The 576,716-nt window shown below is 47.6% G+C and overlaps 1 protein-coding gene across 1 annotated transcript; it reads left to right on the top strand.

Annotated features, from left to right (window-relative positions):
• Positions 1-126,368: 126,368 nt before the first annotated feature.
• Positions 126,369-560,379, top strand: CCDC61 (coiled-coil domain containing 61). Its single transcript, XM_069644625.1, has 14 exons — positions 126,369-126,654; positions 172,529-172,749; positions 198,047-198,129; positions 206,982-207,142; positions 286,322-286,474; positions 307,352-307,568; positions 318,644-318,726; positions 344,159-344,406; positions 361,727-361,805; positions 394,820-394,935; positions 456,325-456,403; positions 496,771-496,840; positions 557,534-557,606; positions 559,343-560,379. The coding sequence occupies exons 2-14, from the start codon at positions 172,602-172,604 to the stop codon at positions 559,435-559,437; spliced, it is 1,605 nt and encodes a 534-aa protein (XP_069500726.1). The 5' UTR covers positions 126,369-126,654; positions 172,529-172,601; the 3' UTR covers positions 559,438-560,379.
• The last annotated feature ends 16,337 nt before the right edge of the window (positions 560,380-576,716 follow it).

Below are 576,716 nucleotides of genomic sequence, written 5' to 3'. Positions count from 1 at the left end.
CTGGGCACTTCAAATGTCTTAAAAGTCTTTTGTAATGATATCTCTTGTTTTGCAGGGTTCCGGCGATGAAGGATGGCGGGCTGATGAGAGTTGAGGATCGAACCCACGTGAGGAATAGAAGCGCCTGGAAGCACGTAAGTAAGCGCTTGTAGCCTGCTTCACGATGCGCACTAACTGTCCCTTTTATCTTGCAGGTACAAGTTCGGAGCTTTAGAGAAGCTGAAGGGTGCTGGAATACCGACTGGATTCGGCGTGGGAAGGAGGAATGGCACGTGAGTAATAAAGTTGCCCAATGTCTTTAAACGCACCTTCTTTTGTCTTTCAGATGCGGGATGCAGCGCCGAAGGCCTCCGGAGCGTGCGAAGAGCTGGTAAGCTTTTGTCTTTCAGATGCCGGAATGCAGTGCGAAGACCTCCGGAGCATGCGAAGAGTAGGTAAGCCTTTGTCTTTCAGATGCCGGAATGCAGCGCGAGGCGTTGGTGACAGCCGATGGACCAGGTAAGAGATGTGCTGCCACTGAAGACCGTAGTGCTAACCTGTTCTTTCTTTGTCTTTACAGGTGCTGCTGAAGACTGGATCCCAGGATGGTAAGCCTTTGTTCCCTTAGGCCCAGGATCAGAAGCAGAAGACACAATGAGCGTTCTGCTGCAGAGAATGCAGAATAACACAAAGCAAGATTCATCCATCGGGTGTGGTTTAAATAGCCTCCTGTAGTGCTTAGGTGTCTCCTTCCACAGCCACGCCTAGGTAAGAAAAGAGTTCCTGCTTTCCAGAAGAGTTCCAGTGTTCTGAATCTAGGGAGTGGCTCCTGCCCCACCCAACAGGAAAAGTAGTCCCAAACAGAAGAGGATCAGGGGTTCAACTGGCAGGTAAGTAAGCAGCATGGTCTGCTGCAGGTAAGTCCACCCAAGCATTATGAGCCCGGCGCTTCCAGCGCTGGGACTGGGCATCTTTATGAGCCTAGTGCCACTGGCGCCAGGACAGGGTCCAAAAGCTCCCAATTGGGACTGGCTGGCACTCGGAACCGGGGTTATGGGTCTGCTTCCAAGGGAGTCGGGCAAGTCCTGATCTTTTGGAAGCAGAGATCATGACAGTTCCCCCCTGCGACCTCCGGCCCTGTGTGCTCTATCAATGGTAGGGACGTCAGTATTTTCACCCCCAAACAGAGAACTTATTATTTCCTTGACCTTTTGCCTAATGTCTGCCTGCGTCTCCCCCTCCTGTTCTGGAATCCCAAGAAATCTAAGATTGGAGCGCCGCTCCCGATTTTCTAAGTCATCCAGTTTGAGCATGATCTTTTCCTCCCTTCTCTCCAGATCTACTAGTCGCAGGTCAAATTGTGTCTCAAAGAGGTCGGCGGAGGATTGGTTAGCCTCTAAAGCTTGGACGCGGTCCTCCACATCATCCACTTTCTTATCAAGAGAATCCAACCTCTTGCTTATATCCGCGTGAAAGCCACAAATCTCCTCCAGCAAGGCCACCATATTACGACTCATATCCAAAGTTTCCATTGTCTCCGGCTGGTTTGCGTCCTGCATGGTGAGAGCCTTCATCTGAGGGGGCGATCTTCGGAATCTCTGCAACGCCTGCAGCCCAAGCATTCAATTCCAGGGAAGCCACCAAACTGATAGACGATAGCTCCTAGGGCTCTTAATGGATGCGACGCAGGGCTCAGTCACTCACCCTCTCCACTCCAGGCTGCACTGCGCAACTCCGGCCATTCGCCCTATAGAGCCCAACATGCAGTACCCTAGAGGGTCCCCCTCAGCTCGCTGCCACACGTTTGAGGACCCAGGCAAAGCAATTGGATGCAAATGATAAGAGGATCAAGGAGGAGAGCCGGATTCCTCCTCCCAATAGCAGGCTACAGGGAGCAGTCCAAATAGAGCACTCACAGCCAAGAAGGAGACCGACACAGCGAGACCATTCAAACCCCCCTAAGTAATAGCATTCAGTGAAGGGGGCGGCTTAGGGACAAGCACAGTTATAAGCACCGTTCCAGAGAGAATAGGCATCTCGTGGCACCCCTAAAACCGGGAAGGTAAGCTTCCAGTAATGAGTGACCCGGACCGCTCCTCACAGAGCAGAAACCAACAGTTAAATACTCGGGCACTCCATAGAATTCAGGGGGAAATCGCCACAAGGACAGGGTCCGGGCAGTGACCAGCTGAACTCGATCCTCTTGAGCAACATATCACGCCGGCTCCTGGGGCCGCACGTCTCCAGCTGCTGCTTCCCCTGCCGATCGTAGGCTTCCCCTCCGCAGGTGTTGGGTTCCAGGGCACTAAAGCACAGAGTCCGTCGGTGATAGCAACGAGGTCCTCTTGCTGATGCCTGCCTGCTTTATGCAACGCAGGGAGGGGGTCTTCCAGCAGGCTGTGAAAGATAGTGGCCTACGACGGGCCCCCGCCTCTCCCCCACCGCCAGGCAGACCGGATCCGTGCGGTCCTCACAACGGAGACACTCACCAGGCTCCGAGCGTCTCCCAACGTACAGCAGCAACCTTCAAAGTCCTGGGACCGAAGAAAGTAGACACTCTGGCTATCTCCTCACACTCCGCAGAACACAGAGGGGGGGCGCCACACAAACCGAGTCTGGGCAATGTCCAGCTGCACTCGAGCCTCTCGAGCGACCCTCCACAGCGGCCTCTGGTTCCGCCCGTCCCCAGCAGCTCCAACAACTCCACTCCCTCCTAGTCCAGGCCAAGCTCTCGCCGATGCCGGGGCCCAGGGAGCAAACCCGTAGGCCGGCGTCCCAAGCACAGACGTCCGCAGACACCGAATGACGGGCAATCCCCAGCCGTACAGTCCGCCTCCAGCAGCCTGGAGGTCCTCCTACAACTGCCCGTCACAGCGCCGGGTGGGGGCCTTCACCTAAGCCGCAGAAGAGCTCGGCCAACAGCAGGCCTCCGCCCCTCCCCCACCGCACGGCAGTGCAGGCCCGCGCGGCCCTCACAGCAGGGACGCTCAACAGGATGCGATCTTCGTGGTTCCAGCACCGATCGGCTCCGGATTTGCACTCCAGGGGGGGTAGGGCCAGGCTGCAAAAAGACTGGGGGGGACTCTTACCTCAAAATACAGCGCCCTGGGGAGCAGATCGGCTGAGAAGCGTCAGCACATCTCAGCGCCCCCTGGTGGCTCTCGGCGGCCATTTTGATGACTAGGCCTGGGATCATCGCGGCCCTGTAAAAGGGTGTCTGTGCGCAATCCAGCCTCAGTTTTTGGATAATTCAGCAGCGGGCATCTGTTTCTGCTTGCACTGCACGTCTGGAGTTGCTTTTTGGAGTTTGGAGTGCAGAATTTCGTCGAGTTGAGGTGAGGTACTGCGGTAGGCCTACTGTTTCTTTGTTGCTAGGCCTACGCAGCTCAATTTTTGTAGTCACTGTGGTGCCTCAGACATTTCCTGTTGGTTTTTCTGCTATATCCTGCCTGAGCTGTTGGACTGACATGCTGTACATGCCCCACAGGAATTATTTTTCTTGGTCTTGGTGGGGATGAAGCACAAAAGGATCCTGTTATTTCCATCTGGAAGAAGACTGCTGTCAGGAATGGCACTCTGTCAAGAGTGGCACAGGGTACCCAGGTAGGGTTTGGGTGGGTGTGCTGAGGTAAGGTAGCAGATAAGCACACACAGCAGGAAGTCAACAAGAAAGTACAGTATGAAACAGTAGCTGTGAGCCAAAAAGGGCAAAAGATACAAAGGTACAAACAAACTGGATTCCCTCTTGGGGTGTATGCTGAAATGGGAAAGAGTGTTCCACGAACCTTAGGAAACTCCAGCCTTCTGCACAGATTGCTATAACAGAGGCCCACGCTGTATGCTCATGGCTGGGAACAACAGCAGTGGGTGTCTGTAACACTGAAAACGCGACAAAGGAAGGGGCAGAGGTTGCCTGCCGGAAACCAACAGGCAAGCTCTGTACAAAGGGATTACATAAGACACATGAGAAGACAAGAACAGAAATATCCAGCGAAAAGGAAGTCAATGACCAATCTAGCAGAGGGAAATGAAGGAAAGGCAGTTAGACTGAAATAGATAACCTAAGGTGGAGTACAGAGGACTCAAGGAAGAGAACAAGGAGCAGCAGTCAGGAAAACAGAAGGCTGCAAAGTAGGAAGCAGGTCTGCAGTCAAGAGTGGCACTAGGTGCAGGCAAACTGTATTGGACTGCGGAGGACTGTAGTAGGCTGCAAGGCAGGGAGTCCAGAAGAACAGGACAGAGAGAGATTAGTAGTAGACGACAGACAGAGAGCCCAAAAGAATAGGGCCGCTAGGTAGGGAGCCCAGAGGAGCAGGGCTGTAGACAGCGGAGGGAGACAGGCTGCAAGGAAGGAGCCCAGAGGATACGGGCTGGAGGCAGCAGAGGGAGCAGGCTGCAAAGAAGGAGCCCAGAGGACAAGGACGGTAGGCAGCCAGAGTGAGGCAGGCTGCAGGGCAGGGAGCCCAGAGGACAAGGATTGTAGGCAGCCGGAGTGAGGCAGGCTGCAAGGCGGGCTGCAGAGGACTAGGACTGTAGGCAGCCGGAGTGAGCAGGCTGCAGGGCAGGGAGCCCAGAGGACAAGGACGGTAGGCAGCCGGAGTGAGGCAGGCTGCAGGGCAGGGAGCCCAGAGGACAAGGATTGTAGGCAGCCGGAGTGAGGCAGGCTGCAAGGCGGGCTGCAGAGGACTAGGACTGTAGGCAGCCGGAGTGAGGCAGGCTGCAGGGCAGGGAGCCCAGAGGACAAGGACTGTAGGCAGCCAGAGTGAGGCAGGCTGCAGGGCAAGGAGCCCAGAGGAGGAGGGCAGCAAGGAGTGAGCCCAGAGGAGCGGGGCCGCTGACTGTAGAGGGCTGTAATAGGCTGCAAGGCAGGAAGCCCAGAGGACAAGGGCTGTAGGTAGAAGGCAGCGGATCGTGATCGGCTGCAAGGCAGGGAGCCCGGAAAGGGCACTGGAACAAAACAGGATAATGCAGCAACAGGAACAGATAGATAACCTAAGGTGGAGTACAGAGGACTCAAGGAAGAGAACAAGGAGCAGCAGTCAGGAAAACAGAAGGCTGCAAAGTAGGAAGCAGGTCTGCAGTCAAGAGTGGCACTAGGTGCAGGCAAACTGTATTGGACTGCGGAGGACTGTAGTAGGCTGCAAGGCAGGGAGTCCAGAAGAACAGGACAGAGAGAGATTAGTAGTAGGCGACAGACAGAGAGCCCAAAAGAATAGGGCCTCTAGGTAGGGAGCCCAGAGGAGCAGGGCTGTAGGCAGCAGAGGGAGACAGGCTGCAAGGAAGGAGCCCAGAGGACACGGGCTGGAGGCAGCAGAGGGAGCAGGCTGCAAGGAAGGAGCCCAGAGGACAAGGACGGTAGGCAGCCAGAGTGAGGCAGGCTGCAGGGCAGGGAGCCCATAGGACAAGGATTGTAGGCAGCCGGAGTGAGGCAGGCTGCAGGGCGGGCTGCAGAGGACTAGGACTGTAGGCAGCTGGAGTGAGGCAGGCTGCAGGGCAGGGAGCCCAGAGGACAAGGACTGTAGGCAGCCGGAGTGAGGCAGGCTGCAGGGCAAGGAGCCCAGAGGAGCAGGGCAGCAAGGAGTGAGCCCAGAGGAGTGGGGCCGCTGACTGTAGAGGGCTGCAGAGGACTGTAATAGGCTGCAAGGCAGGAAGCCCAGAGGACAAGGGCTGTAGGTAGAAGGCAGTGGAGCGTGATCGGCTGCAAGGCAGGGAGCCCGGAAAGGGCACTGGAACAAAACAGGATAATGCAGCAACAGGAACAGCATACAAAGTAAAGGGTCAAGGCGAACAGGAGCGGGGAGAACTCAAGATGCAAGACACTGTGCTCCTGCAGGCAGCTGCTTATATACAGCCCTGCCCTGTTCTGAGGCAGGCTAATTGACCGCACCTGGAGCCGCACACCTGAAGACAATCTGCCTCCTCCCTCTGTGGTCCTGAGCAGGTGGAAGCAGCACTGGCCGCTAGGGCTTCTGGGGATTGTGGTCCCAATAACGATGAACGAGAATAGCCAGGAATTGAGGACTGTAGCCAGGTGCATTATGGTAGATGTAGTTACTTGAATAAAATAAGAAAGAACCAAAGTTGAGCAAATGGAAATAAAAGACCAAGGCGTGAAAAGGAGTTGTTCAAGGAGTATTAGGAGGATAAATGAGTACCAAGTAGTCCATGATGGTTGCCAATGCGTGCGCCAGCGGCGTGGGCATGACAACTGCCTGGGTGAGTGGCGGCCCCATCTGTAATTTGGGTGCAGTGCCTGTGCGCTCACAGCCATGAATGATCGGCCGACCATGCTGCGCCTGTGCCTCCGCCCCCAGTGCCCCAACTGCTGGCCCCGATGAGACCACGAGGGGCGCTACAACCAATTCCTGAGTTTGACATCTCAGGTGCCCCGTCCAGCCTGGGGCCCCGATGGAAAAGGTGGATAGATCGGCTAGACATGTATTTTCGAGCTACCATGGAAACAAATGATGACAGTAAGCTGGCAACCCTGTTGTGATGCGGTACATGAAGTTTTTCAATCCCTTCAGACTGCGGACAACTCATACGATGCAGCGAAGGCTGCTCTTCACAATTACTTCTTGCCCCTGGCGAATGTGGACTATGAGCGCTTCGTGATGAGCTCTACCCGCCAAAAGGACAATGAAACATTGGACAACTTCTATGATCGCCTCCGCCGGCTGTCAGTGTCATGCGCCCAGGACACCCTGACACGATGATCAGAGACCAGCTAATCCAGGGGTGTGCATCTGGCAAGCTACGCAGACAGGTACTGCGGGAGCCCGCCATCACCTTGCCCCGCATCCTTGAGCTGGGTCGGTGCCAGGAGGTCTATGAAGTGAGGTCATCCCGAATGGAAGCAGGGGTGTGTCCTGGCAAAGCAGAAGAGGTGTGCGCCGTAGGCCGTGGCACAGGTGGCAGGGGTGCCAGGAGGTCAGGGGAAAACTTCTGCGACCATGGTGGCAGGTCAGGGGACTCGTGCCTGAAGTGTGGGTATGACTTGCCCCACTCTGCGGAGTGCCCGGCGGCGGGAAAAGCGTGTGGCCGTTGTGGTCTGGCCGACCACTATACCTGCATGTGTAGGGCCCCTGTGTTGGTGGTTATGCCGAGAAGTCCAGTCCGGTCTGGTTATTTTCACCAACCACGCCGCCTAATGTGCTCAGGTGGACCAGGGAGAAGAGGCACCCAGCTCGAAGAGGACGAAGAGGAAGAGGAGGAGAACATTTTCTTTATGTCCAGTGTGGGTGTCCTGCGTTCTAAGAACAGGCGACAGCCGAGATGTCTGGTCACAGTGAATGAGTCATCTGTCCCTTTACTGGTAGACACTGGAGCCTCCGTAAAGGTCATGGCGAGAGAACATCATGAAGCCATGGAGTGTCCTCCCCAGTTGGCTGCCCCCAAGGTGCGAATCTTCACGTTTGGGGCGTCGCAGCCTATTCCACTTGATGGGGCCTTCGTGGCTGACGTGGGGCATGGAGACTCTCGGATAAGAGCTCGCTTCTACGTGACAACTGTGAGCAGCAACACCCTGCTGAGCTGTGCGGCTGCAGAGGCCCTGGGGATTGTCAGCTTTGCATACTCAGTGTATGTAGGAGGCATTCAAATGTTACTGGACAAGTACTCCCGGCTGTTTGAGGGGATTGGGTGAATTGCAGGGTACCCTGTAAGATTGCACATTGATGAATCGATTCAACCCCGCCCACCATCGATGATATCATCACAGAGCTGCCGTTTCTTTTCAAAATTGGACCTAAGAGCCGGGTACCATCAGGTGGTGTTACACCCTGACTCATGGTACAGTACCACGTTCACCACCCATCGTGGGTTTTGGGGTGTCCTCCGCAGCTGAGGTTTTTCAAAACATTATACGTGGATCCCTTGCGGACCTGGATGGTGTCCTCAACATAAGTGATGACATCTTTGTCAAGTCGGAAATGGAGCAACCTTCATAAATTGGCCAAGACGTTCGGGCGGTTCCAGTCACTTGGCCTGACCCTGCACAGCGGCAAGTGTGAGTTCCTTAAAACAACCATCAAATTATTTGGGTTTGTGTTTAAGGAGGGAGGCGTGTCACCTGACCCCCGCAAGGTCAAAGACATTATGGAGGCACGACCACCAGAGAATGTGTCGTAGGTAAAGAGTTTTCGCGGCATGGTCACTTACTGTGGCCCCTTCATCAAGAACTTGGCCTCTCGGTCGGAGCCCTTGTGAGCCCTCACAAAGAAGGATGTCACATGGCAGTGGGGGCCACTGGAGCCGACGGCATTTGAAGACATCAAAAGTGCCCTAAAAGCTGAAGATACCATGGCCTTCTTCGACCCAGCCCTGCAGTTGGAAATTGTGGTGGACGCCAGTCCATTTGGCCTGGGGACGGTGCTAACCCAAGTGGACCCCGATCTAAGCGTTCGGCCGGTGGGGTATGCTGTAAGGGCCCGCTCAGAGACTGAACAACGATACTCTCAGATTGAGCGGGAAGCCCTGGCGGTCCTGTGGGGCTGTAGGCACTTCAGGCTATATGTCCTGGGGCGGCCCGTAACGGTGGTCACTGACCATAAGTGTCGTGAATCGACCCTATTTAAAGTCACAAAGACTTGCGATTGCCCCTCCAATCACTTGGAAGATTCCTTGGCGTTTGGCTCAACGCCGAAAACACGGCGGTTCTGTGTGCACTGCAGCATCCAGCATTCCGTGTTAGTACTCGAGTCAGACGCTACGGTCCCGTGATACGCACGGGCCATCATTCGCGTCTGTATGCGAGTACTACTTATTCTTGCTGTGCACACGGAACGGTGCTCCTTAACTGAGTTCTACAGCCAGTTTTGTAGTATCCGCTTTCTGCAATTTTGTTTCTTGAACCTGTTCTGACTCCTTGGCCTGTTATTACGGATTGCCCATTTTGAACTGTCCCTGATTTCTGGTATTCGGCTCCTTCGGATTGATTCCTGTTACCCCTGACACGGCATACGTTACCTGGATTTCCACTGCCTACCGTTTTGTTACGTCGCGACCCCAGAACGCTGCAACTCAGCGTTATCGCTTCTGGAACCTGGTCAAGTACCTCCCGCTCCCACTTGGACCCGCTGCTTACCTGTATTTTCCTCTCTTTCATTTCCATTCCTTTACTCCTTCTACCCTTGTTTTGCCCCCTCCTCCATACCTCCACACATGGACTCATTTACCTGCACCCTGGGACGCTCTGCTGAACTACGAGGATTGTTTCATTTGGACACAAGAGTGACTGTTGTGGACTCTCTCCTGTTTTCTTCTTTGGTCACTCTTTTCACTAAAAACCGGGACGCTTGGCAGTACGACACAAACTATTGTCAATCCTTTTCTGTTGGGATTACGGGACTTCTCCTGGACCTTCGTTATCTGGTTCTTCATTCCATTTCCTCCGTTGTGGCCAAATAGGTTTCGGGTCTTGTTCTTCACGGAGCAGGTAAGAGTGGGAAATAGGGGATGGTGTCGGATACGGTTGGTACTTTTGATCAAAGTAGTAAACAGCTGTTATTGTTGTTTCCTCTAGCTCTGTTGCTGCTGCTCCTGCCTTTTCACTCAAGCCCCTAGTCTGTTGGGTGCTTTTTCATACTCCTACAGACTGTGCTCTTGTGAGGACAGTTTGGCTGCAAATTGGCTTCAGGCAAAGAGGGGGTTGTGATAAAGATTGTCTGGTTTTGACAATAAGCCCCTGCTGCCCATCTTGGCAGGCTCGTCCACAAAGCCGCCTGCGAGGATTGAGCAGTGGATGTTAGCATTACTGGAGTATGGGGTCTCACTTTTATACTGGCCTGGGAGCGACAATGCGGCCGATTATCTATCTCGCCATCCAAGGGGGGGCCCCGGAGGATTGGGCGGACACCTGTGCGGAGGAAGCAGATGCGCATGTTCAACTGGTGGTGGAGGTGGCGACTCCCAACTCAGTGCCGCTGGACGATCTAGAGCTGGCAGAGGGCCCAAAATGAATGCTTCCTTATCCTGAAGTCGGCGATTCAGCAAGGATCGTGGAAGGCTGTGCAGGACACTCTTGCACTACAGACACATGAGGCCAAAGTCATCCTGGAACAGCTGTAGAAGGTGAGAGATGAGCTGACGTTCTCTGAGGCCGGCCTTCTACTCAGGGGCGACCGGATCGTGGTCCCGCAGGTGAAAATACAGCAGGTCATTGAGCTGGACCACCGGGACACCAGGGCGCGGCCAAAACAAAGGCCCGGCTGCACTAGAAGGTCTGGTTTCCAGAGTTGGAGAGGAGAGTTTAAGAATTTGTCACGTCATGTGTTTGGGGTCAGGCGGCATCGCCAGCCCAAAGGGAGCGGCCCATAGAAACCATGCCGCGTGGCACAAGACCGTGGGAGGTGGTCCATGCGAACTTTGGCTCCACCACCCGAGGCACGCATTTCCTGGTCATGGTGGACGAGTGGTCCAGGTACCCTGAGGTGGAGTTCATCAAGTGTAACGCTCACCTGATTCCCGCAGAGGCGCCGGTCTTGACTGGCTGAATGCCGTATCTTCAAAGGTGATGTGTAACACACGGTTGGCTCTTTGGGCTGGACCTCTGTGCACTGTATGTCTGACTCGAAGAGTAAGATGTCTGCAGATAGAAAATATGGGATTAATGAACTGGGGTTATTGGGTGCCTCTCTCCTCTTCCCTTTCTCTTCTCCTGTAGAACCCCAAAGGTTAACGCCCTTACCTTAGGTAAGTGAAGCCGAGCTCTCCATCTGCCTCGGGGCAGGGTGCCGTAACCAGTTTCTTCACTGGATAAGGGTGCAGGCCTCTTGACCTCAGAGGACTGCTGTCCGTCGTTAACTGCACGAACGGTAAGTTCTGAGCACTTCAAATGTCTTAAAAGTCTTTTGTAATGATATCTCTTGTTTTGCAGGGTTCCGGCGATGGCGGATGGCGGGCTGATGAGAGTTGAGGATCGAACCCGCGTGAGGAATAGAAGCGCCTGGAAGCACGTAAGTAAGCGCTTGTAGCCTGCTTCACGATGCGCACTAACTGTCCCTTTTATCTTGCAGGTACAAGTTCGGAGCTTTAGAGAAGCTGAAGGGTGCTGGAATACCCACTGGATTCGGCGTGGGAAGGAGTAATGGCACGTGAGTAATAAAGTTGCCCAATGTCTTTAAACGCACCTTCTTTTGTCTTTCAGATGCGGGATGCAGCGCCGAAGGCCTCAGGAGCGTGCGAAGAGCTGGTAAGCTTTTGTCTTTCAGATGCCGGAATGCAGTGCGAAGACCTCCGGAGCATGCGAAGAGTAGGTAAGCCTTTGTCTTTCAGATGCCAGAATGCAGCGCGAGGCGTTGGTGACAGCCGATGGACCAGGTAAGAGATGCGCTGCCACTGAAGACCGTAGTGCTAACCTGTTCTTTCTTTGTCTTTACAGGTGCTGCTGAAGACTGGATTCCAGGATGGTAAGCCTTTGTTCCCTTAGGCCCAGGATCAGAAGCAGAAGACACGATGAGCGTTCTGCTGCAGAGAATGCAGAATACCACAAAGCAAGATTCATCCATCGGGTGTGGTTTAAATAGCCTCCTGTAGTGCTTAGGTGTCTCCTTCCACAGCCACGCCTAGGTAAGAAAAGAGTTCCTGCTTTCCAGAAGAGTTCCAGTGTTCTGAACCTAGGGAGTGGCTCCTGCCCCACCCAACAGGAAAAGTAGTCCCAAACAGAAGAGGATCAGGGGTTCAACTGGCAGGTAAGTAAGCAGCATGGTCTGCTGCAGGTAAGTCCACCCAAGCATTATGAGCCCGGCGCTTCCAGCGCTGGGACTGGGCATCTTTATGAGCCTGGTGCCACTGGCGCCAGGACAGGGTCCAAAAGGTCCCAATTGGGACTGGCTGGCACTCGGAACCGGGGTTATGGGTCTGCTTCCAAGGGAGTCGGGCAAGTCCTGATCTTTTGGAAGCAGAGATCATGACATCAAGTTGGTGGCCTTTGAAACGTGGTGGTGGCGGTAGAGAAGATCATTGCCATTCGTGGACTCCCCAGGGTACTGTGCTCGGACAACGGGGCACCCTTCCAAGGAGAGAGCTTTGCCAAGCTGATGGAGGACTACGGAATCCACCACAGGAAGGTCACTCTGTTATGGCTTGGGCGAACAGTGATGCAGAGAGAATGATGAGGACCCTCAACAAGGTGTTCTGCATCGCACAGGTTCAAGGCCAGTGTTTGCAGAGGGCGTTACATCAGTTTCTGCGAGAATACCGGGCCACCCCGCACAAATCTACGGGGTGGCACCGGCGGAAGCTCTATTCAAGCGGTGCCCAAGAGGACTGTTGCCCGAGATGGGAGAGAAGGAGCCGGTTGTGATCGATGACCAGCAAATGGAAAGGGACAGGAGGCAACAGACCGAGCAGGAGAACCAGCGGAGGGGACTTAGGCCTCAGCAGTTTTCTCCCGGGTATGAGGTGCTGGTAAGGAACCAGCACCCGCACGGGAAGTTGTCATTAACATATAAGCCAGGGCAGGTGGACGTGGTGGTGGTGAAGGGGTCAATGGTCACGGCCTCTGATGGAACTGCATCTGTCACTCATAACGCCAGCTTCTTTAAGAGACTGGGGGAACCTCTGGTGGAAGTGACCCAAAGCTGGGACATGATGGAGGTTCCAGATAAGGGCGGGGTGTGGTCCCTCCCCCGAGCTCACCGGTCAGAGAGAATACCGACGAGGGAGTCCCGATCCGGGAGGCTGACAGGAGGTGCCCCCTGAGGACAAGGCGAGGGAAACCTGTTCACCTCAGTGACTATGTACTGGAGTCTTGATTCCTGAACATCATCCCGGGATGCTACAGTTGGTGCTTGGGACCGGGTGGTTGTCATTAAGGGGGTCTTTTGTGGGGTTTGATTTGCAGTCAGTTGTGTGTATTAAGTAAAGTAATGTTACTATGTTTGTTGCCCTCGTGAAAAAGGAGGAGTGTGGTGCGCCCCTTTAAGGATTCAGCACGCGGCGGAGTGACGTTGCACTCCGCTGCGTGCCTATAAATAAAAGGGGCGTTCCCGGCCGTGCAGAGTGACCGGGGAGCCCGAACAGTACGCACTGATCTCCGTGTGAGTCTGTGGCAGGAGGGGGCTCACGGCAATACGCAAGGCCACGACCAACTTGTAACACTCCATCTACATATATTAATTGATGTTGCAATGTATCAAGAAAGTCACAGATAATAAACACACTCTCAGAATAATTTTGCCCAAGATCACAAGTCCCTCAAGGCAATATCACCACTTGTAAATGCCTGTTAATGGCTAACTCAAAAGTACAATGCAGTACACACTTACACTGAGTGATGAAAATAAGAATGAAGTGCGTGTCTGTCAAACTAATCACAAATCACAGTCAACTAAGGAACTGTTCTCTCTAGTGGGACAAATACACTTAACTACACTATCAAACACGTTTAGAACAAGTTAAATAAAGGTGTTCTGTGCTTGTTTCTAACTCCAATACAACATACATGCCAACATTCTGTGATCAAAAATCTGTAGGATTCTTTAAGTTCCAAAAATTGTAATTAGCATAATGATAACATCACAGGAAATTATGTCATGTGAACTTTGACTTTATGACATCACCAGAAATGGCCACACCTGACATATGACCCTGAAGAGATTACAGGAAAGGACTGCCTGGTGTGGTCTACACCAGACCCTGTGACCCATCATTATCAACACAATTACCAAATGTGTGACATGTGAGCACTGTGGCCAGCTTCTTCCTCCTTAACACAGCTATTCCTCTTATACCACACCAATAACAATGATCTGATTCTTCATTAACTTGGATTTTTAATGTTATCGCTGGAGAGGGAGATGCGCGTGTCAGTACTGTGATGAGGAAGAGTAGGAATAGGTGTAATACAGATTACCAGTAAGTAATCAGAGCATTACCTCCACATACCTCTTCCTCGTCACAGTAATTACTTATTTAAGTATACCAAAGATCCAAGATCAGACCGGCACATACTTGGACTGAAAAGGAATGATCTCCCCTTGCACAGCAGGAGCAGTAGCATCCCATGGAGAATCGCAAGCAACCCCCCCCCCCAAGGAAAATAAGGGGAGTGTTGAGGGCATCCTGCGCAGAGATCCACTGGGTAGGGGCCAAAAAGGCAAGTGCTCTAGATATGCCCAGATCCAGGCTTTTCAACAGGACAAACCAGACCAAGGGACTGCCACAGAATCACAGAAGTCACAGGAAAATCGGGGAGAGCAGGAGGATTATGGGACGTGTTTTGTGCTTTGAACCATGAGCTTTGAGGGGGTGGTGTTATAAAAAAACTTTAAAAGGGTTCTCAGGAAGCCAAGTGTACCACCTTGTTAGGCGATCCTCTGCACACCGATCCACTGCACACCAGAATACTGCTCACATTTCCCCAACACTTCCCTCCAGGGTTCGAGGCTCATGTGATTCGGTTTACCCAAAGGACCGAAAGCTCCGTACCAGGTATGATTTACAGGCTCGATTGCAACCCTTCCTGCACTGGCAGTTGCCATGGAGAACATACAGCAGAAGGGGCAGCGTTACATCTCCACGCCGATCACGTGATCCAGAGTGGCGTTCCTCACGTGACCTTGGTGGACGTCACATGACCCTGAAACGCACAGTATATAAGGCTTGAGAGACGGAACACTCATTGCTTCTCAGCTGTCTTCAGACCCTGTTTGGCGTTACGTTTTGGTTTGCTTTTCTGGTTCACCTTGATCTTGGAACTCTCTCTTGGGCTCCTTCGGATTACTCCTTTGTACCTTTGCTTGGAACTGTTTACCTGTTGCTGAATTTCGGACACAAACCTGACTTGCCTTCGGATCATCCCTTGGTACCTTGTTGAACTTCTACGCCATTTCCCTTTTTGGGATTCAAGTCACGCCTTCAGTCTTACAGGTGGTTTATCCTGCATCCACACTTGTCTGCGGTCCTCATGTTCTAGGGACCGCCTCATCTGAGTCTCGAACCTCCCTCCTAGGTTTCCTGGGTTTTCCAAACACCGGATAGGTAAGGCTATTCAGATTCTTTGGTTATCGTGATTATATCTGTAATTGCCTTGTACTTAACCTCGTTCTTTTTGACAGCAGCATTGGTGTTCCAGAGGTTCCGTGGATCCGGGAAGTAACATCTCCCACCTGTGGCCCCAAAGGTCGCACAGCGGGTTTCTTTTAGTTCCCCTGTGCGTCACTTGAGGACGGAGGTGTCAACGGTCTACACGACACTCAAGTCAGAACAGACTGAGAAGCCATATAGTCGTATTAGACAATGCAGGGGTCCACGGAAGAACCCATAGCTGCTTTAGTTCAGGCGATTACAGTATTAAGGGCAGATATGGCCGCCGCTAATACGGTGATTCACCAAAGGTTAGATTCCATACAGAGTGTTCAGCATTCTCTCCCTGCAGACCCTGAATTCGGGGATGCTAGCACTTCAACCACACCGCCTCCGTTGGCAAGTACCCCAACTCCAGCTCCGGTGGTCCTCCCAACCCCTTCCCCTTTGGCTGCTCCTGAACGTTATCAAGGTGATCCCAAGAAGTTCAGGACTTTCATCAATCAGTGCAAGTTACATTTCTTGTGCAGACCTCTGGCATTTCCTAATACCACCGCCAAAGCCGCTTTTGCCCTTTCCCATCTGGCCGGGACAGCTGCCGCTTGGGCTAACCCTTTATTGGAGAACAATAGCCCGGTTCTCTATGATTTTGATTTGTTAGTTCTAGAGATGTCTTGAGTATTTGATACCAGACACAAGGCACAGTCTAGGGATTTGGAGTTGTTACAACTAACACAGGGCAGAGGGACTTTGATAGATTACATCACCAGGTTCAACCAATTGGTCGCTGAGACATCATGGCCAGAAAGCAAGCGGTCGGTTATATTTTATAGGGGGTTGAATAACGCAATGAAAGATGCCTTAGCAGTGATTCCTTCCATGCCCACTCAGTATCAGGAACTAGTGGATCTTGCCCTGCAGGTGGATGCACGGCGATCAGAGCGCAGAGCTGAGTTGGGGGTTTCTTCCCACCCTACAGTTGTCAGTACCCCTGCTTCCAGTACTGAAGAACCTATGCAAGTAGGAGGTTTACGTAGCCCTATCACAACAGCTGAGAGAGAACGTAGAAGGGTGGATAATGCATGCTTTTATTGTGGCACCACGGGACATTATGTGAAGGAATGTCCTCGACGTCCCAAGAAGAGTCAGGTTTTTCGGACAGCTCGACCTTAGATCCGGAGACCAGGTCGAGTGTTCAGTCTTCATCTCCGGGCACCCCTCTTGCCTTTGCTCGTGCCCAGCCCATCTTTGTACAGGCCACTCTTTGTCCCTCTACAGGTATTTCTCATGCAGTCACGATCATCATTGACTCAGGCGCCAATGGGAACTACATAGACATTGCGTTAGCCCATTCCCTCAATCTACCTTTAGTGGTAAAAACTCGACCTGAACCTGTTCAGGCCGTAGATGGCACTGCACTAGTCTCTGGTCCCGTTAGACATCAAACTGCACCTCTATTATTGACCATACAAGACATTCACACAGAGACGTTAAGTTTTGACTTGATCACCACACCTCAATTCGGTATCATATTAGGAATACCATGGTTACGTGAACACAATCCTCTGATTAATTGGCAATCAGGCACGGTGCTCTTCGAGTCTGAGATTTGTCAGAACTATTGTCTCCCAACCCATCAAGCAACCGGTACTCCTTCTCGGGCCTTGGGAGCTATAGCTCAACTCACGCTGAATGATGATGGATCAGAGGTTGTGAATTCCCATACCGTTGGGGGGGTGGTGTCAGGGATTCCATCTGAGTATAAAGCATTTGAATCAGTTTTCAATCACAGTTCTTCTGAGGTACTTCCTCCACACAGACCATATGACTGCCCAATTGAATTAATCCCTAATTCCACCATTCCTTCGGGCAGGATTTATTCTTTGTCTCCCTCGGAAGAACAAGCATTGAAACAGTATGTACAGAACGCCCTACGACTAGGACATATCCGCCCCTCTACTTCACCAGCTGCAAGTCCCATATTTTTTGTACCTAAGAAAGAGGGGGACTTACGTCCTTGTGTGGATTATCGGCGTCTTAACGCTATCACGAAAAAGGATAGATATCCAATTCCGTTAATCACACCTCTTCTGGACCACTTATCCCATGCTTCTGTTTTCACCAAGCTGGATCTTCGCGGCGCATACAATCTAGTGCGCGTTCGCGAAGGCGATGAGTGGAAAACTGCCTTTTGCACCCGTTACGGCTTGTATGAATATCTAGTCATGCCCTTCGGTCTATGCAACGCCCCGGCAACATTCCAGCGTTTTATGAATGACATCTTCAGGGACATTCTGGACGTATACATGGTTGTTTATTTGTACGACATCTTGATCTTTTCACGGAATCTTGATGACCATGTAAAGCATGTCCGGGAAGTATTATCCCATCTGGGGGAACATTCCCTATTTGCCAAACCCGAGAAATGTCAGTTCCATAAAACATCTGTTGAGTTTCTGGGCTTCCACATTACCCCTGGGGCATTATCCATGAACGAATCCAAGGTTAAAGCAATCCTAGATTGGCCAGTTCCTCAAACACTCAAGTCCTTACAGGCCTTTTTGGGCTTTGCCAACTTTTATAGACGCTTTATTTCCTCCTTTTCCACAATTGTAGCCCCACTCACAGCCCTGACCAGCCCTCAGGTACCCTATCGATGGCAGAAGGAACATCAAGAATCTTTTGAGGCTTTGAAAACCGCTTTCACTACCGCACCGGTGCTCCAGCACCCCAATCCCGATCTTCCATTCATAGTTGAGGCGGATGCCTCTTCTTTTGCTCTTGGTGCGGTATTGTCTCAGACATGTCCTACAACAGGCAAGTTGCACCCGGTGGCGTACCACTCCCGTAAATTTTCCAATACTGAGACCCATTATACTGTAACGGAGAAGGAACTCCTGGCTGTCATGGACGCCTTTCGTGTCTGGCGCCATCATCTTCTGGGGGCTGAGCATCCAATCACTGTATACTCAGATCATCGAAATCTACAGGATCTGGCCTCCTTAAAGTGCATCAATAGCAGACAGGTCCGGTGGCATCTTTTCTTTTCCGCTTTTGATTTCCACATTATGCATCGTCCTGGAAACTCACATGGAAAAGCGGACGCCTTGTCACGTTCTCCGGGTGGGGTCGAATTGCCAACCTTCCCTGACACTGTTCTTGGAAAGGGTCATGTGATTTGTCTCTGCACTCCCTCTTTGTCATTGTTAGATTCTGTACGAGCTTGGACGAGCAATCATTCCGACCAACTGCGGGATTGGGACCCCAGTTTACTCTGATGGTTTGCCTTTCGTGCATGAACGTCTGTTTCTTCCCACGCCTGACTCTCATAACTTGGCCCTTGAGTGGTCTCATGATGCTCCCTTTAATGCCCATCCCGGTCAAGAGCGCACTTTGGATCTCCTAAGGCGCTGGTGCTGGTGGCCCTCTATGAAGCGCGATGTGGAATGCTATGTCAATTCATGCGCTGTTTGTGCTCAGGCTAAACATCGAAGAGGACGACCAGTTGGGCTGCAGCTTCCGCTTCCGGTACCTCCAAGACCTTGGCATACACTGACAATGGATTTCGTGACCGATCTCCCCAAGATACGAGGTTTTGACACCATCTGGGTGGTGGTGGACACGTTCACAAAAAATGGCTCGTTTTGTTCCTTGTAAGGGTATTCCTTCGGCCCCAATCTTGGCAGACTTGTTTTTTGAACATGTGTTTGTATTATTCGGACTCCCTTCGGTCATTGTATCCGATCGAGGGTCACAATTCACCTCTCGTTTTTGGAGATCATTGACTAAAGTACTTGGCATCGAGACCAGGTATTCTTCGGCCTATCATCCTGAAACTGATGGGCAGACCGAAAGGACAAATCAATCTATGGAGCAGTATCTTCTGTGTCTTATATTGCAGCAACAGGCCTCCTGGTTGAGCGCTTTACGGCTTGCTGAGTTCGCATATAATAACGCGGCTCATTCTGCTACAGGTTTTTCTCCTTTCTACGCCCTCTATGGCCAACACCCCAAGGTCTTGCCTGTCCCTGATGTTTCTGTCTCTTTGAATCCTGCGGCCACGGCTTGTTTTAGGGATCTGTCTGCTGTTCATGCTAGTACTGTGGTCCATCTTACTGAAGCAAAGGCTTCTATGAAGGCTCGTGTTGACGGCAAGCGCTTGGCTGCTCCTCCCCTGGTGGTAGGTTCTAGGGTGTGGTTGTCTTCACGTCACCTTCGCCTGGTGGGTTGCCGGAAACTTCTGCCTCGTTTCGTTGGCCTGTATGTTATCTCTCAGGTTGTGAATCCAGTGGCTTTTCGTCTGGTTCTCCCGAGTTCTTGGCGTATCCATCCTGTTTTTCATGTCTCTCTCCTCAAGCCTTGTCCTGATTCTTCCCGCCTCCGGGCCCCTGTAGCTCCGGTGTCCCTGGCCTCTCCTGATGTTTTTGAAGTGTCGGCCATTTTGGGTTCCCGTTGGTTTAGGGGTAGGCTCCAGTATTTAGTGGATTGGAAGGGTTATGGACTGGAGGAGCGTTCTTGGGTTTCCGCTTTGGATCTTGACACTCCTCAGTTGGTGGCTCGCTTCCATAGGGATCACCCGTCCTGCCCACAGGGTCGTGGGCCGTTGGGGGGGGGCTATGTTAGGCGATCCTCTGCACACCGATCCACTGCACACCAGAATACTGCTCACATTTCCCGAACACTTCCCTCCAGGGTTCGAGGCTCATGTGATTCGGTTTACCCAAAGGACCGAAAGCTCCGTACCAGGTATGATTTACGGGCTCGATTGCAACCCTTCCTGCACTGGCAGTTGCCATGGAGAACATACAGCAGAAGGGGTGGTGTTACATCTCCACGCCGATCACGTGATCCAGAGTGGCGTTCCTCACGTGACCTTGGTGGACGTCACATGACCCTGAAACGCACAGTATATAAGGCTTGAGAGACGGAACACTCATTGCTTCTCAGCTGTCTTCAGACCCTGTTTGGCGTTACGTTTTGGTTTGCTTTTCTGGTTCACCTTGATCTTGGAACTCTCTCTTGGACTCCTTCGGATTACCCCTTTGTACCTTTGCTTGGAACTGTTTACCTGTTGCTGAATTTCGGACATGAACATGACTTGCCTTAGGATCATCCCTTGGTACCTTGTTGAACTTCTACGCCATTTCCCTTTTTGGGATTCAAGTCACGCCTTCAGTCTTACAGGTGGTTTATCCTGCATCCACACTTGTCTGCGGTCCTCATGTTCTAGGGACCGCCTCATCTGAGTCTCGAACCTCCCTCCTAGGTTTCCTGGGTTTTCCAAACACCGGATAGGTAAGGCTATTCAGATTCTTTGGTTATCGTGATTATATACTGTAATTGCCTTGTACTTAACCTCGTTCTTTTTGACAGCAGCATTGGTGTTCCAGAGGTTCCGTGGATCCAGGAAGTAACATCTCCCACCTGTGGCCCCAAAGGTCGCACAGCGGGTTTCTTTTAGTTCCCCTGTGCGTCACTTGAGGACGGAGGTTTCAACGGTCTACACAACACTCAAGTCAGAACACACCTTCAATAAGTACTGTGACCAGGAAGAGGGACATGGAGATAATGAGATTTTATATACAGACACTGACTGCCAAGAAGCAGACATTTGTGCAGGACTCTGCAGAGAAAAGTCCTGTGTGTTCCCTGAGGGACACTGGACATTGCAGCCTCTTCAAGGGTTATTCATATTTCTCTGTTCACGTAGCATTTTTGCAACATAGTATAATCCTTTTCAAATGTATTTTGTTGGTTTTTAATCCCCCAGCATAGGTATTCTGACAAATCTATTTCACTTCTCACTCAACTCCAGTGCCACTTGAGCTTTCAGATACAACCAATCACACACTTGAGGGAAATATTTGTAAGTGGTCACACTTGAAACTTTTCTTTATAATGTATAATTTGGAGTACACACCTGTCTAACTTGGCAGGGTTTTAGTTTTCATGATTGCACAGAACCGACACAGACAGGGAATGTTCACTTTGCCACTAACCTCGACACGTTGATTTGTGAAATCAATTTATATCATCTATTTAATCAAATGTATTTGTTTACACAATGTAATCATCTGAATAACAAACAATCAGCTTGAAGATTTGTAGCTATAAGCAGCTGCCAGCAGACATGGGAAGCATTCCTGCGCCATGGATGAACTGGAGTAAATCATGTCTGCACAGACACATTGAGGGAACAGAACTCAGGTGTCACCTATGCTGATGCTCTGACACTGTCATGCCCCGCATTCCTGTTTCTGGACACTCGCGGGTATATACTTCCCGGTGGAAACTGCCCTGGAGACTGTTACCAGCTCACGGAATCCGCTGCACTACAAGGTCCAGAATTCCATCTGCTCACGGTCACGTGAAACGCCCGCAACGTGCCTCGCGTTCTGAAACTGATTCCAGTACTTAGTGTGGCGTGTCCCTGTAACGGGTGCTCCTAAAACTGACTATTCAGTTTGAGTACTCGATCTAACTGTTACTCTGATTCCTGTTTGATTCCTGACCCGGCTTTGTATCAAGGACTATTCTGAACGTCTTTTCCTTCAATTTCTGGCTCCTGGCTCCCTCGGTTGTTTCCCCTGGTTAACGAACACTTGGCTTCCATTTCGGATTTGTTCTCCGCCTGCTCCCGTATGTTATGGTATTCGGATTTATACAAGAATAAAAGACCCTCAGTGCTATTCTCTGTTAAAGACTTCCACGCACGTTTTCCTTCCCTCTGTTGTGCCATCACTATTGCACGAGTTTCCTGCTTCCCTTCCCTTTCAACTATTACACAGAAAATATACAAAGACAGATCCACGGCGCTGCCCGCCGCACAAGAAGACAACGCTCTACATACTGAAGTGACCAAACGGACGCTGTGCTGTTTCTGGTGGTCACTCCCTGGATTGGTTACACTTGGGGACGCTCTGCTGAATACACTTGGGGATTATTTTGGACACTTGCCGTTTCGGTTAGGTGGACCTTTGCACAGACTTTCTTCAACTGGAACTTCCATTTTCTATCATCACGTCAACTTCCTACTACACTCTCTCAGGTTACGGGACTTCCTATCTTACTAAGCAGGTAAGAGGGGGCAAGTACGGGGGAAGGAACAAGTGCTGTATTTTCGTACTTGGCTGCTATCTTGAACTATCCTTTTCTTTGTTCCCTTAGCTCTGTTGTCGCTGCTCCTGCCTTTCCACTTAAGCCCCTGGCCTGTTAGTTGGTATACTTTCTACAGGCTGCGCTCTTGGGGGGAAAGTCTTGTGCAAACCTCGCATTCAAGATATCCCAGAACCATCTTGGTGATAGTCCAGGACGTCCCAGAGTGAAGGGGTTCCAAAAGCGGATGCTGACCTTGTATCCTTTAACGATCTGTATCCTTTTCCAAAATTGCGTAAAAGTTGTGACAGATTTAGGAGCCTATTAATTTTGCCTATCGGTTATGGAAACTGGAGCGGATCCAATGGCTGCTTTAATGCAAGCCTTTGCGACCTTACGCACCGATATGGCATCTGCTAATGCGACTCTCCATCAACGTATGGATGTACTACAGAGTTTTGTGCAGCCCTTACCCCCCGATGAGGAGTTCGGTGATGCTGCTGCTGCAGCAGCCCCTCCTGTACCCCAGGCACAATCTTCCGCACCCGTTGTGCTTCCTGGACCGTTCCCTTTGGCCCCTCCAGAACGCTTCTATGGAGATCCTAAGACTTATCGGACCTTTGTAAACCAATGCCGTCTGCATTTTCTTTGTCGACCACTGGCATTTCCTGACGCTGTTACCAAAGCAGCGTTTCTCCTTTCGCATCTGGGAGGAACAGCAGCGGCTTGGGCTAACCCTTTACTCGAAGCCAATGATCCAGCCCTATATAATTTTGATGCCCTTATTCAGTCTATGAATAGCGTATTCGATATGCGTTACAAGGCACAAACCTCGGACCTCGAATTCCTTGCTATCAGTCAAGGCAAATCAGACCTTCTGTCTTACCTCGCTCGCTTTAATCAATTAGCAGCAGAAACCACCTGGCCCGAACAGAAGAAGGCAGCTGTCTTCTATAAGGGTCTTTCGGATGAGTTAAAAGACACTTTATCAGTGGTACCGGCGTTACCAACCGGCTTCCCGGAATTGTTGGACTTGGTCCTACAAGTCGACGCTCGGCTGCGGCAAAGACGTGGCGAACGGCGTAGTCCTGACCTTCGCCTCTCAGTCAAGTCAGAAACGACTCCGACTACTTCCTCAGGTGAAGCCGAGCCGATGCAAATAGGGGCCATCAGAGGTCCTTTAACCAAAGCCGAACGAGAACGGCGTATGGTTAACAACCTATGCTTCTATTGCGGTCAATCTGGCCATTTCATTCGTGCATGTCCTAAGAGACCTGTTAAGGTAGCGGGAAACGCCAAGACTCGTCCTTAAACCGAGCCCTAAGGATGAGTCGCCATATGGATGGCTCGGGCCAATGCCCTTCCTCCTCGCACATCTATCTTGCCATGTGTTTTGTCCTCCCTGGTGTTGAGCCCTTCACCAGTCCAGTTATGATCGATTCAGGGGCTAGCGGAAACTATATAGACATACAATTAGCTCAACACCATGGCATACCGGTGGTTCCAAAAGAAAGACCTGAGGAAGTACATGCAGTGGATGGTTCTCATCTGGTGTCCGGATGGATAACGGAACAGACTGTCCCACTTCGCATGTCTACCTCCGAAGACCACATTGAGCAAATAGTTTTCGACCTTATTTCAGCCCCTCAGTTTGGGATCATTCTTGGTCTTTCTTGGCTCCGGACTCATAACCCTATGATTGATTGGGTCAAACAAACGGTGCATTTCTCTTCTGCGTTCTGTACCCAACATTGCTCTCGAAGCCCCGGTGTGATGCCTTCGTCTCCTTGTTTGGCTTTGGTGTCTAATGTCTCCTCTGTTAATGCCACGCTGGGAGACTCAAATCCCGAACTACCAGCAGTATACAAAAACTTTTCCGATGTGTTCGATAAAGGGCTATCAGAAAAACTCCCTCCACATCGTTGTTATGATTGCCCAATTGATTTTGTACCTGGGGCAGTGGTACCTCATGGTCGTGTTTACTCCCTGACCCGGAACGAAGAAGAACACCTGAAAGAGTATGTGGAGAAGGCATTGCGTCTGGGACATATTCGACCTTCCCGGTCCCCTGCTGCCTCTCCCATCTTTTTCGTACCGAAAAAGGAGGGGGATCTGCGCCCTTGCGTGGATTACAGAGCCTTGAACAAAATAACAGTCAAGAACCAGTACCCGTTACCCCTCATAACGGAACTACTTGATAAGATGACTTCCTCCACTGTTTTTACCAAATTAGATCTCAGAGGGGCATATAATTTGGTGAGGATACGAAACGGGGACGAGTGGAAAACCGCTTTCAAAACAAAGTTTGGGCTATATGAGTATTGCGTCATGCCATTCGGACTTTGTAACGCTCCAGCCACGTTCCAACACTTTGTTAATGATATTTTTGGAGACATGCTAGATTGCTATGTGGTGATCTACTTGGATGATATCTTGATCTTCTCGGATTCACTCACGCAACATATCCAACACGTTCGCTCTGTTTTGCTGCGTTTACGTACACATTCTCTCTATGCCAAATTGGAAAAATGTGTATTTCATGCATCATCAGTTGAGTTCTTGGGGTTTCAGATATCTGCAAAAGGGGTGCTCATGTGTACTTCCAAGGTCAAAGCAGTAAGGGACTGGCCAGTCCCAGATTCTGTAAAGGCACTTCAATCTTTTCTGGGTTTCTCGAACTTTTATAGGCGCTTTATTGCCTCATTTTCTGAGATAGTAGCGCCCTTGACCCGTCTCACCAGCCCGAAGATTCCATTCCTTTGGGATTACGAAGCCCAGTCGGCCTTTGAGGCATTAAAAGAGGCCTTTACTACTGCTCCCGTTCTGCAGCACCCAAACCCTTCCCTTCCATTTATAGTGGAGGCTGACGCATCCGCTATCGCGGTGGGGGCCATATTGTCACAGAACTGCCCCACTACACAGCAACTGCATCCAGTGGCTTATTTTTCCCGTAAACTATCTCAAGCTGAACGCAATTACACTGTTATGGAGAGGGAACTCCTAGCCATTCGAGCAGCTTTTAAGGAGTGGAGACACCACCTTCTGGGTGCTCGACATCCAGTAACTGTGTACACCGACCATCGGAATTTACAGGCTCTTTCACACGCAAAATGCACCAATGCCCGACAAATACGTTGGCATTTGTTTTTTACGTTATTTGACTTCACGGTCACTTATCGTCCTGGACCTCTACACGGAAAGGCAGATGCCTTATCCCGTGTCGGTGCCGATTTCGACACCCGGGAATCGGTTACCTCTATGCTGCCTTCGGGTTCTGTCATTTGTGTCTGTTCGGTCTCCCCCTCACTTCTGGATCAAGTTCGACAGTGGGCCAAAGAACATGCCTCTTATCTTGATGCCTTGGGTGCCCAGATTGTCACGGGTCTTCCTTATGTTCATGGTCTTTTATACTTACCCGACAGCCACACCAGACGGAAGGCCTTGGAATGGGCCCATGATATCCCGTTAGCTGCACATCCAGGTCAGCTTAAAACATATGACCTGTTACATCGATGGTGCTGGTGGCCAGGAATGAAGAAGGACACCGCGTCATACGTATCCACGTGTGCGATATGTGTACAATGTAAAAGGCAACCAGGGAAACCCTTCGGTCTATTGATGAACATGCCGCTTCCTCCACATCCCTGGCATACGGTTACACTCGACTTTGTGGTAGAACTGCCCTTGGTTAAGGGAATGTCGACGGTGCTTGTGGTGGTGGATGTATTCACAAAATTGGCACGATTTATACCATGCTCAGGTATACCTACCGCCTCATCATTGGCTACTCTTTTTTTTGATCATGTGGTACGCTTCTTCGGACTACCCACAATCATGATTTCTGACCGGGGTACGCAATTTACTTCGCGGTTCTGGAAAGCCCTTACCCTTTCTTTGGGTATTGATGCACGGCTTTCGTCATCCTATCATCCTCAAACGGACGGACAAACCGAACGCACAAATGGCACCATGGAACAATACCTTCGTTGCCTGTGCTTGCAACATCAGACAAGTTGGTTATCCGTTCTGGGAACAGCGGAGTTCGCTTATAACAACTCTCGACATACTTCAACAGGATGTTCCCCGTTTTATGCCTTGTATGGATTACATCCAAGGATCCTTCCGCCTGTCTTGCCTTCCTTGGACCAAATCCCTGCTGCAAAAACCACGAGGGACACTCTGGTTGCTATACGGGATTCTGTTATGTTACATCTACAAGTTGCGCAGTCCCGGGCAAAGACGCAAGCGGACAAACATCGATCGCCTGCCCCCTCCTATGCACCGGGTGATCTTGCCTGGCTGGCGACTAAACATCTCAACATTCGGGGTAAACGAAAACTCATGCCTCGTTATGTAGGTCCCTACAAGATCCTTTCTTGTCTCAATCCTGTTGCTGTCCGTTTGAACATACCATCCCATTGGCGGATTCACCCAGTCTTCCACGTATCCCTGCTCCGTCCTTTTATACCTGGCACTCGGCTTCCTGTTACCCCTGCTCCGATTATTGTACAGGGTGAAGATGAATACGAAGTACGTGCTATATTGGACTCCCGTCTGCGTCGCGGAGTGCGTTTCTATCTGATTGATTGGAAGGGTTACGGTCCTGAAGATAGGACTTGGGAACCGGCTTCAAATCTGCATGCACCCCGACTCTTGCGGGCCTTTTGGTTGGAAAGACTGCGTGCCCACAGGGGTGGTCGTCCTTTGCGGGGGGGTACTGTCATGCCCCGCATTCCTGTTTCTGGACACTCGCGGGTATATACTTCCCGGTGGAAACTGCCCTGGAGACTGTTACCAGCTCACGGAATCCGCTGCACTACAAGGTCCAGAATTCCATCTGCTCACGGTCACGTGAAATGCCCGCAACGTGCCTCGCGTTCTGAAACTGATTCCAGTACTTAGTGTGGCGTGTCCCTGTAACGGGTGCTCCTAAAACTGACTATTCAGTTTGAGTACTCGATCTAACTGTTACTCTGATTCCTGTTTGATTCCTGACCCGGCTTTGTATCAAGGACTATTCTGAACGTCTTTTCCTTCAATTTCTGGCTCCTGGCTCCCTCGGTTGTTTCCCCTGGTTAACGAACACTTGGCTTCCATTTCGGATTTGTTCTCCGCCTGCTCCCGTATGTTATGGTATTCGGATTTATACAAGAATAAAAGACCCTCAGTGCTATTCTCTGTTAAAGACTTCCACGCACGTTTTCCTTCCCTCTGTTGTGCCATCACTATTGCACGAGTTTCCTGCTTCCCTTCCCTTTCAACTATTACACAGAAAATATACAAAGACAGATCCACGGCGCTGCCCGCCGCACAAGAAGACAACGCTCTACATACTGAAGTGACCAAACGGACGCTGTGCTGTTTCTGGTGGTCACTCCCTGGATTGGTTACACTTGGGGACGCTCTGCTGAATACACTTGGGGATTATTTTGGACACTTGCCGTTTCGGTTAGGTGGACCTTTGCACAGACTTTCTTCAACTGGAACTTCCATTTTCTATCATCACGTCAACTTCCTACTACACTCTCTCAGGTTACGGGACTTCCTATCTTACTAAGCAGGTAAGAGGGGGCAAGTACGGGGGAAGGAACAAGTGCTGTATTTTCGTACTTGGCTGCTATCTTGAACTATCCTTTTCTTTGTTCCCTTAGCTCTGTTGTCGCTGCTCCTGCCTTTCCACTTAAGCCCCTGGCCTGTTAGTTGGTATACTTTCTACAGGCTGCGCTCTTGGGGGGAAAGTCTTGTGCAAACCTCGCATTCAAGATATCCCAGAACCATCTTGGTGATAGTCCAGGACGTCCCAGAGTGAAGGGGTTCCAAAAGCGGATGCTGACCTTGTATCCTTTAACGATCTGTATCCTTTTCCAAAATTGCGTAAAAGTTGTGACAGACACTCGCCTGGACCTTGAAACAGGTGTCTGTCCCTGTCTCATATGAGGTCAGTTCTAGACTGAAAATACTGTCAGCATCGATCACATGTATGGGCCATTAACCCGCTTCCCTCCCCATCACACATGAATGGATGCCTCATTCAGACAGCCAGGCCTGGGAGAGTCATACATCGTAGGAGCTGTAAACAAAATCTGTAGGCGGTAGTACTGCATAAAAGCATTAGCCTATCGCCTCACATGAATGGATGCTGCTTGCTGGACTGATGGCTGTGCCTCATTCAGACAGCCAGGCCTGGGAGAGTCATAAATCGGGAGGAGCTGTAAACAAAATCTGTAGGGGTAGGACTGCATAAAAGCAGTAGCCTATCGCCTCACATGAATGGATGCTGCTCGCTGGACTGATGGCTGTGCCTCATTCAGACAGCCAGGCCTGGGAGAGTCATAAATCGGTAGGAGCTGTAAACAAAATCTGTAGGGGTAGGACTGCATAAAAAGCAGTAGCCTACCGCCTAAATCTGTAAGTTTGGCAAGTATGATACAATTGTCCTCAATGTGGTGGGTTCACAGCTCATTTTGTCCTAACAGCTCAATGCACAACAGTCTCCAGTGTTATTTGAGAGGGTTGTTGGGGGCTGCCCCGGTCCACCGGGCAGCCCCATACTCGGGTCGGGTGTCACCCGTCCAGGAGACACTGGTGCGGCCCTCACACCGCAGACTCAGGGGTGGGGGTTCATCCCACCCGCTCCAGGGACTCAAGAGCTCCTCACATGGCCGGGTGGCAACCGGCTTACCGCAGGCCCGGCTCTGGGGGCACCCAGGCCTGGGTCGCCACCCTGGCCCTGACTCACCGGGCCAGGGGAACACACAGGGACGGCGTTGCCCGGCAGGGGCACCGTCCGGACGGCGTTGCCCGGCAGGGACACCGTCCTGGAGCTGGGCCCCATCCTTGGACCCAGCACACGTGGTGAGGCACCCGCATGGTGCTAACACAAACACACACACACCACGGAGTCTCGTTGGTGTGACTGATGTGCCGGAAACGGCTCGCTCTCTTTATTAACCTGGTCACGTGGTTCCCCACGTGACCAAGACAACCACACTGGGCGATACCATGCCTCCCAACAGGGGAGACAGGCAACACTCCTCCTTTTTCATAACAATAACGACAAACCCCAAAAATCCCAACATAACCACCACTACTACTACTTGAGCCACTCTACTACTTTACACACCGTATATTAACCTGGGTGAGTGGCTCTCATGTGCACCACACTACATTGCCCACCAACTGGGCCATTTTGAGCAAATCCGTGTCTGCAGGCTCACAGTCTTCAGGGGAATGTCAATTATGATGTACATCTCCCACACACGTGGAGTCGCCGGAAACCAGCTTGCATCCTCACCAGAATTCATTTAGGACAGTCACAGCACAGTCACAAAAACCGGCAAAGCCGCACCTGGGGAGGCCCAGGGGCCACATCGGCCAAGTCCACAGTCTGAAAAGGGCACACCTCAGGGCAGGATGGTGATGGCAGCCAGACGATGACACTGTCTGGGTCTGGAATGATCACCCCTTGGAGGACCGGGAGCCACCTCTGCCTCCTTCAAGGATGGCATACCGCTCACTGTTGCACGGTATTGTTGGCAGTGCGGCAACCCACTCATATCACATCTCCTCCCCCCCAGGGCTGTCAAAGGGAACATTGGCAGCTGGTACCTAGGGCCACCCACCCTCATGTTGCTGTGGGGGGCCGGCGGCCAATCGGGGCCGGCGGCCAACCGTGGCCTTCGCTGCCAGTTGCTGCTTTCCTTTGTTGTGGCTGGGGGCCGCTGAGCATCTTGTTGCAGCCCCGGCCACCCACATTTCCCTCTTCTCGGTGGGGGGGGGGAAAGAGAGGTGCAGCGCCTCCTCACTACGGCCGACGCCGCGGGCACACTCCCTCCCCACAGGGAATAGGGGGGAAAACTGCCTCCTCCCTCCTGGTGGTGGCAGTGGGGCAGACCTTCCCTCTCATGCGGCCGACGCTGCACCCCTATCTCTCCCCTCCCCCGTAGCGGCACAGTCCGCATCCATGGTTGGGGAGGGGCATCCCGGCGTTCTTCACTGCGGCGCGGGCCGCACACCTCGCCCTCCTCATTTTCCTTTGCCGCGCCCATCGCTGCAGCCAATTCTTATGGGGGGGGGGGCAGGCTCTGTCATGCATGCAGTTGGGCGGCGTTTTTGAGACTTGTGGAGGCGCCATTAAAATGTTCCACCACGTCGGCGGCCGTCTGGAATCACCATTCTACTGTTTTTCCAAGATGGACGGCGCCTCCTATAGTGCCGGCTCAGTGCAGCGTTCTTCGCGTTGCACCTTTACTGCTCCGAAGGTAACGCTGTTTGTCTGCATTTCTCCCCGTTCTACCGCCTGTTTTTCTGTGTTCTTTATCCAGTCTGCTCTTAGTCCATTCTGTTTGTTTGGACTCTTCCTTGTTCCTTTAGCTTTTGCTCCGCTCCTTCTATTTTCACTCGCCCTCATAGACAGTCCTGTTCGCTCCCCTCTTTTTCTTCTACGTTCTTATTACTACTCCTTTTTCTTTAGTATTCCTTACTGTTGTTCCGGAGTAGCTGTTTCGCTGTTCCCTTGGCCTCCCTCATTGACTTCCTATTCTGCCTTTGATCTTGTATATTGGATCCAACTCTTCTGACCCAGTCTGTCCAGCTCACACTTACCTCTGCCTACTGCTGAGTCCTTTGGACACTGGAGGATTGACAAATCAGCCCGCCACTTGTCTGATACTATCTTGGATGCACACCCCAGCAGGGTTTTTTCTGCCGTTAAGGCTTTTTCCCTGCTCAGGAGCCGGCTCCCGGGAGTCCCCACTGTTCGGTTTTCCAATTATCCGACAGAGTGGCATCCCAGGGAGCTCGCCCCTACTTACACGAAAAGAAGAAGACCCCGAAGACCATTCGAAGTCGAACCCGAGAATGCAAAGGAAAGAAGTCAGAACATCGGAACAGCTCTACAGACGACTCAGGTGAGGAGGAAAGGAGGGAAACTGCCGCAAACCTTGACAGTGTGCAACGCCAAAAGATTCCAATGGCTTCTCTTGAACAATACCAAGAATTGGTGGCAGCCATCCAGGGCCTAACAGTAGAAGTACAATCCCTTCGATCCGAGAACCAGTCCTTGCGACAGCAGGTGGCAGCCCGTGATGAAGCCCGTGGGGACCTACCTCCTCTTCCTTTGCCATGTGGGAAGTACGATGGAAATCCCAAGACACTGAGTTTCTGGACGCTTGCAAGTTATATTTTACTTTCCGACCTCGCACTTATGAGTCAACCAAAGCCAAGGTGGGATTCCTAGTCTCCAATTTAGCAGGGAACGCTTTGGCTTGGGCCTCTCCCCTAGTCTTACAGTCTTACAGTCGGATCCATCTACCAATGATTATGACCAGTTTGTACAACTTTTGAAGTCTCGATTTGAACGCCCTGAAGTACAGTACACCTCATACGAAGCAATCCTTGACATAAGACAGGGCCCTCATGATGTACAATCGTATATAACGTCTTTCATGCAGTTAGCCACTGATGCCGGATGGCCAGATTCTGCCCAACAGACTTTGTTTCGTCGTGGCTTGCACAAAGACATAAAAGATGAATTGGCACGCATTGCAAGACCTCAGACTTTTCAGGAACTTGTTTCACTTTCACTACAGATTGAATTCAGGTTAGGAGAAAGAAGACAGGAGAGGAGACGACCTCGACCTTCTACCATACCTGTAGCTTCGCATTTCTCCAAAGAACTTTCTGCGCCCACTTCTGGAGAGGAACCAATACAGATTGGTACTGCAAGAGGACCCTTAACTGCTGATGAAAAGAAGAGAAGAAAGGAGCTGGGACTCTGTATGTACTGTGGTTCCAGTAAACACCTACTCCGCAATTGCCCAGAGGTTCCTCCACGTTGCCAGGGAAACGAATCTCCCCGAACCTAATCAGAGACAGGTCCGGGGAAGTTGGAGCAAATCCCTGTAATCATACTTTATCTCTTCTACCCATAGAAGACAACCGTTTGATGGTGTTTCAAATCAAGTTGTCCAGGGGACCCTCCGCCGCTTTGGAGGCATTAGCTATGTTGGACTGTGGCGCAGCAGGGAACTTCATCGATGTTTCGTGGGCTCAGGAAAATGGCGTTCTTATCATTCTTAAGAACCAGCCTATGGGGTGGCGCTGTTGAGCAGCCCAAGATGGCTGCTTAGCTCTTTGGCTCCGTGGAACGTCGGCTTCCATCCGTTTGCATCTGCGGATTTAGGAGATCCTGTCGCCCATAACTTGGTCCAGCTGCTGCTTGTCATCCCTGCCCTGCGCCCTGTGAGTTTGGGCCAGCTCCATACATCGGGTGGCTCTGTGCATCATGTGGCTGCCGGCCGCTGGGTCGGCCCGGCCCCCTGTGACTGCTGCCTGCGACGCGGTGGCGGCTGAGGACCGGCGATCCTCGCCTGAGGCCCTACGGTGGGCGCCGAGGGGTCCGGCGGACTTGTGTGTGTTGCCCCGTCGGTGCCGGCTGGGCTGCGGTGCTGAGGGACGGCGGCTGGTGCCTGCGTTGGAGCGGTCCCCCCCCCACCCCCACCTCCTCTACCACATTCAATCGAGCTCCCGCCTCCTCCGGGATCGCGAGGCTGTGGCCCGATCTGCGCCCAACTGTGGCCCGGCCATCTGAGGGTGGCGTCCCTTCGGCCCTGCGCGCCGGTGGAGGGTTCCCTACGGCGACATCGTCTGGGCCGCTGTGCCGAGGGACGGCGGCTCGCCCTGTGTTGGTGCGCCGGCCGTACCTCTCCCCCATTTCATCTACTAACTGCGACGGAGCTTCCGCTGCTGCTGTGTCCCGGCTACCTTCGAGGCGGTGTCTGACTGCTCCCCGCTGAGCCAGGTGAGGAGGTGGGGGCCGCGCTCTTTGCTCCTGGCGGCTGCGGCCGTGGCTGCATACTGGGGGGCCTGCCGGGCCTGCCGCGGGGCTGACACCATTGATGGTACCTACCTGCACTGTGCCCGCCTGGGGGTGATCCCGCTCCCATCATCCTACGATTAGCGCTCGGCACTACACTACTTGCTAACCACACATATGTCAATACGGGACATGAAGCGCTGGCATGGTCCATCTGGTTATTGCGGCCCCATCAGCACTACTTTGCACATCTGCCTAGCAGCGATCACTTGCCTCCACTGAACCCCCATCCAATATTGCCAATCTATGAGGCTATCTGCTCTGCCGGGGTTGCGACCATCCCTCCACTGCCTCCTCCAGCTGCATCCTGTCTGCCTGGCCTCCACGTAGCTGACTGCGGACCCTACCCGTATACAGGACGGGTGGTGTCCGGTCCAGTACCTGTGGCCCTTCCTGGGTCCCCTCATTGTGGATCATCACCCACAGACCTCCTGCATCATCAGCCTAAGCATATAATGTCGAGCAGAACCAAGGGGGGTAACAAGGGGGGAGCCATGGACAAGTTTGCTAAGTCTGTCCTGAGGGCTGAGACTGACCGGGTGTCGCCCGAACACGAAGAGCCTGAGGTCGCCCCTCACCCTGCTCCCCAGTTGCCAAACCTCACCACATTGATGGAATCAATGGCCAAAAACTTTGCCGCCTTTCATGAGAAGTTAGACGACATCAACGCCAACGTCGCCTCGCTCCGGGCACGAGTGGACCAGGCCGGAACTAGAATCACGGAGGCTGAAGCTAGGATATCGTCTAATGAGGATAACATACACGTACTACAGGATACGGTTGCATCTCTGACCCGTGACAGGAAAAATGTGAAAGCGAAGTGCGAGGATTTGGAGTCGCGCTCCCACAGGAACAACCTGCGCATTATCGGGGTCCCTGAAAATGCCCTTAAGGGACGCATGGAAGACGCAGTCGAATGTCTACTCAAAGATCTCCTGGGGAACCCCTCCTTGTCACCATATTTTACAGTTGAGCGAGCGCACCGGGCCTTGTCCCCGCGCCCCAGACCCGGCGATATTCCCAGACCCATCATTGCCAGGATCCTTAATTATCGAGACAGAGACCTTATCCTGCGCCTGGCGAGAGAGAAAGGTAACCTGCGTTGGGAAGCCCATACGATCAGAATCTTCCCGGATTTCTCTGTCGGTGTGCAGCAAGAGAGGAGGCAATTCTTAGGCGTCAAGAAACTGCTTAGAGAGCGCAATGTTCCCTATGCCATCCTGTTCCCCGCGAGACTCAAGATCATTCACAACGGAAAACTGTTTTTTTTCACTGTCCCTGACGAGGCAACGAGATTCATCGAGGCGCAGATCCCACTTCCCAATCCAGTAGGGGCTCGCCCCAATAATGCATAAGCATATCCCGATGTACCTGTCTACGCTGAACCCTATCTGGGGATCCTATCTACCCAACGTGACGATGGCAACCTCGCTCTTCAATCAGCAAATGTTGATCCCTGTTGCCAATGACCGGGCTGCTGGCCCTTGCCCCAGTGCCTTCAACACACACTGTCACTTGTCCTCGTGGCAATTGCTCGGCTGTCTGCCCTAACCACAACTGCTTCCATACTCTATTCACTTGGATTGGCCCACAGACTTCAGGGATCATGTACTGGATCCGACCACCGCAGAAACCCACCTTGGGCAGTATTCTGTCCACTTTCACAGTTCACGACGCCGACTACACGGCAACGGCGCACCTCTCTGCAGTTGCAATGTTATTTTTTGTTTTCACCTTGTTGCCACTGTTTTTGGGCCCCCGTTGGGCCACGGTGGGGACACACCCCCGTTGGGTGCTGCCCGCCGACTGCTGTCTGGATGCGGCCTCTGGCTCCGCTGGAGACGCCTGGACGAGGGGAACTGATGGCACTTGCGTTTGGGAAGGGAGGGTCTACACTGCAAATTGGGGGGGGGCAGTGAGGGAGGGGGGCACAAAAATAGGGGATTATGTTAATGAAAAAGGCATGGAAGAGGGGTGCATGATTGCAGCACTATGTGTGTTTGACGCAGTGGGCTCTGTTACCCTGCACATAGGAGCCTATCGCAGCTGGGATGTTCCATAACACCGCCCTATGTCTGTTAACATTATGACATGGAATGTTCGGGGGCTGAGCAACTTTACCAAGGCACGTAGAATTACTGCATATGCCCAGAGACATGGAATTAAGGTACTCCTTTTGCAGGAAACACATGCTTTAGGGCGGTTAGCTGCTTGTCTTGCCCCTAGCTGGGGTCCTGCCAGATACTATACAAAATACTCCACTCAGTCTAGAGGAGTACTCACTTTGGTTCATAAATCAGTCCAGTTCCTGCTGCGTACTAGTCACATTGACCCTGAAGGCAGGTATGTAATACTCCACTGCCTACTTGCAAATAGGGAATGCCTTTTGTTAAACACATATGCCCCTAACTTTGATGCGCCAGATTTTTTTGACGCAATCACCTCCGTTCTGTTGAAATATGCAGGGGTCCCTATCATATGGGGGGGGACATGAATCTGATACTAGACACCGTCCTGGACAGATCTGGGAATGCTCGTAGGGCTGTCACGCGCGCGGCCATTAGACTGCGCACACATATGGATGCACTAGGACTCAGAGATGCATGGAGAGTCCTCCACCCACAGTCGAGAGAGTATACCTTTTATTCATCGGTGCACGACAGTCTATCGAGGATAGACCTGTTCCTCATATCGAGTGAATTGGTAGGCAAGGCCGCAAATACACAGATACTCCCGCGCACACTCTCGGACCACTCCCCAGTAACGTTGCGAATCACACTGGAGCGTGACCAACCCTCCCGCTCAACGTGGCGATTCAAATCTGAGGCCCTCCAAGATATAGTCTTCAGAGCCGAAATTTTGGCCGACATCAGCACCTTTTTTGAATGTAATAACAGACACGACACTTCTGATGGAGTGCGCTGGGAGGCCTTTAAGGTCTTCATTAGGGGGATGTGTATTTCCAGGGAGGCGGGGGTCCTCAAAGCCATTAGAAACAGCTTGCATCGGTCGGAGGGGAAGCTTAAGGACCTCGAAAAGCAATATGCCTCCGCCCCTTCCCCGATCATACTGGCACAAATCAGGTCGGAACTTGAAACATTCGAGGCCCATGCCCGAAGGGAACTTCAGTACCACACCCGCCCGATGGCTGCCCGGAAGTATGGCGAGGGGGACAGACCCGGGAGGACACTTGCCAGACTGGCCCGTGCAGAGAGTGGCAGAACACGCATAGACTGTGTCCATGATGCTTCCGGAGCTCTGGGCTGGTCTGACCAACACATCCTAGAAACCTTCACCGCATTCTACACAGCCCTATACGGCCCCCGACAAGAACACAGTCTGCAGGACACTGACCTCCTTCTTGATCAAATCCCCATGATCCTCATCTCCCACGACACGAGGAATCAGCTAGAGGTCCCGTTCACTCTTGATGAGATAACCACTGCCATATCGAGCTGCCCCAAAGGCAAAGCACCTGGCCCTGACGGTCTCACCTCGGAGTTTTACCAGGAACACGTAGCCATCCTGGCACCCAGACTCCTTGAGGTCTGGAACGAATCGCTCGAACTAGGTACTCTGCCCCATTCTTTACGTGAGGCTGTTATAACCGTACTCCCCAAGCCGGGCAAGCCACTAGATGAATGCGGGTCTTATAGACCCCTTTCCTTAATAAACACAGACACCAAAATATTTGCCAAAATCATTGCGAGCAGGTTCCTCCCGATAATGACCTACCTGGTACACCCGGATCAGAGCGGATTTGTTCCCGGCAGATCCACGTCCCTTAACATTCGCCGACTGTTCAATGTCATGTCCAGAATCGACCCCGATGCCCATGCTGTGGCAGTTACTCTTGACGCCCAAAAGGCGTTCGATATGGTGTCATGGCAATACATGTAGGCAGTTCTCCACAAAATGGGAATTGGCCCGCGAATGATATCATACATTAAGCTGTTATACACAGACCCGGTGGCCAGAGTTCTTATCAACTCTAAAGTCTCCCCCCCCTTCGCGCTGTATAGAGGCACTCGCCAGGGTTGCCCGTTCTCCCCAATACTTTTCGCACTTGCTATCGAACCTATGGCCGACAGTGTCCGGGACAAACATGCTCGGAAAGGCATACGTATGCGAGACACCCCGGAGATCATCTCATTGTATGCAGATGATGTACTCCTATACATCAGAGACCCAGCTGCTCACTTAGACCCCATTCTCCGAGATATAATTAAAATAGGTACATTCTCAGGTTTCACAATCAACTACACTAAGTCCGACATCTTCCCACTCATGGCGGCGACCCCCCGACCGGATTGTGAGTTCCCCCTTCGTTGGTCGCCTGAGGGCATCGGGTACCTTGGAGTGCGGGTTTCCCTTGGTAAGCCGTCATTGATAGCTGACAATTATACGGCTACGGCGCACCTAATGGAGTCCCGGTTGTTGAAATGGCGTGGCCTGCCGCTGTCCCTGTCGGGCAGGCTTTCTCTGGTTAAAATGATTATTGTCCCCAAGTTGCTTTACATCTTCGCGAATGTGCCGATCTGGCCCGGAAGGCGATATTTCAGGAACCTCCACGCGGCCTTCGCCCGCTTTCTGTGGCATGCGGGAGCGGTGAGGAAAAAGTGGCAGCATATGACTCTCCCTTATGAGAAGGGGGGCTTCACCGCCCCGGACTTCACAAAGTACTGGATCGCCGCACAAGCACAACATGCCTCACACTGGTATACATTTACGGACCCTCCCCCACATGTGAAACTAGAGACACTGGCATGTGAGGAAATCAACCCCCTATCCCTCATTCTACACCACACATTCCGAGCTGATGCCCCTGCCGACCCCGTAGCGGCCACAGTCTTGGCTTGGAAGCGATTACTGCAGGCAAACACCGGCCACCACCCATACTACAAATGGCTGCCCATCTGGCAGTTCCCGAGTCTCAGCCCCACTCATGATAAACTCCTAATTGAACACTGGGACAGCCTCGGCTACCGAGCATTGACCGACCTTTTCCCTGATGGGAAGTTCATTACCCCGCAGACATGGAGACCCGGTCACTCCGGCTCGGCACTCGAAATGCTGCAGTACTTCAGGTTAAGAGCAGCAATTCGGGCTTGGTGGCCCTCCTATCCAGAGGAGCCCCCAGACTCCCCCGAAATCCAATATATAGCTAACTCGGCTGGGGCTAGAGGCATAACTTCATCGTTATATAAATTACAAATGGCTAGCATTGATGTGGCATTGCAACCAGCGCGTGACTTGTGGAGTGATGAGCTGGGCGTCCCCCTCTCAGATGTATTGTGGAACAAGATGTGTTTGCACACACGTAAAACCTCCCTCAACGCCAGATATAGATGTATGCAATATAAACTCCTAAACCGCCTATACTACACGCCGCACAGGGTGGGACGGTTCACACCTGGCCAGGCTCAGTTGTGCCCTGGATGCAAATCCACTGCTGCTGATCACATACATATGTTTTGGTCCTGTGTGGCCCTGGGCCCGTATTGGGAGGCCATTATTGCAGCGTTATCTGAAATAACAATGACCCAAATCTCTCCTGCACCACTTGCTGTCCTGTTCGGTGTGTGGGACGAACCTGAGGCTAGGAAGATGGCTACATTTCTGAATGTTGCTACCATGGTAGCTAAAAAATGTATTCTACAATGCTGGAAGCGCCGCTCTCCCCCATCATTCGAGATGTGGCTAAAGGCCCTTACCTGGACTCAAGTGTGCGAGGAGGACTACATTAATACCCTCCCATTGTCTTCCCGCCCAAAAAACGTATGGTCAGAGTTCTGTAGCTACCTGAACAACAAGAAGGACACTGAACATGCATCATCACCTCTACCTGATGAGTTAACCCCTGCTACCTATTGAATACTCTGTACTGTATGCATGAGAGCTCAGCTCCCTGTTTAATATTCGCAAGATGTGAAGTGTCATATATGAAACTGCATTACCAGCTGAGATACACACTGTGTTTGTAGTCTGTACTCTTTCTATGCCAATAAAGAAAAGTTTAAAAAAAAGAACCAGCCTATTCCTGTGGAAGGAGTGGATGGCCAACCTCTGTCCTCTGGACCCATCACGCAGGAGACTCTTCCCCTTCATGTTCAATTGTTTCATCATCGGGAAGAAATGGTGTTTGACATCATTAAGGCAGCACATTTCCCAGTGATTTTAGGGATACCGTGGTTGCGCAGACACAACCCACTCATTGACTGGTCTAACAATGTCATACAGTTCCAATCCTCCCTTTGTCGTAATGAATGCCTGAAACAAGGTCTTCCATCTGGTCCCTCGAACCAGAGTGACCCTGTGTTGGCTGCTTCTCTTCATTTGGTACCAAGACTCTATCACTAATTCCTAGAGGTCTTCACGGACAAGCAGCTTCATGCCCTTCCTCCTCACCGAAGAGAAGACTGCGCCATAGAGGTCCAACCTGATGAGCCTATCCCTTTTGGAAGGATGTTTCCGTTATCGCTACCCGAGCGTAGAGCCCTCAAAGAATACTTGGACTGTAATCTCCAAAATGGACTCATCCAAGAATCCAAGTCTCCAGCAGGGGCATCGTTATTCTTCATACCCAAGAAGGGGTCATCCGAACTCCGCCCTTGTTTTCATTACCGAGGCTTAAATCGTCTTACCATTAAGGACCGATATCCATGCCCCTTATCAAGGAGATTCTTACAGCTGTACAAGGTGCTTCCATCTTTACCAAGTTGGACCTCAGGGGAGCATATCACCTACTCCGTATCAACCAGGGGGATGAATGGAAAACTGCATTTAGGACACCACTAGGCCATTTTGAATATCGGGTTATGCCCTTTGGCCTGGTGAACGCACCTGCGGTTTTCCAACGCTTTATGGACAAGTTGTTTGCCGACCTCCTCTTCTCCTCAGTGGTGATATATTTAGACAACATTTGAATTTACTCCTCGTCACTTACTGAACATAGAAGGCACGTTCGCCAAGTACTGAAACGTTTACTTGAGAACAAGCTCTTAGTCAAGCCTGAAAAATGTGTCTTTGAGGCACCCTCGGTATCTGTCATGCCTGCGCCATGGGCGCATACATTGGCGATCAATATGGACTAATTGTTATTCATTTATCTGCGGAAAACTCTTGATCAACCGCTATTCACTTCTTGGACCTTATTTCTCATTTGCGAGACTTTGGTGCTTTTCTATTTTTCCCAACAAACTACACTTACCACAATGCACTTGGCTATAACTATCTATTCCTGGCTATTCCTATTGGTCATCCTTGGAACTACAATCCCCAGAAGCCCTAGGGATCAGCTCTGCTTCCACCAGCTCAGGAACAGAGAGGGAGGAGGCAGATTGTATGCAGGTGTGCTGATCCAGGTGCGACCAATTAGCCTGCCTCTGTGCTGGGCAGGGCGGTATAAAAGCTGCTGCCTGCAGGGGCTCAATCTCTTGCATTAAGAGTCCTTCCAGCACCTTATTAATTCGAGCTACGGATCTTTGTATGCGGTTCCTCCTTACTCCTGCTTTGGATCCAGTGCCTTCCAGGCTCCTGCCTTGCAGCCGATCACGCTCAGCTGCTACCTTCCGCCCTTGTCTTCCGGGCTCCGGCCTTGCAGCCGATCACGCTCTGCTGCTACCTTCCGTCCTTGCCTTCCAGGCTCCAGCCTTGCAGCCGATCACTCTCAGCTGCTACCTTCCGTCCTTGCCTTCCAGCCGATCACGCTCAGCTGCTACCTTCCGCCCTGGTCTTCCGGGCTCCGGCCTTGCAGTCGATCACGCTCTGCTGCTACCTTCCGTCCTTGCCTTCCAGGCTCCTGCCTTGCAGCCGATCACGCTCCGCTGCTACCTTCCGCCCTTGCCTTCCAGGCTCCTGCCTTGCAGCCGATCACGCTCCTCTGCTACCTTCTGCCCTTGCCTTCCAGGCTCCTGCCTTGCAGCCGATCACGCTCCGCTGCCTTCAACCTACAGTCTTCGTCCGCTGGGCTTCCAGTCTAGTAGCCTTCTACAGTCCTCTGCAGCCTTCTACAGTCAGCGGTCCTGCTCCTCTGGGCTCACTCCTTGCTGCCCGGCCCTTCTGGGCTCCTTGCCATGCAGCCTGCTTCACTCCGCTGCCCTAAGCCCTTTCCCTCTGGGCTCCCTTCCTTACAGCCCTACTCCTTTTGGCTTGCTCATTGCTTTCCTGCTCCTCTGAGCTTTCTACCTTGTACCCTACCGTCCTCTGCTATCCACAACAGTTCACCTACTTTATTTACTTTCAGTTATTGCATTCCCCCTGTTTCCTGACTGCTGCTCCCTTGCTTTCTTCCTTGTTTTCAACCCTCTGTTCTTATCCCTATCCAATCCTGTTATAAGGCTTTCCCCTCATTTCCTTCTGCTAGTTTGCTATCAACTTCCTCTTTCCTGGATTTGTCTGTTAGTGTCTTCACTTGTACTGTTTGTAGACCCCTTTGTACAGAGCTTGTCTGTTGGTTTCCGTCAGGCAACCTCTGCCCCTTCCTTTGTCTCGTTTCTGCGTTACAGACACCCATAGCTGTTGTTCCAAGCCATGAGCAAACAGCGTGGGCCTCTGTTATAGCAAACTGTGCAGAAGGCTAGAGTTTTTCCTAAGGTCCGTGGAATACTCTTTTCCTATATCTGCATACACCCGTAGAGGGAATCCATTCTGTTGTACCTTATTTCCTTGCTACACTTGCCTACTCATCGTTCTCTTTACTTTCAGCTGTGTGTGTACTTATCTGTCCACCTTACTTCGGCACAACCACCCAAACCCTTCCTGGGTGTCCTGTGCCACTCTTAACAGAGTGCCATCCGTGACAGAATGCAAGAGCAAAGAATGTCTTTTTCCATTGGCAGGAAAGGCACACACAGACCAAAGATGCTTTCCTTTCGGGTTAAGAAACCTTTACAAAAATCTATAGTTTCCTTAAAGACATCAAAACAAAAACATTAGTCTAAAAAACAGTCTTGCCTTAGTTAACAAAGATTTACAAGCACGGTACTACACTCACTGGCTAGCTGACCCTTCTTCCATGTATAATTATTATGACATTTGCGACTATGATCCGCAGTCCTTATCTGTTGAAAAGCTACAGCAAGATAATGAATTCTTACAGATCTCGTTAGCCCAAACAGTGAAAAACACTTCTGCGTCTTCTGACAATTCTTCTAACACTGCTACAGCCAAGGATATAGCACTCATTGTGGGAGACTTAAACCAGAGTACGCTGTTGCTAGAGTGATATGTTCAAGATCAGCTTGGCAAGCTCCCCAGACTGCTGGAAACCCTCATTTGACAGGACACGGCATTAAGTATCCCGAGGTTAGTCCACATGGTCCTGGGTACAAAAGACCAATACTGACCATCGGTTGTCTTAATAATTCCCCAGTATCTACTAACCATAATAACCTTAAGGTCAGTCTTCCTATTGCTACAACCAAATTTTCTGCTACACCAGATTCTGAAGCTTTAGATCGGGCTAATGGTACATAACTGCTTCAAGAACGACTTCTACGCCTTAAAAGACAGACCGAAGATCTCTATGATGACTTTGTTTATTTACATAGTAAACATTTAATGAAGGGACACAATATCCCAGACCTTCTGACACTACGTCCTACACCCGATATTCTGTCTTTAGGGATCGACATGATAAGGCCTGGAATTGCCATGCAGAAAAGGATACAGACTTATACCAAGCAGATGGAAGACCTAAATTTAGCATATGCATCCCTTCTAAAGTCTGACACAGCTCTTTCACCTTCCAGCCACAGTGACTCAGCTCGTTGTACAGACAGTAAAGGATTAACTCATTCGGTGGGCCAGATCACTCACACTGCCATTACACCACAAGACAAGTGTAATCTTCTTATTTGAGAACCTTCTGAGTCAAAGGATTGTTCCGCTCTTACCCCCGACTACTGTCCTTTACTCTCCTTTACAGCCTCTTCTGAAGTGATCAATTCAGAAATGTACTCTGCTTCTAAGGGTTTTTGTACACCAGACCACGATTCTAATTCTGAACAATACCCAGTACCTGTCTGGAATACAGCCTTTCCATCAGTCAATACCTCAAACCCACCTAGCAATCTGAGCACACCAGACTTTAAAGATCAGCCTTCAGAACGCCTACCCTATCCTGACCCCTCATCTGTTATACTACCTGTTACTGTATCTGCTAGCTCAATCTCTGCTGCTCCTCCTGCTAATACTTCTAAATCTGCTACTGTTGCAGCATCTCACATCACTCTTTTTGCAGTAGAAGCACTCCCTTCCTCTCTGCCTGCAAGGACAGAACCTGTTGCTAAGTCAGATAACACCTTTTCTTTTAGGACTACAGCTCTGATTGTTCCTGCTGGTGCCTCTGCAGCACTAGAACTACCAGACTCGACTGTCAGTCTCAGGTGCGTCACTGGCCGCTGGTTCTTCTATGGCACCCACACTCCCAGTTGCTACAGCATCGGAACTATCTACCGCCATTCATGATCACCCTGATGCGGTGGCTTCTGAACTTCCTACAAATCTTGGAGAACCCGCCACTGTGACTCCTGAATTTTCTGCGGCTAATCTTGACTTTGCCATTGCTGCGTCTGATGCCTTGGAAAACCTTCCTAGAGCAATCAACTCTGCTGTACCTCTGGCTCCACCTTTCAACACCTTACTGTTGCCTTTCAAAGCAAAATTTGCCATGGAACCTGCCGCAGACATTCACAGTTCCTCTATTCATGAACACACTGTTGGGTTTTGTGCTCCAAAGACTTTGTCTTTTCTGAATTCTACCTCAATGGTTCAGAACATTGTTACTGTCTCCGTCCTTCAAGACTCTCACCTTGCAACCTTAAACAGTTTTTGGTGCTTCATGATGTGCCTTTTTGGGATGAGACTCTTTCACAGTGTGACAGACATTCTTCTTGCTGGTCGGTCTTCTGGGAGCCTGGAGAGGGGCCTGGAGAGGGGAATACGGTCATGCCTGCGCCATGGGCGCATACATTGGCGATCAATATGGACTAATTGTTATTCATTTATCTGCGGAAAACCCTTGGATCAACCGCTATTCACTTCTTGGACCTCATTTCCCATTTGCGACACTTTGGTGCTTTTCTATTTTTCCCAACAAACTACACTTACCACAATGCACTTGGCTATAACTATCTATTCCTGGCTATTCCTATTGGTCATCCTCGGAACTACAATCCCCAGAAGCCCTAGGGATCAGCTCTGCTTCCACCAGCTCAGGAACAGAGAGGGAGGAGGCAGATTGTATGCAGGTGTGCTGATCCAGGTGCGACCAATTAGCTTGCCTCTGTGCTGGGCAGGGCGGTATAAAAGCTGCTGCCTGCAGGGGCTCAGTCTCTTGCCTTAAGAGTCCTTCCAGCACCTTATTGCTTCGAGCTACGGATCTTTGTATGGGGTTCCTCCTTACTCCTGCTTTGGATCCAGTGCCTTCCAGGCTCCTGCCTTACAGCCGATCACGCTCAGCTGCTACCTTCCGCCCTTGTCTTCCGGGCTCCGGCCTTGCAGCCGATCACGCTCTGCTGCTACCTTCCGTCCTTGCCTTCCAGGCTCCAGCCTTGCAGCCGATCACTCTCAGCTGCTACCTTCCGTCCTTGCCTTCCAGGCTCCTGCCTTGCAGCCGATCACGCTCAGCTGCTACCTTCCGCCCTTGTCTTCCGGGCTCCTGCCTTGCAGCCGATCACGCTCTGCTGCTACCTTCCGCCCTTGCCTTCCAGGCTCCTGCCTTGCAGCCGATCACGCTCCGCTGCTACCTTCCGCCCTTGCCTTCCAGGCTCCTGCCTTGCAGCCGATCACGCTCCGCTGCCTTCAACCTACAGTCTTCGTCCGCTGGGCTTCCAGTCTAGCAGCCTTCTACAGTCCTCTGCAGCCTTCTACAGCCTACAGTCAGCGGCTCTGCTCCTCTGGGCTCACTCCTTGCTGCCCGGCCCTTCTGGGCTCCTTGCCGTGCAGCCTGCTTCACTCCGCTGCCCTAAGCCCTTTCCCTCTGGGCTCCCGTCCTTACAGCCCTACTCCTTTGGGCTTGCTCATTGCTTCCCTGCTCCTCTGAGCTTTCTACCTTGTACCCTACCGCCCTCTGCTATCCACAACAGTTCACCTACTTTATTTACTTTCAGTTATTGCAGTCCCCCCCGTTTCCTGACTGCTGCTCCCTTGCTTTCTTCCTTGTTTTCAACCCTCTGTTCTTATCCCTATCCAATCCTGTTATACGGCTTTCCCTTCATTTCCTTCTGCTAGTTTGCTATCGACTTCCTCTTTCCTGGATTTGTCTGTTAGTGTCTTCTCTTGTACTGTTTGTAGACCCCTTTGTACAGAGCTTGTCTGTTGGTTTCCGTCAGGCAACCTCTGCCCCTTCCTTTGTCTCGTTTCTGCGTTACAGACACCCATAGCTGTTGTTCCAAGCCATGAGCAAACAGCGTGGGCCTCTGTTATAGCAAACTGTGCAGAAGGCTAGAGTTTTTCCTAAGGTCCGTGGAATACTCTTTTCCTATATCTGCATACACCCCTGGAGGGAATCCATTCTGTTGTACCTTATTTCCTTGCTACACTTGCCTACTCATCGTTCTCTTTACTTTCAGCTGTGTGTGTACTTATCTGTCCACCTTAGGTCGGCACAACCACCCAAACCCTTCCTGGGTGTCCTGTGCCACTCTTACCAGAGTGCCATCCGTGACAGTATCTTATTTGGGGTTCATTCTCTCACAAGAAGGCATCCGTATGGATCCCAGTAAGATCCAAGCTGTGCTCCACTGGCCTGCTCCTGGAAGCGTTAAAGAAGTACAACGCTTCCTAGGATTGGCAAACTTTTATCGCCAATTCATCCCTGGATTCTCTAATTTGGTCCTCCCTATCACCTCGTTACTAAAGAAGGGGGTGTTATTTTCTTGGACTCAAGAGGCGGATTCTGCTTTTCAAGCCCTCAAAAAGGCCTTCACCTCGGCGCCTATTCTTGTTCAACCGGATCAAACCTTACCCTTCATAGTAGAAACTGATGCTTCGGGAGGAGCTATTGGCGCAGCCCTCCTACAGAAGGGTAAAGATGAGCTCGAACATCCGGTGGTGTATTATTCTAGAACCTTATCCCCAAGTGAAAATAATTATTCCATCATCGAAAGGGAATTTTTGGCCATAAAACATGCCTATGAGGAGTGGCGACATCTCCTTCAAGGAGCTATGCACAAGTTTACAGTACGCATGGACCACAGTAATCTCCGCATTCTCCAACAGATGGAATGTCGTAATGCCAGACACGCCATTTGGGCGTATTTTTTTTCTCTGTTTAATTTCGAAATTACCTACCTACCTGGCAAACAGAACATCCTATCCGATGCCCTTTCCCGTTGTCAAGTTTCAGACACTGAGGTAGAAGGCAACCATGAATTACTGCTGGTGGCAAGGAGATTCGGACAGTGGCCAATACTTTCCTACGTGATGTCCAATTCAAACAACACAACATTCCTATGAGAACAGATGTAGGAGCAGAACTAGAAGAAAGAGAGGGGTTCCTTTTTAAGGGCCGAGCTTTATACCTACCTGACAAGATGCATCAAGACTTGGCCCTTTCGTGGTGTCATGATTCGCCCATGGCTGGGCATAAGGGAACACGTGCCACCAAGGACCTCTTGTCCAGGCTGTTCTGGTGGCCAGGAATGAGCCAAGATGTACAGTCTTATGTATCAGCCTGCCCCATTTACGCAGCCAACAAGTATCTTACCTCTAAACCTGTTGGCTTACTACAGCAGGAACCAGCACCCAAACAGCCATGGACCCACATCTCTACTGACTTTATTGTAGAATTACCAAGGTCCGAAGGGAATACTGCCATCATGGTGACAGTGGACTCCCTAACCAAATTAGCCCATTTTACGCTCTTGAAGGGGTTACCCACAGCCCCTGAGATGGCCAAGGTATTCTTGAGAGAAATTGTGCGACTTCATGGTCTTCCTGACATTGTAGTTTCTGATCGAGGTCCTCAATTTACTTCCAAATTCTGGGGGTCCCTTTGCAAACAGTTAGGAATTCAACAAACCTTTTCCTCTGGATTCCACCCTCAAAGTAATGGGCAGACTGAAAGACTTAATCACACACTCGAACAAGATATCCGCTGTTTCTGTAGCAGTAAACAAGAGGACTTGTGTGCTTACCTCCCCATGGTGGAGTTTGCATATAATAACACCAGACATACGGCCATCAATATGTCACCTTTCCTATGCACCTTTGGCTACCATCCGAAACATTTGCCTCTGGCCGAGTTACGTCCTTCAAGACTACCCGTAATAGTGAATGAGCTTAGAGACACCCATAAATTGGCCAGTGAGACCTTGAATGCCAGTCGACAGACGTATAAGGCATGGGCCGACAAGAAGAGGAAGGCAACACCCCCTTGGACTGAAGGAAGCAAGGTCTGGTTAGCCACAAAGTTCTTACCTCGCTGGACACACATGGGGAAGTTTGCTCCAAGGTAAATTGGACCCTTTCAGATCACTAAGAAAGTGAACCCTGTTGCATTTCGCCTTCAGTTGCCTTCCTCGCTAAAAAGAATGTTCATCCTGTGTTTCATTCCTCTCTGCTCAAGCCCTACCTGCCTGATCCTTATAAGAGAAGATCTAAAGGGTTAATTGGTACCTTTCCGGCAGACCCAGCAGAATATGAAGTATCTTATCTCGCAGATTCCGGTTACATCATGGAGTTCTACAATCCTTGGTTAATTGGAAGGGTTATCCCATTGAGGAACGCACCTGGGAGCCCATGAGCCACATTCACGCCCCCTGACTCATCAGAAAATTTCACAAATTGCACCCGGTCAAACCGGGAAGCCCCCCAAGTAGAAGGGGCCATACTGTCATGCATGCAGTTGGGCGGCGTTTTTGGGACTTGTGGAGGCGCCATTAAAATGTTCCACCACGTCGGCGGCCGTGTGGAATGACCGTTCTAGTGTTTTTCCAAGATGGCCGCCGCCTCCTATAGTGCCGGCTCAGTGCAGCGTTCTTCGCGTTGCACCTTCACTGCTCCGAAGGTAACGCTGTCTGTCCGCATTTCTCCCCGTTCTACCGCCTGTTTTTCTGTGTTCTTTATCCAGTCTGCTCTTCGTTTGGACTCTTTCTTGTTCCTTTAGCTTTTGCTCCGCTCCTTCTATTTTCACTCGCCCTCCTAGACAGTCCTGTTCGCTCCCCCCTTTTTCTTCTACGTTCTTACTACTCCTCCTTTTTCTTTAGTATTCCTTACTGTTGTTCCCGAGTAGCTGTTTCGCTGTTCCCTTGGCCTCCCTCACTGACTTCCTATTCTGCCTTTGATCTTGTATATTGGATCCAACTCTTCTGACCCAGTCTGTCCAGCTCACACTTACCTCTGCCTACTGCTGAGTCCTTTGGACACTGGAGGATTGACAAATCAGCCCGCCACTTGTCTAATACTATCTTGGATGCACACCCCAGCAGGGTTTTTTCCGCCGTTAAGGCTTTTTCCCTGCTCAGGAGCTGGCTCCCGGGAGTCCCCACTGTTCGGTTTCCCAATTATCCGACAGAGTGGCATCCCAGGGAGCTCGCCCCTGTCACGGCTCGCTCCCTTTGCTCCCGTTCCCGTCACTTGGGGGCATGTTTTGGTTTTTTTTCCCTACTGGACATTTCCTCCGAACCTTATGCTACAGTGCTTTGATGAATTGGGAGCGCTAAAACCTTATTTTCCAAGTTACTTCCCTTCCGGATCCATTCCTGGTTTTTGGCAGCCAGCATGCTACTTTAATCTAATGACTATGCTTCCCAGAATGCCTGGCTCACTGCCTCACCTCCTCCCTTTCAGGACAAGGTTGGGTGGAGGATAGGCAACACCTGTGGCTGCAGGTGCAGCAGGCGGCACACCTGAGGGGTGTGCTCGTTAAGCAGCTTTAAAAGCCTCAGTTTAGTTCAGTCCAGCGCTGGTCATTGTTGCAGTGTTCCTGTTGTGACTGGTCCCTTGTTCCTAGCTTTTGTGCCTAGTTCCTAGTTCCCGTTTCTTGTTCCTCTGCCCTGGATTTCGAATTTATGTGCTTAATTGATTTCTGCTTTCTGGATTTCCCTTTCTGTCTTCCTCTGTCTGCAGGCAGCCTTTCTCTGTGCTTTACCCTTTGATGCTGCCCAATTTGCCTGTGTTCTCTGTTTCTTTGAAGCTGTCCTTTGCTACTGAAAAACTTGATGCATTAGTCTTTCCCTTTATAGATTTAGCTTCCTGCCTTTTCTCCTTGGATGGGTGGAAAAGGTTTCCTTTTGTGATTTCATTTTCCCTGCTCCTGATCCTTACTTTCTATTGGGATCCATTCCATGTTTTCCATTGCACTTCTGCATTTATTTCCCATTGATTATTAGGTGTGGGGTGCTGTTGTAACTAGTCCCAGTGTGAATACCCTTTGTTTTCCTCACTATTCTATAATCACTATTCCTACTTGCCCCTTGACTAGGGTCTTATGTATTTAGTTTTCCTCCACCCATTGCTGTTATAGCCTTCAGGGTCCCTGTTTGATCATCTGGGTTCGTGGGTTTACTGACATTCAAGTGGTCTTTCTGGTCCTCGTGAGTACTGTTTCTAAGTTCCTTATTCAGTATCATCCAGAGTGTCAGCTCACAGATCCTGTCCTTGCTTGCCCTCTACGTGGGCTTAGCGCTGTCAGTATCTGTAATAGCATAGTGGGTAAGGAGTTTGCTGACTTTCCTTTCAGTCATAAGGAGGTTCTAAGTGCTTACCCCACATCCCTTTTCATATATTGGTATTATTGTTTCATTCTATTTGCACTCCTGGGTTTTAGTATACACGAGTCTTGGGTATTGTATGCACGTTGTTAGATTCAAAGTTGTTCACTGTGTGATTCCGTGCACATTTCCCTTGCCATATTCATTGCCTTCTTCCTTTCTTAACAGAATGACCAGCCGTTATTCCCGTTTGAATATGGCCAGTTTAAGAAAGAAAGGCAGCAAGGCCACTAACAAGTTTGTACAGAAAGCTTCCCTTAAGTTTACCTGTGACAATCAAATCACTGATCCTGACTTAAATGAACTCCTTGTTACAAATGGGTATTTACGTGCAAAGTATTTTTCCCACAGGATGGCCCATCGTACATTGCCTGATCCTAGTTCTGTCTTTAATTTTGATCCAGATTCTATGTCCGCACAAGCCTTAGCAGCGGAAAACAACACACTGCTAGATTTACTACACACGAGCACGTCTGTTGTTGAACCCCATGATTCCGGTTGTGCTTTACCTCAGAATGAACAGTTTCATGATTCAAACATAAAGAATGGAGGGGTTCCTTGCATATCTTCTGTTTTCAGCCCTCAGTCTACTGCTTACTCCTCTGCACAAGTACTTACTGTAGTCCCTAATGCCAAGAGGTCTGATGTCAGTAGTCTGCTTAAGGGAAACACAGACCAAGTTGGTAAGAGAGAGTATAGATCACAAAACCTGCAAGCAGCAAATGACAATGTACAATTAGTGCACATCCGGATGGCTAGGGCAGGATCCAGCCCTGATGCCACCATGCCTTCCCCTGTGCCTACTGATAGGGATGTACATTTAAGGCGGGGCATGCTAAAAGCTGAACTTGAGGAGTTAAAACAAGAATACATTACTTTGCTAGAGGAGAATAAAACCTTACAGTCTTTTCTGAATACACCTCAAACTTTATCCGTTGATGAAGTGAATACTGTTCAGTCCCTGAGTGCGGAGATTTCTGTAGGTCATGATACTTGTCAATATGTAAAATCTATTCAGAGTGAAAGTCTTTTTTCTAGCAGAGCACTTATTCAGGGCACAGGTTCTGACAATTGTTCTACCGTTTGTCAGGAATTGCTGTTAGCTGAAGATTTACAAGCCACTCCTTTACCTAAGATTTCCTGTGTAGCAGTTTGTCATAATTCTGAGCTTGAACACATACATGCTTCTGATTTCCAAACACAATCCACAATGGTTGCATACACAGAATCAGTCACTACTGTAGGCCTAGGTTCTGCCCTTGATCTAGCTGCTGAGACTGAAGTAGACATTCAAGCTGATGTGGAAAACGATGCTACCTCTGTGTTCGCTCCTCCTTCTGCCAATTTTTGTCACAACGAACAGTCAAAGACAGTACAGAGTTCATGTTTTGATGGACTCATTCCACAGTATACTGAACCAAAGACCTGGCAGGCAATTCCTGAACTGTAGATTGTTAATATGCCATTTTCAGAAGCTAAGACAGAGGAATGGACATTTGACGAAATCCTGATTAATAGAGACTTTACTATGGTGATTCCTCTGGTTGATTTTGACTTCTACAAAGGAAGAGACTCTGTGTCATCCACTAAGGAGAGGGACGGCAGGGGTACAGCTCAGTCTTTGGTTACTGGTGCCAAGGAGTCAACCGCCCTAAAGGTGCTTTCCATTCCTGAGCCACAAATGTGTCTGTCGACTTCTGGGACTTCAGTCTGTCCTCCTTCAACCATTGACTCTTCGATTATCCAGTCCACGGCTCTGCAGTCATCGTTGTCAAACTTGTCTTCAATCAATGAACAATTGCTATGTCTGCCAGTCACTCAAGAGCCTTCACCATGTACGTGGTCAGAGCCAAAGACCTTGACAAGTTTGTCTTCAGCTAACAAGACAGCTCCAGCTTGCATGCCCTCAGCCTCAGAATTTCCTCTGGCATGCCTGTTTTTGGCTACAGTGACTCATCCAGCGGATTATCCTTCAGCCATGGAGCCTCCGGTAGCACATCCTGAGTGCCTGTCTTCGGTCCCAGAGCCTACTGCTAGTATGGCTTCAGTTCATGAGAGACCTGTATCCTGCTCAGCCTCGCTGCCAATATCGGAGGTGCGCCGGTCTACTCTGTCTGATCATGTTGCATATTCTTCTACTTCAGAGTTACCTCCTGAATCGCAGCCATTTATTACGGTTGAACGTCCAGCCTGCCCTTCTTATGCTTCAGGAGGCTCACCAGAAGGCCTGCCTTTTACACAAGTTGATTCTCCCAACTGCTTGACTGTAGAATCAGCGCCTCCCGAATATGCAACATCTGAGTCTGAGACTTCTGCCAGCTCTCTCCTCAGAAACATCAAGCTGGATCACGACTCGGGAGGGCCTTACATGCAAGGCCGTTGGACTTGCCTGGAGTGTTACGAGAGGGAGACGGATACCATCCGCCATAGCCCAGTCACCGAACAAGTAGCCGACCAGGATAACGGGCTGGACGGTTCGCATTCGGGGGCCGGTTTGGATCAGCCGCTTGACAGCTTTTTTGTTGCCGGATCCCACATGAGCCTGAGGGAGGGAACGGGCACGGCCCCCCAGGTGCTGCACCATCTGGGTGCTAGTAGCCAAAGGAAGGGTATGACTGCTGCAGTTCAAGATGTGCCTGTTATTTCTCCTGCTGCAAGTGTGCCTGATGTACCAAGTACTGCGTCTATCACTCCTATCGATATGCCAAACGTCCCTGCGGTTGTATCCCACGTGCAACAAGGTGGCTACATGACTGACACCAGGAGTGCCAGCCTTGTACAACCCATTGGACTTCCAGGCCCCCAAGGTGTGGAACAGATGCAGTCGAACCTTGGTCACCCTCAACCACAGGCCTTTAACCAGATGGATGATGGGAGAAGATCCGAACCTCTACCTCGACCGCCACCTTCTTTTTCTGAACATGAACATTTCCTGAAACCTGCTATTTTCTCACCTCCTATGTGTCCGCTCTCAGCAAGGAGGCTACCAGAGCATCTACCATTGTCTAAAGCATGTTGCACCAGCCTGCCTTCCTCCTCAATGATGTATGAGTGTTCGCTCCCAGAGACTGAGCTTCCTGGACCTTCCAACTCTGCTTCGGGTCCTGCAAGTCCTTCATGCCTTTCTTCGACCCATGAGTCTCTTCCTCACCGAAAACCTGCCTATGGCTCTTCTAGACTGCGGCCTGATTCTATTCATTCCAGTCCCTCTGCTTTTGCCCGCGGGTCATCATTTCCGTCAGTGCCACCTCCGAAGACAAAGCGCTCCTGTCATGGAGGGAAGATGTTTTTTGCGGGTGACGGCCGCCTGGAGTCAGCCGTGGGAGGGGGTATAGTGTCACGGCTCGCTCCCTTCGCTCCCGTCACTTGGGGGCATGTTTTGGTTTTTTTTTCCCTACTGGACATTTCCTCCGAACCTTATGCTACAGTGCTGTGATGAATTGGGAGCGCTAAAACCTTATTTTCCAAGTTACTTCCCTTCCGGATCCATTCCTGGTTTTTGGCAGCCAGCATGCTACTTTAATCTAATAACTATGCTTCCCAGAATGCCTGGCTCACTGCCTCACCTCCTCCCTTGCAGGACAAGGTTGGGTGGAGGATAGGCAACACCTGTGGCTGCAGGTGCAGCAGGCGGCACACCTGAGGGGTGTGCTCGTTAAGCAGCTTTAAAAGCCTCAGTTTACTTCAGTCCAGCGCTGGTCATTGTTGCAGTGTTCCTGTTGTGACTGGTCCCTTGTTCCTGGTTCCTAGCTTTTGTGCCTAGTTGCTGTTTCTTGTTCCTCTGCCCTGGATTTCGAATTTATGTGCTTAATTGATTTCTGCTTTCTGGATTTCCCTTTCTGTCTTCCTCTATCTGCAGGCAGCCTTTCTCTGTGCTTTACCCTTTGATGCTGCCCAATTTGCCTGTGTTCTCTGTTTCTTTGAAGCTGTCCTTTGCTACTGAAAAACTTGATGCATTAGTCTTTCCCTTTATAGATTTAGCTTCCTGCCTTTTCTCCTTGGATGGGTGGGAAAGGTTTCCTTTTGTGATTTCATTTTCCCTGCTCCTGATCCTTACTTTCTATTGGGATCCATTCCATGTTTTCCATTGCACTTCTGCATTTATTTCCCATTGATTATTAGGTGTGGGGTGCTGTTGTAACTAGTCCCAGTGTGAATGCCCTTTGTTTTCCTCACTATTCTATAATCGCTATTCCTACTTGCCCCTTGACTAGGGTCTTATGTATTTAGTTTTCCTCCACCCATTGCTGTTATAGCCTTCAGGGTCCCTGTTTGATCATCTGGGTTCGTGGGTTTACTGACATTCAAGTGGTCTTTCCGGTCCTCGTGAGTACTGTTTCTAAGTTCCTTATTCAGTATCATCCAGAGTGTCAGCTCACAGATCCTGTCCTTGCTTGCCCTCTACGTGGGCTTAGCGCTGTCAGTATCTGTAATAGCATAGTGGGTAAGGAGTTTGCCGACTTTCCTTTCAGTCATAAGGAGGTTCTAAGTGCTTACCCCACATCCCTTTTCATATATTGGTATTATTGTTTCATTCTATTTGCGCTCCTGGGTTTTAGTATACACGAGTCTTGGGTATTGTATGCACGTTGTTAGATTCAAAGTTGTTCACTGTGTGATTCCGTGCACATTTCCCTTGCCATATTCATTGCCTTCTTCCTTTCTTAACAGCCCCTACTTACACGAAAAGAAGAAGACCCCGAAGACCATTCGAAGTCGAACCCGAGGACGCCAAGGAAAGAAGTCAGAACATCGGAACAGCTCTACAGATGACTCAGGTGAGGAGGAAAGGAGGGAAACCGCTGCAAACCTTGACAGGCTCACCTTGCTCCGCCGTGCCTCTCATTGCGGCCGACGCCGCCCTTTCCATTGTAGCGGCCACGGCCGCGTGCACCTCTCCCTCCGAGATGGGAGAGGGCAGCGGCTCACGCGCCGCTGATCCTCCCTTCTGATGTTGGTGGGGGGCAGGCATCTCCCCATATGCGGCTGACGCTGCTCACCTCATGGCGGCCGTCAACGTGGCTACCTCTCCCTCCTCTCCGATGCAGGGGAGAGGTCCACGATGGGGGAGGGGCGCAGCCGCCCACGCGGCCGATGCCGCGGACTTCTTCCGCCCTGCCCTCAGGGGACGGGCAGACAGCACACCCACAACTCATCTTGGCGGGCCCAGTTGGAGATGGGCCTGTCATAGCATTCCTTCTTCGGGGGACACGGGGCCTGTCTCCTTCGTCACCATTGTTGGGGGTTGCCCCGGTCCACCCGGTGTAACGTCGAATTCTGCTCATCGTCGAAAAATGCTTAGGCTGCTACTGCGCATGCGTGAATTTCAATGGCAAAGCAAAATCCGACGGTACTGTAACGTCGGATTTTGCTTACCCGTCAGAAAATGCTTTCTGGTCTACGGGGCAGCGGGGCAGGGGCAGGTGCAGCGGGGCAAGGGGCAGGGGCAGCTGTACATTAACCCTATTAACCCTATGTTTCCACAGGGCATATTATTTATTTTAACCCTATGTTGTGCAGGGCAGTGCATTAACCCGTCAGAAAATGCTTTCTGCCCTCAGAAAATGCTTTCTGGTCTACGGTGCAGGGGCAAGGGGCAGGGGCAGCTGTACATTAACCCTATTAACCCTATGTTTCCACAGGGCATATTATTTATTTTAACCCTATGTTGTGCAGGGCAGTGCATTAACCCGTCAGAAAATGCTTTCTGCCGTCAGAAAATGCTTTCTGGTCTACGGTGCAGGGGCAGCGGGGCAAGGGGCAGGGGCAGCTGTACATTAACCCCATTAACCCTATGTTTCCACAGGGCATATTATTTATTTTAACCCTATGTTGTGCAGGGCAGTGCATTAACCCGTCAGAAAATGCTTTCTGCTGTCAGAAAATGCTTTCTGGTCTACGGGGCAGCGGGGCAAGGGGCAGGGGCAGCTGTTCATTAATCCTATTAACCCTATGTTTCCACAGGGCATATTATTTATTTTAACCCTATGTTGTGCAGGGCAGTGCATTAACCCGTCAGAAAATGCTTTCTGCTATCAGAAAATGCTTTCTGGTCTACGGGGCAGGGGCAGCGGGGCAAGGGGCAGAGGCAACTGTACATTAACCCTTTTAACCCTATGTTTCCACAGGGCATATTATTTATTTTAACCCTATGTTGTGCAGGGCAGTGCATGAACCCGTCAGAAAATGCTTTCTGCTGTCAGAAAATGCTTTCTGGTCTACGGGGCAGGGGCAGCGGGGGCAGGGGCAGGGGCAGCTGTTCATTAACCCTATTAACCCTATGTTTCCACAGGGCATATTATTTATTTTAACCCTATATTGTGCAGGGCAGTGCATTAACCCGTCAGAAAATGCTTTCTGCTGTCAGAAAATGCTTTCTGGTCTACGGGGCAGGGGCAGCGGGGCAAGGGGCAGGGGCAGCTATACATTAACCCTATTAACCCTATGTTTCCACAGGGCATATTATTTATTTTAACCCTATGTTGTGCAGGGCAGTGCATTAACCCGTCAGAAAATGCTTTCTGCCGTCAGAAAATGCTTTCTGGTCTACGGAGCAGGGGCAGGGGCAGCGGGGACAGGGGCAAGGGGCAGCTGTACATTAACCCTATTAACCCTATGTTTCCACAGGGCATATTATTTATTTTAACCCTATGTTGTGCAGGGCAGTGCATTAACCCGTCAGAAAATGCTTTCTGCTGTCAGAAAATGCTTTCTGGTCTACGGGGCAGGGGCAGCGGGGCAAGAGGCAGGGGCAGCTGTACATTAACCCTATTAACCCTATGTTTCCACAGGGCATATTATTTATTTTAACCCTATGTTGTGCAGGGCAGTGCATTAACCATCAGAAAATGCTTTCTGCTTTCAGAAAATGCTTTCTGGACTACGGGGCAGGGGCAGCGGGGCAAGGGGCAGGGGCAGCTGTACATTAACCCTATTAACCCTATGTTTCCACAGGGCATACTATTTATTTTAACCCTATGTGTGCAGGGCAGTGCATTAACCCGTCAGAAAATGCTTTCTGCTGTCAGAAAATGCTTTCTGGTCTACGGGGCAGGGGCAGCGGGGCAAGGGGCAGGGGCAGCTGTACATTAACCCTATTAACCCTATGTTTCCACAGGGCATACTATTTATTTTAACCCTATGTTGTGCAGGGCAGTGCATTAACCTGTCAGAAAATGCTTTCTGCTGTCAGAAAATGCTTTCTGGTCTACGGGCCAGGGGCAGCGGGGCAAGGGGCAGGGGCAGCTGTACATCAACCCTATTAACCCTATGTTTCCACAGGGCATATTATTTATTTTAAACCCTATGTTGTGCAGGGCAGTGCATTAACCCGTCAGAAAATGCTTTCTGCCGTCAGAAAATGCTTTCTGGTCTACGGTGCAGGGGCAGCGGGGCAAGGGGCAGCTGTACATTAACCCTATTAACCCTATGTTTCCACAGGGCATATTATTTATTTTAACCCTATGTTGTGCAGGGCAGTGCATTAACCCGTCAGAAAATACTTTCTGCCGTCAGAAAATGCTTTCTGGTCTACGGTGCAGGGGCAGCGGGGCAAGGGGCAGGGGCAGCTGTACATTAACCCTATTAACCCTATGTTTCCACAGGGCATATTATTTATTTTAACCCTATGTTGTGCAGGGCAGTGCATTAACCCGTCAGAAAATGCTTTCTGCCGTCAGAAAATGCTTTCTGGTCTACGGTGCAGGGGCAGCGGGGCAAGGGGCAGGGGCAGCTGTACATTAACCCTATCAACCCTATGTTTCCACAGGGCATATTATTTATTTTAACCCTATGTTGTGCAGGGCAGTGCATTAACCCGTCAGAAAATGCTTTCTGCCGTCAGAAAATGCTTTCTGGTCTACGGTGCAGGGGCAGCGGGGCAAGGGGCAGGGGCAGCTGTACATTAACCCCATTAACCCTATGTTTCCACAGGGCATATTATTTATTTTAACCCTATGTTGTGCAGGGCAGTGCATTAACCCGTCAGAAAATGCTTTCTGCTGTCAGAAAATGCTTTCTGGTCTACGGGGCAGGGGCAGCGGGGCAAGGGGCAGGGGCAGCTGTTCATTAATCCTATTAACCCTATGTTTCCACAGGGCATATTATTTATTTTAACCCTATGTTGTGCAGGGCAGTGCATTAACCCGTCAGAAAATGCTTTCTGCTGTCAGAAAATGCTTTCTGGTCTACGGGGCAGGGGCAGCGGGGCAAGGGGCAGAGGCAGCTGTACATTAACCCTATTAACCCTATGTTTCCACAGGGCATATTATTTATTTTAACCCTATGTTGTGCAGGGCAGTGCATTAACCCGTCAGAAAATGCTTTCTGCTGTCAGAAAATGCTTTCTGATCTACGGGGCAGGGGCAGCGGGGCAAGGGGCAGAGGCAGCTGTACATTAACCCTATTAACCCTATGTTTCCACAGGGCATATTATTTATTTTAACCCTATGTTGTGCAGGGCAGTGCATTAACCCGTCAGAAAATGCTTTCTGCCGTCAGAAAATGCTTTCTGGTCTACGGGGCAGGGGCAGCGGGGACAGGGGCAGGGGCAGCTGTTCATTAACCCTATTAACCCTATGTTTCCACAGGGCAAGAAAATGCTTTCTGCCGTCAGAAAATGCTTTCTGGTCTACGGTGCAGGGGCAGCGGGGCAAGGGGCAGGGGCAGCTGTACATTAACCCCATTAACCCTATGTTTCCACAGGGCATATTATTTATTTTAACCCTATGTTGTGCAGGGCAGTGCATTAACCCGTCAGAAAATGCTTTCTGTCAGAAAATGCTTTCTGGTCTACGGGGCAGGGGCAGCGGGGCAAGGGGCAGGGGCAGCTGTTCATTAATCCTATTAACCCTATGTTTCCACAGGGCATATTATTTATTTTAACCCTATGTTGTGCAGGGCAGTGCATTAACCCGTCAGAAAATGCTTTCTGCTGTCAGAAAATGCTTTCTGGACTACGGGGCAGGGGCAGCGGGGCAAGGGGCAGACCAGCTGTACATTAACCCTATTAACCCTATGTTTCCACAGGGCATATTATTTATTTTAACCCTATGTTGTGCAGGGCAGTGCATTAACCCGTCAGAAAATGCTTTCTGCTGTCAGAAAATGCTTTCTGGTCTACGGGGCAGGGGCAGCGGGGCAAGGGGCAGTGGCAGCTGTACATTAACCCTATTAACCCTATGTTTCCACAGGGCATATTATTTATTTTAACCCTATGTTGTGCAGGGCAGTGCATTAACCCGTCAGAAAATGCTTTCTGCCGTCAGAAAATGCTTTCTGGTCTACGGGGCAGGGGCAGCGGGGACAGGGGCAGGGGCAGGGGCAGCTGTTCATTAACCCTATTAACCCTATGTTTCCACAGGGCATATTATTTATTTTAACCCTATATTGTGCAGGGCAGTGCATTAACCCGTCAGAAAATGCTTTCTGCTGTCAGAAAATGCTTTCTGGTCTACGGGGCAGGGGCAGCGGGGCAAGGGGCAGGGGCAGCTATACATTAACCCTATTAACCCTATGTTTCCACAGGGCATATTATTTATTTTAACCCTATGTTGTGCAGGGCAGTGCATTAACCCGTCAGAAAATGCTTTCTGCCGTCAGAAAATGCTTTCTGGTCTACGGAGCAGGGGCAGGGGCAGCGGGGACAGGGGCAAGGGGCAGCTGTACATTAACCCTATTAACCCTATGTTTCCACAGGGCATATTATTTATTTTAACCCTATGTTGTGCAGGGCAGTGCATTAACCCGTCAGAAAATGCTTTCTGCTGTCAGAAAATGCTTTCTGGTCTACGGGGCAGGGGCAGCGGGGCAAGAGGCAGGGGCAGCTGTACATTAACCCTATTAACCCTATGTTTCCACAGGGCATATTATTTATTTTAACCCTATGTTGTGCAGGGCAGTGCATTAACCCATCAGAAAATGCTTTCTGCTTTCAGAAAATGCTTTCTGGACTACGGGGCAGGGGCAGCGGGGCAAGGGGCAGGGGCAGCTGTACATTAACCCTATTAACCCTATGTTTCCACAGGGCATACTATTTATTTTAACCCTATGTGTGCAGGGCAGTGCATTAACCCGTCAGAAAATGCTTTCTGCTGTCAGAAAATGCTTTCTGGTCTACGGGGCAGGGGCAGCGGGGCAAGGGGCAGGGGCAGCTGTACATTAACCCTATTAACCCTATGTTTCCACAGGGCATACTATTTATTTTAACCCTATGTTGTGCAGGGCAGTGCATTAACCTGTCAGAAAATGCTTTCTGCTGTCAGAAAATGCTTTCTGGTCTACGGGCCAGGGGCAGCGGGGCAAGGGGCAGGGGCAGCTGTACATCAACCCTATTAACCCTATGTTTCCACAGGGCATATTATTTATTTTAAACCCTATGTTGTGCAGGGCAGTGCATTAACCCGTCAGAAAATGCTTTCTGCCGTCAGAAAATGCTTTCTGGTCTACGGTGCAGGGGCAGCGGGGCAAGGGGCAGCTGTACATTAACCCTATTAACCCTATGTTTCCACAGGGCATATTATTTATTTTAACCCTATGTTGTGCAGGGCAGTGCATTAACCCGTCAGAAAATACTTTCTGCCGTCAGAAAATGCTTTCTGGTCTACGGTGCAGGGGCAGCGGGGCAAGGGGCAGGGGCAGCTGTACATTAACCCTATTAACCCTATGTTTCCACAGGGCATATTATTTATTTTAACCCTATGTTGTGCAGGGCAGTGCATTAACCCGTCAGAAAATGCTTTCTGCCGTCAGAAAATGCTTTCTGGTCTACGGTGCAGGGGCAGCGGGGCAAGGGGCAGGGGCAGCTGTACATTAACCCTATTAACCCTATGTTTCCACAGGGCATATTATTTATTTTAACCCTATGTTGTGCAGGGCAGTGCATTAACCCGTCAGAAAATGCTTTCTGCCGTCAGAAAATGCTTTCTGGTCTACGGTGCAGGGGCAGCGGGGCAAGGGGCAGGGGCAGCTGTACATTAACCCCATTAACCCTATGTTTCCACAGGGCATATTATTTATTTTAACCCTATGTTGTGCAGGGCAGTGCATTAACCCGTCAGAAAATGCTTTCTGCTGTCAGAAAATGCTTTCTGGTCTACGGGGCAGGGGCAGCGGGGCAAGGGGCAGGGGCAGCTGTTCATTAATCCTATTAACCCTATGTTTCCACAGGGCATATTATTTATTTTAACCCTATGTTGTGCAGGGCAGTGCATTAACCCGTCCGAAAATGCTTTCTGCTGTCAGAAAATGCTTTCTGGTCTACGGGGCAGGGGCAGCGGGGCAAGGGGCAGAGGCAGCTGTACATTAACCCTATTAACCCTATGTTTCCACAGGGCATATTATTTATTTTAACCCTATGTTGTGCAGGGCAGTGCATTAAGCCGTCAGAAAATGCTTTCTGCTGTCAGAAAATGCTTTCTGATCTACGGGGCAGGGGCAGCGGGGCAAGGGGCAGAGGCAGCTGTACATTAACCCTATGTTTCCACAGGGCATATTATTTATTTTAACCCTATGTTGTGCAGGGCAGTGCATTAACCCGTCAGAAAATGCTTTCTGCCGTCAGAAAATGCTTTCTGGTCTACGGGGCAGGGGCAGCGGGGACAGGGGCAGGGGCAGCTGTTCATTAACCCTATTAACCCTATGTTTCCACAGGGCAAGAAAATGCTTTCTGCCGTCAGAAAATGCTTTCTGGTCTACGGTGCAGGGGCAAGGGGCAGGGGCAGCTGTACATTAACCCTATTAACCCTATGTTTCCACAGGGCATATTATTTATTTTAACCCTATGTTGTGCAGGGCAGTGCATTAACCCGTCAGAAAATGCTTTCTGCCGTCAGAAAATGCTTTCTGGTCTACGGTGCAGGGGCAGCGGGGCAAGGGGCAGGGGCAGCTGTACATTAACCCCATTAACCCTATGTTTCCACAGGGCATATTATTTATTTTAACCCTATGTTGTGCAGGGCAGTGCATTAACCCGTCAGAAAATGCTTTCTGCTGTCAGAAAATGCTTTCTGGTCTACGGGGCAGGGGCAGCGGGGCAAGGGGCACGGGCAGCTGTTCATTAATCCTATTAACCCTATGTTTCCACAGGGCATATTATTTATTTTAACCCTATGTTGTGCAGGGCAGTGCATTAACCCGTCAGAAAATGCTTTCTGCTGTCAGAAAATGCTTTCTGGTCTACGGGGCAGGGGCAGCGGGGCAAGGGGCAGTGGCAGCTGTACATTAACCCTATTAACCCTATGTTTCCACAGGGCATATTATTTATTTTAACCCTATGTTGTGCAGGGCAGTGCATTAACCCGTCAGAAAATGCTTTCTGCCGTCAGAAAATGCTTTCTGGTCTACGGGGCAGGGGCAGCGGGGACAGGGGCAGGGGCAGGGGCAGCTGTTCATTAACCCTATGTTTCCACAGGGCATATTATTTATTTTAACCCTATATTGTGCAGGGCAGTGCATTAACCCGTCAGAAAATGCTTTCTGCTGTCAGAAAATGCTTTCTGGTCTACGGGGCCGGGGCAGCGGGGCAAGGGGCAGGGGCAGCTATACATTAACCCTATTAACCCTATGTTTCCACAGGGCATATTATTTATTTTAACCCTATGTTGTGCAGGGCAGTGCATTAACCCGTCAGAAAATGCTTTCTGCCGTCAGAAAATGCTTTCTGGTCTACGGAGCAGGGGCAGGGGCAGCGGGGACAGGGGCAAGGGGCAGCTGTACATTAACCCTATTAACCCTATGTTTCCACAGGGCATATTATTTATTTTAACCCTATGTTGTGCAGGGCAGTGCATTAACCCGTCAGAAAATGCTTTCTGCTGTCAGAAAATGCTTTCTGGTCTACGGGGCAGGGGCAGCGGGGCAAGAGGCAGGGGCAGCTGTACATTAACCCTATTAACCCTATGTTTCCACAGGGCATATTATTTATTTTAACCCTATTTTGTGCAGGGCAGTGCATTAACCCATCAGAAAATGCTTTCTGCTTTCAGAAAATGCTTTCTGGACTACGGGGCAGGGGCAGCGGGGCAAGGGGCAGGGGCAGCTGTACATTAACCCTATTAACCCTATGTTTCCACAGGGCATACTATTTATTTTAACCCTATGTTGTGCAGGGCAGTGCATTAACCCGTCAGAAAATGCTTTCTGCTGTCAGAAAATGCTTTCTGGTCTACGGGGCAGGGGCAGCGGGGCAAGGGGCAGGGGCAGCTGTACATTAACCCTATTAACCCTATGTTTCCACAGGGCATACTATTTATTTTAACCCTATGTTGTGCAGGGCAGTGCATTAACCCGTCAGAAAATGCTTTCTGCTGTCAGAAAATGCTTTCTGGTCTACGGGGCAGGGGCAGCGGGGCAAGGGGCAGGGGCAGCTGTACATTAACCCTATTAACCCTATGTTTCCACAGGGCATATTATTTATTTTAAACCCTATGTTGTGCAGGGCAGTGCATTAACCCGTCAGAAAATGCTTTCTGCCGTCAGAAAATGCTTTCTGGTCTACGGTGCAGGGGCAGCGGGGCAAGGGGCAGCTGTACATTAACCCTATTAACCCTATGTTTCCACAGGGCATATTATTTATTTTAACCCTATGTTGTGCAGGGCAGTGCATTAACCCGTCAGAAAATGCTTTCTGCCGTCAGAAAATGCTTTCTGGTCTACGGTGCAGGGGCAGCGGGGCAAGGGGCAGGGGCAGCTGTACATTAACCCTATTAACCCTATGTTTCCACAGGGCATATTATTTATTTTAACCCTATGTTGTGCAGGGCAGTGCATTAACCCGTCAGAAAATGCTTTCTGCTGTCAGAAAATGCTTTCTGGTCTACGGGGCAGGGGCAGCGGGGCAAGGGGCAGGGGCAGCTGTTCATTAATCCTATTAACCCTATGTTTCCACAGGGCATATTATTTATTTTAACCCTATGTTGTGCAGGGCAGTGCATTAACCCGTCAGAAAATGCTTTCTGCTGTCAGAAAATGCTTTCTGGTCTACGGGGCAGGGGCAGCGGGGCAAGGGGCAGAGGCAGCTGTACATTAACCCTATCAACCCTATGTTTCCACAGGGCATATTATTTATTTTAACCCTATGTTGTGCAGGGCAGTGCATTAACCCGTCAGAAAATGCTTTCTGCCGTCAGAAAATGCTTTCTGGTCTACGGTGCAGGGGCAGCGGGGCAAGGGGCAGGGGCAGCTGTACATTAACCCCATTAACCCTATGTTTCCACAGGGCATATTATTTATTTTAACCCTATGTTGTGCAGGGCAGTGCATTAACCCATCAGAAAATGCTTTCTGCTGTCAGAAAATGCTTTCTGGTCTACGGGGCAGCGGGGCAAGGGGCAGGGGCAGCTGTTCATTAATCCTATTAACCCTATGTTTCCACAGGGCATATTATGTATTTTAACCCTATGTTGTGCAGGGCAGTGCATTAACCCGTCAGAAAATGCTTTCTGCCGTCAGAAAATGCTTTCTGGTCTACGGGGCAGGGGCAGCGGGGACAGGGGCAGGGGCAGGGGCAGCTGTTCATTAACCCTATTAACCCTATGTTTCCACAGGGCATATTATTTATTTTAACCCTATATTGTGCAGGGCAGTGCATTAACCCGTCAGAAAATGCTTTCTGCCGTCAGAAAATGCTTTCTGGTCTACGGGGCAGGGGCAGCGGGGCAAGGGGCAGAGGCAGCTGTACATTAACCCTATCAACCCTATGTTTCCACAGGGCATATTATTTATTTTAACCCTATGTTGTGCAGGGCAGTGCATTAACCCGTCAGAAAATGCTTTCTGCCGTCAGAAAATGCTTTCTGGTCTACGGTGCAGGGGCAGCGGGGCAAGGGGCAGGGGCAGCTGTACATTAACCCCATTAACCCTATGTTTCCACAGGGCATATTATTTATTTTAACCCTATGTTGTGCAGGGCAGTGCATTAACCCATCAGAAAATGCTTTCTGCTGTCAGAAAATGCTTTCTGGTCTACGGGGCAGCGGGGCAAGGGGCAGGGGCAGCTGTTCATTAATCCTATTAACCCTATGTTTCCACAGGGCATATTATGTATTTTAACCCTATGTTGTGCAGGGCAGTGCATTAACCCGTCAGAAAATGCTTTCTGCCGTCAGAAAATGCTTTCTGGTCTACGGGGCAGGGGCAGCGGGGACAGGGGCAGGGGCAGGGGCAGCTGTTCATTAACCCTATTAACCCTATGTTTCCACAGGGCATATTATTTATTTTAACCCTATATTGTGCAGGGCAGTGCATTAACCCGTCAGAAAATGCTTTCTGCCGTCAGAAAATGCTTTCTGGTCTACGGGGCAGGGCCAGCGGGGCAAGGGGCAGGGGCAGCTATACATTAACCCTATTAACCCTATGTTTCCACAGGGCATATTATTTATTTTAACCCTATGTTGTGCAGGGCAGTGCATTAACCCGTCAGAAAATGCTTTCTGCCGTCAGAAAATGCTTTCTGGTCTACGGAGCAGGGGCAGGGGCAGCGGGGACAGGGGCAAGGGGCAGCTGTACATTAACCCTATTAACCCTATGTTTCCACAGGGCATATTATTTATTTTAACCCTATGTTGTGCAGGGCAGTGCATTAACCCGTCAGAAAATGCTTTCTGCTGTCAGAAAATGCTTTCTGGTCTACGGGGCAGGGGCAGCGGGGCAAGAGGCAGGGGCAGCTGTACATTAACCCTATTAACCCTATGTTTCCACAGGGCATATTATTTATTTTAACCCTATGTTGTGCAGGGCAGTGCATTAACCCATCAGAAAATGCTTTCTGCTTTCAGAAAATGCTTTCTGGACTACGGGGCAGGGGCAGCGGGGCAAGGGGCAGGGGCAGCTGTACATTAACCCTATTAACCCTATGTTTCCACAGGGCATACTATTTATTTTAACCCTATGTTGTGCAGGGCAGTGCATTAACCCGTCAGAAAATGCTTTCTGCTGTCAGAAAATGCTTTCTGGTCTACGGGGCAGGGGCAGCGGGGCAAGGGGCAGGGGCAGCTGTACATTAACCCTATTAACCCTATGTTTCCACAGGGCATACTATTTATTTTAACCCTATGTTGTGCAGGGCAGTGCATTAACCCGTCAGAAAATGCTTTCTGCTGTCAGAAAATGCTTTCTGGTCTACGGGGCAGGGGCAGCGGGGCAAGGGGCAGGGGCAGCTGTACATTAACCCTATTAACCCTATGTTTCCACAGGGCATATTATTTATTTTAAACCCTATGTTGTGCAGGGCAGTGCATTAACCCGTCAGAAAATGCTTTCTGCCGTCAGAAAATGCTTTCTGGTCTACGGTGCAGGGGCAGCGGGGCAAGGGGCAGCTGTACATTAACCCTATTAACCCTATGTTTCCACAGGGCATATTATTTATTTTAACCCTATGTTGTGCAGGGCAGTGCATTAACCCATCAGAAAATGCTTTCTGCTGTCAGAAAATGCTTTCTGGTCTACGGGGCAGCGGGGCAAGGGGCAGGGGCAGCTGTTCATTAATCCCATTAACCCTATGTTTCCACAGGGCATATTATTTATTTTAACCCTATGTTGTGCAGGGCAGTGCATTAACCCGTCAGAAAATGCTTTCTGCTGTCAGAAAATGCTTTCTGGTCTACGGGGCAGGGGCAGCGGGGCAAGGGGCAGAGGCAGCTGTACATTAACCCTTTTAACCCTATGTTTCCACAGGGCATATTATTTATTTTAACCCTATGTTGTGCAGGGCAGTGCATTAACCCGTCAGAAAATGCTTTCTGCTGTCAGAAAATGCTTTCTGGTCTACGGGGCAGGGGCAGCGGGGCAAGGGGCAGTGGCAGCTGTACATTAACCCTATTAACCCTATGTTTCCACAGGGCATATTATTTATTTTAACCCTATGTTGTGCAGGGCAGTGCATTAACCCGTCAGAAAATGCTTTCTGCTGTCAGAAAATGCTTTCTGGTCTACGGGGCAGGGGCAGCGGGGCAAGAGGCAGGGGCAGCTGTACATTAACCCTATTAACCCTATGTTTCCACAGGGCATATTATTTATTTTAACCCTATTTTGTGCAGGGCAGTGCATTAACCCATCAGAAAATGCTTTCTGCTTTCAGAAAATGCTTTCTGGACTACGGGGCAGGGGCAGCGGGGCAAGGGGCAGGGGCAGCTGTACATTAACCCTATTAACCCTATGTTTCCACAGGGCATACTATTTATTTTAACCCTATGTTGTGCAGGGCAGTGCATTAACCCGTCAGAAAATGCTTTCTGCTGTCAGAAAATGCTTTCTGGTCTACGGGGCAGGGGCAGCGGGGCAAGGGGCAGGGGCAGCTGTACATTAACCCTATGTTTCCACAGGGCATACTATTTATTTTAACCCTATGTTGTGCAGGGCAGTGCATTAACCCGTCAGAAAATGCTTTCTGCTGTCAGAAAATGCTTTCTGGTCTACGGGGCAGGGGCAGCGGGGCAAGGGGCAGGGGCAGCTGTACATTAACCCTATTAACCCTATGTTTCCACAGGGCATATTATTTATTTTAAACCCTATGTTGTGCAGGGCAGTGCATTAACCCGTCAGAAAATGCTTTCTGCCGTCAGAAAATGCTTTCTGGTCTACGGTACAGGGGCAGCGGGGCAAGGGGCAGCTGTACATTAACCCTATCAACCCTATGTTTCCACAGGGCATATTATTTATTTTAACCCTATGTTGTGCAGGGCAGTGCATTAACCCGTCAGAAAATGCTTTCTGCCGTCAGAAAATGCTTTCTGGTCTACGGTGCAGGGGCAGCGGGGCAAGGGGCAGGGGCAGCTGTACATTAACCCTATTAACCCTATGTTTCCACAGGGCATATTATTTATTTTAACCCTATGTTGTGCAGGGCAGTGCATTAACCCGTCAGAAAATGCTTTCTGCCGTCAGAAAATGCTTTCTGGTCTACGGTGCAGGGGCAGCGGGGCAAGGGGCAGGGGCAGCTGTACATTAACCCTATTAACCCTATGTTTCCACAGGGCATATTATTTATTTTAACCCTATGTTGTGCAGGGCAGTGCATTAACCCGTCAGAAAATGCTTTCTGCCGTCAGAAAATGCTTTCTGGTCTACGGTGCAGGGGCAGCGGGGCAAGGGGCAGGGGCAGCTGTACATTAACCCCATTAACCCTATGTTTCCACAGGGCATATTATTTATTTTAACCCTATGTTGTGCAGGGCAGTGCATTAACCCGTCAGAAAATGCTTTCTGCTGTCAGAAAATGCTTTCTGGTCTTCGGGGCAGGGGCAGCGGGGCAAGGGGCAGGGGCAGCTGTTCATTAATCCTATTAACCCTATGTTTCCACAGGGCATATTATTTATTTTAACCCTATGTTGTGCAGGGCAGTGCATTAACCCGTCAGAAAATGCTTTCTGCTGTCAGAAAATGCTTTCTGGTCTACGGGGCAGGGGCAGCGGGGCAAGGGGCAGAGGCAGCTGTACATTAACCCTATTAACCCTATGTTTCCACAGGGCATATTATTTATTTTAACCCTATGTTGTGCAGGGCAGTGCATTAACCCGTCAGAAAATGCTTTCTGCTGTCAGAAAATGCTTTCTGGTCTACGGGGCAGGGGCAGCGGGGCAAGGGGCAGAGGCAGCTGTACATTAACCCTATTAACCCTATGTTTCCACAGGGCATATTATTTATTTTAACCCTATGTTGTGCAGGGCAGTGCATTAACCCGTCAGAAAATGCTTTCTGCCGTCAGAAAATGCTTTCTGGTCTACGGGGCAGGGGCAGCGGGGACAGGGGCAGGGGCAGGGGCAGCTGTTCATTAACCCTATTAACCCTATGTTTCCACAGGGCATATTATTTATTTTAACCCTATATTGTGCAGGGCAGTGCATTAACCCGTCAGAAAATGCTTTCTGCCGTCAGAAAATGCTTTCTGGTCTACGGGGCAGGGCCAGCGGGGCAAGGGGCAGGGGCAGCTATACATTAACCCTATTAACCCTATGTTTCCACAGGGCATATTATTTATTTTAACCCTATGTTGTGCAGGGCAGTGCATTAACCCGTCAGAAAATGCTTTCTGCCGTCAGAAAATGCTTTCTGGTCTACGGAGCAGGGGCAGGGGCAGCGGGGACAGGGGCAAGGGGCAGCTGTACATTAACCCTATTAACCCTATGTTTCCACAGGGCATATTATTTATTTTAACCCTATGTTGTGCAGGGCAGTGCATTAACCCGTCAGAAAATGCTTTCTGCTGTCAGAAAATGCTTTCTGGTCTACGGGGCAGGGGCAGCGGGGCAAGAGGCAGGGGCAGCTGTACATTAACCCTATTAACCCTATGTTTCCACAGGGCATATTATTTATTTTAACCCTATGTTGTGCAGGGCAGTGCATTAACCCATCAGAAAATGCTTTCTGCTTTCAGAAAATGCTTTCTGGACTACGGGGCAGGGGCAGCGGGGCAAGGGGCAGGGGCAGCTGTACATTAACCCTATTAACCCTATGTTTCCACAGGGCATACTATTTATTTTAACCCTATGTTGTGCAGGGCAGTGCATTAACCCGTCAGAAAATGCTTTCTGCTGTCAGAAAATGCTTTCTGGTCTACGGGGCAGGGGCAGCGGGGCAAGGGGCAGGGGCAGCTGTACATTAACCCTATTAACCCTATGTTTCCACAGGGCATACTATTTATTTTAACCCTATGTTGTGCAGGGCAGTGCATTAACCCGTCAGAAAATGCTTTCTGCTGTCAGAAAATGCTTTCTGGTCTACGGGGCAGGGGCAGCGGGGCAAGGGGCAGGGGCAGCTGTACATTAACCCTATTAACCCTATGTTTCCACAGGGCATATTATTTATTTTAAACCCTATGTTGTGCAGGGCAGTGCATTAACCCGTCAGAAAATGCTTTCTGCCGTCAGAAAATGCTTTCTGGTCTACGGTGCAGGGGCAGCGGGGCAAGGGGCAGCTGTACATTAACCCTATTAACCCTATGTTTCCACAGGGCATATTATTTATTTTAACCCTATGTTGTGCAGGGCAGTGCATTAACCCGTCAGAAAATGCTTTCTGCCGTCAGAAAATGCTTTCTGGTCTACGGTGCAGGGGCAGCGGGGCAAGGGGCAGGGGCAGCTGTACATTAACCCTATTAACCCTATGTTTCCACAGGGCATATTATTTATTTTAACCCTATGTTGTGCAGGGCAGTGCATTAACCCGTCAGAAAATGCTTTCTGCCGTCGGAAAATGCTTTCTGGTCTACGGTGCAGGGGCAGCGGGGCAAGGGGCAGGGGCAGCTGTACATTAACCCTATTAACCCTATGTTTCCACAGGGCATATTATTTATTTTAACCCTATGTTGTGCAGGGCAGTGCATTAACCCGTCAGAAAATGCTTTTTGCCGTCAGAAAATGCTTTCTGGTCTACGGTGCAGGGGCAGCGGGGCAAGGGGCAGGGGCAGCTGTACATTAACCCCATTAACCCTATGTTTCCACAGGGCATATTATTTATTTTAACCCTATGTTGTGCAGGGCAGTGCATTAACCCGTCAGAAAATGCTTTCTGCTGTCAGAAAATGCTTTCTGGTCTACGGGGCAGGGGCAGCGGGGCAAGGGGCAGGGGCAGCTGTTCATTAATCCTATTAACCCTATGTTTCCACAGGGCATATTATTTATTTTAACCCTATGTTGTGCAGGGCAGTGCATTAACCCGTCAGAAAATGCTTTCTGCTGTCAGAAAATGCTTTCTGGTCTACGGGGCAGGGGCAGCGGGGCAAGGGGCAGAGGCAGCTGTACATTAACCCTATTAACCCTATGTTTCCACAGGGCATATTATTTATTTTAACCCTATGTTGTGCAGGGCAGTGCATTAACCCGTCAGAAAATGCTTTCTGCTGTCAGAAAATGCTTTCTGATCTACGGGGCAGGGGCAGCGGGGCAAGGGGCAGAGGCAGCTGTACATTAACCCTATTAACCCTATGTTTCCACAGGGCATATTATTTATTTTAACCCTATGTTGTGCAGGGCAGTGCATTAACCCGTCAGAAAATGCTTTCTGCCGTCAGAAAATGCTTTCTGGTCTACGGGGCAGGGGCAGCGGGGACAGGGGCAGGGGCAGCTGTTCATTAACCCTATTAACCCTATGTTTCCACAGGGCAAGAAAATGCTTTCTGCCGTCAGAAAATGCTTTCTGGTCTACGGTGCAGGGGCAGCGGGGCAAGGGGCAGGGGCAGCTGTACATTAACCCTATTAACCCTATGTTTCCACAGGGCATATTATTTATTTTAACCCTATGTTGTGCAGGGCAGTGCATTAACCCGTCAGAAAATGCTTTCTGCCGTCAGAAAATGCTTTCTGGTCTACGGTGCAGGGGCAGCGGGGCAAGGGGCAGGGGCAGCTGTACATTAACCCCATTAACCCTATGTTTCCACAGGGCATATTATTTATTTTAACCCTATGTTGTGCAGGGCAGTGCATTAACCCGTCAGAAAATGCTTTCTGCCGTCAGAAAATGCTTTCTGGTCTACGGGGCATGGGCAGCGGGGGCAGGGGCAGGGGCAGCTGTTCATTAACCCAAATAACCCTATGTTTCCACAGGGCATATTATTTATTTTAACCCTATATTGTGCAGGGCAGTGCATTAACCCGTCAGAAAATGCTTTCTGCTGTCAGAAAATGCTTTCTGGTCTACGGGGCAGGGGCAGCGGGGCAAGGGGCAGGGGCAGCTATACATTAATCCTATTAACCCTATGTTTCCACAGGGCATATTATTTATTTTAACCCTATGTTGTGCAGGGCAGTGCATTAACCCGTCAGAAAATGCTTTCTGCCGTCAGAAAATGCTTTCTGGTCTACGGAGCAGGGGCAGCGGGGACAGGGGCAAGGGGCAGCTGTACATTAACCCTATTAACCCTATGTTTCCACAGGGCATATTATTTATTTTAACCCTATGTTGTGCAGGGCAGTGCATTAACCCGTCAGAAAATGCTTTCTGCTGTCAGAAAATGCTTTCTGATCTACGGGGCAGGGGCAGCGGGGCAAGGGGCAGAGGCAGCTGTACATTAACCCTATTAACCCTATGTTTCCACAGGGCATATTATTTATTTTAACCCTATGTTGTGCAGGGCAGTGCATTAACCCGTCAGAAAATGCTTTCTGCCGTCAGAAAATGCTTTCTGGTCTACGGGGCAGGGGCAGCGGGGACAGGGGCAGGGGCAGCTGTTCATTAACCCTATTAACCCTATGTTTCCACAGGGCAAGAAAATGCTTTCTGCCGTCAGAAAATGCTTTCTGGTCTACGGTGCAGGGGCAGCGGGGCAAGGGGCAGGGGCAGCTGTACATTAACCCTATTAACCCTATGTTTCCACAGGGCATATTATTTATTTTAACCCTATGTTGTGCAGGGCAGTGCATTAACCCGTCAGAAAATGCTTTCTGCCGTCAGAAAATGCTTTCTGGTCTACGGTGCAGGGGCAGCGGGGCAAGGGGCAGGGGCAGCTGTACATTAACCCCATTAACCCTATGTTTCCACAGGGCATATTATTTATTTTAACCCTATGTTGTGCAGGGCAGTGCATTAACCCGTCAGAAAATGCTTTCTGCCGTCAGAAAATGCTTTCTGGTCTACGGGGCATGGGCAGCGGGGGCAGGGGCAGGGGCAGCTGTTCATTAACCCAAATAACCCTATGTTTCCACAGGGCATATTATTTATTTTAACCCTATATTGTGCAGGGCAGTGCATTAACCCGTCAGAAAATGCTTTCTGCTGTCAGAAAATGCTTTCTGGTCTACGGGGCAGGGGCAGCGGGGCAAGGGGCAGGGGCAGCTATACATTAATCCTATTAACCCTATGTTTCCACAGGGCATATTATTTATTTTAACCCTATGTTGTGCAGGGCAGTGCATTAACCCGTCAGAAAATGCTTTCTGCCGTCAGAAAATGCTTTCTGGTCTACGGAGCAGGGGCAGCGGGGACAGGGGCAAGGGGCAGCTGTACATTAACCCTATTAACCCTATGTTTCCACAGGGCATATTATTTATTTTAACCCTATGTTGTGCAGGGCAGTGCATTAACCCGTCCGAAAATGCTTTCCGCTGTCAGAAAATGCTTTCTGGTCTACTGGGCAGGGGCAGCGGGGCAAGGGGCAGGGGCAGCTGTACATTAACCCTATTAACCCTATGTTTCCACAGGGCATATTATTTATTTTAACCCTATGTTGTGCAGGGCAGTGCATTAACCCATCAGAAAATGCTTTCTGGTCTACGGTGCAGGGGCAGCGGGGCAAGGGGCAGCTGTACATTAACCCTATTAACCCTATGTTTCCGCAGGACATATTATCTATTTTAACCCTATGTTGTGCAGGGCAGTACAGCATAGCATTAACCCGTCAGAAAATGTGTTCTGGTCTACGGGGCAGGGGCAGCAGGGGCAGGGGCAGTGCTACAGTAACCCTATGTTTCCACAGGGCATATTATCTATTTTAACCCTATTTTGTGCAGGGCAGTGCAGCATAGCATTAACCCGTCAGAAAATGCTTGCAATGGCATTTTTTGACAGTGTTTTTTGTAGCCAACCATATGTTGTACGCAGCAGTCAGCATTAACCCTATGTTAGCAATTTGTGTTATCATTTTTAAACCTGTGTTGTACAGGGCAGTGCAGCATTAACCCTATGGTGGCAATTTTGTACCCTATGTTACATCATTTATGGTGAGATTGCAAAATCAGACGGCAGCCTAAGCAAATTCTGACGGCACATAAAATGCAATTTTCTGCTGCCCTGCAAAGCCGCCTGTGAGGAATTGTGCCAATATAACCCTATGGTGGCTTGGCGCCGTCCTTCCCGGGCAACTGGAGCTGTGCCTCAGCATTTTTAACCCCATGTTGCATCATTTCGCCAGCCTAAGCAAATTCTGGTGGCGAATCCACTGTGGAATCGCGGGTATCGAGTCCTTTCATTTTTTCTTTTGTTCTTTTAGAGTATTAAGGCTGTTTTTGCTTAGAAGTTTACACATTTTATTGTTAATGTGATGATTGTTTTGCAAAGGTACATTTTAACCAAACACAATAAAAAAAGTTTTTTTTAAAAAATTGAGTCTTTTCCTTTCCCCAGCTGTACAACCTGCAGGCTTGTCTGGGCCCATTTTTAATTCCAAGGCCCCCCCCACCCCTTTTGGTGTTATCTATTGTGGCGGTTGCCCTCCCCAGGCTTTCATTTTGCCTTAAAGTTTAGCCTTCCTGGTGATTTTATCTGGTTCTGGGCCTCTCGGACCCCTCTAGCCTCATGGGGGGAAGGGGGGTGGAAACCCCTTTATGTAATGTCTTTGAGGCCCGGTCTTTTGGTGATGAGGTGCTGGTGGGTCCCCCTCCTTCTCAACTGGGCCTCCTTTTGTGGGACCTATTTTCTGCAGCTACTTGGGGATTCTCTCCTCGTGGAGGTAATGGGGCTATACCTGGCGGGTTGTCTCTCCTGGACCAGGTCTGCAGGGCCCCTAGTTCTTTACATCCCCCGCTTTTAGGGGGAAATGTCTCCCAGCGACCCCCCTGCCTGAGGTGTCCGCTTTGCCCCTCTTGGGTGCGGTGCCTTGGCCCTTCCTGGCCTCAATCTTCTCCTGGATGGTTGGTGTGGTGGAGGTTGTGAGGTAGTCCTCTTTGTATAGCTGACTGCTGTGTGGTCCGGAGCCTCCTCCCTCCCTTGCTATGTCCTACGGTATCTTCCTCTGTGTGTTTGCATTAATAGAGGTGCCTCACCTGTTGCACTCGTCGGGGTTGCACTTGTCGGGATCCTTATGAGGCTCCACGGGTGTTCCTGCTATCCCCCTGTTGCTCTCCTCTATGCTTGCCCCTTCAAGGCTCCTGCTGGCCCCTTTAAGGCTCCTGCTGTCCCCGTGTTGCTCTCTACGCTTGCCCATTCAAGGCTCCTGCTGTCCCCCTGTTCTCCTCTACGCTTGCCCCTTCAAGGCTCCTGCTGTCCCCCTGTTGCTCTTATCTACGCTTGCCCCTTCCAGGCTCCTGCTGTTCCCCTGTTGCTCTCCTCTACGCTTGCCCCTTCAAGGCTCCTGCTATCCCCCTACTGCTTTCCTCTATGCTTGTCCCTTCAAGGCTCAGGGCTGGCTCCGGCTGCTTTCCCACTCATAAGGCACTGGATGGACGGAGAGGCTATTTGCAACAAAACTAGCTGCTTGGGTGCTGTAGGCAGATGAAAGTGTCTGAATTGCCTGGGCCTCCCTTTCACAGCCCGACAGAGGAGATGAGTAGTGCCTTTGAAGGGTTAGTCTTGCCCAAACTATGTAATGGGATGCTAATGAACCTGCTAATAAAACAACTACCCTTTTGTGAGGGTCCAATAATTAATGATATTGAGCATTGATTTCTAATACTTTAAGGAATGAAGCAAGCACACTGTGTTGTGATATGCACTTAGTTAGCAGGCCACACCATTTTAAAAATGTTCGTAGGTAGGCCAACCCCATCAGGTATTAGACCATGGCCATCATGCAAGACACACCCCCAAATGAGCCCCCACCACCTTACTTTCTTACCCCACTTAACGCCCTGGGAGTACTTGAAGCATATATGGGTAACATATAAAACATTCTTGCAGAGGGCTGGTTGTGGGTTCTCCGGATTCGAAGCACCAAACTCAACGTGGGTCTTGGATAGTCTTTCACTGAAGGAAAATCGTAAAGTACATGTACCCATAGTAAGTCTGCATAGCACCATGGATGACACAGTGACTGTGTAGACCTCTAATGATCTACCATCGCCAAAGCCTGAGATACCCATAACCTTACCTGCCATTGCCCCTCAAGGTAGGGGTATATTCAATCTTGCCCCACAAGGGAGGAGTACACCCAATTTTGATCAATCCAAGCATTCGGCTCTCCTCCAAATGGCCCGACCTTATGGCCAACATTGCTAAAGAGTTACTACTTTCTAAGGACCCATTTGACCGTGGCTTTTTGTCGGGTGCATTAAACGATTGGGTAGCAGACCTATAGGTGCCTAAATTGAACTTTGCATCCCAGACACATGGGCATGCTCGCGCTGATGCTACAGGCAGCAAGGGTAAACACTGCCAGCCAAACTCTTTCACAAAGGGAAAGGACAGATCAAGCCACTCAAACTGACCTCTGTATTGAGGAATCCCTGAGTTCTATGGGGCCAATATTGGCATGCGATGAAAAGGCAAAAATCCCTAGCGTAGACTTATTACAGGAAACTGTTCCTTCCTTATCTCTGCATGAGCTGAGTGCTGGCCATAAAGAGGTTAAACATCCCACAGTCATGAATGCCAAATTGAAAAGCACTTCCCTATGAAATCTGCCAGTAAAAAAAAAAAAAAAAAAAATCACATATGCCTAAGATAATGGATTTAATGGACTCAAACACTCATGACTTTGTAATGGATCAAAGATATTTCATTATAACGAACATTCAGAAAACTAAAGAAAAAGAGCCCAAAGAAGCCCTGCGCAATAAGGTTCTCGCTTGGTTGTGCCACAGAACTGTCCCAGGAGTAGTCGGACTCAAGGACTTAAGGATCATTCGGAGGATAGATCTGAGTGACTGGTGTCTGCTACCCAATTGTGACTGCATTTTGGTGGGCTGTGGGGCCAGCACCTTGCCTGCTTTTCTCAGACGATGCAAATATCTACCCAAAGGGACCTCAAACTGTAACATTATTCTTAGAATTTAGATCTTCAGAGAGTTTCTTATGGTTCTTCCTCTTCCTGATTATTGTTAACATGCTTACTCTGATTTTCTCAATACTTGAACTGCAGTTACTAAGTGGATGGTGATTGTTATGTCTTGCCCATTTTGCTCTTATCTTGTTATCGACCCTTATGACAATGCATTACTTACCGTAAAAGCATTTCTGATGGTTGTAGCTGCTTAGATTCACATGCTGTGCATAGGTCCGACATCCAGTGGTCACTGCGGAGTATTGCATTTTGTTTTTCGTAGTCGAAAAAGGGACGTCGACAAGGCGTGTCTGAAACACTATCCCTATAGTGACGTGCGTTGTACCCACAATCCCTCACGCGTCGAGGTCCCTCTGTTTGTATTTTTTCTGCCCTGAGGGAGCCTTCTATACGTGAGTGAGTACAGAAAAGAGAGAGAGAGATATAAAGGAAGTCTATGTTCCTTCCATCCGAGCGGGGAGGAAGGGTGGGCGCATGTGAATCTAAGCAGATACAACCATCAGAAATGCTTTTACGGTAAGTAATGCATTGTCTTCTGATGTTTGTTAATCTGCTTAGAATCACATGCTGTGCATAGACTAGCGAGCAGTACCCGGAGTTGGCGGTTGGTTATGAGAAGGAACAGTAGAGAAAAGGTGTCGTAATACTGCCTGTCCCACCTGGGAGTCAGATCTAGAGTGTGCATCTAGACAGTAGTGTTTTGTAAAGGTGTGCACAGAACTCCAGGTAGCCGCTTTGCAGATGGACTCAAGGGGAACATTTGCAATGAATGCTATGGATGCCCCCGTGCCTCGAGTAGAGTGTGTTCTTGGCCTAAAGGGCAGTTCTCTCTTAGCAAGAGTATAGCAGAGAGTGATGCATTGAACAATCCATCTAGAAATAGTGGACTTTGAAATCGCATCTCCTTCTCTTCCTGCTGCCACCGAGACGAAGAACTGATTAGTCTTCCTCAGTGGTCTGGTTCTTTCCATGTAGAACATGACCGCTCTGCGTACATCTAGTGTGTGCAGAGTCCTTTCTCCCAAATTGGAAGGATTTTGAAAGAACTTTGGTAGTTCTATAGATTGGTTTACGTGGAATTTAGAAATAAATTTCGGGGCAAACCTAGGGTGCGTGCGTAGAACCACCTTATCTCTGTGAACTGTAACGAAGGGGTCTAGAATAGAAAGAGCCTGAAGTTCACTTACTCTCCTGATGGAGGTGATAGCTATTAAAAAAGCAGTCTTAAGAGTGAGGTGTTTAAGAGATGCTTTGTGCATGGGTTCGAATGGAGAGCCCATGAGTCTGGTAAGTACCACATTAAGGTCCCATCCGGGAGCTGGGTCAGCTATCGGGGGGTGTATTCTCTTTACTCCCTCCATGAAGGCTTTTATAACAGGGATCCTCCACCACAACACCTTGAGTTGGGAAGTGGTGTATGCAGAAAGTGCCGCTAGGTGGACTTTAATGGAGTTAACACTAGACCTGAATCCAGAAGGTGGGTCAGGTATAGGACAACATGTGTGGGAGAGCAGTCAATAGGGTTGATGCTTTTACTCCTGCACCAGATGACAAATCTTTTCCACTTGCTAGAATAGCAGTGGCGAGTGTTAGGTTTTCTGGCTTCCCTGAGGATGTCCATGCATCTTTGCGGGAGCTGTAGATGTCCGAACTCTATGATTTCAGGAGCCAAGCTGCTAAGTTCATGTTCTGGGGGCATGGATGCAGAGTCCTGCCCTTGTCCTGAGACAGCATGTTGTACGGGCAGGGGAGTCTCACTGGGGGAGATAGAGACATCTCCATCAAGTGAGCGAACCATGGTTGACGGGCCCACATTGGGGCCACTAGTATCATGGTTACTTGTTCCTGGTGCATCTTGTGCACCACCCTGTTGAGAAGGGGAGTCGGGGGGAAAAGCGTAAACAAATTTCCCTGACCATTGCATCGACAGACCGTTCCCCTTGGATTGGTTCTGGGGGTACCTGGAAGCATAACTTAGGCATTGTGAGTTTTCCAGGGTTGCGAACAGGTCTATTTCTGGGAATCCCCATTGTGTGAAGACGTCGAAGACGATGTCTTCGTGCAGGCGCCATTCGTACTCTTCGGGCAGGGGGAAATCTCTGCTGAGTCTGTCTGCCAGCAGATTGAGTTCCCCGGGTCCATGTAGTGATAGTAGGAACATGTCCTGTTTGAGAGCCCACTTCCATATATTCTGGGCCAGCTTGGACAGGCCTGGAGACTGGGTGCCCCCCTGCTTGTTGATGTAGTACATGGCTGTGGTGCTGTCTGTAAGGACCATTACTGTTTTGCCTTGTAGGTGTTCCTGGAAGGCTCTTAGCGCCTTGAATACAGCTAGTAGCTCCAGTAGATTTATGTGTTTGGATGCTACGTTCGGAGTCCACACTCCGTGAGCAGTCTGATGGGATAGGTGCGCCCCCCATCCTGTGAGGGATGCGTCTGTGGTTAGAGTGGCTTCCGCCGCGGGTGTGGCAAAGGGTTTCCCTTTTTCCATGTTTTCCTTTGTCCACCACCGTAGCGAGAGAACCAAGGCTTGCGAGACCACAACTAGATCCTCCCATAGTCCGCTGGCCTGACACCGCTGGCTGTTGAGCCACTCGTGCATTGGGCGCATGCGCAGGCGCGCGTGAGGTACCAAATAAATACACGACGCCATCATTCCTAGCAAGCGCATTGCTTTGCGTACCGTCACCTCTCGACCGGTTACATATTGAGGGATCTGAAACAGCATGTTTTGGACCCTCTCTTTGGAGGGGAAGACGAGGCCGTCCTTTGTTTGAATTAGAGCCCCTAGGAATTGCTTGATTTGACTGGGGTCTAAACTGGACTTCTTTTCGTTGATGGAGAAGCCCAACTGGAACAAAAGGTCTACCGTCTTTTGGGTATTGGAGAAGCATGTTTTGTAAGAATCCCCTGTTATGAGTCAGTCGTCGAGGCAAGGGTAAACTGGGATGGACAACCTGCGCAGGTGTGCCGCTGCCACTGCCAGCACCTTCGTGAATACCCTTGGTGCTGATGCTATGCCGAAGGGTAGCACTTTGAACTGGTAGTGTTTGCCCTCTATCATGAACCTGAGGTATTTTCTGTGCGCTGGCAACATTAAAATATGAAAGTATGCATCTTTCATGTCCAATGTTGTCATGTAATCTCCCTGAGAAAGCAATGGGATCACTTCCTGTAAGGTTACCATACGAAACTTTTGGGGTTTGATAAACTTGTTCGCTGGGCGCAGATCTAATACAGGGCGCATGGTTAGATCCTTTTTGGGTACAAGGAAGTACACTGAATAAATACCTTCCGTTACCTGAGATAGAGGCACGACCTCTATGGCTCCTTTTTCCAGCAGTTGTTGTACTTCTTGGAGAAGGATGGCAAGATGTTCCGGTGTCATGCGACGTCCCCTCGGGGGTCTGTAGGATGGGGGAACTGTTGAATTCGATACAGTATCCGTGGGCTACGGTGGAAAGTACCCAACGGTCTGACGTTATCTCCTCCCATGCAGGAAGAAAGGATGTTATCCGGCCCCCGACCGGTGTTGCATGGGAGGGGACGCGAATCTTCGCGTCACTTGGAGTTGTTGGGGGCTTGGGAGCCTCTGGGGGTGGATCCCCGACCTCTCCCTTTACCCCGGCGTTGGCCTCTTTGGCTGTACTGCCCACTATTGGTCTGGTAATTGGTGGCAGGGTATTGTTGATGCTGACTTTGTTGTTGTTGTTGTTGGCGTTGGCCACGAAAAAAGCGTTTGTTGCCATAGCCGCGTCTGGTAGTGGGCTTAGAGATTTGGTCAAGAGTCTTGATAGTATCGAACTCTTTTTTAGCCATCTCTAGAGCTTCATCCACCGCTTTCCCGAAGAGGTTAGAGTCTTCCACAGGTTTATTTATTAAAGACGCCTGTGTCTCCGGTTTAAACCCTGAGTTACGCAGCCATACATGGCGTTTTAGGAGTATTCCCTGCACCAGGAAACGTCCCGCTGTTTCTGCCGCGTCCAGAGAGTTTTTTACAATGCTCTGGTTCACCTGGGTTCCTTCGCCAATAGTTGAAAGTAGGCGTGTACGTAAAGGCTCCGGTGCTTCCTCGGCGTCCTTGCGCAGTTTGGCCCACTGCGCGTCTGCATAGCTAGCAAGCAAAGAATTGTTGTTCGCAATTCTTGCTGAGAAGGCAGCCGAGGAAGTTACTCTTTTTGCAAGGGCATATAGCCTTTTGCCCTCCTTGTCATGGGGTGCCTCACTGGTGGAAAGTGGTACCCCTGCCCTCTTTCTAGTATTAGATACTACTAGGGAATCCGGAATGGAATGTCCCCTAATGTAGAGCGGGTCTGAGGGAGAAGGAGTGAAAAGTTTTTCAATTCTCGGATTTACCCCTCTGATCAATGCGGGAGTGGCCAGCGAAGGGATGATTCTTCTTTTCACTGAAGCTAGGAGGGGAATGGTCTGGCTGACCGGGGGTTTCTCTTTAATTACTCTTTTCACAAAGTCTAATTCTGGAGAGAGCTCCCCAGTGTCCAGTTCGAAATGTGCTGCTGCACTGCGCAACAGTGCATTGAAAGTGGGCTGATCGTCAATTGGAGACGTGTTCCTAAACAGTGAATTGTCAGGAGGATTTAGGTTTAGGACATCAGTGTCGGAATATACTGATGGGGATTGCCAGGGGTGCGAAGGTCCTTCTGTGTTTTCTCCGAAGCCTTCTTCTATAATGTCTGGCCTGTCTTCTAGACATTCCTCCTGGTTCTGTCCTTCTTCATCGTCCATGAAATCATCCTCCTCCTCCAAGTATTGTTCCTCCCCAGTGAGGTCGTATACATTATGGTAGTCTGAGGCTGTGTCCACCTGGGGATCGACTAGCCTCGGATTTTTTGCCCTGGGGTCCTCCTGAGGCCCTTCTCTAGTCCTCTTGGGAGTTTCAGAGGACTGGGTATTCATAAACCTTTCCATCCTCTCCATACAGAGGTGGAGTCTTTCCATTGTTTCATGGGGTACCCCAGAGCGGTCTGGCGGGGGAAAAATAGAGTCATCTAGCTGGAAACGGCTCGACCTCTCCCAAAGCGTCGAGGAAAGTGTCCCGTCGCCCTCCGAAAAGCCTTCAGGTGTGCTGGGTGACCCCCCGACTGAAGGGGTAGTCCCTGCCTTCCTTCGGGCTTTTTCGGCGTGTCTTTCGACTTGTGCGTAGCGCTCGACGTGACTTTCGGCGTACGCTTCTGGGCGTCGGCTACAGCGATCCTCGCCAAGCTCTCGGCGACTTGTTTGTCGGCGACTCGTTTGTCGGCGGAAGCTTGCGTTTTTGACGCTACGGGTGTCGATCGCTCTACGGCGGTATGCGCCTTTTGTTGATGCGCGCCCGCCGATGGTTTGGGGGCGGCGCCCTTATTTGCCGAAAGCCCAGTCGCTGGTCGCGGCTGCGAGAGGGGCTTCGAACCCGAACGGTCCGAGGAGGCCGCCGGTGGAACCTGCGTCTCCTTGGGCGCCGAAGCTCTCTTCGTCTTAGACGAAGAAGAGCCGTGGGTTGTGTGCTTAAGTGTGTTTTTGTGTGCGTCAATGTCGCCGGGGTGTTCATCCCCATAAGCAGGGCGTGAGCCGAGCCCGTCGGGGCCGGGGACAGACGACGAAGCGCACGAGCGCTCCTTAGAGGGGTTTTCGACTTCCGTAGCGGAGGTCGTGTTATCGCGTTCCTCGTCACTGTCGGTGGTAGCAGCGGCGGGTGAACCTTCGGCCTTCGACATCGCGTAGGCCGCCCACCTCTTAACCCTACGGTCTTTTAGAGTTTTAGGCTTAAGAAGCTGACAAGCCGCGCAACCCTCCTCCTTGTGATCGAGGGGCAAGCAGCGGTTACACCGTGAATGCTTGTCCTTCCAAGTAAATTTGCCTTTGCAAAGCGGGCAAAATCTAAAGGGAGTCCTCTCCGTAGCCGAGGTAATAAATCGTGATAACCACCCCAAGGGAAAGGAAGGGGAAAGGGAAAGGCATTCTCAGAAAAGAACCAGAGATGTCCCACGACCCCACTCTCCCTACTGTATATGGCCTGCGAGGCCAGGCCACGTGTTCGGCAACGCCGAAGGATCTCCTCCGCTCGACCCTCCGTCGAAGATCTTGCTCGGCGGACAACAGCTTCACAACTGCGTCGAGGGAGGGAGTATGTGTTTAATATTAATGAGAAAACGACCAAAGGTCGAGGAGATGAAATTTGCAATGTCTCTCGAGGAGCTCCGCGTAAAGGCGACCAGTAGCTGGGCGGAAAAAAACAATCTGAGGGACCTCGACGCGTGAGGGATTGTGGGTACAACGCACGTCACTATAGGGATAGTGTTTCAGACACGCCTTGTCGACGTCCCTTTTTCGACTATGAAAAACAAAATGCAATACTCCGCAGTGACCACTGGATGTCGGACCTATGCACAGCATGTGATTCTAAGCAGATTAACAAACATCAGAAATGTATTTATGTTGTTTGTCTTGTCTGCGCCCTTAAGCTTCCGGGTTCTCAGGTGCGCAATTCAAATTCAATAAAGTAAATTAAAAGTGCTCAAACACCGCCTGGGGACTGTATGGGAACCTGACGCATAAAGTGTTGCTAAGTATCACACACCAGGTGAAAAGTGCGGATTCTCTCTCGTGCAATTATCACACCATTGACGAGAAGTCCTGTCCAGCCTCCCCTCACTGAAACAATTACACTCATTCTGAAAACAACGCTACAACTGACTGCACACTACACATCCCATCTCGAAAAACCGCAGCTATCTGGACAATTGGAGACACTCACTGCCATCCTTGCATCCTTCAAGGACACATCATATGTGCCTGGCTGCTTCTGTACTCGAAACTCTTTAAACTGAAGCACTCCTCCTTTACCTGACAATCATTAACTGCTCACAGCAGGACACAACTGTATTAGTTCCGGAGGCAAGTGGCCTTCATAGAATCATAGTTGGCTAGCCCAACCCTCCGATTGGGTTTATAGCTCTTTGGTGACTATTAGCCAATTAGGAGGGCCGTTGGTTTGGGATATGAGGCACACTGTGGCAAATCAACTTCCGGTGCACCAGTGGTGCAGAGATGAATATCGGTTTCTAAACCATCAAACAACCCCACAACCTCTAGTATACCATAAGGGATCTGAATAGATTGGAAACATAAGCAAATTATAAACCTTGTTCAATTTTGGTAACATGGACGGAGCGGCATGCTTATCTGTGAATAGTCGTGGATCGTTGGTTAGTTGCAACACAGCGATAATACAATTATTACCCAATGTCTTTGCTTTCGGTAATAATCGCTTCGTGAAAGCGAGGCGAGTGGAAAGCATCTAAAAGTTCCTCCGAGCCTGTTTTTGCCATTTAATTGTATTAATCTGTGCTCCGTGCCTCAGTGAATCCCTCTCCCTGCCTTCCCCACCAGCTTCCTCTTCCTGATCCCCGCCCACCTCCCCGATTGGTCAGATCACTAGTCTTAACGGATATGAGTTTCTTGACCTACTATCTGCCAGTTGTCGCTGGTACCCCCGCCCTTATTTCCCTCGTCATCACTGTGTGCCCACAACCCCTTAGGTCCCAACGTTTCACTGTGTGCCCAGACCCCCTGGTTCACATCTCGTCACTGCCCCTCCAACAACCTCCGGTTCAGTGTGATGCTGCCAGCTTCTCGCCTGGTCCCCTAAGATATCGCCATCTACCCCATGCCCCTCTCGTGTCCCATGTTGTCGCTGTGTTCCCCCAGCCCCCTCTGGTCCCCCTTGATGTCGCTGTATACCCCCAGCCCCTCTGGTACTGTGATTTCTCTCTGTACCCTCTGGTCCCCTGCATGCTGTTGTGGTTTGCCCCCACCCCCGGTCCCCTGCGATGCCCCTGTGTACCCAACCCCTCCGGTCCTCGTTTACAGTTCCCAGGCATGCCCTCCTGTCTGTGCCCTAGCACCTGCACTGTCGAGGTGTCTCTAGACCGAGTGCAGTAGCTAGTCTTCACATTTGTGCTGTTCATGCCCTGTGGGAGGGTCTTTGCTTTCTCCCTCTTTCCCTCCCTTGTCATTGAATGCCTTTGAAGCGCATTGCGCTTAATCGCCGTGTGGATGGAACATCATATCATATCACTATGCTTACTCTCTACTCTACACATTACACAATTAGAGTGCACCTATACCCCTCAATCAATTCGGCCAAGCTGCTCACATATGACCACTACCCCACAAACACGTCATCACTCTAATAAAAAGCAGCTATATCCCATTACAAACCGGCCTTGCTGCACATATAAGCGTCCTACAGGCCCAACGCAGCCAGAACCCAGTCTGGGTGTACACCCACCAGACTGCACACATATCATCAACACCTCATACACCCCAGTCAAAAATGTCATAAAACGGATGCAAATTATATATACTGTATAGCTTATGAATTATATGTTCTTTAGCACTACCAAGGAGTTCTCCAGGATGAAGTTTCAAGGCACAGCCAAATAGTTCCTACTGGATAGTATGTGATGTTCCATCCCACTCTGTTGCTCCTGTCAGCAAGCATAGATGTATAAGCCCCCATTTGCTTTATTGGCCCACATTCTGTATAGTTGAAGGCCATTTGAAGTTACGCTGATTTGATCAATGTTAACACAAAGAAGCAAAGTAGTAGAGAAGCAATCAAGTTTTATGCTGATCATTTTATTCTTTACAATGAAGTATGTATTAACAGAAAATAAATTGCAAAAACCAGCAAGAACATTTATTTTTGGACAACTTCGAAACAATGGCACTCAGGAGGTTGGTGCGAAATTCAGGTCATCCACACAAGCCAACGCGGAATGCTCCAATGAGGATGACTTCTCTATAAGTGTAAAGAGATAAAAAATTAAGGCTGAAAGATTGGGATGCATACAATAGCCACCAAAATGTAACGTATGACAGCATGAACATATTAATCAATAATTTATTGGGTATTTATAATGCCCCTATACAGCAAATGGTGCATCAAGGTACATATATTTATAATAGTAATGTGAAATTAAAAATTACAATGTACATGTCATCAGAGTGAACTGGACCTTCCAGCCCTCTAAGATGAGATAGCAATACCCTTGAGATAGATGGGGATGCAGAATTGTATTCAAACAGCAATAATCGAAACAACTCAGGTAGGTAGTTGGCAAAAGGATAAGTGTTTTAATATCAATTATCTAAAACAGGAATGATAACGGACATCAGCAGATGTCTCTCATCACTATCTCAAAGCGTTTCATTAAAAAAATGACACCTTTATAGTTAATATTCGTCATTGATGACGTTAACCTGTGTATCACTCATGTCATCCTACGTGGGAAAACTTAAATACCTACGGGTGAATGCGATAGGGTCTAAACGAATCATCTAGGTATACTATCCATACTCGTTTGGGCAGTGAAATAAAGTGATAGGCTTCTTAACATCAGGTGGGGCAACTAAGCCCTTCCCTAAAATGTCACTATAAATGTCACTAAATATACGACGTCTAATTGGCTTCACAACTATAGGACCCTTGATCATGCGGTCCTTTATCATCGGTAACTTTCCAACCTCTGTCAGTACCCTCCCAACCTATGTTAGCAGCTCTCAGGCTGAGTGTCCAGGTGCAGATAAGCTAGTCTTAACCACAGCTTCCCAACAATTAACATGATCATCCATCATCACCTCAGTGGTCTGCTGTAAATTAGGGCGTTGAACTCGTCCTTGGAAATGTTCCTTGCTACTGAAGAATTCAGGGGAGTGAAGGCACACTCTGCCTTTGTGCGTAGGTGTGACCATCATGCTCTTCCGACTTCTTCTCCCCACGTGACTAAAGACCACAGAATTGAGCTTTCAGAATTCAGATTTTCCGGACTAATGTCCAGGAAAGTCATAATTGTATAAAAAAATTTATATTTTATGCGGCTAGTAGTTTTGACCATTGTTCCTGAATACATATTCCTAAATTTCACAATTTGCATAACATTGTATCAAAAAACTCCCACTTGTGTACAATTCAACCAGTATGTTACAAAAGGAATGAATTGCCATTTTCAACTGTGGGTCACTTTTTCATTGGTGCCTGAGACAATTTTATGCACCAGGCCAACCTGGTGGCCAACCATGCTTGGATAGTGTCATACATTCTGTTGATGTAGCTGTAGTCTTGGTCATAAATCCCTGAGAGGGGAATGAGGATTTGGGTATCATCGGCATAGTTGGTATGAGCCTTGAGGGACCCCGCAGGGAACTTGAGTTGGATGGGCAGCAGTGCTTCCAGCATAGACACTGTGTGCCTGCAAGAAATTAGGCAATCCATTTGGTGGACTTGGTTGAAATGTTGGCAGCTAAAGTGAGGTGGTGGCAGAGTGTTTGGTGATTGACCAGGTCAAACGCTGCCGATGGATCGAGAAGGAGGAGGGCTAGGTTGCCAGTGTCGTGGATATCGTCGAGTTGGTTTTTCAGGTCAAGGAGGAAGTATTCTGTGCCATGGACAGGTCTGAAGCCTGACTGGTGAGGGCTGAGGATGTTGTGTTGTTTCAGGTAGGCTTGTATTTTAATGTATGATATGGAATTTATAACGTGCCTATACACAAGTGTTTCTAGGCCAGAGAAGACAAGGATGGGGAAACAGAGGGAGGACGAAACAACGATCTTACTAGGCCTTGTCATTTAGATCACGCAAGTGCAGGGAAGGGGATGTAATCAAAGGTGCAGCCAGCGGGTGGCTCAGTGCAGGTAATCAAAAGTGCAGCCAACGGGTGGCCCATAAGTGCAGAGCGAAGGGGATGTAGGGTTACAGATACAGACCCCAAGTGCTGGGGCAGCCAAAAGGCAGTGCAAGGTGCAACTGGACAGGCAGGGACCTGGGCCCAACTTCAGAGGGTGACCAGTGCGTGGACCAGACGGGTCATCAGCAGGGGAGAGGAAGAGAGAAAGCAGAAGCAAAGAGGAAGGTCTTGAGTTGCTTCTGGGACCAGAGGTAGTTCCTGCTCAAGTTTGAGAGAGGCAGGGAGGCTGTTCCAGAGGGAGGCCCCAGCCGAAGAAAGAGATCTGCCCCCAACTTTCTGCTTTGAAAAGCGACTGACCCTCAGAGAGTTGGAGGTGGATGAGCGGAGAGCTCGAGAAGGGACATGTTTAGGAAGAGAGAGTTGTAAGTAGTGCGGTCCCAGTCCCCAGAAAGACTTGTGGACAATGCAGAGGGTCTTGAACTTGATCCTTGCCACCATTGTGGGCAATGTAGGCAGCAATGGTAGATGAGTGTTCAAAATGGCTGCGCATCGACGCCATGTTATCCTGGCTCAAATTTTACACACTAGCATTACAAAGCCGTGTCTCCAGGTGTCACAGGTCCTCTGTCTGTTACGCAGGGGCAGCACAAACTTGTGCATCCCCATAGGGTTATGGCACCTGCACTATAGTAGTACACAGGACACAGTAACCCCTCAGGGATAGAGGGTTAGGGTCTGTTGGATTGGATAGGCACAGGGAGGTAGGGTAACCGGAAAGAGAGTTAGGTAGAGGGTGTGGAAAGCAAGGGGGAAGTAGGGTAAGGAACAAGTTACTTACCTGTAACTGTTGTTCTCTAGCATGGGTCTGGCACGGAATCACATGCTCATGAATATTCCCTGTCGTCGGGCTGGGAATCCTCGGTATAAGAAAAAAAAGTTTCACTTTTGTTTATAAACTGTCTTTCTCCTATAAACCAATGTCTGAGCTATGGGTCAGATTCAAAAAATGGGCTCCTGGTTATGGACCTATTCTACCCAGGAGGGTTACTTTAAGACAAAAATTACAATTGAATAGGTACAAAGAAGAGTGCTCTAATGAAAACACACTGTTTCACCCCTTATTACCCTCTGCATTAAAGGAGAAAAAGAAAGAAACTCACTTTTTTTGTTGTTTGGAGAAAATGATAGTTTGTTTATCTATGCAGTTGTAAAAATCAACATAGAGTGAACAGTTCTCCAAACAACATAACATCACACGGTTTAATGAAACCAACCGTACAGGCTTATAGGATATATTTACAAACACATGGGGTCACATAGTTTGACACAACAGTCGTGTAAGTAATACAAACTCAATCAAAATACATAGTTTGTTATGGTGATTCATATACTTCAGTATAAAACAACACAATTAGACAAAGTAAGCAACAACAGACAAAAAAAGGGGTTTGTGAATTGACAATTGGTAGTGGACAGTGACAATGCACTGTTGTTCGGGGTGCGTCTACACCAAGGTGTTTCGGCCGTTTAGGTGGACCAATTATGTCCCAACATATGTACGGCCTTCATCAGGACGAAGTGCTGCACGGGGTGGAATAGGTGCTGCAGGGGAAAGGGAAAAACTCGTCAGGGGAGTGTGTTCGAGCGTGTATCATTTAAACAAAGGAATAAATCCAATACTGTGAGGCCACAGCTTACCTGTGGATAATTATTTCCACTGGCACGAATTTCTAGTATTACGCCAGGCGTGGGAAGGATCTTAGTGTAATCCTATTAAAAAGCAAAGAAGGGCACTCAATAGTGATCTGGTGTCTTACTATTCAATTGTAATTTTTGAGCTATGGGTCATACTGCCACCAGCCAATGACTGCCCTCTCCCTAAGCCCCTCCTCTGGCAGCCATCCTCAGATTTGGTAGCACGTAAAGTGGCAGTATGACCAAGAAGAGCCCCAGAGGGGCAGGAGGGTTCACATGTGATTCCATGCCAGACCCATGCTGGAGAACCACAGTTACAGGTAAGTAACTCGTTCCTTCTCCAGCATGGGGTCTAGCATGCATTCACATGCACATGAATAAAGAATACATAGCCCGGGAGGATAGCTCAGCGGCAACGTGCGCGCCTTGGAAGCAAGACGACACGAAGCAACACAGGTTCGATTCCCGGGTCCGCGCTTAGAAACCTCTGGGTGTTTAAGCGCGTTATAAATACGCAACTAAGACAAAAAAGAAAAACAATTATGCAACCAAAAAAAAAACAATTCCTGTAACAGCGCCTCGATGCCCGTGGCCTGTGTGAGCGCTTTAAAAATGGAAATAAATAAAATAGCAGTACATACATACACGCCCATGGGAGGTGGCAAGGCTCAACAGAAGGAATTACTCTTACCTCCTCACCTTCAAGCAACCAGGTTGCGTAGCACTGCTTGGCCGACTCTGTACTCCTCTCTGAAATCCCTGTCAATGCAGTAGAATTTCGTGAAGGTGTGGGTAGACCTCCACGTAGCAGCCCTGCAGAGGTCTAGCAGGGGCACAACAGACAGGAACGCAGTCGTCGCAGCGATCGCTCTGGTGGAGTGGGCTCTCGGACGGCCAGCCAGCGGTTGGTTTGCCAACTAGTGACAATGGGAGATGGAAGCCTTGGACAAGGCCTTCCCATTGTTCACAGGACCAAAGTTAACAAAAAGCCGAGAAGCCTTCCGGAAACTCTTTGTGCGGGCCACATAAAGCTTCAGCCCTCGAGCCACATCCAGTGAATGCAAAGTCTTTTAAGCCGGCGACGAAGGAGTCAGAAAAAACACAGGCAACACCAAGGGTTCGTTCACATGAAATTTGGATGGAAACTTGGCCATGAAGTAGGGGTGCGTCCGCAGCACCACCCTCGTCTCGTGGAAAGTGAAATAAGGCTGCTTGCAGGACAGGGCATGGATCTCACCTACTCTCCTGGCAGAGGTAATGGCCACGAGGAAACCTGTCTTCCAAGAAGGAACTTGAGCAGAGCTTTATGCATAGGCTAGAAAGGGGCCCCGTGAGCCTAGTCTGCACCACGTTGTGTTCCCACACCGGGGCAGCGCCTTCACCGGCGGGAGCGATCGGAACAGTTCCCTAATGATCTCCATGACTAGATGGTGCGACCAAAGCAAAGACTGTCCTGGAGCCCTGGTGTAGCGGGAGATAGCCGCCAGATGCACCAGGATGGCGACGTGCGCCAGCCCTGACATAGCCAACGACAAGTTGGAAGGACTTGTGGGCCGTGACCCTCAGAGGGTTAATCTTCTGCGATCGGCACCAGGTCGCGAAACGCTTCCATTTGTGTCTGTAACACTTCAGAGTCCACGACTCCCTGGCCTTGGCGAGGACCTCCCTGCAGTCCGCAGGCAGCTCCTAACCACCGAACTCGAATGCTGCAGAAGCCAGGGCTTCAGGTTCAGCGATCTTGGGTCGTGGTGCAGTATTGCGCCTCCTACCCTGGCGAGAAGATCCACGACCACTGGTAGCTTGACTGGAGGGGACACGGACATGCTGAGAAGGTCCAGGTACCAGATTTGCTTCGGCCCCACTGGTGCGACGAGGATCATCCTGAACCAGCACTGTTTGAGTTGACCGATGACTTGTAGTAGCAGCAGCAACGGAGGGAACGCATACAGGAACAGGCCTTCCCAAAGGGAAGGTGAATGCCTTCCCCATGCTCCCCGGCTGGGGGAAGCTGATGGTGAACCTCCGGCACTCGGTGTTCATCGCCGTCGATAACAGATTGATGTGAGGACTGCCCCACCTGAGGAAGAAGTTGTCCACTTCACTCTGCAGAAGCTCCCACTCGTGGCAAGAGCGCAGCTCCCTGCTGAGGGAGTCGTCAATGTTTTTGACTCCCGCCAGGTGAAAAGGAAGGAACAAGTTACTTACCTGTAACTGTTGTTCTCCAGCATGGGTCTGGCATGGATTCACATGCTCATGAATATTCCCTGTCGTCAGGCTGGGAATCCTCGGTAAAGAAAAAACCAGTATCAGTTTTGTTTCTGATCTGTCTTTCGTAGTAATAACCAATCACTGATCTCTGTGTCATACTGACCACAGCCAATGACTGCCCTCTCCCTAAGCCCCGCCTCTGGCAGCCATCCTCAGATTTGGTAGCACGTAAAGTGGCAGTATGACCAAGTGAAGAGCCGCAGAGGGGAAGGCGGGAGGGTTCGCATGTGAATCCATGCCAGACCCATGCTGGAGAACAACAGTTACAGGTAAGTAACTTGTTCCTTCTCCAGCATGGGGTCTGGCATGGATTCACATGCTCATGAATAAAGAATACATAGCAGTACACATGCACAACCACGGGAGGTGGCAAAAAAAGCAATACAACAACTCAACATTAAGCATCTCTTACCTCCTCACAAGGCTCACCTCAGGCGAACAGGTTGCGCAGCACTGCTTGGCCGACCCTGGACTCCTCCCTGGAATCCCGATCGACGCAGTAGAATCTTGTGAAGGTGTGCGTCGACCTCCACGTCGCAGCCCTGCAGATGTCCAGCAGGGGCACACCAGACAGGAACGCCGTGGTAGCAGCGATCGCTCTGGTCGAATGGGCTCTCGGACGGCCGGGCAGCTGTCGGTTTGCCAACCGGTGACAGTGCATGATGCAGCCGGAGAGCCATCTGGAAATGGAAGTCTTCGAGAGAGCCTTCCCTTGATTCACAGTCCCAAAGTTCACAAACAGTTGTGACGTCTTCCGAAAACTCTTAGTGCGGTCCACATAGAACTTCAGCGCTCTAGCTACATCCAGCGAGTGCAAAGTCCTCTCAGCCGGCGACAAAGGCGACGGGAAGAACACTGGCAACACCAAGGGCTCATTGAGGTGGAAGTCCGACGGCACCTTGGGCATGAAGGAGGGGTGCGTCCGCAGCACCACCCTCGTGTCGTGAAAAGTTAAGTATGGAGGCTTGCAGGATAGGGCCTGGATCTCTCCCACTCGTCGTGCAGAGGTGACGACCACGAGAAAAGCAGTTTTCCACGACAGGAACTTCAGCGGTGCCGAATGCATAGGTTCAAATGGGGCACCCATGAGCCTAGCCAGCACTACATTAAGCTCCCAAGCCGGGGCAGGCGCCTTCACCGGCGGGAACGATCTGAAAAGTCCTTTCATAAATTCCTTTACAAGACGATGCGACCATAGGGACGCCCGTCCCGTCGTCCTGGTATATCTTGAGATGGCAGCCAGGTGTATTTTGATGGAGGCGTGGGCCAATCCCGCCTTGGCCAACGACAGCAGGTACGGCAGCACTTGAGGGGCCGTAATCCGTAGAGGGTTGATCTTCTGTGCCCGGCACCAGACAGAGAACCTCTTCCACTTATGTCCATAACACTTGAGAGTTGAGGACGCCCTGGCTTTTGCAAGAACCTCTCTGCAGTCAGCCGGGATATCGTACCCCCCAAACTCTAGTGCCGCAGGAGCCAGGCCTGCAAGTTCAGAGACGCCGGGTCGTGGTGTAGGATGGCGCCTCCTTCTCTGGAGAGAAGATCCGGGTCTGCCGGTAGCTTGATGGACGGGGACGTTGACAAGTCCAGAAGGTCCGGGAACCAGATCTGCCTCGGCCACGCCGGTGCGACGAGGATCATCCTGCACCGGGACCTCTTGAGCTGGTTGTTTAGTCAAAGCAGCAATGGAAACGGAGGGAACGCGTACAGGTATAATCCGTCCCAGGGGAACGAGAACGCATCGCCCATGCTTCTCGGCTGGGGGAACCTGCTGGCGAACCTCTGACACTTTGAGTTCGTCGCTGTTGCGAACAGGTCGATCTGGGGTTTGCCCCATCGTCGGAAGAGTCGGTCCACCTGATCCTGGCGCAGTTCCCACTCGTGACACGCGCGCAGCTCCCTGCTGAGCGAGTCGGCGATGGTGTTGCTTTCTCCCACCAGGTGGAAGGGAACCAGGAACATCCCCTGGGCGACCGCCCAGTGCCACAGATCCTGTGCTTCCTTGGAAAGGGCTGGGGATCTGGTGCCTCCCTGCTTCCGTATGTAAAACATCATCGTGGTGTTGTCCGTGAAGATCCTCACCACCTTGCCTTTGAGGGACGGGAGGAACGATCTGAGAGCCCAGAACACGGCTCGAAGCTCCAGGATGTTGATGTGCAGAGACTTCTCCTCCGGAAGCCAGAGGCCTCTTGCGTGGAGATCTCCTGTGTGGGCGCACCAGCCTTCCAGTGAGGCGTCCGTAGTCACCGTCACCTGGTACGACGGCGTCTGGAAGTCCGTGCCCGCCGTGAGGTGAGCTCGAGAGCCCCACCATTGAATCGCCCGCCGGAACGCTTCGCTGAGAGGGATCCTGTCTTCGAAGGTGCCCATCGCCTGCATCCAACGGGCGTCGAGGAATTCTTGAAGCGGGCGCATCCGTAGTCTGCAAAGGCACACGAGATAGATGCAAGAGGACATCATCCCTAGGAGAGACTTGATGGACCTCACCCTGGCCACGTCCGTGGCTAACAGGCGTTGCACCTTGCCCAGAATGGTCTTCGTCCGTTCCTCCGACGGTGCCGCCAGGCGCCTCACTGTATCGAGCTTCGCTCCCAGAAACAGGGCCACCTGCGACGGAATCAGGTGAGACTTCAGGTAATTTATGGCGAATCCCAGTTCTGTGAGTAGCCGGACGGTGCTCGCAGTGTGTCCGACGGCGAGTTCCCTTGTCTTTGCGCGGATGAGCCAGTCGTCCAGGTAGGGGTAGACGTGAATCCCCTGCAGACGCAGCCGTGCAGCCACCGGCGCCAGGCACTTGGTAAAGACCCTGGGCGCCGACTTCAATCCGAACGGCAGAGCTTTGAATTGGTAGTGGCGTCCCTGGACGACGAACCTGAGAAACTTCCGGTGACTTTTTAGGATGGGAACGTGGAAGTAGGCATCCTCCAGGTCCAGCGACGATAGGAAGTCGCCTTCCTCCAGCTGTCCCAACACGTGTTGTAGAGTGACCATCCTGAACTTTTGTGACCTGATGTATTTGTTCAAACGACGAAGGTCCAGGATGGGGCGCCAGCTGCCGGTCTTCTTTCTGACGAGGAAGTACCTTGAGTACACTCCGGAGCCCCGGAGTCTCTTGGGGATGAGCTCGATGGTGCCTTTTCTGAGCATCGCTCGTACTTCCAACAGGAGTTGTTGAACATGATTCTCCTTCCTGGCCACAGGTGGAAAATGGGGGCACTTCCTCAGGAATTCGATAGAGTGTCCTCTTGCCAGGGTATCCAACACCCAACGGTCGGTGGAGATGGTCTCCCACACGCCGACGAACTTCGTCAGCCGGCCTCCCACCGGGGTGTTTCGGTGGGGGCCCGACACCACCGCCGGTTCAATCTTGCTTGGAGGTGGTGGCCTTACCGCCCTGGCCTCCCTGCTGACGGCGGCAGGACCCTCCCTGCTTGCCGCGACCCCTGTATGCTTCTTGAGACGAGGAGCGAGCCGCCTGGCGGTAGGACGATGAACCGCCGCTGGATCCCTTGGAACCCCCTTGTCTGCCTCCGGCGCTCCGAAAGGGCCATCGCTGCTGGAGGGTTCCTAGAGCTCGGGCCGTCTCCGTGTCAGTCTTTATGGCCTGGAGCGATTCGTCCACAGCCTTGCCGAACAAGTTGTTGCCGTCGAACGGCATGTCCAAAACTCTCGTCTGGACGTCTTGACGGAAATCAGTTGCTCGGAGCCAACCTCGTTGTCGCAGGCAAACCCCGTTGCCCAGCTGGCGAAAACCGGTATCGGCGATGTCTGTCGCCACCGTTATGGCATGGTCAGACGCCACCTCGCCTTCTTGAAGTATTTCCAGGGCCTCGGCCCTCTTGTCGTCCGGCAGGAAGTCCAAAATGGGGGCCAGCTTAAACCATAGTTCTGTGTCGTAACGGGCGACGATAGCAAGGGCGTTGGCCGCCTTGATTGTCGTCGCCGCCGACGAGATAATCCGTCGTCCCATGGCGTCTAATTTCTTTCCCTCGCCGTCCGGTGGGGAATTTGCTGTCGAGGCTCCTGAGCCTGCGTCCTTCTTCTTAGCCGCCGCCGAGACAACAGAGTCTGGCGTTGGCTGGGCCCTGAGACACAGGGGAGCCGTGTCGGGGACCCGATACTTTTTCTCGTATCGGTCCCGTTTGGCCGGTGCTGTGAAGGGGTTCTTCAGCACTGATAGGCCTTCCTCCCAGATGTCGATCAGGGGCACCGCGATGACTGATTTTCTCTTGGCCTCCCTACGCTGGTAAAGGAAACCTTCCCTTTTGCGTTCTTCTGGGCAGAGTTGGAACAACTCCGACGCCCTGGATATCATGGCATGGAACGAGCCAATTTCGTCGGGCGGGGAGGCCCGTGGGGCGGGAGATGGAAGGTCCGTTCCGTCGTCTGCACCGTCGTCATCAGAGCCCGTCGTCGTGCCTACCATATCGTCGTCACCCGGTTTGGGAGAGGATGAGGAGGGGACCGTAGGTCTTGCGGGAGCGACGGGAGGAGAGGGATGGATCCGTCGTCGCTTGTTCGGAGGGCTTTTCGACGGGCCAGGTTGGGGTTCCTCCGGCCTGGGCCGTGGTAATCTCGTTCTGATCTCAGAGCATAGGGACTGGATCGCCAACAAGATGGCCGCCGAGCTATCCTGAGGCTCGGGTTCCGGCTGCACTGGACGGGAGGGCTGTTCATCCTCGTCGTCCTCATCCTCCTCGATTACGTCCAGGGGATCCTCCTCACGGGATCGAACCTTCTCGAAGCGAGCTTCGAGGTTTTTCACGACCTCAGTCAGTTCCTCCTCCGAGGCTGATTCCGAGCTCGAGATGTCCACCGTGCCCCCCCCTTTTTTGTCACGGGGGTCTTGACAACGGGTTGAAAAAAGGATTCCCTCCTTGACGGCAGGGAAACTCTAGTTCCGGAGGTGGCCTCCGTCGGCGGGGTCTCTGCCGGCACGGCCAGAGTCGCCGCAATCGCCTCGATAGAGGCCTCAGCTTGGTGGGTAGGGGCCTTGACCGCCCTAGGCGCGACTGGGGCCTTCTCCTTGGGGGGACGGTCAACGCCTCGAACCCCCTCATCCGAGCTCGGACGGGGCTTCTCCCGAAGCTTACCCGGAGCATCAGACTTTCTCTTCCCCGAACCAGAGCGCTGACTCGTGGTTGACGGTACCGGGGAGGAAGCGCCCTGCTTGGCGACCAAAGAGCCCGACCTTTCGGTGCTCCCGGAGCCCGCGGACTTGCGGTGCTTGGCCTGGTGTTGGGCCCCCGTCGCCGGGGCGCCCGCACAGGACTTAGAAGCCCGCTCGGACCCTTTCTTCTTCTCTCCAGCCTTCTCCAACCAGCTGGCAAGGCGGGATTGACGGTCTTTCATGGTCCGCTCCGACATGTTCTTACAGAACTCACAGTCCTTCTCTACATGCGTCTTATCCCTGTGGAGGCAGTAGAGGCACCTCGAATGTTCGTCTTCTTTAAAGACATTTTGCAACCCGCATCCAGGGCAGTTCCGAAACAGCTTCGATCCGGGCAAAGAACCCTTGTCCTGGGCCATGTCCAAGTAGGCCACAAGTCTTCTGGAATGTTCCAAGAAGTAGATTCGATGAAGTCTTCACCCTTGAGGGGCGTAGAAGTTCCGAAACGGATCCCCGTTAACGGAAGAATGAAACGGTGGAGCTTGAGGCTCGAACCGGAAAAAATGAGACAAGTCTCTTGAAAAAGCGCGAAAAAGTAGCTAAAAAGCTCGAGAGCTATGCACGAGGACTCCCAACACAAGAACGTGCGGTAAAAATCTGAGGATGGCTGCCAGAGGCGGGGCTTAGGGAGAGGGCAGTCATTGGCTGTGGTCAGTATGACACAGAGATCAGTGATTAGTTATTACTACGAAAGACATATCAGAAACGAAACTGATACTGGTTTTTTCTTTACCGAGGATTCCCAGCCTGACGACAGGGAATATTCATGAGCATGTGAATCCATGCCAGACCCCATGCTGGAGAAGTAACTTGTTCCTTCTCCAGCATGGGGTCTGCCATGGTTTCACATGCTCATGAATACAAGAATACATAGCAGTACACACATGCACAACCACGGGAGGTGGCAAGGCTCAACATTAAGCATTTCAACAACTCAACATTAAGCATCTCTTACCTCTTCACCAGGCTCACCTTCAAGCGAACAGGTTGCGCAATCCCGGTCGACGCAGTAGATTCTCGTGAAGGTGTGCCTCGACCTCCACGTAGCAGCCCTGCAGATGTACAGCAGGGGCACACCAGACGGGAAAGCCGTGGTAGCAGCGATCGCTCTGGTTGAATGGGCTCTCGGACGGCCGCGCAACGGTCGGGTTGCCAACTGGTGACAGTGCATGATGCAGCCAGAGAGCCATCTGGAAATGGAAGCCTTCGAGAGGGCCTTCCCTTGGTTCACAGGGCCAAAGTTCACAAACAGCTGTGACGTCTTCCAAAGACTCTTCGTGCGGTCCACGTAGAACTTCAGCGCTCTAGACAGATCCAGCGAGTGCAAAGTCCTCTCAGCCGGCGACGAAGGCGACGGGAATAAAACAGGTAACACCAAGGGCTCGTTGAGATGGAAGTCCGACGGCACCTTGGGCATGAAGGAGGGGTGCGTCCTCAGCACTACCCTAGTCTCGTGGAATGTCAGATATGGAGGTTTACAGGAGAGGGCCTGGATCTCTCCCACTCGTCGTACGGAGGTGATGGCCACAAGAAACGCTGTCTTCCACGATAGGAACTTCAACGGTGCCGAATGCAAAGGCTCGAACGGCAGACCCATGAGCCTGGTCAGCACCACGTTGAATTTCCACACCGGGGTCAGAGCCTTCACCGGCCGGAACAAGCGGAACAGTCCTTTCATGAACTCCTTCACCAGGCGATGAGACCACAGCGACGACAACCCCAGAGTTCTGGTGTAGCGGGAGATCGCCGCTAGATGGATTTTGATGGAGGCACGAGCCAGCCCTGCCTTGGCCAGCGACAGCAAGTACGGCAGCACTTGAGGGGCCATAATCCGCAGAGGGTTGATCTTCTGTGCACGGCACCAGACAGAGAACCTCTTCCATTTATGTCCATAGCACGTAAGAGTCGAGGACGCCGTGGCCTTTGCAAGCACCTCCTTGCAGTCCGCCGGGATATCGTACCCTCAGAACTCTAGTGCTGCAGGAGACAGGCCTGCAGGTTCAGCGATACTGGGTCGTGATGTCGAATGGCGCATCCTTCCCTGGCGAGAAGATCCGCATCCGTCGGCAGTTTGACTGGGGGGGGGGGGACGCTGACATGTCCAGAAGGTCCGGGAACCAAATCTGCATCGGCCACGCCGGTGCGACGAGGGTCATCCTGCACCAGGACCGTCTGAATTGACTGATGAATCGCAGCAGCAACGGCAATGGTGGGAACGCATACAGGAACAGGCCGTCCCAGGGAAATGAGAAGGCATCGCCCATGCTCCCCGGCCGGGGAAACCTGCTGGCGAACATCTGGCACTTGGTGTTCGTCGCCTTCGCAAATAGATCGATCTGGGGACCATCGTCGGAATAGGAGATCCACTTGATCCTGCCGAAGCTCCCACTCGTGGCACGAGCGCAGCTCCCTGCTGAGTGAGTCGGCGATGGTGTTCTTTATTCCTGCCAGATGGAAGGGTACCAGGAACATCCCTTGGGCAACGGTCCAGTGCCACAGATCCTGCGCTTCCTTGGATAGGGTCGGGGATCTGGTGCCCCCCTGCTTCCTGATGTAGAACATCATGGTGGTGTTGTCGGTGAAGACCCTTACCACTTTGCCCTTGGGGGACGGAAGGAACGGCCTGAGGGCCCAGAACACGGCTCGGAGCTCCAGGATGGTGATGTATAGTGACCTCTCCTCCGGGAGCCAAAGGCATCTCTGGTGTGCGCTCCCCATCCTTATAGGGAGGCGTCCGTCGTCACAGTTTCCTGATGTGCCGGGGTCTAGAAGTTCATGCCCGCTGCTAGATGCGCGCAGTTGCCCCACCACCGGATCGCTTGGAGGAAAGTCTCATTGAGGGAGATCCTGTCTTCGAAGCTGCCCGCCGCTTGCATCCAACGGGCGTCGAGGAACTCCTGCAGTGGCCGCATCCGCAACTTGCACAGACGCACGTGGTAGATGCACAACGACATCATGCCGAACAGGGACTTGATGGACCTCACCCTGGCCACTTCCATGGTCAACAGTCGCTGTACCTTGCCCATGATGGCTTTCGTCCTCTCCTCCGACGGTGAAGCCAACCGTGCCACTGTGTCGAGTCTGGCTCCCAGGAACAGGGCGTCTTGCGACGGTACCAAGTGGGACTTTGCAAAGTTGATCGAGAATCCCAGTTCTGTGAGCAGGCGGACGGTCTTCGCTGTGTGATCGAGTTCTCTTGACTTTGCTCGGATGAGCCAATCGTCCAGATAGAGGTATACGTGGATCCCCTGCAGCCGCGCCGCCACCGGTCAGGCACTTAGTGAAGACCCTTGGCGCCGACTTCAACCCGAAGGGCAGGGCCTTGAACTGGTAGTGCCGCACTTAAGAACTTTCGATGTCCTTTACGTATGGGGATGTGGAAGTAAGCATCCTCCAAGTCCAGCGATGACAGGAAGTCGCCTTCCTCCAATTGTCCCAGCACGTGCTGAAGGATGACCATCCAGAACTTCTGGGACTTGATGTATTTGTTGAGGCGGCGCAGGTCTAGGAAGGGCCGCCAGCCGCCGGTCTTCTTTCAGACAAGGAAGTACCGCGAGTATACTCCGGAGCCCCGGAGCCTCTTTGGGAAGAGTTCTATTGCGCCCTTTCTCAGCATTACTCGTACCTCCAGAAGCAGCTGTGGCACATGGTTTTCCTTCCTGGCCACAGGTGGGAAACGGGGACACTTTCTTTGGAACTCCAGGGAGTGCCTGTTGGCCAGCACCCAACGGTCGGTGGAGATGGACTCCCACACGCTGATGAATTTCGCCAGCCGGCCTCTCACCGGGGTGCTCGGGTGGGGGCCCGGCATCACGGCCGGTTCAGTCTTGTTTCGCCGAGGCCTTGCCACCTTTGCCTCCTTGGCGACGACGACGGTCCTCCTGTCTTGTTGCGGCATCTGTAGGCTTCCTGCGACGAGGAGTGGGCTGCCTGGCGGTACGACGAGGCATTGCCGCCGAATCCTTTGGAGGCACCTCGAGACTTGCCACCGGAGGTCCGAAAGGACTGCCGTCGCTGATGGAGAGAACCCAGGGCCCGTGCCGTCTCGGAGTCCACCTTGATGGCCTGCAGCGACTCGTCCACTGCCTTACCGACAGGTTGTTCCCGTCGAAAGGCATGTCCAGTATCCTGGTCTGCACGTCCTGACGGAAATCAGTGGCCCTGAGCCAACCGCACCAGTGATGGCAAACGCTGTTGCCCATCTGGCGAAAGCCGGTGTCAGCGATGTCTGTGGCCACCGTGATGGCGTGGTCCGATGCCACCTGCACCCTCCTGCAGGATTTCAAGGGCTTCTGCCCTCTTGTCATCTGGGAGGAAGTCCAGGATGGGAGCGATCTTGAACCACAGCTCCCTGATCGCGAGGGCGTTGGCTGCCTTGATGGTCGTCGCTGCCGACGAGATGACCCCTCGTCTCATGGCATCCAGCTTCTTCCCCTTGGCGTCCGGCGGGGAAGTGGAAGTTGATGCCGTCGCCCGTGCCGATTTCTTCTTGGCCTCGAATACACGCTGATTTCTTCCGCAGCTTGTATATTTCTGGCCGGTCTGATTTTTGATTCTGTTTTTCGCCCAAATGTTCCCCACTCATTTGTCGCTCCAGAGGGATGGTTTTCCCCTCAGGGTTTACAAGAATAGCAGGCTATTTTACAGGATGTTTGTCGGCGGTTGCGAGAGCTCGGAGACTCACGTCTTCATCACTCTGCTGCTAGCCACGCCCTTCCAACACTAGCACGCAGTTTAGTCTTCACACCAGGTAGACAGAGTAATGACAAGCTAGCCCAAAGACGCTGCAATCCCTTTAGTGAGCCCAATGAGTTGCTTGTTCCCCTGGGCATAGAGTAAGAGCCCAGGAGTGTGTGAGGGCCAGGAGGTGAGAACCTGACCTCAGCCAGAAGAAACAGAACACAAACAAAGCAACAGCATTAACAGTGACATTCAATCAGTGGAAGAACTAATTGTATATCACTTACAATGCCAATTATCCTAAAAGGGGATTTTAACATAGCATGGGACCCCTCTAAGGACAGAACCAAAATAGCACAGGGGGCACAAGGGAAACCCTGGCCTTGGTAGACGCGTGGAGGGCGTTTGAAGGGATACCAGGAGGGGTACACCTTCTACTGGCATGCTCACCACAAGCACTCGAGGATAGATTATGTGTGGCTCTCCAGAAGTCTGCTGGGCCACACTACAGGGATCTCGGTCGAGACTATCATGCACTCAGATCACGCACCCATAACCCCAAACCTGAAAAGAAACCGACGACCTGCTGCCAAATCGGTCGAACAACTGTATCAAGCAAATTATCCGCCCCTCCTAGAAAGGATCAGAACGAAAATTATGGGGGCCCCTACCCATAACACTGCTATGTCAAATAAATGTTATAAAAATGGTCATCCTACCCCAACTGTTATACTACTTCTGAGCCCTCCCTATCCAGGTACCGCCCGCCCTATTCAGGTCTCTGCAAAAAAATGACGAGTAGATTCCTATGGAACAATAGAGTACCGAGAGTGGCTGCTAGAGTCATGGAAATGCCTACTTGTAAAGGCAGGTTGGGGGAAACGGACCTTAAAGTCTACTATCTGGCAGCCCAGATGAGAGTTATCCGGGATCGGCAGAATGAAGATAGGGGAAAGAGATGGAGGCCAATGGACCGATCAGTAGCAGGGGAAAACTTGGAAGAGATACTATGGAAACCCAAACCAGATAAACCACCCCGAATGTACTGTAGCAAGATTCTGGCTCTAGTGGGCGACACGTAGGATGAAGCAATGAAGAGGGGACACATCACCCCTCACCCATCACGCCGTTATTGGACAATCCACAATTGACCCCGGGACACAAAACCGCTGCATTCACCAAATGGCAGCAGGGGGGGATGCCAAAAGATCAGAGATATGTTTGCGCGGAACCAGGTCAAACAATTCGACCAATATATGGCAGACTTCGAACTGGGGGAGAGGGAGAGATTTCGCTATGCACAACTAAGGCACTGGTTATTCCAACCCTCCATGAAACAAGCAGGGACATGCTAGCTAACGCCCTTTGAAAAATACCTGAATATAGATCCCGGCGACAGGCGGGTGGTCACCTCCATCTACGTGCACCTAAAAGTGGTTGAAGATCCCCCTCCGAGGCCAATAGAAAAGAGCGAATGGTCGAAACTATGGGTGAGCATTCCCAAGCTCACGAGATCCCTCCAAATTCGGGAAATCTGGGTAAAACTGCTTTTCCATTGGCACCCAACGCCCTAAAGACTCCACAAAATTGACCTGGGGGAATCGAAATTCTGTTGGAGGGAATGTGGAAGGGAGGGAACGTGGCGCCACATAGGTGGGACTGCCCCAAAATAGAGAGATATTGTGAGAGCATACAAGAGGGTTCTGCACAGACTGGTCAAGGTTATTGGAGTTCCTACAGGAAGGATCGAGGGGTGCTTGGTGTCCAAGGAACATGCGCCTCTTGGGTATAGCAGGATAGCCTCTGATCGAGCTACTACAGGGGAGGTGCCCCGAGGACTGAACAGAAGCACGCAGTGCAGCACTGACTCATGACACCAAGGATAACGAAGCCCGGAGATGGCACTTTAGCACTATGGACTACCGTCAAACCAAAGGGGGTGAGGGGGCGTACACATTTACGGTTGAATGTCCATTTTGGGATGCCCAGGCCCTGTCATTGGAATCAGTGGTTTCCTGTTAGGAAACAAGATGGCCCCGGTGGCCTCTTGCTTTCTATCGCCTGTTACCTTACTTTTCCCAAAGTCACAGGAAGCCCCGACTCTGTCCCTTCTCCCCGACTGGCTGTTGGGTGGAAGTTCCATATATGGTATTGTGGGGGAAGTCCAGGCCAGACTGGCTGGAGCCTTCCCAATCACTGTATGTTGTGGGTACGCCCTTGGGGTGGGACCTAGGTGAATGGAGTGTGTGACGAATACGCACTCTGTGTTATGGGTGTCTAGTATCTGGCGTTTGACACAATGGCTGAGACAGCCCTGCCAAAACTGGTATGGATGCAGTGTGTAGTGCTGAATGGCATGGTACTTGGCCGAATCCACATTCTGTGTTGTGAGTGTCTGGATGGAGAAGAATGGCCTGAATGCACTGTGCGCCTGATTGGCTGCCTGACTGCCCTTCTGAGTGATTGGTTGCCTGAGTGTGACCCAGCAGAATGAATGGGAGATCAACAGTATATCTGGGGGCCTTTCACTACTAGAAATCGCTCAGAAGCTGAAGTAGAAACTGACATCGAAACTGACGCAGTTCAGAAGCTGAAGTTGAAACCGATGCTTACCTTTGAAGCCCACTGGAAGAAGAACTGCTGCTGCTGTCCTTCGCTAATCTGAAAGCTGCTGTGCCTTCAAGGAACTGATCCAAGAGAGGGCCTGGCTAGGAGATCTCTTCCCGAGCTACAAGGGGCCATTGTGCACAAGCCGATCTTTGCCAAAGCTCCCTGGTAGACAGACCTACGAAAGGCTGCCGACCGGAGAGGGGGACTGCCGAGGAGATCAAAGAGAAACACCGGACAGCCGTCCGCCGTCGCCGACCTGAGCCACAGAGCTCCCTTTGCCTAAGAACATTTGATCCAAGGACTGGGACTAGAAATTGGTATGCTTCAGTCTGGTCTTCTGGGTGTATTGCTGTCCATGTAGAGATCTTTCTTGTATGGCCGTCGGTGTGGTTGCTGTGGTAAAATCATTGGACTTGCTTTTTTGGTGTGGTTTTGCATACTGCATCAGTAATGCTTAGAACGTCAATCTCTGCGGTTCACTATCCTGTTCAGGAAAGCATGGTAGCCTATTAACCCTTGATTTGCCAGCTTCTTCAGACTGTTGAATGCCCTTTGTCCTAGTGGGCTCATATTGTTGGATCTGTCCACAATATATGAGCTGGTTGGAAAATTGGCAAAGTTCTTTGCTTCAACTGGCTGCTTTTTTGTTCTGGATTTCTATTCACCGGGTGTACGCTGATTATGCCCTAAATTTTGTTGAAGCACTTATGGAGCAACAGGTGTTTCTTCAGGGAGTGTGCAAAGCGGTCTCCTATGTTACCCAGGATTTACTCTCCATCGCAAACTTTGTGTGGTGTACTGACTGTTGGATTATGATCAGATGACGGATGGACCAATTTATAGTTTTGTTCCCTGCCCCACTCTTCAGAGGGTTGCCCTTCATCATGCTGGATGCTTGTGGGCAGGGGCTGGGGGGGCTTGCAATTTGTAAGCAAATGACAGATCATTGACCAGTGCTTGTCTGCAGGACTTTGAATGTTAAGCTACATCCTTTTTGCGTGCCTTATTGCAATTTATCCAGCATTCTGCTTTGCAGGTAGTGAATAATGCATACGTGGTACCTCCAGCATTTGCTTTAAAATTGTGATTTTTCCCTTTTATAGTCTGTGTGTGTCTGTGTGTGTGTGAAGCTCAGATTCCTATTAAGGATGCAGGTGCTATCTTATACCTGTTGCTCATTCCTGGTCTGATTGGAATCAGGGGTGTTGGCGGAGGTCCTGGCCCACGCGCCACAATCCGATCAGGCATTCCCCTTCAGAAAGATGTCCTTTCGTGGCTAAAAAGTTCTGTGAGAAGCCCCAGGCCAAAGCCCAGATGAACAAGAAATTGGACAGCCGCTTTAGGCTACTGGATGGGGAACCAGTCCTCCTGGCCTCCCACCCTCAACCACACTCTTCAGTTGTGGCGGCAGCCTCTTTGTATTCCAAGCCATCCTCGTTGTCGTCCACAGCAGGGGCCGCCTCTACCTGTCTATCCAAGGAGGACAGGGCCCTCGAGTCTATTCGGCAGGAGATGTTGTTATCTCAACGCTGGGCTGCACTTGCGACAGGCCAACGCTGATACCCTTCTAGCCACGGTGAACTAGAAGCTGTGGCGAGAGATCGGGGGAGTTCCTGCCCAACATACACCCGGAGAGACAGGCCTCTATTAAAGCCAGGCTGACAGAGACCTGCGCAGTTGCGCAGGACCTCATGGGGTCTTTGGTCTCGCACATCGACACAGCCAGTAGATGCCTCTGCCTGGGGGTCTAGAGGAGGTGGACGGCGTAGATGCTTGCCACAAGGTTCTCCTTAGATGTAAAGGAGAGGAGTCTAGACCTTCAGTTCGAAGGGACGGACCTCTTTCATTCGACCACCGATGACAAGCTGACAGTAAAGAAGACCTCAACGCAAACTGCCAAGTCCCTGGCCATCCTGACCAAACCTGGGCAGAAGTCCTTCCCTCAAACCCAGGGCAGGTCCGACTTCAAACCCTGCTCCTTCAGCAGCTTGAAGGGGTTCAGGGACCATGATACGCTGCAGCCTGACTGATCCCCCAGCGACCACAGGAGGAAGCAGCAGAGGACTTTGCACCACTTTTTCCGCTCCTCCTCCTCCGTTCCTACCTCGGACGCCAAGAAGCAATAACGTGACGGTCAGGTAACACAGCTCGCTGGTGGGGGCCGGCTGGCTCTCTTCGCAGCTGCACTGGCTTCTGTCTTCCTCTTCTTTTTCCTCTACCCTCTTCTCCTCTGCTTCAGAGAGGGTCCCCGGCACTGTTGCGGGAGATTCTTCTTCTTTTGGACATGCAGGTGTTGGAGCCGGTTCCTCAGTCAGATATGGGCTCCGACCTCTACTACAGGATTTTTGCATTACCCAAGAACAACCAGGCTTGTTTGAGGGTAGTGTAAGGAACTCATGGTGTCAACCGTAAAGACAGACAAGTGCTCACAGTTTAAGGGTGTTTATTAAACTGTATGCAGGTTGGAAAAACATCTAATCTAAACCTAAATCTACAATGGGAGTAAGCGTCGACCATCAAATGAAAATAGGCAGTCCTAATGGCGTTGTGTCAAATAAAAAGGGCCTGGGCGGCGCTGTTGCGCTCGGTGAAGATGACCACCTAAGTGAAGGCTCTGTGCTGGGAGGCATTATTCTTGTGGAAATCAGCGTTGGTGCACCGTAGTCTACCGAGGGGACATCAACAGATTACTCCCATGCACCCTGTCTAATTATCAGCCGGGTCTGGAGACGAGAGCCGGCTCCGTTACGGAGCTTTGGGCGGCTGTTGGTGGACTGGGAGTCGGCATCGGCCTGATCCGACTGACGCTTCCGTGGGAGTGTCTGCTAGGGCCGGGCATCTGCGGCCTGCTGTGGGGGAGGCGCTCTGTGCCCGCCTGATTGGATTCCCCAGCACTGATCAAGCCGGATCCTCTGCGCCCAGGGGTGGGGGGGGGTGTATAGAGCTTCCCTAGGGGCTGCTACGGTTGCAGCGACATCGAACCCCGACCCTTGGAACCTGCGGCTTCTGGTGTGCAGCGTGGACTGCTGCCGCACTCGACCCTTCTGGCGCTGAGCGGGTCTGCTCTGCCGCTGCTCCGGGCCGGGGTGTGCTGGTGGGGGGGGCGCCTGCCACAGCCTTCCTAACATCTACACACTTGGTGGGGTGCCCCCCCCCTCCTGCGGCCCTGGACGGGTGGAGCCCGGAGCCCACGACACAGACGGTGAGTCCCTGGGGGCGGGTGGGCCTGGATCTGGCAACCACAGCTGAGGCTTCGTTTTCCCTGAACTGGCCCCCTCCCACCTGGGGACACTGCGAGCCTCGCTGCGGCCTGTCCTGCCCCTGCCGGGGGTGCTGCTGTGCGGCGGGGGTGCTCATTCACTCCCCCACAATCTGTGTTTCTCCCGCAGCTGCACAGGAGTTCGAGCTCCACGAGCCGCCAACTTGGGCCATAGGGGGCACAACTGAATGGTCATTGGCCTCTGGGTGCGCTGATGGTGGGCGGCCCTATACTTACTCAACATTGAAGATCACACCCTGCTCAGGCGCTGATCAAGCCTCAACAACCCCATCCCAGTTCATGCTGCTGCGACAGTGAAGGCTCCCATCCCTCTGCAATAGCCCAGAAATAGGTGGCTCTGATAGAGCTTGTTGATAGAGGGCTCTGGATCCCTGGGCTTCTCCACCCTCGCCCACCTGCAGAATTCCTGCCTTGCGAACCTCAACAGGGGGGGCCACTCGGATGCAGTGTGTGTGGAGTCTGGCCAGGTTGCACAAAGCTTAAACTATCTACACCACCCACTCGCCCTACAACCCGGTGTTACGCTCACCTGGCTCCAACAGAGGCGTCGATCTGGACTGGACTGCTGTGACCTCCACCAATTTGACGCGTAGGGCCGAGATGACGGACTGGACTGGCCCATTTAGCTTTGTTTGCTTGGCCCGTAGGAATATTCTTCTGCAAATGGAGAAAGGGAATTAAACACCCGTGGAGTGGAGCGTAAATCCCCCCACCCCGCTGTTCTCCCCACTGATCACCTTGGATGTCCCCTCTTATAGTCTCGCCTGATGATTTAAAAAGATGAGCTCTCCATCCTGCATTGAGCGCAGGGGCGCGTAGATAACCAGTTATTTCACTGGCTCGAAGGAATTGGTGAATTCCAGGACAATATTGATTCCGATATTCCTAGCAAGACGCCGTAAGTATGTAGTTCGTAAGAGTTCAAATGCCTGACTTTCACTCTTGTCCGATTCCTTGCAGGTTGCAGCTTGACCCTACTGAAGAGTTCCTCGTGGCAACCGGTAATGTTCTGGTAAGGATTTGTATTATCCAACACAGTTCGAAAAAATTGTGTCCATATGTAACCTGTTGCTTTCTCCCTTATTCAGGCGCTGAGAGAAAGTATGAAGTCTCGGGGAATAATGCCTCCGGCAGTAAAATCAGGTAAGTCTTTTGTGGTGAGGAGGGTTTCCCTTGTTAGTCCCTTGTTTCACCTTGCTGTCCTTTTGTTTCCCCTTAGGGGCCGGGGTTCGGCTAGGATGCAGTGGAAGCTGCGCCGACCCGTGAAGAAGAATAATACCCGCGGTGGTAAAATAAGGGGTAAGTCTATAGGGGGTATTCCTCTGTGTATTCCCTTGGCTCACCTTGCTGTTCTTGTCTTCTCCTTAGGTGCCGGAGTGCGGCGGGAACATGCAGGAGGATGCGGTGAAATGTGAAGATGCAGCGAAGGCCGGTGAGTTCAGCGCGGCACTGCAGCAGGCGAGGCAGCGCGCATAAAACAACTTCTTTCTTCCAGCTCGAAGGCGCGATGGATCGGGAATTCAGGTAAGGATCAAAGGTATTGCTCTTGTTCTAACCTTTTCTCCTTCTTTCTCCCTTTTTCTAGGAGCTCCAAACTCCAGGCGGGCGTGGCAGAAGACTGGATGCAGACTTGCAGGCACGGTGAGCGTTACGCTGCTGGATGCAGAATAACACGAAGCGTGTGCTGTTCTTCGAACGTGGTTTAAATAGCCTCCAAAGTAGTCCCAGGTAAGTATTCCTCCTCAGCCCCACCCGAGTAAAAAATAGTCCCTAGGTAAAATCGTCCCTTCCAAGCCTCGTTTGGCTTGGAGCTCAGGCAGCATGGTCTGCATCAGGTAAGTTTGCAGCATGGTCTGCATCAGGTAAGTTTTAATCTATGAGCCTGGCGCCTATGGCGCCAGGACTGACTCCATATGAGCCTGGCGCCATAGGCGCCAGGACTGCACCCAAATAGCCCCTAGCGGGGGTTGTTGGGCTTGCTTGGGGGTAACTTGATGCCTGCTTCCGGGGTTGCTGGACATGGTCTGAGTCCCCGGGGGTAGGCATCATGACACCCGGGGAACGGTCGCTGGTGTGGCCGAGCCACGCATACTGAGAGCTCCCACCGACCAGCAACTGTGATGCTCTAACTGAGCTCCAGAAAGTCCTCTTCACCCTAGCCACCCAGCGACCCCTTTCCCACCTCGATCACCTGACGTCTCACAGTTGCTTACTGGGCAACCTCCCTGATACGCCAGAGACCACAAACTCCTTGGACCATAGCGCTCCCTTGTCTACTGAGGTCCCCAGGATCTGCGCTCTAACTTGGAACATCACTGGTTGGTTCCGCCTGGGCATTCCTGTCACCGGGCTCCCTGTGCATCTACATACTTGCCAACTGGCCTGGCGACTCGGGCCGCCGACCATGCCCGTCGCTGTATACTCTGGACACCCACAAGCTAATAAGGGGTCAAGCTCCTTCAGACCAACTGCGACCGGCTAGGCCCTATTCAGTCACCCTCACTCACCCTTGCGATCACTCTCTCCACATACTGGTCTCCCAAGTCTGCAGACTCTCCCCCAGTCCACATCATGACTAAGGGCGCAGGGAAAAAACAGAGCTCCATCAACATGTTTACTAAAACACTGTCTAAACAGGCAGAGGAGGCACCGGAGCCGGAACCCACCACTTCAACTCCTCCAGACTCCATAGAATCACAGAAAATGCTGGAATACGTTTGCGAAGGGTTCACCACTTTGCACTCCAAACTGGATGACATGAATGGCTCCATATCCTCGATCACAGCGCACATTGAAAAAACCGACAACCGAGTTGCTGAAATTGAAACGAGGGTGGGCGCTACGGAGGACGACTTGGGCTCTCTCTGGGCGTAAGTCTCCTCATTATCTAGACGCGTGCTGGAGGTAGCCAAAAAAAATGAGGACCTCGAATCGCGCTCTAGACGCAATCACCTCCGCATAATTGGGGTCCCCGAGGACGGCATCAAGGAACCCATGGAAGACTACGTAGAGCGCACTCTACTCACACTTCTTGATTCTCCCGGGCTCTCGACACAGTTCGCAATTGAAAGAGCCCATCAAGCTTTATCAGCAAAACCCAGACCTGGCGCGCTCCCGTGCACCATCATAGCCAGGATGCTTAACTTTCGGGATCGTGACGCCTTCCTTAGGGTAGCGAGTGCCAAATGGGATCTTTTCTTGGGGTCCTCTAGGATCCACTTATACCCAGACTTCTCAGTGGCGGTTCAACAGGAACGCAAAACCTTCCTGGCAGTCAAGAAGAGGCTGCGTGACCTGGAGGTTAAATATTCCATGCTGTATCCCACCAAGCTACGAAATGAACACTATAACCAGGTTTTCTTTTTCACAATCCCGGAAGAAGCCTCCAAATTCATACACAATCACTTTCCAGGTTGAAAGTTCATGGCCTCATCACTTTGTTGACTTTTAATCACCTATCGGGAGGGGCGCCCCCGTCCCATGGGCGCAGGAGATCCATCCTTCTGTCATGTGTCTACAGTTCACTCTGGCTCTACGATGTCTTGATCTCCCCGTCATTAGTAACCTCTTAAACTACATGTTAACGGTTTTTGATGCACCTCTCTATCCTTCATGAGCCCCCAGCCCAGGGTATCGCCGCCAGGCCAGCACACAGGCCCCCAGGCGTTGATGCCATTGGTTTGGATTTGGTTATGGGGTTGTCATTCCTCTGATTGGGGGAGGGATGTGGGTGGGGGTCGGTTGGGATGGGTGTTATGGTAAAAAAAGGCTTGATGTTCATGAAGAAGGCGGAGTGCTGGCCAATGCCAGGTCAGTCGCGTACTGAGAGGGGGCTCGCTCATCTAGCCCAGCCTTCAGGCCCTAGGTTATCACCTCTCCGAACTTCAAAACCTATGCAGTGCTCTTATTCCAATGGGCGACAATAATGTGATACTCATGAGTTGGAATGTGCGGGGGCTGGGGAATTATAGGAAAATGCAACAGTTACAATTGCACGCCATGAAGTGAAAATCCTTCTTTTACAAGGAACACACGCATATGCTGAACACTGTGGAAAATTCTCCAAAGGTTGGGGTCCCCAAAGATATTACAACAACTATTCTGCCCAGAGTCGGGGGGTTATGACACTGATCTATAAAAGCCTCAAATTTACTGGTAAATCTTAGCAGGTCGACCCACTGGGTAGATATGTATTGCTTCATGGTGTCCTACAAAATAAAGAACTGGTGTTATTGAACATCTATGGTCCCAATGTAGACGACCCCGAAATTTTACCTCCACTTAGCCTCCCTGATAGGCAGCTTCCCTATGGTCCCGATACTGTGGGGGCGACTTCAATACAATACTAGACGTGGACCTGGACAGATCGGGCTCCAGACCCCGCCAACTCTCAAAAGCAGCCTACACCATTCTATCATCGCTTCCCCGACTGGCTATAGTAGACGTATGGAGACTTATACCCTGACTCCCAAACATACTCCTTCTATTCCCCGGTTCACGACTCACATTCTAGGATTGACAGATGGCTGATATCAGACATGCTGATAAGAAACGTTTCACAGCAATCGATTCTCCCTAGAACTCTTTCCGACCACTCCCCGGTGACTCTCTCTCCCTCTCTGCTGGGGTCCAGACTACGATGGAACTCGGCAGTGGAAAATGAAACCACACTCCTTGCTCGATACAGCCTTTAGCTCAGAGCTAGAGACTGCCATTGAAGACTTTTTGAAAAAAACACTAATTCGGTCACTACACAATCCACCCTTTGGGAGCCATTTAAAGCCTACATCAGGGGTATCGCCATCTCCAAGGAAAGTGGTATTCTGAAAGCGATCTGAGTAGATATCCGGAAAAGTGAGTCGGCCCTCGCGTCCCTCGAGTCCCAATACGCTCTCCTTCCATCTCCTGAGATCCTCGCGTCTTTAGGTACGGAACTTGATGTGTCTCATACTCATGCGGAACGCAAGGTGAAATTCCTCGACAACCCCGAGCTCGTGAGAAAATACGGGGAGGGCGAACGGCCAATCCGACTCTTAGCCAGACTCATCCGTCGAGAGTTTGGATCCCCCAACATCCCCGCTATCGAGAGAGCAGACGGCACTCTAGCCACACTCCCACAGGATATTAACACTGAGTTCCTGGTATTCTATGAAGCCCTTTAGTCAGAGGATGAGAGCGTCCCAACAGCGGAGATCGATGCTTACCTAGACGGCCTTCCCCTTTCAGTCCTCTCCTCTGAAACTAATAGCTCTCTCGAGAGGCCGTTTACTGCGGAGGAGCTCTCAGATGCCATCGATTCGCTGTCATCTGGTAAATCCCCGGGCTCGGACAGCCTTCCAGTAGATTTTTACAAACACTTCAAATCCCTCCCAATACCTCACTAGATGGCCCTATGGGAAGAAGCATGCGTAGTGGGTAGGCTCCCCCCTTCTCTCCGGGAAGCCATAATAACGGTTCTACTTAAACCTAGCAAGGCCCCCACCCCTGTGGCTCGTACCGTCCCCTCTCACTAATCAACTGCGATGTCAACATTTTTGCCAAATTGCTAGCCTTACGCTTGGCCCCCTTCATGTCACACATCATTCACCCCGATAAAGCAGGATTTATTCCAGGGCGCTCCACCTCTCTGAACTTGATATTATTAGTAGAATTAACCCGAACGTGCAAGCTGTAGTTGCTACACTGGACATGCAAAAAGCATTCGACTCCGTGTTCTGGAAGTACCTTTGGCGGGTCCTCGGAAAATGTAAAATTGGGCCCAGTTTTCGTTCATGGGTCGGGCTACTTTACTCAGATCCGGTGGCTAGGGTCCGTACTGAGGACAGATGCTCATCCCTATTTCGAATCGCCAGAGGTACGAAGCAGGGCTGCCCCTTTTCCCCCTTAATCTTTGCTATAGCTATGGAACCGTTCGCTGATAAGATGCGCCAGTGGCACCCTCGCAGAGGGTTACGAACAGCAGGCCAAGCGGATATCATCTCTTTATATGCAGACGATGCCCAGCTCTATATCCGGTCTCCCGCTATCAACCTTGCCCCGACACTGGAAGACGTTGTCCACTTTGGGCGTGTTTCTGGACTCAAAGTAAACTGCTCCAAATCCACCCTGTTCCCACTCACTGAATGCACACGTTCCCCTCCCGATCTTATGGGGTTCACTTGGTCCCAATCGAAATTTACTTACCTCGGTATAGAGGTGACTCGCCGTCCTGAGACATTTCTCCAGGAGAACTATCAGTAACTCACGAAACTCTCTGAAAAGGCTTCTGGCTGGGTGAGAGTTCCAATTTCCCTGGCAGGTCGAATTGGGGGGTTCTAAAGATGGTCGTACTCCAACTTTTATATAAGTTAATCAATCTGCCCCTGTTGCCGGGGAGACTGCTTTTTCCAAGCGTTGACCCGCACTATTAACACTTATCTGTGGCATTCTGGGGCAGTCCGACTAAAACTTGCAACATTGTCCACCCCCATGTAAAGCGGCGGATTCAGTGCCCCAGATTTTCTCAAATACTGGCTGGTGGCGCAGGCCCACTTCGCCTCGCACTGGTTTAACACACAGGATCCCCCTCCGCATGTTAGACTCGAGAGAATGGCAGCCAGTGGCCGAGACGTCCACTCCTTGATTCTCTCCCCATTGCCGATCATGTTAGAGTCACTAGACCCGGTTAGTTTCCAGATTTTAGAGTGGGCTAGGAATGTGCTATCAGGCACATCCTATCCATTCCACGGCGATCTACCACTGTGGAATTTCCTCCCAGGGGTCCCATACTTACCATCATCCATCATACAACGGTGGGCTGAAACAGGCTACGAGGCAATCCGGGACATCTTTGAGAGTGGTGGTTTTGTTGAGTGGTCGGATCTTCCAACCATCCTTAGACAGAAACCATCCGCGTGGCTCCAATACTCCTCCCTCCGCAGAGTTCTTAAAATCACATACCCCGACTTCCCTGCGCTACCTCCCAACGACCCAGTAGTTGCGGAGCTATGCAGCTTCAACTCCTTTAGGGGGAAGGTATCCAGACTATATGCCCTCTACAGGCCAGATAGACCCCCCCCGCGACAAACTGAAACATAAATGGGCAGAGGACTTGGGGGGGTGATGTCCGACCAACGCTGGAATCTCATGTGTGCGCGCACCCACAATGTGTCCTTTAACTCCTGATTCAAATTAATCCAGTTCAAAGTCCTGCACAGGTATCACCTCACTCCGATTCAGTTGCACCGCATGTCCAAGGACCACTCCCCCAGATGCCCCAGGTGCGGAACCGACAGCGCCACATACATACACATGATCTGGTCCTGTCCTAAACTAGCGCAGTACTGGGAGGAAATATGTACTACTATGACTGTCATTTTGGACTGCACAGTCGCTCCATCCCCTGCATTGCGTCTCTTTCATGACTTCCCGGACTTGAGTCGTGACTCCAAAAAGCTGGCGGGCCTCTGTATGTTACTCACTGTCCACTGCATCTTACTATGCTGGCTCCGCCCTGGTCCACCCTCACACTCACAATGGCTTAGGGCAGTCACCTGGGCAATTGACAAGGAAGAGGTCTGGGCTAATCAACAGCCGACGCATTCCAGGCCCAGGAACATATGGCTGAGATTCTGCTCTTATATGGCCTCCATAGCTACAGACTCTGATGGTGCATCTCTTACTTCATCTTCTTCCACCTCCACCATGGCCTGAACTTTTGATTACCCAAATTGCTCCTGTGTTGTTGCGCCCCTCTGCTCATACCCGCAAAGCAAAAATCTACATCCTCATTCAGGCATGGATGGCCACCCATGGCCTCTGCCTGAACGACGATAAAACTGAAATATTGCTCCTCGGCTCAGACCATAACCTTTCTAAACTCACCCCGGACTATGCCTCATTCAACATCGACAATAATACTATTAAGGTTATGCGCGAGGTTAAAACTCTAGGTTTTTACCTCGATTCAGCTCTCTCCCTCAAAAAGCAAGTGAACTCCCTAGCCTCCACAACCACTTACACGTGTAAACTTATCCGTGCTGCCAGACCCTTCCTGTCAAGTGCCAGCTGCCTCACCTTGGCCAATGCTCTTGTCATGTCCAGACTGGACTATTGCAACGCCCTATATTCAGGTGCAAACAAGGCGGTCACAGACAAACTACAAAGATTACAGAATAATGCTCTTAGAGCAGCCCTGAATATCCCACGTAGAGAGCACATTTCCAAACATCGGACCGAGGCACACTGGCTCAAGATCAAGGACAGAATCTTCCTCAAAACCATCTCTCTCACAGCCAAATGCCTTAACAACCAAGCACCCCCATACCTAGCTGAAAGAATCCTATGGAGGTCCTCTAACCGATCGACAAGATCTGCCAACACCTACTTACTTGAAGTCCCTAGATTTAAACTCACCACGGCGGGTGGATCTAGCTTCCCAGTCAGAGCTGCCCAAGCATGGAACACACTCCCACTTGACCTTAGACGCCCCCTACCTTACACTAGATTTAGATCTAATGCCATCAAATGGCTGCACAACAACGATTGCAACACCTGTTAAGACAACATTCCTCTGCGCTTCCTCCTGCTGATCCTACATGTACTGCCTCACCTGTATCACCTGCTGTAAAGTATCACTTGCTGTAAATTACCACTGTTTTTGTAATAGGCTGTGTTCAGGCCTCTGTAACTAAGTTTCGAATCTACTTGTTTTGCTGCGCCTGACTGCCCACGGGCTTGGAGCGCATTAATAAATAAATAAACAAATAAACAAACAATGTTGAAATCGGACTGTATCACTGCAATTGTCACGTCTGCCTCTGTTGGGATTCTGCCTCTTCTGTGTTGTCAAGCTAAATAAAGTTTAATAAAATAAAAAGGGCCTATACTAAGAAACCTATTGCCAAACCTCACAACTAATACAAAAAGGGTGTGGGATAGTTCTCAAGAAAAGAAAGAAGTGCAATGTGGCAGTGGGAGCCCCATTCACCCAGCCAGAGCCCACTCTGGTAGTGACAGATTCCTCCCTCTCGGGCTGGGGGGCTACCCTAGATGGCCATTTGATTCATGGCGCATGATCCAGAATGGAGGCCCTCCTGCATATCAATCTGCTGCATCTCAAAGTGGTAGGCCTGGCTTTTCTACTCGTCATCAGGGGCGACGCGGTTCTGGTCAGGACCGACAATTCCACGACGATGTTCTACTTGAACAAGCAGGGCGTCACCCCCTCTCCCCTCCTGTGCATGGAGGCAGTGTCAATCTGGGAGGGACCCAGTTGGAGGGGACATGGATATCTGCGGTCCATCCCCCGGGGGACAACAATGTGGAAGCTGAACATCTCCGCCGCCTCGGGCTAAACACCTACGAATGGGAATTACACATCAACTGTTTGTTGCCCCTATTCCAGAAATGGAGGTTCCCAGATCTGGACTTATTTGCATCTCCTCTGAATTCCAAGTGCCCCCTCTTCGCTTCATGGGCGGGGTGGGGCCAGGGGTCTCTGGGCGACACGTTCCAACTCTGCTGGCAGTTGCTATCCGTTTCCTCCTCCATTGCTCCAGCGGACCCTCTGCACATTTTGAGCCTCAGTAGACTGCAGCCTCCTCCTAATCGCCCCCCCCCCTCACTGGCTGTCGAGGGCTTGGTTCTCCGACCTGCTGCAGTTGCGCCCCCAGGGGCCTGTCCATTTCCCACACCCCTGCAGGGGCTTCCTGACGCAGCAGGGCGTTGGGAGCACCCGGACCCAGCCAGCTGGCCTGCTTGGCCTGGCTCCTGATAAGCGTAGACTGCCCCACTCCCAGTTTTCGTACGACAACTGGGAAATCATCCAGGAGGCCCTCCACGTGTTCTCAGTACAAGAGTAGGTGGACCATGTTCTGCCACTGGGCTCACGACAAGGGGCTGGACCCCACTCACCTGCACCCTGGACGACATACTGGCCTTTTCTACACATCTGGCTCGCTATGGAGACCAGGTTGATACCTGTCGCACCTATTTGGTGGCCATTGGGGCCTACAAGAACTCCCCAGAGCGCATTTTTTTGGCGGCCACCCCTGTGCTTAAGGCTCACCTCAAGGGGTTGTCCAGACGGTTTCCTCTGGTTCATGGGCACACACCCGGTCTGGGACCTCAGCGTGGTTCTGGCGGCTTTACAGCGTAAATCTTTCAAGCCAATGGCCTTGGTCAACATCAGGCTGGTGACGCTCAAGGCAATACTGTTGGTAGCGCTCACTTCTGCAAGCAGAGTCGGCGAGCTGCAGGCTCTGTCGTGCAAGCCCTTCACCACCTTCCACAATGACAAGGTAATCTTGGGCACTCATCCAAACTTCTTGGCCAAGGTGGTCTCTCCGTTCCATTTGAACCAGGAAATCTGCCGGCCAGCGTTCTTTCCAAACCCGCCGTCGGTGCTGAAAGGGTATTGCATTACTTAGACTTGGAGAGCGCTGAAGATGTATCCCTCCCGGACGAGGTCTTTCCAGAAGTCATTAGCAAGGCGGCTACTTGAGCCACTTCGTCTGCTTTCTGTAAGCACTATTCCCTTGATACCAGTTCCAGGTGGGATGCAGCGTTCGGTCAGGCGGTTCTGGTGAACATTCTTGCTTCTTCTTAATCTTGAGGCAGGTTGTCACAGCACCACCCGGTTGTCTTGATCGGTGGAATCACCCACAAGGATGGAGGAAAGGGGACAGGACATATGAGTAATTCAAGTTACTCTACTTAGTGACTGGGTGTCAGGTTTCTTGGTCTTGGGCGAAGGTAGCACGTACACCTGCCTCCCCGTTGGATCTTGGTGCCTGGATTGTACACAATCTCAGTCCCCCGTGACCCGCCGCGGAAAGAGGGTTAGGGTCTGCTGGATTGGATAGGTAGGGGTGATTATGGAAACTGGATAGAGGATCAGGAAGAGGTAATGGATGGGTAAGGGGATTCAGGGAAAAGGTTTGACTTGTTGCCCCCCTACCGGGGTTCCTGAAATCGCTGATGCTCCACCCACCCACTCCTGCACACTAGCACACTATGCCCCCCAAAGCCCTGCCTAGTCTGTCCTTCTCCGGCCCTAGTAATTCTGCTTTGATACCTGGCACATTATATTTTAGGATTCTCTGGTGCGTTACTGGTACGCACTCACATTGTGCTGATTGTTTGAACTCACAACCGGCACACCTTAAACAGGTTCACTAGTACATTGCAATCATATACCCACTGGTTACATGCAATGCGTTGGTTGTTGGAACTCACAACCAACACACATTAACTAAAGAAACAAGATGGCACTTAGCTTTGTGTCGTGCAGCGGGGTACGTCTGCCATGAGCTGCGGTCCCAATGTTCAAGCCGTTTTGATCCAGCGGAGCGCCGCTACAAAGAAATCAAAAGCACGTGTGAGCTTGTGTTGCGGAACAGTATAACAGAACACTTGACAAGCTACCAAAACTGCCCACTGGCGGTCTACAGCATGCAAATGCAGTCGATTTGTGGTGCCGGTTCTCCGCCACTCATGCTACTGTGCATCGGAAGTTGCTATCAGCTGTGAGCACCTCTGTACTCCATACACTTCCCAATGCCTTTAAGAGTTACATTGCCCAAACACTGCTTGCGTTCTATTCAGTTACTCCCCGAACACAATGCTCCTCCCGAGAGCGCTGCCTTGCCCAAACGCTGCTTGCGTTCTATCCAAATAAACACTCCGGAATTAACCAATAGTCTGACTTGTTAGATAAAAGCTCTTATCTGTTGCTGAATGCAGGGCCTGTAGTATTCGCAGGCGGGGAATGGCCCTGCGGTTCGCAGCCTGCAGGAGCCCTCCGAACACATGTACTCTCTCTCTCTCTCGTGTGCTGGTATATATAATACAATGTCCCCATTTTATATAAGCCTATACTTAATCATGAGAGAGGGTAGGGGGGGGAATGTGAAAACACTTCAGCAGCAGCAGTCCCGTGGAAATGATCAATGACTCACTAGTGCCTGCAGTCTAGCACAAAAAAACCATTGTCACAAGCTAACAACACCAGGTAAAGAAACTAAAATACATGCAGACATGAAACAGGAGGAAAGGAAAACAAACACGAGCAGTAGACAAATGCAATAGGCTCCCCCAGGCCCCACTTGACTCCATAAGGAAAGCCTGAGTCAACATATGCATAGAAAGTATGAAATCCCCACAGATTGTGTTGCAGATGGCGATTCTGTGCACATGTTGAAGCAGTGCTTTCTTTCATCCCTTCGTGCGGTAGCTGCACTAACATTCTCCAGAATCTCTAAATGTGAACATAGAGCAGCCCAATGTTTACTGAGGGCTGATGCCCCTTTTCACTTAGCTGCACTGTGTTGCTCCAAACTGTTTGCCATACTGGAGTAGGGATGTAACAGTATAACGGTATACCGTTAAAGATACCGTGAACCACCTAATTGAACAATAATAACCGTCACATTGTTTATACCGTTATACCGTTCATACCATTAAGTGTACTTTTCAATCTGATTTGTAAAGGCTGCAGTAAGCAAGTGCTGCGCAGACTTGGTCTTACACTGTTGGATCTGCCGTCTGCCAAGTAGTTTCAGTTGGAGCAGTTTTTAATGCCATTCCATAAACCACACGTGCCTGACACAAAATCAATGTTAGCAATAGGAAGAATAGATACAGTGCCAAGAAGGAAAAGGGTTTACTTTGGGGTGGTGGCTTTGGGGTTTATATATTTATAATGGATAATGTTCTCTAAACATATGGCAATGGGGGATTTCCCTGGTTCTATCATTGAATTTACATATAATAAGTCACATCTGTCGGTATTCCCTGCTGCCATACCAAAGGGTAACATGTCTGTGATTTCTGAAAACCTTTTGGCCCGCAAGTAAACTAAAGGCTGTAACGTAAAGAGAGAGTGGGTGTGTGTGTGTGTGTGTGTGTGTGTGTGTGTGTGTGTGTGTATGCGCACAAGCGTATACTACCATCAGCATCCATTGATCTGTGGCATGCAGGTTATCAAGATGGCAACATGTTCATCTTCACCAGTAGCCAGTGGGGGGAACAAAAAGTCTAAATGACCACTTAAGAAAAGCTATTTAGTTTGCTTTGCCAGTTGTAGCAGGGCCCCTCCCCCTCTCCACACGTGTGTTTGGTGGAAGCAAGTAATTTCAGTGGAAAGTATGTTGAAAAGCCCAATTCTGGCCCTGGGTGTATGGTTTTGTTTGAGATGATAAATCTGTCAATTTATGACCTTTTAGAAAATATTTGTTAAGATTAGTTAACTCCACCTGCTATACCGCGATAACCATGATATACCGTCATTTGGCAAGAAGGTTATCGTACCGTCATAAAACTAATACCGTGACACCCCTATACTGGAGAGATAAAGGGATAATGTGGGTTCAATCGCAGGGTGAAAGGTAGCCATTTACAGCCTTCCCATTGATATACAGGGTCTTTTCATGAACATCTTTTTCCTAATTTTGGACGTGAGATGCTGATCAGGTAGGTGCCCCCTGACCATGCCCTCTTGTGGCCTCCAAAATCGTTTTTGCACCTGTGCTTAAAAGCACGGTCAACGCATTCGGCGCGTGGTCCCTCTCCCCTTCCCAACCCGCTTCCTGAACATCCCTCTACCCGCCTCCCTCAATGCCCCCCCCCCGCCCTGATTGTTGCACCACGCCCTCATCAAGGACACCGCAGAGCAGCCCCCTACCCGTGCAGCCCCTTCGGCTAAGGGCCCCAAGGACAAGGGCGGCTCCTACAATGGCGGCTCCAAGACATGTCTGCAGGTGTCAGCAGGGGAAGCCAATGAAGCAAGCAGTCAACAGACACCAACTAAAACTGTAATTGTGGCTTGGGTAGGGTGTATAGCAATTACTCTACTCCAGAAAGCACCCACCACTCTACCATACCTCTCGCTAAAGTACACCGCCATAGGCTTACACCATGCACATTTAGAGAAATGTATGACCTCCGACCTAAATCTACGCATGACTGGACTGTAAATGTTGTTTTGCATTACTTACGAACATAATTCCCAATGTTAGCATATACCACACTTATATGGAATTCTTAACATCAGCCTGCATCACATAGAGATAGAAAAAGTGAATGTTAGCACGTGCCACACCTAGATGGAACTTGAATGTTACCATGTGCCACACTTAGAATGGAGATCATCATCCTGCCCTACATCGAGATAACTATTGGGAAGATTAGCAAGTGCCACACTTGGACGGAATATGTAGATTAGCAAGTACTACTCTTAAACAGAACCGTGAACGTTAGCATGTTAAATTTCATATAACCCACTAACCAATATAGGCTCAAATTCTCTGCATACGTATCTTTCTAAAAAAACTCACACAACCATCTCTCGCACAAGCCGCACACACTTCACCACACTGCAACAACACATAAGCCGCACCTACAGCACACGCAGACTGACTGATACCCGCACCAAAGCTCAGCACCCGGTGTATACCGAGTTGAAGCTGCCAACAGTACACCACTCCTCTCACTATCCTAGTCCCTCCCCTCTTCACCTTACTAACGCATCCCACCTTCTCATTTGAAGATCTGCCAGAGCACCTGGGGACCAATTCCGTTGGTGACGGTGCGCTATATAAGTACCTTTAACAAAGTTTGTATCACAAAGTAGTGCCCTTTTGAGGTCACTGGGGGTCTTAAATGGCTATGATGTTAGTATAAGTGTAAATGACATAGTTTCACTTCTAAAAGCCATCGGCGATGGCGAGTTTATTATTTTATGTGAGTCTGCCAGCCCCCCTCTGAGGAAACAGTTATGTAGCATTGCTCATGTAGAGAGCCTATAATTATGTGCACGGGGAGAGGGAAGTTAAACATCACCTTGCTTACCCTCACCTGGGAAGTAGAACCCTCAACGTGACAGCATATTGATTGATTGATTGATTATTTGTATAGCGCCTATACACAATGTGTTTCAAAGCGCTTCAAGGAGGGTGGGAACATGGGAGAATACAATTACATTCAAACAGGTCCTTGAAACAGGTCAGAATGTGAAAAATAACTATCAAATCATAACAGATAGTACAAGTGCATGGAACAATAAGGGAGAGGTGAGGGGGGGAAAAAAGGAGACAAAACTAGCAGTAACATTGCTATGCCCGACGACAATTGTTGCAGTGCAAGAGTGACAAGAGGAGGGGGGGAGGAGGGGATGTAAGGGGGGGAAATGGAAAGCGGTAAGGAGAGGAACAAAACAAGTGACTATCTACAAGATAGTGCAGGGGAGGGAGTGGGAGGAGAAGACAAGAAGGGAAACAAGGAAGACACTGGCGGGGGGCAGGGGGACAAGGAGACACTCGCGGCGGCAGGGGGGACAGGGAGACACGGGGGCAGTAGGTCAAGGCGACACTGGCGGGGGGCAGGAAGACACTGGCGGGGGCAGGGGGGACAGGAAGACACTGGCGGGGGGCAGAGGGGACAGGAAGACACTGGCGGGGGCAGAGGAGAAAGGAAGACACTGGCGGGGGCAGAGGGGAAAGGAAGACACTGGCAGGGGGCAGGGGGGACAAGGCGACACTGGCGGGGGGACAAGGAGACACTGGCGGGGGCAGGGGGGACAAGGAGACACTGGCTTTGGGACAGGAAGACACTGGCAGGGGGAAGGGGGGACAGGAAGACACTGGCGGGGGGACACTGGCAGGGGGCACAGGGAGACAAGGAGACACTGGCGTTGAGACAAGGAGACAATGGCGGGAGGCAGGGGGGACAGGGAGACACTGGCAGGGGGCACAGGGAGACACTGGCAGGGTGAATGGGGGACAGGGAGACACTGGCAGGGGGAAGGGGGGACAGGGCGACACTGGCAGGGGGAAGGGGGGACAGGGCGACACTGGCAGGGGGCACAGGGAGACACTGGCAGGGGGAAGGGGGGACAGGGAGACACTGGCTGGGGGAAGGGGGTCAGGGAGACACTGGCAGGGGGAAGGGGGGACAGGGCGACACTGGCAGGGGGAAGGGGGGACAGGGAGACACTGGCAGGGGGGACAAGGAGATACTGGCGGGGGCAGGGGGGACAAGGAGACACTGGCGGGGGGCAGGGGGGACAAGGAGACACTGGCTTTGGGACAGGAAGACACTGGCAGGGGGCAGGGGGGACAGGAAGACACTGGCGGGGGGACACTGGCAGGGGGCACAGGGAGACAAGGAGACACTGGCGTTGAGACAAGGAGACACTGGCGGGAGGCAGGGGGGACAGGGAGACACTGGCAGGGGGCACAGGGAGACACTGGCAGGGGGCACAGGGAGACACTGGCAGGGGGAAGGGGGGACAGGGCGACACTGGCAGGGGGAAGGGGGGACAGGGCGACACTGGCAGGGGGAAGGGGGGACAGGGAGACACTGGCAGGGGGCACAGGGAGACACTGGCAGGGGGAAGGGGGACAGGGAGACACTGGCTGGGGGAAGGGGGTCAGGGAGACACTGGCAGGGAGAAAGGGGGTCAGGGAGACACTGGCAGGGAGAAAGGGGGTCAGGGAGACACTGGCAGGGGGAAGGGGGGACAGGGCGACACTGGCAGGGGGAAGGGGGGACAGGGCGACACTGGCAGGGGGAAGGGGGGACAGGGAGACACTGGCAGGGGGAAGGGGGGACAGGGAGACACTGGCAGGGGGAAGGGGGGACAGGGAGACACTGGCAGGGGGCACAGGGAGACACTGGCAGGGGGAAGGGGGGACAGGGAGACACTGGCAGGGGGAAGGGGGTCAGGGAGGCACTGGCAGGGGGAAGGGGGTCAGGGAGACACTGGCAGGGGGAAGGGGGGACAGGGAGACACTGGCAGGGGGCTGGGGGGACAACAAACCAGAACGGGACTAAGGGGGTCAGGGAGACACTGGCAGGGGGAAGGGGGGACAGGGAGACACTGGCAGGGGGAAGGGGGGACAGGGCGACACTGGCAGGGGGAAGGGGGGACAGGGCGACACTGGCAGGGGGGACAAGGAGACACTGGCGGGGGGCAGGGGGGACAAGGAGACACTGGCGGGGGACAAGGAGATACTGGCGGGGGCAGGGGGGACAAGGAGACACTGGCGGGGGCAGGGGGGACAAGGAGACACTGGCGGGGGGCAGGGGGGACAAGGAGACACTGGCTTTGGGACAGGAAGACACTGGCAGGGGGCAGGGGGACAGGAAGACACTGGCGGGGGGACACTGGCAGGGGGCACAGGGAGACAAGGAGACACTGGCGTTGAGACAAGGAGACACTGGCGGGAGGCAGGGGGGACAGGGAGACACTGGCAGGGGGCACAGGGAGACACTGGCAGGGGGGACAGGGAGACACTGGCAGGGGGAAGGGGGGACAGGGCGACACTGGCAGGGGGAAGGGGGGACAGGGCGACACTGGCAGGGGGAAGGGGGGACAGGGCGACACTGGCAGGGGGCACAGGGAGACACTGGCAGGGGGAAGGGGGGAGGGGGGACAGGGAGACACTGGCTGGGGGAAGGGGGTCAGGGAGACACTGGCAGGGGGAAGGGGGTCAGGGAGACACTGGCAGGGGGAAGGGGGGACAGGGAGACACTGGCAGGGGGACAAGGCGACACTGGCAGGGGGCTGGGGGGACAACAAACCAGAACGGGACTAAGGGGGTCAGGGAGACACTGGCAGGGGGAAGGGGGGACAGGGCGACACTGGCAGGGGGAAGGGGGGACAGGGCGACACTGGCAGGGGGAAGGGGGGACAGGGCGACACTGGCAGGGGGCACAGGGAGACACTGGCAGGGGGCACAGGGAGACACTGGCAGGGGGCACAGGGAGACACTGGCTGGGGGAAGGGGGTCAGGGAGACACTGGCAGGGGGAAGGGGGGACAGGGAGACACTGGCAGGGGGAAGGGGGGACAGGGCGACACTGGCAGGGGGAAGGGGGGACAGGGCGACACTGGCAGGGGGGACAAGGAGACACTGGCGGGGGGCAGGGGGGACAAGGAGACACTGGCGGGGGGACAAGGAGATACTGGCGGGGGCAGGGGGGACAAGGAGACACTGGCGGGGGCAGGGGGGACAAGGAGACACTGGCGGGGGGCAGGGGGGACAAGGAGACACTGGCTTTGGGACAGGAAGACACTGGCAGGGGGCAGGGGGGACAGGAAGACACTGGCGGGGGGACACTGGCAGGGGGCACAGGGAGACAAGGAGACACTGGCGTTGAGACAAGGAGACACTGGCGGGAGGCAGGGGGGACAGGGAGACACTGGCAGGGGGCACAGGGAGACACTGGCAGGGTGAAGGGGGACAGGGAGACACTGGCAGGGGGAAGGGGGGACAGGGCGACACTGGCAGGGGGAAGGGGGGACAGGGAGACACTGGCAGGGGGAAGGGGGGACAGGGAGACACTGGCAGGGGGAAGGGGGGACAGGGAGACACTGGCAGGGGGAAGGGGGGACAGGGAGACACTGGCAGGGGGACAAGGCGACACTGGCAGGGGGGACAACAAACCAGAACAGGACTAAGGGGGTCAGGGAGACACTGGAAGGGGGGACAGGGAGACACTGGCAGGGGGGACAGGGAGACACTGGCAGGGGGAAGGGGGGACAGGGAGACACTGGCAGGGGGACAAGGCGACACTGGCAGGGGGCTGGGGGGACAACAAACCAGAACGGGACTCGAGTTTAAAAGCACCCGAATGCTCTGCATAACCACTCCCCCACCCTCAGGTGCTCCTTTTCCTACCTGTCAGCTGAAGGGGAAAAGGGAGGGGATCAAACGGCATCGCCTCTGCAGAGTGTAAACATAGGCGGTGAACCAGCTTCCTCCGGCTATCTGCCAGTTCGCTTCCCCTCGGATTTGCCTCCCTCTCACTCTGCATCTCCCTGGGAGGGAGGGAGATCTCTTAACAGGCCCGTGTAACGTCGGAAAATGGGCTATCAATGCGCTATCTTGGGCGAAATTGCCCGTCGAAAAATGCTTTCCTGCAAGTCGTTACTGCGCATGCTCACCAACACAGCGCATGCGCAGTAGCACCCTAAGCATTTTTCGACGGCTGAGCAGATTTCGACGTTACACCGGCAGCCCCATACTCGGGTCAGGTGTCACCCGACCAGGAGACACTGGTGCAGCCCTCACGCCAGACTCAGGGGTGGGGGTTCATCCCACCCGCTCCGGGGACTCCGGAGGTCCTCACATGGCCGGGTGGCAACCGGCTTACCGCGGTCCCGGTTTGGGGGCGGCCCCGGTTTGGGGGCACCCAGGCCAGGGTCGCCACCCTGGCCCTGACTCACCGGGCCAGGGGAACACACAGGGACGGCGTTGCCCGGCAGGGGCCCTATCCTTGGGCCCAGCACACGTGGTGTATGGTGCTAGCACAAACACACCACGGAGTCTCGTTGGTCTGATTGACGAGTCGGAAACGGCTCGCTCTCTTTATTAACCTGGTCACGTGGTTCCCCACGTGACCAAGACAACCACACTGGGCGATACCATGCCTCCCAACAGGGGAGACAGGCAACAAGGGTGCAGCCAGGACACCTTCACAACATTATTCCATTTAAATTGTATTCTTCGATCGTTGTTTAATGCTTGTTATTATTTTGTTTGCTTTTTCTGGAAAATATTGACATTGCCACTGGATTCATATGAATGCGCGACGAAGGTGGCGCGGGATGGGGGGGCTGTCAAGTTTTAAAATCATGCAACTCGTGTTCATCCGCATTCATAACACTTCCGGAATCCTGTTGCAGTAGCGGGCACAGTTCGTCCATCATTTTTAGCCGTACAATGTTACGCTCTGCCCAATCAGCAAGCTAGCGGCTTCAGTCGCCCTTGGTGACGAGGCCACCAATGACCGAAGCGCTGTGGCTTTGTGGGGCGGGGAATGGCCTTCCAGTCCGTTGGGTCCTCCCTGACTGTGTACCGCGGCCAGGAAGCGGGAGTAGGACCGGGACTTGGAACGCTGAGGCGGAGGAGCGCGGCAGGCCCGGGTCGTGAGAAGCTCCTGTGAGTATCGCCTCATTTGTGTGTATGTTTACGGAACTTCGAGTTCCGTGTGGGGTGGATGTTTCTCTGTCCTGGGAGAATTGGCGCAACACAGCTGCTCTTCCCTGTACCTGCTTTGCTACTCGCTGGAGGATCACCTTCACTTGAATATTCCTTCTTCAGATGGTAGATCGACCCATGATCCCCGACACCCGGTGTTGCTGTAAGCTCTCCCGAAGTACCTTTTGGCCTGATAATAGCTCCTTTAACAGGACATACACTGTTGTGTTGTTAAAAAGGAGTCTGGGAGCCCCTATACTGAGAACTAACATGGGTTAAATACCCGGCCTGTTCTATGGAATTTCTTCCAATCAGGAGGGTCTACCACCACGTTTTAGCTCACTGCACCCTTCACACAGGAGAACTTTCCATTTGCATATCAGATTTTGTCTCACCCATAAGGACTGTTGTGTTTGATATAGGGCACAGTTGACCTTGATTCAGTTTCAAAGTGCAATTTGTCCACTGGCCTTTGATGCTCTATAAACCTGTGATTCCACTACACAGCACCGTGCCTGATAGTTTTATGTCAGGATACGCTGCTTTGGCTTTGATGCAGATTGTCTTTAAGTGGTGACTGTCTTATGGGTTGTAAGTGATAAACATGTCGCTGTGAATAGACTTCGCTGATGTGGACTGTTAGATCAAGTATAAACGGGGGTAAGCAGTGACCACTGCACTGCGGGCTAGGGCTCTGATATTGGCTTTCTAGCGGTTAGGAGGGCAATGCTTTTCGTGAGTGCAAGTATGAGGGTTCGAATTAACAAGCTGCATGTGTATCTGGTTTGTGCGTGTAATCACTACTGCAATTTACTAGGTTTATACATCTGAAAAGGGTGTGGTATCTAGTGCGACCCTGAAAGAGTAGAGTTTATTGGGGTCTCCTGATGTTAACATACAGAACTGCTGTAAGAGACTGCCAAACATAAAGATGCTTGATAGGCCTGCAACAATACCCCAAGGAACTAGATATGCCATTTAGAGAAAAAAAGCCAGTAGCCAGTTCTTAACCGGACATGGTAGTGGTAAGTGGATCTTACAATAGTTATTGTTGGCAGTACACATTTTAAAAGGGGTAAAGAGCAGTTGACATTAAAATGTATATTTCTGTTTCGTAATATAAAGTGCTCTTATATACTTACTCTGCGTGGCTCTGTAAAAAAAGAAAGGAGGGCAGGTTGTGTTATTCGTATAGCGTGAAGGCAGTTGCAGACACCTTTTATTGTCGATGGATGCAGGTCGGAAGTACCCTTTACCAATGTTTTGATATAACGCTCTCTGTGGTTGGTACAACTGGACTGGTTAGCCATATGGGCAGCACTTAGATTGCGGAGTGCAAAAATGAACAGCATGGTTGTTGAAAGAAGATGGATAGGTTCTGAATATGTTAAGTACACTGGACCTAGGAGGTCGTCTGTAGGAGTGTGGGAAGTGTAGGATTCAAGATTTTAGTAGCCAGTAGTAAGTTGCTTGCAGGACGAGGTGGTGGGGAGTGGGAGTGATGCTGTTGTTGTCACTTCCTGGCTCTTGGTGGTAGTTTTAACTGAGATTAAAGGTGAAAACCAGTGCCGCACAGGAGAGTTTGTGAGTCAGCTTGGTCCCCACAGATGGTAGTGCCAAGAGTTTCGGGGAATGCTGGCTGTAAATTAGTCCAAGTTTCTTGTGCAGTTTTTAGTTGGTTGTTATTATTCAAAGTGGTTGTTTAAAAGGCCAAGTCTTGAGCTGTTTCCTGAAAGTCAGGTGGTTTTCCTCCAGGTGGAGATGTTAGGGTAGGGTATTCTAAAGTTTTGTGGCCAGACTGAAAAGGAGAATCCTCCTTGCAGTTTCTTGTTGGAGCTGGGGGCAAGTACTGGTGCCGCATTGATGGACCAAAGTGTTCTGGAAGGAGTGTAGTGTTGACATTTACTTATGAAGGAAGAGGGGTCTCATCTGTGGTATGGGTGATGCACACGTTTTTTAAATTAACCCTTTTTTTATGGGAAGCCAGTGGAGAGTACGTAATGTGGCGTGATATGTTCAAATCGCTTCATTCTGAGGAGTAGTCTTGCCAGTTTTGATAGTATTATGCAATGGCCCTGTGGGTGAATGTTAAGTAAGTTAAGATGCAACGTCCCATGTGCAGCTTGGAGAAACAGCTTCTGAGGATGGCTATGACCTGTGGATCAAGAGCAGCGAGGATGTTGTCCATTTTCGTTCCAAGATTTCTTAACAGGTTTGAGGTGGGGCCCGTCATGTCAGGCCAAGGGGTTGTGGTGGAGTTGGCATCCATAGGATTACAGAGCATCAGCTCTGTTTTGCTAGGGTTGAGTTTATTTTGTTTTTTTTCATCCATGCGTCCACCTGTGCAAGGTAGTTTTAAATGTCAGAGGCATTTGATGATTGGTGGATTGTAGCACACCTTCCAATCTCTAAAGCATCTATGTGCTAAACATCATATGGTCTCCGCATTATTCAAGGGCGTTGAAAGCTGGGAAGACAATATTACAGGAACCATTCAATATTGTGTATAATTTGGCGGGGGGGGGGGTGGAGTGGTAAGCAGGTACTGAAGTGAAATGTTGTGTTGGATTAGGCTTTCCACCAAGAGAGGACTTTCGGTTCATTATTGAATTTTAGAAGTATTATTTATATAAATCTGTTGTGTGGTGAAATATATTTCTAGATACTGGGAGTGTGGTTTTTTTCTGTTCTGGATTTTAAAGTCAGACTAAGCCCTGACGTCTTTTACAAGAGCTTTTCCCTCCAGATAGGTAGCGTGTTGGAAGAACATGAGGGCCTGTAGAGGCAAAACTAGGTCGGTAAGTCGGGGTTGGTGTCTTCTATAATCGTATTTTCTTAGTCATTTCAATAAGTCATGCAGTTGCATATATGGAATTATTAGTGATGTATTGCTCAGATACCAGTCGGAAGGTCATTACTGCCATATATGTTGGGAAGGAGACTACATCGTTTTTTGGAAGTCTGCTTCATGCAGGTAGTGCTTTATTTTTGGGTCCATGGCTCTCTTTCGGAGCATGTTTATTTGACACAAGACTGTATAGTTACGTAGGCCTTGAGGTAAAGACACTCTCCTTCATGAATCGTAGAGGTTTCGCTTTGGAGAGTTGTGCATCTATTGCAACGTTTTCCAAGTGATCACAATAGACACCATTCTAGAAAGTCGAAAAAGATTGTATTCTTTACTTTATACATAATGTTTTCTTGATCAGGTGCAGCTCTAGCTCCACCTTGCTCTGGGTTTTCAGAATTGTCCGGATCTTCTGAGTGATGGCCTTTTCAGTCATTGGGTTCCTTCTTTTCTTGACTGTACTATATTGTTGGATTATCTGAACCACATCTCCTTTCATGCAATTATTTACTGGTTGTCTGACTAATAAGTGCCATCGCATTATTCATGAAATTGTCCAGCCATAATTTATAAATCTGTAATTCCCTTTCTGGTAAACTTTTACTAGTCTGAGCCGTTGCATTTCGTCTTCTGGAAATAATGATGACGTCTGCTAACTTCTGGTTATTGCTCGTCTGTCTCTGTCCACTTTGAGGAAAAGTGACCCATCTACGTGTATTGGGTTCTGGGGAAAACATTTAAATTTGGAAGTTACTACTCACTCGCCCCAAGTTCGCCACATAAAATCAGCACATCCTTTCGTAAGAGCCAATGGGTAGGGTGAGTGCACATTTTCCTATCTAAGTGATAAATACAAAAACGGTGCTTCAATTTTTGTTTACATCCTCTTTCACAAACATCAACCATTTGATTTAATGAATACCAACTTAGATTTTTTCAGTTTAAGCAATTCAACTTTTTCAATTCCATGTTCCGTATTACATTTCAACAATTTACAGTATGTATTGAACAGTTTTGAAAGAAATTCCAAACTACTGATACTTAGTCACAGATTATGGGGTTCTCCGCTGGAGAGTGTAAGGGTGTGGAAGGAGGAGACGGACACACAGGTGTAATTCTTTTGGCTATAGACTTTTATAGGTTAGAAAAATAAAGACAAAACACGAACCTGAACCTTCCTTATCTTTTAAGAGGGGTTTCATTGCCTCAACCAAAAACACTAAGGAGGATGTCCAGAAAACAAAAAGTCCACAGTCCTCTGTCAGAGGCCTATTTCTTTCCCTTACATTTTTTAAAAAACATTATATTTGATTGGTTTTACATATTCCAAACAACATGTCACTCAACAATATCAATGTCTGTCACATTTAACATTTCTTACATGTTTCTCCCAACTCCTACCCCTCCCCCCCGTTGCCTAAAACACTCGTATGGTATCTACCAAGAAAGTATTAAAATAACCATCCAACGTATGAAACTCCTCATTCAACTGTCCGACTTAATCCGCCTCCATCTTTCTATATCTTCCGCCACAAACAGAGAATGTACCAAGGTCTCCCATGCTGCAATAGCCGCTGTGACCTCACCTTGAATGCCCGCTACCACCCTCTTCCATGCCACTGTTTCCACCATTGCCCATTGCTTCAGGTCCCTCTGCCGCCGGGCCATAAGGGGATTTCCAGGCCATGGCTATTCTGTGTTTGGCGAGGATACACTCTAAATCTTTCATTTTATGGACATGTTTGGTGCCCTTGGGACGTGGAAAGTGGCCCAGCAAATATGCCTGCAGGGAAAGCACATCCAGGTTCAACCTCCCTCTATGCAGTCTGCTCGCCACTCTTTGCCAATATAGCCCCACTAAAGGGCATGCCCAAAACATATGTAACAGTCCTGCATCTCCTGGCTTGCACCTAGGTCACACTTGTTTTACAGCGCCTGGGAACTGTGAGATCCTTTGAGTGGTAATGTATACCCTATGTGTCACCAGCAGCCGTATGAGCTGTAGTCTTGCGGTCCTTGCCACTCGTTTATGGTATGCCAGCACCTGCTCCCATTGTATCTGTAAACTCTGCTCCTAGTCTACCTCCCATTAACCCCGTATCTCTACAGGGGAGGGAGGCCCATTAGTCAGTAAGAGATCATATATCCGCGATATACTGTGCCCCCCCCTTCTGCTATGTCATATAGAACATCCACCACAGCATGTTTCCCATCAGTTCACTATATGCAGGCCATCTCCGTACTATCTCCCTCTTGATTGTGCTATAAAACAGATATTGGCCTTTATGTAGTCCATCCAGTGCGTCCAGTCAACTCTGAAAAGGGTATAAAAGTCAAATCCTGTAATAGGTCCCCTATAGTTGCCACCCCGCAAGTTATCAATCTAATGCGCACACTCCTCCTGCTTTGTGTTGAGATTGCTATCACCAAGGCCAGCAGAATTTGCACTGAAATTGGATATGTGAGCCCAATTACCGCCAAAGCTCTGTCCCACATTTTCACCCCTAGAGACACCAAGGGCCTCATTACAACTCGGGCGTTAAGGGTTAACGCCACCGTTAACCCTTAACTCCTGATTCTGATTTTAACGCCTGCTTTTAGCAGGCGTTAAAATCCATGGCGCTAACCTGCCATGGTGCTAATTACGCCGCCGTAATTTACGGCGGCGTAATTAGCGCCTTCCCCACTCCCATTATGCCCTATGGGGCAAAAATGGGAATGGGGAAGGGAAAATGGGAAATGGGGATTTACCGCCCCACTCACCTTGGAATGGGGCGGTAAATCCGCCATCCACCATGGTGTAAACGGAGTTTACACCATGGTGGTAAAGTTGGTGCACTTAGCACCAAGGTTGTAATGAGGCCCCAAGTGTGGCCAGTGGCCTCCCCAAGGTTTCCTGATCCGCACCAATTCTTTCAGTTAATGACACAACCCTATTGGCTGCAGCATTAAAGTGTCTGGGGTAGGATCGCCTGCCAGCCAGTCCACTACAAACTGTACCTGCCCCGCCACATAGTATAGCTCAAACTGCAGAACCTTGATGCCACCCTCAGCATCCAGCTTGTGCAATAGTGATAACGCTATTTGATTCCTCCCACTTTGCCACAGAAACCCTCTACAAATAGTATCTAAAGTTTAAAAAAAAGATTTAGGTATGTAGAACGGGACATTTACAAAAAAGAGCAGCAACCTGGGCTGCCCTTCTGATCGGTGAAAGGGGCAGTTTAGCCCAGAACTTCGTAGAGCTCCTAATGCGCTACAAGGCCCTCAGCGTGTTCTGTGCATGCTCCACCGCAGGGTCATGGTACATATTAACTCCCAGATACCTACACGTGGTCACTTCCCATCGTAGAGCATGTGCGGGCAACACCCCAGCTTGTAACCTGCGCAGCCCCGCTAGGCGAAACAAGGCCGATTTGTCCATGCCAATTGTGATCCCTGATAATTTTGCGAAGAGTGCCATTGCTTCCAGTAATAATTCCAGATTATCTTCAGGATTCTGAATATACAGCAGCGTGCCATCCGATTTTGCAAGTATTGATGTGACTATCTAAACAAAACAGAAATGGACCAATAGATTGATGATGACAAAGTATTCTTCAATCAAATCTTCATACAGAATTTTATTTTTATCAGGTACAAACAATCTTTTATCACAAAGTTAAGACAACAGTTTTCATATATATATTAACACTCTCACAATCAATTTTCCCACCGCTCATACGCATTCATACAGTGAAACACAGATCTCTCTCTTTCTAAATCAAAACCTGGTATTGATCTACATGTGCCTCTCCAAAAAACCTTCTAACTCAAAGTTCGAACACCTTTTCATTAGTACAAGTGTGACTATTCTGTGAATTCCACAGATAGTATACAAAAAAGCTGACACGTGTTTCAGTAGTATGTTTCGGGCTTTACAAATGTAACCCTTTTGTTGTGGCGACCTTCGTCAGGACAGTAGCTTGGTATCGAATGTCTCTTGCTTCAACAATGGCTGGGGTGAGCCTTCATCTCCATTATACAACTTGTGGAGTAAGTGCAAGCGAAATGGGCGTAGTCCCATGCAGACTTAAAAATTGACTGATGTTTGGAGTGTGAGCTATTGTGTCTACCAACAGCTTGTCGACATTTTTTATATACCATCTGTGGAATTCTCGGAATAGTCACACTTGTACTAATGAAAAGGTGTTAGAACTTTGTGTTAGGTTTGGATTGGCTGGCAGCCGATCCTACCCCGGACACTTTGATAACAGGTTTTGATTTAGAAAGAGAGAGATCTGTGTTTGGCTCGATGAATGCGTATGAGCGGTGGGAAAATTGATTGTGCAAGTGTTAAAAAAAAAAAAAAAAATATATATATATATATATATAAAAACTGTTGTCTTTTAACATTGTTTGTACCTAATGATAAAAATAAAATTCTGTATGAAGATTTGATTGAAGAATACTTTGTCATCCTCGATCTATTGGTCCATTTCTGTTTTGTTTATTGCATATATACCTGCAGTACCATAGCTTACTACCAGATACCCTTTATAATTTTGATTGATGTGAGTATCTTACTGTCTTGATTGAGCATGGACAGGGGCCTGTAAGAGCTACGCTCCTCAGGAGGCTTAAGTGGTATGATGATGGATTCCCTCAAACTCGGTGCGAGAACCCCCATCTCATACGAATCGTTAAAGGTGCAAAGCAAGTAGGGGGCCAATTCCTGGGTGTATTCCTTACAGAAATCGCTAGGGAACCCATCTGATCCCAGTGTCTTCCCTGTCGGCAGGGGGTTCCGATCATGCTTAGTATATCTTTTAGGGAGATGGGTGCTTCTAAGCTATCGTGCGCCTCCTGGCTTAGCCACAGAAGTGCAATCTGATTTAGCACGTCCTCTACATGGGCCTTTGGAGTCCGGGATCTCTCCCGATAAAGATACTGGCACAATTCCAGAAACGCGTCATTGACGCCCTTCTTGGTATGACACAAAACTCTTTGTTTCGTGTATATAGAGTTTATGGGCCCCTGTTTATCCTCCTATTTTTTTTAATTTTATTTCTTTCCTTTTTTTTATACAGGCATGCCAGCAGCCGACCTGGTTTATCTCCCTCCACATCTTGCGTCTCAGTATATCTTGCAAAACTGTGTTTTCACACCCTTTCCCAGCCGTCCATGCACTTTTGTTTTAGTGCAGAGATCTTCGCATTCTTGTCTGGTAGCCGCTCTTGGGATTGTTCTAATTGCCTCAAGCTTTCCTCAGCAGAGGACAAATCTCTGCTTATGCTTGCCTGGATACCGTTGGATCCTGCTATGGCCGTTCCTCTACTCACTACCTTCAGTGCCTCCCAAAAGGTCCCTGCACTAGGGACACTTCCCTTGTTATGCAAAGCAAAATCAATGATACTGTCTTTGATGTCATTCTGGAATGGGGGGTCTTGCAGTGACTCACTTCTTAGCCGCCATGTAGGGATCTGTGCTCTAGGGGGCACATACTGCCACTGCAGGCTAAGCGGCACATAGTCCGACAAGACTCTGCCTTTGTATTGCGTATTCGTGATGAGGGGAGCTAGTTCACATCCTATAAAAAAAAGTAATCTATACTTGTGTGCACCTCATGTGGTGCTGAGTAGTACAAGTAATGCTTGGTGTCCATATGTAGAGCTCTCCGGGCATCCACTAGGACGAAGAAGTCTAGAAGTTTTGCAAGGTCTTGGCAATCAGGGCCGGTCTAATATATTTCGTGTCTGATCTGTCCAGCAGAGGGTTTGTGTACAATTAAACTCACTCCCCATTTTATGTTACTGGTCCTGTAAGGACCCAATCTGGGATATAGAGTTTGGAAAAATGTAGCCACTTTGTTGTTGAGGGCATAAGTATTGACTAGACATGTATCCACCTGTTCGAGAAGGCCCTGTACTACCACCATCCTACCCTCATTATCTGTTTTAAAATGGGTGACCCTAAAGGGTACTGAGGGTGCAATCCATATCGGGACTCCATGCGCATAAGCAGAGTATGTGGAACCCAGAACCCGGCCCCCCATTTCCTTGTTACCAGTGTTTGCTTCTCAGCCGTGAGGTGTGTCTCTTGCAGCATGACTTTGCCCACTTTGCATCTTCTGAGATACGAGTAGACCCTGTTCCTTTTCACATAGGCATTCAGAACCCTCACATTGCATGTGAGGACATTCACAGATCCAGCGATTGGATGTTCTCCCCTTCTTCCAGGCTTATCTGCCCCCACTTAACACCCATTTCTGCTTTCTTCTCATGAGGTATTCCAATCAAAGGTGATGGGCTTCTAATCTCACTTAACCTATGTGCAGTCAAACCCCTCCCCGGAAAAACGGTCCGAGCATCCCCAACAATAAACAAATGCCCAGCTGCGTTCCCGTTGTTCAGGCATGTCCACTTCTCGCATTCACCCCTAGCCGACCTGCTTGAGGCTAGTGCACAATGGATAGTCACAAAAACAAGTGCCCATAGAAGGAAGAAGAACTTGTGGGAGTGTGGGGGAGGTGTGGTGGCCGCAGCTGCGAGTACGATCTTCCCCATCATGATGTACATTGTTTAAGCCCCACCATGTACAAAAGAGGAACCAAGACAGCCAGCGCAAAAAGTTTGTTCCAAGGAGAATGCTACTTTTGGCGAGAGAACCTCTTCCTTAGTGTCCCTTTAGAGATGGTGTGCCTTGAGGCCAGTGCCTCAAACCAGTCTAGTTATCCTAGATGCTCCTGGCCACTGGTTGCGTAGAGCTTCCTTTACGTCTCATCAGCGTCATCTCCCTTTTTGCAGCCAGGGCATATCTTCTCCCTATCCATCCATGCCTGTGCTTCCTCTGGGAGGTCAAAGAACAGGACTTGTTTTTATGTATGATTTTGAGTCGCGCAGGGTAAATCGACATATACTTCAGGCCTGCCGCTTGGAGCCTTGACTTGGTTGCTGTGAATTGTGCTCTGTTTTTTTGTACCTGGAAGGTGTAGTCGGCGTAGACCGCCAAGTCTCTTGAAGCCCTTTTCAATTCGCCCCCCTGTTTGGAGTATGCCAATATTTTCTCTGTATCCTTATAATTCAGGACCTTAGCGATCATCGGCCTCAGAGGGGCTCCTGGTGGGGGGGGCCTATGGTCGGTGCTCTGTATGCCCTCTCAATTGTATTCCAGGCCCAATCTCCTGAAGTAGCATATTCTCAATATAAGACGTAGGGTCAGCGCCCTCCTCCCCCTCCGGCAAGCCAACTATGCGTATATTATTCCTCCTGGCGCGCGCTTCTGCCTCTTTCCTCTCTGTTTTCCAGGAGGCTGACCTTCTGTGGCAAAATGTGGACATTCACCCGCATCTCATGGAGCGATTCTGTGCTTTCCTGCGTTTAGGTCTCTAGGGTGGCAGTGCGATCCGCCAAGTTTCAGACATCCTGACGCAACAGGCCGACATAACTTGCACTGCTGCAATCTGCGTGCCCAAGGAGGCTTTTAAGTCTGCTATTGCCTCCATCACCTGGTTATGCAGCTCCATAGTCTCACAACCTTTCACCTGTGCTCGTTCCATATCGCTTCCAGGGAACTGTTGCTTGGCCCTGGCAAACCTGTATAACATAGGTTAACTTGGTTTCAGCTTAGGTGACTTGGGAGGCATCGAGCCTGCTGAGTTCCTGGTGCTCGGTCTCATCCGCTTTCCACCCTCAGCCACTGCTTTGGGTAACTGGGCATGGATATCCGTGTGTTAGTTGTTACAAACACGAGGAGCCTCAGTAGGCACTCAGTATCAGTTGTAGGGGTTCACCATACCTCCACTGTCGCTATTATGGCCCCATATGCTTTGGCAGCCTTAAAGCCGTGCCCCCAGTAGTATCCAGCACACCATGTGAACACTTGGGCTGTTGTCTTGGGCATTTCCTGATCCTGCACCAGGTATGGCTACTGTCCTCGGGCCTGTGACTGCGGCTAGGAGGGTTAACGGAATGTTGCTGCCTGTACTGCCACTGTCTCAATTGGTATGCCACTTCTGTGCAATCTCACTTTGCATTGCGATCCCAAGGGCTGCCTTTAGTTTTTACCATGCAGCCATGGCCCTTGTGCACAATACGCTCATCCGGTCTTTTAATCGTGCAGATTCCTCATAGCCCGGGGATCCCCAGTCGTGTTGCTTCCTGTGGTCCAGGTCCCTTTGTGTAGGAGATGCCTACTATCCTCTGCGTGTGGATTTCAGAACCCAGGAGGCCACGCAGAAAGAAGTCCCTGCTCTACGAAGGCAGAAAGTCAATAGAGCAGCAATTAAAGCATTTGCCTGGCTTACTCCAATCCTTCCCTACTCATTGGAATGCTTGTTAATTAAACAGACAACCATTTGAGTGTTAGAGAAAGGTTTCAGAGCTTCAAGCCGTTCTACCGGCTCCAGGCCTCCATGTGCTGGCAGTGTCCTCTGTACCAGTGCTGCATTAAGGTAGGATGTGGGTTTTGTGGTGTCCCGTGTATCCCAGTAAAGTCATCTTGTCCAATCAAACAGTCTGTTCCAGTAGGCAAGGTATGATGGGGAGTTACTGATCCCAATCAGGGCCAGCGGCAGAACATATATGGCCAACATGAGGGCAAACCTATGTCTAAAGAACCAGGATGGAGGGCTGCAGGACCCTCCTCTGTGCTGCTTCTGTGAATAAATGAGAAGATACTTCACTCGCAGGAGCAGGTTATTTGTGCCAACAAATGTTTTTGGGGCACATCTCCTCCTTCACTGTTGCAGACTTGTGCTAGTCTCCGGTCGATCTCTTTGGAATCTTTTTCTATTCACCTGGCATTTCACATCCAGATGATGAATAATCTCGCATCCAGCTACTGAATTTAGGACTGGTCCCATGATGCTGTGCTGCCAACCATGGCCTTGTGGGCTGTAAAGCAGTGTTTGTTTGTTTAGTGTTTATTGTGCGCACCAGACCCGAGGGTATAAGGGCGCAAGAAAGTAAGAAGTCGTACAGCTTAGTGCAAAGGTAACAAGGTTACATGGTATCAACAGAGACATGTGATTAACAAGCCAACAAGCTAACAATTAACAATATTGTAATAACAGTTATATACAGGATCAGTATTTATATACAAGCAGGATCAGGTTTGTGTATTCATTTGTCGGCCATCTCTATTAGCCATCAGATCAAGTTTTGCCTAAATTTGGTGAAGGATTGTTCCATTCTCAATGTGGAGGGTAGCTTGTTCCACAGTTGGAGCCTCCAATAGTGGAGAGTTTGAATCGGGGTACCTGGAGGCGATTGGTGCCCTATATAACATAAGAGCAAAATGCTTTGGAAACAAAGTGTCGGTCCAGAGTGGTACTAGTCACAGACAGTTATGGAATCTTTTATTTTCTAATCCAAGATTAACAATACAGCTTGCAATTGTGCAATTTCTTGATCAAATATTCCCTGATACGAAGAGTGTTTGCACCCATGTGAAGTAAAAGGCTATTTGGTAGTCATAATATCACATATTTTACTGTTTTATGCTGCCCTGTAATGACATGTAATGAGGTACAAAGAATGATTGACTTTCTTTTAATGTTGTAAGTATGGAAATGTAACTACAAAAATGATAATGAGTGTAAATATTTGAAAAGTTGGTTTACCAGCTAAAACAAATAATAATAAAAAAAAAAAAAAAAAATTGGTGTTTGCTAGTCTCGTCAGTCTGGTGGATGCTGTTCTAGAGAATCTATATGCTAGATATCGTGGGGCCTTGTTGTTTAGACATTTGTAGGTGAGGGAAGCAGTCTTAAGTCTGATTTTCTCATAAGTGGACAGCCATTTATGCTTCCTTCTTGTCTCGAAGATATGTTCTCTCTTAGAGATGTTCAGTGCGGCTCTAAGAGCATTATTTTGCAGTATCTGTATTTTGTTGATAGTAGATTTGGTCGCTGCAATGTAAAGGGCATTGCAGTAATCTAGTTTGGATATGATCAGAGCTCTAGCTAATGTCATGCAACTGTAGGGGATAGGAATTGTTTGCCCGCTCTAATTAGTTTGCATGTATATGCTGTAGAGGAGGCTAAGGTGTTTACCTGTTTGGTAAATGATAAAGTAGAGACCTAACGTTTTTACTTCCTTGGCGACTTGAATAAGGTTCTCATCAATAATGAAGGATGAGTAGTTCGCACCCAGTCTGTTGAGAAGGGGTGTAGTACCCAGGGTGAGAAGCTCTGTTTTGTCATCGTTCAGGCAGAGGCCGTGGGTGGCCATCCATGCCTGAATGATGCTTTAGATTCTTTTCAGCATTGCTAGGTCCTTGCTATAGTCCCCGGTGATTGGGAGGAGGATCTGGGTATCGTCTGCATAATTAGTGTAGGCGATACCCAGATGGTCCAAGTCATCAAACAGAGGTTTGGTAAATATATTATATAGTTTTGGTGACCCTTATACTATGGTCACTAAGGAATGATTGGATCCACGCTATTGCCTCACTGGAGAAGTGGGCAGCTGAATCCAAGTGGCTACATAAGACTTTGTGATGCACTAGGTCGAATGCCGCCGATAAGTCTAATAGAAGTAATGCTGGTTTTCCATTGTCTCTTAATTTATCTATTTGGGTTTTAAGATCAATAAGTGCGGTTTCGGTGCCATGTAAGGGACGGAAGCCGGATTGACGAGAGCCTAATAGCTGGTTAAGGTCTAGGAAATTCTGGATTTGGATATATGCCACCTTGTCTAAAATCTTCAGCAAAAATTGTACGGTTGTAATCTATCTATAATTAGTAGGTAGCTGGGTCTAAGGTTTGCTTTTTGAGGAGTGGGAGTACCCAGGATTCCTTAAGGTTACTAGGAATTGTGCCGGTAGTGAAGGAAGCATTGATCAGCCTAGTGATAAATGATGGTAGATCCCTGGCGGGGTCTTTGATCTGTTGTGCTGGGCATAGATCACCTTTACAGTTAGGTTGGAGTCCAAGAATGACTTTCTCAACCTCTATCGTGGAAACTTTAGAAAAGTGAAATTGAGTAAAGGGTTTAGTTTTAGTAGGTGATGTAGTGTTGGGAAGTGTAGTAGTGGTTAGTAACTCTTTCTTTAATTCGATTTTCTTTTGGCGGTTTAGGACTTTGTTTGCTAGTGCATGCTGGATATCAGAACACCATGTTTTATCTTTGACACAGTTATCCTGAGCTGTTATGGGGTTTACAAGTTCTTTTAATATGGAGAACCGCTCTTTCATGCTAGAGTTCGCTTGTGTGATTCTATTGTTGTAGGCCTCTTGTTTGGCCGAGAGGATCTCTTTCTTATATTGAGATGAGGTGTTGATTAATTTCAATTTATTTTCTGGAAAAAGTTTCCAAGTATTTTCACGTTTTCTTTTTTCTAGTCTGAGGTTTTTTAGGTGGGGGGTGAACCAATTGTTCAGGTGGCTTTTAGGTTTACTATTTCTGAGTTTTAGTGGGGCAATGCTATCAAGAGTTTTGTTCATGACTTTGTTGTATTCTTCAACTAGGAGGCTAGGATCCCGGTTATCAGGTAAGGCGTTGAGGGTTGGCAAGTTACCGGGGAGTAGTTTGTCTACTGTCATGTTTTTTTTGTTTCTGATGAGTATAGGTGGGGCAAGATGTTGCTCTGAGGTGGGAGTTTTGATAGCTAATGTAAAGTATATCAGGAAGTGGTCTGTCCAAATGTGGGGTGAAATAGTAGAGGTAGGGATATTGCAGTTATGATCGGCGACCCAATCTAGAATTCTCCCTTTGTTGTAAGTTGGCTCATTCACTCTTTGGGTGAAGCCTAGTTCTGTTTGAATGTTAGTTGCTGTGGTAGCTTGTCGGTCATTGGTGTCATTGAAACCTATATTGAAGTCACCAAGCAGTAGTGTTTGGGACGTATCTTTTAGGTTTTCTGAAAGAATTGTGGATAGGTCTTCTGTGAAGGTCTTAATAGGACCAGGGGGTCTATATATAAGGTGGATGTTCAGCGTTTGGGAGTTGGTTGTGGGTATTTTAATTGACAAAATTTTGCATGATTCAACGTCACGTGAAGGAGATATTCTCATACAGAGCTTAGTTTTGGCAATAATGGCTAGGCCACCGCCTCAGGCTTCACATCTATCAACTCTGAGGATGGTATCGTCGTTCGGAACGGCTAAGGACAGTGCTGGGCCTGATGCCTCGTGGAGCCAAGATTCTGTGATAGCTAGGAAGTTGTAATCTTCAGTAGAGATGACTTCAGATATTTCTATGGCATGGGCGACTAACAATCTTGCTTTTATTAGGGCACCTTTCATTTTGGGTATAGGCTTAACTGGAAGAGGTGGGGTAGTGCTTATTGGAGCTGCTGGGCGGCTAAGAGTTCTACTCCTTTTTACCTGTGGGTTATTGTGGCTATTACAGTTATAGTAATTGGATTTAGGTGTAGGTTTGTAGACCGTTTTAGTTTGGAAGGTGTTGGTCTCATATCTGATAAGTGGATCAAATATTCTAGGTAGTCGTGCCCGTAGTCTAGCATTTCTAAATGCTATGTTACAAGGTGTAGTTTGGTAAGGTGAGTTATGCTGGTGGTTAAGTGGTTTAGGAGGCAGTATATAGTTGTTGAAGGTGTCTGTTATTCCACATAACGAAGACATTGTATAGAATAACACTAGTGTGAGTAAGGTGCACAGGTGTGCTAAATTGGCCAATACTGGGTACATGGTGTATAGGTGTGACCTGCAGTGGGTAAGTAAGAGGGAGGAGTGTAGGATCTAAGTGTGTTAGGTCAAATAGATTGGCAAACCACAAGGCGTGTTAACAGCAAGTTCAATTAAACAGTTGCTTGAATTTAGGTTGTAGGCGCACCTAGATTCGAAATTCCAAAAATACAGCAAAATCCACAATTAATGTTTAATCGTAGTGATCGCAGTTAAGTAGCAGGGCCCTATTTTCAAAGGTCCATATATACAGGCAAAATCTGCAAGTAAATTCTATTGTCTGTGAGCTCGAAAGATATAAAGGGCCTAGTTTGGAATGACGAAGTCTATTCTCTTGGGTTAACAGATTCGACAGAGGTTATGTGCCGTGCGCAATTTCCATAGGTGGCACATATAGTATGCAGTGTTAGAACCTTCGGCAAAGATGTATATTCATTCGGGCATGATACAGGATACAGGCATTGGTAAGGATGCATTTATGCAGGTAGGAGATACAGGCTACGAGGATTTAGCATTCAAACAGTCGTTAAATGTGCGCTCCAGGTCTGATGTGCTACAAAGAATGCAGTACGGTGTGAACAGCGTAGATATTGTGCCGAAAATAAATTGTAGGCACTAGTTAGCGAAATTGATTAGTTAAAAGACAGCGTATCATTGTAAATGTGTAAACATAGAAGCATGCAGAAAATGGAGTCATTAGCGCAAATACATTGGCAACGTGGGATGTGCCACAAGTGAAGGTGAAAGTTAGTCACTGGCTCGTTATGGTAAGGCTGTGATAAGTAGATCGTATTACCTCTAGTGGAGGACTGGCAGGGGATCTGGCCCTGGGCTCTGGACAGTCTCAGGACAGTCGTTATGCCATTCGGGCCTTTCCGGTGAGGGCTGGTTTACGCCACCCGGCGCCGGATTGGCTTAGATGTACGCAGGAAGGGCCAATGGAATCATTGATGTGACCTGCAAAGGAAGTAGAGCTGTGAGTGCAATATTGCATTCACAATCGGCCATCTTGGAAGGGGGTCCCGAGGTTCGTGTGTTGTGGAGACTTCCTACCATCATTGTGCTTCGGTTTCAATACTTTGATGTGGCACAAGGATGGCGGTGCAGAGATAGATAGCGTAATGACATTTTTACCTCTCTGTACACATTTGTACAGCTCTGGGTACTTTAGTGAGCCCGGATAAGGAGCTTGTTGTGGGAGATTCTGGCCTACCTCATAAATATGAAATATGAGGCTCGGTCGTCGACTGCAGGGCGCTGCTCCAGCAGTGGTATGGAAGAAGCTCTGGCTCCTCCACTCAGCTTCAACCTGTGTGGCAGTGTAGATGTGTTTCACCCCGTGGCCCGGGTCTCTACATCCAGAGCACAGATCCGGTCCCCGTCTCGTGGGGATACCGGAGCGCACTTCGAATCATGGCGACAGGATCACCTCAGTAATAATCCTCGCTCCAGGGCTACATTAATTTTGCGCACATCACGGCTGCCCGGGCAAGCCTGCGTATTTCCCCGCTCTCCGGTCTCCCCTCTGAGCGAGCCAGGGCCACTGCCGATGCAGCATGCAGTTGCCTGTAATGCGATGTGGGTCCCCGGTGCCCTTTGGGGTCTGGCAGCGCTCCTCCTTCTCACTGGTCCGGGTGCTCTGACAGTCGGGGAACCATTCTCTTCTGTACTGGAGCCTTGACTAGTCCCCAGCAACAGTCTCCTCCTCTGGCCTGCCGCAGCTTTTTAGATGTCTCTGGCACCACACGGCTTCCAAGCTTCCACGCCGTATCCGCCTTCAGTTCGTCTCTGTGGCCGCAATGTTTGAGAATGGCGCCGTCGGCAGACTGCGCTGTCTCGCCTTGCAGCTCTTCCCCCAGTCGCAGCACTGCTCAATGTCTCTCGGCTGGGCCCTCCAGCGGTATTCCGCCACGCTTTCACCAATTTTCGTCAGAGTTCCCTCCGTAGGTGGTGCTGCCGACCTACTCCATTGGCTGCAAGCCACGACCCCCTTATAATTAAACTAAAAGGTTGGTGAGTCTTCTTGGTGCAGAAGAATGGCTCTCTTCTTCTGGAGAGCAGACTCTGATTCCAATGAAATTACTCCCTTCCTCAGTTTACAATCCTTTTCCAAGGTGAAAACAAAGTTCCAAGTAAATTCTTAAAGAGGATCACCAGTTCTTGGTTCTTCTCAAAGTTCCAAAACATCAGAATTCCTTATTGACTTTGATTACTGATTTTACTGTTGGATCCCTGCAGGGTGTCTTCCCCTCTCCAGGTGTTTGGCTTCTCACCCAGTGGGATATGACTCTCCTTTCCTGAATCTTGTTCAGACTTCCTTCTATGTGGTGCCTATTGCTCAACACCAGATGTAATGTATTTTCAGCACCAGGGGGTATGCTCTTCTTCCCCTGGCCTTGTTCAGGCTTCTCACTGTGCCAGAGGAAATTATTCCCTTTCCCCTAGCTTTTCTCCAGCTTCTTGCATCACCAGGGGAAAAGGTTTTTGCCCAAATTCCATCAAGTCTTGTTTGGAGATTGTAGGAGACCGACGCACAGGTGGCATGCTTTTGGCTATGGACTTTTATTAGTGAGCCAATAAGAGAAACCCCTATCTGACCCTAGTCCTGATGGGTGCTTCCCTGCCTCAACTAATACTTAGGAAACTGTCAGTCTAAAGCAAAGAGTCGTCCGTCCTGTGTCCAAAATCTATTTCCAGCCTATACAGTATAAACTTAAATAAGGAAGAGGGGTGATCTTCTTGGTCCAGAAGAATGGCTCCCTTCATTTGGACGACAGTCAAAAGTTCAGCTCTGAGTGTTGCAAATAAAATGTTCTTCTCAAAGCATACACATCAAGTCTCAAAAGGCTCCTTGGGTCGGGTTTCCAGCAAGGCGTATTAAACCAGCCTCGTATCTTTACAGTGTTAAGGGGATGACGCTCTCCCACCCCCCTCTCCCCCAAATGTATTTTCTTGCCATGCCTTGCCCCTATGGTAGACACACAAAATACTCTCCTCTCTTTCTCTTGGGTCCCCTAGATCTTGCCACAGTCTCTTTGGTTCCCCACTGCCCCATTGTCAACTCGCTTACCTTAGATTGTGGTGTGCATGGGTTCCGTTCTCTCTGGGGCTTATGCGACTGTCCTCTGGTCTCCCGAGGTTGCTCTGGACTTTCGTTTGTGGCGATTCTGCAGTTTTCCTTACGTCCCGGATCGCATGGCTTCTCTCCCGCTTTCCTCCGGTGATGGGCCCCTTAGGAATCTTGGCCTGCCAGCGCTCTGGTTAGTGGTTCTTCTGGGGAAATAGGGCCGGATTGTCCTTCTCCCTGCTCTGTTTCCTGGTTCTCCTCCGCAGCTTTCTTCTTCGCCACTGTAATGGGAAAGGGGTCTCCACTTAGGTAATTCTTATTCTTCTTTGTCCTTCTACTCTCTAGTGAAGTGGGGAATTCTTCCCTTACAGAGCCTACACTCTTCCTTGTCCAAGTACTTCCCAACATAGTAAAGTGAAATAGCACATGGATATGTTAGGGTTGTAGGAAGGTGTGCTAAGGCCCGGTGAGTGGTGGGGATACCATTTTCTCTCCAGGTTGTCCCCAATCCCACAGGAGGTTTCCCTTCCCATGAGATCCACCCGCTGAGTACCACCCACAAGGTGACTTTCAGGGAGCGGCCTGGCCTCATGTAAAGGGGTTCCCCATAGGGGAGAAGTGACGCCATCTGGAGATTCATCACAAGATGTATCATCTAGTTTCTTTCCATGTAGTGTCGTACAGAGGGGATAGAGAAGTATCATTACTCCTGTTATTCTTCTTGTTTAGGTGTACATTGTATTGTATTGTTTATTTATGAAGCGCCTATACATGTGCAAGTGTTTCAAAGCGCTCATGGAGGGTAGGAACACTGGAGGAAAAAGCAACAGTCGCTCAGAGCCCTTGAAAATCTGAGACGATAATAATCTGTGCAGGCAGAGTAAGTGCGCATAAAAACATTTAACAATATGGGATATGGCAAACGGGCCTGACGGCGATTCTGCAATTTAACAGTGCAATTAGGGGTGAAGACAAGGGAGAAACAGACAGACTATCTTCAGGCATGGTGCGTACGGATCGATCAAGTGAACAGAGGGTAACAGGGAGAGGAGGATCAAGTGCACCCAGTCGGTTGAGACTGGGGTAAGTGCAGAGAGACCCACTCTCTTGGGTTAATTTCTAAGTGTGTTGAATGGTGTGTAGGGCCCTGAGGCAAATGTGGTGTCACAGAGACGTGCGGTCAGGATGTTGTGGTTAACCGTGTTAAAGGCAGAGGAGAGGTCCAGGAGAATGAGGATAGATGGGGTGTTATGTCAAGAGTTGAGAGCAGGTCTTCACAGGTGTTCAGAAGAGCAGTTTCCGTGCCTCTGGATGCTCTAACGCAAGATTGATGGTCATGGAGGCAACCAATAGATTCAGTGTGGAGGGTCCACTGAGAGATAGCCAGTTTTTCCAGGAGTTTTCACAGGAAAGGATTGATGTATGCCAGAATGGAGGGGTCAGCAGAGGTTTTTTTTTTTTTTAGCATAGGGTGCACAAGGGAGTGCTTAAGGGCAGTTGAGAAAATTCCAGTGGAGTTGGAGAGATTGCAGAGATCACCCAAGGCTGGGGCGAGGGAGTCGATATTGCCTTTAATGGTTTTGCAGGGGTAGGGGTCCACCTGTTTGGATGAAGCCTTCATGGATCCGACTTGTCTGGTAACCTCATCTGGTGTGACGGGTGAGAGATGGTATGTGGATGGGTGGCCAAGGGAGACTCCGATGTTGGTATATGCTGTGGTGTCGAGGAGAGGGTTGAAAGGATGTCTTAGGTGGGCTCAATGGGCTTTAAGGTCTGATTTTCAAAGCAAAGAGAGGACATGAAAGACAAGCTTGGAAGTCTTATCGACTTTCCACTAAACTTACAACTCATGTCCATAACATCTAACTCTCTACCTACTTAAGAGGTCTTCTGGCTATAGAAGTGATAGAGACATTTTGTTCATCATACAGCATCATTGTCATACATTTCCTTTATCAAGTTGAGACATAATGTTCAGTGTGGGGTACATGTCGTCAGCGCTCCTCAGAAATCAAATATGCAAACTGTCCAAACCAGAGGCTCTGACTGCATATGCTCACTTAGCCTTAATGCTCAAGTTTCGAGAAATAAAGCAAGAACAAGGGCGAGATAACTGATGTAGAAGTGTAATGTTTTGTACAGAATATGTTCAATTTGCAGAATGACCGATTTTCTTTATATTTTCCCACACTTGGAACACTTAATCATATATTTTTCACTTCTGCGCGTGCTTCATCTGCAACAATGAACCCTGAAAACAATCAATATAGATCACACTCTATATAACCTCATTGTTAAAATAAAAACCAAGCAAGCAACAGGGTTCGAAATTGAGGGGAGCTGGGAGCTATTTAGCTCCTGCTTGTGGACTAGAAGAGCGTGGTTAGCTTCACACCAACAGCTACCAGGAGCTACTTTTGGCATCCCAGGCCAATGGATGCTGAACAAACACAGCTATGTGAATTTAACTCTGCACATTTGGGGCAATTTATAACTAAACATTAGGACATATAGATATGACATTTAAAGCACAAGGGGCCATAAATAATTGACAAAGTGATAGGGTTTCATCTTATGTTGAAGTTCCAATTCGCGGAACGCTATGTATAGCTACTGGTACCCCAGTCGTAGCTCCTGGTCACTGGTTAATGCTGGATACCGAGGAGCTGCTTTTAGCTCCTTCTTATGAAATCTCAATTTCAATCCCTGAAGCAATCGGCTGATGAATACACATGCTAAAAATACATCTGCATATTTGTAAAGCACTAATTTACATGTATCTCGGATTTAATATTGCCTGTGGCTTGCTGACGTGCATGTTCTGACAGACATGGACAACAGATCACAATATGTACCTTGACAATCGTGGAAAGTGAAAAACTACATCAACATGAAGACACTGTGCCCACAGATATGCCTGACCACCTAAACATTGAATATAGATTCAGAAATCATAGGAACACCCATTTCGTGCCTAAACAGGACAACAGCAACAATTCTCTATGGATCCAATTCATCCAACATGGACTTACAAAATGGCTAACTTTTTATTTGCTGTGAGATGTCATAGATATACATTAGTTTTGTTTATGCTAGTTTTATGTCTATTTATGTACATTGCTAAACAAGATTGTGATAACCTATTTATTGATGACTAGGATTCCCAGGCCCAGCAGTGACCTCGAGTCACTAAAATGGCTGATACTGTCCCTTTTAACAATATAACAGTTCTACTTTCAAGCACATGTACTATCCCATTCTATAACCGTAGATTTAACTTGATGAGCGTGATCTCTGCTGTGTCCATAATAGCAGACAGCACATTTGATCGTGTCTGTGGTGGACTTGAGAACACATCAGACAGTAAGATCATCGGATATTTACAGCCAATTCAAATATTCAATCCTTCATATGTGGAGGGTCCTTCCTTTCAGCAAGAATCTTGTCCTAAATATCATAAATTAGGGGGGAACTCCATCTTCGGTATGTGCTTGTATTGTCAAATTGTGGGTCAGCAGAACCGCCTGGGGCCACGGGATCGGAAAACCCCATACCTGGGCCAATACCGCCTCTACATCTACCTCCTCCCTGTCCAAATACCTTCTGTTAGGCAGAATCTTGTGCAGTGCCCTTAGGGACCACTACACACAATTAAGACCACAGGTGGCAATACAAGTTTTACCTTTGGTACAAGCTTGTACTACTAAGTTATAGTGGTAGCAGTAGCAGAGCAGCCAGGCTTATCTCAAGAGTATATGAACAGTAGCAGAGATTACACAAAGGGACCACAATTACTGTGACTCAAGCAAACACTGACTCAAGGTTTCAGGTAAAAAAATATAAGTACATTTATTTTTAAACCATCAGTAATACAACACTTCTATTAAACTTTAAACAAAACCACACGTTAAATACACTACAACTAACCAATTCACTTTGTACAGTATGTCTCAAGGTAAGTACCCTGTGTTTAAATGAACCAGTGTTATGAACAAAACACTCTACCGCGGATACGGTTGCGATCACGTTTTGACAGTTCGGTCTACTCAATAAACGCGTATCCGTGACATGAAATGCTACCGGGGCAAAAACACACTTAGCACCTGATACCCAGAGGGAGTTGGAGGCAAAAATCACAGGCAATATTTCGGTTAGGCAGACAGTATCGAGAAACACTCAGAAACAGGAGTTCAAAAGTCAAAGGGTCGGAGCCAGGTTTAAGTGACACCGGAGACCTGTTGCCGAAGTTCACACCATTAGACAGTTCACGATTCAGCGTAGCCCAAAAGTACTTGAATAATTTTAATGTTCGGAAGCAAAAGTTATAAGAAGGGGGGAAGACAAGGACGAGCCTTGAAGATGAAGTAAAGGGATTCACCCAGTTTCCTCGAGTAGAACACAGTACCTTATTCTCACGATGCAGCTGGAGCCCTGGCAGTTGTTCCTGTTGGTTTCCCGCAGACCCACGATTCCTGGAGCTTTGTTGTGAAGGAGGACGTCTGAAGGGGGTCTGCACCACACAGGGATGAAGCCAGCAGCAGCGACAACGAATAAAAGATGCGCTCCTTAAAAACAGGAGAGGCTCAGCAGGTGGCTATCCGGACCACTACAGCAGTGTGCAGCGATTTCGACCACGGCAGAGATCTCTGGCTGAAGAAGATGAGCTGGTTATCCCCACCAGGCTCAAGGGAAGAAGACTCCGGACTAGATCTCCTCTTAGTCGTCGAAGGGTAGATAGCTCAGGACTGCAGCAGGGCTTCACCGGGATGGGGTAGTTGCAGCAGCCGTCGTTCTCTCCGCTTCTCTTCGGTTCCTTGTAGTTCCTGAGGCGACTGACTGCTAGCCCAAGAGACCTGCCTTTTATGCACAAAACCCCCATTCACACAGCCTGGCTGTTAATCACATTTAGCCCACCTAGACACCCAGGCGCCTTGAGGAGGGCTTCTCTGCAGAAGCCCGCCAAAAGACGGTGAACGAAGAAGGTGAACCTAATTTGCCGCGCAAAGTAAAACACAAGAAGGACTTTAACAAAAAGAAATGGCGAATAAACCCAACCGGAGCCAAAAGAAAGAAGATTTGGTCAAGCGGGTTTATGTTCGAGGCTAATATAATAGCCTAGAACAGTACCACGTTTATCTATTATAATCGCGGTAGAAAGGTTAGGGTAGATACCACTGCCACCAGCCAAGTCTAAATGTTAAAAGAGCAAAACAATTCTCAGGGAGGTACAGACAGAAAAGGGGTACAGATTAGCCCTTTCCAGTACTCCATGTAAGATGGGGTGTACTGGGTTTGACTATGTAAAGTAAATGGCAACTTTACCTTTCTCTGGGGGACAGTAGTCAGCCCCAGTGAAATGGAGTCAGGGGGAAGTCTTAAAGACAACCCTGGGTTACTACACCAAGGGTGCGGTGTAACCCATACAAGAACAGGGGCACATGGAGTAGTGTGCTCCAGTGCCCAAGGTCACACAATGAGTAAAAACACAGAGGCCAAAACACATGTAAGAGTGGAAAAAGATGTACACTCTTACCAGGTGGAAAAAATAAACTCCAGAAATCCAGCAAAGCTGCTGGGGGACTCACTAGGTGAGGGAAATTGGCCCTAGAAGGAGAATTCTCCCCGACGCCTTCCCCTCGGCTTCCTCTTCTTCAGAACCTTCGGAGCCTGCCAAAGAGGAGTCGGAGAAGCCTGCCACGGAGGAGGAGTCGGAGGGATAAGAGTCGGATGATTATTATTTTCTCTTCCTTTTGTCCTTTAATAGCCTGTTAGATAATGCCCTTAATCACCTTCTGGGAAAAGGAATATTTCAGCTCCAACGTTTGTAGCCCCTTTTTTCTGACTCCCTCTGTCAGGACTAGTGGATCCAGAAGAGGAGTCCTTCACATGTCTTTTCTGCTCCTTCTTTTTCCCCATCTGGAGCATGTAAAAACCACTAGGAACAGAAACTACAAAAACTGTGACTCGCAGTAGCATTGCATAAAACTTGGAGGACGCAGCAACCCAATAACCTATTAACCACCAGGTTCCCGCATCTGCCTTTATAAGTGCTTCACAGCGTCAACCTTATAATAGTGGCTCCAACCGTGGCTACCCTGGTACTTGCCAGCCTCTGGTGGGCACAGCGGCACGCATTCCAATGTGGCAGAGTACCCAATAAACATGGGGGCCGCTTCTTCAGGCCCCCATCTATGTCTGTGTATCAGACACTGCCCACGCCTGGCACCACCTGGCAACGCCAACCGGGTGCACCGAAGAAGGCACTCCCCAAGACTGTCCCATTTGGGGAGGGGTGTAAAACACTTCTCTGGGTTACCCTGGTCTTTCCCATAATCTTCCTGAGTCCACATCTGTAAGTGAGATGTGTTAGTCCGGGTTTAACTCCTCTGGTTAAGATGGATTATGGGAGATGTAGTCCCTGGGTTTTTTTTTTTAATACAATTTGGGCTATCTTGCGAAGGGACATGTTTAGCAGCCTTCTTCCTGACCTAGGTCCTAAATTCCACTCCCTGGATCCAGTCTGAGTTTTGGTTTTGTTGGGACAGGTTTTAATGGTTTGTCTTTCCCAAATGGATTGTTCTATGTCTGAGGGTATGCTTTCTTTTCACACAGCTTCTGTTTTGGTCACTTCGCCACATCTAGTTAACACAACTTAATTAAGAGTTATAGTTGGTAAATAAAACAATTGAAAGCCACTGTCCAACAGTCTCTGAAAACTGTCTAGTCCTTACATCCTTGCCAGGCATGCACACTGTGCTGAATTAGAATTACATTTCCAACAAGTTGTTCCTACCGCCTCTGTCCATCCTGTATAATGAATAATCTGGGAGTATTTTAGGCCCTCATGACATATTTGTAATTCATCAGTTTGAAGTGTTTGTTTTGGGAGATTTGTTTCATATGTAAGCATGCTTTACTTCTCTGTCGGAGCCTTTACCCAGATCATGTTCCCATTTTGAAATGTCTTTAAGCAGAGCCTTTCCCTGCCTAGCCAACCCAGTAATATATAGACAAAAGAGCCTCTCTCTGCCCAAACTAAGACTGTGCATAGCTACATTCATGTTGTGGTCTAGAGGTTGCATCGGGAAACCTGACCAAGTCTGTTGAAGGTCAGCCATAATTTCCACAAAATTCAGGAAAATGTGCTTCTCCAGCATTGGATCTGTCATAGATTCACATGCTTACATATTCCCCATTGTCAGACTGGGAATACCCAGTAACTAACAAATAATAATAATAATCCATAGGAAAAAGCAATGTAAATTGCTAATGAAGCCTGAAAGGCACTCACTTGTGTAGTCCTTCCACCCCATTTTGGTCCATTTTTGTCACTAATCAATGATATGATAGTTTATTTACATGGCGCCTATACACATTGTTTTTCAAAGCGCTTCAGGGCAAGGGAGGGAACAAGGGAAAATGCAATGACATTCTTACAGGCCTTGAACAGTAAGGATGTGAAATTAACTATCGTACTCGGCCTGACGACATTTCAGATAGAGCCGGAGAAAAACAAAAGGTGAGGGAGAGGGGCACAGAAAGCGAGGGAAGGAACAAAACCAGCGACTCACGACATTTCAGATAGTGCTGGAGGGGGTAGGGGGGGAGAAAAAAAGGAAGAGGGGGTAGGGGGAGAAGACAGATGAGGTTGCTATTATACTAGGTCCAGGGACAATTCAGAGAGAGTAAGTGCATAGAAGGAAAGTAAGGGGAGGCGATGGGAAAAGGGAGAGGAGGAGAGAACAAGATAGTAAGCAGTCAAAAAGAGTGGAGAAGCGAGAGCGAATACAATTGCAGAAGTCAGTAGTAACACATAATGTTGCAAGCCAGAATACAAGATGAAGATGGGAACAGCATGATTCAGGGCCACCATGAGTACACGAGCGAGGATACAAGATGAAGATGGGAACAAATGAGGTGGCAGGCTTCAGCTGCACCCCAGGCAGCCGTCTTCAGATTTTCACTGCAGTGTCTAGTGACTAGAAAATCCTCCACATCTCTCCAGAGCTTTGTCTTTATAATTTTATCTTTTAAGTCTTTTTCAAATATTCCTTCATATTTCTTCATATTTCTTTGACTAATAGGGAGATTTTCCTCTGCTTTACACAGGCTGTGCTTTACAGCCAGGCAACTTTGGCTTTTATCTTCTAATCATCAGAGGAACATCCTACACCTGGCCCCTGTGTTCCTGGTATAATAAACATACATTCTTACTATAAATAACCCATATTCCCTAGCCTATTCTCTACATATCCTGCATGTACCTCCAGATCTCCTGCCTCTTCTCTCAGTCCGACTAGGACTGGATTGTTAGACGAAAACAGTGTTCACAATTAAGATTTCCTGACAGAAGCTAAAGCTAGCTCCTAGGTATCGGGCATCACCCGGTAGGCAGGAGCAACCATTTGGGAAATAGGCACTAAAACATAGCGTGCAGCAAGTCTAACCTATGCTTTAAATGACTTCCAGAAGTGTACTAATGGTTATTTATATTTCCCAAACACACAAAGTTAATGTCAGAGGTACCAGTTGGCCTTAGGAGTCTAAAGTAGCTCCTGCTAGCTGTTGATGTCAAGCTAACCAGGCTCTCCTAGGCTACAAGCTAAATGGCTCCCAGCAATTTTGAACTTTGAATTCTTTGTGACAGGGTGTATGCCAAAGCCGTCTCTACACCAGCGGTGGAGCGAGGAAGTTGGGCGGGTCCCAGCCTTCACCTCCTCGTTGTGCCAGACCTTGGTACCTCTGTTTATCGCACCATGCCTTGCAACCCTGTATCTGGTGGAATTTCTCTCAATTTTTCAGATCCACAAGTTTTCAGAATGGTGCGTATCTCCACCCGGAACCTCCGCAAGCCGAAACGCCAACACTGGACTACAGGAGGGCAATGCTGGACTGGACACGGCCATTGAAATCCCATGATTTTCACATGGATGAAAAGAGGAAGGGCTAATGGGAGTTCTAGAAGTATTTGGACCGGCACCTCTGTGGTGGTGGGTATGGGCGGGGGACAGGGAGAAGGTAAGTAACAGAATGGCCAAAGAGTTAAACTGGTGGCAAGAACCTATGGAAAGGGAAGGAAGCACCCAGCGACGAAGGCCCAAGTATAGGAAACCTGCACGGCCAGAGAAGGATGAAGGATGTTTGGGTAAGGTCAGAAGGATAGGTGGCAGACCAAGAGACCAGGCAGAGAACTGAAATTGAAGCGAAGTGCTGAGAACGTGTTGGAGATTGCGGAATACAGTGCAGGTGAATAATTTTGTGTAAGAGAGTGCTACCCAGTGAGTGTGGAGTAACCTTGGTGAGAGTGAGTCGATTGGGAGAGAGAAAGAGAGGAATTTGGAAGAGAGTGAGTGAAAGGAAGAGGGGGGAAGTGAGGTCGAAAGAGAGGATAATGGTGTACAGGGTGAAATTTGGAAAAATGGCAGTGAAAGAAGGGAGTAAGCAGTAGGGTGAGAAACATAGGAGGGATCGAGAAAGGGGGATTGAGTGGGGAGAGAAGGATAGGGGAGAGCGAGGAGGACAGGAGAAGATTGAGAAACATCAGAGGAACATGAGAAAGGGAGTGAAGAGGACTAGGAAGATCAGAGGGGAATGGTAGCGGAGAGAATGAGAAGGTGTGAGGAGCGAAGTGTAAGAAGACCTGAGGGAGAAGGTAGGGCTTCGAATATGAGGTTGAAAGAATAGGGGATTTGAAGGAGTAGGTGGCATCAGAGGTGAGGATGAGAAAGGGAAAGAGTAGGGAGAGAAGATGCTGAGTGCAAGAGTGTGCCAAGTGAGAGTGAGAGAGAGAAAAAGAACACCTTGTCCATCAGTATGTGCTGGGATATCTGGGTAGCTGGCTGCTGCACAGTTCACAGGCAGTGTGGTAGAGAATGCTTTGGCCTTTAGGCCCTCACCTATAGAACAGTTTAGTGATATATAGTAGGGGTACTTGTCTCCAGACCTTACGTACAACCCGCAGGGGGAATAGTGAAGTCTGGGCTAGGGTTCAGGGAGCCCACTCTAGATTGAGTCTAGGTATGGGAACCCCCTTAGTTTGACCCTAATGCAATACAGTACTGAGCAATAAACTGCTAATAAAACCCTTGAAAATATCTGAGAACATTTAGGCTGTCTGTGGCACCTACTATGTCCTTCCATGTTAGACATTTTATTCCAAACCATGCATGTGTTGATGATTAGTGGTAGCAAATACTATTTAAAAGTTCTAATCAGTGCAGTTTCCTGACTAGTCAGTTTCTTAAACATATGTGACCTGAAGAACTATGTTTAAAGAAAACCACCGCTGGGTTCGAAATTGAGCAGAGCTGGGAGCTACTTAGCTCCTGCTTGTAGCGTAAAAGAGCCGGGTAAGCTTGTCAGTAACTGCTACGAGGAGCTACTTTTGGCTCCCAAGGTCAACTGATGCCAAACAATTACACCCATGTGAATTTAACTCTGTGCCTTTGAGAACATCTATACATACACATTAGGACTTCTCTATATGAAATTTGAAGCAGAAGGAGCCATAAATAATGGACAAAAAACATACATTTGCATCTTATGTGGAAGTTAGATTTGATGAATGCTATATACTAGCTACTGGATCCCCAGTGGTAGCTCCTGGCCACTGTTATGCTGGATACCCAGAAGATGCCTTTAGCTCCTGCGCATCCAATCTTAATTTTGATCCATGCACTGCACTACATGTTTTATTTATGCAGCTTGATGGTACGTTCTAAAGTCTGGAACACAAATGCCACCTAATCTATAAAGCATCTTCAATGATTCTGATGGTTCCCTGGAAATATCTTACCCAAAAGTAACTGGGGAGAGTGAGCGAGAAGGAGGAAGTGCATTGATGCACAGTCGACGGAGAAACTTCATGGAATTTGCCGAAGGACTCTGACGCACCAAAGCTCAAGACCTCTAGACCGCCAGGGACAGAAAAGGGAGTGATACCCACCCTTCCCCAGAGAGTTTACCTCAAGGAGGACTGGAATCCGACCCCAGAACACAAACTCTTGCTCCACTACGTATGACCTTTTGGTTCACACACACACTCCGGGGGCTGGGGGGAGGGAGACTGGCCACATTGGCCAGGGGACTAATCACAGGTGGGGGAACAGAATATAAACTGGCAACCGGAAACGTGAAGTGTGGGTTATTTGGTTGAGGGTGGAGGATTTACAAGAGATGAGCAGGATGGAGGAACGGCACTGTGGAGGCTATTATTGGAGAAGGTAATATATTGGCTAGAGAGTGAAATTGGTCCTGCTGTACGAGCGTGCGTGTTTGTGTGGCAAGTATGGTTAAGAAGAGTAGTAGTTAGGAGGTAGGAGGTACTGGTTATGGAGGGGATGGTAGTGGGTGTGGGGAGAAAGTAGCGCTTAGGAGAGGGTTGTAGAGCAGAAGAGGGAGGAGTAACTTCGAATAGTGGTGGAAAAGCTTAGGATTGGAACACCTCAGAGGAACTGAAGCTTCTGTCTGGAGAAGCTTGGAGTGAGGTGAAGGGGACAGGAGGAAAGGAGAAATGAGTGAGTTTATTAAAGAGTGCCTGAATACAACAGGGTGTTTGTAAGACACACTCCCGAAAGCCAGGTAGAACATGAACCATTTTATAGTGTAGGGAAAGTTAGAAACGCCCAGAGGGAGTTTAGTAAGATAAGGCTTTCAGACTTTAGGTCCTCATTAGTAGGCGATAGAAATAGACAGTAGGGGGTGTATTTACTAACCTTGGGTCAGGGACGCCTGTGTTTAGGTGGAGGTGTGACTCAAGACAATGGAGAGCGAGACCACACTAGGGCCCATAAGAACATCAATTAAAAACATTTGAATAGCTTCTGAGACTGGAAGGTATTTTTATATCATCTGCAATAACTCTTCAAGTGTTATCCTCTCCCCATGAGATAACATAGCAAGATCTGTCTCATCCAGCCATTGAAGAACTTGCTCTTTCATTAATCTAGCTTGGCAATCGTAAAGCTTGCTATTATACTCATGAAAGACCATATTCACTTCATCAGAATCATACATCTTCCAAATTCACAATTCCTGATCTCTGGATAGTATAGTAATCACCACTCCCCAACCGTAGTTAAGATGCAAAGCCCCCTTATGTCTACCTTGAATGCTTCCCGAACCCCACTAACACTCGTAAACAGTACCTTGATTGACCTCAAACAACATCTATTCTGTTGGCAGTGAAGCCTTGAATGAAACAAACTTCTTCAAGGATTCTAACATTTAGCCAACATATCAGGACTGAGTATGACACCTTCCCTAATTTTAAAGGGTCCTATGCAAGTATTCAGCTGAGACAATCTTGGGTATATCATTGCTCACTTAATTGCTCACTGTAGGTGCAAAGTCTATGTGAAAAAAGACGTATGGACCGCAGTATAAAATAAACCTTTTTGCAAGACATGCAATGTACTCTGACTCTTCAGCTCCTACATCAACTTGTGTAATGTTTTAGCTGCAGGACCATTCTACTTTAGCCTTCCTCTGAATTCATTAGATAGTTTGTAATATTTGTATGTGTTCTAGTTTATTACAAACGTTTCACACAATTAGTACAAAGCAAAAAACAATAAAAGAAAAAAGTAGTATTACATTAAACAAGTCATAAAATTAAAAGAAATCTGAAATTGTCATTGCATATACCATTACGTAATTAAAAAAATTAGAAGCAGCAATAATTAGTGGTCACCCCACTTAACCCAGAGCAGAAGTCTAGAATGTTTAGCCCAGCCAGCCCTGACCCACGGGTGGATTTTGGGAGGGCCCCAGTCTCTGTACATACCACCTGTGCCTGGCTATTTGAATCTTGGACCATATTTGTCTTGCCCCAAACCTGTTATGGACCATGCGGGCCAGTTCCTTTCTGTTTGTCCTTTAGGACTACATCACCCAAAAAGCCTGGTGATGGAAGGCAGAACAAGCAACCCAACCGAGAGGGAGCCAGTGAGGAATTGCATGGCCACGGAGCAATCCTCGCACCCATCTAGGAATCCAGGCTCTACATAACATGGACTGCAAACTGGATTGTACTTTTTTAGCGGGACTGCATAACGGTTTGCTTAACAAACCAGCAATCCAGATGCTCTCCATGACATGGACTGCAAACTTAATTTTCTGCTGGATGGTGGAATGGTCTGTATATCAAAGTGGCAATCTGGACGCTCAATCTAAATACTGACATAAACCCTAGCATTGACTGTACATTGAACGGGCTAGCTTTTCAAAATGCCGGTGGACCCGCATATGAAAAAGTGGTGAGGCTTAAAGCCCGTTATATGTACTTGCATACCTGTAACTCAGCCCCTGGGGAGTAGGAAGCCAGCGATGGGTCGGGGGAACGAGCTAAGGGAGAGGACCAATGGAGAAGGAAGAGGGAGGATACTTCGGTGTGAGAGTGCGTGCAAGGTTAGCGAAACTATTAGAGGGAGAGTAGGAGGGGAAGGAGAGTGAAGGGAGGGTGAATTGGAGGAGGGTAGTAGTATGAATAGGGGCTGCGGGGAGTAACCAAAGAAAAATAGAGACTGGTGTGTTGTTTCATTTATCAGGAAAAGGGGAAACTTGCGAGATGCAGATAGTTACTTAATTCATGAGACCACACCTGACAAATGGCACAGAGTATGGCACACACCAGGAATGTTTGGAAATAAATATTACCTTGCAGCCAAAAGTGCTGAAAACATAAAGTAAAACTGTCTGCAGTCATTTAAAGGGGAGCCCTATCACATTGGAACACTATGCGGAAAGCTAAAAACAACCAGAGCCAGTTTCAATAACTAGGAAAACATTATTCGATGTATTCATCTTGCCAAATGAAGGATCACGGTGCACCATATTTCTATTTCATTGGCAGTGTTTAAACTGCAACATGAGTTTTATTTAGAACGTGTTGAACACAGAGGACTAAACAATTTAAATATTGTTTGATAAGAATGTCTTCATTCCGCCATTACAGTAGGAATAAATAAGCCCTTCATCGATACTAAATCGTAGGATGTTTTGAGTTGGCTTAGGCAATGCTGGTTAGTTTTCCAGTGAAATCTCTGACAAACTAATGTATTCACGTCAGCCATGCATGCATGTTCCAATATGCATGAGATTTGTTTCCCAGGAGATTTGGATGGAAATCTGGAGTGGAAAGATGCATTGGTGGATTTTAATCATGAAAACACATTAGGCTCACAGAACAAAAGGCCTTGTGCAACAGATGCTCCGAGTTAATGAGTTACCCCCTTCTTTGTGAATTAGTCTCTGAAGAAGATATTCTAATTATGATACCAGTAGAGGCCGACATATGGTGTGCTGACCTGATGAGGATCAGGCCTGTTCACCTTTTGCCAAATTTCAAAGGAAGCATTAATGCACTTAATGTGTCCAAGACAAAAGAGATGATGGCTGGAGGGTTTTGAATTAATATGAACCTGTGGCATTGCTCTGGGAAAACCTCAAGACTATTCTTCTTCAGCCCTCCAAGCCATTACAGAAAGGGGAAATAACATATGCATATCCGGCTTCATCCCACCCCAAAAGGGGCAGACCAGCTTGAAATGCTTTTGTCCTGTGCCTGTTGGACCTAGAGATCCAAGCTACACGTCACTGATGAGGCCCAATGAGATGGAAACATGTCTGGGATTACTTGTGGCCTTGTGCCGAAGGAATGGACCAAGAAGTTTGGCTGGACTGCCCATTTTTGAGGTGGGACCAAGCCTGATTCGCGTATGGTCTTTCCCCTTTTTGTAATGGCGTGGCGGGTGAAGAACGATGGTCTGGAGGGTTGCCCAGAGCAAGGCCAGTGGTTAGATGAGTTTTAAACCCACTAGCCATCATCTCTTTGATTTGATAATACACCTTTGGACATTGGTTCCTCGTAGAACATGATCAGATGGTCAACTTAATGAAAACTCAAACGAGGGAGGCGCTATGTCAGCAGATCTAGTTTAATTATTGTCAGAGAGCTCTGTTAGCATCATGGTTTCACAATCCCAATAAATGAACCTCAAAGCTGAAATTTCAAGATGCCCAGAAATATAATTGGCTGTGTGAACTAATAGTATTTATGTATTTAAAAACGCATTTTGTTTTATAAATCCACAATCAAATTACTTAGGAACAAATAGAAGAATGTATTATGATCATGTCCATTCATTTATCATATGAAACTCAATCGAATTGCCAATTTTTTAAAATAATTGTTGCAATTATTAAAGTTCTGAATAATTATGCTACCCATTTGTGCTGCATATCCAGATGTCCGTCTAGCCTCAGGGACCCTAGAAATCCATGTTTCTTCAATGTGGCATGTTGCTGTGATGATATATAGTATACAAATATTATTTTTTAATTCAAAAGTATTAAGAGCAAATAAGCCCATCCGTTTTCTTTTATTGATTTATTATTACATATGTATTGCGTGCCTAACCCTCAGGCATCTGGGCCCGTAAACGTAAGTATATGGTTTCACATTCTATAGAAATTATAATCGACAATGAAGATGCGGGGAGCTTCTTCTATAGTAGTTTTACTCTGCAGCAAACCAATGGAAAGATTTGACCAATTGAAAAGCGTGATAATACATGTGTGACGATTCTCTATTATAAAAGCAGAAACAAACGGGGAATCGGAATGGGATCGGACTCTGGAATCAAAAGCTGCACAGAAGCTATACCACCTACTCCAAATCGATGAGTGCTGAACCGATATATGACTTGGACAATTGGGCATTACCCTGAGGGGAATATTGCCTAGAGCAGACTTGCTTTCCAAGAGGGATGAGAGGCTGGCTGGGATTTCTTAGAAAACTCATGAGGGCACATTCTGACTCTGGGCATTAAACTATATTTCAAAGTGTGATTGCAGGGCTGACACATGTTATATCAAATAGCTGTGGCTGTAATAATTATGAGAAATACCAACCACCATACCATACATCAGATATGGCTTATATTTTAAAGATGTATCTGCCCACAGAACAGTAAACTCATAATCTCATAATTAGAGGCGTTTGGTACAACAGGGGTGCATGACTTGTATGCAGCCCCTGCGCTGCAGAGACTTGAGTGTCACTGCAGCTGTTAGTTGGGCACGTGTGACATCTGAACCTGCTCTGTGCCACTGGTAGAGCAGGCGCTGCATATCGGGATACTGATGCAGCTGGACACAGGTACACACTATACTTTTTGACATTACGCTTATGAAAGGAGAATCTAATCGGCATATTTCCTTTTCGGAGATGGAATTACTTGCATCATTTTATTATGATGATTTTTTTTTGTTTTAAGCACCAGGGCTTCTACGCTGTTGCGAAATGGCAATCCGTCACCCCACACCCACTTCCAGTGATTCTAAGAGATCCGACCGCGGTTGATCTTGCCGCTACTGGAGTTGCATAAGAAAGGTGCAAACTACCAAAAGTTTGCACCTTTCTCATGCGAACACACTTACATACTACAGGGGCTGCAGGGTTGTCCCCCGCAACACCCTGCTCACTATGCCACACAGTATAGTGAGCGGGGTGTTGCAGGCGACACCCAGGCAGCCCCCGGAGTCTTTTTTTTATTTATTTATTTTTTATAGTCCGATCGTACAAACCCTTCCAGTGCCAGTCCACCTTTTGTCTCCTGCCATACCTCCTCAACAAGATGCATGCCAGTCTTTTTGTATTCCTTCTAGTAAGCAACCATTGGAATAAGGAAACAATAAGAACAATCCCAGTGAGAGCCTTTGTAGGGTACAAAACCCTATCCACAGAAAACAAATGACTCTTCCAACAACAGGCAGTGGGCCCGGCTTCTTTGACACTCTGCCGGCAGATCAGCAGAGGGAGGAGCGCAGCAACACCATCCACACAAGCCGGCTAGAGAATCTGCGTGGTGTTGCTGGATGATGGGACTTACTGGAGGGACACAAACCGTCTCAGCACTGGACTTAACTTGGGGGCACCAAGAACCAGGCCCCATAGCATGAACAAGGACTTTCAACTTCACTGGCTGGCATTCTTTTCTGTGTCTGGTCCGCACAAAAAAAGTAATCGGGGCTTTGCCCGCTCCTTGTCATGGCCGATCCTCACAATGTCCCTAGAGAGCCTGACTTTAGGTAGATAGGAATGATCTAGCAAGTCGGCGTTACATTTTATATTTTAGTGATAAGGGACGAGGGATAGGGTACAAAGGCGAGGAGGAAGTGGGAAGAACGTCTGATGGCGGATTATGAGTTTGTAGACGGGTCCCACTAATCATGAAGCAGACTCCTCCACCTTGTGTCCAGAGGAGTGATAAAAGGTGGTATAGTTGCTGTGAAGAGCAGCAACCATTAGTGTTGTTTTGGCAATGACCATGTCTGCTATTGCAAATCGATTGGCAGTTCCAGAGCCCAAGGGTAAGGCTGCACAGGGTCAGGAGAGGCAAGTGGGGAGAGGAGAGGCACCGAAGAGGAGACCAGTGTGAGGTGGACAGGTGGGTTGAATGAGTATGAGACAAGGGGTACTGGTACTTTTTTGCGGCGCACATATGACTGGAATTGGGTCTGAGTGAAGCCACTGAGGAGGTAGAATACCAGGATACTTTTAGAATTCCCATGAGAAAGGGAGCATCTTCTTGAGGAGGTGTTTTAAGGATGTGTTTGCACATGGCTAAGGGGCCATTCACTTGGTGGGTGTAAGTGGGATCCGTAAAGTTGCTAGTATGATAGATATGTAGTGGCAAACGTAATTAAATAGGCCAGTAGTGACCAACACCATAAAGTAATAGGTCATTAGGGACCAGTAGAACTAAACAATCCAATGGTGAACAATTGGATAGATTGAGAGAGGTTGAGTTTCAAGTTAAATGTAGGATGTCTGGGTGGTGCAACAGGTGGTCATGGGAGTAGATGAGAGATGGGAGTACTTGTATGCTGGGGAAGGGTGGTCAATACTTTTCATAATACCTGCCTGTGTCCATAATCTTAATTGAGGCACCAGCATAGAAGGGTTCAAAGTTTCATAGAAATAGTTTATTCTCTAGCACGCTTAAACTGGGCCCAGTATGGAACGCAACTGCTCCATCCAAGCCTCTTCTAAAGTTATGAAGAGCACAAGCTGCTTTATACATTCTTCATGACCGGTCATTAAATTACTTAGGCTAATTGTGAACACAGGCCAGGGTTTCGGCTTACTTCATACAGCTGTCGCCTGGCTATTTCTACTCCTGGAGCCAAGAATACAGGAGTACGTGCAGAGCAAAAAAGGGTCATCTTGCAGCTTGGGCAAGCATTCTTTAACCGTGTGCACAGACCAGCTGATTGGAGAGCTATGTTCACTCATTTAAAAAAGTGCCTACAATTAATGTGTTCATAACTTTCACAGAAGACTGCCATAATATGGCAAAGGGTGCGCCAGACTAAGATGTGACACTTTGCCTAACTGACCATCGCCTAGATGGCTGATTCTCTGGATGCTCTGGTGTGAAAGTAGTTGTACAGTGAGAGACAGTTATGTGATTTGGTCAGGCATGAAGGCTGCTGATGATGGCATACAACCACCTTGAGAGACTTGGGAGGGGACCTCATTGGGATTTTCCAGATCAGGACGTTGGTGTTCAGCAGCCATGTCTCCCAAAGATGGATGGCATATGGAAAATGAAGTCTGAAATTCTCACCAATGATTATTTTCCCAGTATCGGACAACACTATTAGCTGTGTCAGTGCTCATTGCACTTAGATCTCCTGTGCATGTATGACCTGTGTTATTATAAGCTCTTCAAAACAAAGCACTCCAGCTCTCGCCCATCACTTCAATGTCTTTGAGTAATACAGGTAGTAAGTAATCTCTCAGTTGTGTCTCTATGCATCACATTATTAGTTTAAGCTCTGCAGAGTACTCCCATCTCCTGCACCTGTTAGATCTGTGTAATCCCATCAATTACAGGCATTCTCTGTCCATCCCCTATGCTGGTATAATGTGCACACCTCTGTGGGCAGAGTACACTGTTTTACTTCAACTTGTTGCTTTAATGTAAACAGAATGGTTTGCGTCCTCTTGTACACATTGACTGTGGCAGAATAACATAAGAGTTTTAAAGAAAGAAATCTGGAATGCAAAATGTGCTTGCTTTTGATCATGAATGACGGCAACCTCCTAAAAGGATAACCACCCCCACTCCTGCTTACTTGATTAAACAGATTAATTCCACTAGTTTCTTCTTTTGGCTTCTGCTGTAAATGCCTCTTTCAGCAGTACATTTTCCTTAATACTCTCAAAGCAGGACAAGTTTGGTCTCTCTTGAAAAATCTAGATGTGGACCTGGTGAATGTATCTAACACACATGTTTGCCATTTCTAAGTAAATTTCTTAAGGTGTGCATCAGATTAGCTTTTTCACCACTTGTCCAATTACTCTTCTTCAAGTCTTCCAATCCGGGTTCCGGCCTTGGTACACATCGGGACAGCTAACCCTCAGGTGGTGGACGATGCAAGCACATTTTGATACAGGGTTGGCTGAGTCGGGTGTTGGGGGTGAGCGAGGGGAGTTGTCTGCTTGTGCGCCTTCCTTACTGCATCTGGCAGATACTGCAACTGACAGGTGAACAATGAGACTTAACATCTTATCCCACCTAAGGGACTGGGTTGTCTGTTCCTTGATTGGTTCCTCTCCTTTTTAAAAGACTACATGTAGTATGTTGTAGTGGGTTCCTCCAGGTCTGACCCCCTTTCCATTGAGGTGTTTCGCAGTGTTAGATTCTGTCCACCAAGGTTTTTAATGTATACATCAAATGTCTGTAGATCTTGTTTCTCAGACAGGTCCTCTGTACACCAGCATGCTGATTACGCCCAATCATATGTAAAGGCGTCATCACTGGTTAATATCCACTGCCTGCGGTAAAGTTGTGCTGCTATCTACGATTGGCTGATCATATTTTCACTTAACTTGATGCTCCCAAAATGTAGTTTTGTTCATGTCTACTCACTCACTCACTCCAATAATTGGTGAGGAACTAATTATGTCCCAATATTTTGGGTTTCTCCATTGTTGAGATACCTTGTGCTCCCCTTTTCCAGGCGTTTAGGGAGCCCCTCACATACAATAAAGATGTGGGCTGATTTGTATAGCTTCCAGCCATTGAAGGATGCTTCTCAAGAAGGCATACATTTGGGGGATTAGCCAAGTTGTATAACATAAGGGTTTGACAAACTGGCTGGAGAAGTCACTTAAAGAAAAATAGAGATACTGATTAAGGGGTTTAAAAAACCCATACATGTCTAGGGGTAGAATGCACTAGCTTTAATTGTTCACTGAGGGGGCGAGGGTGTTTGCAGCCCAACACATTTCCTCGTTTATTCAGCTTCACAGAGGGTGTGGATTTTGGCAAATCCACAAAGCATTCTCTACATATACTGTTCAGTTTAGCAAAGAACTTCTTAGGTATCATGTATGGAATCTTACTAAAATAATGCAGGAGCTTAGGCAGGACCACCATTTTTAGCATTGCACCCCGTCCCATCATAGCTAGGGGCAACTTTACCCAGAATCGCATACACTTCTCAATTTTCACGATTGCCACCTCAGTGTTGGGCCTATGTTCCTCCTCTACCGTGTGGTACACGTCTATCCCAAGGTACCGGAAAGAACGCACCGCCCATGGTATTTGTAGCAATGGTAGCCGTTTCTCGGGGGTTCCCTTATAACTGCCCAGCGGAAACATACAAGATTTCAGAGGGTTCAGTGCTATCCCAGACAGCCCTGCATATCTCTCCATCACCTCCAGTATGTACTGGAGATTTTCCTCTGGATACCTTAAGTATAGCAACAGATCATCTGCATATAAGGAGATCAAGTGTCGCCCCCCCCCCCCACCTCAATACCTATCGTATCATATTGTTGTCTGAGGTATATCGCTAGGGGCTCTAGGGCCAATACATAAAGCATCGGGGACCAAGGGCAGCCCTGCCTAGTGCCTCTGCTAAGTTGCCATCTCTCAGATATTACTGATCCTGTTCTAACTATGGCCAGTGGTTGACTGTATAGCATCTTTGCCCACCTCCTGTACCCAGGTCCCATCCCGTATTTCTCCAAGGCCGCTAGCAGCCATGGCCACTTGACCGTGTCGAAAGCTTTGACCGCGTCTAAGGACACAATTGCCATTTCGCCTCTGGTCGCACTACCCCATTCAACCACCCGTCGGAGTCGCCTGTGGTTATGAGTTATGTTCCTATTCGGGACATAGCCAGTCTGATCAGGGTGAATTAACTTGCTAATTACTCTTCGCAATCTGTTTGCCAGGACAGCCGTCAATATCTTACTGTCCTGGTTCAACATCGAGAGAGGTCGGTAACAGCCACAGCTTTGCTCAGGTTTATTGGGCTTAGGAAGCGGTATAATGATCGCCTCTCTGAGTGTTTCGGGTAACCGTCCTACCTCAAACGCTTCATTGAGCATTTCTAACATTGGGGGGAGCACTTCTTCCTTGTATATTTTATAAAATTCACTCGGGAGCCCATCCGCCCCTGGGGTCTTACACGTAGGTAGCTGCCTCACCACTTCTAACTCCTCTAGGGTGATTGGTGCATCTAGCTCTTCCCTCTCCTCCTCACTTATCATGGGTAGTCCTATGTCTTCTAGCGTTTCTAATATTTCTTCTTGGCTACCTCCCCTCTTGTCTGTATATAGCACCTTGTAATAATCTGCAAACTCCCTGTTGACTCCTTCTTGGGGGTCCACTACACCACCATCCTCTCTCATTATCGTTCTAATCGTGGGTCTGGGAGCCTCGCTCTTGTATAGCCATGCTAAAAGCCGTCCAGTGTTATCCCCTCCCGCATGCTGTCTCTCAATATACTTTTTGTAGTTGAGATTGCAGAGCCTTTCCCAGTATTCTGAACATTTCTGCTGTAGCCTGCAAACTCGCTCCATGTCTTTGCATTCCCCCTTTTAATGCTCCCTCCAATTCCTTTTCTGTTCTTTGTAGGTCAGCCAGAACTCCGCCCTGCAGGCCTTTTTGATTTTGCTATGGCAACTCGTATTACTAGCTTAAAGGCTTCCCATAATGTGCCTGCCGAGTCAACGCTACCCGTATTTTCCTCAAAATAGTTGCTGATCTCTTATATTTTCCCTAAAACTGGGTCCTTGAGCGCCACGTCGGGATCCGTGCCCTTGGGGGGGGGGGGGGGGTGGGGGGGGAAGGGCGGTATTGCCACCCATAAACCAATGGTGAGTGATCCAAAAGGACCCTCTCCTTATATTCTATCTGAGTGGTCTCTGCTATCACATCCGGCGTAGCAAAGATATAGTCTAGCCTCGTGTGTAGGTGCTGTGGGGCGGAGTAATGCGAATATTGCCTCTTCTGGGGGTGTGTTGTTCTCCATACATCTGTCAGACGAAAGTCATCTAGCAGTGTCTGTAATACTTTCGCCACTGGGGTAGGTCTATCCATTTTGCCATCCGATCTGTCTATCTTGGGGTTCAGTACACAGTTAAAATCCCCACCCCAGATCACTGCGCTACCCACACATACGGAGAGGCTGGTACACAGAGTCCTAAAATATGCTGCCGTGTTCTGATTGGGGGCATATGTGTTTACAATGCTTATCTCCTTATTTTCTACCAGCCCCCTCAGCATGACCATCCTCCCATCTGTCTCCGCGACCTCCTGTAGTAGTTGAAATGGGACGTGTGGTGCCACCCAGATTAGTACTCCTCTGGCATACGCAGAATATGTCGAGCCCACCACCACCCCTTTCCATTTCTTCACAACTAGCTCCATCTTTTCCCGAGTCAAATGCGTTTCCTGCAGTAGCGCAATATCTATTTTTTGCCTTCTTAGATGCAGCATAATTACAGCAGAAAGATACAGCATAACCTTGTTCCTTTTTAAATGACTGTTAAGTCCCCTGACATTCCTTGTGATTATTTTAAGATCCCCCATGACTCATTATTTTCTCTCTTCTCCACCTCTACCAGCTTCCACTCTCTCGCGCGATACAGATTCAACCGTCTAATGTTTCTAGATAGGCTCATGTTCAAACATAAACTCCCCACAACTATGTACATCTCAAACTCTCCTCCCTCCTGCGGCCCTCCCAACCCTTCCCCAAAAACTCTCCCTTTAACTGTTGCCCAGCTCCATCCTTGGATCTCAAGCCCCCCCACATCTAGCCCTGTCCGGCGCAAGCCTATGCTTAGGGCTCAGTCGGGTGAAGTCGCCCTAGCGGCCACTCAACTATAAGTTCTCAGGGGTGGGTTGCTTCAGTCCCTTTGTTCCTATTTCCCCTTCTATTACGCTTCATATAAATTCTATGCAGCTCCTTTATACATTTTAGCCACTATATTGCAGTCCGTACAGGGGCACGGGGGCCCGAGGGCCACACAATGTCTCTCCAATCTCGCTTATCCCCATATGACAATGCCCCCCTCCCACTTACCCCCCCTCAGTGTTCCTCAGTCGTTGTGTTCCTGGCGATCTCGATCCGCTTCTTGTTCCGGGCAGCCCTGCAAGTCTAACCATGACACCACCTCGTCCGGTGTGTGGAAGAAAAGCGCTCTACTCTTGTGCAGCACCTTCAGTTTTGCCGGATACAGAAGCATGTACTTGATGCCGGCCGCACACAGCCTCCTTTTGACGGCCACGTGGCTGTACCTTTGCCTCTGCACCAGCATCGTATAATCCGGGTATGCCGTGATGTTGGTAGATGCTCTTTTTATTCCACCCTTACGAAAATACACCAGGATCTTTTCTCTATCTCTGTAATTCAGGATCCTTGCTATTATCGGTCTCGGCGGTGCCCCGGGTCGTGGTTTTCTCATCAGGGCACGATGTGCGCGCTCCACAGCAAATCCCTGCGAGAGCTTGTCCGCTCCTATCTCCTGTAGGATCATGTTCTCCACATAGTTAGTGGGGTCCTGGCCCTCCTCCCCCTCCGGCAGGCTGACCACCCGTATATTGTTTCTTCTCGCCCTTCCTTCTGCTTCCCCCACCCGATTCTCAAGATTGGCAACTTGCTGTTTTAGCACGTGGACTTCTTTTGCGTTGTTCGTGCTGACGTCTGTGTTGATCTCTACTGCACTTTCCACGCCACTTGTTCTCTCTGCCAACACCCTAATGTCTTGTCGTAGCAAGGTGAGTTCCGTTCCTACTGCATCAATTTTGCTCTCTAAGGCCGTCCGCAAGTCTGCCATTGCTGTGCCCCAGGTTGGTGCTTAATTCAGTTATGGCCGCCAGGATCTGATGCTTATCCCCTTCCAGGGCGTCTGCTGCGGGAGTCGCAACCGTGTCCTGCGTCGCTGTTGTAGGGGTCTTCTGTACTTTTTTTGCAAAGGCCTCCATTGTGGGTTGTTTAGTCTTAGCTCTTGGCCCTTTCACTGACATTGCGCTACTTTCTTGCATGTCCAGTTTTGAGACTACGGCGTTAATGACACTCCCAGGTCTTCCGGCCGTTGGAGTCACTTCCCCTGCAGCTTGCTTGTGTTATGGCGCATAGGTTTGTATTTCAGGTGGATTGTATCCTCTCACCATGCACATTTCGTTGGTATAGGCTCCACAGACACCTCCTCATATACTTGGCCTGCCTGAGCACATACAGTGTATGTAAAGTTTGGATGCACCTTCTCCTCGTAGAGTTATGTTACTCTCTTGCACTTATCAGCTATAGAGTCATCCGGGTGGCCTCGCCGTGCATCCCCACTGAACGCAGCTGCGTTTCGTTTCGCAGGCTGTGTCCAGCTTGCCAGGTGTTCTTCCGCAGTTATTCCCTTACAATAACATTAATTATCCCCAGTCCTTATCCCCATGCTCGCACTCTGCACTTCTTCTGGCCTGCTCGTACTTGCAGAAATGCACGCAAATTTGTTTCCTGCTTTACATGCCACCGCAGCTCCTCCGTGTCAAGGTGGCCCTGCAGTGCTGGATGGCATAATATCTTTAGCCAGCAATGCCCGCTCCAAGGGCCTCCATTTCGCTCCGCAGGTCACTAGGGATATTTTCCACTGCAGCAATGTACAGTCTACAGGACCCTCTGCGTATTGTGTCTCCGCTCACTGCCAACAAGCCCTCTTAGCATACTTCAAGATGCAACTTGCTTCTGCTTTCCGCCGCCCTCCGAACGTGTGGTTACTTATGTCCGATGGCCCGCCCCACCTTCCTGCTTGCAGGCCGGCAACTGCCTCTGTCTTTTTAGGGCGGTCGCACCATCAAAGAGGCACACTCCTCTAGTTTCCTTCGTTCTCAAACGGCGTCATTACCCTTTTCCTCACACGGCTGGCACCAAGACACAATATCTTCCGAACGATTTCCTAGCTGTAGTCACTCAGGCAGCCTGCTCACCACATCCCTGGTATGCCGTGCAATTGCCAGCGCTGCTATATTACACACGAACAACACCCGCTCCAAGCGCCTGCAGTCCGCACCGCGGGTCTTCAGGGATGGTCGCCTCTGCCGTGGCTTATAATTCCGCAGGGCCCGATTTTGCCTTATCCTTCAGAGCCGGTAGGGGCTTTTTAGTCTTCTGGGTTCGCCTCCGTATCCACGGGCACTTCGTATCCCGCAAGTGGATTCCAGCGGACTGGCTCTCGCGGTGCGCCTCCTCTGGGAATCTGCCATGGCCTCGACGACTTACAGCTTCCCAAACGTGCGGCCATACATTCTGTGATTTATTCGCAGGTCCGCAGCTGGATCTATCCGTCAGGAGCAGCCGCTCCTCTCAAGGGAATGCCGTCCCCTGGGTCCCTTTGTTCTCGGGCACCGCCATCTTGGTTTTCTCTCGCGGCTGCCTCCGAGATACAATGTCTCGCTGCTTCAGTTTCAAGGCTTTGATCGTGCAGGAGGTCTGCCCACTATTCGCTCAGCATTCTCCTACACCTTTTCTTACATTTGGAGTCGCAATTGGTGTAATATTGCTAGTTTTTTCGGCGGATTATCTTGTCGGATCGCAGAGCTCACGGGACACACAGCCTATTCCATGGCTGCCTAGCCGCGCTCCCACCCACAAAGCATTCTCATTTGTGGGTTTCATTTCAATCCGCATGAGGCTTTATACATTTCCTTGTAATTGGTTTGTTGCTTCAGGAATAACATTGGAGATATCCACTCTGTTTACCCCCAAATAGTGGCAATGGTGCTTCAACATGTATACACACTGAATTGCACTGAAGTGCTATCCAGATGGCTACTTAGCCATTTCTTCGTTTGCCTTTTGGTGCTTCACAAGTGCAATTTAACTGTATGTGATACAGGCAGACTAAGACTAAGGTGTCCCTCATGTGGTGCCCCATTTAGCTGTGCACCCGTGTTGGTAATAAAAATGAGACACTCGCGTTGTGTCTCCTTTGTCTTGCCGCTCTGTGCTTTGGGGCGCTGCAAGGTTGGAGTGGAGTTATTGAATAAATGTGTCGGGAGGATAGGGCACCACTCGTCTTTTGATGTTCCTCACAATGTATTTGTCATTCTTCACTCTTAACACATGGCCTGGAATCACCCGGCTGGACTCGGGGATCTTGGTAGCTGTCCTCCGTATGTTAATGAATCCATAAACCCCACATTATGTATTGGTCTCCCCAATTTATAGTTGTGCACAGATTTATATTGACTTGCAAAGCTTGCTTTTCATTTACTAGATCAGCTGACGAGCAGATTAGTGAGTGTTGCGTTGTCGTTGGCGTGCCTTCCGGTTATTGACCATTATAATGTTATGAAGGTTTTTAAAATAAATGCAGATGTTTTCAGGGCTCCTACCAGCCCTCATTTAGTAAGTGGAGACACATTTCTTTAATCTCTTCATGCAAGTTACATTATTGCAGGGAATAATGTGACTCGTGTGGCTTATTTTGAGACACTCTCCTTTGCCTTACAGGTGGTGCCATGTTTTCTCCTGCATGAGGTGGAACAAACTGGAAAATGTGGTTAGATGCATCAGATATAAGACAGTAGCTTTGGGCCAATCTGCTTATCTTGTAGTTGGGATTCGATGGCCTTCAACATTGCAGAATTGCTGACATTATAAGACTAACGATTTGCAGTCTTCGTCCTCCATATTATTCTGCCTAAGCTTTTTCCACTACAAAACCTCATGCTTGTAACTCTTTGCCCAGCTCTAACCATCTTCTCAAATCGTTGGTGGGTTTTCACATGAAGTGTTAACCCATCGTTTTACTTTAGCACGTTCATATTGCTCTTTATCTTTGTATCTTTCTGTTCAGGGTTTTTATTGTTTAATGGCTACCTCTTTTAATAATCATTGTTATATGCTTTTAGAAATTGTAGGTGTTCCCGTGTGTGCTTTTATATATTTTTGAATAAAAATAAATGGGCTCTATTGTGTTTCTCTTCAGAAAGTGACAGCTGTTGCAGTTCAGTTGCTGCAATTGTTTGGTACCGTTGGAGAGGACATTCTGAGATCCAGCCATGGATAAACCGCAGAACATCCAGTCAGAGTACCTCTTTCGCGGCATTGAGCACATCGTGAGGATGGTCGTGGATGGAGAGCAGGTGGAGGTGGAGGTAGAGGACAAGCTAACAACAGATCAGTGGAGAGGGGAGTTTGATGCAGCTTGTGAGTACATTTTTTATTTCATGTTATTGATATCTTTTCTTGTGTGGTAGGGTTCTCGAGGGCTTTATTTCTCGAATTGTGTTACATTTTCTGCTGGGTTGATGTCTGTATGTTGGGCAGTTTTTTTCTCCCTATTTGAATAATCTGCACGACCCTTGCTCTTGAATCATGGTTTTGTAGGTCAGGTTCTGAACTGAAAGTAACAGTAGACCAGATACTTTCACTTTTGCTTTGTACTGCAAAAACCCTCACCCTGTTGTACCATTCTGACATGACAAGAATGGCTCTTTGAGCCAGAGCAGCTGAGTATTTGGTAGTGTCTCCTCTTAGGATCAATGTATTTTGATGGATTTTACCGTAAATTTAGTTCTTGGGGCCGTGGATCAGTGGCAGCTTTTGTTGTCAAGGGGCCGGATAGATCCTGAAGGGGACCCAAGATTCTTAACGATTCATGGGTAAGTCCTCATGGGGTGGTGAATGATCTCAATGAGGGTCCTTCATTTTACCACAAATTGGCGACAGAGCCCAAAATAATTAAGTGGGGTTCGGGTTTTAAAATAATGTGGTGAAATTATGGATCTTATTAAGTGGGTGCACCTCCCTGGCCTCAAAAGGGATGCCCCTGCCCCTTCCTCCCCAAAGTGAAGAAGGGATGAACACCTTAGATTTGTCAGTGTGCGTGTGTAACCTATCATGTTTGTGGATATTTACCTACCTGAACTGATCCACCCAGCCCGCTATGGGGCTGGATGGAATGTTTAGGAAAGAGATGTCAAAAAAAGAAAGCTCCCCTGCCGAAGAATGGGCTTGGCAGGGTTGAATTCCAGAAGGACAATAAAGTTGGAAAGAAATATTAGAGGGAGAGAAGAAGCAGAGGGGGGAAAGAACTGCTCCCCAGAGGGATGGGGGAGAGATGCGTGGCCTGAAGCGGCTGCTCAGGGACTATGGACAATTGCTGGCTGGGTCGTGTGTGGTGGGCTACCCGGCGTATGCACCGTGGGCCTTGGTTGTGTTCATGGAGAAGCCCAGTCACCCATGGGGCCGTGTCGGCCCTCCCCAGGCCAGACCGGAAAGGGCCACTCCTCCAAAAGGCCCTGGGTGGCATGTACGTTTTTGCTTGGGGTGAAGATTGACGAGCTGCACAGTCCAGGTTGCGTGTGGCAGGTGGTCTGAACCAAGCAACCTGGCTGTGCCCCGAACCAAGCAACCTGGCTGTGCCCCTTGACGGCCCCCACGTTGGGGCCAGTGAGGCAAGCCCTACAGGAAGGCCTACCTGGACTGCATATGTCAGGCGGCCTGGGAGGTGAAGGAACGGGGCAAGCCTGCTCCGCCCCAGAATGCGGAGTGGTTAAGGAAAGTTTGGGGCTGCCCTTTCGGGCATCCCGGGTGAAAAAAGGAAGGCTGGTGAAGTCCCAGGCTGCCATGTTGGAGCAACCCAAGTGAAGCAGGGATCTTGAGCATGCTGCTGGAGATCCCCAAATACCAGCGGGCTGCCCCCTGCGTCCCTTTGACACAGTGTAGAGGCAGAGGGCTGTGAGGGCGATGTGGGCATGGCATTGGCAACATCGGCATCCCCCTAGCGATGGAGACGCCACCTGAAGCCAAGATGGCACCCAGGTGTGGTGGAGTTCATGAGTTGCACCCCAGGGCACAGGCCGCCCTGAATATGTGTGTCCAGTGGTTGCAGCCGTGCCATTGTGTGTCCCCCTAAACTCCCTCCCCCCCACAATCCCGGGCACACTGGGCCTCCCAGAAGAACATAAAGCGGGTAGATGAGGAAATAACATTGATTGTGCCTGTACCCCCACAATCGGGCACAGGGTGGGAGAGCACTAAAGAGCGCTGGTTGTGCCAGGAGCGGCGGTGAATGTGGGGAAGTGGTGCCCTGCCTGGCGAGAGGCTCCACCAACAAGGGAAGAACTGAGGAGGCAGCCCTGTTTAATCCAGGGCAGACATCCATGACCGCTGGAGACGGCGCCATAAAGGTACTGAAAGGGGTGGCTGAGTGCAGCAGTCACCCCTGTGTAAAATGAAATCTATTCTGTTTTTATGTCATTGTTTGTTGTTTTTATTTATGTATAGATTTAAGTGCATCTTAATTATGTAGGGGGGATGTTTATGTAGGGGAAAAGTTATGTATGTGTTTAGTGTTAAAGAGAAGGGCTAGTTGGGTGTACCCTGGCGTGAGGGACTGGGGGCCTGCCTGAGGCCGCCTAGGGGGTGGTGCCACACATGGAGACCATCCCCTGACCTCATGCTATTGTAGGTGGTACCAGGTGAAGGGCAGGGGTCTTTTCTGCCAGTCTTCCCTTATGGGTCTCCCTGTGAACCCTTCCAATTTAGAATGGGACAGACCCCTTTTTAGAATGACTCGCACCAGGGGAAATTTATAAGTGCGTTATTGGTTATTAGCACCCTCAGCAGGTGCGGGAGCCAGTCACATTAATCCAACCCAGGCTCAATCTACTGATGCAAGTCCAGGTTCGGAGCAACCTGAATCCAGCCCCTCAAACCCCCATCCCAAACCAAATGACCTTAAATGGGGTTCTCCACCCGGTTCCCCCTTGCCTCTCTGCACCGTCACCTTGGCTTCCTAGAAAGCCATGGAAATGGAAGAGGTGCTTTGCTCGGCCTGTAACTTGGGCCCTGGGCCATTACCGGCCGGTGTAGCCGGAAAAACTTGGGATTATTGATAGAGTAGTGGTAGAATTTTTTAATATTAAAGGTTTGTGTTTTTATAAATAACAGGTGGGGGCCGTGTTGGATCCTTAAAAAATATAAACAATAAATACAACTCGGTGTATGCGTCTTGTGAAAGATTAAGGTAAGGACTCTGGGCATAGCCCATCTCCTGATCAGAGATTTTATGTAGCAGGTGCAACACCCACCCCGCCCGCCCTGCCTGCCCGGCTGACCTGGGGATTGAAGATGCTGTTTCCCATGGGGACTGTCTCTGGCCAGGGAAAGCACAGTCCCTGGTCCACGGTGGGGCCAGGAAAGGGTCTACAAGGGGAAGTGGGTTTGGTAGTTCTAGTGAGTAAGCTGACCAGATCCTACAGATAATGCATTGGAAAGCAGACTGAGGTCCCAACACTTTTTGCCAGAGTTGCTTCTTTCCTCAGGAAAATATAATTTCCTGATGGTGGCACACATGTGCAAGGTTGATGTTAGTTTTAAAACCTTTATTTAGTAAGGTTGCTGGGTTGGTGTAATGTCTAACTGGCCCTAACACTAAAGGGATGGTTCCCTTAACTGAAGTTTCCCAAGAGCAGTCGCAATCTTAAAGTGCAATGTAAAAATCTGTCTGTGTCTAAGCCTATGCTTGCCCTGACTCGTTGACAAAATGTGTTAGGAAGTCTGTTAAAAGAATAATATAGGGGTTCAACAGATATTGGGAAACCAAGTTTGTTTTCGGGTGGTCTTCTAACCAGGTGTAGGTGGGTCTGTTTCACTCAAATCAAATGAGAGCAATCAAAAACGGGCTGTTCATAAGACCTACTCCACCGTCCTTGCAGTAGTCTCAAACACTTTCAATGGAGATCCTTGGGATTCCCTTCCCAAGCTTGACCTCTTTCAAGTTCAAAAGATAACCAAAGGAAATTTACACAGTTCCTCTTCAAGCCTCTCAGGGTTCCCTTCCCCAAGCTTAGGCCCCTTTTGAATTCAAACAAAAGTTCAGCTTGTCAGGATGTACCTTTCTTTCATGTACAGTTCTTTCACATGTAATCCATTCAGAGGGACGGGGGTAGCATCAGAGACTTTTGAAAATGCCAGGTTCTTTTCTCTTCCTAAGTGCGACCACTCTGATCTTTAGCCCCTCTCTTTATTCCTTGCTCTTCCTTTTTTAACCTTTGACCTTCAGGTGCTGCCTGCACACCTTCTCCTTTGTTTCCTTTGCTTCCTTCTCATGCACACGTGCGCACCTTCTTTGCTTTCTTGTGCGCACTTGCCCCTTCTTAATGTCTTTACTTTCTGTCTGCGCTGCTAGCGCCTTTTTTCCTTTTCTTGCTTTCCTCATTTATATCTTGCTCTTTCTGTCTCTCATATTTCCTTTCACTTTTCTGCTCTGTGCCGCTCTACAAGCTTTCTCTTGCTTTTTTCACTTTTCCGCTCCATACCGCTTTACCAACTGTGTCTACTTCTTGGCCTTTCTGGTCCAGACAACATCACCAGCTCGCTCATTCTTTGTAAAAAGACCACACCTTTTTATAGTTTTGAAAATAGTCAGTCACGTGTGAGTGATAATTAGTAAATGCCTGACTCTTATCAGTGGGACAGGTTGAGTTCTTTCTGTAGCTGGGTTCCCTTACACTCCCCATTTTGTTACTATGGGAAATCTTCATTGATCTTAGTTGCATCTTACTCGTCTGTGTTTGTTGGAAATCGGGAGGGAGAAATGGTCTGGGATTGAAAATGCCTTGTGAAAGCTGAGGGATGTGAAGTGTAATGGGATTGGAGATTAGATTGAGTTCCTGTTATTTTTTTTAGGGAGTTGACATTGAATATTGGAAAATCTTCTAATCTTGTCTTTACTAAGGGAATGGTTGCCCCCTTCCTTATAGCTGCAGGTTGATTATAAAAACAGGGGTCTTGATGGTATTCTCTGTAACTTGTACAGGCAGAGGATGAATGGATCTCAATACAAGAACATCGTCCTTGTTTCAATTGGGTGTTCTTCCTTTCCCCTCTTGGGCAACTGAGTCCTTTCTTTATCCCTCTTGGGTCATAAATGATAGGATTGGAATCAAAGGCCATGACACCTGGATAAGAGTTGTGGGAATTAACATATCCCATGAAGGCATCTGGGACAATTCCTCCTCTATTGTCATGTCAGAATACTGTGTCTTGTATAGGGTATTCCCACTAGGACAACACCGGACTCCCCTACCCAGGTGATCCTCCCTCGCTCCTCCCCCCCAGGGTTGGGATCCAAGAGCGATGGCCCTCTCCTGACCACCTGAATAGAGGACTCTCTGGGTCTAGATGGGAGAACACCCGTAGGTTTCTCAAAGGTGGTAAGAGGGGGTTGTTCGGTTTGGGCAGAAAGGTACTGTGCTTGCCTAGATTATGTTTCTTACTTGTTTTTACCTTATATGTACCTGTTGTTGTATCGCTTTGAAAAATCCTAATAAAGACATTTTACAGAAAAAGGTACTGTGTTTGTCTTCCATTCGAAGTTCTGGAAAATAGATTTGTAAAGCCCTGACAGCGTGTTGAGAAAAGGTTTTGAGCCTCTTAGGATTTTCACATATTTCACAACTAAAATGTTATTAGATTTCAATCTAAGTCCTAATAAAACATTGTTAAATGTATTTTTATTTAATTTGTTCTTTGTAAAGTATCTCATTATGCTGTAGTGAAACAGTTTTGCATGGCTTCGAGGGTGGCAAGGAAAAGGAGGAATAGCAGGGTTGTTAGGAAGATCCTGAACGGGGAGACCAGTGTGCTGGGTGTGTGATTGAGGTAGGGGGTGGGTGGTTGGATGTGAGGCATGGGTAGGATGGGAAGGAAGTTGGCAAAGTGGCTGAGGGGAGCAGGTGGCATGGTACGAGAGAGGAGCACATTCAACATAGACCATAGACTGCTAAACTGTGGGACCCTGCTGCCAAGTACAGTAAGTGCAGTAGGGGTTGCCAATCGAAAGGACTTTATTTGATACAGGGGAATTCTGTTACCAGAGCATGTAGGTTGGGAGATTGGAGTGGGATTAAGAGAGAAAGTAGGCAGTTGGAAAGGTTGGGTACATGGAAGTGGGGTCGGGGGGGGGGGTGGAAGTTCCATTAAAGATGTGCTGAGGAATATATAGGACAAGAGGGAATGGGAGATGAATACTGGAGGGGAGTGATGACTCTGGGAGGGATGCAGTATTTTTCCCTTTTCTGTGAGGAAGAAACCCTAATTCCAGAGTCTTTGATGACATGTTGTCATTTAACATCTAATGTTTATTTAAATAAAACTGTCCAACAATGTAACTTAAAATCATTCGAAGCTTCCTTGGACTCAAAGTCCCAGAAAGCCTCAAGCACTGAGATGAGTAAGAGGAACAAGGAATCCATGCAGAGGGAGCGTGACACCAAGTACAACGTGCAGTCTAGTTGTCAAGATCCAAGTCAGCTGTGCAGGACATTTAAACTTGGAAATCACCTGCAGGTGTCTGACCGGAGAAGAAGAGAGGAGAAAGGCTGCAGAATGTGTGGAGCAGGAAGTGGGTGCAGAAGCAGAGGCAGACTCGCAGAAAAGAGCCGTGGAGAGAGCAGGAAACGTCTTCTGGTAACTGACTGAAGGCGTTCAGGACCGGAGAAGAGTAACTCCGGTGAAGTCTCAGTGGTTGCTGTGAGGAACCTGAGGGCGTCCTTGCATCTATTCCCTTTAGAGCCTCTTCTCATGTGGCCAGAGAAAGGCCATCGCTGGCGAGACAGTGTTCCCTGTTTCCCTCTCATTTTGAACTATCCGTCCCGGAAGCCTTAGTAGGGCATTATCAGCCTCCCACCCGGTTTTCAGAAAAGGCACCTCGGACACATCATTCCACTAGAAAACCAAAAGAAGAAACCTTCCGTATGTGGATAGACTAAACCTATATGTAACCCCTCAAATAAAATCTAGTACCTATCTAGTAAAATCTAGTACCTATCGGAATACCCTCTACCCTTCCCCAACAGTTAGAAGCTGTTATCACTCTTCCCATCTATTGCATACTCCCACTGGTCCACATTTATACCATCAAAGTATTGGGATGAGGAAGAGGCAACAGAGTAGTGGACACTTAACATCTAACTTCACCACTCTGGTACTGAGAAGATGAAGAGGCCTGATAAGTATTGTGAGGGTCAGGCATGTCTCAATAATTATGGTCGGGCAAGGGACACTGAGTGTTCACACATGCAACCTGTTAATTGGTTGCAGGTTTATAAAGGGAGGCAGAAACAGCAGAGACGAGAGCAGCTGGGCCAGAGAGCTCGGCCATCCAATGCAGAGCAGGCAACATATGGCCCGGTGAAAAGGACACAGAGAGCAGGAAAGCCAGGAAGACGCCCAGCCCACTGTGGGCCGCGAGAGGGTCGAAAGCTGGACGTATTTCATTGTCATGTGTTTCCCGTTGGGATTGGGGAACCCTGAGAAGCTGCCAACTGCCGCAAGAAAGACCAGCGAGAGCGAGCGCTGCTCGCTGGAGCCCCTTGGGAGAGAAAGAGGACCGAAGGACAACCCGCGAACGAGGCCAGTCCACATACTGGTGAGTAGCAAGGGAGGTACACTCAGGCCGGGGCGCTCCAGGGGCATGGTGTGGGTGACGGCAGAGGCCAAACAGACTGGAATGCAAGACAAATGGGTCTGGAGGCCAGAAAAGTAAGACTATTGAATACCAAACAATTTGCCAAATGCAAGATACGTTTTTGAATAATAATGAATGGGTCAGAAGACCCAAGAGGATTATTGAATACTGAACAAGGTGCCAAGCATGAATAAGTTTAAATGCTGAACTATAGAAACGATATGAGAATACTGTATGAATGAAATGAAACGTGAAGAGAATTCCAGGGTTTAGGGGCTAAGCGGGTAAAAGATCGGAAACTGGAAGAGGGACGGGGGAGTTTGGGGACAGTGAGAAGAAGCAGATTCTGTGATCAGAGAGTCAGAGAGGGAGAATAGAACGATACTAGCGAAGAAAGATGAGGAGCCAATCCTTGAGTACATTTAAAAACAATAGAAAGAAAATGGTGGAGAAGACGTGATTCAAAGAGAAGCAGTGAAATTGTAAACCAGCTGTGATAGAGATGAGAAAAAAGGTAGAGAAGAGAAAACGAACCGAAGAATTATAAATGGATCAGAGAGGAAGAAGATCTGAAGCAGGAAGGCCAAGAAGAAAAGAGCAGTAGTCCATATGAGAAAAGACCAGGCAGAACTGAAGAAGTTTAGAAGCATGAAATTATAGCAAGACTGATGTTATAAAGGGCATAGCGACAGGAGCGAGCCATAAAAGAGATATGCAGTTTAAAGGAAAGCGGAGGATCAAAGATAACCCCCAGAGTTTGCCGGCACATAGTTACCAGAATTACCAGCATCACCTTACCCGGAATTACCGGCTCTGGTAATATTGTCAGGGGAAATACAGGATGAGTGGGAATCCTGCGCCAGAAAAACTGGCACAATGGGAACACAAGGACAGTACAAGATTTTCTGGTAATACCTGCAAAACCAAGGCAGAGATGAATACACCTCAGAGCAGCTGGTAAATGGGCATAGGTGAAGGAAATGAGGCCACAGGTGCACCCGCTGTACACAGGAAGAGTACAATAGGGACATGTATTCCACAAAAACACTTCCACAACAACCATGCTGCCAGTCATTGATGCAAGCATGGAGCTGGAGGCGCTGCATGCCAATCCACAGCTGAGGGCGCTGGAGTACCGGCAGAGGCAATGTGAGGCCAAGTAGAGCAGGAGAATAAGGATGAGGATGACGGGGATGCAGGTGACGAGGCAGAGGCGTGGGCACACCCACCATAACCTGGGGCCTCCCTGACAAGCGGATACTAACTGCACAGTGCCGGCCTGAATGGAGCGTCACGGAGGACAAAGGAGCTAGATGTTGGGCGAGTACATGTACAGTCCCATTTACCTGTCAGCTTGAGTGACAGGCAAGGGACGCGGCGGCATCAGTGTCACAAATGCATGTCTGTGATGGTCTCTCTACATGCTGGACCCACCAGCACACCTCTCAAATGACAGGTCTCAACACACAGACGTAGCACATGACTGGGGATGCATCAGTCCCTGAACGGGCCTTTCCAACACTAATGGAACAACCACACACAATGCACTACAGGTCCCACAATGCAACATCCCACCCCCCCCTGCAAGGGCAGTGAATGGCTTGACATGGCCACCTAGGGGAATCCTACGTCCCGGGGCATCCGCAAGAGCTTGGTGTCCAGCCTGGAGATGAATGAAAGAAACAGCAACTAAGACCAAGCACTGCGTACAGTCACAGGGAACAACACATTTACCTGTGCCTATCCAGTGACACGCCCATGACCGGAACAGGCTGTCCAGGCCCACACACACCTGGCGTAAGCCCTGCAGTACAGGCCAAGACTCGCCCCCCTCACAGTCTGATAACAAATTGAAATGTGTGTTGGCCGTGTGCTTTGTGCAAGTATTACCATGTCTAACTGGTCAACCCCTTGGTCTTTCAATATGCATTCAAGGACTGGAACGTGAACCAGTGTGACACAATGTGAATGAAATGGGACATGCAAGCACCGATTGCCCATTAAGATGACACGTGACGGGCAATACCACTGCCGGGCATCAGGAGTGACACCTGTGTCTTACCCCCTTGTAGGTGATTCTGAATAGCAACTGCGGCTGATGACCCCAGACGATGCACAAAATGGCATATAACAGGGCCCACGTGAGGACGAGGGTGGCTATTGAGCAGACCTTCGGCCTCTTGAAGGCCCAATTCAGATGCCTTCACTAGTCTGGGGATGCACTGATGTACATGCCAGACAAGGTTGGACAGATAGTCCTGGCCTGTGCAATGTTGCACAACATCTGGGTAATGCGCAACATACCCCTGCCCACAGATTTGGACATGCCTCCCCCAGAGGATGATGGTGCATCGCCAGCCGGTCCCATGTCTGTGTGCACACAGTGCATGTAGGCCAGGGATGGGTGCGTGGCCCGGCAAGAACTGCTTGAGAATTGCTTAGAATGTTACCCTCCACTCTGCGCACCCCTTGCACCTTCGTAAATATCATACACCATCGCAGTAGGCACCTGTGTTAAAAAAGGAACGTCCACTCATTGCTTCAAGTGATATTTTTTGTATTCAAAAGTGAAGAGTGGCAACCCCAAACACCCTCCCTCCTCAAACACCTGCCCCCCCCTCACAACACCCAGTGATGCACCCTTCCAGTGTTCTATTGTTACATTCTGTGCTTCTTTGCAATGGGGCTCTTTTCCCGTTTCTGGGATGACTGCAGTCGCCGGCAGCGGTGCTGTAGGGTTCCAGGCTGGAAGCCCTCGGTGGTGACGGAGGATGGTGGGTCGGATCCCAGACCCTGCATATGCTGCAGGGTAAAGTGTAAGCTGTGGATGATGACCTCAGCTGTGGCAGAGGCCACCTCATTGCCCTCATGCACCCTTTGGGCAAAGGAGACGAGGCAGTGGCATGTCCAAGGGACGCGGCAGTCCTCCGGCTTGATGCCTGCATGCACTCACGCATCTGGTGTATGTCATCCAACTTCTGGCGTGTTATCACCGAGAGTTCGGACTGCCTGTCCTTGATTGCACACAGGCGTGCGCCCAGTGAATGCATGCTGTGCATTGGCAGTGGTCAGGGGCTGTGTGGTGGGCCAGGGCTATAACAGGCGGAGTGGTAGGACGTCTTGTCCTTGTCTGTGGTGGTGTCCCCGCCACCATGGACTGGTGGCTGCAGTGCCGGCGGTGGTGTTGAGGGCACAGGCGAGACAGCAACATGGCCTGCCCAACACTGTGACCTGGTCAGGCCTGCCAGAAGTGGGGCTGGTGTGTCTCCCTGCTGACCGGTGGTTTGGCCACTGACCACTGGTGTGGTGAGTGCAGCAGGCACAGACACCGCTGATATGCCACTTGCAGCGGTGGGTGGTGGCTCATCTTGTGGTGGGGCACTTGGCGTAGGTGTTGTTGTACTGCCAGCTCTGCCTATTGTCTGGGCTTGCTGGTGGGGTGTGTGGTCTTCGGAGGTCTTTCTGATGTTGACGTTACAGCTCTGTCGCTGTCTGTGGACTGTGTGCCTGTTGGGAAGAGAGGAGAGTGCTGTTAGTTGTCTGTGAGCCATGTCTGCGGTCTTGTATTACTCTAATGCAACATTCTGTTTGTCCTGCTCTATTCATGTGGCCCAGCTATGACCGAAAGGCCTTTTTGGATGTCTTTTCTATTAACTGGGCATATACGGCCCCAGGAAATCCACCCCCTCTCGGTGCCCCACCAAGTTTGGTGGGAGCAACACTTCTCAATGATTGTGACTGGGGTATGATGATACAGTTAGCAAAGTGAAAAGTCCTGATCCCTACGGCCAATAATTGGATACTATTTCCAGATTACACTCCATGTGCATTAACAGAGAAAGTCTTTTGAGGTGGTTAAAAGAAGTAGAGATGCCGCGTTAAAATATAAGCTCTTGTACCCCTTCAAGTTGAGAGTGCAGTGAAAAGATAAGGATTCTTCACGGAACCGCAAGGGTAGAGGGTTTTGGTGTTGGAACTCTTGCTGATAAAAGCCTTTTGAGAGGGAAAGACAATGCAACAATTGACTGAAATCAGTGCTCTGGTTCAGCTATCTACAGGGTACTTGCAGCTAGATCCTGACTCGAGGGAAAGTGAAAGAATAATGGCGATGGGTGATGAAACGCTAGGGCTTGTAGAACAAGCCCCGCTAGATTGAGAAGACAGTAAAGCAGTGTGATCGATTACCAAAGAAACTCAGCCCAGTGGAATATCTGGAGGCCTGTTATCCACTGCCCTGCATTGACTCGGCCGTTTGTCAGTGGTGCACCTCCACGGGTTTGATCGGCTTGTTGAATAATGTTCGACCTGTATTCTAAGTGTGGATGAATGTGCTAATATGTATGCCCGACAGGGATGACTGCTATGCTTACAAACCTGTCCTGCAGCCTGCAGGGGAATCCACTATGATTAGCTGTTCTGAATCTTCATGCCTGTCAAGGGCGCCATCTGGTGCTACAAATGTTTTGGCTGCCCGACTTAGCAGTAAGAGGTTGTGAGGTCACACTTGGAACACAGGATTCATGTGCATAACATGAAGGGTTACTGTTTACCTTTGTTAACATATGCCTATTTCAACAAAGACAGATGCTGGTAACTGCTTATGAAATAACAAGCGGTCTGTTAGGTCGGGGGCAGCCAGTTCTGCGGCCTCCCGACAGCGCCTGCTCATCTGCCTGTGCGCACAGGGTGCGCAGTGATCAGGGTCGCCAGAGCTGCAATAATGTACGCAAGACTTGTCTTAGAATTGGCGCACGACTGCCGCGCTCCCTCCCGGAAGTTGCCTTACTTGGGGACGTTAATTCACCACGTTCGGCCCTGCGCAGTGGCGTCGAACATAACATCCCTATTTTCTTTCTTTCTTAAATATGGTCACCATAAACCTGGGGCTATGACAACCCATTGTTCTTCTTAAAACACATGGTCACTCAATTTCCCTGGGGGGCCACGTGCCTCCCTCAGGTGGTACCCGTTGTGTTGGCATGCTAGCTTCTCATACTGGGTATTTGCTGCCTGGCCTTCTGCGGGGGAGTTGGCAGATGGTTTGGGCGTCTCTCCCTTGGTATCCAGGTTGGGCACGTATTATATCTCTTCCGACAGGTCTTTGTTAGCTCCACAAGTCTTGTTGTCTTTCCTGGTATATGATTGCTCCTGGCTTTCTCTCCACATTGTCTCTGGGATTCGTTTAAACCAAGAGGCATTCCTCGCTATTGTCTCGCTGCCCCGGCTGGCTGTTATCATAGTTCCCTTTTGCCAGGTTGCTGTCCATGGGGTGTTGTCAAAAGAGCTTGCCAACTTCGATCTTGTGGCGTTCTGAAGGACCAATACCTGGTCACTGACCTTGTAACGGGACTCTTTAGCTGGTCGTATGTCACTCATGTGGTCCTTTTCTTTGACCCACTTTGCTGTGTCCAGCGTCGGTCGAGACCTTTTGCTTGCTTGCTGTGAAGTGTGGTATGGCCGAATTTAATATTGTGCCGTACAGTAGGTCGGCCGGGGATGTCGATCGAGGCGTGGGGTGTCAACCTGTAATACCGCAGGAAACTATGCAGTTCAAACTTCCACAGGATGTTTTGTGCCTTTGCGATTCAGAGTACTTTGAGTGTTCTCATGAACCGCCATGCATCCCCGTTTGCTTGGGGTCACACATGTGAAGGTCGTCTAGATATTTTGTACATTCTTTTTCCCTGGAAAGGTGGCACGTTGTCACTCCCTATGGTTTGTGGCAACCCATCTTCTCGAGTGCTGGCAGCACTGCTTCCGCCACTTTTGATGGGACTATTTCCACTGCTGGGTAGTCACCAATGACTACTAGGAGGTATGTTCCTTCTTGTACAGAGCAGAAATCTATGCTTATTGCCTCCCATCGTGAAGTACCTCTTGGGGCTGACTGAATAGGGTGCACTTGTAGTCTGACATGGGAGACATGACAATACCATGCTCTCCATTCTTGCAGCTACCTGTGGGATCCACACTCTGTTGCGTATTCAGGCTTTTGTTCTGATCATGCCTTGGTGCCCCTCGTATGGGAGGGTAACAATGCTGTCTTGCAGACTGAGTGGTATGAGGATACGTGCACCTCTCAGTATCAGTTCTTCGCTCGTGATTGATAGCTTGTGGCGCACTGTGAATACACCTGATGGGAAGTCCTTCTCAGCTGCAGTGCGGTTGTGGTTATTCTGTAGAAATTAATTCCACTTCCACTCTCCTGCTAGTATTGCTTCCTTCAGAAGATCACAGCACGGGTCTGCGTTGGTTGCTTCCGTGATGTCTGCTAAACTAACTGCCTTAGGCTTCATGGTTGGAAAGATCTGGCAGATGTGCTCCTCCAACCTCTGCCGCTGTTGCAGCGTGGGGGTGTCTCAACAGAGTCTGCTGGGTTGGCTGTTCCTACCGGGTATGAGAGGTCAAACTCGTACTGCACTAGGTGAAGTAACCACTTTACGATCCTTGTCCGGGGTGTGGTGCTGAACCTGTGAAAATGGAGATTGGAGGCTTGTGGTCAGTGCAGGCTTTGAATTTCCAGCCTTAGAGTTGTAGATTAAAATGTCTGCATCCCCCATAGGACAGCGATTGCCTCCTTCTCAATGTGGGAGTCCCTTTGCTTCATGTGTATCAGGGCTTGGGAGGCGTAGGCCACAGGCCTTACTTCACCTGTGGGGGGAGTTTTGTACCAGGATGGCTCCCAGTCCAACCAGGCATGCGTCGAGTTACAGCTCTGTATGTAGACTGGTGTCATAGTAGGCCATGGTGGTGTAGGCAGGCGAGTCCTTGATTCTCATTCAAAAGCTTCTTGACAGTGGATGTTCCACTCCCATTTGGTGACTGCTTTAGTTAATTCTCTGTGATTCAGAGATCGTGGCCAGGTTATTTATGAATCTGCTGCAGTAGGTTGCCATGCCCAAGAAGCTTTGCACCTCTGTGGGTGTGGTGGGTCATTTTGCCCCCTTGATATCTGTGACCTTATTTTAATTGTATTTATTGTATGCTTGTTAGACGCTTATAAAATAGGAATATACTATTTCAAAGCACCCACATGGCAGGGAGGGAGAGTGGGAAATACATTACAACATTAGAATACAATATTTAAGAGCAGAGGGGGAAGATGGAGGACGACAAACCTACTATGCCTTGTGAGTATTCAGAACGTGCAAGTGCAGAGAGGGAAAGTGCTGGGGAGTCCGAGCCTGTGGGTGAGCCATGAACGAAGTGCTAGGAATGTAGAGCACTACACAACCTGGGCTGCGGGAGGTGTAAGTGCGAGTCTCCAGAGCAGAGGGTGTGCAGATGCAAAGTGCTGTGGAAAGACAGGAGCTGGTAAGAATTGGTGTGGGAGGTCAAGGCCACGAAGATGCATAAGGGCCATGGACACAGATTCAGAAACTGTGGGATTAGCAGAGGAGAGAAGGAGGAGGAAAAGAGTAAAGTCTCAATGAGCTTCTGGATTTTGAGAAGATCCCGCTCACGGCACAGTGGGACGGTGAGGCTATTCCAAAGGAGGGAGCCCGCAGAGGAAAGTGAGCATCCCCCTGCCCTCTGTTTAGCAAAATGCTTTACACACAGAGGGCCTCATTACGAGTTGCCCGGAAAATCCGGCTCAATTACCGGCATGGTGGGAAGTGCGTGTCCGTGCACTCAAGAACCCGCTAAAAGCGGCCGATCACGAGTGCGCGCGTACGCGCGTCCCCCCATGCCGGTAGTGGAAAAACCGCCATCCCAGTAACGGCCCACCAACCCCCCTATACCGGCATTGTGGCTTGCGTCCACTCCGTAACCGCCTTCAATGAACCACTAAAAACCGGCATGGTAACTCCGGCACGGAATCACCGTGTGCGCAAAACAGGACCAGGAAATTACGTCATCGCGCAGCAACGGGAAATGGGCCGGCAGCCATCTTTAAAAACACAATCCATTGCAATCCTCCACAACCACCACTACTCCCGTGTCGTCGTGTGTCAGAATAGCATCATCATGTCCAAGGCCAGCAGGAAATCCACACAGAGGAAGAGGAAGCAGCGTTTCTCGGACGCTGAGCTCACCATGCTCGCCAACACCCTGGAAGAGCGTGCTGACATAATCCGCAGCACAGACCTAAAGCATGCGGCCCAAACCCGCAAAAAAGAGGTCTGGCTTGAGGTCGCTCAGAGGGTGTCAGCAGTGGGGAGCGCCCCAAGGAGTGTGCGTGACTGCTGGAAGCGCTGGGACGACCTCCGCCTCCGTGTCCGGAGGATCCTGTCGGAGAACCGGAATGCCGCAATGGCGACAGGCGGTGGCCCACACTCCCCAGTCAAATTGATGCCATGGGAGGAGACGGCAAGTGGTTTCATCGACCCTGAATCCATTGAGGGGATCGGAGATCAGGAGGCCAGCGCAGCAATCACCACAGAGGAAGGTGAGTGTACCATCACAACCACGTATTACGACACATGATGTGGCCCAACTGATGGGGAAGTTAGAGTGGGCAAGGTGATGCATCAACATATCCATAGAATAATCATTGTCACTCCCTGCACCACATGGACGCTGAGTGACGACCCCAATCCCAACAGAGGTGCCACATGACACAACCATGCCCATGCACCCACCACACAGAGACCAAACTAATGCTACCCCACCAGCCATGCATTGATTCCCCACATACCTAAAGCAACAACCCAGAAATGAAATGATGGCTGAATGCATGAACATATCCCACCGCAATTCATCATAGCTTCCATTTGACAACATCACTGATGACCTGCATCTCTTCTATCCCCCAGGCACCGATGATTAAGGTGGACCACTGGACAGGGGTGCAAGCACGTCCAGTGCACGCAAGGGGACCAGGGCCACCACAACCCACCAGGCCAAGGAAATGACATCTGCCAAAGCCAGTGTGCCACGCAAGGCACCAACCCTGCAGGGGACACCTGCACCCACTGTACAACAACAGAGAACCACAACAGTGGGAGCCGTGCCGCTAGCCACCAGGGACGTTGTGTCCACAGAGGTGGAAGATGATGCAGATTTGACGTCTGGCACACCCACCACAAGCCACATTGCCAGCCCCCAACCTCTTGCGGAGTCTGAGTGCCTCTATGATCCCTGTCTACATGACTCCGACCTCGGGGAATCAGACTATGCGCTGTTTGAGGACAGTGCCCTGGACGAGGGCTCCGCGCAGGCGCCTTCCACCACCCTGCCAGCCGCCACCCTGCCAGCCGCCACCTTGCCTTCCTCCACCCTGCCAGCCACCACCCTGCCAGCCACCACCCTGCCAGTCACCACTCTGCATTCCTCCACCCAGCAACCAGCACACCTGCGGACGACACCTCGTTGGAGTCCCGCCTGACAAGGGTAGAGGCCCGGCAGGAGTCCATGCTCCAAATCATGCACCAGCAGGTAGAAGCAGGGAAAGAGGCCATGAGTGCCATTGTAACGGCTATTGCAGCCAATACTGCTGCAGTGGAGGCACATACACGTGCCTTCAGGGAGTGCATGGGGTCACTGACAGAGGCCCTTCTTGCAGGTAACGCTCAGATGCAGCGGCCACACCTTGCCACAGACAGTGGATTGACAATAGATACTTCCGCAACAACTACCCCTACCACCTCGTCGCAATCCAGTCCAGTGTGTCTGATGAGGAAGAGCGCATGACGGTCGGCCATGGCACCCCCCGAACCAAAACTTCCGAAGAAGTGAATGCACGGACAATGACATTGTGGAGAACCACATTGGGGAAGGGAGCACTGTTCGTTGCACATATGGGGACACTTTGCATCTGTGGGGTGGGAGAGGGAGTTCACAGGGGTGTTTTGAGGGTTTGTGGGGTGGGAGAGGGAGTTCACAGGGGTGTTTTGAGGGTTTGTGGGGTGGGAGAGGGAGTTCACAGGGGTGTTTTGAGGGTATTATGTCCGCCACATCACGTTTGATTGAAATACACCGTAGTGTGCAAGCATATCCTTGTTTGGACTTCATTCTTTTCAGACATGTGCATTCATTTTGTTTGGTGTACAGTGGGCCAATTGGGAACATCAAGGTGTGCATGTCCTGAATCAGTGTGTCGTAGACACATTACTCACATCGTCCATGCGTTCTATGGATTGTGTATATTTTGCATTGGCGTACAGCATGTCTATCCCGTGCAGCACGTACTGGCAGGGGGACTCCTTCACCTCTGTCTCCATCCCCTTCATCCTCACCCAGGCCATGCTTGTGAATGTGAGGTGGCAGTGTTACATTCCTTCAGACTCACATATTGTGCAGCATGACACAGGCCATGGTGATCTGTGCCACCTTCTCCGGCCTATATAGGAGTGCCCCACCAGACCTGCTGAGGCAGCGGAACCGCCCCTTCAACAGGCCACAGGTCTGCTCAATCACAACACGGGTACGGGTGTGCACACGATCGGACTCCTCCTCATGGATGTTCTGCGGGTTACGCACAGGTGTGAGTAGCCACGGCCTCAAGGGATATCCTCCATCACCTGCAAGCAAATTCAAATAGGTGTGTGTCACTCTGACCTGCCACATTCAGGCAGCACAGTCATGGCGGCAGCTATTTGGTGTGGCCATGCACATGTCCCTGTAAGCATCAAAAAATGTTATCTAGGTGCAATCTATACTGTCATCAGGTGTGGTAGTCTGGATGGCGTTCAATAGATGATGCAGGGTGTAATCATGCATGCTGAGGCAGATATGCTGTGGTAGTGCAACAATGTTTTGACTCCAATTCATGCTGTTCATTATTTACTATGCATGGTCAAACTGCCCACATTGCCACACTTGCCATCCTGTTCATTCATTTAATGCATTCCTTGCGATCACCAGGGTGGTCTGGTTGTGCCTCTTACTTGTTCTCATCGATATGCATTATTTGTGATATGTGGCCCAGTGAAGTGTCATGTACCGTTTGGCTGGGTCAGGTGAGGAGAGTTTAGCTCTGCATTAATTCTCCACTCACTGGCTATTGCCACCAAGGTGTACTATTAACCCCCCCTTTCCCACCCTGGTGAAGCATCCCCCCCTTTCCCACCCTGGTGAAGTATACCCTCCCTTTCCCACCCGGGTGCAGTAGCCCCCCCCCTTCTGCATCCGCACACATGAGTACCCCACAGCATGGCCATGGGCCTGTTGTGCAACTCACCGACAGCCAGGCACGTGGTCCGGCATGTTGCTCCATGTGACGGGGTAGCGTGGAGTTGCGCAGTACCATGGCATCATGTGTGGATCCAGGAAATCGGGCGCAGCAATGGGTGATGATCTTGGTGGAGTCACATACCATTTGCACATTGATGGAGTGGTATTGCTTGCGATTGCGGTACACCGCCTCTATGGCATGGGGGACTACCAATTCCACATGGGTGCAGTCGATGGCACCAACACAATTGGGCATGCCTGCCAGTGCATGGAAGCCTACTTTGGTTTTCGGCTATCTCCTGGGCAGTCCGTGGTAGGGATATGTGGGTGCTTGCGTGATTCAGGAAGGCATCGAGCACTTGGTTCAGCATGCGTGAGAATAGTGGTTATGAAATGCCATGCAGCTGGCCCACTGTGTGTTGGTAGGTGCCTGTGGCCAGGAAGTGTAGCACAGACACCACCTTTAGTAGTGGGGCGATGGAAGTGCGTATTTGTATGTGGCTGGCAATGTCGTTCTGTATCATGTCCACTATGGTGGTGATGGTGTCACGGTCCAACCGGTACAGGGTGTGGATCTGCTCAGGGGTTAGGTTGAATGGGCTGGGTCTGGTGCGAGGGATTGGTGGCTGCCTACGAGGCGCTGGTGGCTGCGCTGGTGGTAATTGATGGCCCTGTCTCACCCTCCTCCTCCTCCTGCGTCTCCTCTGTGCTGCCTGTTCTTGCTGCTGTAGTTGTTGTTGTTGCTGTAGTTGTAGCGGTATAGGCATGTCCTCCTGCGCCATGATTGCAAATGCTAGTGGTAACATTTTGGTGTAGGAAGGGGTGTGGTGTGTAGGTGTGCTCCTTTTGTACTGGGCCACTCTACTTTCCCTACACCTGTGGGGGGTTGTGGTGTGTGGGTGTGCTCAGTTCATACTGGCACAGCCTCTTTTGACTCCACCTGTGGGGATTGTGTGCACCTGTGGCAGCTGCCTTGTATCTTGGTTGCTGTTTGCGGGTGGTCCGCAATGCCTGTTTTGCCGGCATCATGCAGCCCATTATTACCGTGTTCGCGATGCCGGTATTTGCATGTTTGCGTGGGTTGTAATTGGCACCTATTACCGGCATGCCGGTATTTCCTGCCTGAAGAGGCGCGTGTACGCGCCTATGCCGCTATTTGCGGCACAGTAAATAACGGTGCCGTTAATACCGGGTTTGTGGGTCAGAATGCTACGGAACGTTAAATGATGCCGGTATTTACATACCGGCATCATTTTTCCCTTACCGGCATACCTCGTAATGAGGCCCCGAGAGTTGGTGACAGAGGAGTGAAGTGGTCTAGAGGGAGAATATTTAGTGAGATAAAGTTGAAGATAGTGTGGTCCCTGGGCACAGACAGCCCTGTGGATGATGCAGAGGGATTTGAATTTAATCCGTGCAGCAACCAGGAGCCAATGAAAACTTTTTAGTCGAGGTGAGATGCGGTCCCTTGGCTTAAGGCCAAGGATAAGTCTTGCTGCTCTATTCTGGATAAGCTGCAGGGGTCGCAGAGTGGAAGAAAGAAGATTCAGGATTTCAGGATAAGACTGTTACAGTAGTCCAGTCTAGAGAGAACCAGGGCTTGAGTCACACTGAGCCTCCGAGGGAAAGTGAGGAAAGGTAGAATTCCTTTGAGACGGAAGAGCTGATAGTTGGATTTATTGGGAATATCCTGAGTGTGAGGTAGGAAGAAAAGAGAGGAGTCGAAGAAGACTCCTCTGGCTTCAGTTGAAGGCGCAGGGGGAGAGCCCAAGGAGGAAGGCCAGAGTGAAGGGAAGAAGGCAGGAGAAGGGGTCCCAATGGGAAGGATCTCAATTTTACAGGCGTTGAGGCAGAGACCATTGGAGGCGCACCAGGCCTGCATGGCAGATGGGCAGTCTGGGATGATGGAGGGTGTAAGAGGGTCAGCAGGGAGTCTGAAGAAGAGCTGTGTGTCGTCTGCGTAACACTGAAAGTTGGAGGAGAAAGAGGCGATGAGGCGTGCAAGGTGAGCAAGCTAGATGTTAGAGGCAGGGGGAGATTATAGAACCCTGGGGATACCACAGGTGGAGATGGAAGTACGAGAGGATAGGGGGTCTGCGTACACTCCCCTGCTATTGAGCACATAGCTGAAAAATGTGAACTCTTCCTCTAAGAATTCACATTTATCTTTATGGATGGTCAGGCCGCTTCGTCTCGTCTGACGAAGACAGCCGCTAACCTGTGTTTTCCGCTTTACTTTCCGGATGGACAAGAATGTCGTCGCCGACATATAGTTTGTCTGGGATACCTTGGGGGACTGTTTGGATCATTTGCTGGAAAACCTTGGCTGCGGAAGAAATTCCAAAGTTCAGTCTCTTGTAACTTCTCAGTCCCAGGTGGGAAGAGAAGGTAGTTATGTGCATCGAGTCCTTATGTAGCTTAGCTGGTGGTACCCCACATTGAGGGCCAGCTTTGAAAAGAACTTTGATCCGGTGAGGTCTGCTACGATCTCATCCAGGGTCGGGGAGATATCTTTGGCAGATGATTGCTGCATTTTGTAGGCGCAGGTCGATACATATGCAACTTTCCCTGGTTGCTTAGGCTTTTTGGTGACCACCAATGCGGGAGACCAAGGGTGTGGAGCTTCTGTTGTGCTCATGTGGGCTGTCCTGGTGTGGGAGAGTTCCCTTTGTCGTCCGTATTCTTGTATTCGTGACAGGGGGATGCCCTTTTCTCTCAGTATTATGCACCTCAATTTTTCAGACTGCATGCCATTATTTAGCGCCTGTTTCCTTGTCGACGTCCTCAAAGTCGCATTACTGGGCCAGTCACCACAGCCTTATGTGGTATGCGTTGAGAGTTTGTCTTGTTTTGTACTTTTGTGCATAAGTAACATATTTCATGGTCAGGGTTAATTTGTGGCATGACATGGTTGGTTAGGGTAGGGTGTCTTTCGCTGATTGGTATACATCTGTGCCTTTTGCGATGACTGACTAGCGAATTGAAAATGTGGAGCATGTCATCTCCCACATTTAGCAGTAAGTGAGATTGCATTTTCCCCGGCGTTGTCACATCCCTGCAATCAATTCATTGCCATCTCAAATGTTTTAATCCACATGGCCCACCTGGTACCCACTGAGGATGGGTCACTGTATGGTTGGAAAGGGGCCATAACATCCCCAGACTGCCTTATCCCAGTGTTGGTGATTTGGGCTAAATGTAGCTGCTAACCTGATTGGCATACTGTAGCCTGGCGTGCACGTCATGCCTTCCATGTAAGATGGTGTTGTGCTCCTTGTTTTGGGGCGTCTGGGTTGATGTATTTACCCTGTGCCTCTTGTGCATCTGTAGGCTTGTGGTGGTTTATGCATGCCTTCCCTTCACCCCGAGTCCTGTGTGTGTGGGTTGAGGGATGGTTTTCCATTTTCTTTTAGTTGTCCTTGATTTATTTTCTTTTTTCTGATCCGCGAGGTTGCCACTGGTGTGATTAATAGGTAATCTCACACAGTGAGATGTCTGTGCCTCTGCAGCACTGTTCAATTGACAGCTGCGCCGAGTTGTATCTTTGGAGGGTGCATGGGACCGTTCCACCTGCTCCCCGCCTGTGTTACGTTGGGGCAGCCTGTTCTGTGGCGTCCCAATAGTGCCTGCTCATCCGTCTGTGCGTGCAGTGATAAGGGTCACAGGAGCTGCAATAATGTATACCAGATTTGTTTTACAGTTGGTGCATGACTGCCAGGCTCCCTCCTGGAACTTGCCAAACGTCGGCCCGTTTATTCACCCTGCGCACTGACGTGACGTGGAACATAACACTGGCTGCAGGAATGCCCCCAGGACATTTTACTTTTCCCTTCAAGTTACATGTTGTATATTTGCCCTGTATGAGGGACTGAGGATCAGTGAGAAGTGATGATGGGAGTAAATTGTTTTGTTTGCATTACCCCTGTTTGCTGTTCTATGTCTTTGCTCTGGAGGTATTTACTATGCAGGTCTTTCCCATGCAGCAACATACCACAGAGCTCTTTACCTCAGTACCTGCCCCTCACCCCCCCTGACCCACCCCAGTCACAACCAGACTAGCTTCTTTGAAGGGGGCAGATGGTTCACCTTATTCCCTGCCTCATGCGGACTCCCCCTCAACCCAGGAATCCACCTAACTCTTGCTGCACAACAACTTCCTCCTCCAGGATCATGCATCAGCACCCCTCCCAGCCTTGTCCCCTACCGACCCACCTCCCCTCCGTCTGCCCTCCCTACACACCCGCACAACACTCCCCATCTGCCTCCCATTCCCTAGCTTACCTGCAGCACCTTTGTGTCCCGATTTAAGGCTGCTGTAAAGGCATTGCCATAAAAACATGTGCTGCAAAGGCGGCACTGAAGGACATGCCGCTGTGCCGCTGTATCAGTTAAAGGATGTGTTATTGTTTTTGGGGAAGTTGGAGGGGTTTCTCTTCTACTTTGTGGTTGAGGGGCAACAGAGGCTTCTCAAGCTTTTTATGGGCAAGTATGGGGTTGAATGTTTTCAAGGGGTGCGTTTGTTGTGTTGGACCAAGGTTTTGTGGTTTCCCACTAGAATTAATTGAATCTTAAACATCAGTAGCCCCAACATGTCCCAAATCAAGAGGCTACAGTCCTGTTTTCTAAACAAATATTGAAATTAAGCAAATATTGGCAGGTGTTGTAGTAGTAAGATGTAGGTCATGGAATGTTCACGGCCCACGCAATAAAACAAGTCTGGGGCTTTTGTGCAGAACCTCAAATGAAACGAGCTAGATGTGGTTTTTCTGCAGGAGACACCTCCAATAGGGAATATTTTGTAGGTTTTTGAGACACGCGCCCTAACTGGAGTTCCAACTTCACCTTTGCAAGGGGCTCCCAATGGGTAGTTCTTACAGTAAGGGAATCTCTCCTTTTTGGGTTGATTTGACTTTAAAATAGACGAAAGGGGCAGATACATATTCCTGTCAGATGTGATCGGGGAATCACCTATGTTCATTAATGTGTACTCGCCTCCTCTCCTGTGTTCTTAAGCACAAAAAGGCTGGAAGAGTTATTGTGATGTTGGAAATGCATTTGAGGTACAAGGCCTCATTGTCCTTGTCCTTTACCTCCTTATTCTGCTTTTTGTGTGCAGAGGAGTCCAATTTGGATGCCTGGCAGTACAGCGCTTCATTTTGTTCTTGGTGGACAAAGACCGATGAGAGACCCTTAGGCCACCCATGGATAGGGGTACAACCCTGTACTACTAGTGTATGTTTATGGACATGAGTGTGTTGCCCACCGAGCAGGGTATGAGCTGGTGGAAGCTACATGCTGATGTGACTGTGGCTCTAGGTATCCTCCATTTTTGGGATACCCAGGCCCTGCCATAGGAATCAGTGTACATAATCAAACATCTGAGCACCCACCACCATACGGGCTGCTGCATTGAACACTGCTTTGAAAGGCACCAATGCAGAGTGTGGCATGCCAGAGAGGATAGAGTTACCATAATCAATGCTGGATAAAACTAAAGATTACTAAGGTGTGAAAGTGGCAAGGTGAAATAAAAGGAGTCACTGCCCGCAGAGCAGAAAGGTGGAAGTTGCCTGAATTTACTGAAGCATTGATATGTGGTGTAAAGGTGAGACGCAAGTCTAACATAAAGCCCAGAGATTTCAGCAGCTGAGACAGGCTCGATTGTGAGCCTGGTATTTTCGTCTGCAGGAACCAATTTAAGAGGATGGGTTGCTTCCCAGCACAAGACATTGAAAAGAATTCCATCTTGTACTGATTGTTTCAGAACAGGGCCCAGGCGATGGGATTCATGGAGGTTAGGACATTCGAGGATGTAATTGGAGGTGAGAGAAGAGTTTGAACTGGAGACTAGTGAATTTGACAAATATTTGCAACTAAAGCATGGCATAATGTCAGTTAGATTCTAATCCAGGATTCCACCTGGAATTAATTTCACTAAGGTCTTAATGGCTAAGCAAGTTTACACTCTATAAAAGTTGTTTGTCCTTTACGACCTCTTCACCACAGTTGAAACGAACTTGGGCAAAGGATGTTGAAGACCTGTCTGAAGAAGACTGGATATAAGTGTTTTGACATCAGAAGGAAGTGGCGATATAGTTGAAATTGTGGTTGCTACGATTCAACTATTTACACCAAACATATCGCTTGTGAGGAAGGTTTACAGAGATGTGAAGGGGACATAGTGATTGATGCCCTATGAATGAGGGGTACCTTCTTTCACATGATGAGGGGGTGAGAGTGCTTCAGGATTTCCGGCGTAAAGTCTTGAGAAATCTTTTACACATTGTGTAATGGCCAGAGGCAGCAAACCCGAAAATGAAACTTCTGGTTATATGGGAGGGCAGGGACTGGGCCAGGTACACAACACTTTTCCTAAACAATGCCTTTATCTTGGCTAATCGATATTGTGACCTTTTGAATGAAGCTGCACTGACAGTTGCAAGATGGAGGAGTTATGAACAGTAAAATGGCATAGGAAAAGTTAATCGACAAAAATAGGGAATGACCGCAAACGTTTGTTAAAATTTGGGATGGACGAATGAACCCATGAAATTGGGATAAGGGGCATTGTTTTCATGGATTCTATGAAATTGTGGAACATTGGGTGAACTTTGCTTTATTTGCGAGATACACTAATTTGGTTTGAGCTGATCTGTTACAGGAATTGGGAGAGGGGAAGGGAACCGCATCATTTGACACTTGTTGGTTGTTTCCTTTATGTTAAATGTATAAAATAAAAGTAAATACACTGTTATAAAAACAGTGTGCTGGCTTCAGTGGCCCCCTTGAATGGAAAATTTTGATTTTAGATTGAAAACTTTCTTCTCATTTGCAAAGATTTTAAGTACATCAAATTTATTTTGTTGAGGTCTACTTTTAATATTTTTCTTCCCTTTTCCTATTATTTTTTAGTTATTGAAGACTTAACCCATAAAACGGGCAACTTTAAGCAGTTTTCCATCTTCTGCAGCATGCTTGAATCTGCATTAACACAGGTATGTCTGAAGGAAACCTAGACTGGAACAGAGAGAATGCACTATATGTTTACAAGGGCTCATGCAGTCTTTGTACGCACAAAGTAAATTGTGTTCAGGTGAGGCACTTCGCAGAACACACACTATTGCAACGCTTCAACTTTTAGGTTTGATCAATGGATGTATAAAAAACAAAAGTAACCTGTTGGATGGAATTCTTGAGATGATGTCCCCTGTCATCGTGTTGTACTTGCTCATGCTATGGTAGAGACCTAAAGACTTGAGGCTTACAGCCACTCATATATTACATTTAATTCAGTTAATAATATATATATGAGATAAGTACCGCCTACTGCATGTTATAAGGATATTACAAGTCAGTGAGGGTTAGAGAAACAAATGGTAGAATGTTGGCAAAGGAGGACTTCTGTTTCAAGTTCACGGCACTCCGAAGTTACTTTAAATTTCCTTTTAATGGATGTAATTTGGTATGTTACTCCTTATAAGGCATGCAAACATCTTTTTCTCCTTTTATACTTGGTCTCTTGCTCTGTCTGCTGCAAGAGATTTTGCAGTTGATACGTGGCAAAAATATTGAGACTGTTGCCTGGGGAAAACACGCCAATTTAGATAATGGGCCTTGTTAGGGGTCCGGCGGAGCTGTAAAAAATTACCAGCATCTGACTTCCCGGTGCCACTGGGCTATTATAAGTCCGGCAGCCGGGAGGTCAGGCGCCGGTAATTTTGTTAATCCCCATTCCGGACTCTATGGGAGTGGGGGACACGAAAGCAACGGCACCGTTGTTAATGGTGCCGGTGCTTCCGTGACGGCTTTGCCTACAGTGACCGCTATGCCCTCAGACCTGTCCGGCACAGCAGCTCTGGCAGGCAAAACTGTAGTTTAGCGGTCCAGAAACAAGGGTGCCGGCGAGCTTACCAGTTTTTTGAGTAAACTCTGAGATCAGGGTTTAAGAAGTGCCAAGATTGTGGGGCAAAAATGTCCCTTACAGACCCCCACCGGGTGTGTCTGTGGTGCCTCGTTCCTCTCATGCTTTCTTTGACTGTAAGGCCTGTCTATCGATGACGGCAAAAACCCTGAAAGAGCGAAGAGGAACATTAGCTCCCCTTCTATCCCATCCAAAAAAGTGTCTTCAGACGAGTCATGACATTTTTCCCCTTGTAAAAAGACAAAAAGTTTGAGATCACGCAATGGTTCTCACCATTCGTCATCTCGACAACGGTCGAGGAAAAGGCACCATAGGTCGGCGTCTTTGTCGTCGAGTTCTACTCCAGAACGGGTTCAATGCCTGACGAAATCGGCCTCTCGAGCTGAGTGGGAGAAATTCAGAGTAAAAATTAAGCACGTTTTTTGAGAATGCGTCCTTGACCGTCTCAAACCCATGAAAGCCATGCCCAGGTCGCAAAAAGATGAGGGCAAAAACCGTGCGCCTTCGAGCCCGGAAGGCAAAGAAAAATCTCCTCGAGAGTGGTCGAAGGATCCCTCGAGTTGAGACAACTCTTCCTCCAGGAAGAAGTCATCGACGCCATAGGCGCCGAAAGACTCCTCGTCGGACAATGACAGGTCCTCGACGCCAAAAGCATCTAAGCCCTTGACCTTGACTGTGTCGACGATTTCGAGGATCACAGAAAAGGTGTATACACCTTTACCAAGAAAGGACGTCTTTGAGTCACTTTCTTTGATTTATAATAATAATTTTGCATTTCTATAGCGCTACGAATCCTCAGGCATCTGAGCGCTGCTTATTATTGCTCATTTATCGACCTCGGAAGGATGAAAGGCTGAGTTTGGCCCTGCCAGAATCGAACCTGCGTTAGCAGGCTCTGCACAGATGTCAAAGCGAGTGCTCTACATCCCCTGAATTAGAGTTTGGTAGACCGGACCCTACTGACCATGCTGAAGGGTCTTCTAGACAGTTAACTTCCAGTGTGGTAGAGTACATGGGGTGGAAAAGACCAACACCAATATACAAACGGGATGATGTAACTGACATCCTAGATAAGGGACCCCAGGAGGACCCTATTCTTCCTTTTCATGTGGCGTTGCAAAGGAGAGTTACTACAAATTGGGAGATGCCAGAATTGATTCTGGCAGTGACTAAAAAATTCACATCAAAATACAGTGACCCCAATTACTTGACAAATGTTCCCACTCCTGAAAGTTTAGTGGCACAGGCTGCCACGTCAACCTCTAAACAGAATGCATACCGACTATTCCCCCAGACAGAGATGACAAGCGTTAAGACGCTTGGGCCAAGAAGGTTTTCTCTGCTGGGAGTATGGCCCTAAAGTCAGCAAATGCTAAGTGCACGTTGGCCAGATTCACTCACACTTATTTTAAGGATATTTGTAGAGCGTGACATAAGCCCGAAGGCATCTTGGCGCTAACAATATTCTGTTCACAATCTGTTGGTACCAATGTGATGATATGTTATACCTGTAACTTTCTGCCAAGATATGCGCCCGGTTGCCTTTGGGCCTGGTCTGCGCTATATAAATAAAATAAACATAAACAAACATAAACAAGAGACAGGGATCAAGACAGGGTTAGAACAGAAAAGTCTTCAAAGCACGGCGGAATGAGATGGGAGACTCGGTGCTGCGCAAAGCAAGAGGCAGTTGATTTCAAGCTTTAGCAGCAGCCACCGAGAAGGCGCAGCCCTCCCACCCCCATGCGAGTAAGCCTGAACCTGGGTGGCTGTAAGGTCCTGAGATCCTGGGACCGAAGAGGCCTGGAATGGATCTACAGAGTAAATTTGCTCTGAAGAAGCTCAGCACCTAGACCATAAATAGCTCTGTGCACAATGCACAATGCATAGTGCCTTGAATCTGATATGTTGCTCAACAGGGAGCCAGTGGAAGTGTCATTACAGTGGGGTCATATGAGTACCCCATGGTGGATGTAAAGTAGCCCTGGCAGCTGCATTCTGCAAAAGCTGAAGATGACGTAGAAGGTATTTCGGAAGAGTCAAAAAGAGAGCATTGCAGTAATCTATGTTACTGATTACGAGGGCTGACACAACTGGCGCATGGAGATTAACCGGGATGTATGGAAGGACCTTGCATAACGTATGTAGCTTGAAATGGGCCCTTTGGACCACAGAGGAGACCTGATCGGCCATAGACAAAGACTCAGACAGCTTGACCCCCAGATTTTTGACAGATAAAACAGGCTTGGGGGGGGAAAGGGCCAAGACTCACCAGCCAAAACTCCTGGGTCCAATACAGAGACGGCGAGGTGGAGCCAACCATCAGGACCTCAGTTTTTCCACTGTTGAGTTTGAGCCAGTTACTTTCCATGCACTCGGGAATCGCTAGCAGACAGTTTTTCTGTTGGCCAGCCGATTCAGTATTGGCGAGATCGAGCCGTACAAAAATCTGAGTATCATCGGCGTAAGAATAGTAGAGCAGGCCAAAAGCATGAATTGCAGAAAAGGGTGGATGTAGAGATTAAACAGAATAGGAGAGAGTGAAGAACCCTGAGGAACACCACAAAGTAGAGAAATGGCTCGAGAGCAGAAGGGGGGCAGAGAGACGGACAGAGAGACAGACTGAGTGTGCCTGACAAAAAGGAAGAGAACCAGGAGAGGATCCGGCTGGAAATATCCGCGGTGGAGAGCCGGGAGATGAGGGTAGGGTGGTCGATGGTATCAAATGCTTATGATAAATCAAGCAGAATTAAGGTACCAACCCCACCCTGATCAACCAGGCGAGTGAGATTGTCTAATACTGAGCGCAGCACTGACTCCGTTCCTCTGCTAGGGCGAAACCCAGATTGAAATGGGTCCAAAGAAATTGAGGATTCAAGAAAGGTACTAAGCAAAGGGGACAATCGTGATTCCATAAGCTTCATCAGACACAGAAGCAGGGAAATAGGCTGAAAATTTGACATGACCGTGGGATCAAGCCCCGGCTTCTTCAATAGTGGAACGACCAATGCATGTTTAAGGCTATCTGTAATAGTACCTGAGGTAAAGGAGTCATTAATTGCCTCCGTAAATTGGGTGAGACTATCCCAGGAGATGTTTTTCAAAACAGAAAGAGGGATTGTGTCCTTGGGGGGGGGGGGGGGGGTGGGGGAGGGGATTTCAGGTGCCCAAGCGCCCCCAGCACTTCGTCCTCTGTAAACACAGGAAAGGAGGACCACTGAGATGACGGCAAAGTAGGGTCACTCATGCTCACAGAAGAGTATTGTGCAGTAGGCAAGCAAGAGGCAGCAATACCGCCACGTATGTCTGCAATTTCCTTTGTCAAAGAAGAGGGATAGGGAATCACAGTGCTCCTGGGACACAAGAACATCCTTCTGAGGGACAGCCTGCACCGGCAGGGACTTAACCTCAAATAAGGCCCTATGCTGATTTAAAGCCTGTTCAATGCTGTTACTAAACAGAGCTGTTTAGCAGTCCTAATAGCTTTATGATAATGGTGAGTCTCACACTGGTAGAGGCGACAATGCTCCTCTAAATACGCATGTCCCCATGTCCTTTCAGCATGTCTCTTCCGGAGCTTAAGAGCTTTCAATTCCGCAGAGAACCAGGGTTCAGAACGTCTAGTCCTAATGGAGCAGTGTTTACGGGGGACCATTTTGTCAGCCACAGATGTGAAGGTCTGCGAAAAGGTTACCAAGCTCCCATCCGGACCCTTGGCCAGTTCCCAAGAATAGTGGATGACAGATCTGGAGAAGAAACTTTATACCAGCTCTATGTTTACATAGAAAGAAATACGACACTCGGCACGTACACACACGTCCATGGGTTCTTTCCTCAAACGGAGACCGACGAGAAGAAATGCACTTACTAGCGCGAACAAAGCTAAACTAAAGTTAGTTCTAACTACGGTTAATTTAATGAAAGATTAATGTCTCATGGCTGCATCGAACCCGTGCCTGGTTAGTTTACCCTGGTCTGTGTTAGGGAGAATTCTCTTATAAGGCTAATTTCCCAAACCTAGTGAGTCCCCCAGCAGCTTTGCTGGATTTTTGGGGTTTGTTTTTTTTTTCCTGCTAAGAGTGAGACTCTTTTCCTCCCACTCTTAGGCATGATTTGAGGTATGTCTTTGACTTATTGTGTGCTTATGGGCTATGGGGTCTTTTACTCCATAGGGTATCATCCGTTTTAATGTATGTGTTACACAGCACCCTCAGTGCAGTACACAGGGGTGTCATAGTGACCCCCAAACATAAACTCCATAGCCTGGGACTGACTGTCTCCCAGGGCATGTAAAGTCACCATTGACTTTACTAGTCCAAAATTGTGAACAAAACCAGTACAAACCATCATATTGTTGAAGTACTAGAAGGGGTTAATTCGATTGCCCCTGGATCTGTTTCCAAGGGGGCACTGTCCAGTCTCCCCTTGTCGAGTTTCTGGCTGGTGGCAGTGGTTACCACGCAAAATATTCCACCAGAATATTTCTTATGGGATTTTCCCATTGGTTTTAAATGCTCCACTTTTTGGTTAAATGTTAAAGATACCGCCGGTTTATTTATTTAATATAAAATCACAGGTTGGGTCTTTTCGCCAGAACTCTTTTCTAAAATGGCGTTTGTGTCTGTCTCTGTAACTCCAACCAAGGTTGGGCCCTTTGTTCCACTTTTTGGCGGGCTTCTCCACAGTAGCCCTCCAACTGGTGCCACTCTGTCTGGGTTCCACAGGATGTGTGGGTGGGGGAATTGGCACCCTGGACTGCGTTGCCTTAGCAAATCAAGTCCACCTCTGTTCTGATTGGCCCAGTGGTGAGCCGCCCGGCTCACCACTTAGCATGTATGAGTGACAGCTAGGCTGTTGAATGGGGGGGGGGTTTCTGCATAAAAGCAGGGCTTTGGGGACTGGAACTTCAGAAGTCGCCACAGGACCTAAATAATCCGAAGAGGGGAGAAGCTGAGCCATCTGCAACGACGACACCACCGGTGGAGCCCTGCTGCAACGACCTCACCACTTTCCCGACGACAAGAGAAGATCTTCTGCTGTAAGAATCTTCTCCCTTTGAGCTGGTGGGGACAACCAGTTCGCCATTCGCCTTCCAGGACGTCCCTTGGTCGGATCTCCCGCGCCAAGCACCCCGGCGGCCGGATAGCCAAGCTTCACCACTGTGACCGCAAATAACAGGAATGTACCTTTTTACCGAACGAACTCCGTGGCTGGTCTCTTCCCCGGGCAGTGCGACGACTCCAAGTTTCATCCTTGACGAGATCTTCTCTTCCCCTGGTTGAAACCACGAACTGCACCCGCCAGGAACAACTTCCACCGCTGGAGCTTCCTCACTCTTTAAGGTACTGTGTTCCGCCTGGCCTCCCTTAAATCCTTGATTTTCCAACGGGGTTGACCCCAGACCTTCTAACTTTACCTTTCGCATCAAACCAACCTCCTTTGAACATTTCTACAAAGACTGGCGTGCTTTTTAAACTGTGTGATCTTGGGCACATTTCGCCTTGCTCCATTTAAAGTGGGCCTAGCCTATGAACTTTGGCTCTACAGTAGACTCTGCCTTCACTAACTTGCTGTGGTCTTAGAAAAGTGTTGGGAACTGTTTTATTTTTATGACCTGCCTTTTTCTCTCCCTTTAACTTAATTATTGTAGTACCATCTAAGTTACACGCTCACATCTGTTTTTACAAATAGTGGTGTTTTGACCTAGACTTGTCTAATAATTAAGGGAGGTGTGTATACTTTATCTGACTGTGTTTGAACTTGCTTTGATTTAGAGTGCTTAGTGTATTTCCCAAAGTGTGTTTTAAATAAATAATTATAAACTTTTGATACCAAGCTCTGGTCAGTATTTGCTTGCTCTGCTGTGTTTTTGGCCCTATTGTGTATCCTCTGTATACTGCCCTACTCATCTCGAGAGAAGTGTGACTGCTCAGCCACAGCTACCGGGTAAATCTGGGTGGTGCAGACTGCTACCAATTGGGTTTACTGCTTGCTCCTGTAGTCTTAATCTTCTTGCAGTGTTCCCCAAGGGAACTGCACAGGATTCTGCCTAACAGTCTGGAACGCTACAGATTGCTTTTCACAACACGCGCGGGCGCAGCTGACTGCAGGCAGTTCATGCATTTAACTTTTAATGTTGCTTATTTACAAGTGTTATGTGCCTCCAAACAAATACGCTGAGAATAGTTCAATAAAACTTTAAACTCCAAAACGTTTATGGAAAAGTTTGGCACTTAGCACTCATCTGTAGTTGATTCCTGGGTTGCCTCTTGCTTCTTTGAGGTTTCCTTTGTTTTCGCACTGGCACTTCTTCTGGTTATTAAAATATTCAGAGATTTTAACTACTATATTGCTGAACTAAGAAAACTGCGACCTGATCCTTTGAAAACTAAAATGAAAGGCAGTTTAGAACTCTTTAAAGAATTCCAAACTACCTGACCACCAGTCACAGCCAATCAATGCTGCTGAGCTGAGCCTCCATTTTGGCCTGGGGAAACAAAGGCTTCCAGACCGCAACATTAAGGAAGAATTTCACATACCCAATCAATAACCCCCTGAAGCAAGACTCATTCCAAGCCACAAGCTGAAATCCACTAGAGATCACCACTACACCTCCAGTTATAGTGTTTAAATCGTGTACTGTAATATGGAAACCTGACAGTGTACCTTGGAACCCTGACGGAGCCACTGCGACAAGCCGAGCGGAGACCCAGAGCTCTGGTGAAGCAGAGAAAAAGCCAGGGAAGCCTGCGACCGGCCGCAAGGCTGCAGCCAAGACCCTAAAGGTATTTGGGTGGCTGAGCCTATGGTTGGGGGTCCCCAGAGGGTACAAAAAATCCTGAAACCAACAATATATGGAAAGTGGGAGAAGGGGATAACCCCTATGGGACAGCAAGAGAGACATTAGCACAATACTATACCGAGGGCAATAGAGTCTGGGACCCTTGCAAGTAAAGATCATATAAAGTTTCAAGAGTACCCAAGCTTCTTCGTGACAGTGCTTGGAGGAAAAGCGACTAGGGGCTTTCAAATTAGAAGAGAGAACTGTTGGAATGAGACACACAATATGAAAACAGCTCTTCGAAGGCAAGTAAACCAAGTCTGTGTTTGGGATTAAGAGGCCAGAGAGGAAAAGGTAATTGTCTCTAGCAGCCCCAAGTTCAAGGCCCCACTAGAGTTTGGAAAAGCATCCAAACTCCTTCTCTTCGTCCCCTTACCTGGTAGAAGGAAACCAGGACTGTCAACCAGACCCACCACAGCTTGGAGGAGCATCCAAGCCAAGAAACTGGAGAAAGGCCGATTGAGACGGGAGACAGTGCCCCAGCAGTTGAGGAACGTTACGAGAAGGCTGGGGAAGGGAGACATTCCCCGGCCCAGACTGTGAACCTTTGCTTTTGTACCGCCTGACTGTGACACTAGTATTTTTGGTTTTTGCTGGGAAACCCCTCTTAGAGTTGGGGCAAGATAGGGTTTTCTTTTCATTTAGCACTTTGAATAAACATTTATGTCAACCACAATGACGCCTCTGTGTCAGAGTCTTACTTCTGTGTCAGAGTCTTACTTCTGAGCCCTTGCATAGCATAGGTACATCTTCTACATGTACCTGCACATTTTGAAATTGAGGTGCACATTGATTCTGAGAGTTTTGTTGTAATAGCTTGTGTTGTAAAATCATGCAGTGTAATTTATTTTAGAACCTGACAATTTAAAAATGTTAGGCTGCTGTATAAATTGTTATGCAGGCCGGTTTATCCAACTATGGTTAAGGTTTTATCGAAAACCTTTCAGGAAATCCAGGGCTGCATGAAATCCCTTGCTGAAAGAGAAGATGGAATTCAAGAACTGTAAATAAATATTTGTGTGAAACCTGTGCCTATTCGAACTAAATGAGTCCCTTTTTGTTTTCAAATGTGTTTCCTTCTGCAGAGTAGCGAGTCTGTCACACTTGATCTTCTGACTTACACTGACCTGGAGCTGTTAAGAAACAGGAAGGTTGGCGCTACAACTCGTAATGTGCCAGGGCCCAAATCCTCTACTCTGAACTCCAAGCGCTACCTCATCCTCATCTATTCAGTGGAGTTTGACAGGTAAATGGCCCATGGTACTGCATGCTCACTTGTTCTGTTCCACAAGTAAGGGGTATGTTGCCTGCTTTGGGCCTCTCTACCTCTTGAGATTTCGTTCATTATATTTCACCTGCTCCTTTGAAACCTAGAGTGTGTGCAGTCTTCAAGTTTATTTTTCTTCATGTGAGTAGGGCAGAATCATACCTGTCTGTTTTTCCACTTTTTGAAGTTACATATATGAATACACAGGAAATTGATCATTATTGGCTCACTGTCGAGGAGCAGGTTTTTTTTGTTGTTGTTTAAGTTAAGAACTTCTGACATTGAATTAATGACAGATTTGATGAGTCTTGTGATTGGCTACCAAGATGATGTGGGGTTTGCACTAGTGGTCCTAGTGCAGGGTAGACCCCCAATGACTGTATTATCTACAAGACATTGGGAGGTGTGGGATATTGGAGAATCATGCATGTCAGCAAATTATTGTGGCTTCCCCAATGCCTGGAAGATGTACGCTATTTGGAGGCATATGCGTCCCATCCCAAGAGGGCCGATGCATACAGAAGCATGGTGTGTGTGCGGCACGTAAACACAGAATTTGTCAGGGCTGCCTTCGGCAGTAGACTGCATCTCAACAATCTGTGATTCTGGCAGAGCAGACGCTCCACTGTGATTCCTAGTTATTTCTTTTGTGTTTTTCCTCCTCTGTCCCACTTTCTGTTACTTTCCTTGTTCTTCCTTCAGGGAACGTCACTGGATCCATTCTCTGACCACTTCCTCCAACCTCAATCTCCAAGGAGCCATCGACCCTGCTACCTCTCCCAGCTATCATCTAGATTTCCAGGAGGTTTTTTATGGTTTACTTTACTTTAATTCTTATAATGCGCTAGATCACCCAAAGGTCACGAGGCGCACAAGGTTTACTCACACATTTCCTGTTTTTCATGAAGTCCCAGTTGTGTACACTCTAGACAGCTTGGCTTCCGGGAGCGACAGACATATCCTCGAGAAAACCGAACGTTGCTGATGACCCATGGTAAGACCTGTCGCTGGCAGATTGAGATGCCAATTGAACCAGACCAGGAAGGACGAATTCCAAGATCTTGTCACTGCAGAACTAGGCCCAACAGCTGAAGTACAGGTGTTAATGGCCGAAAACGGGCCCTGCATTAATTCATTGGCCAGAGACTTTCAGTCCAGAATGAGCCCATCCTACTGTCCTTGAGCATCGGGCCCTTCGACAGAAATCTGAAAATGTTAGAACAATTCTTGGATGCCTGTACTATTCATTACACCTTCAGACCAACAGCCTTTCCGACGTACTGTAGAAATGTTGGCTTTGCGATAACGAACGTGCAAAGAGTGCTTTTTCCAGGGCTATGCCTTTGGTGACATCTAGAAGCACATTTTTTGATTACTTTCATTTATTCATAACAGTACTTCAGGGAATGTTTATTCAGCCAGATCTAACGTGCACCACACAAGAAACCTTATGGGAATACACACAGGGGACTCAAGATTTCATAACTTATGTTGCATGATTCAAGCAAATGGCTTGAAGACCGCCTGAGCGGAAGAGCTACAGTTCAGCTTGTTTTACAAGGGTTTGTCCAAGTAGCTGAAGGATGAGTTGGCCTATTTACCGAGGCCTGGTACCCTTTGTGAGCGAATTACTCTGGTTTTATAATTAGACTACCGTGTTCATGAGCGCAGAGCTGAAAAGAAGAGGTTGCACAGTAGACTGTCTACTCCTTTGACACTAGAGACCAAACTCCCGATCAAAGCGGCGTCCAGTATTCCCGATCCAATGCAAGTTGGCCCTGCCCGTGGCCCGCTATTCAGTGGGGAACGCCAGAGACGATGACGATGGGTCTCTGCATGTACAGTGCCTCCAAGGACGCCTGCTACAGAATTGTCCTGTAGCCCTTCCACAGAGATCTGGGAATGCCAGCGCCTGCTTCTATTTGGACCTGAGGAGGGGGATTTAGAAAAAGGTCCTTCCTTCCCAATGGTAGCTCATACAGGAGTCTGATTCTACTCTTCTGGTTCTACTTATTGAAATAACTACATCCTTGGGCTGTGACACAATGAAGTCTTTGATAGATTCTGGTGCAGCAGGGATTCTCATAGACAAAGAATGGATGCGCACTCACCAACTTCCTATTGAATAAAGACCTCTAGCTATTTTTTTTTTTTTTTTGTGGCTTAGTTTGTTTGTAAACTTTTTCACCTGTGTGTTAGAGTGTAAGAGAGTAGTGAAAGAGGTGTGTCTCGGGAGGTTCTTTTACTGAGTTCCAGTATAGTGCTGAGAAAGAGAGTGATTGTGTATTTGTTGTTTTGCCCGCTGAGTAGAGTGGCCCATCTCTCTTCTGTGTTCATTTGTTGTGATGAAAGTTCAAAAAAGGCCCCAAATTGCTTACGTTGACATGAGTGACTGGCATTCCATCACCAGGTGGAATAAGGTTTCTTGCTATGCCAGTAGAAAGCGTAGATGGACGTCTCTTGCTGTCTGGACCCAAGTCTGAGTGTTTTGGTATCCTCCCACCCCCCTTATGACAGTGGCAGCGCATTGTGAGCGCATGTCTTTCGACTTAATCACGACTGTACAGTTTCCTGTCATCCTGTTCATTCCCTGGTAAAGACATAACAATTATTTTATCAATTGGTCAGCTGGCACTCTTCATGGGATCTGAGCTGTATACTCTGGGGAATGTACCATTGGCCCATCAACAACCCCCCACCTTTCTTGGAATCATCAGACTGGAATCTCTGAGGAGGACTCCTTGCTGAATCCAAATCCTCAGAATGTGCCTCATTGTTTTTTGTACTTAAATTAGACATGGCTGAACTGCATCCGTCTTTGGACAATAGGGGCATGAACAAGGTAACTGTTAAAGATAAGTACCAGTTATCCCTGATCCAGGACATCCTCGCTGCAGTTCAAGGAGCCTCCATCTTTACAAAACTCTACCTCCGTGGGCCCTATAATCTGATAATCCGCCAGGGAGACCAGTGGAGAAACGCATTAAGGGCACAGTTAGGGCACTACGAATGCTGCGTAATGCCATCCAGCCTTGCCAATCTCACTGCAGTGTTTCATCTGTTCATGGTCCATATCTCTTCTGATCTGTTTGGCCATATGTCCCCTGTTTACTTGGACGATATCTTAATCTTTTCCTCAATACCACACTGAACATGTCAAGGAGGTTTTTGAGTGACTAAGGACAAATCACTTGCTTGTGCAACCAAACAAATGTGAATTCAACGTTCCCTCAGTACAATATTTGGGTTATTGGTTGTCCTAAAGAAGGTATAACCATCGACCTGTGGAAAGTTGAGGCCATGCACAATTGGGCAGAACGCACATCAGTGAATTATCTGCAGCATTTTATCGGTTGAGCCAGTTACTATAGGAAATGTATAGCCCAGTTTTCTAGACTTATCCCATTGATGGTCCTACTGAAACAGGACACCCCGGTTCAATGGAATGCCAAAGCTGCAAAGGCCTTCATGGATTTAAAGAATACTTTCACATCCTCATCAGTTCTCCGACAACCAGATTCTGGTAAACCCTTCATTGTTGAAGCCGATGCCCCAACACAGCATTAGGGGCAGTCCTTAAATGGATGCCTTAGAACCTCTCATAGCATACTACTCCCGGAAGCTATTGGATGCTGAACAGCACTATTTGGTGATGGAGGAGGAACTCCTTGAGGAGTGGAGACAGTTTCTCATGGGGGCCCATCACCCAGTAGAGATCCACTTCGATCATTTTAATCAGTGGGTCCTTTAACAATTTGAATGCTATAACAGCAGGCAGTCTCATTGGGCCTACTTTTTTGCGCAGTATGATTTCTCTATATTGAACTTCCGGGATACCTCAATGTTCTAGCCAGTGCCATAACCCGCAAAGACAACAGCAAACCTTTTGAAGTGGCATATCCAGGAAAGATCCTGGAAGGAAAGACATTCTTCTTCGCCATGAACCAGTTTCTGGAACAAGTGAAGAAAGAACAAGTATCCCACCCCTTAAGGGCGCAGTCCGGGCATCTACGCAAATATCAAGGCCTCTGGTATTAAGGACGGAGACTGTACATACCTATGTTCCAACTTCAACAAGTGGTCTTACACCTCTACCATGGTACTGCGACCATGGGACATAGATGGATCAAGGGTACTGTAAGGAATCGGGAGTAAGACTCTATTGTGTTCATTGCTATAGACTTTTATTAACACAAAATGGGTTCGAAACACAGAGCTCTCACGCCCTATCACTATGAGGGGTGTCCCTGCCTGAACGAAGCAAAGGATGTCCATGGTCAGAATGTCCATAAGTAAGAGTTCTCCTCCCTGTGTCTGAAATCTCAGCCTGACCCTTACATTATAAACTTATTATAACTTGAAAAGGGGTATAGTCTCTCGTAATCAATCATGGTTCTCTCCACAGTTTCAACACTAAGTTCCAAAGTAAAAAGGTATACAAAGAAAAGTAATTAAAGTTCCACAGACCTCAGGAGGGATCTTCCCTTCCTCTGCGTTTCTCAGCACAAAGCTAGTCCTTTTTCTCAAAGACTTGCAGTTCTCCAGTCTAGGGGGGAAAGGGTTCCCTTCCCCTGGATTTTCTCACTCTCAAGGGGCACTTGGTTGCTCCTTGCCTTCTCAATTCAAACACAATTTCCATCCAGAGGGTATTGCTTCCTTCCACTGGATTCCTCACTGTTAGGAGAGTTTTTCTAAAGTCTACCAGCAAGTGAGACTCTGTAAAACTTTGCCTTGGTATACAGGCCCACACTCTTAATGGTCTCTACTACCCAAATGTTTGGTAGGATGGCAGAGCAGCTAGGTTTATTTTAGGAGGATGTTAGATGTAGGTAAATACAATGAACTCCGTAAATACATAGGCCCAAAGAAACTCTCACACACTTCTAGGTATAGTAAAATAGACATTTTAGTTTATATACACAAGGCAGAGTTATATCTATGTAAGTAAGGTATATTTAAACTAATCAACACAATAGAACACATCAGCAATACTTCAGGTGAGTAAACCAATAGTAATGAAATGTACAGTTCATGAACACAGTTCAATGGTAAGTACAATCACGTATTATAGTCACTCAGAAAATATTCTGTTGTAGGTATAAAAGGTGTTATTCAGCACCAGAAATAGCAGTTCAATACTTTCATAGGCTTATAATATTTATCATAGGTCACAGGGCTTTAGCAGTACATCAATAACTAGTTGTGAGCTCTTCAGATTCCGTTTGGATGGAATGCAGGTACGACACAGCAGCAGACAAGGTGAAGTTCCAAAGGATACTTTGAGTATAGGTCAGTAGAATGCTTTTTTTGGTCAAAAGGTTATCAGGGACCTTGGAAAGGGCTCCCTATAGGCACACAGGCATTAAACCTGGGCAAACGGTATGGGTGAACACCCAGACACCGGGATCAGCACTCCAGTAACCTAGGAGAGCCAAAATGGCTTGAGGTTATGTGAGAAACCTGAAGGTGTCTCACTCGCTGGTCCCCGGGGATCTGTCATCCAGGTGGGCAGGACACAGCCATCGCTTTTGGATTCAGTTCCTGGGGGTGGACCAGTGCGATAGGATCATCTTTATAAGGGGTTTTCGGGGAGTGGAAGTGGGACACTGTCAGGTTTTCACATTTGGTACCTCACATTGATAAGATTCCTAAGGCAATAGGTAGTTTCACATATCTTTCCAGGAACGTTAGAAAGAGAGTGGTTGAAATACTAAATAAATTCTGTTTAGAGAACAGGACATTTCTTTTTCAAATTATTCTATTTTACCTTAACTAACTTTCAATTAGAAAGATGAAATGCCCCCAAGCCAAGATGGTGGAACACTTTTACAGTAGTGATTGGTTTAGCTTACAACATACAGCATTGTGATGTCATTTAGAATGTTCATGGCAATTTTCAACTGCCTTTCATTAAAGTTTGTAGCTGAGTAGGTCATATATTTATTAGCTCCTGTTTAATTTCAATTAAAGTTTCCATTTTTAAAGGATATTAGTATCCTTTCGTTTAATTCCAAAGATATCTTAGTATTAGTTGTTTAGATAACGGGTGGATCGTCTGCAGTTGAAGAAATCCAGTTCCATTCTGTTTGCTGAACCTGTGAAGAGTCAAGTCCTAGAAAAAACTGATAAGCTAAGTGGATTTCTGTATTTTAATTGAAGTCATTATTTTGAACTGAAGTTGTAGAGAAAGACTTGGGAACATTTTTTGAATGTATATAATTGTTGATAAAAAATTCCATGAAGAAATATTTTTTCAATTTTAAGTTTAAATTAACTTTTTATTACTAATCAGGCGCGCAGATGATATTCGCCGCGTTTTTAACATTTAACATAGTTCCGTTAATGAACTAACCTCATTTTTATGATTCGTTCGGTTTGCGAGAGTGCGTCGCGTATTACTGAAGATTTCCAAGCGCGGTTTAGAAGAAAGGACCAAGCGACGTCGCGTGAGTCGCGGCCATTTTGAATGTCAATAGTTTTTCTTCATTTATTCGTTGTCAGCCTAACGGAAGAAAGCAAAATATAGACAGCCTTTGAAGTTCGAGCGAGCAGCGATTTTTCTGAGTGTTTTAATTGAGAGACATTCTCTAGTAAGAGACAGTTTTAGAAGTACGCTGCACAATATTTTTTGGAACTTTAAATATTCCAGTTATTTTACTAAGAGTCTTTTGAATCACAAAAGGTAATGAACATTATATACATCTTCATTCTAAAATTACAGTGAGTAGATTTACATAGATAATAGTGGCAACAATATTTTTGGGTATTATTTTCTTAAAGGAATTCAAGAAAATAAAGAGAACAAGAGTGCAGAAAGACAAATAGAGAAGAAAGTTCTATGAGTAGCTACAGTCAGCCACACAGCAACATATATTGATCTCTCTGAAGCAGCCTATTGGCAAATCAAGCTTAGGCAACAGATAATTGTTATTTTGGAGAAAGTATTATATAACAGAGTGTAGTCAGAAAGATATTAAAATAACAGATTCATTTAAAGTTGTATTTTCCTTTTAGGAACATCCCATCTGAGTCAAAACCTTCCAGGAAGACAGTCTGAAGTACCTGCAGTGGGAGTTCTTGTCTTTTGTTGTTTTATCCATTCCCCTTTCCCCTTGGGTTTGCCTGGCCAATAGTTTTAAAGAAGCAGGATTGTTGAGCAGGCAGGCTTAGGGGGCTAGATGGGCCAGCTTCACTCCTGCAGGATCCTACTACTTCAGTATTCTGACAGACACCAGATGGCGGGATGTAGCATCCCCTTCCCTTTAACACCTTTTCACATCCTACTAGGTAGGGTACATAGGAACACAACCCACTCCCCTCCCCCTTTTCCGACACAAACACTTTCTCACAGACACCTCACTGTGAGAGAAAACAAACACCCGAGCCGTATACCTGACATGTCCCAATACAATGGTCAGGCAGGGTCAGGCAATTACTAATCGTTACACACACCTGACTTCCATCACACTTCCCCACACGGATAGAAGGCATAGCAAGGCAAAGCACATGAGGAAGCAACACTTCCAAGATGGCAGTTTACTACAAGGAGAGAGACGGCAAGACCGAAGAGGGTTACAAGGAAGGAAGTACCCTTGACCTTTTCAGAGAAAGACTGTTAATTTCATGAACCTTCGAGAATAAGAAAAGTACGACCTGGAATCAAAGCTGAAGAAACCTGCACTGTGTGTCGGAGGTACCCAGGGCTCTCCTGCATCGATAGCCAAGGCGCGAGTATTGTTTGCTGCTTGTGGTACTGTCCTTGGCTCCCACAACAAAGCCGCTCGTGTGAAGTCAGCACAGCCGGTGAGTTGGGGAGACGGATATCAGACCGGCCTGGTTGAAGCCGAGGTTGCAAGCAGCACTATTGTATAGAGAAAACTGAAGAGAACAGTGTGTGAAGTTTAGGTAATGAGCAACATGAAATATAATTAAAAAGCAGATGAGTGACTGAACTTGTGAAGCTAAAACCGATACCGTAAACAGCGTGGTCCGGCGCAGCATGGGTGCTTATTCAAAGGTCTTTGTTAGGAATCCAACTAAGAGGTGGTAATTGTAAAAAGGAATTGTGAAATCGAAGTGGTTCTCAAACGGGTCAAGCCAAACCCTGTGCACTTTCAAAAGTCTTCGATACCTGATACTAACTGAAATTGGGCCGAACCCGGCTGAGGGAGACTAATTGTATTAAGAAAGGGATCTGAGCCTGGCTGTGGGGGATCCGGGGTGAACCGTGAGTCACCTGAATTGAGTATGTTTAAGAGGAAAAGCACTTCTCATTTGTTTTGTCATTTCAATCCCTCTGCATAAAGCGACTTTGATAGGCAAAGAAAATTGGGCACAGAAGGCCCTGATGGTAAAGAATTAACTGTATCCTCAAGCTGAAGAAGCCAGAGATTGTGCTACGCTCGAGTGAACTGCCTTGTCCTTTGCTGAAAACGTGGGAAAGGGAGACCAACGCACTGAACATCCTGCATATAATTTTGTAGACACTTCTTTTGTTTTTTTTCCTCCATAAACCCTACCCCACACTATTTGTATTTAAAGGCAAGGATTGGCAATATTTTTATTTAGTATGGGCCCTTTTATTTTGACAAGACACCACTAGGACTGTGTTATTATTTGATGGTTGTAGCTTGCTCTCATCTGTAGATTTAGGATTAGATAGGCGTTTATCATACCCTTGTTGAAGTTCAATAAACACCCTTGAACTGTGGTCACTTCTGTCCGTCTTACTGTTGATACCATGCCTTCTTTACAGTAAGTACTAACCTTAGTCCCAAAGTATCTGAGGAGTGATGAAGATTCTTTGATGATGCGACAGCTGTAGACCCGGTCTCCTGTTCCTTGGTCGTTGTGATGAAATGAGGGACACTAGAAGACGATGCACTGCAATTGGGTCAGAGGTTTCCTGGTATTGTCGGTTTGTAGCCCTGGAAGATGACAGCATTTTAGTATTTAGTATTGTGCATTTGTAAGGCGCTTATAGATCAAGTAAAATGTGTTTTTAAAACACCCACAGGGGCAACAGGGACGGAACATGGGAACGAAAGGCAAATATAATACCAATGAGGAGAAATAAAAAGGCGGTCCTACTAGGCCTTCTGAGCATTGAGAGCGCATGTTGGGGGATGGCTCGCTCTGCAGGTCGTCTTATGGCTAGTTGGTCCCACAGCCAAAGGCAAGGAGTCGTCCTCTTTGTAACTCCTCTGTCAAAAACGGGGTCAGGACAGCAGTGGTCTCTTTGCAGTTACTGGAAGGGGCTGCAGGTGTCTCTGGTAGTCTTCTTCTTTGGATATTCTGTTACACTGGTCGACTTGCCTTCTGCCCCAGGAACCTCACCTTTTATTAGGATTTCACACTCATCCTCTGCAAACTCTCTTTGCCATTTGCAGAAAGGAGCCGTGTGCTTCAAAAGTGAAACACAGATGCCTTTAAAAAGGTATGGAGAAAAGCATGTCTCCATATTATAAAGTAAATCATAATGAATAGGGTTCTCATGATAAGATCAGAAAAAGAATGAATGAGGGGAAAAAGTCTCCCCTCATTGAGGAAAACAAGAAAAAGGTCCAGAAGTCCAGCAGAAAGTGCTGTGGGGAGGGTTTCACTAGGAGGGGGATTCAGCATACAACTTATAACTCTCTCTAACACTTGCACTCAAGAGGCACTCTGTTGCTTCTGGTTTTCCTAGTATAAACACAATTTCTATCCAGAGCCCATTGCTTCCTTCCCCTGGATTACTTTCATTCCCAAGAGGTTGCTTTCCTCTTCTCAGGTCTCACAGTTCTCTTCCGATTGGGTCGTGTCCCAGACTTGCAGTTACACTGCCTGGTTTACTTTCCTGATGGCACTTTCTCTTCATACACTTTGGATGTGAGTCCCAGACTTGCAATTCTCAATGCCTGGTTCACTTGCTCACCAGGACTTCTCAGATTGTCCCACTTCTTCTTTGTTTTTCATGCCTACCGTTTTCCGACAGTGTCCCTTTCAGTATGGCATCAGGTCTCAGACCCCTTCTTATTCACTTGTGGTTTTCTCCAGTAATGTCCTGGGAGCTGTAAGGAAACCATGGTATCAACAGTAAGACGACAGCCACAAGTGATCACAGTTCAAGGGTGTTTATTGACTTAAAAAGGGTTTGATAAACGCCCATCTAATCCTGACTCTACAGATGGGAGCAAGCTACGACCATCACATAATTAATAACGCAGTCCTACTGGTGTCTTGTCAAAATAAAAGGGCCAATACGAATAAAAACCTATTACCAGCCCTTACTATAATACAACAAAATGTGAAAGGGATGTGAAATGCTAAAAGGAACAGTGTTCAACATAATATGTCAGAATGGTAGAGCAATAGTGTTCCCTTGCCCACGTTTTCATTGCAGGGTAAGGTAGAGCACTCGGGGTCTATAGCACACTTTGGCTTCTCTTAGCACGAGGAGGCAGTCACTCAGGCATGGCAGGACCTTCTAACACAGAGTCTCTTAACAGCACAAATAGTCTCTCGCTCGAAGAAAGTCTTGTTCAACAAAAAGATCTAACAACTTAAAGTTCTCTTCCTTTCGTTCGTAGCACGTAACGGGTGGCTCATCCACCGTAGGGTCTCCCTCGGCCGGACAACTCCCTTTGCTTTTAGAGACACCCCTCGTTCGGGCTCAGACCTTCCTTTCCCCTATTGTAATGTCCTTTGACTTGAGTAACTTAAATACTATTCTTCTCACTGTTGCAGGCTCCCCTCTGACCGGTCGCAAGCCTATCTTTCATTCTCTTAGGTATTTCTTCAGCTCGAAAACTTTTGATTGTGCTAGAGATTTTTCTTAAACCCTTGCAGGACCACTTCGATCTTTCTATCTAATCTCAAAAGTTCTATTTGCAGTAACTTTCCTGGCAGAGATCTTTCGACTGGGCACCCGTGTGGTGCCGGCCCACTCTATCATGTAGAAAAGGGGGGGACTTTCTTCCTGTCTTCCCCAATGTTCCACTTTTATTTAGATCACCTCACTCGCGGTTTCACCAATCTTTCATCAGTGACTCTTGCCGCTGGCTACCTTTGTTCAATACAGCTCGGCCTTGCACAAGTTCTTTCAACTTATCCGGCTGCCTAGATAAAAGTCTACCTCGCCATGCCACAGCGCCTCTCTCTCGCTCTTTATCGGCATCTTGCCTTCATGTTCTTCTCCGGTCTCTCAAGGCTTCTTTTTACGCACTCTGGCTTTCTGGGGCCTCCCCGTATTCCTGGCTTCTCCCAAAAGTTCTTAGGGTTCTCCCTCCATCAGGTTCGAACCCCTCCTTAATGTTTTACACAAAGGTTTCCCTCAGCCGGGCTCGGACCCCTCTCAGTTTTCACAAATAACCAGTTTTTGGACTTCCAGTCCCAGAATGCATTTTGGTGTATTTTGCTGACACATCCCAGCTCCCCAAAACAGCTTTCCATGGCTTTGGGAGCTGCAGGAATTTCAATGGGGATGTGTATCGAGGTAAGTGTCTCATTGCCTGCCCCTCGGAGACATGGGCTTCCCTGCTTGGCCCAGTAGAGGAGCTCTGGTGTGGCACTGCCAGTAGACCCCAGCTGCTCCTGGTTTTGCCTCCTGGAGGCACAGTTCCCTCTCTACACTGCAACCTCCCCTGTATTCAAAGGTCCAGTGTCTGGGCGGTTTCCTCCTCCTCCTCCTGCAGGGTCTCTGCAGCTCACTTGGTCTTCCTCTGGCTTCTTGGCACCTTCCAGCATCCCCAGCTAACTCGAAATGCTATTTCTGGCTGCCTCTTTTATACTCCCAGCTAGAGTTTATTCCAGTCAGGTGGGAGTAGTTGTCCCTCCCTCCCTCCCTGCCTGACTCTGCCTGACCTCATTATCGGGACAACATGGAGACTGCCCATAGGAATCCATTACCCATTGATTCCTGTGCGTAATTCTCACAACTCCCATCTGCCTCTTCTTCGTCCCAGTCCTTGGGTATTTTCAATAGGGGAATGGAATTATGGGAATTGTGGTGTGCTACAAAAAAAAGCATAAAGATGTTATGGATTTTTGTCACGAAAAGGGGTTTGAATGTAGGGTGGTTGAAAAGTGAGTTTTGAGGAGAGGGGCAAAACTCATGTTGGAATTTAGGGATGGTCTTTGTTTTCCCTGATGGTTTTGCCGTTTCCTTACATAAAGGTACTGGGGCATGATCAGACTCTGCATGACAAGTGAAGGGGATGTCGGGTAGGGGTCTATCGTAACGGGAGGAATACCATGTCTCGCCCAAAGGCGTGTCTCCCATAGTCCCCAAAGACCCCCTGCCCAGGTGATCCTCCCTCGCTCGTCTGCCCCCAGGGTTGGGATCCAAGAGCGATGGCCCTCCCCTGGCCACTTGACAAAGGATCCCTGGGAATAACCTGGGAGAAATGCCTCTGGTTTCTCACAGAGCCCTACTTCCCTTTTTGGGTTTCCTCACCCTTCATATAATGTTTCTTGGCACGTGGTATACCCTTTTAACCGCCCCGACGTCGCATTCCCTCTGTGTGGTCTCACTGGTTCTGAGCGGCAGTTTCAGGTTGCTTCGCATCCTCTGACTTGTTCTACGGTAGAGTCTGGCAGATACCTCTTTTGCCTCCCAGTCTCCTCCACACCTCTGACTTGCACCAGCAGGTCTCCCGGCTTTCAGCATCTCTGTGGCAGACCTCCGTCTCTTGGACCTCACGCGATGGCATCTCCAACCTCTTCCCTACTTAACAATGCAGGCTGCTTCTTCTGGCTATCCCGACCCACGTTGGGAGCAGTGAGTCTCTCACCATCTTGACGCTTCCCGTTTTTAAACACTGCTCCACCTTCTGGTTCGAACAAACAACTAGAGCGAGTCCTCTCTTCTTCGTCACAGTACCAAAGTGGGTTTTGCTATGGGTAATCTGAATTACTCCTAGTTGCCTCGTCGTCGTCGTCGTCGTCTTCTTAGTGCTAACGTGGTTTTTGTAAGGGCCAAGGGAATAAGAGTGATAATAGCCCATAAAGGATAAAAATGGGGAGGGGAGTTTGTCAGGAAAGGGAGGGAGGAAGATCATGTCTCGACATCGGGTACCCTCTCGACAATCCCCAAGGACCCTCCACTCAGGTAGTTCTCCCTCGCTTGCCCACCCCAGTGTCGGGATCCAAAAGCAATGGCCCTCCCCTGGCCACCTGAACAGAGGATCCTGGGGGAGTAGATGTGAGATTACCCTCGGGTTTCTCGCAGTAGAGAAAGTGCATTTTGCTTGGCGTGGCAAGGTTTTTGTCTCCAATCACTCTACGTAACCTCTACAGTGACCGTTATTTAAAGAGTGGGCTGTTGCTGTCAGCGGGAGGTATTGGACATTTACGCCTTGAATTAGCTTGTAGAAATTGCCTGACTTGGGAGTGGGGGTGATGTGTGGAGTGGGATTTTATGGTGCCTTGGGTTTGGACATGTAGTTGAGATTCTAAGTTTTGTATGAGCATAATATTGCCGCTCGTGGCTTACCACATAACAGAACAGGTGTATTTGTAGAATGCACGTTCACACTGAGCGGCATCTTGGCGCTATTGACGGATAACATATGTTTATAGTTACCCAACTTAATGGTACTCATTTTATCGACCTTGGAAGGATGAAGGGCTGATTGTACCTGCTGTGATTCAATCCTGTGGCCATGAGGTCAAACGCAGGCCACTGTAGTGGATGCATTAGTCACCTAAGCCACAGATCCGGCTTAATACAGTGCCCACCCAAAACCTATAGACAAAAATTGGAAAAAGCTTTCTTGGCCAATAAAACGAACCGGGTTAAAACGCCAAGAAGGGTTTGATGACACGTTTATCCAATTTTAAAATCGCACCAAATCGGAGTTTTGACCCTCTTTATTGTACCATACATTGAATACATTAGCACTGCAATTCCCATGGTCAATCACAAGGAAACTGTAGAGCTCGGCACAAAAGGGACAACTTACTAGAATAGCAATGTTCTTTAGGGACTGAAGAATGGGACAAGCGTGCAGTTCAGCAAAAGTTACCTTCTTTAAGACCTTCAGTGCAATGCCACCAGAGGGACTGTTAGGAGGATTCATGCAGTGTTATTGCTTGGTGCTGGCGTAACCTTACCAAATCTAGGCTGAAGAGCTATCCCTTCTTCTTGGCCCACTGATGGGAATACTTGCGCAGCCCAGGATCGGGAGAGGAGCGGCTTGGACAACAATTCAGGGTAAACCAGTATTTGAATAACAGAATTTCTACACAAAGGTACATGTTACATAAAACTGTGTCTCATAAAAGGTATTTGCTTGATTTTTCTTGTTTTTTTATGCCTTGGCTATCTTTCCTCTGTGAGTTCTATCCAGTTCTTCAGACTTCAGTAAGGACATACTTCTTATGTATGCAGCTGTTTGGGGAACTTGATAGCCTCCTAACGTTGGCCACGTCAGTTGTCCGAGTTGGTGGCAGTGTACCATAAAATGGTTGCACAAGGTGTAGCCATTGTGGTGAATCAAAAGTAGGACTCTGACTCTGGGGCATCATGTTCATGGATTTCTATTATTCTTTTACAATTACAATTCGACTGACCTCTTTGCCAGCTTCAAAGAAAATAACAAACTCAAATAATGAAAATTAACTCGAAGTGCTAGGTTCTCTATTCTAAAACTCGGTGTTCAAGGAAGGGTAAATTTGTCAGGGGGAATTGAAACAAAATGTCTGAATCCTATTTTTGCCTACTACATTTATAGAAGAACGAACATGCATACATCTAAATAGTTTAACAACTAAAATATGCTTGACTGCTGCTTCTGTTCCAGGGTTTCTCCCCTGGATAGACAGTTCTTCAGGTGCCACTGTAATGGTTAAAGGTTCTAAAGCATTGTTCAAACTAAAGTCTTACTTGAGGTATTTCAGTTTTTCTATTGGCACCTTGTGTGTCTTTTTCCATTTGTTTACCTCACTTTGGAGTGTTTTTCTCCCCCATCAGGGCTTCACACACTTTCACTCCACTCTGAGTATTTCTCTCTTTTATCCCTGTTCCAATGTATCTTCTCTCTTCCCCTCTTCTGGGCTCTCTTGACTCTCCCCTTCTCTTGTGGTATCTTCACGCTGAGCCAAGGGGTTGAGTCTCTTGGCCAACTCTTTCAAACTGGGCCCCTTCTCGCTTCTTCCCCTCTCCTTCTCTTGAGGTCACTTGACTCTCTCTTGTGGTATCTTCACTCTCTTAGGTCAACAAAATGGATGAGTCTCTTATGTGACTCCTTCTCACTGGGTTCACCCCTTCTCGCCTCTTGCCCTCTAGGAGTAGTCGGGTGGCCCACAGTCCCTCCTTAACTGGGGAAGTTTAGGTTACCTAGCCCATTCTACAGGCTAGCACGGGCTGCCTTTCTTCTGGCTCCTCTGACCTCCTGGATCAGATGGGTGTGGGCCTCTTCCTCCCCCTTCTTGGGTCAGCTGGGATCTCTCAGGTTTTCCTCTTCAACATAGCAATGTAACTACCAGGCACAAGCAGCCATCCTTCCCCTGCATCAGGCTGCTTCTCTACTGCTTTCTCTTAACCAGCGAGACAGGGAATCAGTCCCCAGATGAAACCACTTGCAACTGAACTGACTCCGACTTTCCTTTTTATTCATTTCTTTCTCCCCTTAGCCGACTATTGATTGGCTGAACTGTCCAGGTACCCCATTGGTGGAAGTAGTGCTTACATCATATCCTGCCATGGTAGGTCATCCCCTAGTTGTCAGTTCGAATAACAGTTGGATCAATTAGGAGTTCAAATGAACTCTCCTACATAAGGGCTCTGCTCCAGTTTATATCTGGTTTGCTCCTCCAGGGTAGATGGTCGGCACAGCTCTCTGTTCCTCTTGCATCATGAAAGTTTTTTTTTTTGTCTATCTTTTTAATGAACCATTGATCAAACATGAAACTCATTGCATAAAATATAACTGAAATAAAGCATGAATCGCTTCTCTTAATCAACGCTTCAAAACTTACTTTTAACTAGTTACAGTTCATCTGTTAATCATAACTTCATCACCACGCTCAGGGAGACTTGAATTGACAAAACATAAATCGCAGAGGGAAAGGACCAAACGAAGGAGGAAGAGAGAAAAAAAAAAAACGCACACATCAATTAACGCCATTGCTTCCTGAGAGGGTGTAGGATGCTGAAGTCCAAGTTTCCACACATGGAATGTTCAGACCTTGCCCAGTGTTTGTCACGGTTTAAGGAGGAACCTGACCAGTCTAGTTTGGAAAAACATATGTTCTTTTTCGGCTACATATTCCAGGAATGGCTCCCAGCGCCCTCCATGTGGCCGTTGGCTTCTCCATTCCAAGCAGTTCCCAGACCTTCATCCACCAATAAGCTGTGTGGGGGCCCTGTAGCTCTTTCCAGAAATGGGCCAGTGTGAGGCGAGCTGCCATAAGTAGTTGAGTAATTAGGTCGCCTCTGGGGCCCGAGTAAGACCCATCGTCTGGTGTGCCGCCTAGCAGCAGTTTTAGTGGGTCCATGGGTAGCAGTGCCCCACATATGTCCTTGATCTTCGAACTGATTCCCAGCCAGAAGGATTGTATAACGGGGGAATGCCACCATAGATGACCCAGGTCTCCCTTACCCCCGCACCCATTCCAGCACGTGTCAGGGTAGTCTGGGTTCATCGCATGTAGCTTCTGCGGGGAGAAATACCATCGAAAACTGAGCTTAAGCGCACCCTCCCTCACTGCCGTGCACCTTGAAAACCTATGAGCCCTATCCCAAATCCTCTGCCAAGATTCCTGGGACACAGCAATCCCCAGCTCCCTCTACCATGGCAGCATATAGGGGAGTTTCTCATCTTCCGGAACATTTTCCAGTAAATGATAACCGGCAGCTATTCTGCGTGCATGCTGACCTTCTGAAGCCGTTAGTTCCAATCCTGTGGGGAACCTAGTGGCTGCCCTTTTCGTATTTGGATTAGTTATCCAGTGGCGGAGTTGTATATTTCTAAACCTTTCAGTTTCTGGAAGATTAAACTTCTCTTTATATTGGGCAAAGGTCAGGGGCGAATTGTACGCGTAGAGCTCTTGTAGCCTCAATATCTTCTCATTTGACCATAGATGATATGAGTTGGGTTGAAGCTCAGGGGTGAAGGCTGGGTTCTGCGTGACGGGGGAGAGTGTGCCCAGGCCTGACGTGAAACCTCTCTGCGAGCAGAACTTATCCCAACACCGAAGTGTAGTTACTGTGGTGGGAAGGAGGGATCACTGATAAGGGCGCACCTCCCGTGGGAGAAAGGGCAGATGACAAAGGGGGGCCCAGATATGTTGCTGTTCAATGTCCTGTCATTTGGGGGGCTCTACTGGATGAGTCCAGCTCAGAATGGCAGCGATTTGGGCTACTCGTAAGTATTTTAGGAGGTCTGGGGCTCCCCTCTATCCCAACATCTTTCCCCGAGTTAGGAGCTTACGTTGAATTCTTGCTGTTTTCGCTGGCAAACAAAACAGCCTATTTCTTTCTGTAGTTTGTGGAGGTCTCGCTCTGGGGTCATTATAGGGAGGGCCTGGAACGTGTATAAAAGCCTAGGGAGCAAGACCATCTTGATAGCGCTGATGCGTCTGAGCCAGGATATGTCTTGTAAGAGCCATCTCTGTAGGGCTTCTTTAGAGTCTTTTAATAGATTAGGGATATTGGCCTTAAGCAGTCCCGTAAAGGTTGGGGGTCAAGCGTACCCCGAGGTACATAATAGCTGTACTCTTCCAGTGAAGGGAGTCAATATTCTGCAGGGTGACCTGTTGATTTGACTGAATTTATTGTGAACCTCGAGACCAGCTCGAACTGGTCGAGCAGGTCCATAAAGGTAGGGATTGAGGTTTTGGCTTCTCTCAGAAAGCAGAGCACATCATCTGCGTATAACGCGACTTTGTGACATTGCCCCCCTACTTCGAACCCCTGAATCTTTGGGTGGAGACAAATTCGCTGGGCTATGGGTTCCATTGCTAGCACAAATACCAACGGGGATAAGGGGCAACCTTGTCTGGTTCCTTTGCCTAAGGCTATCTGTGCTGTCCATTGTGAGTTAACTTGTATTCGGGTTAAAGGGATCTGAACATTTGATGGGATCAATCTCAAAAATTTCGGCCCAAAGCTCTTTAACACCAAGTTCATATTGTCTCAGGACATGCTATCAAACGCCCTATGGGCATCTAAGGATAACAATGAGAGAGGGCCTGGGGTTGTGGGGGCAAGGGCTATCAGGTCTATTGCTCTGCGGATGTTATCATGTGCAGAAGGACCTTGAATGAAGCCAGTCTGATCTCTGTCTATTATTGTCGGCAATACCTCCCCCCAACCGCCGGGCTATAATTTTGCTAAACAATTTTGCGTCAGTATTAAGCAAGGCTATAGGGGGATAGGATGTGCACTCGGTTGGGTCTTTCCCAGGCTTCAGGATTAGGGTCGTGGCTGATTCTGCCATTGATTGCGTGACAGTGACTGTTTCCCAAAGGAAATTAAATAGCCTTGTGAGGTGGGGCATGAGCTCTGTGCAGAAGGTCTTATAAAATGTGTTTGTAAACCCGTCTGGGCCCAGGGCTTTCCCAAGGGGGAAGGTATTTAATTGCCATTTCCACTTCCTGTGTGGATATCGGGTCTTGCAGAGGGCCTCGCAGGGCCTGTGGAACTTGTGGGAGATTCGCTTTTGCTACAAAGTCTTTGGAGGCTTGTGGATCTCCCGCATGTGGAGTTGCTTGTTCCCCGAAAAATGTTTCAATAATTTGGAGCTTGCCATTTTCCCAGGAGACGTACCTGCCTCCGTCATCTCTTAAGGTGTCTATCCTGTTTTGTTTTGTCTGTTTTTTTTATTTATCTGCTAGCAATTTGTTGGCCTTGTTCCCCCTCGTGTAGAAATACTGCTTAGTAAGCCTCATATGGTAAGCTGCCTTACCCGTGTGGTGTGCCTCAAGCGTCTTCTTGGCTATCCGCAGGTCTCTTAAGGAGCGCAGCAAGCCCTTTTCTTTATGTATTTCCTCAAACCTGCGGGCCTCATTCTCTAGCTGCGCCTGCAGGAGTCTCCTGGCCTTCCCCCTCTGTGCCGCCTGTTCAATCAGATGCCCTCTAATCAAATCACTGCCTTACTTGCTTCCCATATCGTGCCCCAGTTCATGCTGCCTGAGTAGTTCTCCCTGAAATTCAATTCGATGGCCTCTCTTATATGGGTGCGGATTAGTGGATCTTCTAATAAGAAATCATTCAATCTCCAGGGGTTTTTTCGAGGTGGGGCTGATGGAGTGGGGACATTATTAATCTCACTGGGGCGTGATCTGAAAGAGTTTCTGGAAGTATTTCCGCATCTATCACCGAGGGAATTAGTGAGTCCGACATATCTAGCCTGGAGCACCCCCCCGTGAACCGCCGAGAAGTAGGTGTAATTTTGCTCCTCTTGATGGCAGTAACGCCATATCTCAATGAATGAGTGTTCCCTCAGCAGCGTGGTAATTGCTCTAAAGTTACTCCTATCATTGACCATTGGGGGCAAGGTTTTGTCTACTAAGGGGTTAATTACAGCATTAAAATCACCACCTAAAATTATTTCCCCCTCTGCGTGGTCAGACAAAGCTTTAGGCAGTTTTGCTAAAAATGTGACCTGTTTAGCATTTGGAGCATATATAGAAACCAAAGTGATTTTGCGCCCATCTAACATGGCCACTACTAACAAGAACCTTCCCTCCTCGTCCCATACCACTTCCAGTGTCTTGAAGGGGGTGCCCTTGCGAACCAGGATGGCAACCCCTCATTTCTTTAGGCTGCTGGAAGCAAAACATTTTGTGGGGTATAGCCTATTGTTAAGGCGAAATTCATCAGCGGGCCGTAGGTGAGTTTCTTGGAGGAATAGAAATGCTGCATCTAGGGTTGCTAATCTATGGAACAAGGCATTACGTTTTAAGGGGAAGTTTAGACCTTGCACATTGAGAGTGATGAACTTAACGTCTGGGGTCGCCATACCAGGTTCGCTTAGGCTTCTGTGTCCTGCTTAATGACAATAGTTAATGCCCCTGGGAGAGCCCCCACCCTAGATAACCATTTCCCGTCTCCCCTGGATGTTGCGCAGGGATATCTTGCCTTCTGTAAGGTCAAACAATGGAGGCCCGACGGGGTGGGGGGGTGGGATATGGGAGGGAGGGAGGAAGGGAGGAAGGGAGAGAGGAAGGAAGGGAGGGAGAGAGAGAGAGAGAGAGAGAGAGAGAGAGAGAGACTGCAGGAGGACCTTCGTTGTGGCATAGTTTACATTTACAGGTGTTGTGTGGTGTGTGGGGTCCCATCTCAAACTTAATAACATCATGGTGAGAAGAAAACAAAAAACATAAAATAAACAATGAAAACACAATGGATGAAAGAACATTGTTAAGGCTCTTGGTAGCCTCGTTTTCAGAACTCATTTTAACCAACCGTCGAACATGTCGGGCGCAATCCACTCGGGTGCCCAAATACACTAAACAACAAGAACTTCTATTGCCCTTAAACATCCTAGCATCTAGTATTCAGGAGCTACAGTTCTCTGGATTGTCCACCAGATTATAGATTGAGCCATCATGAATCCCCCCCCCCCCCTGGCCTCCTCAAAGGGCTCCCCAAACAGCAAGGGGCCGGGTGAGTGGTGTGCAGGGCCGAAAAGGAAGGGGAGGTGGGCCCATGGCTCCAGATCCATTCAGTCAGCCGTCCTGGGAGGCTTTGCAACAAGAGGAGCACCATTCATTAGTCTTAAGTGGGGAATCTCCTTTCCGCCTGCTGAATACCATTGGGTCAAAACCTCACTAGCTCAACTGGCCGTAAGGCTATCTCTCTCCAATGTCGAGGGGGCCTTATGCCCACGCCGCCCGTCGGCTCCCTCCGTAGCTTCTGTTTCCTGGTATGGGCTTGCCTCCAGACGACACCAGCCCTGAAGCTTTCTCTGCTTGCATTTTGGTGTAGAGCTGAAGATGGGGTCCCCCAGGTCCAGGGGCCTGAGGAATCTTCACTGGGTGTCTCAGACATTAGCCCTTTTGCCTCGTTCTCTGAGGAGATTACATGGTGTTGATTGTGGAGGTCAAAGAGTAGCTTGCACGGGAATCCCCAGCAATATCAAATCTTTTTAGCCCTCAGCCAGGCTGTCACCTTTTGTAGCAGTCTTCTGTTTGCTAGGGTAAACGGGGGAAAGATCTTGAAAGAGCTGTACTTTCGCTCCTCTAAATTTGTATTGAGGCTGTGTTCCTAGCTGCTAACATGATCTCCTCCTTCTGACGGAAGAAATGCACACGAGTAAGGACGTCCGGCAGTAGGTTCCTTTTAAGCTGGGCTGTGGAATAAACTCGATGGGTTCTATCCAGCACCAGGTCTTCATCTGGGGGGAGATCAAGGAGGGATCTAAATAGTGCTTCCACTTACTCAGGCAGATCTTGGTCCGAGACCTGCTGGGGAATACCTCGCAGACACACGTTATTCCTTCTTGACCTGTTTTCAAGATCTGCTGGTTTCACCCAGATGTCTTCCAGTTGTTCTTCAATGATCCTCACCCTTTCTGCGAAGCCCTCACTGTCGTGTGTATGCTCACAGGTTATATTTTCCAGCTCATTGACTCTGGTCTCCAGACCCCCCAGGAGTGAAGTCCAGTCTGCAAGTGACTGGGCTAGAGAGTCCTTGGAGGTTTTGATTTCTGTTTTAATTTCCTGGGTGATATCTTGCTTAAAGGACCGCAGCATCTCCTCAAAGTCCTCTCTGGAGAGGGACATGTTTGAATGCTGCTTCAGGGACTGGGCTGGGTGAGCATCAGCCGTAACTGTGTGAGCAGGATGAGGTTGCTGACTGTGGCGTCCGGAAGGCATGTATTCCATGCGCTTTCCACTTCCCTGCAGTTTTAGGCATCGGCAGTATCCCCAGTATGAGCTGTGTTAATTCGCTCAGAGCACAGAGGTTTGTGCGTGGTTGGAGGGGGCAAAATGGGAACCTCTCCAGCAGATGCTAATCTTAATTCTCAGACTTGGGCTGAAGGAGGTAATGGGGGATTTCGTATGACGTCACTCAAGGCTCCCAGATGTTCTGTGGGGATGCTTCAGCGTGTGCAGTTCATGCTGCCCACATCAAATCATCAGCAGATCCAGGGCTAGTGATCACACATTATTTCCCCAGGCAGGCTTTTAATGCGCACCCCGAAGCCACAGAGTCACCCAACTGTCGGTCACCGCCCGCGTGCCGGGATCTTCAGTGGTTGTGGATAATTCGAGCTGTAAGGCAGTTCAGAGCTGGAGCCGGCATCCGATGCTCATGCAGTGTCTCTCCCGGATCCCACGGGCCCCCCTCCAGGGTCTGGCCTCAGCGGGTGTTTGGCGGGCGACAACCGTCCAGGAAGGAGGTCGCAATATCCCCGCTCGACCGGCGCGTCAGGTCGGGAAAAGCAATCCGCTGGGGTAGCCCGCCGCTCCGCCTCTCATTCCCCTGAGCCGAGCGGGAAGTTCCATATTATGCACCTCAGTTAAGGTTAAGATCCCGCCGGGGGGGGGGACCAACTCTTTCCGCTCCACCTGGCACCGCTGCCGGGTCGCCGCGGCGTGAGCCTGCTTCATCAGCCAGCTTGCTCGGATGCCTTTGCAGCTCAGCAAACAGACCGGGTATCTAGCGTTCGCCCACACTGGCGCGCGCCGCCATTTTCCTCCAGGGCTGCACTGTATCGCTTTCACGGGAAACCCCTCCAGATTCGGGTCTCTCAGCACCCCAATCCTAAATTTGCCACTGTTGCTTCTTCTCCTGCACCCCCGGAGGGCAAATTGGGCGAGAAGTCCTGATTTAAGTCATCAGCAACTATTGATTTGGGCACCGTGTCGCGGCCTTACGGCGAACACAGCCGCATGGTGTGCCACCTAGCCACGCCCTCCGGCATCACGAAAAGTTTTGTCTGATTTCGCCATGCCTTTGTGGTGTTTGTAGATGTCATTTTATCCACGGTCCTTAATGGGGAATTGACCCTAGGACTTCTACATGGGACGTAACTGTTAAGACAGATTTCTGAACTCTGAACTGGTGGGCAGAGGTTCAGATGGCCAGCCTAGTTTCTTGGAACAGGGTAACCTTCTGGACAAGCAAGACCAATCAAGGTAGCAGTGGCGGCGGTCAAGACTAGGTCTCAGGAGGGGTGAGGGTGACTGAAAGAACTCAATGATTTGTAAGTGTCCTTTACTCTGTGTGCTCATTGAAGTCTTTCAGTCACCCTCAAGCCTCCTGAGACCTAGTCTTGACCGCTGCCAATGCTACCATGATTGGTCTGGCTTGTTCAGAAGGTCACCCTGTTCCAAGAACCTAGGCTGGCCTTTTGAACCTCTGCCCACCAGGTCAAAGTTCAGAAATCCGTTTTAACAAATTGGTGTACAGCGGTGGGATAGGACTGAAGGTATCCAGTGTTGCACACTTGTGAAGGCATTTCAGATTACCGCTACCCAGGACACATAGTGACTTTGTAGTGATAACTGTAAAAGGCCATATCTAATATAATGGAAACAAGTACCTTTTATAACCTTAAATGCTTCTAAGCCAGAAACCTTGAGAAAGATGTGTACTGAGAGAGGTTTACCTGCTCAAGGTACAAAATTGGAAATGATTCAGAGAATCATGGAATGGCAAGAGTTGCAACTCGGTACCATAGCCTCAGATGAGAGTGCAGAAGGAGGTGAAGCTGCTCCCACTGGCAGAACTGACAGTTCTGTCGCTGCCCTCATCCATGGTGCCCATGAGGACCTGGATGATGTAATGTCCAATGTTTGCTCTGCAAGCTCCGATGCTGAGGCCATGCTGGAATTCAAGAAGCAAGAGCTGCTGTTTAGGCAGAAGGAGCTTAATTTCACATGGCTAAGCTGGAAGTAGAGCAGGCAGAAAAACAGGACAGGCATCACCAGTTGGAACTGGCCAAGCTTCATGTTTCAAATGGATCCAAGGGTTCTGGACATGGGTCTGGGTCCTCCTCTCATCCAAGATTTCCTAAAGATCTGCTCAGTGTGTATGATGAGAAGAATGACATTATGGACTGGTTGAATGCTTTAGAGTATGCATGTGAAGTTCAAGAAGTTGTAAATGCTGATAAGATTGCATGGTTGCTCAGCAGACTACCCCATTCCAGTTGCAGTGCTATTATGGAAATGTCAAAAGCTGAAAAAGTAGATTTTGCAATGTGGAAGCAAACTCTCATCTTAAAGTTTGGGAAGACTCCTGCCCAATACCTGAAGAGGTTTAGAGAGTACAACAAGAAAGACGGAAGTACTTGGGAGTCATATGTGACTGATTATTTAAAGAACCTGACTGGCTGACTTGAGGCTATAAGGTCTCCACCGTTGAGGGTACGATATGTCTTCTCATGCTTTAACATATTTTTTGCATCTTGTTCCCCCGAGCTTAAGCATCATTTGGCAAATTCAAAGGAGTTAGATCCTAAGAAACTAGCCATCACAGCTGATTTGTGGGTGTCACATAGAGTGTCCCAAAAGGACCAGACTCATCCTGGTAAGCAGGAGGAGGGGAAAAAGTCCAAAGATAAGGAGGGGGTGGGGGGGTCTGATAAAACTTCCTCCCAAAAGAGCCACAAAAAGAAATTTAAGGATAAGTCACAAGAGAACACACAGGGTAGTGGAGGTTATCCTCCAAAACAGAACTCTGGTTACAGTAAGCCTCCCTATGTCCCAAGACCCAGTGGATCTTGTGTGGCTTTTTCAGAGAGATGTCCCAGGAAAGGTCTTGCCGGGGAATGATCTCAGAGCTTTAGGGCTTGTGGGAGACACAGCAGAGAGACCCTGTACAAGGTCACAAATAAGGGCTGCACTGGCCAAGTGTCATGATCCATGCCTCTGACCCCCTCAGGTATAACAGCCCACTGGCGGCAGTGGGGCTAAAACCCTTCACACTGGCCCCAAGGGCTTTACAACTCCATCAGAAACATACATGGAGTCAATCCTGGCGCCTTTGGCTCCAGACTCATTATCAGGAATAAAGTAATACCAGTTTTGGACCTTAATCCAACATGGAGGCCTATTACACAGCTAAGTTCTTTAGAACCAAGCCATGCGGTCTAGTGTTTTGGGTGTGGCTGGGCCTGGAACTACTTGACCTGGAACTACTTTACCTGGGCTATTTAAACCACACCCAAACAGCAGAATACGCTTTGTGTTATTCTGCACTCCTGCAGCGTAAAGCTCACTGTGTCCAGCTCCTGCTCATCTGCTTCTCCGGCGGCCCGATCCTGAAGCCCTACATCCGGATTCCATTAATAACCTGGAAGTACAAGAACAGCATTAGCGAGCAAGAACACTTACATGTGAAGTAACCGGCCTTGAATCCATCCTGCGCTTCACTTACCTCGGCCATCTCCGGAGTTCGCAGCAACCTGCAAAGGTAAAGAAACAAGGACAGCATTAATTACAATTTTTACCTGGGCAAGCTGCGAGTCCTGGCAGCACCCTGCGCTTCCCTTACCTCGCCCATCTCCGGGTTTCATCGCAACCTGCAAGGGAGAAGGAACAAGGTCAGCATTAACAAAGCACTTACCTGGGCAAGCAGCGCTTCGATCGCTTATCACTCCGGAACATCACCACAACCTGTACAAAGAAGAGAAGCAAACACAGGTTAGCAATTAACACCAATAAACAGCGCAGCGCTCCGCGCATCAATAACTCACTGTGGTCTTCGCCATCGGTGCGGCAACTCCGAGATCGCAAGCATCCCAGTGAAAACAAAAAGAGACATTGTTAGGGAACAGCGTAGTGGAGCAAGACACCGAGAAGACAGAGAAAACGGAGGGAAAGAAAGAGACATAAGGGCACACAGACCAGTGAAGCAACTAGGTTCATGGAACGCCCGCACCAACCACGCGCCCCTGCACAGAGACGCAGGACAGAGAGTTCAACGCACAAAAACCTAAGGCGCTACCCAACGTCTGGCACATAATGAAGCAGAGAGGGGTCCGGGATAGTGCTTAGATTTCCATCCAGTATTGTGTGGCGCCCCCGTGGATACCAGGTGAGCGTAACACCAAGTCCACTGCCTTGCCCAAGCCAAAGGGGAAACCCAAGGCTAAAGGATTAAAAAAAAGACAGAAGAGGGAAAGAAAATATTCCCCCTAACTCACCTACCACTGAGGTGGAGGTAGTTGGTCAAACACCTTGACCTGACTAGGTAGAGGTGTTACCTGAAGTGTTTGATCCCAATGACCACCCTGAACTACAAGACTTGTTAGTGGAAGGTGGTCCTGACAGGATGGAATTCGGTAAGGGTCAACGTGAGTGCCCATCTCTGGAAGGCCTAAGGAGACAGGCCTGCTCCCAGCATGAGGGTGAACCTCCTGGGAAGCATAGGATTTATTGGGAAGGTGGGCTCCTCTACAGTGAGCCTACTGAGTCCACCGAAGCAGACCATAGGAGGCTGGTGGTTCCCCTTGCTGTAAGACCCTTCCTCCTGCAGCTGGTGCATGAAGTGCCCCTTGCTGGTCACCTTGGTATAAAGAAAACCAAGCAAAGGTTATCCCTGCATTTCTACTGGGCCAATATGGGGGTGCAAGTAGAAAGACAATGCAGGAGTTGTGCCACCTGCCAGTTATCTGGAAAAAGTGGCACAACAATCCAATTTATTTTTAAATGTCTTTATTGGCATTTGTGAGTAAACTTGTACAAGGATAAGATTCTGAAAGCAGTTACATTCAAAATGCAATAACTGGCGTAAATGTGATATGGTGATCAGCTTATAACCAACGACAAAACTATTAATAAAGAACAAACAAACTAAGGAAGAAAGGGAAAAGAAGAGAAAAGAAATAACAATAACAGTAACAGTGACTGTCCCAACTCTCGGTGTGGTTTCTTAATCAATGTCGCCAGGTTCGGGGAGTGGGTCCGGAGGCGGGTATCGGCTTTGCTCCCTCAGTACAGTTGCTGGGTGGAGCCCTTGGGTGTGGTGGGCTAATCTGTAGTGTCTGTTGCTTTCTAGGATGCAAGGGGGGTGGGTTCAAGGAGGTTTGTAGCTCGTTGCAAAGACCATGTCTCTAAGGAGGGCTTTCCAGGCCTCCAGCACATTGCTCACATCGTCGCCGCCACATTTGTTTCCCTCCTCCCAGGCTACAGTCTCAGCCGTAGTCCATCTTTCCATTTCCCTGATCCAGGGGTCATACCTGGGGCCCGCTGGGGCCTTCCAGGCCATGGCAATTGTTCTCTTAACTAGAAGGCAGGCCATATCCATAAGCTTCGTCAAGTGTTTGATTTTACCAAGTCTCGGATAGGTGCCCAGTAGGCACTCCTTGGGTGTCCACTCGTAAGTTTCTAGGCCAGCATTCCTGCAGGTCCGTTCAGCGGCCTGCCAGAGTTTCTGAGATTTGGAACAGGTCCAAAACATGTGAATCATGTCCGCCAGGTCTGAGGAGCACCAGGGGCACCTTGAGTCCGCTTTGTTGTTGAACGTGGATATCCGGTGAGGGGTCATATACGTTCTGTAGAGTACGTTCAGTTGGATCAGTCTAAACCTGGCGTTTCTGGATACCTCCTTTGGATATATCAGGGCTCTCGCCCATTCGGCCTCTGTGATTTCAGTCCGGAGGTCTGCCTCCCATTTTACCTTCAGCCGGGCGCTCTTTGGGTTGGGTCGATCGTTCAGTTGAGTGTACAACCTGGACGTCGGTCTCCATCCGTCACCAACGTCATACATTTCTCTCAGGAGGGGGTGAGTTTCTGGTTCCTCAGGCCATGCGACCCAGTTCTTTCTGGCCACATGTCTCACTTTTTGGTACCAGAGGAAATGGCCCAGTGGTAGTCCATCTCCTTCTCGAAGCGACTCGAAGTCCCTGAAGAGGCCATCATGAAACATGTCCCCCCATGTGTAGAGACCATGGTTCTCCCATCTCCTCATAGTTGCCAGGTCGGTGGAGGTTTTGCAGACATCCGTCATCATGGGGGTGTCGGGTGTATAAGAGCGTTGCAGGCCCGCCATGGATCTCACCTTGTTCCATACCCGCCTTCCAACCTCTAGTATAGTGGGTGGGTTGGGGGGTCCAAGTCGGGGGTTCCAGAGTAGCTCCTTGGGATACAGCGGTGAAGAGGAGTGGGATAGAAGTTCTAGCTCAGCTGAAGGTTCATCTGAGAGCCATTTTGCCAGGTGTGTCGACTGAGCCGCCAGAAAGTATCTCTGGAAGTCGGGGAGCTGAATGCCGCCCTCTGCGTAAGGGAGTGTGAGGGTATTCAGTGTGAGTCGGTGCCGGGCTCGTCCCCAGAGGAAGTCCCTGATCAGAGAGTCGAGTGTCCTGAAAAAGGGTGGGGGAATGTAATACACCACGTTGGTGAAATAGTAGAGGAACCTGGGGAGGATTATCATTTTAGCTATCGCCGCCCTCCCCATCATGGAGAGCGGGAGCTTTGACCAGAACTGTATGGATCTCCGCACTCCGCCCATTGCGGCCTCCGTGTTGGCTTTGTGGGTGGATATTGGTGAATGTGTGATGTTGAGGCCTAGGTATCGAAAAGTGTCCACCTGCCAACGGATCCCGATCTCAGGAAGCTCCTCCTCAGGTTTATTTTTCAGTCTTGCTAGTGGGAACGCGCAAGACTTCTGCCTGCTAAATCTTATCCCCGAGTATCTTGCAAAGTTGTCCAGAACATCCAATACAATCGGGGCATTCTCCAAGGGGTCGCGCAGGTATAGGAGGACGTCGTCGGCATATAACGAGATGATGTTGTCTGATCCTCCAATGCTGATGCCAGCGTCAAAGAACTGCTTCCTGAAGTATATTGCCACCGGCTCCAGGCCTAGAATGTACAGCATTGGAGACAGTGGGCATCCCTGTCTGGTACCCCTCTGGATGGGCCAGGCCCTCGATATCATGACACCCGTTTTAACTCTTGCCAATGGGTCGCTGTACAGGACCTCTATCCAGCGGATGAAGTGTTCGCCAAGTCCGAACTCCCTCAGGGTTTCGATCAGCCACTCCCAGTAAATAGAGTCAAAGGCTTTTATGGCATCCAGTGAGAGTACTGCTAGATCTTCCTCGCTTTCGGACGTCTGTGAAATGATATGTTGGAGCCTCCTGAGATTGGCGGAGGTGTTACGCCCCGGAACGAAGCCATTCTGGTCCTCATGTACCAGGGAACCGATCACCCTCGAGAGCCTTTTGGCCAATATGGTCGTCAATATTTTGCCGTCGTAGTTTAGGAGCGCCAGTGGGCGATATGAGTCACATCTATCGGCTGGTTTGCCTGGCTTGAGCATCGGGACGATGAGGGTTTCTCTCATAGTGTTAGGGAGAGTGCCCGACTCGTATGCCTCCGTATATACTGCGTGTAGTATAGGAGAGGTGATCTCCTCGTAGGCCTTGTGGCACAACAATCCAAGCTCCACTGGTACCACTCCCAGATGTTGGGGTACCATTTGAGAGGGTAGGGATCGACATTGTTGACCCCCTTGACCCCAAACATCCTCGGGCAATAGGTTTATCCTGTTGGTGGTCGACCACACCACCAGGTATCCTGAGGCCATCGCATTGAAGATTGTGACTGCCAAGTCAGTTGCAAAAGCTTTACTTGGCTTATTTACTAGGGATGGCTTCCCTAAAGAAGTTGTGTCTGATAGGGGTAGCATCTTCATGTGAAAGTATATGCAGGCCATGTGGAAGGAATGTGGTGTCACCTATAAGTTTTCATCCGCATATCACCCACAAACCAATAGTCTCATAGAAAGGTTGAACAGAACCTTAAAAAGCATGACAGAGGCTCTGGAAGAGCCAGAAAGAAGAACATTGGATCTTTTATTGCATTGTTTGTCCACAGAGAGGTACCTCAGGAGGGTGTTTGCTTCAGCCCCTTCGAGCTTCTGTTTGGTCACCCTGTGAGGGGACCCTTGGCAATAGGCAAGGAGGGATAGGACATGCCCACGCCCCCGTCACTACCAACGCATTAGACTATGTGCTAGGGCTCAGAAAAAGGATGGTACTCCTGATGGGTCTGGCTAGTGAGAAACTGAAGGCAGGGCAAGTTCTAGTGAAACGTTGGTATGACCAGAATGCTGCCCTCATCTATTGTGCACCAGGCCAACAAGTCCGTATCATGAATCCTATACGGCCTAGAGCTTTACAGGACAAATGGTCAGGCCCTTACACAGTGGCAGTCACTGGGTGAGGTCAACGATTTAGTGGCCCTTGGTAGAGCTGGTCAGGCTCCAAAAGTGTTCCATGTAAATAGAGTTAAGGCTTTCATCCGAAGAGTTCAAATCACTGCACTGCTGCTGGCTTCAGATGTTGAAGAGGAGGTGTCAGAACCTCTCTGTGACATGTTCCAGGGCAGTCCTTCAGACCGCTCCATTGAGGGTGTCCAAGTGGCCCCTCACCTGACTGCTGATCAACAAGCTGAGGGCAACAGTTTGCTGAGGCAATTTTCCTCCTTGTTCTCAGTCTCCTGGTTTGACACCTTGGTGCAAACATGACAATGACACAGGAGACAGTGTATCTACTAAAAGTAGGGGATACAGCATGTCAGACAAAGTAAAGTCTTACATTAAGAGAGGGGTCAACAAGATGTTGTATCTTGGGGTGATTGAACCCTCTAGTAGTCCTTGGTCCAGCCCTGTGGTTTTGGTTACAAAGGCAGGCACCTCTGAGTTGAGGCTCTGTGTGGATTACAGGGCTCTGAAGGCTGTCACCAAGACAGATGCACACCCCTTGCTTAGAACAGATGAGCTGGTGGCTTACTTTGGGTGTCTCCAAATACCTCAGCATATTTGACCTCCCTGCAGGCTATTGGCAAATAGCCCTTGCAGAACATGGCAAGGAGAAGACTGCTTTCTCAACACCACAAGGTCTTTACCAGTTCAGGGTAATGCCTTTTGGGTTGAAGAATCCCTTTGCCACTTTCCAAAGGCTTGTGAATCATGTCCTTAATGGGTTGGATGAATTCTGGCTTGCATATTTGGATGATATAGTAGTTTTCAACTACCTTGGACATGAAGTAAGTGGAGGCAGTAAAGTACAAACAGTACAAGACTGCCCTACCCCCACTAATCAAACCCAAGTGAGAGCCTTTTTAGGACTCACTTGGTACTACAGAAACTTCATGGCAGACTATGGCACCATAGCTGCCCCTCTGACTGCTCTCACAACCCATAAGAAACCCAAGAAGGTAACTTGGTCTGGAGAGTGTTGGAAGGCCTTCAATGGCTTAAGACTCCTTGTCCAGGCCCCTGTTCTCAGGGCCCTTGATTACCAAATATCTTTTTTTGTGCGGACAGATGCCTCTGATACTGGGATAGGAGCTGTACTATCACAAGTAGATGAGAAGGGTAAGGAACACCCTATTGGCTTCATTAGTCGCCAGCTTACGGACAGAGAGCTCAGTTGTTCCACAGTAGAGAAAGAAGGTTCCTCTGTTGTGTGGGCCCTAAGGAAGCTGAGGCTGTGCCTCTATGGAACCCACTTCACTGTGCAAATTGACAATAAGCCCTTAAAGTGGCTAATGAACATGAAGGGAGAGAATCCAAAGTTGCTCAGGTGGTCCATAAGCCTTCAAGGCTTTGACTTCACTATTGAGCATAGGCCAGGTGTCCAACATAGCCATGCTGATGGGTTGCCCAGAATGTTTAACTGACCTGAACATGACTCATCCAGGCGTGGATTAATTCCTCCTGTCCTTGGTCTGGGAGGGGCGATTGTTAGGAAAGATAAACACCATAGTCTGACTTTGCCAAAGGAGCACATCCTTCTGTGGCACTCATCTGGGCTTCTCGCTGACTTTGTTTTGGGGAAACTGACATGCCCTTAAAGACAGTCAGTACTGGGAGATTTTGTTTCTCTTCCTTCTTGTCAATGTTGCAACTTTTCTGCAACATATTACAAGTGCACAATGTACCTTCCAGTATCGTGCACTTGGGTCTTGCTGTCATTTCTAAAGGCCCTAGTTACTCTCGAAGGATTTTTTAGGAGAAGTGCAGATGTGCCTTGGACAGGGCTGGTGGCAGCTTATCTTTTTGTTTATCTTTAACCCTTTCCTGCCAGGTAAACTGCGGTTACTGCGGTTGGCATGGTTAGGTTGCTTGGCTCCAACATGGCCATGCCACAAGGCTCTTTGTCCTCTCCTTTGGCAATCTTGTCCATTCACCTTCCCCAGGTCGAGCCGACCCGGGTCAGTCCATATTTGGGCATGCATTTTCCCGTGAAGCGCCACGCTTTCGCAGGCTTCTGCATGCCTTGAGTGTGCGCCCCCAGGATGTGGGCTGGACTGTCTAGTTCCAATACACATCCTGGGTGCCAGAGAGTCTGGTGTGCTGTGAATGCCTGGGACCACCGTGGTCCATGATTGGTCCACATATGGTATGCCTGTATGCTGAATGTGAGCAGATCTCACATTGGGTCCTCTTCGTTTTGGCTCAAAGGAGATTTTGGATAAGAGAAGGCTCCAAACACCCATACCATGTCGATCTCTGGAGTTCTCACTGAACGAAGTATAGGAACCAATTATCTTGAAACTAAGAAGCCGGGTGACCCACTGAAAGGTTTGGCACCCTGAGCCCGCTGTCGTCCCGTGGGACCCCTCTGCATCTGGTCGTCCTAGAAGATCTGCAAAGACGCTTTGACCCATTAGAATAGTGGGACCAACTATTCTCGGCACCTTCACCAAAACCTGCAAGTAAGCCTTTTCAGGAGTGTCCCCTGGGCCAACCAGTGGGCTGACTCACTTGCACAGAACCTTTGCCCTGATATCAGTGCCGTTTTGATGAGGCCTTTGAAACTTGGTACATAGCAAGCTCTGTGTTCACGGCACTCTCGCACCGAATTTCGTACACTTGGCGTTCCCAGGTCTGGAGTAAAGTGAGTGCGACCGAACCGGAATATACCCGGTTACCGTGGCGCCCAGCCGTGGTGACTAACTTTGCAACTTCCTTGCAGCTGTGCCCTTCTGTGCCCGGAAGCCTGCTACAGCGGAACTGGCCTGATCCATCCACCAGGAGTGGCAAAATCGCCTCTGTCCTGTTTGGGAATCAACGCAGTATCTTCGTCGCTGAAAGCCGCATAGCTGCGAGATTGCCACCTTTAAACCTGCAACCAAAGTGGACTCGACTGCCGAAGTTTGGTCCGGAGTGCGCCGGTGGTCTGTGAGCAATTGCAGCCCTTACCGGTGGCCCCTACCGCATCCATCCATTTGTATGCACTAGTGGCCCCTGAGAGCCCCTCTCCTTTCCACTGCTAGTGCAAACTATTCCCGAACTCTGGAACTTGTTCTTCCCTGTTGGGGAGACCCTCCACGAATAGTGGGAAGTTATTCTGCATCACTTCACCCACCTTCCTGAGCTGCTACAGACCCTTCAAGAGACCCCGTTTTGCCCATCTGCATTACCGCGCGCGCCAGCATCGCAAGCACATTTGAGCAATTGGCTCCACTCTGCTTAGGGATTGAACTGCCTTTCAGTAAGGGATTGTGTTTGATGCAGAAGGGCCTAAAGACTACTTGCACTACCCGCTTCCTTCCCTTTTTAGGCTGTGGACCCATTTCGTGCATTAACTCTTTAGACCCCATTCGTCTTGTATATATGTTTCTGATGTTTGTTAATCTGCTTAGAATCACATGCTGTACATAGGTCCGACATCCAGTGGTCACTGCGGAGTATTGCATTTTGTTTTTCGTAGTCGAAAAGGGGACGTCGACAAGGCGTGTCTGTAACACTATCCCTATAGTGACGTGTGTTGTACCCACAATCCCTCACGCGTCGAGGTCCCTCGGATTGTTTTTTTCCGCCCAGCTACTGGTCGCCTTTACGCGGAGCTCCTCGAGAGACATTGCAGATTTCATCTCCTCGACCTTTGGTCGTTTTCCTATATTAATATAGAACATATCAATCCCCCCCTCGACGCTGTTGTGAAGCTGTCTCCGCCGAGCAAGATCTTCGACGGAGGGGACGAGCGGAGGCGATCCTTCGGCGTTGCCGAACACGTGGCCTGGCCTCGCAGGCCAAATACAGTAGGGAGAGTGGGGGTCGTGGGACATCTCTAGTTCTTTTCTGAGAATGCCTTTCCTTTTCCCCTTCCTTTCCCTTGGGGTGGTTATCACGTTTCATTGCCTCGGCTATGGAGAGGACACCCTTTAGGTTTTGCCCGCTTTGCAAGGGCAAGTTTACTTGGAAGGACAAGCATTCACGGTGTAACCGCTGCTTGCCCCTCGATCACAAGGAGGAAGGTTGCACGGCTTGTCGGCTTCTTAAGCCGAAGACTCTAAAAGACCGTAGGGTCAAGAGGTGGGCGGCCTACGCTATGTCGAAGGCCGACGCACCACCCACCGTCGCTACCTCCGACAGTGACGAGGAACGTGATACCACGACCTCCGCTACGGAAGTCGAAAACCCCCCTAGAGAGCGCACACGCGCTTTGTCGTCTGTCCCCGGCCCCGACGGGCTTGGCTCACGCCCTGCTTATGGGGATGAACACCCCGGCGACATTGACGCACACAAAACCACGCATAAGCACACAACCCATGGCTCTTCTTTGCCGAAGGCAAAGAGAGCATCAGCGCCCAAGGAGACGCAGGTTTCACCGGCGGCCTCCTCGGACCGTTCGGGTTCGAAGCCCCTCTCGCAGCTGCGACCAGCGACTGGGCTTTCGGCAAATAAGGGCGCCGCCCCCAAATCATCGGCCGGAGCGCATCAGCAGAAAGCGCATGCCGCCATAGAGCGTTCGACACCCATAACGTCGAAACCACAGCTCTCCGCTGACAAACGAGTCGCTGAAAGCTTGGCGAGGATCGTGGTAGCCGACGCCCACCAGCGTACGCCGAAAGACTCGTCGAGCGCTACGCAAAGGTCGAAAGACACGCCGAAAACACAGGGACGATCTCCTTCAGTCGAAGGGATTCCCAGCACACCTGAAGGCTTTTCGGAGGGCGACGGGACACTTTCCTCAACGTTGTGGGAGAGGTCGAGCCGGTTTCAGCTACAAGACACCAATTTTCCCCCGCTAGACCGCTCAGGGGTACCCCATGAAACCATGGAAAGGCTCCATCTCTGCATGGAAAGAATGGAGAGGTTTATGAATGCCCAAAACCCTCCCACTCCAAAGAGAATAAGAGAAGGGCCTCAGGAGGACCCCAGGGCCAAAATTCCAAGATTAGTCAATCCCCTCCAGGACACAGCCTCAGACTTCCATAGTGTGTATGACCTCACTGGGGAAGAAAATTATTTTGAGGAAGAGGATGATTTTATGGACGAGGAAGAGGGACGGAACCAGGAGGAAGGTCTGGAAGACAGCCCAGACTTGGTAGGAGAAGGCTTCGGGGAAAATCCAGAAGAAGGACCTTCTCACCCCTGGCAATCCCCATCAATATATTCCGACACTGATGTCCTGAACCTAAATCCTCCTGACAATTCACCTGTTAGAAACACGTCTCCCATTGACGATCAACCCACATTTAATGCCCTGTTGCGCAGAGCAGCAGCACACTTCGAACTGGACACTGGGGAGCTCTCCCCTGAATTAGACTTTGTAGAAAGGGTAATTAAGGAGAAACCCCCAGTCAGTCAGACAATTCCCCTCTTCGCTTCGGTGAAGAGAAGAATCATCCCTTCGCTGTCCACACCCGCACTAATCAGAGGGGTCAATCCTAGAATTGAAAAACTTTTCACTCCTTCACCCTCAGACCCGCTGTACATCAGGGGACATTCCATTCCGTATTCCCTGGTAGTAACCAACACAAGAAAGAGGGCAGGGGTACCACTTTCCACCAGTGAGGCACCACCTGACAAGGAGGGCAAGCGGTTATATGCCCTTGCAAAAAGAGTTACATCCTCGGCCGCCTTTTCGGCAAGAATTGCCAACAACAATTCTTTGCTCGCTAGCTATGCGGACGCGCAGTGGGCCAAACTGCGCAAAGACGCCGAAGAAGCACCGAAACCATTACGTACACGCCTGCTTTCAACTATTGGCGAAGGAACCCAGGTCAACCAGAGTATTGTAAAGAGCTCTCTGGATGCGGCAGAAACTGCGGGACGTTCCCTAGTTCAGGGAATAGTCCTAAAACGACACGTATGGCTGCGCAACTCAGGGTTCAAACCGGAGACACAGGCGTCTTTAATAAATAAACCTGTTGAAGACGCAAACCTCTTCGGGAAAGCGGTGGATGAGGCTCTGGAGATGGCTAAAAAAGAGTTTGATACTATCAAAACTCTTGACCAAATCTCTAAGCCCTCTACCAGGCGCGGCTATGGCAACAAACGCTTTTTTCGTGGCCAACGCCAACAACAAAACCAGCAGCAACAGTACCCTGCCACCAATTTCCAGACCAATAGTGGCCAGTACAGCCAAAGAGGACAGCGCCGGGGCAAAGGAAGAGGGCGAGGGTCCACCCCCAGAGGTTCCCAAGCCCCTAACAACACCAAGTGACGCGAAGATTCGCGTCCCCTCCCATGCAACACTGGTCGGGGGCCGGATAACATCCTTTCTTCCAGCATGGGAAGGTATAACGTCAGACCGCTGGGTACTTTCCACCGTAGCCCACGGATACTGCATCGAATTCAACAGTTCCCCAACATACAAACCCCCGAGGGGACGACGCATGTCACCGGAACATCTTGCCATCCTTCTACAAGAAGTACAACTACTGCTGGAAAAAGGAGCCATAGAGGTCGTGCCTCTATCTCAGGTAACGGAAGATATTTATTCAGTGTACTTCCTTGTACCCAAAAAGGATCTAACCATGCGCCCTGTATTAGATCTGCGCCCAGCGAACAAGTTCATCAAACCCCAAAAGTTTCGTATGGTGACCCTACAGGAAGTGATCCCACTGCTATCACAGGGAGATTACATGACAACATTGGACATGAAAGATGCATACTTTCATATTTTAATGTTGCCAGCGCACAGAAAATACCTCCGGTTCATGATAGAGGGAAATCGCTACCAGTTCAGAGTGCTACCCTTCGGCATAGCATCAGCACCGAGGGTATTCACGAAGGTACTGGCAGTGGCAGCGGCCCACCTGCGCAGGTTGTCCATCCCAGTTTACCCTTACCTCGACGACTGGCTCATAACAGGGGATTCTCACGAAACATGCTTCTCCAATACCCAAAAGACTGTAGACCTTTTGTTCAAGTTGGGCTTCTCCATCAACGAAAAGAAGTCCAGCCTAGACCCCAGCCAAATCAAACAATTCCTAGGGGCTCTAATTCAAACAAAGGACGGCCTCGTCTTCCCCTCCAAAGAGAGGGTCCAAAACATGTTGTTTCAGATCCCTCAATATGTGACCGGTCGAGAGGTGACGGTACGCAAAGCAATGCGCTTGCTAGGCATGATGGCGTCGTGTATTTATTTGGTACCTCACGCGCGCCTGCGCATGCGCCCAATGCAGGAGTGGCTCAACAGCCAGTGGTGTCAGGCCAGCGGACTATGGGACGACCTAGTGGTGGTCTCGCAGGCCTTAGTTCTCTCGCTATGGTGGTGGACAAAAGAAAACCTAGAGAAAGGGAAACCCTTTGCCACACCCGCGGCGGAAGCCACTCTAACCACAGACGCATCCCTCACAGGATGGGGGGGGCTCACCTATCCCATCAAACTGCTCACGGAGAGTGGACTCCGAACATAGCATCCAAACACATCAATCTTCTGGAGCTACTAGCGGTGTTCAAGGCGCTAAAAGCCTTCAAGGAACACCTACAAGGCAGGACAGTGATGGTCCTTACAGACAGCACCACAGCCATGTATTACACCAACAAGCAGGGGGGAACCCATTCTCCAGGACTGTCCAAACTGGCCCAAAACATATGGAAGTGGGCTCTCAAACAGAATATGTTCCTTCTGTCACAACATGTACCAGGGGAACTCAATCTGCTGGCAGACAAACTCAGCAGAGATTTCCCCCTGCCCGAAGAGTACGAATGGCGACTGCACGAAGACATCTTCACGCAATGGGGGTTCCCAGAAATAGACCTGTTCGCAACCCTGGAGAACTCACAATGCCAAAGTTACGCCTCCAGGTACCCCCAGAACCAATCCAAGGGGAACGGTCTGTCGATTCAATGGTCAGGGAGATTTGTTTACGCTTTTCCCCCCCGACTCCCCTTCTCAACAAGGTAGTGCACAAGATGCACCAGGAACAAGTAACCATGATACTGGTGGCCCCAATGTGGGCCCGACAGCCATGGTTCGCTCACTTGATGGAGATGTCTCTATCTCCCCCAGTGAAACTCCCCTGCCCGTACAACATGCTGTCACAAGACAGGGGCAGGACTCTGCATCCATGCCCCCAGAACATGAACTTAGCAGCCTGGCTCCTGAGATCATAGAATTTGGACATCTGCAGCTCCCTCAGAGATGCATGGACATCCTCAGGGAAGCCAGAAAACCTAACACTCGCCACTGCTATTCTAGCAAATGGAAGAGATTTGTCATTTGGTGCAGAGGAAAGAGCATCAACCCAGTTGACTGCTCTCCCACACATATTATTCTATACCTGACCCATTTATTGGATTCAGGTCTAGTGTTCAATTCCATTAAAGTCCACCTAGCGGCACTTTCTGCATACACCACTTCCCAACTAAAAGTGTCGTGGTGGAAGATCCCTGTTATAAAGGCCTTCATGGAGGGAGTAAAGAGAATACACCCCCCGATAGCTGACCCAGCTCCCGGATGGGACCTTAACGTGCTACTTACCAAACTCATGGGCTCACCATTTGAACCCATGCACAAAGCATCTCTTAAAGACCTCACTCTTAAGACTGCTTTTCTAATAGCTATCACCTCCATCAGGAGAGTAAGTGAACTACAGGCTCTTTCTGTTCTAGACCCCTTTGTTACAGTTAAAGATAAAGTGGTTCTACGCACTCACCCAAGGTTTGCTCCGAAATTCATCTCAAAATTCCACGTAAACCAGTCTATAGAACTACCAGCGTTCTTTCAAAATCCTTCCAACTTGGGAGAAAGGACTCTGCACACACTAGATGTCCGCAGGGCGGTCATGTTCTACATGGAAAGAACCAGACCACTGAGGAAGACTAATCGGTTCTTCGTCTAGGTGGCAGCAGGAAGGGAAGGGGATGCAGTTTCAAAATCCACTATTTCTAGATGGATTGTTCAATGCATCACTCTCTGCTATACTCTTGCTAAGAGAGAACTGCCCTTTAGGCCAAGAGCACATTCTACTTGAGGCACGGGGGCGTCCATAGCATTCATTGCAAATGTTCCCCTTGAGTCCATCTGCAAAGCGGCTACCTGGAGTTCTGTGCACACCTTTACAAAACACTACTGTCTAGATGCACACTCTAGATCTGACTCTCAGGTGGGACAGGCAGTATTAAGACATCTTTTCTCTACTGTTCCTTCTCATAACCCACCGCCAACTCCGGGTACTGCTCGCTAGTCTATGCACAGCATGTGATTCTAAGCAGATTAACAAACATCAGAAGACAATGCATTACTTACCGTAAAAGCATTTCTGATGGTTGTATCTGCTTAGATTCACATGCGCCCACCCTTCCTCCCCGCTTGGATGGAAGGAACATAGACATCCTTTTTCTATATTTCTCTCTTTTCTGTACTCACTCACGTCTAGAAGGCTCCCTCAGGGCAGAAACAGAGGGACCTCGACGCGTGAGGGATTGTGGGTACCACGTCACTATAGGGATAGGGTTACAGACACGCCTTGTCGACGTCCCCTTTTCGACTACGAAAAACAAAATGCAATACTCCGCAGTGACCACTGGATGTCGGACCTATGCACAGCATGTGAATCTAAGCAGATACAACCATCAGAAATGCTTTTACGGTAAGTAATGCATTGTCATATTGATAGAATTGTGTTGGCTTTGAAGTATTACTGTGATTTTTTGTGTTGAAACTCAAAAGGCCTTGGAATAAATGTATTTATATTTTTAACATATCTACACCTGACTGGGAGTGATTTGTAAGTGTCCTTTACTCTGTCTGCTCATTGAGGTCCTTCAGTCACCCTCACCCCTCCTGAGACCTAGTCTTGACCACCGCCAATGCTACCTTGATAGGTCTGACTTGTCCAGAACGTTACCCTGTTCCAAGAAACTAGGCTGGCCTTCTGGACCTCTGCCCACAAGGTCCGAGTTCAGAAATCCTTCTTAACAGTAACCATTATACCACTGTGCTATTTCGGCTGTGCTGTTATTCAGTGGTAAGGGGCGGGGGGGGGGGGTCTGAAGCCTTTTTTCTTGCAGCTGATAAGTGATTTTCCTCTCTCAATGCTGGCAGCGCATCTTGCTGCACCTTGCCAGGTTGACTAGTCGCCTCTCTCCCTTTGCCATCACAGGGATTCAGCTAAATGTTATCTGTGTGATTCTAGGAAAAGCCTTGATTCACATCATGTTGGTGCTCGGCAGGCCTTTTTCCTTCCTGTTGGCTCACTGAATTCAGTGTCTTATTTGTTTGTAAATCCTGTTTCCAAGCAACTGCACTTAGTTGCCCTGGTGTGATGAGATGGAGACTGGGAATGACTATGTAAGGTTAGTTGTGACATGAGCTCTTTCCAGAAACTCTCAAAATGCATTGAGGATGATCCTGAGGATGAGGGATATATAGGATTTGCACGCGGGGAATGGTGCACAGCCAATCTGGTGACTAGAAAAGTGGGCAAGACTACTCTATGCACTGGCTGGTCTTTTCAGCTACTTGTGACCCTTTCCCGTGTGGCACCATCTTGATGGTGGGAAGTGTGAAGGGTCAGAAAAGTGAGGTGGACAACTTTGTGAAGGTTTTTTAAAGGATGCCATTTTATTAACTTAAAAGGTTTTGGATGCACGCCTCACTATCCCTACCCTGACGATGATTTTCCTGCCTCAAATAAACTAAAGGAAACACTTTAACAAAAGGATTATGCCCCTTACATTTGGCATACACAACTTGTCAAGGAAATATATGGCAGTTCACTAATAATCAAATGCAATATTTATCTTCAGCTGAACAGTAATATTTTCTCCTTTTAATCTGGGTGAATTCCCCTTCCCCAGATTTAAGAAGGATTCTGGTCAAAATTTCCAAACAAAAGGTAGGAAATCCTGTCTATTACACAGTTCCAGTTCAAATCTCTCTGTTCCACTTTGATGATAAAAGTTCACAAAATTCCTTCCGTCTCTTTGTGGTAAAGAGCTTTAACCAACCTCTTCCCTTCAGTCTGGAATCGTTCCTTGCTTAATCAGTTTCAACAAGAAAAAGATCTTTGGTTTTATATTTCAGCCACAATACACCAAACCACTTGGTTGACAATGTTAAACACTTCTGCAGTAGTTCATACACTCTTGTTTCAAAGTTATTAACTTGTTGGGATGCTTCTGTTTTATTTGACCAAAACACGTTAGCGATTCTTCAACCACTTACATTTTGTTAACCACACCACAGTACTTCAATTCCTTCTACCTGGTCCGTTCATCTACCAGGTTGGCTACAACAATTTTCACTGTGCTGGTATACTCCCCTACCAGTACAGATTTTGTATTTATTAGTTTATATAGCGCTTTATGCCAAAGCGCTGCACAATTGAACAATTTGATCCAAAAAAACATAAACAATATAACGGTAGAAGGTAAGTATGGTACAGTATGAATCAATCAATAAATAAACCAGCAAGAAGAGCAATTAAACTGGAGGGAATAGAGAGAAAAGCAGTGGGAAGGTGAGGGAAAGGAGAGGAGGAGGAGAGAGGGGAAAGGATGAGAGTGGGGTAGTAGGGAGTGGAGGGAGGGAATCAAGGGAAGGAGAAAGAAAGGAGGGGGAGCAAGAAAGCATTACGCCACTTCCTGACCTGGTGTACTCTCCTGCCAGGCCACAACAAACTGCTACTTGTATGTAATTCAGTGGTAAAGGATACACACATTTACAATGCCTTCTGCTTCACAATTCTTAAGTACATTAAATGTTTTTAGGGGTAACAAGAAACACACTGGTGCCATTTATACACCTGAGTGTCTACCACACTCTCTGCAAGTTATGCTCCTCTCCCTCTAAATATTCTGTTTCAGAAGGGCAGCCTCCCTGCCATTCTTGTTTATCTCCCTTTCTGTCAACCAACCTGTCAAGATTTAAAAATGGCGTGGACTATGTACCTGTAATCCCAAGTACCAGCCAGGGAGTGCTAGATTACTCGCTAGTGGGAGACCGGAGATGCCTGGAAGCGGGGAGCGTAGGCAGGGCTTCTCTAGGACAGGAGAGGGCTCTTTCCCCTGAGGGACGCAGGGGAAGATGAACCAGGGTCCAGCGACCTGTTGATGTGCTGAGTGAAGCTGCACACAGTTCCAAGGTAACACACAAAGTTCAAATCCAAGACGTGGTATCAGGGGAGTTCCAAAAAACAGAAAACCAGTCCGTGAAGCAGTCTGGGGTCAAAACACTGTTTTTCCAGTCAGGTAGCAACAGGGTAGAAGGATAATCCGAGAGAAAATCCAAAGTCCAAAGCCAAATTCCAAACAAGAAAAACCAGAAGCATCCGTGGAGCAAAAGTAACCAGAAACGCCACTCGCCAACAGAGGACAGCTGAGAAGCGGCGTGTGGAGCGTTGATTCGACCTTTAAGCGTTTAACCCTGGCAACGGGTCACGTGACATCCTACGCCGGAAGTGTGTTGCCATGGACGCTCTTTGAGCGTCACCCAATTGCCAAGACAACCGCCAACAGTTGTCCACGGGGACACAATGGAGGTCGTTTCCGAGGCAGAAAACGGGTCCTGTGTTGATGCAGGAACCAGAACGTGGGCATGGTGCTTTCGGCAGCCACACAGCCATTATGGCGGGCCAACCTCCGACAGTGAGTCTGTCTCTGCTTATGGGACGGGGCGGCAGCATGACCGAGTTCCCCCCTCAATGGCCAACGACCACGTGGGCGGGAGGGATATTCCTGGTGAAACCGAGCAACCAGCTCTGGGGCATGGATATTGGAAACAAGCTCCCAGTTGTGTTCCTCAGGACCATATCCTTTCCAGTCAATAAGATACTGCAGGTGGCCCCTGCAAAAACAGGAATCCAGAAAAGCATGGACCTCATATTCGTCAGTGGCAGATCCCAGCAGTGAAGGTGTGGGAGGCAGCACCAGGCGTGTGTAAGGGGGACAAGGCTTAAGCAGGGAGGTGTGAAAGACAGGGTGAACCTGCCAGGCAATGGGTAAGGCCAAACAATAAGAAATGGCGTTGATGACCCTGGTGATTTTATAGGGACCTATGCATCTGGGCAGCAGTTTATGACAGCCAGGGATGTTAAGATGTTTAGTGGATAGTCGCACACTGTCGCCGATTGCATAGACCGCAGCGGGGCTCTTATGGACGACAGTGAGATCCCTTAGACAGGCGTTTGCAGCGGGGACCAGGGATACCGGTAAGTCAGACAAGGGCAGAATCCAAGGATGTTGGCCGTAGAGAGAGCAGAAGGGTGAGAAGCCGGTGGAGGAGTGCAGTGCGTTATTCTAAGCAAACTCGGCGAGGTGGAGGACCTGATACCAAGCACTCTGATACTGGAGACAGAGGCAACATAGGTATTGTTCCAGTGGTTGATTCATGCGTTCTGTCTGTCCATCTGTTTCTGGGTGATAAGACGACGAAAAACGTGAATCGATACCAAAAGAGCTGTGAGGGCCCTCCAGAACCTTGACATATAATGAGATCCCCGGTCAGAAATCGAGACAGAGGGCAGACCTAAGTGACGAAAGATGTTTGCGAAAACAACTTGGCCAGGGCAGGGGCTGACGGGACACCAGTGCAGGGAACAAAGCAAGCCATCTTTGTGAAACTGTCCACCACCACCCAGACCGTGTCAAACACCTGTATTTTCGCAAGATCAGTAACAAAGTCCATAGATACGGTATGCCAGGGTTTTTGAGGTAGGGGCATGGGTTGCAATAACCCCAAGGGTTTACCCTTTCGGACTTTACACTGGGCGCAAACGGAACAGTTAACGATGTAATCTGCAACATCGCGCCGCATCGTTGGCCACCAGCACCAACGTTGGAGGAGGGAGAGGGTGTGCTTGTGTCCAGGATGACCATTCACAGCGGCATCGTGGGACCATTGCAGAGCCTGTAACCTGGTAGCCAGTGTGCAGGAACAGACAGTCCTGAACAAAATGAAGGCCCTCAAGGAGTACAGGATTCCAGTCGTGAACATGCTCTAGATGTTGGGGAAACCCATTGCCGTATGTTTGTGAGTAATGGTGGAGGCGGTGTACACAAACAAACAAAATGTGCTTTATCGAGAAGGGTGTCTGGGTATATGGGAAGAACGCCCCCCCGGTCATACGAAAAAGAGCATCTGCCTTACCATGGGCCGAGCCCGTGTGGTGTTTGATAATAAAGTCAAAAGCGGAGAAGAAAAGGTGGCAAACGACCTGGTGACTGTTGACACATTTTAGGGTGGCTAACTTCTGGATATTCCGATGGTCGGAATAGACCGTAACAGGCCATTTTGCCCAAGCAGATGCCGCCAGACCTGAAAGGCGTCCTTCACTGCGAGTAGCTCCTTCCCTGTGACTGTGTAATGCCTTTCTGTGGGTGTGAATTTCCAGGAATGGAAAACTACGGGATGCAATAGGCCTGTTGTAGGGCGGGACTGAGAGAGGACCGCTCCTAATGCAAAGGAAGAGGCGTCAGCCTCCACTATGAAAGTCTGGTCTGCATCGGGATGTTGCAAGATGGGGGCTGTGGTGAATGCAGCCTTCAAGGTGTCAAAAGCTGCTTGATGTGCAGAGCTCCACTGAAAGGTATTTTTGGGACTAGTGAGTTCTGTGAGAGGGGCGATAATGGTTGAGAACCCGGATATGAAACGCCTGTAAAAGTTTGTAAAGCCTTAGGAAGAATTGCAAGGCCTTCACAGACTTAGGAACAGGCCAGTTCAGGACCGCTTTGATTTTAACGGTGTTCATTGATAACCCATGTGACATGATGTGAAATCTCTCTTAGTGGCGTGGAAGAGACATTTTCCGGGCTTGGCATTCAAGGAATGGTCCCTAAAACGGTCTAGAACTTCAAGGACATATTTAACATGGGTCTGATAAGACGGTGAGAAGATCAGGATGTCGTCCAAATATACTATAATGTACGAATCAATGATATCGTTGAAGATGGAATTCATAAACGGCTGGAAGGTGGCGGGGCATTACACAGCCCAAAGGGCATCAAGGTATATTCAAAAAGGCCATATAGAGTGCAGAAAGCAGACTTCCATTCGTCCCCGCTCCTGGCCCGAGCTAGGTTGTAAACCCCCCTTAGATCAAGTTTTTAGTAAAGATCATGGCGTGACCCAATTGTTCCAAGAGGGGGGAGATCAATGGTATAGGATAGCGATCCTTGATGGTAATGAGGTTTAATCTGCTGTAGTCTACACAGGGGCGAAGAACCCCCCCCCTCCCGCTTAGGGACGAAAAATATAGGACTGGCCGCCGGTGTTTGAGAGCGTCTAATATGACCCAATTTAGGAGACAAGGTGATGTAATCCCTTAGGACCTGGACCTCTGTTGGTGACAGGGAGTAGATCCTCCCGGACAGGATTTCGGCTCCTGGCACCAGGTCGATAGGGCAGTCAAAAGGCCTGTGCGGCGGTAGCGTTTCGACGCAACCCTTATCAAAGATCTGTGCGAAATGGGCATACTCCGGAGGGATATCTGCTGTTATAGCGCCTACCGCATTGGGCATATTCCATACAAACTGCATCTAATCCAGCAGCGTCTGTTGAGCCGGGACTAATGGCTGTTACAAGGGCTAGGCAGGGAGTATTGGGGACTGTGTCCTGCTGCAAACAGTAGTCTTGGCAGTGAGAAGATTCAAAGGAAAGGAGACCCAGGGACCAATTAACAAGGGGGTTATGTTTTCGTAACCAGGGAATGCCCAATATGATGCCAAACTGTGGGGTTATAATCATGTCAAACATTATAGTCTCCTTGTGGATAATGGGTGTGAGTGGCACGGTGTGTTGTTTGATCAGGCCTGAAACCAACTGGGTACCATCCACCTCCTGCACTGCCTCTGGCTTGGTCTTGTTCTGGACAGGTAGGTTCAAAGAGGCAGCCAGGGCGATATCAATGTAATTGCCCGTGGCTCCTGAGTCTACTACTAAAGGCACCTGATGTCTGGTGTTGTCGGGTAACATGAGTAGGGGCTCTATGGCTAACTGGGCGGTGCCAGGGAAGGGAGGACCAATGTGTGGGGGAATCGTGGCTGGGCTCATCCGTGCCCCCTCTTCTAGGGATTAGCCTTTGGAAAACCTGTGGGCTTTTCGGGTACCTTTGGACACTCCTTTACGTAATGGTCATTGAGCTCACAATAAAAGCAAGTGTTGGAGGTACGGCAGCGTTCCCGTTCTGCAGAAGTCAGAGGTCCACAGACGCCTCCTATCTGCATAGGTTCCCCGGATCCCTCAGATGACGGGGAATGCGCCAAAAAATGGAGATTGAAGGGGTTTACTTGACTCCATCTTCCGCACCGAACTGCGAGCGTCTACTTGTAGGGCCAGGTCAACTAACTCAGGGAACTGGACGGGAAGCGTGGGCAACACAGCCAGTGCATCCTTCATAGGGTCGCTAAAACCTCAATAAAAAATAAATAAAAAAACACTGCTTTTTTTTATTTTCTTGCCAGGCAGTCTCAACGGAGAGCTGATTGAAACATGCAATGTATTCAATGAGGCTGGTTTTCCCTTGTACCAGATCCAATAATTCAAGATCACGTGTCTGCGCCTTGTAGCGCATGTCAAACACACGAGTCATCTTGGCCACTAATTGGTCAAAATCGTATAATACAGGACTACCCCTCTCCAGAAGGGGGCTGGCCCAGGCGGCAGCTATGCCACTGAGATGAGATAACCTGAAGGCAGCCTTGGTAGTGGAGTTAGGGAATGCAACATGAGCGTCTATGAGCGTCCCCCAGTCGCCAAGGCAACCACCAACAAAGTTGTTCATGGGACCACAATGGATGTTTTTTCTGAGGCAGAAAACGGGTCCTGTGTTGATGCAGGAACCAGACCGCAGGCATGGTGCTTTCGGCAGCCGCGTGGCCATGATGGTGGGCCAACCTCCGACAGTGAATTCGTCTCTGCTTATGAGACGGGGGTGGTGGCATGATCCAACCGCTGATAAGAATTCTGCTCCCCTTTCACACTTCTTTGGCAATGTGGGCTTAAAACATTTTCTGTTTTAGTGGTAACGAAAACCACACTGGTGCTGTTTATCACACTGGAGTGTCTGCCACCTCCCTCTGAATGTTCTCTTTCAGAAAGGCAGCTGCTCTCCCATTCTTGTTTATCCCTCATTTTCTTTCAATCAACTCCTGAAAAGAATGATGCTCCACTTTCTCACTTCTTTGGCAATGTGGGCTTAAACATTCTCATTTGAGACCCACTTTTGTAGAGGGACAACAGTCTTTATCGCTCAATATCTTAACAACCTTCATTTGGGTTGGGCAATTTTTGTTCTTTTGTAATTGCCTTGATTTAGTTTCCTTTTGGCTTTGGCAAAGACAGTTTCTCTTTTCTTGCAGTTGTATTGCCCTCTCTGGTTGTTGGCTACCATTCTACCCCATAATATCACAATCGCACTTCTCTGGTCTGATTATACAGTTCTTAATTCGCCCTCTGCGTATTCTTATATCAGCACGATTCACTTTATTTATTTATCTATTTATTTATTTCGGCATTTGTTGAGTACACCTAACCCAGAGGCATCTGGGCTCTGGTTACATAAGATTGACGGTTATCTTAGTTACAAGTTTCATTTAATTACAGACATAGCACTTTGCATACGGTTACATCATGTTATATGGTTTACTAGTACATTGCATAACAAGATTACATAAGCGTTAGGACAGTTGAATATAGTAACATAAAATGAAAAAATTGGTATAGTGAGCTTGTAGATGAGGCTAAAAGGGGTACTTATGTTACTAGTTACTTAGGTCGAAGAGCTAGGTTTTTAGCCCTTTACGGAAGAACCATAGGGAGTGATCTGATCTTTGCTCTAAGGGCAATGAGTTCTATTGTTTGGCTGCGATCACTGGGAAGCTAGTGCCTCAAGCTTTTTTACGTCTGAATCGAGGTACTGTCCGGTTGAAGGAATATGCAGGTTGCGTGGGTCTAGTGGACTGGGCTTTGGTCATTTGTTTAGCTAGGTAGGTAGGGGCGGTTGTTGGGGAGAATTTTCATTCAATGGCTAATTTCCCTTACCTAGTGAGTCCCCCAGCACCTTTGCTGGACCTCTGGAGTTTATTTTTCCACTTGGTAAGAGTGTACCCCTTTCTTTCCACTCTTACCTGTGTTTTGCCATGTGTATTTCATCTGTTTTTGTGATTGTGGACTCTGGAGTACACCACTTCAGTAGCCCCCCTTCTTTTGTGTTACACAGCACCTTCAGTGCAGTGACACAGGGTTGTCTTTTAGACTTCCCACTGACTCCATTTCTGAGAGTGACTATTGTCAAAATCGCTGCACACTGCTGTAGTGGTCCGGATAGCCACCTGAAGAGCCTCTCCTGTTTTTAAGGAGCGCACCTTTTATTCACTGTCTCTGCTGCCGGCTTCATCCCTGTATGGTGCAGACCCCTCCAAACGTCCTCCTTCGGATCGAAGCTCCAGGAACCGAGGGTCTGCAGGAAACTACCAGGAACAACTGCTGTGGCACCAGCCTCTTTCTTGAATAAGGTACTGTGTTCTGCTCGAGAAATTTGGGTGAATCCCATTTCTTTGCCTCCAAGGCTTGCCCTTGTCTTCCCTTCTTCTTATAACTTTTGCTTCCTCTGTTGACAATATCTAAGTTCCCCTGGCTATGCCGAATCGTGAACTATCTGACTGTGTAATCCTCGACAACAGGAACCCGGTTCCACTTGACACTGGCTCCGGTCTATTGACTCTTTTGAATTTCTGTCAAGAGTGTTCTCTGATTCTGTCTGCCTTGACAAAAGTATTGCCTATGATTTTTGCCCCAAACTCTCTCTGGGTTTCTCAGGTGCCAAGTGTGTTTTTTCCCCGGTAACATTTCTTGCCGCGGATACGCGTTTCTTTAGTAAGACCGAACTGTCATTACTGTCAAAAAGTGATTGCAAGTGTATTCCCGGTAACATCTTTTGTTTCATAACAGTCCACTAAAACACAGGGTACTTCAATTAAATTTGTACGGTATACTTTAAATTGTTAGTTGTAGTGTATTTTTCGTGTCGTTTTCGAATTAATAGAAGTGTTGTGTTTAGAACAGATGGTTTAAAAATAAATGTACTTCTATTTTATTTTTTACCTGAAACCTTGAGTCAGTGTTTGCTTGAGTCACAGTAATTGTGGTTCCTTTGTGTAATCTCTACTACTGCTCATATACTCTTGAGATAAGTCTGGCTGCTCCGCTACTGCTACCACTTTAACACAGTAGTACAGGCTTGTACCAAAGGTAAAACTTGTATTGCCACGTGTAGTCTTAATTGTGTGTAGTGGTCCCTAAGGGCACTACACAGGATTCTGCCTAACAGCGGTTTGGAGAGACATTTGTGTGTAAGGGAGAGTATTGTGAAGGTGATGCGTTCCCGTACCGGGAGCCAGTGGATTGTTCCTCTGGCTGTTGAGATGTGGTCTTTCTTAGGGATGTTAAGCACCGCTCTTACTTTTATTTTTAAATGTTTTTATTGCCATTTAAGGTCATACATAAAGCAGTTAGGCATAGGTTATGTCTCATAATATTGATTGTGTGACACATTCGACAAATGAACAATAAGTGACAACAAAATAACAATAACTTAGACTGTCCTCTCTCCTGCTGTTACAATGCGGTCCACTCGTCACGTGTAGACTCAGTATCGGGGCCGTCGTTCTCCGTGCCAGTCTTCGGGGGGTAGCGCCAGGGCGTGCGCAGGTTTGGTGGTCTCATCAGGATGGCTAATTTGCAGTTCATGCCATGACATTCTGCTCAGGGGGGTTTGAAATTCGTCGACGATCATGTCTCTCATGAGGGCCTTCCAGGACTCCAGTGTGGCACTCGTATCTTCTCCGCCCCTGCTGTTCCCCTCCTCCCAGGCTCTGGTTTCAGCGGCAGTCCATCTCTCCATTTCCTTGATCCAGGGTCCGAATCGCGGGCCTGCAGGCAACTTCCAGGCCATCGCTTTTGTTCTCTTCGTGAGTATGCACGCCATGTCCATAAGTTTGACTAGATGCCTGATTTTACTGAGTCTCGGGTAGGTGCCCAAGAAGCATTCCTTGGGGGTCCATTCATACCTTTCCAATCCAGCTCTCCTGCAGGTCTGTTTGGCAGCTAGCCAGAGCTTCTGTGATCTGGGACAGGTCCAGAACATGTGAATCATGTCGGCCTGTTCAGAGGAGCACCATGGGCACGACGAGGGAATGCTATCGTTGAAAGTGGATATTCTGTGCGGTGTCATATAGGTCCTGTGGAGGACGTTCAGCTGGATCATCCTGAACCTGGCGTTCCGTGAAACCTCCTTCGGTTGCAGCAGGGCCCGTGCCCATTCGACCTCCGTGATTTCGGTTCCAATGTCAGCTTCCCACTTCTCTTTCAGGTGCGCACTTCTGGGGTTAGATCGGGCGTTTATTTGGGCATATAGTCTCGATGTTGGCTTCCAGCCGTCGCTCAGATTGTACATTTCCTGTACAAGAGGGTGTGTCTCCGGCTCCTCGGGCCATGTGTTCCATTTTGCCTTGGCTACATGTCTCACCCTCTGGTACCATAGGAACTGGCCCGGTGAGAGCCCGTCTTTTAGTTGAAGCGAGTCAAAGTCTCTGAATGATCCCTCGTCGAACAGGTCTCCCCAGGTGTAGAGACCGCAGGTCTCCCAGCTCCTCATCATTGGCAGTTCAAGGGGGGTCTTGCAAACATCAGCCAGAATGGGGATTTCGGGCATGTAGGGGTGCTGAAGGCCAAGTAGGGATTTGACCTTGTTCCAGACCTGTCTCCCCAGCGTCACTATCATGGGTGGGTCGGGGAGGTCCCACCAGTGAACTCCATATTACCTCCTTGGGGTGCATTGGCGTGATCAGCCGGTGCAGGAGGCCAGTCTCAGCCGAGGGCTCATCCAAAAGCCACTTGGTGACATGTGTTAGTTGTGCCGACAGATAGTATCTCTGGAACTCGGGCAGTTGGATGCCACCCTCAGCATGGGGAAGCGTGAGGATGTGCAGGGCGAGTTTGTGTCTCTTCTGGCCCCATAGGAAGTCTCGAAGCAGGGATTCTAGTTTCCTGAAGAAGGGAGGCAGGATATAGTACGCAATATTGGTGAAGTAATAGAGGAACCTTGGCAATATTATCATTTTGGATATTGCAGCTCTGCCCATCACCGAAAGGGGAAGTTTCAACCAGAATCTGATGGACCTACGTACCCCGCACAATGCAGTTTCAGTATTGCGCTCGTGAGTGGAAAGTGGGGAGTGCGCGATGGTGAGGCCCACGTAGCGAAAGGCCTCCACCTGCCATTGAATCCCAATCTTGGGTAAATCTTCGATGTCTTTCCCTCTGAGTCTTGCAAGGGGAAAGGAGCATGATTTCTGTCTACTAAACTTTATCCCAGAGTATTTGGCGAAGTTGTCGAGGATGTCCAGCGCAGTGGGTGCGTTCTCTCTGGGGTTCCGTAGATATAGAAGGACATTGTCGGCGTACAAGGAGATGATGTTATCTATTCCGCCGATGTTAATGCCGGAATCAAATAGCTGCCTCCTGAAATAGATTGCCACTGGTTCCAGGCCCAGGATGTATAGCATCGGCGATAGTGGGCACCCTTGCCTGGTTCCCCTTTGGATGGGCCAAGCCTCCGACACCATACTTCCAGTCTTCACCCTCGCCACCGGGTCGTTATAGAGAACCTCTACCCACCGGATGAATTGCTCTCCGAGTCCAAACTCCCTCAGGGTAGCAACGAGCCATTCCCAAAATATTGAATCAAAAGCCTTTATGGCATCCAGTGAGAGCACAGCTAGATCTTCCTGGCGCTCCACTGTTTGTGCCATAACGTGTTGTAGCCTTCTTAGGTTGGCAGTGGTTTTGCGTCCTGGGACGAAGCCGTTCTGGTCCTCATGTATCAGGGATCCCATTACCTTCGAGAGCCTGTTGGCTAGTATAGTTGTGAGGATCTTGCCGTCATAGTTCAGCATCGCCAGGGGGCGATACGAGTCGCATTCATCGGCAGGTTTACCTGGTTTAAGCATTGGTATTATGAGGGTCTCTCTCATGCTGCTCGGCAGGGTCCCGGTCTCGTATGCCTCTGTGTACACTCCATGTAGTATCGGGGTTAGGATCCCCTCTTAGGCCTTGTAAAATTCCGGGATAAGGCTGTCTGTCCCAGGGGTCTTGTTTGTGGAGAGGGACCGGATCGCCTCCGATATGTCCTCCAGTGTGATGGCTTTTCCCAGGGTGTCTCGTTGATCTTGGCTTAATCTGGGTAGCTCGATCTCATCCAGGGTGTCTCTGATATCCGCTTCAGGGATTCGCTCGTTGTGAGCATAGAGTTTGGCGTAGAAGTTTGAAAAGACATTGTTTATTGCTTGTTGTGATCTTTGCGTTATACCATCCTCATCTTTGATCTCTCTGAGGGGCTGTCGCGGGTTCTCCTTCCTGCATAACCAGGCAAGTATCCTGCCTGGCTTATCTGCTTCTTTGTGTGCCTTGAGGGTCCGTGCAGAGAAGTCGAACTTGGATAGTCTTTCCCATGCAATCCTGGAGTCCTCTCTAATCTCCTTCAGCCTGGCCTCACTCGCAATGGTCAGGGGTAGAGTTCCTTCTAGGTGCCTAATCTCTTCTTCCTTGTGCTCCAGCTCCCTTCTCAGTTGCCTCAATCATGCGCCACATCGGGATGGGGGGGCCTAGGGCCCTTCAGGCAGAGCTGCATTAACAGAGGGGAATGATCCGAAATCGACCTGCCCTGATAGGACGCCGACTCAACTTGGGGGATTAGTTCGCTGGCTATGAAGAAGTGGTCATTCCTGGTGTGCAGGCTGTGAGGTGCAGAGTAGAAAGAGTAAGCCCTGTTGGTGGGGTGTAGGTCTCGCCAGATATCGACCAAATGTAGATCTTCCACCGCGTTGCGTAGGGCACGGGAGGCAGGGTTATTGAGGGTGCGTGGGGTTGCAGTCCTGTCTAGCTCCTCATCCATCACGCAATTAAAGTCTCCCCCCCTCCCCCCCATAGGAAAGTGTCTTCCCTGTGGTGTGTGATTCTGGCATACAGCTGCTTGAGATGAGCAGGTATGCCATGTTGGGGGAAATATGAATTCACGATGCATAATCGAAAGTTCTCCAGCATGCCCCAGACTATGACCTATCTGCCCTCTTTGCCGGCCTCCATCCCCATCTGGCGAAATGGTATGTCCGGGCTAACCCATGTGTATACGCCTCGTGCGTACCTCGAGTAGGAGGCACCATTGCCTTGACCGCCCCAGTAGCCCACTAGTTTGTCAGTGACAGCAGTTGTGAGGTGTGTTTCCTGCAGGAGGGCAATGGATACCCGCTTCCTTTTCAAGTATGAATGTATACGGTTCCTACGCAGATAGGATCCCATCCCTCTAACATTCCACGTGATTATCTTGAGACGTGTCGTCATCGTTCAGCTTCGATTATTGGTGTGGAAGGCTTCTCGCCTGTCTTGTAACTTGGTCGTGCGTTACCGGATGTTTTGTCCCGATTCAACTGTATGGAATGATAGGCTCCAGCCTCTGGCCAGTGGTGCGCTATAGTCTGATTAGTGATCTTCATTAGGAGGGCAGTCTTGACATTAACAACAACAACTACAAAACTGGAACTGGTGCGGCCAGCTACTGCATCATTCTTGCGGTGCTCGGGTGCTCTCGGCCCGTCAGAACCCATCCGGGTGTCAGGCTCGAGCATGGTCGGTCAAGCAACTGGCCTGACCTGATCTATACGTGGGGGTCTGGTCCTGTGCCTGGTGTGAGGGCCAAGCGAGAGCCAAGCGAGGGCCGCATCTAAGTTGGTTATCAGTAGTGTATGTTACTTTCTTGGTTGCCTGAGGTTGCAGGGAAGCTACGCTCATGTTACTTATGTTGTGCGGGTCGGTTTCATTTTCAGCTGTCCTTGGGGTGGGCCTCAGTTCCTTCAGAGAGGTTGTTATCCTCCATCCACATGTTAGCGGCCGCCGGGGACTCCAGAAAGACTGCACGGCCCTTGTAGATGACTTTAAGCCTCGATGGATAGAGAAGCATGTATTTTAAGTTTAGTTGCCTGAGCCTAGCCTTAACTGGCACAAACAAGTTCCTTTCCCTCTGTACCTTCGGGCTGTAATCCGGGTAAATTGGTTATTTTGGCATTGCCGCGTTCAATGGCGCCCATCTCCCTGGAGTACCGTAGGATGGTTTCCCGATCTTGGAAATTGAGTACTTTCGCAATTATCGGGCGAGGATGTGAGCCCGGAGGGGGCCTTTTCTGGAGGGACATATGTGCTCTCTCTACGGTAAATCCTTGTGTGAGTTTTCCCGCTCCTATCTCCTGTTGTAGCAGGGATTCAATGTACGCTGTTGGGTTAGGACCCTCGTCGCCCTCCGGGATGCCTAATATTCTGATGTTGCCCTGTCTGGCCCGTCGCTCCGCCTCCTCGGCCCTCGCTTCAAGAATGGCGACTTTTCTCTCAAGGTCCACAACTTTAGCTTTCAGTTCGACAGTGCCTTCTGCCGTTTCCTTTATGGTTGTTTCATTGTTGGTCACTCTCTCCGTTAGTTTCCTGGCATCTTGGCGTACCAGCTGGATGTCAGATCGGAACTCGTCTATTTTTGAGTCTATATGTGTGCGGAGTGACGCTATGGCTTCTAGCACTTGAGATTGGTTCGCTGTGGAGTCTGGTTCTTTTGCTTGTGGGGGGATCTGGGACGGCGGAGGACGGAGTGGTGGAGTCCTTAGCCTTAGTCGTGACATAAGTGTCCATTGTTGCAGGCCTAGTCTTGTTTCTGGAGCCCATGCTGAAGTCTCCGCCCCAGCCCTGACCGTTGGTCTTGGTAGAGGGTTCACACAATGGTTCTGGTGTTACCCCAGCGCTGCAGCCCAGTTCTGGGGATGTCCAAGCTAGGGAAGCTGGGGTTTATAGTGCTCAGTGTGAGCCGGGGAGGGAGCACTCCCAGCACTTGTCCGTGGTGGGTCAGGACGCAGTGCGGGGTTGTGGCTGCCGAGAATTGCACACCCCCCCAGCCCCTCCGGCTGTAAGGTCCGCAGTGCGTCTCCCCACGGGGTTCCAGGGTGTAGTATTTGGGCAAGGCGGGTCGAGGGGGGGGGGGGTCTCAGTGTCCGGGGCAGCCCGCTGGGGTGTGCTGGTGTGGCGTAATGTGCGTGTTGCGCTGGGCACCCCCACAATGCCACATCCCGGCCCAGATATTGTTCATGCTAGTGGGCGCCTTATTGGGTGCTGGTGGGGCGGGGGACCAGGGTGCACTTCCTCTGGTTACGCTCCCCCCGGGTCTCCTCACCTCAGGCTTGCTGGATCGCCACTTGGGGCCTGCCGCTGCGGTGCGCTCTCGTCTCGTGGCTACTCCCCGAGGCCCCACGGCTCCTCCGCCGATGCAGACTCCTTCGGAGTCGGGCTGGGACAGCCGGGTTCGTGGCTGCTATCTGGCGTGTTGCCGGCGGCTCATCCGGCACACGGTCGGTGGGGTGTCGTCGCACAGGCACCTGTTGTTGGGGCCTGAGCAGCCTGGTGGTCACCGACCCCTCCGGAGGGGGGGGGGATCACGGGCTCCTCCGTTCTTCCCTCGCTAGCCGCTATGGAAATATGGGAGCAGAGGCGGCCTCCGCTCGGGTCGCCGCGGCTTCATGTGGCGGTCGCCATCTTGGGCCCAGGCAGTTGCGGGAGGCAGGGGAAGTGTGGGGGGGGCGTATAAGCGGTTCACCGCTCCGATTCCGCCAGCGATTCGACACGCCTTGTAGCAGGTCGGTTCCCACACCTAAACAGCAGCTTGTAGTTTCAGAAGGTGTCTACTTCGCACCAATACAGGCTCGTGATGCGGCGTCTCGGCCGGAGCTCAGCACATCCGCGTCCATCCGACATCAGCTCCAGGCCACGCCCCCCAAGCACCGCTCTTACAGCATTGTTCTACATAATTTGTAGTTTATTGATGTTTCGGGAGTTGGAGCCTGCGAAGAGGGAGTTACAGTAATCTATCCTTGACAGAATAAGGGCACTTGCCAGGTTGATGCAGCTGTTTGTGGTACGATATGGTCTACTGGCATTGATCACTTTGGCCGTATAGGCCGCTGCTGAGGCGATTGCATTGACTTGGCTTGTCAGGGACAGAGACGAGTCAAGAAAGACTCTTAGGGTTTTTACTTATTTTGCTGTAGCAATAATGTCTATGGTGAAAAATGTATAGGAGTCGGGGAGGTTATTCAATCTCAATTGACTGCCAATGAGTAGTAGTTCTGTTTTTTCATCATTGAGACATAACTCGTTTTGTGCCATCCAGACTTGGATAGTTAAGTAAATTTCGCTCAGGACATTGGAGTCTGTGTTGTAGTTGCCAGTGATGGGGCAGATTATTTGGGTGTCGTCTGCGTAGTTGGTATTGGTGACCCCCCGGTTTGTGTAGAAAGTCGAAAGAGTGGCTTAATGAAGACGTCGTACAGCGTTGGTAATATACAGGAGCCTTGTTGGACTCTACATGTTACTGGAGGTGGGGGAGCTGCTGCAGTAGTCAAGAATTCTCTCATGGTGCGATTGGATAGGAAGGATTCAATCGATTTTTATGGCGTTGGTCGAAGTGAGCAGCTGATGCAAGGTGTTTGCAGAGTATACTGTGGTTTACCAAGTCGGAGGCTGCCGAAAGATCAAGTAGCAGAAGTATGGCCAGATTGCATTTGCCCTTATCCTTGTTCCCATCCATTTGGATTTTGAGATCCAAAGGGCCGGTTTCGTTCCATGCCCTGGCGGAAGCCTGATTGGCGGAGGTCTAGGAGGTTGTGAGATTCCAGGTATTTTTGTATTTGCACGTATTCTAGTCTGTTCAGTTTTTTCAAGAGGAAAGGAACCGTTGTGATGGGTCGATAGTTTGTGGGGATGTTAGGATCCAGCCTCGTTTTTTTGAGAAGTGGGAGTACCCAAGCTTCTTTGAGATTTCCAGGTACGTTGTTAGTGGAGAATTGTTGATCAGGTCTGTAATGAAGAAGGCAAGCTCTCCCACGCATTCGTTAATGAGAGGGGCTGGGCATATGTCTCTTTGGGATTTAGACAGTTTTAGGCAATTTATGATTTTGGTTGTTTCAGTGATGGTGATAGCAGTGAATTCGAATCTGTGCACAGAATTGGGTGGTGAAGGTTGCAAGACTTGAGTCTGGACAGCTGGGGCCAGTTTAGTTTTCTTGGTGTTGATTTTGTTTTGGAGGAGAGATATTTTGCCGAGGAGGGCATCTTGAATGTTCTTATACCATGGTAGATCTTTGTTACAGTGTTCTGGTAAAGGGGCTGGGGGATTCGAGTTCATGTAGAATCATGAAGAGGTCTCTTGTGCCTGAGTTGGCACGTGTGATTCTGTCGTCGTAAGAGTTACTTTTTGATTGCAGAAATGCTTGTTTGTATTCTAAGGAAAGAGTGATGAAGTGCTGTTTGTTTTCCAGCAAAAGGGATTTTTATCCAGGTGCTTTCTGCGGTTTTTTTTTTTTTTTTTTTTTTTTTTTTATCTCGTAGGTCTTTGAGGCTAGAAGTGTACCAGGAGTTTAGGTGGGCAGCTGGTTTAGGCTGCGGTTACACAAATAGGCCACTTTGTTGATGGCTTCAAGCAGGGTTTGGTTGTAGAGTGCCACCATGCCTGTAGGATCAGAGTTGGTGTGTGGTGGTGCTGCTGAGTTAGGTGGGGGCGGGATAGTCGGTGGGTAATGTTATTGATAGAGACAAGGATAAGATTGTGATCTGTCCATGGGTAAGGGGTGTTGCCTAGTATGTTGGTGTGACAGTTAGTCTGCTAGGCAGTCGAGAGTGCAGACTTTGTTGTGTTTCGAGTTGGAAATGCAATGACAGAAGTCTTGCTTTACAATTGTGTTTGCAATGTCGATTGCCTGGGCGTCTGCAGGGTCACTAAGGCCTAGGTTGAAGTCTCCTAGAATGATCATTTTTGATGAGGTTTTGGTGTTGGTGGAGAGGAGCTGAGGGCTGGCTTCCTCAAAGGAACGTAATAGGCCTGGAGATCTGTAGATAAGGTGTATGGTCAGAGTGGAGATGGCTGATGGGGAGATTTTGAGAGATAGGAGTTCGCCAGAGGAGAAGACCAGGTTGGGACTTTCTCTGAAAGGAAGGCAATTTTTGGCGATGAAAGCCACTCCACCCCCTTTGGATACCTCTCTCTTTCCTGAATATGTAGTTGTAGCCCTCTGGGATGGCTAAGGAAAGGGTAGGTCCGGCAGCTGGATGCAGCCAGGTTTCAGAGATAGCTAAGAAATCTAGGTTGTTGATAGTGATGAGATCTGCAATGTCAAGTGCATGAGCTAGGAGGAATCTGGCGTGAATGAGGTCTCCCTTCAGGTGAGTTAGTGTCTGGTTTCTGGTTGTCCAGGGTGGTAGTGGTCTTATTAGTGTTAGGTTCTAATGGGATTTCCTTTTTTGGGGTAGGTTCTGTAGTTGTCTTAGAATTTTTGAGTACTATCGGGGCGATGACAATGGTCCCCAGATGGTTCGAGTGATCCGATAATCTGGGTGGTGTACTGGTTTTCTTTATTGAAGGAGTGCTTCTGGTCAATGAGGTATATTTTGTTCTTGAATTCAGATGTTTGTTTCTCGAGGTGATCAGTTGAGCAGTGGTTGGCTGGTTGGCTGGTTGGTGTAGTTTAGTAGAGGTCAGGCGACAAGCTAGGCGTTTGTTTCTCGTTATGAGATTGCATGGCTTCTTGTGGTATGAAGGATACATTGTTGGCTGTTGTGTGGTGAAGTGTTGAGGCCTTTCCGCTAACTGGTGGTGTTTGCGAGGTAGGCGGGACGCTAGAAACCTTTTCCTACGCTGAAGGGAGCATGGATACTTCGTGCAGAGGATAGTCTTGAGTTGAGTAGTTGGCATAGGAGTGGGCGTTGGCCGAGCATTGGGGAGGAAGGAGGAAGGAGGAAGTAGGAAAGAGGAAGGATGATGGTGGGATGTTGTGCGGATTTGAGAGCACTAGTGCCATTTTCAGGCGGAATGCATGTTTTGATTTAGTGGCGACAGATGGCCGGTGGTTGGTTGGAGCGTCTGAGTGGACTTGGGTAGTGGGAACTTGGTGGCTCTGATCGGGCGTGGGGGCTAGACATTATAAGTGGTCAATGGTCAGGTGTTGGCAGCTGGGTGCTGCATGGCTGGAGCTTGCCAATCATGTGGCGAGCACTCCTGAAATGGGGAGATTGCAGGGCTGGCAAGGCTATGGTGTACAACTAGATTGTGTTAGGCCTATGGCTTGCTAAGCATAGAGAGGTCAATGGGCATGGTAAGAGACAGCTATACTATATTGGACTAGGGTGCCTGGTGGATCGATAAGCATGGTGATAGCACTGCTAGATTTGACACAATCCTGAGTGTCCATTAAAGCATAGTAGACTTATTAAATATGGTAAAAAAAACACATCTAAATTTGAGTGAGGCCTAGGTGCCTACTTAGCATAGTAAAATCATTAAATGTGGTAAAAGACGCATCTAAATTTCAATGAGGCCTGGATGCCTACTCAACATTGTAGGATCATTAGTCGCGATATAACACAGCTAGGTTATATTTGGGCCTAGCGGCCTGCTAGACAGAGTAGTGTCATTGAATGTGGTAAAAGCAAAGCTGGGTTTGCGTGGGGCCAAGAAGGCTTGCTGAGTGGTTAGTCGAGTAACTGGAGTTGGTGAGGGGCTTTGGAGGCCTAGAGGCATGTGCCAGTGTGAGCAAGGTTTGGGTCTGTATAGTCTTACTTCCGTGTTGAAGGATAGGGTCCTTGCTTAAGCCAACTTGTGTGTGCCCCTGATGAGCGTCTGTATGGTGGTGTAGGCTGAGGAGGGAGGGCGGTTGAGCAGAGGGGGTTACCGCTTCCCCACGCTCTGACCGGCTCGGACAGGAGCCTTGGGAGATGGGCCTTTGGGGCGATGGGCTGGCTTCCGCCTGCTGGTGGTGTGATTGGCTCTATGAGGATATTGGGAGACAATCGCTTCCAGGCAACTTGAATATGGAAGGCTGCTCGCTGCTGTTTGATGGCAGTAACAATCTTGAAAATCGTTTTCGTTTTTGGCAAATTCGATGTTGTATGAGGGTCCCTGGGCAACAGGTATACACAGAAATACACTCCAATCTATGAAGCAACGCAGCAGATACCTTGTGAGTACAATGTATCACTTTGCAGTGTAAATCAGTGTAAGGTGTAAATTAGAAGTATAAATCTGCTTCGTGTTGGTTCCATATTCAAAAGGCAACTTTGTTTGCCTTAATGCTACTATCTCAATTATGAGATTCAATAGCCTGGACTTGGTACGAGGTTGGTTATGGAGCACTCTGGGGTTACAATGTAACTGTGAACTCGCTGGGTCTTGTGTGCGCACCTGTTCGCCTCGCTACCTCCAGGTCTTCTGCTTTGGTTTCCATACGTGGCCCGGAAATCTCCTCTGCACGGCTTCCAGCGGCTCACGTCTGTCAGATTCAGAGCTCTGCCGGCTCTCACAACAACATGGAACTCCTCAGACTCTTGTGCTTGTCTGACAGTGGGGAAAGCTGCACACTGTTACGCCTTCTGCTGTGCGACCTCTGCAATTGCAAAGTTCAGCCTCTGAGACCTGCTCTGGACCAACTTCCAAATTACACACAGCTTAGGTCCCGGGTCACATTTGCTTTCGGCTTCTGCTGCCTCGTGGAGAATACCAAACTGCTCCACCTGCTACTACTGCTGTCTGCTTCACCTTCTTTTCCTCCTTCTCTAATGGCTGGAACCTGTGGGGGCTTTTTTTGCCTCTGTCCTTCTCAGGTGCGGGTCATTCTTACTGAATGACTGCAACCTGCTGTCTTGTGCCTCTGCAATCCTCTTCCTCATGTCCGTACTGTGGGAATAATGGGACCTGAAGTCTTCAATGTCAAAATTAGCTTGCAGTGAAATTAACCTAAAGTTCACGGTTCTTCTCACATATATTAACACATGGGATCCCATATGGGTTACACAAAAGGTTGTGGTGTTATTAAAGACTGGGATTTCTCAGGATTAAATTGGTGGTCATTACAGACTTCTCTTCCTTATTTCTTTGGGACTTATAAAAGCTCTTACTTATATAAATGTCAGTAACCTTTAAAGAATGTTTTATGTTTCCTAAAACCTGACTGGTACCATGGACTTCACCCCAGGTTTGACAGTTCGTCTGAGAGAATCAACTTTATTGCTGACAACAGGCCACTACATATTTTGGTATTATAGATGTTTCCTTCCTTGAGGAAGACCAATACTGCGTCTCATCCCACAAAGTCCTCTGATTCCCCGGGGTCCTTCTCCTCAGAGGTGATCCACACAGCTAATACCACACCCAGGGTCAGGATCAGGAAGCGTCTGCCTTTCCCTGGCAACCTAAAAGACTTTAGGTAGGGTTTCTGTGATGACTCTGCTGGATTCGTCACAGGGGGCAACAGGAATCCTTTCCCTGTTGCCTCCCCACATCCCCCCCCTGTACCTCCCAACGACATCCATTCCCCTTCCTCCCTCTCCACTTACCTGCTGGACCGGAGCTTTGTGCTCCGGTCCCGGCGATTCCCCTGCCCGCGGCTGCTGCCATGCAAATTCAAAAGGGACGGATGCGGCCATCTTCCTTTTTTTCCCTTTGGGAGATTGGAATAGCTTTCAGCCCCTTGTCGGGGGTGCGTACATGGCCAGTAACATCTCCTGCCGGTAACAGCCCTTCGCCGAGGCCCTTGCTTCTCTCGGGCCAACCTAGGCTTGGACTGGCAGGTTGTTATCGGCTGTGTAAGCTCCCCGACTCCGGGGTGATGGCTACATTATCTTGGAGTCCACATCCCTGCGTTTGCCCCAGAAAATGCTGACTGCGGATATGGTGACGAGCACTGATTGACTGTCCACTCAAACTTTGTCTCATACAGAAGTGGCTGATTTCAGGTTAAGGTCAAACATACCCCTGATTTAGGGTTATAAGCTACCACTCTGCACTAGCTCTTGAACAGCTAATGGGATTAAATCCGGACGCATCAGGAAGGACAACATGCCAGAGGAAGAAAGCAGAAGCTCTGCATCAGCACCTCTAGCACTCTAAGAATGCTGGAGGAAAATATTTACCTCCTCTGAAGACCAGAAATAACCTTTTATAGCAAAACTTAGCTTTGTGGGCTACATTGACCCACTGAACAGAATTCTTCTCCATAACCACCATAACTTCTCCATGGCAGTCAACCGCAAAATGGCTACGCTGGCTCCTTGGGGCAGCATTGCGTCAAAACTGCACCTTGCAGCGACAAAAGGATGGCTGCACCATCTTGCCAAACACAAAATGGGTGAGTTTGAACAGCAAGCGCACAGGGGAAAGGTGCCAGTGTGTTCTGGGGCGAACCCAAGAGAAGCGAATCAAAGCAGTGCTGCTCTGCAGCTTGCAAACCCACAATTCCCAGTGAAAAAGGGAAATATTTATATTAAAAATGATGCCACTCTGATGCTTTTTCCTCTGATCCCTCATCACACTACTCTATTAAGGACACTCTGCCATGCCGATTCACATTCACATTGTGCTCCAGCAGACAAGAGCAGTATCTTTGACTGACAGGCTGTTGTTCAGTTGTAAAAAAATCAAAAGAAGCTTTACTTCAGCCACACGGGAAACGCTTAACTTTTGGGATACAAAATATCAAAGATCAATGCGTCAAAGAGGCCCTGGCTCTGGGTCCATGTCCATTTCAGTGCATCTGTGTTTCCAACAAATTGCTGGCTACCAGAAACTAACTACGGCTACAAAACAATGTGGAAATGCAGAGGGAAGAGAAGAACTGAATTTGCAAGAAAATGCCAGCTGGCTTCACACATGTAAAAATGAGCTTTTGCAAACAAGAAAAGAAAATGCCTGTTTTAAAAGTACCATGTTGAACAAAAACTTGTCTGTGCCTAGCAATGTAAACGGGTGTTTTGCTGGGAAACATATAGGGGATGTCTTATCCAACAGGTTTGTTTTGATCCAGGACAAAATAAAATAAAAAGAATGAAACTGCATTGGCTGAGTTTTGCAAGCTCCAGAACAGGTTTTTTCCTGCTGGCTAAGCTAAGGCTTCCCCCAAAAGGAACCGCCAGAAACTTTTAGGACACTTGGCTGATAATTACTAGGTTGGGAAACTTTGACTGACCAAGACAAAGAAAGTTCACATACTCATCAGACTTTCGGCTATGCAGAGGCCTCTCACACGGCTATGCAGAGGCCTCTCACAATGGACATTCTGGGATACAATGATGTGAAAAAGAAAGTCACACCCCCCTGTGACTTCTACAAGAAGCTTCAAAGAAAAACTCCAGGTCAACCCTGGACAGGGGATGGCCTGGAAAGGCATGACCATATTTCGAGTACAATGCTGACCATTTGGTTTAAACAGCAATTTTATTAGGAAACTTTTCAGACTTTTATCCTTGTAACCGGACTTTACAGGCATGTCGAAAATTAACAGTTTTAATGTAATTTATGGAGGTTTAATTTAAAGACATTGTAGCTTTCACTGCCATATTTGGAATAGAAATGGCATAGAATTGGTTATTCCAAGGAAGGAATACATGATGCCATTGCACATTTCAATGCTGACATGCCTAATAATAATCCACACACATGTACAAAGTTATAGAATTTTAGGGCAAATATTTCACACCACAAATGACCAAAAATTATTAGAAGGGCGAAACAATGTCTTACAGACTACAAAGTTGGACGGGCATGTGCTGCATATAATATGTAACCTGTTTATGTAATTTGTTAAAATGCTACCACTGTACAAGTGTGCCATTTATGGCAAAACTGGATGTTAGCTAAAGTAACTGTGGGAGGGTCGGGAGATTGTAAAACTTGCATCATAAATCTGGCAGCATGCCCTTGAAACCCAACCAACTGAGACCAAGGCGTCAACCATTACCCCTGACCAATCCAGTTAGCATGCTTAGCTAAGCCTGCCCCACTGTATAGTTCTATGATGACACCATGATTTATATAAAGGGTGGTTGACCAGACTCTGGACATACTCTTTCCTGAATTTCATGCGCCTGCTTTGCTGATTTTCCAGATTCCAGATCCCCCCCCCCTGCAAAAGCCAAAGCATAGCGGATTCCAGATTCCACTGCAACGCCAAAGCATTGCTGACCATCCCAGCAAGGCCTCAATCCAGAGAGCCCAAATCTAAAAATCCCAATAACCAAAGGGAAAGCTGTGGTGTTCTTTTGGGAAGCCTCCTGAAACCAGAACTGCTTTTTGCCCACTAACTGCGTGCTCTGCTTACCCGCTCCATCCCGCTGAGGCGTCGCTGTGCTGTGACCAGACCTTTGCCCAGCTGTCTTTTGCCAGGAGAGGCTGCCGTCCAGTGACCCAAACCATGCAGTTCAGAACCCGTTTGACTGTGCCTAATCCCAAATTTAAGAGCGGACTGTGAGTATCCACACCCCATCACACATAGTCTACCCCATCTTGAGTTTTCTTTGTTCCACTCTCTAAGCAACCCTATCCCGATAACTTGTCCAACTGTCAGAATTCTCTGTGCATCTTGTCCTTGTTCACCAAGCGTTGGCGCCACTTTCCTCTTCATTTCTGTCTTGCATAGATTATGTCATTAGCGATGTTTTGATTAAATAAATTAATTTTCCCTAAAGAAAAGGGGTACACTGCGTGAAGGGTTACAACTGCAGCTTAACTTTTATATTCACGGGTGGTGTTCCACTTTTCTTAGCCATTAAATCTAGTTTAAGTGAAATTTGCCTTTCATTTTAAAACTGATTTTCTCTTTTTAACTGATCTATTTTCCTAAAAACAAACCTCACTCTACCTTCCAAATCTCTCTCAATTCACCAGCTACAGTCCTCCTTTTACTTTACTTTGTCCCTGTGCTGTGCATCCATCCCCCTGCCCAAACACTGCATCCCAATTAAGTGTTTTTCACCCGTTTTTTAAAAACTGCAAACTAGAAAAAATTCAACTGTTCCATGTGTGAATTGGCTGAACTGGGTTTTCCATTTCAATCTCCATTGTGAACTGTTTTCTTTTGTGATACTTTGCCTGATGGTTGCTAGTGATATAACATCCCTGATACTGTGATAAAACATATGCATATTTTTATTTAAACACACCTATAATTAATTATTTATCAAAATGTGTTTCCATTTTAGGCCTTTGCAAAGGGTTTTGTGAGGGAAGGTTGGATTTTGATTCTGTTTGCTGTCTCTTATCCCTGACTACCTGCTGCTTCTTTCTAACCACTCAGAATTTCATTATTTGTGGGTTGAGGGAACATTGCAGGGGAAACCTTAACTTGGGTGATATCTAACCTAATTCAAAAAGTGCTCCGATTCAATTGTGCTTTGGATATAGAAAACTGCCAAGGCTACCTCCAACCTCGTAATGAGGCCAAGTGTCCAGGGTTGGTTATGGTTGTAATCCATGTTTGCGGAGACTGAGGGCCAGCCGCAATGAAATCTATCTTTAACCAGTAAGCATGTTAATTTCACATGCTTACTGTTCATGGCCTGTAAGAATGTGGTTGTATTTTCGCTTGTTCCCTCCCTTGCCTTGAAGCGCTTTGAAACACATTGGGTATAGGCGCTATATAAATAAACTATCATATCATACCTCTTGGAGTACTAGAGGCCATGCCCACTATCTCCAAAAGGGCCCATATCTAGCGTTTTTGGTAAATCATGCAGCATTTATGCTTCAGGAGATTTGGCTGGTGTATCAGTTTTTGATTGATGGGTACCATAGTCACCAGTCCAAGGCAAGGAAGGGCCTGCTGGGACATCCTTTTGGGGGGTTGTTGATTGGGGTGTCAAATGATCTGGAATCCAGAACAATTAATCCAGGGGAGTTGGGCGGGGGGGATATCCTCATGGTGGAGGTGCTCCTGGTGGAGTGGGGGCAGGAGGGGGGGGGGTTTGTTGGTGAATTGAGTGCTCTTTGTTACTGTGTACGACCATCCGGGTGGTGCTGTCACAGATGCAATTTTTTGCATATATCGATGGGCTGATTACAGAATGGGCTATGGCTGCGGGCAACAATGGCATTATCTTGGGAGGGGATTTGAATGCAAGGTGTGGTGAGCACATGATTGAGGGGGAATTTGGTGATGTGAGCTCAACCAATATAAAACAGTAAATGGGACGGGGGAAAAAGTGAATTCCTTGGTGAGTGGGAATTGATTGTTTTTAAATGGTAGAACTAAAGGTAACATACCTGGGAAGCCAACCTGGCAGGGTGGGACCAGCCGAGCAACTTTGGATTATGTGGCCTGCAATAATGTTTTCGTTGAGAGAGTTGAAATGGTGTCAGTGGTACAACAAATTGTAAGTGAGAGGTCATGGGAGCTGTGGGGGCGAAACATCTGGGACCAGCCGACCTGGGTATCTTACATGTGGGAAATAGATTGCAATGGTCAGATTGAAATGTCATCAGGGCTTGTGAAATGCTACAGGTCGAGCTGTATAATCCAAGGGTAAATCTGTATTTATGGTTGGCTAATGAAACAGAAAAGTCGCTTGGGAATCTCACTCGCTACTCAGGTAGCAAAAAAGGTAAAACTATAGTAAAAGCAGGGAAAGATCGTTCCCATAGGTATGACTTGGAAATCTACTTGGCCAAAAGAACCTTGAGGAGACAACTGCGTGCAAGCGTCTTCCGATGCCCCTCTTGATAAGGTAAAACGTGACGCCACCCGATTGAAGACCCAGTATTGTAATTCGATAGGCAGAAGGACAAGGAATGGGAGGCTGGGCGATTGGCAGAATATGATTAAGGCACTGTTGAATTGTGAAGCTGGTGCCATGTGGAGGATTTTAGCGGCGGCCAAGAAGTCAAATGATCAGATGATATTGAACCCGATTGAAGGGGGTGGGTGGCATAGGTTAAGTTTATAGAGAATAAAATGTTCAATGCTACTGATACTGGTGAATGAAATGGGCAATGTTCTAACAAAGGGCCCACTAGTTTTATTCGGAGCAACATCGGTAGCTGTCTCTATAGCTTTAAACTCTAGAGCTCTGGGCCCAAACAGCCTTTCATCAGCAGTTTTGAAGGGGAACCCCAAACTCTGGGCAGAAGTGCTTCATCCCTTGTTTAGTAATGTGTGCCATCGGAGGAGTAAGGAGTAAGTCATTACTGGTCCCAGTTTATAAATCGGGGGATCGTCTGGTCCCGGAAAATTACCGGCTGTTGTCTTTACTCAATGTTATGGGTAAGGTATTCGCAGCGTATGTGCTGGAACATTTCCAGGCAAGGGTTAGTACGGCAAATATTCTGCACTCTTGTCAGGCCCGTTTCCGTCTGTGTTCAAGTACTATCCATAATCTTAGAGTACTGGACACTGTTGTAGCCCAGGCCAACATTCCTGCTAACCTTTCAGTATACATTGCCTTTGTTGACTTGGTCAGCTTTTGACCAGGTGGACTGCAGTATTCTGTGGGGAAAACTGCGAAAATGGGGGTGTGCAAGCTGACTTTTAGAAGTCATTGTGGCTCTGCATGTGGGCAACATGGCTCAAATTCGGATGGGAGATGAGGGCAACTTGTCAGAGATGATGCCTATTACCAGGTGGGTGAGGCAGGGGTGTATGCTTGCCCCCCTACTTTTTAACATTTATGTTGTCGACCTCCTGGCTAGATTGCTGGTCAAGGCTGGTTGCTCGCCAAAGTAGTGATTGGAGGAATGCTCTATACTGATAACGTGGCTATCTTCGACCATCTGCTAACCGGAATTAGGGCAATGTTGGGCGAGTTGGCAATTTATGGTAACAAAACTAAATTGTCAATACATTTAGGTAAAAATAAGGCTATGCTGGTGTCATAAAAGTAAATTAGCAGAGTGAAAATGCTGACTTTGGTGGGAACCATTGATTACATAGACTGCTATAAATACTTGTGGCTGGAGATCTCTGGAATATCCGTGTATGTGGAATTATAGATTCAAAACCAACCAGGGCTAGGCAAATTACAGGTATGTGCAGGAAATTTGTAGTGGACCACTCCAGCTTTTCTCTAGTCCTGACCTTGTACAAACAGTGGCTATTCCCTACGGTCCCGTATGGATTTGAAACCTTGGCAATGAAAGATCTAAAATGGTTGGATGGAGTGGAGGCACGGTTCTGGGGAACCATGTTAAGACTGTCAAGATCGACCTCTATAGAATATGTTCGTCTTGAGTTGGGGCTTATGTCCCTTCGAGCTCAACTACTAGCGCGTAGGGGTTGCCTGATGTTGAAGGCTAAAACAATTCCGGCCTGCCCACTACTAGGTATTCTGGGATCGAGCTTTGATTTGCACATGGTGGGAAACGCTGTCCCTCCTCAAGGAAAACTATTCTACGAGTTCCGTGCAGAGATGGGTTGGTTCCCAGATTTTGATAGATGCACCACTTTTGAAACCCTGAAGGGAGCATTTATGCGCCGGCTGGTTAAATATGACTTGCTTCGTAACTACAATCTCTCCTCCATTAAGAGTTATCAAAGTGGTACACCGCTATCTGCCAGTGCTGTCTTTGTGGCCCCAAAAAGAACTTGCTTCCTGAAGCCAGATATTGCAGGATGTGTAGAATTGAGGCAACTTGGAATCTGCTAAGCATGTCCTTAATGAATGCCCTAGATGGGATCCCTCTATATGGTAGCACTGGGACATCAAGTGCATAACTTGGATGCAATTTAAGAGTGAGGAGTTTTGGGTGTTCTATTTGTATATGGCCTCTGTCTGTCCTTCTGGCCCTATATAGAGTCTGGAGGTGGATTCGCCTGTTCCTCTGTTAGTTTGATCTGGGGAGGATCACCTTGTAGGGGCTGAGGGTTCAGGTGTCTGTGTTTGCCTTACATTTAATAGAGTCCCTGCTAATAAGTGGGTGATTTAATGCCTGGTGAGCCGTTCAGTAGTATCCATAATAATGGAAGTTTCTTTGCTGAAGACAAATATGAATTTGCTTCCACTGAGTGTGGGACTATGCATTTTGTTGTTGGTTGATGAATTCTACACCCCAAATGTAATTTGAAATGTAGATGGGCAAAGGGTTTTTAGCTTCTAGCTTTTGGTTTTACTCGTCTTCCTGACTTCTTTTAGATTGAGTAATGTTATTTGATATTTAATCTGAATTAAGTTTCAACAATTTGTGTTAACAATAATTGTGTTAATAATAATTGTTAATAATAATTGCATTGATTGTAAAAGTTCAGTTTTAAACTACTACTATACAATTTAATTAAATAAAAAATGTGTGTGTGTGTATATGTATGTATATATATATATATATATATATATATATATATATTTCTGAGGCTTGTGGGATCTGCTTAGATCACATGCTGTGCATAGGCCGACATCTAGTGGAAGCTGCGGAGTATTACAGTTTGTTTTTCGAAACTCGAAAATGGCCGTCGACACAGGGCATGCCAGTAATACTATCCCTAGTGTGACGTCCACTGTACCAAAGATCCCTCACGCGTCTAGGATCCTCAGATTGTATTTTTTCTGACATGAGGTAGCATGAGGAGTAGCCTGAGTACAGATAATCCAAGCAGATAGACAGAAAGGTAAGACTACAAGCAATCATGCGCCTTCTCTCAGAGGGGAGTAAGGGTGGGTCGCATGTGAATCTAAGCAGATACAAGCATCAGAAACACGATTACGGTGAGTAATGTATCCCTTCTGAGGCTTGTGGGATCTGCTTAGATCACATGCTGTGCATAGATTAGCGAGCAGTACCTGAAGGAGGTGGGATGTGAGAAGGGTCATGAGCAAATAAGTGTCTTAGAACCGCTTGTCCCACTTGTGTATCTGCCTTGGAATGGGTGTCAATGCAGTAATGCTGAGTAAAAGTGTGAATAGAGCTCCAAGTAGCTGCTTTGCAAATGGTCTCAAGGGGTAAATTTGCAATGAAAGCCAGAGTGGCCCCAATGCCTCTAGTAGAGTGGGCTCTTGGCATGAAAGGCAGAGTTCTTTCAGAGAGTGAGTAACACAGCTGGATACAGTTAATAATCCACTTCGAGATGGCACCTTTAGAGACGCGATCCCCCTCTCTGCCTGTAGCTACGGAGACAAACAGTTGATCTGTTTTTCTTAGCGGTCTGGTCTTATTTACATAGTAGAGGACCGCCCTATGCACATCTAGGGTGTGTAGTTTCACCTCAGCCGAGCTTTGCGGGTCCTGGAAGAAAGCCGGAAGTTCGATGGACTGGTTTACATGGAATTTAGATATAAATTTAGGTGAGAACCTAGGGTGTGTGCGTAAAACCAGTTTGTCTTTATGGACAGTAAAGAAGGGATCCTGCACTGACAGAGCCTGAATTTCACTGACCCTTCTTATAGAAGTAATAGCTACTAATTAGGCCGTTTTATAAGTCAGGTGTTTGATACAAGCATCAGAAATACGATCCCATATTCTCTCTCTCTCTCTCTCTCTCTCTCTCTCTCTCTCTCTCTCTCTCTCTCTCTCTCTCTCTCTCTCTCACTCTCACTCTCACTCTCACTCTCACTCTCACTCTCACTCTCACTCTCACTCTCACTCTCACTCTCACTCTCACTCTCACTCTCACTCTCACTCTCACTCTCACTCTCACTCTCACTCTCACTCTCACTCTCACTCTCACTCTCACTCTCACTCTCACTCTCACTCTCACTCTCACTCTCACTCTCACTCTCACTCTCACTCTCACTCTCACTCTCACTCTCACTCTCACTCTCACTCTCACTCTCACTCTCACTCTCACTCTCACTCTCACTCTCACTCTCACTCTCTCGTCTCTGGGTATTCATAGTGGCTGACAGTGACACTGTCAAACACATGATACCCAGCAAATATTGATTATCCCTTGTTTAGGGTTTTTGTCAGGCGTGGATGGTCCTTTGACGCTATGGGTTCTTGGCCAATAGTGGGAGCTTTTCTGGTGTTTTACCCAATCTGGTCTTCCCCAGAGTCTGAGATACAGTCCTCTGCAGTTGTTTCGATTTCTCCTTTAAGCTGGTATCTTCAGTGTCTGAGGGAATAGTCCACAAAAGTCTTTCAGCTTCAGCTCAACCCTACTCTTCCTTTGAAAGCTTATTCTGCAGGTTATCTGTCATTGCCTACCTTCTCTCTTACTCTTGCTACCATCTACAGGCCACGCGGACCAAACCTCCTTCCTCTCAGAATGGGCGGACCTGTCCTCCTTTCTTCTTGCCTCCTCACCAAACCTATGTTCCTTGGGGACCTAACATATATCTGGACTCTCCAGATGTGGCTACTGTACTCTTCTGCGACTCTTTCCCTCACTATCCTTCCCTCTTGCCCAAACCACTCTGCCCGACGGACCTTGAAGACTCTCCTCTCTACAGACAGACCATTCTCAACCCTTGTACTACCCCTCCCTCCTGGTCTGACCATTCCCTTCTCACCTTGGCCTCCCCTGCCCCCTGATGATGCCTCCGCCTGCACTGCCAGTCTCCTTCGCCGCCATTCGACTGACGAAACGTGTCACAGCTGCTACATTTGCCGCCTCCTTCACCCCTCCTCCGCCCCCTTCATTTTACTCCCCTTCTGATTCTGATTCTGTTCTAGCTAACCTCCATCTCTCTATCTCTTAACACCCTGGACATCCTTGCCCCCGTCATGAGGATCTGCATGAAGCCTGCCTCCAAATGGAACTCTTGGTATGACTCTGACTTGGCAGCTTTGAAATGCAAGTGCAGAGCGGAAGTGGTAGGCATCTAGCTCATCCTCTGACAAACTGGCCTGCTGCCTACTCCAAAGGCAATATCCTCTTGCTATCTGCTCCAAGAAGACTGCTCGTGTCCAAGCCTGCATCTCTGGAGCCACCAATAACACGTGGGAACTTTTTAAAATTTGCAAGGAACTTGCTAATCCTACTGCAATCTCCTCCTCTCCTCCTCCCTCTCAGTAACTCTGCACTGCACCGGCTGCCCACTTCTCCTCCAAATCTTAGGAAATCTTCTCCTCTCTGCCATCTGCCCTCCCAGTCCCCCCCTTCTCTTGCCTCCCTTTGCAACCCTCTGACCCCCACACTCCCATTGCACTGGACGAGATCTCTGTCTGCTCTAAGAAAGTCTGATCTAAACAGGTGCTCACCTGCTCCTCCAGAACCATCAAGGACAACATTGCCGCTCTCGCCCCATCATTGGCTGACCTTTGCAACCATTCCCTTCCCACAACCCCTTAAGCACTCTCTTGTGCACCCTCTCCTAAAAAAGCCATCTGCTGACCCTTCTTGCCCGGCCAACTATCGCCCTCTCCATCACCCCTTTTTTGGGCAAACTCATGGAGAAGCTGGTCATACCCCAACTGACCCTCCACACCGAAATGGATGGCTGCCTCCATGACCACCAGTCCGGTTCCAGGGCATCCAGCGGCACAGAAACAGCTCTCAACACCTGTGGAGACCTGCTCTCAACACCTGTGAAGACCTGCTCTCCAACCTGGACTCAAACACACTCTCTGTTCTGATCCTCTTCAATCTTTCTTCTGCCTTTGGCACAGTCAACCACTCCATCCTCATAAACCGTCTTCATGATACCCTAGGCATCCCAGACCGGTCTCTGGTGTGGCTTTCCTCCTTTCTTTACAAACCGACCCTCCCAAATGCAAAGGGGTCCTTTTTCTCTCCTCCACCTCACTCTCTACCTGTGGCATCCCTTGGGGTTCTATCCTATCACCATGGCTCTTCAACATCTACCTGGCCCCTCCGACTCACTTGATCTCCACCTTCTCCCCTCGTGTCCAGTGTTATGCAGATGACACGCATCTCTCCTTCAAGCTGCCAACTTCTACCTCCTCCCACTCCTCTCTCATACCTGACTGCCTGACTGCCATGCAGGCATGGTGCTCTACCACTGATCTCTGCCTTAATGCCAGTAAGATGGAGATCCTTCTCATTGGGACGCCTGCTCCTTGCTCCCCGCCCCCCAATCTTTGGCCAGCCTCCTTGGGTCCCCTCCCTTCACCCACTTGTGAGGCAAAAAACCTGAGGATCATCTTTGACTCCTCTCTTTCTCTCCATACATCAGACGTTGCCAAGAAGTCGACTTTTTCAGCTCCACCTCCTCAGGGGCATTATACCCTTCTTCATCTTCCCCCAGAAGCTCAACATCTCCAGAGCCCTGGCTCTCTCTAGGCTGGACTACTGCAACAGCCTCTTCCTCAATTTGCCTCGACCCCCCCGACCCCCTTCGCCCCCTTCAACTAATCCAGAATAAGATTGCGACTTATCCTTGACCTCAGGCCCAGGGACCGCATCTCTGCAACCTTAAAATATTTCCAGTGGCTCCCTGTGACTGTAATGATCAAATTCAAAACCCTGTGAATCGTCCACCAGGCTGTCTTGGGGCTGGGACCTCTACATCCAGCTTTTCCTCCCTAAATACCTGCCTGTCAGAGTTCTTCTGTCTTCTGGCTCCAACTCTCTCTGCAGGTCAAACGCTTATCCAAGCAGAGAGTGGGAGGTAGATCGCTCTCCTCGGCGAGTTCCTCCCTCTGGAACAGTCTCCCTACCCCCCTCAGACTTGAGCCAGATGTTCTTAAGTTCCAGAAACTTGTCAAGACTTTCCTTTTCTCCTCTTTCTTCCCCTCTCCCCCTTCCGTGCTAAACGTTCCCTCTGCCGCTGCATCTGAGGCCTGGTCCCTTCAGTCATGCAGGGTCCAGATCCCCCCCCATACCCGTCCCCTCAGCATCCGTTACCAGCACTTGCCCTCTGGCTCCCTTCCCCTAAATAGCCCTAACCTGATCCACCCTATCCACTGCATTTACCCTCCCTCCCCCCTCTTTCCCTTGGCACTTGCCATTTTAGCACCCCCCCCACTACTTGCCCACCCTCTCCCTTTGGGCACCCCACTCCTGCATTTCTCCCTCTACCCTCCCACCCCTCAGTCATTATCTGAGATATGGCCTCAGCAGGCTCTAGGATCTCTTTGCCTTCCTCACCGCACTCGCCGTGCTCTGGTTGGTAACCTGGTCATCGAAACTTCCCATCAAATCAGTAGCTCTTTTATATGGATCCTCTGCCCTTTGATTGTCTAATCTAATTTCCGATTTGTTATTACCATTCTAACGTGGATCTGTCTGGGATTGGTTATTCTGCCTTTAAAATCTCTCTCTAAACGTTATTGCCTCATGCGTAATGAGGATTCTTTGTTGCCTAATTGTCACAGCTTTGGCTTCCATGTGCAGGAGGGGCACGAATCAGCCACCCCCCACTGCGGTCTTGGTGCTGCAAGTCTAAGCTTAGACAAGCCTCCGAGACCCCAGTAGAGGAAGAACGTTAGGATCACGATGGTTGGATAGGTGTGGTTTGATAGGGGGCCGCACGTGGCTAATTTTCATGCAGAATGCTTCGAAAGCCGCTGTCTCTGAGCGCTGTAGAGAGCATCAAATGCAGTGAGTTAAGCGCGGAGCACTTAGCTTTTACTCTGGGCATGGGACGTGGTTGGTATGGGCTGAACCCCCAGCGCATGCCCCTAAGCCTTGGTTTCTCCCCACAGCTTTTGCGGTACTTATCTGGTGTAAGCGAGGGGCCGGAAAGCTTCTTCCTTGGGGAGTGGCCCCTCGTGTGAATCCCCTTGTCAGCAGCTCTAGCCGATGCGTCTGCTCTGGTCGGGTGCTTAAGCACAAGCCCCATGCTTTCTCTCGCGCGCATTTGTGCCCCAGCCAGCGTGGGTGTGGAAATGTAGTTCCTGGCCCAGTGGCTGCTGGGAACTATAGTCTGTAGGTCCTTTTTCCTGCAAAGAGGGCAGAGAAGCTTTCGATAAGGTTGGAGCTTTTTCTTTTATTCTGATTTCTTTTCTTTGTTGTCATGTGCCTGAAGCCTGCTGAGAAGCCTTGCCCCCTTAATCCTACTCCCGTCATACACGCTCCCACACCCTATACTCTGACACTAATGTTTTCCATGTAAATATAGAATGTGGGATCGTATATAAACTGTGCGCTAGTGACCACTCTCAAATTATCAGAAGAAATTATTAATTCAAAATAGAAAAGTAAAAGAGAGAGAAAAGGATGGGTGGCTGCGGGTAATTCCACTCCCACAGAGCTTCCCACAATGTTCTGTAAATAGTAAATGTTCAACAGAAAATGGGAGGGTTGTCAAGCCCCACGCTCAAACCCTAATGACATATGCAGTCCAAATGATGGCGTTATGATGCCGAGAAATCACTCAAAAAGAAGTTCCAATGTCATACAGATTCTTTAATATGGTGGACAGCTGACACGTGTTTCGACCACTGGTTGTCTTCAAGGCTGTGTTAAGTATTTGTTCATGCATATAAGTGTACAATATACACAAACAAATGAAAACATTATTATTACATTTGGTCATTTACAAAGTAAAAAGAAAAAGAAAATGTCTAATGTATAATACATGCATACCAACAGAAATCGATTGATCAAAAAGTAAAGAAGGAAGATCATACCATATTGTGTCACAACATCGGGTCGGGCTAACAGGTGGGTTTGGGGTGGTGGAAAGAAAAATAAGAAATAAAGGAAAATAAGAAAGTTTGTTGTATCCATCTCAATGTCTTACTATCTCGGACTGGTGCCATTAAAAGTGAATTTGATTTTACTAGGAAGATTATGTCGTTCACCCATTATAACTACATAATGTGGAGCCATTCCATCAGATACCAGATAGCGTGATTATTTTCTCTTCAAATAACTATTGAATGTTCATTGTACTATACTTCTCCTAATTTCACACCTAGAAATACAAACAGTTAAGTATTTGAGCTTACCAGCAAATTATTCGGTTTAGTTATATATCCCGTTGTGGAATAGGGAAAAATTGCTGGTGTCATAAATTCTGTGTATCAGCTAAGTCTCCGAATTTTTCATTTGATCAACTGTGAGAAAGACCCTAACATTTGTTCAGAGGCCTCTAAAATAGCTAATAGTGTTTAAAAGTACCCAAAATTGTAACCTACCAGAATATTGTGGATTCCAAAGAATCAATCCTGAAAAACAACAATCTTCTCCTTAAACCAATTGAATTGTGGTTTCCAAGAGCCCAAACCGAAGTTCACTGCTCCCAATAGCTTCTGTCACCTATAAATACACTGGTATAATAGAACAGTATACTCTGTAGTATTCCCTTATACCATTATCAAACATTTTGAAAAAATTGTATATTCATGTTCACCAAATGTTTTTGGCAACAAATCGTCATCTCTATTATAACCACCCTCCTCAAACAATAGAGCCCAATTGCCATCGTAGTATGTAGTGTGGAACAATCTCTCCTTGTTCTTGAGAATGGAGCCCTCCTAGTGGTCCTTTAGGAGAAACTTGAAAGCCTGGCTTTTCGCCTAAGCTCATCAGAGCCAAGTCACTGTATTACTGCTGAACGTCTTGCATGTATGCCTCCTACTTTCCCCATTCACCTTTACCTGTACATGCCTTTCCCTAATGAAACTAGCGCCTAGATATTTAAGGGTTCAGCGCGCTGCTACAAATGCACAAATAAATAAATAGGGTGGTATGGAAGACGACCGAAGGCCTAACTAGTCACCCCATCTTGGATTCTGCTTCTGTAGTGTTACCTGGAGTCTTCCAGCAACTGCTCACACCTCTCGTAAGCATGTCCATCTGTCACCCTGGAATATGGCAAGCATTGTCTCATGAATACTGCAGCCCTTCTCTCTGCCTGATAGAAGACCTACTGGGACATGGGTGCCTACATTTACTCTATGGCGCACATTATAAGTGGGTGAAGCTCAATTAGCATTAATTATTGGTTAGGTTGGGATAAGCAGAGCGGCGTGATGGCCCAAGGAAAGCTTGTCTCAGATCTGTCATCTAGACACTGAGAGACAAGCTTTCCCTGGGCCATCTCACTATTCCTCTAAGCCAGGTATGTGAATCCTGAGGCTCTGCAGATTTACTGGACTACAACTCCTATGTTGCCTTAACGTTAATTATGCTAGCTAGGGCCTTTGGAAGTTGTAGTGCAAAACCTCTGGATAGCCAAATGTGGCAGAGCCCTGCTCTAAGCTTACCCTTAGCAAAATTAAACTTCACCTTCTTAACAGTCCTGAAGAAACTGTGTGGCAAGAAATATATGTAGACAATGTTAACAAATATACATAAAATACATGATGCAAATAAAGCTATTTATCTCTAATACTGCAATTATATCTTCTGATTTATTTGTGCATGCAGTTTATTTATAAAACACTGGAAGAATTATATATAAACTAAATGGCCACATGGTATTGGCTATATGATATGAAATGGCATTTATAACGCGCCCATACATAAGTGTTTCAAGGCGCGACGAGGCAAGGAAGGGGAACAGATGGAAGACTGAGACGACAATCCTACTAGGCCAAGTGTGATTCAGATCACGCAAGTGCATGGGAAGGGGAGAAGTGCGGGGGAGTGGGAGGGGACAGTGCAATACATGGGGATAATAGAATAAATAATAGGTAAAATACGGGCAGCTGGTGGCAAGGGTAAGTGCAGACCTCAGGTGTCCACAGGGGTCAAGTGCTGGTAGTGGGAATGTAGGGATACAGAAACAGTCCAAAAGTGTGGGGGTTGCCAGGAGGCAGTGCAGGTATGCGACTGGTGGGGGAGGGGACCTGGGCCCGAGATCACAGGGTGGCCAGGTAACCAGTGCAGTTTCAGCCAGGAATTTCAGCAGGGGAGAGGAGGATAGAAAGCAGAAGCAAAGAGAAAGGTTTTGAGGTGCTCCCGGAACCAGAGATGATGCTCCTCATGTTTCAGGGAGGCTGTTCCAGTGGGAGGCCCCTGCCGAAGAAAGAGATCTACCACCAACTTGTTGCTTGGAGAAGCGACTGACCCTGATGAAGTTGGAGGCGGATGAGCGAAGAGTTTGAAAAGGAAGATACTTAGCAAGAGAGAGTTGAAGTTATTGAGGCCACAGAAGGCCTTGTGGACAATGCAGCGGGTTTTGAACTTAATCCTCGCAGCCACTGGGAGCCAGTGCAGTGATTTCAGTCTTGGAGAGAGATGATCCCTGGGCTTGAGGCCAAGAACAAGTCTTGCAGTCCTGTTCTGGATGAGTTGCAGAGTGCGGAGAGTGACAGATTTAGAAAAAGGCTATTGCAATAGTCCAGCCTAGAGAGAACCAGAGCTCTGGAAACAGTGAGCTTCTGGAGGAAGGAGAGGAAAAGAAGAATACATCTGAGGAGGTGCAGCTGGTAGTGTGACTTCTTAGAGACGTCAGAGATGTGAGGATAGAGTCAAAGATGACCCGAGGTTTTAAGCCTCACAGGTGGGAGCAGGCAGAGGGCCAAGAGAGGCCGGCTAGAGAGTGACAGGAAAGGAGGGAGCGGGTGAGCCGATGAGGAGAATCTCCGTCTTACTGGCATTAAGGCAGAGATAATTGGCGGCACACCACTCCTGGATGGCGGACAGACAGTGTGAGATGATAGAGGGAGAAGAGGTGGCTGAAAGTAGCCTGAAAATGAGCTGACTGTCATCCGCATAGCACTGGAAGTTGGGGCAGAGAGTGGCAATGCAGTAGGAAAGAAGTGACAGGTAATGGTTGAACAGTCAGGGAGAGAGGTTAGACTCCTGAGGAACACCGCCGGTAGAGATGGAGATGGAGATGGAGATAGAGGAGAGGAAGGACCCAAGTTGAACCTGGGAGGGTCGATCAGAGAGGAAAGAAGTCGGCCACGTCAGGGCCTGACCGGTGATACCCAGGTTATCACAGAGACGGTTGAGCAGGATAGCATGGTTGACCATGTCAAAGGCAGAAGATGAGGACACAAGGGGTGTTGGAATGGTATACACGCATTACACCGCGGTATTTTTCATCGCAGGTTTTTTTCATCCCCGCTGTTCAGGAGAGCAGTTTCCATGCTTCTGGCAACTCTGAAGCCAGACTGAAGATCATGGAGACAACCAACTGATTCAGTGTGAAGATTGAGCTGGGAGATCTTTTTTTCCAGGAGTTTGCAGTCTTATTATAGACACTTCTTTGACTAGAGATGCATTGATTTTCATTTTTTGAACTTTACAAATATAACCGCTAGATATAATTGTGGTAGTATGTTGGTCTGAAATGGAATGAAGCTGCATGACCAGTCGTATAAGTAACGTTTTATTCACCATTACTGCTGCTTTGTTTCTTATTTACAGTAACATTTCAATTTGTATTTTGTTTTTAGAATACACTACCCTCTTCCACTACCCTATGTGGGCAAGCCAGACCCAGTGGCTCTTCAAAAAGTGATCCGAAGCCTTAAAGAGGAGCTTTCTATGTTAAAGTCCAAGCATGGTAAAGACTTGAGGGACACAGAGATCCGTCGGTTGAGATCTGAGTAAGTATATCCTGATTTGGCATTTGTGGGAGAAGGGTGAGAACACAGTGCCTGGTGCCTCACTCACATCTAAGGTTGCCAGTTCATAACTTCTCAAGGGTTGATGATCTCTTTACTGTTGTACTTTCTTTTTGCATTATTTTGTCAGCACTGTTTCTCAGGTGTTAAGATTTTCTCCTCTATGAATTGTCCAAATAGCCACCTAGAATCAACAGACAACCAAACCCAAATGTGAAGTGTAATCCGTGTTTGTTTGCAGATCGTGTACATTTTGGAGCCAAAACAACAAACTGGGTGGACACAAGCAACTACAAAGTCTCTCAAAGCTCATATGTTCACCTCCTGCTGCAATTACTTCCCAATTCAGTCTTTCTTCCTCATCTGGATTCTGCCTCCAGTGGTCTCTCCTCTGGTCTTCTATTGCGTGCATAAACGGGTTAACAAATCCTAATTGGTGAAACCATTGCTTCTGAACTGCTTAAATGGGCTGTCGAGAGGTAGCTGGTTCAGACTGGGTTGATGGCCTCCTGGGAAAGCTGGTCGGTGTTCCCAAGCTTTCCCTGGTTCTGCCACCATTGTCCAAGTCATTGTTTATAATAAACTCCCTCCTCACTTCTTTGCCACTGGCTGGTTCCTCCTCCCACCCCCCAATGCTCACCTAGGGCCAGTTGGCCCTATTGTACCTCCTGGCACAGTCTGTGTTTCCCAAAAGCCGCCTTCTACGTTACTGCTGTTCCAGTCTCCCTACTCTCACCATCATCCAATGATAGCTGTTAATCTGCTTGTCTTCTAGCTCCTTTGACCTTCTAATCTCTTCTCTCATCTACTCCTCCTCCTTCACTCTCTCTGTAGTACCTCCTTCTCCAACTCCCAAATAATCTCTATTTCTTTGTTCTCCTCTTCCGACTCTGGTTGGTCTTCGTCACCCCGCTTTGTACTACTCTCCTCCTCTCCTCCTCAACCTTTGGGTATCTTCAACTAACTTTTAAATCCTTCCTCCTTCAACTTCTCCTATCAGTTCTGTTGTGAAATCTTTATCCCTCTCTTCATGCTTTTTCCTTAACCATGGGTTCTTTAACGCGCTTGTAGCTAGAAGCGTATTCCCTGATAGTTGGAAAGAATCCATAATCCCCTTTTCTAAAAAGGAGATACAATGGCTTCCAGCTGTTATAGGCCAATCTCTTTGTTTGACGCCACAGCGAAATGGCTGGGTTGGGCGATCTATGCACACGTTTTGAACTGCGCTAAAATAAACAACATATTGCCCAAGGAGCAGTATGAGTTCAGGACAGGAGTAGGCACTACAGAGCAACTATTGAACTTTAGTATGATCCTGGATAAATACAACAAAGGGTGCGATTGCCCTGTCTATCTGGGGTTCATGGACCTCCGCCATGCGTTCCACAGGGTCAATCAAGAAAAACTCTAGAAAATGTTGCACACAATGGGCCTACCTGCACCCATCTTGAGCACATTAATTTCTCTACATACCTGCCTGAAGGCAACAGTGAGGTTGGATAATGAGGGAAATGTATCTCCCTTTTTGACAGTTTATGTGGGGTCAGGCAAGGGTGTGTCCTGGCCCCTTTATTGTTTAACCTTTATGTCCACAATTTAGACATGGAATTAAATAAAGTCACTAAGGATACACCAATGGTTGCAGGGAGAAATATCACTATATTATCTTATGCCGACGACGCAGTTCTATTGGCGCCCACTCTGCCTGCACTGCAGAAGCTAGTTAATGCTTACGCCAAATATATGAACTGCAGGGACTTGCTAATGGCAACGAAATCTCAAGTTGAGTGTCGGCAGGCAGGCAAAAAATCTCCCACATATTTATGTATCTGGACAAAAACCTGAATGGGTGACTAAATGTGCCATACATTTTATGGGATCCATTTTACTGTATTTTCCTTTTGTATACTTGCCATTAGCTGTATGATCTGATGTGCCTATATTGCATTGTCTTTGTATGTTACCTTTCATGAAGCTTGATACTTCCAAAATAAAGATTTTACTACTACTACTTAACCATGACTCACAACATCCTACCTTCTCCTCCCTCTGTCTCCTAAGCGTCACTAAGCCTCACCCACCAACTGGATCTCTTAAGTGATTCCAATCTTCACTGCAACAGCCTCAGTAACTATATCCTTAGAACCTTCCTCCACCCACTTGCCATCTACACCTTCCTCCTTTTTTTTCTCCAAGTTATGTTTATTCAAATAATAAAAACCTGAACAGCAACATTAATATATAAAATAACACTTTTAAAAGTACATCATATCAGTTCAATTCTCCAAAGGATGTGACGGAGAAAGATGGAAGGTGAAGAGAATAAAAGAATGAAAAATGCCAACAAGAAGAGATGAAATAAGAAAATAAAACAATTTAAAAAAAATCAAATCTAGATTATGAGAAGTAACTAAGCATAAAGATCATAAAATCCACCCCAGATCCTCCCATATTTATGAAGTTGATCCTTAGCGTTAAAGGATACCTTCTCTCTCTTAGACACGACAGACAAACTCTGCAACCAATCAACACGGGGGGTGGGAGGGTGTCGTTTTTTCAAAATTTAATAATCTTTCTTGGAAAGGGGATCTATATATCCAAAACAACTTACTGTTCGACAACACAATACTTGAGGGGGAATAGGCCCAACACACCAAGAAGAGGGTCTCTTGGGAGAGATTGACCCAAAACCAAATCTATCCTCTGAAAAACAGAATCCCAGAATAACTGAATCTTTCTACACAACCACACCATATGGAACGTGTGCCCACCTCTCTTTTACAGTTCCAACAAACATCTTCATTACACAGATTACACAAGCGCATCTTCCAAGGGGACCAGTACAGGTAATGATTCATTCTCTGTTACGTGTACCTTGGCTCCAAGTCAACTTTATATGTAATTGGACCCATGCATACTAGGTTCCATTCAGAATCTGACAGTCCGTAACCCAAATCTGATTCCCAATTTCTTGTACCACATTGAGCTGTTAATTGGGATTTAGGAGGAGTAACTAACTTGTATAAAGTAGATTCAGATAAAGACATGTTCTTTTAGAGGCACATAATTGTAGGCGGATCATGTAGTGCAGCATTCATTGGTGAGAAAAGTACAGCAAAGATTTCTTTCAGAACATTATAACGACCAATTTAATTTGCTTTCGGCTTGTATTTAAAATGCTAAAACTCAAAATCCACCATATTTTGACCATCATGGACTTGACCAATTCTCCAAATATTTGCTTTTTGCCATGAAATTCACAATAGCACATAGTTACCGTGCTTCACAGAAGTTTTTTTCAGACTGGAGTCTGCACATAGAAGGTATTTCTCATCTCGTATCTCATTACACTTGCGCCATTCCTTCACAACATGCTTTATAAAAGGTGGAGTCATACCAACCAGCAATCTCTTGTCTGCAAATAGAATAACATCTAGAGGTGTGGGCGAAACGGATTCCTTCTCCATTTTAATCAAGCCTGCACTACTAGTTTGGTCAGCCAACAACCAATGATGCAGTGTCCACAATGTAAATGCCGTGTGCTACTGTAACCAAGACCACATAACAAAACAAATGATAATTGGCTGGCTTGGAAACACATTGAAAAGCGTTATAGAGTGATGACTACAGAAGCTAAGAAATCCTTCTATGACGCTCAAATAAACCAAGCTGGAGATAAAACAAAAGAACTCTTCCGCCTTTTCAGGTTATGGGAAAAACCTACTGTTCGTAATCCCTCGATTAAACCCACTATAGGTGACTGTAGCAGAGTCCAGAGGGCTTTTGCAGACAAACTGCTGAAGGCACAAAAGAAAATTGAGCAGGAAATACTAATTTCTCCTTTGCCAAATCCCCCGTTTGCACCTAAAATACCTAAAACAGGTAACCTTATTAGTACTCCAGGTAATTTTAATTTTGCAGAACCAAATTTAGCTGAAGCATTGCTGCTATTGAAAGATATGCATCCCACAAATTGTCCAGGGGAAATTTTCCCCTCAAAATATATACTGGAGCATCAAGAACTGTTTGCCCCATTTCTATGCCGGTTCATAAAGTCATCTTTTCGTACAGGTTCCATTCCTCATTCTATTACAAATGTGGCTGTTACCCCCCTGATAAAAAAAAAAAAACAGGCCTGGATCCATCAGATGCAACTAATTGAAGACCAATCACAAATACGTTATTTTTCCTTAAGCTTGTAGATAAGGCAGCGACCACACAGTTACAAGCCCATGTACTAAACTCCGGCATATTACATGCGAAGCAATCGGGTTTTCGAAGCTTCCATGGAACGGAGACAGCTTTATTGGATCTTCAGACATATATGTTGGGTAAACTGGAACATTGCAAGTCGGGGTTGCTGATGTTATTAGATCGATCGGCAGCCTTCGACTTGCTGGACCACAAGATCTTGCTCAACAGAATGGCATCGGTAGGTGGACTTTCCAAAAATGCCATTTCTTGGCTCAGATCTTTTCTGGAGGGTCGCCAGTCTCGTGTCTACTGGGGCGACTGTGCTTCTGAGCCACAGACTATCACATGTGGAGTCCCCCAGGGAGCATGTCTCTCTCCCTTGCTGTTCAATATTTACATTCTTCCCTTATGTATCAAGTTAGAATCGTTGGGGATCTTTTTCTGTAACTATGCAGATGATTTCCAACTAGTCTTGAACATAACTGGGAACTATGAGGCTGACCAACAAACAGTAGCCGAAGCATATGAAGTCATAAAACAATGGATGTCAACTAATTGGCTCTGTTTCAATGCTGCGAAAATGGAGCTGATGCTTTTCGGCTCCCAGCATGCCCAATTCAAACTAAGCCAAGATTATAATTGTTTTACGATAGAAGGTGCTAAAATCAAAACCGTAAAGAAAGTTAAGACTTTGGGTACCTATATGGAGGAAAGTCTGGATAGTGAGGAACATGTTACTGCCATCACTACCAATACGAACTACCACCTAAAGGTTTTGAGACAAGTAGCCCCATTGATTTCGGTAGAAAATCGCATAAAACTTGTGAGAGCAGTAATACTGCCTCGCATAGATTATTGCAATGCACTGTTGGGGGGAGCTAACAAAGCTGACATCCAACAGTTGCAGAAGATACAAAATGCAGCTGTTAGAATCGGTTTCCAGATGAAAAGCTCGGAACCCACCAGTGCGGCCAGAAGAAAACTTCACTGGCTCCCAGTGGCAGCTCGTATCCAATTTAAAATACTTGCCATGTGTCATAAGTGTATTTTTGGAAACGCTCCTGCTTATTTGAAGGAAAAAATAAATGTCTATCAACCAACAAGAAGCCTACGTTCCTCGGCTGGGTCTCTGTTAGCCTTGCCCCGGATAAAAAGATCTCGTGGCTTAGGTAGGGCCTTTTGTGTCCGAGGCTCGCAAGCTTGGAACTCTCTTCCGACACAGATGCGCTTGACAGAAAACCACCTTGCTTTTCGCAAACAATTGAAGACTACATTGTTTGAATAGAATAATTCCAGCTCTGTCTGCTGCTACTACTTCTGTCTTTCGCCGCCTGGATGCCTGAAGGCTTTGGCGCCTTATAAGTGCAATTAACATAACATAACCTAACATAGATGCACCACTCTCAAAAGGACCCCTTTTGGGATTCTGGCACAACCTTCTTCGCCCCCACCTACCCCTACAAACAAATCTATTCAAGGACTTGTTAATACTCAGTAATAGTGTATTTGAGAGTGGCAGAGGGAGCATACTAAATACATATAGTAATTTTGGGCGAAGGGATACTTTTACTGCGTAAGCTTTTATCCCATAGTGTCAATTTCAATTTCTCTAATTTACAGCACATTCTATTTATTTCCTCATTTTTCAGACGAATATTATTTACAAGCAGAGATTCAATACCTCTATTGATATGAATGCCCACATTTTTAAGTCCTTAGTCTGCCCACACCTCTTGTCCCACATCAAACAAACCCATATGACAAGGAGGAAAATAAGAGTCTTTGTGACATTTATTTTATAATTACAGAAGCGACCAAATTCCTGTAACTAGAAGTTCTGGGTAAGTAAGAGTGTTCTGGATTTCAGATTAAGACTAAAATGCCATCCGCGTACAAAAGGACTTTTGAGACATAATCCCTGAACGAAATAACCATTATGCCTGGGTGATTTCTAAGCATAATGACAAGAGGTTCACTAAATAAATCAAACAACAATGGAGACGGGGGACAGCCCTATCGAGTCCCTTTCAGAATCCGGAAGCATTGCAAGCGACAACCATTAACAGCCACAGCCGCTTTCGCACCCTCATATAGCGCACTAAAGAGTTTAAGGAATTGTGGTCCACAGTTTACTTTTAGCAAAACCTGACACAAAAAGCCCAACTTACTCTATCAAAAGCCTTTTCCGCATCTATATTGACAGCTGTGTATGCTTCTGCAGAATATCTCTTCAGGTAGAGAACATCTAGTAATTCCCACAAGTTATCGTTATTATTTCTTCCACTTAATAAACCTGTCTGATTTTTATGAACTAGTTTTGGAAGCAAGCCATTTAATCTTTCTAGCAAAAGATTTTTGCTAAAAGCTTCACATCTACATTCAAGAGCGAAATCGGCCAATAGATTTCACAAAATGTGGAGTTTTTACCTGGTTTAGGGATTACCGTTATTAATGGAGTTTGCATAGACTTGGCAACCTTTTCATTATGCAAAATATCTGTATATAATTGTGCTAGATAAGGTGACAGAATTTGACTAAATGTTTTATACAATTCTAATGGAAATCCATCAAAACGAGGACATTTACCATTTGACGATGTTTTTATTGAAAATTCAATTTACTCCACTGATATTGGTGCATCAAGATCTAATCTTTCGTGCTCATTCAGACTAGGCATATCAAAAGAACAAAGATAATTGTTAATTTCCAACTCGGAAGCAGTTTCTTCGTACTTGCATAAAAGGCATAATATTGTCGAAATTCTTCTCAAATTTCCTCATTATTTCTCTTTTATTATTCCTCCATTATCCACAACAAAAAGTACCTGTCTATTATTCTCCCTCTGCTGTATATGTTTCACCAACAAGGCTCACAACTTCTCGCCCCATTTACAAAAAGCTTGTCTGGAATAAAATAGATGCATCTCTGCCCTATGATGGAGTTAATAATCCAAGGCTTGGAACAAAGCCAACATAACATCTAACTTGACCATGACCACCTCCTCCTGCTGCTGCTTCTTCAACGCATTCCCATATTTCAGACATGGAGCTAACCAAATTCAAATTGGCCGTCATAAACAATGATCTCTCTGTTCCTGTATGCTTGACAAATTCTAGATCAGAAAGCAGCTGTACATTCAAACTCCATTGTTTCCTAGATCTTGAAGTACTTGTAGATTCGTCCAGCGCCAACATAATAGGAGCATGATCTGAAATTGATACATCACCAATCTCAGCATTACAAATCCTCCCACATAAACCAAGGAAGAAGTCAAAACTAGTGATCTAAGCTGAATACATGTGCATTTTAGAATAGTTCTTGAATATTAAATGAGAACTATATTTGTATAGATCAACTGATGCCTTGTATTTATTAAGGTACAGGCATAAGAATGTAGGCAAGGTGTGGATATGAAAGTACATGTGTATTGTATGCATGTGAGCTAAGTTATATGCATAGATTTGTGTGTTTCGACACAGCTTCTGTTTTGTTTCTTGTTATGTAAAATATTATAGACTTATTTACCTTTTCCAATCCGATAATTTTGTCTTGAGTTTGTCATTCATATATGGCTGTTGAGCAATTGTGGCTAGATCGCTGCTGTATGTGCAATGTTGGTTCTAGTTGTAATATGTACAGAGCAAATTCACAAGTTTTTTTTTTTTACTACTATATTGTATTTCCTGATGTATATGCTCATCCCCACACTCTTCTTGGTTTTTTATTTTTTTCTCTCATTTAATCTGTTTTTTTTTCTTTTTGTAATAGTTATGATTTTGTCTATTTTTCTTGAATATGTTTATCCGGGAGAGAGGAGGAAAGGTGGGGGACTAGAGGTAAAAAGTGCCAATGGGTGCAGGTTTCTTTTACACTAAATATCTTGTTATATTTTGAAAAATTCCAGCAAGCCTAACATTTATAAGCTGGAATCTTAAGGGCGTGAATAACCCTATTAAGAAGAGGGAAATATTATTGCAGTTGAGCAGACGAAAACCAGATATAGTATCCCGCCAAGAAACCCATCTGAGAGGGGATCAAGTAGGCTATATTTTAAATGGTTTGTATTTAAAAGAATTCTCGAGTTATTTTGCAAGAAATTCTCGTTGTGCGTCTATTCTTTTTTTAGGAAAGGCTTAAGCTATAAAACGGAATGTGTATGCATTGCTCCTGAGGGGAGATAGGTTGCTTTCAAATTACAGGTTGAAAATAGATGTCTGACAATTCTGAATATTTATACTCCTAATATGAACCAAGCTACTTTCTTTGAAATGCTAGATGGAGTCTTGGAACAACTAAGTTGTACAGAAATTATTGTTAGGGGAGACTTCAATACCACAATTGATATGAAAGTGGACAAGACCACTCAGGCTAATTCTTCTGCTGAGACTAAAGCAAGAAAAGGTCTCTTAAGATTTGTGGATAAATGGGATTTACGTTACATTTGGCGGGATCTTAATGAGAAGAGTAGACAATTATACTTTTCATTCAATGGTGCATGGTACATCCCCTTCCTCCTTTTAATCCCCCCTCTGTGCTCTCCTGTATCTCTTCTCCAACCACCTTTTCCAACCAAGATTCTACTGACTCCAACTATGTAATATCGCCAGTGCCCTCCTTTTATATATTGCCCACCACACTGGCTTGAAAGCCATCCAATTCCTCCTTGGTTTCTATAGATACCTTTCCTTGGAATTTCCCTGACTTTTCTAACTTAAGTAATCTCCACCTCCTTACCTTCACCTGTCTACATCAGGGCCGTCTCCTTTGGCCTTCCAGCTCCTATTCTGTCTTCTCCAAACTCTATCCAGTACACTACATACACTAATTCCACCAGCTCTTTCCAAACCCCTTCCTGCCGTCGTCCTCCTTTCTTCTAATTGCCACACTGACTGACTGGGAGTCCAGCTTTATAAAGTGTTTGGCCCTGTCTTGTAGCGTCTCTGCTAAGAAAGATTTTATTTCTGCTGCTTTCCTCCCATAGACGTCTTTGACACCCATTCTTTTTGCTTTGTTTTGACTGCTGACCTGACTTTTATTTTTAAGGTAAGTAAAGCATTCTGCTTTACTTCACTTACTTTGTGCTCATTTATATAAAGAAGCTGATCAGTCCCTAAGATAATCAGTACTGTGAGACTGTCTCCCGTACTGAATTGTTTTTATTTTGTACAGCTGCACACATTTGTGATTAGGTTACTTTGTATCCTTATAAAATGTTCTTTTATAACTTTGGTTACAAATTGCTAAGATGGATTTCTAGACTCTGACTTGGTGGACAGATTTTAGGTAGCTGCGCTAGTTTTAGTGAACAGGGGAACTCTGTTGAGGTTAGCCAACACCCAATTAAGGTAGTGTGCTTCACTATGTGGATTCATTGTGGACCTCACTATAATTCAGTTTAGACTACCGAGTACACAAACCCAAAACACACCCTATAAAATGAAACAAGCAGGTGATAATATTGCACAACACTCCGTTATAAACCATATATGCAGTCACCATGTGTTCTTATGAATATATTCAATAACTTAATCAAAAAAGAATGTAAGTAAGTGATGGAACCCAGTCACAAGAAATATGCCCTAACTTCATAAGTTCAATCCCTATGAAGAGAGGGTCCTTGTGCCCAAAAGTCACAATGCTTTTTCCTAGAAAGTGTCTTAAGTATGAATGGGTCTGGTCTTTGTGAATGTTGCAGAGAAGATGAGCAACAAAGTTACTGGTAGGTAAAATGTGTTTCTATCTTTCAAGTACCAGTGTTTTAGACGCAATGATACAAAAAACAGTGGCATGGAATATCTCTGGTTTATTCTAAGGAGAGCGGGGGAGAGGAACAAATGCTTTGTGTTTACTTATCATCCCCCCCCCTCCTCCAACCCCCTCTGATTTTCCCAGAGGACTAGGGGAGACGACTGGGGTTAGTTGGAGGTAGGCTTTCCTGCCTTTTGTTCCAGTGAGAGGTGCCCTGGAGCTGCGGGTGCAAGGGTTCTTCCGGTTGGTTACAGGAGCAGAGTGCAACCCTTGGCGATGAAAAAAATGCAGAAAGCACAGGTGCAGACATCTTCTGGAGACTTCATCAGACTGGGGAATGCGAGTTCCAGTGACAGCTACCACACACAGGCAACGGCAGGTGTCCTTCCAGTCGTGATTCCAGAGCAGAATCCCTTGTAGTCGGGAGGCTGAAATTCGGCAGTTAGGCAACTTAAACCACAAGTTGGCGATCACAAAGTTTCGGCAACGAACGCAAAATCGCAATGGTTTTAGTGTGGTAGCCCACTGGATAACTGGTCAGTGCACTGGGTGGTCCAGAGACCCAAATCCCCTAACACTCATATATTAAGTCAATTCTATTTCAAAGCAGCCGTTGGGCTCTTGAAGCTTTACCAAGACAAGACCTCTTGCTTCTACTCTTGAATTATGGGTTCTTGATGCTTTACTGGGGCATGACCTGTAGTCCCCCTGTTGCCTTATGGGTTCTTCTGTCTAGGAATTTGTTTCTTCCGCCTCTGTATTTATCAGGCTGAAACAAATATATCCACCCTCAGGCAAGGGTTTCTCAAATGATGAAAACCTCTTGAACAGGTGCTCGTGGATTTTCAGCTCTTCATTTTCTGCTAGATCCCCCAGCAAGTGTATCTCAAGACCTTATGAAATCTGTCCTTAGCTCCATGGTTCTTAGCAGGCTCTCTCCTTTTTCCTTCCCTCCAAGCCTTGCCTCTTCTGCAGTGTGGTTCACCTGTCTTAGCCACCTCCTTTTCTTACTTGACTTGCTATGTGGTCCAATTGGCTTGGCCACTGCAAACATGGTTTGATTATGTGAATTAAGGTATTTACTGCAAGTCAGCATACAACTAATGTCATAAAGAAGCAGAAGTTAAACTAGCAGTCTGTTCGAGCAACATTGGAAATAAAGCAATTTCACAACGTGATTCATAAAGCACAACGCCCATGACAATGTATGATGGGGATTATGTGGTGCTATAAACTTTTTTTTTGGGAGGCTTAGTCCCCACTGACCAGGAAGATGTGTTGATCTGTATTTAGCGCATCTGTTGAGCTCAGATTTTAAACCCAAATGCTTTTTTTTTTTTTTGAGTTGCAATATCATTTTTCCGCCTGTTTCATATTTATGTTCAATCATCAAAAAATGGCCATGTCCAATGTCCCTAAGGACTGTTTGTTTTTCCAGTGTGAGACTAGTGTACCTCTTATTCTCCAGCATTGGATCTTTCATAGATTCACATGCTGTGAATTTTCCCAGTCGTCGGGTTGGGAATCCTCAGTGAAATAGAACAGTTTAAATTAAACTAAAACTTCAGTCACTTTAGTGCTCTATCGTCGTCGTAGTTTTGGGTCATACTGCCCATAGCCAATAGGAAACACTCCCTTAGCTCCTCCCCTGTCAGCCATCTTCAGATTTTTAACCAGACTTTAGTGTTGGCAGTCCTCTAAAATCTTCTTCTACAATTTTCTTTGATCAATATAGGATGAATGTCTTGTCTGCCGACTCTCTCTCTCTCCTAGCCATTCCCTTACCGTGGCTACTATCTATCGGCCACCTGGTCAAATTTCCTCCTTCCTCTCCGAGTGGGCAGACCTCTCCTCCTCACTCCTGTCCTCAACCACTCAACTCCTCTTTCTTGGAGACTTCAACATCCACCTGGATGCCTCCTGTCTCCCTTCTGGACTCTTTCGCGGCCTCTGCGACTCTCTCTCACTCTCTATTCTCCCGTCTGGGCCAACCCATTCTGCTGGGCACACTCTTGATGCCCTGGTCTCTTCTGACCTTCCCCTCTCTGTCCCTCTCTCCACCCCTCTCTCCTGGAGTGATCACTTTCTCCTCTCCGCTCACCTCACCCTCCCTACCCCTCAGGCAAAGCCACCCTCATCACTGCCATCTTCCTTCTCGGTCATCCGACCCATGAAGCATCTGTCAGTTGAGGCTTTCGCTGCCACCTTCTCGCCCCCTCGGCTGACTCCCACCCTGACACAGCCCTCTCCACTCTCTACTCTGCTATATCTGATACTCTTGATATCCTTGCCCCTGTTATGAGAATCCGCCTGAAGCCCAAAGCCAAATGTAACTCCTGGTATGACTCGGATCTCGTCACCCTTAAACGCTTGTGCAGGGTGGCAGAGAGGAAATGGCGTGCTTCATGTTCATCCTCTGACAAACTGGCCTGTCGCCTGCTCCAAAGGCAATACCGGCTCTCCGTTCTCACCAAGAAGCGAGCCCTTATCCAAGCCCGCATCACTGCGGCATCTAACAATTCGGCTGAACTCTTTAAAATCTGCAAGGAGCTGGCCAACCCTGCTGCAGTCTGTACCTCTCCTGTCCCCTCCCAAGCCCTCTGTACGGCACTGGCCTCTCACTTCATTTCAAAAACTCAGGACATCTTGTCCTCACTTTCCTCCCATCACCACCCCCCCTCTATTTCCTGCCCATCCTCTGGCTCTTCTGCAGCCACCCCTCCTCTCTCCTTCTCTGCCTTTCCCCTTTTTTCTGCTGATGAGGTTTCGAGACAAGTCCGATCTATGAAAGTCTCGTCAACACAGGTCCACCCCTGCTCCTCCAAAACTATTAAGGACCACATCGACTCCTTGGCTCCTGCCCTTGCTGACTTCTGCAATCACTCCTTCGCCTCTGGAGTCTTCCCATCTCCTCTCAAGCACTCCCTTGTGCACCCCCTTCTTAAGAAACCCTCTTCCGACCCGTCCTGCCCAGCTAACTATCGCCCTATCTCTATCACTCCTTTCCTGGGCAAGCTCCTGGAGAAACTTGCTATCTCCCAGCTTAATCTCCAGGCTGAATCTGTCGGTAGCTTTCACGACCATCAGTCTGGCTTCAGAGCTCCCAGAAGCACGGAAACTGCTCTCCTGAACATCCGTGAGGACCTGCTCTCGAACCTTGACTCTAACATTCCATGTGTTCTCATTCTGCTTGATCTCTCTTCTGCCTTTGATACTGTCAACCATACCATCCTGCTTAACCGTCTCCGCGATAGCCTGGGTATCACTGGTCAGGCTCTGGCTTGGCTGACCTCTTTCTTCTCAAATCGACCCTCCCAGTCCAACTGGGGTCTTTCCTGTCTGACATCTTTTTCTCTACCTGTGGTGTCCCCCAGGGTTCTAACCTCTCTCCCTGGCTGTTCAACCAGTATCTGGCACTTCTCGCCCACCGCATCGCTGCTCTCTGCCCCAACTTTCAGTGCTATGCGGATGATACCCAGCTCATTTTCAGGCTACCCTCAGCCTCCTCTTCTCCTTCCCTCATCTCTGACTGTCTTTCTGCTATCCATGAATGGGGTGCCGCCAACGACCTCGCTTTAATGCCATAAGACCGAGATTCTACTCATCGGTACACCCACTCCCTCCTTCCCTGCAGCTCTCTGGCCGGCCTCTCTTGGCCCTATTCCTGCTCCTACCTGCAAGGCAAAAAACCTCAGGGTCATCTTCGACTCCACATTCTCCTTCTCTCCTCACATTTCTGACGTTTCTAAGAAGTCACACTACCAGCTGCACTTCCTCAGAGGTATCCTTCCTTTCCTCTCTTTCCCCCAGAAGCTCACTGTCTCCAGAGCCCTGGTTCTCTCAAAGCTGGACTACTGTAACAGCCTCTATCTAAATCTGCCTGCCTCTACTCTCCGCCCTCTGCAACTCATCCAGAACAGGACTGCGAGACTTGTCCTTGGTCTGAAGCCCAGGGACCGTATCTCTCCAGGACTGAAATCGCTTCACTGGCTCCCTGTGGCTGCGAAGATTAAGTTCAAAGCCCTCTGCATTGTCCACAAGGCCTTCTGGGGCCTGGGTCCAAATTACCTTCAACTCTCCCTTCCTAAATATCTTCCTTCTCGAGCACTTCGCTCTTCCGCCTCCAACTCCCTCAGGGTCAGCCGCTTCTCCAAGCAACTTGGAGAAGCAGCTCTCTCCACAGCACAGATCTCTCTCCACAGCAGGGGCCTCCCTCTGGAACAGCCTTCCTGCCTCCCTGAAACTTGAGGAGAACCATCTCCGGTTCCGGAAGCACCTCAAAACCTTCCTCTTTGCTTCTGCTTTCTCTCTCCCTCTCCCCTGCTAAATCACTGAAACTGTACTGAATCAGCAACTGGGCCACTCGCCAATCTCGGTCCTTGGCCCAGCCACTCTCCCCTGCACTGCCTTCCTGGCAACCCCTGCACTGCGGGACTGTCTCTGTATCCCTACAGCCCCCCTTCCCAGCACTTGTCTGCACTTGCCACCAGCTGGCCCTTATTATTTATCTTGTTCATTACTAACCCTGTACTGCACTTTCCCCTCTCCCTTTCCCCCTTGCACTTTTCCCGTCCCCCCTACCAATGCACTTGCGCGATCTGAATGACACCTGGCCTAGTAGGATCGTTGTCTGTCTCCCCTTGTTCCCCCCTCCCTGCCTCGTCGTGCCTTGAAACACTTGTGTATAGGCGCGTTACAAATGCCATATCATATTATATCATAGGATAATTTCGCATTTTCTACGAAAAAGTGTTTTCTTTGAAATCATTTGACGATTGGCAACGCAGTGCCAACAAGACCTCGTTCCAACATTCCAGCTGCCTGTAAACGTCGAAGACAAGTCGGCTATGCAGTTGGGCCTACCTCATGGCGGAATCCACGAGAAAGGGCCTGTTCAGAGCGTGTGCCCATTGTGGGCTGAAGACTGTTTATGTGGAGGATCACAACAAGTAATGACTCTATTGCCTTCACCTCCTCTTTCAACATGTCATTAAGGACTGTGAGATCTGCTAGTCTTTCTTGTCCAAGACGCTGAAGGACCGTCACCGCCGTCTCGTCGCTTGGCTGGAAGACGCCGGCAAGGCATTTCACTCAGCTTCGGTCCAAAGTCATGCCTCGTTACGGCAGTGCAGGACGTCCCAGCGAATCGCCTCAAGTAAGTGGTACATATCGCACAACGACCAAACCATAAGCGGGAAAAGCAGAAGGAAGCCTCAGGCGATGGCTCAAGGTCGTCCCACAAGGACTGGGCCTCCAGGAAGGTCGGTTCCCGGGGAGAGGCGGGCGGGAAAAGGACCAAAGCCCTTTCCATCGCCCAAAGGAAGCATCTACCTCGAGGTCCAGCTCCAAGTCTGGTGAGCACTCCTCTCTGACCTTCCACAGTCGGCTACGAGGCAGTCTGTCACACTCCAGGTCCTCTACACCGAAGTCATCCACCGCAACTGACTCGCCAGCGATGGCGACAAAGTCTGCAGACTTGCCGTGTCCACAATGATGACGAAGCCATCTAAGCCATTGCCGGTGACAAAATGATCTACGTCGTCTTCTACAAAGCCGTCGACACCAGGACCGTCATCGACCAAGACGACGGGACCGTCATTTACCTCAACCTCGATGGCTACAACCACGAGCACTTTGTTGACCATACCAGTCAGAAATCCTGATGTCGGCACCAACACAGCAGAAGCATGGCCAGATTGTCCACAAACTGTGTTTCCAAACTTGGGGGAGGATCTATTACCAGGTGGCCTCGTGGTCCCAGAACCAAGTCGTTCACTATCAGAACAGGAGGAAGCTGTTGTGACACAGCAGCCATCTTCCCCTAGGACACTGCCACCGAGGAGTGCACTGCGGGGTGAGGCAAGCCTCATTAGACCACCATCTTTGAACCCCTTGCGTTAGCAGGGGTGGTACAACCTTTACAACCTTTGCCCCAATGGGATCCCATGCCGTCAACTGGACCAGTCCCGCAACGGCTCCCGCTCCCTCCAAGGAACGTATCATTGGATCTTTTTAACACTGACAACACTGATGGCGACCTTGCATGCACTGCCCTAAAGGCAGAGAGTGGTATGGGATTCCTCATACACCTCAACCCCCCCCAAGTCGCAAAGAACCCAGTCAGCACCGGAGTTACTGACGGATGAGGGAGCGGACACGAAGACTGAGGAGGGCACGTCTCTCACTCATTCCGATCAAACAGATGAGTTTAACGATTTCATTACTTCAGATGGTGAGCCAGATGAGGTTTCTCTCAAGGACTCTCCCCCTGACGAAGTAGGAGCTTTCCATGCGCTCATGTCTAGAGCATCCACGATGTGCGGCTTAGCACCGGAGGAGCAAAGAAAGGAGAGCGTCTTGTATCAATGCAGAGAACAGCGCAGGAAGTCCATCATGTCAATACCACTACTGGAGGACATCTGGGAGGACGGCCTAGTTGTCATGGTGCACCCTGCAACTGCACCTCCAAAGAAGGACCGTTTTGGCAAGAAATACAGGGCTCCAGAGAGCGCTGCTGTCTGTCTCCGCACACAGCCCACCCCAGACTCCGTTAATTTTGCGACAGCCAGGAAGAGGTCGGCTAACCCATCTTTCTCCTGTTCAGTGACCCCAGACGAGGGCAAGCGCCTTTATACCTCTGGCAAAAGAATCATCATGACAGTAGCCATGACTATCAAGGCGGCAAACGCTATGGCCATACTCGCCCGGTATGATCGCGAGTTTTGGTACAAGTTGGGGCCCCTGCTGGAATTCTTGCTTGAGGACAAGAAGCAAGAGGCACTGGACATTCTCCATGAGGGTGAGATTGCATCTGACCCGCCATCACTGTCTGTCGACATCGCCGACACAGGCTATTGCCAGATGGGTAATGGTCCTACGCCAACAAGATTGGCTCAAGGCCACGGTCTTTCTACCAGATGTTCAATCCTGGGTTACAGACATGCCCTTTGATGGCACAGCCTTGTTTGTGAAAAATGTGGATGAGGCCCTGCAGGCCATAAAGACAGACACAGAAACCGCCTGCTCCCTAGACACATTACAACGCAGGCGCCAGTTCTTTCGTTCAGGTAAAGGGCGTTGTACCAGAACTTCGTGGGATAACGGCAGTACGTACCAGTCATCCTCGTCCTACAAAGAGCCTTTAATCATCAGGGGATCAGTACAGGAAGCAAACCCAGTCCTAGAAGGATTCCCAGCGACGCAGAGGCTCCTCCCAGCCTAGGGGCCTGTCCGGCAAGCGAGCATGACCGCTCGAGAGCCGGGGCCTCCTACTTCAGCACCCCAGTGGGGGGTTCGTCTATCAAACTTCGACAAATGGACTCAAGTAACATCTGACGACTGGGTGCTGTCCCTCCTCCATCAGGGGCACTCTCTGGAGTTCACAAAGTACCCTTCAAACATTCCTCTGGTACGCAGATGGTATTGCAGCTCCTCCTGGTCCAGGAAGTGCAGTCTCTGCTATGAAAGGGCACTTTGGAAAAGGTTCCCAGGAACGAGATGCAGAAGGGGGTGTATTCCTGCTATTTACTGGTAAGAAAGAAGGGCTTGCTGAACAAACCAGGGGGTTGGAGACCCATACTAGATTAAAGGGTGATCAACAAGTTTCTAAAGGCACAAACCTTTTGTATGGCATCATTGCAACAAATACTATCCCAGTTGCAGCAGGGGGATTTCCTAGCGTCCCTCGAACTCAAGGATGCATATTTTCACATTCCTATTCGCCCTTCACACCGGCGCTAACTTCATTTCGTGGTTGCAGAAGTGCACTATCAGTTCAACGTGCTTCCCTTCAGGCTCAGATCTACCCCTCGGGTGTTCACCAATTGCCTCACACCAGTGGTGGCTCACCTGCATCTGAGAAGAGTCCACGTCTACCCATACTTAGATGACTGGTTAATAAGAGCCCCCTCCTACTCTCTTGCGGAGTCGAACAACGTCGTCATGATCCGATGTCTTCAACAACTGGGGTTCTCCATCAACTTCCTGAAGTCGCAGCTGGCCCACTTTCGGAGGGCACTTTACCTCTGGGCCCTACTAGACCCCAGCACTTGCAGAGCCAGTCCCTCGGACGAGAGAGTGACGGCCCTTCTGCAGAAGGTGCAATGCCTCAGAAAGACCCGGTCGACCACAGTTCTACAAGTCTGTGCATGAGACCAGTGCAAGAATTCTTGGATGCCAGATGGGTAGGACCACATTGCGCTGACTTCAGCCTTCAGGGAAGGCCTGCTCTGGTGGTCAGTGAGAGAACCCATCCTGCAAAGTGCCCCCTTCAGTCTTCCAGACAATCAGATTACTGTTGCTACGGATGATTCCCTTGAGGGCTGGGCACCCCACTGCCAAGACCAGCACACCCGGTGTTTGTGGTCAGAGCTGGAGCTACAGGTGATATTCTGGACACTGAAGTCTTTCCTCCACTGCTCGGGTGGAAAGTGGTTCGGATTTACAGACAACACGACGTCAATGTTTTACATCCACAAGCAAGGGGAGGTTGGGGGAGACCAGGTCGCCACAGCTTTCCAAGGAGGCCCAAGCCCACTGGCATTGGGCCCTGCAACAGAACATGTTCCGTATTCCCTTCCATCTACTGGGGATCCACAACACTCTGGTGGACTCCCTCAGCAGGGAGTTGCACTTTTGTCACAAATGTGAGTTTCACGAAGACCAGCTGCACCTATTGTTTCAGGAGTGGGGCACCCCGGAGACCGACCTGTTTGCCACATGCGAAACAGCTGCTGCAAGAAGTTTCCAAGCCGGTTTCCCCACCCGGACAGTTTGGGGGATGCCTTTGCGTTCCCATGGGAGGGAACATTTCTGTATGCAATTCCCCTAATTCCTCTGGTGGCGCAAGTTATACACACTTTCAAAATGTATCGGTGCAGACTGATATTAGTGGCTCCTGCGTGGCTGACACAGGATTGGTAATCGGAGCTCCTGGCTCTTTCGGCGACAGCTCAAATCAGACTGCCCCCGCACCAGTCGCTCTTTTCCAGGAACCAGGGAACTGTTCTGCACCACGACCTGGCCTCTCAATCTGACGGCCTGGCTCCTGTGTTCCTAGAATGTGGGATCCATTCCCTTGTGCAGGCTTGTCAGGATGTGCTGGCTAATGCAAAAGCTCTGGCCACTCTGAAATGCTACAAGAGCAAGTGGAAGCGTTTCCAGGTGTGTTGCAGGAACCATCACATGTGTCCCCAGACCATCAGGCCAGAGGAACTGCTGCCATATCTCTTGTCTCTGGCAGAGTCTGGTTTGACGCACTCCTCCATTAGAGTGCATCTGGCTGCAATCTCTAAATACTGCCGGTCCTGAGGAAGGCCTTCCCAATGGACAAAGCTGTATTGCAAACAAATCCAAAGTTCATACCAAAGGTACCTTCATCCTTCCACATTAATCAGCAGGTGGTGTTGCCAGTGTTCTTTGGCTCTCTCAAATTTCCGGCGGGGCGCACCCTGCATACGCTGAATGTAGTGCATGCCCTCAAGTACTATGTGGGCTGCACAAAGTTGTTCCGTTTAACAGATCAACTGTTTGTCGCATTTGAACCAACGGGGCCCAGCAAGGCTGTCTCCAAATTTTCGATTGCTAGATGGATTGTGGCCTGCCTCTTATTCTGCCACCAGCAGGCGGGCAGACCCCTCCCGGCAGACCCAGGGCGCATTCCACTTGAGCAGTGGCTGCAACCACTGCATTTATCTCTGGGATCTCGCTGCCAGACATCTGCCGGGCAGCCACCTGGAGATCGGTGCACAATTTAACCAGATTCTACTGATTCGACAGTGATTCTGCAGTCTAGAGTCGACCTGGCAGTTTTACTAAAACTGTTCACCTTAGATTGGTAAGTCTCCTGTAGTAAGTGATACGGGGAGCTCCTCCACCCTTGTGTATTTGTTATATTTACTGCTTTGTAATCTATTCACGGCATGTCCATCTATGAAAGATGGAGAAGGAACAAGTTACTTACCTATAACTCCTGTTCTCCAGCATTGGTATCTTTCAAAGACTCACATGCGACCGTCCATCCTACCCCTCATGGCTCGTCATTTGGCTCTTACTGACAATCGCATGCGCTTGCCAAATCTGAAGATGGCTGACGGGGAAGCAGCTAAGGGAGTTTTTCCTGTTTGCTATGGGCAGTATGATCCAAAACGACGACGATAGGGCAAGTGACTGAAGTTTCCATTTAAATTTAAACTGCTCTATTTTACTTAGGATTCCCAGCCTGACGATGGAGAATATTCACATCACGTGAATCTATGAAAGATACTAATGCTGGAGAACAGGAGTTGCTGGTAAGTAACTTGTTCTCTGTTTTGGTGATGGCTTTCTGTTTTGGCCAATCTCCTCTCGTGCCTCCTTCCCGATGTTAACTTGCTGATTCCAGTTCTCTGTGTTGAATCTTCTTGCCTCTCTCACCCACTTCATCCCGGCAAATTGCTGCTGCTCCCCCTAGCACATGTACAACATGGTACCTTTCTTTGCCTTTTTCGCCTTCCCTCGTTAACTGTGAGGCTGCGTCTATGCCCCCCTTCTCTGGCTATATAGGATGCCTGCCGACCCGCCGCTGCCCTCTCTGAATGGGTGGATTAACTCAGCATATTTAGCTTCTGACACTGCCCACATCACACACACCCACTCCTGTCTTTCCCAGCACCCTCCTCACCTGGCTTTATCTTGTATGCTCTGCTGGAAAAAAAAAAACATATTTGGTATGAATGAAAATTGGCTGGTAGGGAATTGTTGGACAGATAAATGCATTATCCAGAGAGCAGTTCTGTACTGATGTTTTAGTACCTCGTTTTTGGCATTACTGATTCAAGCCTCGACATTTGCTGATCGTTATCAGTTGTTTCATATAATATTTGATGATATTAACTAAAGTCAAATTAAAGGTAACCATTGAGTGTACTTTGCTTTCAGACTTGAGAGAGTAGTTGAAGAAAAACAGGACATGGAAGCATTGATGCTACATCTGCAGGAGGAAGCAAAGCTTACGAGCAAGGGTGGGGCAGTAAAGGAAGTGCGCATCCTGAAGAAGATTGTGCAGAGTTTGGAGGAAGAAATGGTAAAAGAGAGGACCAAGCATCAGAGAGCTGCCAGCAAACGGAATCAAGAGTACAGGCAGCTGGCAGATGAGGTAATTCCCTGCGAGTTAGCTACACTGAGGAGGGTTGAAAGGAGAGGGTGTAAAGAGCAGTATGCAGTTTCAGCAGATCCCTCGCTCTGCCCATATGTCCATCGTTTGAGTGTCTTACGCCTCAAATACATTTTCTTGCTCTAAGCTGACTACAATTTGCCATGCATTTCTACTTTGTTTTGGGATTTTGAGGGCAAACCTAATGTGACTGTTAAGTGACCTAATTTACGGCCATGAAGGAGGATTGGGGTACTAGTGAGCAGGGGGTGGCCACCCACCCTCTGATGTGAGCTATTAGTGTAGTATAGGTTAGCAGTGGACCCTTTGGAAAAACGACATCTGATGTTATCTGCTCCCCTCCTGGCTTTGGCTACTCAGTCCGCAAGCTATCAAGGTGGACCTGCTGTTGACTTGGAAAGATGAATCCAACCTGAGTGTAGACCGCAGGATGTGGGCATCCATGAACCCACCTTAAGAGGCAGAGAAGGAAATCAATCCCAGAAGGCCCTGTTTGTGAGCCATGTACCTCTGCTGCAGAGTGCCCCAAGAAGGGAGATGAATGACAAAGCTAACCACTGAAAGAGCAGACATCTGCCATCTTGGAACTGCCTAACTCCAAGATTGTGTAACGCTGCCTTGTAGATTTTAGTTGCTGTGAATGCTACACTCAGGATAACGGTGAACTGAATTGGCGGTAGGTGCAGCTCCTAGGGAAACACCTTGGCCTAGTGGGGAGGAGTGGACCTGCATAGGATGGACAATCACAAGTAACAAGATTAGCAGAGACCTAAACCTTGCAGAAAGGACCTGACCCAATCTTTCAATCAATTACAGAATAAAATGAGGGAGGAAAAACATAGTTTTCGGTTTCTGGATTGAGTCCAGCTAGGTGGCGGTTCTGTTCTCTGACGAGACAGTTACCTGATCCCTTGAAGCTGGATCACCCAGACAACACAGGATGACTAGCACCACAGGTGCCCTGACCATGGGAGATACCCATTACAAGACTAATGCTGTTAGCAGCAAAGAACACCCAAGGTAGAGGGCCACAGGGGATAATTGTGGTAACAAGGAAGACCCTGCTCTAGGAAGACCCCACCTTTGTGTTGGGAAGCAGCAGTTTCAGGAGGACGGTCTTGGACCACAAGCTGTAGACCTGCAAAGTTCCATGACAAAATTCAGAAGTGGTACCGATCCAAGAAAGATGCCCTTGAGGAAGCTGGTCAGCACACAGGGTGGTTCTGGGATGCTGATCGAACATGGGATAAGAGTAGTGAAAAATGTTCATTCGGCCAACCTGGGAGACAAACTTTTCTGGGCCATCTGCATCTCTATGGCCAGCTGTCCTAGTATTATCAATTGTTCTGTTTCGTAATCGACAGACTGAGTACACCGCCTTCCTATAACCGTAATGATGTATTTATAGATATGGCTTTGCACTGTACCCCGATTCAAGCCCACATGAGATTGTTCGTTTTCACAGCTGCCACGTTCTGTGGAATTGCGGGAGTGCCCCTAGAATTTGTAATCAGGTGCTAACTGACCAGCACGGTTTTATAATGAAATTCTTAAATACAGAGCTTTTCACAAATGACAGTTATCAGGCATCATATCATGAGTTTGATAACTTTTTCCATTCATTGACAGGTTACTTTGAGACAGCAATTAACTTAATAAAACATGCATAATAAGGACTGGTTTGATTCCTACTGAAGGCTAGCAAGAAAGAATCTACTAGCCTCTTTAAAGAACACTACTCCAAATCCGAAAGAAATTGGGCTGAGGAGATCGGTTTACAAGAAAGCTATTAAGAGCAGGAAAATGGAGCTGGTCGATACTTGGGATAAGCTACTGGAGGCTTCATGAAAAAGTGATCCTAGTAAGTTTTGGGAGGTCGGATAGAAACTATTTGGTGCCCAGGGTGGTGTGGATAGGCCATTTTACTGAACTCTATTCAGAAGGTGATTTGAACACATTTCTCAGACAATTTGTTGACACGGGGCAAGAGGCTATTAATCTTACTGTTGATTTACTAGTAGGGGTCCTCGAACAAGTGTTAAATTTTGTTATGGGGCCATGTGTTGAAGTCTATCATGTCCCAGAGATCTGGAAAAGCCCCTCTTTCTGATGGAGTACCTTCCATGTTTTTTTAATGTTTATCTCTGATCCGTCTTACTTTTTTATATTATTGATCGAATGCTAGCATTGAATGCCTTCCCAAAGTCTTGGAAGGATGCGTTACTCTATCCAATCTAGCCACTCTCCCGACTTCATAACGTCAGATATCCCCCTTCAGTTGTAGTTTTAAACTCTTTTCACACACTTTACTGTACCATCTAAGCGAGTGGGTGGACTTGCATTATATTTTAATGGATGCTCAATTGGGTTTTCGTTAGGGTCTTGGCATGGTGAATCAGGTGCAGAATCCATACATGATTATTGCAAACTCTACTCCCATTAATGTGCAACCTGTTTATGTGACGATCATGGACCTCTCCACAGCCGACTGTTTTAACAGGTCAAAGCTTTGGAGAGTGCTTCATAATATGGGCATCCCGGAACGCATGCTTAAGAGTTCTGGTCGAACTCAATAGTGATAATAGGGCAACGGTTAGAGTAGGGCGGTTAGGTCAACACATGTCTTGGCTTAAGGTTAATAGAGGAGTTTTGCAGGATTGTGTATTGGCACTTCTTCTGTTCTCCCTCTTTACCAATAAATGAGAAATTGTCCTTTTGGACAGTCAGGTGTTACTGCACAAGCCCTAATGAGAAAATGCCAGAAAAAGATTATTTCGCGTACCATGGGGTTAAGTTTACAAAATCTCTAAGCAGCCTTGAACATCTATCTATTGCTGCCACAAAGATGAGCAAACTATTGGGGCTATTACTAAAATGTCCTCTATTTATATGCAAAAGTAATTGGCAATTAAAATTTTACTTTTACACAGTATGTGCTAGGCCGATTGCAGTGTTTGGTGCTGGAATGTGGGCCTTTCATGTAAGATCCAGATAGCTGAAAATCAATTTTTTCATAAGCTGTTAGACTTACCTGGATGCTTTCCTTGATATAAACTTTATATTAAATTGGAATTGCTCTATCTTATCTGTGGGAGTGTGCCCTACATCAGTTATGGCTATCTACCCATTTAAATAGTAAGCCAATGTGCTGCTAACAATATCTGCCTTGACACCAGTAAGACTGAGATCCTTCTCATTGGGACTCCTGCTCCCTCCCTCCTACTCTATGGCTGCCCTCCACGGCCCCTCAGGATAAAAACCTTGATGTAATCTTTAACTCCTTCTCTCGTCGCATTGCAGACCTTGCCAAGAAGGCCCACGTTCAGCTGCACCTCCTCAGAGGCATTCTCCCTTTCCCAACCTCCCCCCAGAAACTCAGTCTCCAGAGCTCTGGTCCTCTCTAGTCTGGACTACTGTAACAGCCTCTTCCTCAGTCTGCCTAAATCCTCCCTTCGGCCTCCAGATTAGGACTGCAAGATTTCTCCTTGGCCTCAAGCCCAGGGACAGTCTGCCTCCAGCCCTAAAATCTCTACACTGGCTCCCGGTTGCTGCATGGATCAAGTTCAAGAGCCTCTGCATCATCCACAAGCAGTCTGGGTCCTGGGACCCTGCTACCTTCAACTCTCTCTCCCTAAATACCTCCTTGCTATAGCCCTTTGGCCTTCTAGCTCCAACTCTCTGTAGATCAGTTGTTTTTCCAAGCAGCAAGTCAGGGGTAGATCTCTCTCTCTACTACAGGAGCCTCCCTCTGGAATGGCCTCCCTCCCCTCTCTGGCTTGAGCCGGATCTCCTTAAGTTCCGGAAGCTTCTCAAGACCCTCCTTCCTCTTCTTCCTTCCTCATCTAATGCCCCCCCCCTGCCGCATTATGACTAGCTGCCTGGTTCCTTCTGAGTCATACAGGACACCATGCCCTCCTCTCCCAGTCTACCCCAGCACTTTGTTCTCCCCCGCCCCATCCCTCAAACCTGCACTTGCCCTACATTGGCTCCCTCCCCCTGTACTACCCTGGTGGGGCCTACACCCTTACTGAGCCCGATCAAGCCCCATCCTTGCATTTAGCATGTGTATCCCCTTAGCACTCGCCTAGCCCAGGAGCCCTCTTCCACTCATCCCTTCCCTCAACCCCCCTAGCACTTGCGTCCCCTCCACTCTTACCTTCCCATCTTAGCTTATTTTATTCCACTCTGACCGGCGCTTCCCCCAACTCCCACTCCTCTGCACTTCTTGTCACTGCGCTTACACGATCCGAATGACACAAGGCCTAGTATGACAATTTTTATTCTTCTTCATCCCTGTTACCCCCTTCCCCCACCCCGCGCTCCCCGTCCCCCAACCCCGTTTGTCTTTTGGCACCTTGAAACACCTGTATAGGCGCATTATAAATACCCAATAAATAAATATAAAAACATTAACATATTAGACAATATTACTGCTAGATCAGGTAGTAGTATGATAATCTCTTGTAGGTAACTAGGTTTTCCATTGACTAATCGTTTTGAACATGCACAACCTGTTTTAACATGACAAAAGTGCAAATCAAACAATTAATGGTGACCTTTGGCCCAATAGAAGGGCCCACTCTGCTGATGGAGCACTAAGGGATGAAAAGATATTGGAATACTGAACTTTGTTTTAGATAGTGTTACAGCCATACTTGCATACCTCCTTGTTTTTGAATAAATGCTGGGCTATCAGGCTAAGTTTTAACTTATTGCCTTTAAATACTTGGCTTGTTTCATAGAAAAACCAAGTACCTAATGTCTGTTGCCTCTTTTGTCCTGATAAAATAGAGGCATGTCGCCACTTTATCATTGTGCCTGAAATATGCCACATTGCGTGCACAATGCTTGATCCCAGTTTTGAGATTTGTTAATGTAAGATAGTGTGCTCTGGCTTTTAACTGTTCGATTTTATGTAAAGAAACCTGGGTCTCTACACTGTTGAATTAATATCTGAGAAAAGCTGTCCGACTTCGACAAATGACAACAGATGCCTTGATTTAGCGATTACAATGTACATGCAAACTTTTTTACCCGATTCTCTTTTTTTTTTTCTTTTAGCCAGTTAGAAAATGTATTCTACCACTTCCTAATAAGGGAGAAAAATGAAGACTGAGGGAATTGGTCTTGTGGCTCAACTTAGATTGGGCCAGATCATATGTGGGCAAACTAGTCATCTGCCTCTCATTGAATACTTTCTCCCTCTTAACAATTAGGAATTGAGTGAAGGGGACATTGCTTTTCGACTCAGTGTGATGTTTTCTTAGAACACTGATGCTTGTTAATCTGCTTAGAATCACATGCTGTGTATATGGTCCGACATCCAGTGGTAACCGCAGAGTATTGCATCTTGTCTTTCGGGTACCGAAAGGGGATGTCGGCATAGTCGTGTCTGTAACACTATCTCTATCGTGACATGTGGTGTACCCAAAATCCCTCGCGCGACAAGGTCTGTTTGTTTTTTCCGGCCAGATAACTGCTGGTCGCCCTTTAGCAGAGCTCTTACTAGAAACATTGTTTATCTTTACCGAATTGTTGGTTATTCCCCGTTAAGTTACTTCTCCCAACAAGAACATCTTCGACGAAGACTACGGGGGATTCGTCTACGGCTGTGGATTTCGGCGCCTAAGATCCGGCAGCCGGATTTTCCATGTGGTCGGGCCCTCTGGCCGACCTATACAGTAGGGAGAGTGGGGTCGTTGTGGCCATATTGTCGGTATGTCTTTCCTCCTTTACCCTCTTTTCCCTGTTGGTCTGGTCATCCTTCCCTTTAGCTATGGAAAGGACTCCTTTTAGATTCTGCCCTAAGTGTAGGGTCAGGTATCCTTGGAAGGATGAACACAGAGCGTGTAACGCCTCTCTACCCCTAGAGCACGAAGAGAAGCGGTGTGCGGCTTGCAAACTCCTTCGGCCTAAGACCCTTAAGGAGCGCCGTGTAAAGCGGTGGGCCATGTACAGTATGTCACGCTTGGAACCCCCTTCCCCCACGCCACACCCACTGAAAGTGACGGGGTACTTGGGATGACCAAACAAACATTGCGGATGTTATAGACCTTGAGGCGGATGCTTCTAGGTCCGCCATGCCTGTCCCGACCCTTTAAGGCTTGACTCTGGTCTTGCTACAGGGACAACACCGGCCGACAGGGGCGTACAAGCGCATTGAAACCCTAAGCACACAACCCCTACGCCGGTATCGACATCTTCGTCGAAAAAGGTGAAAGCGCCAACAGGGCTGCCGAAACCTTTGCCGGTTCCATTGGATCGTTCTGGTCCAAAGCCTTCCCTGCATCCGCAGCAGGGTCTTGCGACTGGGCAATCTGCAACAATTAACGGCGCTACTCTGAAAACTACACACGTCGAAGCGCAGAGGTTCGACAGTCTCTAAGGCCGCGGTAGGCCCGAAAACTACAGCTAGGCCTCTACCCGGAAAACCAACCGCTAGGCCCTCTAGCGCCGCGGAAGGTTATTACACCTGCCGATAAACCTTCGGAGCCACTGTCTTACGACGATTCGGCGACTATCGAAAGCAGCATCGGAAGAATTACGGCGGCGGTGGGGTCTTGCCCCGGTTCCGCCTAAGGTTATGGGACAAGTCGCGGAAAAGGTTTCGGCGGATTGGGTTCCCGATTCTTACGACGCTTACGAGGATAGTCAAGAGCCTCTTTCCGACACCCTAAGAGACTCCTTTCAACGCCGCAGAGCGGAGAACATAGTTTCTCCACCTTCACGCCCGTTTGGGTCCACTAAATGGACTACAGAGAAATTTGAAGGGCATATGGATCGGCTGGAGAAGATTATCAGTTTTTATGATCATCCTCACCCCCCGGAAAGGGCTCGGGTAGACCCTAAACTTCATATTCAGGAAGATCAGTCTCATGTTTTCCAGCTGGACACACCTAGAGATATTTATAATGAAGAAGAATAAGCTTCTTTTCTGCTAAGCTATGAGGAAGAACAGGATACTACGGACAACTAGGAGGAATCCCAGTAGGAAGGTCTGGACCCATGGACACAGCAAGATCAGGACTCTGATGTTTTGTGCCTGGATTCTCCTCCATCCACCCTGGCTCGCCAGGCCTCTCCTGTAGATGACCAAATGGCTTTCAACTCAATGTTGAAAAAAGCAGCTGAATACTTTAAAATTTCCACTCAAGAGGCGGTACCTGAGCAGGATTTTGTAGTCTAACCTCTTCGGGAAAGCGGTGGATGAGGCTTTGGAAACAGCCAAGAAGGAGCATAAGACTCTAAAGTCTGCAACAAATTACGCAGAAACCCTCCTCCCAGAGGGGTAATAACTCTCAGCGGTCCTTTCGAGGGTAAGCACGTGCTGGTCAAAACAACTACGGCACGGGTAACTTCAACACAGGACAAACATCTGGAAGCCCCACTTCCCTTCAAGGGGTCAGAAACGCGGCAGAGGCCCCAGTCTCAGAGGAGCCACAGCCTCTGGTCAGAAATGACCACCAAGTCCAGGTCCCCTCCCATGTCACCCCGGTCGGGGGCGATTAACATCTTTCCTCATGGCATGGGAGGGGATAACTTCAGACCAGTGGGTCTTAAAGACGGTAGCCCACGGTTACTGCGTGGAATTCGCCTGACCTCCACAGTTCAGACTGCTGCACTCACTGCACCTTTCACCGGACCATCTGGAGATCCTGATCCAAGTGGTGGAAGCACTGCTGGGAAAGGACGCCATAGAAGCCATCCCTATTCGTCAGGTAAACAAGGGTATTTATTCAGTGTACTTCCTTGTACCTAAAAAGGATCTCACCATGCGCCCTGTTCTAGACCTGCGCCCAGTGAACAAGTTTATAAAACCCCAGAAGTTTCACATGGTAACACTGCAGGAGGTGATCCCATTGCTGAAACAAGGGGACTTCATGGCATCATTGGACATGAAAGTTGCATACTTTCATATTTCAATGTTTCCAGTGCACAGGAAATATCTAAGGTTCATGATCCAGGACAGGCATTACCAATTCAAGGTACTCCCCAAGTCCTGGCAGTGGCAGCAGCACACCTGCGCAGACTATCAGTCCCAGTTTACCCTTACCTCGACGACTGGCTCATCACGGGGGACTCGTTCAACGCTTGTTTTTCGAACATCCAAAAAACAGTAGATCTCCTCTTCAGCCTGGGTTTCTCAATCAACGAAAAGGAATCTAGTTTAGTCCCCAGCCAAATAAAACAATTTCTGGGAGCTCTAATTCGGACGAAGGACGGTCTCGTCTTCCCCTCCGAGAGGGTTCAAAACATTCTTTTTCAGATCCCCCAATATGTAGCCAGTTGGGAGGGGACGGTGCGCAAAACCATGCGCTTGCTAGGAATGATGGCGTCATGTAAATACTTGGTTCCCTACGAGCGGCTGCGCATGCGTCCCATGCAAGAGTGGCTCAACAGCCAGTGGTGTCAGGCCAGCGGACAATGGGAAGATCTGGTAGTTGTCTTGCCAGCCCTTGTTCTCTCACTGCAGTGGTGGTCAAGAGAAAACCTCTTGAAGGGGGAAGACCTTCACCACCCCTGCAGTGGAAGCCACTCTCACGACAGATGCATCTCTCACGGGGTGGGGAGCTCATCTGCTTCAACAGACCGCGCACAGAGTTTGGTCTCCTCAAGTAGCGTCCAACCATATAAACTTACTGGAGCTATTAGCAGTGTTCAAGGCTTTGAAAGCCTTTCAGGTGCAACTACAAGGGAAGACAGTGCTGATTCTAACAGACAGCACTACAGCTATGTATTACCTGAACAAGCAGGGGGCACTCACACTCCAGGGATATCCAAGCTGTCCCAATAAATGTGTATATGGGCTCTCAAACACAAGATGTTGTTGTTGTCCCAACATGTTCCAAGGGAACTAAATCTTCTGGAAGACTTACTCAGCAGAGATTTCCCTCTGCCCGAAGAATACGAATGGCGGCTGCATGAAGTCATTGTGTCCAACGTCTTCGCAGAATGGGGTATCCCAGAGATCGACCTGTTCCCTACTCGGGAGAATGCCCAATCCCAAGACTATGCCTCTAGGTACCCCCAGAACCGATCCAAGGGGAACGGTCTCTGGATAACATGGTCGGGTAAATTTGTCTACGCTTCACACCCCCTCCCCCGACTCCCCTTCTCAACAAGATAGTGCACAAGATGCACCAGGAACCAGTTACCATGATAATGGTGGCCCCCATGTGGGCCCGCCAACCCTGGTTCGCTCACCTGATGAAAATGTCCCTCTCCCCACCAGTCAAACTACCCTGCCCGTACAACATGTCTCAGGACAGGGGGAGACCCTACACCCATGCCCACAAACTCTGAAGTTAGCAGCCCGGCTCCTGAGGTTATAGAGTTTGGACACCTGCAACTCCCTGAGAGGTGCATGGACATATTCAGGGAAGCAGGAAACCTAATGCACGTTATTGCTATGCCAGCAAATGGAAACGATTTGTCATCTGGTGCAATTCCAAGGGCGTCAATCCCATCGATTGCTCACCCTCACACATTGTGCTGTATCTCACCCATCTGTTGGACACTGGGTTAGTCTTCAATTCCCTAAAGGTTCATATGGCTGCTCTGTCAGCCTACACCACATCAGAACAAAAGATATTGTGGTGGAAAATACCAGTAATTAAAGCCTTTATGGAAGGGGTTAAGAGGATTTATCCTCCCATTTCTCATCCAGCCCCTGGATGGGATCTGAATGTGGTTTTGACCAGGCTCACGGGGGCTCCCTTTGAGCCTGTGCATAAAGCAAGTCTGGCTGACATATAAGACAGCCTTCCTAGTGGCTATCACTTCTATCAGAAGGGTTAACGAACTACAGGCTCTTTCTGTTCTAGACCCCTTTGTTACAGTCCACAAAGATAAGGTAGTTCTGCGCACACATCCCAGGTTTGTGCCTAAATTCATATCAAAGTTCCATGTGAACCAATCAATCGAACTACCCACTTTCTTACAGAATCCCACAAGCATGGCTGAAAGAAGCCTGCACACAATAGACGTGCGCAGGGCAGTCATGTTTTACCTGGAAAGAACTAAACCACTGAGGAAGACAAAACAATTCTTTGTTTCAGTGGCAGCTGGTAGAGAAGGGGATCCTGTCTCTAAATCGGCTATCTCATGGTGGATTGTCAAATGCATCACACTATGTTACACTCTTGCTAAGAGAGAACTGCCCTTCAAGCCTAGAGCACATTCTACTCGAGGCACTGGGGCATCCATAGCATTAATTGCAAATGTTCCTCTTGAGTCCATTTGCAAATCCGCAACCTGGAGTTTTGTACACACCTTTTACAAAACACTATTGCCTAGACACTCATTCTAGGTCTGATTCTCAGGTGGGACAAGCAGTATTAAGACATCTTTTCTCTACTGTTCCTTCTCACAACCCACCTCCAACTCCTGGTACTGCCCGCTAGTCTATGCACAGCATGTGATTCTAAGCAGATTAACAAGCATCAGAAGACATGCATTACTTACCGTAATAGCATTTCTGATAATTGTATCTGCTTAGATTCACATGCGCCCTCCCTACCTCCCCGCTCTGGGTGGAAGGAACATAGACGTCTTACTACTTTCTCTCTTTTATGTACTCACTCACTATAGCCTTGGGCTCCCTCATGGCAGAATAAATGCAATCGGTGGGACCTCGGCGCGTGAGGTATTTTGGGTACACCACACGTCACGATAGGGAAAGTGTTACAGGTACGCCTATGCCGACTTCCCCTTTCAGTCCCGAAAGAAGAGATGCAATACTCTGCGGTTACCACTGGATGTCAGACCATATGCACAGCATGTGAATCTAAGCAGATATAATCATCAGAAATGCTATTACAGTAAGTAATGCATGTCTTATTATGGCCCGCTCTCACAGATGGAAGATTCAAGAGATGTTGCTTTTTGGTGGAGTCGGTTGAAGAGGTATAATTACACATTCACACGATTATTGTTGTGTTGGCCAAGTTTTTCATCTTGAAATGTGTCCACATATGATGACGTACATGGCAAAAATGATAAATCTTGTCCATTTGTGATATATAATCACGCACAATAACTGTTGTGTTTATTGATAGCTGGAGGAGGTGAAAGCATCTGAGAGGAACTTGAGAGTCCGTGTAAAGAGTCTGACAAATGAACTGGCGATGTACAAGAGAGGGTAAGGATTTTGCCAATAAATAGCAACAATGGTTTGTCTTGTCAGGTGGGGCACAGTGAATTTTACACTTTCCTGTAGTATGAAAAGTTACATTGATGGCTGCCAGTGACCCATTTTCTTTTTCCTTTTTTAACTGCTCTTCATTTAGCACTTCAATTAGTCTATCTTATCGTTCTTTTAACACAATCACAAACTGCGCATCAGGGTGTCAAGAAATGGTAGGCAGCAGAGGAGTGTAGAAAATGTCTGGATTTATATTCACATGAGTTTTGGAAATCACTGGCTACACTTTCCACTTTCCAATGCGACCAGGTATATTTAAATTAATCTGGTATTGAGTCCTACATCTGTGCTCAGTCGTTTTTAATTCAATGCACAATTCATAATAGCAACAATTCATATTTGATGGGATGTATTGGGGAAGAGGTATTCTTCATATGAACATGTATTCACAGTTAAAAAAAATGGTTCAGCTAAATTAACTTTGAACTTCATGGACATGGAATGGAAAAAAAGAGGTTCTTAAATGCCACTGTTTAAAAAATTATATATATATATTATCAAATATCTTTAATAATGGTGCTACAGCATGTGATTTGACAAAGGATAATGAACAGAGCTTGTTTTTTCATAATACAATACAAAAGTCTTGTCCTCCGGAGTCCAACCGCAGCAGGTTGTCGGGCAAATTACAGACTTTCTATATATCTTCTAGTTAGATTCACTGTATTCTATGGGGCTATTCTGAAAACATGTAGTGGTTTTGACTCCTGAATACTGGACTTGGAGGACCTTTCAGCTGAATGTCGCGTCTAGATGCATTTCTATTTCGTTGCCTACATTCAGTTGTTTTGCCAATCTCGTACTTTATGTTCTTCAGAATAACGTGGGCTTGTATAACTTCGGGACAGCTGTACTGGTGTACCTTACGTCTAACAACTAAGGAGTCAACCTCAGTAGGATTCTAAAACCACAGTATTTGCTTGGCATTAACCGATTATCATTTGTAATGGTGATACTCTAATCTAAACTGTATTGGAAATGAAAGACTGCAGAAGGTAATTTTTGGGTGATGCAGGAAGTTTGCTTTTCTTATTGCTTGTGCTAAAGGCTGCCCAGTCACAGAATGGACTTGTAGATATTTGGAAAGATTCCTGGCTTCTACAGGACAAACTGTTAGGCAGAATCATTTTTATGCTTCATCCCCTCTCCTAGTTTGACCCCTAGCACGTTTTGCTGGACTTACAAACCGTTTTCTTTCTATTCTGAATGAGGGGAGCCTTTTCCCCCTCATTTATTCTTATTTGCTCTAAACTTTGGAACTTTTTTCTCTGTGTTTTGCCTTTACTATGGAGTCTGCTTTGCTCCATATCTCTTTAAAGGCATCAGTGTTTGACTTTTGCAGCACAGAGCACTTTATGTGCAGTGTTGCTGGGAACCCTTTGGGTTCTCCTTTTGAGAGTCTTTATCCTTACTAACTACAGTTCTTAAGGATAGGGGATACTTTGTACCTTTCATAACAACTTAATATTGTGAGAGATGAGCACACAACACCTTATGTGGAGTGCTAAGAGAATACCTAGTATTCCCCTTTTCTCCGCTCCTGTGACTTATTAGTCACATAGACAAACCTATAGTTATGGCTGGTGGCAGTGGACGCGTCTACCAACTATTGTGCTATTTCTTACCGCAGACTGTGTTCATAGTCTTGGTTGTGCACAATCGGGTCACCTATGTTCTAACATGGTGGCTCCTTTCCTTTTTCACCATTTTTATCGTGGTTGTTCTTTGTTCACCCTTCTTCTATATGTGTGTCTGTCTGTCTCTCTGGGCAGGCATGAAGTGGGGGAGGAGCTATTCACTCCCTTGCCCTTGGTCTGAATGGAACCAGTCCCCACTAGGCGTCAGAGGGGAGGCTGTCCTGATTGGACAGCCACCCGCCCCTTTCTGTGAAATGCTGAGAGAGTTTGCTGAGGAGTGTGTGGGGAAAACTGAATAAACTGTGAGGTTCAAGAGGTGAAGGGCACGTTGGCCACTGGAACGGAAGAACCAAAGCTGAAGATGGCCAGAGATGCCTAAAGACCCTTCGAATCACTGTGAAGCGACCACTGCTGTCCTGACCCTGTTTTCTAATCGACAGAGGAGCTCCGAAGAGGATGAATCCTTCCCTTTGGCTGGTGGGACCACCCAGCCCTGAGATGAAGTACAAATTGAGCCATCTCCCGAGGTACTGTGCCTTTCCAGAGCTGCATACCTCGAATACCAGGAGACCTCTGCCCCATTTGCAGCGCAACGTCTTTGCGAGGCCAAATCGTCCAGAACTTTGGTGAGCTCCAGTTTGACCTCCAGAGGCCCGAGCTGACTCATCTAAGTCCCCTCACCAGAGTGCAGGACTTAAGAAGCGAAGAAGATAGACTGGGCGAATACCGTCCTTTGTTGGTGCTTAGAAAAAGGTGCCAGAACAGCAGACAGAACAATGAGACTGAAGAAATTTGTGCCAAGGGTCTTCTCTCAAGACTGTTGCTGAAACATTCCGTTCAGAGTCCTTCCTTTCGTCACCAGAACAGGGATAAGGAGACCGGGACCATCTGTGCTGCACACAGGAGAATCCAGCTAAGTTTAATTTCACGTAACCTAAGGTACTGTGGGGCGAAAGGTATAACTTACCTTGAACCGGGAAGTCGCTCCCGAGTGACTAGAGTGCAGGACGAGTTGTCCAGGGTGTCTCCTATACCTCTGATGCAAGCTTGCCAGCTTGTGTCTCTTTAGTGAGTCCTTTCGCAGTGTCCTCCTAAATTGTATTATATTGAAGTGATCTTATCATAGAGACTGAAAGTATCCTGTGGAATTTTTGCTGTTCTGCTACTTCGTAAGATTTTACTTCCACTCCTAGACTGACTTTTTCGTAGAATTAGGGATTGAACTTTAAAAAAGCATTAGAATTTAGGAAAGACTTTATTTTATGTGGTTTTGCTAACTAAATAATATCAATAACGCGAGTGTGAGGTAGTACCGATAATACAGTGGAGCTGTCATTAGTGTCAAACTCTCTAAAATTTGTAGCTGTGAGCAACTACCATTGAAGTAATGGCCTTTGGAAAGTATTATTAAGGATTCCTGTGTGTGTTGGTTAGTGCATTAAGTATTTATCTACCTTACTTGTGTAAGTAATAATACATTTACTGGGTTCAGTGTACTTACCTGCAGCTCACATCTTCCTCCCATGATGAGCCTGGCTGCTATGCCATTCCACCAAGATCTTTTGGGTAGTTCAGACTTGTACTAAGAGTTTGGGACCTGTATGCTAAGGGATAGTTTTATGAAGTCTTACCTCAAGTGGACTTTACGAAAACTCCCCTAACAAAAACCTTCCTTCATAATTCAATAGTTTAATATTAACATAAATGCTGATCTCCACACAGCATGTTTATACAGACTGTAGCTTATCTGCGCATGCCTGACCCTGCTTACTGTGTGACCTGAACATTTCTTAATGCCCGCATCCTGGAACTGGTACCTACAGTACTTTCGCACATTGAGCACAGACGCCCTTTAAATCTACGTTTGCAGGCGGACTTGGAATGCCTCCAGTGAAGAATTCAAAGAAAATCATCACTGCAAACATCTGCACTCCCTCGTCCTTGGCGAGTGGTGAGTTTAATTCTGTGACTTGACTTGTTCTTTTAGGTCCGGTCATCTTTCGGGGGGCAGGAGGGCTTTTTTGGGTCCTTCTTTACTGTGGGGCCCTTTGTGCAGACCTCGTACTTGCCTCCATGGAAAAAAATTGGTCCGTTGATTACTATGGGTCCATAGACACTGGACATGAGTGTCATTGTTCCTACAGAGGCCTATGACCCACACTAGATGTTTAGGTGGATTTTATGGACTTGTTCGAACATTTCATGATCCTATGAGATGAAGATTGTGTATTTTTCCAATATTCTAAATAATGTATTTAAATGGATTTATCTGCACATGTTTTATTTATGTATTTGCCAAACCTAATTAGCGACAATATATTTTACAGATGTTTTGTATTGTGTGAAGGCATCATGGAGTAGACACAAACGAGTTCAAGTTTGGTTCTCAAAAGCTTTATTAACGTAAAAGGCAGGATGGATTAAGGCCTAACTTGCTCTATGCTTAGGTGGGATTTCCCTACATAAAGAAAACTAAGGATAGTCTGTGTCAGGAAGTCCAAATCAAATAACTGCCTGTGTCTAAAACCTATACTTGCCCTCACAACTAACTGTATACAATGTGTAGGGATGTTGACATTAAAAGGAGTAGTGTTCAAAATAAAGTTCAGAGCTTCTTCCGGCACTTGACTTGTAATCCGCTTCCCCAAGTTCAAAACAGTTCAAAAAGCACTGGGGTTCCCTTCCCGATGAGTTCAAATCTTCCAGCTTTTCAAAAACAAGCACAGTTCCTTGGGACATTTCCAAGCTCTTTTGATATGTCTACTTTTCACTAATTCACATAGGCAGTTCAGTTTCGTAACTCAGTGGCTTCTCCATACAAGGGCACTCGGTCTAGACGCAGTTTTCGGACCACACGGTCCACCCATGACTTCTCACGCAACCGATACCCATTCTTAGCTGCTTTCCTTTAACACTGTGCCAATGCTTCAATTTATTCCTTGTGTCACACTCTCCTGACACTGTACCATGGCTTGGTTGGCCACCATGCATTTGTTGCACTTTCTTGTACTTTCTTGTCTCTTGCCAATACGGCTTTTTTTATAACATGCTGTTCCTTGAGCTCTTTTGGCTGTTGCCAATGCTTATTTTCTCATGTAGTGCAATTCCCTGAAATCTACTGGCTTTGGCAAAATACTTTGCCTCTGATGATACCGTTCGTGGTATGTGCCAAATTAACTAACTTTCTTTCACTCCACTCAATATTCACAAGTGTTCAAAACTTGCTTTCACTGTGTTCGGTATTAAAACATATTTATAATGCCTTTCATTTTGTTCGGTATTCAAAAGTACTTTTAATGCTTTACATTTTGTTCGGTATTCAAAAGTACTTTTAATGCTTTACATTTTGTTCAGTATTCAAAAGTGCTTAGTTCATTATTCAAATCAATGTTCATTAACGCAGTTTGCATATTCACCAGCCAGCCCGGTGGTTTCCTCTTCGTTGGACACTCTAGGGTCGGAGTTTACGGTGTCGCACAGTCCTCTGCCGCCACGGGTTCTCTCCTGCCCGTGCAGTACCTCATTCTTTCTCCCAGCGGCTCTCCGTGGTGCTGCTCTGCCGGCGATGCTCCAGCTACAGACCGCGATTCTTGCGACCACTTCGCTTGGTCACGCCGGTCTCCCTCTTGCGGTCTCCTACCGGTCTCCGGCATCCTTCAGCTTTGCTTCCTGCTGCACAAACTCTGCATCGATGTACGGGTCTCGAGCGCTCCTCCGATCCGAAGTTGCTTTCCCAGCTGCTGCTTCTGCCCCCATTTCTGTACTGATTCCGCCTTTTAAAGTTTCTGCGATCATGATTGGCCCAGAAAGGACAAGACCGCTCACTGCTGAAGCGGTAGTCCTGCCTTACTCTTGCTGTCCTCCTCCTCGTCTCATTAACAAGTTTAGGTCTATATGTGTGGGCATTATTAAAATGAGAATGTGTTGCTCTGGTTGGTCCCTTCCTCGTCCCAGTAGAGTATTGTTTCTTGGGGAATGTTTTAGGTAGAGAACAGGGAAATGGCTGAACATAGACTATGAAGGTGTGTGGGATGGAGGGTTCATTATGAAAACGAAATGGGGGATACAATGTTTCACCTTAGGATGTCCTCTCCCCACTCCCCATGTTATCTCCATACAGGTGATCCTCCCTCGCATATCCTCCCCCCATGATCAGGATCCAAAATCAATGGCATTCCTTGTTCTCCGGAGAGGAGAATACAGGGGTTAAAGAAGCGAGGACACCCTTAGGTTCCTCACAATTGACATTTCCTTATTTTTAATTCAGCAAAAGGGTTCACTGTACCTTTAAACTAGCTATCCTGTAAAGAGTTGGCATCACTGCTCAGCCATACTATCACTTAGTGGCACACTCAGACTTATGTGCCACATGATGCTTTTCCAGGATGTAGGGTCTTTTATACCTGGAAGCCACTATTAGTCCAATGTACCACGACCATAATTGGACCACACCAGGCTTACAAATAAGATGACCAAAAAGGAAAACTCAGTAGATCAACCACAGGTACACACTGAGTAGCAGTGCAGAGAAAACTCATGTATTTAGGTAATTCTCCTGCTCCAACTGGCTACTCCTCCACAGTTTCTGCCTTGTATCGTTCTATATGGATTGTCTTTTATGTTTGTTTTCAGCGCCCCAATGCCTGCAGGCTTTCAGCGCTCTATAAATTCATAAATAAAATAAATACATGAAAAAATGAACAAGGAAAAGTATAGTAGTAATCATAGGAACTTGCAACATACCTCAGTTGTACGCCATGGCATAGAATTGCCTTCAATGGGTGCGATTCCGGCAGTCCTGGTGCTGCGTCGAAGACTAGACCACTCAATGGAACAGCATAGTACGCTTCAGAAAAAAAAACAGTGCCACAGGAAGGAACTCTGGTTTCTTACACTTTGAGAAAGTCGGGAATACTCAGAGGAAACGCCCTATAAACCAAGTACTGAGATATGTCTGGGCCCTAGAAATAAGGCTTAAGAAACCTCTTCCTAACCACATCCCTGAGCAGTTTTAATATGGTACAGTCCTGTTTCTTCTCTTCATCGAATTGCTTCGCTATCTTTTATGAGCCATCCACAGCACGTGCAGGCAAACTCAAGAGGTATGCCTCTGAATGTAGTGTTTTACTTAATTCTCAACGGGCACTGATCCAACCTAGGTAAGGTAGTGTCTAAACCATGCTTGGTATTTGTGACAGCAGGGTTTGTCTTTTCTGGGCAGAAAACCACAACCACAGTTTCAGCTTTAGAGTCTTCGGGGCATAACCTCAGATGCATGGGCGCTACAAACAGTGGCCTGCCATTACTGCCTTCAGTTCTTAACGAAACCTCTGGAATGCACCCCCAAAAGGCCGATCTGTTAGATCCAGATCTGCTCCTGCAAAAGGAAATTCTCACCCTGTTGGATAAAGGTGCAATAGAGTTAGTACCTGCAGCAGAGTGTAATCAGGGTTGCTACTCTCTATTTCTGATCCCCAAGAAGGACGGAGGAGTGCAACCCATCATGGACTTGAGACGCTTGAACAAGTTCCTCAGGAAGGACAAGTTCAAGATGGTAACTCTTTCACAGATCCTTACGGCCCTTCGACTCCAGGATTCGTTGGTGTCATTGGACATTCAGGATGCTTATTTTCATGTTCCCATCCATCAAAAGCACCTGAGGTTTGCAGTTGGTGGTTCTCATTGTCAGTTTCGGCTCCTGCTATTCGGGTCACCTCCTCCGAGAGTTTTCACCAAGAGTATGGCAGTGGTGGCAGCAGGTCTAAGGAGGGAGGGGATTCACATGTTCCCCTACTTGGATGACCGCTTGATCAGAGCTTGTTCTCCGGAACAGGCTCAGAGTCACCTCGGTCGCACTTGCCACTTCCTCCACGGGCTGGGTTTCTCCCTGAATTTCCCTGAAGTCACACTTGACACCATCATAGAAGCTTCAATTTGTTGTGGCAGTCCTGGATTCAACCTCTGGAAAAACCTTGCCACCCGAGATGAGAGCTCAATATCTATCGCCGATGGTCCAGAAATTTCAGAGTGCCCAATATCTCCCAGCCATTGCTCGGTCTCATGGCATCCTGCATTTCTCTGGTGCCAGAAGCCGTGTGAGAATGAGATCCTTGCAGTGGGCTCACAGATCCCAGTAGTCTGAATTCTTCAGCAGAATGACGGGCCTGCTTCAGGTCCCGAACAAGGTCGCCCAGGATCTCCTGTGGTGGGCCTGCCGAGAGAATATAATGAGGAGAACCCTTTTGGTAACATGGCTGGAGATGACAATTGTGACAGGTGCCCTTACGGGATGGGGAGCACACATGATGGAGCTTTCAATCAGTGGTCACTGGTCTCTGTCGGAGTCCAGACTTCACTTCAACCTGCTAGAGCTGATGGCCTCTTTGCCCTCAGTACGTGGGGAAGTGTGTTCTGATAATGATCAGATTTCGGCTAGAAGATCAGCAACCAAAAATCCCTATACCGCTGCCATTGAAACGCATTTCACAGCTAGTGCAGGGAGAAGAAATATATCTGATCCTTTTGCGTGTAAAGTTTCTACTGTTCTTTCTTTTTTACTTTATTTAGCCCATTCAGGGCTGCAATTAACTACAATCAAGGGCTACTTAGCGACACTCTCAATCTTTAAGAGATCACCAGATGAGGGATCTTACTTTAAGGTGCCGATTGTAACACAGTTCTTAAAAGGTATGACACACCTGTTTCTGCCAGTTCCGTTCATTGTACCAACATGGGATTTGAACTTGGTGTTAAAGCAGTTCATGGGAGCGTTTTTTTTATTTGTGCCCCTCAAGGATGCTAACACTCAAGACTGCTTTCTTGTTGGCTACCACATCTGCCCGCAGGGTGAGTGAACTGCAGGTTCTGTCTTCAAAACCACCTTTTAGGATCTTTTTTTAAGAACAAGGCAGTGTTGGGGGTGCGCTCATTTTTTCTCCCTAAAGTGATGTTGGCGTTCCACCCGGCGCAGAGGATAGTCTTACCAACTTTTTATCCACCACCTCATCCTTCCAAAGAGGAGAAGCTTCACCGGCTAGACCCAAGAAGGGCGTTAAGTTATTACATTACAAGGATGGCAAATGTTAGACAAGATGACCAACTTTTTGTGGGGTGTATGTAGGACATAGATTAGGTTTGTCTGTGAGAAAAGCAAACCGTTTCTGTGCATTACTAAATGCTACTCTGCAGCGGGAAAGGACTCGCCCGATGGCTTGAGGGCGCAGTCCACTGGAGGAGTGGCTGCTGCTTCGGCTCTTGAAAGAGGGGTGCAGGACATCTGCAAAGCGGCTCCTTGGTCATCCCTTCATACCTTCAGCAGATTCTATTGCCTATATTCTTGTCAGGAAAGGAGGCTAAATTTGGGAAGGCTGTTTTCCACAGCATCAATAAATAGAAATTCTTTGCAGCCATCGCCTCATACAACCTGCTATGGGAGTGTATCAAAGATGAGAAATACGTGGGCGGACACAAGCCATTCAAAGAACAAGTTACTTACCTGTGGTAACGTTCTTTCAACTAGATGTTCCTCCCATGTATTCCTCATCACCCTCCCATCCCGCCCCTTTTGCTTGCAAAGAATTTCCATGTTTTTTTGTTTTGTGATGTTTTTAAATTGTTTTATTGGTATCAACATAAGCATCATACAGTGTAACGCCAGACATGCTTTTGTCTCATTATACATGTTTTATTTATTTTCTCCCCGTCCCCCCTTCCCGAGCCTACTTCACATTACAGCCTATATCAACCTCTTCCAGTGGGCGTCCCCACCTTGTCCGCACCTGAGGAGTTGTTTTCCTCTGAGCTTCCCCGGCCCCGACTAAGTTGCTACCAAGTGTTTCCAGGCTACCAGCGTATCCTCCTCTTCTTCCCCACCCACGTTTGTGGCCTTGTGCCACACCATAGTTTTGGCGTTCACCCATTTCTGGAGATCCTACCACGAGGCTTCCGCTCTCAGCCTCCTGCTTGCTTTCAAGAATTTCCATGTTATTACACCTTGCTTTCTCAGACAGTCCTATTCTTCTCCATCTATGGCAAAGCATGCAAAGGAGGAAAAATCTAGAACTGAGGCAACGGTCGCCACGCGTGCTTCTTATACAAGCGCCGACGTCGCTGCCGATGACAGGACAGAGGCTGTCAAGGGCCGTGACTCGACACCGCACGGCACCCGAGTCTATAAAAAAAAGAATTTCCGCAGCTGATTATTTGGCAGGTCAATGTATTCTCCGGATGTCCTCAGGAGCTGTTGAACACCACAGTCTGTCCAAGATGTAGCGCTCAACCTAGTTTAAATCAGCGGAGTCTGAAACCACAAGGCTGAACGGATGTTACTGTTCAGTGTGCACGGGTTGCATACACGTTATCACAATTGGAAGAATACAATGCCTATGTCTCTCTTCGATACTTTGCCATTCATTCATTCATTCATTCATTCATTCATTCATTCATTCATTCATTCAGAGTGATGTGCTATACTACGTTACAGCCAGTGCTTAATTTGTAAAAAAATAAGTTCTAGGGACCAAAAAATCTTGGCCCCCTAATCCCGGGGCAGGCGGGCACTGCCCGCAGAATGGGCGGCCTGTTCCGGCTCAGTGCTAGACCTAGTTGCTAGACAGTGCTAGGCAGCCAGCAAGAGCGTGCTTTCTGTCCTCACCTGTCCCGCTAATAACATGTGGGATAGTGCTCCCAATTTCTGGCTCTCTGGTCTGGTTGCTACCATTATACTCTGGGTGTGCGTGTTTGTGTGTGTACACATGCATTCATGCGTGTGTCTGGAAGGGCCTGGGTGGGTCTGAGTCTGCCTTCCTGCTTCTCCACCCGGACTGGTTTGTGTCAGTGCATGTATCATCTGTGCGTATACATGGTTAGAATGTGACGATGAATCTGATCTGTGCTGCGGCTCAACTTAGCCCCCAAAGAGATATGTAATCCATTCCTTTTGCCTCATATGTTGATGTGCGTATGCACTTGACTGCATGCCTACCTGTTTGCCTGTGCATGTTGTATATCTGTGATATGCATGTGTGTGCGTTTATGCGTGTGTCTACCTTCCTTCATGCATGTCTTTCCATGTGTGTCTGTAGAGTGAAGTATGAGTTTGTTGATTAATATGTGAACAATAAATTATTTGAGTTGTGTGTATTAGGCCTGCAGCTCCACCCTGACTCAGAAATAGAACTGCAATCCTTAGTTCGTCGTGGCGCCTAGATTCCACTGTAAGCCAAATCTATTTTAGTGGAGTGCAGCTAGTTGGTAGATGAAATGTGAGGAGGGGCACATGGCTTGTGGGAGTTATGTGGTTATTTATTCACCTATTGACTGCCCATGATCATGGTAATCCACATGGACATTCCCACCCACTACCTGCCCCTCCCCACCGACTACCTGTTCCTCCCACCCACTACCTGCCCCTCCCCTCCCCACCCACTACCTGTTCCTCCCACCACCTGCCCCGCTCCACCCACTACCTGTCCCTCCCCACCCACTACCTGCCCCGCACCACCCAAATCACATTACTCTTGGATCACCTTGAGCCAGCTCTATGAAGAATCTATTGTTAGTGTTATTTCTAAGCAGTCTGCTGAGATTTAATCCCTTAATTCTATCTGTACGTGTGCTACTGGAGTAATTAAAATGTCTTCACCAAGTGTGCCTTTGCCCACTGTGCCTTGCACTGGAGTCCTGTTAAAAACAAGTATTGACGAAACCAATATTTTTTGTTTGTCTACAGGTATTGCTTTCATGCCCAGGTGCTCACACCATTTGCCTTTATGAAGTGCACACAACAAACTGAAAAGTCTCTGGGCGCCGGAGTGCCTCTTTATGTAGCGCCTGGACGTACACCCACATATAAATAGGTTGCCAACAACAAACGAGGACACAACCCAATAATACCTACAGCAACTCAGAATTAAAATGAATGACCCGAAAATGGAAAATCAAAGTCCAGATACATCTCGCGCTGCAGCAGGCGCATTTACCCAAGCAGCAACTCTGCTCTGTGTGAGAAGTGTGAAGGCCAATTGCTCAGGAACTACCTTGGTCACTGTTGTGTACTGTCTCCGCGCCTTTGCGCGAGGGGAGACAGAACGTGCAGATCCTTATCAGTAGGCCGCAGTGGCGCTACTCCAGCGGGAGTGAAATGAGACACGCCACACTCCGTTCGTCACTGTGCCCGGAACTGCTCACCGCGTTGTGGGACGCAGGGCGGATATAACATTCCTCCTTTATTTCAATTTAACTTAACATTTAAACAAAACATATCAAATACCATTATGCAGACACTTAAACTACAAAAACCCCGGGTGCCTCCCCTCGTACAGTCCTAATGGGGCAGACTACCACACATAGTCTTTGAGCCGAGCGGGCGGCTTGGTGGCAGTTAAACCATATCGCACCTTCTGGGGCTGGGCCTCACTTTCTCACTGAGCGCCTTACCTTCCATGTCCGGCTCACCCATGTCAGGTTGGCTACACTGCTCCCACATACTGTCACCCACTTCTACCTCCTCCTGAAGGTGAGCGGGGTATCCTTAGTTCGACTGGGGTTCTTCATCTTCTTGGTGACATTCGCCATAAGTCCACAGATTGCGTGGCACCGCCTTGAACCACGACGCATTTCGTGTCACCTGTCGGCGTCCTCTCTTTACAGTTATGGTTCCTTGTTTCTCACTGACAGTCCCTGGGAACAAATCGTAGCAGGAGTCCAGTTTGGACCTTGTCGGATTCCGCAGCATGACCACCTGGTCGCCCACCTGGTGGTCGGATGGCTTCGACCTCCTCTTGACACTCATGTGTGCATTGGCCCCCATTCTCCTTCTTTCGGTGCGCTCCTTGTCAAATCGGTCCGGGCTCCTGCTGGGGTGATGTGGAATGGAAGACTTTATGACGGTGCCAAACATGAGGTCGGCTGGCGGGACACCCGTCGTGCTCTGAGGGGTGACCCAGTAGTTTTGCAGAAAACTGTAAAGGTCGACCTTCCACGGGCTGGCATTTGCTCTTGATAGCCTCAGCACTTTGTTGAGTGTCCTCATGAACCGTTCTACATCCCCACTCGCCTGGGGCCACCTTGGCATGTTGTGATGGTACCTTATGTTTAGTTCCTGCAGGTATTGTTTGAACTCCTCCCCTTGGAATGGTGGGCCGTTATCACTCTTGATTCGTGTGGGTAGTCCATGCGTTGCGAACATCTTCTCCATGGTGGGTATTACCACTTCCGCTGCTGTGGATTCAACTACCTCGACTTCAGGATATCGGGAGTGATCGTCAATGGCCACCAGGAGGTAGAGGCCTTCTTGTAGTGTGCAAAAGTCGTTGCGGATTGCATCGCATCTGCCAAGTCCACGTTCCGCTGACTGGATCGGTTCTGGATCCGGTGGAGCTCTGGTTATCTGGCAGGGTAGACCGGTGTTTATTAGCCTTTCGACCTTCTCGTCTATCTGTGGAAACCACACTCGGTGCTGGATTCGAGCCTTCGTCCGAGCCATCCCTTGGTGGCCTTCATGGGCTAATGCCACTATTCTGTCCTGGAGGCTCGACGGGATGATAATGCGATTCCCCCTGAGCAGCAGTCCTTGCTCTGTGATCGACAGGTCCTGTCGTATGGTGAACATCCCCGCGAGGAACGCCTTTGCTTCCGCTGTCCTGTTGTGGGTGTTCTTCATGAAGGACTTCCAATCGCCTGAGATGATGGCATCCTTCACCAGGTCGCAGCACGGGTCCTTGTGTGTTTCCAATTCAATGTCCTCGAAGCTGACAGCCTTTGGTCTCATGGCCCGCACAACCTGGCAGATATGTTCCTCGGTCTCTTCGGTAACTTGGACTTCTTGTGGAGTCGCCGCTCGAGGGTGTCTTGAGAGGAAGTCCTCTGGGTTTTCACTTCCCGGCTGATGGGCCAAATCAAAATTGTACTGCTGGAGGTGTAACAGCATTTGGCTATTCTGGCCGGCGGGTGAGAGGATGTGCCCATGAAGATAGGCAACAGGGGTTTGTGATCCGTAACTGCCGTGAATTTTCTGCCATAGAGATAGAGGTGGAAATGACGACACCCCCACAGTACGGCAATTGCCTCCTTCTCAATGTGCGAGTATCGCTGCTCTGTCATTGTGAGGGCTCTTGACGCGTATGCAATGGGCCTCTTCTCCCCTTCTTTGGTGACCTGCATGAGGATGGCCCATAGGCCGACAGGGCTCGCATCCACAAATAGTTCCGTTGGGAGCTCGGTGTCGTGTTATGCCATCTTTGTGTCGATGGACAGCGACTCTTTGATGTTGTCAAAAGCCTCCTGACATGCTTGCCCACATTCCCACTTTGTGTTAAGCTTGGTAAGTTCTTGCAGGGGTTCAGAGAGAGTGGCCAAGTTACGGATGAACCTCCCACAGTATGTGCCCATCCCCAGGAAGCTGCGCACTTCGGTAGGTGTCATCGGCGGACTCGCAGCCTGTATGTCGGCAACCTTCTGGGGGTCTGGGGAGATGCCAGTGCTGCTGAACTTGTAGCCAAAGAAAGATATTTCCGTTTTGAAGAATTCACATTATTCTTTGTGAATAGTTAACCCAGCGTCTTCTAGTCTGCCCAGGAGCATCTGCAGTCTCCTCAAGTGTTCCTCTCTGTCTTGAGCATGGATCAGGATATCGTCACTCACATTTAGGACACCTGGTATGTTCCGGATGACCTCCTGAATAGTCTGTTGGAAAACTTCGGCAGCTGACGAGATCCCAAAGCTTAGACGTTTATATCTCCGTAAGCCCAGGTGTGTCGAGAAAGTGGTTATGTATCGAGAGTCCTTATGCAGCTTGAGCTGGTGGTATCCTGCTTTCAGATCAACCTTGGAGAAGACTCGTGATCCGGTGAGATCAGCCACGATTTCGTCAAGCGTAGGTGTAATGTGGCGCTCCCGCTTGATTGCAGTGTTCGGGAGACGCATGTCTATACAAATCCGGACTTTTCCTGGCTGTTTGGGTTTTTTTGTGACCACCATAGGGGAAACCCCTGGTGTCGGCCCAGTTACCTCTTCTATTATGCCTGCTTCTTCCAATGCTTTAAGTTCTTCCTCCACTTGTTCACGCATGTGGAACAGGGTTCTCCTGTGTTTTACGGCCTTTGGCTGGACCGACTCGTCTATGTGGAGTTTGATTGTCTTTCCTTTCAAACACCCTAACCCGTTTTGTAGGTTGGGATACTGTGCCAGGATCTTCTCGACCTCTTGTGCTTCCTTCACGTGACAGACGAACTTGACTAGCCCTAGGTCTTCAGCCGCCTCCCCTCTCAGAAGGCATTCAATCCCTGCATTTACGACGTAGATTTTTGACGGTAGCCTGTTTTCACCATGGCTGAGGGTGGTGCGGAATCTGCCAACCACCGGTAGGGGCTTCCTGCAGCTATACGCAAACAGTAAAGTGTCTGTGTTCTTCAGATCAGGTTGTGGTTGCAGTATTTGGAATGTGCTTGTGGGCATAACATTTACGGACGCTCCCGTGTCAATGGTCATCCATACCTGCTGGTTTTGGAGAGTGACCTGGCATTTGCGCCTCCGGAGCCTTTTTTTTTTGCGTTGCATGTCCCTGATCCAGGGCTGACACCAGGTAGACTTTTCTCCCTTTTTTCCACTGTTCCCTGCCGGATTCCTGTTGGGGCCCCTGTGACGTCATCCCCTTCTTCCTCAGTCGAAGAGTTTGTCGTTTTGACTCGCCTTGCATTCGCTTGCTTCTTTTTCTTGGTCCCGCTCTTCCCGATGACTGGCACACCTTAGCATAGTGGTCCTTTCTGCCACATGCCCCACATGTTGTTCCTTGTGCGGGGCAGTTTCGCCATCCATGTCACGGTCCACCACACATCCACATTCCGTGGGTCCCGGGATTCGTGGCTGCCACCTAGCTTGTGCGTAGTTGCCGCCAGCCTCATCCCTTGCGGACTGTCTGTTGGTGACATGGGCCACCCTTGCTGTCGTGAGGGCAGGCTGTAGTTTTTGAAGAGTCGCCCCCATGTTGGTGGCCCTGGTATGTGCCAGTTCCCTTTTGATGACCCAATTCCAGAATGCGTGTTAGAGGGATGCCCTTCTCACTCAGTACCATCCTTCTCAGTTTCTCCGATTGGATGCCATTCATGAGCTGTCTCCGGATTTCTTTCTCGACATTCGTGAACTCACACGATATTGCCAGCTTCCTCAGTCGGGTATGGTAGGCATCCAAGGTCTCCTCTTCTGCCTGAATAGTGGTGCAGAATATAAAAGTTTCATAATCAGGGTTGAGCTGTGGGAGAAAATGAGCCGTTGGGGCATTCTTCGCTTGCTGGTAGATGTCCTGGCCATCATCAATGGTTAGCGAGTTAAAGATACGTAGTACCTCGTCCCCCACGTTTAGCAACAGGTGGGATCTCATCTTCCTGTCAGTGGTTATGTCCTTGCATTCCATCGGCATTTCGAGTTTTTGGATCTATAGCTGCCACCGGGGGCCAACTGATGATGAGTCTGTAAATGGATCAAACGGCTGAATCATTGCAGAGGAGTTCCCTTGTGGGCGAGCTTGTGGTCATGACATTGACAGATTGGCCGCAAGTCTAGAAGGCGTGCCGGGCCTGGGGGTGGACGTGCCGGTCGCCATGGCAAGGCCTCACTGTGTCTTAATGGGGTATGCACGCCTCACCTTAATGCCTGTCCTCAGGTGACTGTGCCCCTCCGCGGTTGAAAGTCTCAAAGTGTGGTGAGTGGGCAGCTGCGTCGATCCAGGCGCTCACCATGTGCAGTAGCCTTGAACACCCGAGTATGGAGCAAGTGTGAAGGCCTCCCATGCTGTGCCGTGGCGCCTCTGACTCCTGGAATGCAATGGGTGGTTGTTGCACTTCACTATGGGTGTCCTTAGGGAGTGTGTCCCCTCCAGCCGACGGTGGCCCATGTTGAAGATCAGCTCGATTGGCATGGAGAGAGGAAGAGAGAAGAATTTTTTTATTTATTTTTTTCCCGTGGGTGGGGGTTTTGTGTGCCCCCCCCCACCGGGTGTCCAAATATTTCGCGTGTCGCTGTGAGTCAGCAACAGCTGGCAGAGCGTCGAGCGCGTGTGCTGGGTTCTGTTTCCCTCATCGCCATTGTTATGTCCTGTCTCCGCGCCTCGGCGCGAGGGGAGACAGAACGTGCAGGGCCTTATCAGTAGGCTGCAGTGGCGCAGTTCCAGCGGGAGCGAAATGAGACACACCACACTCCGTTCGTCACTGTGCCCGGAACTGCTCCCCGTCCGCGGGGGCATGGCTTTTATTGAGACGCCCTGCGTCACTGCCTTGCGGGACGCAGGGCGGATATAACAGTCGCACTCTTTTGAAGCCCCTCTTGATACAGTACCAAAATGTGTAATATCTCCTCATGTGCCCAGAAGCCGTCACTCGCAAAGCGCTTAATGGCTTGAGTTGGGTTATGGGAGTGACATGGAGCAGTCCGGTGCACGGTGTAATACACTGTGTCCTGACTTCTCTTTGCATTTTGGTACGTGTATTCCTGCAATTTAACAGGGTAAGCAAAACTACATTTACCAGAACGCACAGACGCCCCCAAGTCTGGGTGCGGTACTCACGGTACCTGACACGTTCAGCGTGAGGAGTGATGGCTGCTGCAGCGCTGTTCCGCACTACTCACCTCATCTCGCCGCCTTTCCTCACAGAACGGTCCCTAGGGCACCTGGTTGCCAGTTTTGTTCACAGGGCTCTGAGGCAGCCCATCTGCTTGGGGCTGGCTGTTCCCCGTGCTGGGCACTCCCGCTGGAATCCCCTCCCCTCTCGCCGCATGCATATCCGCCCCTTCCAAGAGCCTGACGGGACTAGCAATGTGTCCTTCCCTTGCCCACTCCACTGTTCCCATGCCCTCTCCCTGCGACGCTCATACCCCACCTGTGCTCCTCACCGAGGGTGCTGGGCATTGGGGTGGGGGGAGTCACACTCGCACGTACATATCCTTCACTTTCCCTCCACCTTCTGACTCTGGACCGCCCCCATCCCCCAAAGCAACATGTGCATGAGCTCACAGGACCCACCCACAATTTGTTGTGGAGAGAGAGTGCGGCTGCCTCCTGCCTGGCGCCATGCAGGCGGATGGCTGGGGAACTGTTGCATTCATCAAAGAAAGTTAACACTAAGTGTTAACTTTCTTTGATGAATGCCTCCATCTCCATGAGCCGCTGCTCAGAGAGACGTGATTAGAGTGCCGGTGCTGAAAAAACAGTGCCGGTGTTGGCCACCGCCAAACACTGGCACAAAGTAAGCACTAATTTACAGCTTTTTTTGGGTTAAAATGTCACTACTTTGATGAAAGAAAACACAGATGGATTGCACATGCGTGACTCTGCCAGTGGATGAATAAATCGTACAGTTCTGGATTTGTTAAAAGGCAGCCCAAGGCTGGAACAGTCTCGCATGATTGTGGTCATGGCTTGCTTGACTTCTTAACCCCAGTCCATTGTGATACAATCCTTCCCTAACCCCACTCCATTGTGATACAATCCTTCCCCAATGCTGGCACTGGGCTACATGTAAAGGGATGCGGTACACCCCCTTTCAGTGCCACTGGACAGCTTGGGAGCTTTTCGCACAGAGACTACGAATCCCAGAATACAGTTGGTTATTTGATTGAAGCTGAGAACTGAAGCATTTAGTTCCAATGGACTTTATATCCCTTGAAAATGATTGAAATGATTTGAGTGGTAGTTTCTCCATGCCATGCCTAAGTGGCCTATCCAGTACTGGTGCCATTCTGCTAAGTGTCTCCATGCCAGCATGCCCCATAAATGGTGGCCCACTCGTGCGTTTTTCTTTGCATTTCGCGGATTGCAGTCCGGGATTCGTAAACGGAAGATTAGATCTGTTTGTCCGAGAGATCAAAGAAAAAGGAGGAGTGGAAAATAATCTACTGCTTGAAAGGGGGCCTGTTTGTTTTAAAGAACACTCATTCACACCAGGTACTCTCCCGTTGTTTACAGTTCCTTTCGTGGTCTCATCTGGTGCGCTGTCTCACTCTGGAGACATCATAATGCACCATCGTCCACAGCACTGGAGGCATCGTGCCAGGGCTGAGAAGCAAGCCCCACACAAATGAAGCACTGTGCATCTCCCTTCAGGCAATGTCTTGTCCCGGAAGTGTCACCCAAAGTGCTACCTTTCTCATTTGGCAGGGGCCCCTTTCATTTAGATGTCATGTGCCCCGCAACATTTTCAGCAAAGTTACTCCACTGGTTCCTGCTGCAGCATTATAGAAAGTTACCCATCTCACAGGATACTGCGGCTGTATAAAGAATTACCTATTATAGAGTGCTTCGTGCATTATAAAGGGAGAGTAATATTGGGTCACCCTGGGGGAAGAGCCCGTACTGGGACTGGCAAAGGTGTAACCGGAAGTGTGTGAGCACCCAGGAGAAAAGAGATGGTGACATAATCTAACATCGTCCAGGCCTCAATGTCCAGCTTTACCCCTTCTTTTTCTACCCATAACTAGACACAGTACTCGAGATGAAGTGAACGCAACGTTTCAGACACAGATACTCGTGTAGTGAGGGGATCACACTATATGCATTCCTCACCCTAGAAGGGTGTCTGCTGTTCTACCACAGATTGCGTCATCACACACACACACACACACACACACACACACACACACACACACACACACACTTCACACCACAACCCCCACTCATCCAATAATGTGGCCTGTCCCACCCCATACAATACACCAAGTCAAATTGTAGCGCACATTTACACAAACGCAAAGTAAAAGGGTGACGTTACACCACTAGATTTAGTACCTACCTAGTAATGCTATACTGTGCTAACATCACCTGCCTATAGTTATTTGTGGCACAATCTTTCTGCATTGTACGATGTCAAATAAGTTCATGTTCTTTCCCACAAAAACTAAAACCAGAGGGAAGCAGACATAAGCCAGATGAAAAGACAATACCAACTCACGATACTGCATGGATGTTATGTTTATTATGGCAAATGTGCACAAACACCTTCAAATTGAGGCAAATAGATCCCTGCCTTATACATAATAAACTGATGGGCAAGACCGGGGAGGGTAGTCCAAAACATCACGCTCACCATAGCTCGCCACAAAGTTCTACACCCTCCAGTTCTGGTTCAGGTACCTCTTGCGCTTTGCTGGGGGCGGGGGGCATTCCCACGGATGTATTCCTCATACAGTTGGTCTCTGCCCTTTTTGTATCGGACATACCCAATCTAGAAATGTCCACATCATAGGGTGTGCCATGCCAAACTCGCCATGCATCCTGCAGTGGGCAGCTTCAGCAAAGTTGTTAGTCCGTGCCTGGTCCTGCCGAGTTCTTTCATACACCAACCACATCTCTGTGGAGAACACAGCATGATGGTGGCTGCGGTTAGGGTGGCTCATGTAATTGTCCTCAAACCAGCACAGGACTGGCACCAACATTGTCCATTATGACCACCGCTCTGTCTAGGTCATGAATTGACACAAAGACAAGAGCAATGATCATGTGCGTCTCCAGTGCGAATTTGGGTTCAGTATTGTAGCTTGGGAGTAGACCTACTGCAGCAAGCTTCTTGCGGACATTCTGGGCTAGATGAAGGGCTAGATGAAACCGGCAGCCATGTAATTGCGAACCCGGACATGTTGGTCTTGCCAACCCAATGGCAGCCTGTTCAAAATCCATCAAAATGGATGCTTGATCGAGATTAGGCCACATGTCCTTTTCCGCTTCAAACATGTGCTGGTAAGTGCTCCTTTCCTTGTTGGGCAGTAAGACATGGAGGGAGGACCGGCAGCACAAATCCTCCCTGCTCTGCCATCACCACATATATTTGCGCAAAGATCCTGGAGCCAGGCTGAATGTTCCATCTACGTACGGCTTCTCCATTTCGCCAGCCCATTCCCCGTGTGACTCACAGCCAAATATGAGAAATCGGTTCTCATCATTTCCCCCTAAATCCAAAAGGAGAAAGCATTCCGGCTGATATGATATGGGATGGTTGATCCTGTAGGCTTCTGGTATCCTGATCGTGGCTCTGTATTGTGGCTGGGGTGGTACGGCGTGGGCTGCATTGCGACATCTCTGGATCACCTTTGCGAATTGTGTCCTTCCTTGGCATCTTCCCCTGCACAGCTGCTGATGTCCCCTGCAGAGCTCCATTGATGATCGAAGCTGGCGGCTCCACTGTCCCCAGCGCCCGCTCCTTGATCCCCTACAGGATGAGGCACACGTCCCCTTTTGCCGCATCACTCTCATGGCTATGCTCATCCATCCTGCTCAACTCCTGGTCATCCACTGTGGCGGCGTTCTTTGCATTCACCTTTTTTCCTCACAGAGCCAGAATATCTTTAAGTGGTCGGTGTCTATCGGGGATATTCTGACAACCCTCATGGAGAAACTTCCACTTGCCACGCTTTGAAAGTATGCCAGCCGTTCTCCTGGACACAGAAGTTGAGGAAAGGTTTTTGCTTTCCTCAACTTCAGCACACTAAAACATGTCCGTGCACCAAGCCTCCCTAAATAGTGCCATGGCAGTGGCGGGAAAAGGCCTCATTAGCCAGTACAGTCAAGCAAAGTAACAGGCCCTCCCACCTCCTCAGGCCTTTTGCCTCGAGGTATCGCCCCAAAAAATGCATCAGTGATGGCCCTTCACTGAGCACAACAGAAAGTTGTGCAAAACATTTTGACAATCTCATATAGTTGCATGAGCATTTATAGCAGGGCACACACTAAGATTCTGAAGTATTAACTGGGGTGTGTATACTCACTGCATGGGTGTGCACCGCTATGTGTATCTCTGCTTGCATGCTCCTGCGCATGTTTGTGTTCGAATGCGCTCTTTTAACACTGCCATTGTTTACTTACACTGCACTGGCGTATATATTTGCACAGGTAGACAAATATATATTTATGTATATACGTTCATATTATTTAGTGTTCTAAAATATATATGCACATATACTATATTTATATGTACTTATATTTATTTATATGCCCCTCTTTCTGCCTGCCTATGTCTCTGCGTGTAACTGGTTCCATAACAGCGCCCTGATGCCCCATGGCTTAGGCGCTTCACACATGTAAAAAAATAAATATATATTTATTTGCTTGGTATTTTTTTATTTTTAAAAGGATGATGATAAGGGTATGAGAACACTGGTCTGTGTTCATAGGCCAGCACATTACCACAAGGCCAAATAACAGCTGTGGCTTATAAGTGAGCAATACTCCTATTCATTTTTGTGTGCTCACGCATTCTTTTAAAGGGTAACTATGAAACCTGTTGATATTAAACCACCATTAGGCCATTTTGGCCTAGTGGTTAGGTGCTGAGCCTTGAACTCCGGGAGACCAGAGTTCAAGACTGCATGTGCTGATTATTATTTTATTTTTGTATGTAATTCTTGAGCTCATTTGGCGCCTGGCTTTTCTGGCCAGCTGCTAAATGTCAGCATTTAGCAGCTGGCCATGCCGCCCATTTGGATAAACGTCCTGGGAGTGGCGGAGCATTGCTTACAAATGCAACACGCTAACAGGCACAGTACCTGTCAACGTGCTGCATTTGCAAAGAATTATGCTTTTGAATTTGGTGTGAGGGAATTTAGACGTGGCTGCAATGTCAGCCGCGTCCAAACGTCCCTCGTGCCAAGTTGACAGCGCCAGAAAGGCTCCTGCATCAAAATGGGCATGCTAAAACAGCTGCTGCAGTGATGTAGCCGCGCCGAATCGGACCGCGCCGAAATGGCGATGCCAAAAATGGGTGTACCATAGTTTCCGTACTTCAATCTGACGTTTTTCCACTGGAGCTGTCCTACCTGTTCCAGCGCCAGTCACCGCACAAGCCCCACAGGAGGATTTCCTTCCAATGGCAGAAATGCTGAGAAGAGCATTTGGAGATACTGGCTGCTTACTTTGCTGGTACAAAGCTACTGACTAGCACGCCCTCTGCAGACAGCCTGTTGCGCAGTTCAGAGCTCTCACAATGTTTAAAATGCGCTCAGCAAAATGACATGAGAGTCACTGAAAACTCCGCTTTAAGCGTCAATATTCTAGTATTTTCAACCCAAGCTGAATTTCTAATTCATACTCTACATAAAAAATGTAGTTCTAAATAGGCTGTCAAACAAATAGGACTTAGCTGCCTCCAGTTACAGAAGCTGCTTCGTGTCCAGTCACTTATTTTCCTTACTACCTCAAGTTCTTCTATTCATCACTTTCATCCTGAATTTCCAAAATGGGCCTGACTTAATGAAGGGTATTAAGGCCTAATCTTACGAACTGAAATTAACATAACCTGTCTCTGACTAAGACTAATGAAAGGGACTTTAGAATTTTGATGACAGCCTTTGTCCTTACTGGAACCAATCATTGCACAGTCACTTTCTCCATCTTGGCCTGGGATAGTTGCTCTACTCTGGTTTCAGCCTTAACTCTAGTTCTCAGAGACACTAGAAATAAAATTTAAAAGTTAAAAACCACTTCTACCCTCATGATGGTCAAACCCTGACACCCCTGGACCTGACAGGAATACGTGGGAGGAACATCCAATTGAAAGAATGTTACCACGGGCAAATAACTTGTTCTTTCAACAAATAGTTAATAAAAACACTTGAACAAAGTCCTGGGGTTGGGAGATTATTGAAGCCATCTGTGACACTAGTTACAATGTATAACTGCAAGAATTATTGTAAGGAGTCCAGGTGTGTTTTGACATTTATTGGCCTCTGACTTGTGTTTTAAAATGATTAACCCCTTTTTCCTCCCTCTAGGGACTATCTTTACTCTGCAGTGTGCATTTGTATTATTTATAATATGTCCTAGAGGTTTAGGAATTACTGAGACTGTGTTCAGTGTTGGCACATGGGGTCCTAGTTATGCTTTTAGTACTGTGTGTTTTGACTGCCTAGGATTCCCTTTTTCTCCCCCCCCCCCCCCTTAGCCTACATGTACTGGGGCTATCATCAGGTCCTACATCTTAGTGTTAGGAGTGGATTAGGTCTCAACTGATCTTTTTTCTTTTACACACACTCTTGGGCCAACATCAAGTGGCCACGTGCTGTGTGCTCCGAACTACATGACTGCAGCCTCTGTGGCTCTCTTAGAAGCCTTCCTGCCCTTGTAGCATTTGTGTGAACTTTTGGTGATTTGCTCTGCTGCCTAGCTTGCCTGGGTGGCTTGCTGCTGCTCTGCCTTGTCCGTTCCATCGTGTGCCACTGCAGATCATCTTCTGCAGCTGCTCTCCATGGTGGTACCATTCCTGCTACCTTGATTGATTCTCATCGCCAACTGGTTTACTTGCGACCTGCTTGCTGGACCCCCCTTTGTGCTTCTTCATTGCTGTTGTTTCTGTGGGGTAATCAACCTTGACCCTTCGTGCTGGCTCTGGCAACTCCTTGGACTGTTTACACTGACCGAGTCACCAAGCACCACCTAGTGAGGCCCAATGCTGGCTTGCATACGCAGCCTAGTTACCTTGGCCGTTTCCACAGCAACTATTGCCATGGGTCACTTTCCCCAGTTCCTCTGATCCACATTGTGCAACTTTACTGGTGCTTTGTTCCTGGATCCCTGGACTCTAGATGCAGGGTTGCTCTGAGACCTATGACTGCAACCATTTTTCTTCAGTGAACCTGTCTCTCACTTTGCTGCCATCCTTTACAGGGCCTCTGGTAGTTGAACCCAGCTACTGGGCTTCTCTGGTGAGGTCTTCCAGACTCCTCCACTTTATGGTTGCTGTCTTCTCTGTACATATCGCCTGTAGATAGCATATATTTATCTTTTCACCATACCTGCAAGGGAAGGATTGGGGTTGTCACATTAAACCCTCTGGACAAACTTTCTGGAACTTTTAAAATGCCCTAAATGTGACATTAAGACTACACCTGTATTTTCTGTATGTTCTTTTTTCACTTGTAGTCCTAGAGTTTTTAAATGAATGCTTGCATTTTAAAGCTATTTCTGTGATTCTGAATAAGCTAGTGACTATGGTTGACGACTCATTGATTCTTTAAAAGGAAATATTATTGTGCTTGGCTCTATATCTGTATTATTCTACTTGTTTTAGGGGTTAGGGGTATCTTTCACTGTTTACATATACTGTAACTATTTCAAAATTACTTATTTGAACTGTGATTGCTAATATATTATATAAAAGACCATATGTTTTCATTAGGTATTGTGTAACGTGTTTTACTGTATGCTTGCATGGGACTAACTATACCTTCATACCAGCTATCCCCCCTAGTAAGAGGCATTCCAGGTAGCTGCCAAGTTACCATTGGGAGTGTTTTGGGATAACCTGGTGGACACACTCTGCAGAGACTGCTGTTTTGTTCTTCTGAAACTCTCACCAGCCAGAGGATTTCTGTAGAAACTCCCGAACAAATGGCCTCTCATCAGAAGTACAGTGTTTAGAACTTTCATCCTCCATCGCATAGTGTAATGAGTTAATTCTCAGGCTGAACAAGTGGAATGAGTTACCAATTTATACTGTCTAAATTTGCCAGCCTTGTAATAATCTGGCAGTACTTTTTTTATGTCATGTTTAGAACCTAATGCTATCAGTTTAGGTTATAGCACATGTAACATTTGTACAGTGTGATCATACATATTTATACATTTATTGTGCACTGTTAAGTGTCGATTGTTCAAATGCTCATTCAATACCTTGGTAAGAAGTCTTGCATCAATTTGAACATTTAATATTTTGATGGTTTTCTTTTTTTAATGGAGCCTTTTTGTAAAATTTTAGGAAGGTGACTCCTGTTGGTCCATCACCTCAGAGCCGATCCGGTTCTGGCCTCAGCACAGGCCGTGGGCCACCAGCTCGGAATAATTCCTCTGGCAAATCCAGGGACGTTGGCAGGTCTACTTCCCGGGAGCGGTCTACTTCCCGGGAAAGGGGAGGCCACTGGTCTGTGCCTCAAGAACATTCTACATCCAGAGAAGGGCGCAGTGGGAGTCAGTCGAGGCTTCCACGATTGACCCCTTCACCGTCTGGTAAATCCTTGTACTCCTTTGCCTCATCCCCTTTCTATATGCTAAGCAGCTATGTGGGCAGAGTTTGTGTTTCTGAATCAAGTAGTTACTGTGTTACAAGTAGTGATATATGCTGTGTAGTACAGTGGAGAACATACATGTTAGGAAGTATGCTATTAAACTGATTTTTTTTTTTGTCATATATGGAAAAATAGTATGGATAACAAAATTGAAAATGTTTTGTAGCAGAATATATTGTAAAAACTGAAAATAGATTTGATTTCACGGGTAGTATAGCTCCGTGGCAACGCGCTAGTCTTGGAAGCAAGACAACGCAGAGCAACACAGGTTAGAATCCCGGCTCAGCGCTTAGAAACTCATCATATGGTCACTCTGCTCTCTCCTTACCAGTGCTCCGGAAAGGATTTTGCTGTGAGAGTATTTTACTCCCAGTTTTTAGAATTGGAGAGTAAATCCAACCTCAAGAGAGTAAAAATGAGTTTCTTCCTTCGCAAGAGTACAAAAGTGTCTGACAACTATCCAATTTGTGTGTAAAATTAAAACTGTGTTTGAAAACATTAGTGACAAAGAACTTGTCGATGCGTACTAACCCTCTTCATCTTCATTATATTTGGACACCAAAACTCTGTTAAGAACTACTACCAATGCCAGCTAGTTAAATCATAAATCAAGTCCCTCACTCTACCAGCATCACTTCTCTGCCTCTCGGGCCTACTGTTGCTCTCTGGCAATACCTGCTTGACAGCCACTCCATGTTTTTGCTCCATCTCTACTTCCCTTTGCTAGTCTGTTTCCCTGGTCTCTCACTTTCTGATGTTCTGCCTCACTCTTGCTATGCCATGTTTTGAGGTCTGTGCCAGTCTTCCTCTCCCATCTCTGCATTCTATTATTGCTGTTTCCCTCCTACAATGTTCTGTATCGGTTGATATAACTCCTCTTCCTCTCTCAGGTCATTACTCTGTCTAGATCTGTTTTTTTAATTTTCTCTGTTGTTGTTGCTACCCCTTTTTATTATCTTTCTTGCACTGTCTCTTCTGTTATTGGCCTGCCTTTCTCTAATCTGGATGTTCTATTTCCAGATCTCCCCGTCTGCTGTCGATCTGTGTTTTCTTATTTTACTTGTCTATATGTCTAGTTTGCTCTGCTTCTATCCCTCACTCCTATTGTGTGTGCGTCCTATTATTTACCTCTGTTTCCCTTCTCACTTTCTTTGTTGCCCTCTTATGTAGCTCATTGGTCTCTCCCTTTTGCTCAAATTCCTGTTTTGGATCGTCTAATACGTTCTGTATTCTTGCGGCCTCTCCCCACAGCCCTCACTTTGTTTTCCTGTTTTACTTAGGTTCAGAGTTGCTCTTTCTCTCCTTATAGTCTTTTGACATAGCACTAATAAATATTTAAAAAGCCTAAAATGCCTTTTCCATTTACAAATCCAGTGCAGCTTTACCATTGGGTGCTCCTTTTTTAGATGTATGCAAACATTCTTTTGGCCATTAGGCTGGGAATTAGAGTTAGAGGTGTGTCTCACCAGATGCAATACTTGCTTGAATGCAGATGCTTTACCAGCACTGTATGCCATTACAAGTATGAGAGCCCAGATGAGATGTGCTCATGGGATGTGCTTCTTCTGAGCCATTACAGGTAGATCAGCCCTGATGAGAGGGGATATATGTGATCACTGTGCCGTTTTTACTGCAATCACCAAAAATGCAGATTTTATTAAAACAAAATCGACACCCTTTTCACCCCATATAAATGCAGGGGAGACCCCCCGCATCCCTGATCTACCCCCTACATTAATTATATACCTTACCTATCCCCCCCAAAAATTTTCAGTAGTTGCCGTAAAAAAGGCGCAGCAATTGTATAATCCCGATGAGAGGTGTGTGTTCTGAATCACTGAACATTTAGTAGTTGTTTTGATAAGTCGAACGCTAAGTCAGCTCTGTTACGATTGAATGTAAACTGCATCTTAAACACATACCTCTGATGCAGACGCTTTAGCTCATCTATCAACAGGCTTTGAACTAACAGGTTACACAATGATCTCTGCAGCAGGGCTATTGACCAACTGAGCTACCTTTCCCCAACAGGCTGTTGACTTCGAAAGGCACATAGGGTTAGGACACTGGAAATTCCATGTGAGGCTTGCCTTAGATAACCGGCTTATCAAAATGTCTCAGCCTGTTTGGACTATCCTACATGAGTCAGTAGATTCATAATGAGGCCTTGAAATGTGCTAGACTTTTGGTAGTGGGACTCAGTAATGTGACATTGGAGAAACAGAAGTTTTGAAAAGCACAATGCAGAGTAGGGGGAATTGAAGTATATGACAGCATTTCAATCTTCCCACACTGTCCGCCAGTGTGCATCACACCAGCTCAGGAGGGTTGTGGGAACGATCTACGTGAAAATACTAATTTATTTTTACTGCGAGGTCGAAAATCCTGCATGTAAAATGACACATTTTCTGTATTTTTAAAGCAGGGGGAGACCGCTCGCAGCGCACCCACTTTATTAAATACGCTACCTAACGACCCTCCCCATCTATGCTTTGGGGACATTTTTTGTTTTCCATGCAAGGTTTTCTACATCGCAGTAATGGGATTCGGGAATTTTGTAGTGAAACCGGTGGAAAGAGCTCAGACCCTGTTCTTGCTCAGTACTTTAGCTAGCTGCAGAAAATGCCAACACATGTTCGTGCTTTGTCATTACAGCAGCTCTTTTAAGAAATTCAGGTATTTTCCCAAAACGGCAGTCCTGCTAAAAAATGTGGCCATGAGGCAATCGGCCCTGCTGTGAATAATTGGCACTGTGCCATGACATGCATATAGCAGCTATGTCCCCTGTCACATCTGAGGAGGTTTCTAGACCAGTCCGGTCCATGAAAGCCTCCTCCAAACAGGTTTGACCCTTGCCCTCCTAAAACCATCAAGGACAACATTGATTCTCTTGCTCCAGCCTTGGCCCAACTTCTCTTTCGCCACTGGAGTTTTCCCCACTTCTCTCAAGCACTCTCTTGTGCACTATCTGCTCAAAAAACCCTCTGCTCAAAAAACCGTCTGCTGACTCATCTACCCCGGCAAACTATCACCCAATCTCTATCACTCCTTTCTTGGGCAAACGCCTGGAAAAAATTAGCTATCTCTCAGCTTACCCTCCACACTGAATCTATTGGTGGTCTCCATGACCATCAATCTGACTTTAAAGCATTCAGAGGCATGGGAACTGCTATTCTGAACACCCGTGAAAACTTGCTCTCAAATCTTGATTCTAACTCTCCTTCTGTCCTCATTCTTCTCGATCTCTCTTCTGCCTTCGACACGGTTAACCACAACATCCTGATCTATCTCCGTGATACCCTGGGCATCTCAGATCTGGACCTGGTGTGGCTTGCCTCCTTCCTCCGACTGTCCTTCCCAGGTGAAACTTGGGTCCTTTTCTCTTCCCTTTCACTCTCTTTACTTGTGGCGTCCGCCAGGGATCTAACCTATCCCTGTGGTTCTTCAATGTCTACATGCCCCTCTGTCCCATAGGATCTCTACCTTCACCTCTAACTTTGTGTTATGCGGATGACACGTAGCTGTCCTTCAGGCTACCCTCGGCCTCTTCGTCCTCCTCGCTCATTCCCGACTGTCCTCAATTCAGTCTTGGTGTGCTGCCAACAATCTCTGCCTTAATTCCAGTAAGACAGAGAGTGTCCTCATTGGGGCCCCTGCCCCCCACTTTGCCAATTTCCCACTGGCCGGCCTCCCTTGGCCCTGCGCCCTTACCTACAAGTGAGGCAAAAAACTGGGGGTTTTCATCGACTCCACTCACGCCTTCTCTTCTCACATCTCGGACAACTTTAAAAAGTCCCACTACCAGCTGCACCTCCTCTGAGGTATTCTACCCTTTCTCACCTTTCCCAAAGGCTCACTGTCTCCCAAGCACTGGTTCTCTCTAGGATGGACTACTGCAATAGCCTCTTTCTCTATCTTCCTACTTCTACGCTCCGTCCGATGCAACTCATCCAGAACAGAACCGCAAGACTTATACTTGGCCTCAAGCCCAGGGACCGCAGCTCTCTGGTGCTGACATCTCTTCACTGGCTCCCCGTGGCTGCTAGGATCAAGTTAAGGAGCCTTTGCATAGTCCATAAGGCTGTCTGTGGCCGGTGCCCGGACTAGCTACAAAGCTCTCTTCCTAAATACTCTCCTTCTAGAGCCCTCCGCTCGGCCTCCTCCAACTCTTTGCGTGCAAGCCGTTTTTCCAAGTAGAGATTTGGGGCTAGATCTCTATCCTCTGCAGGTGCCTCCCTCTGGAGCAGCCTCCTTGCCTCTCTCCGTCTTGAGCCGGAGCTCCTTAAGTTTCAGAAACTAAGACCTTCCTCCTCTCTTCCTCCTTCACTCTCCCTTGCTAACCTCCTCTCTTTCGCTCCAGCTTCACTCTTTCATCTCTCCCCTAACTCTTTTCAGCTTAACTGACTGTTCGCCTGGCTCACCTCCAAAGCCTCACAGGTCCCAGGCACCCCTGCCAGTCTTCACACTTTTCTTCTGGGCCTCTGTACTATGCTCAGGACTACTGCACTTTCAGCATACGTTGCATGTGAGAGGGAACCACTCTGCACTTAACCCAGGGCCCTGCTGTAATGGGCGCACTTGTTCCCCCTGCCCTGTTCCCTTGCATTTCGGTCTACACACTGGCATGACCTGAAATTACTATGGGTAGTAAGTCTGTCTTGTCGCCCCCCCCCCCCACCCCCCCCCTTGTCTCCCCTCCCTAATCTGGGTACGCCTTTTGCACTTCATGTACTTGAACTAGGAAAAATGCTGTCAGGCCTAGTACTCTAGTACGTTTTTTGTTAGATCATTCGGAAACTTCAAGGCCTAAGAATGACTATTGTATTCCCTTGCTCTCTTCCCGCCTTGAAGCTCTTTGAAGCACTTGGCTTGTGTATAAGGGCTGTAGAAATAAACAATTACAATGGTCTCAGGCAAGTGGTCAGTGGGATGATCTAGTTGTTTTCGCTAACCCTAGTACAAGCGCTACGCTGGTGGTCCAAGGAAAATCTGTTAAAGGGGAAAACCCTTTCACAATCCACTAATTCAAGCGATACTTACAACAGACGCCTCACTCTCCGGATGGGGAGCCCATTACCTTCACCACACAGCGCATGGCCTGTGGACACAGCCCAAAACCACATCAACCTTTTGGACCTACCAGCTGTACTCAAAGCCCTATAAGCATCTAGCAGGTCAGATAGTGCAAGTCCTCACAGACAGCACCACTGCCATGTTTTACATAAACAAGCAGGCAGGCACATACACTCTCTCTCCAAATCTGGTGGGCTATCCCAAAAAATGTTGAAGTGGGCACTCAAGCGGAACATGTTACTAGTCTCTCAACACGTCCCAGGGGAACTCAATGCTCTAGCAGACACTCTGAGCAGACATCCTCTACCTGAAGAGCACCAGTGGCAACTCAGCAGAGAAATTATAGACAGTCTTCTCCCTGTGGGGTTATCTTTAGACTTGTTCGCCACAAACCCTAAACTCACAATGCCCAAACTTCGCATCCAGGTTTCCCCAACCAAAATCCAAGGAGAACGCCCTCTGGATGAGCTGGCCAGGGAAATGTGCTTACGCTCCCCCCGACACCACTCCTCAGCAGGATAGTGCACAAGATGCACCAGGAACACGCCACACTAATCCTGATAGCCCCTATGTGGGCAAGACAACCATGGTTTCCACATCTGCTCAAACTGGCGATGTGCGAACCGATCAAACTCCTGTGCCCCTATAACAATCCCAGCACGGGGGGGGACAACACTCCACCCACATCTTCAGTCTATGAACTTGGCAGCCTGGCTCCTGAGGTCATAGAGTCTGGACACTTCAAATGACCTCAAAGGTGTATGGCTATCCTCAAGGAGGTAGGCAAAACCAACACCAGGCACTGCTACTTCAACAAGTGGAAAAGATTTGTGATATGGTGCTGATCAAAAACTTTAAATCTAATTGAATGTACCCCATACAACATTCGCTGTCACCGCTCATCTTCTATCCGGAGGCCACCTTAGCCAGACAGTGGCTATCCAGCTTCATTAATCAAGAACCATAACCACTATATATTACTGCAACGCCTTAATAAAGACCATTGGTCGAAACACGTGTTGGCTTTCCTCATGTGAAATAGCACGTTAGATGCTCTGAAAACCTGGGCCGCCAAATTGGACCCATACTTACTCCCAATCACCATATGATCTTCAAGCCTGAATGGATCTATGGCACACTGATGTTCTGATCCGGTCTTAGAGATTAGAACTCTGACAGGTCAAATGGATGTCAGAGTTTGAGAACATTACATGCGTTTCAAAGTGCCAAATAAGGATAGGCACCGTCTCAGAGACCCCACTTTCACTTTCATTTTATTTTTCTCTGTTTCTGTTCCCATACAGGGTCCCCAATTTGATGCCCTGACGAAGGCAGCTGAAAATACCTTTTTTCATGACAACCGAAACGTGAAGTTTGAGGGAACCGCAAGTCAATCAGGGTGCCCTCTAGGGACTTTCCTAGTACCTAATAGTTAGGAACTGTCACGTTGGCAAGTCAGAGACACCCTGCATTTGAAGACCCTAAACGATGACATAAGTCAGATGGTTAGGAGCATAATTGATCAAGTTTCCTATAGCATCGGGTGTTTTTTTAAGGCACCTTTTTTCCAGGTTGAAATTTCCAGACAAATAACTGGGCCCTGGTCTTGCTATATACATATTTTGTACACAATACATTACCAGACTGCATAATCGCTTGAATTAGAGGTGTAATGTCCATTTGTTAGGATTATTTGTTGTATTGTATGTCACAAATATGATGTGTTTGGTATGTTCGCAACATTCACATTTATGATTTAGAGATTTTCGTGTGATTTTAACACGCTCATTTGGGAATCTGGAGTAATTTCTCCCCCCTCCTTTGTTCTTCTGTTTTGATTTATTAAACTTCAACTATATATTATTGATTGTTGCACATTTTGTTTTACACTTAGATGTTTGATATATCATTGAATTGTGTATGTTAATAATTAAAAAACGTTTTTATTTTGAATAAGTGGGTGTTAATATCATACCAATTACGCACAGACTCCCAAGATAATACGGAGCTGTGATGAGAAGTTATCAAAATCATTTAGTTGTGATTAGTAGTAGGGATGCACTGTTTTTGTTTAATATGCTCTGAAAACCTTGACAATTTCTTTGCCCATTAAATCAAGACTACAAGCACAATCAAGTGTCATGATTCCTCATGTACCCATGTCACCAGGGCATCCATGAATTCTTCATGGATTGCAGCGCCAACACAGAAAGGTTTTTCATCCTTTCCTCATACTTGCACACATGGGAACCTGGGAGCTTGTCCCACAGAAACCCTGTAACTGGCAGCAGGAGGAACTATCAATTTTGGAAACAGATTAGCGCAGGGATCCATTTTTCCTAAAGCTCACACCCTCAATTTCTAAACATTTGTCACTATATGCTCTACTTACAAGACTCTGGCCAAGTATTTAACTCCTTCAAAGTTCACCTAGCGGCTCTGTCCACGAACACCACTCCACAAAACAAGGTGTCCTCGTGGAAGGTTGTTAAGGCTTTTATGGAGGGTGTAAAGAGACTTTACCCTCTCATTTCCAATCCGTCCCTGAGTTGGGGTCTTAATGTTGTGCTCTTAAAGCTCATGGGTCCACCCTTTGAGCCTATGATATGATATGATAGTTTATTTGCACAAATCAAGCCTCAAACACCTAACCTACAAGACCGCTTTCCTAGTAGCCCTTACCTCAATAGGATGGGTTAGTGAGCTACAAATATTGTCACTGCAGGACCCTTTATTTGTTAGTCACAATGACAAGGTGGTACTTTGGGCACACCCAAGGTTGCACCTAAATTCATATCCAAGTTCCAGGTTAACCAGTCCATTGAACTACCCACTTTTTTCCAAATTCCAACTCAGCTGAGAGAAACCTCCATACACTGGATGTAAGGAGGGCAGTTTTGTATTAAACAAAACCACTAAGAAAAACATCACCGTAATCGTATTTCTGATGCTTGTATCTGCTTGGATTCACATGCGCCCACCATTCCTCCCCTCTTGGAGTAGAAGGTGCATAGATTTCTTTCTGACTTTATTGCTTCTTATCTGCTTTATTACATCTTTACTCACGCTACACTTCATACTACCTCAGGTCATAAACAAACAATCTGAGGGACCTCGACACGTGAAGGACCTTCGGTACAGTAGATGTCACACTAGGGATAGTATTACTGACGCGTCCAGTTGACGTCCCTTTTCGAATTTCAAAAACAAATGTACTACTCTGCGACTACCACTAGATGTCGGCCTATGCATAGCATGTGAATCTAAGCAGATACAAGCATCAGTATGTATATATATATATATATATATATATATATATATATATATGTGTGTGTGAATAAGCGGTGGGCTAACTGCGAAATGCGTCGATTGGAGGCATACATTATGGAGCACCACATTTTAGGTGTCATGTGCTGTGCATGGTCTGCATAATAAAGAGGACATTTTTTCCAAAAGCAAACTGATTTCCTGGTGATTTCGCAAAGAACGGGGGAGTGCCTCTCACTCGGACTGTTAAGAAAAAACAGTCTCAAGATATATATATATACGTTAAGGTGAGAACTTAACGCAACAAAATCAATGAAATTAAGCTAAAGCCACCTTAACGTCGCGCCACTTGTTGCGCAGCCTATGACCACAATGATGACATCACAGATGGATGTATGGGAGACCTGTATGGCAATCATGTCACTGCCAGTGATCTTTCACCCCCAACGTCCTTATAGCTGTAAAAATAAAAGAAAACTGGAACCTTGGGTACTGAACCACACATACCCTTGGCTATCCTTGGTCCTTTATAGCCTTGAATTTCGGAAATATGGCAGAAAAAGAAAATGCTTTCCTGGCCTCACAAAGTAACCCCCTCATCTGTGCCAGCTCCCCCCCCCCAATCCCCAGATGGCCTCCTCACCTCCCCACCCCCAGACCCCCCACAACACACGCTGTTTCTGTGACGCAGTTTTCTTTGAGATGTCAGCTGTTTGTGGCCAAAGGCTACAGAAAGCTTTGTATTGCAAACTCAGTCCCTAGACCCCCTCCAACTCCCAAATTTCACTTGGTGCCCTCTAGTCACACACCACCCCACTAGCCTAGTGGCATTTGCACGTTTGTTGACCTGCAAATAGCTTTTTTCCTGCATTAATTTTCCCATATCCTCTGCTACAACCTTGAATATCTCTCGCATCAAGATAAAAACAAGATGATGGCTATTTCATTTCTAAAAACAACCGCTTTTGGGTAAATCCCAGAGATACAGCCATCTATTTTTGAGAAGGGGGCACATCCTTCTCTGTCAAATGTTTAAATAACTGCTGCACTGAATAACCCCAAACCATGCATGGATCGTGATTCAACGCTTCGTGCCCAAAATGTTTTGTACCTGGTCCAAATCCATCCAGCGGTGTGGGCTGTGCGCTTTGGCAAAATTGACCTGGTTTGTCTATGGGAAAATGAATGGGAAGTAGGCCACACTTTTGTCTTCTTAATAACTTTATTTTTTAACAAATCTTTACGAAACTTTGCAGTCGGGGGAGGGGATGCAAGACCTTAATTTCAACATTTCAGTCAAATCTGTTACTCAAATCAAAAGTTATTAGCGATATAATTTGGAGGACTTTTTATGTGAGGCCTAAATATATTTATTCATTTATGAAGCTTGTGGATCTGCTTAGAATCACATGCTATGCCTAGGCCGACATCTAGTGGTAGTTGCCAAGTATTGCATGACTGGTTTTCGAAATTCAAAAAGGGACATCGACTGGGGGAGTGTTTGTAATACTATCCGTTGTGTGAAGTCTATTGTACCCATGGTCCTTCACGCATCGAGGTCCCTCAGATAGTTTTTTCCGCCATCATAGTCGGTCGCGTGTTGTGGAGATTCCTGGCTATACGCCATTATTTTTTACAAAATTATAATAGCCGTCGCTATATATATTTGTTTGGCGATCGCACTTCGACAACCTTCGATGTTTGATGGACGGCTCCAGTTACTGTTGCCGACTGTAGGTCCTCGACTCTCCACGAACGTTGACTTACTCAAGGCCTTCACCGGGCTCCGGCCCATCACAGTAGGGAGCGTGGGGAAGGCCATTTACTCTTCTACTCAGAGAATGCATATTACTTTTACACCACTTCCCATTATTTGTTGTGCTGCCTTTCATTTTAAAAATGGAAAAACTCAATTTAAATTTTGTCCGTCCTGCAACCACAAATACCCCTGGAAAGACATGCACTGTGTGTGCAATCATTGTCTTCCTGGAAGACCACGCACTGTAAGACGCACTGCAAGTCTTGTAAACTCTTCAAACCCAAAACTTCAAAAGATTGCTGCAATAAGCGTTAGGCCACCCATGCCATGTAGGCCGAGACATCCATCGATGTAGCAGGCACAGAAAAGTCTGGAGAAGGCAGCTACGGCGCAGACAGTGACGCTGAAGATGATTGAGGTTCCACAGGTTCCCTTGTGCTAGAGCCCGTCTCCGCTAAGCAGGCCGGTGACCCTGTGATGGAGACTACAATCGGTTACAAAAGCACCCAAAGCCATCACCACGCTAAGAACACAACCACGAGCCATATGCCGACCACAAATGACACTGCATGAAAAAACAAAGTGTCCATTGACCTCTGGGTCCTCGCGATCACAGCAAGACCAAATTCCCAAACAGACGCTGCGTAAACCCATTACCGACACGCCCATGAAAGGCCCTTTTTTCGTGTCGCGAAGAACAAACGTCTAAAACTAAACAATCGATGCACAGTTCAGGCACGTTGAAAATGAAAAAGGTTCGAACACATCCTTAAAATGCTTCTTAAAAGCAAAACTTTGAAATCTTAAGCTATTTCGAGACCCGATGAGGACAAGTTACAGGAGAAACATTACACACCCTCCAAAGACACTTTAACATCACCCAGAGCCCTCTCCTTCATTGTCACAACCACTTCCAAAATCCACTGAATGGACCACAAAGAAATTTGAAAGAGTCATGAAACACATTTGTATGTTTTGTAGATTTCGTGGATAGGCACCCAGGGGCCCAGAGGAATTCTTACGCCCACAGGGTAGTGCAGAACCACAAGGTAGTGGGGAACCCCAAAATAAAGTACAGACTAGACACCTCTCAACCAAGTACTTCCTCAAGTCAACCTATAATTGGTGACAGTTAAGACACTTCAGATGACCTATACATTATCGAACCCCCCACACATCAGTGTGATCCGTACTCGTAAGACAATACACCCCAGTCCAATTCTATGACGACGAAGACCCCGATATATACATATTACCATCTCCAGAGGACCAAGACCAGCCAATTGCTGACTCTCAATAGGTAATCAAATGCAGTATACTGAACTGCTCATTAAAAAAGACTAACTTTTAAATGAATACAGAGGAGAACTTTGTGGATGACATTCTGGGAGATAAAAAAAAGCAGTGACACAATTTATCCCCTTACTTCAATCTATTCAGAGACAAATACAACGTTTCTACTCACACCGACATTAACTAGGGCAGTTAATCCTCGAAATTGAAAAGATCTTCAAACCTGCTCCAACTGTTCCATTCTTCAAAAGAGGACAGTTGAAACCAGACTCGTTGTGGTAAGGACCAGAAGAAAATGGGCGGACGCCCCATTAGACTCTGCAGAGGCACCACCAGACAAAGATAGTAAAAAGTGATATACTATGGGCAGAAAGGTGGCAACATCGGCATTGTATCAGACATGCATTGTCAATAACGCAACCCTATTAGCCAGCTACAACTGTCGTATCTAGGCCACAGTGCAACAACAGCTTGACACCGTTCCAGAACCCTTAACATCTCAAATATTGAAAACAATTGCTGAAGGCAAGCAGGTTGCCAGCTGTATCTTAAAAAAACAATTGAGACGCGGCAGATGATGCTGGATGCATTAAAGCAGAGGGGACACTTATAAAAAGACATGCATGTCTGCGTCAGTCAGGGCTCAAATTAGAAACCCAGGCTGCCCTGTCAAACCTGCTTGATTATACAGAGAAAAAAAACTGAATGCAATAATGATGAAAAAATACCGAAAAATAAATATACAGGGGGTGGGAGGTAAGGGGTTCAAAATTGTGGAGGGTGGTGTGAAAGGGGTGGGGAAATGTGGGGTAGCGGGATCCCTCTCCCCAATTTAAGAAAAAAAAGATTTGATTTTTCTTTTTTATTAGGTATTATTTCATTTGTAACCATCCAATCAGTGGGTGTCATGAACAGTGTGGGGGTAGGGGGGACCTGTGTCAAATTCTTTGAAAATGAAAAATCCCAGCATCATCCTCCAAAACACTGGAAGATGTTGCCGCAATACAAGAAGATTCTTCTAGAAGAAATCAAGTCTCTACATGAAAAAGGCACAATAGAACTGTTCCCAGCTCACCAGGTCAACAAGGGTATTTATTCAGTTTACTTCCTTGTGCCAAAGAAAGACTTAACTATGCGCCCTGTTCTAGACCTATGTCTCGCCACCACATAAGTCAGACCTCAAATGTTTCGCATGACAACGCTACAAGAGGCAATTCCACTCTTAAAACGGGGATTACATGAAAAAATTGGACATGAAAGGGGCATACTTTCATATTTCAACGTTGCCAGCGCACAGAAAATACCTGCGCTTCCAAATATCTAACATACACTACCAATTCAAGGTGCTCCCATTCGGCATTTCATCATTGCCAAGGGTGTTCACAAAGGTACTAGCAGTGGTTGCGGCACACTTAAGAAGGGAATCCATCCCAGTGTACCTTTATCTCAATGACTGGCTCATAACAAAGGAAATGTCACAAATAAGCAAAAACAAAACCCCAACAATTGATCTGTTGTTCAAATTGGGGTTCTCAATCAGCGAGAAAAAATCAAGTCTCGTCCCCAGTAAAGTAAAACAGTTCCTAGGAGAAATTATAAAAACACAAGAAGAGTTGGGTTCCCCCCCTCAAATGACAAAACATGCTGTTCCAAGTACCTCCCTATGTGACCGGTCGTCGGATAAACATGCGCAAGGTAATGCGCCTGCTTGGGATGTTGGACACAAACAGCAAAAAATCACATCAACCTGCTAGAACTACTAGCAGTCCTCAAAGCCCTAGAAGCATTCGAACAACACTAAGTAGGGCAGAGAGTTCTAATACTCGAGGACAGCACCACTGCCATGTTCTATCTGAACAAACAAGGCGGAACACACTCTCGAAGTCTGTCCAGGTTAGATCAAAAGATTTGGAAGTGGTCTCTCAAATGCACCATATAACTGGTGTCACAAAACGTTCCAGGGGAACATAATTCACTAGCAGGCACCCTAAGCAGAAGTCTACAGCTACCTGCAGAAAACGACTGGTAAAGTCACACAGATATTCTAAACAACTTCACCCTATGGGGGCATGCACCTCTAGATTTATTGGCAACAAAGCAAAATGCACAATGCCCAGACTTCGCATCTAGGTTTCCCCAACCAGGATCCAAGGGGAACGCCCTGTGGATGAGTTGGTCCGGTAACTTTAATTACACTTTTCCACCGACACCATTTCTGAACAAAATAGTGCGCAAGATGCACTAGGAACAAGTTACTCTAATCCTGATGGCTCCAATGTGGGCTCGACAACCATGGTTTCCACACCTCCTCAAACCAGCAATGTGAAAACTAATGAAGCCCATTCAACATGCTGTCCCAGCACAAAGGGACAACATTCCATCCAGGCCCTCAAGCTCTGAACCTGACAGCCTGGCTCCTGAAGTCATAGAGTTTGGACATTTAAACCTTCCACAAAGATGTATTGACATTCTAAAAGAATCACAGAAGCCTAACATAAGGCACTTTATTTTAACAAGTGGAAAAGATTTGTCATTTGGTGCAAGACACAAAATATCAATCCATTTGACTGCTCTCCCTTGCATGTAGTCCACTATATGCTTTATCTTCTAGACTCTGGTCTAGTTTTTAATTCTCTCAAGGTAGACTTAGCAGCACTGTCTGCTTACACTAAATCTCAAAACTAAGTATCATGTTGGAAAGTTCCAGTCATTAAAGTGTTCTTGGAAGGAGTTAAGACTATCCTCCCATTTCAAATCCACCACCTCGTTGGGACCTCAACGTTGTATGAACAAAACACATGGGTCCACCTTTTGAACCAATGCACAAAGCCAGTCTCAAATATTAACTTAAGACTGCCTTTCTAGTAGTTATCACTTCCATAAAACGAGTCGGTGAACTGCAATCACTCTTAGTCCAAGATCCCTTCATTATCATTCACAAAGACAAGGTCGTTCTTAGAAGACATTATAGGTTTTCACCGAAGTTGATATCCAAAATCCTTGGTAATCAATCTATTGAACTTCCTGCATTTTTTCAACATCTTACAAATTCACCGCTAAGGAAAACAGATCAACTCTGTTTCCAAAGTAAATGGAAGAGAGCGACATCATGTCTCTAAAAATGCTATCTCAAGATGGATAGTCAAATGTATCCAACTGTGCTACTCAGTGTCAAAAAAGACATGACCTTTTACACCAAGAGCCCACTCTACTTGAGGCACAGGGGCTACTTTAACTTTCATTGCAAATGTTCCCTTAGATGCAATTTGCAAAGCTGCTACTGGAGTTCTATACATACGTTTGCACAGCATTACTGCTTAGACATACACTCTAAAGCAGATTCATAGGTGGGGCAAGCGGTATTAAAACATCTATTTGCCACTGTACCTTAACACAACCCATCTCCTTCTGCAGGTACTGCTCGCTAATTTATGCAAAGCATGTGATTTAAGCAGCGCCACAAGCCTCGGTAGGCATTTATTACTCACCGTAATGGTATTTCTGATGCCTGTTTCTGCTTAGATTCACACGCGCCCACTGTTGAAGTGCCATAGATGTCTTTTTTGCTTTCTACTTTATCTTTCTTGTACTCACGCAAACACTTCATGCAAACTCATGTCAGAAACAAAAAAATATGAGGGACCTCCACGCGTGAAGGAACATGGGTACAATAAACATCATAGAAGGAATAGTTACCCATTAGGTAGTCCCTTTTCGAATTTTGAAAACAAAACGTGCAATACTCATGACTACCACTAGATGTCAGCCTATGCATAGCATGTGAATCTAAGCAGATGCAAGCATCAGAAATACGCTTACGGTGAGTAATGTATACTATATATATTCAGCGGATGTGGGAAGTCAATAACCAGCTTAACTCGGCGCGTTTCCGTTGATGTTCCCCATAATGCCATGTCACCCATAATGCCATTTTGTATGTCATTGTGAATCCCTTCTCTTATAATATGTATATGCTCGTGGGCTTTGCAATGGGAACACGCCGAGTTAAGCTGGTCAGGACTTCCCACATTCACTAAATGTCCGAGGTTTTGTTTCCTTAAATCTGCAACTCGAGGTTTTTTTCTGTGAATTTCCAGGGTTTCGTTATCCCATTGTTTATTAGTGGGTACTAGCCATGGTGTTCGGCAGTGTCCACCGTACTTGTTGCCCCAATATGTTTCTTTTGAACCACTAAGCCCTGTCCACTATACATGTCTTTCAAGTCCATGAGCCATGGCCTTTGGCCCTGGCCAGTGAGCACAGGATTCGGCCGTGCCCCCTGTATATTTTAAAACACTAACTTTCTTTCTTACTCACTAGCCATGGCCTTCGCCCATGACCATTGGCCCGGCCCTTTATGCTTTAAGCCAATAGCTTTCTTCCGGGCCTACTCGCTTTCTTTTGGGCACACTAACCATTGCCTTTGGAACCCCCTTCTCCGCCAAATATTTTAACCACTGTTACACGGTATAACCCAGGCCCCTCCCAGAAATAGAGTCAATGCTTCTTGGCCAAGTTGTTTCATACCTGGTCAAGTTCCATCCAGTGTTTATTTTGCTGTTCGCTGCACAAAGTTTTGACTTTTTCTCTATGGGAAAATGAATCGGAGTAGGCCGAAATCGGCGGTTATTTTTTTTTTTCTTTTTGCTTTCTAACGTTTTCATGTTCTAACAAATATGGAGGGGCCTGTGACAAACCTTTTTGTTTGCAAAACATCAGCCAAATAGCCAAATCCGTCATGCAAGTCAAAAGTTCTTAGCAATTAGATTTTCGTATTTCCTATGGAACTTGATACTCAACTATAGGGCGGCAGTCACAGCACTATTGTTTATATTCGACTCCGACCATGGGATAGCCAATGTCTTTAGTAGCATTTGTTGGTCTTACACACACCCCAGGAATCCTTTTGGTTAACTACTGAATAAAATGAAGACACGACGGTTAGGGAATCAGCCTGGGGGCGAAGGTAATCGACACCAGTGAGTTGTTGCAATGGGGAAGTCTGTTCCCTCTCCCTTGAAACTCGTCACAAAGGGGGAGCCAGGTGGAAAAGAATTCAAGACCATATATGTATATAATTATAATTGTTCGAACACGCTTAATACCTGAAACCAGTTTCTAAGAGCCAGTCCGGGATTCAAACCTGTGTTGCTATGCTTTGTCTTGCTTCGAAGACAAACTTGTTGCTCCTGAGCTATCCTCCCTCCATTATCACGGATAGTGTAGAATCCGTGAGCTATCCTTAGTAGGTTGAAAACGGGAATATCTTAGCAATTGAGGGTTACAATTGAGATGATGGAGAGAAGAGCTGAAATAATTTAATCACTGTGGCAATGGACCCTAAAGATGTGAGCTTTTTAGAGTGCTAATAGCATACAGCATATAAGTGTGGGTTTTAAGGAAATGCTAACTTAAGTAATTGATTAGTTTCATGTGATCAGTGTTGTAATATTGTAAACTTGCACGCAACGTCACCTTTTTACTTTACAGTAAATTAAGTTATTCTATTAAAGTGTCAAAGTTGTATGCATTATCCCTTCCCTGTCTTGTAACAAATTTTCTCCAGTTTTAAGAATGTTTTCTTTGAATAGATATCGTTTGAGTAGAGCCAAGGGGTTGTTACTTTTATTCTAATCATTTTCAGTGTATCATTCGTTAAAGGCTATGACAAATAGCATTCAATTGACATATTTAACCGTAGAAATTGCTCAGAAGGCATTGAGAATTTTATTCTTTGGTTCAATACCATTTTGCTTGCTAGACATTGCATTAATTCAGTACTGCTCAACTGCCCTATGAATGGCCCACCAATCTTCCTCTGTTGGAGATTTCCCCTTGTTTACAATGACCCTTCCAATATCTCTCCTAGGAGTTCGCTTGCCGAGGTTTGATCCCACTGCATACATAAAAGACAAAGAGCGGAAGCTGAAGGAAAGTGAAGGCAAACAGTAAGTATCATTTTCTGAATTGCTGCTTGTCGTCTATTATCTTCCTTCCCTCTGCTCATTGGGGTAAAGCCTATACAACTGCATGTTATGCGACACACGCGTAATCCAGTGTTTGACATATCACCCTTTCTTGAGTGGTTTTTCTGGGCATGTCTTCCCTGCAATAAGTTGATGAGACTTTTATCAGGTGCCCTATTTTGCCTTGCCTTGCCTTGGCTTGCCTTACCTACACCACCTTGTCTAGGTCATCTTCGCCAGCACTATTCTGAAGAGGACATCCTCACCTGCTTCATCTTTTGTACACCACCACTTCATCTTGCCTAGGCTGATCTTGTCTGCAGTACCTGACCTAATTTGGAGTTTAGACATATTTCATCTTTTTTGCAGCTCTTGAATACCTTTTAATGGGTCCCCTAGCATGTCTACTGATTTGTGGTCCTGGCCTATTGTAATTGACTGAGGTCTTTTTTATCCTCGTTCTATAGCTCAACTCATTGTGTTTTCAGGGCACTCCAAGAAGGGAGACAAAGTAATACCGTTTATATCCAGAGGTAGGAGGATAACTAAGATTTAAAAATCCCTGATATATCAGAGGTAGTCCCAAAAGATCCCAGGTGCCAGTGACCCTAAAAATAAAACCTCACAGTTCATGTAAATACTTCAGTGTTACTTGTAGGAGTTCTAGTGTTGTCAAAGTGCCACATAGAAATCAATGAAACCAAGTCTGTAGGCCGACTGGTGGTTCTAATGAAAAAGTCAGGTTGTCCCTGTCCCAATGCAGAGAAGGTTGCAACCACACTAGTGGGACACAAGAGAGGACACTCAAGTAGAGATCCAGCACGGGCTTTGCCTTTGCACCGACTGAGGTGGATGTAGGGCCGTGGAGATCCCTCTGACACCCTGTATATCCTGGAAGATCCTGACTCCCCTGCAGCCCTTCCCCCTCCCCCCCATGCCCTGAGGGTCCCAGATTGTTGCCGGGGATGTTGTGACCCCCCTCCCCCACCTGAATCCGGACCTCTAATGTGGAATGGAGATGGCGAGGAAGCGACCGCCGGACCCCGCGGACTCCATCTTCCAGGTATCCAAGCACTGCAGAAGCAGTTATAGGGCGGCTGTGGGGACCTGGAGACTACCACCGTCCCTGGAGACCTGGGTGGTGGAGCGGACGGTGGTCTGAGCCGCACAGACTTTGACTAAAAGGGCACATTTGGAAAGTTTGCGGCCCGCTGGGTGTGGGGAACGTGGAAGCCGAAGGCTCTGGAGTGTTTGGCGCCCCCCCACGGGGAAGGAGAAGCCAGAGGTTTAGCAGTGCGGTGGCGGCTGAGGCTGATCGGGGGATGGGACCCGGAGGCGGTGACCGGTCCAGGAGCATGAGGCAATGAGCATCAGCTGTGGATGCCAAGATAGCGACACAGGGTATTCAGCAACGTGCTGGCGTAGGGTTGTGTGGGGACTGAGCCCGAATATCGGCAGGCCTGCAGCCGCTCAGGCTGTAGAGAAGGAGAGCTAGGCCCGGATCGTGTTGGAGAGTGTCCCAGAGTCAATGGTACTTCATGGAGGGACTGAGAGGGTGTGCTCCATTTCTGGAATTGAGGGCATAGTTGTTGACACTGGCATGCAGATGATGTCTGGGAGAAACAGTGCTATTGCCATGGTTAAGGGCCAGCAACAAACGATGGACCAGTTTGTGGGGAATAAGGGGTGGCAGCCCAAGATGCCCCAGCAGCAACCTGACGAGACTGCCCGGGGGACGCTAAAACCAGGGGCCATTACGATGGAGCGGCTGTTGGCTGCAATTACTGTCTCCTGCACCTCCTTGGAGAACAAAGTACAGATGGTGGGAGTTGGGTGTCCCTGATCCGGGCAATGAAGGTGAATGGGAGGGTGACAGGTTGAGCAGCGTGCCAGTGATTTGGAAGATTTAGCGGCTGGGTTACACGCCAGAATGGGTGCCCTGGTGGCGGCGAAAAGGCTACTGGAAGACCAAGCTGAGGATGCAGAAGGCCACTTGAGAAGGTGCAACGTCTGGCTACTTTGAATTCTGGAGGGGGACGAAGGACAAAGCTTTTGTGCATGACACACTCTGGCTTAAAGGCCTCTTCAAATAGTTAAATATTGAGAGGACCAAATCGGCAAATTCCTCAACTATCGAAATTGTGATGTGGTGTTGCAGGACGCCCGGCGGCGGGGCATGCACAAGATTGGCAACTCTAGGATTCTAATTTTACTGAATTTCAATGTAGGTGCAACGACAGAAGAAGTACAATGGGGTGAAGAGAAAATTGCGAGATCCGAATGTCAAATATGATGTTTTACCCACCAAAGCTAAAGGTATTAGAGCAAAGGGAGATCCTTCTTTTTCACTAGCCCTAAAGACGCTTGGGACTGGCTGGAGGAAATGGGGCATTGTGGATTTAGGTCTGCTCGTCTGCACAGGGCGTCGGCTGGTATGGGCACTGGCCGCGAAACAAGACCTATGCCGGGGATCAATGCCGGGGGATCAAGAGGGGATGGGAGAGTCTTGGGGAACCTGGACGGGACACTGGCGCTAGTGGAAGATATGGATTTAGCTGGCACGGTGGTTCCCACGGGAGGGTTTACTCCAGATTAAGGCATGTGAACTGCTGCAGATGCTTCTGGGACAGGACATGACTGCTGTTGGAGTATGGGGATAGGTTGCCCTGAAGACTCCCAAGGTGGGGGCCATGGTCATGGTGGGCGAGGGTGCACAAAAGGTGATTCACATATGAGCGTGAAGGCGCAGAACAGGGTTGGAGGGGGGTTGGTGGGTGAGTGCTTTTGGGGGTGATTGGTGGGGGATGCAATATCCGCTTGGGTGGGGAGAGGGGTAGTGTGTTTGGGCCAAGGCCTCTGCAGTGGGAGGCAGTATGTTTTGGTTTGGAGTTGGGTGATGGATACACCAAGTTCCGAGGTTGTATGGGGTGGGTAGGGGTAATGTTGTCGTTGGGATGTTTGGGATTGTATGTTTCAGTCAGAACATGTGGGGATCTCTGGGTTTGTTACACAACGGATCCTTGTGGGTCGACGATCCACGCTTATTGATGTCATTGGCAAAGGCAGTGAGGGTGGGGAAAAACAGCAAGTTGTGTGGTTTTTCTAATGAAATAACATGTTATTTCTTTTTTTTTTGTTTTATTATTCTAGCAACGTTAATGTGCAATGTTACAAGATTAAGTGGGGTACGGTGCTTCAATACATTAACTGGTATAAACCGGCATATGCTTTTCTGCAGGAGACCCACCTTGTTATGATATGGCATTTATAACACGCCTATACACAAGTGTTTCAAGGCGCAGCGAGGCAAGGGAGGTGGAACAGAGGGAAGACCGAGACAACAGTCTTACTAGGCCAGGTGACATTGAGATCGCGCAAGTGCAGGGGGACGACGAAGAGTGCGGGGGTGGGGGCAGTGCAGTACATGGGATCGACAGTCAAACAAAAATAGAATAAATAAAAGCAATAAGTAAAAAGTGCGGCCAGCTGGTTGCAGGTGCTGGTAGGGGGCTGTAGGGATACAGAATACACTCTACTAGTGCAGGGGTTGCCAGGGAGGCAGTGCAGGGGTGCAACTGGTGGGGAAAGGACCTGGGACAGAGATCAGAGGGTGGGCAGCTGACCAGTGCAGTTTCCGTTTCAGTCAGGAGTACAGCAGGGGAGAGGAGGAGAGAAAGCAGAAGCAAAGAGGAAGGTTTTGAGGTGCTTCCGGAAACGGAGATGGTTCTCCTCAAGTTTCAGGGAGGCTGTTCCAGAGGGAGGCCCCAGCCGAAGAAAGATATCTACCACCAACTCGTTGCTTGGAGAAGCGAATGACCCTCAGGGAGTTGGAGGCAGATGAGCAAAGAGCTTGAGAAGGAAGATATTTAGGAAGAGCGAGTTGAAGGTATTGAGGCCCCAGAAGGCCTTGTGGACAATGCAGAGGGTTTGATCCTCGCAGCCACTGGGAGCCAGTGCAGAGATTTCAGTCCTGGAGAGATACGATCTCTGGGCTTAATGCCAAGGACAAGTCGTGCAGTCCTGTTCCGGATGAGTTGCAGAGGGCGGAGAGTAGAGGCAGGCAGATTTAGAAGGAGGCTGTTGCAGTAGTCCAGCCTTGAGAGAACCAGAGCTCTGGAGACTGAGCTTCTGGGGGAAGGAGAGGAAAGGAAGAATACCTTTGAGGAGGTGCAGCTGGTAGTATGACTTCTTAGAGATGTCCGAGATATGAGGAGAGTAGGAGAGTGTGGAGTCGAAGATGACCCGAGGTTTTTAGCATCACAGGTGGGAGCAGGAAGAGGCCCAAGAGAGGCTGGCCAGAAAGTGACAGGAAAGGAGGGAGCAGGTGTGCCGATGAGGAGAATCGGTCTTACTGGCGTTAAGGCAGAGATCATTGGTGGCACACCACTCCTGGATAGCAGACGGTCAGAGATGAGAGAAGGAGAAGTGGCGGTAGGGAGCCTGAAAATGAGTTGTCATCCGCATAGCACTGAAAGGTGGGGCAGAGAGCGGCCATGCAGTGGGCAAGAAGTACCAGGTATTGGTTGAACAGCCAGGGAGAGAGTTTAGACCCCTGGGTCACACCACAGGTGGAGGTAGAGGTAGCGATAGTTAGAGGAAGGATCCAAGTTCGGCATGGGGAGGAAAGAGGTCGGCCAAGCCACGGCCTGATCAGTGATACCCAGGCTATCACAGAGACGGTTGGTTCGGACTGAGTGCAAGTTCTTTCTGAGAACATCCTATAATAGGGCAGTTCCTGCCGGATACAAGAGAGGGTCCTGGGGTTGCTGATCATGATACGAAGGGCGGTGGCCGTTTGAGCTTCAGAAGGTGATCCAGGATGCCGTGGGCCGATTTGTGGTGGCGATAGGATCCCTGCATTGGGAGACGGGTGATTTGCTCAATGTTTATGCCCCTTCTCCCTTGAGGATGGAACGTTTGCTGGATCTCAAACGACTGCTAGCCACGCGCAGAGATGATCTCTGGGTAATGGAACAATGTCATTGATAGGGAGCTGGATAGGTTTACCAGTAAGGTGGGTGGGGCAGATGCCCATACGAAGTTCAGATCCTTCGCGACTGCTCTAGGTTTGATAGACGTATGGTGTGCAGTCCATCCCAGACAACTAACTTATCCCTTTTACTCTGGTGTACATCTTTCTCTGTTACAGATTGTATTTTTTATGCCACCGATAAATGCCTCTCTGATCTGCAGTATCTTCCTTGCGGTATATCGGACCATTGCCCGATACTGGTATCGGTAAATCGCTCTTGGGTGCTGATAGAGCCTCCTGGAGGTTAAACTCCTATTATTTGGGTACCCCGGATGCAGCTCGAGGAGAAAACCGTGGGAGTATTTTTAGCTCAATTCCTCTTCAGTTGAGGACCCAGGGATTTTCTGGGAAGGGGATAAGGGAGAATCTATCTATGTTGGTGGCCAGGGAAAGGGGAGAGAATGGATGCTCTCGTTCATCTCAAGCTGCAACTCGTTGGATTGCAGGGAGCCTTTATTGCACACTGCTCCTCGGAGACATAGAGGCTACTGCTACAAACAAGGGGCAATTACCATAGTTGTGCGACCGATACAGCAAGGCAGGCATTCTTGGCATCAAGGACTAGGGTGTTTGAAACTGGGGACTGGGACGGAAAGTTGTTGGTGTGGTGAAAGGTTGTATAAGTGGACGTGGGACACAAAGGTGACTTGTTTGTTTGCACAAACGTTTATTGAACAGAAAATAAGGAACAACCCTAAATGTCCCTATAAGTAAGAGGGCTTTCCCTGCCTCAACTAAAACTATGGATACTGTCAAAATGTCTGTCAAAACAAACAGTCCACTGTTCTATGTCCCAGACCTATTTCTGTCTCTTACGCTTCAAAAGAAACATGTTTTTTAGTCCGATCATAAGTGATATAAGTGATGGGGGAATCTCCTTCTTCCCTTAGCCATTACTAGGCTTTTCCATATTGTTCCCCACAGACGAGGAGCAGCGCGCTCTTCCTTTCTTTCTTTCTTTCTTTCTTTCTTTCTTTCTTTCTTTCTTTCTTTCTTTCTTTCTTTCTTTCTTTCTTTCTTTCTTTCTTTCTTTCTTTCTTTCTTTCTTTCTTTCTTTCTTTCTTTTTCTCTCTCTCTCTCCTCTCCCCCCCGCCCCCCCAGACTTTCTCTGGTGGTTTGTCAAAGTTCCAAAACAAGATTGTGAAGGTGTCTCCCTTCCCCAAGCCTTTCTCAGTCTCTCTTTCAACAGCCTTCTTATTATTTAACTTTCTGCCAATGGCTATATCTTCCTTCCTCTGGTCTTCTCATAATTTGTGCCATAGGATCTCGTTCTCTTTCTCTTCCCAAATTACTTCTCTTCTCGTTATGTGGGTCCCAGACCCCCTTCTCAGCTCTGTAATATGTATTACTTATGCCCGGTTCACTAACCTGCCAGGCGTTCTCTCGTATGTACAAATCTGTTTCTCAAGGTTCTGGGTCCCAGACCCCTATCTCAGCTTTATAGTGTCTCGTGACTAGGCCTGGTTCACTATCATACCAGGCCTCCCTGTGGGTCGCTGTAGTCTCAAGTGGTCCCTATTTGGTCCCACTGGGACTGTTGGAGAGAATCCTGATTTCTGTGCTAATTCCCTTCAGCCTTAGAGACCCCCAGCTTTTTTGCTGGGCTTTAGGACTTTTCATTTTTATCCTGGAGTGAGTGAGACCTTTTTTTCACTCATGTATTTTTTATCTAATATGGACTGTGTTTCTTTGGTTTTAGAGTCTGACGTACTCCATAGGCATCTACCTTTTGTATTGTGACACACAGCACCTTCAGTGCAGTGTCACAGAGAAGTCCTTTGGATGTCTCATAAAGTTTAAATACTTTCTCTTGGGTGAACAACTGTTCCCAAGAGTAGTAAAGTGCAATTGACTTTACTTACCCATTTTTCCTATGTAGGTCCAGAACACCCCATCTTATGTGGAAGTACTGGTGGGCAGGGGGCGGTTACTCAATAGCCTCTTTTCCTGTTTACTCATGTAACATTTTTTATGTTACCCTCACGACTTTTAATGGCTGGTGGCAGTGGTTTAATTTTCCTACCATTGTGCCTTTTACTGCAGGCTGAATCCTCAGCTGCAGTAGTGCACCCATGGGTGCCCATTTTGTCAAAATGGCCTAGGCCTTCTTTTTTCACCCTTTCTTGGGTTTTACTCTGTGTGCCAAACCAGGTTTAACCCTTCTGTTAATTTTGCCTTTGGCAGGCTGAAACCCGCCTCTATATCCAGTGTGTCTGAAAACTCCCTGTCCTTAGTCTCCTTGGTTACCTGAATGCACCCAGTGCTGATTGGCTGGCTGTCCTTGCCAGACAGCCGCCACCCTGCTGTGTGAGTGACGGCTATGCTGTGCATGAATCGGAGAAACCTGCATAAAAGGCGAGGTTTCTTGGACTGAAGGCAGAGTCGACCACTGGACGAAACATCCGACTAAGGAAACTGAAAGAGAAGCTTGCTGCAGCCTCCTGGACCTTTGAACTGCCAGGTGAAGCCCTACTGCAATGCTGAAGCTCCAATTTCGTATCGACTAGAGAAGCCCGGAACGGACGACTTCTTCCCTTGGGTTGGTGGCACCAATTGACCCCAAGACTAACTTTGCTGGAATTCCTTTCCCTTCTGGCTGTACTTCTTTGCTGCTGCTGGAACCGAGTGCCAGGGGTCAGGAAACCCAGAGTCGAGTGCATCATCTTTAAGCCTGACCCGAGCTCCAGGAAGATCCTGAGGACCCTCACAAAGCAGGACGACCCACGTCATTAGAGTGCTGGACCCCTGGAGCAAAGGAAGCCCATCAAGTGTCCAAGAACCGCACTGGTGCTAGTGACCGGTAGTTGAAACCGCGAAGTGCCAGTGAATTGAAAAGAGCCTGTAGCTGCTGACGACATTCAAACTGCAGTGCAGGAGTCCTCCAGACGTCCTCTCTCTTGTTCCCACGACTGAGGCCCAGGAACCTAGGATCTGCAAGACTGCAACCAGAACAGAAGCCAGCTGGATCCTCTTCTACAAACCTAAGGTACTGTCTTGACTAAGGTGTATTTACCTCTTTTGTCTGTAGCTTGCTTGTTCGCACTGGAGACTTGCAGTAGCTGCTTTTTGCAGAGTTGATTTCAGCTCTGCCCTTCACATGCCTTACAGCTACAGCCTGACAGTGATTATTTTACTACAAACTCTATAATAACATTCTGCAAGAGTTTTGTGCTATCTAAAGAAATGTCTCCGCTCCATACATTGTACAAATTGACTTTGGCTGTCCTGGCTCCCTGCAGACTCTTCATAGGTGGTGCATACATTTAACTTGTATTGCTGGTAAAGATCTAATCTAGACTTCAGTGGGAGATTGAAAAGTATTCACATGCTATGAGACTCTGTTAACCTTCTTCCTTCCCTCACCTTTTCCTTTTCCACAACCTCAGAATTGCATTAAGTACATAAAGTGATATATCAATGCCAAACATTGTCCTAGTAATTGAAGTCGCCTCAGGGTGTAGTAAGTGTGTGTGAGGCATCCCAAAAGGGTATCTATTTGCTTAAATCTGAGGAAGTGTTATGAAGTGTATTTATATTGTTGCATATTGTCCTTTTTTAAAGAAGGCTTATTTAAAACTGACTATAAATAAATAATTATTTTTCTAGAAGACCTTGAGTGTAAGTGTTATTTGAATACTTGTAATTGTTAATCTCAGTGTTACCTCTCTACAGCTCACTTTTACCCCTCTCGAGATAAGTCTGGCTGCTCAGTCACTCTACCAACTTGTGCAGTACAGACCTATACCAATAGGTGGGTTACCCATTACCAAGAGCACAAGGCTGGTGTAGTCTCCTACAGAGTTACTGCATCCAATCTTGCCTAATGGGGATTAGGAAGATGATTCTGTATTTCCTCCCCGGTCCCCCTCTGCGTACCTTTCCATTTGATCCGCTAGGGTTCTGGTCCACGGCAACACCGTTAAGCTTCTGTGGCTTCCCCTGGGCTCTCGTGGTCTTCCTTCAGCTTTTGGTGGCTCTGCATTGCTGGTTTCTCCCCGAACATCTGGTTTTGCCTGGACCACTCGGGTGGCTGCCTTTTTGCCACTGGACGTCGGATTCCTCAGCTTTCAGGTAAGTCGTGGCTCTTCTCTGCCTTCTCATTCCCCACCTTTCCCTTCCAGGTGTTCGGGTCTGCAGCGCATCCTCTCTGCGCAGCTTCTCTCCCAAGCGCGATGCTCCTCTATGGCAGGACTGACATCGAGGAGAGTCCCTCATTAGTGTTTATGGCGGATTGACTTTCCAGCTTCAAATAGCTAGTATGCCTTGGCATAAGGCGCTATATAAAAGACAAATGCGAAAAAACATGAAAATGTTCGTGTCGGTTCCACATAGAGCTCTTCATCGCCCTGCTCTTACTCGTGTCAGTACTTTGGCATCCTCCATACTCTCTCTTCCTCGTCAAAGTATCATCTGCCTTATATACATAGCTACTATGTATGAGGAAATTAGTAGAAGAAAGAGGAGACCGAGAGGGTGGGGGTGCTTGGGCCCTACTCGTATGGTTGGGTGAATCGTGTCTGGCATCATGATGGGTATGCATACTGCGTTCTCTCTCGATAGTCCTCACTTCTCACACAGAGGGGGTCCCCTTGCATGGGATCCTCCCACTGAGTACCACTCCTACAGGGACTATCGGGTAGGGGCCTCACCTCCCTGGCCCCATGTGAAGGGACCCCCTCACGGGAGGAGTGACGACCCTAAGGGACTTGTCCCTATAAAAGAGGGAGGCGTCAATGGGACGTGTAGTTAAATCACAACAGCCGCACAAGAGGTGGTGGAGGAGGATGCAGCAATCTGTGAGCCCTTCGCAGATTTCTATTCTCGGTTGCATGTCGTCCTTTGCATAAGTGTGGTACCAGGCCTTTTTACGCATTAACATTTTGCAAATAAAACACCTTTTTTTAATCTTTCTATGTGTGCATTTACGCACGATTTGAGAGCAGAGGTCACAGCAAAGGGCAGGTGCCTTGACAAGAAACAGAACATATGTTTTCATTCTTATCTGCATGTATGAAGCTGCAGACCATGATGTAGAGCAGTAGACACATTTTTCTCTAAACTGTTCTCTGAACCAGTCAGAAAGGTCACACTGTTCAACTGCTGCTGTGTTTTGTGTTGGGAGAGGGGCATAATGCATGCATATTATTTTTCCTAGCCCTTTAGTGGTAATAAGTAAAAAAAATAGTTTTCAATTGTTCGAAACAAAAAGAACGATTTAGAAAGATTGCTCTGACTGTACAGAGGGGTCTTTCTAAATCAAACTGTCATGCCTCTGTCAGACTGGCACAGCAAGACCCAGAGGAGTCGTTGCAGGAGTTTTAGCTGTGTCTGTGTCTGTGTGTTTGTGTACGTATGTGTGGGGGAGTAAGTGTGCATTTTGCTGGGAAGGGGGTGGTGGGTGGGGAAATGGGTGGGAGGGGCTCAGGGTGGTAGTCCCCCTCGATTGACAAGGGAACCTGCGGGAGAGGTTGGGGAAGGGGTCACCTGGCGAGATGTGAGAGGGGGCCAGTATCTGATAGATCGTCATTTTAAAACCAATACAAAATCAGCTGAAAAAATCTGTATTTTGTGTTCAGTCTTTAAAATGTGAGAAAATATCACATAGAACCCATTCTAGGATTGTAGCACTAAACAGATGTGAAACTTGATTGCAATTGGGAAGTAGCCCTCTAACAAACAAGCAATGCTTTTTAAGTGAATGCCTACTTGCTTTGCACAAAAGTATTTTGAATGGTTTGTGTCCTCCCGCGTATTCCTCATCTTATGATAATTATCCCTCCACCTTCCGCATCATCTTCAGAAACTTTTTGACATGGGGTGCTGTGTAACGTCTCGTCGAGTTGATGTCCCTCGAGGGCCTCCGTTCAACTGTCAATGTCATTATCAGTTTAAGTAGCGCACGCAGCGGGCTCCAGTTCCGTTTTTCCAAGCTAATGCTTCGAAAAATGTCAGTGCTCAGGTTCTTCAGTGAACTTCGTTAGTCATTTTTGATCATCGAAAATTTCTTCCCTGTCGGCTCAACGCCTAAGACGGGCTTCAAGAAGTGCAAAGACTGTAGCTTGAAGACGTCGATCACCGCCCCCCACCGCATATGACTGTGGTGCCTTGGTACCGGTCATCGTACCTCAGACTGTAACTCCTGTCAGGCGATGACCGAAAAGGCTCTAAGGGAGCATAAAGGTAAATCACCCTTCTATCACGTTATAGCAGACCTTTTATAAAAGGACAGTTGTCCAAGTTCCTTAAATGCTTGTGGACGGTGCACACTTATGAGAGACTTGTGAATTGCTAACAAGAGCATGATATAGTTACAGTATTGTGGAAGGGCGCTGGAATTAAACAGTCAGTGGGAATTGTCCTAATTTTGGACACAAGTATTTAAGGAACTGTCCTTGTATAAAAGGTCTGCTAAAACGTGATAGAAGGGTGATTTGTTGGCCCTGAGGAAGACCTGTAGTAGAACGGGTCGAAACACATGTCGGCATCAAATAAGCTAATCACTGTTCGAAAATAAACAAAGCATTGGAAAAAGAAAAAGAATCCTGTTCTATTTTGTATGAACCACCTAATAAGGAATTAGAACACTGATTAATAGCTCCTGCAGCTAATTTGCTGGACTATGCGCAGTAGATAAACCATTACTTGGTTTATTGTATACCTTTTGGTGTGGACTCACAAGGGGACAGAGAGTCTAGATTGGTAATCCTTGCAGCTAGGAGGTTTAATGGTGTGTATTTACTAAGAAAATCGGAACCTAGGTGTAGCGGTGTGCGCTGCAGAGTACATGTCCTGCCTCCCCCATTCATTTGAGGGTGTATTTGTTTGATATTCTGCAGATAGTCACCAAATTCCAGAGTGCCCAGCATCCACCGGCCTTCGATATTTTTTTTTTTGTTTATTTTTTGAGGTTGCTCGGTCTTGCATTTTTCTGGTGACCAAGGCTTGCCTCAGAATGAGATCCCTCCAATGGCCTCTCAGGACTCAATGGTCCCAATTCTCAGACAGAATGTCAGACCACCTGAAAGTTCTGAGCAGATTCTCTCAGGACCTTCTGTGGTGGGCTTGCAAGGACAACATTCTCAAGGGAGAATCTTTTCGGCAGCCATGGCCTGTTAGGCAGAATTATATGCAGTACCCTTTGGGAACACCACACACAATTAAGACTACAAGTGACAGTACAAGTTCACCTTTGGTACAAGCCTGACTACACAGTAAAGTGGTAGCGATGGCTGAGCAGCCAGACTTATCTCAAGAGTAAAGTGAGCAGTATCAATAGTTACACAAAGGACAGCAATTACTATGATTCAAACAAACACTGACTCAGGGTTTCTGAGTAAAAGAATATACATTTATTTGCACATCAGTTATTAAACAAATTCATGATCCTAATTGTCCCGGATTGGGCCTGGAGGATGTGGTACCCAGATCTTTTGGACATGTCCATCTGCCCTGCAATATGTCTTCCACAAAGAGAGGACCTTCTCTCGCAAGAGGAGGGTTGGGCTTTCCATCCAGAGGTCAAGACTCTCAACCTTCACGCATGGTTTTTGAGAGGTTGAGATACAATGATTGGGACTTCCAGGATGATGTAATGGAGATCTTGCTCTTGGCCAGAAGACCAGCAACAACATCTTTGTACCACTGCCGTTGGAACAAGTTCAGCAGCTGGTGCAGGGATAAGAATGTGGATAACTTTCTAGGTGACACTCCTATGGTGCTTTCTTTTTTGTTACATTTGGCGAATCTGGGGCTCCAGATTGGAACAATTAAAGGTTACCTGGTGGCGCTATCTATTTTCAAGTGCTCTTCATAGGAGCATTCATATTTAAAAATCTCTCTTGATTGTTCAGTTCCTAAAGGGCCTTACTAATGTATTTCCACCAGTTCCATTCAAAGCCCCTGTATGGATCTTAAACTGATGTTAACATTTCTAACATGCATTCCTTTTGAGCCTAGACACTCGTGCCCATTAAGACGGCTAACATTGAAAACTATTTTGCTAATTGCAATGTCAGCCCGCAGGGTAAGCGAGTTACAAGCACTTTCCTGTAAACCCCTGCAAACGGTTTTCTATAAAGACAAGGTTGTTCTCTGGGTGAAACCTTCTTTTCTACTTGAAGTTGTCCCCGACTGCCACATGTCGCAAAAGATAATTTTGCCAACTTTCTATCCTGGAAAGGAGGAGGAAAGATTACATAGACTGGACCCCAAAAAGGATTAGATCTATATACATATAGATCTATCAAAAATGACCAATTATTCATTGGCTATACAGGCCCTAACATGGGCTTAGCTGTTACAAAATGAACCCTAGCCAGATGGACCATCCTGGCTATTGGGGAATGTTACAGGTTAGCGGGCAAAGACACGCCGGAAGGCTTGAGAGCACATTCCACAAGGGACATGGCAACCTCTGCTGCTCTTCAGAGAGGTGTCCCAATAAAAAACATTTGTTCGGCGGCCCTTGGTCGTCTATTAACACATTTGTGAGACATTACTGTCTGAATTCATCTTCAAGTCAGGAAGGACAATTTGCAAAAGCGGTTCTTCATTCAGTCCACGACAACAGTTAAAACAAACTATAATTTGTACTCCCACCACCAAATTTTTACTGTTTTGCCAGTCCATCATAAAATGAGGAATACGTTGGAAGAAAACAATCCATTTGAAGAACAAGTTACTTACCCCTGGTAACGTTCTTTCAATTGGATGTTCCTCCCACGTATTCCTCATCGCCGGTCCCAGCCTACCCCACTGTAGAATTGACGTGTTCTTACACTTTACGCTTTCATTGAGCCTACGGTCTATGCTATGCCTGATAATTCCTCTTCAGGAGGGGAAAAACAGAACTGAAGCCAACTGCGTGCGCTAGTTCTACTGATGATGACGTCGACAGTCGGAGGCCCTCGAGGGACATAGACTTGACGAGACGGCACACAACGCCCCATGTCGAAAGAATTTCTGAAGCAGCTGAAGCTGGAGGGATAAGATGAGGAATACGTGGGAGGAACATCCAATCAAAAGAACGTTACCAGGGGTAAGTAACTAACTTGATCTTTTCAGAGTTCCTCTGTTGTGCGCATTTATCATAAAGTTGTGTTATTGTGGTGTTTTCATACACAATGTGTTGGAGAACATTTTCCACAAATGTAATAATATGTTTGAAGCCAGACATCTTTGCTACACAACTGTAATTGATTGATTGTTTATTTATATAGTGACTATACACAATGTGTTTCAAAGCGCCTCAAGGCAGGGAGGGAACAAGGGAGAATACAGTGACATTCTTGCAAGTCCTTGATACATTCTGAATGTGAAATTAACTATCACATAACCTGGCGACATTTCAGATGGTGCAAGAGCTTTTGACAATGATAGGAAGGGGATGGGGGTGGGAATGAGAACAGACAAGCGACTACCGTACTGGGCCTGACGACATTTCTGGTAGTGCCGGAATTTTACAAGAGTTGAGGCGGTTGGGGAAACATGGACAAGAACAAAACAAGCAACTATCGTATTAGGCCTGGTGAAATTTCAGATAGTTCTGTAGAGGGAGGTAAAAACAAGTGAGGGAGGGGGGGAAATCAAACAAGCTGCTATCATAAAGGTTGGTGAAATTACTGATAGAGTAAGTGATAAGGATAAAGTGAGGAGGGAGGAGAGGACAGCAAGAAGGATTAAAATAAGCAAGCTTCTCCAGCATGGGGTCTGGCATGGATTCACATGCTCATGAATATTCCCCGTCGTCAGGCTGGGAATCCTGGGTAAAGAAAAAATCAATATCAGTTTTTCTTAGTAGTAATCAATCATGGATCTCTGGATCATACTGCCCCCAGCCAATGACTGCCCTCTCCCTAAGCCCCTCCCCTGGCAGCCATCCTCCGATTTTTACCGCACGTTCAAGTGTTGGGAGTCCTTGTGCTTTAGCTCTCGAGCTTTTACTGTGTTTTCGCGCTTTTTCAGGAGATTTTCTAATTTTTTCGGTTTAATCGAGCCTCAAGCTCCACCGTTTCCACTTTTGATAACGGGGACCCGTTTCGGAATTCTTCTACGCCCCTCAAGGGTGAAGTTTCCGTCGAGTTACGCTTCTTGGAGGTTCCAGAAGATCTGAGGCCTACCTCAACGGACATGGCCAAGGACAAGGGAAGCTTGACTCCCAGATCCAAGCTGTTCAGGAGCTGCCCGGGATGCGGATTGCAAAATATTTTCAAGGAAGACGAGCATTCGAGATGTCTCTACTGCCTTCATGAGGACAAGACGCACGTGGAAAAGGACTGCGTTCTGCAAGAACCTGTCGGAACGGACCAAGCAAGATCGTAGTTCCCGCCTCGCCGCATGGTTGGAGAGAAGGGCACAGCAGGTGAGAAGGCGAAGAAAAAGTCTGAGCGGTCTTCTAAATCCTGTGAGGGTGCCCCGGTGATGGGGGCCCAACAGAAGGCCAAGCACCGCGAGTCCGTGGGCACCGGGAGTGCCAAAAGGTCGGGCTCTTCGGCTGCCAAGCAGGGCGCGACTTCCCCGGCATGATCAACCACGAGCCATCGCTCTGGTTCAGGGAAGAGGAAGTCCGAGAACCCAGGTAAGCTTCTGGAGAGACCCCGGCTGATCTCGAAGGGAGCCGAGGGGGAGCGAGGCGATGACCCTCCCCCCAAAGCGAAGGCCCAGGACGCACCTAAGGTGGTGAGGTCCTTGATCCACCCGGCAAAGGCCTCTATTGAGGTTGTCGCAGCGGCCCTAGCGAAGCCGGCAGAGACTACGCCAGTGAAGGCGGCCTCGGGGCCCAGAGTTTCCCTGCCACCGCGGAGGGAATTCTCTTTCCAGCCCATCGTTAAGACCCCCATGAAGACCCCGGTGGAAAAAGAGGGGGGGGGCAGTGGCCATTACGAAACCGTGAAAGGCCTCAACGAGAGGTTCAAAGGCCTCAACGAGAGGTTCGAGAAGGTTCGATCGCAGGGGAAGGATCCTGCTGATGTAATCGAAGATAGCGACAATGGCGACGACAAGGTCCTAGTGGAGCAGCCATCCCGCCCGTCGCAGCCATTGCCCGAGCCCCAGGATAGCTTGGCGGCCATTTTGTTGGCAATCCAATCCTTATGTACTGAGATAAGGACGAAGTTACCACGGACCCCGACGGAGGATCCAGAACCTGGACCATCGGGAAGCCCTCCGAACAAGCGGAGGAGTGTCCACCCCTCTCCGCCCTTTGTGCCCACAAGGCCTGTGGACCCCTCACCCCCCTCGCCGGACCCTCGGGATGATACGGCGACGGATACAGCGACGGGGACGGACGACGATGGTGGCGATGATACAACGAACATTCCTTCATCACCCCCCTCGGGCCTCTCCGCCCGACGAAATTGGCTCTTTCCACGCCATGATAGCCAGGGCATCCGAGCTCTTCCAGCTCTGCCCTCAGGAACAGAAAAAGGAAGGCTTTCTTTACCAACGACGGGAGGCCAAGAGAAAGACGGTCCTCGCGGTACCGTTGCTCGACGACATCTAGGACGAAGGGCTGGCTATCCTGAAGAACCCTTCCACGACACCCGCCAAGAGGGACAGGTACGAGAAGTAGTACCGGGTCCCCGACGCCGCCCCCTTGTGCCTCAGGGCCCAGCCTACTCCGGATTTGGTCGTCTCTGCAGCGGCCAAGAAGAAGGCGGCGGGTGCGGCTTCTTCAACTTCCACTTCCCCGCCGGACAGCGAGGGCAAGAAGTTGGACTCCATGGGACGACGAGTCATCTCGTCAGCCACGACGACGATTAAGGTGGCCAATGCCTTAGCGATTGTGGCCCGTTACGACAGGGAGCTCTGGTTCAAGATAGCTCCCCTGCTAGACTTCCTACCGGACGACAAGATGGCGGAGGCCTTACAGATTCTGCAGGAAAGTGAGGTGACGTCGGATCACGCCATTACGGTGGCAACGGATATTGCCGATACCGGATTTCGCCAGCTGGGCAACAGGGTTTGCCTTCGACGAGGATGGCTCAGGGCTACGGACTTTCGCCAGGACGTCCAGACCAGAGTGTTGGATATGCCGTTCGACGGCAACAACCTGTTTGGAAAGACGGTGGATGAGTCACTCCAGGCCATCAAGACCGATACAGAGACAGCCCGAGCCCTAGGAGTCCTTCAGCAACGGCAGCCCTTTCCGAGCTCCGGAGGCATACAGGGAGCCTCCAAGGGATCCAGCGGTGGCTCTTTGTTAGGCAGAAACCTGTGCAGTTCCCTTGGGGAACACTGCAAAAGATTTAAGACTACAGGTATAGCAGTAAACCCACTTGGTAGCAGTCCGCACCACCCAGATTTACCTGGTAGCTGTGGCTGAGCAGTCAGACTTCCCTCAAGAAGAGTTAGGCAGTATGGAAAGTATACACAATATGTACCCAGACACAATAGTACAAGCAAACACTGACCAGAGCTTGGTTCCAAAAGTATATAGTTATTTATTTATAAAACACACATAAGTTGAAATCACTCTAGCAAAATATAGTAAAAACACTTCAAACACAGTTATAATGAAAGCAGTTCCAACCCTTACTCCTATCTAGACAACTCTAAGTTAACACCACATAATTAAAACAGAGGTGAGCGCTTAACGTTAGATGACACTCTAGTAGGTTCAAGAAAGGGGTAACAAGAAACAGGAATGGGTTAAACACACCACTCTAAGGTCCAGAACACTTGCAATAGACTCAAAGAAGCACAAAGTCCCAGGTGAGCAAAAGTCACTAGGCAGGGCCCACTCTTAGAGTAGCCGGAGCGAAAATGTGCCCAAGATCACACTGATGTTAAGGATTCAAAGTCTTGCAAAGAGTTAGAAAGAGTTTAGAGTGGCTTAAAAAGTTTAGCCAGGGTGTCCCAGGCACTCCCAGGTTCGAAAGCCGGGGGCTAAATCTACCCCGTACAGTCGGTAGCAAGGGAAGCCAGGCGGAACACGGTACCTTAAGCGGAAAGGATCCTCCAGCGGTGGCAGTTGTTCCAGGCAGTGGCAGCAAGGCTCGACGTCGGTCAAGGGAGAAGAAGTTCTCGCAGAAGAGCAGAAGAAGAAGGTCGTTGCACTGCCCGGGAAGAAACCAGCCGCGGAGTCCTCCGGTCAAAGGGTTGTACCGACTTTCGTGGTTGGGGTAAAAGTGGTGGGGTTCCGGTTGCCGGGGTGCTTGGCACTGGCAAGGCGGCCACGAGATACCTCGAGAAGCGAAAAGAAGGCGAAAACTGGTTGTCCCCACCAGTCAAGGGAAGGAGCCACTCCGTTAAGAGTTCTCCTCGGTCGTCGGGAAAAGTGGTGAGACGGTTCAGCAGGGCTCCACCGGGTGGTGTCGTCGAAGCAGGTCGGCTCAGCTCTTCCCTCGTCGGATTCTTGGTCCTGTGGCGACTTCTGAAGTTCCAGTCCCCAAAGCCCTGCTTTTATGCAGCAAACCCCCATTCACCCAGCCTAGCTGTCACTCAAACATGCTAAGTGGTGAGCCGACCGGCTCACCACTTGGGCCAATCAGGACGGAGTGCGACTTGAGTTACCAAGGTAACTCAGTCCAGGGTGCCTAAATCCCCCTCCACCCCTCCTAAGTACCCCAGACAGAGTGGCACCACTTTGGAGGGCTTCTGTGGGGAAGCCCGCCAAAAGTGGGACAAAGGGCTCCACTTTGGGTCAGAGTTACAGAGGCGAACACCAACGCCATTTTAGCATCAAGTTTTGGCAAAAAGTCCCAACCGGAGTTATAAAAATAAATATATAAACCGGCGGTATGTTTAAGGCTACCGTAAATAAATAATTAAATGTGTTAGCCTAAAACAATGGGAAATCCCATAGGAAAATATTCGCGGTCGAATATAAAACGTAGTTTCCACTGCCACCAGCCAAAACTCGATCAGGGGGGACGGAGACGTGCCCCCTCGACTAACAGACCCTGGGGCAATCGAATTGCCCCAGCCAGTACGTCCACAATATGATGGTTTGTACTGGTTCTGTTCAGGATCCAAGACTAGCAAAGTCTTTTGGTGACTTTACATGCCCTGGGAGACAGTAGTCAGTCCCAGGGTATGGAGTCTATGTTGGGGAGTCCCTAGGACACCCCTGGGTCACGGCACAGAGGGTGCTGTGTAACCCACATCACAAAAATACATGAGGCCCTATGGGGTAAAAGACCCCATAGCCCATTCAACACAAGGTTTAACCAAGAAAACACACTTCAACATGTCCAAGAGTGAGGGTAAAAGAGTCTCACTCTTGGCAGGAGAAAAAAAAGAAACCCCAGAAATCCAGCAAAGCTGCTGGGGGACTCACTAGGTAGGGAAATTCAGCCTAAACAGAGAATTCTCCCTAACACTCTTCTACGTAACGCCAGGTGGCCCGCTCCTCGTCCCAGGCCTCTTCCAAGCAGGACTGAACTGGCCGTTGCGTCGGGCCCCCACCGAAGCACCCCGGTGGGAGGCCGGCTGACGAAGTTCATCAGCATGTGGGAGTCCATCTCCACTGACCGTTGGGTGCTGGACACCCTGGCTCGCGGACACTCGCTAGAATTTCAAAAGAAGTGTCCTCGCATTCCTCCCGTGGCCAGGAAGGAGAATCACATCCCTCAACTGCTGTTGGAGGTAAGGGCGATGCTCAAAGGTGCCATTGAGCTCGTCCCCAAGGGGCTCCAGGGCTCCGGAATATACTCCAGGTACTTCCTCGTCAGAAAGAAGACAGGCGGTTGGCGCCCCATCCTGGACCTGCGTTGGTTAGACAAGTACATCAAGGCACAGAAATTCAGGATGGTCACCCTCCAGCACGTGCTGGGACAGCTGGAGGAGGGCGACTTCCTATCGTTGTTGGACCTGGAGGATGCTTAGTTCCACATCCCCATTCTAAAAGGACACAATGTTCCTCATATTCGTAGTCCAGGGGCGTCACTACCAATTCAGAGCCCTGCCGTTCGGATTAAAGTCGGCACCCAGGGTGTTCACCAAGTGCCTCGCTCCAGTGGCGGCGCGGCTGCGCCTGCAGGGGATCCACGTCTAACCCTACCTGGACGACTGGCTAATCCGTGCAAGGTCAAGAGAACTCGCCGTCGAACACACAGCGAGGGCCATCCGCCTGCTTAAGGAACTGGGATTCGCCATCAACTACCCCAAATCCCACCTGGTTCCGTCGCAGGTAGCACTGTTTCTGGGTGCGAAGCTCAATACAGTGGAGCGATTGGCATCTCCGTCCAAAGAAAGAACGAAGGCCATTTTGGGCAAGGTGCAGCGCCTGTTAGCCACGGATGTGGCCAGGGTGAGGTCCATCAAGTCCCTCCTTGGGATGATGTCCTCATGCATCTACCTTGTGCCCCTTTGCAGACTTTGGATGCGTCCGCTACAAGAGTTCCTCGACGCCTGCTGGATTCAAGCGGCGGGCAGCTTCGAAGACAGGATCCCGCTCGACGAGGAGTTCCGTCGGGCGATTCTATGGTGGGGTACCCGTGCGCACCTCACGGCAGGCACAGACTTTCAGACCCCGGCGTATCAGTAGACGGTGACGACGGACACCTCCCTGGAGGGATGGGGGGCCCACACCGGAGATCTCCACGCAAGAGGCCTCTGGCTCCCGGAGGAGAGGTCTCTCCAGATCAACATCCTGGAGCTATGTGCCGTGTTCTGGGCGCTCAAATCGTTCCTTCCATCCCTCAAGGACAAAGTGGTGAGGATCTTCACCAACAACACCACCACGATGTTCTACATCCGGAAGCAGGGAGGCACCAGATCCCCAGCCCTATCCAAGGAGGCCCAGGATCTGTGGCACTGGGCCGTCGCCCAGGAGATGTTCCTTGTTCCCTTCCCCTTGGCAGGAATAAAAAACACCATTGCCGACTCACTTAGCAGGGAGCTGCACTCGTGCCACGAGTGGGAACTACGCCAGGACCAGGTGGATCGGCTCTTTCAACGATGGGGCAAACCCCAGATCGACCTGTTCGCGACGGCGACGAACTCCAAGTGCCAGAGGTTTGCCAGCAGGTTCACACAGCCGAGGAGCATGGGAGATTCTTTCTCGTTCCCTTGGGACGGCCTGCTCCTGTACGCGTTCCCTCCGTTGCCGTTGCTGCTCCTTCTCATCAACCAGCTCAAGAGGTCAAGGTGCAGGATGATCCTCGTCGCACCGGCATGGCCGAGACAGATCTGGTTCCCGGACCTTCTGGACTTGTCGGCGTCCCCACCTATCAAGCTGGCGACGGACGCGGGTCTTCTCTCCAGAGAAGGAGGCGCCATTCTTCATCACGACCCTGAGTCGCTGAACTTGCCGGCTTGGCTCCTGCCGCACTAGAGTTTGGAGGATATGATATCCCGGCTGACTGCAGAGAGGTTCTTGCAAAAGCCAGGGCGTCCTCAACTCTCAAGTGCTATGGACATAAGTGGAAAAGGTTCTCTGTCTGGTGCGGCGCACAGAAGATTAACCCTCTGCGGATTACGGCCCCTCAAGTATTGCCGTACCTACTGTCGCTGGCCAAAGCTGGACTGGCTCATGCCTCCATCAAGATACATCTGGCTGCCATCTCCCGATACACCAGAACCAGTCCTTGTGGTCTCATCGCCTGGTGAAGGAATTTATGAAGGGACTATTCCGATCGTTCCCGCCGGTGAAGGCCCCTGCCCCGGCGTGGGAGCTCAACGTGGTGCTGACCAGGCTCATGGGGGGGGCCCCATTCGAGCCTATGCATTCGGCGCCGTTGAAGTTCCTGTCGTGGAAGACAGCATTTCTCGTGGCCATCACTCCGCACGACGAGTGGGAGAGATCCAGGCCCTATCTTGCAAGCCTCCATACTTGAGTTTTCATGACACGAGGGTGGTGCTGAGGACGCACCCCTCCTTTATGCCCAAGGTGCCGTCGGACTTCCACCTCAACGAGCCCTTGGTGTTGCCAGTTTTCTTCCTGTCGCCTTCGTCGCAGGCCGAGAGGACTCTGCACTCGCTGGACGTAGCTAGAGCGCTGAAGTTCTACGTGGACCGCACAAAGAGTTTTCGGAAGACGTCACAGCTGTTTGTGAACTTTGGACCTGTGGATCGAGGGAAGGCTCTCTCGAAGGCTTCCATTTCCAGATGGCTCTCCGGCTGCATCATGCACTGTCACCGGTTGGCACACCGACCGCTGCCCAGACGTCCGAGAGCCCATTCGACCAGAGCGATCACTGCTACCACAGCGTTCCTGTCTGGTGTGCCCCTGCTGGACATCTGCAGGGCTGCTACGTGGAGGTCGACGCACACCTTCACAAGATTCTACTGCGTCGATATCGACTCCAGGGAGGAGTCTAGGGTCGGCCAAGCAGTGCTGCGCAATCTGTTCGCTTAAGGTGAGCATGGTGAGGAGGTAAGAGATGCTTAATGTTGAGTTGTCGTATTGCTTAATGTTGAGCCTGTTGCCACCTCCCGTGGTTGTGCATGTGTATACTGTTATGTATTTTTATATTCATGAGCATGTGAATCCATGCCAGAACCCATGCTGGAGAAAGAACACGTTACTTACCTGTAACTGTTGTTCTCCAGCATGGGTCTGGCATGGATTCACATGCGAACCCTCCCTCCTTCGCCTCTGCGGCTCTTCACTTGGTCATACTGCCACTTACGTGCTACGAAATCTGAGGATGGCTGCCAGGGGAGGGGCTTAGGGAGAGGGCAGTCATTGGCTGGGGGCAGTATGACCCAGAGATCAGTGATTGGTTACTACTAAGAAAGAAAGATCAGAAACGAAACTGATACTGATTTTTTCTTTACCGAGGATTGTAGTGCTTAATGTTGAGCCTGTTGCCACCTCCTGTGGTTGTGCATGTGTGTACTGCTATGTATTCTTATATTCATGAGCATGTGAATGCATGCCAGACCCATGCTGGAGAAAAACCGTTACAGGTAAGTAACTTGTTCCATCTCAAGCAAGCAACAGGGGGGGGGCGAAGACAACAGGCAGGTAAATAGAGCTCACTAGAATACTACAGGGGGAGGGGCGAGATTCAACAGGTGGGCATACAGACAACTCAAGCAAATGGGGGGGGGGTGAGATACAGCAGGCCCCCGGGGGGTAGCGAAAAGGAGAGAAAAGGAGAGAAAGAGAGGTAAGGATAGGCAATGAAGATGATTGCAACTAAGCTAAATGCATGAAAACACAGCCAAACATGAAACTAAGCTAAATGCATGAAAACACAGCCAAACTTGAATAGCAATCAGATGCAGAAGCTAGCAATGGGTGTGGACACGTAGTGTAGTCAGAAGTGCAATCATGGGGGACAAGCAGAGAAGGAAGCTAAGGCAAGAGGGTAGAAGAGTGTCCAGAGGAGGGAATGTACCCAAAGTTATGGAGGAATGATTTGGAAGTCCAGATTCCATAGTAGAGCATGGTCGCAGCATCAAGGAAGTTAGAGTGCATGGTTGACGAGAAAAACACCCCGTGTAGCGTTCTGGTAGTGGACAGGGGCCTTTGTTGTGGGCCCTGGGTGACTGGGCAAGCTCCTGCCTCCTGTTTGCTGTGATTGGCCTTCCAAGGCCCAGGCAACCAATGGCAGGGGGAGTAAAGCCAGGCAAGGGCAGCACACTTCGAAGAAAATCAGTGCGGCCATCTTGGAAGGGCTGATGCATGATGATGGATGCAGATTCAAATGAAGAAGTCGTTGACAGCCCAGGTAGTGGGTTAAAGAAGCGGAGAAGTAGAATTGCTCATAATGCAGTCCTCAGGCTGCCTGCAGTAGAACACATTTGCACAAGATGGGGAGTCTGCGCAACAGGCACGTTAAATGCAGCAATAATGCCAGGCTTACCCCAACAAAATGCAGCAGTTTCGATGTTTTCAGGCAGGGTGAGGGGCACCAAGAGCAAGGACAGCAAGGCTCCGTCCAGGGCTGAGCAGGAAGAATGAATTCCTGTTAGTGGGCCTTGGGTGACAGGGCCGGCTAACTGTTTTGGTTATGTGTTCTATTCATCTTTGTTAAGTAATGTTCTTGTAGCTTGCCGCATACTATTTACACACTTGCTGAGGCAAATTATTTGTACTCTTACAATTTAATTTTGGTACAACAGTGTGTAAAATACTTCCCACCTTTAAAACCATGTCTAGGGCATGGATTAATATTCAATCTCTAGTTTAAACGTCAATTAAACAATGTGCCAAGGGGATAGTTTGGTGGCAATATTTATGTCCTGGAAACAAGACAATGCAGAGAAACACAGGTTCAAATCCTGGTACCGCGCTTAGAGACATGTCTCCAGTGATTAGTGTGTTACAAAAGATTTGTTATTGTGGTAAATGGTACTATAATTAGTCAGCGGCAGCAAGGATTTGCTCATTGGTGAGTGATTGTCATTACACCATTCACATGGGTCATAGCCTCTTTCAAATCTTTAAGAACATACATAAAACATTCAAAACCTGGCTGTCCAGCCAGTGCAAGCATTGGTTGCATTTACAAATGAAATGGAACTCAGCAAAACATGTCCCTGTAGTGGTAATCCAGTATGGTATTTCAATTGGTATGTAGCGCTTCATGCAGGATTTCTCCAACTTCTTAGCACTGTCACTATTATTAGCTCAGTCGATAGTCCGTTTACTGACTTCTGAAGGATGTAAGGCTAACTCGGGCCAGCCACCATTTGACCATGAGATTAAATGTAGATTTTAGCATTGAGCACTTGTTCCTCTTCGCCATCATATCACCACACTTGCATACCTTAAGCACTACTAGTTCCAGCAAATGAGGGCTTTCATTAATCATTGAGAGACAATTCTGCTATCAAATCTCAAAACGCATAATGCAAGTCATGTTTTCGTTACTGTGTAATAGGCCAGGTTTGTTTGCGTCTTAAAAATGTAAATCTTTATAGAATTGATCAAGTGTGCAGACCTTTGTAGAGGAAAAACAAAGGGCATATTGAGTTACTTAGCCTCCTGTAATATTAACATAGCCTTCTGCAATATGCTTCGGAGGTGGACCAGCTGTAGAGTGACCGGGAAATGGTACACAAATCAATTGTTGTTCTAGGGTTAAATTCCTTCTAATTATAGTTTACTACATTTTTACTCTGTGGAGTTTCTGATTTTGGAAGCAGTCTTGTATTTGAACTAGTCGGTGTCAATGCTATATTAGTTCTGTCTGTGAGGAGCTCGCACTGTAGGGGCAATTAACTGTTCCTGCTCTGTGTGGGTAGTGCTCCCACTCACTGCTGTTACGCTGTTTCTATTCTAGGTGAGGAGAGCTTGGAACACTTAGCCCCCTTTGTGAGGGGAATATGAACTGTGAAGCCTATGTCGTTTCAGTTCTATGCAAGTGTAGCTTGCATTCCTGATGCCCTTCATTTACCTGTTCAGCGTGGGGGTACTTGCACTGCTCTATCTCATGTAGGTTTCTTCTCTGCGAGTGAAACCTCCTACTGCTATGACCAGCCTTTCTGTGTAAATCTTGTACTGTTGGGACTCATGACATTCCTGATGCATGTGAGGAAAAAATTGCTATACTGAGGTCCATTGCATACCTTTTATATATGCTCAGGGGAGTATGCACTCCTCAATCCTATGTTGCACCTGTTCTATAGACCCATTAATTATCTGTTCTCTGTGTGGGTATCTTCTACTCCTGCTTAACTTGCACTGATCCACTCCACCTGTTCTACATGATGGAAGCTTGCATTGCTGTTGCCCTTGTTTGCCATTTCTGTTTGTGTGAGGGAAGCCTGATTGGCTCCTACTCAGGACAACCTGTTCTGTGCGAGTGACGCGGTAAAATGATTACGCTGCTCTTGTACCTATTCTTTGCTTGCAGTGGCAGTTCAGTGTTAGTGCCCATCTGTTGCATTTGTGAGAGGGTGTCTGTTCACTCTGTTATCTGTTAATTGTGAGTGAAACTTGCTTTTCTGTCATGATGTGGACCGCTGCTGCATAATGACTTCCATACAGTTTTAGATGGATTCTCACATACTTGTTACTTTATTGTGGAAGACAAAACTTTTTTACTCCCTTGAAATCACATTTACTCTAAAAGTAAAAAATAGGGAGTAAAATACTCCCACCTCCAATATTTTATCTGGAGCACTGGTTGTATGGGATACCCCCGGTCGTCTTTCTACATTACATGCAGATCTATTCGACAAGCTCCCTGTTCGCACAATTACAGAGGAGCAGAGGGGAGTGTTAGATGCAGAATGTCGAATAAATCCCCGGGACCGAATAGATTCCTGTTGGAACTGTGGAAAAAGCTATATAAGATAAGATATCAAAACCAATGCTATGTTTCAGAGCAGCCTGGAGAGAGGCGAATTACCCTCTGACCTGCGTCAGACCCATATTGTGCTCATCCCTAAAAAAAGTAAACCACTGGAGGACTGTGCATCCTGTAGACTGATCTCCCTTATCAATATTGAGTGGACGGTACGGGCCAAACTTTTGGTCCAACGACTGCTGAAGGTGCTGCCAGCACCGATACATTCGACCAATGCAGGTTTTTACTGCATCTGGCCACTCAAATTAATATCCGAAGGCTCCATATCTCCATTGATCGGGCAGATACCTTCCGGATCCTCTTGCAGTGGTAGCAATAGATTTTGAAAAGGTGTTTGACTCAGTTCACTGGGTGTTTTTTTTTTTTTTTTGGTCGTGCTGGTGTTGTGGGAGTGGGTCCTGGGTTTTTACAGCGGTTGAGATTACTGTACGAGTGCCCCATGGTGGCGATCTGGCTTAATGTGAAGATGTCTTGTTATTTCCCGCTGGACCAAGGCACAAGACGGGGTTGCCCTTTCACGCCGTTGCTCTGTATATGCTGGACATGGAACCACTGACAATCTGGCTGTGATTGGATCCCCTGTGGAAGGGGTGGGAGTGGACAATCCAGGAGAGGGGACAGGGTGTCGCTGTATGAGGTTGGCCTGTTGGTATATTTGGGGGAGCTACAAATGTCGTGCCACAGAGTTATGGAGATCTTATATATTTTTTAGGCTTATAGCGGTCTCTGGCTCAATTGGGACAAATCAAGTGTTCCCGATTCAGGAAGAGGCATTTCCTAGAGGATGGAAGACTCCTGACGGACACATACTCGTTTAAGTTTCTAGGTGTACAGGTGTGTCTAGCTTCCAAGTCATTTCTGCAAAAGAACCTGCTGATGGCTTCTGTGCCGATACCGAATTTTGGGTGGCTTGCCCCCTCATACCAGTGGATCGGGTGGCTCTCTTCAAAATTATGGCTCTCCTGAGATACTTGTATGTCCTTCAGAACACCCCAGTAGGGGATACCATTAGGGGAGTTTCACAAGATAGAGCAGGCTTTGAGGTAACTGCTATGGCGTGGATCCCAGCCCAGGATTGTGTTGAGTACCCACAACCCATCTTCAAGATATTGCTCTTCGTGGATTTTAAGGACCTTTGCAAAGGTACTCAGGATTTCTGGGTGATAAAAGGATTTTAATTATCTGAAGATTCATGGCTGGCAATCCCAGTCGATACATAGACTACCTTCAGATTTCAGGACCTCACAGGAGACTGGGAAAGAGGAAGAGTTATTGTTGCCTTTGTGTTTATTGGGTTCCAGGATGGGAGCACAAACATGCAAATTCCATCTGTAACAATTCAGGATGCCCATTAAGGCAGCTGGATGGCAAGACTTTGAAGAAGATCTTCTCTCTGCTTCAGTCCCAGCTCAGTGGAGTTTCACAAATGCATGCAATACGGGTCCTGCATTGTGATGTGTCTTTGTATTATCAGTCTTCTCTCAGCAGAGCTACTCAGCCATTCAAAGTCTGTTAAAGCCTGTGCCCTTCGAGGACTGGCTGCTACTTTGTTGGCTACCACTGTTTCTTTTCTCCTGTCTCTCAGAAGCCAGCCATTGAATGCTGTCCTTCAGGATTCTGTTCAGAGGGTCAATGGATGTCCAACAGCTAAATCGAATGATCTACTTTACTCTTTCCCTGGCTCTCCTTGTGGTAACAAAGGCTGAGCAGTCATTGTCAATTCTTAGGAGGAGAGCATGCTGTTATGAAGATAAAATGGCACATTTACAACTTAAAATTATTGAGGGTCCAAACAAAGATTTAAATAAAATACTATGTTTTGTGAAGTAAAATGATTTGTATGTTAGACTTTTCACAGGTCAGGTTTGTGCCTACCAGTTATCATCCCAAGTCAAATGCGTTACCTAATGAAGACTTGGAGACCACTATCTGCCCAATCCAGAGTTCATCCTCAAAAAGAAGTCATGGGAGAGACTGCCTAGGTTTTGATGTGCTGAGCGGTATGTTGCAGATTTTTCAGTATCCTGTAAAACGTAGGCCCAATGTGAAATTAAGGTTTGTGGTTTGGTGATCTCGGGGCTCCTCTCTGGAGGGGTATGAATGCAGGAGAATCCAGCATTCAAATCTTTGGCTGTGACCTGCTGATAACCAATCAACCTTTCACTTTATTGCTTGGCAAGTCAGAGGTCAACAGTGCTGGTTCCCGGTTTCCTGTAGCATTTCAGCAATGATGTTCTGAAAGCAAGTTGTTATGCACAAGATCCACTGGATAAGGTGTTGTGGAGTCTGACCGCTTGTCCAGAGGCAGAAGTAATAATTCTATTTACTGGACATTGCAGTCTGTCCAGTGGTTGCAGTTGAAGTAGGTACCAGGCTTTTCAGAGCCAAACAGTTTGTTCAGTTTTGCTTTAAGTTCATACTGATTGGCTTTTGCCCCAATCACTATTGATATATTGGTTTTCTAACACAAGACTGAGCAGGAAGGATTTTGCTGGAAGCAGAGGGTCATTGAGTCTGATGACTGAACTGTGCCCTCTAGCTCAAGGGTGGGAGCGCATGTTCATTGGTTCCCTCTGGGCAGTTGAGAAGTCGGGTGCCCAATCGTTGTGAAGTTGCAGTTAAGCAGTGCTTTCTCATAGTTCTATTTGATTGGTTGTCTCTTTTCACAGGGACTGTCTTAAGCTCTGCTTTGGTTGTAGAGTACGAATGTAGATTCTCCAGTTAAATATGAGATTCAGAAGCAAAGTAAGCACTCCGCTATGAATCGGAAGGGGAAATCCTTTCTAACATTTACTGCCACCCAATCACTAGAAGGCAGCCACATAAAAACGTTTGCTGGCCTCTTACCCTGCTTTTTCAGTAAGATGTAGGGTTGTGTGTCAGAAATGTGAATTGCCCTTGTTGCGACGCCTTGAAAAAATGGCAAAATATCAAACCACCTATTTTAACAACTTTTAAATGTTTTCTAAATGGGGGGAGGGTTACGTCCCCATACTCCCCTTGTCATGTCCACAACCCCTCTTTCACCCCTCCCTTTTCTTTCTACAAACATTTTTTGTCTCTTTTTTCAAATGTTACCTCTTTCCATACCAGCTATATATGTATGTATGTATGGTGGGTATGGAAAGCCATCAGAATGTTAGAATGGTTTTGGCAAATTAGCTTTCTCAAAAAATAAATGTCTGAATGGAAGCCAGGTGTGGATTCAAGCCAGGATTCCAGACACCCATTCCTGCAAATAGCCAAATCTGGTTTCATTGGAGCCCTGCTCGCCGAAGATGGACAGCAGCCATGACCATCTACTGTACCACCACAAAACACAAACTCTGTCCTAGATTTTGTAAATGGGTCCCCAGTAGGAACACCCTTGCAATACAGAATGCTGTTCCCCTCTACAGTTACACACATACACAGTAGACTGTCAACCACTAGTGGAGCCCACACTGCTAACCCATAGTGAACAGGGGCCTTTCGGGCACACTAACTCTCAGAGGATTAGGTTTTCTCAGCAGGCATTTGAAAGTCATGCCCTTGCTGTGGCCTGAGATTAGGGCCCATCAGAGAAAAAAGCAAGTAGTACAGGGAGGCCTTGGCAGGTAGCAGGTTAGGACTTCCAGCCTCATACATGATTGCCAGAATGGAATGCAGCACACCACTTTGAGACCCAATGGAAATTATCCATGTGCATAACTTGCAGATGAGATGAGCATCCCATTCCATCCACGAGTCCTCTCTGATACAAAATCTAGGGATTGAGGGAGGGGGGGGGAAATGGGCAAGTCCCTGAGGCTGTACTTTACAGTCCCATTAAAGTGTATGAGTGGTCTTGTGTGTCCCATTATCATGGCCTTGTAGAAGCAAGGGGTTGCAGAATTCGAAAGCAGATTTGAGTAGGATGAGTATTTGGTAAGTCTGTCTCTTAGCTCTAGAATACTTCCTACCCCGATGTTAGACCCCTTAATCTTCCCTACTCTGATTTTCAAGAAACACTTCAAAATTCAAGTCACACCTAATCCTTTTCTGAGCTTCAAAGAACATCTTTTTCTTCAAATTAAAGTACCACTTCCTATTTACCCTCTTTTCATGAGACTGTACTTCTCAAGACAGCAAGGCATATATCACACATGTAATGCATAGAATGTGCACCTTGTTAAGAAGTGCAGAATATTGAGACATGTGTTCTTGGGGAACATTGTGAAGGGGCCCCACAAGACTGCAAGTCCCCTAAAGCCAACGCAGAGCTGTATGTTCTGCTTCCATTTTAAGGAATGCACATGTTATGAACACTGTACTTTAAATTCAGAATGTGTTAGTGACACTTTTTTCTCACTTAACAATTTTGATCTTTCAATATCAGCACATGAGGGCGGTTGCATTAACCACATTGACCAATATAACATTCTGGGATTCACATCTCTAGAGGTTTAAGGTTTACCATTGGGAGATTTCACAAGTGAGCACTAGACCGACTAGTATTCAGGCTCCTAGCATTGAGATGCATCCCTCACATCAGCCATAAACAGCACGTATAAATAGCAAATGTAAAAACAGGGCATGGGTAGGCCTGCACTCGATTGCTAGTTTAGACCCATAAAGATTGCACAGGTTGCCATAGGAATGCACCATTTCTGACCCTGGTGTTGAGCCAAGCACATATGCTGTTCCTCTTAAAGGATCTCTAAGCCACAGAGTATGGCACAACTCTACCGGTTTGACCTGTGGGACCAGAGCTCCTCCAAGGAGGACTTGTCAAGAGGGAAGCTACCTACCATGTATGCCTTCATAATTGAGACTTTCACAACACTTCATACACACACTAAAAGGTGCGACAGGGTCGCTACAGATGACCACCCCTGAGGTTCCTCATATCGTTCCAAGGGTGTTTAAAACAATCAGGTTGGCTGATGGGATCTCTGGGTTTCAGAGCCATCTGGGGTCTTGGGCAATTTGGTGTTTGGGCTATCCCTGTCTCTCTACTTCCCTCAGCTTCCCCCTCTCCCTGTCCCTCCTCAGTCTAGGCATCCGTAACAAGTGTTAATGCCATCACTAGATGACCTCTGCTGTCTGTTTCTGCCTGGTGCTGTGGTGGTGTCCCTGAATGCAGGCTGGCGGACTCCATAGGACCTTCTTCCTGTCCCTCTCCTAGCCCGCTTAGTTTTCTAAGGGAGTACAGGATGGTGCCTTCTTCCACTCTGTTGAACACTTCCGCGCGCACGCACACCTGTACCATGTCCTCCTATACACTGGTGTCCCATGATGTCCTCCTCCCCACCACGCTACTGTCCCTCTGAAGTTACACTACGCCTCCTACCTCCATCCTTGGATGTTCTCTTCCACCTTCCTCTCACATTCCTCCTTCTCTACGCCTTCAATCACCACTACCTCCTACTACTGCTCACTACTACTACCTCTCTCCTCTATTACTACTTCACCTCCTTATCACTACTATTATTCCACTACTTCCACCTCATCTCTGCTACCGCAACCACTTCCACTACCTCTCTGTCGCTGCTACTACCACTACTTCCCTTCTACTACTACCACTTCTCCCCTTGCACTGCAACCGCTACCACTCCTCCAACTATCACTCCACTACCAATGCTACTACTTAAAACCACTACTACTAGTTCATTTGCTCCTCTCATGCACAACCATTCCACAGACCCCGCTCTCCAAATACCTCTACACTTTTTCCATACTGTCCTCCTCTGGTCTCTCAGACGTCCTCCTGCCTCACCCAACTAACCAAAATCTAAACCATCCCAAGCTACTTTTAAATATTCCACCCCCTGCCAGGATTGCCCATAACTCCCTGCCCAATCACTTACCTGGTTGCCAATGTTGTGAAAGGGGAAGGGCTGTGGGGAGGTTTCAAAATGGGTCTTACACCCTGCACCCTTTCTCACGTGGCCTAGCCGCATTACTGACCTGGGCAATGAACTCGCCCTAGGGAACCAGTGTTCCCTATTATTCAGGCCTTCTTGCAGGCCTATCTGTAATAAATTATTCCCTGGTGGGCTAGTGGGTTCTTTTTGGTGCGCATGAGCTCCAGCAGGTATCTGCTGAAGCTGCGCTCCCTTGTCTGCTGCCGTGTTTGCTCACGGCTCATCCTGCGGCTTTCCCTTCTCCACTGGCATTGCATCCTTCCTTCTCACTACTATCCCGGCGCCAGATACTCCTGCAGTTTCCCCGCCCGCATCTGCTGTGGCATCTGCTCCTCCAAGGGTTTGCCTTCGTCCTGCTTTCCCTGGCGTCCTCCCGGCTCTGGCTCTAGCCTTCTGCTGCTTGGCTGCCTCTTCAGTTGGCTTCTCTCTGTGGCCGCGCTGCCTTTGCTCCAGGTAAAGAGTTGGAAGGGGGTCCGCCTGCGCTTGCTTCGGCACACAAGGTTTGATAAGGCCAGATCAGCGGCCCTTGTCACAAAGGGCACATTGGGTCTGAAGCCAATAACACTGTTATGTACTTTCACATAAAACACAACAAAAAAAAACCAGAAAAATCTAAGAATTCTGGGAATTCCATATGAGGCCATAAATATCCTGCAAACAGTTGACTTTGCTGTGACTTTCTGGAGCTCATAAATATTTAATTTGGGATCCTAGGCCCTGTGGCCACACATGTTTGCTAGTGTTCAGGCAATCATGATAATGAATAGTCAAGATGTATTATGTATTTTGTTATGAATATGGTAAAGAAGCAGTGTTACAGGTAAATAACTTAATTGCTTCTCTAATAGTTTCTTGCTTTATTTACTCTCACAGTGTGCGACGGACCCACAGGGAGATAGGAAGCTCCCCCGCCAGTGACCGGGGACGATTACCTTCAAGAGGTGTAAGGGGAGAAAGTGCTGGAAAATACAGAGGTCGTAGCTCATCAGGTACATAGCAACACATTTAGAGGTGTAAATTGGGCTTTCTGCCTCTCCTTTTCGCCCCCAAATCTAGTCTGAATATATTACAGGTCTACTCATATGGCCTCATAACAGAAGGAGGAATAAGATGCAAAGGCCCTTGCATTGGGGTATCTTGGAACATGTGTGCATTGTTCTCACAGTAGGCATGCACAGCACAAATAGAAGCCATTTTTGAACAATCCTCTGTTTCTTTAGCATATCTTAAATGCATATCTTAAATGCAACAGAAATGCTTGAGTGCTGCTGTTTTTTTTCCTTTTTTGTGCACACAAGCAGTATTCCCAGTAATTTGTAGCTCTTCTTTGCCCTGCCTATTGGGCCTGTACATGAGGAAATCAGTCTATTAAGGACTTTTTCTCTTCACAAGATGAAAAAACGAAGTCAATATGCTGCTTATATTTTCATAGTGTCTATATAACATATTGGTTTCTTTATTATTACCATCTCTCTGGATTAAAGGTTGGGCTTGGGCCACAGGCTCCTCCGGACAACAAGAGTAATGATTTTCTCCCGACATGAACTGGAGATGTTTTGACCCTGGTCATATAAGACCTCTAATGGACCTTTCTTGGTTTATTGTTTTTGCTTCGACATGTGATAATGATTCAAGACTGTATTGTTGCTGCCTAGTCAATTCTCAACTCCTTTCTTGATGACTTAACTTCATGGAGTTGGGTTGTTTCAGACGTTGCCTGTAAGGGAATCACAAAGGGTCCTTTGTCACTAACGCCGATTTGTGTATGTGCCAAATTGCTGTTCATACATAGAATATAAATGTTTTCCCTCTTGGATGAACAAGGGCCCAGGCTTCTTTTGCATTGAGCTTTTGATCACATCACCTAGGAACGTCCATGCCACTATATTGTTGCTCCTACATTGTTTCCCCTTCATTCAATCCATCCAAATTGAATTTCCAGTTTAGCTTTTTCATGGATTTGGTCTTTCCTTTGACTTGGCGAGTATTGGCCTGCGGATACCTAGGTTACACCTGGACTGCTCTACGCATCCCACACACTGTCCACTGCTTTTCGTTGTCCATATACTGCCATTGGCTCTCCAGATCCAGCAATCTGTTTTTTTGTTTTTCTCTTATATGCCGATGACACCTAACAATTCTTGATGACGCCTCAGCATACAGTTCCAGGATTTTGCATTTCCTCTTGGGTGTGCAATCCTGAATGCTGGATAACTAGTTCTGCCTTAATTCCAGTAAATCGGTGATCCTTCTTCTGTCTTTTGGAGCCAGTCCGAGTCCTCTTGCCACTTTCCTAGGCTCACTAAGCTGTAACCTGTTCTGGTGCCTGTGTTCATACATAATCCGGGCGTCCTATTTGTTTACAGATTGTCCTTCCAACGTCGGGTCAGTTTGATGGTAGCAAGGGCTCACCACAAGCTGTGTCTCATTGCTATGGACTGTCCTTTCAAGAGTACCTTTCACAGGACTATTCTTATTCAGGCACTGTTTTTTTTTCTGGCTCCACTACATTAATGGTGGAGTCATTCAAGCATATCCAAAAAGCTGCATAGCAAACTACAGCTGGTTCAGAATCATGTTAATTTGCCTCACTTTTGCTTTTCAATGTCAAGTTCCCATGACCCGATGGAGATAAACTATGGTGGCTAATCCTTCAACTGCAGATTCAGCTAAAATTGTCACCTTGTTCCTTCAGGCCATCTAAATGGCTTGATCGCATATGGAGTCATTGCTCACCACCTATGTTAATCAAGGGCTTTTACGGTTTGTGAACACCCGTCTTCTGGTGCCTTATGCATGAAAGGGTATTCTGCAGGGCAGAGGTTGTCTTGAACTTGATGCATGCAACTGGTGCACACTTTTCCTGTCTACTTTTGATGCCTTAAATTATGGTTGAGATCCAAGAGGCATTTACTTGATGGGTTAAATACCTGCAGGTGACTGTGACTCATTGACAGTCTTTGAATACTGACTGTTCTGGTTGTTGTGTATTAAGCTATTTCTGGGGTAGACATAAACTTTGAAACAGTAACATACAGCTTCTTGATTAGAATCAAGGGTATTAAGTATTAGGATAGGTTTCCCTTTAGACAACCTTTTCTCCATATTCTATTGACCCCCAAACCTGTTTTTGTTTTTTTTTTTAACTGTCCTGAATTTTTACAGGGAAGTGAGGCCTTTAGCTTCACTCGCCTGGCCTTTTGCTAATTTTGTTATGGGTTGCACTGATTGGTCTTTCAGACTATCAGTACTGGGAAACTGTTTCCCTTTTGTCTTTTCCCTTTTCCCTTTTTGGTAACACTTTGACAGTGCACACATCTTAAAATGCAGTGCATTGGGGATACTTGTGTATCACCCTAGTCTTTTTACACTTGGGATTTTTGGTTACTTTTATATATGCCTAAAGACAAGCTGGTGCCCGCAGATACCTTTTTACAATTTTTGCATTCTTTTTAGTGTGCACATTTGCATTTAGCACGTGTGACTACTAAACGTGGCTAGTGCCCTAAAACGGCAGTGCCGTGAGATTTTTGCTTGTTTTTTGGCCATATTGTTGTTGGGTCTTCCTGCCTTCTTGGGTCGGGAAATCCCTTATATGGTCATGCATTCACCATGGAAAGCTGCTGCTTTCACCACTACTGTTGGCCTGGTGTGTGTGCACCCAAGATGTGGGTGGGACTGTCTGGTCCCACTCCCATATGGGGCGCCAGAGAATGTAGGTATGGGACGGGAGTGAAACTCACAGTGGTCCCTGATTGGACCATTGCTGGCTGTTTGGTTGGTGCAGATCCTTACCATCGGTGGGATTGGACTTGCTTCCAGCCAGGATTTAGGATAAAAGGACGACTCCTGGAGCTATTTCTGCAGATCATCATTGGAGCCAAGTATCCTTTCTAGACGAGCAGCCGACTGAAGCTCTGTGGACGACTCCCGAATAGGTCCTGCATCCCCTTCCTGCATTTGGCCCGGCGAAGGCCCTGACTGATGGGGCCAGCCTGTCTCGACGCATTCATGAGGATCCAGCCGTCCTGAGCCGTCGGAAGTGTCCCTGGATCACCCAGTGGACTGACCAGCTCTCCGGTGTGCTACCTCCGTAGAATCGTTGCTGTTTCGCATTCATCGCAGAATTTCGGTGGTCACCAGCTCGTGCACAAGTCAGCTTTCTGCCGAGTTTCAGCTTCTCAGCTTCAAGGATCCTGCTCTGGAACGTCTTCTTCGGCCACAACTGGAGAGACGCCTGCCATAGTCGCTGTGTGGTGACTGTCAATTGAAATGACTTTCCTGTGCCTTGTGAGGTGTCCAGAAGAGTCCTGCATCAGTGAATCCTGCTTGTGTTCTTCACCAGGGGAAGCATTCTGCACCAGCAGCCAACCAGAGAAATCCTCGGACCCACAACCTGTAGACATCCTGCACCGGAACAAACAGCGGGAGAACCTACCTCAAGCGATCCCACCCCCTGTGCCCCCCCCCCCTGCCACCGACCCCCTAAAGTTGTCTCATCAAGTCATCTGGGAAAGTCTGGGGGGGGCTTAGTAATGGCAACTCATTCACCCCCCCCCTGTTCTCCTTAGAATAAACTTTGGTTATTCCATTCCATTGCTTTTTGATTGTCTGATCTGAAAGCTTGTATGTAAAAGATAGGAATATCAGTTTTCTGACCTGTAACGTTATCTTCGGGAACTTTTCACCACCACAGGAACTCTCCATACATCAGTCTCGTCTCCTAAGAAGCTTTGTGACTTTTGGCACAAGGCCCCATACGTAATAGGGATTGGATTTTCAAAGTTTGTTGTAATTCATGTGAACTGGTTTCATTCTACTGCATCACTACTTACCTTCATTATGTTGCCTAAGGTATTGATTTCATTCCTAAGAATGAAAAGGCGATTACATGTTTTCTAATTGGGTGTTTTGTGATATTTCTACCTGCCTATTTAATTTCTTAGTGTGTGTTTTGGGCCTATAATAAATATAGTATTTGTGTACTTACCTGTCTAAATTGAATTATTGTTTGCTTCACTTTGTGGACTCATTATGGACCCTTGACCCCACTCACACTCTCCTGGGACTAAGCCTTGACCACTCTCCATGCTTACTGTGACCATAGACAGAATCTCGTCCCTTCTCCACAGAGTGGATTCCTTACCTGTGAGGCTAGGGAGGTGGGCTCGCTAAGCAATATTCTGCCTAGGTTTGGCGGTAAGCGGGACCTCACGGGGAGGGACTCCTCTCTTGGGGATAGGGACTCCTGTTCCATGGCGGAACCAAATAACCTTCTATCCTATGAGGCTATCAGGTCATCAGTACCTCAAGAACTCCACTCTGAACAGACCACTGTTTGCTATTGTAACACCTCTTTCCTGACTGAATTACAACCCACAACCACTGAGAAAAGGAAGAGTGAAGGAAACATGTAGTGCCGACAGGTTGGAATCCAGTCATACAGTGATGAAGAGTGAAACGGTGATGACGATCACCCCCCCCGTTGCAAACATACATCACTGGGAAGAGTTGAAACCATGGAGTAATGAATACTTCATGGAAACTGAATGAGGACAATGATCCTCCACTGGGGAGGGCCCAGAAAGGTTGTATACCAATTGAAGGACTTGCAGAAAGGGGAAGCCAACACCGCGCAGGTGTATCCCGGGAAGCTCCAACCTGGGAGAAAGGTAGCAGGCTGGTCCTCAGTCGAGAGAACGTGGTGAAGCAGAAGGAAAAGCATCCCAGGATCTGGCAGTGAGCCGACTCAAGTGATGGTCTGTAAGATTGAGGTGGTGGTGTGACCTTGAGGAGGTGGATCGTGCAATCCGCAAACGATGCAGAGAACGCTGAGCAGATGGCTCAGCGCAGCCGCAGAGAGGTACAGCAAGCCGAAGAGAGAAATGCTGTGGGTGTTTACCAGCCTGAAGTAAGCTCGTGACCTCCGGAAGGACCAGTAACACTGCCCCATCAAGACAAAGGTAACTGGAGTGGCGGGAGACCCGGGAGGGTACCGGGGCACAGAGAAGGCAGAGTGTTGGAGTGCACATGGAGGTCTCCAGGATGTCCACTCTTACCTCCTGACCCAAGCTGTCTGCTTGTGTCCCGTTTTCGGGTCTTTTAACAGGTTCTCCAATGTTGAGTAGATGCTTCTAGAATCCTTAACTAGAGAGTAAAAACGTCTCTAGAACCTTAAACTCTGCTATTGTTGGACTAACCAACCTTTTTCCTTTCTAAAAAAAACCGTGCTCTTATGTGGTTTTGCTAACTAAATACAATGATCGTATATCTTTGGTGCACGAGTGCGTGGTCGTACCGATAATACGGTAGAACTGTCATTAGTGTCAAACTCTGTAACAATTGTACCGCAAGCAACTAAGCACATTTCTTGTGTAAATAATATATATTTTAATGTAAATGTATTGGGGTAAGTGTTTCTTTGGACTACAGTGTATTTACAGCTTACAATAAGCTTTACTGCTCTGCCACTCTACCAAGTTTCCATGAGTAGTACAGACTGGTTATACCAAAATGTGCCCAGTTGCTGTGAAAAATGAAAATGAAAAACATTGTTTTTTCATTTAAATATTTTCTGTTTTATGTTAGATTCTCTCCTGAGGAACTATGGGAATAGACCATGGGGAAATATGGGTTGAGAGAAGAGGGAATTCAGTATTAATGAGATGTTGGATGGAATTTGATCAAATGAGAAACCAGGAATGTGAATGTAATTAAGAAGAAGTATTAAAGTAATGTATAAACTATGGAAAACAAGGAATGTGAACACATTTTATGAAAAAATTGAATGAATAAATTCCTTATTAACTATGTACCATTGGAGTTAAATCTGTAAACAAAAGGAAAATTACACAGTTGGCGCACAGCAACTGGGCACATTTTGGTATAACTAAGGTTGGAGTCGATTGAATCGGTCACAAGCAAGGTGTCCTAGCATGCAGACAACTGAAAACAAATAATTAGAAAGAAAAGGACTCGCCAAGGAAAAAGACCTATTGACGAAATCTCTGAATGTAAGTAGTACAGACTGATACAAAAAGTTTTTGGACATGTATGCCATTGGGATTACTTCAAGTGGACTTTAGGAAAACTCCCCAAACATTTCCCTCTCTCGGAAACCAATAATGTCGGGCACTAGTTTCCTTATTTATCCCCTTCTCTTCTCTCCAGAACCCTCTTTGTCTCCAGTGCCTCCATTAACCATCGCCTCTACTGGTCTTGTTAATCCCACCTCATACTATTCTCCAATCACCACCTCCTCCTCTGCTTCCTTCTTCTCTATCTTCTCTGCTCTTCCTCCCCTCCCCACATTTTCCTCTGATATTGTGCTCTCCACCATCTCCTTTCCTGCTTCTCATACCGCCTGTTGGGAAAGATTTTCTTTTTGCTGCTTTACTCCCATATACATCTATGGGACATGATTTTTTTGCTTTGACTCCTGACCTGATTTTTTTGGGAGGGAAGTAAAGCCTTCTGCTTCCCTTCCCTTGCTTTGTGCTCACTTTAATGGGGAGACTGAATAGTCCATAAGACTATCAGAGCTGAGAGACTATGTCTCTGTTAATGGATTATTTGTATTTGGTGCCTGGAACGAGATTCAAGCACCACGATTGACTGAAACAAAACTTTGAGTCTGAAACTGACCTCTGCACCCCGACTCCTGGACCTCCCTCAAAAGGATGAAGCACAGAAGAACGTGCCCCCAATGGATTCCGGAACCTCCGCAGTGATCTCTGGAGAAATCGGAGTAAGGTGGGTAAGTTAACACACTGGCCTCACCTCCCCCTCCCCCCACCCCTCATGCTCCATAGGGTTACGTAGGCCTAAGGTCCTGTCCCCATCTTTCCCCTTCCTGACGTAAATCAGTGGTGATCTGGTAAAGTATCCCCTCCTGGGCCTGCCCTAGTGTAGTGGTGTTGAGAGAGCTCCTTACCTGAACATTGCTTAACTTTTAGAACACTTGAATCATGACCACTGTCATTGCACATTAACATAGTAGACCACCCAGAAAAATATAACTTTTGAACTGACGATTTAAAGGCAGTGGGCCCCAATTCATCTTAGGGTTGGACTTACTCAGTGCTAGGGAATTGTTCTAGTGTTGGTCTACACTGTTTTACTGAATTATATGCATCGGAATACTTACCTGTATTGCACTGGTTTTGAATCATATGCTTTTCTTTCTTTATATATATATATATCTATCTCTCTCTATATATCTATCCCGCTCTGAATGTTCTTGTCAAGTTTGGTGAGGTTTTGTCAAGGGGGGGCAGAGTTATTTTTCCATAGTCGTAATATACAAATGTTTTGATCACGCCTACAGCCGAAACCGCTGGACGGATTTTCACCAAATTTGCGACAGGTGCAGCGGCTTAGTCCTAAAAGCATGCTTTTGCAGATTTGGTGTAAATCCGTCCAGCAGTACTTTTTAAAACAGGCAAAATAGGTCCCAAAAAATTAGTGATATCTAGGTCCGCTCCGCTGACCCATTTCCCTGTTTGGTCCGCGGACAGGCATCCGATTGGCTTAGAGGGTGATGTCCGAAGACATTGGACACGCCCCCTGATTGGATGGTGAAAAACGTGAAGTGTCTCAGATTTTTGGAAACACCCACCATGTTGGAATCTCGGACAGCCGCCAGTGTCCGCGGACAACGCAGTAAAAACATATTAAACACAACATTGCACTTGTCAAACTTATCAAACAATCTCTGCCGAGGTGAGGGGTGATGATGATGTGATGGGATGGGATGGGACGGTATATGGCCATAAGAAGCCAAAATACTGGTGTTTATCACCCCGAAAGTCTGCGAACAGTCTGGATGGGCAGTCCTTTGAAGTCCGTGGACATTTCAGACGTTCTGAGACATCTGTGCCTTTTTCTGCATTACAGGGTTGGTGCAAAGCAGTTCTTGAATGGCTTAACTTGTGCGCCACTTAATTAAACTGTATGAAATTTTGGAATGTTATCCTAGACTTGATTCTGAATTATTCCGGAAAGTGTGGAGCAGTTTTGTTAAGAGGTAACAAATTTAGAGGGGGTCCCAAAATATTGTAAAGGCTTATAAATGTGGTGCCATTTGACAAATGTGCACAAAAGTTTGTAAAACGATTTTAACTCTAGATATACATGTTTTTGGTGTGATTTTCTCAAGAGGGGGCTAAATTACAGTGGGGGTCTCAACGTTTTTAGATGGCTTATGATAAAATATGATATGATAGGTTATTCATAATGCGCTTAATACCCAGAGGTTTATAAGTGCGGACCTGGGGATTGAACCTGTGTTGCTCCGTGTCGTCTTGCTTCCAAGGCGAGCACGTTGCTGCTGAGCTATCCTCCCGAGCAAATTTATAACTTTGTTGCCGTTTGACGAATGTGGACAAAAGTTTTCAGAAATATTATAGACCACACACCTTCAATGTTTGTGTAAAGACTGAATGGATTTTGTCAAGTGGAGGCTGAGTTATGACTTTTTTATGTGCATAAATTTTGACACTTTTGAAAAAAATAAAACATGGCGGATTTCAAGCAAACTCGTGTAAGGAGCATTGGCAAGGACCTTAAAGCATGGTTTTGCAAATGTGCCAGTGTTTTATTTTTGACAAGTGTAATGTAGGTACAAAAAATAGTGCTATACCTTTGGTGACTGAGGTATATAGCCTGTGGCCATGGGCAGTGCCCAGATTGTCCGGGTCCTGGTATAAGGTCATGGCCCGGACAATCTGGCTACTGGCCATTACTGTGAGGGATGAAAAATGGGGTTAAAGTGGCCATGTCCAACTTGGACTGGCTATGTGGTAAAGTTATTGGAAAGTGGGATAGGTTTGAAAGGGACAAAAAATGTGCTTGTGGTAATATGGTCTTAGGGTTCTGTTTTAGCCTTCTGCAGCCTGCCATGGAAAGGGAATGGGGGGGCCCCGCCTTCCCTTTCTTTGGTGGCCATCTTGGGAAAGGATTTTCCTTCCTACAGCTGTAGGAAGAAAAATCATTTTTTTTTTTATTACCCCGGGTTCCCACTTTGGGAACCTGGGGTGCTATTGGCCTTTATCCCTCATTTCAGGGGTAGCAATGGAGGATAATGGTCCAGGGCCCTATTTATTTATAACGCGCCAACGCCCACAGACAGACAGACAGACAGACAGACACACACACACACACACACACACACACACACACCCCCCCCCCCCCCGATAACTTGGGCTGGCGGGTCGTTATCCCCCATTCCAGTACCTGGAACGGGCAGGGGTGAACGCCACATTATTTCCATTATCATAACACAAAATGCCAATGGAAATGTTGGAAAAACGTATTGAGTCTATGTACTTACTGAGAAATTGTAGTAGTTTGAGTCTATAAGATTTTTTTTAGTTCTATTTTTTAACTGTGAAAGCTGGTTTCTAAAGGAACCTTTCTTTTGTTGTTTTTAAAAAAAAAATGTTTTCAGGAGAGGTTAGAACGTAAGGTGAGAAGGGAAATGATGGAAGAGGCACCAAGCACTAATATGGGCAGGTGGACAGAGGAAGATGTTGCGCGTGTGTTAATTCTAAGGTAGTGGGCAGTGTTTCTCATGCTTCTTGGTTACAGCTTCAAAAGCACTTCGAAATTGCATCCCCCTGCAGATTGGTGTGCTACAGTATATACAGGGGACTGTTGTCTTCCAAAGATATGGATCAACAGCCTCTTTTAGTGCGTGCAAGGTAGCTGGTGGGATTTTGTGTCCCACAGAAGTAGGCTATGTGGTTACTGTATTGGTTGAGGAAGATGATGTGGAGGAAGACAGCGTACTACTTGATAACAAAGGAACAATCTTTCTGAGAGCATTGTGGTAGTTAGGTTTCGGATGGAGGTGGTCCCGTAGGAGTAATGTCCAGGTAGTCCGCAACCGTGCATTTTACTTTTGTAGCTTTAGCGTTTGGTACATTCCCAACAATGGTAAAGAACTGCCACACCCATTATTGTCTCTGGGTGCTAGAGGTAGGTACTTCATCTACTTCATCTTCTCGGTCCTCTTCATTGTCTTTGGAAATACTGCGCTTTTTTTGTTGTGTGGGTCCTCCAGCTGGTGGTGGTGGCTCTTGGGGAGGAGAGATGGCAAAAGCTGATGGCATTTTTAAGATAAATGGCAGTTTTGCTACTATTCATCCAAGTATGTGCTTTATACTATTTTGTTAATGGATAATGAGTAAGAATAGGTGTAGGAGCTATGCAAGGGTACATTTTGAGCTTGAAAGCTCCTAGATCAGTAGAAAATGCAGTTCCGAATTGTCCTTGAAGCAAGGACCCGAAGTGCAAACGCGTTCATGGATACGTCATCATGGTGCGCGTGAGTGCATGGTCACATGGCACTGTCCCAAAGGTCGGCAATGACGTCAGAGGTTCGCGGACGACGACGGAAGCAAAAACAGTGGGAAAATATAGCAGTGTTAAAAATGATGTTAGAAAGTGGGAAATGGCAGGGTTTTAAGGTGAAACTTTGTAAATTGGACACAAATTTTGCTTTATTGGGTTAAGTATTATATTAGTAAGTTGTAGGAAAATAGCATGCACTGGTAAAAACCCCTGGAATTCTCTGAAAAAACTTTGTTAAAGGGACGTTATTGTTAAGTTGCACTAATAAAAACCTAAGTTATGGTTACAAGTAAAACCAAAAAACCTCAGAAATTCACCAGTTATGGTAAGCTAAGCAACCATAACTCGCGCCACCACTGTGCACTGCTAAGACTAACACCCAGGACATCAAAGATGACATCACAAATGTCCAGATCATAGGGCCAGATCATTTAAATCTGGTTGTATAATCGCCAAGGAGGTCGGGTGAGGGTGGGGGGGGGGGGGGGGGCAAGGTGCCAAATCCTAACCTTAAGGAGGACCGGTGCATGACCAGAGAGAATCATGGGAACAATAGAGATCCTATAAATGAATGGCATGAGTAATATTAGGTATATACGTGACGAAGAGCAGTGGACATGGGAGAAGAAGGTAAAGTCACGCTCCTCCAGATGCAACACTCTCCAAGAGTCTACTACCCCCAGGGATTTGAAAAAATTGAGGGTACTCGGGCAATCTTAAAAACCTTATTGTTTTGTCTTTTATGGGGTTTGGGACTCCGTTAAAATCATCCCCAAGAGTAATCTGTCCCTCCAAAAATGGGAGAAGCTTAGCCTCTAGTTCTTCGAATAATCGGATCTGTCCTTCGTTGGGAGCATAAATCGAGACTAGGGAGTACAACTGCCCCAACAACATACCTTTTATTCCAATGTATCGGCCGCCCGGGTCTCGTATAATGTCCAGTTCCTCAAAGTGCAGGTCATTTGCTAGCAGGATCGCTGTCCCCCCCGCTTTAGTGCCACTAGTGGTTAGAAATTGTTTAGTGAAGTCTCTGCTCCGCAAGCGGATAAAATCCACAGGAAGACTAATCTCTTGCAAAAAGATTATTGACCCTTCTAGGTCCTTCAGTCTACGCAAGACAGACTTTCGTTTCTCAGGGGAATTCAAGCCTTTACATTCAATGACACACAGCCCAAGTTCTGATGAGGTGATGAAGAGTCACTTGTAATAACTTCACCCATAGCGGAAGAGGGGGTGTGGGTTAGTTGGGATTCAGTCTGCATCCTGACTCAAAGCTTGTCCACCATCATGTTCCAGCCAGGGTTTAAACTGAACCAATCAACTGAAACAAAAATTGAGCCATAACAAAAAAACTCAAAACAGAAGGGCATATCGCCCCAATGATCCTCAGGTGACCTGTCACTTGATGCTGGGCAAGTGGCGCATGTTGCCCGTTGCCAATGCCAAATGACGTGGCGCTTCTGCAATGTTAAGGACAGGAATGCCTCTCACATTGGGAAACATCCTGAGGGTGGAGGACCTTGTTCAAGTCTGCAGCGGGAGCTTTCCTGTGTTGCGACCTTTCTCCAGGATGAATCCTCGGTATAGAAAAAAATCAGTATCAGTTTCGTTTCTGATCTCTTTCTTAGTAGTAATCAATCACTGGTCTCTGGGTCATACTGCCCCCAGCCAATGACTGCCCTCTACCTAAGCCCCGCCTCTGGCAGCCATCCTCAGATTTTTACCGCACGTTCAAGTATTGTGAGTCCTCGTGCTGTAGCTCTCGAGCTTTTGCTGCGTTTTCGCTCTTTTTTCAGGAGATTTTTCTAATTTTTCGGTTAAATAGAGCCTCAAGCTCCACCGTTTCTACATCTGATCAACGGGGATCCGTTTCGGAGTTTTCTACGCCCCTCAAGGGTGAAGATTTCGTCGAGTTACACTTTTGGAGGATTCCAGAAGTTCTGAGGCCTACCCCGGACATGGCCCAGGACAAAGGAAGCTCGACGCCCGGGAAGCTGTTCAGGACCTGCCCTGGATGCCAGCTTCAGAATGTTTTCAAGGAGGACGAGCATTCGTTATGCCTCTACTGTCTCCATGAGGACAAGACGCACATGGAGAAGGACTGCGCGTTTTGTGGGAACATGTCGGAGCAGACCATGAAGGATAGTCACCTCCGTCTCGCCAACTGGCTGGAAGGGAAGAGCCCGTCAGGCGAGAAAAAGTAAAAGAAGTCCGAGCGGTCTTCTAAATCCTGTTAGGGCGCCCCGGCGACGGGGGCCCAACAAAAGGCTAAGCACCGCGAGTCCGCGGGCACCGGGAGCGCCGAACGGTCAGGCTCCTTGGCTGCCAGGCAGGGCGCATCCTCCCCGGCACCATCAACCATTAGCCAACGCTCTGGCTCGGGTAAGAGGAAGTCCGAGAACCCGGCGAAGCTTCTGGAGAGGCCCCGGCCGATCTCGAAGATTCCGGCACAGCGGAGCGAGGCTCGGACCCTCCCCTCAAGGTGAAGGCCCCAGGCGTCCAGAAGGTGACGATTGCCTTAATTCACCCTGCTAAGACCTCGATTGAGGATGTCGCTGCGGCCCTGGCTCAGCCTGTGGAGGCTACACCAGTGGAGGCGTCTTCAGGACCCTGAGTCTCCCTGCCACCGCGGAGGGAGTCGTCTTTCAGGCCCATTGAGAAGACCCCCACGAAGTCCTCGTTGGAAAAGGTGGGGCAGGGGCTGATGGCCATCATGGATACGGACACGGCCATCGTGGATACGGACACGACCTCTGAAGAAAAGCTCATCGAAGTCGTGGAAGAGGCCCAGCCCATCGGGAGGGATCCCGACGAGGGCGACGACGAGAGCGACGGGGTCGCCGACAAGGCTTCTCAAGAGCCCTTGCTCCCGTCGTTTCCGGCGCCGCAAGACACTTCGGCAGCCATTTTGTCAGCGATTCAGTCCTTATGTTCGGAGATAAGGACAAGATTGTCCCTCCCCCCGACGGAGGTACCTGAGCCAGACCCGATGGGGGAACCGGAGCCAGGACCTTCGGAAAGTACACTAAGAGGAGGAGGACGCATCCTACGCCACCTTTCCCACCTCTGCGGCCTGGTCTGCCTCCCCCCCCCTGGTCTACTACCCAGGGGGATGATGCAGGCACGGACACGGCTACGACAGGTACAGATGATGACGGAGGCGACGACGGGACGTGTCCCCCGTCGCCCCCTGCTTGGGCGTCCCCACCCGACGAAATTGGATCCTTTCATGCCATGATTTCCGGGGCATCTTCCAGCTCTGCCCAGAAGAGAAGAAGGAAGGGTTCCTTTACCAACGGCACGAGGCTAAAAGGAAGACGGTCCTCGCCGTACCGCTTCTTGATGACATCTGGGATGAGGGGCTCGCCCTCCTCAAGAACCCTGCCACGGCGCCTGCAAAGAGGGACCGGTGCGAGAAGTACCAGGTCCCCGACTCTGCCCCCTTGTGCCTTCGGGCGCAACCTACCCCGGATTCAGCAGTCTCGGCGGCGGCAAAGAAGAAAGCTGGGGGGGCATTGGCCTCGACATCAACTTCCCCGCCGGACGGCGAGGGCAGGAAGTTGGACGCGATGGGACGGCGGATCATCTCATCCGCAGCGACGACTATGAAGGCGGCCAATGCCCTGGCTATCGGAGCCCGCTACGACAGGGAGTTGTGGTTCAAAATCGCCCCTCTGTTGGACTTCCGGACGCCAAAAGGGCTGAGGCCCTTGAAATCCTACAGGAGGGTGAGATTGCTTCGGACCACGCCATCATGGTGGCAACGGACATCGCCGACACCGGTTTCCGTCAGTTGGGCAACGGCGTTTGCTTGAGACGACGAGGATGGCTCAAGGCCACGGATTTCCGCCAGGACGTACAAACCAAGGTTTTGGACATTCCCTTCGACGGGAACAACCTGTTTGGGAAGGCGGTTGATGAGTCCCTTCAGGCCATCAAGACAGACACAGAAACTGCCCGGGCACTGGGAGTGCTCCAAAAACGACGGCCGTCCTTTCGGAGCTCTGGAGGTAGACAAGGTGCCTCCAAGGGATCCGGCAGTGGCTCCTCCGCCTTCCTGCCAAGCGGCAAGATCTTCGTCCCAGGAAGCCTACAGAGGACGCGGCAAGTCAGATGGTGCCCGTCGTCGTCGACAGGGAGGTCAAGGAGGCAGGGCGGCCTCCAAACAAGATTGAACCGACAGTGGGGTCGGGCCCCCGCTGAAGCACCCCAGTGGGAGGCCGGCTGGCGAGGTTCGTCAGCGTGTGGGAGTCCATCTCCACCGACCGTTGGGTGCTGGACGCCCTGGCCCAAGGGCACGCCCTCGAGTTTCAGAAGAAGTGCCCTCGCGTTCCACCCGTGGCCAGGAAGGAAAGTCACGTCCCTCAACTACTGTTGGAAGTAAGGGCGATGCTCAAGAAGGGTGCCATCGAGCTCGTCCCAAAGAGGCTTCGGGGCTCCGGAGTGTACTCAAGGTACTTCCTTGTAAAAAAAGAAGACAGGAGGATGGCGCCCCATCCTGGATCTACGACGACTGAAGAAGTACATCAAGGCACAGAAGTTCCGTATGGTCACCCTCCAGCACGTGCTGGGACAGCTGGAGGAGGGCGATTTCCTGTTGTTGTTGGACTTGGAGGATGCGTACTTCCACATCCCCATTCTAAAAAGACACCGAAAGTTCCTCAGGTTCGTGGTCCAAGGGCAGCACTACCAGTTCAAAGCCCTCCCGTTCAGATTGAAGTCGGCACCAGGGTGTTCACCAAGTGCCTCGCACCGGTGGCTGCGCCTACAGGTGATCCACGTCTACCCCGACCTGGACGACTGGCTCATCCGGGCAAGGACAAGGGAGCTCGCCGTGGCTGCGAAGACAGTCTAGCTGCTCACGGACCTGGGATTCTCCATCAACTTTCCAAAATCCCACCTGGTTCCGTCGCAAGTCGCCCGGTTTCTGGGAGCCAAGCTCGACACAGTTGCGCGGCTGGCCTCGCCGTCGGAGGAAAGGACCAGGACCATTCTGGGCAAGGTGCAGCGTCTGCTGGCCACGGACATGGCCAGGGTAAGATCTATCAAATCCCTCCTCAGGAGGACATCATCCCGCATTTATCTGGTGCGCCTTTGCAGGCTTCGGATGCGCCCCTTACATGAGTTCCTCGACGCCTGCTGGGTCCAGTCGACGGGCAGCTTCGAGGACAGAATCCCTCTCAACAAGACATTCCGTCAGGCGATCCGGTGGTGGGGTACCCGCTCCCATCTGTCGGCGGGCACAGACTTTCAGACCCCAGCTCATTAGGTGACGGTGACGACGGACGCCTCCCTGGAAGGTTGGGGAGCGCACTCCAGAGATCTTCACGCGAGAGGCCTTTGGCTCCCGGAGGAGAAGTCTCTCCACATCAACATCTTGGAGCTCCGCGCAGTGTTCTGGGCCCTCAGGTCCTTTCTCCCGTCCCTCAAGGGCAAGGTGGTGAGGATCTTCACCGACAACACCACCACGATGTTCTACATCCGGAAGCAGGGCGGAACCAGGTCCCCTGCCCTATCCAGGGAAGCCCAGGATCTGTGGCATTGGGCCGTCGCCCAGGGGATGTTTCTGGTGCCTCTTCATCTGGCAGGAATAAAAAACACGATTGCCGACTCACTCAGCAGGGAGCTGCGCTCGTGCCACGAGTGGGAACTACACCAGGATGAAGTGGATTGACTCTTCCGACGATGGGGCGAACCCCAAAACGATCTCTTTGCGACGGCGACGAATTCCAAGTGCCGGAGGTTCGCCAGCAGGTTCCCCCAGCCGAGGAGCATGGGCGATGCTTTCTCGTTCCCCTGGGACGGCCTATTTCTTTATGCGTTCCCTCCGCTGCCGTTGCTTCTCCGGCTCATCAACCAGCTCAAGAGGTCCCGGTGCAGGATGATCCTCGTCGCACCGGCGTGGCCGAGACAGATCTGGTTCCCGGACCTTCTGGACTTGTCAACGTCCCCACCAGACAAGCTACCGACGGACGCAGACCTCTCCAGAGAAGGAGGCGCCATTCTTCACCACAACCCGGAGTTGCTGAACTTGCAGGCCTGGCTACTGCAGCACTAGAGTTTGGAGGGTACGACATCCCGGCCGACTGCAGAGAGGTTCTGGCAAAGGCCAGGGTGTCCTCAACTCTCAAGTGCTATGGACATAAATGGAGGTTCTCTGTCTGGTGCCGTGCACAGAAGATTAACCCTCTGCAGATTACGGCCCCTCAAGTACTGCCTTACCTACTGTCGCTGGCCAAAGCTGGAGTGGCTCACACCTCCATCAAAATACATCTGGCTGCAATCTCCGGATATACCAGGACTACGGGACGGGGGTCCTTGTGGTCTCATCGCCTGGTGAAAGAATTCATGAAGGGACTATTCCGATCATTCCCGCCGGTGGAGGCTCCTGCCCCGGCGTGGGAGCTTAATGTGGTGCTGACCAGGCTCATGGGGGGGCCCCATTCGAGCCTATGCATTCGGCGCCTTTGAAGTTCCTGTCATGGAAGACAGCTTTCCTCGTGGCCATCACCTCCGCACGACGAGTGGGAGAGATACAGACCCTTTCCTGCAAGCCTCCATACTTGACTTTTCATGACACGAGGGTGGTGCTGAGGACACACCCCTCCTTTATGCCCAAGGTGCCGTCGGACTTCCACCTCAACGAGCCCTTGGTGTTACCAGTTTTTTTCCCGTCTCCTTCGTCGCCGGCCGAGAGGACTTTGCACTCGCTGGATGTAGCTAGAGCTCTGAAGTTCTACGTGGACCGCACAAAGAGTTTTCGGAAGACGTCACAGCTGTTTGTGAACTTTGGGACTGTGAATCAAGGGAAGGCTCTCTCAAAGGCTTCCATTTCCAGATGGCTCTCCGGCTGCATCATGCACTGTCACTGGTTGGCAAACCGACTGCTGCCCGGCCGTCCGAGAGCCCATTCGACCAGAACGATCGCTGCTACCACGGCATTCCTGTCTGGTGTGCCCCTGTTGGACATCTGCAGGGCTGCTACGGGAGGTCGACGCACACCTTCACGAGATTCTACTGCGTCGATCGGGACTCCAGGGAGGAGTCCAGGGTCTGCCAAGCAGTGCTGCGCAACCTGTTCGCCTAAGGTGAGCTTGGTGAGGAGGTAAGAGTTGCTTAATGTTGAGTTGTTGTATTGCTTAATGTTGAGCCTGTTGCCACCTCCCTCGGTTGTGCATGTGTGTACTGCTATGTATTCTTTTATTCATGAGCATGTGAATCCATGCCAGACCCCATGCTGGAGAAGGGACAAGTTACTTACTTGTAACTGTTGTTCTCCAGCATGGGTCTGGCATGGATTCACATGCAAACCCTCCCGCCTACCCCTCTGCGGCTCTTCACTTGGTCATACTGCCATTTTACGTGCTACTAAATCTGTGGATGGCTGCCAGAGGCAGGGCTTAGGGAGAGGGCAATCATTGGCTGGGGGCAGTATGACCCAGAGACCTTTGATTGGTTACTACTAAGAAAGACAGATCAGAAACGAAACTGATACTGTTTTTTTTTCTTTGCCGAGGATTCCTGGCCTGACGACGGGGAATATTCATGAGCATGTGAATCCATGCCAGGCCCATGCTGGAGAACAACAGTTACAGGTAAGTAATGTGTTCCTTATGGACCTTCGACCAATCAGACCGCTGCATTCTTGGCTTGCTGTTTTCACCATTTTCTGTCATTTCAGGCAAGGTGCCCTCTTCTCTATCCGGAGAAGAGGAACTCGGGATCCTTTCGGCATCTTCCAGGCAAGAGATAGTACGGAGAGACCCTTTAAACTTAAACTGTAACCCAGTAGGAAACAACCAACAATATTTGATGTTCTGATCCCGTAAAAATAGTTAGTGGCCAAAGCATTCTTCATCTTTGAATTGTAGCAGAAGAAAGATCTTGAAAAATGTGTAGAGGGGAGCCTTGGAATGTTAGTTCATCTTGGGTGCAGCCCACTGCCATAATTTCTTCCTTAGTCGTTTAGAAATGACCCTCGTGATGACATCAGGGAAGGCGTCCGAAGTTACACCTCTACGAGGGCGCACTCTATGGGTGCGATCAAGTAGCATAGGTTTTTCGAGATGCAGCAATATGGTGTGAAAACAATCACTCACATATTCTCCCAAAGCTTGCTCCAGGACCGATGAAGGCACTCCATGAATGCGCAAGTTGTTCCTACGAGCCCGGTTTTCCATCTCCTCCTGCTTTTGTTCTTACACGTCACTTCTCCTTTCTAAGCTCCAGACCTTTGGCTGCATGACCGTCAGTGTGGTTGAATGCACCAGGACTTTGTCCTCCGTCTCCCCCGTTCTTTGCTCCACCTCCACAACTCTTATCTAACTTCTCCAGTTTGGTGGATATCGTGGACATACAAATCCGGAACTCTGACTTGATATCCAACATAACATTTTGAATATCCTCTTTGGTAACCAGCTGGTCAGCAAGACGCTCAGACTTGGGATGGAGTTTTCTCGGGGTCTGCTTTCTTTCCTTTATCCGGAGGCACCTTTGTGTTTTTGTGTGCTTGGACATTGTAGCTCCCACCAAAAATGGGGGGGGAGGAGGGTCTCCTGCCTGACCGATATTAAATCCAGATGTACTTGCGCAGGCCACATTGAGTTACCACCAGCCAGGTATCACTCAGGAGAGTTCTCAAGACCTGCAGGTTGCAGGGCCTAGCACTATCATGACGAGGGCCCAGTGCAAATCCCCAGGAAGAATGCCCCCAACAGGGGAATTTGCGTTTATCAGCAGTTCTCCCCTGACTTCCCCCAGTATGGAGGCAGCAGAGACCACCGTTGCACATTCTCAATGTCACTGGGCCTAGCAAGATCGTTGTTTTGTTCTCCCCCTGTTCCCCTCCCTTGCATTGTCGCGCTCTGAAACACCTGTGTACGAGTGCAATACAAATAAAATATATCATATATCATATCACTGTTGGTGGGATGGAGGGGTTGGGGGGAAGAATGAAAAAGTCCTTACTTCAGCTCCACAGCTATAGTTCAAGGAGCACTTTCAGTAACGGAAAGCTTTGTGGGACTCCGGTTTCCCCCATTTCTGGCCCGAGGTAGTGAGTAAACGCTGTTGTGTCAGCTAGGCAGTCGGGCTGAGGAGGAGCCAGCACTCGGTACGGGGCCGTCTGTGTTCCCCACTTCAGCATACAGCTTCTGGTACTGCTGCTGCGGGGGAAGGGTGAGGAAGCCCAAGGCAGAGAAAAGAGGAGCAGGCTCTACGTTCACTGAGGTCCACGCCCCCTCGCCTGTAGAGCGGGGCCCCCAATGTTGATTTATGCGGCCGCTTGCAGCAGCAGGACGCCGAGGCGCATCAGTGCCATTTTGAAATTCTCCTCACTGCACCCCACGTCCCTGTGTCGCCCCGGCACTGAGCCTTCTCCCGCTGCGCCCGCAGCATCTGCGTCGCTCCAGGCGTCCCACAGGATCTCCCCTGCATGATTCCAGCTAGGAATGCGAGTTCGGGGTTGAGAAGTGCCACAGAATCTGTTAATGTGGACAAGGTGTGGAGGCCATCAGCAGAGCGTCCGCATCGATGGCGCTGCTGGCCACGCCCCCATACACCCATTAATTTGAGGTTAAACATTCAAGTGTCACGTGCTGCTTCCCGGACATACTCCCAGGTTGTGGATTTGGCATTGAATCTAGACATACAATTCATTCTGGACATCTCTTGTACACCCTCTGAAACATGACCCTATATGGCTTTGTGTTACAAAATCTATAGGACCTTTCACAGGGATACAATTTCAAGGAGGCTCATCTCTGAAGATCAACAGCTCTGCACTTCCAGCAGTTGATAACCTTTGTAACCTTAAGCTCGCAAAGCCAGGGAGTGGTGCCTGAAACTGAGAGGTGAGCTTGTGGCTAGAGATTGGGATACTGTGAGCATTGTCCAAGGAGGCTTGGAGAGGTCAGTGGATTATTGTACCTGGGCATGCAGTTCAGAAATTAATTGATGATATTGTTAGGGAGATTGTTCATATATCCACATACTTGATTTACAGAATGGTACTGTGAGTTATCCTGATAATCAATGTGATAGAAAGGCTTAGTGATCAGGGCAACTCTTTGGATGAAGGTTGGTTTAAAGGTAAATAAACACAATATAAGGGAATACCCACACAATATAGCTGTACAATTATATTCTTTGTAATAAAGTAATACCTACAAAATAATTACAGGTAAGTAAATTAAAGTAACATTTCAGAATATTTGCAAAGCCAGAACATGTAGGGACATGAAATGTTCACACAAGTCCAATTGGACGTTTTTAGTGAGGCTCGGCGCCCTTTGTAGGAATAATGACCCTCCCCTCAAGTAACATGTGGCCGGCCAGGGAACGTGTCACATCATGGACATGTATCAACAGACCAGACCAAGCCTGATGTACGATTTTAAGTAGTTTTATTCTTTCTTAGGGGTCATTGTAAAACAGAAAACAAATAATCCAAATGGAGGTCAAACGCCAACCTGATTTTCCATCCGCTTAAGGTTCTTTTAGGCAGGCCTAATTAGTTTCTCAGAAATTTCTTTCAAATTAAAGGCGAGAATCTCGGCGTCAAAACACATCCAGGCCCGTGCTTGTAACTGGTATGGTTTCAAAGTTAGGAACCAAATTTGTTACATGTGTAATGTGATATTTCATTCATGCCCTGCATTTGTCCTAAGCACAGCATCTTGTGGTTCATGTAAATATGCCTATGTAATTGGTTCAGTGAAAGATTAATTTGAAATGAGATGGCAGGCCTGCTTTGTTTTCCCGCATTAGCCTAACAGCTGGCTAGTTTTATTGCTCTGCAGAATTCAAAAGGTGCCACTTTTATTGGAAGAATTTGCTTTTGAAATTCAGCAATGAAGCAGTTTTTTTTTTTTAAATAGTCCCTTGAAAAAATACTCCCATTGGTGTTGGCTAATTAGCTCTGGGGTGAAACTCTGATCAACTTAATGTCAGCACAATATGTGGCTGAAATTAACATGAGTGATTCAAATCATTACGAAAGAACCACTGCTTTAACATATTTTCACTAGAAGATGTACAATCCACCAGGTTTTTATAAACTCTCAAAAGATTCATTTTCTTCACTTCATGTACAGTAGGGAAACCTCATAAGTGCTTCATTCAGAACACTTGACAGTATCCTGCCACTTGACATTTGTCATTTTAAAAGGTATTTCTGTAACATGGGCCATGGTCTCCAGTTAGTAGAATTTATATTTTAGCCATATTTGGGACCTTGGCATTTTTGGATGCACAGTTCCAGTGCGGCAGGCATAGTTCTGTGTTTTTACCTTTGAGCTTTTCAGCATTTCATGCTGTCAATTTAAAGTTAATCAAACTCATTCTTTGGGGTCAAATATTATTCCTGAGATGGTTTTGTTTCTGGCACTATCGGTACCATTTGTCGAGTGCTGCTCTTGGGTGTGCAGGTAATTACCTGCATACCACAGGTGCGCACCCTATTGGTATCAATGGGAGTGATATGACATATGTAAAGCAAGAAAAGACATTATCCTGGCACCTCTCACTTTAAATTAAATAGTCTCCATTTGCCTTTGATTCTCCCCACAAGACTATGTTGGCTTTTTAGAGCCCACCCTTCCTGTCTCGAAGGCTCTCCCTGTTCTCATTGAGTACCCAAGTCAGCTACTTTCCTTGGCCAATCTCTAGCTAAGCTGATCCCAAGTCCTCCCATCTATTCCCGTTGTGGCCTGTGATTTCCCCAGAAAGTGTTCATGAGGGCCCTTAGCCCCACCCTGTTTCCAGTCTCCATTTCCTTCCAGACTGCCATGCAGTCTCTGGCACGGTTTTCTCTCTGTTCCCCACCTTGATTAAGTATGCCAATGTCTAAATGGGTTTTGATAGGGTTCTGGTCTCCCCTACTGTTGTACATTTCCCAGCTGTTTCCAGTTCCGCCACCACTCCACTGTAGTGATTCTGGAAACCCTCTGGTGGTTGTTCGGTTTCTCATTTAGCTCCTAAATGGGTAAGCCTAATCCATTTCTATATGAATAACCATTCCGTTCCTCCTGTTCTGGGCTGTGTCTTGTCTGTTGGGCTCAGGTGCATTGCGATTCTTGTAGTCACACTTTTATTTTATACATTGCGCTGCTTCATGGGATCTATGACCATCCCAGGTTTCTGAGAAGCCAGGTGCATGTTGGTTACTCCAGTCTCTGGGTCTTCAGCCTGCTCTGAACGCCATGAATATAGGAAACCACCAGAAAGTGTAGAGACCTGACCAGGACAGAGCCACTAACGTATACACACGGCTCTATGCATATCTGTGAGCTGGGGGGATGAGGGTCCTCCTCAACTCTCCTACACCCTGTCCGGGTTCCTTTGTTCGGCTTGACGGGGTCAGATCCATGACCCTGTCACAAAGGTGACTCAAACCTCCAATTATGCATTTATGCACAGTGTGTCCGACATTGGTCGGCCAGCCCTCCAGCTGGTTACCACACACACATTTCCGCAGGAATGTTCCCAAATAAACTCAGAGATGTGGATTCCAGAGGATGCTCACATCGGAGAATGACCCTACATGATCATTCAGTCTCCACCCAAAAACACAAGGGCAGTAAAGTGCAGTTGACTGAGTACCTAATTTTCAAACAAGTAGAGACTCTATTTTCAGAACAGCAAGGAAGAAAATGTCTTCCTTCGAGCCAAAAAGACTAAAGCTTGTGTAGCCATTAACCCGACCCAGTACAGCTGTATGGTTCACGTTACGTACCCATGGAGACAAGGGGCACTTTGCTACAACCCCTGACCTTTGGATGCCATATTACCCCCCCCCCCCCCCAAGGCACAAACATATTGGAATTGCGTCCCCAGTGAGATCTGGATGAAAATGGTCAGAGCATCACAGAAGAAAAGCAAAATATGTTGTGTGGGCTGACAAAGTGGACGAAAGGTTGAGCTTCTACCTTACAGCAGAAGATAAATCGAGTCTGTTTTCACAATGAATGCCAGTTTACTAACACGTTAGGCTGAAATGAATGAGGATTCTCTGGCTAGAACAGAGCACATTTTGCATCAATTTGAAAGGTTCAAAGTTGAAGTCTCATTTAAAGACTTGGGGTGACTTCAGGTGATGCCAAACCAGGAAACTTTTAATAATGAATAAGTAGATAAAATAGAAACATCACAATCCACCTCAGGACCCCATAATTGAAGAACATTAAAGCAATGATCTTAACCCTGATTTCCCAGGGCCAATAATAGACACTACAAAAGATCAATGGTAAATGATTGATTGAACTTGTGGAAACGGATGTCTTGAAATTCACTTGATAATGATTTCTGTTTAGTTTCTATACGCAACCAAAAATGTCCTGCAGGGGCGCAGCCAGTCTCCAATTATATTGATGGGAGAGCGGGGGGGAGTAGTAAAGTGAGTTAGGGGTTGGATTGTGTGCCGTAGATTGGAGTGAGAAATCCCACTACCCTGCAATCGCCCATTTGCAATAACTTCACCCCCTTCCTAAGTATGGATCTCAACCAGAATTAGAAATCTCCACTCCAATAGACATGGCCCTTTCGCAAGAGGGACAAAAGACTTAGCAGCATTACATTATTGTAAGGGCTGATTCTCACGGGCCTTTGTTCAGGGTGTGAAGGTACCAATCAAGCCTAGACACGTTTGTTTCCTTTAAGTTTTCAGTGTCTAACTTTATGGTTGTAGTGGTTGAGCAGTCCAGATCAACGCAGTGGAACTGGGTGGACCAGAATACAGGGTAACACAGTATCAATTTCAATAAATATATGGCTGCACAGAGGTTAGGAAAAAAAACCTGGTCTCATAGAAGGTTAGTATATGACTTGTGATGGTTATAAGAAAGTAATGCTATTTAGGAAAGTCACTTGGGCATGGTCCTATTTGTTAGGGTCAACCACCGACCGGTATCCAGTAAAAATCTTGCCATGGAAAATCTCACCATTGGACACTGTTTACACCCGAACTACAATCAAGCACTGCCCAAATAGCCTAGGACTGGGGTTTAAAATAGTAAATAACTCAAGTCCTACAATATGTGCGGAAGGCTTTTTAGGAGTTGGGAAAATAAAAATGGCCTCCCTAGCGATATTTTCAAGGCTCGATTTTCAGATAGAACACCTGCGACCGTTGGGTACTAAAAGCAGGCTTTGACTGGCCCATGGGGCAATTGCTTAATGTTCGGTCTGATAGACCAGTTTTGAGCCAGTTTGGTCACTTAGTGTTCTGCACTTCTGGTTGTTTGACTAATTTTATTTATTTATTTATTGTGATTTAGTTTACATTGAAACTTTACACATTAATATAGCTTTTACATAAGACCATAAGAAGAATAAAAAATTATCATAAAAAGAGAACACATGACATTTAAATACAAAAATACAAAGAAAGGAAATGAATCAGATTCCCTGAGCAATCAAACCATAATGTCATCATCATTGGGATTTAAAATAACAATAGTCTCAATTTAATAATAGATCAAGAACCATATAATGCCACAAGATGACAGCCACTCTTCAGGGCAGGCTTCCAGCCTTTAGTTAATATTGCAATGATGATTTAATATTATAGCAATTCCTATTTGAATGCAAACCCATGACAGATAGCGAAGTCACTTAGGCTACAACAGTAACTATTCAGTGGCTCATCTTTGTCTTCCTATATAGTTATATTAAGGCTTTTTTCCACCTCCAGCCAAATATTGTACAAAGCCATCAGGAGCCTCATACTGTTGGAATTAATACAATGATACCAGAATAGTTCCTCTTTGATGTATCCGTAATTGTGCACAAAATTGCCCAAACCGAGGTTTATGGCACTTAGCATCTTATGGCATTCAGTCAACAAATGTCTGGCCGTCTCTGGTTGATTCACTACATTGCATAGTCGGCAAAGACGCAGTTCTGGAGCGATCATGTCTCTTCTCCCAGTGATCATTAAAGTAGGTAGTTGTTCAAGCCTTAGAAGTAGAATGAAGTGTCTGAGTCTCACATCAGGGCACAGATTAAGGTAACTCTGAGGTTTTTGTAAAGTTGTACAGTCTGTACTGGACAAACTTGATAGCTTTTCAGCTCCCGGAGCTCTGTAGCCAGTCCCAGAGATCTGTATGTTTACCCAGGGTCCTCTGTACTTCTTCTGTGACACTACCTACCCGGATTTGCCACCCAATGGCAGTCAGAAATTTGGCCATTTGCTCCTTCAAGGGACACGGGGTATCAACCTTAGAAATCTCTTGATGGACAGCATTTAGTAGCCCATTTTTGGTCTCACCACTCATTTTCAGATAGAGTAGGGCTCGCTTTTTTAAGACTAGAGCTTTCAATGCGGTCAGCCCCAATTCTAGTCATATTATAGCCATAGGAATTCCTGGTGGTAGGCCCAAGATAGAGCGCCAGAAATGTCCTTCTATCACTTGTAGCCATTTCAGGTCCGAGTTGAGGAGAGCTTCAAGAGCATAGGTGATCATAGGGGACAATACTTGTACATACAGTTGACATATAACCCAGATAGTAAAACCTCCCTGATTAACAGTGAATCTATGGAACAGGGCGGTCAATTGTGCCGCTCTTGAAATGCGTGACTGTTTGCACATCCCATAGTCACCGACATCCTCAAATTCAATCCCTAGATGACGATAATGAGGAGTATAGGCGATGTTATCGAGGCCTACTCTAAGCTGCACCCGAGTGGTGTTCTTTTTGGTGAATCTCATGGCCTTCATTTTTTCCAGATTAATTTTAAGGCCATTTCTCTCGGCATATTCCCACAGGGCCAAGGCCGACCTACGTAGCCCACTGATGGTGTGGTCAAGTATTACTAAATCGTCCGTGTAGGCAAGAACAGGACAGATGGAATGTCCTATTTTCGGTGGACAATTTGTAGCAGCCCTAATAGCCACGGGGATGTCATATAGGTATAGATTATATATTAAAGGAGCCGTGACACAGCCTTGTTTGACCCCCCTGTTTTGGAGCACGCTTCTGGTGGTATGACCTTCCTAATCCAACTTTCCTTTTCAGAGGTATTCTGATGAAGCAAGCTGAGATAGTAGATCAGGTCCTTAGGGCAGCCCATTGATTTTAACTTCTGCCAAAGACTATCTCGGGGAATAGAATCGAATGCCGCATAGAAGTCTATATAGAGGGCATATAATGGGGGCTGCCCCCCCCTGATCTTGCTTGTGTCCTTAAGAGGTCCATAACCATGATATTGTGAGCGGTACAATAGCCCTGCCTAAAACCACTCTGGAATTTGCAAAGTAAATCAGATTGCTCTACCCAAAGCTGTAGTTCCCTTTATAAGAGTAAGGCAAATATCTTCCCCGTGGCATCCAACATTGAAAGGAGTCTATAATTACTGGTGTCCGCACGATTGCCCTTTTTAAAGACCGGTATGAGCACCGCCGTTTGCCAGGATTGAGGTATTTTCCCCTCATTTAAGATCTTTTTAAACATGATAACTAATAGTGATGCCCAGAATTCAGGATGAGACTTCATAAAAATGTTAGCTAGTCCATTAGGGCCTAGGGCACGTGAGGATTTTAATTCAGTAATTATATTCATCACCATTTCATAAGATGCATTAATAGGGGGAATTAACGGCATATTGACCAATGGGCAGGATTCCTCCGTAACTACCTTGGCATTTCGATTTTCAAGGAATGCTATCCATATTTCGGCCTTAATAGGGTTAGCACAGTGCCTCGCGCTTCACCCATCAAAGACCAGATGTTGCGGGTTTTACCCGCACAAATCGTATTAACTAGCCTTTGCCAGGACAGGATTTTATCAGATTTCCTTTTGGCCTTGATAATATCTCTATATATTTTTAACACTCCTTACCTTGATATAATATTAATCTGGGGCACATGCTTGTCTCTTGGCAAGCCGAAGTTCAGCTCTACACTCTCTCTTCGCGTCTCTGATCATTTTATCAAAAGGAGGATTTTTTTCCCCCCAGCTGGTCATAGCCCCTGTACGACAAACGGCATGATTCTCAACAAAGGAGTAGATCCAATTTTCGATGGAATTGTCATCTCCCCAAAATTCGGTAGAAGGTGTAAATTGTTACTGGCCAAAGCTGCCACGGTGTGGGCCACATTTTTTTCAGACCAAGTAATCCGTGTACCTGCTTTATTTAGCATAATGTTACCCATATTAGTGGCAGGGGGGTCTTTTACCCTGATTTTCAATTTGCATGTGAGTGTGGCATGGTCACTCCACTCAATAGGGATCACTTGCATATCATCCACCATCTCATACAATCTTGGGCAAACAAAGATGTAATCTAAGCTACTGCAGGAGATTCCATTAGACCAAGTGTGACGTCCTGGATAATCGCTAATGGTTTTACCATTGACCATTTCGATATCCCATAAATCAAACAAATGTTCCCACCCTCGGCCTTCGGGATCGCTTTTTTTAGTATGTTGCAAGCGATTATTAGATTTTAACTTAGGGTTATAAGACTTCCCTCTGATTCCGGTCATGTGGCAGTTGAAGTCGCCAACCACTATTACCCCAGTGTTTCCGAGTTTTAACAACCAGGTAGCCAATAGGTCATGAAGAGCCTCCTGCAGTTGTTCTCTTAGTAATGCACCAGGGGGGTTATATAGGCTGACTAATAGGAAGTGATCCTTTCCTGCCTGATTATCATAGTTGACTTCAACTGCCATCATGTTGCTAGCAAATTGGGTTTCCATTTGTTTTGAACCCAGAGTGTTGGCTACCCCCGTGATAAGGCCACCATAAGGTCTACCCTTTACGCCTTTTTTTGCTGCCATTTGATAAGTAACAAAGCCATCCAAAATCAATGGATCCATCGCCCAAGTTTCTTGACTAATGTCACTGGCCAAGTCCAGTGTGCTTCAAGGTTCATGTATGTGGCTCGCCATCTTTTTTGGTGCCGGCACTAATTTTTGTCAGTGTGACCTTGACAAAGTTGGTGTCTTCGTACCCCAAAAGTACTTCAGAACTTGTATATGTTCAATTGAGATTCAGTCTCTCATAGGAATCCCTGTAAGAAACAGACCACTTTCTGATTATCTGTGATACTGGTCCTGATGCAGAGCATAACCAGATGGTCAGTATAAGTATAGCACACGGTATTACAGATAGACTTTGCTTTGCAATCGGTCACAATTGCAATTTTGCGGACAATCCGAGAGCTGCAATGTGGGTATCTTCTGGTCTTTTCTACTGCTGACTGACAATGCACAGGTTCTCTCAAAGTGAGAAGCCAGTAACAGCCGTTCTGCCGTTATTCTGGATCAGTGGCAACTGTGGGGCTAACAAAGATGATCTTTATTTTAAAATGACTTCTGTAGAGCCACAGTGTTGTTGCAGTGCCATTGCGGAGCAGAACTGCTAGAGCAGGGGTGTGGTGCAGCTACCAGTTAGTTGAGCGTGAACCTCTGGTGTCTGTGAAAGAAGCAATATCTGAGGGAGACAGGTCAACTAAGAGACCGACTCCTTGGAGTCCCGAAGTTACTTTTGAGATCTCTGCAGTACCTTGATGTTCTTTTCTGGCTTGGTCTTTGGTAGAAAGCACTAACCACTGGCGCTTGTGTTTGCTGTGTCCTGTGCTTCTGCATCTTTGTGTTGGGGGTCATCCCATAAAAATGAGCAGCAAGGCTTTCCTTGGATCAGGGCAGTCTTGAGAAGTTGAGGCTTGGATGTGCCCCTCGGATCAAGAAAGGCATCAGTCTCCTTTGATTGAAGTCTGCAGTTACTTACAGAACCTGGCAATCAGAACAGGTATTGGAAGCAGGCAGTGAACAGCACATCTTCCTCTTTAGGTTGGTGCTGCCTTTGATGCTTTGCAACTCGTCCCACAATTCACCAAGTTCAAGGTGTCGACTCGTAGGTTAAATATGAACTTGAGGAATGAGTGCTCTTGGTTACCAATCCCAAAGTTCCCTGCATTCAAACACGTGGCAGTCACCAGAGAATGTCTTGCTAAAGCCATGAGGATCTGTGAGGTTTTTCAGACTTTTTTCTGCCGAATTTACCACTTGTTTTTACCACAAAGCTCGGGCCAGACCCTCTGCATCCCCCCCTTTGTCCATGCACCCCGCCCCTCAGGTCTCCCATATACCTTACCCCAATTTACCATCTGCTTTTTTGCTGGGGGTTGGTGGGGGGGTCGGGGCGAAGGGAGATCTACCCACCACTCTGCTCGGAGAAGCTTCTGGCAAAAGTGTGGAATACCAGCCATGGAACCCAAAAGGGTAATATCTGGTTGTGGCAGCCAGAGCCCCAGCTTTCATACCCTCTTTCATAGGAAAAACAACGTATAGCTGTTGGATTCGGTACTGCATTTGCCAAGGGGTTCCTGGTAGGGAAACACCATCAATACAGCTAGTTGCATCCAACTAAAATCGTCCACAAAGGCTGCCACTGTCCGGTGGATCCCACACTACCACCATCCTTGTGAAGAGTCGCTGGGGAATTTAGGAACCTTTGGGCCACCCTTGGACGCAAAGTATGGGGGTCACTTTAGCATTTTCATCCCTGATGAGCGATTTGATGATGACCCTTTGGAGAAAAGGTTTGGTAACAAAGGGAAAAGTGCAAAATACATGGGGCCTCGCACCACAACCACAGTTTATGGCTTTAATAATTACAAGGATGCTGCAGGTGCGCCTGAAGGAATGTGGAGGCTTCAAATGGCTTCCTAAGAGCTTGCAAGCAGATGCACTAGGCTGAAGACTTTCTGTAGGTCCATAGTATTTATAGGGTTCTGAACCCAAGACTTTACCCACATTTCCGAAGACTGGAGTTGGATCAGTAAATTATACCTCCCTAAAATATTTGGGGGAACAGGACTAACCGATCTGCAGCGTTTTTCATTTAGTTTTAAAAGCATTTCTAATGTCTGTGATATGCCCCTGGGGTACCGAGTCCCTCGAGGAGCACACGAGTGAGAGACCACTTGTACATCCGATTGTTTATCTGCTTTTCATCTTGCTTGCTCCAGATATCAGCCTCACCATCACGACTCCCGTTAGAATTGAGCACTTTTCGTCATCATAGAGGGGGGGTACAACAACTGCATGAGTGCAGGGAGGTCCTGGCTTTACAGAGGGCTCTCCCAAGTCAGCTATAACCTCGGAGCAGATAGACCCAGCGCTCAGTAAAGCAGTCAGTCACCTCTCCAGACTCCCATAATTCCAGCCATGACGGCCACAACGAAGGGCTCTAGAGGATACAATTACGAGATTCCTGGTGTTTCCGCCATGGCAGGCCAGACTGACTCAAAAGTCTGGTTCTCAAGACATACATAAAACAGATGCATATTGTCCTGTTTATCTCAAGTTAGAACCCACCTCCGAAAATGCACCATATTGCAACATGACAGTCGTTCATGAGAACAGAGTTCAGCAGAGTACCCTTCACCTGCAACAGGGGTGTCTGTGTTTATGACCTATACTATCCTTGCCCCAGCCAAAGCCTACAAAATCTATATGAAGCATTAAGGGCCAGTGCCTGGTATTTGAAGCTATGCTTGGCATCTGACAACATCCCATATCCTATGAGGACCATAGCATGCATATGCCACGTTACATGGAATGGAATGGCATTACTGGAGCATATGACTGCGTCTCGACATGTGTGGCTGCACCTGTCAACATGAAATGATTTAATGTAAAGGCTATTGGGTTTGTCAGTATTTGTTTTTTCTTTACATTCAAGTACTTGTAGTTCTGTTTAGCCCATTTTAATCCAGGACTGCAAGTACCAGAATGCAGTGATGAACCAGGCCTGGGAACACGTGCTCATATCTTTTGGGACCTGCATTGCTTAGTGGTAAGCATGACAACCTAGAACGCACGGGTGAGCATCATTTAAAAGTTGTGCTAAAGCACATTTTTCACACAACTATGCCTTCAGAAAGCATGTATCCGAAAAATGCAAGAGTTGCATGCAGTGATGGGAAGATTAGGGTCACTGGCCAAATCAGAATCCTAGAAACAATCAATCCCGGGCATTGCAAAGGGCGATGTCAACCAGCAGGTCATGAGGTGCACACACTGTGAAGAATCTGGATGATGACTGAGCTGCCCTCTATACCTGGCTATAGCAGTCAACGGAAATGCGCGAGTTGTGCAGACAAAGCACCCCTGGGGTAGGTGATGAGCTGAAATGCATACAGCCAGTCAAAGGCATATAATTTCGAAATGGTGCTCCCTTTCGATCTATCCATAGTGCTATGCATTAATGCACAGGCTTTTCGGGTTTGTGGGTAGAGGGTTGCTACATCAGGCCTCAAGGCCAGGGTTAAGGAGGCCAATATCTGCCTATACTATGGGTCTGCGGGGAACAGTAGTGTTTGGGTGTTTCAGTCAGGGTTTGCGGAGGGCCTGAATAGTGACACAGGGTCTTGGAAGCATCTGCTCACCACCAGAGCAATGATCAAAGTATTCCTGTGATAGACCGGTTTGCTGTACACTGCTCCATCTCTGCAAATTCACGAGGGCATCCCAACGGGGCCCTGCAGATACGTAATACGCTTTTTATCGACAGAGCATTGGAATGGAATGATGTTTTTTTACTCGTGGTTTATTAGTGTAACCATTGTCTAGACATGCTGGTAAGTGTTAATGTTTTGGTGATTAAAACCAATGGCTGCTTTTGCTTCTGTAAGCCCTAAGATCGAGCAACAACGTCCAAATCGAAGCGAAAAACTCTTGAGAAATGGAAATTTGGAGGAACTGCATTCTCCCGTTTGATAGCCAAACTATGGAACTCTGTACCGAAAGAAATGAGAACGACGGGCGACAACCTAACCTTCAGAAAATGACTGAAAACATGGCTATTCAATTCACCGAGATGAGCATAAAAACCGGCACCCTCACAAATCATACCCTGGACCCAAGACAAACATGGGACAGTATGAAGCATTTATTTGTATTTATTGTGTTTTTATAATACACCTACACATTGTGTTTAAAGGCACAACAAGACAGGAGGGGTGGCGGGGCAGGGATGACAAACAAAAACGGTCCTACTAGGCCTTGTGACATTCGGATTGTCCACGTGCAGAAACCGAAGTGCAGGGGGGGTAGTTCCTGAGGATTAGCGAGTGCCAGGGCAGGCCAGGTGGACAGAGCCCAGTGAGAAGAGAGCAGGGGCAGAAGGTCCACATGCTAAGTGCGTGGAATGCGGCTGGAAGGGCTCCGAGGAGCAGGCCTAACCAGGCTAGTGCAGGAGCAGGGAGCCAAGAAGGGCAAGTGGAGGTTAGGAGGAGGGGGGAGGACCGAGGAACACCAAGTGCAGGGGTAGACTGGTCGGGGAGGGCCGGGTGCCCTGTACGAATCTGAAGGAACCAGGCAAACAGTCTCGAGTCAGAGGGGGAGCATTAGCAGGGGAGTGGGAGAGGGAAGGAGGAAGAGAACAGGAGGGTCTTGAGAAGCTTCCAGAAATTAAGGAGATCCGGCTCAAGTCTGAGAAGGGCAGGGCGCCATTCCAGAGGGAGGCACCTGTGGAAGAGAGATATCTACCCCCCCACTTTCTGGTTGAAGAAGGGTCTGATCTGCAGAGAGTTGGAGCTAGAAGGCTGAAGGGCACTAGCAGGCAGGTATTTAGGGATAGAGAGTTGAATGTAGCAGGGTCCCAGGCCCCAGAAACCCTTGTGGATGGTGCATCGTCACCTGACCCGAACATCTCCTTATCAGCAATCTGTTTCCTACACAATGTTTGATCATCCATTAGTGGCTCTGAAACCCTTTCTTGAGGTCGAGTTAGTCCTGAAAAGGTCATTTGTGTTGGCCACTAATGGGGAGACTTGACCTTACAGGTAATTTCTGCTGGCTGTGTTATCTGCAAAACCCACAATTCTGATCCACTTCTCTGTATATTCTTTGTATTTATAACTGAAAACCAGACCTTCCTCTCCTGGAGGCCCTCAGCCAAAGGTCTTGAGTTCAAATGTTTAAAGGCACTGCTTTCTGTTCAGTGTGGAAAACACCAGCTGCATCAATATTTCAGAAAATACAGCTTTAAATCGACAAGATGTGCTTAGGCTCTTGGGTAGATTCCCCTTCACTTGTGCACCTGTCAATTTTAGTGGTGTTGACTAGGCCCATTTCTTTTTTACTCGGCCTTATGACATCACTGTTTTGTACTCTTTTATGTTTCAATGGAACTCCACATTAGCAAGCTTCACTCTCACAATAGGGGCCTAGCATGGCCTCTCCATCTCTGTCACTCTGGGACTGTCTCTTCACTCCACAGGGCCCCTTTTAATTGGAAGGGATGAAATGCCTTGTCCACTGTGCGCATGCTATGGACAATTTTCACGTTGCATCACCATCTAATGGAATTAGTAAAAACAGCAATATTATAATTTAAAAAAAAAATGTTTTAACAAAACATTTCTGAGCTTCTCAGTCACTATTTATGGATGTAAATTCCCGCTTGAATAAAATGTTCACCGACCCAGTTTGTGGGTCGGGTGCATTTTGTACACCTGCCCTAACGCCAAGGTAGGAATACGTTCTACGTGAGGTTGCTTAGGAACAGGAGCAGTAGTCTGCTTACTGGTACTTCAAAAGAGCTTCCTGCATTTCAGGGCTGGCCACTGCAAACCTCTCGTACCTTGTCCGGGTAGGAGTGGACAATGGGCCTGCCTTTCACCCTATTATCTAAGATGTAATCGTCACTTTCCATTTTAAGCTCTTCAAAGAGCAGAGAAGAGACCCCCATCCCCGTGTCTTGAATTGGCATTCCTTTTCACATGTCAAAAACAGAGCCTTACACCTATTGCTGCAGGCCTGCCTGTAGTATTCCCCTACTTAGTAAAAATCGTGGATATACCTACAATGTTGGCACATAGCATGGTACGGCTCTTTCTGTTGAATAGGGAACAGAGTAGGGGAAACCTGCTTTGCACACTCATTTCAAATACGCACTCATTCATACCCCGAAGCCAAGAGCCTATCCAGAATTTCTGGCAAGCTGACACCACCATGTCCCTTTGTTCACTGGCCTTACCTAAAATCCACTTTAAGTCTACCTGTTAATTACAACGATTCGCACATCTCTCTTTAAGTCCAAGCATACCTCATAGCTGTAACAGAGGGAATGTGTACTCTTAACCCATTGTGGCCCTATAGTCGCAGCACCTGCTCTCACTCAGTGGGTAGTATTCTCAGATTATTCCCTGGCACTACCCATAGCCCCTTTCCTTCTCCTTTTTTTTTTCTTTGTGCTCTTGCATGCACAGAGGCGGCTTCTCGCAGAATCACCGCAGGACCTGGGCTCGGCCTTGTTTACTTTGAGGGGGTTTCACATCCAGTAATGCGAGGTTCATCTCGGGGTGTGGTGGGTATATAATACCTAAAGTAAACTCTATCCTTGGCAATTTGGGGTCCATATGAACACATGAGGGATTGTCATTGATGGGCTCGAGGATTAGATGCCATCAAGGATAATAGGTCAAGCCTGAGACTCAACCGTGAATAAATGTTATGTTATGTAGATGTATACCTGGATGCTGCCATATAAATGCACTGCACCAATGCAGCTGCCCTCTCACCTCACTATCAGATTGCCAGTATTCAGGTCAGCTGGGCAGTGGAGCAGGAGAATGGCGAGCCCTCACTCAGGCTGTGGTTCATCTAAGTTTTTTAATAATTTTGAAAGTATGAAAAGGGCTTAGTGCAATGCTCTTTCTTAGAAAATGATTTGTATAGCCTTAGCAAAGTGGGAAAGTTGAAAGTGAGAGGTTGCCATTGGAAGTGTGGTGTATGCGAGTGTGCTTAGCAGCAAAGTGACAGCATTTCATACAGTTGAACATCACGCAAAGGACTGTAAAATTCGAGGAATTGTACAACTGTTTGGGAATGGCCTTTGGTTGCCTTAACATGGAGGCAAATGTCTAGCGAAATGGAACACGTTGTGTTTTTAGGCTGCCGCTTATTTTGTACTGCATGCATGCATGCCTACAAGTAAGGATTGAAACAGCAGTGTGTTTAAGGCTTTGTCTTTGAAGCTGCCCCTTCATGTTCTAAATGGCTTCTCGAAACCACCCCACCTATCATTGCCATTTATCCTTTAATCTATCCGGTGAACCATTTCAGAGTCCAGAATGGGGGAATAAAAAGCAGAGAGCTTGGTTTACGACTGACAGGGCAGACGGTGCTCTAGCCCCAGAGTGCACCTTTAACGATACAAATCATTTCCACAGTGTGCCCTCGAATAATACAAATCATTTCCAAGGGATAGGCTGACTGAACCAAAATGTCAGCGTGCTCCTTTTTGTTCTCTTTGCACTCCGGAGATCTAAGCCATTGATGTGTACCGTATTATTGAAAATGGAAATTAAACGCTGTGCATAAACGTACTTAAACAATTATTGATGCTAACATTATTATAACACTACCACGACAAGGACACTGCATCAGCACCAAAATGAGTAGTGTGGAGAACAGAGCGAGGTGTAGCAGAAAACTGTCTCTGAAGTTGACGTTGCAGGAGGTAAGTGTATTGAAAGAGAACTGCTCTCTTCATAAGCAATGCGTACTGAAGGCGAGCGTCCACAGATAGCACGATCCTCCCCGCAATGAGAGACAATAATGGACTCTCCCAGGATGGGAATAAGGCCAGGACAAAGTGCGGGTGAGCTTGAATGGGAGTTTATCAATCAAAATAGGGCATGCAAAGAACTCTGCAAACTCCGAGAGCACTCTGTCTGACAATAGCAAAGACAGGCGTATATATTTACAAAAAACGTCATAAGAACCTACATACTATAGGGGGCACAAGTTTGTGGGGATTGGGTGGCGACGACTAGCTATAGGTGCTGCTGCGATGTGGTTTGCCGCGGCTGGAGGACGTCACTGGTTACCCTCGTGGGTTGGGCTGGGCCTGGAAGGTCAGCTGAGCTCATCCGGACGGCGTTGTTGTGCCGACTGTGACTAGTGTCAGAGATTAATGTCTTTCCTGACTTTTTGCCCTAGGGCCACGGACAGTGCAGTCATTCAACCTTGCAATATTATCTTCTCTGGTAAATCTTCTAATAGGTTATTCTACAGGTTAATGCAACACAGGAGGAATGCACCTAGAGTGGGGTCTGTTGGCGATTCATCAATACATGGTTACCATCGTCCTGCTGACCGGGTATCAGAGGTCGTGGAGTTGGGTCTCGGGGCATGGGACAGGCGGTCCGTGTTATCATGTCTTGTTAGAAGTCATTATGGATGTGTTCTTTTAATGTTGCCATAATATTGGGTGTCCTAATTTTACAGGGGCCATTAACCCAAGGTGAGCCGGTTGGTCGTGGAGCCTAAGAAAGGGCGCCTTTGGATCTGTGTTTTAAGGCCGGGGTTTACTGCTGGGTTGTAAATAATTCAGGTGGCAGGCCGTGGCCTTGGGTGCTGCGGGAGAATGTGAATGCTTGAAGCGGCTCCAGCCGAGTTGGGGGAGGTAGAGCAGGGCAGCACAGGCCTCTGCTTTTTTTGTCTGGCCGGCTTCACTGGGAGGAAGGGGGAATGGCCTTGCGTGTGCTCGCAAAGGTATTCTCCTCGTGTGTTGCAGACTTTAGGTGGAAGAGACATAAACATTCATATAATATACAACACTCATTGAGTCTTTCCAAAGCTCACGTTTTTGACATTGCTAGTGCCATCCATATGGCCAGTTTGGGCACATTACTTGTACACTACATTTTTAACAACTACAACATTTTGTTATATGCTTATACATACACGGTAAGTGAGGTATTAGTAAGGTTGGTGGAGCACGCAGGAACAACCCGCCACTGAGACTGGCGGCAGTGGCACATAGAGGGCTTGGACACACATGTGGTGCATTTTCGTGCACCCCTTACATGCGCCCTCAATATGGTTACATTTGTCTTCCTTTGCACTCTAGCAGCATTAGTTCAGTTTTGGCGCGGGACCGTGGGGTGCAGTCTTCTTGATAACACACATCACGAAAACCCACTGGGAGGTTTTTACCATTTGCGCATAGCTACAGGGATGTGGGTGCTTCATCCCTGATGTCATATGAGCACCCATTCTGCCATTTTCATATATCTTACAGGTTTTTTAGTCAGAGAGGTTGTGGAGAGAACGCTTTCATCACAGGTGGTTTGCTCATTAGTATTCGGGGACTTTGCTTTTGTCAGGGGACCATCGTACAGTTCTTTTGCACCCAGGCCCTGCTGGCCGGGTCATGCTGGAAACAACGATACACTGCGGAAGGTGAAATGTTACAGTGTTGGTATCTAACAGTAGCTCATGTCCATCTGTTCGTGGGAACGGGCTCTTAGCGGATCTGCCAGGGAGCTGTGGCCACAGGGATAAGTGACACTCTCCAAGGGTGGGGGCCGCGCTGCGGTGCACAGGGCTCGAGCCATTTTTATTAGACAAAATGGTTTCCAGGGCCTAGCCAAATTGAGCAGGTTTGGTCAATGTCTTCAGCCAGTGCCCCACCCACCACCTGGGCCCTGGTGGCAGGAAGGACAACTTGATGAGCCATGAACCTCACCGGGGGAGAAAAGGCATGGGAGGGGGGTCTCCTGGACCAGTCCTCCCATACAGTACCCAGCAGAGTGGTGTGCAGTGTGGAGAGTCTGGCAGCAGTTGGAGGCAAGGAACCTGCGATGCATGCTATTTGGCTCGCCACACAAACTGGTAAAATCCACTGAATTAAAGGTGCGTGACGTAAGCGTGTACGTATATTTCTGTACAATATTGCCTGGCTCTATTTGGAATGGAAACAAGGTCGTAGCACCTCTGTAGTAATTCTGGTACTCGTAACATCCGAGGCTTGCCCAGCAGCTAATATTGGCATTTTGGTCCCTCCTTCAGAGATATCTGTAACACAAACCATGCTGTCGATACAATCAAGGGTGGAAGACCCCAACATCCAACAGGAGGGAGAGGGAGGGTCGAACTTAATTGAAACACATTTCTCATGAATTGCAACATCTAGGTCTGGTGATTTGTCATCACAGGAGCAGCTAGTCCTGAGGCCATTGATTAGGGCTGTGGGAAAGTCGTTTCTAAAAACACCAAAGGGTTATGGGACTGATCTTGAACTTTTGAAAATAAATAAATATAGAGGAAAAGTATGGTCTTACTTCGCATATGCAGGAAAGTTCATCACTACTCCCCAAGCTATCTGGAAATCAACTTCCTCATTCGGAAGGTATAGCAGCAGACAAGCAGTCTAAGGAAAGGCCTTTGGGGCTATGTCCCTATAGCATGCACGCTCTACCTGAAATTCTTAACATAACACTCGCCTGTAAATATTTCTTCAATACCGGTAAGAGACGTACTTGAGCCAGAGATCCCTGAAATTGATTCAGGGATTGTTAACATGCAAGACGGGTTTGAAGAGGATAAGAATAAAAATAATAAAACAGAAAAAGGATAAAGAGCGGGGCGAGGATAAAGAGCGGGCTACGTCGGCTAAGTAAGTGCACAAGATCACTGTCTTTTACATGCATAAAAGTACCAGCACAGTCGAATCAAAAGCTACCCCCATAAAAGGTAGTGAGGAAGAACTACTAGGAGTAGACTCACATTTCATTGCTGATTTGAGCTTACTAGAGCTGGCCAATTTAAGTAACAAGTGCATATCTGGCAATGTGGAATATCTATCTGAGGTCATAATAGATGGAGGACATGATTGTAGCCCATAGGTTCTTCTCTCACTACTAACTGAACATGATCAGAGTTTGGAGGAATTGTGACACAATTAATTTTCTCATCTTTTTAGCTCCCATGACCCTTTAGCTACTTCTCCTCTATCTAGGGGTAAACAGCAAAAGGAAAAAACTAATAACCCAGCTGAAGTCACAATTTTCCCACACAAGAAACGTGGGTTTAAAGTAATTATTTAAACAATATAAAGACATGGATCTAGAAATAAAGGCACATACGCCGATACTTAGCGAAATTAAATTGAAATTGGAAGAAACCGCTTTAAGATTAGAAGCGGCTGAATCACAGAAAGCAAGAAATCTCATACGCCGTCAAGCCACACAATCCTCTGAGGAAAGTGTGGAGATGAAAAATGTACCTTTGGAACAATCAAAGAAGCTGCTAATTCCTGAGGGCAATGTGGTGCAAGTCATGGGGATCCCTGCTTTAAGACAGTAGATGAAACAACAAACTAAAAAGCAATTTAATAGGAACATGAAACGTAAGGACTCTAGGACGTTCCTTAGAGCTCTACATACAACTGAGAATGAAGCCAACCAAACAAGTATTTTATTAGAGCGCTCATCAGAACTTGCACTGTTGGTTTCCTGGCTAATATCACAGATCCAACATTCGAGTGTCACTCAATGCCTTAGGGAAGATGAAGATAAAACGGTTGTGGGAGGATCAAAGTGTGATTCTATTGGCGTTCAAAAAGCACAAAAATATCATTTTGGAATGCAGTGGGACATGGACACTCCCCTTGGGAAAAATCTTGAATGTGTGAGTTCAAATGTTATAAACACTCAAGAAGCTAATAGGCTTGGTTCAGCAGTTTGAAAATCCTGTGGCACTCAGCCAACATCGATGGAGTTCCTCAACAGTAATTTCAAAGGTCTAGTAGCACGGTAATGCATGCTCTGACCTTGAATACACAGTATGCCAGCATGCAATGTGGCACACATTGTGCAGCAGAGCGTTTCCCCGGAATGTTGAAAATATTGTTTTCGATAACTGCGGGAGTAAGCAAATCTACAACATCACAAACTGAATGTGCCTATACAGCACTACCTGTTACCAAGAGTAATCATACAAATGTGTTAAAAAGAGTCTTATGGTGAGGAGGTAGATGTTACAAAAAAGCTGTTAGAATTTGTCTTGAGATCTACTAGGGATGTTGTTTTAAATCTATATTGTATCCTAAGTCGTTTACAAGAAGGTCCACAATTGAAGTTATTGTCAACCAGAAATAGACCCGGTAGATTTCGTGGATGATGCAAGGACTGATAACGCTGTAATTACTATGCACTCTGAATTGCCTATGATTTACTGCTTATTGAGGGCCAACTGTTGGACCAGGTGGGATATGACGTAATCCCATTTATGGATCTCAGCAAATTGTTTAAGATCAATACAGCCCATGTTAATACCAAATCTGCAAAGCAACAGCGATTATATGAAGTCTCTAATAATATGCATATTCATTGTGTAGATACAGACACTGGTAAAAGAACAGTAGATTTTGAAGTTTCTAAAGAGGAGAGTCTGAGAGAGTAGGACGATTGGAGCTGGTTACCAATCACACGCTCTGCAGAGAATCACAGAATTGTGAAATTCAGGAAAGTGTTTTAGTAGAATCCCCCAACATAGAAATCAAATACTATCTCATGAAATACGAGAGGACATACCTATATTTTTACAAATGCGGAGTTGGCAAAATATTTAAGATCTCACACAATAGTGATGGTACAAGAGGTCTGGTTGACAACAAAAACCGTGATAGATGGGTATACGATCTCCCAACAGATGGCTAGAGGCGGTATTGGGGGGAGACGATCTGGTGGCTAATAATTGTGATAGATACCAACTATACGAGTGATGTTCACATAGTGTTAGACACATAGGTATATTAGACATAAAACTAAGTCTAGAGAACATGACTTGGACCAATAAAAACCACCTTCACCGATTAATATTTTCTGGTGCCACGCACATACTGCAATTGATGTTTTTTTTTTTTTAGATCAGTCAAATGAAGTCCTGGAGTTAAGAGAGTGAGAGGGAGAATTGTGAAGTATTACTTGGTGCAGACATGAATGCAACTTGTCAGTGTATGGCTAACCGATTTAGTGCACACAAAATGTTATATGGGCAGAGATGGCAATCGCTGTGTGATATATGGTGATTATCTAGGCTAAATCCACCTACACATACTTTTCAAAACACTGGACATCATATACAATGTATCGGCAACACTGTGCCGAGATATCTATGCAGCAAATTTAACATCTCACAGTCAGCAAGACCTACACGCTCAGCCTACACACATTGCTTCTGCATCCCAAGATTCAAATTGCAGAGATCAGGAGGTCCAAATGTCCCAGTCTAGTCTTTGATGCACAGAACTGGAATGCTCTACCACCGTCTCTAAGATCAGAGCATTCATACTGGGCTTTCCGTAAACACCTGAGAACCTGACTTTTTACATCGGATCTGCAAAACGGAGGCCGCACATCATCTCTTTGAGCCCATCCACCACTATGTTCTATTACCTCACCAACTGCATCGCCAAAATTTCACCATATATACCTATGTAACAAGTTTATGTATCCACTTTAAGCGCTTTCGACTACTAAATGTTTGTACCTTGCTCCAGCGCCTTGATGCCCATGGGCTTAGCACACTTTACAAATGAAAAAATAAATAAATGGTGCTGTAAGCGGAAACTTGCAGCGACACTATACCTGGACAACAGTAATGCCACGTCATGTATTGAAATGTTTGTGTCTGAAGCTTTGTATGTGAAATGTTCAGCTTTCCATGTTAAGGAGACCTTCAGTAGTGATCATTTAATGTTGACAGCAGAATTTGAAATTGATATTGGAACTCACGCGGTACAGTCTCTAGGTGAATTGAGAGTGAGAGTGAATGACGGGAGGAAATGTTATTAGTTGGGTCTATAAAAACAGAAATATTTAATACCTATATGAAGCATTTATGTCAAAATTCAACTTGGGTTGAGAAGAGATGGGTCATGCAAGTAGAGATGTTTTCTCCTTTCATCGATTCCTATATTGATATTCTCCCAAGTCTCAAATCGGCTAATAGGCGACATAGGCACTCTTATGATGAAAGGAAAAAAGCATTGAAAGTAAGGAATTCTTTGGAGATTTCTCCAAGATTATCTCCAGAATCTAAAAATGCTAAAAGGAAAAAATCAAAGCATTATAATCGAGTGAAAGCACATAAATTAACTTTATTGTAACATGATAGTGTTGCTATGCTTGCAAAAAATCTTTTTAAAAAGTGTAATTTTTGGGAGGTTATAAGGAACATGGAGAAGCCACAGCGATTATTGCAGGAAAATCCCATACTAGCAGGAATTTAGGAAACTTATTATTGCAATATTTATAAATTAACCTTTTGCTCTGCGAGTGCTGTTCGGCAGAGTCGGCAAAGTGCTCTCGTCCTGCAGCAGTAGCAGTCACTTTTGGATTGGGCTTAATTTGGGGGTATTATGGAAGATATTCATGACAAACGGTCCTTTGGACCATTTCCTTTTGTGAATATAATCCCATCAAAAAGGACCTTAACAAATTCTCACGAAAATATCCAAGCAAAATCTTGCAGCAGGAAGCCAGGGAATATGAATATGAAAGGGAGCTCATGGAATCCTCGATGGAGGGGATTGTACTGGACACTGATTGTATCATTGACCTCGCCAGCAGCCATGTGACTCAAAGTGAGGTAGATGGGGAAGGAGGTAACAAGGGTGCAGATGGTATTGGTGCTACGCAAACCATAAGGTCATACACCCCAGCGGAGCCTAGATTAGTAGACGTACTGAGAAAAAAAAAGGTTTGGCTAAGGGGTCAGCGGAAGGGAATAGCACCACAAACAGACTGAAGAGGCTTTCTTTGATATATTTAAATGGACTCTGATACCACGACCCAGGAGTAAAACGAAAGCCACTCAGTCTATTGGTGATCAAGTACAGGACCAGGACAAGAATGGCAGTGAAGCTCGGGAGAAGGGGGGAGAAGAGTTGTGCCTTGGTTCAGTGCAAATGATTAACAGATCTACCAATGGGCTGGGTAACATCTCTAGCTGCCCCGTAACAAATGAGCCAGTAATAAGAGACATCTTAAAATCAATACTTCACCAGAAAGAGTCCACTCATTGTGGGTGGGATATGGCTCTCCCTGAAATGCAAAAGGGTTGTAGTGCCCAGGGTCATTTGGGCAGCAACAGACCAGGAAGGGTTTCCACTGACCAGACTGCCTTTCACCCCCTTCTGAAATCCACAACTCGGTTCCTCAAACAGGTTATTCAGGTTGAATTGGAGACTTTGGAGAAAGGAGGGGCTAGGTCCAATATTAAGATCCCCAAGTCCTCTGGAAGTAGCTTCACAGACCCTAATTTGTGCCTGGAAGAATTGCAATCACCGCAAATGATGGGACAGTGAGGCATTGGGGATGATATCTCAAATAAGCCAGATTTAGCTAAAGAAGTTAGGGACTATCTGCGTGAGATTATTAGGGATACACAAGGGAGGGTGGTCACAGCCTGAGCAAATTAGTGTCAACTGATCTGTGGAATGAATATGACATAGTGGCCCCACCTCTGGACCCTTCAAGGTCCAATTTAACCCGGCTTCCAGGAAAGTTTGTGGGTCCATCCGCTCAAAACAGGGTGTTGGAACCTTGCTATAGAGACCTGGCCTACCCCAAAGAACCCAGCTTAGTTTTAAACTGTTTGGCAAAGGGGATCTGGACTCTTTAAACAGACTGAGTGTTATCTCTGCTAAATAAAATACCAACTCTTCATCTAATTACGTCTAAGGACATTAAACTGGTTCACTTCATACACCAATATAGACACGATCATATGAGGTTGGTTATTCCCTCCAGGATGGTGTATGGAGCGCTAATGAAAAAAGTCCAGAATTTTCCTAAACTAGACGACGATTCATGTCCTTTCAGTACCCCGCAGCAAGAGGAATTGGGAGGGATGGGACAAAATGGAAAGGATTTAGAGATCGTACATGAGGAGAGAAGTAGGCTGTCTGACTCGGACAGGGTGAGGATGGGTATGGGAGATGAGCAGACGAAGTGGCGCTGGCTAGCACTCGCCATCAGAGAGGCTATTTCCAATTAAAGATGAATGGTAACCTTTAGCAAAGATTCAGTGATATCTTTAATCTTGTGGAACGTTGGAGGCTGTTCCGCATTATGTTAGAATATTGATGTGTGCTCCTTTCTTTGCTCTCAAACTATTATTTGTCTTCAAGGAAGATGGGTGATCATTCCCCCAGTGTTTGATGGATATGAGATTGTTACAGCACCTGCATTATAGGGAGTTAGTGGCCGACCAGCCATGGGACTATTCATAGCCATTCGTGTTTGCCTGGGCTTAAGGATTATGAAACATTTTATCCTATGTAAAGGGCACCAATGGCGGTAATAGATATCGACAATGGTGCCCATTTTGATCAAGTTTTGTTGATTAACTTATCCTGGAATCCTGGCAGTAATTTGGAATATATGATTCAGAATATAAATGAAACAATCGAAGAATGGTTCATAACCTGTCCAGGTGGGCAGGTTATGGGAATGGGGTACTTTAAGTCGGACTGTTCTGAAGCACTAGGTTTTGAACACCTATTAAGGGGTATCGGGAATGCGGTTGAGGTTTTACCTAAACAAGAGATTGAGTGCAGGTTTAGTTCGATTGAGTGGTGTGTGAGACGTAAAGTGATCCAAGGACATACATGACTTTTAACATGGAAGCCTGGGGATTGAGCAAGTTAAGTGTTTCCTACGATGAAAAGTCTAAGACATCTGCAACTTGGTTTGGAAGGGATGCCTCATCCACTATCGATAATATATTTGTCACCAAAAATGTATTTGACAACACATTGTCATTTCAAATCATTCAGAACCTTTACATTGATCATGAAATGTTATTGATGACTTTGGAAGGCTATAAGATGTAGCCCCAGTTGTTATCTATAGAACACCAGTAATGATAAGTTACAAATGTAATCGAATAAGATGGAATGAAGGGAATTTTTGTAATATGTTGATGTTGAAGGACTACGAGAGCCCTCCTCCCCCCTCCCTAGTGGCTAGGTTATTAACCTACTTCTTAACCGGCTTTAACAAGTATGTCTAGTCTGTGATGACAACTATTGGTAAAAAAAAAAGGAACATACTAATGGATACCAAACAACACCTGCACAAATTTGATCCTGAATTATATACGGAAACCGATAAGGCAGTGAAAAAAAGCATCCGGTGGGCTGGGGCTTATATAACTTGAATTCAATCAGGAACTAAAGCAAAAATATGATTAAACACCACAAATATAGTGTATAACAAAGAGACAGTGAGGCTTTGATGAAGGCTCTCGGGGGCGGAACTCTCAAAGTTTCTGGTCTCTAATTATTGATATGAAAATGAGACAACACATTGTACAGACTAATCCTATATCAGAACATCTATGGTGCTCTCATTATCAAGAATTGTATAAAGTGAGGGTTGTATCCACATGTACGAATTTGGAATCGACTGCCGGTCGGTGGTCCATGAGGATTACTGTAGAAGATAGAGAGGAGGATTGTTGGGGCCAGCTCGTCAAGAGCAGGGGGCCCCAATTCTCTAACAAATTAGATATTCAAGCAGAGTGCCAAATTATGGTATGATACCGTTTGTACTTTTTAGAGACATCATTGACACCATGAGTACCCCCCCTTTCTTGGAACACTTCCTACGTGATCCCTATCTTTAAGAAGGGAAACAAGATGTGTCCATCAAACTACCGTCCAATAGCCATCATGTACGCTGACTCGAAAATCTTCGCCTCATTGTTGTTGGTTCATATTGAAGAATGGTATGTAAATAATATCCTCCATATGTTTCAGCTGGGATTTAGGAAATCCACAGGAACCGATTGCAGGGGTTTACTGTTGTGTAGCCTACATCATCTGGCTTGGAGGGATAGCTCATCAACTAAATATGTTGCATCTATGGAATTATCGAAAGCTTTTTGACTTGATCGATAGGCTGACTCTTTCGGCAAAATTAGATAAATTAGGGCTTCCTGTCGGGTTACTAACTATATTAATCCAACTTCATGAGGCTTCTAAAATACGAGTAAGACTAAACAACGAGGGCCTAATGACTGAATGGATTTTCACTAAGAATGGCATTAGACAGGGATGCATATTGGCTCCCTGTCTATTTAACAATTATGTATCAGATATGGGAGAAATCCTCAAGTTTTGTTTGTACCTCCCAAAATTCATAACCTAAAAATTTCCTGGCCAGCATATGCTGATGATTTTATATTATTTGACCAAACAATTGGATTGCAGGGAGTAATTAAAGCTTTTGACCAGTATTTTCTGAATACCAATCTATGTATCAATCCACTGAAGACAGGGATTTAAAAAATGAGAAAGTCTAGAAAGAAATGCAGTTTTGTTTGGAATATTAATAAAACTAAACTTCAAGCAAAAGAGAGCAGGATCTATTTGGGGTTACCCGATCATCGCAAGTCCAACAAAGAGTTTCTATAGAAATGATATAAGGGAAAAAAGATTGGATTACGACGCAAATGTTAAAGGTGGACAAGAAATCTGGTACATTTTCGATACTATCCGTAGTAAAATGTTATAATACAAAAGTATTACTGAGCCTGATGTACGGTCCAGAGTTTTTCCCAGAATGGTAATATCTGAATTAGGATTTACAAGGCCTTGATCTGGAGGAAGGTATGTTATTACCTACCTAATTGTGTGACATTCCCCGCTATTAGCTACAAACTAGGCTTGCAATTTGTCATAAGTGGAGTGGAGTGGAGAATTCTAGCACTGCAGAGAAAAGGCTGTCGCTGCCAATCAGAATCTGTACACTGTGCTAGGGAAAGAGGGCACGGATTGTCCCTTTAAAAGATAACTTCATTTCAGCACTTAATTCTCATTGTTCATGCATCTTAGAGAAATTAGGTTATAGTCTGGAGGTCCTTATTAAAAAGGCAAATTATGTGAAAGATAAAAGTAAGAATAGATTGGGACATTACAATCGAAGAAGTAATAAAAATTAAGATTTATGGAGAGATAATATCCCATCACAAATATTTAGGCTTGCCGGTACCGAAGCCAACTCGCTTTCCTGATTTGACAGGGAGAAATTATTTAATGCATTTCAGTCTTAATGCACTGCTTACTAATGAGATCATCCATTTAAGGAGTGGAATGAAGGTGAAGACCGCAATCGGTAGGTAATGTAATGTTCATTGGGAGAAAAACTCTGCCTCACCTAATAATTTACTTTCCTGCCCTTAGAAGCCAACCGATTGACTATTGTTCAAAGTACGTGAGAAGCACTAGCTGGGTAATGTTGGATAATTTATGGCTGGACATTATGCACCGCAAAAGGGTATAATTGAAATTGGCCCTATTAAGGTTTTTAAAGAATATTTGCAAATTATACAATTAGCTAATTGTTATTTCATTGTATACTTATTAATGAACTTAATGAATAAAATGTATTTCAAATTGTTAGCTTTTAGGATTTGTGCAGATCTATGAAGAACTTCGGAAATTGGAAATCTTGTAAATTCAAAGAATATTTGTAAAGTAATATTAGCAGCTGAGGGTTACTCTGTTCTATTGATAAAGGCATTTTAATGAAATTAAAGATGTTCAATTGCTAGTCTTTATGATTTGTGTAGATTTAGGACGAATTATGGATTTTTAAATTGGAACTTTGGAAATGTGGATGATTTAATGATTTTACAATTTGTAAAGGTTTATGTAAACCAAAACAAATAAATAAACCATTGTCACAGAAGGCATGGTGACTGAGGAAGCGAAGTGGAATCTTACTTTTTCCGTTCATGAAATTAAGAAATTAATTGGTAAAGCTTCATCGTCCAGGGCTCCAGGCCAAAAGGGCCTGAGTAACATTGTTTTTGGTCTGACCCAGAGATGCAGGCAACTATTTTGTATATTGAGTTCTCAGATATTATTGAAAAAAGGAAAATAGCTGATACATGGAAACTCTCCTATATAATTCCCATTTATAAAAAGGGGGAGAAAGAGAGCCTTCGCATTTATCGCCCTATAGCCCTGCTGAATGCAGACAGTAAATTGTTTGCGTCATGGCTGTTGGCAGCACCTGAAGAATAGGTTCATAAAACTAATAGACTTCCAATATTGCAGACTGGATTTAGAGGGGAGTCATTTGAATAGGTTTTTGATATATGAATTCCCTTCCTCTGCAATAACGAGTAATGGCAGACCACTTTATTTTGCGATTGTGGGTATGTCAATGGCCTTTGATATGGTAGATCTGCATCTTCTGTGGAAGAAGTTAAAGTCCTGGGGTTTGCCATCTAGTCTTTTAAATATCCTGATTTATTTGCATACTGGAAACAAATTGAAGATCAGACTTAACATGCAGGGGGCTATCACTGATGAGGTTGATTCTGATAACTGTTAAAGGCAGGACTGTGTGTTGGCCCCCTGCCTGTTTACATTGAGATGTTTGTGACATGGGAGAAGAACTTAACAAGATGGCTTCGCTCCCCTAAGGTTGGGTTAACGAAAGTGAGATGGCTCGCCCATGCAGACGATGTATTGCTGTTAGATTATACCCCAATTGGGCTATAGAGTGTTGAACACTTTCTCTGCGTATGCGACCAAAAAGGACCTAAAACTGAACGCATTGAAAACAGAAATTACAAAGTTTGGCAACACTAGGAGATTTGATTTTGGTTTCTGTGCAGGTATTAAGATGCTGGAAGTCACAAATGAGATAATGTATTTAGGCTTCCATTTGGTTTCGCACCTGACGATTGTCGGAGCTAAGGTAGATCTTAGCGCGAACATTACAAATTTCACGTCCAGGATGAAAAAATATCTATCATGAGTACTGCTGGTTCTCGATATGTCCTCTCATTAAGTACTACAGGTGGAACGTTGTGCCATCTATTTTAAAGGGTATGGCAATTAACCCAATAGAAAATTGGGTAAACTCGAAGGAACGTTGTGGAAGGAAGTTTTTAACCTCCCGAGTTGAATCTGTAATGCAGTTTTGCGTTAGAAGTTGGGCTTAACCTCACTGAAAGCCAGCTATCAGTGGCGTATGCTGCAATGTTAAAGGAACATTTTATCACCAATTCAAAACTCTTTGTACTCTGACTTAAAAAAAGAAATTGATAAACTGTCAAATGTGCAATGTGTCAATTTTAAGCATAGAGTGGAAAAGATAATGGAGTAGTGCCACCAATTTGGTGATTGGAAATCCAGCAGCTGCTAAACACAAACTTTTCAATATTGACTGGATTGAGACTAGGGACCATGTCATGACGTATACATTATATACTCTACTAGAATGGGACATTAGACCATATGGGATTACTACACAATAAATATCATTCCAAATGGCATATACAATTTTTAAGCTTCAGGTTGAATCTGTTGCCAACTGGTGAGATTATTGGGATCAGAAGCAAGATGGCTGGAGAGGAACAGAAATGTTCACATTTTAATGTAGGTATTGTGGAAAATGTGTCCCATCTTATAGTATATCCGCAACTGCAATCACTTTCAATAGAATATTTTAGTAAACTTGTGAAAGATAAAAGCTTACTAAATACAGAATAGCTTTGGCTAGGAGTGATTGCAGGTTCCGAATTGGGTTTGTCTCTTGCTCTTCTCAGTTTCTTGTCTGTAATTGATGTATTGTCACTGAGATTAATTATCGTGGACAAGTAAATAAAGGGTTCTCTTTCGTGGAAAAATTCCCTTTTTACACATTTTTGTACATATGCACTTGCACATTGAATGTTACCAGGCTCACTTGGGCCGCACATGGGTCTCCTCAATGACTTGTGTGTTAGTCGGTATGACTTTTAATAACACTGTAACAGGATATGAGTTTTAGGGAAATAATGTTATTTTCCTTTTTATTGTCGTTGTTGAATTTCATATTTTTTTGTGTAGTGCAAAGGTTTCACTGTAAACTCATAAAGCACATAAACATTTTTTTTTTAATTAGCACCAAAAAGGACACTTTGTTGGGAAAAAGTTAACATTTTGACTTTCCGTTAAAAGGGAAGGATCTGGTCTGTCATTGCAGAGGAGATGTTTGACAATGTATTGTTCGTAATTACAAGTAGTTACATTGCTACGATTGAGATGTCCTCCCATTGACTGGTACTGGAGGAGATGCGTTTGTGCCTGCAAGAGTGAATGGAACACAGATGTTGACATATAAATCTGTGATTTCTGCCTTCAGGCAGCAGTTTCTATGGATTCCTTGGTGGAAACCACATTTATGTAGAAGCCCAGAAAGATGCCTCCTAAGGTTTGTATATGATTGGGCTGCCCTCCAAAGGCTTGGATGGATCCAACTCTGACTGGAAGCTGAGTGGACAGTCATCTCCTAATATTCCCTTTTAACTGAAGAGAGTATCTCTTCTTCGATGAACAACAGCAGCTGATCTTGGACCTCACACAAAGAGGCAGGGTCACCAGACAGCCCGCAGTATCACTATCAGACTCAGTAAGAGGCTGGCTATTTTGGAAAGCAAAAACAACCAAATCACAGCAAAAAGTGTTAGTTATGACTTCAACTTCTGGGTTCAGACTGCATTCTACAATAACCCCGCACCACAAATTCAGCCTTCCAGAAAGTTGCAATGTTCAGCGGTTCGTATCTGCCCAGACACTGCACTGTCTTAAGTGGCTCCTCCACAGATCAACTTGCCTGTCAACCTTCATCACTGCTGCACCACAGAAGATCAGGAACTGCAATTGTGGACTTTCAGAGTTGTGAGCACCTGAAACATTAATTATGACTGGAAACATCTAAAGGTTTCTAATGACTAATTTCCCCTGCTTTCAGATGCTTCCTGAGATGCATTCAAATGTGAGGCACAGCTCCATCTTTACTATGGGGCCTAGACATAACACTTTTGGTTCCTCCACATCAGGGCAAGTATGCTGCTCAGCCTTAGAACGTGCGCTTACCCAAGACTGTCTCTCATATTAAATAGATGATTTGCATCATCTTTTTATTGGCTGAGAGGATTGATGGTCCTGATGCTGCACAGTACCCAAAGATAAAAACAGTGCTCAGTGTCAAAAATGGAGCCAAATGCTAAAGATCTGACTTTGCTTTAGAATCACTGGGATGCCTTTCCAAAGGCAGTCTGAGTTCATGGAACCCTGCAGAGGCACTACTGGGTGTAAGTGGATCATAAGAATTCAAGACTACATGTCTTTGAAAGAAAATACCTTGGTGCATAGAACCAGTTGGGCCGGTGCCAGAATTCTGCAGGAGCACAAAACACGACCCATGAAGGAATGTTAGAAGTCACACCTCTTAGGCTCAAACTCTGCACGCTTGCATATGATAGACTAGGGATCGACATCAGGACAGGAAGGGGTTTGAGAGTTTGGAATGGGCAGAGAGAATGAGCGGTCTTGATAAGTAGAGAGCCTTTGAGGTGACTAGAGAAAGAGGGCAGGAGGAAAACATCAGCAGGGAGGAGAGGTAGTATTTGGAAGAAGGCAAGAGAAGAAAAGGGTCTGGAGCATAGGAAAGGTTGTGATTTGGTGAAGGAATGAACTGTAAGAGAGCTGAAGCAGGCAGAGGAAATGAGATGGTTGGGAGAACTGAGGGGGAAGAAGAAGAAGAGGCAGAATTGGAGTATATCCTGGGACTAGGAAGGAGGGGAGGAACAACCAGGAAATGAGGACGACAGTAAAACCCAACAGTTAGGCAGTGATGCACCACAGAGATTGATGAGACACCCCCATACAGAGGCCAAGAGGGAGAGCTATGCACCTGAGGATGTGGGCAGAGTGAGCCCGCCAGAATTGGTGAGTGTCCAACACCAGAGGTTGGGGAGGGGAGCTGGACCCCTTGGATTGGGTCGAGTTCCACCTCAGAGGTTGTGGAAAAGAGGGATACCCCATAAGGATCAGGGAGTCTTCCACTGTATGGGTTTCAGAATCTGTGACATCATAGGTTGCTGGAAATGTACTCCTCAGAGGTTTGTGAGCAAGGGGATGCCCCTGGGATAGGGGAATGGTCTGCCCTAGTGGATGCAAGAGACCTCTCAGAGCTGGGTGAGTTTCACCCCATAGGGGGGAGATATGCCTAGGATCTGGGACAGTTATAACTTAGAGGTTAAGGGAGAGAGTTGCCTCTGGTATTGGGGTGAAAGACTTGGGGGTGTGGCTAGGAATTAAAAGGATGCAAGGAGTCAAAAAGACATTCAATTAGGGCAGAGTTTAGAGAAGTGGAGACAGAGATGTATGGTCTAGTGGGTGCAGAAGGAGGTAAGAGAGAATTGCTGAGGTAAGAGAGAATCGCTGAGGTTAAACATGTGGAAGGCCGTCGGCTGGAGTCTCAAGAGCGATCAGCGGGTCTCAGTAGTAGAGAAGACAGCTCATTCCTTCAGCATCCCAGAAGACAAAAGTGGTTCAGACTATCCAGGGTAGCCATTTTCGGGGGAGGCCTGTGGACCTCTCTCATATGGGTCTTTAGAGGGACTATCGGGAACCAGTACAAAGAGTCGAAAGACAGCCATAACCCGTGGATTGCTGCACTGAGGGACCTGGAGATTTAAACTATTGAGAGAGTGAACTACTTGTGTCAACACTAGGAGGGGCCATCTGGACATTTGTTTGATCTGCCTAAGGAGAATACATCCTGCTTTATATTTAGGCTGAATTCTTTTGTCTTTACTAATAGAAATAAAACCTCTTTAAATTCCATTCTGCATCCCAGTGTCTCATTGATGCCCACTCATCTGTCTGACAGTACTCCACCCCAGGTTCACAGGTTAAGAATATAGTCTCTTGGTTTATATTGGGAGAATGAACAATGAGGGGCTAACTGTGCTCCCAATCACATGATTGCATTCTTCTAAACCTCTGATGGTTTCCCAATCACTGAGGAACTATCACATTAAATGTCAGGCTCCAATTCAAAAACTATTCACAAAAGGGTCATATCTGGTTTTGACAACTCTAGTCCTCACTCTTGCTTTGCGTATCCTCTTGCTCTTACAAAACAATATCCGCCTCCTGGACTCTTGTACTGACGTGTCCCTGGAGTGACGTTCCCAGGGCACGGCTGACTATACTGACCCGCTAGAATCAAACACTGCCGGCCACCAGCCAGTGGGGCCAACCCAGGCAGCTTTAAGAGAACATTCACACAGAGGGAGACTGCCTTGGGACCTCCTAACCCTGAGAGATGTAACTTGTGTCCTTGATGGTGTATCAGTTGAGGGCTGATCGGAAGGAAGTCTGGTAAATCAGGTCAGGGTTTATCACAACCTCTTCTCATAGTCATGTGCCACCTCTGCCCAGACCTGCTACACCAACTGAGTTGGACTGGTTGGAATATTTACCTTCACTAACCCAGTTAATGTGTTTTTTAACAAAGTAATGATTTGGGACCCAAAAATACTGAGCACACTGACAACAGCAGCAATGAATAAGACTTCATTTATGCTCAAAACAACATTTTGGAAGAGTACAGCGTAATCGGTCAGTGAGCGGATTGTATAGTTTACACCTTTTTGGACTTGGGGGGGGGGGGGGGGGGGGGGGGGGGAGGGTTTGTGTGTTCTGGTGTAAGGTGGTACACTAATAAAGATAGTATGTACTCTGGTAGCGTGTGGGCGGGGTATGTGGTTCTAGCAGACTTGTGGTTTCCACTTGGATTTTAGATCAGGGGGACCACCTTGAATAGATAAGGGTGTGTTCTCCGCTAGTGCCCTTCCACAGGGTCTGGCGAGATTCCAACTCGGAGTGAGCCCACACTTGCCATGGTGCTTTGTTTTTCCTCTAGTTTAGAGATATCTGGTGGTTAAGTGGTGGCAGAGCTCCAACTGGAGTAGTTAGATGATTCCACGGTGATAGGGATGTGGTGAGCAGGTGAAATGTCATTTTGTCATGTTTAGACATGAGTCAGAGTCCTTTCCTGGCATGGTTGTAGGGAATTAGGAGAGAGCTCCGCCCAGTAGGATGTTTATTTTTTTTCAGTAAATGTGAGCCTCTTCTCTCAGGGAAGTAGTAGTAAGAAAGGCCCTGCATTTCGGGGAACATGTGGGGTAGCTTAGGTTTTTCTATCCCGATGCAGAGTGTTTGGGTATTAGGCTGGTTCCTGCTGAGGTACCATATTCAGAGGCTGTTTGGTTGAGCCAAACCTTTTCTTGTGGTGTCTTCACACCTGATTATAATGAATGTTGAATTATATTGGTCTTATCCCCCAAGTTGTGGACTCCATGGGTTTGAGTCTGGCTGGCCACCAGACAAGGATTGGAATTTGTTTTCTCCCTTTTAGGAGGGCATGGTGGTAATCTGCCTGTAGTTGATGTTATCCACCCTCATGTGTGAATGTCTGAGTGAGTCCATGTACGGGATGTGCCTTTGGTCTGTGTGTGTTGTGGAAGAGAGGGAGGTGTGTTGTATCTAATCTGAATTAGTGTAGTTCATGAGGCGTGTGGTAGTGCTAGTCACTGCTACTCCTTGCCTGCTGCTGGTAGAATGTTAGTGCATGTGGATGAATGATGGCTCTGAGAATGTTGAGTGAATGTGATGTATATTATGTCCCATGAATGTTAGTTAGTCTAGAGCTGTGCGTGCTTGAGGATGGACCAGTGAGTGTCTCCCTGAACGTGTCTGTAAGAGTAACTGTAACCCTGGATCTACAAGCAATAGGGGCACTTAAGTGTACCTGCGGACCCTGTGTGCTGAGTAATTTTTATGTCTTCCTGCGGTATAATAGAATCCAGACCTTTAGTTCCTTTATTATGGAAGTGACCATAGAGGCTTTTTAAAGCAGGATCTGTGAAACAAAATAAGCCAAGGCAGAGTTCCAACCAAAGGACCATCCATCATTGTAGCGCCAGCAAAGAAGACGACAATTATTCTTAGTCGGGATCACCAGACCAAGAGAGCAAAATAATAAACTATTGGAATCAAAGTCTGCTGAAACATCTCTTCAAGCATAAAACTCCACAGCTCTTCTGGTGCTTTCGCAGGACCTGATGGGTCTCGATCGAGCCCTTGGCCAGATACATGCAGGATGATGAAAAGGGAGGACATTCTGGAGGTCATGCAAGAGGGAAGGATAGTACCTAATCAAGTGATGAGCCCCTCTGCTGATCTAGCTGACCTGTCCATCCAGGATATTGCTAAGGCCTCACTCGGGCATATTCCTGATAAAAAACGTAGGTGCTCTTGTTGACTGGATCTGCTCTTCTCAGGTCCTTAACAGACTAAGGGCCTGATTCACAGAGGTGTTTTATATTGGAGAAAGCCCATAGGAAAACGCTCTGTGAATCAGGTCCTTAATGTCCCAGATAATGAAGAAATGGACTGACCACTTCAAATCCCTTGCAGTGGATAAGAGAAGGCATTTGCAACTGCAACAACCCAGAGGCCGATCTTGTAAATATCAACGCAGGGTTTAACTCTGATTGGCTCTGGCGGTACCAAAGGCTGCTATTCCGTTTGTGGCAAGGCAGTTGTGGTAGAGGTGGAAGGTAGTCCTTAGCCACAGTGGGGAACCCAGCCGTCTCTTGACTGGAATTCTCAATATCTTTCCAACTTCCCTCCCTCTAAAGAGCATATTGTAGGAGGTGTCAACAGAGAGCATGCCCAGAATCGGGAGAAAATCACAAGTGGTGCATGGGTGCTCATCATCAAACTATAACCGTTAAGATTCCAGGCAATTCTACCTAATATGCCAACCAAGCTGGCCAGACTTCACGTCGAGCCAGATTTGAACCAGAGACTAATATTCTTCATGTCACATATTTCATAGAGCCAGTCCCATGCACATAAACAGGATAGGGGGTGTTTTTGAAGGTTTTTTTTTTAGTTGACAAAAAGAACAAAAGGATATCGTCAGACCCAATTTGGATTTCAAGCTTACATAAAAATTGGTCAAAGAAATATTCAGGGTGCTGGTAGTCCACAAACAAAATTGTCTCAACTTTCAAAAGGTAGACTGGCTGGCAGCCATCTGTCTCCGGGATGCCTATTTTCACACATTGATCATAGAAAGCGTCAAGAGCTTTAGGTTTCATGCCACAAAGAGCTGCTGATCACTACAAGGTTATGTATTTCTGCCAAAAAATGTGCTCCCCAAATATTCTCCAAGTACCTGACTGTAATGGCAGTAGTTCTGAGTAAGAAGAACATCTTTGTCTATCCGTACTTAGCTCAATGTCAGTTGTGTTGTACTGTGCTCAGCTGTCTGTTATGGCTTCACAGTGTTGTTTCCTTGTGTGCAATGGCAATCGAAGGTATCAGACGGACTGGAGTCTGGTGCTTGGATGAATGATGCTGTAGACTTAGGAACACATTGCCACTGTGTAGGGACTAATCATAGGGGTGCTGTGAACTCATGCAGCTTGTTGGTGTGGCTGTTTTGTTCTGAGGTTCGTGCGGGTGATACCACTTCAACACAGTCCCGAGTGCTGAGGGCTGGAGATGGGTAGATTTAGTGCACCTGGAAGGTGTGCATGGGACAAGTGATGCCGCAGCTATGCTGTGTACATGATGCTGCATATTAGTGCTATGCATTTCAGACTGTCTAGCTCCTGCAGAGAGTAAGGGTCAATTGGCGATTACCTAACATTGGACGGCTGTAAGTGATTGTGGAAATGGGTGCAGTTTGCATTGGGGTGTAAACGTAGAGGCAGTGTAGCTGCATAGGGAAGCATATATTATAGAACTACTGCATGCACAGGTCGTTGTGTTGTGTTGGAGTCAAATTGCACAGGATCTGAATGTGCTGGCAGAGTTTTAACTGCACCGCTCTTGTTAGTCATCAGGATGTAGTGTCACAGAGTGTGTGTGTGGGTATATGTGTCGGAAGACGTCTATCCCTTGTAGCGCTAAGGGCGAGCATGTTTTTCCTGATCTCCATAAGGAATTATTGTATGCTCCGCCCACTCCTGCAATTAAGTGTTAATCTCAGAGCAGTAAACCTTCCAGGATCAGAACATTTAATGGTAGACGTAACCCCTGGAGTGTCCTAGGACACATCTGCGCTCTAAAATTGTTTTCTCACTTTGCAACAACTCGTGTGTATGTATATGAACTTGTTAGAGATTTTCCCACAGCCCCGTGGTGAGGAATATCAAACAATCTAACGTAAAGGCAAGACAGGATTTCCAATCGGGAGATGGACCAAACTCTTTAAAGTGGTAGTTATGAGTTATGGCAAAACAGTCAGGCATCCATAATTTGTGGGAGTAGGAAGGTTGGTAGCGAATTACAGTGATTTCCAGTAGTGACTGTCATGGAATACACTACACTGGTATACTGAAAAATATACTCTTTATTATAAAATCCCAGGTAGGATATCTATAAGGTCAAATAAGTACTTTGGGTTAAACTTAACCAATAGTGCCACAGTGTATACATAAAAACAGGAAAGGGCCGTAGGAGACCCTAAACAATCCTAAACTAGATGTAGGCCCACTTCCTGATGGTAGACACAATTATATATAAAGCTAAGGGGTGGATAAATGAAGAACGCTAGACAACAGTAAAAAAGCATTCACGTAGTCCTAATCTGGACCCAAAATACCAGCACATGAATAGTCAAAGCATTCGCCACACCTAGTACATAGTAGAATTAAATATAGAAACATATACCATATGCAACATATAGAAACTTGGGGTGAGAAAAAGAGTTGAAACTTTGCGAACAATGCTCAGAGGGCCACCAAACGTTTGAGCACATGCAGGTTTGCAGTGACAGATCTGGTCTCTGCACTCCATAAAATCATTCATTACAAAATAACCAACCAGTATTCCATTTAACACTAAGGGTTTCTATAGGCAAGGGTGCTATATAGTGACTTAAAAATGCATAGAAAATCATTCACCTCCTAAAATGACAGACTTTGGTGAAAATATGTTAGTGTTCAGGTGAGTACATCCAAGTGTCCCTTTTTTTCTAGTGAAGTAGTTGTAGAAACTTTTCACATAGGATGGAATGGGACAGAGTCCATAGACAGAACCACAGTTCTGGGAAAAGATCAGCTAAGTCTCGGTTCTACCTGACCGGTGCAGAAAGGGTAGCAACCATCCCCAGAGGACACCACAGGAGACCCCTTTGACGAGTTCCCCTTCCTGGTTCGAGACCCAGAAATCCCAGGAATGAAGGAAGCAAAGTATGATTCGGGCCAATTTAATTTAATGGTGAACAGTGGAAAAGGAAATTGGCAGAACTCCACTCCAACCAGACCCTGGGGACCCCTGCAGGGAAATCTGAAGAATAATCCCCCAGCCCGTGCCCCACGATGAAGTACTCATGGACATGGTTCTAAGGACTTGGCTCAGGAACTGTGAAACAACAAAAGAGCAAATGCTTCTTCAGCAGGGTGAGTTACAGGATCTTGGACTAAAAATAATCCAGACGACCTAAAGGAAGAGGCATCTGCCTTCCCAGGCGGGTGACCTACCATCTAGGAGTGAAAGTAACGACAGAGAAGACATGAGGAAGACTGAACAACTCGCCCATGCCAATCTGGTTAGGTTGAAGGGCAAAACAGTCCCAGCACGTGACATTCAGCCCATCCAGCGAGGAGAACCAGAAGGACATCCAGCAGCCAAAAAGGAACACCGGAGCAAATGACACAGGGCTCCACCAATATAGCCGAATCTGATCCTAAAATTCAACAGGCCAGCATTGTGGATAAATTGGCCGAATCCCTGCAAATTTAAGGAATGCCCAGGGTCTTCCCTAGATATACACATTCCCTCATGAGCTGTCCTACACAAGCCTTCCAGTCTCACAAAATGGAACACACAAGCGGTTTCAGCCAATTGGGCTGGCCCCAAAACCTGCCAAGACACTTGGGGCCATCCATACAGTTTGTGTATTGAGCTGTCCCAGGCAAGGGGCCAGTCTAAACCGGTAACAACCACTACTGAGAGTGTAGGTCTGGACTCAGTGAGCCTATGTGTGCATAACGGCCATTGCAGGCCTGCCTTGTGATTTCTCTGAACAAAAGGTTGCCCAGAAACCAAAATGGCAGAGAGTAAGACTTAAATAAATGCATTACTTTTGCGAAAGAAAACGTCGGCAGCACCACGGGTAAAGTCCAAACATTTCAACTGCTACCAGCTTACTCCCTAGAAACATTGCGGGTGATCTAATCACCCGAGAGCCAAAATGCTGTGCTTTAAAAGCACCCTTGTCTTATTTGTGCTACTATAGGACAATATGATCACTCTTAAAATGTCTATTTCTGGTTTGTTTAGTTAAAGATGCAATTGTTCTCTTAATGGAGAACCTATCCAGCATGTGTTAAATGTTTACAAGTTGGGGACTCTTTTCGAATTACCACAGTTAAATCGAGGATTCCTCCATAACTCTTTTAGCTTGGTATGCACACGCCGAAAAACATTACATGATGTCCGAAAAGATTTACGTACAGTCCAATTAACATTAATTGTCCAATATAAATGACATTACTTACATCATTGAAGAGTGTGCCTTTCATCTCTTCGTGAGGGAATGGAAAGAAAAAGGTCATTTTTTTATTGCGGGTCCAAAGGAGAATTTTAATCGGAGAACATGTTGAACTTCTTGCTTTTGAAATACCAGCAGAAAATGCAATCCTTTTATGCCCTTTGACAAATGACGGATTTCTGTAAATAAGATTGAAAGTAGTGGCAATAGGGGACTGGACATCAGTGTAAAAGATACGCTGGCCCCCTCCTTGCATACACTGCTGACGTTAATATATCACCGGTGTTTTGAGCGCATTTCACAGTAAAGACCTGTCACTGTAAAATGCTAAAAAAAAAAATACAAAAAATCTATCCCTCACTGCACCCCTCAGAAATGTAAGTGGCACAGCAAGGGTTCATACCCCCTGTGCATTGCAGGATCAGGAAGGACCCTGCCATGCAATGCTCATCACCCCGTGCTTGTTCCAAACATGCACAGGGAATTGCCTTTGTTTTTTTTGTTGTTGCGCATTTGAGAGCACTTCCTGTTTTAGAATACAATATGTGCACCAAAATGCGCAGAAATCCACTCGGATTTGTTTGTGTGCATGTGAATCTGCTGATTGACAATAGGGCACATCTTTTTTGGGCACAAATAATGATAATGAGATACCTCAAAAAAAGGTTTTGAGAGTTGGCCCATTGCGTTTGCGGTATTGATTTGCCAATCAATGCCCTCATTGAGGCTGTACCTGTATCTATGCACTTAGTTGGTATACCATTGTGGTTCCCCTAATGTCAATAGGACAGAATTGCATCTCCTGGCCAGACATGGCCTGAATCGTCATGGCATCAGTCATAAACACACTGCTGTGACAGATTGTAATGACCATGACTTGACTTGGCGTTTGGCATCAGCCTAAAACTGCCAGGCGTCGGCAAGAAAACGACCTTTATCTTTGCCTTAGCCTGAGACAACCTTGGCACCAGCCTTACACTGATATCAGCACAGACCTGGATCTGCCAGAACCTTGACTGGCACTGTGCTCCTGTCGTTCCTCGGCACTGCCCTGTCATTGGATTGGCTTCCACGTAAACCTAGATCTGAAGCACTTTAAAGTGGGCGTTTGTAAATATTGGAATATTTTGTATAATCACACACCTATCGCCCTTAATAATTCTATATTTTTGGACGTTAAGTCTGAGAAGGCGGGAAGTGAACGGAATGTTGTTTTGGAGGTTTAAAATGCACAAGGAGGGCAACCGACAGCAATGTATTAAAAAGCATTTAGCCCTGTTTCCAAGCCTTCAGGGAATTGAGGAAGAAATGCCATTTTGGGCAGAGGCTAGTGGAAACGAAATGTATCGTGCGCAATGCCTGTGCACATTTGCTGTACCGGTTCATGCGTTTGGATTTGTCTCATCTTCTTGTGTTTTCTTTCAGTAGCAATCACCGCCTTGAGGGGACCCTTCCCACCACTCAAGACGCCTTCAATTCAATTCAAGCCAAGTCCAGCTGCGTAGTGATTTTACTGTATGCTTTGCTTGGAGAGTCGTTGTTTCGGTTTTTATTGTTTAATTCCCCTCACCCCTGGTTTTTTCGGTTTATTCACGGTTTACATCTACCAGCAGTTTTAATCTGTGTTCCCCAATTATGTGCTTTGAGCTCAGTAGAACCAGTGTTAAAAGGAGTGTAGTTGGTAAAAACGAACAACATGGAGTCATGTAACAATTCTTTGCCGACTATCCTATGAAACATTGAACAGTAGAGCAATGATTGCAAAGTCATTTCGAAATGTTTTTATTGACTTGTGTGATGCACTTCCATTTTGTAACCCCAATGTCTGATTTTCACATTCTTGTCTCACCAGTGGAAAGTCTGAGGAGCAGAAGGACATCGGCCAGCTCTGTGAGCGAGCTCGAAGACTTCTCTGAACTGCAGCCTTCTAGGTGCGTCACCTGCAGCCCGCGACAGCCCTGTTTAATGCATTTTTGACAAAAGGTGTACATGTGCCCTGCATTGTCATCTCAATGACAATGCGAGGGTGTTCTGCTTGATAGTACTAAATTGCAGCCCAAACTATTTCCATCAACAAGTCTAAACGTGTAAACATAAGGTAATGTTCTAAGCAGTACATAACGGGTGAATATAAAAAAAAGACACCCAAATGGGGCAAACCATGACCATTTCATCTGTCAAATATTCTACAGGATTTTCCTTAGTCCCACAGTAAGAGCCTGAATGTATAGAGGCCACAGTAGTTCAGTATACAACAGACGTTTATGAATGTTGTGCAGTTGCATCTCTGCCGTCAACAGTGCCATGTTCTCCCATTGGACTGTCCTGTTGCCAACTGCGGCTTTTGTTAATCGCCATAGATTTCTTTCTTGCAGTGCTGAAGTTTGGGATATTTCTAATGTCCAAGAGGTAACTGGAGCATCTTTGTACAGCACAGTTCTGTCTCTAAGAAATGTGAAGCTTGGGAGCAGGCATGGCCTCATTGGGGAGTTAAGGCCCCTCTTCAACCCTCCAGTTTAGGGAATTGTACAACCATATGCTATGCGTTTAATCTTCATGTTTGTTTTATTCGGCCTCCTCCTGCACTCTTCTTACTCGCGCTTATGTCGGACGAGGGTTTAAGAAATGTGGTTCCCATTTCTTTGAACCTGACCCCTACAAATGATATTGGTGCCTGTGCGGCCAATACCCTTCAACCATGAGCCAGTGTGGGCAATTAACAATCGACTTTACTGGTAGATGGAAGTCATTGGAAATTACCCTCCGCTGGTGTTCCGACGCATACATGTGGGGAAGAGGAAGGGAATTTAGTCAGGTTTAAGAAAATGCCTGTGTCTTAGACTGATTCCACCTCATGGTGTTACCCGCAAGGGCCTCTACTGGCCCTTCACCAGGGCTAGTCCTAAGGTGACCAAGAGGACCTTGTGCCAGGCCTAACCCTGAGGTGCAATTCTTTCATTGGGCTTGAATCCAAGGTACCACTTCACTGTTTCTTCACCAGGGGCTTCCCTGTGATACATATCCACTAGTCACTTTGGTCTCCATTACGGCATATGCTACCATGGTGTTCGCGGAGCTTTTTCCTACAGGAGGTCAGAATCACACCAGATATAAAAGTGGCACACTCTGTGTCAAGGAAGAAATGGGTGGCATGGTGCATTTCCATGCTATTAAAAGTGCTCCAAGCATGAGCTATGGTCATCAGAGGCTATGACATCCTAAAGATGTTGCTTCAGCACTGCTGAAGATACTTGAGGTTCTGGCGATGGTGAAATATGTTGATACACAGGTCTGTGTCTAGAGCTTGGATTCCTCATTCACTCCTTTGCAGGGCAGGCTTTTGGAAGGGACTTCTACAAGACAAGTAAAATGAGGAAGACCTGCTGTGAGAATGTTTTTCTTCTCCTATGGGGATCTCGCTAGAAGGTTTACCTATTCCTGTTATAGATGTGAAGTCCTTGAAAGAAATTGACACACAACATGGACCCTTCAACACTTAATCTAATTTAATACCCCTCTTTTGTCCACATGGATTTCTTATTCACCAACAACCAATTAGTACTTGTCATTGGCAAGTGAATTTTTTGAGCTCTTGTCATGTCCTTCACTCCACAACATTCCTGTTAAAATTACTACCACTGCACACACACTAAAATTAGCATTGCCACATTCACATTAAAATTGTCTCCAATGCATACATATCACGATCCCTAACACCAACGGCCTCATGCCACTCAACCCTTGCAATGTATGCCATTGCCTCTACCACATTGAACCTACCATGGGTGTAATTTTAGGGGGGTGGGCAGGGGTGTTTGCCCCCCCCCCCCCAACTTTCATGGCACACCATTTTGTCCCCATTCATTTAGCTGGGGCGCCTTTTCTTCAGATGTCATGTCCCCCCCAACATTTTCAGCAAAGTAGTTACTCCACTGGAACCTTCCATTACTACATATAACACAACATTCATGTTACCAATGCTGTTACATTCATATCACAAGCACTATTGCCGCATTTACATTAGTCACTACCACCAACTTCAGGTTGGCTCTAGTGCCACATTAAATTGCCAACATACTCATATCACCCTGTTTTATCCCTAACCCACTGTCACTTATTTCTCCATCCTCACTTGTGGATGTGGTGCCTCAGCTGTGCCACGACTGACCTCTTTTGCACTGGATGCAAATGGCCCTCAAAGCCAAAAGGCCCCTTGACCATCACATAGTTCTGTCACACACAGTTTATCCTTAAACAGACCTGCCTCTGTCACCAGCGGTACCCTGTGAATGGTTTCCTACAGCCATTATGCCTTCCCTGTTCACGCGACTTACACAAATTGAGAGACAAGCTGATACCCTGAGCGCATGGCCAGGAAACTCATATTGTCACCCCTGACGTGCCTATTGATGGGGGTGTAAACTTAGTCAAGGATACACAGCTGTTTGGGATCTTGCACGCAAGGACAGACCTAGGCCATCTATTCTGAACCAAAGCCAGTCAGCCTACCAAGAAGTGTCCTATGCTTCCAAGGACGTTCTCTAAGCCTTCTGACTGTGGGACAGCATTAATGTGTACATCCACTGGTAGGCCTCGCTATGACGTGGTGTGCATTTTGTATGCATGTAACATGTGCAAGGTTTTGCAGTGTTTGTAACAATATATTATGCCTGTGTTGCCATGCAATCTTTGCATCTAATTAATGGGTTCCTTCCTCATACGGATTCCTCATCTTTGATACCTCCCAGCAGAGTTCCACTTTGTAAATCTTTCCATCGCCCGGGGGCATGGGCTCACTCACGTTTGCTCAGCCTGACACCTACACGCTCCCTGATATTACGTCCGGGCTAGTATATATTGATGTGCAGAGGATTGCAGGTCATGTCAGTCGATGCAGCCCAGGGCTCTTTGTGAACAGGAGGCATAGTTGTTCACCTTCCTCCACAGTGAGAAAGGTGACTTGTTTGGCGTACCGTAGAATGGTGTCTTGTCCATAAGGACAAGCAGAACAAGAAATGCCACATGAGGCCTCATTCACCTGGCAGATCTTCTAAACGCCATTCTTCTTCCATTTCGAGGAAAATGAGCCACCATTCCGAGTCTCTTTTGAAAGAGCAGTCACCTCAGGTGCCTTACCCTACCCAGTCCTCTACTGCAGAGGAATGGGAGTTCTTCTGGCTAAAGGTGCTTGACATCTTTGCAAGGTACCGACGGCTCCAGCCTTGCACCGGCAGGGACACTGCAAAGTCATGAAGTCCAATAAGAACCCGTCTCGGAATCGCACTGCTCTGTCTTTGGATGTTGGTCCTCCGACCTCGACATTCCCTTCATGGCGCCACCAATGCTAACTGACGGTGGAGTTCCTTGGGAGTATGCTCTGCTCCCTAGGGGTGTATTCATGTCTCGGATGGAAGACATTGATAATGAAGAGGGGTACCCCATTCCTTTGGATTTGAAACCTTACACCCTAGGAAAGTTAGGGACTTTCCAAGAGGATTTTTTGGGAGAGGAAGGTGACTACTTCGGGTAAGCTTCAGGCAGCTAATGTGGTTGATACCCGGGGTTATCGCCCAAAGGTGCAGTATGAGCTAACAGATATTCTGGATGAGGCCTCGAAGAAAGTGTAGGTTTGGGCAGTTCTCTCGTGAGTTGGATGACTATGGTTACTAGTGTTCATGGAGGTGGCCATCTTTGAGTGGTTTTTAGTTACCCAGGCATGCATTAAGGAAGCCCGTCTAGGGGCTTTGGGAGAAAAGGCAGGTCCTGTTTTGGGATTTCTGGGGCAAGATCATGGACTTTTTGAGGGAGTTGGAAGATTAGGAACTGGGATCATGACATAAAGGAACCTTACTGCCATACAACCAAGCACTAGTAGCACCGGTTCTTGAGCTATGGTTCAAGCCATCCTCGGCCCAAATGTAGTCCGGGATCTGGCCAAAAAGAACATGCCAGCACCTTCAGACACGTTGATCTTGTCTGCCCATGCATCACCTGAAAGCTTAGTTGACCAGGCTGCAACAGCAAGCCTGAAGACATGTTCCCCTCTTTACCCTCAGATAGGGAGAACATGGGACTAGATGCCTGGGGAAGAAACGTTTTTGGTTCAGTAAGCCTTGGTCTGAGATGTATCACCCCCTCCTATGCCTTGGACACATTTTCATTTGGGCTCTGGTCCGCTATTTAGGAGGCAGCTGAAACATCCCTGTGGGTGACATGACGGATCGTTTTGAGGCCCCGTTGAAGGATGGCAAGGAGATTTCCTGCCAGTTCTTCCAATGGGGCCAGGACACTGCTGACTTTGTGGCCCGAACTATGACCACCAAAACAGTACGGAGGAGATACTTTTGGCTGAGAAAGTCCGTTTTGCCCTGGATATCCAGGTGAAATTTCTGGACATGCCGTTTTTTGACGGCAACAAACGGTTTGGTACGAAGGCTAATGAATCCCTCCAAATTTTGCAGCCTTCTAAAGAGATTGCTAAATCTGTGGGCCTGGCAGTCAAACAGCAACAACCTGCTACCACCACAGGCAAGAGTTTATAGCCCTCCACCTCTTACACCCTCATCAGAGGTCATCCCCTGTGTGCCGGCTCTGCCTATATCTGGAATGTCAATAGGCATACCAACTGCAATTCTCCTGGCCCCTCTGCATACACCCCCATTTCAGTGCCACTGACTCGGGTTGCACCAATATCCACCCGCAGCCTCCCCCCAGTCTTCAACTCCCCTATAAAAATGCCTCCCATTTGGATTCTCCCGTCTCTGTGGGCACTGATGCTGAAGGAGAGGAGAGCAAGGAAGGAGTATCCTTCAGTAAGGGTGTTTTATGTTGGTCTTGCAGGTCTCGCTTTTCCCTCAGACAGAAGATAACTAGCCCAATAACTCATCAGAACTTCAGGAGGAGATAGAGTAGCTTCTCTGCCTCCAGTCAATCAAACTATTCCCCATATCCGATAGATGGAGTTTTTTTTCCATCTGCTCTTTTATGGTTACGGAGGAGGCCTGTGAGAGGGAGGTGTGGCCGTCCATTCTGAACTACTCATCTCATTCACTACTACCGGTGAAGAAATTGAAGATGGCTACTCCTGCTCAGATTTTGGCCTCTCTCAAAGGGGGGAGAGACTGTGGCCGTAAATCTACAGGGTGCCTACCTACATATACCCATCTGGGCTGTTTACTGCAGATTCATGCAGTTACCAGTCTTACCAAAGGGGATAGCAGCAGTTATGGCAGCCAAGCAACAGAGGAGCATCCACATCTTTCACATATTTTTTTGACTGGTTGGTAATGGAAGTTACTCCAGAGAAAGCCCTACTCTGTCTGTCTGTGAATTAAGCAAGTCTTAACTGACCGCTCCAAGCCAACCCAGTTAATTGACCTCGTCTGCGACATCAGGAATGGGGGGGGGGGTGCATTTCACCCTTGGTTGAGGATGCAAGCTATTTAGGACTTCTACCTCAAATATGTTCCCCAGGAGGACGTCTGCATGGCAGGTACCTGGACTACACTGCATGCTTTTTACAAGCAGTGTGCTATGGATGGTAATGCAAGGTCTGATGTAGCTTCGGGCATGCTGTCCTGCAAAACTGTTTTGGTCAGTAATGGGTTCCATCCTCCTGTTTAGTTGGGTGCTTTGCAAGCTCCCATAAGTATGGAGGAGCAGGCACATGGCGTAGAAGTATAAGGTGCTTGCCGTAGTAACTAATTTCCTCCTAGCCCTAGTTCCTTTTCTTTCATGTTACCCGGCCGCCTTCCCTGCTAGAAAGATGTTAGTCTTCACTGGCAGCTCAAAGGACTAAAGGGTGGGGCTGGGAGCATGTGGTTCCAGACGAGGGAGTCGGAAGGCATAATATATGCCAACTATGCTGATGATACTCAGTGTCTTATTCCTCTCTCAGGCAATCATACTCAGGATTCTGTGACTATTGATACCTCCTATAATTGCATCCATACCTGGATGTTGTGCAACGGGTTGGCTCTCAATAACGCCAAAATTATGGTTGTCGGCATTGCTCCTAAACTACGAAAGCTGGACACTGCTTACTTTTCTTTTCAAATTGCTGACTGTACTTTGGTGACTCTCGACAAAGTAAAGACCTTGGGAGTAGTGCTTGACGAAGAGCTTACCATGAAAGCCCACATCAGTAGCCTCGTCTCAAGCACCTGCTACTATATCAAACTCCTAGCCCAGATCAGACCATTTCTTGACTCATCCAACTATGCCACCTTGTTGCGCACGATTATTGGCTCTCACCTTCTCGTAGGGCATAGGGAAAGGTGAACTAAACTGCGGGTGGTCAAGGGGTTGCAAAAACCTGATCACTTGTCTGTCAGTTGCTACGAGGTCCCTACACTGGCTGCCCTTTGGAAAGCGGATTAACTTTAGGACCCTGTTTATTACCCACTCCTGTTTTTACAGTAAAAGTCATCTCCACCTTTCCAATCAGCCCTCGTGGTTCCTGGCTAGGAGGGTCCTGAGATCAAACAATTCCTGCCTGCTGTGATCCCCCAAGGCAAAGCTGGCTCTAGTGTCAGAGGGGTGTTTCTCTGTGGCGGTGCCACACTTGTGGAATGCCCTGCCTCTGGACCTCAGACCTTGCTCCTCTCTTACAGTCTTCAAGCACAGACTGAAGACCATTCTGTTTGAATAATTGGGTCTTTCTGTCCCTGATGACTGTTTTCAGCTGCCTGACTTGCTTATTGTTTTTTGTTTTTGTCTTCTGTCCTAGCGCCTCTATGCCTATGGGTTTTGTCCTTGCACGTTATAAATAAATACATTAAAGGGGCATATCCACATCACATAATACTATTTTTCTATCTTAATGCTGCTGTGCAAAATGTTCTGGTCCCGTCCATATTCCTGACAACATACCAGAAGTGTGAATGAGTACCATGGACTAGGAGTACAGTAACTTGTACTTTGCTCACCATAGTGACTACTGTACTCCTCTACAGGCCACATTCTTATCATTAAGCTCCGCTTTGGCAGATGGAAAATTACTTGTGGGTCAACATGCTGGGGGCTGTCCTTGTTTGGTGGCACTATGTGTCTGCGTTCTGGCTAAATTTTATTACAATTGAGTCTTTAGATAGCGCAAAAGGCTTTGGTCCTATCTTGACGATTATCCCATTCGCTTTTTCATCCCATCCATCTTCCCAATTAGACGCATTCTGGCAACAGAGTAAATTTTTTTCCAATCTGCCACGCATCTCTACTTTAGCAAAAGAAAGCTTTCTCTCCACCCGCTATACCACTAACCCTCCTGCTTTTTTTCCCAAAGCACAAAGAGGGCATGCTAATGTCCAACTCCTAGCTATGAAAAGACTCAGTAACCTAACCTATTTATTTTATTGCTTAAATATCTACATGGCCTGGATGCAGCCTATGGATGATATTTGCTTTCTGCTTAGTTATAAGACTTCCATGTGAAGATCTGTTAATGGTGTCTTCATCAAGAAAGTTTTGTCTAAAGATTCCACCAGGAATTTCAACTTTGCTAGATTTATTTCCACCTCTACTACCGAACCCCAAAGCTGGGATAACCCATTGTGGGAATCTAACGTAGTCTTGAGCACAATTCCCTGTCCTATTTGTTCAGAGACATACTCTCCCAGAACGGGAGGGGGCACCAATTTACCCCTGCTCTCAAACGCTGAACATGGCAGTTTGGTGCCAAAAGGCTTAGTCTATGGCCAGGTGGGCTCTCACAACGGAACATTTACTTTTTGTGGGCTTTTTGCAAGGCCTCTTCACTCTGAAGCAATACGAGATTTTTTAGCGGCACTTTAGAAAGATTAACCCTCTCATCTGCCATTTTGATATCTTGCTATCTTTTATTTATCACATGGCAACTATGATTAGCAATTAGTAACTTAAGGGGGGCGTTGGGGGTCGCAGCCACCATTTACCAATCAACAGACCAGCACAAATACGAGTGAGGGGATAACCTTCCAGAGTTATCCTGCTAAAAATGGGGATCAACACCCAACGGGGAGGAGTGAGGAGCTGTCCCTCCCTCCCCATCTGCCGGTAGCGGGTATTGGGAATCACCCAGCAACAGTGAGCTTGTACAGGAGATGCGTGGACACATAATAGGTGGACCTCTGTAGGCAGAGCAACACCAGTGGCAGTCTGTGTAGGGGAGTCTAAGAAACCCGCCATCTAAAACCTGCGGCTCTCCAGATGTTTTAGACTTCAACTCCTATGATCCCTCACCCTTGGATGTGTGGGCCAGGACAGGTGGAATTTGTAGTCCAAAACATCTGGAGAGCCAAAGGTTGCAGACCTCTGCCATAAATAGGCAAATAGGAACCATAGGACGGCAGCCCTTGGTAAAGGTACCTCCTTAAAATGATCAGTAAGCGTTAAATACTGGAGTAGACTCGCCACCTGACCCGTCTAGAAGAATCTGGAAGCACAACGCATGCGCCCCCAGGGCAAATAGTCGGAGTATAGACTGTTGCAGCTACTAACTAACCTTTTTATCACAGCCACTAGAACCGACAGAAGAATCCAAGTACCTTTAGCGGGCGCCCTAACAACAAAACGTCATCAGTGGCGGAAAGGTGCATATAATACACCACACCGCAGGCCAGGCCTGGCTATCCACACACATCAGTTTACAGCAAGGACTATGAAAGAATTTGGGCATGCTGTTCACATAATTATCTGCCTACTCACACCAGACTACGCCTCAACAGCCTTGACCGCAGAATACAGTGCAGACCTATGATAAATTCAGCCACGCTGAACACATAGTGAGTCTCTAGCACTGACAACACCCCTACCCCTCTCAGCACCCATTCATTTGTCTGACCACATTGGTTGCTACTGTACCGGAGCCTGGACAGGCCAGCTAAGCCTTTTTTGGCCAAATACAGACACACACCCTATTTGCACTCCATGACCTACAACACTCTGGACTTTGGTCCTCCAAGGGCTTTCCCACTAACAGCACATTGTGACTATAATAATGGTAAAAGGGCACTATACAAATGACAAGTACAATACAATACACCGTCCCTCGCATTTTTCTCAAGATGGTAGTACAGCTCATTGTTGGCCAAATCAAGTTGTGGTACTGCCTTATTGGATCTAGTGCTGCCTTCCCAGAAGCAGTGGATAATTCCTTACCTTTGCCCTTAATCACAAAACTTTGTCCCTTGATTCCAGAAGAGTTGGCTTATATTCATAACGGGAATTTGATTTCTTTCAAGCTACCACGAAGCTTGTACAAGAGCAAGTGGCTCAGCTTTGATCAAGTCAATCGAGGAGGGGTCCTTGATAATGTTTGAATGTTTCAAATCTGGCCAAGACAGTTATTGCAATGGAGACTTATATTTCTTGCTTGGGGACATGAAAGTATTTTTAAGAAGCAATATTTGCCTTCGTAAAATAATGTTGTGAAGCATTACCTTAATAGTCTTCACTTGTTTCTTTCTATGATGAACCCCCCATTAAGTTTGTATCTGAGTAGTTGTCTTTATGTTTAAGCACGTATGTTATTTGAGAACATTGGCAGTTTGCAAGTAATGACAAGGTGTGCAGGTGTCCTTGTGTGGTTGCAGACCCTCAACACAGCCTGCATCACCTGCTTTGAAAATCTTTCTGAATGGAGTTTGCACTTCAGTCTCTGAATAGCAGTCCTTTAATATATTGAGACTGAAGGAATAGGACCAGACCTTGAAGGCAATGGTGGCCTGTATCTTGAAGAGTGGCAAACTATACTCAAGTAAAGGATACTTTGTTCCATGCTTGGCTGGGGTGTCTTTCTGTTCAAGGAAGATTTTATGCTTTCTTCCCACTCAGAGCATTCCACCAGGAGAGGCTTAATTTTCTGAGTAACAAATTTAGGCAGAATCTCCTGTTTCCAGACCTGAAAGGATCACTATTGTGAAGCGAACTTTCATTCTGCAGCTACCTATTTCCACCCAGCACTGCGAGCAGCGGGAGGCTCTTGCTGAGTGGAACTGATTTCCTGGTGGAGGCGGTGCTAGCCCTGGTCCCGTGACGGATCACGTGACCACTCGCAGGCTTATACTGCCGGGACCGTTGCCCGAGTGGCGAGTGTTTCCGGACCTGAAAGGATCACTATTGTGAAGCGAAATTTCATTCTGCAGCTACCTAGTTCCACCCAGGACTGCGAGCAGCGGGAGGCTCTTGCTGAGTGGAATTGATTTCCTGGTGGAGGCGGTGCTAGCCCTGGTCCCGTGACGGATCACGTGACCACTCGCAGGCTTATACTGCCGGGACCGTCACCCTCGCGGCGTTAAGCCTGGCGGAGACAAGTCCCATCGGCTGTTGTGCGGCTGTTTGGCGCTGGGGCGCCCCAAGGTATTTTCTTTGATATTATTACTATTACTGCCTACAGTTGTTCTATTGTGTTCGTGGTCAAAAGCCTCAGTACTCACGCAGAGCGGACGCGCTGATGTGCGAGCGATCAACTGCAGTCTACTGAGGCTAGGAGGCTAAGGAGGTATGGATTTGCAAACGGACCCCCTGCTTCCCAGACCTGAAATCACTATTTAAAACTTTCCTCTCTTCACCCCCAAGTAAAAAGTCCACCTGGCAGGATTTTAAGGAGCAAATATCTCAGCCTTGAGAAGCAGAAAGAGTTGCGTAAAATCTACACGGCAAGAAAAAACCGTGGAATTAATGCTGCCTCTACTCAATTGGGAAAAACGACATCTTTATGCTCTTTGGCACCTTCCACCCAAATGACTTCCAGCCCCATTGAAAACCTCCTTGAAAACGTGACCGTTCAGGTCGGGAGTGCTCAGAATGTTCAGAAAGCGTCAAATGACTTTTCTTACGGTATCTTGGAGGGCGTAATGAGTGAAAACTCGGAGGAGGATTCTACGAACATTTCCGGTGAAACATAGTATTTGACTCCAGGCTCTCCTCACTCCGAGCTTGCTGCCCCCAATTTTCACAGTTCCCCTCCCCCCTATTCGTCTCCGAACATACCTGGAGGCCAATCTGCTGTGGCCCCAAGTGGGGAGGGTCATCGCTCTCAAATGGACCCAATGCTGGTGGTTGGGAGCCCGTCGCTCAGTACGAGCCCACCGCTGTTGGCTGTTGCCGTCCCGCGGGCCTCCGCCGCAGCGAGTGAGAGTGAGCCTAGCGGAGTCGGAGGACCCCACACGGCTCACCTCAGCTTGCGGGCGGCCACACCAATAGCGGGTGTTGTCTGTGGCTCCCATGTGCCTCTCTCTCCATCGGTGAGGATGACAGGGCCTCCTGCCTCTCACTGATGATCCTGACCATCAAAGTCGCCAGGTCCTTATACAGGCGGAAGTCTTTGTTCCCCAGGCTCAATCTGAGTCAGTCTCTGGCGATGTAGACGCGGAGCTCCTCTCTGCCACCACCTCGCGGCAAAGCCAAGCATCAAGACAACCAGGCGCTTTGGCTTCTGTGACCATCTGTTCTGACGAAAAATGGGTCTACGGTCGTAGCCCCTGGATGGACTAACTCTGGGAAATAGACCAAACGCCGTACCCACTGAGCTCATTGCCCAGAAGAGACATCGCAATGGCTCTACTGAAAAAAAGAGCACTATTAAGAAAGAGTGGTACAGAATTGGGGGAGCAACTAAAAAGAGCTACCAACCAGAAACAAAAAAAAGTGACGTAGTCAAATCTACTTTTCAGAATCTTCCGACTCCACATACTCTCAAAGAATTCTTCTTTAAACAAACAAAGAGGATACCAGAAACAGACACTGAACTTTCTGACGCAGAAATGCTTGATGTTCCCCTGGAATTACCTCCTGTGCTGACACAAAAACAAAAAATAGCGGACACTGCCCATAGTACAGCGGAGACCCAATGTGGCCAGGCAACCACCCCAGTACCCACCAGCCGCAATGACAGGGATGCTCAAGGAAATAGGACCATTCCTTGTCGATTGGGAGTACGAACAGAGGCAATAAATCTGCTCGATGAAGATGTGCCTCCACATCGTTCGGAGAGAGGTGGTCCGGGCAATAATTTATTAATACCATCAACTATTTCCCCTCCAACGAGCGGAAATAATCAAAGAAAGACATCACCAACTCTAGCCCAACCCAACCTCCATATTGATGGGACATTCAATGAAACGGGAGACTGGGTCGGAACATGTTGCATAGCAGCGTCTTATTGAACTTTTCTTCCCATCGGTGCGTGTGCCACACCTCCATGTGGCTTCCCCTTCGCAGAACCTGCCCAACCCTCAGTCCTGACCATAGCTGTGCCATGGTGTGCCTAAATTGGGGATACAACTCTTGCGGCACATGTCCAATGGGTTCCGGCACTGTGCAGGGAAGCTTCTCTTCCACCGACCCACACAAGACTTCGTCAAAACAAAGCTAAGAAGGAAGGTAAGTAAATCCACTTTGAGAAGGGCACCCCACACGGTGGAAAACCTCTAATGGGTGAAATCATGCAGGGCAGACCAAACAGATCCTTTTCCTCCCCGCGTTAGCTGTGCTCACAGACACGGGCCCAAGGAACCGCACACGATTAGGGCTGCACCGAACCTGGTAGAAAAGATATGCCCTGGAGGGCATAATCCCTGACTGCACAACACAGTCAGTAACACCCAGAGTCTGTGCACAGCATGAGATAGGGTACAACTCTACAAGTATGGACTGCATTCCATCACCCGGTGCCGGCTCCACGGAGTATCGGCACATATGGGAGAAATCTCCTCTAAGTCATGCACCACATGCCCCAAGCTCCGACCGTTGCGATGTTTCGCAAGATCACATGTATACCACAAATGAACATGGGGGGGATGCCACAAAAGGAAAAGAAAACTGCACAGCCTCACTCCTGCCCCCCACACTCCTACGGGGGCAAGGGGAAAGGATGCATAAATCCGGCCACGCATGGATCGACGCAGGGTGAGGGCATGGGCCTGCACAGTAGGATTACAGGAATGGCAGAGCCTCTAAAAGAACAGGCCTCTGCCTCCTTAGGACAGCCGCCGGATTCCATAAGCCAAGTTGGCAGCACAGACACAACTGTGTTCTCAAACACACAAGACGTGGAACCTTTGCAATCCTTTGAACCCCCTGTGGAGTGGGCGGCCCCAATCGGGGAACCGTACCGTGGAATGCCCTCATTGCTCCCACCGCAGAGAGATGGTGTGGCTACCTGGTACACCTAAGCGCTTCGAGAAGCACTCTATAAACTATGGCGGGCCCAGGATGGGATCCCTTACAGAATAGAGATAATCTGAGCAGAAGTTATGTAATATTACATTCATTAAGATGTAGGCACCTTTTCAATAATCTCACTCCTTCACAGCTTCCACTCTGCAGTCTCCTTGTGTATATGTCCATTGGTGACTACATATGTGTGGGACAACTGGCATGTCAAACCACAGCTGTGTGGTTCCCAACACACTGTGAAGAAGGGACAGCTATATAGACTGAGTACCTGAATCACCAGGAAAGCAATAATTATTTTTCCATGGTTTTCGTTGCTCTCTGGATTGTGTGTATTCTATATAAATGTGGTGAATCCATACGCAAGACTGCTTATCTGTTAAATGCTATATCCTTTTGGATATCATCTGTAGAGTGGCTGAAAGAACAAGGTGGGTTTGTTTGCTTAACAATTGTTTATGCGTGTTGTGCCCAAGCACTGTTTTGTAACACGAAGAGGAACTGGGCAGCCAAACCTCAAAATGATTTACTCACCTGAGCGTGTTAAGTGCTTGTGAGTCATCCTGTGATCTGTGATGTCTCGAGGTATATAGAAGTTAAAGGAAAAACTGGTTCCATCATGTCACGTGCCTGGGTAACTTCTTAGATTGTCTGCAAATTAAGACTAATTATGATATGATATGGCATTTATAGCTCGCCTATACACAAGTGTATCAAGGTGCGATGAGGCAAGGGAGGAGGAACAGAGGGAAGACAGACTACGATCTTACTAGGCCCAGTGTCATTCAGATCGCGCAAGTGCATAGGAAGGGGGAAGGGGAAAAGAGCAAGGGGGATGGGACAGTGCAGTACATGGGATAAGAATAAATAGAGAAATAAAACACGCCCAACTGGGGCAAGTGCAAGGTAAGTGCAGACAAAAGTGCTGGTAGGGGGACTGTAGGGATACAGAAACAGTCACCAAGTGCGGGCTTGCCAGGGAGGCAGTGCAGGTGTGGGCCCGAGATCAGAAGGATGGCCAGGTAACCAGTGCAATCTCAGTTTCAATCAGGAATTCAGCAGGGGAGAGGGGGAGAGAAAGCAGAAGCAAAAAGGAAGGTTTTAAGGTGCTTCCGGAACCGGAGATGGTTCTCCTCAAGTTTCAGGGAGGCTGTTCAGAGGGAGGCCCCCGCCGAAGAGAGAGATCTACCACCAACTCTTTGCTTGGAGAAGGGACTGACCCTGAGGGATGAGCAAAGAGCTTGAGGAGGAAGGTATTGAGGCCCCAGGCCCCAAAAGGCCTTGTGGACAATGCAGAGGGTTTTGAACTTAATGTTTGCAGCCACTGGGAGCCAGTGCAAAGATTTCAGTCCTGGAGAGATCCGAGAGATTGAGGCCAAGGACAAGTTTCACAGTCCTGTTTTAGATGAGTTGCAGAGGGCGTAGAGTAGAAGGAGGCAGATTTAGAAAGAAGCTGTTGCAATAGTCCAACCTAGAGAGAACCAGAGCACTGGAGACAGTGAGCTTCTGGGGGAAGGAGAGGAAAGGAAGAATACCTCTGAGGAGGTGCAGTTGGTACTGTGACTTTTTAGAGACATCAGAGATGTGAGGAGAGAAGGAGAGTGTGGGGTCGAAGAGGACCCCAAGGTTTTTAGCCTCGCAGCTGGGGGCAGGAGGATGGCCAATGGAGGCCGGCCAGAGACTGGCAGGAAAGGAGGGAGCGGGTGTGTCGATGAGGAGAATCTCAGTCTTACTGGCATTAAGGCAGAGATCATTGGCGGCGCACCACTCCTGGATAGCAGACAGTCAGAGATGAGTGAAGGAGAAGAGGTGGCTGAGGGTAGCCTGAAAATGAGCGGAGTGTCATCCGCATAGCACTGGAAGTTGGGGCAGAGAGCGGCAATGCGGTGGGCAAGAAGTGCCAGGTATTGGTTGAACAGCCAGGGAGAGAGGTTAGATCCCTGGGGAACACCACATGTAGAGATAGAGGAGAGGAAGGACCCGAGTTGGACCTGGGAGGGTCGAGCAGAGAGGAAGGAAGCTAGCCACGCCTTGGCCTGACCAGTGATTACCTGGGCTTGCCATAAAAAAAGAGGACCAAAAAAGAGACAGAAGTTTTCATCAATCCCTGCCATTCCTTGCACTATCCTTGTTCAGTGTTGGTGTGCCGCCTGTCTAACAGTGGATAAAATAAGAAATAGATTACTGTATTTTCAGATATTTTTTCTCTCATTTGGTGGTGACTCGGTAGTTGACAGCCCAGGTAATAGATTGTTTACAAAGAGTTGTGATATAGACAGGGTGGTCAGTACATGAGACCTCACATCTATTAGGAGAAAAAAGTGGGATCGAGCTAATCCTCAGTCAGTATTATGGCAAAAGTTGCTTTATTGGCCAATACTGAAGGTCAATATACCCCTATTAAAAAAACAACCCTAACGAGAGAGCTAAAAAAACAATGTGCTCTGAAGACTTATTCAGTGCTTTGGCGTGGTATGCGGCAGGAGTCGTCCTACCGTCTCCACGTATGGGTCGACTGGTTTTGATGCCCTATGTGGTTTTTCAGGACTGTTTTCTATATTGTTTACAAGACCTTTCTGCTTGTCAGCAATGGCTATTTCAATTATTGGCTACTGCTGATAAGTGTCCAGTATGTCAATTGTAAATATGGAACAATCTCACTTCAAAGTATGTTACTCTGATCCTGTAAAAGGTAAAGGGGAAGAGTATCACTAATGGTGTTGGTAAATTAACATCCAGACATTTTTCATCTCATTGAGTTATGTGCACCTTCAACTCTCACTTCCTAAATATCTTCCTTCTCGAGCCCTTCTTTTTCTTCGGCTGGTGCCTCCCTCTGGAACAGCCTCCCTGCCTCCCTTAAACTTGAGGAGAATCATTTCCGGTTCCGGAACCACCTCAAAACCTTTCTTTTTGCTTCTGCTTTTTCTCCTCCACTCCTTTGCTGACCTCCTGGCTGTAACCGAAACTGCACTGGCTACCTGGACACCCTCTGATCTCGGGCCCAGGTTCCTCCCCCGCCAGCGTCGCACACCTGCACTGCCTGCCTGGCAACCCCCGCACTTAGGGACTGTTTCTGTATCCCTACAGTCCCCCCCTACCAGCTCCTGACACCTGGTGACTGCACTTACCCATGCACTTGCCACATGCTGGCCGTTACTTACCTATTGTTATTATCTATTCCCATGTACTGCACTGTCCCTGCCCCCTTCCCATGCACTTGCACGATCTGAATGAGACCTGGCCTAGTAGGATCGTTTTCTGTCCTCCCTTTGTCCCTGCCCTCCCCCTCCTTGCCTCATCGGGCCTTGAAACACTTGTGTTTAGGCACGTTATAAATGCCATATCATATATCGGATCATATACAACAATGGGTACTTGCGCATATATATGGGAGGTACTCACATGCCACTCTTGTGACTAAGGCTCAGGATCACTGTGTGATTTAGTGTTGCAAGTTACACTTGTGTTGGGACTGGAAGTAACAAGATGCACTGCATGTAGACCGAAATTAGTGCAGTATTCTGTTGGTCACAGTGCACTCATAGAAAAAGACAAAGATCATTTTGATCTATTCCTAGTGATTAGGAATGGACCAATGTTTTCACCCGGATACTAACTAGCGTGTGGTACTGCAGCCCATACTAAGACAGTATGCCACGGTCTTCTGTTGTGGTCATAGAGGGAGGTATCTATATGCCCAGTGCCAAATGAGTTTTAAAGGGATGGAGAGGTATGAGTATTTGGTCCAGTGCCCCAGCATGATATAAGGTTAGCACAAGTCCAAATGCTGGCTGCAGAGTGGCATCTGCCGAACAATTTCAGCTCAACAACTCATTTACATTGTGTTGACTGAGTAGCCTGTGCAGGGCTCAGCCTGTAATCAAATCCACTTATCTATTAAAGTTAGGATGCTACAGATAAATGTTTGTGTGGCCCAAACTCTCCCAATAATGGCTGTGGGCAAATGCTCATGGTTGTCTGTTTAACAAAGGATTTATTGAAACTAACGAGCGTTCATATGTATGGGTAAAATGTTGGGATTCAGGCGTTGGTCACAGGCTTTCATAAGCTTCCCAGAAGTTTCGATTAAAGATGTTTGGAAACCAGTTAGTACAAACCCAGCAATCTGGTGACTCTTGTGCTGTGGTCCCCTTTTCTCCTTGCAGACCTGCCCTTCATGTCCCTTGTTCATTTATACTGTACAGCTCCGAACGCATGGACCTAATTTTAGGGGGGACAACGGTGTTTGTCCTCCCCAACCTTTGTAACACAGCATTTTGTCCCACTCATTTGGCAGGGGCCCCTTTCATTTAAATGCCATGCCCCTTCACCCCCAGCATTTTCAACAAAGTTACTCCACTGACCGAATGGGAGAAAAGGTTGTATGGGCAGCCCGCTGGAGCAATGGGTGGGGCCTCAAGCTACAGCTTTGCATGTGTGCACGTTTTCCTTTTTATATGTTTGTGTAAAGAATGTCCCTGTACGTTGTCTTAAAGCTAGGATAGCCCATGAGTATTGAGAAATGAAGATCAAGGACTACCAGTATATAGCTTGTGGCTTTTAGTTTTGGCTGAAATTTGGCAAAACCAACATTGCCAAAGTATTCCTATGTATGTGGGCTTTCGGATTCATGCAAGGATATACAAATGTAGTTGCTTTTTGTTTCCTTGCTGGAGAGCATTCATCCATTCAAGTTTTTGCCTGATGCTTGCATTGCACAGTCAGGTAGATTCTGAATGGATGACTGCTCCTGACACTACCCCAGGTCCCCCATCCTCCCAGTCCTATAATTGAACAAAATGTACATCAGCACAAAACGTTGGTGATTTTATATAGCTTTTCGTGCCAGATTCCTCCAAGCACTGTAATAATTGCTTTCACTGTTTAGTACTCACTTGGAGTATTCAATTTATCGTCCTTGGGTGAAATAGCGGCAGCTGTCAGCCTAACAGGGGTATCAAACAGATGGCTCACTGCATCATCCTGTTTCCAAGACTAGAGTGTTGTGTTTGAGCTATCCGCCAGGCACGTAGCGTTGTTCTCTCATTCTGCCTCCTTTGTTTTCTTTCTGCCTCCTTTGTTTTCTCTTTCTGCCTCCTTTGTTTTCTCTTTCTGCCTCCTTTGTTTTCTCACTCTGCCTACTTTGTTGTCTCGCTCTGCCTCCTTTGTTGTCTCGCTCTGCCTCCAGTGCCCTCTGTTTGTCCCCTTGATGTCTTTCTCCCTGTGACCTCCAAAGTTTCCCAGCTAAAGCTCAGAGTGAATGAGGACCTCCTGCTTTGGTGCTTGGAGTGGAAGGCAGCAGCTGCTTGATACCTTGTGAAGACTATTGCCCACTGTAAGGAACTCATGGTGGCAACAGTAAAGACAGACACAAGTGATCACAGTTCAGGGGTGTTTATTAAACTGCATAGGAATGTTGTAACAATGCCTAATCTAAACCTAAATCTAAGATGGGAGCAAGCTACAACCATCAAATAATAAAGAGGCAGTCGTGGTGGTGTTTTATCAAATAAAAGGGCCTATACTAAAAAAACCTATTGCCAATCCTTCGCCAAATACAAACTAAGAGTGTGGGATAGGATTCACAGGAAAGAAAGAAGTGCTCATAAATAAGTCCGGATGCGGTAGTCGGAGTCTCCCTTGCCCACGTTTTGAGCATGGGACAAGGTGGGACTCCTGAGCACAGCACACGCTTGAGCTTCTCTAGCATAAACTCACAGTTCCGCTCTCAACTTATCAGGGCCTTGGGTGGTTAAGTCTCTTTTCTACAAAAAGTTTCTTGCCTCGGTGTACCTGATGTCTTCAAAATTAATAAACCAAAGTTATTTTCTGTTTGCACGTTGGGTGATGCCTTTTCACCGTTGGATCTCCCTCTTTCAGACTCAGACCCTTCTCGAATGTTTGCTTCCCTTCGTCTGGTTCACTACGACTTTTAACACAATTTCATCTGTGATATTCGCAAATCTTGATGTCTTTTTAAACAGTTCACTGTGGACATCCCTCTGCCAGGTTCCCTCTAGTCAACACACTTTTCATAGGGACTTTTGGCTTCGCCCCCTCTTTATCGGCATCCCTCCATCGGGTTCACTCTTGCCAACTTTGTCAATCATATGCTTGCTTGAACAGTTCTTACGATGCTTGATTAGCTTCCCTTAGCTTCACAATCATCCTGTCGGTCAAAGGCTTTTGGCTGTACAGAGGTTTTTACTAGACCCCAGTATGACCACTTTGACCCCCTTTTTGCCTTTCTCTCAAAGCCTTCTGGTAAAAGTAGTTTCAACAATAGGGTAATCGCCCAAAGTTTTATGAGTGGGCACCCACCTGGTTCCTGACTCTTCTATAGCTGGCTTTCCCCTTTGCGTATCAATAGTTCTTTGTACTTTCTTTTAATTAGCTGGTTGCTACTTTCATTCAACAGAATTCGGTTTCTTATCGGCTCTCCCCTTGACTCACCGGCTCTGATGAACCGCTTGACTTTTCTTGTCTCTGGAGTCAAGGCTCGTACCATGGGGGCAAGCATCTCTCCCTGGCTTGGTTGTCGGTGGAGGAGGACCCTGTGTACCGTTGACATCCGCTGCAACACATGCTGGCTATTGTTCGCAGTCTTACAATTCTTTCTGTTTACTCGAACAAGATGTTAAGCACCTCTAAGGTCCAATTTAGAAAACATTTCTGCTCCTTGTATCTGATCTAACATAACAGAAATCAAAGGAAGTGGTTATCTGTTCTTGATGGTTACATTATAGCTCTATAATCTATACAAGTCCTAAGGGTGCCCTATTTCTTAGGTACAAAAAAATAAAGGGGATGCCACCGGGGACTGTGAATGTCTAATGAAACCCTTTGCTACATTTTCAGCCAAATACTCTTTAAGGTAATTGTTCTCCTTTTCAGTAAGTGCGTAAACCCTGCTACCAGGTAAATTGGCTCCTGATTCAAATTCATTTTTACAATCAAATGGCCTATGAGGAGGAAGCCCACCAGCCATAACCTCATCAAAGACATCACTGAATTCCTTGTAACAATCTGGTAACTCTCCCATTACAGCTCCAATAGTATGAGAATGTAAAAGAACTCCGAACTCCCCTAAACTCCTCACACCCTTGTCATCCAGAATATGCATATCATCATGTGACTTGAATTCAAAACAATGTTCCTTACAAAAATTGGAATTTATCTCAATCACCCATCTTCCCCAATCAATTAAAGGGTTATGATGTGTAAGCCAAGGCATACCTAAAATAATCTTTAGTTGTGGTGCATCTATAATCTCAAAAATCAACTCCTCTCCGTGATTACCTGCCATGATTATTAACAAGGGAGATGTTTCATGTGTGATAGGTCCTGAAGTTAATTCTGATCCATCCACGGAGCTAACCTGCTCAAACAAAACCTTCTTCACCAAAGGAATACCTAAACTTTTCGCTACTCCCCAATCCATAAAATTCCCAGTGGCTCCTGAATCAATAACCACTGGACCACTACCCACCAATTTCTTCTAAAAAATCAAGGATACATTAATGGTTATATGAGGAACTGCCGCCTGAAGAGTATTGGCTACTTGATGATTCTTGCCATCGGAAGTGTGAACCTTCTTTGGAGTGTAAGGGCAGTTTCCAAGAAAATGTCCACTCCTTCCGCAATAAAGACAGAGGTTATTAGCCCTTCGCTTCTCTTTCCTCCTTTGAAAGAGGTCCTCTAAGTCTTCCAGAAACTTCTGAATTTCTAGACCTAAAGTCCCTGTTTACAAACTCCAACCTTGGTCTATCAAATCGAGGGGTAGATTTATTCTCCTGTTTATTGTCCCCCTCCTACGCTCCAATCTTCTTTCATTTAAACGAAAATCTAACTGTACAACTAAGTCCATCAAGGCATCACAAGAAGTTGGTCTATTAACCACCCCCGACAAGGCGTCCTTTAACTCATCCCTTAGACCTCTGTAAAATAAGGATGCTCTTTTCTCTTCTGGCCAGTGACTTTCTACCACTAAAGTTTTATAACTCTCCATTTCCCTGTTTTAACTCAAGCAGTTCACCATCCACCTGTAAAGATTCCTGACGATTATCAAATAACTTACTAAACTCCCCCTTAAATAACCTGAAATCATACAATGCAGAATTTTTGTTTTACCAACAATCCTGCCCAGCTTGCAGCCTCCCCTTAAAGGTAAGATAACATGAATGTTATTTTTGAAGTGTCAGAAGAGAAAACATCCGGTCTACTTAGAAATTGTAGTTCACATTGGGTAAAAAATGTTTGGAATTTTCAAGCCTCACCAGAAAAACGTTCTGGTGGTGCCAGAGGCACCGGTAAAATCAAAGATTTCAAACCTTCAATTGCTCCCAACCCAGAATCAATTCTCTGCCTAGAACCTTCTCTTTCCAACACTTGACGTTCCAAAATCTGTTCTTCTCTCCTTCCAACAAACCTTTCCTCTGACATTTCCTGTATGTATGTCACCTTGATATTTAACTCCTCAACCTTTTTATTTAAAAGAACATTCTCATTAATAAACACCCTCAACTCTTCCCTCAACTCCTTAATCATCTCTCCTAAGGCCTCCATAATAAAATATGGGGCGTGGTCTCAGCAGCTCAGGCGAAGTTAACTACTTGGGCCTTTCATTCTGTCAGGTATAGTCTTCTATTCAAGGCAGGAGCTGCGGAGTCCCAAGGTCCCACTAAGATGTTGCGCTCTCAACTAAACTAAATACAGCTGAGTTCGAGACACCCCGGGGGGGAAGGGGGAAAGTGGAGAAAATAATAAACTCGGACACTGGATCTTCTATCTTCATCCGGTCTCTGCATAAATGAGAATTTGTGAAGCATTAAATAAATATATTATTCTAACTTTCCAAATATATATATATATATATATATATATATATATATATATATATATATATATATATATTTTGTTTTTTTTTTAACTAACATCTAACAATCCTACCTGACTATCCTCTGCAATAGCTCAGAGGAATTTAACTGTATTCTTTTATGAGTTCAAAGAAATAATGATGGCCTCCTGACACTCTTCAATAACTTTACTAAACTCTTGTTTTAAACTGTGCAACAGGAACCAGAGTTCAATTAAGTCACTTAGGAAGTTTCAACTGAATGAGTTCCTTATTTGAACACACAGAATATTTTAAGCTTTGTAGATTGTGTTCAGAATGACTTATGAAGAACCTCTTTGAACTATTTTAACTTCTTTATCCTTTTAAGTCTTTTCAAGTTCACTCCAGTTTAGAATTTTTTAAAAGGATGCTCGCTCAACATACGAGATAATAAATGATGGAAATTGAACGTTATTTACATGAATAATATGTACAGCAGTGGAAAAATGTTGTTCAAGTTATGTTCAAATCCACCTTCATTTAAACAAAAGAGTAGTTCCATATAAATACGTTCTTATGTTGACGCAGTCTTAAATTCAACTTTCCTTTAACTGAAGATTGTTCCACAAATTAACAAACTTGTGTTGACCCAGACCTTGTTGTCTCAAAAGTTATTAAAGCTTTAGTCTTATAAACGTTTAACCGCGCTATCTGGAAAACCGGGAAAAAACTACACGAAGCAACAAAAACAAATGCGTAGCTTACCTTGTTCCAACTGAGCGAATGGAAAGAATCTCCCCCTCTTACCTTCAGGACGCAACGGGAAAGAATCTCCTTTTCTTTACAGCAGACGCGAGAATATACGATCACTGCGGGAACATCTCTCACCTCAGATGGAAACGAAACGCGACGCAGCTGCAGCCGTCCTCCAACTGGAATCCGAACGCGACGATACTAACAAGGTAAGCAAAAAATATGTGAGCAAGGATAAACACACATGCGCACGCGATCGTTTCACATTGGACGTAACGTTTCCTTCTTATAAGCGTCACCAAAACAGATGAAGCATTAACCCCAGCACTTCCGGTGAAAGCTTTAAAACAGAAAACCAGCTATTTGAAATGACAAAGAAACTTGGAAGTTCATTCACAACTTTTTTGAATACTTAGCTTTTTATCGGAAGTTGAAGACTTGTCAGCATATAGTTCTTAACGGATTGATGTTTTCTTCTTTAGAGAGAAATAACTTGACTGAGATTATAAATCGTCATAACAAATGTTTTCTTGAGAGTTTCTAGGCCAAAAACTCAGGAGAGAAACAAAAAGATGACCAGCACTGAAGGCATAACAAATGAAAGGCAGTTTAGAATGTTGGAATTAGACCATTGTCTTCCTGCCAACCAATTAACCCTCCATCTTGGCTTGGGGTCCCTCCTGCACTCTGAAAATAAAGGATAAGGCCCAAACCAATCTAAAAGTGTAAAGGACAATTACTAAACATTAAACCTTGAAATGATAAAATAAGAACATTATATTAGTAACGCTTTTAATTACTAATGTATTTACTCTGGGACCGGACAGCTATTGTTTGAAGTGTTACAATTCTTTCTGCAGAGGTTTCACGGGCCTTGGTCGGACAGGGCAAGGTTGCTTTTTCCTTGTCATCTTCTCCGTTTGCGCTGTCTTTCTTCTCCTCTTGAACTGCCGTGCTGTGTTAGCTCTCTTGTCCTGCGGTCTGCCTTACTCGTGTTGTGCTCCTGTGTTTAACCTTTTATCGCTGTTGGGGAAGGGAGAGGGCCGTCCGGTGTGTGTAATTCTGGTCAATTGCCTGACTTTGCCTGACCCTTGTGGTGGGACATGTCAGTCAGGCTCCGTCGTGTTTGTCCTTCGTCTTTCGTGGCATGCGAAAGTGTTCGTGTTGGAAAAGGGGGTGGGGGATATAGAGTGTTAGAGTATCCTACAGGGTAGGATGTGGAAAAGGTGTTGTAAGAAGGGGGATACCATATCTCACCCATCGGTGTCCCACTTCCACTCCCAGAGGACCCCCCATCCAGGTGATCCTCCCTCACTGATCCACCCCCAGGAACTGAATCCAATAGCGATGGCTGTGTCCTGGCTACCTGGATGACGGATCCACAGGGACTAGTCAGGGAGACACCTCCAGATTTCTCACAGCACCCACCCAGAGCAGAATAAGAGCAAAATGATCTTGCCTTGGAAACCATTTGCCAATTCCAGATACGTTTTGGCTTGGTGTTCCAGATTGTGGAACAGCAGAAAAGAGATAATTCCCCAGAAAAGGCCATCTCATTTCCCTCCCCCCATTCTCCAGCATGGGGTCTGGCATGGATTCACATGCTCATGAATATTCCCCGTCGTCAGGCCGGGAATCCTCAGTAAAGAGAAAATCAGTATCGGTTTTGTTTCTGATCTCTTTCTTAGTAGTAACCAATCACTGATCTCTGGGACATACTGCCCACAGCCAGTGACTGCCCTCTCCCTAAGCCCCTCCCCTGGCAGCCATCCTCAGATTTTTACCGCACGCTCAAGTGTTGGGAGTCCTCGTGTTTAGCTCTCGAGCTTTTGCTGCATTTTCACGCTTTTTCAAAGAGAATTTCTCATTTTTCGGTCAAATAGAGCCTCAAGCTCCACCGTCTCTACATCCGATAAACGGGGATCCTTGTCGGATTTTTCTACGCCCCTCAGGGGTGAAGATTTCGTTGAATTACACTTCTTGGAGGAGTCCAGGATTTTCTGCGGCCTACCCGAACATGGTCCAGGAGAAAGGAAGCTCGACACCCGGAAAGCTGTTCAGGGTTTGCCCTGGATGCCAGCTGCAGAATGTGTTCAAGGAGGAAGAGTACTCAAAATGTCTCTACTGCCTTCATGAGGACAAAACGCACGTGGGGAAGGACTGTGCGTTTTGCAGGAACATTTCGGAATGGACCATCAGGGACCGACACCTTCGTCTCTGCAACTGGCTAGAAGGAAAGAGCCCGTCCGGTCAGTAGAAGTCCAAGCGGTCTTCTAAGTCCTGTGAGGGCGCCCCGGCGAGGGGGGCCCAACAGAAGGCAAATTACCACGAGTCCGCGAGCACTGGGAGCGCCAAACGGTCGGGCTCCTCGGCTGCCAAGCAGGGCGCATCCTCCCCAGTGCCATCAACCATGAGCCAATGCTCTGGCTCAGGGAAGAGGAAGGCCGAGAACCCGGTGAAGCTTCTGGAGAGGCCCCGGTCGAGCTCGAAGGATCCGGCCGAGGGGGAGTGAGACGGGGACCCTCCCGCCAAGGTGAAGGACACAGGTCCACATAAGGTGGCGAAGGCCTTCATTCACCCGGCCAAGGCCTCTATCGAGGAAGTTGCGGCGGCCCTGGCGCAGCCTGTGGAGGCTACACCAGTGGATGCGACCTCGGGGCCCAGAGTCTCCCTGCCTCCGTGGAAGGAAGCCTCTTTCAGACCCATCGAAAAGACCCCCGTGAAGACCCTGGCGGAAAAAGAGGGGGCGGCCGGTGGCCATTGTGGACATGGACACAGCATCCGAGGAGGAGCTGGTAGACGTCTGACGAGGGCCTCGACAAGGGCGTCGAAGAGGCCCGTTCCCACGGGAGGGATCCTGACGAAGGCAACAACGAGAACGCCGGCGGCACCGGCGAGGGTCCTAGTCACCCGTCGCTTACGGAGCCGCAGGACAACTCGGCGGCCATTTTGTTGGCAATACAATCGTTATGTTCGGAGATAAGGACGAGATTGCCTTTACCACCGACGGAGGAACCGGAACCAGGCTTGGCGGATGAGCCAGAGCCAGGCCCAGCGGGAAACCCCCTGAGCAAGAGAAGACTGATCCATCCAGCCCCGCCTTTTCAGCCCTCGCAGCCTACTCAACCTTTGCCCATGTCCCCCGTCCCTGGGGATGACACGAGAATGGACACGGCCACGACGGGTACCGACGACGACGGGACGGAGCTCCCATCGCCCCCAGCCCGGGCCTCCCCGCCCGACGAGATCAGATCTTTCCATGCAATGATCGCCAGGGCATCCAAGCTTTTTCAGCTCTGCCCCGAAGAGAAGTAGAAGGAAGGTTTCCATTACCAACGACGCGAGGCCAAGAGGAAAACGGTCCTCGCCCTGCCTCTGCTGGATGACATCTGGGACGAGGGCCTCACCCTTCTCAAGAACCCGTCTACGACGCAGTGTCAAGAGGGATCGGGACGAGAAGAAGTACCAGGTCCCTGACTCGGTCATCTCAGATGAAGAAAGCGGGGGGGGGGGGGTGTGTGTGTATCGGCCTCAACGTCAACTTCCCTGCCAGGAAAGAAGCTGGACGCAATGGGACGACGAGTTATCTCGTCGGCGGCAACAACGATTAAGGTGGCCAACGCCCTTGCGATCGTGACCTGCTACGACAGGGAGTTATGGTACAAGATCGCCCCCCTGTTGGACTTCCTACCGGACGACAAGAGGGCCGAGGCCCTGGAGATCTTGCAAGAAGGCGAAGTGGCGTCGGACCACACCATTACGGTGGCAACGGACATTGCCGACACCGGTTTCCGCCAGCTAGGCAACAGCTTTTGCCTTAGGCGACGAGGGTGGCTCAAGGCGACGGATTTCCGCCAGGACGTACAAGCCAAGGTTTTGGACATGTCGTTTGACGGGAACAATCTGTTTGGAAAAACTGTGGATGAGTCCCTCCAAGCCATCAAGGCGGACACAGAGACAGCTAAGGCCCTAGGCGTTCTCCGGCAACGAAGGCCGTCCTTTCGGAGCACCGGAGGCAAGCAAGGTGCCTCCAAGGGATTCGGCGGTAGCTCCTCTACGTACTGCCAAGCGGCCCGCTCCTCATCGCAGGAAGACTATAGAGGACGAGGCAAGTTGGGTGGACCCTGCCGTCGTCGCCAGGGAGGCCAAGGCGGCAAGGCGTCCTCCAAGCAAGATTGAACCGACCGTGGTGTCAGGCCTCCACCGAAGCACCCCGGTGGGAGGCCGGCTTGCGAAGTTCGTCAGCGTGTGGGAGTCCATCTCCACCGACCTTTGGGTGCTGGATGCCCTGGCCCAGGGGCACGCCCTCGAATTTCTAAAAAAAAGTGCCCCCGCATTCCACCCATGGCCAGAAAGGAAAATCACATCCCTCAACTGCTAATGGAGGTAAGGGCGATGCTCAAAAAAGGTGCCATCAAGCTCGTCCCGAAGAGGCTCCGGGGCACCGGAGTATACTCGAGGTACTTCCTTGTGAAAAAGAAGACAGGAGGATGGCGCCCCATCCTGGACCTGCGACGACTGAACAAGTACATCATGGCACAGAAGTTCTGGATGGTCACCCTCCAGCACGTGCTGGGACAGCTGGAGGACGGCGATTTCCTGTCATCGTTGGATTTGGAGGATGCGTACTTCCACATCCCCATTCTAAAAGTTCCTCAGGTTCGTGGTCCAAGGACGGCACTACCAGTTCAAGGCCCTCCCGTTCGGATTGAAGTCGGCACCCAGGGTGTTCACCAAGTGCCTCGCACTGGTGGCGGCGCGGCTGGCCCTGCAGGGGATCCACGTCTACCCCTACCTGGACGACTGGCTCATCCGAGCAAGGACAAGGGAGCTTGCCGTAGAACACACAGCGAAGACCGTCCAGCTGCTCACGGACCTGGGATTCTCCATCAACTTTCCCAAATCCCACCTGGTCCCGTCGCAAGTCGCACTGTTTCTGGGAGGCAAGCTCGACACAGTGGCGCGTCTGGCCTCGCCATCGGAGGAAAGGACGAAGGCCATCCTGGGCAAGGTGCAGCGTCTGCTGGCCACGCACGTGGCCAGGGTGAGGTCCATCAAGTCCCTCCTCTGGATGATGTCCTCCTGCATATATCTCGTGCGCCTGTGCAGGCTTCGGATGCGCCCTCTGCAAGAGTTTCTCGACGCCTGCTGGATCCAAGCGACGGGCAGCTTCGAGGACAGGATCCCACTCAACGAGACCTACTGACGAGCGATCCGGTGGTGGGGCACCCGCGCTCATCTGACGCCGGGCACAGACTTTCAGACCGCATCTCACCTGATAACGGTGACGACGGATGCCTCCCTGGAAGGGTGGGGAGCGCACACTGGAGAACTTCACGTGAGAGGCCTTTGGCTCCCGGAGGAGAAGCCGCTCCACATCAACATCCTGGAGCTCCATGCAGTCTTCTGGGCCCTCAGGTCCTTCCTCCCGTCCCTCAAGGGCAAGGTGGTGAGAATCTTCACCGACAACACCACCACGATGTTCTACATCCGGAAGCAGGGAGGAACCAGATCCCCAGCCCTCTCCAAGGAAGCCCAGGATCTGTGGCATTGGGCTGTCGCCCAAGGGATGTTTCTGGTGCCTTTTCATCTGGCAGGGATAAAAAACACCATCGCCGACTCAGCAGGGAGCTCCGCTCGTGCCACGAGTGGGAACTACGTCAGGATCAAGTCGATCGACTCTTCCGATGATGGGGAAAACCGCAGATCGACCTGTTCGCGATGGCGACGAACTCCAAGTGCCAGAGGTTCACCAGCAGGTTTCCCCAGCCGCGGAGCATGGGTGATGCTTTCTCGTTCCCCTGGGACGGCCTGTTCCTATATGCGTTCCCGCCGTTGCTGCTCTGACTCGTCAACCAGCTCAAGAGGTCCCGGTGCAGGAGGATCCTCGTCGCACCGGCGTGGCCGAGGCAGCGCTGGTTCCCGGACCTTCTGGACTTGTCAGCATCCCCACCAGTCAAGCTGCCGACGGACGCGGATCTTCTCTCCAGAGAAGGTGGCGCCATACTTCATCACGACCCGGAGTTGCTGAACTTGCAGGCCTGGCTCCTGCAGCACTAGAGTTTGGAGGGTGCGATATCCCGGCTGACTGCAGAGAGGTTCTTGCAAAGGCCAGGGCGTCCTCAACTCTCAAGTGCTACGGACATAAGTGGAAGAGGTTCTCTGTCTGGTGCCGTGCACAGAAGATTAACCCTCTGCGGATCACGGCCCCTCAAGTGCTGCCGTACCCACTGTAGCTGGCCAAGGCTGGACTGGCTCACGTCTCCATCAAGATACATCTGGCTGCGATCCCCCGATACACCAGAACCACAGGACGGGTGTCCTTGTGGTCCCATCGCCTGGTGAAGGAATTTATGAAGGGACTGTTCTGATCGTTCCCGCCGGTGAAGGCCCCTGCCCCGGCGTGGGAGCTAAACGTGGTGCTGACCAGGCTCATGGGGGTGCCATTCGAGCCCCTGCATTCGGCACCGTTGAAGTTACTGTCGTGGAAGACTTTGTTTCTTGTGCCCATCACCTCCGCACGACGAGTGGGAGGGATCCAGGCCCTATCCTGCAAGCCTCCATACTTGACTTTTCACGACACGAGGGTGGTGCTGAGGACGCACCCCTCCTTTATGCCCAAGGTGCCGTCGGACTTCCACCTCAACGAGCCGTTGGTGTTACCTGTTTTCTTTCCGTCGCCTTCGTCGCCTGCCGAGAGGACTTTGCACTCGCTGGATATGGCTAGAGCGCTGAAGTTCTACGTGGACCGCACAAAGAGTTTTCGGAAGACGTCACAGCTATTTGTGAACTTTGGACCTGTGAACCAAGGGAAGACTCTCTCGAAGGCTTCCATTTCCAGATGGCTCTCCGGCTGCATCATGCACTGTCATCGGTTGGCAAACTGACCGTTGCCTGGCTGTCCGAGAGCCCATTCGACCAGAGCGATCGCTGCTACTACGGCGTTCCTGTCTGGTGTGCCCCTGCTGGACATCTGCAGGGCTGCTACGTGGAGGTCGCCTCACACCTTCACGAGATTCTACTGCGTCGATCGGGACTCCAGGGAGGAGTCCAGGGTCGGCCAAGCAGTGCTGCGCAACCTGTTCGCCTGAAGGTGGGCCTGGTGAGGAGGTAAGAGTTGCTTAATGTTGAGTTTATGTAATGCTTAATGTTGAGCCTCCCGTGGTTGTGCATGTGTGTACTGCTATGTATTCTTGTATTCATGAGCATGTGAATCCATGCCAGACCCCATGCTGGAGAAGGAACAAGTTACTTACCTGTAACTGTTGTTCTCCAGTATGGGTCTGGCATGGATTCACATGCGAACCCTCCCTCCTTCCCCTCTGCGGCTCTTCACTTGGTCTTACTGCCACTTTACATGCTACCAAATCTGAGGATGGCTGCCAGGGGAGGGGCTTGGGGAGAGGGCAGTCATTGGCTGTGGGCAGTATGACCCAGAGATCAGTGATTGGTTACTACTAAGAAAGACAGATCAGAAACTAAACTGATACTGATTTTTTTTCTTTACCGAGGATTCCCGGCCTGACAACGGGGAATATTCATGAGCATGTGAATCCATGCCAGACCCAGGCTGGAGAACACCAGTTACAGGTAAGTAACTTGTTCCTTTAAAGATGGAGAAAAATACAAGCACTTTTTCCGCTTGTCACATCCACTGGTTTACTGAAATCGGCTCACTAATCTCTCTTCATAACGCTGTTTTATTCAGTAACACTTTCAATTGGATCTAGAAGTGTAACATTAGCTGGAAATTAACTTGTAAAGCAGCCTTCCGGACACCACTGGACAATGCCAGATCTCTCTGCTCTGCACTCACAATTAGTAGAAGCTTAAACCAGCAGAGCAACAAAAAGAATATTTCAAAATGAATATTGGCTGTCATAGAAAAGATTGAATGAAGGCATTATGATTTTATTTTTTTTCTCCAAATGGTAGGGCATATGTGTTGTCTCGCAAATAGCTCCCACATATTTAGTGAAAAAGGTTTTGGAAGTAGCTAAAATCTAACTTGAATTTGAGAAGTAAAGAAGTAAAAATGAAATTGTCAGTTCTGAAAAGGATGGAAAGAGATGGTGAAAATGTTTTCACCTCTGGGCGAAATGGTGCTCATTCAGGAAGACCATACTCTTCACTTGCAAAAATGGCCTGATACCAGGACACCGCCGTTTACAAAAAAGCATTCGCCAACATGTGTTGGTCCGTTCTGAAAAATCTAACCGTAAGAGAAAGCATGTTTTATCAGATGCTTCCAATTGACTTGCACAACGGTGTATGGCTGAGTCGGAACACTGAACACGATGCAAGCCTGTCAGTTTCTTTTGCAAGTCTCTCGCTTGTCTGAATAATACTACAAAACCTGCAAAAAGCCAACATTTAATGAGCACTTGCAAATGTGAGGTGCAGTCAGTTATTCTTCTGAAAGTGAGTAGTTGAAAGGGTAACAAAAGCTTGCTTTCGCCAACAAAAGGTCGCATGTTCTCAGATCAGCAAAATGAAGGTGGGGGCCTCTTCTGAGAAAATCCTGCAAATGTATACAAATGTTTTCTTTTGATTTAAAAAAGCATGTTCTGACACCAAGGAGGACCAGTTATCCACAGGCTCCCAATGCAGTGCTTACTGATTCGGGAGGTCAGCACTTTTCGTGTTTCTCGTTATGTTTATCCTTTGATTCTAGGAGGGTTGTGAATGCTGCTGCTTCTAGGAGGGAAGTAGGGAGTAGACTTTTATATGTGGCTTCTGTGTTTGTGGTTCACCTTCTTTGTGTTCACCTTTCAGCCACTCAGAGTGCCATAAACAAAAGGAGGTCATAATAACACATTGCTAAGGTGGGTGTGTTTTCATTCAATGTTGCATCTACCACTGTCCATTATCCATCCATATATTCCTCTCAGCCCTGTTCCTTTAAAAGTTTCATACCTCTCTCGACCAGAATACGCGTACTCATTAATCTATCCTCATCACTCATCCACACATCCTTCCTCAGTCCCCATCCTTAGTCACTTTGTCAACAGTCCACACATTATTCTTGATTTAGCAACCCCTCCTGAACCCTCTCTCCACCTCTTTAGATTTCAACTCTGCATAGCCTCCATCTGTCTAAATGTGTCTGAATTCAGAAAATCTTTTCAATGGATTGCGTTCTCCTGCAGTTTCTTTATCTGATGACCCTTCCAGCATCAGCTGCTCAGAATCTTTTTCGACAAGGGGCATAGTGTGGCTTGACGTCTACTCCATCTTGACTTGGACGTGCTACTCCTCAACTCCAGACGGGACGCCGGCAGTACATATATTGCGTCAATACGTCCCCCATACCTCCGTTCCTTTTTTCCACATGCTCCAAACGCCGTTTTGGAACGCAATTCTCTTCAGTGAGATACATTTTTGTGCAATCGACACCGATATGTCAGACTCTACAGCCTCGGGTTTCGAGAGCTGTCAGGACTGTGGCTCAAAGATGTTCATCACGACCCACACAGTATTTGCGTGTGATGTCTCGGGAAGGAACACAGTGTGCAGCAGTGCAGTTACTTTCAACAAATGAACTCAAAGGCCATCAGGGAATGGTCGGCTACATTGGCGTTCTGGTGGCCTCCGTCAAAGTCTATCTGATCGACTGTCCTGTCATTGGGCTCTGACACTGAATGCCCTATGCCCAAGAAAGAGGACAGGTACCACAAAAAAAGCGAAGAAGCTCTTGCATTCCCGAAAAGAGCTGCATCATTCATCCTCCCTGTACTCCCACAAGAAGAAGAGATGACTCCCACGTAGACACAATTCTGGTTCAGCAGAGGAGTGGGGTAAGTCCACCCCCACTACAGGTGCCTCAAGAGAAGAGAGGGAGGTGTTAAAGAACCAGATGCTCCAACTCTTTCAAGAAGGCGTGACGGGTACGGCTCTAGTCTCGAAGCCACAGGCACCAGTTGTGCCATAAGATTCCAGCGCTGAGATCACCACATCCGGTCCTATGCCCTTGTCCTCAACTATCACAAGGCCAATAGTTGCGCTGATGACCCTCAAGTCATTGGCGTCAAGAGGTTTTTTTGAAGCGGGTCTGCCAAAGTCAGCACCAACGGTCGACCGCCCGTTGGTCCTGGAGTTGAGATCTGAGTTTTTTAGGTCGAACTTCGATGGTAAGAAGCCAATGAGCGGGGGAGTTGAGAAAGTGGACTAATTATCAGATCAGGCCGACTTCTTGGCACTAGCGGAAGGTCTGCAGGAGGCCAGTGTGCTTGACACCTCATCTCGACCTACAGCAGGAATCCCCTTACGGACACCCAATTTTCAGTAGTCGAAGACAGTGGAAAAGGTAGTCCTGGCTTTGGGGCTGGGTACACCGGTCAAGCCATTCATTACCTATGAGTTTATGGACATCCTAGATAAGGGCCCGCAGACAGAGAGAGCACTGCCCTTTTTAATGCAGCCAAATCTGACCCCATTGGTACATTGTGGCAAAAGCTGTGGACCCTGAACCTACTAAAAAATATAAACCAGCTCGGTGAGATTTGCCTTTTCTTTTGGTGCACCCTATCCCAGAACGGCTGGTGGTTCAAGCCGCAACAGCGAGTTCAGGGTTAGTCACATCCATGCACAGAGAGTTAAGAAAGACTTGAGCCCTAGTGAAAAAGGTCTTTGCGTCAGGGAGCATGGCTTTGAAGGGAATCCATGCCCGCTGTGCCTTTGCTGCCTCGAAAAGTGTAAATACTTAATAGAGATGGCTTTTTGGATGTGGTAAAAGATAGAAAGGAGGTGGCCTGTCAGGCCCTGCAGGCGAGTCTCGACACCGCTGGTTGCATATGCGGCCAGGCCATGCGAATGTCCACAGTACTGAGGACAGCATACCTTCACAGCTCAGGTTTTTCAGCCAATGTGAAAGCCAAGCTTTTGGATATGGCGTTTGACAGCAAGCACCTGTTTGTGCACAAAGCAGAAGAGTCACTAGAAAAAGTAAAAGTTGAAACTGACTGCAAAAGTCCTTCAGCTTTGCCTCTAGACACAGGGACTACAGGTGATACTTTCTTTTTGGAAGGAAAACACAGCTGCTGCAGGCTGAGCAGGGCCAGAGGGTGTTAAACGGCCAGCAGACTTCAGCAGCACAGGCGGCGGTGCCCGCTAAGCCGCTTTGAGTTATCCCCACACTTTTCACTGGTTGGGACAGGTGGAAGGAGGTAACCTCGGAAGCCTAGGCCTTGCAGCTCATCAGATGGGGGGGGGGGATACTGTCTGCCTTTTCTTAAAAAGGTTTCAGATATATCAGCCCCTTCTCCCCAGAAACTGGAGCAGGGGCTCAAGGAAGAACTGAGGGCCTGGTTATTAAAGGGTGCAGGGGAAGAGGTACCACCCCAGTAGAGACGATCAGGCTGGTATTTTCTCTACTTTTGTTAGTACCAAAGAAAGGAGGAGGACTCTGTCCCATACTGGACCTCACAGCCTTGAACAAGTCCCTGAGGAAGGACATGTTCAGGATGGTGACATTGAAGGAAATGTTGCAGTCTCTGCAGCTCCGGGACTGGTTGATGTTGCTGAATCTTCAAGATGCTTATTTTCACGTGCCAATCCATCGAAAGTAGAGGCTGTGTCTGAGGCTAGTCATTGGGGACACTAACTATCAGTTCAGAGTGCTCCATTTTTGGTTTAACCTCCGCACCCAGGGTTTTCACCAAGCTTATGGCAGTGGTGGCGGCGCACCTCGGGACATCCAGCGTCCACGTATTCCCTTACCTAGATGACTGGTTGATCCAAGGAAGGCCGCTGCAGCAGGTATCAACACAGCTCAAGGAAACCTGTTCTCTGCTTCGCATTTTGGGCTTCTGTCTGAACTTCCAGAAGTCCCATGTCACGCCAACACAGAACTCCAATTCATAGGAGGAGTCCTGGACACCCGGCGGGGAAGACTTTTCCTCCAAAGGAGAGGGCCACTAGTATCAAACAGATGGTCAGGCTTTTCCATAACTACGACAGTTTATCAGCGGCTTCCTTCCTCCACCTCTTGGGCCTCATGGCCTCCTGCATTTTTCTAGTGCCAGAGGCCAAAGTGTGGATGCAATCCCTTCAGTAGCTTTTGAAGGATCTATTGTCCCAGTACTTTGACAACATGGAAGACCTCCTCAAGGTGTTGAAGTTGGTGGCCAATGACCTCTCTTGGTGGGCCAGCAGGGATAGCATAATGGTGAGACAACCCTTTTGGCCACTGTTGCCCCCAGCTCAGATGTTGACAGAAGCGTACCTGAAGGGCTACGATGCTCACTGCAGGGTTCTGCAAGCAAACGGCCTTTGTTTCCCAGTGGATCACTGGTGGCACATAAACCGGCTGGAGTTGCGAGCGATCAGGCTAGCCCTAATGGTTTTTGCACCTTGCCTCAGGGGGAAATTAGTCTTGATTCCGATGGACAACACAGTGGCCATGCATTACCTCAACAAGCTAGGGGTGGGTGTGGTCCCTGCGCCTATGCAGGGAGGCCTTGCAACTGTGGTTCTGGTTGCTGGAGAACGAGATATCAGTTTCTGCAGCCCATTTGGCAGGAACAGAGAACGAGCTGGAAGACGCTCTAAGCAGGTAGAGCACAGTCTCACACTAGTTGGAAGTGTGCCCAGAAGTCCTGGAGGAGGGCCAACCCGAAGTGCAGGCAGTTCTGTTCAAGGAAATTCCCTGTGAGGTGTGCACTAGGAGATATGTTCCTGGTGGAGTGGGTGTTGGAGCTTCATTAAGTGTTCCCACCATTGGCAGTCATCCCATGGTTCACGGGCAGTTGAGGAGGTTGCAAGCTACCATGATCTTGATCTCCCCGGTTTGGGTGAGGTGAACGTGGTACTCTGTACTCCTGGAAATGGCCATCTGCCCACTGTGAAGGTATCATGAAGCAAGACATAGACACCAGACTTAAAGTTCAAACAAAAGATATGTATTAACTTAAATGTCAGGATGGTAGAAGGCCTAACTTGTCCTACCTGAGCGAAACTAAGGAAAGTCTGAGTCAAAGAGTTCAATTCAAAAGTCTGTCTGTGTCCAAAGCCTATGCTTGCCCTCACAACTAAAGCTAAAGAGTGTGTAGTGATGTCAATAACCAAAGAAACTGTGATCAACACAAAGTTCTAAGCTTCTTCCAGCTCTTTGCTTCCATTTCAGCTCCCGTGCCTCAAGTTCAAGAAAGTGCTACAAAAGTCTCAGAATTACCTTTTTCCTGTTCAAGGTAATACAGTTCCACACAAATCAAAAGAAAAGAGTCTTGAGGCTTCGTTCTTAAGACAATACTTGCAGTTCCTCAAGTCTCGGGGTTCCCTTCCCCAGGACTTTAGCTCATCCACTTGTGCTTGTTTCAGCATTTCACAATGCCTTTGGTTCTCACAGTTCAGGGCTCACTGGTCTAGGTGCGGTTTTCGGTCGACACAGTCCCCCCATCATAGGTCGCGCAACCAGGATCCCTAGGCTCTTCAGCCCACACAGGCTCTTCTTTGCCTGTCCCTGTGTTCAGGGCTAAGTTCACCAGCTCCTCTTTGTTTGTCTCTTGGCTTTATATGCAGGTTTACACTTTTCTGGCTTCTCCTAGTTAGCCTCTTGGCTCTGCCATAATGTGTCACACACTTCTTGCCAGTCTTTGGCCTTGCCACACTGCATTTGCTCATAAGTTTTACTTTGTGGTGGTCTTTCTCATGTCCCACCTTTCTATGACACTCTTTTGCGGTTTTTCATATGTTGTTTTCCTATGGGCATTTCCCCTTTTGGCTCTCCTCTGTTATTTGCTTTACCCATAAATGTTTCTCATTCCATATTTCATGAGCTTAATTGCAAGGTTTCATTCAGTTTGGTATTCAATGTGCATTTGTTAAGCTAAATTTCAAGTTCTCTTCAGTACGGTGTTCAATATGCATTCGATATGTTTAATTTCAAGTTTCTCTTTAGTTCAGTATTCCATATGCATGTATTACCTGCTAGGAATGCCTGGATTGTTGAGTGCCTCTCCCCAACACTCACTGGTCCTCGTCGCTGTTCCTCAGCAGCTCCTACTGCTTTTTTCCTCTTTGCAGGTCGGCGGGTCAACTTCTCAGAGCCCCTCTCTGCACACGCGTGCAGCTCTGCTGCCTCTGGACGCAGACAGCATCCTGCTTTCTCCCGCACACTCGCAGCTCTAGCTGCTGATTCCCCAACACGGAGGCTACCTCTCTGGGCTACTGGCCTTCATCCTGGCTCCTCCACAGGTCCCACCACGGCTGCCGCCTCCTGGAAAAAAGGTCCCCTGCTGGGATCTCCCCCACAGGCCTCACTGTTTATCCCCCAATGGCTCTTTATACACCTGCAACCGCTTAACAGGTTGCAAGTGTGGATCCTTAGTTAGGCTTGCCTGACCATGATTAAGGGGACATGCCTGACACTCACCGTACTCTGCAGGCATCTTCCTTGTTCCAGTACCAGAGTGGTAACATGAAGGTTTAGTGTTAATTACTCTGTCTCCTCTTCCTTGTCCCAGTACTTTCAACCCACATGCAATGCTCTTGAGCGCATGAGATATGATGATGGGACAGAAGAGGTACTTGAGGTTCTACTGGCTGTATGAAGGCCTTCTACTAGATTGTTGTATGAGTCCAGGTGGAGAAAGTGTAGGTTGTGGTGTAGGGAGTGCGGGGTATACCCTATCTCATGCCCAACCACCATAGTGATGGAATGTTTTCTATCTCTGGCCTCATCAGGCCTTCAGATAGGCATGATCAAAGGTTACTTGGCATCTTTGTCCATGTTGAAAAGGTCTCCGGGTCAGGGATCCTGCTTTACCATCCAGGCAATGACCCCATTTCTGAAGCTCCTTGCAAATAGGTTTCTGCCTACACCATTTGTAGTTCCGGATTGGGATCTAAATTTGGTGCTGAACTTTTTGGTGTTGAGCATTCTTCTTTTGTTAGGTTACACACCCTTACAGACTGCTTTTCGGCTGGCACTCGTGTCAGCAAATAGGCGAGCTTCAGGCTCTTTATTGCAGGCTGTCTTTTCTTCACTTTTTCACGGACAAGGCTTCACTTAATGTCCAACCTAAATTCCTTCCAAAGGTGGTATCAGTGTTTCATGTTTTTCAAAGCATTGAACAGCCGTTTTTTTTACCCTCCGCTCACCACTACAAGGATGAGGAAAGGCTGCACAGGCTGGACCCAAAGAGGGCGCTCAGCTACCATGTGGCCAGACGGCATACTTTAGACATGACAACCAACTTTGTGTGCCCTTCTCACTATCCCGGAAGGTCCTAGAAGTGTCTAAGCAGACAATTTCTCATTGGATAATTGTCTGCATTTCAGAATTCTACCAAAAAGCTGGGAAAGAATTGCCAACAGATATCGGAGCACATTCCACCAGGAGCGTGGTGACATCCAATGCATTGCAAGGGGGTGTGTGCCGGTGAGAGAGATTTGTCGGACAGCGACTTAGTCTTTGCTCCACACGTTCACAAAACACTGGCACTGACGCCCGATTTGGAAGAGCAGTGTTGCAGAACTTTCTCGTTTGATACGTTCATCCCGCCTTCTCACTGTACTGCTTTGGGAGTCTTATCTGATGAGGAATGTGCGGGAGAATTCAATCCATTGAAGAAGAAATTACATACCAGTAATGTTCTTTCTATGGATTCTTCTCCCACAGATTCATCACCCTCCCTACTTGCCATGCTATGAAAGTGGTCTTTTGCCATCTATAATTTGTTTTGCTGGTGAGAAGACCACTTATGTTTGTGATGTTTGGAATGAAAGACATGTTTCTGTGATTACCAAACATGTACTGTCAGCCTGTTGCTAACAGAAGTGACTTTTCCTCACAAAATAAACTACAACAGAAAAAAGTATTTGGGCTTTTGGTAAGTCTAATCCTTTAGGGGGAGAAAGGCAGGGAACTGAGGTAAGGGGGCGTAGTGACGCAATATATGGACTGCCAACGTCCCATCCAAAGTCAATTTTTCATTATATGTTCATGTCACTCGGTGAGTTTGCAAGACACTTTTCAATTTGATATACATAGCAGCGATAATTCCAAGACACACATGATAATTTATCAAGGCACCTCTAGTTGAATGAAATGAGACGGAAACCAATCACAATAAACAAAATAAGGGATTTAGGGGAAGTCATTTCAGCAATGTCAGAATTGCCATTAAGGTCAGACAATTGGGTTTTTCACATTGAGTTGTCCTTCAAATTTCAAAATGTTTTGCAAAGTTGGGTGAACTTTCTTCCAAAATGCCAGAACGAATCTACAACCAAAGTTTAAAGTCTGCCTGATTTATTGCTCACCACTTGGAGAGCAGAGTAAGAACAAAATGATCTTGCCTTTAAAACCATTTGCAGATTCCAGATGCAGGTTGATCTAGTGGTTAGTATTCCAAACTGTGGAACAGCAGAAAAGGAATCCTTCCCGGAGAATGACATCAGTGATTTTTATATTTTGTATTGAAGGTGGGATAAATACAAACAGTTTTCCCACTTGTGACATCAACGGAGGCATGTTTGGAATCCACTTTTCAGAAGGTGTAAATGTGTTGTGGTTTAGGATCTTTAGAAGACCAACAAAGATTCTGTGCACACAGGATAAATCTGGAAATGCGTTTTGGAGTAAGCTAAGTACAGATCAGAATAAAAAAAATATGGTTTGAGTTAAGATAGCAACCCCAGAGATTTTGGTAGATTGTATGAAATTATTTTACCCAAATCTCAGAAGAATAATGCATGTTTAAACCCCTTTCCCAGCTTTTAATGCTCGGGGAATGGTTTACAGAAACACAATTTTTCGATATAAGTAGCTCATAGAATTTAGCATCTTTTGTTGAGTTATTGTTAAGATACCGGGAAGCAACACTAGACAAGGTAATTTGTGCAAGTTTAGGCAAAGCAGACATTATAGCATTTGTAACTTTCCTGTAATTATCAAAATCCAAATCCTCCAGTTTAAAGATGTAAGCCAGTGTATGAAAAGGAATCAGAGTATTACAATAAAGGTTATGATGCATATAAGAGATACCCTTGCCATGCCATCTGTGGATTAAATGAGGACTTAATTTGATGGCAATATCTTTATTAAACCATATACAAATATTATTGATCAGAGTTAGGGTGTGAGAAGAACCAATAAGGTCTTTCGAAAGAGATTTTTTGAAAACAAAGTGTTGACAATAATTCTGTGCTGGGCTGGAAGGACATAAACAAAAATACTAAAATGTGAAATGGAGCAATCAAGTACAACTTGATTTTACAGCAAGTAGGATGGTCTCCCCCGGTTTGCATGTACCAAAGCCTTTCAATCTCCAACATGATTTTCAGAATTATCTTTATAATTATTATAAGTGCCTAGCCACTGGTTTTTCCTTGGTGCACTTAATTTGTATTTATATGTATTCACGCATTGAAAATGAATTGTTAAAATTCTTCGGTTATTTTTCACTTGTTACACTTTCTTTCATTAACTCACTAATATATTACGTGGTTCAAATATTGATGTTTTTAATACAAATACGAAATAAAAATACTTTAACGAAAAGAAAAAGTAATGTCAAAAGGGATCCTAATCTAATGTTCCTCTTTTTGATGTAGTGGCAGCAGGAGGAGAGTGAGACGAACCAGAAAGCCATTGAGTGCCTCCTCCTGGAATGGCATCATTGTGGTAAGCAATATTTGTCACCAAGTTGGGGGAACAGCTTTAGTTTCCCATCTGTCATTGCATGGCTATAGTCTTCAAGAACAATCTGTGGTATACAGTGTCTTCCTTGGCATGTGAACATGGGGAAAAATGGGCCTGTGTAGGTTTCCACAGGAAACATGGACAATACAGCTGTTATTAGGTGCTAAAAAAGGTAGGCATTTTGTGCAAGTCCAGCAGACTTGGTCTTTTTTCTGTATTACTTCTTGTTGTGAGTTCTTTTTTATTGCTGTTTCAAAGGAGACTGTATCACCCGGCTCCCCTGTGTTGGTAGAATACGCTACTGCTTCAGGAGGTAAGATGTAGACTAGAATTTTCAAAGCAACGTTAAATTCTGTGCAGTTTGTTGCCGGTTCAAGTAGGTACCACATTCATCTTCCAGCGTCCATAGCAGCACCAGGATAAACCAAGTATGGAATGCCTTACTGTCCTCTGCACAGTACTTAAAGAGAAAAGAGGATCCAAACTGGAAACCTCCCGCCTCCAGCACACCTTTATAATGCGTCAAACAGGCGCCTTAGAATTAATTCATAGAGGTTTTTGTTGTCAGTCCAAATTCAAGAAGAATAAAAGACAAGCAAAATTCGAATCACAATTAGAAATGCAGTCAGTTCTTTGGGTGTAAAAAACAAATATTCTTTAATTCCAAACGCAGAAGCCAGAAAGGATTTAGTTCAATGAGGACGGCTGATGCGTTTCGAGAAGTCTCTTCTCTTCTTCAAAAGCCAAAGATCATATAAAAGAACTAAATGAAAACAGTGCAGAGAAAATAAGTCAGTCTAATTGCTACTGAATAGTTTCCACAATGTACTACGTATTTACAGACAAAATGGTGTATTTCTGACAATGAAATCACAAGAACAATCTCTCAGTGGTTACATTAACTTAAGAAACCGTAGTATAAATGGGGTTCCACAATTTGTAATGGGATTATATCCAAAGCCACAGACAACCAATCAACAGATGGCCAATTTGTCCAAAATTCAGACAGATAGCTAGGTAAAATAAGGTGGGCAATGAGTGTTGACAAAAAGAGGCGAAAATTATGCTCACCATGAAAAAAGGAATCTTATTAGGTTATAGCGTATGGAAGTCGCTCTGGGAAACGGAGCATATAGCTGAATGCTGAGTTATAAAACAAGCCGGCACAGAAGCGGGATACCAGTGTGCTGCAAATAAAAAAAAGTACGGGAAATCAGGGTCTAGTGGGTGAGAAAGAGTGTAACCAATATGACAATGAGAAAGATGTAACCAATTCGCAGGAAATAACTCACACTGGCCGGGGGAGTATTTGTGAAAGTGCATTCAAGTTCTATCGAGTGGATGCTGGTTATGGTAAACGATCACTTTTCTCACACGGAGGCGCCGGATGCGGCGTGCAATCTGAAATCTGTCCAATTGCTGCGAGTGTGTGACACACGGTCACTATGAGAATGCCTACTCGGGCATGTTCTCAGGATCTACGGGAAATCCGAAAAATCCTGAGCGTTAGACTATAAAACCCATAATATGGGGAAACATAAAACAGTTGATCCCCTGAACGGGAATGGTGTGGAAAAGTGAGAACTTGCTTACGCGAGCGCGTGATTCAATATCCAGTTACAGCGATAATAATCAGTGCGCAGTGAAAATCCAGCACGTCTCGCACTTCACAATGAAGGGTATGCGAATGTAGATGGAGGTGGTTGCTAGGTGAGGGACGCTACCAGAGAAGCGGAGGGCCCTCTCGCATGCGTTCATGTGCAGCGTGGTTCATCGAAACAGACGACGGACTTACGTTGTGATTCTAATGGAATGAAACGCTTAACAAAGCTGGTGCAAAGCGGTGTCCATTTTGGAATGTATAACCTGTGTGGAAAAAAGCCTGAAAATCTACATAAAGGTGATCAAATTAGGGTCGCATGGTAGATAAGATCATGTGGTAGATAAGATCATATCGTTTAAGTCGAGGTTGGTTGGCTATGGATTTACAAAATGTACAAATAATATCACAGAACTGTATTTGCTAGAGAAAACAATAATCAATGACTTACATTCAGTCTATCAATTGATATCTGTAAAGTAATGTAGTAAACATTGTATCCTAGCATTCGTAGGCAGTAATGTACAATTACTCCTTATCTATAGATTGATAATGAGTTGACAATACATTTGGAGAGGCCAAATAGAGTGAGAGAGAAGAAATGGGTTATAGAGTGCCTTTTTAGATAGAGCATTTCAATGAAAATTCATCATTAAGTCCCCTAGGGAGCAGTATGTATCCAATATTTCTCTCTACGAGAGAGTATTGTTTGATAGTCGCCACCTCTATGGGGTTTTCTGACTACTTCTAGGACTTGGAATTTAATTTGTGCCACAGAGTAGTTGTTCTCCATGAAGTGTCTCGAGAGGGGTGACTTGGTGTTGTTGCACCTGATGTTAGATTTGTGCTCTGTCAGTCTTTCTTTCACTGATCTCGTTGTCTGCCCCACATAGTTTGCCACAAGGGCATTTGATCGCATAGATCACTCCAGTGAAACAGGTAGCATAATGTCGTCGTTTGATCTTTTTGCCTGTACATGGATGTACAATGGTGTCGCCTTTGGTGACATTGTTGCAGTGTGAGCAGCAAAGACACAGAAAAGTTCTAATTTCTTTGTTTGTAGAACCATTTGTTTGTCTTTGGGTGGTCTTGCTGCTCTGATGAGTTTGTCTCTAAGGTTCCTGCCACGTCTGAAAGCAATCATAGGGGCTTTAGGGAATAGTTCCTTAAGTGTCTGGTCATTATGAAGGATGTTCCAGTGTTTTCTGATAGTTCTTCCTATTTGGAAACTCTTTCTTGAATACTTGGTGATGTGAAGAAGTGGTGTTTCCTTGGTGTTGCTTCTGGGGACGAGAAGATGTTCTTTGCTGATAAGTTCTGATCTTTCCTTGGTATCTTTAAGGATGGGACTTGGGTAACCTCTAGCTTCAAACTTCTCAAACAATTTGATGCTTTCTGTGTCGAGACCTGCTTGATCTGAAATTATGCGTTTCAGTCTCAATATTTGACTGTACGGTAAGCTTTTAAGCATAGATTTCGGATGATGGCTTGTAAAGTGTAGCAGGTTGTTTGCATCCGTTGGTTTGTGGTAGACTGTGGTGCTAATGCGATTTTCTTTAATTTCCATGTCTACATCCAGAAAATGTAGGTGTGGTGTGCCGATCTCCATGGTAAATTTAATATTATCATGGATGGTGTTCATGTAGTTGAAAAAGGAATCCAATTCTTCACAAGTCCCACACCAAATACCAAAAATGTCATCAATGTATCGTTTCCACATAAGGATCTTGTATGACCATTCAGGGTGATCCAGTACATGTTGATGTTCCAGATTGTACATGAATGCGTTGGCGTATACTGGGGCCATAGATGAGCCCATAGAGGTGCCGTTGGTTTGTAGGTAGAATTTACCTAGAAATCTGAAATAACTGTTGAAGAGTATAATGTCCAGAAATTTCAAAATCAAATCCGCACAATACTTGGCTTCCTCAAAAGAGGTGGAAATGTGACTAAAGTAGTGGAACTGTGACTTGTGCTAAGGGGACAGAGAGGCAAGCTGGCACACTAGCAAGTGGGTGGGACTTGCAAAAGGGCATCATCCTGAATTGTTTTTCATATTGTTCTCTTTTCTCAAAGCAGATTTCCGTTTAGATCTAACTGCTACTTAGGCTTTTTGGGGTTTTGCTCTTGTAGACTTTAGGTATTCTAAGCATAAAATATGCTGGCAGTTGACCATGTTCAGCGGATGTGGGTTTGTCTGTGTGTCGCGGGGGAGTTATGTGTGTGTGTGTCCATGTGTGTTCTATTGCCCTAGCAGCAGAGACCAAATAAAGAGGCATCACCACTCTTGCCCATTCCTCCTCTTCCCTCAAGCGCCACCATTCGGGGCATCTCATTGAATCTGAAGAGGTACCGCAGCACGTTCAGGTGAGTGCACAGCCGAACATCTCCACCTCTTCCTTAACACTAGATGAGTGTCAAGCATTTAGATTAGCTATAATGAAGGTTTCTGACCATGCCTTAGAGGCTGTGAAGGCTTCTGTACCTTTTGTTCCCCTTAAGGATGGATCTAGCCACTCCCACATTCTGGCAAGCTCAGAACCTGGCAAGAAGTCTGAAGAGCTGATTCCACAAGTGTCTTTTTCAGCCCTGTTGTCCTCAATGCCAGTGCCAGAGTGCATGATCCTGATTCACTCTGTAGTGGTACCGTCTGAGCCAATGGCTAGACTTGGGGGCTGTTCCATTGGCGCTGGGCTTAACCCCCGATTTTACAAGGATGTTAGGGTGACCCATTTGAAAGGTTTCCAAGACATTTTTTAAATGGAGCTGGAAGAGGATGAAGGAAATGCCTGGAGGCATGCAAACTTTTGCGAGACGTAGCTCCAGATGAGTGGCAAGATGAATTACTCTGTCCACTCGGAAGAGTCTCTACTGCAATTGCAGAGTGATCTTCAGGACACAAATGGGTTGGACAGTTCTCCAAGGTCAGAGATTGGGGAAGATCCCATCTCTGAGTACTGTTATGATGTTGGCTCCTTCAGACCGGTTATAGTCCGAGATGTTAAAACCAGTTTCTGAGAAGGTGCCTGCCCACACTATTACTAACATCCTATAGCCTAATATTCCAAAGTGCTTGGTGTTGACCTTTAGCGGCTTCTATGCCTACAGTAAGCAAGGACGTAGCAAAAAAACAGAGCAGGGCCTCTTTCTAACATCTCACTTTTCTCCAGAAAGTTTTGTTCTACAAGCGGCCCCAGTTGGAATTAAATCTACAGCTTTCTCTACTGTTCCTCCAAACAGGTAGCCAAAGAAAGTGGACCTGTGGGACCAAAGAGTTATTGCTTTATGTAGTCTGGCACTGAGTATACAATCCGTTGTGCAGTCAGCCCCTCTACTTGCAAGCCCTGTGGGAGGCAGCAGAGATAGCAGGAAACCATCTACCACTAGATATGCAGTGCTCCTTCAAACATTTATTCCACTGACATATTGGTCACGCTATGGGCTGCTTTCAGGCGCCATTCTTATTGCAGAATAGAGCATTTTATCAAAGATGTGCAGGTCAAGCTGCTGGATGCAGTTTCATGGGTGTAACATATTTGCCACAAGCCAGTCGAGAGCCAAGCTGCAAAATCTTTGTGTCTTTTGACATATTCATCTTCCTTCCTTGCCTTTATGAATAATACAGCAAGGATGTTAAGTTTAATCACAGTTATTTCTCAAAAAAGAAATGTATTGTGTCGCTACAGAACGGCTTCTGTAGACAGAGATGATAACACTCTCAGCAATTGTTGAAAATCAATGATGCTGTAGGCCCCTGCTCGGAGTCGCTTATCACTTGATGTGCGTTGCACTCTGCAGTAAAACTGAGAATGGGCACGTGTGGCTGGCTGACATACCCCAGAGCAGATGTGAAGTCGAGGTGAGAGTTTGCGTGCTGCAGCATACTGGGACCTTCTGTGCGGTCTCCCTCCTGTCACCTCACCCTGGCACCGTGCACAAATATCTCAGAAATGGTGCATCCTAGGGTCTTGAAACATGGTTTTCAAGGTCCCATTTAGTTTTGTTCCTCGCGTCGTCAATTTCAGACAACCATCTCAATTGTGACAGTGCTGAAGTCCAGGCAAAAGGGTGGGGTGTTGAAATGTCATGTAGCCAGCAAAGTCTAGAAGGTCCTACGGGTAACTACGCAACATTTAGTGCAAATTGGTGGAACGTTGTGCAATTGTATGATGAAGAAACTAACAGATTTTCTGCTTCATATATTTGGGGAGATTTCCAGATGTCTGTGGCTCTATTTCACACAAATGGAGTGAATACTCTCAGCAAATAGGAAACGATGATAGTATCTTTTGAAGCAAAGTTCCACAATCACTGTATAGAAACATAAACCTGTTGAGATAATCTTGTGAACAGTGTATATATGTATATAATTGATATAAATTGACTATTTTTGAGTGCTATACAATCATTCTTCATGATGGTGTTGGATAAACTTTAAAACTCAACATTGTATTATCCTATTGATGGGATGATTGTATCAGATGAGGATGTATAATGATTTTTGTTAGCTCCTTGTTGGATGTGATGTTTGATAAACAGTTTTAAAAATCGCCTGTAGGTAAACTTCCACTGACCGTTAGGCGGTGGCTCTGTGGCATGTGTGACTCTGCTCAAATGGCTTATTCAACTTCCAAAAAAGACATTAAAAGGGATTTTATAACTATAAACACCATCATGGATTTCAGTGACTTAAAATGAGTTGAAAATCGAAGACACAGCCTTAAAGCAACCATGGGCAAATACCTGTTTTTGATTATTATTGAATAAAGCAATTAAGTATAAAGAGCTGATAAGAGGCAGCAGTAGTGGATCCCTTTTACTGAGGCTGCCCAGTAGCGAAGAACTGAAATATTAGGTACAATAAGAATCCATTATTTGCGCCAATATAACTATGTTTTAATGTCAAAGTACAATGTTGAAAAGAAAAAATAGTCAATTGCCTGATGTAACACAATCAATTTTACTTTGGAATCCACTTTTGGTTAGCCATATGTTTGACATCCTTCACTTTTGGTTAATCATTAATGTAACATCCTCAATCATTCATCAATGTAACATCCTCAACATGTGTTTCCCCGCACTTCTTCATGCGGTTCATTAGGAGGAATAATGCTAGTCTGAAAATTAAAAGAAAAAATGCAAAATGGTATTGTTGTGTGTGGCACTACAATTAACAATTGCACTTTGTTACTTTTTCCGTATTTGATGCTTTGGACCCTACAGATTGTGGATCGAGGATGCCTCATGCCCTTCTCTCCCGAAAACACTTGAGTTATAGGAAATATATCATCTCTTGCTGAAGGGAGCAGTAGTGCTTGTTCCAGTAAGAGGAAGTCTGGAAAGACTAGTAGTCCCATTTCAAATGGATTGTGTCCTCCCACGTATACCTCCTCTTTGATATTCAACGTTTAGCTTCAGCTGCTTTAGAAAATCAGAAAATAATTTTCGGCAGAGGGCGCTGTGCGTCAATGTAGTAGACTCAATGTGCCTCGAGGGCCTCTGTCTCAAGGGTGATTTAATCGAAGGTATATATAGCACGCACAGCGCCCGTTGGCTAAATTTCAGTTTTTCTGAGTAAGCTTATGCTTAGAGAAACTACGACGCGCTTCCATTTTTCAATGCACATAGTCTTCTTCCTCAACACCTACTACCCCGAAGACCGGGTTCAAGAAGTGTCAGGACTGTGGCTCCAAGATGTCAATAACTGACCCACATCAAGTATGTTTGTGGTGTCTTGGTGTGGAGCACGAGACCTTGACTTGCTCCAAATGCCAGTAGATGACCGGAAAGGCCCTGAAGGAGCGAAAGGGAAATTGGCGGTAGGTAGAAACCCCCAGAAATTCCCATCGACTACCTTGTCTAACAAACCTTCTTCGGACGAGCCAAGAGGGGACTCTCCTTGAAGAAAGAAGGTAAAAAGGTCCAGGTCGAGGAGAAGCTCCCACCTCATTGTGGTTCAGGAAGTCAAAGAGGCGCACCACAGGTCGCCCTCTTCGACTTCGTTGTCTGCCACCTCCCCTGAGAGGGCTATATCTTCTCAGTCAAAGGTCTCCACTCCTGATGAATGGGAAGCATTTAGGATAGAAATGCTAAAGATATTTGAGAACCAAAAACCCTTGACAAGCCATGCTCCTACCGTGCCTCCTAAAGCCGGTAAGGAAAGGGCTCAAGCTAAATCCTGCGCGCCCTCAAGCCCGTGACAAAGGCCAACCTCATAGATGGCCTTCGAAGCCTCGACACAATGATAAATCATTGAAGGATCCTTCGAGCCGTAAGTTGAAGCATAAATTGAGATTTAGGTCGTCGACACCATCAACGCCTTCGATGCTGCATGCACCTTAGACGCCGGCTTTGCCCTCGGCATCAGCGACGCCGGCTGCGCCCTCGACGCCAGCTGCGCCATTGACACCAGCCACGCCATTTATACCAACGGCTCCTTCGACACCATCGAAGCAGAAAACGACTTCAGTAAAAATATCGACGACTCCTCGAGCGTCGAGTTCAAAATTTCTGAAACCGTCAATGCCCATTCCAGATAAGACTTATATTCCTTTGCCAACCAAGGATTATTTCAAATCACTAACCTCAATTTATAAAGAAAATGAGCCGTTAGATAACGATGTGCCATTTGGAAACACCTCAGAACCTTTCACTTTGCTTCTGCTGTCTCCACTCCTCTCTCCTGCTGACCACCTAGCTGTAACCGGATCTCCAGTGGATTACCTGGACACCCTCTGATCTTGGGCCCAAGTCCCTCCCCCGCCAGCTTTCACACCTGCACTGCCTGCCTGGCAACCCCCGTACTTGGGGACTATTTCTGTATCCCAACAATACCCCTACCAGCACTTGATGTCTGCACTTACATTGCACTTGACACTTGTTGACCGTTACTTTACTAATTGTTATTATCTAATCCCATGTACTGCACTGTCCCTTCCCCCATCCCACGCACTTTCTCGATCTGAATGCCGCCTGGCCTAGTAGGATCGTTGTCTGTCCTCCCTCTGTTTCTCCCTCCCTTGCCTCGTCGTGCCTTGAAACACTTGTGTATAGGCGCGTTATAAATGCCACATCATATATCATATCATATAATATTAAATCAGCCTCCCTCCGCCTGGCTTGGACCAATTTTAATTTACTTTAACACAAACTTGCTTTGACCCAAATCTCTCAGCTGATCTCCCTCGTTCTGGCTTGGACCAACTTCTACTTTGTCATCAACTTTCTTTACTCTATTAACATTGAAGACTTTCGATTGTGCACAGGATTTTGCTTGACCTGTTGCAGGACCACTTTGCTTCACAATCCTTTGTCACTCTTTCACTCTTGCCACCTCTCAGTTTGATACATAGATCTTTGAATGAGCACGCACTCGCTGCCGGACCACTCTGGCTAAGATATCGAATCTTGGTTTCAAAAGTTCAAGCATTCACTAGCAGGGTAGTTTTACTCAGGCTTCCTTCAGTAGGACAGAAGCCTGTCTTGGTTTCAACAGTACACTTTAGGCACCTTCCATCACAACGCCCCTTTCTCTGGGAGTCTCCCTTCTTATTTGTCAGAGATAAAGCTACTTTATCTTCGCCGGACCACTCTGTTGCTTCACAACATTTTATACACTGGATTCTTTCTCTGACGCTGCCTCCTAGAACTACACGTTCCACAATACAACAGTCACTTGTGGTGCCAGCCTTGTTGTTTGTGAGAATCCTAAGAAGCCAAGACACGGGAGATATCCTCTCGTACTGTGAACTTTGTGGAGAGCCAGTTGAGGAGAAACTTCTTGGCGTTGCAAATACTGTGACAGTCATTCCCTCTGGCGTTGCCAGAGGGGAAGAGAAAATATTATCCTTGGCCAAGTTGAAGGACAAAAGACTGACCTAGCGTCTGGCAGGAGAGTATACCAGACAGGTTGATAGTGATCAGAAGCTGGTAAACTGTATATTGGAATACTGTGAACATTGTAACCACGGGAAGAGTCATCCCGCCTGGTACTGTTCGTAAGAATCATGAGAAGCCAAGAGAGGAAGGGTGTCCTCTTGGTGCTGTGAACACTGTAACCAGAGGAAGGGGCTAATTCTTGTGTAGGAATTTTGCACGAGAACTCGCTAGTTGTCTTGACCTTCCTTCTATTAAGCTTTGTCTTTGCCTTAGATCAGGGCCTCCGGTGCCGGCCTTGTTGTTTGTGAGAAGCCTAAGAAGCCAAGACACAGGAGGTATCCTCTTGGTACTGTGAACTTTGTGGAGAGCCAGGAGAGGAGAAACTTCTTGGCATTGCAAATACTTTGACAGAGTAATACCCTCTGTCGTTGCCTTGAGATCTTTTTATTGGAACTTTGAACTTTTAATTTCTTTGAACCTGGAACTTTATGTTGGCCTTTTTGAGGAGAACCGAAACCTGGATAAGGGAGACATTCTTGCAGGTGAGGTTCCCACGCACAATTGGACATTGTCCAGAGGAAGGGAGTCATTCCTGTGGAACAGGGAGTCCCTTTACCCTTTATTAGTTACAAGTGTGAGGGTTTGAAATAGGTGTTTTTACACAGTATGGTGGGCTATTTTGCTTTCGACTGGGCAGCCTGACAGTCCTTAGTCTTTTAGTTGAGGTAGGGCAACCCCTCTTAGTCATAGGGGCAGGTAGGGTTTTTCCTTATTTCATTTTTAAACAAAGTTTATACCAACAAATATGCCCCTCCTGTGTCCGCATCGTACTTCTTTTTTATTTGTATCAGCTGAATTTAATCAACCTTTCAAATATATAACAATTCATTAATCTAGTACAAACAGAAAAATATCACAATACTAAAACATCAAAAGTAAAACATAAAACGTACAAAGGTCATAAAAACATAAAAAAATAAAAACAAATGAGATTAATAACTCTCCTAATAAACTAGGAACAAAAAGGAAAATTGCATATTAGACATAAGAGTCATCTTTTTAAACTATAACAATTTTAACAGTCTGATGGTTCTAATTTCAAACATTTCAGATAATTGACAGTGGTAATTTGTAGTGCTGTGTGAGACGAATTTAGGATAATGGACCAAAAATGTACTGGATCCAAATTGCCTAGATGTTTACAGTATCTTGAGAAGTGTATTTCTCTTTTTGCACGTAGTGCTACACATTCAGTTATCAAGTGGACCAAAGTTTCATGTACATCACATTTCATACAGAATCGACAACAATTACTGTTTAGCGGAATAATCTTGCGTCTTGCTTGTATGTCCCTAGCAATCCATAGATTAAACCTCAGTCGAAGAACGCCAAGACGATATTTTGGGGAAGGTGATTGCACCAGGTATGGTGCTAAGGTGCAGATTTTTTTCAGTGGAAACCTAAGCCCATCACCATCTTTATATTGGAAACAAAGATCTCTAGTGACAATCCAGTCTGCTTGGTAAATTTGTGACTTGGCTTTATCTGGGTTCGTAAGTAAGGCATCAATAGACACCTCTACATAAGCCAAGATGCAATATGCTTTTGACAACCAAGCGTACATAAAGACATGTTTGACAGAGAACGTATATTGGGACAATATCTTCAGAATCGGATATTGGTCGAGAGTAAACATTTCCTTAGAAGAGCACAAACTCACCAGTTATAAAGTGCTTGTAGCGAAACCAGCCCCAACTCGTATCTGATCCAGGCACAGGGGGTACATTGGGGCAGGTGTAGTACATGCCTCCAAAATGTAGCCTCCCATTGAACAAATTGGGGGGAGAGATCTTCATAGATGGTTTCCAACCCATATAGTAAAGTGGGCACTATTTTCATGTTCCAAAAGTGCAACACGGGACTAACAGAGAATTTGCCATATTTAAACAAAAGGCTGGAAGCCTGAGATATTGCTGTGGCTAATTTGGCATTCAGGCACATAACATGGCCTCTTGTGTGTAACTTGCCTTCGAAAATCATCCCAAGATAAGTATATTGGGGAACTACAATCAAGGGAATGTGATTAATAGTCCATAGCTGGGTCAGAGGTCTAGATTTTCTTGGTGAAAACACAATCTGAGTTTTTGCGTAATTTATCTTTAGTTCATTGTGTTGTATATAATCATGAAAAGCGTTCAAAAGGTTTTGTAAGCCAGATTGAGTTTTGGAGATGAGAACTAAGTCATCTGCGTACATTAGGGCTTTGATAGGATGATTGTTAAATTTGGGAGAATCCGAGATGATATTTTCGAAGGGAAATTTTACATCTTGAATAAAGTTATTGAATATAGCCGAGGCTAGGAGGTAACCTCGTTTTAATCCTCGTGCCGTATGGATACTTGGAGACAATCGACCGTCCAGAGAAAGACGAATTTGAATGGAGGTGTCTGAATTTAGAACACATATTATGTCATATATTGTTGAGGGACAGTGATCTCGCTGTAATTTCAAGAATAGAATTGGCCTGCTAACAGAATCGAATGCAGCATGAAGGTCCACAAATGCAAAGAAAACTTGCTGTTTTGATTAATGACATTGTGCTTTAAGTGCATTCAAACAATATAAATTGATGCTAGTGCCCAAGCCAGGCACAAATCCTGTCTACTGGGAGTCACGAAGAAGAGAATTAGAAGTCCATTTATTGAAATCACACAGGATTGATTTACAGAAAAGCTTACCTGAGGCATCTAGCAAAGCAATGGGGCGGTAGTTTGATGGTAAACTACGGTCGTCCTTTTTAAAAATGGGGATGATTATTGATGTTTTCCACGATGGAGGAATTGAACGAGATCTTAGGATGTCGCGGAAAATAATGTTTAGAATAGACGCCCATTCAAAAGGGTGTGTCTTGAAGATCATGTTCGAAAGTCCATCGGGACCCGCTGCCCTCGATGAGCTTGCTTTTATGATTTGATCCTGGATCAATGGGATCGAGAAATCAACTAGCCATGAGGATGTAGACTTCAATTCATATTTATGCTTAGTAAATTCTGCATCAGCATATAGTGTGGAGATGTGACTCAACCAGCATAGTTCTGATACACCATTGATCTGGGAAACACCCTGAGTGTTGGATGTGTGGTCATGAAGTAATTGCCACATGCTTCCCGAATTTTTATTGGCCATGGCCCTTGACATTGTTTCGCTGTCACCTTGGACAAGAAGGGCCTTTCTACTTCTGAGCCAGTTCTTGTATCTACATATGGCAGTATTGAGGTCATGCCAACATGTGGAAGATTTGGTTGATAGAATAACCTTCAACGTCCTCCTATAGTCAGCTCGAACGACTTGCACTTCAGGATCGAAGGAGTGTTTATGATTAACTCTCGATCGAATCGGTATAGTTAAGGTATTAGCAAAAGGGCGCAAGAGATCTGAATAATGTGCTATATTGCCCAATTGTGTGTTGTGTTCAATAATACTTCTAAAAGACGATAGAGATCATACATTCCAACGCACATGTGATCTTGCTGGATTGATAAGTTCAGGGGTGAAATACAGGTCTTTCCCCTGTGAAAAGTTCCACTCAATGCCCGTGGACAACAATATATGGTCACTATGTGCTTGGTTAGTGATGGTCAATTTTTGAACATTCTGGAATAGCCTGGCATGTACATAGATGCAGTCAATGGTACTCAAACTTGTTCCTCGGTTCCAAGTGTGTTGATGGAGGTAAGTCACCCGGAACTGAGCCGTTAACCATGTAGAAGTTACGCTGCTTCATAAATGAAGACCACATACAGGTTGCTTGATTTGACCGTTCCCACTTCCAACAATCAAGATTCAATAAACTTAATAATAAAAAAAAAAAAATGTATATCATCTAGGACAATTGTGTGTGTTATACATGGAGTCAACAGCACCATATCGGAACCAGAGCAAGATCAAAGACATCCCATATTGGTGGAGTCAGTAACCAGGTTTCTTGCAGAGCTATAATATGGTAGAACTTAGAACATTTCTGCATGGACATTGCCTCGGGTGTTCCAACAGGCAATTTTCAAGATCGATGAACTTTCAGGGATTGGTGGTTAAGCGGGCTGAAAGGAAGACATCGGAGGGTATCTTTCACTCCTGTTATATGTTAGATTTGGATTTGCAAAATTGCGTCTTGTCCGTTGAAAACTCAGGATCTTTTCCAAAAGATAACCCATGTCAAAAAGTTGTATTTTGCAGCGCAATATTGTGTTCTAAACTACACCAGAAGAAATCCAAAGTCTAACCACAGATGAACTAGTATTGGAAATAAATTCAATTTGATCTAGGTCATGGGTGGAGCTATCATGTAGGTCCTCTATATCACCAAAGATGTTCAAGACACTGGAACGATTTAAATCGTACATCAGGAAATTCCCATCTCGACACTTGAGAATGAAAGTGAAAATTGGAACGTGGAGTTAGATGTTTGGAAGGGGTCTTGAAGGAAGAGTTTAACGGGGACCGCTTTAGGGAAGAAGAGACTGGATTTGCCCTAATACAAGAGCGCAATACATTTTCTTCTTCTTGCATCGAAGGCACAGGGTTAGAAACAGAAACATGGGGCTTTCAAAAGACCAGAAGTTGAATGTGAGGTCAAGGAGGATGTGGCATGTGTCTGTGCAACCGAGCCACAAGCGGAGCTCGAAGAGCCCAGGCGCAGAGCTAGATAGGCGTCAACACTGGCTTTAAGTTCAGAGATTGCAGAGTCAGGAAAGGAACTTTCACGCGCTGCAGGTACTACAGGTGGAAGTTGGAACGAGACCGTTTTTTTGCTTGAGGCAACCTCACTAACAATTTGCTGAGGTGGCTCGGTCTGTTCAATCGACTGAACTAGTTGGCTTAATGGAGAGAGGGAAAGGGACTGACTTGCATATTGTGGAAGTGAGACTCAAGTAGGTAGAACCAAAGCCAGAGTGTCAGGAGCAGTTTTAGATGCTTGAGGTTGAACTGGAGGCTTGGATTTAGCTTGAGTTGGGTTAGGGTTGGAAGAATTACCCAACGCTTTGAAAAAAGCCATGAGTGTGTGTTTTGAATATTTGAGGTTTGTCAAAATTTTAGTTTTTTTTGACAGACGGACAAAGTCTTTTTCTTGGAATTCTGGAAATTGGAATCTAATTCATGAGCACATTTTCTAAGACTGGAAGAGTTTGGTGTGGTAAGGTTGGGCGAGAGTGCAAGTTATTTGCATGCGATAGAACCTCTGAAGATGGAACTGTCAAATGGACGGGAGAGGTCTCGAGAGTACTTGATGGAGCAAGCATGATGTCATCAGAGACAGCTTTGTCGGGAAAGCGGTATTTGTCTCGGTACTTGCCCAAGATGCGCGCGCGATGTGCATGTGTTTGGACTAAATACAAAAGCCAATAGGCTTGCAAGATAGAAAAACCAATCCGTGTAGAGCAGAGGCGGGCCACCAGGCCTTTGATCACTTTGTTAAAGTCACATTGATCCTTGTTCCTTAGCAGCCAGGAGCTGTAGCCACAAAGTTGAGGAGCAGGTAATGGGAGTTTGTGCAATGAAGCAGAAAGAAGCAGCTCCAAGCGGGAAAGCGGTACTTGTCTCGGTACTTGCCCTATACAGTTCCGATTGCACTGTCATTTTAGGTTCACTGGGTTGTCCTGGAGGATGCAGGAGTAGTCGTCTCCTCTTTTTAGTATTTTCCACCCATTGTAGCACAAGCCATCCTCAATGGAGTGCTGTGGATACACTTCGTATCCCCTTAACTTTGTTAAAAGTGACAATATTGTTACTTTCCAGGCATCCACTGTACAGGCTTGTGGAAGTTGTTACCTCTTACCCTCTTTTTCACAAATGCATTGATCAAGATAATGCACTATAGGGGACTATATACTCAAAATGGCACCTCTTGTCGTTTTTTAAGTCCTGTTAAAGATGTCCTGTCTTTTGTCGGCCGTCCTTCCTTCCTTCCCTTTGTGGTTTTCTTACAGAAAGCCTGTTAATGTTCTCCCTTTGTAGGTGTGCTGGCAGGAAGTGGGGCGGGGTTGTCAATACCCCAATACGCATTCCTCCAGGAGACACTCTATTGCTTGGGAAGATTCTGGAAGGCTGGCTGACAATTGGACAGCCATCTCCAAGTTTTCATGTTGTTTTTGCCCCTATTGGAGTGCTGGGATCACCCACAACCCCTTTTTCGGATGCCTTCCTCCCTAAGACTGGTGGGATCAACCAGTCACCTGTCCTGCTTGAGGTTACTTGCCAGTTTTCCGCAGCTGCAGCGTGTACCATCACATTTGCTCTGCAGAGCCCAAAACTAGCCAGCTACTGTTGCATGGACTTCCAGCTGCCCAAACGGCTGGAACTCGACATAGGTATTTTCAAGGTTTTGCTGGGGCTCCCGAAATCTGCTGTGTTAGCCTCCACCAGGAGACTTGCATGCTGGAAGACCGGACTTCGAGCGCTGAGTTGCAGAGTGCCCCATGACCCTGTCCGGGGGCAAAGCAAGAAGTGCAAATGTGAAGATCTCCTCAAGGGTCCCTTCTGTGTCGTGGGACTGAATCCAGGTATCCTGCCTACAGTCTAGGGTCGCCAGGAACTTAAAGATGATTGGGGGTTACCGACCTCAAACCCGCAACCAGGCGACCCTGGCCAATGACTACAATGGTGAACATTGCGTCCCCCGGCGATTTGCTATAGCCTGGGTCTAATCCCAACTTTCAGGGGTTCAGGGTCTGATATTGCTTATATCTATTCGTCTGCTCCCTCTCCACATAGGGGTTGCATTGTACGTAAAGCCCTGCTTACCTTAGCGCTATCCGCTGGTGGCCCAAGGTGGTGGTGTCCGGGTCAGTACTTCTGTGGGTCCTCCTGAAGACTCTCGGGTAGTACTTGCTCCTCTTCATACCAGAACTGAACTTAAGGCCTCTTAAGTCCCAATCTTCCATTGTTCTCTATGATCTGCATTGACTAAACTTTGTACTGTATCTGCCCAAGTTCAGTGTGTCCTCCTGACTACTTACCCCCATCCTCCAGAACCTTTTGGAACCACTAAAGATCTTCAGAGACTAGGGTTGGACTGCTAAAGTGTATTATATGCTTTTGGGCCTACATATGAGATAACATCACTTACTCACTACTTTGAAAGTTTGCACTGTCTGTGTTTTATGCTAAGATACTTTAAAGTAGTGTGTACCCCTTTGTTAATGACCAACTATGAGTTGAAAATTTGTTCTAAAGTATTGTTACCTACCTTGTAATATTTAAAGTGTGCCTTTAGTGTAGTGCTGTTGTAAGGGTGTTATTTCTTATAACTTACCTGTATGGTGTCTTTTACTTACCTGTTCTGCTAAGTGTCGATGGTCCCATGTGATAATGTCTCAGCACAAATGTCTCCATGCAAGAATGGCACCGTCTATTTTGCGGTGACATTATCATATGGAACCTGCAGGGGACACCTATGCAACCCCTGCTCCCATTTACCCCATGTATTGTCCCCATATATAATGTCTCCTATGCTGTCGCCCGGTGACTATATGTATGGTGACATTTTATATATGGGGACAATATTACCTGGTACTGTGTTGATTGTACTAGACAACAGTGCCCCCTTCCTTCTTAATCTGTCTTGCTGCTTGATCATGCTGCTACTAGAGTGAGTTGCTCTGCTCAGCTGAGGTTGTACGAAACCTTGCTAACCCTAGGTTGGCTTTGCCAAGTCCTTTGCTAGATAGAGACTTTGAAAAACCCTCCTAACTACTACCTTGCCTAGACATAACTATCTGATGCTTCTGAGGATGCGTATCTCATCTTGGTCAATTTTTCAATGTCCCATTGAAAGCGCTATTTCTACTTGTCGGTAGCATTGCTGGTTTGCTTCTGATTACACATGCAGTTAGACTCGTACACATAAAATCCTTAATCGCCAATTGTGGACTTGATTGGGGAAATCCCAGGGCTATACAGTTTACTGATGAGCAAAGGGCTGCCTTGGCAGAATTATTGCCCTCTCCACCAAAGATGCATTTCTTTTAAGACTTTCTGACAGGTTAAGAGTTTGGTTGTGCACCACGAAAGTGCAAATAATTATTTTATTTATTTTATTTGGCCGTAACTGAATTATTGCCACTTTCCCTAAACTACTGAATTATAAGTTTGGCCTTGAAGTGGAGGATTTACCCCCCGGCAGTATGTTGGAGGTAAATCCTCCACTTCAGGGCCAGAAATCTGTGGATTTATTGCGGGCAGAATTACCACATTCAGTAAATTGCCAAATCCCTTATGGAGGCCGGGGGACTCCAAACATGGAAATTAAACCACTCTTACCCCACTTCTAATCCCACAGTAAAACCATGGGACCAATTGGCTGCAACAGTAAAGGGGCCCAGCTGTAATTCCACAGAAACATCATCCAATTACCACCATACTCGTAATAGAACATTGTGTCTTCTACCCATAGAAATACATAAAACTCTTGCATAACCATTTCCATATCTGGATCTAGCAAAGGGTTGGCTGAATACTATGGTCTTGCAGTGTTATTAAGTAGCTGCCAAGCAGGACATGATGTGAGAGCAGCAGAATACTCAGTACACCAGTATGAAAGTTCACACCTTCTATTTCCCTATAGCTGAGGTTGGATGAAGCCTAAGGGGAAAGAACTGAAAAAAACAAAAATAGCGTCCTTGGCCATGTGATGCAACTGCGAAAACTAGGTGGAGGAGACTAAAAACATTGGTACATGAAATAAACATCAAGACCTTTGACCTAGCTGTTCTACTCGTGTCACAATTTCAGTATCCTTTGTATGGGTTAATACTCCCTCCTGGGCTTTGGGCGGTAGGTTGCAGTGGTTGTAGACCCTCCTGAGTGGCAACCAGCTCAGAGAACAGGTTATTTGGCCATGGTCATTCTCAGTTGAGGGGCTCGCACAATTGGGCATTATAATAACCTTCCTGATCTTGTGCCCACTACAGGCTTTGTTTTGATCTGCTTTTGCAGGCTCACTGCCTTTCACCTAGGTCTGAGATCATTACAGGCCTGCAATCAGTTCCTTTTCCTTCCATGTTCTTGTGGTCTCTGCCAGGTCTGATAGTTATGTTCCTTAAAGACTGGGTTGCACTGTGCAGCAACCTGCATTCTTCGGTCCTTCTCATTGTTCATAAACTCTCCTGAACTCCCATACCGCTTGTTTCCTTCTGCTTCCTTTAAAAATGATGTAGACCACATGTGTACCCCAATAAACCACAGGATTTTATAGGTCTTTTTACTATTTGCTCCAGATCACCCAATTGCTTAGGGCCACCAAATCCACTACCCCCCAACCATGTGTTTTCTCATCCCATTTCTTTATTCTCATGCGCACTGACTTTTCTTGATTCTAATGTTTTTTAGTTGCATATTTGGAAGGGATAAAAGAGATCAGATAAAAGAGATTGCTTAGGACCAGGACACACATGTAACCACCACTATCTTGTAGTCTGGCGGCACTGCCATGGCAGCATGCCTTCAGTGTTCCTTGTGCCTTTGTGTTGAATAGAAACTTGGTTTTCCTTTGCTCGCGTGTTTCACAAGCTTTGCCTAGTCTACATCTGATGGTGAGCACGAGCAGAGGAGTCCAGTCCGGTTTCTTTTTTCTCCCAATGTGAACCAGCCCACAAGCCCCCACTCACTTTTCTAGCTATTGTGCTGAGCCAGTGGATATGTGTTCTGCCCCGCCTGAACATCCTGTGGTTCATCTGGACACTCACATGTGATACCCCATTTTTGTCAGTTATCCCTGCCAGGGAACCTGTATACATGAAATTAGGGAAAGGAATGAGGCTATTGGAAATCCCTCATCAACCTCCTTCAGTGGACACATCAGAAGGCTGGTGGCTTTCTTTGGTGCCAAAGGATATCTCTCTCTCTCATACGATTTGGCCGTGGCACAATTGTTCGCGGGCAAATTGACCGTGGTCAGTTCAGCCGTGAAGCCAATTTTGCTGCGGCCAAATACAGCCAAACCCCCATAAACTCCCCCACCCACCCTCTACTTAACTTTTTGTTGTCGGCTCATCTTCTGTTCTGACCCTGCGGTGTCAGATCCGTTCCTACTACGCGGGTCGGATCCGACGCCGCGGAGTCTGCCGGTTTTTTATTTTCCTCCTGTCCCCTGCCTCCAAACCTCCGGAAGTAGGTGGCAACCCCTCCCCCCCCCCCCCCCCCCCGCCCCACATGTTTAGTAGTGGTTACCCAAATTGATAGTTTCCAGACGATCGAATGGTACTGGCTGAATTCGGCCAGATTTACCATGCATTCAATTGGAAAAGATCAATTTGGGTACTATCTTTCTTTCTCGCTCTTTCTTTCACTCTCTTTCTCGCTCTTTCTCTCTTTTCTCTATCCCTCTATTTCCCTTTCTAGCTCTTTTTCTTTTTCGGATCGATCATTGCCTGCTTGGTATGGCAGCAGAAAATTAAGTGTACATTTATATATCCCAGGCTGGGGATGGCAAAGTGAGAGGCTGCCGTGTAATGGATGCACGCATACTCTAACTCCTCCATGCTCCAGATACAATTGTACAGGGAACAGCTGCAGTAATGCACCTTGCCCAAGAGATCTGCTGCTTAAACTATGCAAATGCCAGACACATTTTATCTGAGCTGGTCGCCCTGCACAGGCTTCCGGTTAAAAAAAACTTTCATGCCATGCATTTGTTACAAAAAGCCTTAGATGACCTCTAAACAGTCTTTTCTCTCACATAAATAAAGTAAGAGGCTGGCGGTCAGTCCTTCTGTGCTTGCCATGAAACAATGGAATCCTCTACTGCCTTTATTTGGTCATCGGTGGAATATTCTGTCTTTTAGGAAAATGCTGAAGACCTACCTCTTTAGCTTAAATTCCTATTAATCCTGCTTCTCTTGTGTTACCACTGCACTCTACTGCAGCACCAAAATTTCATTACAGTGAATGTTCTGTGCTTTGTAAAGGCACCACCACATACACATACATCCATACCTGTGGGCAACAGGTATGACTTTCACTCATTTTTTAACCAGTTTAAAGAGCTTGATCAAACAGAAAAGCTTCAGCTTCTGCAACAGATTGAACTGTTGTTGTAATAAATAACACCCGACACAGATTCCTCATCTTATGAATTACCTCTAGCCACAGCCCTTATCTGGAAATATTTAAACCACCATGAGAAAATGTTGAGTGTGACTCTAGCATGACAATGTCATGATGACGGATGACATTGGGGGTCATCACGAGTTGGGCAGAGCGGTAAAATGCGGCCTTAACGCTATTACCGCTGCATTTACTGCTCTCCCCAATCAAGTTTTCCAGGGCATTCACCTCCAACTTTGAGCTGGAGGTGATTAAAGCAGCTTTAAGGCCATTTTCGGTGCCATTACCGCTGGCGCTATTACCACCGACCCAATACGAATGGGGACCGGCACCCCTCTACCCCTGTGCGTGCCACTCGTGATCCGTGGCTAATAGCGCCCGACCGAGTTGCGGAAATGCTATTAGCGGTGGGTGCTGGGATACCGCCCATCTCATGATAGAGCCCTTTGTCCTTTCTGTATCGTATTTAATATATATGTATATATATTTCTGAGGCTTGTGGAATCTGCTTAGATCACATGCTGTGCATAGGCCGACATCTAGTGGAAGCTGCAGAGTATTACAGTTTGTTTTTCGAAACTCAAAAATGGGTGTCGGCCTAGGGCGTGCCAGGAATACTATCCCGAGTGTGACATCCTCTGTATCCATGATCCCTCACGTGTGTAGGACCCTCAGATTGTTTTTTTTTTTCGCCATACTTGTCGGAAGCATAGTTGCGGAGTTCCCTGGCTTTTAGCCATTTGTCATATATTAACCAAAAAATTCCCGTTCCTCTTATACCACGTCGAGACTCCGAAGATCGACGCCGGTACTGAAGAACGAACAGCCGTCGATACTGCACGATGGACTTTGGGCCTCGGAAGGCCTCTGGCCTCGGCCCTGCAAGTAGGGAGAGTGGGGGTGGGCATACTCGCACTCGCTTATTTTCCTACATACACTCGCCCGCTGCTATATAATAACATATGGAGAGTACTCCTTTTAAATTCTGCCCCAAGTGCAACCGTAAGTTCCCTTGGGTAGGTGAGCATAACGCCTGTAATCTGTGTATACCTAGGGACCACCCCGAAGCGAATTGCAGGGTGTCTAAGCTCTTTAAAGCTAAGGCACTAAAGGACCGCTCCACCAAACGTTGGGCCCACTTCGCCAGGCAGCTCCAGGCCATGGAAGCTGTGGGTCCCTTCAGTGATTGCAGCAATGCCACCCTATCGGAGGGCGAGGGCACAGGAGTGTTGTTAGACACCCGAGCACAAGCCCCTGACCTCAGAGGACTGTCCGGCGGGGCATTTATGGGGACGACACCCGGCGGCATGAGTGCTTCACACACACACTTGCATCTAAGCATACTAACCCCCACCCGAGACTCGACACGTGTATCAAGTGATCGGCAGAAAAAGGTGCTAAGAGAGTGGTCTGCAGAATTAGTGTCCTCTGGCCGTTCCACGTCTTGATCCCCTCATGACACACAGCAACCGTCTACGATTGCTTAGGGAGCCATGCTTCCTAAAGTCACACAGGTATGGTCGTCCGAAGACTAATCCGACCTCCACCCCCAAGCAGCATGTTCAAAGTCGACTCCGGCAGTTCGTTCCACGTCTGCCTTAGAGTCTCAACGTCCCCCCTCTAAAACTTCAGAACCTACGGAACGCACCTCTGAATCTCGACGCCAGGCATCGAAAGATTCAGGGAAAGCCAAAGAGTCAGGGAAACATGCCTCTACACATGGTAAAGGGGACAAACAACAGACAAAATCATCTGAACACCAGGTTCAGAAGGACAAACCTAAATCTTCTGAGAAGTCCAAGACCCCTGACCCTGACACTAGGCCTAAGGTTGTCCCTCACACTCCATAGGATATGGGAATAGAAGAGGAACCTCAACAAGAGGTGTTCATTCCCAGTTCCAAAGAATGGAGCTCTGAAGACATCGACAGAGTGATGAGGAGAATGTCTTTTATGGCAAATTTTTACGAGAAAAATCCTGATTACTTTCTGAGCTATCAGAATACCCCTGCTACCTCTACTCCTTTGATCCAAAGACCCTCAGCCTCCTAGTAAGAGACTTCGTACTGAGACTCCAGTTCAGGGCCCGATTTCAGAACCGCTCACTATTCAACCTTATCTTCAGTATAACGAAGATCCAGACATACAAATACTGGACGACCAGGCAAGGGTCGAATATTATGGGGACGATGAGGACAAGGAGGAGGAAGACAAGGCAGAGGCCTATAGTCTCGACTACCCTAGTCCCAAGGACCCACCGGTAAAAGACTCACCTGTGGATAATCAGCCATTATTGAATGAGGTCTTAGCTACAGCTGCAGAGCACTTCATTATAGACACTCGAGGGGCTCAAGAAGAGAGGGACTTTGCAGCGGAAATTATGGCGGACAGGAAATCCGTTGCCCAAGCCATACCAATTCTGAAATCCATTCAACGCAGAATTGACCCCTCCCTCCTCACCCCTAACCTTACCCGTGCAGTCAACCCAAGAATGGAGAAACTATTCAGGGCCGCCCCCTCCGACCCACTTTATATAAGGGGTCAGCTTAAACCCGACTCATTGGTCGTCACAACCACCAGAAAAAGGGCGGGGACACCTCTAGCATCCTCTGAAGCTCCCCCGGACAAGGAGAGCAAAAAGATATATGGGCTAGGAAGCAAAGTGGCTTCCACCTCCGCTTACCAGGCAAGAATTGCTAATACCACCACTCTGCTGGCAAGTTACAATTGTCACCAATGGGAGCAGGTAGCTGCCCCGATTGCCTCTACACCTGAACCTCTGAAGGGCCAGTTGGCCCAGATTGCGTGAGAAGGGAGATCGGTGTCCGGATGCTTTCTCAAGGCGACTTTTGACGCAGCAGACAATGCAGGCCGGCTCATCGCAGAGAGCACAGTCATCAAGAGACGCGCTTGGCTGAGACAGTCGGGGTTCAAACCCGAGACCCACGCCACTCTCATCGACATGCCGGTGGAATCAAATGTGTTGTTTGGGAAAGCGGTGGAAGAGGCACTCAAAACAGCCAAAGACGAATTTGAGACCCTTAAGTCCCTTGGACAACTAACCAATAAACCCACGTACCAACGAGAGAATAATCATTTTCGTCGCTCTCGCGGCCAAAATTCCCAGAGCGGGTATAATCACTTTCAAGGGCAAGGAACATCGTGGGGAGGCAACCAACAGGCTACCCAGAGTTTCACCAGAGGTCAAAAAAGTGGCCGTGGTAAAGGGATAGGCAGCCCAGGTAGAGGCGGTACGCCTCCCAACAAACAGTGACGCTCCGCTCAGGGTCCCTTCCCATGCATCCCCATTAGGGGGGCGCATTTCCAGCTTCACCCACGCATGGGAAGGGATCACCTCGGACAGATGGGTGCTGTCCACAGTGTCCGCGGGATACTGTATCGAAATGTTGGAACACCTTTGCGACCATCCTCCAAGACAGAAAATACACTCCTTGGAGCACCAAAGAATCCTCCTTGAGGAAATCGTCATTCTTCTTGCAAAGGATGCGATAGACCTCGTCCCGGGCAACCAGGTAAACAAGGGTATTTATTCAACTTACTTCCTTGTGCCAAAAAAGATCTAACAATGCGCCCCGTATTAGACTTACGCCCTGCAAACAAGTATGTCAAGCCTCAAAACTTTTGCTTGACTACACTCCAAGAGGTAATCCCCTACTAAAAAGAGGAGATTACATGGCAACATTGGACATGAAAGATGCCTATTTTCATATTTCCATGTTCCCAGCGCACAGAAGATTCTTGCGCTTCAAGGTGGACAGTCAGCACTACCAGTTCAAGGTGCTGCCCTTCGGTATAGCCTCGGCTCCAAGGGTATTCACCAAGGTACTGGCGGTGGTGGTGGTGCACCTACGCAGGGAGGCAATCCCAGTGTACCCTTACCTGGACGACTGGCTCATCATGGGGGAGACACCAGCAATTTGCAGATCCAACATCCAAAGAACCATCGACCTCCTCTTCGAATTGGGCTTCTCAATCAACGAGAAAAAATCAAGCATAGTGCCAAGCACCTCCAAACAATTCCTAGGAGCTGTCCTAAACACTCAAGAGGGGATTGGCCTTTCCATCAGATGAAAGAATTCGGAATCTATTACTGCAAATTCCGCAATATCAGTCCAGTCGTCAGATGAGGGTTCGCAAAGCGAAGTGTTTGCTAGGCATGATGGTGTCATGTATTTACCTGGCTCCCTACGCGTGCCTGCGCATGCGACCCATGCAGGAATGGTTGGCGAAACAGTAGTCTCAGGCAAGTGGTCAGTGGGACTATCTAGTGGTTGTTTCGCCAACACTAGTACAGAGTCTTCGCTGTTGGACAAGAGAGAACCTGTCAAAGGGGAAACCCTTTTATGATCCAAGAAGACAGGCTGTAGTCACTACAGACACGTCCCTGTCAGGGTGGGGAGCACAGCTCAGGGTCTCTGGTCTCACACAGTGGCCAAGAATCACATCAACCTGCTAGAACCTCCTGGCAGTCTTCAGAGCGCTTTGAGCGTTCGAACCCCACCTATCGAACCTGTCAGTGCAGATCATAACGGACAACACGACTGCAATGTTTTACATAAACAAACAGGGGGGCACTCGGTCGCCAAATCTGTCCAGGCTTGCCCAGAAAATTTGGGTATGGGCACTCAGATGGAACATTTACCTGTCGTCTCAACATGTTCCAGGGGGATCTCAATTCACTAGTGGACGCTTTGAGCAGATACCCCCTCCCAGAGGGACACGAATCGTGTCTACATGAAGAAGTCATGGGAGACCTTCTCACAATGGGGTTTCCCTTCTATAGACCTATTCGCCATAAGGGAAAACGAACAATGCCCCGGATTTGCATCCAGGTTCCCCCAGCCAGGCTCGATGGGGAACTCCCTATGGATGAACTGGTCAGGGATGTTTGCCTACTCTTTTCCACCAACCCCTCTGATGAGGAAGGTGGTCAACAAGATGCACAGGGAATCCATGAAGCTCATCCTAGTTGCTCCCATGTGGGCGACACAACTGTGGTTCCTGCACCTGCGCAACATGGCAATGTGCGAACCCATCAGACTACAGTGCTGGCACAACCTACTCTCCCAGCACGGAGGACAAACAGTGCATCCTCAACCCAACTCGATGAACTTGGCACCATGGTTCCTGAAGTCATAGAGTTTGGCCATCTCAACCTACCACAGAGATGCATGAATAGCCTAAAAGAATCAAGGAAACCCAATACAAGACACTGTTACTTTGATAAGTGGAAAATATTTGTTATTTGGTGCCAGAATAAACAAATCAACCCAGTTGATTGCACTCCTTCCAATATTGTCACCTACATGCTCCACTTACTGGATGCAGGCTTGGTATTTAATTAGGCTGTCAGCCTACACCACTTCCCATAACAAGGTGTCATGGTGGAAGGTGCCAGTTGTCAAAGCTTTTATGGAAGGGGTGAAGAGACTCCACCCTCCCATTTCTAATCCTCCACCAGGGTGGGACCTTAATGTGGTGCTGGCTAAATTCATGCCCCCCCCCCTTAAACCCATGCATAAAGCTAGTCCCAAACACCTGACCTATAAGACTACTTTCTTAGTAGCCATTACATCCATAAGAAGGGTCAGTGAAATTCAGGCTCTGTCAGTGCAGGATCCAATCTTTACTGTTCATAAGGATAAACTGGTTCTACAAACTCACCCTAGGTTCTCACCTAAGTTCATTTCTAAATTCCATGTTAGCCAGTCCATTGAGCTTCCGGCCTTCTTCCAGGAACCGAAAAGCTCTGCTGAGGTGAAGCTACACACACTAGATGTGCGAAGAGCGGTCCTCTACTACGTAGACAAGACCAGACCGCTAAGAAAGACGGATCAACTGTTCGTCTCCGTAGCTCCAGACAGAGAAGGAAATCGCGTCTCTATGGGCGCCATCTCTAAATGGATCATCAAATATATCCAGCTGTGTTACTCCCTTTCAGGAAAAACACTGCCTTTTGCGCCAAGAGCCCACTCTACAAGAGGCACTGGGGCCACTCTGGCTTTCATTGCAAATGTACCCTTTGACACAATTTGCAAAGCAGCTACATGGAGCTCTATTCACACCTTTACTCAGCACTACTGCATTGACACTCATTCCAAGACAGATACTCAAGTGGGACAAGCGGTTCTAAGACATTTGTTCGCTCATGACCCTTCTCACATCTGACCTCCTTCTTCTAACACTGCTCGCTAATCTATGCACAGCATGTGATCTAAGCAGATTCCACAAGCCTCAGAAGGGATACATTACTCACCGTAATCGTATTTCTGATGCTCATATCTGCTTAGATTCACATGCGCCCGCCCTACCTCCCCTCAGAGAGAAGGCGCATGGATGCTTGTAGTTTTATCTATCTATCTGCTTGGATACTCTGTACTCACGCTACTCCTCATGCTACCTCGTGTCAGGAAAAAATACAATCTGAGGGTCCTACACACGTGAGGGATCATGGGTACACTGGGGACTCGTGTCTCTTAGTCCTCTTAGACCTCGGCTGTCTTCGGCACAGTTGATTACCAAATACTCTTCTCGCCGACTGGATGGGCTTCCCTGGAACTGTCCTAAAATGGTTTTCATCCTACTTATCTGCTAGGTACCAGGTCGTACAGATTGGGGACGGTGGGAGGGGTCTCATTCGGACGATGTTTTCCAATGTTTTGTGCAGCAGCCCTTTCAGTCCGCGACGCTGCCTGTTCGCGTTAGACATTCATGAAAGTCAGTTTGATGGCTTCCAACAGACAGAGTCAGCGCTCAAATCAGTTACTCCCTTGAAGGTTGAACAGGCAATAGAGTTCCTCAGGTTTTTCTGAGGCAGCAATTGAGCTGGTGTCTGGAAGACTCGCGATGCAGCAAGGGGTTTAAAATTTGCATACAGCACAAAATGAGGCACTTCTTGTCCTGTGGCTGCTCAAAGGTGTTGAGCAGTCGATCTGGCTTAAAGCGTCTCAAGGTGGCGAAACAGGATTAAAGCTGATTCTGTGAATAAAGGTTGCTGGGAGTCCTAATCCAGGGGCTCCAGGACAAGGCAAGTTTTTCTGTATGTACTCCCGGTCTAGGGAGCTTGGCTGGCACCTACACGGGATCTTTTACCTCAAATGAACAGGAGTCTAGTTTCAGTGCATCCAACAGAGAAGCCTTGGTCCAATAGAAATTCACTGCCGTTGTTGCCTGATGTATGGTTATGGGACAGGGTTCTCCCTTGCTTTGGGTGCCTTCTGTCTTAACCTCCCTTGCAAAAGACTTTGGGATAAATTGTATCACCAACAGAAGTCGGAATTGAATTCTTCTTGTCCTTGTGGAAGTGCAGAGATGAATCAAAGAAGGGATGCCTCTTTCTTTTAAAGGCAAAGTGTCACAGGGGGTTTATCCAAATCATGCCAGCTGTAAAGGGTACAATCCAGGTGATTGTAACAGCCCTGTGCCTTTATGACATCACACTTGGAGTCCCTTACCTGCAATAAATGGAGGGGACAGGAAAAGCAAGAGATCCCCACCAGTACACCAGATGGTGGGACTCTTCCCCTAACCCCCCTCTTGTCTAGGCATACTCGAACCGCAACCCTTTTGCATGCCTGCTGATTTCAAAGGGGCTCCTGTGGTCGCTACACTGATGTTAGAGTGGTTTTGTTGTGTCAGTGCTGCCTTTGAGTCACTGCCTCCCTGGAAAACGCCTGGGGTAAGTCCCTGTGTCCTTAAGGAAAGTGGTACCCTTCCTGAAGGAGGCTGCCTATTGTCCCACATGGCTCTAGTTCAGACAGTCAGGCCAGACAACCATATACAACAGTCCTATCATAGCAGAGTCCTGCTCACAGAGCTGACACTAGTGTGAAATTCAATTACTCTGGCAGTACAGTAGTCTGCTCTTAGCTGTCACCATTCCACAACCAGGTAATATTTGTGTGCCACCAGACAGAATCGGAGGTGCAGAAGATTTAAAAGCCACCTCTGCCTGCCAGGACTTTGCGTCCAAGCGGCTGTTGGGAATGCCCTTATGATCTTTGAACTGGCTCTGTGCCACTGCAGAGCTGTGGGTATATATGTCAGAAGACTGGTTACTGCAAGGGTGGATGTGATTTATAATTTTGGCATGCATCATTTTTAAAATAGGCATCTGATTACTATACCGTCCTTTCAGAAAAAAAAAATACCTGTCCTCTTCCGGCATTTGTTGAAATATTGCAGTGTGGAGGTACCACTGTTCTATCTGCAAACAATGTATGCAGATGACATGCTTTTTCCTTCAGAACTGGAGGATACTCTCTCTAGACTCTTCCAGGTGCTTATGGACTTCAGGGTAGTCTGTTTTTTCCCATTAACCCAGGGAAATCAAATTCATTAAATATCACAGCGTCTGCAGAGGAGATGAGGAGGATCTGCAAGGTTCACCCCCCTGACCTGGATTAGGGGATCATATCGTACCTGGGGGTGAATCTCATCTCTACATATGAAGGGTTGTATAAAGGGAATGTACTGGACCCTTTAAGATTGAGTTGGAGGGCGATCTAGAGAAATGGGAAATGCAGGAAATATCTTGGCTTGGACGGATTTTAGCAATCAAAATGACCCGCCTCCCTAAGCACCTATACCTGTTTCGATCCCTCCCGATTCAGATCCCACCTGCAAGACTCGGGAGACTCCAGGGAAACATTTTCGTTTATACAGGGAAGGAAATGCCCAAAAGTAAAGCATAATATCATGAGCCCGTTATTTTTGGTGCTTGGCATCCCGGATATCAGACACTACTACTTGGCGACACAGATAAACCCTATAATGGACTGGTTCTCCCCGGCAGGACAAAAAAAAAAATGGAAAGTCATTGATCAATTAGCGACCAGCATACCCGTGGCTAATTTGCCATTCCTCCCCAAAGAATCCAAACAAAGAGATGGAATGCACCTTCCCCCTTCGGAGCGCTCACTGAGCTGTTGGAATAAGACTCTGAGGTACAAAGGAATCAAGGGTCTGGGACTATTGAGCCTGATCCTGAAAAACCCAGACCTTTCCCCAGGGACTAACAAAACCACTTGGAACGCCTGGGAATCACAAGGGCCTTTACAGCTGCAACACCTGTACACGGCATGGTGCTCAAGACATTCAAGCTAGTTAAGAGGGACCTGGGTATCGGGGAATTGGAATGATACCATTATATCCAACTCCGACACTTGATAAGACAGAAAGGGACCAAGGAAGTGGGCGTTGGGGACGCTGAGGGAATTGAAATCGCAATGGCGAATGGCATAGAGGGAAAGCAACTCTCAAAATTATATAGGTTACTAGACAACACATCAGATAGCGGTAAGCAACAATATTTGGTCAGGTGGGAACTGGAATTGGGGGTGACTATCCCGGAGGAATTGTGGGGAAGGATATGGGAGAGGACCCACAAGGCATCTAGGCGCACCACCATAAAGGACGGAATGTATAAAATTAGCCATATGTCGTATATGGCACTGGTAAAGATTTGCAAAAATACCTCCCAATGTCCCCCAACATGTTGGAGGGGGCTGCACACATGTAGGGGGCATGACCCAAATGTGGTTGGCGTGCCCAGTAGCTCAGGCATACTGGGGTAAGTTTGTAGAGATGATCAAAGACTTCACAGGCCGCCTAATCCCCCAAAGTCACCACATATAGAATTGGGTGACGTGGACGAAGAAGGGTCATACAGCATGTCGAGCCCCACATCCATTCTAATCACACACTTACTGAACGCAGCGAGGTGGAATCTGTCTCAGTTCTGTAAATACCCAGGAGAACCTATATTAGCCCAGTGGTACGTAAAGATTAGGGAAGCAGTGGCTATGGAAAAATTACAGCGTTAGCAAAGAATGGATTCCCAAAATATCGGGTTTGGGTGCCAGTCATTGATTACGTGAGACAAAGAAAGCCACTACCACAGACCACTAATCCTTAAGCACTTTGCGCTGATACAAGAAAGTACACAGGTGGGGGGGCAAATTAAGCAATAATCAGACTAGAAGGGGGTGGGGGTGCCAAAGACATTATAGGGAGGAGATCCGAGAATCATTATTGGGGTCCCAGAGGTACAACAAGAATTCAAAGTATATAGAGGTGTTCGTAATATGGCTACAGATGAGTTGAGGAGTTGCTCCTATTTCCCCCTTTTTCTTTTTTCTTTTTTTTCTCTTCTATTTTCTGCTGCCAGCTGCTTAGCTGGATCTCATGGCCCTGGAGACCAAAATATACATTTTTGCTGTACTTTGTTTCTTCAGCAAGAATGGCCTCTTCTGGTTCTAGTAGAGCAAAAGTTGGAAGCATTTTTTTTAAAAAAAAATGTTTGATTTGATTAGCTGATAAATCAACCTTTCAAACATAAAACAAAATTTGATTTTTCAATTTAAAACATTTTCTAATTAACCATTACTACATGTGAAATCAATCATTCACAAAAAATGTAATAAAATTACGAATAAAAAAAAACAATTTCATTGGAACTAAATGTGCCAAAAAGAACATTTAAGAAGAACCTTCTTATCAAATAAAGCAGCAACAATTCAAGGCCATTGTGGCCCAATAAACTTGCCATAGATCTAGTCACATGCTGTGCTTCTAGCTAGTGGGAAAATTGAGTCCAGAAAATGAACTATCGCCACTCTTATTGCTTGTTTGGTGTTTGAAAATATCATTTGCCAAATTTGGTTTGCACCAAGAGGGCGATAAATGGCAAACAGCCCTTTAAAATATATGTTACGTTTTAAATCTAACGTAGGACAAGCCACTATCAGATGTTGTAAAGTTGCCTTCTCTGAAATGTTTCGACAAAAATGACAGTAATTTTGCGCTGCAGGTATTTCTCTGCCTGGCCGACACATCATTTGTGGGCCAGAGATTGAATCTAAAACGCATATATTGACTGCAAATGTGTGGCGAAGGACATAGCAATAGATAATCAGCTGGCTCACATAGCATTTAGTTAGTTATAAAGTTAGAAGCATTTAAAAGTAAGACAGAACCATAAGGTTAATACAAAGCAGAAGACAACTAAAGACAAGGGGTACATTCAGGGGATAACTCAAGGGAAATGTTATCATGCCTCAAGTGACTTTTTGTTTGTTTGGAAAAGATTGGCTTATTTCTGTTCTCAAATGAAAATAAAGTTTGTATATAAAAAAAAGGCAATCATAGCTTGTGTATGAAAGATGTTTTCTAGTTGGTGCTTTGGTAGTCGTATTGATCCATTGTAGTTCCCCTATATTTGCAATTTTAAGGTTTAAGGTTTCTGCTCTTATTGGCCAGGAGTGTCCTTTTTGCCCGAATTTAGGCTAGTTAGGCATTGCCACTTTTCAAAAGGACACTTGAAAAGACTTCTTTTGGTTGTTCTAAGTAAAGTGCAGTTTTTTAACAGATAAATCCCTTTCCTCAAACTATTTGGGTTACATGTGATTATAACTAACCAATAAATAACAAACATTTTTAATTTGGGGTTTGCCCCATCCCCCATGTTTCGCTTCATTATTAATCCCACCCCAAACCCTTCCATACCCGTTTAAACCCTTACCCCACCCCCATGTATATATTTGTAAAAAGAAGTGTTGTTCTGCATTGGTTCTTAGACCTAGTTCTTCTATTTGGTGGCTCAGTTTAAGCCAGTGCATTATTATCCCACAAGGCTCTGTACTACGGAGATGGTCTTCTGCACTGCTATTTGTTCAGTGGGCTTAAGCACTTTGTGTGAACTCCCCTTTCCATGTTTGTTTTTTAAAACCAGTTTTTTTTTTTTTTTGTGAGTCCTTCCTTTCTTGTGAGGGTTTCCCCTCTGGAAAGATTCCTCTTCCACTATTCCTCCCTCATCCAAGATGGTAGAAGGGTTTCACAGACCCCAAATTAGTGTTCAGGTTTTACATTTCCAAGTTCAAGGAATACTGTGTTAACATCCAACTGTTTTGTTTTCTGGTCTTTGTACGGGGAACAACCATTACCAAACATTTTCCAGATAGATTTTCATCTGCTTTACAGGCTATAAGCTTACACATAAGGAGCTCCCTTAAGTTATTGTGACAAATTGATCCCAGGGGTATCATTGCTACTTCTGATTTGCAGTACAGTGTTCCTTAATTGGACATCTGTCAGGCGGACGAATAGGTGTATTTCATATTTCTGCCACCCCTTGCTGTCTGGAGCAGTTTGGTCGGCCCTTCTTGCATCAGTTCATTTTTTAGGATATTGACTCCTGGTAATATCTTGGCCATTCTCTGGTATTTTGTATTGCTTTAGGAGTATATCGTAAAAGGAAGGATAAGTGGAAAGTACTCATTGGAAGAACACATTCTATCACTTTTATAATATACTTTCTTATTGATGTGACTTTATTATTGATGTGATTCTCCTTCTGTAGATTCCTATTGACTGTGCCGTCTACCGCTCTACAAATTGATATGACACTGATTATATGCACTGTCTTTTTGTCTGAGATCATTGCAGTTAGCTCTCTTTTTGACCTTTGGGGAGCACAGGGATTTGGCTGCAACCTGGATAAAGGCACATAATCACCTCCCTATATCTTCCTGGTTATCACTGCTGGCGCAATTTTCAATGAGTCATACTTGGGTCACTCTGTCATGGCGGCAGTTTAAAGACTTGAGAATCCAGTTTGAAGCTGGGTTATTTCTTAAGATAAGTAATCTTATAGAAAACGTTTGCCTATCAATTTTAGCAGCATTATGGCCTTGGTCTCCAATGAAGTACCATGTCTCTTGTTCAGCATCTTGCACTTTATGCTATATGTTATAAATGCTTCCTTCTTGATGTCTCATATGGGTTTATTTCTAATGGATTCCTGCTTCCCACTGGTTCCTCAGCATAGATATAGACTTCAGCACACTGTTTCCAAAATGCGATCTCGTTACCTGAGAATTTTAACTGCTTCATGCCCGTTGCTCCAAAGTCCCCACCCTATTAGAACTAAAAAGACTGTGGAAGCAAGATGTCCATGTCAGGCCTCCATTTAGGGGGGGCCATGGTGCTTAAGGACCTAGCATGATATGGACATGTGCGTCTCCTGGCAGTCGATTAACTTGAAGGCTTTCCGTGGATGGACTGCAAAATTGTGCACTTCCCCTCACATGGGCTGGCCCCCAGCACTTTATTGAAACACCCCAGGAGTCTGAGGAACCTGAAGACCCTCACTCGCCTGAGGAGGAGCTAAGGGAGAAAATAGCAGAAGAGATCTCACCCATGCAGTGAATCTCACCACTCTATTTTCTTCAAGACCAGAATAAAGCATCCATATTTGTGTCAAGATGACGATAACTCTTCTGGAGACACTTTACTTAAACCCAGTTATCCCACACTAGATCCTCTGCTCGAGAGCAGTGGGAAGAGTCAAAGCAGCAGATGCTTGAAATCATTGCAAAAGTGCTGGCCATCTCCACCATGGCGCTAGTGTTGGAGCCAGGGCCCAATGCTCTTTGTGTGGCCTGCAGAGGCACCTCATTAGGTAGCGTCCGCATGCCAGCTGGCTTGGATCCCTGATCAGACATCAAAAATGGTTGGTCCATGCCATACTGCTCTACTCACCGGTGTCGAAGCTTGTCTTTGGAAGTTTAAGCTAAGGTATTGATTCTACCAACTCCAGCTCTGACATAGCGCTGTTTGATGCCATCACTTTTGCAGAGTTCACTTGTCAGAATGCTTCACATTTATGGAGATGGGTCGGAATGTTTCTCTGAGGATGCTTCTGTAGCCTCTTTGTCTGCTGAACTTCATTATGCCAGTAGCCTGGACACATCTTTTCAAGCTTTACATGCATACAGGAATCGGATGCTACCTCCCCCAAAACCACGATCAAGGTGGTAGAGTCCTTATGGTTGTCCATGACCCATGATGAGCTGACAAATATTTTGGACCAAAGTCCATCTCAAGAGATCTTGCTTCCGTTCATTCTGCTGTGAGGAGTCCAGAGTAAGAGTCTGATACAGAGGCATTATTTTGGTTGCTATAGACTTATATTTTATAAACAAAAAAAAGGATAGGATGTTGGATGAAGTCCTATCTTTCTGTGACTCTGAGGGGTTTCCCTGCCTCAACAAAACTAAGGTTACTGTCAGAATGTCCAAAGTAAAGGAAGTCCTCCATCCTGTGTCCAAGACCCTGACACACTGAACCTAATATAAGGTGTAAAGTGCAAAGTCTCTTTAGCTGCCACCTGCAGCTATTCTCCAGCAGTTCAAAGTAAAGTTCCAACCGGTGCAAACAAATGACTCAAAAGTTCCATCCACTTCAGGAGAGGCTTTCTCCTCCTGATTCCTATCACATACTCGGTTGTATTCAATTTATGCAGTTCACCATTAGTTTCCACTCTTCACCTGATATACTCTCCTGTCAGGACTTTGTACCAATTCCACACAACAAAATAAGTCAAGACCTTCAAGGGTTTTACCCTTCCTCAGGATTACAATTACAATGTTCTCTACTTTATTTTCCTTCATACACAGTTTATCATTTCCTTCCACTTGGTTCCTGGTATACTCTCCTGCCAGGACTCTGTAATACTTCCATTCACAGTTCAGTATTTACAGGGACTTTCCCTTCCCCTAAATTATAGTTTCAATATATTCTCTTTGTACAGTTCGCAATTGGGTATGAGTCCCAGACCCGCTACTTTCCGTGCCCTGGACACTTCCTTGCCAGGCTTTTCAAATGGTAATATATACTTCTAGGCATATTTCTCACTTCTTGTCCGATACCAATATCTTTGTATGAATGTTACCTTAATAAGTATGTCAATGACCTTGATGACATTGCTAGTAAATTATTCTGGCTGATGAGTTCATCTGGCTATAACCGAGGCTTCACAATAGCTATCACACAGGTGTGGAAATGTGTAGAAAAACATTTACCAAGTTTTGAAGCTGATGGGAAAATTAGTTGCAAATCTTTAATATTGGACTAAGGTGGCAACGGATATGGTTATGTTATGATGGTGGTATGATGGTACTATTGGTAGTCTTTGGGTCTCTATATGTGTTAATTTATTATTGATTTGTATAAGTGAAGTCTTTAAGTATTGTTTTATGTTCTGATACATCTTATGTTATATTTATTACTGACTTCTAGTCATTCTAATCTTAAGTTATCTACGTATACATTTGGAATATATGTTCAAAGGAAGCTAACTCAAGATATGAACTTGTCTTTTGTATTTGATGTAATATATATTTATACTCCGTTCTTTTTATATATGATGTGTAAAAGTTTGAACTATATACAAAATAAAAAATGTACTTCAAATTGGATTGTGTCCTCCAACGTATTCCTCATCTTGGATATTAATGTCCAACTTCAGCTGCTTCGGAAAACCTTTCTCGGCAGAGGGCGCCATGCGCCGATGACCTAGAGTCGAGGTCCCTCGAAGGCCTCCGTCGAGGGTGACGTCATCAGGTATAAAAGTAGCTTGCGTGGCGCCCGTTGGCCTCAGTTCCGTTTTTCCGCAGTATGTGTTGCTATCAGAGACTCGGCGTGCCTCGATAATTTCTGTGACGCAGCAATCTTTTTCGAAAGTAAATCGAATCAAAGATGTCCTCTTCATCGACCCCGACTACCACGCGTTCGGGGTTGAAGAAGTGCAAAGATTGCAGTTCAAAGATGCCGATAACTGACCCACACCAATCGTGTTTATGGTGCCTCAGTGAAGATCACGACACTGAGGCCTGCACAAAGTGTCAGGTGATGTCCGGTAAGGCCTTGCAAGAGGGAGGAAGGGAAAACTGCAGGTGGGTCGACAGACAAAATCCAACCGAAAATCCTCGACGTCGAGTCGAGAACTCATAAAGAATCTCCTCGACGTGATAGGACACATAGGTCGAGATCCCAAAGTGGCTCCCACCACTCCTCGTCTTCGACGAAAAGGTCAAAGAAGAGATTCCACTGGTCCCCATCCACTTCGTCGTCTGACGACTCCCAAAAGAATGAAATGCCCCTCAAAACACTTCTTCCGAAGAGTGGGAAGCTTTCAGGGTGAAAATGATTTGAAAGGGCTAAACCTCGGACCGCGCCTCCCTATGAAGCCGGCCGGGAGCGTTCCTGTACCGACACTCATGAGCCCTCGAGTCTGGGTGATTGAAGAAGAGCTGATCGGGACCCCTCGAGGACTCTGAGCAAGAAAGACTGCTCGAATCGAGCGTTCAAGGTCATCGACATCATGCAAGGTCCCATATAGCTCGAAGGACAAACCCTCGAAGAGCGCCTCAACGCCTTTGAGACCGGTTCCGTCGACGGCTCCTATTTCATCGACACCTTTGTCGACGTCAACTCCGAAGCCATCGGCATTGAAAATTCCTAAGGCTCCAGTTCAGTCATCTGAACAGGTTGCAGCAAAAGAGAAAGCTGCAAAGCCTACACCCTCTTCAAAAACAGTTCCTACAGAGAAGACTTTCACTCCTCTGCCCAGGAAAGCATTCTTTAAATCCCTATCCTCCATTTCTGAAGAGCAGGAAAGGTCTGAGGATGAGGAGGTACCATTTGGCTTAGAATGTGGCACCCCAAATGTCCCAGAATGTCTCCTTTCTGAAGAGAGTAGAATGAGCGTTCTCATAGAGACATTACACAATGCTAGTGGTGTGTGGCATCTATCAACTAATGACGAAGGTGGTTGATTATTTAGGTTGTACTAGACAACAGACCCAATTTGTCCAGGGTGATCTGACGTACATTCTAGATCAAGGTCCGCCCACTGATCCAGTTTTACCTTTCCACATGGCCTTGCAAAATAGGGTGGCCAAGAATTGGGAGAACCTGGATTCTATTCCTGCTGTGAATAAGTCCATTACATCAAAATACCGCCCTTTCAGTAGCGAACCCGGCTATCTGTCCAAATGCCCCACTCCCGAGAGTCTGGTGGTCCAGGCAGCCACTGCTACATCCAACAAAGCAGCGTACACTGCTATTCCTCCAGATAGGGACGACAAACGTGTGGATGGATGGGCATGCAAGCTATTTTCAGCAGGGAGTATGGCCTTAAAATCATCCAACTCCACATGTGCCTCAGCAACATTTTCGTACACTCTGTGGGAGTGCATCTCCGTGGCGGCGGACCATATACCAGAAGGGGAGAAAGGGAAGGATTCCTGGCTATCGTTGGAGATGGAAAGGAAACCATGCAAGAATCCCTTCAATCTGGTTTGGACACTGCAGACAGCATCAGCAGGTCCATGACTATGAGCGCAGTTATGTGCAGGTTTGCATGGTTGTGGAAGTCGGGGTTCGCACCAGATTTGCAGTCCCATCTCCTGAACATGCCTTTTGACAGGTATCACCTTTTTGGCAGCAAGGCTGACGAGAGCCTTAAGAGGTTGCAGACATCAAAGGCGCTGCCAAGCATCCGCCCTAAAACCGGTTTGAGGGCTTTCATCATATAACACCGGTGGGGGGCAGACTCTCTCAGCATCTGCAAGAATGGCGAGCCATTACTTCAGGTGCTTGGGCTCTGGAAACAAAAGCTCAAGGTTACTGCCTTCCGTTCCTAAAGCAGCCTCAAAACAATCCACCACGGAGACACTCTTTGAAGTTTCCAGATCTGCTCCTACAGCAGGAGTTTTTAACCCTGCTAGAGAAAGGCGCTATAGAACCATTGCCTGTAGCGGAGAGGAACAAGGGTTGGTACTCCCCATATTTTTTTATTCCCAAAAAGGACGGAGGACCGAGACCCATCTTGGACTTGAGATACTTGAACAAGTTCCTCAGGAAGGACAAATTCAAGATGGTCACTCTTTCTCAGATCGTTCAGGCCCTTCAACTTCAGGATTGTTTGGTGTCGGTGGACCTTCAGGACATTTATTTTCATGTGTCAATACATCCCAAGCACAGAAAATACCTGAGGTTCGCTGTTGGCGGCTCGCACTATCAGTTTTGAGTCCTGCCATTTGGGTTGACCTCCGACCCAAGGGTTTTCACCAAACTGATGGCGGTAGTGGCAGTGTATCTCAGGAGGGGGGGGTCCATGTCTATCCCTACCTGGATGATTGGTTGATCAGGGCGCATTCTCCTGAACAAGCCCTGGATCATCTGGAAGTCACCTTCCACTCCCTTCACAGACTAGGCTTCTCCCTCCAATTTAAAGAAGTCACAGATGACACCTTCTCAACAGCTCCAGTACATCGGAGCGATATTGGATACTTCCTTGGGAAAGAGCTCGCCTCACAAAACAAGGGCTCAAGACATTCTTCAGATGGTCTCCAAATTTCAGAGTGCCCAAAATCCTCTGCCCTACGGCTTCTTGAGGTTGCTTGGCCTCATGGCATCCAGCATCTTCCTAGTGCTTTTAGAGCTAAGGGCAATCAGACTAGCGCTGAAGGCCTTTCTGCCCTTGGTCAGAGGGAAACATTTCCTGATAATAACAGACAACACCCTCAACAAAAGACGGGGTGTAGGGTCACTGCAGAGAGGCAGTGCGGCTCTGGTACTGGGCAATTCAAGAAGGAATCTCCTCATCGGCAGTTCACCTAGCCAGAGAGAAGAAAACGGCGGTGTATGCTCTAAGCAGGCAGCGCTCAGTCTCCCACGAGTGGGAGCTAGCTCAGGGAGTCCTTCAATAGATCTTTGCCCTTTGGGGGACCCCTCAGGTAGACCTGTTTGTGACCGGAGTCAACCGGAAGTGCGAAAGGTATTGCTCAAGGGAATTTCCTCCGAGAGGAGACCTAGGAGACGCGTTCGTGGTGAACTGGAAATTCCCACTACTTAACGCGTTTCCACCGATCCCAGTCATTCCCAGTCATTCCTCAAGTAATCGGGAGGTTGAGTTGGTTTGGAAGCTGCATGATCCTAATTGTCCCGGATTGGGCCAGGAGACCGTGATACCCAGACCTTCTAGATATATCCATCTGTCTTCCAATTCGTCTTCCTCAGAGAGAGAATCTTCTCTCACAAAGGCAGGGTCAGGTTCTCCACCCAGAGGTCAACACTCTCAAACTTCATGCTTGGTATCTGAAAGGCGGAGATACAGGATTGGGACCTCCCGGATGACGTCATGGAGGTGCTGCTTTTGGCAAGGAGGCCAGCAACAAAGTCTCTGTACCGTTACCGTTGGAAGAAGTTTTGCAACTTGTGCAGGGAATACAATGTTGATCCTTTTTTCTATGTTCAATCCCAGAGGTGTTATCTTTCCTCTTATCACTGGCACATAAGGGTCTCAATGTTGGGACCGTTAAAGGTTATTTGGCAGCGCTTTCCATTTTTAAGCGCTCTTCTGAAGAGTGTTCCTATTTTAAAATTCCTTTGGTAATCCAATTCCTAAAAGGGCTCACAAATGTGTTCCTACCTTCTTCATCTAAGTCCCAGTTTGGGTCCTTAATCTGGTTCTAAAATTTGTAATGTGTGCCCCATTTGAACCCTTGCACACATGCCCTTTAAAGTTGTTAACCTTCAAGACCATTTTATTGGACGCATTAACATCTGCACCAGTGGCGTAACACAAAATGTGGGGGCCCCCTGCGAGCTATGCTGAGGGGGGCCCCCCTAACTCAGCAACAAATCACTGGTTTGATAGTGCCACACTCTGAGCCGGCATACATTATTATGCTTGCGCAATACCCACGAATGTGCTGCTGAAGGCATATGCCACACACTGCACTAGCAGAATGATATAAATGTGTTTTAATGCACACACCCTCGCTCCAGCCTTGGCTGATTTCTGTAATCACAATTTCACCACTGGCACGTTCCCCTCTCCCCTTAAGTACTCCCTTATGCATCCACTCCTCAAGAAGCTGTCTGCCGATCCTGCCCGCCCGGCAAACTATCGCCCAATCTCCATCACCCCTTTCCTGGGCAAACTGTTGGAAAAGCTGGCCATCTCCCAGCTTACTCTCCACACGGAATCTATTGGTTGTGCTCCATGACCTTCAGTTTGGCTTCAGAGCTGCAGAGTCACAGAAACTGCTCTCCTGAACACCTGTGAAGATCTGCTCTCTAACCTTGACTCCAGCATTCCTTCTGTCCTTATCCTCCTTGATCTTTCCTCTGCTTTTGACACGGTCAGCCACGCCATCCTGATCAATCCTGATCAATTGACTCCATGAGAACCTGGGCATCATGGATCAGGCCCTTGAGTGGCTGACCTGCTTCCTCTTGGACAGCCCCTCCCAGGTCCATCTTGGTCCCTTTCTCTCTGTTCCATCCTCTCACCCTGGTTTTTCAACTCTACTTGGCCCCTTTAGCCCACCTGATCTCTACCTTCGCCTCTAACTTTCAGTGTTATGCGGATGACACTCTGCTTTCCTTCAGGCTCCCCTCAGACTGCTCTCCTCTCCTCTCTTGCTCATTCCTGACTGTTTATCCGCGATTCAGGATTGGTGCGCCTCCAATGATCTCTGCCTTAATGTCAGTAAGTTGGAGATCCTTCTCATTTGGACTCCTGCCCCTGCTTTCCCTCTCTCACTCTGGCCGCCTGCCTTGGGCCCTCTTCCTTCGACATTCAGTGAGGCAAACAACCTTGGTGTCATCTTTGAGTCCACTCTCTCTTTCTCTCCTTGCATCTCGGACGTCGCCAGGAAGTCCCACTACCAGCTGCTCCTCCTCAAAGGTACTCTTCCCTTTCTCACTTTCCCCCAGAAGCTCACTGTATCCAGAGCCTTGGTTCTCTCTAGGCTGGACTACTGCAACAGCCTCTTTCTCAATCTGCCTTCCTCTACTCACCACCCTCTGCAGCTAATCCAGAACAGGACTGCGAGACGTATCCTTGGCCTCAAGCCCAAGGATCATATCTCTCCAGCAGTGAAATCTCTCCACAGGGTCCCAGTTGCTGCAAGGATCAGGTTCAAAACCCTTTACATAGTCCACAATGCTTTCTGGGTCTGGGGCCCACACTACATCCAAAGCTCTCTTCCAAAATATCTTCCTTCTCAAGCTCTTTCCTCTGCTACCTACAACTCTCTAAGGGTTAAACGCTTTTCCAGGCAGATGGTGGGTAGTAGATCTCTCTCCTCTGTAGGCGCCCCCCTCTGGAATAGCCTCCCTGCCCCTCTCAAACTTGAGCCGGACCACTTGAAGTTCCGGAAGCAGCTCAAACCTTTCCTCTTCTCTTCTGCTTTCTCTCCCTCCCCTGCTGGCCTACCTGTCTGCTGTACCGACTGGTTGCTTGGCCACCCTCAGAGTCTCACTGAGTCCAGACACTTTCTTGATCAGTCACCCTTGCACTGCCTCTGGGCCTACCACGCACTTAGGGGCTGTAACTGTAGCCCTACAGTCCCTTGTTCTCCTTGCACTACCCAGAGCCGCGCTGCCCTGTCTGCACTCACTCAGAGCATTGCTGCCATGTTTTTCCCCCCCTCGCTTTCCCCTTGCACTTCCCCCCCCTCGCTTTCCCCTTGCACTTCTCGTTCTTGCACTTGCATGATCTGAATGACACAAGACCTAGTAAGATTGTTTTTCTTGTCCTCCCTCTATTTTCCCGCCCTTGTCTTGTTGCGCCTAGGAACATTTGTGTACAGGCGCGTTATAAACGACTTATATCATTTGATCACAGATGCCCAGAAAAATATACAAAGCCGTAGTAAGAAGCGGCTAGACTGGCAGCACCCAAATGACAGTGTAGCCAGATAATTCACTTAGCAGGACTGCTTTATCAGAAATGCCCAGTTAAAAAAATGTCATACCAAACTGAGGAATGACTAGACTGGCTACACCAAAATGCCTCTCTAGCCACTAATACCACATATCATGCCTCCTGCTTAGCCTGGAAATGGACGGCCTTTATGATTTGTTGCACAATCCGCCCCACCCCCCTCCCCCCCACACATCCCCTCTCCCTCCCAACCCTACCCCAACCTCCAAACTCAGCTCCTGGGCCCAGAATTACCTCCACGTCCCTCTTCCTTGTCCCAGAGCTTACGTATGAGGCTCTTTGCCTCATAGGTAAGTACTGGGATGAGGAAAAGTGGGACTAGGAGTAATGATGATTACAGGTAGCTAAATCAGGCATTACCTCCATGTACCTCTACCTCATCCCAGTACTTGTGTATAAGGCACTCTGCCTCATACACAAGTACTGTCTCATACACACTGGGACGAGGAAGAATAGGGCTACGAGTAATGAGTAATCAAAGCATTAAACGCAAGTATTGGTGCAACACCATTGAGTTGACTGGGATTCAGCACTCCCCGATCTCCCCCCCCCCCACCCCATCCCCCTGAAATTTTGGGTTATGTTGACTCATCCTGGTCGACCTTCGAAACAGTTGCCAGACAGAACAGGACACAGATGTTAAATGGCACCTGGGTTTTGCTGTTAACAAGAGCCCAGCAATTACTAACATCAAGCATTTCACTGTTAGTACCTGCATTCAAATGCCACATTTTTTAGGCAATTAAAATCGTGATGTGGGTTTAATACTTGCATGCCAGGGGAGTGATTGGAAGGGTAGAGAGGCAGCAGGAGAACACTCATTCTCACAGCAGTCCATAAGTGGGTGCTTTCAACCTTAAATGAGAGTGTTAACTGCTTGTAACATTGAAGCTGCACTAGAATGGTCTCATTAAAATGTGTAAAGAAATGAAATGCCCCAAACAAATAAGTTTGCCCCTCCCTCACCGCCCATGAAGTTGGCGCCTCTCCCAACATTTGAAGGGTTAGCCCCCTGAAATGTAGGTTTTGTTGTGCCCCTGAATGCAAGCACACACACACCATTCACCATGTACACACACACACGCACACCCAGCTATCCATACATTTAAATGTGCACCCTTTCACCATACACACACACACACACACGCACGCACACGTGTCATGGGGTTGAGGGGATCCCTAATACTTCCCAAAAAATTGGGCCTCATTATAACTATGCCGGTCCGGAAACAACGGTGCCGGTAAGCTTACCGGGACCATTGTTTCCGGACCGGCATATTACAGCTCTGCGGGCGGTTGCCATCCAGGTCACACCAGACCTGCCAGGCAGAACGGCACCCACCCGCAGAGTTTTCATGGAAGCACCGGCACTGTTATTAACGGTGCTGGTGCTTCTGTGGACCCCATTCCCATAGAGTCCAATGGAAATGGGGACTTACCATTTGCCAGCGCCTGATTTCCCGGACCACCGGGCTTGTAATCCCCCCGTGTTCCCGGGAAGTCGGCACCGGTAAATCATTATGGGTCCGGCGGCAACCTGCCGGTAGCACCTGCACGGTTACCGCCAAACCCGTAATGAGGCCCATTGTTTCTTTATGAAGTCACTCTGGACCGAACCATAACGGCAATAATTTCTTTGGGAAGGCAGAGTGATTTCAAAAATAAACGATTTCTTTTTTAAGTTATAGGGCTGCCCCCACCCCATGACATGGAGGCCTTCAGCCTAGGGTCTTCCATGCCATGGGGGGGCAGATCCCTCAGACTTCAAAAAGAACTTTTCTTTTTTGTAGTCACTGCCTTCATAAAGAAATGATTTCTGCTACAGAAATCATTTCTTTATGAAGGCAGAGTAAATTGAAAAAGAAAAAAAATGTTTTTTGGGAATTTATTTTTCTCCAGGGGGGCCCCTCCCAGGACATTTGCTGGCGGGGCCCCCCCCCGCAGCGCAGGGGCTGCGGGGGGCCCCTGTTACGCCAGTGATCTGCACGAAGAGTGAGTGAGTTGCAGGCACTATCTTCCAGGCCACCCTATACTGTGTTCCACAAAGACCTGGTTGTTTTAAAGGTTAAACCCTCCTTTTTGCCTAAAGTTGTGTCTGATTCTCATCTGAATCAGAAAGTCCTTCTACCGGCTTTCTATCCTCCCCCGCATCCCGGTAAGGAGGAGGAAAGACTACACAGGTTGGACCCTAGCAGAGCGCTAAGCTTTTAAATTTCTAGGCTCTCCAAGTTCAGAGTTGATGATCAACTTTTTGTTGGCTACACTGGAAGGAAATTGGGTCAAGCAGTGTCTAAACAGACCTTGTCTAGATGTATTGTACTTTGCATTACTGAATGCTACAGATTGGGTGGCAAGTACCCGCCGGAAGGCGTGAGGGCCCAGTCTGCCAGAGGTATAGCCTCTTCGACAGCCCTTCAAAGGGTTGTCCCAGTTAAGTCTATCTGTGATGCAGCGGATTGGTCCTCAAAACATACTTTAACAAAGTTTTACAGTTTAGACGCTTCCCACTCAAATGAACTTGCCTTTGGTAAGGCAATACTATATTCAGCAGTGAAAAGAAAAAAAAATTCTACTCCAAATTCTTGCATCGCTTTGGGAATCTATCTAAGATGAGTAATACGTTGGAGGACACAATCCATTCGAAGAACAAGTTACTTACCAACTGGTAACGTTCTTTCGACTGGATGTTCCTCCAACTTATTCCTCATCGCCCTCCCAGCCTCTACCCCTCTTTAGAATTTCCAAGGTTATCGCTACTTCAGCTCTTGCAAGGCCGATCTACACTGACTATCATCATGAGCAAGAGGGGAAAAACAGAACTGAGGCCATCTTGTATACCCAATGACGTCACCCTCGACGGAGGCCTTCGATGGACCTCGACACAATGCCATCGACACACGGCTCCCTCTGCCGAGAAATGTTTTCCGAAACAGCTAAAGCTGGACATGAATATCTAAGATGAGGAATCCGTTGGAGGAACATCCCGTCGAAAGAATGTTACCAGTTGGTAAGTAACTTGTTCTTCTATCCACGTTCCCAAGTATATTGGCTTTAGCTTCAACTTGCTTTCCAATCATACAATGGTTCTCAGTCTCTTGTCTGTACAGGTCTTGGACCTTTACACACGGTGCCACAGTTCCTTTCTCCCTTTTCGAGCTTCCCCCAGCTTCTATTTGATACTCTTTCCGGTATGCGGTTGACCGGACAAAGCGCTGCGGCTTGTCAACCCTTCTTCGTGGGCTCACCGGCTTTCTTTGGACGCTTTGTCTTGCTTTGCATCCACCGGTTCTGTCTGCCTCCTGCCATCAGCTTGGACTGAGGCGCTGGTCGAACATGGGCCTCCGCTTCACATCTGCCTCCTTACAGCAGCCTTCCCTGGTCATGGTGCTGCAATGGGAATGCTCCTCCCTCGGGCCAGCTCCGGACGGCATCTCCAGATTTGCTACCACTCAGCAAGACCGTCTGCTTCCTTTTCGCATCCTGACTGGCGTCTGGAATGAATTCTCCTTCTCTCCATCTTGGTTTTTCACTGCCGGTTTTGAATCTCCCGGCAGTGGTTACGTGCTCCCAGCAACTAGTATGTGTACACTGTTCTTTGCGTTCCTGGTAATCTTCATTGCTCGATTCCTCCTCCTTGTCCCATCTTCTCATAAGGATATGTATGGGGGATTGTTACCTTCACCAGGATGTTCTATCTTACAGAATGCCATAAATGGATGTCTTTATTCCTTATAGATGGGGAGTTTTACCATGTCTCTTCTGTTGAGTCGCCCCTATTTCCATGAGGGTGCTCTCCCTACCATGTGGTCCTCCCGCAGATAGCCACCACCAGGGTCGGAGTCGGGTAGCTTCTGCCCATCCAGGGAACCAGTGACGACTCCATCAGATTCGTCACACTGTCTGATGCAGATCCATTTATGGTATTTTGAGAAAAATCCAGTTTTAATCCGGTCCGTAGACACGGACTTGATAAAGAAAAACATTACCCTTCTCCTTAACCCCATGGTTTGTGCCTACCACCCTCAATCCTGAGTCATGCAAGCCTCTTTTGTGGGGTCAAAGTTCATTACTTTCCCTCGCTCCCCACAAGACCGAGTAAAAAAACTCAATGCCATGGGCCTTAAAGTCTTTGCACAGGGCAGCCTGTGACTGCAAGACTTGTCCTTGGCCTCAAGCCCTGGGATTGTATCTCTCCAACTCTGAAATCTCTCCATTGGCTCCCAGTGGATGCAACGATTAAATTCAAAACCCTATGCATTGTCCACAAGGCTTTCTGGGGCTTGTGTCCAAAATACCTTTAGCTATCCCTCCGCAAATACCTCCTCTCAAGCTCTTCACTCCTCTACATCCAATTCCCTCAGGGTCAGTCGTTTCTCAACAAAGCGAGCTGGGGTAGATCTCATCTTCGGCTGGGGCCTCGCTCTGGACCAGCCTCCTTGCCAGTCTGAAACTTGAGGAGAACCATCTCCGGTTCCGGAAGCACCTCAAGACCTTCCTCTTTGCTTCAGCCTTCCCCTCCCCCGCTCCCCTTCCCTGCTGACCTGTTCTCCTCGGCACAGTGCACCTGGCCTACCCTCTGTCTTCCGGGCCCAGGTACCTGCTCACCCTGCCACCCTCCTGCGCCTTGAAACACATTGTGTATAGGTGCTATATAAATAAACTATCATGTCATATCACTACCTCCGGGCAACCCCTGGCGCTGGGGTCTTTATCTGTATCCATGCAGCCCCACCCCCTTTTTCTACCTGCACTTGTCAGACATGCCCCGTCTGCTGCCTTAACCCAGCACTTGCCACTTGCTAGCTGCACTACCACTGTTTGTGTCCTTTATTATTTATTATCTATCCGTTTGCTGCTTTGATCCGCACTTTCCACCTACCCTCCCCTTCCATGCACTTTTCCCCTCTCCCATGCACTTGTGCATTCTCAATGTCACTGGGCCTAGTAAGATCGTTGTTTTTGTTCTCCCTTGTTCCCCTCCCTTGCCTTGTCGCGCTCTGTAACACTTGTGTACAAGCGCAATATAAATAAAATATCAGTATCAGCCTAGCTCTGTGGTCGATCAATGCGGGCATGCCTAGGCAAAATGTATAGGGTTTTGGCAATTTGCATTCAGGGGAATTCATGTTCTTCTTGAAAACAGTAAAGAATCTGTGAAACAATCTTTAAAAGTTTTCCTGGACACAATGTACTTCATTACAACGTCCATCTGAATGGGAACTGTGCTTCACAGACACCAACGGTTGAGGGTTTCGGTGTTTTTCACCTGATGTGCAGGCAACGCTACTTGATATGCCCTTGGATGAAAACAACGTATTTGCCTTTAAAGCTGATGAATTGTTGAAGCTATTTAAGGCATCAAAAGCCAGGCCCAAATCCCTAGGATCAGCTTTACAAGCGCCTGTGATCTTATCGTCTGCATCCTTCAAAGGATATTCATTTCATCCCAACACCTCCTTTACGTACTGGGGGGTAATGTGGCTTCAGCCAAATATCCTCGGAGGCACGCCCTTCATCAGAGCATTTGTAGAAGGGGTCTGAGAAGCCAGGTCACTGCTGCTGTCGTGTCCACAGCTGCACCAGGTGCAACACCATATTAGTGAGAACTATTGATTCCTCTCCTCTGGGGGTGGAGAGGGACGAATTGTCCCTGCATTTTATGTCGGGCAGCACAGTAACTCCGATTCTTGAGCCTTGTAGGTTGTGTTGCAGGGATTTTGTTTTCATTTTCTACAATATCCACCAAACGACGCTCCCTCTGGACCTTTTCCTCCCCTGGATCACCTTCTATTGGTAGAGGTTTGTACACTCCTAGCAGCCATAGAGCTTTTGCCTACCATGGACAGAGGTGATATGTTATGTTTATTGTGTTTATATAGTGGAGGTTGGTACTTTCCTGCATGTTTTGCAGCCAAAGAATGCCACCTTGGATTTGCAGCTTTTGAATTGATTCCTATCCAAGATCAAATTCAAAATGGCCACACTCCCCCAGATCCTCCAGGCCCCCGAAATGCAGGACTGGCTCATCATGTGCCTATCTACCAGAGGCGCGCAAAGTACCTGAGTTTTTAGTTGGGACCATACATTACCAATTCAGGGCTCTGCACTTTCTCCTTCTGTCAGACTCCGAAGGTCTTCACCAAGCTTTTAGCAGCGGTGACCCAGCATCTTATGGGTGGGTGCTGGTTTACGGTGTGGCACAAGGTCCCCATTTTCCCCTTTCTAGACAACTGCCTCATCTGAGCCCACACCTTAGATTTGGTGACTTGCCACCTCCTCATAGCTTAGGCTTCCCACTAAACTTGATGGTCTAACTCTTCCAAAATCAGGATTAAGTCCCAACCTCAGCCTTGCTTCAACTCTGGGGGTGCATCTTTATAGTACTCAAGGCCTGCTGGTGCATGAGGGCACTCCAGTGGCTACTGCATTGTCAGTGTTTTTGGTTCTCAGCAGCATGACAGACCACCTTTGGGTCTTGTGCAGAATATCAAATTATCTATTGTGGTCGGCCTGACAAGGCAATGTACTGAGGGCAGAGCCTCTACAGCAGCCTTGGCCTCAACTGACCATGGTCATGGACACCCACATGAAGGATTGGGAAACTTATTTCAATGACCTTAAATGGAGCATGCTTTGGGCCCCAGTGAAGGTGAAGTGTTGCATCAGTCTGCTAGAATTGTGAGCAGTTAGGTTGGCCATGGGCCATGGTGGCCTTCATTACCTCTGTACAGGGAAACTGTGTCCTGGTCCTGATGGACAACACTTTTGCTATGCACTACCTCAACAAGTAGTCATGTGGACTTCCCTTGTGCATGGAAGCAATGTGGCTGTAGGTTTGAGTGCAAAACCTGTCAGCAATCCATGTGGCTGCAACAGAGAACATGGTAGGGATGGCTTGAGGAAGTAGGCAGCAGTCACCCACAAATGGGATCTTTGCCTGGGGAGGTCTTGGTGAGATCTTCGGTCTCTGCGGGACCCCTCAAGTAGACCACTTTGCTCTAGGGAGTTTCCCCTGAGAGTGGTAATTGGGGTTGCATTGATTGGAATGTCACTCTCCTCTATGCTTTCCCACCGATTGCTGGCATTCCATTAGCTGTACGAGGTTGCAGAAGTTCAGTTCCATCATGATTCTGAGTGCTCTGGATTGGGCTTGAAGGTACCAGGTACTTCTGCACCTGGCCAGCTGTCCCTCTCTGCACCTTCCATTGATGGGGTGGGGGGCTAATCTTTCAGTCAGTGTTTAATTCTTCATCTGAATATGCAAAGCCTCAACATTGAGAGGTTGAGGTACAAGGAGTGTGATCTGTTTGCACTGAGGAAACTTCTTTCTGCCAGGAAGTCTCACACCAAGTCCAACCTTGCTTGCAAATGGTGGATGTTTTCGGCTTGGGGTTAAGATAAGTGTGTGGATCCCCTGATCTGCCGACAGCTTTGGATTTTGAACTTTCCACTTTCATTTGCTCAGCTAAGCCTCCAATTTGGTACTTTGAAGCAGTATTTGTTTGCCATTTTGATCTTCAAGAGAACCCCTGACCAGGACTTGTTGTTCTCTTTCCAACTGTTATGTAGTTTTTAATAGACCTGTTGAATATGTTTCTGCACATGAGTTTTGTACTTGCATGGAATTTGAATCTGGCTTTTTCTTTCCTCATGGTGACTCCGTTTGAGCCTTTACAGTCAGGTTTGCTGAGACTGTTTGCACTTAAAGTGGTTGTTATCGCTTTCACTTTAGAGTTGAGCAAACTCGAGGCTTTGTCAGCTAAGCATCCATAGATGGCGTTTTCTAAGAAAAAGTTTACTTTGAGGGCGACACCAACCTTTATGCTTACGGTCATGCAAGACTTTCAGCCTTCCCAAAAAAATCACTTGGCAGTTTTCTTCCATTTCTCTTATCTAAGGTAGTGGTGAGGTTTCCCCATCTGGATCCCAAGACACATCTCAGATACTATGTTTTTCGGACGAGACACATCTAGAAGGACGACCAGTGGCTTGCTGCTTTTGTTGGGGCCCTCAAAGGGGTGGCATTTTGCAAACACTGTTGAGGTGGATTGTTCTTGACATTTCTGAATGTTACAACCTGGCAAGGAAAAAGTTTCCAAACAGTTTCGCGAGGCCATTCAACATGCACCTGATGCCTACATCTGTTCTGCAGAGAGAGGTCCCGCTCTCAACATCTGTCAGCTACGTGGCTTCCCTGTGCAAATTTACCCAACACTTTTTCTTGTACTCTTTCTGGTCCGATTTCTCTTTTTGGTCATATGGTACTCCAGGGTTTCCTGGTTCAGGTGATGGTTCTCCCTTTCTCCAGCATGGGGTCTGGCATGGATTCACATGCTCATGAATATTCCCTGTTGTCAGGCTGGGAATCCTCGGTAGAGAAAAATCAGTATCAGTTCCGTTTCTGATCTGTCTTTCGTAGTAGTAACCAATCACTGATCTCTGCGTCATACTGACCACAGCCAATGACTGCCATCTCCCTAAGCCCCGCCTCTGGCAGCCATCTTCAGATTTTTACCGCACGTTCAAGTGTTGGGATCCTCGTGCTATTGCCCTAAAGCTTTAGTGCTTTTTTCGCGCTTTTTTCTTAGGAACATTTTCTCTTTTCCGGTCAAAAGAGCCTCAAGCTCCACCGTTTATCCGATCAACGGGGACCCGTGTCGGATTCTTCTACGCCCCTCAAGGGTGAAGATTTCGTCAAGCCACGCTTTTGGAGGACTCCAGAAGTTTCTCAGGCCCATCTCGATCATGGCCCAGGAGAAGGGAAGCTCGACGCCCGGAAAGCTGTTCAGGGTCTGCCCTGGATGCCAGCTTCAGAATGTCTTTAAGGAGAACGAACACTCCCTTTGCCTCTACTGTCTGCATGAGGACAAGATGCACGTGGAGAAGGACTGTGCGTTTTGCGGCAATATGTCGGAGCGGACCATGAAGGACCGCCATCTGCGTCTCGCCAACTGGCTGGAGGGGGAAGAGCCCGTCAGGCGAGAAGAAGAAGAAGAAGAAGTCCGAGCGGTCTTCTAAGACCTTTGAGGCCGCCCCGGCGACGGGGGTCCAACAGAAGGCCAAGCACCGTGAGTCCGCTGGCACCGGGAGCACCGAACGGTCAGGCTCTACAGGCGCCAGGCACGGCGCATCCTCCCCGGCGCCATCAACCACGAGCCAACACTCTGGCTCGGGTAAGAGGAAGGCCTAGCACCCGGCAAAGCTCCTGGAGAGACCCCGGTCGAGCTCGAAGGCCCCATCGGAGGGGGAGCGAGGCAGTGACCCTCCCCCCAAGGAGAAGGCGGTGAGCGCACCTAAGGTGGTGAAAGCCTTAATCCACCCGGCCAAGGCCTCTATCGAGACAGTTGCGGCGGCCCTGGCTCAGCCTGTGGAGGCTACACCAGTGGTGGCGACCTTGGGGCCCAGAGTCTCCCTGCCACCGTGGAGGGAGTCCTCTTTCATGCCCATCGACAGGACCCCCATGACACCTCCGACGGAGAAGAAAAAGGGGGGGGCAGGAGGTAGTCGTGGATTCGGCCTCAACCTCTGAGGAGGAGCTGATCGAAGTCTTGAGCCACGGCATTGGCGTGGAAGAAGACCAGCCCGTCGGGAGGGACCCCGACGTAGGAGACGACGAGAACATCGAGGGTGCCGACGGGGCTCCTCACCGCTCGTCGGACTCCCCTCAACCAGTGCCGCAAGACAACTCGGCGGCCATTTTGTTGGCTATACAGTCCTTATGCTCGGAGATAAGGACGAGATTGCCGTTACCACCAACGGAGGAACCTCTCCCGATGGGGGACCCGGAGCCAGGCCCTTCTGGGAGCCCTCCTCCTAAGAGAAGAAGGATTCATCCTCCACCTCCTTTTCAACCATCGCGCCCTGCTCAGCCCTCCTCCCCGTCCACGACCCGTGGGGATGATACGGGGACCGACACGGCTGCGACGGGCACAGACGACGAGGTTTACGACGAGGATCTCCCGTCGTCACCTCCTCCCCGGGATTCCCCGCCCGACGAGATTGGATCGTTTCATGCCATGATCGCCAGGGCATCCGAGCTTTTCCAGCTCTGCCCGGAAGAGAAGGAAGGTTTCCTTTATCAACGGCGTGAGACCAAGAGGAAGACGGTCCTCGCTGTACCTCTACTGGACGATATCTGGGATGAGGGTGTTGCCCTCCTCAAGAACCCATCCACGACGCCTGCAAGGAGGGATCGGTACGAGAAGAAGTACCGGGTCCCGGATGCGGGCCCTTTGTGCCTTCGGGCACAGCCGACCCCGGACTCGGTCGTCTCCGCGGCAGCCAGGAAGAAAGCAGGGGGGGGGGCCTCGGCCTCTACGTCAACCTCCCCGCCGGACGGCGAGGGAAAGAAATTGGACGCGATGGGACGCAGAGTCCTCTCATCGGCGGCGACGACGATTAAGGCTGCCAACGCCTTGGCTATCGTAGCCCGCTACGACAGGGAGTTGTGGTACAAAATCGCCCCCCTGCTGGACTTCTTACCAGACGACAAGAGGGCGGAGGCCCTAGAGATCTTGCAGGAAGGAGAAGTGGCGTCGGACCACACCATTACGATAGCGACGGACATCGCTGACACTGGATTTCGCAAGTTGGGCAACGGCGTGTGCCTTAGACGGCGTGGATGGCTCAAGGCAACTGACTTCCGTCAGGACGTGCAGACCAGAGTCTTGGACATGCCGTTCGACAGGAGCAACCTGTTTTGGAAAACAGTGGACGATTCCCTACAAGCCATCAAGACGGAGACGGCCCGGGCTCTTGGTGTTCTCCAGCAACGACGGCCGCCCTTTCGGAGCGGCGGAGGCAAGCAGGGTGCCTCCAAAGGTTCCGGCGGCGGATTTTCCACCTATCGTCAAGCGGCCCGTTCGTCGTCATAGGAAGCCTACAGGGGACGACTGTCACGACTCGCTCCCTTCGCTCCCGTTCCCGCCACTTGGGGGCATGTTTTGGGGTTTCTTCCCTACTGGACATTTCCTCCGAACCTTATGCCACAGTGTCCTGATGAATTGGGAGCGCTAAAACCTTATTTCCCAAATTACTTCCCTTCCGGATCCATTCCAGGTTTTTGGCAGCCAGCATGCTACTGCTGCTTTAATCAAATGACTATGCTTCCCAGAATGCCTGGCTCACTGCCTCACCTCCTCCCTTGCAGGACAAGGCTGGGTGGAGGATAGGCAACACCTGTGGCTGCAGGTGCAGCAGGCGACACGCCTGAGGGGTGTGCTCGTTAAGCAGCTTTAAAAGCCTCAGTCTGCTTCAGTCCAGCGCTGGTCATTGTTGCAGCGTTCCTGTCTTGACTGGTCCCTTGTTCCTGGTTCCTAGTTTTTGTGCCCAGTTTCTAGTTAGAGTTTCTTGTTCCTTGTCCTGGATTTCGTATTTGTATGCCTAATTGATTTCTACCGTTTGGAAATCCCTTTCTCCCTTTCTCTGTCTGCAGGCAGCCTTTCTCTGAGCTTTCCTTTTGCTGTAGCCCAATTGCCTGTGTTCACTGTTTCCTAGAAATCGTCCTTTGCTACTGAAAGACTTGTTGCATTAATCTTTCCTTTACAGGTTTAGTTTCCTGCCTTTTCACCTTGGATGGGTGGGACAGTTTCCCTTTTGATATCGTTTTCACTGCTCCTGATCCTTGCCTTCTATTGGGATCCATGCCATGTTTTCCTTTACACTTTTACATTTATTTCCTATTTTATTGTTAGGTGTGGGAAGCTGTTGTAACTAGCTCCTGTGTGATTATCTTTTGTTTTCCACACTGTACTATTCCTTCTTGCCTCTTGACTTGGGCTTAGGTATTTAGTCATCCTCACTCTTTGCCTTTACTGCCTTCTGGGTTCTTGTTTGATTTACAGGGTTGTGGGTTAGTACTGACTTTTGAGTGGTCTTTCCGGTCCTCGTGAATACGGACATCCAAGTGGTCTTTCCGGTCTTCGTGAGTACTGGCATTCATGTGGTCATTCCGGTCCTTGTGAGTACTGTTTCCAAATTCTTTATTCAGTACCGTCTAGAGTGTCAGCTTACAGATTCTGTCCCTGCTTGCCCTCTACGTGGGCTTAGCGCTGTCAGTATCTGTAATGGCATAGTGGGTAAGGAGTTTGCCGACTTTCCTTTCAGTCATAAGGAGGCTCTAAGTGCTTACCCTACATTCCTTTTCATATAGTGGTTTACACGAGTCTTGGGTATTGAATGCACGTTGTTATATTCAAGGTTGTTTACTGTGTATTTTGTGCACATTTCCCCTGCCATATCCATCGCCTTCTTCCTTTCCTGACAACGAGGCAAGTCGGGTGGACCCCGCCGTCGTCGCCAAGGAGTACAAGGCAGCAAAGCCTCGTCGAAGCAGGACTGAACCGGCCGTGGGGTCGGGCCCCCACCGAAGCACCCCGGTGGGAGGCCGGCTGGCGAGCTTCGTCAGCGTGTGGGAGTCCATCTCCACTGACCGTTGGGTGCTGGACGCCCTAGCCCAGGGTCACGCGCTCGAGTTTCTAAAGAAGTGCCCGCGCGTCGCCCCCGTGGCCAGGAAGGAACATCACGTCCCTCAACTTCTCTTGGAGGTAAAAGCGATGCTCAAGAAAGGCGCCATCGAGCTCGTCCCAAAGAGGCTCCGGAGTTTACTCAAGATACTTCCTCGTGAAGAAGAAGACGGGAGGATGGCGTCCCATCCTGGAACTACGACGACTGAACAAATTCATCAAGGCACAGAAGTTCCGGATGGTCACCCTCCAGCACGTCCTGGGTTAACTGGAGGAGGGCGATTTCCTGTCGTCGTTGGATTTGGAGGATACCTACTTCCATATCCCCATCCTAAAGGGACACTGAAAGTTTCTCAGATTCATGGTCCAAGGGCGTCACTACCAATTCAGAGCCCTTCCCTTCGGATTGAGGTCGGCACCCAGGGTGTTCACCAAGTGCCTCGCACCGGTGGCGGCGCGGCTGCGCCTGGAGGGGATCCACGTCTACCCCTACCTGGACGACTGGCTCATCCGAGCAAAGACAATGGAGCTTGCCGCGGAGCACACGGCGAGGACCGTCCAACTACTCACGGACCTGGGATTCTCCATAAACTACGCCAAGTCCCACCTGGTGCTCGCGCAAGACGCACTGTTTCTGGGAGCGAAGCTCGACACAGTGGCGCTTCTGGCCTCTCCGTCGGAGGAAAGGACGAGGGCCATCTTGGGCAAGGTGCAGCGGATGCTGGTTGTGGACGCGGCCAGGGTGAGGTCCATCAAGTCCCTCCTCGGAATGATGTCTTCTTCCATTTATCTCATCCGCCTGTTCAGGCTTCGGATGCGCCCGTTACAGGAGTACCTGGACGCTCGCTGGATCCAGACGACTGGCAGCTTCGAGGACAGGATCACACTCGACGAGAGCTTCCGACGAGCGATCTGGTGGTGGGGCACCCGCGCGCATCTGACGGCAGGCATGGACTTCCAGACCCCAGGCCACCAGAAGACAGTGACCACGGATGCCTCCCTGGAAGGGTGGGGAGCGCACACCGAAAATCTGCACGCGAGGGGCCTTTGGCTGCCGACGGAGGAGTCCCTCCATATCAACGTCCTGGAACTCCGTGCAGTGTTTTGGGCCCTCAGGTCCTTTCTTCCGTCCCTCAAGGGCAAGGTGGTGAGGATCTTCACCGACAACACCACCACCATGTTATACATCAGGAAGCAGGGCGGTACTAGATCCCCAGCCCTGTCCAAGGAGGCGTAGGATCTGTGGCATTGGGCCGTCGCCCAAGGGATGTTTCTGGTGCCGTTTCATCTGGCAGGAATAAAAAACACCATTGCCGACTCGCTCAGCAGAGAGCTGCGCTCGTGCCACGAGTGGGAACTACGACAGGATCTAGTGGACCGCCTCTTCCGACTGTGGGGCACACCCCAGATCGATCTGGTCGCGACGGCGACGAACTCCAAGTGCCGGAGGTTCGCCAGCAGGTTTCCCCAGCCGAGGGGCATGGGCGATGCTTTCTCGTTCCCCTGGGAGGGCCTGTTCCTATATGCGTTCCCCCCCCTTGCCACTGCTGATCCAGCTCATCAACCAGCTCAAGAGGTCACGGTGCAGGATGATCCTCGTCGCACCTGCATGGCCGAGGCAGATATGGTTCCCGGACCTTCTGGACTTGTCAGCGTCCCCGTCAATCAAGCTGCTGGTGGACGTGGATCTTCTCTCCAGGGAAGGAGGCACCATTCTCCATCACGACCCGAAGTCGCTGAACTTGCAGGCCTGGCTCCTGCAACGTTAGTTTGGAGGCTACGACATACCGGCCGACTGCAGAGAAGTTCTTGCAAAGGCCAGGGCATCCTCAACTCTTAAATGCTACGGACACAAATGGAAGATGTTCTCTGTCTGGTGCCACGCACAGAAGATTAACCATCTACGGATTACGGCTCCTCAAGTACTGCCGTACCTGCTGACGCTGGCCAAGGCTGGACTGGCGCACGCTTCCATCAAGATTCATCTTGCTGCGATCTCCCGATACACCAGAACCACGGGACGGACGTCTTTGTGGTCTCATCGTCTGGTGAAAGAATTCATGAAGGGACTGTTCAGATCGTTCCCACCAGTGAAGGCCCCGGCGTTGGAGCTCAACGTGGTGCTGACCAAGCTCATGGGACCTCCGTTCGAGCCTCTGCACTCAGCTCCGTTGAAGTTCTTGTCGTGGAAAACAGCGTTTCTTGTGGCCATCACCTCCGCACGACGGGTGGGAGAGATCCATGCCCTTTCCTGCAAGCCCCCGTACTTGACTTCTCACGACACGAGGGTAGTGGTCCGGACGCACCCCTCCTTCATGCCCAAGGTGCCGTCGGACTTCCACCTCAACGAACCCTTGGTGTTGCCTGTTTTCTTCCTGTCGCCTTTGTCGCCGGCTGAAAGGACTTTGCACTCGCTGGATGTGGACCTCACGAAGAGTTTACAGAAGACATCACAACTTTTTGTGAACTTTGGACCTGTCCATCAGGGGAAGGCTCTCTCGAAGGCTTCCATTTCCAGATGGCTCTCCGGCTGTATCATGTACTGTCATCGGTTGGCAAACCAACCGCTGCCTGGCCGTCCGAGAGCCCATTCCACCAGAGCGATTGCAGCTACCACGGTGTTCCTATTTGGTGTGCCCTTGCTGGACATCTGCAGGGCTGCTACGTGGAGGTCGACGCACACCTTCACGAAATTCTACTGCGTCGATCGGGATTCCAGGGAGGAGTCCAGGGTCGGCCAAGCAGTGCTGCGCAACCTGTTTGCCTAAGGTGAGCCTGGTGAGGAGGTAAGAATTGCTTAATGTTGAGTTTTGGATGTAATGCTTAATTTTGAGCCTTTTTCCACCTCCCGTGGTTCTGCATGTGTGTACTGCTGTGTATTCTTTTATTCATGAGCATGTGAATCCATGCCAGACCCCATGCTGGAGAAGGAACAAGTTACTTACCTGTAACTTTTGTTCTCCAGCATGGGTCTGGCATGGATTCACATGCGAACCCTCCCGCCTACCCCTCTGCGGCTCTTCACTTGGTCATACTGCCACTTCACGTGCTGCTATCAAATCTGAAGATGGCTGCCAGAGGCGGGGCTTAGGGAGATGGCAGTCATTGGCTGTGGTCAGTATGACGCAGAGATCAGTGATTGGTTACTACTACGAAAGACGGATCAGAAACAAAACTAATACTGATTTTTCTTTACCGAGGATTCCCAGCCTGACGACAGGGAATATTCATGAGCATGTGAATCCATGCCAGACCCATGCTGGAGAACAACAGTTACAGGTAAGTAACTTGTTCCTTCCTCCTCCCACCGGGTTTTATTCTGCTTTGGGATTCTATCTAAGAAGATGGATCTGTAGGAAGAAGGAATCCATTAGAAGAACAAATTACTTAATGTAATGGTTTAAGAGTAAGACACAGACACAGTGGCACCTTGAGTGTGACTTTTATTTGGCATAAAAGATAACGGGTTGGAGAAATCCAATCCGTCCCTAATTCTAAGAGGTGTTCCCTACCTAAATAAAACTAAGGAACGTCTGTATAAGAATGTTAAACCACAAAGCGTCCTGTGTCCAAAATCCCTAAACTAACCCTTAAATGCTGAACTTAATATAATGTGCATTTGGGGATTGCTGTAACTAAACTCTTGTAACTTTGCCAAAGTTACCGACATAAAGTTCTATGGTGCACCTAACAAAAAGAACAGCGTTCCACTAGTCAAGGGGTCTTCCCTTACCCTAGATTTCCTCTAGTGGCCCAAATGTCACTTTGTTAAAGTTCCAGTTTTGTTCAAGGGGGAAGTGTTCTTCCCTTGAATTCCCTTAAAGTACACAATCCACTTGAAAGCACACAGTTCTCTTGAATGCACACAGTTCTCTTGAATGGTTTGTTCAAGGGGGAATGCCTTTCCCTTGAACCACCTTGAAGCACACAACTCTCTTGTTACTGTTTTCACAACTTCACAGAAGAGTGTTGACTCCTGGATTTAGCAGTCTTTTCCCTTTCCCTGATGTACTCTCCTGCTAGGATATTGCAGTTTTATTGGTTTCTCTTCAGAAAGGGGTATGGGTCCATTTTCAGATTGGGATTTCAACCCCTTATTTCTCTTACTATCCTTCTTGCCCCTGGTTTACTCGCCTGCCAGAGAGTTACAACTTTCTTTCTTAGGTGCGGATCCCAGACATGCACATTGCCTTGTTCTCTATCCTGCCAGGACTTTTTCCACCTTTCATTCAGTCTCTGTTGTATCCAAAAAACAATCCTTTTCATATGCTGGGTCACCAACCCCTTCTTGACAATGTGCGTGTCAGTTTTACTTCTCTTGCTTTGGCTCTTAACAATGTGGCTCTTATTAATGATCATATCAATTTTGCTGTCCTTCCTTGGGCTCTTAACAATATTCGTATTGATATCAACTATACCATCTGTACTTCTTTCTCTTGGGCTCTCACGTACTGTGTATCGTGCGCAGCATTCACCCTGAAGTGCCCCAGTGATCCGTTCACTCTGTCCAGGCTCACTGGTCTTCTGTGGCTGCTTCAGTGTTCCTCACGCTTCACCCACAGCTTTGCTTTTGGCCCGCTCGCTAACTGTGAGTTCTGCGAGCCGCTCTTCTTCCACTTTCCCTCAATCTGTGTGTGGTAGCTCTAGCTGCCGTTGACGGAGATGCAGCAAACTTCTCCCAGTTTTGCTCCTCGGCACGCCGTGTCTCTCCTCACGCCATTCCGCAGTCTGCTCCTTCCCGGCCTTCCGAACAGCATCCAAACCAGTTATCTGCAGCGTCTCCCTGTCTCGCTGATTCTCTGCCTGCTTCTCTCTCTTGCTGTTCACCTGTTTCCATTTGAAATGTCCCAGTCTTATTTTGCATTCTCCAACTACTAAAACGCAGCTTTGATTTCTCATGTCTGGTCATCCACATCACTGCATCCCTCTTCTTCTTCTCAGTATTTGAAAAGGGGAGTGGGGAGGCACAGTTTTGTTGGCTAGAAAAACGTGTGAATTCACCATCCACATTACAATAAGCCATAATTGAGTGTTTGCAAAGGTACATGGCTATTACTAAAAGATATATCTGAAGGGTTGTTTTTATGCAATATCCCTCTGCCTCCCTGGAGTTTGTCTTCCCTTGCGTGGTCCTCCCGCAGATAGCTACCCCCAGTCAGGTGGCTTCAGCCTTTCCCTGGCCACATAGGAGAAGCTTCCCTCCAGGGAATCAGTGACAAGGCTGTTGGATTCATCGCATTACCTTTTGCGATGTTCTTTCTGATGGATTAGTCTTTCCTCCCTCAGATTGCTCATAGCACACCAAGCCTACCCCTCATAAAGAAGGCTTGTGCAGCATTATGTTCTGCATTCCCTCAGCTGTTAAACACTTTTTGGGAAAGGGTGAAACTGAGATCATGGGGTAAAGCAGACTCCATACATATTCCCCATGACTTTGTGTCCAGAGGTTTGGGTTTCCACGCCGCTGAGCAGAACCAACTTGGACACACATTACGCCCCATGCTGGCTGAAAAATAGTTCAGAAGATCAGCTGGCACTGGAAGAAATCTAAGATGAGGAATCTAGCTAGGCTAGGAATTCATCTCATAAATGTTTTTTTAAATTATTGTTCTGGATGGGTTGTCAGAGATGAGGCATCTTTCACAAGGACTCATGTATTTCTTTAGAAGGCAGGAAGCTCTGTACTATACTCCAGGAAGAGACTCAGTATGTGGAAAAGTTCCCGTTATTAAAGCAACCACTCATGGTTTGGACACCCTATGCTGGAATCACTAAACCGCACCTCTCAATCTCCTATGTCCTATCTCCTATATGCCAGGACACAGCACAGTAATTGCAGGCACAGTCTCAAGCCTTACGCAAGGAAAACGGCCCTTGCATGTTCCTCATCCATTGTCACTTTTCATTTACCAGAAACATTCCCAATGCCACACATAGTGGAGTCGCCTCACTGAGATGTCAAATTGCTTCAGATACGAAAGAATTGTTGCCATTGTTCTGTTGTTAAACTTCCTCTGTTTTTATTTTAAGGAGCCACGAGACAAATCTGGCCATCGGAAACGATTGGCAAGTACCCCAACCAAAGGCAGAAGAACAGGCAAAGGTTAGTGGGATTTGGAAGTAATACATAAGGATATTCAATCTTTTGCTCACAAAAGCATCACACATAGGTTGTTGGTAATGTAACTTCAGCATTTTTCGCTTTTATGTTCATTATTTGTTTATTTTCCTTGTAAAGATTACTACCTTCATGACAGGAGAGTGTCATTGCTCTAGGAGGGGTCTGCAGGTCCATTCATCACTTTAGCTTTTTTCTTTTTGTTGGATAGTTTCCAGGTACCGACTACAGGCATCCTGCGTATTACTTCTTGATTTTGGTTTGTCTCCTGTAAGTGTGGGAAAGGTATTCAGCCATAATGCACAAATTAACATTCTTCCTCCATGTGGGAGGACATCTTTTGGTGGATAGAAACTGTAATCTACTAGCCTGCCTCTCGTAATCTTAAGGTTTTAGACATGGGATATATGTATAGTTTCTAGGCGTGCCAGCCTTTCTTTTATACCTGATTGCACCTTTTACCTATGGAGTTTAGTCCTGATTCTGACCAGTTGTTACCCCTATGTTAATTATGATAAAGACTGTTTTTAAGGGTTCATTTTACTAGGAACCATAATTCCACAATCCACTTGCATACAAACAGACTTTCGGACACTACTGACCTGGACCCACTGACATTGTAAGCCTGGTTTGTTTATAGCCAACGTAAAGTGGGATGCTTCATAGCTTTTAGAGAAGGGGTGAAAAGTTAAATGTGCAGGGGAGTTCAACCAATCCTTGGGCTTTAATGATTCAGTTAAACACAACCCATTTTCACACACACTTTAGGGCATATGCGCCTCCTCCCTTTCGCAAAACTATAGTCCACCTAGCAGAACAAACATGCAACCATGATATTGCAAACTATTCTTCCCCTGCTACATCTCACCCTTTGTTTGTAGCATCTCTTTCCCATCCTGATATTCCTGCGCTCATTGTCTTTCCTCTAAAAGAGTAAGGTCTAAATACCACTGGTGGGGGGATATTATACCACTGCATGGACAAGCCTTGGCCCTCTGAAACTATTACGGTGGTGATTTGGGCAGGAGCTGAAATCCGCTCCTGCTTATTGGGCATCACCTGGTGAAGGAGGAGTTATCTTTGGGCAGATAAGGAGCTAATATGCAGTGTACAGCAAATCGATCTATGGCATGAGATGCAAACTCCTACTTTTTATGCTTAATATATTGCCTCATCATGCTTTAAATATAGTCTAGCTTTGTCCTAATGTTTCATTATTTACATTCCTAAACACATAGCATATGTAGGTATATTAGTAGCACATCAGTTGACATGGGGGATCAATAGAAGCTCCTGGGAGCTGTTGTCAAGCTAACAAAGCTCTTCTACTCTATAAACCACAGCTAAACTACCATCTCTTTTAATCCCTGATGGTGGAGGCAGAACCAAGGTGCCACATCCAAGAAAAAGGAGTCAATATATGGCATACGCAGAGCCAACAGTCGAGCAGCAGCGGAACATCCCTCTACACCAAACATCCATAGTCTTTGTACACATTAATGGTGCAGCCTAATGCTGCTGGCTTTCCAAATCAATCAGCATCACTGAAAGTCCCCGTTGCAGGGCTCTGCACTTAAGGTGTGGGGACAAGGTGCTGGGGACCAATCCTCAATCTGTTACTAGGCAACAGCACTGCTGATATTGCAATAGCTTTTGATGCTGACTCGTGATCCCTACCACAGCCTGCACATACTAAATCCACTTCTATTGTTTTTCTGCAGAGAACCTTTTTGACCCCTCGACTGATCTATCCGAGATTGATGCACGCTTGCAAGCCCTTCAGGACTACATGAAGAACCTGGACACCAGGACATAGACGAGCAGAGTAGGAATGATTACACTCAGGATAAAAGGACAGCAAGCGGATGGATACATTCTCTGGGATTCTGGCTTAGAGGCCATGTACAGTGCCTATCCCAGGGGGCTGCAGTGTGCGGAGAAGACAATCTTTGAGCATGGAAATGACTGATGAACCCTTACCAGATTGAGGGGCTTTAAATATCAACAATTCAATTCGAAGAAATCAAGTTTTTCGTTCTACCTCCTGGCATCTATAATTTGGGGCGAGCAGCCCTCTGCCAACGCCCAGCATTTCCTTTGGAATTTTAAGACTGTTCTAAACAATTCTACAGCCGTTCAAAGTTCTATCACATATACTACGCCAAAAATTAGAAGGTTTTCTGACGGGAATGAGAAGGCTTAAAGGTAAAGGATGTTCCAAATATTTTAATTGCAGTGTGGATCTAAATACTTTTCTGATTGGGAGGCAGATAATCGGCATCAGATGCCTAAAACAAACTTTTCTCATACCTAGCTAGTCCTACCTAACCTAGTGTGAAGCAGATTGCATGGCTAGGAACTCTTTTGAACTTCTGCTCAAAGGAGTCGAAGCTGTGAAGCAGACTCTGTGAACCACAGAGGTGATTGATTGGCAAGACCTCCAAGGACCTCGGGACTGTCCACTCATTACTCTAATGTTCATCTCCCTGCCAGATGATCTGCCCCATGACACAACGGATCCTACAGAGAGACTTTCTTTTTTAAACTCATTGTGCTTTTATTGAATAATGCTGTGATCCACCCAGAATGACAATTAGGCTCCTACTTTTGGGGCCATAGTCTTGGATAATTTCTACCAACATTGTCGCTAGGGTGTTATTTCTTTTATGTATTTATTGATGTGTATTTTTGTTGCATGCGCACAGGAGGACCTTAGGATAAACGGATTATGCAAAATAAATTACGTTTCTGTTAAAAAGATGTTTTAATCCTCTCTGCAGACTGCGTGTTTGTTTCACCGATTATATTAATGTCTGATTAACATGAGAATAACATTTTACAAGTATGCTCTTTTTTTGTACTGGTCGCTCTTATATTTTGAACAACTTTGAACAACAAGACCTAATGAATGAACAATTTAATTGGAAATGAATGGCCAAGTTAATACACTTAGTTAAATTTCCTGAACATACATTTAATACTTTTCCTGTAATTAATATATTTACTCCCAGTAATCACAGTTAAAAACATAAGTAATGGAGGAAGAACAGCCGTTAATGCACACGGCATTTTAAGTGTAAGTATGATATAGTAAAAAAGTACTTTTATTCAAATCCACCCTAAAAAATCGTTCTTATGCCCTTTTTGTATGTATGAACAAAACAAGGAAAGACTAATTCAGATAATCCAAAACGTGTGCTAATTTAGTGGCACACCTTGAATACAAATATTGACTGATATCCATGCTCCTGTACTTAGCAAAGGTGCTCACAATGTGCAAACAATCTAAAGTTGCTGGGACTTTATCTGAAAACTGTAATCAGAATTTTACATTTCATAATGGATCGCCTTTTCGACATGGGGGCTATTTTTCTGCTCACAAATGTATAATTCTCAGGCTAGTTCCCTCATCCAGTGGTTGCGTTGCAGCGTGTTTATCCACGTTAAAGTTCAGCATCCACAGGGCAGTTTTCTTGATAGATGCCTGTACAGCGTGTACACAAAGCCCACAGTGCTCTTTCCAGTTGACGCTGTCCTCTTAACGTTTTTTTCCACCATCGGTTCGGTCACAGAGTCAAGGCCAGAGGAACAGAACAATGGAGCCGAAGTCTTTGGCAAAGCGATTTGGAAGGTTTTTTTTCCGGCGATTGTGCCAGCAGCAATTTGTAGGAGTATGCAAAGTATTGCTTTCGTTCATTTAAAGTCCCAATCTATCAGTCTGACCCTAATCTGAAAGACCCCTTTTAAATGTTGCCCTATGTGCAGTCAACACTTTACTTGGCTAGACTAGCATAACGTCTGTAATCGCTGCCTGCCAATAGATGATGAGGAGGAGAGTGAATGCAGGGCCTGTAAAGGGTTTATGCTGAGATACTGAATAGTTCCAAGCAGAGAAGCTTGTCTGCTTATGCCTGAAGGCCTGTGGGGCTGACTGCTCCGCACACTATGTACAGGTAGAGGAAGCAGGGGATCTGGGAGCGTACTCTGGAGGGATCCAGTCCACTAAGACTTATGAATTGTGGACTGACGTACGTTTTAGGTGTTTGTCAGGGGCGATTGTATAGGCATGCTGACATGAGTGATAAAAGCTTTGCTAGATCAAATTGGGTGCCACGAGAGAGAGAGATGCTGGAACTGGGTAAGACGTTGGGCAAAACAAGTAAGTTGTTATACGCCCTGTCTGATAACAGGAAGGCCTACAATAGAGCTGCTGAGGCATTTAGAAATTTAAATTTGTAATAGGTAATTATTACGGCAACATGGGAAAGTAGACCAAGCCGGGATGCTAACATCATGGTTGTTAAAGAGAGAACAAATAACCTTGGGTTGTTATGGCATTACGAGAGGAAGAGGGTCCGGTTGTGTGCAATCAAAATAGTATGAATGGGCTCATATCTTTTTTTTATTATACGTGATGTGCTCAGGAGGCACCTGTGGATCCTGAGCAGATGGAATACTGTCTTGGGGAGGCATAATTTCACCCACATTCCCAAGCTGCCTGGTCAGCACTAAATGCGGGTGGGATGCCAGGCAGTGATCTACATAAGGCCTATGCTGATGAACATGCCCCTCTGCTGCTAGAGGTTCTCCAATAGGCTAGGAAGCAGGATTATAATAGTGCTTCCAATGCAAAGAGGGACCCATCCTTTCTAACGTCCCATAGGCCATTATCATTACTCTAGACATGCACTAATATATTACACACTATTATTCCTCAGTAGATGCCATCTGTAATGGACACTCTGGATAACATGGATAAGTGCAGATTTATCCCACAACAGAGCACTAATATGAACTTTATGGGGCTGGTCACAGTGTGGAATGCAACAGTGAGTAGAGTGTGCCAATGGCGTTAGCTCGTTTGGATGATGAAACAGCATTCGACTCTCTGAGCTGGGAGTTCATGTTGTAATCATTTGCCGAAATGGGAGGACCCCTCTACTGAGCAAAAATAGAGCCAAGTATCCAGTTCTATGCGATGGTACACACAGAGGAGGGTCTGCAATCACTTTTTATCTGTAAAGAAATTGGTGTTTTGCTTTTAGACCTGATACAATACAATGGGTTAGATTGTCTTACGTGAACACGATGGCACACGTGCAAACTGCAAGAGTACAATCCCCAGAATGGAAGCTGGGGAGGAGAACATGACCGGGCTATCCCCTCTCACGACTCACGTTTGGTTTCAAGATTGAGACTGCAGTTCACTGATGGAGGATTGCCATTAGCGGGTTTCCCCAAGTTGTTTCCCAATATGCCGAGGACATCTTGATATATCTGGAGGATTCAAAACCTTTTTTCCAGAACTGCTAATTAAAAAAAAAAAACGTTTTGGACTTGAAACCTTTTTCTGCATTAATTGGGCTAAATCGTATGTGTATGTTTCCAGTGGGTCTGGTGAGAAACCTCCACATTGCAGCAGTGATGTAGTGGGCAAATACCCGTTTTAAATGCCAGTGCATAGACATATATCGTAACCCGATGGACCCATTTCAGTATACCTTGCTCAATAAGTTGGGACACATCGTAAATTGAGTTCTTGGTGAAGATGCCAATGCCCCTAATGGGTAGACTGGTACAAAGCAAAACTGCTCCTCCGTCATCTGGTATATGCATTGCAGTGACTGCCCAAGATAGCATAATTGAGTGTGTTTAAGAAACAGAACAAGCTACTGGTAACTTTTATTTGCTCTGGGAAACAGTAATAATCAGCTTAATTCTGGAGATGAGGAGGAGACCATCATGGAGGCACTTGAAATTATGGGCCAGGTCAAGTTGTTGGTCTTGGGGAGCTCTTTCTGTTGTAAGTTAATTTTGGAGCTTTGACGATCCTGGGCTAAAAGAGGGCTAGGTTTTGGCCAATTCGTGGTGTAACAAAAGATAAGTTTAATCTGTAAAAAACGGTGGCTGAATATTCTGGCGGAGCTGACAAGATCTGTACTGGGCCTGTGTATGAGTGATGTAACCAATTGTACAAAAGAAAGATACTGCCCTATATCAGACCTTATTCTAAATACTGTTACATGATGTCACAATAATTGGGCTGCACTGGGAACAAGATCTAGGTGAAGAGCCTTCAGACACTGAATGAGAGGGTGTACAGTTCTATGTACTACATAGACCCCATCTACCATTGGTACGTATGCATGGGTTTTGCCAAGGGAACCCTTGTGGGGTGCAAGGTGCACATTTTCTTCCCAGGAACTGGCCATGCCCTCCACCTGCCTTGCACAGTACCTGCTTGCATACATCCATAATATAGAACCAGGTGACTGATGCTTTTCTTAATACAGAGGATGGCATTACGGATTGACCATTAAGGTCTGTATCTTAGGTATAACTATCCACGAAGAGAGGATGAATGATGGGTAGGCTCCTTGATACTAGTGCTTTTCAGCAGGCCTATATCTTGACGTTGGACAAGAGAAACCCCTCCACAATATGAAGAATAGCATAGAGATCTTTTAAGTGGGTATCTGTGGAGAGCTCTTCACTTTAGGAGTAGAGGACAAGAAGAATGCAAGCCGAGGCATTGAATGTATGGGCTTGTCAACAAACACGATATACAGACTCTGCAGACAGTAAATGCCGTTTAGACGCCTGATGGTTGTCATTTTAGATGGTAGGGTTTGATAATGTAGGTAAGACTGTCTGGTAGCTTCCTGACACGCGGACATCCTGGTTAAGGGATACTTTGATTCTAATAGTGACTTATGTATAAGATAATATGTTAGCAATGCTGAATTAAGATTAATTGTGATGCCTATATGCTGCTTCTGATGAGCTGGTTATGCCCATTGCTTCTATTTCTGTTTTAATGTGTTACCTTGTGTAAAATTCATAAATAAAAATTATTTAAAAAAATATAGTGGGGACTTGACATATGTTTGCACAAGATGAAAATCACTGCTACACACTTTGCTTACAAAATCTCAGCCAAGCACTGCGGAAGCCCTTGAAATGGACTGGAACTAGTATCCTATGTATTCCGCAGATGAAATGGAATCAACACTGTCATCAGCACTTCATGAGAAGAAATGCTACAAGATTCAATCAAAGTACCAAGGGGATAAAGAAGATGAGGATTTTGTCAGATAAACTATACACAAACTGTAAGCCTTTTCATATTCAATTCCAAATGGAGAACACTTGAAGAAACTCAAGCACTCTGTAGGCCCTACCAGAAGCAAGGTGTGTAAATTTTATAATGGGAAAGACAACAAGCCAGTGCTGTAGGATCCCCTATTTGTCTGGGGTCACCAGGTGCGCATTCCGATTTTCACAGCAGCCTGAAGTAGATGTGATACTCTTGTGTACACATCAGAGGCTCCATCTGACAAGGAGAGTAGTTACATTCATGCCGTGGGTCGAAATGACTCCTACAGCTGCATGCAACATATTCATTGTGATTGGCACAACATTCTTAGGATGATATGAATGTTCCAAATAGGATGAAAGAAGCCCCTTCTAAAAATGCTACCAGTGAAAGCAACTGCACAGGCATTTGTGCGGTAGGAGTTGATGGCATCACATACCATGATCAAGTGTAGCCTGGATGCAGCCATGACTGCAGCTCTGAGGTGCGGTCCAAAATTATCAGTTTTTTTCATGGGAAGAACTTGTTGGGAATACAAGTCAAGGAAGCTCTGTAAAAATCTCCAAAAGAAAATGAAAGCGCACAGTCCTTGGGAGCTATTTACAATAGGGTGTTCCAAAGGAAATGGACCCTAGCCATTAGAAAAGGCCATAGTAGACCTTCATCAAAGTCCTACAAGCAGTCCTTTCAAGAACCATCACAAGCATGGCAGCAATATCCCTAAAATTATGGCCTGGGATAATACTATGCAAATAGGTCGAGGAAGAGGACCTGGTGTCCTCTGCACCAAAGCAGTGACTGTGACATGATAGCGTGCTACCATACCCTCCTCACCCCCATAGTACGAGGGCTGAAGGCATCATATGCTCACAAATAGGATATCGGCTCATAAATGATACTGTACAATGGGGCTATTGCAAAGTGTTCCAAAGAAATCTTGCAACATAGCACTAATGCCAGACAAAACAAGCAAAGAGCATTCCGGTCTGTTACTAGCAGACATCCAGACTCTCTGTAGTGGTGGCATCAAATCTCCATGGAAAAGCAGTACATTTATACCCATACCTAGGTGACTGGCTGATGGCAGGAACCAGTGCCAAACTTGTAACAGTGCCACTTGTAAGTTCCATTCAAGAACCAAACATATGCTTTAACTGTTTGTAATGACACTGCACATCAGAGTGGCCTGAGTAGCAGCCCATTTAATCCATCTAGTTTGAAGTGCATTAGTGTTCAAGAAGTTTGAGCATGTTGCTGCTTACAGCTGACCTAGTGTAGTATTCAGATACCTTTAGTTGCTGCTAGAGGCCCTTCTTACTGTATTCCAACCTGCACTGCTATTAAGAACTTCTCTTCGGGAGTGAACTACTGTTGTATCGTGTAGACGTGAATACATTATCTGAAAGGTATTGCACGTGTATGTAAATGCATTCTGCCCAGAAAGCCAAGTTACTCCCAAATCTTCAGTGTTTCTGTCTTGATTGGGTAGTGTTTTGAAGCATTGGACTATAAATGTTGTGCACAATGTGTCTGCATTCTGCTTTCCAGTGTGATGGAGGGAAATGCACTTTTACTAATGTGTACAGTGGCTTTAGCAATCCTGCATAGTGTGCTACATATGTAAGACGATCATTTAACAAATCTGTTATTGCCCGAAGCTGTGTGAGCATGTAGGGACTCTGTAAGTGTGCACATCTTTCTAGAAATTGTGAAGAGATACCCCTCCACTCATCTCACAGAGAGAACGCTAAAAATAGATCCTCTTTGGGCTATCCTTAAATTATTTTAATTGAACATGTATCCCTTTTGAAGCAAATGATTTTCAGTAAATCTACCTTGTTGAAGTGCTTTTTAAATCACCCGTACAATAGATGGCAATTTGGAATGCCTTGTAATAGGTTCTGCGCTCTGCTTGAGAATGTTCCTGGCTGTTCTTGTAGCCTGGGAAATTCTCATGAAACAATAGTGTTTCCCATGGAAGTTGATTGCACTGTATTTGGAACTCTGTATCTAATGGCTGGGTGAAACACCACTCAAGTCTAGTGCAGTTTTTCATTTACGACTTTGGATATTACGCAAAAGTCAAGATTTGTGTACATGTTGAAGAACTGTCTCAACGCAAGTGTGTCCATCAAGTACTCTGTAGTCTAGAACTAAACTGTATGCTTCATCTGGTTTACCCACTTGAAGTATGAGTGTATTGTTGGGACCTATCTGTGTATTGTGACTCCTTCATCCAACATCAGGTCTACTATTGATTTCTGAGTCGGATAGCTTGTGGTTTGAAAGTATATTGTTTGTTATACTTGGTGTTAAGAACATTGGCATTTAATGTGCTGGACAATCAATTCCATGCCATTAATGGTTTCTGAATAGCTGAACTGCAGCCCACAATTCTTCAGATTTATTTAATAAGTGTTCCTCCACTTTGGGAAAAGACCACCCTGTTTTGTATGTAATCTGGTTGCTGCCACTGGGCGTGACATTTATTTTTATTTATTTTATTTGGTATTTATGAAGCGCCTATCCAACAAATGGTGTTTCATGGTGCTGCAAGACAAAAGAGGGGGGGTACAGGGATGAAAAATAAGTAACAGTCTTACTAGGCCTTGTGTCATTCGGATTGTGCAAGTGCAGTCACAAGAAGTGCAGGGGAGTTGGGAGGAGGGGGGTGTGCGAGTTGGAGCAGAATGGGATAACGCTAAGGTGGGAAGGGAAGTGCAGGGCAGAGGACAGAACGCGCAAGTGCTTGGTGGAGGAAGAAGGCCCCTGGGGCTAGGCAAGTGCTAAGGGGAAGCCAGGAAGGGCAAGTCCAGGGAGTGAGGGTCCACCTGCTAAGTGCGAGGACGGGGTGGACCGTGCTTGGTAGGGATGCAGACCCTGCCAGGCTAGTGAGGGGAAGGGGGCCCAAGGGCAGGTGGGTGGGGATCAGGGGAGACTGGGGTGATGGGGTAGACTGGGCGAGGAGGGCCTGGTGCCCTGTAGGACTGAGGGAACCAGGCAGCCAGTCAATGCGGCAGAGGGGGACATTAGCAGGGCAGCGGGAGATGAAAGGAAGAAGAAAAACAGAGCGTCTTGAGAAGCTTCCAGAACTTAAGGAGATCTGGCTCAAGCCTGAGAAGGGCAGGGATGCCATTCCAGAGGGAGGCTCCTGCAGAAGAGAGATCTACTCCCACTCTCTGCTTGGAAAAGCATCTGATCTGCAGAGAGTTGGAACTAGAAGACCAAAGGGCTCTAGAAGGGCGGTATTTAGGGAGAGAGAGAGTTGGATGTAGCGGGGTCCCAACCCTCCGGAAGCCTTGTGGATGATGCAGAGGATCTTCAATGTGATCCTCGCAGCAACCGGGAGTCAGTGGAGAGATTTTAGGGCTGGAAGATGCGGTCCCTGGGCTTGAGGCCAAGGATAAGTCTTACAATCCTATTCTGGATTAGTTGAAAGGAGGATAAAGGCACATTGCCGAAGAGGCTGTTGCAGTAGTCCAGCCTAGAGAGGACCAGAGCTCTAGAGGCATTGAGTTTCTGGGGGAAGGTGAGGAAAGGGAGAATGCCTCCGAGGAGGTGCAGCTGAAAGTGGGCCTTCTTGGCAAGGTCCGCGATATGAGGAGACAGGGGAGTCGAAGAAGACACCAAGAATTTTAGCCTCACAACAGGCTGAGGAAAGGGGACCCATGGAGGTCGGCCAGAGAGGAGTGCAACAGGGGCCCAAATGGGAAGTATCTCAGTCTTACTGGCATTAAGGCAGAGAACGTTAGCAGCGCACCAAGTCTGAATAGAAGTCAGTCATGAATGAGAGAGAAAGAAGAGGAGGACGTGGAGGGAAGCTTGAAGGAGAGTTGCGTGCTGTCTGCATAGCACTGAAAGTGAGGAGATAAGGTGGCGATCAGGTGGGCCAGAGGGGAAAGGTAGATGTTGAAGAGCCACAGCGAGATGATAGAGCCTTGAGGGACATTGCAGGTGGAAAGTGTGATGGAGGAGAGAAAAGGACCCAGTTGAACCTGCGAAGGTCGGTCAGAGAGGAAGGAGGTCAACCAGTTCAGTGTCAGGTCCGTGATGCCAAGGATATCTCGGAGCCGATTTATAAGGGTGGCGTGATTGACCGTATCAAAGGCAGAGGAAAGGTCAAGAAGGATGTGTACGGAGGGAGAGTTGGAATCTAGCAGGAGGCATTTTGGGGAGAGTGTGCACAAGGGCATGCTTGAGGGGGTAGAGGGAAGGAGCCAGTGGCCAAGGAGTGATTGCAGAAATCATTCAAGGCTGGCACAAGTGGGGCAATGGTGTCCTTGATAGTTCTGGAGGAGCAGGGGAGCACCTGTTTGGAGGAATCTTTCATAGACAGGACTTGTTTAGAGACCTCATCCGGTGCTATGGACGAGAAAGAGGAGGGGTTAGGGGAGAGGAGGGGCTGAGAGAGGCCTGAGAGCGGGTGAGTGAGGGGAGTAGAGTGAGGGCAGGATACCCTGAGTTTTGGTTGTAAATTCAGAGGCCAGTGCAGAGGGTTAGGGATGGTAGAGGAGAAGTGGAGCCTGCAGTGGGATTGGCGAGTTCCTTGCAGATTTGGAACAGTTCATTCGTGGTGTTAGTGGCCACAGAGATACGATCTTGGATATATAGGCCGCCTTCTTCAAGTGGATGGAGATTTTGTATTGCCGTTGGAGCAGGCGGCAGGCCAGTCTGTCAGTGGATGTGCTTGAAGCCTGACACTTCTGCTCAGCCACTCTGCATTTGTCTTTTTAGAGAGGTTTGGTCCAAATCATACCAGGTGTTGCGCTTGGAGGCAGGTTTCATGCAGATCCTCATGACAGGGAAAAGGATGTCCAGGGTGTTGGAGATGGAGAGGTGAAGGTTAGCAAGGGCTGTGTCCGTGTGAGAGTCAGCGGGTGGAGTGGGGGGTTGAATGAAAGTGGCAGCAAAAGCGGAAACTGACACTGGTTTCATTGGTTGAATGACTGAGAAAGAGACTGGCAGTGCGGGCAGAGGCTTAGCTGAGGGACCCAAGAGATCCAGGCGAGAGGACAGGAGAGCATGATCAGACCAGGAGAGAGGTGTAGTGAGGATGTTGGAAATGGGGATGTCTGCTGAGATGAGAGCATCCAAGTTGTCTCCTACTGAGTGTCAGAATGGAGGGAAGAATGGTGAGGGAAAAAGTCAGAGGCTACAGAAGAGAACAGTGGTCACATCAGGAGAGTCGAGGTGAATATTGAAGTTTCTGAGGAAGAGAAGCTTGGAGGTCAGGAGAGAAGAGAGGTCAGACCACTCCAAAAGGAGGAGGTAGACTGGACCAGGGGCCCTGTAGATGGTGTCAAGAGTCAGCGAGAGGATAGGAGAGACACCAAACCTGCAGACGAGGCATTCGAAGCAAGAGTAGGACTGAGTGGGTATGATAGCAGCAGTGACCCACTCAGGGAAAATCAGGGCCACTCCGCCTCCAAACTGGTTAGGCCTGGCTTAGAGAGGATCTTGTAGCTCTTAGCGAGGAGTGTGTCAAAAACAGTGATAGAGCTAGCAGTGATCCATGTCTCTGTGAGAGCGAGGACGTCAAGGTCTAAGCCTTCAATGAGGTGACAGATGTCAAAGGAGTGTTTAACAGCAGAGAGTTGAGCTGGTTGCCACCTTCGAAGATCTTCCAAGGAGGGGTACAGGAATGTGGTACACCCGTCGGTGGTGGCGAGGGCTCAGGTGAGTGGCAGGAGAAGGGAGGAAGTTGATGAGAGAAGGAAGATGCCTATCAAAAAGGAAGAGGTTGGGCTGAGAGTCCTGGGCCATGAAAGGGCCATTCTGGTAGACCTTAATGATGCACCTAGTGGATGGGAAGTATGCCAAGAGTACATCACATCTGGTTCCACCATTAATGGGCGAAACAAAGAAAGGCGAGAGGGCCAAGAACATATGGGGGAGTCCATAAGTCTGTAGAAGGGGTGGCATAGAGGATGTCAGTGAGAGTCTGCCATGCGGAAGCCTTGATGTGGATGTCAGTGATGGGTTGGCCTGGATTGGAGACCAGGAGATCTTTCTTGAAGTTTTTCCTTCCAGACTTCGAAAGAGGTAGGATGGGTGATAGCGTAGCGGTTAGAATAAATAGGGGAGAGGGAAAGCACCATAGAGAGAGGAGCAGAGAGATGGAAAGGGAAAGAGAGAGATGGAGAAAATGCACAACAAACTCACCAGGCGGCCTAGGAGCAAGACAGGCGCAGAAGAGTCAGGTGCACAATGTCCCCCAGGTCTCCGCAAAAGGGGTGTTTCTCTGCTCCAGCAGCGAGAGGGGAATGCTCCAAGGCACAGGCAAGAGGGAGGAAGTGGTCTGCAGTGACTCATGATGCTAAGGGAGACGCGAGGTGCCAGGTGTCAGAGGCAGTAGGGTGGTGACATGTTCCAGTCGGTCAGCAGCAAAACAGGCACAGACGAGACTGGTGAATACGAGGGAAACCCGGGCCAGTGCTGTGATTTCCTAAGCCACAGTAACGAGGGTGGAGTGATCCGCAGCATCTCCTGATGGTGAGGGTGTCGAGTGGTACCAAGAGTCAGAGTCAGAAGGGGCTTCAAGTTGTTCCTAGCACGCAATATGTCTCTTCATCCCTGCAGAATAGGTTCCTGTCAGATTTCACCTTATCAATGTCTGAAAGGAAAAAGTAGCCTGCTGCTCTGATCCAGTGCTGCAGAAGGTTGCTTGGGCAAGGCGCTTTGCTTGCCAAGGCTCATTGGGTGCAGGCGTTTTGGCGCGCCTTTAGTGGGTGCAGGGAGTACTTGTATTAGTAAGGCCGGCGGTTAACAGGGCAGGGAGGAACAGGGCAGTAGGATGTAGGGGAGTCAAGAATGCAGTATCACACAACTCAAATCTTACTAGCTAGTACTCAGTGGCGTTGGGCACAGTCCTGCAAGATTCAGGTTCACAGGTATAACGAGCAGCTCTGTGATCACAGTTGTGGCTCATGTAGGTGGCACTAGATCACAAACCAGCCCGCTCATCAATGCAGCACAGTGCCCATAGGTGAAACAGATCTGTTTCTGGATCGGACACACTGAAGTGAAAGTTCCAGGCTCCTTGATTCATCCCCGCTTGGGACTCCGTATCGCACAGGATCAAGTCCCTCTGCGATCCCAATTTGAAAATTTAATGTACCAAGTAGGTTGGTGCAACAAAATTAAACAGGGTGGAGAAACTTTTCAGAAGGAGGAAATTGACAAACCTACCAGGAGGAACAGGAGGAGGAAAACCAGGAAACTGAGGTGGTGGAATCCCAGGAGGAAGAGTTGGGATGCCCATAGGCGGCCGGTTCAAATGTGGAGGAAAAGACATTGTGGCAACTTTAAACATCCTAAAAGTCGGCAATCACGCCATGCTTCCGGCCCCATGCATTGTCTACATGGGAGGGGGGCTCCCTCTCTCTATGCATGGAGAGTGCCTCTCTGGCAACCCCAGGCCTCGGGTGTGTGAGGCCTCAAACAGCCGCCGTCCCTGCCGGCTCAAAGTTGCACGTCGGCTGCCGCTCGGTCAACAATATGGAAGCCTCTGGCTGCGCTAGAACGTTCGTTCGCTAGGCTGCAAACACACAGGATAGGTAAACAGTGCGGTGGCTGAAGGTAGGGGACATGCCCCTCAATTAATTTGTTTTCTACCACTTTTCTTCTGGGAGTATTCATGTCTACTTGCTTACGTGTTGGTATATTAATGAACTGTTTGAGTTTTACCCCAAATATGGAAATGTCTGAACCAAAGCCTAGAATGACCTCCCTCCAGTTACTTCAATTATCATGTAGGTCTGGAAATTTTCCATGTTTTGCTTGTAAAGCTGCTGTCTGTTTTTTCCCTCCCTTCTTTTCTTGCTTCCTCACAGCTTTCCTATTTCCCTTGGATGCCGAGTCCTGTGTCTTGCCTTTCTTTTAGTTAAAGTATAGTTTTCATTTCTGTTCTTTGTAATTCTCTAAACTGTGCTCTTTCTCTGAGATGATAGGTAATTCCATGTTTACCTTTGCCCCATGATCTGTTATTCCATTTAGCTCTATGTTTAGGACTGGGTAATTCTCTGTAAGAGGAGGTTGCTTGGTATTGTGAGCCCTATGATCTTCCTCTGCTGTCTTGAGCAGATTTCATTGTGTGGCCTTCCATCCTCACCTTTTCCTTTGAGTTGTAAAGATGGTTCTGGCTCCATCATCTTTTCAAGCAGAATGTCGTCCCGTTCCCTGCTTATTTTCGTTTGGATGTCTTCTGTATCCTGCATGTCTACCCGGATGACCACTACCTAGAGACTTACACGTGTCTGATACTATTGACCACATTACAAGTTTGGTGTTATATACTATGGAAAAAATGCCAAATGTAGACTCGTTGCTGCATGATTCTGAGTTGTGCCAGCCCTTCAGTTATTCCCCATATTCGAGTTCCACAGAACTCCATGGGGAAATGCTATATTACTTCATGTAGGATAATTAAATCTGGCAAAGTTTTTGTGTGGTGATATTTACTGCCACACAAAAACAGGTGGAATTAAAGAGTTTTGGTAACAAAACCTGAAGTTTGATGGAGCAGTTAAACATGCACTATTTTCAAATAATTAACTTTTTACCATAACTGATGAACACATAATCATGCCCTAGGTCTCCAAATTGGAGTGTCCTTTGCTGTTCATTGGGTAGTAATGCCAATGACCTAGTGACATCTTGTCTAGAAGCTTGTAGTTGTGACATGATTCCCCCTCTGTTGTTTCAAGCAAGGACCTAGCTTGAGAGAAGCTGCGCTCTGTACAGGCTGTGGGAAGCCAACATTTTGGGCTGGCCTCATTTAACCGTAGCGCAGAACTGTGGGTTGATGTCTGTGTGTCCATTGGGATTAGTCCTTGGTGAGGTGTTATTGAAAAAGCCACATTTTGAGAGCGTCCCTTCTCCAATGTGAAAGTTAGACCCCACCCTACAGCCCCAGCTATTGCTAATCCTAAACTCATTGCTGTGGTTGCACCTTGAGTTTTCATTATTTTTATTTCTCCCAGAATATTAGAATATTGGTTAATGCTGTGATTGTTGTAGCACCTATTAATGCCAATTTGTGGCAGCTGTAAGATGAAAGTGGTGGGCTGCACCCTGCTGGCTTGATCATGGCTAATAATCTATGTCTCTGCTATGGAGTGACTCGCAGAAATGTTGCCTCAATTTAATGCTGTTCCACTTGGATGGCTCCTCTTGCTTTGTGGGCGTAGCAGAACCTCTCTTGTTAACCTTGCTAACCTTGGACATGGTGCAGCACCCAGAGTAGCTATCTCTGTAGCACACACTCTTATTGTGTCAAGGTGTCTCCTTTAGCGTTTGTAATCTTTTCTAGTGCAGGGGCATTTGCGGCTTTATTGGGATGAAACTGGACTAGGAGTTCTATGGATATCCCTTCTGATGTGAAAGGCCCGTGGCTGGCAGCACATGCAGGAGGTGTCAATTTGCCCCAAAAACATTTCTATGTGCTTTAAGGCTAATTCAGAATACGTATTGAGTGTACTTGGTCTAAGCCCTTTCGTATGCAAAGGGGTTCAAATAAGACCCTTGCCTATGATCTTTGTGGTCTAGCAGCAGGTGTTTTCGTGCAAGTGAAAAGTGTTTCTCCAGGCAAACCTTCTAGTTGTGTCACAGTAAAATATGGGTTAGGATTGGTAACATTTCCTGTCGTCAACCATCTATTTACTGATGGATGGCATTCGCAGGAATTGGAACATCGGTGTGTTATGGATAATCTGCTATTAATGTTTCATTACTGGTTCTATGTACATCTTTATGTTGTTCATTATAACGATTTTAGCCCCTCTTTGATGACCAAAGATGGATATTTCTTGTTTCTTTAGGGTCAAGATTCTAAGCTAGCCACAAGCTGTGCACGTACTGTTATGATTTCCATTATACCTCTATTGCCAGAACCTAATCTCCACTGCATAGGTTGTGAAATGCCCACAAGGACCAGTGGCTGGCGTCACAGCATAGAAAAGTGGATTGTATGTGAAAATGTCAACTGTAAAATGTAGTCCGCAAAAAGTAGTTCTAAAAATGTAGTCAATCATGCAGGCAATGGAAAGTGTGAAAATGTTGCCAGTGATAAGGATGCCAAAAAAAAAAGCATTGTTTAAACACTCAAAGGTACAAGGCTGTACGCCTAACAATGACCAGCCAGATAATCACCAGCCCTGCACACTCACCCTATCCTAACCCTTTACCCTAACACTAATTGCAACCCTTATTCTACCCCTAACCCCTAGGCTTTTCCTAACACTACACCAGTACAAAGTATCTTTCATTGAATGTGATGTTATATAAAAAGTCAAATAAATAAATAGAAATGTACAGTGACCCTAACTCCAACCCCATCACTAGCCCGCCACACATTCTGTAGCCCTTACCTTAATCAAAACTCTTGCTCTAATGCTAATCTCATCCTACCCCTTCCTACCCTTGCTCTACCCTAACCCCTGGGCTTATCCTATTCCCACCCCTACCCCAACATCACCAGCCCTCTCCAACCTGCTTATCATATTTCTTTAAGTTTAACCCAAACCCTTATTCTGTTAATGCTAGCCTTACAATTGCCCTTCTACTAACCCGTATTGTGAGGCTCTTCCCTAAACCCCAGCCAAACCTAAACATCAACAGCCATCCTAACCCAAATATTTACTCCAACTCTAGTCTAGCCTTACTGCAACCATTTTCATAACGTTAAACCAGGCAATCACAAGCCCTCTCTGCCCTCTATGCCCTCCTTAACACTAACAAATACCCTAACTGCTCTGCGTTTCTGCTACTTTTCCTCTGTATTCTTTTACGTCATTTTGCTCAGGAACTTTTTTATTACAAAGGTATTTTCACAACAATGTTTTAAATAGATAATGAATAGTGTGATACCTGATGCAAAGCTTTGATTGCTCCACTTAGTGCAGGAGAAACACCGTCAGGTTTACTATTGGCCTCAATATTGTTGTGGACCTACCTGCAGAATACCTAGGAACCAATTTCTATTACCCATGAATGAATGAGTAACCTTGGATGTTATCAATAAGTTTCCTACACAGTTGTATTACTAAAACAACAAACATTTACTCATGCAATTGTCGTGACTTTTAATATCTCTGGGACGATAGCCTAATGTGTCACAGGTGATTTCCAAAATGATCTTCTATGAAAAGCATAATAAAATATCCATTGCAAACATAAATCACCTAGCAGTAGCTCTAAATGTCCTACCACTCATTAGTGCATACATGGGTCCACACAGGGCAATCAATTTGCACTAGCCACTGGCTAGCGATAATGGACTCTTAGCAAGTAAGAAATGGTGTGCTGTGCGTATATTTAGATTTCAGGTGGAGAGTGATTTTTTTTATGGCTGGCTAGTAGCTTGCAACTTTAATAGTTTAACCCTGTGTCTACTTAAGCCGGCAGGGGAATTGGAAGGAGGAGCTATCCTAAAAGGGGGTGTGAGATGGGTTCGGGTGCCAGCTCAATCTGAATTCTAGGAAATAAAGAAAAAGTATTCTAATTGAGCGCTACATCCTAGGCTAAGGGCAAGGGTCCTGGTCCGGTGTGTGACGCCTGATTAGAATCCTTAGCAAATTGGGGGCTCGTCCGGGATATTGGGTAAGTGTTGCCACCCATGGCAGTTTAACACAGCAGGCTAACCTTCAAGGTAGTGATACTTTGTGTGGCTGGAAAGCTGTGTTACACTGTAAAAAGCACCTCTTCAAACATAGACCCTAAGTACCAGGCCTGTGTATAAAATTAAAGCTAAATCAACCCCAAAATAGACAGAGTCAGAATCACAGCCTACATGTATCTCCATATGGGAGTGATGCTGGCAAAGCATGAAGAAAATAGAACTCTTGCGCAAAACCAATCTGAACTCTTAACTCAAATCCAGACTGAGCTAAAATTAGCAGAAAAAAAATTGCAAAAGAGCCAAGATTCTGAGGTCCAAGTTGAGAACTACATCAAACAGATAAAAGAGGACGTGGCTCTACAACAGCAAAATAATGCAGACC

The sequence above is a fragment of the Ambystoma mexicanum genome, chromosome 2p (assembly GCF_040938575.1).
Source record: "Ambystoma mexicanum isolate Mex_15411 chromosome 2p, UKY_AmexF1_1, whole genome shotgun sequence".
In the NCBI taxonomy this organism is placed as follows: Eukaryota; Metazoa; Chordata; class Amphibia; order Caudata; family Ambystomatidae; genus Ambystoma; species Ambystoma mexicanum.
Note: the sequence above shows the minus strand (reverse complement) of the source record. Positions and strands in the feature narration are given on the sequence as shown.

What these genes read in the sequence shown, in the direction of transcription:
- CCDC61 (XM_069644625.1), top strand. Translation starts at nt 172,602, where the DNA reads ATGGATAAACCGCAGAACATCCAGTCAGAGTACCTCTTTCGCGGCATT. An exon ending in ACAGGCAGCTGGCAGATGAG is followed by an intron (nt 307,569 to 318,643) that starts GTAATTCCCTGC and finishes GTTTATTGATAG; the next exon opens with CTGGAGGAGGTGAAAGCATC. An exon ending in TCTGAACTGCAGCCTTCTAG is followed by an intron (nt 456,404 to 496,770) that starts GTGCGTCACCTG and finishes TTTTTGATGTAG; the next exon opens with TGGCAGCAGGAGGAGAGTGA.